At 42.4% G+C, this 576,716-nt stretch overlaps 1 protein-coding gene across 1 annotated transcript; it reads left to right on the top strand.

The window, feature by feature from the left end:
• Nucleotides 1–254,948: 254,948 nt before the first annotated feature.
• On the top strand, nt 254,949–550,399 carry LOC126235389 (potassium voltage-gated channel protein Shaw-like). Its single transcript, XM_049944111.1, has 5 exons — nt 254,949–255,275; nt 448,094–448,288; nt 512,782–513,706; nt 525,442–525,572; nt 550,315–550,399. The coding sequence occupies exons 1-4, from the start codon at nt 254,949–254,951 to the stop codon at nt 525,552–525,554; spliced, it is 1,560 nt and encodes a 519-aa protein (XP_049800068.1). The 3' UTR covers nt 525,555–525,572; nt 550,315–550,399.
• Nucleotides 550,400–576,716: the final 26,317 nt, after the last annotated feature.

Here is a 576,716-nt window from a genome sequence, read left to right as displayed (position 1 = left end):
CAGAACCATGATACAGTGATTTGAGGAGCATTATAGTGAGCTTACGCTGATGTCTCGGAGACCAAATTCGTCTGTTATAAATCCTATGGAACCCATCTGAACCACTATCGGGCGCCATCAACGTGTACGCAAATCAGTGACCCGTTATTTACGCGAATTACATGATCTGTGCGCACATATATAATGCCACATACTTCCACAAGCCTACAAACAAACTGTCGGATGCCTGCTGAGAAGAATCAGTGATGTATTTCGTTCCAAACACGGACAAATAAGCTATTAATCAGACGGACGTAATGTTATGGCTAATCAGTGTATGTACAATGTCCTTAGTAAGCATGATTCTGAGTCACACTTATTGACGTTGTTATTAATGGCGGATACTGTACTTCTTTAGTAAGCACGTTCTGAGATACAGTTAATGACGATGGAGCAACGGCCAGCAAGGCATTAAGGCTTTACTATGCTCAATCTGAATGTGTTTTGGCAATGAGCCGAAACCGGTTAACAAAATATTGTAATTTTATGTCTTACTGCGAAAAACACTACTCAAAATTGTCTCTTTGCGATTAATGAATTAACAACCATTTTACCTTATTGAGATGTTATTATTTTTCAGTTGTCTGAGAGCTACTAAAAAAACCGGTACTATACTCCAAAAACGGCACAATAAAAGTAAACTACAGCAGAAAAATCAGTATACATCTCGTGTAGATTAATTCCCCACACGTACCCTTTGCAACAGTATTACAGCTTTATCTCTGCTATAGACGTCTGGACATTTTTGTAGATTTATAATTTAGAATTTTAGATGGCAATTTTTATCACAAATATACATCGACATCCCATACCCAACGATGCCATTGCCATGTTTCTAGGTCAATGTTAGTAAGTTACACACTTATGTTCAGAAAAAAAACAGAGAACCTTGAACGACTAGCGGTAGGACGTTCTATTCACGGGACATTTACATTAGTATGCTCTGCAGAAATGATTAGCATTTGAACCATGTCGGCCCGCGGGCACATCGATATCGCGGCGCAACACAACTTACCGGTAAAATATCATTGCGGCTCTCGTTGTCGCCACAAACCGGTGGTCATGGTTCAGTGTGACTTGAGGAAACAAGCAGGATGCCTCGCATACGTATGCGCGAACCGTACTGTCAACTCAATGAATTTGAAAGGCGGCGCATTATTGGCATGAGAGAATGTGGTGCATCCATCCGGGAAATTGCTGCTCGTGTGGGGCGAAGTGTTTCGGGAGTGCAACTGGCGAGTGCAGAATGGTTCACGGAAGGCTGCAGGACACGAAGTGGATCAGGTCGCATCACATAGAGTAACCCCCGAGAAGATTTACACCTCATCCGAATGGCATTGCAGGACAGATTTGCGTCCTCCTCGCCCCTGGCGCCATAGTGGAACAGTGTAACATCTTGTACACTATCAAGGGTGAGAGTCCGTCGCCGTTTATTACGGCATGGGCTACGTGCTCGCCGTCCACTTCTCCGCCTACCTTTTACGAATGTGCAGAAACATGCTGGACGGCAATGTTGTGTGGAACGACGTCACTGGGAACAGGAATGACCTCAGATAGTGTTTTCCGACGAATATAGGTTCTGTTTGTTTGAAAATTATAGCTGCATTTTGGTTCGCTGCAGACAGGGTGAGCGGCATCACAGCGACTGCAGTCGCACATGAGATATAGGGCCAATTCAAGGCCTTAAGGTGTGGGGCCCTACAGGGTACAACCACAAGTCACAGGTGGTATGTGTCCACGGCACTGTGTCCAGTGTGACCTATGTGGACGACATCCTGTAACCCGTAGCCATAACTTTCTGCGCAACACCCCAAATGCTATTTTTCAGCATGACCATGCCTGAGCACGTGTTGCTGTATGAACACATGCCTTCCTGGTGTCACAGGATGTCAGCCTGACCTTCCGGATCACCGCTCGAAAATGCGTGGGATATAGTGAAACGACGGATGCAGCGCTGTGACCCAATGCCAACCCACCACAGGTGAACTTTGGAACCAGGTGAACGCAGCACGCATGGCTATATCACAAGACGTCACTGTCGCCTTATACGCCTCCATGCCATCACCATGCCATCATGCAGGGAACAAGTCATCAGGGCCCATGGCGGACCCTGTGCCTACTAGCAACAGGACACGTTCTGAACCGGGGTGACTGAAACGCTAGTCATATCTGCAGAATGCACTAATGTACATGCTCTGTTAACATGAACGTTATATCTCTAGTCATTCAAGGTGTTCGGTTCTTTTTTTTTTAACATGAGTGTAGTTTATGTACTACTGGGCAGTGTAACACATGAAGCTGTAGGATAACGCATCATATGGTCTGCAGGGCAGTGCAGTGATGCAGTTGCATTGAGGGTTGCACTTAGTTCACGGGGAATGACGGACGCACAGTGACACGAATAGTTATAAGGCGAACAGTTTCGAGCCTAGAATGTGCTACCATAACAAGCTGCGTTGAATTTATACAGGGTGCTGTGACATTAGACTTACAAACTTCTAGGATAAGTATAGGGGACCGAGTAGACGATAATTTGAATTGGCAATTATATTCAGAAAAGTAACGTTCCGTGCTACTGCCTTTCGAAGACATGTTTGCTAGGTAGGTCTGAAACAGGGCAGTCATGGTGGGGAATGCGTATGTCGGATCGCCTCATCTACATCTACATCTGCAAATCACATTTAAGTGCCTGGCAGAGGGTTCATGAACCACCTTCACAATTCTCTATTATTCCAATCTCGTATAGCGCGCGGAAACAATGAACACCTATATCTTTCCGTATGAGCCCTCATTTCCCTTATTTTATCGTTGTGATCGTTCCTCCCCATGTAGGTCGGTGTCAACAAAATATTTTCACATTCGGAGGAGGAAGTTGGTGATTGCAATTTCGTGAGAAGATTCCGTCGCAACGAAAAATGCCTCTCTTTTAATGATGTTATTTGACATCTGCCCTACCTCTCTGACCTTGTTTCAGCGCCATTCACGTGTATTTGAATGTTAGAGCAACATGGTTGAATACACGTTTGCACCATAAACGTCATGTCCAGTAACATCTGGACCAAGGATTGGGACACGGATGGATAGGCCGAGATGGTCCAATCGCATGGCCTCCACTATCACCAGATTTCATTCCATTGTACTTTTTCCTCTGGGGTCGAATGAAGAGATTAGTTTATGAGACTCCTGCAGAGACAGAATAAGATCTAGTGACACGATAGATTGCAGAGTCGTCAGGTGTGATAAAATGTGTGTACTACAACATCATTCGTGGGTACAATGTGTGCACCGATCTTGGTCTTCGGCGCATCAAACATTACTTGCAGTGGACCCGAAAATTATCCCTCTCTTGAAAAGGACAAAAATGGTGGTTGTGAAAACTGATTAAGAGTTCCTTTTGTTTCTTTGGTTATTAATGAATGGAATTGTAAAATTAGTAAAGGACTGGGTCACGCCTAATAAATTACTTGTAAAAGCGCTCGCCGTAACAACATGTTTGCAAGTGGTTCTAGCACGAAGAAGGTACGTTTCCGAACATGGATTCATTTTCAAAATATTATCTACTCAGTCCTCTCTACAAGTCCTGGAGGTATGTGAGGGGAATTTTAAAGCACTCAGTTACCCAGTGGTGAACATTTATTAATGATTTGAGTATGTACACTTTACCGACGTTTCTATCAGAGATTAGGCAGTCGAGCAAACAGCTGAGGTGTTCTCACATCGTTGATTGCAGATTGATTCATGACACAGCGGTTGAAACTATTTGCTATTTACAACATACTCCCTTATCAATGTCTGTATATCACATGAACTAAAGATATTTGTTTCAGCCATTACAAATTGCAAGTATTACGACCATTTGTGTTCTACGCTAGGACAGCGAGCAGACATAATTTATTCGTAGCAAACCACACTTTGTTCCGACATCCATTGCAAAAAAGTATGTAGGAAAGGGGAAGAAGTGCCACAACGAGAAGAACGTATCATCCATTTAAGAAAAATAAAAATAAAGTCATTTACGTGGACTACCAAGTACCTTCTTGCAAGTGGAACTACAGCATTAATGGGAACCAACACCACGCAGTGAGCGTGTAAGGTGTGTACCAGAACCAGAAAAAGCAGGCAGAAATACTATACGAGGCGCCCAGGCTGTAAACAACAACGCACGACACAGCGGGTCGCCTGCTACCTGCCTTGGAGATACTGTGCAGGCGTAGCGGATAAACTAGGAGTAAGCTTTGAAAGTTAAGTTAGTTACAAGGTTACGTGTTCCATTTTTCACATGTACGTTACACTGTACCACGTGGAACAAGTCAGTCTACTGGAACCTTACTTAATTTATATTTAAATACAGCTGTATGGCTCCATTTAACAGAAAAGGTATATTACATTCCATAACAGAGGAAGGTACGAAATAACTGTGCAGTAAAAACCTTCAAGCTTCTAAATACATATTTTTTCATGGAGTAAATGGCGCTACCTACAAACTTGTACAGCTTAGTTTAAAATTTAGTTTTACATTCTACCAGGCATTTAAGTTCATTAGATAGTTTCAATGAATTGGAAATAACAGCCAAGCAGTTGCAAAATACAAGTTTATTAATATTTAACTATTGTTTCGACAGTTTTAATACTGTCTTCTTTAAAAGGCATTGTGCTTAGAATCACATTACCTATATCCAATATGGGAGTCATTGACTCTGTCCGGTACACGTGCGTGTCATCCACTTAATCACCGTAGAAGCTCTTATCTTACTGATATGTTTCTCTCCCTGACGCAAAATGACGGGAAGTGCTAAAATGAATGAACAAAATCATACTACAAGTTCTGAAATGTTTCTTTTTCTTCAGTTTTAAATTTTTGCCAGCAGGTACAACCAATTTGTTTGTATATTGTCCCTAACTCCACCTCATGCCTTAAATTTGTCACTGGTGTTGTGTATATGTACAGAACAGATTACCTGTTTTTCCTAGTTTCTATGCCTACGTACTGGATTCACTGTTTCCAGAAATTGTCACATTTATTTTTATTTCAGTTTTGTGGTTGGATATATTTCCTGTCTTCAGAATAGTCAGTTAATCTAAGGGAGAGAGTCGTGTGGGTCATCTGAGTGGAGCAGGTATCTTTCTGTCTGTTACAGCTTTTTTAACTACTTGTTTACCTTTTTCTGAGACTAGGATTAGTGATCAAACCAGCATTTGCCAAAAAGAGCGTGGAATACGGTCTAAAATCAAACTCAGGTTGAACAATGTGACTGAACAATAATCGTTAATCCACTGCCCTGATTCGGTCCGTGCCTCGTATATCTGTCTGACAACTTATCACTCTGCGCAATTAGCTATACGAGCACGTAATGTGCAGAGTAAGCTGAGTTTTGCTTTCAGTTAAAACCATCCTACATTGATTTAAAATTATTTACAGTGTCCTTTGTGACTGTATACCTGGAGGAATCCATTTTTACCACTCTTCTCTTCTGTCTTATATGTACTACATGGGAGTTAAACTGTAGACGTATTATATATTTCTGTGGATCTATTATTACCCCTATCTGCATTGTTTTTTCAAATACTATGTGAAGCCTTTGTTAGCTCTACAATCAAATCTGTAAGCCCACTTTTGTAATCTGTATCAGATCAGTAACAACTTTAATAAATGGAATTATAGGCATTGAAGTCAACAGGCAAAAAGTATTGCACATTCACTGTAAACTTCGAAAAACTTTTGTAGCCGTTGATTCAATCACGAACTGTATACAAACATGACCCGCTGTAGGAACCAAAAGCGCAGGTGCTTGACATTCACTCTGACAAAGAAACAAATGGCTTATTCATACAGTAGACCTACATTATGTATACGACATCATTTAACAGATGTATTTCAAGAGATCGTTACTGTGCTATTTATGTAGTACGTAGTATCTTCGTCATTCACAAAACAACGCTCTTCTCACAATTTCTTATGTCTCTTGATCTGTCATTAACGTGCTGCTTGTGTGACGAGAAATTCCGTTACTATGGCACCTCATGTGACGTCAAGGTTCCCAAAAACCAGATTTCCAGCAAACTGAATTAATCAAGGCCACCATCCATAAAAATATTGGACTCTTACTGTTCATAAGACTAAATAAAATATTCATGTCCACATCTTAAACAATGAAAAAGATAAATTCTCAGATTCAGGAACATACAAAATAACACGTAAAATTTGCTCAAGCTTTCACCTAGGACCAACTGGCAGGAATTTTCAGTTTAGATGTAATGAACATACCACCTGTTACATACATAAACAGTTTACAAAACCAGCAACAGCAACACACAAACACTGGACACCCTTTCGAAAACACAGAAGACTTTAAGATTCTCCACTACTTCCAAAAATCTCTTACAATGGGTTTAATGGAGGATCATGAAGTTTTTGTAGGCATAAAAAGTAAGTAGAACAAATTTTCAGTGACATACTAGATAGAGAATCAGTTGATTTCTTCAAGTGTTTCTCCTGCGAATGGTAACTTTAACATTTTTCATAAATACGCACAATTTGTTATTAGGGGAAAAAGTATTTCATAATTAAGTAGTCAATAGTGTGTAATCGTATTGTCATAATATCTTTGTAGCATATTTGTAGCAAATAGTGTAAGTGATGATTTGCATGTGTGCGATACTCTGTGTAATGGAGGAAGCACAACAACTGAAAGCACTCAAACAAAAATACAATTTGTAACATTAGCGTTTAAAAACACGAAGAAATTCATTTTTTTCGATTTTCTGATTGCAGTTTAACTAATAAACACACAATAGAGGCAGAAAATCACACCTCAAGATATCACCAAACATATTCATGTAAATAAATGCACAAATGCATTTGAAAAAAAGAATAAATTCTAGAGCCGAGTCGTAATACACACAAATAAAAGAAATAAATGGTGCAATTTTCATCATCACGAATGACACATTTGTAGGCTTTCCTGAGCCATCTGATGTGATGACAGAAATTAAATTCATGTATTCATTCTGTCCCACACAACAATATTCATCTTTTACCAGTTTATCCAAATGTCTACATATAGTCATTGAAGACAATCCCTGGAAATATTTCATCTAGATCCAAGACTTGTTCTTGTCTTCTACATCAGTGATAATTTTACAATCAAGGAGATAGAATAAGAGACCTGACAAATTTACGACTGCACACCTCTCACTAAAGCGAACATTATTCACAGATTAAGCACTTTTAGAAAGGAAAATTCTTGTCTGCTTTGTGTTTCCTTTAGTGTGTGAAAGTAAGGCATTACGCGATAGCTATCGAAATTGCTAGAAATAATTCGAGCTTGCCAGTCAATAAGGAAATTCCCAGAATAAATTTACAGATGGCTAAGAGAGTGATGATTAATACCTATGACTCTGACTGAGATATTTAATTTTGTAATATTAATCTTGGTTTTTAGTATTAATGTGGAATGTTCTTTTAATCTGTTATTGGTTACAAATGTCACATTAAAGTGTAATGTTTATGGTTAAAATGTACTTAATACAAATTATCTTATAATCTGAATATCATAACGCATCCATCACACCTAATTAACAAAAGAATCACCACACATCTAAACTGATAAACATCAGACGCAACGCATGGCGTTAAGGGGGTAGCACCTGTGCACTGAAGTAATGGGTCGGGAATTGGAATTCACAAAATGTAGCAAGAGCAGCTCCGTCAATTTTGTGGCCGACTCGAAGCAGACTCGCACAGAAACGTTCCAGCAGTGAGACTAGGAAGTCAGGATTAAATATAAACAATAGATTTTAAAGAGATATGGTAAAAAAATAGTGAAATGCGAACCTGAATTATGATCAAGAAAGGTGAAATGAAGGATTAATGAAAACAATCGTATTTCTAAACATTTCTAGAGTAATTCCTAGGCTCGAAACTAGACGAAATGTTCATACGAATTGATCTCATTGTTACTATCAACCATGAGTAGCAATACATGTATAACAGCTCCTCAACATAGACTAGCCAAACTGATCAATGATGAGTGCACTCGTTACGGATTCGCTGTTCCACGCTGTGGGTTTCTTTAATCTTAGTAGTGAACACTACAATTTTCACGCAACCGTTTCTCCCAATTTACTGAACTTACACTGTTTGAGGAAAAACTGACCATTGCGTCCCATGTAGAATTGTGAAACTACTGTAGTCTGCCACAGATTCTCATAAGTAAAGACGATGGTAGTTTTCCCTGTAACTTTGGTCGGTTATGGTTGTACCTGCACATTAGGTGTGTCGCTTATCTATTGGGTATTACCTCTTGTTGATCGATCAGTGTTTTAGTAAATTTCACTAAAAGCAAAAAGCTATGAACCGTCTAGAAACTGAGAGAGGATATGAAAAATGGCTGGATAAACTGCAAAAAATTGTTGTTATACATAGTTATTCTCTTGTCTGTTGCTTAAAAGTAAACGGTATTTCTAGAAAATTGAAACAGATAATGTCTAATTCGGGTTTTATTAGAAAATTGTTAATTTGTGATGTGAAACAAAGGGACTATTTACTATAAATGAGCAAGCGAACATGGATTTATTTTATAGTGGTAGAAAACGCTAGTTCCTCAACAAAAGATAAAATAAGAAAACCACAAAATAAAAATATGTCGAACATCACTTAATGTTTCAATTATTCGCAATCAACTTTCGCTGTGAAACTTCCTGACAAATTAAAACTGTGTGCCGGACCAAGAATCAAACTCAGGATCCTTGCCTTTCGCGGGCAGGTGCTCTACCATCTGAGCTACCCAAGCACGACCCACGCCCCGTCCTCACAGCTTTACATGTGCCAGTAGCTCGTCACAGTTTTAGTCTGCCGGGAAGTTTAATAGCAGCGCACACTCCGATGCAGAGTGAAAATCTCATTCTGGGAACTTTCGCATTTATCAGTAACAACAGGAAACTACTGCCTTTGATTATAATGAAGAACGTTCTACTGAGTACAAAATAACAGTAGTAATCATGTATATTTTTGTGTTTGCGCACGTAAAATGTACTTGAATCAAAAGTAATTGTTTAGATTACATAAAGACGCAGAAGTTACACAATCAAATAATTTTTATTACTTACAGAGTGCAATTTATATACTCAATGGACTAACATTGAATGATGAACGTTTCTAATTATGTACAAACCCACAAATAAAATAAAAAAGAGAACATTCATTTCACTAGGTGATCAAAAGTATCCGAACACCCCCAAAAACTTACGTTTTTCCTATTAGCTGCATTGTGCTGCCACCTGCTGTCAGGTACTTCGTATCATTGACATCAGTAGTCATTAGACAGCGTGAGATAGCAGAATGGGACGCTCTGCGGAATTCGCAGACTTCGAACGTAGTCAGGTGATTGGGGGTCACCTGTGTCATACGGCTGTACGTGAGGTTTCCACACGCCTAAACATCCTTACGTCCACTCTTCCCGATTTGATAATGAAGTGGAAACGTGAGGAGACACGTACAGCACAAAAAGGTACAGACCGACCACGTCTGTTGACTGACAGAGACCGAAGACCGTTGAAAAGGGTCGTAATGCGTAATAGGCAGACATCTATCCAGACCATCACACAGGAATTCCATACTGCATCAGGATACGCTGTAAGTACTATGACAGTTAGGGGGAAGATGAGAGAACTTGGATTTTATGGTCGAGCGGCAGATCGTAAGCCACACATCACGCTGGTAAATGCCAAACGACGTCTCTCTTGGGGTAAGGAGCGTAAACATTGGATGATTGAACAGTATAAAACCGTTTTGTGGAGTGACGAATCAAGTTACACTGTGTGGCGATCCTATGGCATGGTGTGGGTCTGGCGAATGCCCGGTGAAGGTCATCTGCCAGCTTGTGTACTCCCAACAGTAAAATTTGGAGGCGATGGCGTTATCGTGTGGTCGTTTTTTTCATGGTGGGGGCTTGCACCCCTTGTAGTTTTGCGTGGCATCTTTCAACACGATCGAGCACCTGTTCATAATGCACGGCCTATATGGGAGTGGTTACACAATAACATACCTGTAATGGACTGGCCTGCACAGAGCCCTGATCTGAATCCTATAGAGCACATTTGGGATGTTTTGAAACGCCGACTTTGTGCCAGGCCTCACTGAGCGTCATCGATACCTCTCCTCAGTGCAGCACTCCGTGATGAATGGGCTGCCATTCCCCAAGAAACCTCCCAGCATACGTTCAGTATGCCTGCGAGAATGGCATCTGTTATGAAGGCTATGGGTAGGCCAACACCATACTGAATTCCAGCATTACCGATGGAGGGCGCCACTAACTTGTAAGTCATTTTCAGCCAGGTGTCCGGACACTTTTGATCACATAGTGTACATATTCATCCGTATTTCTTTCCCTACCAATGCTACCAATATCAACGGCAAGTCTATCATTTACTACATCATTTCTGTACTGTACCAAAATTACCGCACGTAGTTTTGGTAGAGTACAACTCTAGTCGAATATGTTGGGCAGTAAGCATCTGTCTGCAGTCAAATGTACTCCCATTCTACACCAGGCTGTCTGACATCATCCCCGCAGTAGCGAAACGTGCGCCCTCTCACTAGCACGGTAGTTACTCTTAATTCAGTTGCTCTTGAATGCAAGATAACCAGTGCCATTTAAATTTGCTTCCATCCAAAATCTGAGATTATTTAGAAACGGTCCATCTATTTGCACATTGACGTGTTTCAATTTTTTTTATTTTTGGACCACAGATTCGCTACATATCGTATCCCAGCAGTTAGAAGAATGAGGCAATTTATTGATGAAAAAATTCGATAATTAATATAGAAATGGATAAAAATCTTATAGGTCACAATTTCTCTAGAAAAATGAGGGTGGATAATTTTTGTAGAAAAACAAGTTTTTCCTTTCTAATTGCTAGTAACAGTTCGCAGAAATGTGAGTATATACAAGGTGATCTATTGATTGTGACCGGGCCAAATATCTCAAGAAATAAGCGCCAAATGAAAAAACTACAAAGAACGAAACTTCTCTAGCTTGAAGGGGGAAATCAGATGGTACTGTGGTTGGCCCGCTAGATGGCGTCTCCATAGGGCAAACGGATATCAACTTCGTTTTTTTTTTTTAATAGGAACTCCCAGTTGTTATTACATATTCATGTAGTACGTAAAGAAATATGAATGTTTTAGTTGGGTCACTTTTTTCACTTTGTGCTAGATGGCGCTGTAATAGTCACAAACTTATGGCTCACAATTTTAGACAAACAGTTGGTAACAGGTAGGTTTTTTAAATTAAAATACAGAACGTAGGTACATTTGAACATTATATTTCGGTTGTTCTAATGTGATACATGTACCTTTGTGAACTTATTACTTCTGAAAACGCATGCTGTCACAGCGTGATTACCTGTAAGTACCACATTAATGTAATAAATGCTCAAAATTATGTCCGTCAACCTCAATGCATTTAGCAATACGTGTAACGACATTCCTCTCAACAGCGAGTAGTTCGCCTTCCGTCATGTTCGCATATGCATTGACAATGCGCTGACGTATGTTGTCAGTCGTTGTCGGTGAATCACGATAGCAAATATCCTACAATTTTCCCCACAGAAAGAAATCCGAGACCGTCAGATCCGGTGAACGTGCGGGCCATGGTATGCTGCATCGACGACCAATCCACCTGTGATGAAGTATGCTATTCAGTAGCGCTTCAACCGCACGCGAGCTATGTGCCGGACATCCATCAAGTTGGAAGTACATGCATGCAGTGAAATATCTTGTAGAACATTACGTAGGAAATCAGCATACATTGCACCATTTAGATTGCCATCGATAAAATGGGGGCCAACTATCCTTCCTCCCATAATGCCGCACCATACATTGATCCGCCAAGGTCGCTGATGTTCCATGTCGTAGCCATCGTGGATTTTCCGTTGCCCAATAGGACATATTATGCCAGTTTACGTTACCGCTGTTGGTGAATGACGCTTCATCGTTAAATAGAACGCGTGCAAAAAATCTGTCATCGACCCGTAATTTCTATTGTGCCCAGTGGCAGAACTGTACACGACGTACAAAGTTGTCGCCATGCAATTCCTGGTGCATAGAAATATGGTAGGGGTGCAATTGATGTTGATGTACCATTCTCAACACCGACGTTTGTAAATTCACGATTCTCGCGCAATTTGTCTGAGACTGATGTGCGGGTTAGCCGCGACAGCAGCTAAAACACCTACTTGGACATCATCATTTGTTGCAAGTCGTGGTTGATGTTTCACATGTGGCTGAACACTTCCTGTTTCCTTAAATAAGGTTATTATCCGGCGAACGGTCCGGACACTTGGATGATGTCGTCCACGATACCGAGCAGCATACATAGCACACGCCCGTTGGGCATTTTGATCACAATAGCCATACATTAACACGATACCGACTTCTTCCGCAATTAGTAAACGGTCTATTTTAACACGTGTAATGTATCACGAAGCAAATACCGTCCGCACTGGCGGAATGGTTCAAAAGGCTCTGAGCGCTATAGGTCTTAACATCTGAGGTCATCAGTCCCCTAGAACTTAGAACAACTTAAACCTAACTAACCTAAGGACATCACACACATCCAAACCCGAGGCATGATTCGAACCTGCGACCGTAGCGGTCGCACGGTTCCAGACTGAAGCGCCTAGAACCACTCGGCCACAGCGGCCGGCACTGGCGGAATGTTACGTGATACCACGTTCTTACACGTTTGTGTCTTTTACAGCGCCATATATCACAAAGCGAAAAAAGTGGTACAACTAAAACATTCGTATTTCTTTACGTACTACACGAATATGTAATAAAAAATGGAGGTTCCTATTTAAAAAAACGCAGTTGATATCCGTTTGACCTACGGCAGCGCCATCTAGCGGGCCAACCATACCGCCATCTGGTTTCCCCCCTCAAGCTAGAAGAGTTTGGTTCTTTGTAGTTTTTTCGTTTGATGCTTATTTCGTGAGATATTTGGTCCGGTCTCTATCAAAATGGATCAAATGGCTCTGAGCACTATCGGACTCAACTGCTGTGGTCATCAGTCCCCTAGAACGTAGAACTACTTAAACCTAACTAACCTAAGGACATTACACACACCCATGCCCGAGGCAGGATTCGAACCTGCGACCGTAGCAGCAGCGCGGCTCCGGTCTGGAGCGCCTAGAACCGCACGGCCACCACGGCCGGCCCGGTCTCTATCAATGGACCACCATGTATACGTCATGTCGCATGTTCTGGCTGTACAATGCTCGCATAACCTTTTCGATTAAGTCACAGGTAACGTCTTTAGCTGTTCAGTTTTTAGATCCTGTTGTATTGGTTCAAGATTTTTACGGTTATTCTGGTATATCTTAATGCTGTATTTTGGTGGCATTCATCGAAAGTGGTAGTAGTGTCTAATCCTTTATGCTCGAGACATTTCATTGAGGTCTGTCGGGTTTATTGGTCTGTACTCAACAGAGTGACATTTGTCTGTCTTCTTCATTGTTCCTTTGTTTCATTCTTTACTTTCTCTTTCCCCACTCGATGTGATTTATAAGTGAGCGACGATACGAGTCCTAGAAAAAGAGATCTGTGACGCATTGTTAAGACATGACCTCATGAATAACAATACATGCCGATGCTATGGTTAACAATACAAGCCTTACAACCAAAAATGCAAGTGACAATGCTTTGTAACATAAAATTATATGGATGCTAGGGGGGGTTTATACACTTTTAATGATTGCCTCGAAGAAAATAAAAAAAAAAGTAATGTTATCGTTTCCGATATCGTGTTTGCAGTCTTAGTACATAATGAAATCTCTGTAATTGTTCAACCCATTTCCACTTTATCAATGAGTGCACCATTGCCTTTTCGCTCTTTCGCCGGGGTGTTACGATGCTGTGGGGCAGAAATTTCAGTCTGTGCTAGGACTGCCGACATATACCTGGTTAACGAAAAAAAATTTAATTATCCAACATTAATTTTCGTAGTGCAAATTAAAACTTTCTGACTACTCCTCTTATGCACTCACAAAAATTGTAAATGTTTTCCACAGGCAGTAACGTTGTTACGGGGGTGTGACTGGGTCATTTGTTTACGCTGCATGCTAACAGCCTGCATTACGGTCCTGTATTAAATATGCGCATGCGCGTGCTACCAGTCCGCTGCACGCCGCACAGAGGGCAGCACTGTGGTGCCGTGTAAACTGGCCGTCTGTTGCGTCGGCGTCGGCGCCGTCGCCGGCGTCGCGGTCCGTGGCGACGCGCCGCCGCGGGCTGTGCGGCGTGAGAAGGCGACGCCCCGCGCGTGCCGGGCTGCCTAATGTCAGGGGTCAGCCGTGACGTCACGCCACGCGCCGCTCGTAGCAGCCCCGCGGAGCACCGGGCACCGGCGATTAAACTGCAACAAAGTCTATGGTCGGCGACCCGCCGCACAAAAGAATGCGCCACCCGTCACGCCATTGTAGCCGCGCAGAAAGGCCCTGTTTGTACTCCTCGCAGCGGGCCTTCCGAATTCACGTGAGACGGGCGAGGATTTTTCACGGTAGCAAACGCGGCCCGGCAGTACTCTCCCTGTCGTGAATCTGTCAACGCGGACCTCCTTTGTCCCGCAACCTTACTGCAATGAATTACGTATAAGGACAGTATTCCTTTCATTCTACACCGCTGCTCATTAAAGTGCAACTCCAGTAAGGAAATTAAATAAATTTTACCTACTACGTGTGTACTGTGCAGTAGCAAGAAATCATGAACTGTTCGTGAATTGAGGGCATACAGGATGCGAAATTTTGTACACAGAGCTGCCATCCCTTGTAGCAACAGTCGATCCAGCTGCTCACAGAGACGAACTGAGCTTGGGCAATAGGATAATAATACATCGCCTGTTATCTTAACAAGGTGCGTCTCTTAGAAAAACTCAAGTTTTATGGAATTCTTCACTTTATGCACAAGTAGATTGAATCACATTTAACAAACAGAACGCAGTAGATTTTGCTGAATAATTCAGATAATGTCGTAAAGATGAAAAATTTAAGTGACTGAGAAAAAAAGAAATCACAAAGGGAGTCCCACGGGGTTCAATTTTAAGTCAATTTCTGTTCCTTACATATGTGAATCACCTTTCACTTAACATTCAGCGAGCAAAACTAATACTTTTTACAGACGATGCTAGTATTCTAACAAATCTCATTAGACAAAAGGCAACAAAAGAGTGAGTAAATGATATTTCCCGAAGAATTATTGGGTGGTTTTCTGAATATGAGCTGTCACTAAATTCTAAGAATACCAACTACGTTCTGTTCTGTGGAAGAAATGGAATCACGAGTCATACCAACAACTGATGTAGCACATGAGCAAGAAGCAGTCAGCAAATAGAGAAGAATGCTCCAAGATTTTAGGTGTAGGTGGTGATGAAAATCTAAATTGGAACAAGCATATTCTGAGATTTCAAACAGTTAATTGAAACTACTTTTTCTCTTCGTATAACTGCTAATTCTCGAAACAATCATATCATTCTCCTGGTATATTTTGCATATCTCCACTCAGAAACGTCGTGAGCTATAATTTTCTGAAATAACTCATCATTTATAAGAAAGTGTTCATTGCACAAAAACGATAATTAAGAATAATATGTGGTGTTCACCCACGGATGTCATGTAGGTACATCTTCAATGAGCTAGGCGTTTTAACTGTGGCGTCACAATGCATATATTCGCTAATGAAATTAGCCGTAGACAATCTATCACAATTTGAGAACTACAGTGATTTAAAATGGCATTTATTACCCATTATTAAAGCTGTCGGTGGCTCAGAAAGAAGCTGAATATACGCTATAAAATTTTATTGATCATCTGCCCTATAACCCAAAATGTCGGAAAGGTAGCGAAGCAAGATTTAAATCATTTCCTTCTATTCCATTTGACGAATCTATAGTTGAAAACTGATAGCCAGTAAAATAATTAAAGAAAAATGGTAGTAGTTGCGTGAGTAGAGCAAAGATAACTAGAAATATATACATATATACACTATGTGATCAAAAGTAACCGGACACCTGGCTGAAAATGACTTGCAAATTCGCTGTAATTAAATGTTGGCCCACCCTTAGCCTTGATAACAGTTGCCATTCTCGCAGGCATACGTTCAATTAGGTGCTGGAAGGTTTCTTGGAGAATAGCAGCCCATTTTTCATGGAGTGCAGCACTGAGGAGAGGTATCGATGTCGCTCGGTGAGGCCTGGCACGAACTTGGCGTTGCAAAGCATCCCAAAGGTGTTCTATAGGATTCAGATCAGGACTCTGAGCAGGCCAGTTCCTTACAGGGATTTTATTGTCGTGTAACCACTCCGCCACCGGCAGTGCATTATGAACAGGTGCTCCATCGTGTTGAAAGATGCAATCGCCATCCCCGAATTGCTCTTCAACAGTGGGAAGTAAGAAGGTGCTTAAAACATCAATGTACGCCTGTGCTGTGATAGTGCCACGCAAAACAACAAGGGGTGCAAGCCCACTCCATGAAAAACACGACCACAACATAACACTGCTGCCTTCGAATTTTACTATTGACACTACACATGCTTATAGATGACGTTCACCGGACATTCGCCATATCTATGTCCTGCCATCGGATGGCCAAACTGTATACAGTGCTTAGTCACTCCACACAACGTTATTCCACTGATCAATCACTGATGCCTACGATCCTTACACCAAGGGAGGCGCTCGACCATGAAATCCAAGTTTTCTCACCTCCCGCCTTACTGTCATTCTACCTGCAGTGGATCCTAATGCAGTTTGTAATTCCTGTGTGATTGTCTGGATAAATGACTGCCTATTACTCATTACGACCCTCTTCAACTGTCGGCGGTCTCGTCCGCAGCTCGTGGTCGTGCGGTAGCGTTCTCGCTTCCCGCGCACGGGTTCCCGGGTTCGATTCCCGGCGGGGTCAGGGATTTTCTCTGCCTCGTGATGACTGGGTGTTGTGTGATGTCCTTAGGTTAGTTAGGTTTAAGTAGTTCTAAGTTCTAGGGGACTGATGACCATAGATGTTAAGTCCCATAGTGCTCAGAGCCATTTGAAACATTTTTTTGTCGGCGGTCTCTGGCAGTCAACAGACTAGGTCGGCCTTTTCGCTTTTGTGCTGTACGTGTCTTTTCACAGTTCCACTTCACTATAACATCGTATACAGTGGACCTAGTTATGTTTAAGAGTGTGGAAATCTCGCGTACAGCCGTATGACACAAGTGACACCCAATCACCTGACCATGTGTGGAGTCCTTGCGTTCCGCGGAGCGCCACATTCTGAACGATGTCTAATGTTACTGAGGTCGCTGATATGGAGTACCTGACAGTAGGTGGCAGCACAATGCACCTAATATGAAAAATGTATATTTTCGGGGGTGCCCGGACACTTTTGAGCACATAGTGTATTTATTGGGATCAGGGAGCCTGGAATTTCCGAATAAATAATAAATAACAGTGTCTGTGTTGTTAAAAAGTGGAATGCAATGTTCTTTCGGACATGCATTGCTAGCGTAAACTGGGAAATCCGGGTTTGTGACCCAGGCCGGCCCAGCTTCTCATTGGCTTCAATTCACATTCGCAATTGGGAAAGTGGCCGTCCACGGCGCTCTGTGAACTTCCCTAGTTATACCAGTCACGCAATCTCCGAAATCCAAGAGCTTAAGGTCGATTCATTTATTTTAGACTAAATCCACCTTACAAATTCCCGTTTAACCTTCGCCACATTAGACGTAATCAAATATTCTGTACCTCGTATCATATCTTCATATCACATATGCCATCTCTCATCTTATACCTCTCACATGTCTCAGCTCACACGTGTTTACCTCACGTCTTTCAAATATGAATCTTATATCTTTTCCACGACTCATTTTCAAATGAGATCATGTTACAATCAGGGTGTGAGAAAGATTGCTGTCTTTAATTGGTATCAAGTGTTTACACGTGCTTGTTAACAGGTAGAGCACATTTAAAATGGTTAAACAATATATGTATTGTAACGGATGTTAGTTCCATAGGATTTCACTTTCTTCTTTGTTCTTACACTACTGGCCATTAAAATTGCTACACCAAGAAGAAATGCAGATGATAAACGGGTATTCATTGGACAAATATATTATACTAGAACTGACATGTGATTACATTTTCACGCAATTTGGGTGCATAGATCCTGAGAAATCAGTACCCACAACAACCTCGTCTGACCGTAATAACGGCCTTGATACGCCTGGGCATTGTGTCAAACAGAGCTTGGATGGCGTGTACAGGTACAGCTGCCCATGCAGCTTCAACACGGTACCACAGTTCATCAAGAGTAGTGACTGACGTATTGTGACGAGACAGTTGCTCGCCCACCACCAGACGTTTACAATTGGTGAGAGATCTAGAGAATATGCTGTATCCAGAAATGCCTGGGCCTGTACAGGACCTGCAACTTGTGGTCGTGCATTATCCTGCTGAAATGTAGGGTTTCCCAGGGATCGAATGAAGGGTAGAGCCACGGGTCGTAACACATCAGAAATGTAACGTCCACTGTTCAAAGTGCCGTCAATGCGAACAAGAGGTGACCGAGACGTGTAACCAGTGGCACCACATACCATCACGCCGGGTGATACGCCAGTATGGCGATGACGAATACACGCTTCCAATGTGCGTTCACCGCGATGTCGCCAAACACGGATGCGACCATCATGATGCTGTAAACAGAACCTGGATTCATCCGGAAAAATGACGTTTTGCCATTCGTGCACCCAGGTTCGTCGTTGAGTACACCATCGCAGGCGCTCCTGTCTGTGATACAGCGTCAAGGGAAACCGCAGCCATGGTCTCCGAGCTGATAGTCCATGCTGCTGCAAACGTTGTCGAACTGTTCGTGCAGGTGGTTGCTGTCTTGCAAATGTCCTCATCTGTTGACTCTGGGATCGAGACGTGGCTGCACGATCCGTTACAGCGATACGGATAAGATGCCTGTCATGTAGACTGCTAGCGATACGAGGCCGTTGGGATCCAGCACGGCGTTCCGTATTACCCTCCTGAACCCACCGATTCCATATTCTGCTAACAGCCATTGGATCTCGACCAACGCGAGCAGCAATGTGGCGATACGATAAACCGCAATCGCGATAGGTTACGAACCGACCTTTTTTCAAAGTCGGAATCGTGATGGTACGCATTTCTCCTCCGGAAAATGAAATGAAATGTCGTGTGGCTAAGGCCTCCCGTCGGGTAGACCGTTCGCCTTGTGCAGGTCTTTCGATTTGACGCCACTTCGGCGACCTGCGCGTCGATGGGGATGAAATGATGATGATTAGGACAACACAACACCCAGTCCCTGAGCGGAGAAAATCTCCGACCCAGCCGTGAATCGAACCCGGGACCTTAGGATTGACATTCCGTCACGCTGACCACTCAGCTAACGGGGCCGGACATTTTTCCTCCTTACAGGAGGCATCACAGCAACGTTTCAGTAGGCAACACCGGTCAACTGCTGTTTGTGTATGAGAAATCGGTTGGAAACTTTCCTCATGTCAGCACGTTGTAGGTGCCGCCATCGGCGTCAACCTCGTGTGAATGCTCTGAAAAGCTGATCATTTGCATATCACATTATCTTCTACCTGTCGGTTACATTTCGCGACTGTAGCACCTCATCTTCGGGGTGTAGCAATTTTAATGGCCAGCAGTGTAGATGTATGCCTACAAAAGCCTATGCAGAATGCTGTACCTGTGACATGCATGCATGTCCAAAGCAACATAGAATCACACTTCTTTATAACAAAGACACTGTTATTTCATCTTCGAACAGCTTTCTCGTTAGTAGTGCATTATTGGTTAAATGCTTAAACGGTTTTAAGATCTATGTTAAATTACTAGCAACCCAAAATTGTCTCTCGTTGAGTGGAATAATAAGGTAGAATTTCGGAAGGCAGAAATGCAACGTATGTTTAGTTACGATTATAGATTGTGGTTTGCGAGAGCTGTTAACGAGGAACAGTTGATTACACCAATAGGGTAACTGGATGAGGTGGAGCTGCAGAGGACTTTAATGCGTTGCTTGGAGTGCTACGAATACCTTGTTTCATTCAAAACGTTATCAACTCATTACCTGTATCAACAGCGGCGAGTCTGTAGTAAGAGTTTCGAATTAGCTCGGATGAGATGATAACTTCATCAGTACTTGTTACGGCCACTTGCAAAGTGCCTCCTGCACCTATTCCCGTACTCAGCCACTCAATCAGATTCTATCAGCACCACTGTACAACAGAAATGGCTTTAAACGCGTGTATTCCTTAATTACGTCCCTGATTTCTCTTTGAAGATGGCCAGCAAAGAGCGCAGTATCAAGGCAACCCAGTCGGTCCCATCAGAGCAATTGTCAGATAATTGGATCGGGAGAGGAACCATCCACATTACGGTAGTCAGTAGTGCGAAGTCTGACAAACTGTCTGGAGCGTTGGAGGGGGGGTAGGGGGGAAGGGGAGGTTTGGTGATGGGTGGAAGGGGAAGCCGAAGCGGAGGTGTCTGACTGTGACAGCTCGTTCAGACTTCAAAGCGGCGGCAGCTTAAGCTGTTACATTTTGTGAGTTGCGTACAGACCACGGAGAGGTGCGCGGGCGACATTCTGCCGCTCGTGAATATTAATACGAGCGGGACTGTAATTACCGGCGCTGCGTGTGTCTGCGGGCGCCGGCACTTCCATTATGGGGCGCCGGGGGTCGGCGCTCGCCGCTCCCTGCCGCGGCCTGCCCGCACACTCGGGGGATTGTCCCGTCCCGTAGCGTCCCGCCGGTTGTTGGCCTTTTTAATCAGGCGCGACGCGCAGCCGGCAGGAAACAAGTGCTTCACCCGCCAGCGCAATTGCTTCAGCGGCGCTCCTCCAAGAGCACGTTTTTAGTGTCGCGTTAAAAAAAAAAAAAAAAAAAAAAAAAAGAAGAAGAGCGGTGGCCTTCCCATCCGGATTAAAAAGTGGAGCCCATCTGAACATGCCGTTTGTGAAAGTACTCAAGAATGCAAGCGTCATCTCGATATTAAGCCCCTAGTATTCACTAACGGCTCGCCGAACTCAGGCCTAAATTGCTTTATCTTTGATTCACAAATTTTCAACATCATCACAATTTTGTAACATACAGCTTTTATTTTTTATTTATTTATTTATTGTTCCATGGGACCAAATTAAGGAGAAGTCTCCATGGTCATGGAACGAGTCAACACATGAAATTATAACACGATAGTAGAAACAGATAAAATGAAATATAAAAAACATATTCAGGCGACAAGTCGTAAGTTTGAATAAAGAAAATAAACAATGTAACTTTGGAATTTGCTTAATTTTTTAGCTCTTCCAGGAGCTCCTCCACAGAATAGAAGGAGTGAGCCATGAGGAAACTCTTCAGTTTAGACTTAAAAGAGTTTGGGCTACTACTAAGATTTTTGAGTTCTTGTGGTAGCTTATTGAAAATGGATGCAGCAGAATACTGCACTCCTTTCTGCACAAGAGTCAAGGAAGTGTATTCCACATGCAGATTTGATTTCTGCCTAGTATTAACCGAGTCAAAGCTGAAAACTCTTGGGAATAGGCTAATATTGCTAACAACAAACGACATTAAAGAAAATATATACTGTGAGGGCAATGTCAGAATTCCCAGACTGTTGAATAGGGGTCGACAAGAGGTTCTCGAACTTACACCACATATAGCTCGAACTGCCCGTTTTTGAGCCAAAAATACCCTTTTTGAATCAGAAGAATCACCCCAAAAAATAATGCCATACGACATAAGCGTATGAAAATATGCGAAGTAGACTACTTTTCGTGTTGAACTGTCACTTATTTCAGATACTGTTCTAATGGTAAATAAAGCAGCATTTAGTTTCTGAACAATATCTCGGACATGGGCTTTCCACAACAGCTTACTATCTATCCGAACGCCTAGGAACTTGAACTGTTCCGTCTCGCTTATAATATGCCCATTCTATCTGATGAAAATATCGGTTCTTGTTGAATTATGAGTTAGAAACTGTAAGAACTGAGTCTTACTGTGATCTAGCATCAAATTAGTTTCCACAAGCCACGAACTTATTTCATGAACTACATTATTTGATACTGTTTCAATATTACACACAAGATCCTTCACTACCAAGCTGGTGTCATCAGCAAACAGAAATATTTTTGGGTCACCTGTAATACTAGAAGGCATATCATTTATATAAATAAGAAACAGCAGTGGCCCCACTTAACAGTGCCCCATTGGGCACCCTACTTCCGAGTGATGGACAACATCGCCTTGAAGAAACGAATCTCCAAAAGTGGCAGAACATTATGATTCTTCTTCTCCCACAGGAATTAAACCGGTTGGTACAATACGACTCCTTAATCCACCCATCTTCTCTTGTGGCTGCGTGAGTCCCTTCTTCCTTTAGGGATGTGCCATAGCAGGTATTTTGGTATACGTTCATCACATTTCTCCTATATTTTAGTATTTGCTATAATCCGAAAACTTTTCCTTTTAAGCTGTACATTCTTAGATTCCTCTGGGTGATCTCATTTTATAATCTCCCTCTTGTTGTTACTTCCTCAGCTGTTCTCACAAGTCTCTAGCTGGTTGTTTGGAGTCCACTGGGTGTTCATAGCGCAGCACTCTTTTCCGTATAGTCCCTAGGGAACTGCCGTAACTTTATAAAACTTTAGCAGTGTTGTAGCACTTACATCTGGTATCGATTATGACGCTTCCATGTAACCTCTAAGTTTGCTAGAGGTACTGTAAATTCTGTCTTATGTAAATTCATTTACTTATTATTTAACTTTTCAGTTTCTTTGTTTACATTTCGGTTTTAAAACCACGTTGCTTTGTTGGACATACCCAGTAAAACATTATACGTGTACCTGGTTCACCCTTCGGGACTGTAGTTAACGTTGTGAAAGCTGGAAGTAAGTTCCCCTGCAACAAAAAGCCTCAGGTGGGAATGTAGAAGGTGGTTTGGCGCGAGAAGTCTTTGTGACATAGGTAATGTGTGGCCAGCATCCAATAAGCTAACATCCCGACTGATTAGCGATGCAAAGATTTCAGAAAAAGTGGAATAAATATAACTCGGATGTGGAATATTATTTTCTATTGTGTTATGGCGTTTATTGGTTTGCTCTGGATCGTGGAATTCCGACGACAAGAAGATATTTTACAGAGCATATTACATAAAGAGCACTGACTGCATCGTAAGGATGCGTTTCGATTCCACAGAAGAGCAACGCTGCATCCACCTTCGGTCAAAGTAGATATTACCTTTATAATGACTTGCTTGAACCAGAAGTCTGGCGAGTCTCAGATACAAAGCATTCTAGTTTTCGCTTTGTCAAATGAATCCGAATTTATCCTTAATTACTTACCTTGGCAGGGTCCTTAACCTGAGTTTTCTCGTGGTAATGAACTTTTTTTTTTTTTTGTCATCAGTCTACGGACTGGCTTGATGCGGCCCGTCACGAATTCCTTTCCTGTGCTAACCTCTTCATCTCAGAGTAGCAATTGCAACCTACGTCCTCAATTATTTGCTTGACGTATTCCAATCTCTGTCTTCAATTTTTGCCCTCTACAGCTCCCTCTAGTACCATGGAAGTCATTCCCTCATGTCTTAGCAGATGTCCTATCATCCAGTCCCTTCCCCTTATCAGTGTTTGCCACATATTCCTTTCCTCTCCGAATCTGCGTAGAACCTCCTCATTCCTTACCTTATCAGTCCACCTAATTTTCAGCATTCGTCTATAGCACCACATCTCAAATTCTTCGATTCTCTTCTCTTCCGGTTTTCCCACAGTCCATGTTTCACTACCATACAATGCTGTACTCCAGACGTACATCATCAGAAATTTCTTCCTCAAATTAAGGCCGGTATTTGATATTAGTTGATTTCTCTTGGCCACAAATGCCTTTTTTGCCATAGCAAGTCTGCTTTTGATGTCCTCCTTGCTCCGTCCGTCATTGGTTATTTTACTGCCTAGGAGCAGAATTCCTTAACTTCATTGACTTCGTGACCATCAATCCTGATGTTAAGTTTCTCGCTGTTCTCATTTCTACTACTTCTCATTATCTTCGTCTTTCTCCGATTTACTCTCAAACCATACTGTGTACTCATTAGACTGTTCATTCCGTTCAGCAGATCATTTAATTCTTCTTCACTTTCACTCAGGATAGCAATGTCATCAGCGAATCGTATCAGAATATCCTTTCACCTTGTATTGTAATTCCACTCCTGAACCTTTCTTTTATTTCCATCATTGCTTCCTCGATGTACAGATTGAAGAGTAGGGGCGAAAGGCTACAGCCTAGTCTTGCACCCTTCTTAATACGAGCACTTCGTTCTTGATCGTCCACTCTTATTATTCCCTCTTGGTTGTTGTACATATTGCATATGACCCGTCTCTCCCTATAGCTTACCCCTACTTTTTTCAGAATCGCGAACAGCTTGCACCATTTTATATTGTCGAACGCTTTTTCCAGGTCGACAAATCCTATGAAAGTGTCTTGATTTTTCTTTAGCCTTGCTTCCATTATTAGCCGTAACGTCAGAATTGCCTCTCTCGTCCCTTTACTTTTCCTAAAGCCAAACTGATCGTCACCTAGCGCATTCTCAATTTCCTTTTCCATTCTTCTGTATATTATTCTTGTAAGCAGCTTCGATGCATGAGCTGTTAAGCTGATTGTGCAATAATTCTCGCACTTGTCAGCTCTTGCCGTCTTCGGAATTGTGTGGATGATGCTTTTCCGAAAGTCAGATGGCACATCGCCAGACTCATATATTCTACACACCAACGTGAATAGTCGTTTTGTTGCCACTTTCAATGTATTCTTTCCACCTATCTGCTCTCTCCTCTGCATTTAACAGTAGACTTCCCGTTGCACTCTTAATGTTACCACCGTTGCTTTTAATGTCACCAAAGGTTGTTTTCGACTTTCCTGTATGCTGAGGCTGTCCGTCCGACAGTCATATCTTTTTCGATGTCTTCACATTTTTCCTGCAGCCATTTTGTCTTAGCTTCCCTGCACTTCCTAGTTATTTCATTCCTCAGCGACTTGTACTTCTGTATTCCTGATTTTCCCGGAACATGTTTGTAGTTCCTCCTTTCATCAATCAACTGAAGTATTTCTTCTGTTACCCATGGTTTCTTCGCAGCTACCTTCTTTGTACTTCCCAACTTCTGTGATGCCCTTTTTAGAGATGTCCATTCAAAAATGGTTCAAATGGCTCTGAGCACTATGGGACTCAACTGCTGAGGTCATAAGTCCCCTAGAACTTAGAACTACTTAAACCTAACTAACCTAAGGACAACACACACATCCATGCCCGAGGCAGGATTCGAACCTGCGACCGTAGCGGTCGCGCGGTTCCAGACTGTAGCGCCAGAACCGCTCGGCCACCGGCGGCCGGCGAGATGTCCATTCCTCTTCAGCTGTACTGCCTACTGCGCTATTCCTTATCGCTGTATCTATAGCGTTAGAGAACTTCAAACGTATCTCGTCATTCCTTAGTACTTCCGTATCCTACTTCTTTGCGTATTGATTCTTCCTGACTAATGTCTTGAACTTCAGCCTACTCTCCATCACTACTATATTGTGATTGAGTCTATATCTGCTCCTGGGTACGCCTTACAATCCAGTATCTGATTTCGGAATCTCTGTCTGACCATGATGTAATCTAATTGAAATCTTCCCGTATCTCCCGGCGTTTTCCAAGTATACCTCCTCCTCTTGTGATTCTTGAACAGGGTATTCGCTATTACTAGCTGAAACTTGTTACAGAACTCAATTAGTCTTTCTCCTCTTTCATTCCTTGTCCCAAGCCCATATTCTCCTGTAACCTTTTCTTCTACTCCTTCCTCTACAACTGCATTCCAGTCGCCCATGACTATTAAATTTTCGTCTCCCTTTACATACTGCATTACCCTTTCAATATCCTCATACACTTTCTCTACCTGTTCATCTTCAGCTTGCGACGTCGGCATGTATACCTGAACTATCGTTGTCGGTGTTGGTCTGCTGTCGATTCTGATTAGAACAACCCGGTCACTGAACTGTTCACAGTAACACACCCTCTGCCCTACCTTCCTATTCATAACGAATCCTACACCTGTTATACCATTTTCTGCTGCTGTTGATATTACCCGATACTCATCTGACCAGAAATCCTTGTCTTCCTTCCACTTCACTTCACTGACCCCTACTATATCTAGATTGAGTCTTTGCATTTCCCTTTTCAGATTTTCTAGTTTCCCTACCACCTTCAAGCTTCTGACATTCCACGCCCCGACTCGTAGAACGTTATCCTTTCGTTGATTATTCAATATTTTTCTCATGGTAACCTCCCCCTTGGCAGTACCCTCCCGGAGATCCGAATGAGGGACTATTCCGGAATCTTTTGCCAATGGAGAGATCATCATGACACTTCTTCAATTACAGGCCACATGTCCTGTGGATACACGTTACGTGTCTTTAGTGCAGTGGTTTCCATTGCCTTCTGCATCCTCATGTCGTTGATCTTTGCTGATTCTTCCGCCTTTAGGGGCAATTTCCCACCCCTAGGACAAGAGAGTGCCCTGAACCTCTATCCACTCCTCCGCCCTCTTTGACAAGGCCGTTGGCAGAATGAGGCCGCCAATGCTGATTATTTATCAAAATTTAGGCAGTGGCGGGGATCGAACCCGGGACCGAAGACGTTTTGATTATGAATCAAAGATTCTACCCTTTTTTTTCTTTTTTTTTTCTTTTTACTCGAACTCGGGACCTCTGCCTTTCGCGGGCAAGTGCTCTACCGACTTTTATTTTTTTTTTTTTGTTGTTGTAATTGTAAATTTTTCTCTACCAACATTTTTATATGGAAAAAGGCGTCGTTCAGTTACGACAAACAAAAGTAGAATGTACATCCGTAGCAACAACAGAGCAAGAGTTCCTTCTAAACTATGAAATAGTTTATTTTTCTTTTTACTCGAACTCGGGACCTCTGCCTTTCGCGGGCAAGTGCTCTACCGACTTTTTTAAAAATTTTTTTGTTGTAATTGTAAATTTTTCACTACCAACTTTTTTTATATGGAAAAATGCGTCGTTCAGTTACGACAAACAAAAGTAGAATGTACATCCGAAGCAACAACAGAACAAGAGTTCCTTCTAAACTATGAAATAGAATTCCAAACTAATAGTATGATGATAGATAATAAAGAAAGAAAAATGTAACCAAATCCCGCACGCCATTCCATGTGCATGGCTCATCTGCGTACAGATTCCATGTTCCAAATTGATAAAACATTTCGCAGCGTGTGGAGCTCCATGACGGCGGTCATCCTCTGCCCGGTACTCCCCAACTGTGAGGGGGGTTATCGAAGACACTGCGCAAATAGTTCGCAAATAGTTGTCGGTATCGGGGTGTACACTCAAGTGTGCTATGACTGTCCTGGAGAAATTGCCAGTAATCAAGTACCATTTTCTCATCATCTCGAAAGAGGTAGTATATGGACATGCCTTTAAACCATGTGAGAGCGTGAGTCTTCGCAGGTGGGAAATAAGTATCCTCTGGAGAAAGGAGGAGCCGTGGCTCAATTGTGCGAGGCGCGATACGTAGGTAGCAGGCGAGGATCTTCTGCACTAGCAGCCATACCTCTAACGCCGATCCACATGTTAAGCGGTGTTCGTCAGTATCCACGAGGTGGCAACGTGGGCAAAGGGGGGAATCCGTCATCCCAATAGCGTGCAGCCTTTGTCGTGTTACAACCTTCCCGTTCACCACCTGGTACCACGCGGCTCGTACTCGCGTGGGGAGGAACGGCTTCTGGACCGCTCTCCACACTGCAGGCCATAGGGTGGTCGGGCTTTTCCTCTCAATCATATTGCGAGGGATGGACCTTAGCTGCAGCCTGTAAACGTCTCCCGCCTTGGGAGTGCGTGTGTTGGGGAGGTCTAGGTGCACGTAACTATACTCAAGAATAAATGCCGAGAGGTGCGAGAGTGAGGGTGTAATGTGCGCAATCGTGACAGGTGGCAGAAGAGTCGCCGGCAGCAATTCCTCTAACAGATGTCCCGTAAGGGAAGCATCTTTGTGGGTCCACAAGTTCATCGTTGTGCACAAGTATAACGCTGCAGCTCTCGCTCGTACATTTATAAGTCCCAGTCCGCCATCACGCGGGGGGGGGGGGGGGGGGTGAGTGTTTCGTAGCGGACTTTGAATAGGTGTCCGGCGGTAAGGTAATATCCAAACACTGCTTGCAGTCTGTGTGCCATCGCTGTCGATATCGGTAGGACCTGGGCCATGTGGATCATCTTAGTCGCCACGTGAAGGTTGAGGTATTCCACACGCTGTAGGAGGTCCATCTGTCGAAGTAGGTTCCGGCGAACTTCTGTGTGTATTGCGTGTAGTAATCGTGCATAGTTCATGGCAGCCGTGCGGCGCACATCCTGTGTAAATGTTATGCCCAAGAACCGGATCTTGTTGACTAGTGGGAGTGGGGCTAAAGCGTCCTCCTGTAGACCTCTCCCAATGGGCATCGCTGCCGACTTGGCCACATTCATGAGGCTGCCCGCTGCCAATCCAAAGCGATTGAGCCATTGTATCACCGAGCGTACCTCGTCACCAGATCGGACAAGTAGCAGAAGGTCATCAGCATATATCCTGCAGTGAAATGTGTGATCCCTCAGTGACATGCCCGAGAGCCTGTTTTTCAACACTCCGACAAGTGGTTCGAGTGCGATCGCGTAAAGGATCATGGAGAGTGGGCATCCTTGGCGAACTGACCGTCGGATCGAAAGGGACCCGCAATCCCTCCATTCACCAGTACACGGGATGCAGCTCCACGGAAGAGGCGCTGAAAGATGTCGAGAAAGTCAGGCGGGAAGCCCATGTGGGCCATAACGGACAGAAGGAACTTGTGGTGAACTCTGTCGAAGGCGTGGTCGAAATCAATGGAGATCAGAGCAGCTCGAAGGCGACAGGATGTGGCGATAGCTATTAAATCACTGCATTCGCTGGTTGCCGTATGCATGTTGGTCACTCTGCCCTGTGTCGTTTGCTCCATGGAGAGGAGTAGGGGCAGAACCTTCTTTATGCGGCTGGCGAGTAGTCGGGCGAAGATTTTATAGTCCGCGTTGAGCACTGTAATTGGCCTGTAGTCCTCGACTGTCCGACCTCTGGAAGGCTTGTGTATCAGTATGAGGAGACCTTCCACGAATCCAGGTGGCACGTGGGAACCGGGGGTCATCTGTTCTTGGTACATGGTGATCCATCGGGGCATCATTAGATCGCGGAAAGTCCGATAAAACTCGAGCGGCAGTCCGTCTGGCCGGGGAGATTTGTTGAGTGCTCCCTTATTAAGCACGTCCTCGATGTCGTCCCGTGTAAGTCTAGCTAACAGCGTCGCCGCTGCTGCATCGTCGAGGGTGTGCGACACGTGCTGCAGTATGTCGTGCCCGTCCGCTTCCTCTGTATTCACCTCGTCGTAAAACCGGCGATAGTGATCTACAAAGGCTTCTGCAACCGCCGCCCGAGTCATTACGACCCTACCACCTGGCAATATGAGGTCCGTGATCAGCTGCTGTCGGCGTCGGCGGCTGTCGAGCACGATGTGATGCATAGACGGGTTTTCTCCTTCCGCTCGGTCTTGACGTCGCGATCGCACGACGACCCCCTCCAAACGTTTCCTCGTAAGCGACAATATTTTACCTTTAATTCGGTGGCTTTCCATTTGTCGGTTTGGAGATGGTGGTTGGCTGGCGAGTTCGCGGAGCATCGTGTAATAAAAGTCCAATGTGTGACGATGCCACGCTGCGATATCTTTTCCGAATTGTGTTAGCACACGCTTAAACGCTGGTTTGGCACATTCCACCCACCATGCTAGAGTCGAAGGGTATCGGGGAAGACGACATTCGCAATCCATCCATGTGTTGGCGATAATCTGACGGCATTCCGGGTCTTGAAGATGTGCCACATTCAGCTTCCAGGGTCCTCGGCTGCGCCATATCCGCTGCTGCTGTAGAGTGAGTGTGCATATGAAAGCGCTATGATCGGAGAAGGCAAGCGGCCAAAGTTCGGCGTCCAATACACCCGGCGCTAGAGTTCGTGAGACATAAATGAGGTCTAGGCGACTGGCTGAGTGATGTCGGCCCGGGACGGTCACCGTGCACTGTCTTCCAAGTGTCGGTGAGAAGCATATCACGAACCAGGAGCCGAAGTTCTTGACAAGTCGAGAAATGAGGGACTTGGTCTTTGGGGTGGAGCACACAGTTAAAGTCGCCGCCGAAGATATATTGATCGAAGCGACTGATAAAGAGAGGGGCGATATCCTTGGAGTAGAACAGCGATCGTTCGCGGTGTTGGTCAGCTCCTGATGGAGCGTAAATGTTAATGATGCGCGTGCCCAGTGCTTTGATCGCCAGCCCCATTTCCTGACGGAAGGTAAGTCACTTCTTCGTTGGCAAATCCGTCGCGCACTAGTATTGCCGTACCGCTGCCATTTCGGTCCGCCGGTGACATATATGTTACATAACCGTAGAAAGCACTTCTTGCAACAGGGCAGTGTCAACATCCGAAGAACGAAGCATCTCACGCAGCAACTGGATGTTCACTGCCGTTCGTATCGTGTTGAGGTTAATCGTTGCGATACGATAAGCTTGTTGCCGAACCGCAGGTGCTAAGTTATCCATTAAGCCTGGAATTACCTATGACGCTTCTGACTGTACTGACACCTCCGCATTCCCCACAAACCTCACCTGCAGTCCTTTCTAGAGAGCCGGTGCCAATGGCGTGGGCCCTGTTGGCGTAACTTGCATGGTGCCGTCGCCGTCATGCTCATCCGCCCACGTCGGGGAACTCACAGCCAGATCGGTTTCCCTAGCTTCCTCAGGACACGGCATGGGTGCTTGCACTCCAGAAGGTGGTGGGCAACATCTGTCCTGCGTATCGGCATCCGATTTTGCCACTGTAGATACGTGTGGTTTGTCCTCAGTTCCGTTCGGTGGTGCCACACTGCAGCAAATGGCGGCTGCCTCTGTGGTAGCGCCGTCCTCTGGAGGCTGTGTCGCATCCCGTTCGGAAGTTGCTCTACGCCTCCGCTTCCGTCGCTTCGGAGAGCGTTGCTTCCTGGTGTGTCCTTCTGTGTCAGACGGTGGCAAAGAATCACGACGTTCCGGCACAAAGGCAGCCGTAGGCACAATAAGCGAGTCTACGGCCATGCTATCGTCATGCACTTTGTTATCCGTCGACGGGGGCGGCTGCATCGGAGTTGAATCCGTAGCTTGTGGAACGGGTGTGTCGTCATCGCCCTGTATTGGAGGATGGAGCCGCGACCCAACAGTGGATGTCGGCTGTCATGGTGAAGTGGTAACTCTTCGTGAGGGCTGCTGCATAAGTCACGAGAAGCAGGGTCGGCTGCGACGGCGTGTCCTCGTCAGCCGGCGGCAGTTGAGTGATTCGACGTTGGATACATTCTGATCTGAGGTGTCCCTCCTTCCCACAACAAGAGCAGGTCTTCGGTTGCCCGTCGTAGATGACAAAATGGTTCAAATGGCTCTGAGCACTATGGGACTCAACTGCTGAGGTCATAAGTCCCCTTGAACTTAGAACTACTTAAACCTAACTAACCAAAGGACAACACACACATCCAAGCCCGAGGCGGGATTCGAACCTCCGACCGTAGCGGTCGCGCGGTTCCAGACTGTAGCGCCAGAACCGCTCGGCCACCAGCGGCCGGCTTCGTAGATGACGATGGCACGGCAGCCACTGATATTCAGATATGAAGGTACATGTCTTTAAGTTCTATTCGGACCTGGCGGACTCCGTTCAGCACAGGATATGTCTGAAATTGCGTCCATTTTTCCGCAATATGATCATGCACTGTGCCGTAGGGGCGCAGCGCTGTCACGACGTCCTCCGCCGGTAGTTCGAAAGGAAGTTCGAAAAGTCTGATCGTGCGAAGTCCCATGCCAGAATAATCGACGTGTACAGTCCCCACATTGCCATCAGCAAGGCAGAAACGGAGGCCCTGTTTCGTTTCCCGAAGGATCCGTTCACATGTTGCGTCGTTGACGATCTTGACATATACGATACTGCTCACAATGGACAAGTGAATGCCGAGAATGTCGGTCGCCGGGATTTTAACTTCTTCTCGTACAAATCGTTCGATTTCGAGTGCTTTGGGCCGTGCAAATTCGTTGCGGAACGTAAATTTGAGCGTCTATTTTCTGTACTGGTGCGCCATAGTGATCTACACTTCTGGAAATGGAAAAAAGAACACATTGACACCGGTGTGTCAGACCCACCATACTTGCTCCGGACACTGCGAGAGGGCTGTACAAGCAATGATCACACGCACGGCACAGCGGACACACCAGGAACCGCGGTGTTGGCCGTCGAATGGCGCTAGCTGCGCAGCATTTGTGCACCGCCGCCTTCAGTGTCAGCCAGTTTGCCGTGGCATACGGAGCTCCATCGCAGTCTTTAACACTGGTAGCATGCCGCGACAGCGTGGACGTGAACCGTATGTGCAGTTGACGGACTTTGAGCGAGGGCGTATAGTGGGCATGCGGGAGGCCGGGTGGACGTACCGCCGAATTGCTCAACACGTGGGGCGTGAGGCCTCCACAGTACATCGATGTTGTCACCAGTGGTCGGCGGAAGGTGCACGTGCCCGTCGACCTTGGACCGGACCGCAGCGACGCACGAATGCACGCCAAGACCGTAGGATTCTACACAGTGCCGTAGGGGACCGCACCGCCACTTCCCAGCAAATTAGGGACACTGTTGCTCCTGGGGTTTCGGCGAGGACCATTCGCAACCGTCTCCATGAAGCTGGGCTACGGTCCCACACACCGTTAGGCCGTCTTCCGCTCACGCCCCAACATCGTGCAGCCCGCCTCCAGTGGTGTCGCGACAGGCGTGAATGGAGGGACGAATGGAGACGTGTCGTCTTCAGCGATGAGAGTCGCTTCTGCCTTGGTGCCAATGATGGTCGTATGCGTGTTTGGCGCCGTGCAGGTGAGCGCCACAATCAGGACTGCATACGACCGAGGCACACAGGGCCAACACCCGGCATCATGGTGTGGGGAGCGATCTCCTACACTGGCCGTACACCACTGGTGATCGTCGAGGGGACACTGAATAGTGCACGGTACATCCAAACCGTCATCGAACCCATCGTTCTACCATTCCTAGACCGGCAAGGGAACTTGCTGTTCCAACAAGACAATGCACGTCCGTATGTATCCCGTGCCACCCAACGTGCTCTAGAAGGTGTAAGTCAACTACCCTGGCCAGCAAGATCTCCGGATCTGTCCCCCATTGAGCATATTTGGGACTGGATGAAGCGTCGTCTCACGCGGTCTGCACGTCCAGCACGAACGCTGGTCCAACTAAGGCGCCAGGTGGAAATGGCATGGCAAGCCGTTCCACAGGACTACATCCAGCATCTCTACGATCGTCTCCATGGGAGAATAGCAGCCTGAATTGCTGCGAAAGGTGGATATACACTGTACTAGTGCCGACATTGTGCATGCTCTGTTGCCTGTGTCTATGTGCCTGTGGTTCTGTCAGTGTGATCACGTGATGTATCTGACCCCAGGAATGTGTCAATAAAGTTTCCCCTTCCTGGGACAATGAATTCACGGTGTTCTTATTTCAATTTCCAGGAGTGTATATGCTGAGAAAGGCACGCGCGAAACGGCCGAGTACGATGTAAACAACACGAGCGCTCGCTCCGCGGCAGGAACACAAACAGCGCGTCCTCACCGCAGCACAGCCAAAGGCCAACTTATCCCCTAGACCACGAGTAATTAACTACACGATCAATATTGTTTAAAAGTTTTGCTAAGTTCGTGGAGTAATAACTCCCTTAATTGGTTAAGCAGCCTTTTCTGTGAAGTGCGCCACGTACTTATCAAATAACCTAAGCTAAAGTACAGAAAAGATTGTTTAAAAACTTTTAATTAAAGTGATAAATTTCACTTATTGAAATCATAGCATTGTACTTAAGTTTTGCATAGTAAAACAGTGATTACAAAAACGATAAATATACCATAATAGTTCAGGTTTGCGACAACACCTTTTGTATGTGCATTTGTGTCTGTATTGTTACAGTGTCATGATAGAAGTATTAGTCCAAAACACAGTCAAACCAGTTTCTGTGCCCCTCCTATGCCGAATTACTGCTTTAATGATTTTAAAGGGAAATTTTGAGCAATGTCCTCTAATTGTTCCAGAAACATTTATGACCATAAAAATATAATCGACGGTAGCTGAGTAACATTACATCAGCTTCATGGTCCATACAGCTCACTTATGTTCTGTACAATGCGAAGACTTACATGCAACTCTTGAAAACTAATATTATCCACGTTAGTTAATATAATAGCCCGTAACTGTTTCAAAATCACTATTCATCAGTAGTAAAGTAGTAGGGCCACCTCATGTCCAAATTTCTCGTATTTTTTTCCTATTAAGTGGCGCATTACAATTAGTCTTATCCTTTACGCAAAAGAGTAGGCAGTGTCCATTTATGTGCAGTTGTGCTTTGCTAACGGATTTACATTTGTCTGTGTTGATCATGACTAGTTACTTTGCTAATAAGTAGTAGTATGTGCTGTTGTTCCTTCGTATCACAATCAAATCTCTCGTGCAGTGGAGTTGAATGCAATGATTATTTTACCTTGTTCACAGTACAGTTACTTGAAACTACTCTTGTCTAATCATGCTGTTAACCAAATTTATTAACATGACCAAGATTTCGATTTTCAATTGTAATACCGTTGGTTCCACTCCCACTAGAATAACTGTTCCAGTCTTTCAGTACGTAATCTTTCAGATGACGAATGGCAACCCGATTACTTTCCATTAGCACATACAGTCACGAACAATCCAAAACCTTGTCAAATGGGTAGTATTTTAGGATGTGATTGCTACTGTGCGTAGTTAACCCCCCCTGGAGTATTATAGTGTGTCCTTCTGTAACTTTCTCCTGAGCGATCTTTTGAAGGTGCCACACTTTATGCTGAATCTCTGTCATTCATCGTGTAGGGCCCCCGACAGCACGCAGAAGTGTTGCAACACGACGTGGAACCGACTCGACTGATGTCGGAAGCAGTGCTGGAGGGAACTAACACTATGAATCGTGCAGGACTGTTCATAAATCCGTAACAGTACGACGAGTTTTGGTGGGCACCGGAAGTGTTTAAACTCAGAAGCGTCTTCCTGGAGTCACTCTGTAGCGATTATGGACGTGTGGGGTGTCGCATAGTCCTGCTTTCACTGCCCAAGTCTGTCGGAATCCACAATGGTATGAATGGATGCAGGCTTACCTACGTGTCACCTGTCAGAGTCGTGTCTAAACGTATCAGGGGTTCCATATCACACCAATTGCATACGCCCCACACCATTACAGAGCCTCCACCAGCTTGAACAGTCCCCTGCTGACATGCAGGGTCCATGGATTCATGAAGTTGTCTCCATAGCCGTACGTGTCCATCCGCTCGGTACAATTCGAAACTAGACTCGTCCGATCAGGCAACATGTTTCCAGTCATCAACAGTCCAATACCGGTGTTGAGGGGCACATATGGATAATGAATGTTTCATTGAATCGTTCACACGCGGACACTTGTTGATGGCCCAACACTGAATTCTGCAGCAATTTGTAGAAGGGTTGCACTTCCGTTACTTTGAACGATTGTCTTAAGTCGTCGTTGGTCCGGCTCTTGGAGGATCTTTTTTCGGCCGCAGCGATGTCAGAGATTTTATGTTTTATCGGATTCCTGATATCCACAGTACACTCGTGAAATGTTTGTACGGTAAAATCCCCACTTCATCGCTACCGGAGATTCTGTGTGCCATCGCTCATGCGCCGACTAAAACACCGCGTTCAAACTCACTTGCCATTGTAGCAGCAGTAACCGATGTAAAAACTGCGCCCGACACTTGTTGTCCTGTGTAGGCGTTGCCGACCTCAGTGCCGTATTCTGCCACTTATCTCTGTATTTGAATACACATGCCTATACCAGTTTCTTAGGGGCTTTAGTGAATATATCAGTGCAGGGAGGGGCGGCTATGTGCCAGGATGATGTCAGCGTGTGGTGGAGGCGAGGAAGGAGCCCAGAAAGTTCCAGAGAAAGGAGCTGCAAATCAAACAAGTTTATTATTGAACCATCAGTTCTGCCTAACGCACCGGGTCAGTGGCTGTATGGCCGCTGAATTTTGCTTGGGTGGCTGGTTTCATGCTCGACGATGCTGACGCGGAGTCTCTGCTATACGCCGGCGGCCTCGTTGCTTAAGCCAGCAGCGACGCTCCGGCGCCAGCGGCGTATACTCCACAATGGCATACCTGCTACGAATTACAGATGTTAGTGTAATCCGTCTCTCGGGCATGTCTGACAAAACAGACGTTACTCATTCCAATTATTCTATGAGTGGAAAAGTTTCAGTGCCGATGAACAACAAACATGGTTCAAATGGCTCTGAGCACTATGGGCTTAACTTCTGAGGTCATCAGTCCCCTAGAACTTAGAACTACTTAAACCTAACTAACCTAGGGACATCACACACATCCATGCCCGAGGCAGGATTCGAACCTGCGACCGTAGCGGTCGCGCGGTTCCAGACTGTAGCGCCTAGAACCGCTCGGCCACTCCAGCTGGCAAACAACAAACATCCGAACTCCTACAGGAATTAGAAGTCTGAGGGTAGGGGATGAATGGGCGGGCGTCATTGCTGTGCAGCGAGTGGGAAGTTGGGAATTTCGGCCTGACGAAAAGCGTGTCTGAATGGTTGAGGCGGTTAAGGCTGACGGGTTCGAGTCCCCGTCCAACTCAAATTTTCAGTTCTCGCCATTGCATTGCCGCAATGCACTGCGTCGCTGGAAGTCATTATTTCGTTATCGCCTCTTTTTTCCATCCTGTTTCCTTTCCGTTCCATTCACTACAATTACTTGCCTTTCTGCTACAGCCCTGGATGGCGCCTAGGCTACATCACGGCGTGGGGTGCCCACTGCTGGGGCGACTGCCTCTTGGCCAGGAGTAGGTCATGTTTCTGGAGTTGAATGGGATGGCCAGCTGCGCCACGACGTAAGTCTGCATAAAGCTGTTGCCATACTGTGGCATCGAGCCGTTGACTTATACTTGCACGTTAATGTGGCGACCTCGTGCGACAGAGCCCTTATTCCTGGAAGAGCTGTAAGACGGAGAAGAATTTCGTTATAAAATGTCCATTTCTTATAATCGACGATGACGTAATTGTCATGCAAATGCCCCACTACTCATGAACCCTAAAACACCACAGCCAATGTCGGTGCGGAAATGTGTCTTGGGGGAGGGGGAGTTCAAAATGAGGGAGGTCCGGCCAAATTTCACCAAATCTCGTTTAAACAGGTGAGGGAAATGAAAATTGTACGTCAGCTCTTCAGTTCGGGGAATATACGTTATTATAAGGAATAACATTTTGTTTTATATAATTAATCCCGAGCAGAGACTGTATTAAGGTGCCCATTGATATTTACGGTCTCTCTGAATTGCTTTGCCCACGTGCATGCCCGAAATTCCTCGATTTGAAACAAGTGCCACACAAGTGTTAGATTTCATTCGGGGGTTCACTGCTGCGCCAGTCGAAATCTCTGTGCGGCAATCAGTCAGTCGTGATATTCTGCATTACTTTTAAATCCGATTATGTTCAACACGATTTTGTATCAAACTTCGACAGTGTGTATGTTAAGTGGCATGTCGACAGGTTGAAAAGCAAATGTGAGCAAGAAGGTCACCGTTTGTGGAAGAAAATTCAGCTGAAGTTCACCGACAAGAATTCTCGTAGAGACCATATAACTCAAGAGACTGTGAAACTGCGTAATCATAAGGTTCGAAGTAAGCTACAAAAAATGTCGTCTTTCATAAGCGCAGTAGAAAAATTTTCAGTGGCACTTGATGTATATAACGTACCAATAAAGTTAATTTTTTTAGTATTTCCGTGGATTATTTTTGTTCGTCTGTGTCAGTCTGTCTGTCCTTCCAAATACTACTTAGGGTTGGAATGTATAAAATAGTGTTTTTCATCACATGTTAAAAACACTGTTTCATACACTTGAGAATAACACATTGCTATATTAAAGAGTTTTATTCAATGTTTAAAATAAATAAAGCAATTCATTATCACGTATTTTTCCTCACAACTGGATAGTCCACCACATATAAGAAAATCCCACACATGGGGGAGGGGCCTCACATAATAAATGGGCGATGGGCGCTCCCTTGCAGCTTGCTGCACGCTTGCCTCACAACACGGGCTCGACCTTATTGAATTGTTACAGTGACAGCACTCCACACTCGCCTTCTGTCAGCACTGCTGCAATAAACTGTTCAGACCTACGCTAATGTGCACATATATGGTATGTACGATACACATCTGCTTATTTCTCTGTGTCAAAGAAAACACTAAGACACGGTAAAGACTACAAATACAATCTAATATTAATGAGTAACGGAATTTCACAATGAGTCGAATATTCAGCAGCCATAATGGCACGGTCATTCGCTTAGTCTTCCTTGTCAAAGAGTTCGGTCAGATAACTGCAAACCCACCTTGCTCAGCATTCACAAAACACATTTTCTAATATTAATTCACATCTTCCTTCGAAAGCTATGGACTTTGTTTTATTTCTCGATATGTTTTTATTACATTGCTTTGCTCTTGTATATACCTCATATAATACTCGCTATAAGTTACCCTCCTTATGTGCAACTAGAATTTGGTCTCGCGGTTCTAGGCGCGCAGTCCGGAACCGTGCGACTGCTACAGTCGCAGGTTCGAATCCTGCCTCGGGCATGGATGTGTGTGATGTCCTTAGGTTAGTTAGGTTTAAGTAGTTCTAAGTTCTAGGGGACTGATAACCACAGCAGTTGAGTCCCATAGTGCTCAGAGCCATTTGAACCATTTGCAACTAGAATTTGGTCGTCAGCAAACGTAAGAGTTGTGATAAAATTTATTTCTTTGATATTGTCCTTTATAGTAAATTTCATAATCCGTTGTTACCAATTCGTCACAACGACGTCTAAATATAACTTAAAAAATATTGGTGTAATGCAATAATCTTGTGTGACTCTTCTATTAATATTTCCTCCGGCGATACTTCCAGAGTCAGGCTTTACATTTATCTGTTTTGTATATCTTTGATAATACGTAGCAGTGTTCCTCTTCCTTCCGTAAAATTCCAGAATTTTTCTCAGCACACTCCTCCAAACGCTTTATTATAGTCTATAAATGCCATGTAGATTTTTAAATTCTGTTCTATTCTTTTTTCTATTATTTGTTTTAATGAGAAAATGTTATCTGAGTGAGACTATCCCTTTTGAAAACCCGTTTGTCTTAAATATGCAGTCTGCGATGTTTCTCAATCACTTTTCTGTTTACTTCGCATATATTTTGAATGAAGTATTTTATACCTCTATAACTTCAACAGTCCGTTCTTGGTCTCTTTTAAAGTTGCGTAGTGCTATCCGGTTCTCTCATCCCATTCGTATTTTCCTTTCCTGCCAGCGTCAGTTTAAAAAATAAACGACTACTTCGGATAAGTATTTGAGAATTTATATGCTTAGATTTTTGAAACCTTGAGTTTTGCTGTTTTTACAGTTTTGATTAAATTGTGTTTTATCTATTTCTGAAAGACATGTGTTCATTTATTATACTTCGTCACCTGCCTCTTCTACCGAACGTCAGGCTTCTGAATTCAGAAAATCTAAACTCGCCACACTCTGTTGTTTTTTATTTAGTTCTTTATTTTGCATGCATTAGATTTTCGACCCTTGTCACATCCTTTTTTTCCTATGAGGTTCTTTACTTGGAATGCAATAGATTCACGGCCATGTGTATGTCTTCATATTATATAATCTTTCACAGCTTTATTTACATGCAGCTCTTACTAATTTCTTTCTTTTTTTTTGTGTTCTGTAATACTCCATTGTTGGATGATAACTGCGAACCTGATGCCTCCAATTTATTTCCCCCGAAACTGCCCATATACAGGAAACATGGTAACATAGTTAAACAGATTGAGGTTTCAGCTAAATAATAGCATTTTCCCCATTCGTTACGAATTTTTTACCAACGACGTACAAGAGTCTGCATGCGGCGTTGGTAAAAATTCGAACCAGCTATCGGTAGACATTCTTGTGCAGAGACGGCATCATTTGAGTCGGTAACTGTTACCATGTAGTCCACCTTCCATAGCTGCAAAGAAGGTGTGAAATAATGCTTCAAGCTAGACGTGGAATGGAAGCCCAGAGGAATTTGGAAATGAATTCTATGGTCGCAAAACTATTGTGGGGCCTGGAATTATCATGTCACAAGCGGAAGTTTATCTCCTTTTCTGGGCAGACTCCAGAAATTCTAGCTTTGAGACTAATCAATGCCGGCTGGTTGTACCTTGCGTCTTCGTGTGTTCTGAACTAACAGCTGCTTTAGGCTCCAAGGCGTCCAACTGCATCACACCGTACCTATTCCACGCACGTTTGTGCCTTAGATTTCATCTTTATCAGAGGATCTACACGTCGCCATTCCATGGGCTGCCTTTTGCATTCCGGTTCGTCGTGGCTACATCGTATCTCCTCTCTGTTGATGATATTGAACAGAAAATTGTCACCTGCATCCTTGGATTTGTTCAGTAGACCACATCAAATTTCTATTTGATGATTTCTTTTGATTGTTGTATAAGTATGAAGCCGTCTGGCTCACACTTTACGATAGCTGATATTGTGTAAGCTTTTGTGCAAGGCATTGCAGCCAACATTAAGCTGTGCACAGAATGTTTCGATCTTTATCCTCAGATTACCAAGGATGAGTTGTTCATTATAAATGATGGCATCTGAGCAGGTCGACAGGCGCGTGCCTTGTAGTTCATAACCTCACCACTACTACCGAAGCGTCGCTGCCATCGCCACACACTACTCACGTCTATTGTGTCTTCTCCATGCGATATTCATCAACAAACATTTTCGAAAATTTTCTTAATAATATAAAATGTCGAACAGGTAGCAAAGAAGTTTCAAATGTAACCCAAAAATAATTTATTCTAGACGGTTCCTTCTGCTCCGTACACTAATTTTTATTAAATAACTAGCATCTAGCCAATGAAATAAACTATTTAAGTGTAGATGCACGAGTAGTACTGTACATATATATATGTTCCTTATGTTTAAACTAATAGCGCATTCATGTCCACGGAACCAGAGGTGGCTGAGAATTGGCTTGCTCGAAAATACGTGTAAGATCAGCAGTGTACTCAAAACGTTTAGAAAACTGTCCTTGTAATACTCTCAAGGCCACAATGAATTTCTCAAACCCCAAGTTTCCTTTAACACCAGTGAGCTTTCGGAATTGGGCTGTTTTTTTCCAGAATTTATCCCTTGTACAATGCGGCCTCCTTTTTAAATGGTTCCCCATCAAATCAGAAAGAAGTTGCAATGTCTTACTGCGGGCAGTGCGCACTCAACTCCACTTAAAATGCGATGCCTGAAGTTCATTCTGGATGTTCTAATTCTCGTTAATGCACTCCTTTTTCCCTTCACAAATTCAGTAATAGAGAGTTTTAAATCGGAAAATTGTTCCAGACTGGCTCCTCCACATAACCAACTTACTTTGCAGTAATATACAATGTTTCAATACTCTGCTTTCAGTTCCATCCAAGCGATTTAGGGAAAACACGGAAAACCTAAATCAGGATAGCCGGACGCAAGTTTGAGCCGTCGTCCTGCCGAATGTGAGTCCAGTGTGCTAACCACTGCGCTGTCTCGCTCGGTATTAGTTTGGTATGATTTTTGTATTTGCGTTTATGTCTTGACGTGGCCATGCGTGCCGAAGTATTATCTCTGAAAGAATATGACGGTGAATCGATCAGTTTATGTATTTATTTCACTGATATAATGCTCGTAGTGCAGATAAACTTCGACACAGAAGTAAACAACGTTGTCTGAATGTAGGAGTGAATCTGGTTATAGTTATTCTCAAGTAATGTACAATGACAACATGGAAAAAAGAATATAACCCGTCTGAAATCACGCATACCACGCTGGATTGAATCAGAAGGTACAGTTCTTTGACGTGCCCTCAAGGTGGCGACAATGCGGGTATCAACATCCACCCAATAATGCTCATCTGTCTGAATGATATTTCCGCCATTTGGCTGTACAGACTTCTATATTTTATATTACTACCATGATTTCGACCTGAGGCCTTTATCAAGTATGTAGAGTCTAATTAGACTTTGTTAAATGAAGTTATCGTCAAGACCTATTGAACTGGATGTCCCAGCACGTAGATAAGTACAAAATCAGTGAAATATATGGCATACAGGTAGCAAACATGTTTTCAAAATTGTTCAAATGGTTCTGAGCACTATGGTACTTAACATCTGTGGTCATCAGTCCCCTAGAACTTAGAACTACTTAAACCTAACTAACCTAAGGACAGCACACACATCCATGCCCGAGGCAGGATTCGAACCTGCGACCGTAGCAGTCGCGCGGTTCCGGACTGCGCGCCTAGAACCACTAGACCACCGCGGCCGGCTAAACATGTTTTCCAGCCATAAAAAACTGTGCCACACAATAAACATCAATATAGTCCTTGAATGTACAGTGAACATGATATGAAAGTGTACTACAGAAGTGTATTATATGTTCAGAACATGGTCACTGTGCATATCAATACTGTGTTGACGATCATTCTGTGGCTCAACTGTTCTATAGCTGGAAAACATGTTTGCTATCCGTCTGACATACATTTCGGTGATTATGTTCTTGTCTAAATGCTCGTACGCCAAGTTCAATAGCTCTTGACAGAGACTTCATTTAATAAAAATCTAATTATGGCAACATTGTCTTACCCACAGGCGCTGACTCCTTGGAGCCTGAGGCGGCCTGAGATCCATCAAAAATTCGTTTGGGTAGGCGGAGACCCCGCAATAATTTAAGAAAATTATTAGTTATATTATGCTTTGTAAAACCACAAAAATATGTTGGAATATTTTATTTTCCTTGTTTGACGATAGTTACCTTTTAAAATACATTCAGTAATGAGTTAAAACAAATAATTATTATGGTAGTAAGCAGGTTAACTGAAAACAAGTGGTGTGAATCATGATAGTGTCGCGGTACTGCGGAGACACTTAGAATTTGTCCCGGTGGGCGAACCTTCCGGTACAGTCTGGCGCTGGCGGACCAGCGCTGTGGCCGCGGCGACATCAAAAGGACTGGAGCAGAAGCGCCTGGAACCCTCCGGCTCGTGTCGCCATGACGCTTCGAGACATTACGACGCCGCGGCTATACAAAGCCCACCCTGCTGTCGCAGTAATTCAGTGCGGATAGTTTCGTTCAGTGCATGCTGCAGATGTGTTTAGTGTTCCGACTTTAGTTTTTAGTGGACTATTTTATATGACTATATTTTATTCGTGTACTTTAGTCTCTCAGTGTATTGTGAATTAAGTTTACAATGGATAAATTTGTTACCAAAAAGGCGCGCTTGGAAGTTGACAATACTGCAAGTCAACCTCCAACAATTGTTGTGTCGTCAGTTGTTTCATCGTCTTCAGGCGAGAGCCGTTCACAGCCGAAACCTGGACAATCTGGTAAGGGGAGGTCATTTCAGAATTCTTGATTGATCAAAGAATATGAAGCCTCTACAGAAAAAGTTTTTGCAAAACCTGCAAATAGATAGATGCTAAAAATCTATTACAATTTTCTTCAAAAAAAATGTTTTTACTTCTGTAGGGTTTTCTGACTGGAGAAAGGCTTTGGAAAAATTCCGTATTCATGAAAATACGTTTACACATAAAGAAGGTGTTCTGAAACCAAATTCTATCACTAACCGAAATGTGGCCTCCCAATTGAATGAGCAGTTAGATAGTGATATGTAGAAAGGCCGTTTCGTTCTTAAGACAATTTTTCTTACTGTGCAAATTCTATGCTGACTAACAATTAGAGGTCACAAAGAAGTAAAGTCAAATTTTTTCAATTGTTGGAAACTGACAGAATGACATACATGAGTTTAAAGATTGGTTATGGCGTTCGGGGTATAAGTGGACGTCCCACGATAGTCAAAACGAGATCATTGATCTACTAGGAAAGTCTGTGTTGAGAAAGGTATTGGCTTCAATCAAGAAGACAACACTTTTCTATTATGGTTGACGAAACAACTGAGTCTTCGATTCACGAACAAGTATCATTTTGAATTCGTACTGTCGATGATTCCTTAATCATCAACGAAGACTTTATTGGCTTATACGAGACCAACACTGAATCACAAACTCTGTTTAGTATTTTAAAAGACGTTTTTGCTCCTCTAGATTTATCAGTAGATAACTTAAGAGGACAGTGCTATGATGGTGCCTTGAATATGAGAGGTAAGTTCAAAGGACTAAAAAAAGTTAGTTTTGGATATACAACCAAAATCACGTTATGAGCACTGCACTGCTCACAGCTTAGACTTGGCAGTTGCAGACACTCTCCACCATCTTACGCCTATGAGGGATAGTATAGCTTTAGCCAAGCTAAACACCGTAAGGGAGCATATTCGCCATTTTTGTGCTACGATAGGAGCATTTTTCCACTGATTCCCTTTTTTCCCTACTACAGAAAGAGGCACGGTCACTAATAAGAAAAGAATTTTTAGGGTCCATAAAATTTTGATAGTTTACTTATATGATATTGAAATAACGCAAAACTAATTTTATGTGCACATAAATTTTTCACGTGCTTAAGTACTACAACTTTGGATTCCCACAATCCTTCTTATTATAACGGTGGTACTTTACAGAATATTTCTCGATGTTACGTCGCTTTACAAACTACACTTTTACCTCACATCGGATTTTATGTGTGCGGTTAGTGTAAGTTTAAACCTCTGTATCTCGGGAGATGTCAAGAAAGTTTTCAAGTTTCTTCGAGATCCGGATATTAGGAATACACGGTGCCAATTACACCCGTTTTCTGTGCATGGACGTCTAGAAAATTGCGACTCGTTTTGTTACCCAAAAACCATGTTCTTGGGGTGTTTCTCGATAACGGTTAAAGACTTTTTTAATGGAAAGACGGCACTATATATGTATCTAGAGAATATAGCTTTAACATTTGAGCAATTAGATGCGGCTAAATATTATTTAAATTTCGTCACACCGAATTTTGCTTGCATATTTCACACGGAAATGTAAGGCAATTTTGAAACCCCCCCCCCCCCCCCGTATGTTTGAAACGGGTGAAGAGATCAATAAAATTTACAAAGTTGTTCGAGATCCGTGTCTTCGGAACAAATCGCAAGAATTTTAGCCTTGGAATCCGCATTCAATTTCGTAAAAATTGTAAAAAACGGTTTTTTAGCGTTCTTTGAAGAACTGGCCATGAAGTAATGGTGCCTGCATAAGCCCCTTAAGGTACACCGTAGACCACTTCAAATGTAGAGATCTAACCGATTTATACCATTTGCCAAAGAAGAAGAAGTACGTAAATATTCATACTTTGGCCTTGTATATAAGACAGTGACATTAAGATGACCCAAGATAACCTCACTAAGACGATCATTCTGCTGGGTCTAAAAGTAGTCTCTAGCCCAAGAGCCGTATAAAAGACTTGAACGTGCTTTTCTGTCACCAATAGAACCCGGGGTAAGAGCTCCAGAAGAATTCCGTTTTTATACGCGGCGTTCTTGTACATATTAGGAGTGCATTCTAACTTAGTTGGCTGGTATCGGCAAATGAGGGACAAGACACTACAGTGGCGCAGTATTTTGCTCCTGCTTTGCCCAAGGGCGTCAGAAACAAGACAGCGTGTAAGGTGCCTGAGGCATCTAAGAGTACTGCGACGGCAGACGTCACAGCTTAGGGAACGGCGTCGGCCCGTAAGCCGGCTGCTGCCGGCAGGCAAGACGGTGGGAACCTGTATCCGTTGTCACTGTTCCTGTTGGCAGGCTGATTCGCTAGCTTAGTTGCATCTCCTGCCTTTCTCTTGCACGTTCGGAGACTGCCTATCTAGTAAGCAACCTTCCCTTAACTGCAGCTTTGCCGATGGCTTACTGCTTTGTCGAGCCGTTGTACATCTTGTTAGCTGTTAGAAGTGTGTTAACAGGACGTCCTGCCACTTCAGTATGCAGTGAGAATAAGAATCATCCGACTCCATAAGACTACATCTTCTACATGAATGAAGATGGAAATCTGGAGTAAATTTTAGATTATGTATAGGACTTCAAGCCGGCCGGTGTGGTCGAGCGGTTCTAGGAACTTCAGCCTGGAACCGCGCGACCGCTACGGTCACAGCTTCGAATACAGTTTCGGGCATGGATGTTTGTGATGTTCTTAAGTTAGTTAGATTTAAGTAGTTCTAAGTTCTAGGGGACTGGTGAACTTAGATGTTAAGTCCCATAGTGCTCAGAGCAATTTGAACTATTGGACTTCAAAGATTTTATTTTCGAAAGAAACATATGAATTTACAGGGTTATATATTTTGCATGTATGCACATGCAACATTGGGGTACTTTTGCCAAATACGTTTAGGACCAACATCTTCGTATTCACTTTCAGAGCAACATCCACACTATAGTCATACTCGCCCTATTCTTGCGATAGCAAATCGTAAGATATTTGCAAATTTCAGAAAGCAGGCATTAGCTGTAGGGAAGTATACAATATCTACAATAATCAAGAGGGAAACATAAGAATGGAAGATGAAGAGAGAAGTGCGCAGGTTAAAAACGGCGTATGCAGAAACATAATCACTACCCCTACTGTACATCGAAAAAATAATTAGGGTAATAAGAGAAATATTCAGGAATGAGATTAAAATTCAGTGACAGGATGAAAGTAACGTTCTAATATCCTCTGACGAAAATCATGTCCTCAGTGACAGTGAGACAGAAATACAGAACCTGTTGAACTTCAGTGAACAGTACACTGAGCTCATAGTATGGACTGAGAGTAAAACGAAGGCAGATAGCAGCAATGAGGAGTAACAAAAATGAAGTTAGTAGTTAACTTAACAAACAAATTGGTGATCGCATTTTAGATGGACTGAACGAATCTGGCTTCCTTGCCACGTGACAGAGGGAGGAAACATAACATGAAAAGTATACTAACGAAATCAGAGAAAGAGAGGATTACTCACTTAACGAAGTCTACTTGTATCAAACACAGACCTCCACTTCAGAAACAATTTTCTGACAATGTACTTGTGGAGCACAGTTTACTATGTAAGATGAACCATAGACTGTGGGAAAATCGGAAGAGAACAGATTCGAAGCGTGGGGCTTTCTATGCACGCACATACATACATACACACACACACACACACACACACACACACACACACACACATTTATTTATGTTCTACTTACTTTAATGCGGGATGAAACCGAGTTGTACCGACAAAATTTAGGAGGCTGCGAAAGGATATTTTCTGAGTATTTTGGTTTCGAGGTCCAATGGCATTCGACTGATCCTTACAGTGTAATAATATAATTATGATTTACTAGGTTTGATACCAAAATTACCTTTGATTCTGGGAAATTACCTTCAAAACGTGAAAAGTTATGTAATATGCTATCACAAAAATTTGCATCACAAAACACAGAGTTATGCAACAACCCTCAGTGTTAAAGTACCTATATGTAGACGTCGTTTCTGCAGGAATATCCACCATAGTGTCACTATGCCGTTCGTTCATAACATTCAGTGGACCTATGCCCCAGGTTATATTTGCCAATTTTTCACTAGCTAACCTATCCGTATTGACTTCGTGAAAAGTCAATTTAACACACTAGCTTTCGCAGTGTTTATTTTATCTGGAGCTTGTACGGGCACAAAGAAGACCGTCTATCATAGTTATTTTCGTTCGGTTGTTCCGCATAGAATAATTTCCTTTGGAAATCCTAAAAACCGCAAACGGTTATTAAATCCTCAGAAGAAACTCGTTAGACCCATGTATGCTGACCATAAACTTGAGTCATGTCGCCTGTTAATTACGCAATTAGAAAGACTAACCATTCGTTCAGCACGTAAAATAGTCCCCCATTCGGATCTTCGGGCGGGGACTACTCAAGAGGACGTTTTTATCAGGAAAAAGGAAACTGGCGTTCTACGGATAGGAGCGTGGAATGTCAGATCCCTTAATCGGGCAGGTAGATTAGAAAATTTAAAAAGGGAATTGGATAGGTTAAAGTTAGATATGGTGCAAATTAGTGAGTTTCGGTGGCAGGAGGAACGAGACTTCTGGCCAGGTGAATAAAGGGTTATAAATACAAAATCAAATAGGGGTAATGCAGGAGTATGTTTAATAATGGACAGAAAAATAGGAATGCGGGTAAACTACTACAAACAGCATAGTGAACGCGTTATTGTGGCCAAGACACATACGAAGCCCAAGCCTACCACAGTAGTACAAGTTTATATGCCGACTATCTCGGCAGATGACGAAGAGATTGATAAAATGTATGATGAGATAAAAGACATTATTCAGATAGTGAAGGAAGACGAAAATTTAATCGTCATGGGTGACTGGAACTCGATAGTAGGAAAAGAAAAACAAGGAAACGTATTAGGTGAATATGGAATGGGAGTAAGGAATGAAAGAGGAAGCCGCCTGGCAGAATTTTGCACAGAGCATAACTTAATCATAGCTAACACTTGGTTCAAGAATCATAAAAGAAGGTTGTTTACATGGAACAAGCCTGGAGATACTGGAAGGTTTCACATAGATTATATTATTGTAAGACAGAAATTTTAAATTGTAAGACACTTGCTTATGAACTGAAGATTCAAACTGAAGAAATTGCAGAAAGGTGGTAATTTGAGGAGATAGGGCCTGGATAAACTGAAAGAACCAGAGACTGTAGAGAGCTTCAGGGAGAGCATTAGGGAACGATTGACAAGAATGGGGGAAAGAAACATAGTAGAAGAATAATGGGTTGCTTTGAGAGATGAAATAAGGAAGGTAGCAATAGATCAAGTAGATAAAGAGACGAAGGCTAACAGAAACCCCTTGGGTAACAGAAGAGATAGTGAAGTTAATTGATGAAAGGAGAAAATATAAAAACGTAGTAAATGAAGCAGGCAAAAAGGCAAAAAGGCAAAAAGGAATACAAACGTCTGAAAAAAGGTATCGACAGGAAGAGCAAAATGGCTAAGCAGGGATGGCTAGAGGACAAATGTAAGAATGTTGAGACGTATATCACTTGGGGTTAGATAGATACCGCCTACAGGAAAATTAAAGAGACCTTTGGAGAAAAGAGAACCACTTGCATGAATATAAAGAGCTCAAATGGAAACCCAGTTCTAAGCAAAGAAGGGAAAGCAGAAAGGTGGAAGGAGTATATAGAGGGTCTATACGTTGGTGATGTTCTTGAGGACAATATTATAAAAATGGAAGAGAATATAGATGAAGATGAAATAGAAGATATGATACTGCGTGAAGAGTTGGACAGAGCACTGAAAGACCTAAGTCGAAACAAGGCCCCGAGAGTAGACAACATTCCATTCCATTCCATTAGAACTACTGACAGCGTTGTGAGATCCAGGCTTAACAAAACTGTACCATCTAGTGATCAAGATGTATGAGACAGGCGAAATACCCTAAGACTTCAAGAAGAATATAATAATTCCAATCCCAAAGAAAGCAGGTGTTCACAGATGCGAAAATTACCGAACTATCAGTTTAATAATCCACAGGTGCAAAATACTAACAAGAATTCTTTACTGACGAATGCAAAAACTGGTAGAAGCCGACCTCGCGGAAGATCAGCTTGGATACCGTAGAAACATTGGAACACGTGAGGCAATACTGACCCTACGACTTATCTTACACAAACCTACTTTTCTAGCGTTCGTAGACTTAGAGAAAGCTTTTGATAATGTTGACTGGAATACTCTTTCAAATTCTGAAGGTGGCAGGGGTAAAAAGCATGGAGCAAAAGGCTATTTACAATTTGTACAGAAACCAGATGGCAGTTGTAAGAGTCGAGGGGGCATGAAAGGGAATCAGTGGTTGGGAGAGGAGTGAGACAGGGTTGTAGCCTACCCCTGATGTTATTCAATCTGTATATTGAGCAAGCAGTAAAGGAAACAAAAGAAAAATTCGGAGTAGGAATTAAAATGCATGGAGAAGAAATAAAAACTCTGAGGTTCGCCGATGACATTGTAATTCTGTCAGAGACAGCAAAGGACTTCGAAGAGCACTTGAACGGAATGGACAGTGTCTTGAAATGAGGATATAAGATGAACATCAACAAAAGCAAAACGATGATAATGGGATGTAGTCGAATTAAGTCGGGTGATGCTGCGGAAATTAGATTAGGAAATGAGCCAAAGTAGTATAGGAGTTTTGCTATTTGGGGAGCAAAAAACTGATGATGGTCGCAGTACAGAGGATATAAAATGTAGACTGGCAATGGCAAGGAAATTTGTGAACATCGAGTAGAGATTTAAGTGTCAGGAAGTCGTTTCTGAAAGTATTCGTAAGGAGTGTAGCCATGTATGGCAGTGAAAAGTGGACGATAAATAGTTTAGACAAGAAGAGAATAGAAGCATTTGAAAAGTGGTGCTACAGGAGAATGCTGAAGATTAGATGGGTCGATCACATAACTAATGAGGAGGTATTGAATAGAATTGGAGAGAACAGAAATTTGTGCCACAACTTGACTGGAAGAAGGGATCGGTTGGTTGGGCATATTCTAAGGCATCAAGAGATCACCAATTTAGTATTGGAGGGCAGCGTGGAGGGTAAAAATTGTAGAGGGACACTAAGAGATGAATACACGAAACAGATTCAGAAGGACGTAGGTTGCAGTATGTACTGTGACATGAAGAAACTTGCACAGGATACAGTAGCGTGGAGAGCTGCATCGAACCAGTCGCTAAACTGAATACCACAACAACAACAACCATTCGTTTATTGTACATTTTTGAAATTTTGATTTTTACGCTAATGGCCATTAAAATTGCTACACCACGAAGATGGCGTGCTACAGACGCGAAATTTAACAGACAGGAAGAAGATGCTGTGATATGCAAATGATTAGCTTTTCAGAGCATTCACACGAGGTTGGCGCCGGTGGCGACACCTACAACGTGCTGAGACGAGGAAAGTTTCCAACCGATTTCTCATACACAGACAGCAGTTGACCGGCGTTGCCTGGTGAAACGTTGTTGTGATGCCTCGTGTAAGGAGGAGGAACGAGTACCATCACGTTTCCGACTTTGATAAAGGTCGGATTGTAGCCTATCGCGATTGCGGTTTATCGTATCGCGACATTGCTGCTCGCGTTGGTGGAGATCCAATGACTGTTAGCAGAATATTGAATAGGTGGGTTGAGGAGGGTAATACGAAACGCCGAGCTGGATCCCAACGGCCTCGTATCACTAGAAATCGAGATGACAGGCATCTGATTCGCATGGCTGTAACGGATCGTGCAGCCACGTCTCGTTCCCTGAGTCAACAGATGGGGACGTTTGCAAGACAACAACCATCTGCACGAACAGTTTGACGACGTTTGCAGCAGCATCGACTATCAGCTCGGTGACCATGGTTGCGGTTACCCGTGACGCTGCATCACAGACAGGATCTCCTGCGGTGGTGTGCCGGCCAGAGTGGCCAAGCGGTTCTAGGCGCTACAGTCCGGAACCGCGCGACCGCTACGGTCGCAGGTTCGAATCCTGCCTCGGGCATGGATGTGTGTGATGTCCTTAGGTTAGTTTGGTTTAAGTAGTTCTAAGTCCTAGGGGACTTATGACCTCAGCAGTTGAGTCCCGTAGTGCTCAGAGCCATTTGAACCATCCTGCGGTTGTGTACTCATCGACGAACCTGGGTGCACGAATCTCAAAACGTCATTTTTTCGGATGAATCTAGGTTCTGTTTACAAAATCATGATGGTCGCATCCGTGTTTAGCGACATCGCGGTGAACGCACATTGGAAACGTGTATTCGTCATCGTCATACTGGCGTATCACCCTGCGTGATGGTATGGGGTGCCATTGGTTACACGTCTCGGTCACCTCTTGTTCGCATTGACGGCACTTTGAACACTGGACGTTACATTTCAGATGTGTTACGACCCGTGGCTCTACCCTTCATTCGATCCCTGGGAAACCCTACATTTCAGCAAGATAATGCACGACCGCATGTTGCAGGTCCTCTACGGGCCTTTCTGGATACAGAAAATGTTCCACTGCTGCCCTGACCAGCACATTCTCCAGATCTCTCACCAACTGAAAACGTCTGGTAAATGGTGGCCGAGCAACTGGCTCGTCACAATACGCCAGTCACTACTCTTGATGAACTGTGGTATCGTGTGGAAGCTGCATGGGCAGCTGTACCTGTACACGCCATCCAAGCTCTGTTTCACTCAATGCCCAGGCGTATCAAGACCGTTTTTACGGCCAGAGGTGGTTGTTCTGGGTACTGAATTCTCAGAATCAATGCACCCTAATTGCGTGAAAATTTAATCACATGTCAGTTCTAGTATAATATATTTGTCCAATGCATACGCGTTTATCACGTGCATTTCTTCTGGGTGTAGCAATTATAATGGCCAGTAGTGTATATGCAATAACCAATAGGGAATTAAAAAGTACTACTTTGACCATACCTACGGAACTCATCACAGGGAGAACTGCAAACTTCCCTCACATCAATAATCCTTTATGCTCAGACACTACTGTAAATGGGGCTCAAATGTATAACAGACTTCGAGATAAAATGGTATTAAACATGCACGGAGGCTCTTTGAAAATATTATTCCATGACATTTTAGCAGAAATATGTTATTACACCATTGAAGAATTCATGGAAAACAACTTGACACTTGTCACAATGGAAATATGTGGACCATTAATCTGTAAGTTATTAATATATAACAAGTATTGTTAACATAAATGTATTTTTATTAGAAGCACTTACATATCTGGAAATCTATAACGCATAACTTTCTAAAAACAATGTCAGAAGATCATTTGCACATCATTATATTCTTTTCAAACTTGATGCTTCTCGTGGACGATGTTCTGGATGTTTTCCAATCTCTGTCTTCATCAACAATTTTTACTTTCTGCCGCTCCCTCCACTTCCATGGACGTTATTCGCTGATGTAATTTTTTTTTTGTTAGTGCTTTCCATTCGCCTATTCTGAGGACAACGTCCTGATTTTCACCTTATCAGTCCACCTAATTTTCAACTTTATTCTGTAGCCCCACACCTCTGATGCTTTGATTTTCTTCTGTTGTGGTTTTTCCACAGTCCACGTTTCACTGTACTCCAAATGTATGTTCTCAGGTATTTTTTTCTTCTTCAAAATAAGACCTATGTTTGATACCATTAGGCTTCTCTTGGCTAGGAATGCCATCTTTGCCAGTGCTGGTCTACTTTTTATGTTCTCCTTGCTCCGCTGTCGTATGCTATTTTGCTGACTAGGTAGCAAAATTCCATAAATTCATATAAATCGAGATCTCCAATTCTCATGTTAAGTTTCTCGCTGTTTCCAGTTCTGCTACTTCTCATTATTTTCGTCTTTCTTCGATTTACTCTCAAACCACCCTCTGTACTCATTAGACTGTTCATTCGAGTCAACAGATCCTGTAGTTCCTTTTCACTTTCACACAGGATACCAATGTCTTCAGCGAGTCTTATCATTGATATCCTTTCATTATAAATTTTTATACCATTCTTGAACCTTTCTTCTATTTCCATCATTTCTTCCTCGATATACAAGCTGATGAATAGTGGCGAAAAACTAAATCCACGTTTTGCATTCTTTTTAATCAGTGCATTCTTCCACTCTTACTGTTCCCCCTTGGTTCTCGTACGCACTGTAAGTCACCTCTTCTCCTATAGCTTACCCCTATCTTACTCAGAGTTTCGAACATCTTGCACCATTTTACATTGCCCAACGATTTTCCAGGTCGACAAATTCTATGATCGAGTCTTGGGTTTTCCTCAAACCTGCTTCCATTTTCAACCGCAACTTCGCAACTGCCTCTCTGGTGGCTATGCCTTTCCCATAGTCAAACTGATCGCCACCTAACACATTCTCAATATTCTTTTTCATTCTTCTATGTATTATTCTTGTCAGCAACTTTTATGCCTGAGCTGTTGAACTGATTGTGCGATAATTCTTGCTCTTGTCAGCTCTTACATTCTTTGGAATTTTATGGATATGTTTTCCGAAAGTCTGATGGAATATCGCTAGTCTTATACATTGCACTCAACAACTGAATAGTTGTTTTATTGCTACTGCACTCAATGATAGTAGAAATTCCGATGGAGTGTTATCTATCCCTGCTGCCTCATTTAAGTCGTCCAAAGTTGTTTTAAATTCTGATTCTCATACCTTATTTGATCTTAAGTCGTCCAAAGTTCTATTAAATTCTGAATCTAATACTGGATCCAATATCTCTCACCAGTCGTCACCTGTTTCTTCTTCTGTCACGTTATAAAACAAGTACTCTTCCTTCAATGTACTCTTTCCAACTATCCTCTCTCTTCCCTACATTTAACAATGGAATTCCCGTTCTTTTCTTAATGTTATCGCCTTTGCTTTTAATTTCACCGAAGGTTGTTTTGACTTTTCTATGTGTTGGGTCAGTCCTTCGACAGTCATTCCTTCATCGATTTCTTCACATTTTTCATGCAGGCGTTTAGCCTTAGCTTCCCTACACTTCCCATTTATTTCGTTCCCAACTGCTCCGCTGTATTTCTGAATTTTCCAGCACATTTTTGTAGTTTCTTCTTTCGTCCATCAGTTGAAGTATTTCTAAAACTTCTGACATTCCACGCCCGGTCTCATACAACGTTATCCTTTCGTTGGTTATTCAAGGTTTTTATCTTGTCACCTACCCCTTTCCATTCCCCTCACGGAGATCCTAATGGGGGACTAGTCCGAATTCTTTTGACAATGGAGAGATCGTCATGACACTTTTACAACTACTGACAACATTCCCTGTTAATACACATTGCATGTCTTCAACGCCGTGGTTTCCATTATCTTCGGCATTTTCATACCGTTGATCATTGCTGATTCCTCCGCCTTTTAGGGACAGATTCGCACCAGAAGGGCAAGAGAGTGCTCTGAACCTCTGTCCGCTTCCCCATCCTCTTTAACAAGACCCTTGACAAAGCGGGGATGACTTGTTATACCGGAAATATTGGACCGCCATTTCTAATAAATTTATTCAAAGTTTAAGCTGTGGCAAGGTTCGAAACTGGGACGGAGGGCGTTTTGATTACTAGTGAAAGATGCTACATCTAGACCGCTGGTGAGAGTTCCAACATTAGTGAATGCAAACTAGAGGGCGGATAGTAAAGTGAACCTTACTGTTGACAGCACCAAGTGCCGCGAGTGAACGGAACTAGTTTGTATGCAATCAAGCCAGGACGAGAGCGAACACGCATGTTTTCAATAGTGTGTAGGTATTTTAAGTGCATCACAGAAAATATCCCTGATTAGTCTCCGAAGTTTTGTCTATGGAGTTCGGATTCATGATGTGTCTGTGGGTGAGTGCAGCTGTTAGCCTTAAAGTTCCCATCGAAAGCACTTTTAAATAATCCGTCCACTGTGTCGATGTTCGGCCTCTCTTGTCTTACGACAGTAGCAATTATCTCTCAGACTTTAGCGGTACCACACGCGCTAACCGCTGACTGGTAGAATCTGCTCTTGCCGGACAGGTAACGAGATTGCCTGCCTGTGGTCGTGGGAACGTTGCCAGCTGTGAATGGTTACAGCGCTCTGCCCCCAGGCCAGCAGCGTCCAACGTTATCCCTGCCCCGACGCTCAGAGCGCTATCTGCGTTCTTAATGTGACATAAATTCTCCCAAATTACACCAAGAGAAAGATTACCTCTGCAATAACGTTTAACAAGTTCACGGCACGATTACTTCTGGAAAAAAATTTGAGCCGCACAATGTGAAACCACTTTCCTCGTTTAATTGTGAACAGGAGAGAGTTTCTCCCGCATTTGTCAATTAGTCCGGGCTGCTGATGCTTCAGAATATGTCAATTTCCAGGGTATTAGATTTTTAGAAAAGTCATCTTCAAATTGGCACGAGCTGTTAAATCGCTAGTAATAATAAAGTTTTCAACTAGTTTAAATCTTAATTCTTCATCAGGCCGTCAAATATCATAAACGTGACGTGGAAAGACTGCTCGTTTACATCAGTATAAGCAGAACATAAGAGTGCACTGGTTTTATAGTGTAGTTTGGCTTGTTGACACCAGACGAACAACTGACGAGTGCCCATTGTATAGCGTGAACGTGGCTCTGGATAGATATAAGAAAACAATAAACCGTTAGAGCATTAATCTGGTGCCATTTTTGCACTATACAACCGTCACTCATCAGTTGTTCTTTTGAAGTCTACAAACTGAATTTTTTGTAAAATCTACATACATAAGTACTGTGTTTGGCCTTTACTTTTTGTGTCAACGAATCCCAGATGTCGACAGCATGATGATTTAAGATAATCGAAAATAATTATAATCAAGATTAACATCTACATTTTCGGGTTAAAGCTCTTTGCCTATTCCGAGACAAAGCAAATTAAGGCTGCTTGTCTCTTATATTTCTTGGCCTTCCTACACTTCTACTACCCTTGGGTTTGTAGTCATAGGTGTTCCCATCTATATGGCTTTGATCCGTAGGTAGCAGATAGTCATGTCATTCCTTTCTGCATCGTTGGTTCTTTTCTACTGTTCGTAGAACATGAACCTCCTCTCGCTTCTCATTGTTAATGTTATGATCTTCTAATCTGCACCCCACCAAAGGTCTTACAACTTTCATTTCTACCGTATCAATTCTCTGTAATTTTTTAATTGTTAAAGTCCATACTTGGGACCCATAGAACGGCAAAGGTACAGTCTACTATTACAGAATTTAAGTGTTGTCTCTTTCCTGCTTCCTTTAAGGGGCGTTCTCAAAAATCTTTAATAATGACTGTTATTGACGTAGTAGATGATGGAGCTTTCAATATACTTTTGCGGTGTCATTTAAACCACGTGGAACATTGGCTGCAAAATATATTAGATATGCTGCAGTTATTTAAAGACCGAACCTGTGACGCAACAAATGACGGTGTGACGTACTGACACGCACGTTAGTGACATTCGTCTCATATGTTGGTCTTGGCTGAAAAACAAATTTGCTACTTCGATCTCCATTCCATATTCATGCAGTATCGCCTTACTCTTGTAGTTACCTTTTATTATTAAAGCAATTGCCCTTGGTTCAATCCGAATTTCTGGTGAGATTCTGAATGTGAATAGTAGGTTGTGGGGTAGACATAGATTGGAATATTTATAGAGGGAACATTTAAAGGCTTAGAACAAATATTTAGTCACCACCATCCATTGAACCAAAAGTCACGTGACTAAGATACGTATTAAGGTTTACCCGCAAGCTATCAGCAGATTTTGAATGTCATTAAATTTCTAGTAAAGACAAATTCAATTAAAAGTACCGTTGATGTTGTCCATGCGTTCATAGACATTGGTTACCTCGAATGAACTTGGATTAAAACTCTGAAGAGATAAACGGTAGAGCATTCTACTTGTTTGCAACAGGTGTCGTGTCTCAGGTGTTTTTTTTTTTTTCTACAAAGAAGACTATCCGTTGTTCTTTTTTAGGTTTTATACAAAATTTGTCGCATTTTCCACCGTTTGTTTCATTAAATTATGCTGCCGTGGCGTTTCGAAATGTCTTCGTAGTGTAACGTTCCCTGGCAACACACACACTATTAATAAACTAAAATTTAATTGTTTTATATACGCCGCTATGAAGCAATTTGTATATACTGTAATTATTTAACAAAAAATATTATTTAATTTTGTGCAAAGGACATTCGTTATTATTGTAATATTTTCTGTAATAATATTCTCGATGTATTTATGATTGTAATATTTCTATACTCATAATGTAATTACGAAATGTGTCAATATCTGTGATAAGAAAAATGTAAAATACAGCCGCAGATTGAAAGAGACAATAACGGTTGAGAGTCGTATAAATAGGAATACATAGTGTGCATTCTTTGTCTTCTTCCTCGAGAGGTGAGAGAGAGAGGAACCTGTGACGTAGCATTTTATGAATGGGTAGACTTCATTTGTCTGTATCTAGATTTAGCCGCCATTAGAGGAGAAATTACAAACTAATGTAAGTTGAATTATTGTTGTGGTCTAAATACATTATAATTTATCAAAAGTGTGTATTACTAATGTAAATTAGCTTGCCCATGTCATCTATAATATTTCTTTAAAGAATTTTCAGCATTTTTAACAATTATCGCTGATGTTGCTCGGCTGTGCCGCGACCGAACGATTTGCAGCGGCGGCACATTTAAAAAATTGTTCCGCTAAGAAAAATGTAACCAAACCCGTAAATCGGGAGCAGATAAAAATTAGCAGTGAATTAAGAAAATGTTTTTCTTTTACAGCGATCCTGAGACTGACGGAATTTATTACTAGTTTCACATTTGTGCATTCATAGGCGGATAGTTAACGTTGAAATTTAACAATTTGTTGGTTCTTTCAAATAACTTAAATGTATAGTGAAGTGTGTTTTATCAATGATAATTAAACGTCGGCTTGGCAATATTTAACCATTTTCTGCTAACAGAGACAGTCTTGTGTTCCATAGCTAACGCCGGGAAAAAAATTCAGTAAATATTTAAAAAAAAACCACACTGCGTTTAGAAAATGTGGGCCAAGGCCGAATTATGTAAAAGATTTAATTCTCAACTAAATATTCTTAATCAGTTAATGTGAATTTATCAGCATGAGAGGGCTGACTAAGCTCAAGTAATTTTAAATGTACTTAATTCTGTCTAAATTAATTTTTATTACCACACGTAAATAAGGGGTTCTACAACAAAGTTCGTACTGACTGAAAGAAAGAGCAAATAACAAAAACAACAATTTAAAAAGTAACATTTAAAACCCCCCCGTACATTTTGCAAAATCAATTCACATTTCATTTCATTTTTTTTAATTTAATTTCATTAAAGTAGTACGTCTATTCAAGTTTACTATAAGCTTGTTCGTTTATTTTTACAACAAGCAACTTCATTTGTGACTGGTTCGCTAATTACAGAAAAAATTCGTCTCCTAAACATCGTAATTTATTTAAGTATATTGGTTTGGAGGAATCGAAGACATCGTAGACATTTATAACGGCGTGGCAGAGGATAAGCTACTAGTCTGCAATTATATGGACTGTCGCACCATGTTGCTAATCTTTCTGGCGCAACAGCCCTTGTACTTGTGGCAGAGCAGATTTATGGTCAGCATTTCACAGATATCACACGTTATTACCTCTTTGACCATATCGCCGCTGCCTTAAACGTTATATGATGGTGATCTATTGGCAAAAAACCCTAACAAAATTAACATTAAATAACGCGATTTATGGTTACAATCGAGACCTAACAATGGCTGTAGTTCCATTATATCTAAAATTATATCTTTACTGCGTGGGTAATCCATCATATATTTTTAGAGTGTAATCAGTTCAGGGTAACTTCACTGAAACAGTTTTCAAATAAGGGAAAGACTTTATTAACGAACTTTCTGTACTTTCCATTCATGTCATGAGCCCTGCATAAGTTACATGAATCCATTTCACATCTTTGACATTCCTGAAGTACCCAAATTTGGCTTACCGATTATTAGGGCAACCAACTTTGGATCATGGGTTAAGGGAGATGACCACAATCTGACCATGATTATAAGGGAGATTTAGTCATAGTGAATTTCAGCAACTCAGCTATACGCATTTCCTTGAACTGGATGACAATGGGGATGTAAACATAAAAAGTAAGACATACTTTGCTTACTTTTACTCTTTTTTTCATATTTTGAATGGTGCGTGGTTGAAACGATCTTAGCGACAAATCTAAAGTGAACAGTGAGAACTATTACGTGTGTAACAACGAGGATGCAGTGGGAATGCATTTACATCGATTGGACGAATGTTACGAAAAAAAACACTCGAAACCGACGTTTCACGACAATTAATCTATAAAAACACACCAAATGTCAGAAAGAAAGCGTTTAAACCGTCTGATGATGAATCACAACGATTCGAAACCGGTAACGGTTTCCTTTGAAAAAAGGAACTCAAAGTAAATTTGTGGCTCGTTGCTGTCCTAACACCATCAACATTTTTCTTCAAACAACAGCCACGGTCTCCAACATGTCATCATATGACAAAATTGCAAACAATTTATTTTTTCCATGGCATAAAATGCTCAAAAATAATCACAGTAAAACGTAAAAAAATTACAAATACTTATTTACAGAAGCAGCACTACTCTGCAGTCTTTTTATCTTCTGAGCAAATTTGAAAAACTCTTTGCAATTATAATCAAAATTAATTTAAATCATAAGCTCTGCCTTAATAAGTTCTAAGCGGCAGCTTTATTTGATCTGCCACTTATTGTTCATTAGAGAAAAAACTCTTGTTTGATCGTTGAATGCTTAATACAAATCCTCTGATTTTACTAAGGTTTAGGACATAAATTTGTTTGAATTTGAATTTAAAATTTTTAAAAATTTTTACCCAACTTCCTCCTATTGTTCCTGTTTTCACTATACTGACAGCACTTTTTACAGTAGAAAACTCCTCATACAGAGCATACTCATTTACAAAATCAAGAGCAAATTGTTTAACTATAGCTTGTAACTCTCTGTAAGAAAGTTCAGTTTCCAACTTTAACGGTAAAAGGCAGTGAACAGGATTTGCATTTGATACATCAAAATTTTTTGTTATGTAATTATTTCAGCAATGGTAGAAGTTAACAAAATTATGTTTGACACATTTTTCCATTGATGAACTGAAACTGTTCAATAATTGTTCATTTGTAGTACCAAAAAACCTGTCCTTTGATGAATCTTATTACACACATCTTTCATCACTTCATAGCACCCCATGATGCAGAAATTTGAAGTTTTAAGGATTTTTCCAGGCTGAACAAGCAAAGCACCTATGTTGGAAAAGAAATTTAGATATGCCTCAGTAACATATTTCTTTTCTGGATCTTCTTCACAAAAAAAAAACTTTGATAATATTTTTGGGCAATCATCCAAACTCTTGCAATAACGGTTAATTGGTAACCAGTTCTGGATTAGTCTCTCCAGAGCAGATTTTAACGAAAGCCAACGGCTAGGAACATGATGAACACATTCTAGCCACTCAGCATCAACAAAATTGAAGAATGCTTGCAACTCTTGACTCTCTTTGCAGATACATAGAAATAGCCATATACTTTCATAACAAGCATTTCAATCTCTACATCTAAAGCATCACAAGCATGATTTGTGGCATTATGTAGCAAGTGATTTGAGCAATTTGCTTTCATCAAATGCTTGTTGTATCCTCTAAGCAGTTTAAATACAGAATTGTGCTTCCCATAATTAACATTTGCATTATCAACACAGTATGCAGTCATGTTCTTTACATCCAAATTATGTAACTCAATGAAGAATTGATCAGACTGTGAACAGCATTAGCTGTCTCATTAGTGTGTTCAGTGATATTCAGGAGTCTATTTTTTAATCCGTTTCAGGATCAAAATATCTTACAACAATAGGAAATATCTTTCTGTATTTGTGGTTCGGAGCATCAGTTGCAATATAAAAAAGTTATTTGATTAGCTGGATCTTTTAAGACACCACTGAAGCTCTGAATACTTCTTGGTGCCAAAACATTTTTTCACAATAGCTTCTGCCTTAGTTCGACCACATGTCGTCATATTGGCCACATAAGAGTAATGAAAAATGCCCTTCGATAATTAATTTGTACAATCCATACTTCTGTAGCTGATATTATGCTTTACTGTATGAAAAATTGTTGCTAACTCATCTGCAACGTTTTTCATGTTCTTGCTGGTGTTGCCAAAATATTTGAATAAATTTGAATTCGACTTTACGTCTCTTTCTTTCCGATTGTGTAGTTCTGTAGAAGAATGTTGGCTGCAGTCAGCTTTACCACCATGAGCGATGCTAAAGTCATGCTTACATAGCACACAGTAAGCTCGATTTACGTTGTTGGCATGGCCTTTAACTACGAATATTGTTCCTCCCATATCTTCAAGTAAACACACAAGTACTTCATCTTCTTGCTTCGTGGAGTCTTCACATCTTCATTTTCACGGTGAGAGCACATAATGAAAGCCCATTCACTTAAAAACCAAATGAAAATACTGTATACACGAATACTTTACACTAGGTATTACGGAAAAACCAAGAAGTCGGAACAAATAGAAACATTTGGCGCTAACGCTCATCTGCTTCGATTTCTGACACGAACAGTAATCGAGAATAATATAGATTATTGAAAGAATAGTTTTCGAGGTATCTCGATGAAAGAGTATAAACTATCGATAGTACCTCACGGGTTATAACAGCGATCACTAAACGAAATATATGGGACAAACATGTAGACAATAAGGTAGACGGAAGACTTTAAAAAAAAAATCCTAAAATACGGGAGACCCCGTATACTATGGGAGAGTTGGTTGCCCTACCGACTGCCCTCCCGAGCATAAGTTTAGTAGATTTTGTATCCTAACCAGCACCAACATTTAACAGAAGAAACTAAATGACATGTTCTGAGAGCTCACTGACTATTGGTTGTCTAGCACATATTTGTCAACTAGACCTTTATTTAAATACATTACCAATGGCCATTTCCATGGAAACAGCTACCCTGTATGGGAATCTCACAGTGTTACCAACTGCACTAAATTTTATTGCGAGAGTTTTTAAGAAAATTTATATTAAAATCACCAACAACCTTTATTTCTTTGTTTTTTACTGTTCAATAGGCTACTAGAGCTTGAAGGTGATCTATGAACTGATTAAAATTTCCTGCAGATTACCTCAGGTGCTCGGCATAAACTTAGTATTATAAACGATTCTGTCTAAAAGTCCGCTTCTTTCGTACATGCTTCCATATGCTGCTCCAAGCCAAGTTCATTGTTGTGTATGTTTTTAAATTTTAGAATATTCATGATGAATGTGGTAACTCCGTCAATTCGGCACTAGAAAAGCGAGACGCAATCCTAAGTACTGTAACACAGCAACATAGGACACGTATGAAGACAAGACGGAATAATTGTCATAGTTTTAGAGGGAGTAACTGGGGTGGGGGGGGGGGAGGGGGAGGGCAACACTGTTAGGTTAGCCAGAGATTGGAATACATCCAACAAATAACTGAAACACATTAAGAAAAAGTCACCGATGACACTTACAAAATAATGAAAGTGTAATCGGAGACTCCAAATTATCGAAACGTTCAAAAAAATGGTTCAAATGGCTCTGAGCAGTATGGGACTCAACTGCTGAGGTCATTAGTCCCCTAGAACTTAGAACTAGTTAAACCTAACTAACCTAAGGACATCACACACATCCATGCCCGAGGCAGGATTCGAACCTGCGACCGTAGCGGTCTCGCGGTTCCAGACTGCAGCGCCAGAACCGCGCGGCCACTTCGGCCGGCGAAACGTTCGGAATATTAACAATAGTTTTCTGTTTGACATGTGTCGCTACCAGTGACCCAGCGTAAAACAGATCAAAAAGATACAATTTACAATATTATCAGCGTAAAAGCTTACCAAAACACTTTATTTCCGTCATAGCCAGTCGTTAGCTTGCGTATCTAAGTTGAGTGGTAAAACTTACACTGATGCAGCGACCGCAACATGCAACAATTAATTTACACTTGGAAGTGACTTTTTAAGTTTAGAAAAGGCTCTACGGTCAATGTGATTAGTGTTTATGTGCGATATCATGTTGTGGTCGTGTCCACTCTAACAGGCGGTTATCAATTAGCCTCGCTGGAGGTGTTTACTGTGCATAACATTGCCATGCATTAATTGCTCCAGGTATCGCCTCGCCCACAGACAACCGACGACATGTTACCACAGCCGTGGTAAAGGCAGAGTAAATGTCTGCCCTATGTTCGTTGTGGTTTGGGGTTCTAACACCTCGAATGTATTTACGCTCTCGAAATAATCGCATCGTTAATACACGTTTTAACACACTCCAGTCTCTTTTCGCCTAGCTTTGTCAATATTTAAGAATGTACACGTTGCAGTCCCACTGCACTGTTGAGAAAAATTAGAGAAACTAACTGTACAACTTATTTACTGGTCTTTTTCTGAAAATATCCCCCCAGACGAATTGAATTATGGAGTGATCCAAAACGCTCACACATACTGACGTTGCGCATGGGAGACACTTTAAATTTAAAACAGACGAAGTAACGAAGGATTTGAAAAGATTCGTTAAAAAGAGTTCTTCACCTCTCCTAGCTGCTAATCAGTCTCTTCTGGAGTGCTACCTACTCAACGTTACCTGTAGGTCATGTCCATTATTTTAGAGAGTTCACTTTATACAGCTGCCGTTGTTACAATATCAAAGTGTTTTAATTGTTCCCCGTCAGACCAAGCAACTTTCCTGAAAAGTGTTGACCCTCGAAAGTAGCCCTAAACTAAAATACACTGAAGAGACAAAGAACCTAATTTACCTGCCTAATATCGTGTATGGCCCGCACGACCACGCAAAAGAGCCGCGACACGACGTGGCGTGCGCTCGACTAATGTCTGAAGCAGTGCTGGAGGTATCTGACACCATGCATCATGCAGGGCTGATCATAAATCCGTAAGAGTATGAAGGGGTGGAGATCTCTTCTGAACAGCACATTGCAAGGCGTCCCAGGTACGCTCAATAATGTTCATGTCTGTGATGGGCAGAGGAAGTGTTTATACTCAGAAGAGTGTTCCCGTAGTCACTCTGTAGCAATTCTGGACGTGTGGGTGTCGCATTGTCCAGCTGGAATTGCCCAAGTCCGTCAAAATAAACAATGGACATGAATGGAAGCAGGTGATCAGAAAGGATGCTTACGTACGTGTCACGTATCAGAGTCGTATCGAGACATATCAGGGGTCCCGTGTCACTCCAATTGCACACGCCCTACACCATTACAGAACCCCCACCAGCTTGAACAATCCCCTGCTGACATGCAGGGTCCTTACCCGTACACGTCCATTAGCTCGATTCAATTTCAAACAAGACTCGTCCGAAAAGGCAACACGTTTCCAAACAGTCCAAAGTCCGTGTTGACGGGCCTAAGCGAGGTGTAAAGCTTTGTGCCGTGCAGTCATCAATGGTACACGAGTGAGCCTTCGGCTCCGAAAATGGTTCAAATGGCTCTAAGCACTAAGGGACTTAACATATGAGGTCAACAGTCCCCTAGACTTAGAACTACTTAGACCTAACCAACCTAAGGACGTCATACGCATCCATGCCCGGGGCAGGATTCGAAACTGCGACCGTAGCAGACACGCGGTTCCGGACTGAAGGGCCCAGAACCGCTCGGCGACAGCGGCCGGTTTCGGCTCTGAAAGCCCATATCGATGATGTTTCGTTGAATGCTTCGCACGCTGACACTTGTTGACGGCCCGGCACTGAAATGTGCCGACGCGCTCAATGGCCGCGTGGTTTCAAGCGCCTTGACACGGATTGCGTGGCCCCTCCCGCCGGAAGTTCGAGTCTTCCCTCAGGCGTGGGTGTGTGTATTGTTCTTAGCATAAGAATATTTTTTTAAATCTGCTGCAGTTTGCGGAAGGGTTGCACACATGTCACGTTGAACGATCCTCTTCCGTCGTGGTTGGTCCCGTTCTTGCAGGATCTTCTTCCGGCCGCAGCGATGTCGGAGAGTTGGTGTTTTACCGGATTCCCGATATTCGCCGTACACTCGTGAAATGCTCGTACGGGAAAATCCCCTCTTCATCGCTACGTCGCAGATGCTGTGTCGCATCGCTCGTTCGCCGACTATAACACTACGTTCACACTCACTTTAATCTCGATAACCTGCCACTGTAGCAGGAGTACCCGATCTAACAACTGCACCAGACACTTGTCGTCTTATATAGGTGATGCCGACCGCAGCTCCGTAGTCTGCCTGTTTACATATCTCTGTATTTGAATATGCATGCCTATACCAGTTTCTTTGTCGCTTCAAAGCAGTATAACTACCGATCACGCCAGATTAAATGCCATCTGGTAGCATTGTAGCACTAACACGATAAGAAAAGTGTACAGGATGTTCCAGAAATACTTGCCACTAGGCCGTCCCTTTGGCTGCGAACGTGACTTCCCCTGCTGACGGACCACACGAGTAATGTCTTGCAACACTGTTTGTTATTCAGTGATAGCGATTGATTGCCACGATCGCCAGGATAGAATATGGAGCTAGCAGCTGCATAGAAATGCCTCGTCTCCTATGAATGCGATGCTCCGTTGCCTTGGCCGATGATAGGTTCCGACACAGGTACCCATCAACAGTTTAATTATCTCTTCTATACTGAATACAAAGTACAAGCTGCTAAGGAATAAAATAAATAAGAAGTGTATGATAGCCAAGACGAAATGGTTGCATGGAAAATGTGAAGAAGTCGAAAAAGAAATGATTGTCGGAAGGCCAGGCTCAGTATACAGGAAAGTCAAAACAACATTCGGTGACGTTAAAAGCAAGAGCGGCAACATTAAGAGTGCAACGGGAATTCCACTGTTAAACGCGGAGGAGAGAGCGGATAGGTGGAAAGAATACACTGAAAGCCTCTATGAGGGGAACGATTTGTCTGATGTGGTAGAAGAAGAAACAGGAGTCGATTTAGAAGAGATAGGGGAAGCAGTAATAGAATCAGAACTAAAGAGAGCTTTGGAAGACTTAAGATCAAATAAGACCGACGGGATGGATAACATTCCATCGGAATTTCTAAAAGGATTGGGGGAAGTGGCAACAGAACGACTATTCACGTTGGTGTGTAGAATGCATCAGTCTGGCAACATGCCATTTGACTTTCGGCAAAATATCATCCAAACTATTCCGAAGACTGCGAGTGCTGACAAGTGCGAGAATTATCGCACAATCAGCTTAACAGCTCATACATATAACTTGATGACAAGAGTAATATACAGAAGAATGGAAAAAAATTGATGATGTTGTAGATGACTATAGGTTTGGCTTTAGAAAAGGTAAAGGCACCAGAGAGGCAACTCTAACGTTGAGGTTTATAATGGAACCAACACTAAAGAAAGATCAACACACGTTCATATTATTTGCCGACCTGAAAAAGGCGTTCAACAATGTAAAATGGTGCAAGATGTTTTAAATTCTGAGAAAAAGAGGGGTAAGCTGTAGGGAGAGACGGATAATATACAATATGTACAAGAGCCAGGAGGCAATAATAAGAGTGGACGAACAAGAAAGAAGTGCTCGGATTAAAAAGGGTGTAAGACACATACGCAGTCTTTCGCCCCTACTGTTCAATCTATACATGAAGAAGCAATGATCTAAATAAAAGAAAGATTTAGGAGTGGGATAAAAATTAAGGTAAAAGGATATCAATGATACGATCCGCCGATGACATTGCTATCCTGAGGGAAAGTTAAGAAGAATTACGTGACCTGCTAAATCCGGCGGAGGTTCGAGTCCTCCCTCGGGTATCGGTGTGTGTGTTTGTCCTTAGGATAATTTAGGTTAAGTAGTGTGTAAGCTTAGGGATTGATGACCTTAGCAGTTAAGTCCCATAAGATTTCACACAAATTTGAACATTTGAACCTGCTAAATGGAATGAACAATCTAATGAGTACAGAATAAGGATTGAGAGTAAATCGAAGAAAGACGAAAGTAATGAGAAGTAGCACAAATGAGAACAGACAACAGACTAGAAACTTAATATCAGGATCGATGGTCATGAAGTAGGTGAAGTTAAAGAATTCTGCTACCTAGGCAGTAAAATAACCTATGACGGACGGAGTAAGGAGGACATCGAAAGCAGACTAGCAATGGCAAAAAAAAAAAAAAAAAAAAAAATCCTGGCCAGAAGAAGTTTGCTAGTATCAAACACAGGCCTTAATTTGAAAAAGAAATTTCTGAGAATGTACATATGGAGTGCAGCATATTAAGGTAGTGAAACATGGACTGTGGGCGAACCGAAACCGAAGAGAATCGAAGCACCTGAAATGTGGTGCTACAGACTAATGTCGAAAATTAGGTGGGCTGATAAGGTAAGGAATGAGAAGGTTCTGCGCAGAATCGGAGAGGAAAGGGTTATGTGGAAAATACCTATAAGGAGAAGCGTCAGGATGATAGACATGAGGGAATGACTTACATGGTACTAGAGGGAACTATAGAAGACAAAAACTGTAGAGGAAGACAGAGATTGGTATGCATCTAGAAAATAATTGGGGCTATATGTTGCAAATGCTACTCTGAGATGAAGAGATTGTCACAGGAGACGAATTCTTGGCGGGCCGCATCAAACCACAAGGAAGACTGACGACCAAAAAAAACCGAAAAGCAATGGAGTTTTTAGAGGGTTTCAGGAGAAAAATAAACTGCAGATGGAAACCCATATCCTGTCCCGTCATCCGCCGAACCAACTGCGCGTCGTATTTATAGGAGACAAGAACTGTCTATGCAGCAACTAGTTCCATCTTCTCCACCGACATTCGTGGCAATCAGTCTCTGTCGCTGAATAACAAACAATATTGCGAAACGTGCCGCTTACGGTCTGTCACAGTAGACAGTCACATTTACCGACGAAGAGGTGGCCTAGTAGCAGGCGCTGGCGCCTGTAGCTCAGACGCCCTCTATCGTCATTGGGTGATGATTCCAGACATGTGTTCCTATCGCCACGACACCCTTTACAACCCATCGAAGTTCGTTGCAGCATTTCAGGGACATCCTGTACTAGCGGAGCGGAGACGAGTGGGGAGTCATTAAGCGATGAAACGGGCCACAAATGGGGAAATCCATTATACTTAACGACTTGATAAAGGGGCCACAAATGGGGAAATTCATTAAACTGAACAACTGGATATAGGGGACAAAAATGGGGAAATTCATTAATTTAAACAACTTGATAAAGTGGGAGATAAGGAATTCTGCTACCTAGGCAAAGAAATATCCCATGACTTTTGGAGCAAGGAGGAAGTAAAAAGCAGAGTAGCATCGGCAAAAAAGGGCTTTCTTGGCCAACAGAAGTTTACTTGCATAAAATGTAAGTGTTAGTTTGAGGATGAAATTTCTGAGAATGTACATTTGAGCACAGCATTTTATGACAGTGAGACATGGTCCGCGGGAAAATCGGAACAAAAGAGTACACCAGAATTTGAGACCTGGTGCTACAGAGGAGATTTGAAAACTAGATGAACTGATAAGGTGGGGAATGACGGGTTCTTCCACAGAATCGGCGAGGAAAGGAATAAAAAATTCATATGGCTCTGAGCACTATGGGACTTAACACCTGAGGTCACCAGTCCCCTAGAACTTAGAACTACTTAAACCTAACCAACCTAAGGACATCACACACTTCCATGCCCGAGACAGGATTCGAACCTGCGACCATAGCAGTCATGCGGTTCCGGACTGAAACGCCTAGAACCGCTTGGCCACACCGGCCGGCGGAAAGGAATATCAGGCAAACAGTAGCGGTAAGAAGGAATAGGATGATAGGACCTGTTAAGCATCAGGGAATAATTCTCATGATTCTAAAGGGAGCTGTAGAAGGTAAAAACTCTAGAGTAAGACAGAGATTGAGACTTATCCTGCAAATAATTGAGAACGTAGTTTGCAATTGCTACTCTTAGATGAAAAGGTAAGGTTGACACAGGAGAGGAATTCGTAGCTGGCCGCGTGAAAGCGGTCTGAGGATTGATGACTCAAAGAAATAAACAAAAGGCGGAGAAGAGAAATTGGCGGCTGGGAAAGTCACGCTGAAACCACGAGTAAGCAACAAGATGTCGGACGTCCACGTCTCATCACAGGAAGTAGAGATCGGAGGCTTTCCAACTCTGCACAGCGGGATAGGCGGCGTTCTGTGGAAGTTCTGAGGACATAGTACATCGCTGTTGCATGCAGAGGTGTTTCGGAGCACATCGTTCAGCGCACATTCTTTAGCGTGTATCCACATCCACATCGATACTCTGCAGTCCACCTCACGGTCCAAGATGGAGGGCATTCGCGTGCCACTAGTAGTAATTTTCTCCCCTGTTCAACTAACAAACAGAAAAGGGGAAAAACGACTCTTTATGCCTCCGTATGAGCCGCAATTTTTCGTATCTTCGTGGTCCTTACGAGCAATGTATGGTGGAGGCAACGGAATCGTTCTGTAGTTCTGTGGTCAGCTTCAAATTCCGGTTCTCTAAATTTTCTCAATAGTGTTTCTCCGGGAAAAAAAGAACGTCGCCTTCCCTTCAAGGATTACCATTTGAGTTCCCTAAGTATCTCTGTAACACTTATGTCTTGTTAGAACCTACCGGTAACAAATCCAGCAGCCCGCCTCTGAATTGCTTCGATGTCTTTCGCTAATCCGACCTGGTGCGGATCCCAAGTACTACTCAAGAATAGGTCGAACTAGCGTTGCTTTACTTTCAGCATGTCGATGGTTGTGTCAGAATACGCCGTCATCTAAACGAAAGGCTGTTTGATGGACCCATCTTATCTAGAACGCAAGCTGGTGGTGGCAGAATTCCATGGACCTGAGGAGTAATCGAAGACACCATGATGGTTGCGCACTGCATGAAAATTATTTGGACTACCTACAGCTCTTCACGGTTGATGTCTTCCCCGACAGTCATGTCTACTTCTAGCACTATAACTACGTCATAATCATGCTACCGTCATTTGAGGATCACGGTACTCAACTCACACTGATGTCTTGGTCACAAAATTCGTCTGATCTGAAATCAGTGTAACACATCTGAGACGCTGTCACCGGCCCATAACTGACGGGATTTGCGTGACCTGTCCATCGATGTCTGGTGCCACAATCCTCCGGAAACTTCACGAGGACTTCTAGAATCCACATCAAGCAGAATCGTTGCTGTAATGCTTCCAAATGCGGAAAACTTCGCTATTAAGCAGAGAAGAGAACGTTTTCGCCGTTGAGTTTAGAAAATGAAAACTTCTATCCAGGTCCTCGTGCATAGTGGAAAGTTACTTTCTTTCCCACTGTGTCGCAGACTTTAAGTAAATTTGGAGGCACACTGAATGACAAATTTCTATGTTTATATAAATTACTGCAATGCCGCTTTACTAGCAACTACACTCTCCAGTCATATTAATATCACCACCTGTCAAAAACCTGAATAACTACCTTTTGGCCGGCCGCTGTGGCCGAGCGGCTCTAGGCGATACAGTCCGGAACCGCGCTGCTGCTACGGTTGCAGGTTATAATCCTGCCTCGGACATGGATGTGTGTGATGTATTTTGGTTAGTTAGGTTTAAGTAGTTCTAAGTCTAGGGGACTGATGACCTCAACTGTTAAGTCCCACAGTGCTCAGATCCATTTGAACCATTTGAACTACATTTGGAGCGTGGTCCGCTGCAAAACGGTAAGGAGCAGAGTCTGTGAGGTTCTGGACAGGGTATTGGGCAAAGCCGTTCCAGTGCCCTCGGCAGCTGCGCAAGGTGTCTCGGTTGAGGATCCATGACCCGACCAGCCCAGTCGAGGTAATCTCACAGATTCTCCATGGGTTTAAATCCGGGGAGTTTGGTGGCTAGTACGGTAGACTCATGGAGGTGCTCTTCGAACCACGCACCTACACTCCGAGCTGTGTGACATTTCGCATTGTCCTGCTGGTAGATGCCATCGAGCCGAGCTAAAACAAACAGCATGCTATGGTGGACTTGGCCCTGAAGGAGGATGTACACTTGTGTTGATCCATTGTACCTTTCAGAATGACGAGGCCACCCACGAAAACATTCCCTAGACAATAACGCTCTCTCCTCCGGCGTGGAACCTTCCAGCTATTGTTGCATTGGTGTTTGCTATCAGTCCGATGGAGCACAATACGTAATTCATCTGAGAAGGCTAAGTGGTAAGGCAGCTTTGGGATCAACAGCTGCCGTTACTCTCAATCCGCTGGTGCAATTCAAGTCCATGGGTTTTGTTGACACGATTGTCTTTCTGTATCTCGCTTGCTACAAAACGATGCTTGGATCTTCTGTCGTAAACTGCGTATATTTCTAAAGACATCAGCATATGAAGCAGGTACGACGTAGGCTCTGTGGAGACCAGAAGTTTGAGATGTTACGTTTGCTTTTAAGACCGTGTTTGAATCAACTTTACTGTATTCGCGCAATAACAAACAGTGTCACTCACTCCTGCAAACTCCATTATGAGCTGTCAAAGAGAAAATGCAAATTGAGTTAGCTGCTTTTCCCTCTGGGAGCCCTAACAGAGAACTCAGTGCAGGATCAGGTTGTCGTCATGTAGCTACTTGCTAATGAGTTAAAATGAATCGCTACCTGCAGTAGAATGGGGAATGCTATTAAAATAGCTCCCTCTCGAGACAAGATGCAGTACGCTAATAATTGTTGAGTGCGGTGTCATGTACATACATAGATCTTACCTGAGAGTAATCTGTTCATTACTGCATCTCTTGCTATACAATTTCTAATTAAAATTACCAGCCTGAACAACCCCAAAGACAGAAATCAGAAATACTACTCTCGAAAAACGCACTCATTAACAAGTCACACACTCACTACAACAAAAAAAATGATCCTACCGTTAATGAATCAGTGGACCACTTATGTTTATATGTAAAAAAAGCACTCGGTCTTCAGGCCACGAGTGGCCTACCGGGACCATCCGACCGCCGTGTCATCCTCAGAGGAGGATGCGGATAGGAAGGGCGTGGTGACCAGCACACCGCTCTCCCGGTCGTTATGATGGTATTCTTGACCGAAGCCGCTTCTATTCGGTCGAGTAGCTCCTCAATGGGCAACACGAGGCTGAGTGCACCCCGAAAAATGGCAACAGCGTATGGCGGCTGGATGGTCACCCATCCAAGAGCCGGCCACGCCCAACAGCGCTTAACTGCGGTGATCTCACGGGAACCGGCGTATCCACTGCGGCAAGGCCGTTGCCTGTAACTGCACTTTCTTTCATAAAAACAATATTATGAGATTTGGTGTTTACACAACAAATTTATACTGGGCCTTGAAGTCGATTAAGAAGTACTATTAACACTGATCCCACTTTTCAAAAAATGGCTCTGAGCACTATGCGACATAACTTCTGAGGTCATCAGTCGCCTAGAACTTAGAACTAATTAAACCTAACTAACCTAAGGACATCACACACATCCATGTCCAAGGATTCGAACCTACGACCGTAGCGGTCGCTCGGTTCCAGACTGTAGCCCCTAGAACCGCACGGTCACTCCGGCCGGCGATCCCACTTTTAGCTGCATGCGGACATTCATGTTTTCATAAGCCTCCTCCGTGATAATGAGATGCTATACTTCCTTACTTGCAACCTGCAATATCATTCGCACTATGGCGTCTTCTTGCTGAAGGTGCAGTAAGCAGTTTCCGCTTCCTGTTCGTTTGTATCTTCCGGAATCCTTACCGAGTGTGAAGCCGTTGTCGGCGTAAAGGAAAAGAAATGGTCCACGTTCAATATTAGTTCGAAGCAGGAAGCGTGTCAACACTGACCTATACATATGTTTAGGAGTCTCGAATAAATTTAATTATGTTTAATTATCTAAGACCCTGATCTGGTGTCAGCAAGCCTCCTACAGTATCTTCTTTACGAATACCATGACTGTTCGCTGTCGTAACGTAAACGTTATCAATAAAGCTCGAATAAAAAATTCCATCGTACAACGTAATGGTGCAGTGTTTAGGAGGAAGTGGAGTCTGGGTTGGGTTGTATAAGCGCGGGTCCTTACCCAAATACTTTGATTTATTAACGAACTTAAAAATCAAGAAGCCGTTCATAAACACCCAAGGTAAACACTTGCATCCAATTTCCCAAGTTTGATACCACAATAAACAGGGTGTTCGATTGTTCCCGTTACAGACTTCTAGGACTTGCAGAGGAGAGTGAGTACATAATATTTTGAATAGGAACCTATGTCCGGAAAGCCGGCCGGTGTGGCCGTGCGGTTAAAGGCGCTTCAGTCTGGAACCGCGTGACCGCTCCGGTCGCAGGTTCGAATCCTGCCTCGGGCGTGGATGTGTGTGATGTCCTTAGGTTAGTTACGTTTAAGTAGTTCTAAGTTATAGGGGACTGATGACCACAGATGTTAAGTCCCATAGTGCTCAGAGCCATTTGAACTATGTCCGGGAACGTACCATTTCCTTTATACGGCAGTTTCAGTTCAGATGTTTAACCCATCCACTTCTACTTGAGGAATTGAATTAAGACTGACGCTGTAGTATTATTAGGTAACAATTCGAAAGGAAACCTAACGAAACATCCATCTAACACTTAAGCAAATTTGTTTGTTTTCACAATTAAATATTACTTCTTTATATTCCTCCAAACCAAAAAAGGACCCAGCACACTGTATGTACAGAATGCAAGTCAGATTCCTAACCACAGCGTCACACTGGCACAGCAAAGCTCGGCGTAGCACGTTCCACAAACTAGTCTACACACGTGTCTTCTGTGCAGGCGAGACCAGGGAACAAACTCGCACCCCGCAAAAGTGGCCAATAACCTTACTCCTGTACAGTAAGGAAGACGTCAAGATCTGGGGAATGTGGTAGATCTCCCGACACTTCAAAGAGCAAATCTGTCAATTTTTCCACTGTCAAGACACATTTTTGAGCAGGTGCGTCGTCTTGGTGGAGGATGACTTTCTTTCTTTTGCAAACCAGGTTTCCTCTAACGAATTTTTGCTTCAAAAACATGATAAAGTACGAATAAAATTCACCTGTTTTAACTTTATGAACATCAAAAAATTGTCTAGGTGCGAGTAGGGCTCGCGTACTGAAGATTCCGTACAAACCTCATTATGCATTTAGACAGTTAACCCATTGCGGGAAACTGGATGCTGACTATTTGTGCCTGTTACACACACTGATACTGTCAAGACATGGGTCACAAGGAGTCCAAGACTATGGAGAATGTCTTAATTTCGAAGACTGCAGTCGGATAACAAATGACAAAAGAAATATATTTTAGTGTGATATAATTAAATACTAAGAATTTTCCGATTTTTTCCTTTACCTATACTGTGAAACCTGTCTTCTTGTGAAATTTCATGGTTTTAAGTCGAGGGGGGAGTACCCGGGAGGTTTACCAGAAGATATTTCATGAGAGAGTTTGTGAGTACCAAAATATGTAACATAAATGGTAGTATCTTTTCATTTAATTGCCTTATAAGCTAACAAGTTTCACACCGCCAAGGGGCCACAGATCTTAATACACTACTGGCCATTAAAATTGCTACACCACGAAGATGAAATGCTACAGGCGTGAAATTTAACCGACAGGAAGAAGATGCTGTGATATGCAAATGACATGTAATCACATGTCAGTTCTAGTATAATATATTTGTCCAATGAATAGCCGTTTATCATCTGCATTTTTTCTTGATGTAGCATTTTTAATAGCCAGTAGTTTACTTCGGGTGTTCTGTCTTGGCTGCTTCACCCCTTACATGGGAGGGAATTTCAGTTCAGGTCACATTTCATGTTACACATTCGTACCCAAACTGAATTTAATAAAAGGTCACGAGGCTTACATCTGCAGAAACGAAAAGAACAGTGCAAGAGAGGAAGATATAATGGACGACTGAGATATTTACCGTAATAATAACAAAATAAACAATAGAAAGAAACATTTTTAAGGATAAAACACTTAATGTAGCAGCCTTTCAAGGCAAAACAAGGATGGAATCGATAAAGATATGTACAGCGGTAAGGAAAGGACAACATGAGAAGGAGTATCGGAAAAGCAAGGAGAGCTGTTGAGGTTTTTGAGTTATCCTAGTAAGTCAATAAAAAGATAAAAAGAAAGAATATAAGAATAAACGATGACTGACCTCTAGGATTTGATTGGATGTGCAGTCACTTCTCCCTTCCGTAAGCCTCCCAGACAACCAGGTGGTTTCGCTGGCACACATCTGCTAATTGGAGAAAACTGATTTTAACCACCCGAGAATATGCGGAACCAACTAGCGTAATCCCTCCCGCGAAGCCGCTGGACTTTAGCGAACTGCTTGCACTGCACCGCCGCACCGGAGAGGGGCGGGAAAAAAAAGTCTCCAGTAACAAGGTTTAGCAGCCGGGATTACCTGCCGCGAACCATATTTATGCGCTGGGGCCAACGCGGGTCAGAGCGGCTGTCGCCGACGGGAACAAATGACTGTAGCTCGCCGCTTTAAGACGAGTGCGGCGTCGGCGCTAGAAGGACCTAGAGGCTACCTGAGCAGATAAATCATGCGGTGCGGCGCGTTTAAAAGTAATTATACGTGCGGCGCCGGCGTGGGCACCAGCGGACGCTGTTTACATTCCATTAAGGGAAAAAATACGCGTCACGTTAAACCTGACGTTCTACAGGAAAATAATTTCCCTCCATACAAAGGCAACAACAGGCAGCCAAAGAGGGAGCAGAAAGGACCGACGCTCTATGCGGCAGAAGCGTAGAGTTACACTGTACGAGAAGAAAGCGGAAGACACTGCGAAGGTAAATGCGATAAATGAGCTCGGAGTAACGAAAAGACGTCGAGAATGAAGACCGCGGCTCCAGCTGCCTACAATGCGAGGCACGTATCTGAGTAATAAAGCGGCCCCTCTGTAAAGGATCTCTTCTACCTGAATCGACCGGTTAAGGCCTTAAATCAGAACCTTTATGGCGCGCTACGGAAATATTTCATCCACAATGGAGTTTTAAAAGAGAAGCCACACTAAGCGGGGTAGTTCCGTTTATTTACAGAGCTCGCCCTGAACCAAACAGAATCGTCTGATTAGGCAGTTAACATTTAAATGGGCACCTGAGGACGCTTGCTCTCCTTCTGACAACGCGCGGTGGCTGCTGCGTTCATGCAATAAAATATTCTAATAGCATTCTCGTCTCCTTGCCCTATATAGTGGTAAGGGGGGCGGCGGTGGTTGGCATTTAAATTTTAATAGCTTACGAACCATTGTGCTTCGCTTTAAATTTATCCGTGTACAAATACTTACACAATTTCTTAGCAGCCGTCCCTGTTAAGTACAAAGGATGAGTTCCAGCTGGGTAAATTGCTATGTGACGATAAGATGTAAACTTAATGTTATTCGTAAAATCTTCTACACAGGTTCGATACATTGTGTGACAGAATTTCTTTTTTATATCAACAGCTTCTGTTTCTTTTTCTTTTGCGTCTGTCCATCATCTAAACGGGCTCAGCATGATTACTACTGGATTTGACATGGTTAATTTAAGGTGCTCCCTGATGCTCTTCCTGTCACCACACTGTTACACCCTGGGCAGGCAGGCGTGTGTCAAAACAATCTGTGTTGCGTTGCTAATCGAATACGTGAGGCGGGGCTTGGGGAACAGCCCAATATCCATTTAGTCGCATGTGGAAAACCACATAAAAGTCACTACTAGGTAGGCCGAACCAGTCTTCGTTGTCTCTTACGTGCCAGGTGGATTCGATCTGGGGCCGGCGCACCTGTCTGAGTCCCGGAAATGGCGTGCTAAGACGCACTGCTATAGGGCCAGGTTTTTGTACTATCAACAGCTAATGTTCAGTAATATTTTACTCCAGTATTTTCCTACCAGGTGTTGAACCACAGCTAGAAGTATTTGAGAAACTTGAAATTTCAACCGGAAAAAGCTACTGATAAATTATTCTTTACTTACAACCAGTTTCGATCTCCAGATCATCATCACCATCAACAGGTATCTTAAAGTTCTTTACAACAGATTAAATGGAAATATTAATTCTGTGGTGTAAAACAACATAAAAGTCATTCTGTGTCAGTGTTAACACCTTACGGCGTACTGGGACATATACGGTACCTACCGCTTTTCTATTTGTGAAACTCACATTTGATCATATACTTCGAAACTGCATATTCGTACAGAAATGGTACACAGTGAAGTGGAGTTGCGCAAATAGCATATGCCATCTTTTGGGAGAGTACGGAATTATGTGGTATGAATCCTTGCTTTATGCTGTGTGCCATCTGCACCAAATTTAGTCATAAAACAGTTACAGTAAACCTTTTCTCATGGTTCATATTTTTTCTGAGGGGAAAAGGACATCTTGGACAGTAATGATAAGTCTGTATTTGTCCATTAGTATACACGTAGCAATGAAAAACAGGTGTGTGACAGATATGGCAAAATATGCAGTCTTGGTAGCCTAGAGTTAACATTTAACATAACTTTTACTACTGACTTAAAGCAGTTCTTTTTTTTATTTTCAGATGTCTTATTGAAATGAGTGTAACAACGTTTTACACCACTTCGGTTTCAATTACAATTTTGGAGGACGGAGAGGTTAGTAATGATTCTGATATGTCAGATGACGAAATGTTGTCTTCGGAAAAATATTGCAAAATGTGCATTTTGTTTCGTGTTCGGAGTCAGATAGTGATCAGGGTATTACGCCTATAAGTTGTAATACAAGAAATAATAGAATTGTGATATACGAAGCGGAGTCAGAAACCGATGATAACAGCGAGATCAGGCCCACTGATGACTGTGACTTTAACAGCACTCTTCTTGCAGATAGAATTACAGCCATGCAACGAAACTCCAAACCTTCAACTGAGGCGGCGAAACCTCCAATACATTGAGGGAGAAGCAGTTTCAAACGTGACGCCAGCCCATCGCGCGAGCTGGCGTCACTCGGTCCGGCATCGGGGCGGCGCTGCTATGAGCTGCCCTACTCTCCTTCCCGTGCGTACGTCACTGTGCCCCTTGCTGGAAGGTCCCAGAAGCAGCAATCGCGTCTACATCAGCCGAATGCTGCGCCTACTCCTGCAGTCAGTGGTTTTTACTCTTAACGACGATGGTAGAGATTGTGTTTTCTGCGAGTCGCATAGCTAGAAAACTGCGATAATTTTATTCAAACTGTCTTATTATGTCTCGGTGTGTATGTAGCACTACGTTGATCTGCACATTTTCCTAGTCAATAGATTCTCATGATATTTTATAAGATAGAAAGTCAGTGTTTTAATATTGCCAAGACACTGTGAGGGCTCTCTTCCTCGTTGTACAGAAGCTAATTATCGATGAGACTAACATTGGTGAAACTACACAGAAGCGCCAAAGAAACTGGTATAGGCGTGCGCATTCAAATACAGAGATATTTAAAGAGGCAGACTACGTCGGTGCGATTGGCAACGCCAATATAAAACAAGTGTCTGACGCAGTTGTTAGATCGGTTACTGCTGCCACAATGGCAGGTTATCAAGATTTAAGTGAGTTTGAGCGTCGTATTATAGTCGGCGCACAAGCGACGGGACATAGAGTCTCCGAGATAGCGATGAAGTGAGGACTTTCCGGTACGCCCATTTCACGAGTGTGCTATGAATCTCAGGAATCCGGTAAAACATGAAATCTCGGGCATCAATGCGGCCGGGAAAAGATCCTGCGAGAACGGGACCAACGACTACTGAAGAGAATCGCTCAACGTGACCGAAGAGCAAACCTTCCGCAAATTGCTGTGGATTTCAGAGCTGGGTCATCAACAAGTGTCAGTCCGCGAACCATTCAACGAAACACCATCGATGTGGGCTTGCGGAGCCGAAAGCCTACTCGTGTACCCCTGATGACTGCACGACACAACGCTATACGCCTCGCCTGGGCCCGCCCACACCGACATTGGTCAGTTGATGAGAGGAAACAAGTTGCCTGGTCGGACGAGTCTCGTTTCAAATCGAATCCGTGGATGGACGTGTACGAGTATGGAAACAACCTCTTGAATCCACGTACGAGGTGTGGCTAGAAAAAAACCGGACTAGTACTGGTGAAACAATAAAACGAATGCAATAAGGCTGAAAGTCGCGTGGCCTGTCACGTGACTCTCGCTCCGCCTACTGCTCGAGTTTCATCTGCCTCCTGCACTCAGTCTGCCCGTGGCGTCTGTTTTAAGTAGTTGACGTTTTGTCTGTGCGTCGGAAAATGTTGAGTGTACAGAAAGAACAGCGTGTTAACATCAAATTTTGTTTCAAACTAGGAAAATCTGCAAGTGAAACGTTTGTAATGTTACAACAAGTGTACGGCGATGATTGTTTATCGCGAACACAAGTGTTTGAGTGGTTTAAACGATTTAAAGATGGCCGCGAAGACACCAGTGTTGACACTCGCACTGTCAGACCATTGTCAGCAAAAACTGATGCAAACATTGAAGAAATCGGTAAACTTGTTCGACAAGATCGCCGTTTAACAATCAGAGCAGTGTCTGAGTTAACAGGAGTTTACAAGGAAAGTGTTAGGCAGATTCTTCATGACAGTTTCAACATGAACAAAGTGTGTTCAAAAATGGTTCCAAAGTGTCTCACAACTGAACAGAAGGAACGCCGAAGAATGATTTGTTCTGACATCCTGGAAAACATTGAAAGTCATCCCACCTTCTTACAAAATGTTATTACTTGCGATGAATCGTGGTTTTTTACTTACGATCCCGAAACTAAACGCCAATCGATGCATTGGAAAACTCCTGTTTCTCCACGACAAAAAAAAGCACGAATGTCAAAATCGAAATTCAAGGCAATGATGATTGTTTTATTTTTTTGACATCAAAGGGATTGTGCACATTGATTGGGTACCAAACAGTGAATCAGCATTACTACATTAGCGTCCTGGCCACCCTACGTGAGCGAGTACGGTGAAAACGGAACGATTTGTGGAGAGAAAAGTCATGGATCCTTCACCAAGACAATTCCCCAGCTCACAGTGCGTTGTCAGTGAAGACGTTTTTGGCAAAACACAACCTTTCCATCTTAGATCATCCACCCTACTCACCTGATTTGGCCGCCTGTGACTTTTTTTCTTTTCCCTAAAGTCAAGTCAGCTTTGAAAGGAACTAGATTTGAGACTGTTGAAGCAGTAAAAGAAAAAGCGACGGAAGTAATGTATGGACTTACCGAAAATGATCTGCAGCATTGCTATGAACAGTGGAAAATTCATATGGAGCGGTGTAGAGACCGAGGAGGAGAGTACATTGAAGGAGATAACATGAAATTGTAAATAATTGTAAATAAATGTTTTTTCCAGCATCAGTCCGGTTTTTTTTCTAGCCGCACCTCGTATGTCAGCAGGGGACTGTTGAAGCTGGTGGAGGCACTGTAATGGTGTGGGGCGTGTGCAGCTGAAGTAGTATGGGACCACTGATACGTGTAGATGCAACTCTGACAGGTGACACGCACGTAAGCATCCTGTCTGATCACCTGCTTCCATTCATGTCCATTATGCATTATGCATTTCGACGGACTTCGGCAATTCCAGCAGGACAATGCGACACAGGTGAACTAGTTTATTTGGTTCTTCAGTGTATATGATAATAGAAACAATGGTATCCCAGTAAACATGGATCTGCAAACAAGTTTTTCCGCGAGATAACTGCAAATCTGAGTTTAAGAATTCACTGTTAAATATTTCCTAATTAGGACAAATGTAAGCTTTTCGATTAAGGTCCCATCGAATTGGGCTCTAATTTCACACCGTTTCGTGAAATTACCGTATACTTTCACCTGTGTCAGTTTCCAGACAATATAAATGGCACACAGAGATATATCCTTGTTGATATAATAAACATTATTAACGTAACATACAGATTTCTTGCTGATGACTTAATACATAGAAATTTTTCAGTAACTTTAGCGAGACACAGGTTGACTTAACGTAGCAAGCCCATGCAATAAAATAAATGAAATCAAATCTTAAATTTTGATGAGACTTCTGAAGAAGAAGCAAACCTAGCAGTATTTCACTTGTGTTTGAGCTTAGTCACAGGAATACCATTAAGTATTGACATGCAGGTGAAGAATGCAACACGCTATTAAGCATGTCTTCATACTTGTTTGGCTCATCAGTGTATATACAGAGTGTTCCAAAACTTCAGAGTCACTATTATCTATACTAGAGGATCCCAAACTGACAAGGGGAGGCCACCAATTGTGAAATTCAGATTCGATTCATACTGCGCATAATAGAAGCTCATGGCCAGAGGCGTAATGTGGCAAAGCACCAAGATGCACTTCTCAGCCGCTGTCGAGAAAATCGACAGTTAAAAGAAACCGTTGTGGTGAAATACTCTCTACGATGAATAGTTTTCTACAGCGGATCGCTCTCCAATTGTACCGCCTCCATTTTTCCGTTTTTTTAACAGGGTGTACCAAAGCTCTCACGTCCGCACTGATTTTCGACGATGTTATAAGTTGCGCTAGGGACCGCATCTACCTTCTTTCGAAAGTTAGCAGGCAACTACGCTGTTATGCGGCGGCTCGTTTCGGCCCATTCAACATCTGTCCTTCAAGTGTAACGAGCGAGTAACGGAGTTTATATTTCATACCTGCCACAGCGAATTTGTGTTCGTGGGGTCTCTATTCTAATTCGACCGTTTGACGTATGCTATACGTATTCGTTTCGGAATATCGTTTCTACGTCTTCCGTTAACTATACATGGTTAACATTATGAAGACAATTAATAACTTTTGTGAAATACAACTTTGTTTGCGGAAAACATAATGATGTTCGAAGTCGCCAGTTTTTCCACGACAAACGACTTTCAAAAACTTATTATAAGCATAATTGTTGCAACTGATTGCCATATATATATATATATATATATATATATATATATATATATATATATATATATATATGTGTGTGTGTGTGTGTGTGTGTGTGTGTGTATACACATTTGAATTACAAAAAACAATTACTAAAAAAAAAATTTGCATCGTGCGAGATTCGATCCGGCGACCTTCCGATTACAAACCGGAGCGCTTACCGCATTTGAATTACAAAAAACAATTACAAAAAAAAAAAATTGCATCGTGCGAGATTCGATCCGGCGACCTCCCGATTACAAACCGGAGCGCTTACCGCTGCGCCACGACGCCGTGGAAAATTAGTAATAGTAGAGAGTATTTCACCGCAACGGTTTCTTTTAACTGTCGATTTTCTCGACAACGGCTGAGAAGTGCATCTTGGTGCTTTGCCACATTACACCTCTGGCCATGAGCTTTTATTATGCGCAGTATGAATCGAATCTGAATTTCACAATTGGCGGCCTCCCCTTGTGAGTGTTTTGAGAAAATAAACCAATGGTTGGAAATAAATTTTTCAGGTGGTACGTGGTGTAGAATGAGGAATGTGTGTCATACACTTCATAAAAAGCGAACACTGTTCATGTTCGACAGACGTTGGTGCCGCTATTTTGTAGGAATGCTCTACAGGGTGTACATAACGAAAAGCCAAATAAATGTACAAATTCACTACACACATCACCGTCTAAGTGGAAGCAATTTATGCCATGTAATGCCATGAATAGACACTAAGCAAAAACTAGTCTTCAGCTGGCCAAGGTTCTTGAGAAGTAATTGTTAGCACAAAGTAAGGGCTTGGGATATTTGAGATTGGAGAAGATAAATCACTAAGCAGTGGTGTATCAATAAGCAATCTCAACTTTCCTGTGGAAGACGCACTTCAAAGAACAAAATGTTTCTGGTACTAACAGTTCGGCACGCACTGTACATGGTGCATGGACGCAACGCTTTTATCACTAAACCAAAAATGACTTTTCATGCAGCTGGGCGAATTATTCCTCAGCTGTCGGCATTGGAGGAATTATTTTCATTTTGAACTGTAATTGAGAATACAGTATTTGTTTGACTGTATAACGGGTAAAATATTTTGATCCACACAACACCTGATGCCCTGCAGAAAAATCATAGGAGTCAAGCAGAGGTGTTCGTTGCTAGCGACATATGTCCCACCCAAAAAACAAGGGGCAGTGTCGTGGACCAAATTTCCGTTTAGGACATCTTACCATGGTGTTTCTTCTGGGCATTCTACTGTAGAGTTGTAAAGTCCGTTTCACTCTTTTAGATGTATGTTAGCTGTGTGACACGTTGTAACCTCCCCAGAGAAATGTTTGATTATCTTTATTCTAATGTTAATGGGCATAGAGCTAAGTGTAACCTCCCCACAAAAAATAAAAAGGAAAATATTATTTAAATGTGAATAGTCATCGTGCTAAGTGTAACCTCCCCATCATCATTATCAAATGATATGAATTGAATGAAAATGCAATTAGACCCAAATGTTAGCTCCCCGTGATTATTTTTTAAATGAAAAAAATAGAATAAGAATTGCAAACAGTGCCAAATGTTAGCTTCCAACACTAATAAAACTCAATGATAACAAAAATGTGCAAAAATATTAAGTCCCCACAAAATTAACGTTAAAATTAACCTGATAAATTGATTCTGGGAGGAAAAGCAAAGGAAATATTGTTTCAATTGTAATGATTATTTTCTTAAAAAAATTGCTTTCAGAACAAAATTATTATTGGGGCGATTCTTGAACAAATTAATTACAGTTAACATATATTACATTATCACATGTGCGCAATGCTGCTTCATTACCTTATTTAAAAATATACCTTGTCCCGAATCTTGACCAGAGACCCATGTCTACGCCCACCGACTCCTCACACACAACTCCCGACTGTCTCTCGCGCGCTACTACATGCTCTCGCGACTCGCTACGTACAACTACTGCCTCGCAACTCCACTGCAACTACCGACTCCCTACATGCAACTGCACTCTCGCGCGGTCAAGCGCAGACTAGCAACGATAAATAACTCTCTGGTCAGAGATTCTGTCATGCCTCGCCATCGCTGCTACTGAATACACTGAATACATACGTGTTTCATAACCCTCCACTGGGGGGGCAAAAATTTGGCAGCGATGGTGAGTCATTTGGACTTGCCATGAGCAACAAATTTTTTTTCATTAATTAACTTTTACAATTCACAGAATATTCAGATGTATAGGTGTAGAACATGAAGTAAATATAGTGCACATGCACTGAGTACAGAACATATCAGGCAAAGACAAAATATATACAATGAGTGCAAATCATATTGACAAATGACAAAAGTGCACACGCACTGAAGTATTGAACATATCAGGAAATCACAAATATATAGGCAACGAGTACAAATCATATTGAGAAATGACAAAAGTGCACACGCACTGTAGTTCAGAACATATCAGCAAATCACAAAATGAGTACAAATCATATTAACAAATGGCATAGAGTGCACACGCACTGTAATATTCTCTAGTATTTTTCTTCAGCAAATGAACATATCAAGGAGTGAAATAAAGTGCACATGCACTATAGAAGTCGTTAGTAATTTCAGGACAACTGATCTTATTAATAAATGAAAGGAAGTGCACACGCACTGTATATGACTTTTTCATTTTACAAGAATTAGGAAAGGAATAGGAAGGATTGCGTCATGGTTGTAGCACTTTAGGTTGCACGCAGCTGCACTGGAAGTCCATATCTTTCCACAGAAGTACAACATCAAGTGAGACAATCTGAAGTTCTTTTCCCAGAAGTGTTTATCAGCGTAGCCAAGACACTGAAATGTCGTAGTAATATTCCATGGTATCATTTTGGCAGTACATCAGGTACACCAAACAGTGGGACCATAATAACGTCTCCATCGCTCACGGTGGTGGACAGCATGTCGTGTCACACCACGCTCTTACAAGGCACACCAACGTAGAATTAGTGCAAAAACCAAATATAGTGCTCCATGATCAAGAGGATATACAGGACAAATGGATATTGCAGTAATTCAGGGTGGTTAGGTCAGTAGGTAAAGGACATTAAGTCACATACTAGTCTTCATTGAAAATTACATTAGTAGTTTGCGGCATTCATTGCCCAGTTATTGAACATTTCTGTACCATGTATGTAGTATTACAGAATAATGTTCATTGTTTGGCGTTTTACTGACAACATTGGCACTCATTGCCTAATTATAAATCATAGAAATCATTCGTTTTACAGATAACATTGAAATTCGTTGCTTAATTACAAATCATCAGAAGTCATTCGTTTTACAGAGAACATTGAAATTGATTGCCTATTTGCAAATCATCAGAAGTCATTCGTTTTACATTGAAATTCGTTGCCTAATTACAAATCATCAGAAGTCATTCGTTTTACAAACATTGAAATTCATTCCCTAATTACAAATCATCAGAAGTCATTCGTTTTACAGAGAACAGTGAAATTGATTGCCTAATTACTTGAAATTGATTGCCTAATTACAAATCATCAGAAGTCATTCGTTTTACAGAGAACATTTTACAGAGAACAGTAGAATAAAAGTATTATTCACTGAAATTATGCGCATAGTATTTATGTATTCAATTGAGATACTATTCAGAGCTGATCAGTATTATTCAGAACTCTCTTAAACGGGTAGCATTATTTCGGACTGGTAATACATTTTTTTTGTTAGCAATACATTGCTTTGGGTAATTATAGGGGAAAGCAAGAAAAAGAAAAAAAAAATTGTTTCTGGGTTGTTCCTGTAAATGAAAATGTGTAACGTCATTCGTCATGAGTCAGCTGTAGCAACGTTATGAAACAAGTAGAGTATATGTAATCACATTCATAAATGACATAGATTTAATGAACAACTGCTTATAGCACATTAATTTCATAAATAATTTCTCCTGCAAAAATATATAAGAAAAATGGATCATTAAGCTGAAAGAAGAAACGCATTTTATGCTGAAAAGTAGTGATTTTCGAATTAACAGGTAGTGAAATGTGTATAAAAATATGTGTTCTCTAGCTGTCCTTTCCAAAACCTTCAGTCATCATACCATACGATATAAAACATACTGTCAAAACAAACTGCAACAAATACTTAAATAACTAATAGCATAAATACATAAACTTTAACATCATTGTCATCTGTAAAGAAAAAAAAAACTTCATTATCCATCACTTCATTATCCATATTATCATAACTCCATTATTATCATCACCTGTAAAGAAAAACTTCATTATTCATAGCTTCATATTCTTCATCATTATTCTTCATCATTCATTATCATCTGCAAAAAGTCACTTCATTATTCATTAGACAATTATTCCTTATTTCTACCATATTTCATCACTAAAACTAAGATGTGTAGTTCTGTCTGACAGCCTGCATCAATCGCTTCGTATTCTGGAAGAAAAAATTAGTTAAGACTGCTATTCTACGATGTATACAGTATATTCATGTTAATGCTTGTTAATTCTGATCCATTTACTCATCCTCATTAAGGTTTTTGTATCTTCTTTCGTCTATTCCGTAGGTGAAATTCCATTTCTGTTTAATTTATTTCCTTTACACGTTATTTCTTTCTGAAAATGATGAACAAAGATTAATGTCTTGCATTTACATCATATACTCACTAAATAATGACTGGTTTATGGTAACATAATTAAGCATACAGCATAACATGACAGAAAACGTAATATGTCAAAAGCATAGATAGTGTTCAAAGGCAAAAATGTACACAGAATATCACAATGCAGCAGCAAAAAAATGTAAAACAGTCACGATGTTGAGATATCATAGGGCAAAAAATGTCAAAGTCAACTGGTGTTTGCTATATCTTAACCATTTCATAGTGCATACAAACAAACATGAAACAATCGTACATACATAAAAAAAATGATGACAAGAAATGTGACTTTCTTTGTGTTCAGCTTGTATGTTGTGTAGTTAATAGAGGCGAGAAATGGAGAGAGAATTTAATAAAATTAATATGTCACTAGGCAAAATTGCATAATTATTCATAAGATACGTAAGTTTATCTGAAAAAATATGCACGGTCTGATGTGTAATGACAAGAAGAGCGACCTGCTAACCTTACCTTGCCGGGCACTTGCCAAGAAAAAATACGATAATCATCAATAAGTGTTCATATAAGTATCTTGAAAATGTATTACAGTGTGATAAATCATAAAGTATGTTGATTCAATAAAGGGTTTAACGTTGGAGACGTGGTGGTTTCCTTTCGATTTCCTGGTTCTCAAAGTTTCGACGTGTACAACATTGGGGTGAGGAATGCTGCGAATCCGATATGGACCTGCGTATAGAAGTTCAAATTTACTGCACTTACCTTTTATTCTGCTGGATAAATAGTGTGTACGTACTAATATCTTCTGTCCAATCTGAAAGTCTCGGCGTATACAAACCTGTTTTTGCTGTCTTCTCCGGCGCTCTGCGGCACGTTTGATGTTGTTCAGTGCAATGTCAATTATTTCGTGGTGTCGTAATCGACGAGATGTAGGAAATGTTACTAATTCTTTAATTTTGTTTGGTGGTTCAACGTTTTTCAGTATAACAGACGGAGATAGCATAGTGGATTCATTTGGAATGGAATTAATTACATCTTGGAATGAGAATATGTGTGTGTCCCAATCAATATGTCTTTTGTGGCAGTATATTCTACACAGTTTACCAATTTCTTTCATTAATCGTTCACAAGGGTTCGAAGAAGCATGGTACTTGGATATATAGATCGGAGAAATGTTTCTAGCTCGTAACATGCGTGTCCATATAGCAGAACGAAATTGTGATCCATTATCGGAAATTACTCTCATCACATGCCCTACATGAAATATAAAATGTTTTACAAATGCTTTCGAAACGGTTTTAGCAGTAGCTTTGCGTAACGGAGTGAAAGTAACAAATTTTGAAGTGAGTTCGACAGCGACAAAGATGTAGCAAAAACCTCTGTTAGTTCTCGGAATTGGACCAAAAATGTCTACTGCGGCCATATGTCTTAATTTAACACGTACAATAGGATATAATGGAGGAATATGTGAAGTTGTGTCTGACTTAGCTTTCTGGCAGATTTTACATGACGCTAAAACTCGTCGTATACGTTTCTCCATGTTGACAAAATAACAGTTCTGTCTCAGTATAAGAAAACATTTTCTAGCTCCGTAATGTGCATAACTTAAATGAGTGAACCAGATTAATTTGTTAACCAATTCGTCAGGAATGCATAATAGCCAATTGTTGCTGTCAGGATGAGAGCGGCGAAACAGAATGTCATTGCGTACAGTGTAGTGGTTTCTAATCGTAACATTATTCTTATCTTGCCAAAGGTGTTTAATTTCTTTCCACACATTGTCTTTACTTTGCTCTTGCGCTATGTCTTGTAATGACGACGAAATAAAATTTTCAAATGCAACTTGTTTAATGTACATGACGCTGAAATTTGCTTTGCAGAAGTTGGTTGCGATGTCTTGCTGATTGTTGCTGAGAGAACGAGATAGTGCGTCTGCTATAACATTTTGTGTGCCGGGAATGTGAACTATTGTAAAATTAAATTCCTGTAAATATAGCTTCCATCTGCTTAATCTGTCATGAGTGAATTTAACCGAAAGTAAGAATTGTATCGCTCTGTGATCTGTGTAGACGGTGGTATGTCTGCCATAAAGAAAGTGCCGAAATCTCGTAAAAGCCCATACAACACATAATGTTTCCAGTTCTGTAACGGAATAATTTCGTTCAGCAGGTGACAGAATGCGACTTGCAAATGCGATGTTTTTAATTATTTTTGAGCCATCTTCTTCAATTTCCTGAAAAATATGTACGCCTAAAGCGGTGTTAGAACTGTCGGTGGCGATGGAAAAATTTCTGGTAAGATCTGGATGCGATAAAAGTGGAGCATTCAACAAAGCATGTTTCAGGTTCACAAATTCAGAATGTGCTTGCTTATCCCAAGACCAAATAGCATTTTTACCTGTCAATTGGCATAATCCAGGTGTGTCTAAAGCAGAATGATGAATAAATTTACGAAAAAAGTTAATTAAGCCCAAAAAACTGCGTAGTTGCTTCTTCGTTGTGGGAACAGTAATGTCACGTAGAGCTTGAAGTTTTTCCGGATCAGGTGCAATGCCTTCTGCTGAAATTACGTGTCCAAGAAATTTTATAGAAGTTTTGCCAAAGTGCGATTTACTGAGGTTAACTGTGAGTCCTTGTGCATGAAAAGTTTGCAACAGTCGTTCAAGAATCATATTGTGTTCAGACCAGTTAGCTTCTGCAATAAGAATGTCGTCTACGTACGTCGTAATTCTGTCTTTAAGTTCTGTCGGAAGTATTGTGTTCAAACCGCGAATAAAAGCTGCAGAAGAAATAGTTAAACCGAATGGTAATTTGCAAAATTGATAACAGTCGCCAAAACAGAGAAATGCTGTGTATTTTCTGCAATTTGGATGAAGTTGAATTTGCCAAAATCCCGATTTTAGATCTAATGTAGAATAAATAGCAGTACCATGAAATTTCTGTAAAAGTTCCTCTAGTGTCTGTGGTCGATCTGTTTCATTAATAATAATGTCATTAATGTGACGTGAATCAAGTACGAGGCGAAGTGAGCCATCTTTTTTCTTAACAATATGTAGCGGGTTTATGTACGGACTAACTGCTGGTTCAATAATTCCTTGGTCAAGCATATCTTGCAATTCTTTTTTAACCTGTTCTCGGTGGATATATGGAATGGGATAATGCTTAGCTTTAAATGTGTCGTGCTGTTTGACTTGAAATTCGTACATAAATCCGGACATAGTACCAGGAACATTGTCGAAAACTGGAGCTTGCTGTAAAAGAATTTTGTGTAGTTGCGTGCGTTCGTCGTCTGTATTTGCACTGCTTTGTTTAACTTTATCAGAAATCGTCTGTATTTACGTCTGGAATGTTATAGTTATGTACGTACGTATCAGTGAACAATGTGGAACTACAGTCTATGTTACGTGTTACGGAAATGACCTCTGTGCGATTAATTGTTTGTTCTTCCGCAGATAGTGAGTGCTGAAATTCTAAAGCCAATTGCACATTTTCATCCTTCAACATTAAATAGGAATTTTGAAAATCAATAACTGCGTCGTGTTGTACGAGAAAATTAGTACCTAAAATAACGTCTGTTGTCAATAAAGGAACAATCCAAAAATTTGAGTGAAAAGTATGACCTGCAATACAAAATGATAAATGTGTCTGTAATTTAACGTCGACTCCTTTACTCGATACTGCTCCTTTTACTTTCGTTTTGCCTAATGGTAATGTAGGATAGGTATTCTCTTTGTTACATTCGTCGAAAGTTTCTTCATTTATTACTGACATAGGAGATCCAGAATCAATTACTGCTGAAAATTTCGATGAACCAATTTTAATTTCGATGACAGGATGTGAAATAGTTTTCTGAACAACTGGTCTTTCCTGCAAAAGAGTGTCTCTGATATCGTCAAAAGTAATTACATTTTCGTGAACAATATTCTGCGTGTCAAAGGTAGTGCCTGTGTTGCTGGAAGATGCGACCTGTACAGTATCTAGTCAAATTCTATCTGACGTATTATTATTGTCAGGACGATTCTGTGGCATTTCGACTATTTGAACTGTTCTACTATTTATTCCAGACGTATTATGTTCTGGATGATACCTACTGTCGGGTTCATTCATGAGAATATGTTGTTCCTGATCATTTTGCTGCTCGTAAGACCTACTGTTATTAAACGTACGCTGATAATTGTGCTCATTGTTTTTACGTCTGTCGTGATAGTCATTCCTATACGGTGCATTGCGATAGGAATTGAAGTACTGTGTTTTCTTCACGTAGTTATTTCCTTGCTGCCGTGCGTTACTATTTGTTGTACCAGGGACTATACGTCCACGCGGCGAAACATTAAAGTTTAGTTGATCTTGCACACTGCATTGTTGGTTAGGTATGCTAACCGGCTGGCTTTGATGCTGTTGATGTGAAAAACCTCTATTGTTACCAAAATGTGTTTGCGACTGCTGAATATTTTGTACATACTGATGATTAAAATTTTATCTGATACTAAAATTACGCTGGTAGTTCTGGAGTGCCTAATGAAAATTGTCACTTTCGGTAAAATTTGTCTTATCGGGTTTTCATTATACATTCTTAATACTAGGTAGAGCAATAGTTAAAGAGCTGTTTTGATAGATATAAGGGATAGTAGAAGAGAAGGCAGCAGTGCAGAAAACTAAAGATGAAACAGCACTACTACAGCTCGGGGCCCTATGCACGCTACGGCACATATTCATTAAAGCGTAATGCATCCCATGAGGTCGATTACGCGCTGCAAATAAATTTTAGCTTTTGTGATATAGGCAATGGCGGTAAAAATTCAGAAATAAATTTCTGCATCCAATCTAGTGGGAGAATCTGTCTTCTGTCATTTTTAAATACTTTAAATTTTCTCACTGACAGAAAATGTTAGTAATCGAAATTATCGTCTCTGTATGACGGAACAGTTTCAGGATTGTAAGAGAATCTATTTGTCTGTGTCTGTTCTGAATTTAAGTCCCATACTCTCTGTAGATTATTCAAATTATACGCGCTGCGTGAGTCTGAAAAATGTTCGCAAAGTGGCGTCTGCTGTGATGTGTTATTAACTGAAATACTTTTCATCTCTGTTACTTCTTGCTGTAAACTTGACAGTTTTCTACGCAATGTGTTATTAGATGACTCTATCTCATTAATTGTCTGCTGTAAATTTTGAAATTCAAGTGTTTGATTAAATGAAACCGGTGAGGTATCGTCTGATTTGCTGTCATTATTACTTTCAATAACGTCAATACGACTGGCCAATTCATCACATTTTTCAGTCAGTATATTTACCTGGTCATCGGTTTTAGTATCAGAGGCATTAGTCTGTTTTTGCAATTTACGTGTAGTTTCGTTCAGTTTTTTAACGTCAGCTTTGACGACATCGGAATCCTGTGTTAGTTCTAATTGTTCGAGTCTGTCGGTCACTGTTTGAAAATCTACTGAGTGTGTATCTGTTTTTGATTTAAGGTCAGAAATCTCATCACGTAATTCGGTGTTCAACTGTTCGATGATATTAATTTTGTCCGATACTGCAGCAATATTGTTGTCTACATATGTTTTTGCTTTCGCGAACAATTTACGTTTGTCTTCCTGTCTCTGTGCAGTGATTGTTTCCATGACTTGACGTTTTACTTTATTTTGATCCTGAATAAATTTGCGGAAACGCGTATCACTGTTTTGTATGTGGTGATTAAAGCGCTCGTCAATCTGTGTGTTCTGTTGGTCGAATTTCGCGTCTATCTTTGCGTCCATTGTGCGCGAAAGTTCTGCTGTCATTAATTTAAATTCGTCGCGTAATTGTGTAGCTTTTTCAGAGCATTGTTTACCGACTGCACTAATTTCCTCTCTAAGTGTTTCTGTTGTAACTGTTTGCATATCCCTTAATTCTTGAGCAACAGATCTAATTTCTTCGCTACTTTTCTTTGAACAAGCCTCAATTTCCTCGCGTAACTGTTCCTTAGTGTCTTGACACTGCGCGGCAACGGCTCTAATTTGTTCACTAAGCTGCCTGGAATTGTTGTCTAATTTTTCATTAAGCTGTTTGTTCTGTTCACTAAGTTGTTTGAGATCTTCATTATTACTGTCTAGTTTTTCATTCTGTTGTTTGACCTGTTCACTAAGTTGTTTAAGATCTTCATTATTATTGTCTAGTTTTTTATTAAAGTGTTGTTTGAGATCTTCTCTCTGTTGTTTGTTAGATTCAAGAATTTGTAGCAATAATGCCCTAATTGGATCCGACACAAAATTAGCATTTCTATTCTCTGTGCTGTTTAATGGTGGATCTGCAATTGTCTCGCTTTCTGTAACCATTTGGTTATTCTGAGATTTACAAAAAGGTTTATCAGTCGGATGTACACTGTCAGACACTATTTCGGAATTAAATAAATCCGTCCTACTTTGTGTATCCTGTTTATTTTCATTAGACAAATTTGTCTGTTCGTCACGTGAATTTAGTAAACCGGTTGTGTTAAGCTGGGCAGCACTCATTACAATAGGGCGCCCCGCGTCATCAATTGTCGTCAAATTAACAGAGGACATAACCGAGTTCGTTTGTTCATCATTAAGACAAAAATCATCATTAGTGGTTGCAACGCACTGATTGTCAGTGAACGCAGGATTGTCATCATTACACTGCGTGTCACAAGTACTATCGGTGAAGTTGTTTAATTCGGTTATTTCGTTCATAATACCTCGCGATACACTATTCACAGTCTTTCGCGGCATTTTTACAATAGTCACAATTATTCACAAATGAAATAAGCACAATGCAAAAAGCAACAAACAAAAATACAACAGAGCAACGAATTGCCGATGATCCGAGGAAAGAAAGTCATAAAATTAGTAAAAGCGTTGCGCCAAATGCTAATTATGTTAAGTAAATAAGAGCAAATATCTGACTACTACTCAGAAGATTTTCAAAGAAATACGATCCTGGACCGGATGTCGCCAAGTGTAACCTCCCCAGAGAAATGTTTGATTATCTTTATTCTAATGTTAATGGGCATAGAGCTAAGTGTAACCTCCCCACAAAAAAAAAAAAGGAAAATATTACACAATAAAGGATGACAGCCAAAAACAGTTGCAGGATAGAATTTTTTATTAAAATTCTTGACCAAGGTTTCGGTACATATAAATATACCTTCATCAGAAGTAAAACTTCTAAAATTACATCATGCAATGGAGAATAATAAAACAATTATGCCAAAGGCGTCGTCAGTAATTAAAACTTCATCTCCATTTGTACAACATGTGTAATGGGCACAGGATCATAGCGAACAGTTTAACACCGTTACTTCGCCTATGAACTAAGGCGAAGTAACGGTGTTAAACTGTTCGCTATGATCCTGTGCCCATTACACATGTTGTACAAATGGAGATGACGTTTTAATTACTGACGACGCCTTTGGCATAATTGTTTTATTATTCTCCATTGTATGATGTAATTTTAGAAGTTTTACTTCTGATGAAGGTATATTTATATGTACCGAAACCTAGGTCAAGAATTTTAATAAAAAATTCTATCCTCCAACTGTTTTTGGCTGTCATCCTTTATTGTGAAGAATTTTAACAGTTGCTGCTGCAGCCATGTTTAAAATCTTGAGGAAAATATTATTTAAATGTGAATAGTCATCGTGCTAAGTGTAACCTCCCCATCATCATTATCAAATGATATGAATTGAATGAAAATGCAATTAGACCCAAATGTTAGCTCCCCGTGATTATTTTTTAAATGAAAAAAATAGAATAAGAATTGCAAACAGTGCCAAATGTTAGCTTCCAACACTAATAAAACTCAATGATAACAAAAATGTGCAAAAATATTAAGTCCCCACAAAATTAACGTTAAAATTAACCTGATAAATTGATTCTGGGAGGAAAAGCAAAGGAAATATTGTTTCAATTGTAATGATTATTTTCTTTAAAAAATTGCTTTCAGAACAAAATTATTATTGGGGCGATACTTGAACAAATTAATTACAGTTAACATATATTACATTATCACATGTGCGCAATGCTGCTTCATTACCTTATTTAAAAATATACCTTGTCCCGAATCTTGACCAGAGACCCATGTCTACGCCCACCGACTCCTCTCACACAACTCCCGACTGTCTCTCGCGCGCTACTACATGCTCTCGCGACTCGCTACGTACAACTACTGCCTCGCAACTCCACTGCAACTACCGACTCCCTACATGCAACTGCACTCTCGCGCGGTCAAGCGCAGACTAGCAACGATTCCGTCAAAACTGCAACGGAAGTGGAGCTTTATTTTCCATAGACCTCTTACTCCTTTTCCTTTCCGTGGGATAAATGTCACCAGTAACTTTTGAATAATACCTAACATCTTTTGTTGTCACGTCAGAACTAGCTTCTTTTTCCAAAACACAGCAGAAGTTACAGAGATTCATCTCCCTAACATTCTAACGCAGTTTAACTTGCGACGGAATCTTGAAACACTGTGTCATTAAACTAGCAACGTAGTGCATGACGTGTAAATAGTTCATGAAAAAGCCTATTCATTGTACAAGAAATAAACGTGTAATTCCTTCATTTATGTTACTGAAAAACTCAAGGCAATTCTCATTTAACCATCGATGGCTCTTAAAAAATTACATTATTTCGTTGAAAAACCTGTAGTGATTTGCATTTCACTGGAGAAAACGAAGTTCTATATATTAACCATATGACAAAACACTTTCCAGTTTGAATGTTATCGTTTGACCTCACTTCGATATACCAGACCGTGTATGAGATACGAGGGGTGTTACGAATATTTCATACCGGCCGTATCATACACACATGCAAGCGGAACTGTGGGTGCTACATACAACCAATTTTCTCAAGACTGGAGATAGATATGAATCTCCTCCCAAGTTAAAAAAAAGTGTTAAAAATGTAGCTACATTTCGCATGCAGTACTGTATGACCTAACATGAACGAAGGGCAAAGTCATTGCGACTCCTGTTTTTCTTATAAAACTATTTTAGTTTTGTGCAGTAGGTTAATTAATAACTATAACCATTAATAACTATACTATGACAATAACTACGACCATTAACGAAATGATGGGGATCTCACCATGAAGCTGACAAATAGGATTGTGAGGTGCAATAGAATCAATTTTTTACCGATTACTTTCTTTAAAATTGTTCGAGAGGGACTGCAGAGTAGCTGGCAGGTGCAAGACATTCTCTGTTCTGGGTTAACCAGCATTCTCTGTGAGACCCAGCCTTGCAGTTTCTGATGTTAGACCACAATCAAGACTCCTGATTTGTCAGTATATGCAGCATTCAAAGAACCATACAAGGGATATACCATCGGATCTATCACGAAAAACATGCGATGTTCCCGGCATGGAAGCTGGCTGGCAGCTGTCTGATCCTCTTGGGTGCCATCGCACGATCCAACAAGTTAGCTTATAGTAAATCTTAGTCCATATAAGATGGGATTAATCTCGTCAGGAGATTCCTGTAATATTTTCCGGCGACGGTTTGTCTCAATGCTGGTCTCACACCATAGCGGTCACAGCCTCCTTTTGTCACTGGTGAAATTATGTGACTCCATGTTTTACACCTTTTATCAGAGTCATAGTGACAGACCCAACACTTACACATGACGATCAGGTGGCCGAAGGAGTCATCTGACCTGTTATGGCTGCAACATTCCCGCTGTTGTCTCGACTCGGTGGGTGTGAACAGTCGTGGTTCTCAGCAGGCGCTGACCTTTGTCATGTCAAAATGTCGTACAAGATGTTGGAAACTGATCCATGACTGAGTTTCGCTTTTTCCATTATCGGCTTCTAACACCAGGGACAACACTTCTCTCACGATTCTCGCTTCTTTACAGAGAGATGCTCTGCCTTTTTTTTAATCTGCAGATTTGTTTGGGCACGCTGAAAACGTCTGCGCCTCCTAACCACTACGTCAAACGAAAGTGCATTGTTGGAGTACCTTTCCACCAACTAGAGCCCAGTAGTTTCAGGGCCATCCTAGTGGTCTGCGCGTGGCTGCAGCTTGCAAGAGAGAGAGAGAGAGAGGGAGAGGGAGAGCGAGAGCGAATACACCTTGCATGGTTGGCAGAAGTTCACCAAGATGCTCGGTGGTGCCTCGCCTAATAACCAACTAAGCTCTGTCCTTAGTCACGCAAATGTTACACACTTATTCTCGCTTGGGCATAGGCTACAAATTTTCAATCCGTGCATGGGCGATGGCCTTCCCGTACCACTACTCTTTGCGTCTCCTTCCTCTACCCAATCACTGCAGATAACATTGCCAACTGTAACGAGTGCCACTTGTTCATTTTCTCGATTTACTCACAACATGGTATTGAGTAGAAGGATCGAATATTTTCGTTAATTGTAAACAAAATTGCGAAATCAGTTGTGACGTTCCTCAACGTAAATACGAGGGCTGTTCAATGAAGAATGATCAAATATTTTTATTGTCATAATTTCTCGCTCTAAAATTTTTATCTTATGATATTCTGTTGGCTTAATGTGCTACAAACACGCCGTAGTAGGTTCATTGTTGGACTCCTGGCTCTCGCCTGTGAGAGAGAGGCAAGGTCAGACAAGTTCAGTATCGCCTACCGCTGCAATAGAGGTAACACGCGAGGAACAATATGCATCTTTGAAATTCTGCTTTCGTCTCAGCTGAGGCCTATATATGTTACTGAAGGCCTTTGGAGAGTCTTTTCGTACCCACAGCGCAGCTCGAAGGTGGTTTAAAATGTTTAAAGAGGGGAGACAATCGATTTCAAAGGAAGGTGGACCCGGTGCTCCAGTTACTGCTCTTACGGAAGAAAACATCAACACTGCTGCTGTCATTGTGAGAGAGGATCGACGAATTACCTTAAGGTCACTTTCTGAAATACTGAACATTTCATTGGGTGCCACCAACACGTTGTTGACAGAAAAATTACACAAGTCACGTTTTTGTGTGCGATGGGTTCCAAGACGGTTGATTCCTGAACAATAGGACATACGCGTACAGGTCTGCATGCACTTAAATTTGATGATCTGTAGTTTCTTTCAAATGTAATCACTGCTGCTGAAACTTGGCTACATCATTTAGATCCAGAGAGCAAACAGCAGTGTGGAAATCTCCTTCATCACCAACCCCAGAAAACGCAAATGTGGTTGCTTCTGCTGGGAAAGTTATGGTCATCTCATTCTTTGATATTCATGGAATGGTTTATTAGCATGTTGTACCTGCACACACACCAGTAACTGGACAATACTACAGGGATATCCTGAAAACATTGCTAGTCCATATCAGGCAAAGAAGACCACATTTCCGTGAAGCAGGCTGGATGCTGCGCCACGATAACGCTTGGCCTCATGTTGCCAATGTTGTTGACGAATATCTTGCAAAAATCAACGTGAAGTACATCCCCCACCCTCCCTATAGTCCAGATTTAGCACCATGTGACTTTTTTCTGTACCCTAACATGAAGAAACGCCTTCGTGGAAGACATTATCAATCATCAGGAGCAGTGGTAAAGAGTTCGGAGGCGATTTTGAAGGACCTCTCAAAATTGGTTTCCAACTTGTATTTGGAGACTGGCAGAAACGCTGGAACATGTGCATCGCTTTCATGGGAAACTACCTTGAGAAGGACCATCAAGATTATGAAGATGAGTAAACGATATGTTGTGAAAAAAAATTATGATCATTCTTTATTGAACAGACCTCGTACTTTTCATTTGTTCTGTTAAAAATACGTCTCACTGATCGTGCAAATTTAGCTGCAGACTGAATGCAAGCATTTTTACATCAGAGACTCCGTTACGTAAATTTACAATTCCACACATAAATAAATGACTCTAAATAATTTACAGTATTCAGTTATCAGTTTACTTTTCGTTATACCTAGTCATACTCAACCGCTGTGTCATACTTGGTGAATCTTGAGATTTGTAGCGTATGGTTGTCACATAGATAACATGGAAAACCGAAAGCTAAATAGATATTTTAGTTCGACATACATTTCAATGTTTGCCGGGCCCGACAATACTGTTATGTGGTGATAGAGCGCAGGTATCCTAAGATGCATAACAGGGACACGACTGTTGCCCGTCATTTCAGTGAGGAAACTGTCGACCACGTGCTTCTCCACCGAATGCAATGAACGACACTCAGAAAAAAAATGGTTCTAATGGCTCTAAGCACTATGGGACTTAACATCTGAGATCATCAGTCCCCTAGACTTAGAAGTACTTAAACCTAACTAACCTAAGGACATCACACACATCCATGCCCGAGGTAGGATTCGAACCTGCGACCGTAGCAGCAGTGCGGTTCCCGACTGAAGCGCCTAGAACCACTCGGCCACAACGGCCGGCGAACGCCACTCACGAGTGTTCGTCACTTGTACGCAGTGCACTACTATTCTGTCAGCAACAGTTGTTGCAGCTTCGTTCCCTTCAAATAAATTCCTGCAAGATACTACACTGCGCCAGAGGGATCCTCTAGTGACATGCTCCAGTACTGTAGCACGAGATATCAGTGTGCCACAGGACTCTTGGTATTTGTCTGCAGACAAACGAAAGCCGTTACATTGTTTTCACAGGTGGTAATTAAAAGTGTATAGCCGTATGTTTACAGATAGCAAGGTACTTGCACGTCCGCAGGTATGGATGGTACCTTACGTTGAGGATCACTTGCTGTCTCGCCTGCATCAAATGCGGAGATACGATCCTTCTTGCCCACCCTGCTCTCGATTCTCACTCCAGCGGTCAGTACAAAGTTTGATGACATCCCACCCCCGTAACACACATAAATATTCCAACAGTCTTGGCTGTGGGAGATTATCTCGAACACACCAGGTATCGTTAATTCAAATTTCCATCGCTACAGCTGTTCATAGTGCCTTAACAATCTTCCAACCGATTTCATTCACATGAGGAGGAATATTGACGTTAGTGGGTCAGCAAAGTCGTTTACGTTTATTTTTTTTTTTCTCTTTTGAGTCATGATTCTTCTGACCGGTTTGAGCAGCCCTCCACAAATTCCTCTCCTGTGCCAACATTTTCATCTGTTGCAGCCTACGTCCTCTATTAACTGTTGGATGTATTCCAATCTCTGTCTTCTTCTACAGTTTTTACCCCCTAAAGCTCTCTCTAGTACCATGGGAAATATCCCCTGGTGTCTTAACAGCTGTCGTATCATCCTGCCTCTTCTCCTTGCAGCGTTTTCCAAATATTCCTTTTCTCACCGATTCTGAGGTGAACCTCCTCATTCCTTACCTTATCAGTCCACCTAATTTTCAAGATTCTTCTGTAGCACCTCACCTCTAATTCCTCGATTATCTTTTGTTCCGGTTTTACCACAGTCCATGTTTCACTGCCATGCAGTGCTCTGCTCCAAACGTATAGAAATTTTTTCTTCCTATTAAACCATGTGTTTGATACTAGTAGACGTCTCTTGGGCAGGAGTGCCCCTTTTTGCCAGTGGTAGTCTGCTTTTTACGTCCTTCCTGCTCCATCATGGGTTATTTTGCTGCCTAGGTAGCATAATTCCGCAGCTTCATCTGCTTCGTAATCCCCAATGCTAATATTATGTTTTTCGCTGTTCCCATTTCTGCTACTTCTCGCTCCTTTTATCTTTCTTCTATTTACTCTTATTCTGTACTCAGCAAACTCTTTATCCCATTCAACAGATTCTACAATGCTTGTTCGCTTTCATTTAAGATAGCAGTGACATCATCGAATCTTATCACTGACAATCTTTCACCCCGAATTTTAATCCCATTCTTGAACCTTTCCATTATTGCCCTCATTGCTTCTTCGATCTATGGACTGAACATAAGAGTGAGCGAGTATGTAATTAAACGGCAAGAATCATGGCCGGACGTACGGATAAGGCGACGCATACCTAAATTGCCAGGATATTATTACTTCAATACTGAAGTAGAAACCATTTCCTAAACCTACAGAAACCTTAACGACATAAAGAGTATCAGTTTTGTGCATTTGAGTAACATTGTACGTTCTTCCTTTTCATAATCACCCTTTGACACTACATAAAAAACGCAGTAGCATGCTTAACATACGTTCACCAGAGCCACTGTGCACGCTGCAATGCAGTAGCCTTACGTCAATATGAAAACACCAGTGTCGCATTTCCTGTAAACTCTAGGATACCAAATCCCCGATCACGCCACTCGTTTCAAATGCTTTGTGACAGCTGAGAGAAATTCCAATGCATGCTACGAAGAGGAAACAAGAGGTGTTAGCCGGAAGCTACAGGTTTCTAAGTTCAAAACAAAGCATTCCTCTAGTTGATCTAAATAAAAGTATTTACACTGTTACAAACATCTGCAGTAGATAATTGCATTGCGTTGTTTAGTGATTGAATTTTAATTGGTTTTACCACACGCGAAAAGTCAGTAGGTTGGATTGCGACAACTACACCTAGCAGTGAGTTGTATATGCTGCACTTCACTAGAACATTTCATAACATTTCCACTGTAGAGACAAAATGTGGATACCAGGATATTATATACAAAATTTTGATCTAATAATCAGTTTTTAATTATGAAAGTCCACTTTTCTCTTTCGTGCAACACAGTTTTTGTACAATGGATACTTCATTTTCTTTCCAGTATTGAGATTAAAATTGGATACGCTTACCGACGATTTTTTTAAAAGTTGTACGAATAATGGAGTTCCAGACAAGTACACAGATCTCTTGCATGAAACTTGTGATAAAACATCAGACATGCTTGTCTGTCCTCTTTTCTCGGCAGAATTTTCATTTTCCACCTCTTCAAAAGGCAAATATTCGTAACACGTCTGCAAATATGAAGTCCTCAGGAGGTATTATAAAATAACCCAACAAGCGGCAGGCACGTAACTAAAAAACTATTTCTAATTGCACTACATTTCCCGTAAAGTTCATAAACAAACCATAGACGTGTACAATACCGCCGCCAGCATTGAAGTGTGTTCCTTGTTGAAATTACATTCACTGAAGCTTTATTAAAATACGGTTATTTGAGGTTTATTGTTTCTGAATGGATGTGATTACGAAGACTATTATTCTTCTCCTTCTTCTTCTTCTTGTTCTTCTTCTTCTTCTTTCATCCTGGTATACTCCATAAGCCTGTTCCGTCTTCTAAGTATCAAGCAGAAAATGGTAAAACGGCAGTAGGATTCGTTATGAACACGAAGGTAGGCCAGAGAGTGAGCTACTGTGAACAGTTCAGTGACATGGTTGTCCTCATCAGAATCCACTGCAAACCAAAACTGACAACAATAGTTCAGGTATACATGCCGACGTCGAAAGCCGAAGATGAAGAGATACAAAACGTATAGGACGATACTGAATGGGTAATACAGTACGTAAAGGGAGATGAAAATGTAATGGGCAAAGTGGATTGGAATGCGGTTGTACGGGAAGGAGTAGAAGGAAGGATTGTGAGAGAATATTGACTTGGTACTAGGAATGAGAGAGAAGAAAGATTGAGTTCTGCAGTACATTTCAGCTAGTAATAGCGAATACTCTGTTCAAAAACCACAAGAGGAAGAGGTATATTTAGAAAAGACTGGGAGATGGGAAGATTTCACTTAAGTTCCATCATGGTCAGACAGAGATTTCAGTATCAGATACTGGATTGTAAGGCGTGCTCTGGAGCAGAAATAAACTCAGATCACAAATTAGTGGTGATGAAGAGAAAGCTGAAGTTTAAGAGACTGGTCAGGAGGAACCAATGCGCAGTGAAGTGGGATACGGAAGTACTAACAAATGAAGAGATACGATTGAACTTCTCTAAGGCTGTACATACTGCGATAATGTGTAGCTCTGTAGGTAGTTCAGTTAATGAGGAATGGACATCTAAAAAGGACAGTCACAGAAGTTGGAAAGCACAACATAGGTGCTAAGAAAGTAACTGAAAAGAAACTATGGGTAACACAAGAAATACTTCAGCTGATCTACGAAAGAACGAAGTATTTAAATGTTTCAGGAAATTCAGGAATATATGAATACAAATCACTTGGAAATGAAATAAATAGGCAGTTCAGGGAAGCTAAGACGAAATGGCTGCATGGAAAACGTGAAGAAATCGAAAAAGGAATGAGCGTCGGGAGCACTGACTCAGCATATAGGAAAGTCAAAACAGCCTCCGGTGAAATTAACAGTTAAATGGGAATTCCATTGTTTAATGCAGAACAGAGAGAGGATAGGTGTACAGAGAACACTGACAGCTTATATGAGGACGAAAACTTGTCTGATAACGTGACAGAAATAGAAACGGAAGTGGATATAGAAGAGATAGGGGATCCAGTATTAGAATCAGAATTTAGAAGAGATTCGGAAGAGTCAAGATCGAATAAGGCAGTAGGAACAGATAAAATTTCATAAGAATTTCTAAAATCATTGGGGGAAGTGCCAAATAGGTAACAGTTCAGTTCGATGTGAAGAATGTTTAAGTCTGGCGGTATATTATCTGACTTTCAGGAAAGCATCATCCACAAAACTCCGAAGATTCCAAGAGACGACAAGAGAGAGAGTTACCGACAATCGGCGTAAGAATCATGCATCCACGTTGCTGACAATAATAATATACGGAAGAATGGAAAAGAAAGTAGAGGATGTGTTAGATGACGATAAGTTCTGCTTTACGAAATGGAAGCAAAGGGGCAATTGCTACGTTGAGTTTGATAATGGAAGACTGAAGAAAAAGCAAGACACGTTCATAGGATTTGTCGAACTGGAAAGAGCATTCGGCAATATAAAACGGTGCAAGATATTTGAAATTCTGAGAAAAAGAGGCGCAAGTTGTAAGGAAAGACGGATAATGTATAATATGGACTAAAGCCAAAAGAGAAAAATAACAGACTAAGAACGAAGCGCTCGAATTAAGAAAGTGAGGTATGGATGTATTCTTTCGCCACTACTGTTAAGGCTTTACATCTAAAAAGTAATGACGGAAACAGAAAAACGGTTCAACATTGGATTTAAAATTCAAGGTGAAAGGATATCAGCGAAAAGATTCGCTGACGACATTGCTATCCTCAGTGAAAGTGAAGATGAATTACAGGATCTGCTTAATTGAATGAACAATCTAATGATTACAGAATATGGGTTGAGAGTAAGTCAGAGAAAGACGAAAGTAGTGAGAAGGAGCAGAAATGATAACAGCGAGTAACTTAACATCAGGATCGGTGATCACAAAGTGGATGAAGTTGAGGAATTCTGCTACTTAAGTAGCAAAATACCCCATGACGGGCGGAGCAGTAAGGACACAAGAAGCGGACTACCACTGGCAAAATGGCATTCCTGACCAAGGGAAGTCTGGTAGTAGAAAATATAGGCTTCAATTTGAGGAAGAAATTTCTGAGAATGTACGTTTGGATCACAGCATTATATGGTATTGAAATATGGACTACAGGGAAACTGGGGCAGAAGAGAATCGAAGCATCTGAGATGTGGTGCTACAGAAGAATGTTGAAAATTAGGTGGACTGATGAGGAAATGAATGGCGAGGTTCTCCGCAGAATCGGAGCATATGGAAAACATATGGAAAACACTGACAAGAAATAGGGGCAGGATGGTAGGTCATCTGTTAAGACAGCAGGAAATAACGTCCATGGTAGACATTTTAACAGATTGTGCAAATAATTGAGAATGTATGTTTCAAACGCTATTCTGAGATGAAGATGTTGGCACAGGGAGGAATTCGTGGCGGTCCGCATCATACTGGTGACTCAGAGAAAAAAGAAAAATAAAGGTAGCCAGCAATCTTGTTCTTGGTCTTACTACAGATTTGGTATCCAAGTCTAGAGAAAGTAGACCTTGACAAAAGTTACTGGCAAGTCATGAAGCCAGCTGGTTCAGGGGTTGCATCCTGTCCTGGGGACCTGAAATTTACTCTTAATCTTCACAGAAACCCGCTGGATGAATTAAATATTTTTCTTCCGAACTAAATCTTCCACAGCAGGAGTTGACGTCGTTCTGTAGTTATTTTGTCGTAATGTTTCGAGGCTAAAGCCTCACTGTCAAATGCCCATGCTCGTTAAAACCAAATCATAAATTAAATTGTATTGACTATCATCAACTTATTCCTCTGATATGATTGGGTTCCTGCATATGACGTCATCTTATAACTGGCGCCAAGTTCAACTTTCAGTTTAGATAAATGCACTACAAGTTCCTATCTTCATTCATATAGAAGATGCAGTCCTGTGAAATCGGAAGTATCTCTTTGAAACATCCTTATTACATATTATTGCAATATACTGGTTTAATACTTCCCCTTTTTTCAGTGATTTACATCAGTGAAATTGTGGTTCGTAATGGCTCTATTTTGACATTGTTGAATGTGTGACTTGTGCAGTAATAGTTGACCAACAGTTTGTGTAATGGGCATATAATTATGAAGTTTATCTAATACACCTGCTTATTACTTCATAACTTTACTACGACGTATATTTTTTAGGTAAATGATGTATTAATTTACGTAACTAAAATTCAGTTGCACGGCAGTCCTCCAAGTTTCCTCAGCATATACTTGAAGAGTTGATGAAGGCCTGTTTGAAAGAGGCCTGTAAGTGCATGGAGGGGAAGAAATGAAACAAAAAGCACTTTACATTCCCGTAGCTGACAAGAAAAGCCATATGTAACAGACTTCAAAACAGTAAGAATTAAAACCACTATTTAACTGACGAAGGATCCGTTGCAAAATCTATTTGACACAGAAAAGGTGAATTCCTTACGATCATCTATCTTCTTGTCTCCTTCGACTCTTATCATCAAATACAGTGTGTCCTGAAAAAAGAGTACCGACAAGCCTTAGGGAAGGTTCCTTACACCAAAACAAGAAAAACGTCTAATAAACATGGATTGTAAAATGCGGACCTTAAGAACTATGAACATTTGCTCAGTAGAAGAGATGAGTTTTACACTAGCTAAGATGAACAAGTGCTCATAGCTCTTAAGCTTAGCATTTCATAGCTCATGTTTACAGTAGATATTTTTCTTGTTTTGGTGTCGGTGGTTTTCATTGTTTTAGAGGGAGGTGGTGTGGGAAGGGGAAGGAAGTTCTGTGTAACCGTTGCCTAACGGAGTGAACAGCATTAGCCTGTATTTGGTGCGCAGTCTGTGGCTATTTGCAATGTAGGCATGTACGCAGTGCGTATGTGTGTGAGGGGTGGGGTGGGGGAAGGGGAGGGGGGGGGGAATATCCGATGCACTGACTGCAAGTAGTCTGCCCATTGCACCCAGAGTTCTGCGCTCCAGCAGTGGAACATCTAAAGCAGATTGTGCAGCGGAGTTGGTAGCGATGGGGCTAGCGAACTTTGAGAGGAGTGCAGCACTATTTGTATGTAAGGTACTTGCTGACGGGTGCTAGCGTTTCGTGCAAACAAGCACAGTTGAATGTGGAGCGTTTGTGACAGCGCTATGACGTCGCTTCACCTTTTGACCCGGTGCCATTTGCAACTGCTCCGTCTTTGGCGATCAAGTAGTCGTCGAAATGAAGTTTGCTTAGTGTCTCCGATCTCACAATGAACGTCACTCCTTGATATTTTGTACAGAAAATTGTACCAACTCTTTAAAGAAGAGTTTCCTCACATTTATGCCGTCGATTTTGTTCTCCAATGAAAACAGAGGGAAGATTTGTGTAGTGTTTATTATCCCGTCGACGTCTCGAGCATCTAGGAGGCAGTGGGCACATTACGACGAGGCTAGATCAGAGTATAAAGATATATAAAATTCAAACACTCGGATGTGCTACTCGCCATAGCAGGGTGGTCCGTAGCAGAGTGGTCGATGATTATCAACAGCTGGAGTCGACGTGTGGTGTGGTATCAGGCACGACCGACTGATCGGCGCCTGTATACTGCGGAACACATTGTTTTTGCTGATAGAAAATGTGTCCTTGTATCCTTATACTTTCGTCACATTATGTATTACGTCTAATACAGTGTTTCAGCGCACTCTTGTTTCGATTCATCGGGAACGTTGGGCATCATCATCCCAAGACAGTGACTCGTATGTCGATACCCAGTGCATTGGCCTCTCTGGCATCAAGTAGATAAGAAGCGTATTGTACACGCTACTTCGGATGATGATAGAAACGACCTGGAAGAACTTATCGTTAACATGTGTGTGGATGTCTGCCATGCCTCAGGTAACGCTGATTGGCTTTACGTTCCCATGCATCTATTGCTGCTCATCTCATGAGAAGTGGACGTCTACGTCGTGTGAAGCTGTAGCTGCAATAACAATTTGTGAGACATGGGTCCACGGAACTATTTTATCTAATTTTAATACTAAGAATTTCCCCATACCACAAAATTCATTAAAATATTTAAGAAACCTCTTTCAGTCATCAGCGTTAGTAGTGAAGTCCGTTACCGGTATGGAGCTATAGTTACTATAGTGCCTGTCGAAGAAAATGAAATATCCAGAAGACGTAGCCTGATGCCAATGTAATTTCATACACGTGCACACAATCTGCGAGTAGATAAACTCTGAAGAGAACGGCCATCAGAGTGCTTTGGTGTTATTCGTGTTTATTGTTGTTACGAAGTCTGGTGCGACATATAAGCAGCGTGAATAGCGTCAGGTGTTGAGTGATTAGTATAAAGGACACGGATATTTCGCGCACTAGTATGAGTCAGCGTTATTAGCACCTGCAAGAGTTTGAAAAGGTTCATTGTGGGCCACCAGTCGGCCGGCTGGTTGATCCGTGCAGTATCCAGATCTGTGGGGCATTGGGGTGTGATAGTGATCCGATGTCGGACGGCATGGGAACGTGATGGCAGGAAAAATTGTCGTAGAGGTTCCGGTCGGCCACATCCGACCAACACTGTTTGAGGATCGCCATATTGAGTACCAAGCACATTGCAACCCCCTGACGTATGCGCCTACCATGCGAAATAAGGGAGGAAGACTGGGTACAACGTCCAGTTAGGGTGGTGATTTTTTTGTTCTTTTTTCTTTTTGTCTTTTTTTAAAATTAAATATTGAAATTACCACCATAATTTTTTTTATCTAGCTAGGCTTCTCTACCGGGCGAGTATAACTTTGGTGAGGCTAGTGCCCGCGGAGGTTCGAGTCCTCCCTCGGGAATGGGTACACAATTTAGGTTAAGTAGTGTGCAAGCTTAGGGACTGATGACCTTAGCAGTTAAGTCCCATAAGATTTCACACACATTTTTGAACAGTATAATTTTGGGACATGATTTATGCCTGAAAGGTATCGGACTTCGTTTTGCTAAAAGTGATATTTTAGATGCAGGTCCTATTTTTGAAAGTCAACCAAACGTATTATACTGATTGGTGCCGTTAATACGTGATCATTCACAAACAGACATCCCCACACAATGTACTCCACCTTTACTTTTCAAATTAATGAAAAAACAGCTTAGGAAAAACGGTATGATTATTCTCAGTTACAAACACAATGAAATTAAATAATAATTGTTATTATTACTATTACGCAAAACGAGCACAAATAACAAAATTTTTCTTAACTGCTACCGTACCGGGCAATGGCTGATAAAGAAGAGAGCAAACAAAAAAGGTTGCCAGTCCGGTTCATTTAACATAGATAATGAAATTACAGAGAGATTTTATTGTAATCACAGTGTCTATTAAGCAGCGATAAAATCGTCTCAGCGCTACTGCGCGAAAACACAGTCACGAAATCCGCTAACGCTTGGGGAACATTAAACAGCGCCCTAAATTTTTAAGAGTTTTCAAGTCTTCCAGAAAAAAAAATTACATCACTTCATTAACTTTTAGTCTTTAGATTATCCTTTTTTTTTCATCACTTCATTCGTTTGAGCTGGAGCCTGTTTTAGCTTTGCCAGGAATGTAATTTGCCTTCTCATTCGAGTGCGATTCTGCCAGAACCTGCCGAAACGACAGCAAAGGCATAGGCATCCAGTTCCATTCTCATAGTATTTTAAACGTTACACTTTGACAAAATCAGATCATTTAGTATAATTAATCAGGATGAGCAAATTACAACGTTAGAAAAAACATTAAGGTAGTAATTTCTAGCCCTTTTGACAGTTTACAATAATCACTCAGTTGAAAATTATTGATTCTTGTTCGACGCTTGTAAACGCGACGCATTGTAGGCGTAGTTCGTCGTGGTGCAGCTTTCGCCGTGGCTACGGTGTAGAGCGGTCACGGCGGCGTGCTCGCGATGTTGACAAATCTGCATACGCGTGCGCCACGACGATCTGCGTTGTCTGCGATGGAGCAACGAGATTGCGGAGTTCTGCACCGGTTGTGCTTGACAGGATCCAGTCAGCTCAGGATAGGGGGTTACACGAAACATTTGTAGATTGAGGCCAGTAACACAATTTTAAATACACTCTCCCTAAAAGGAATTTTATTAGTAGCTAGCTGTAATCACTTGCAACAATAATTTACATCAATTTTGTTTAGGGATAGCTGTGGGTTACGTAGTATACATATTTGAGTTGTGACACAAAAGATCTAATGTATCGTTTTTGTTCATGCACTTTACTGTCAGATGACATCAACACCGTTACTGCACATAAACGTTCATGTTAGTTTCGGTTTCCGCACATTCATTAATGTCCGCAGAATACCGTACATTACACATGTTTGCAAAGTGTTTATCAAAGTTTTCGTTTTTTAAGCGCTTAGCATCGCGTCGGCGTGTAATAGTCACGCGTAACGTCACATTCATAAAGTTCCAGCGCTACATTCTGTTCCACACTTTATGTGCGATACACACTATCTGAGTTTCAAGTAACAATACATCACTATGTTTCACTTCAGTGTAGCATCACATCACTTCAGTGCTGTCGTCTGGGTTAGTACACAAATTAAGTTCACTTGCCACTAAGAGTGCCGTCCATTCGACGTTAGTGCAAAGTGTATGTATTTATTTCACCAGGAGAAATTGTATTATCATGCGTACAACGTCTCTTGATAACACATATTTCTCTTTGCTCTTGTATAAAGAGTCCTCCCGTGAAATGGAAATTTACGTGCATTAACTTCACCACTGACAGTTTTGTTTGCCATTGACAATCTATTACACAGGCCATGTCGGTACGTGTCACGTTACTTACAAGTGTGCTCGAAGAAAACTCCCACAGCTCATGTACCCTGTTGTAGGTACAAACTGCATCATTTACATAGTCTTTATGTTCTATAGCTTTCTAACACCGAGCGAGGTGTCGCAGTGGTTAGACAATGGACTCGCGTTCGGGAGGACGACGGTTCAATCCCGCGTCCGGCCATCCTGATTTAGGTTTTCCGTGATTTCCCTAAATCACTCCAGGCAAATGCCGGTATGTTTCCTTTCAAAGGGCACGGCCGACTTCCTTCCCCGTCCTTCCCTAATCCGATGAGACCGGTGACCTCGCTGTCTGGTCTCCTTCCCCAAAACAACCAACCAGCTTTCTAACTTTTTCCTCTTACAATTCTTCGCGACATTAAATTCGTTGTGAGCCTTTTTACGGTAGTGAAGCCTAGCTTTACAGGGTTTTGTCAGTATGTAAAGCAAGTTTATCCATTACTACTGGAGCTAAGGACATCACTGACGTTCTTCCTCACACAAACTGGTGTGTACCGTTGAAATTAGTCGCGAGAGTTAGTGCAGAATACGAATCTGCTTGTGGCACAATGTTGCCATTCCACTACTACCGGACTGAAATCTCAATAATTCTACCATTTCATTTTAAAACCACGATCCACAGTAACTTGCTGTTTTTGTTTTCAAACTATATGCTAGTCATAAACAGAAAATTATTTTATATCACTAGTCAATGCATCTGTGCAAAACTTAAAATCTACTAACAGAAAAACTTTATCATCTGTATGGCCTCTGCCTTACTTTCTTTACTTAGAATTGCACCGCAAAAGAAATGGAATGTTACTAAGATTGCATCAAAATAAGATTCTTGTTACTTTCTTCTTCTTGATATTAATGTAATGATTTTAATTGAACGATTATTTCTGAACTTCTGCAACTAATGTGAACGTTTGTTGTTCAGCAAATAGTTTACTTAAGATCTACTTATGCGTATGAAGAAAATAAATTTGTCTTAAGACTATTATGTACACTGTGAAATGTCTTACATACTAACATATTTACAAATTCTCAACATATTTACATATGTACATCCACTCTAAGAAATGTTTACTCAGTAAAATATCCTTGTATAGCATTCGACGTACTTCGTTCGACACAGCTGCTCTGTTGGCCCACGAGACGGAATAGGTAGAGTGGCAAATTGTTTCATGAGGCTTTACTTGCATTGTATACACTTATCCTTTATTTATACCGGGCTTTTCATCAGAAACAGGTACATATTTGTTTAAAAGGTCAATCTGTTCGTTTTGTTGTACAGTGTTTAAATAAACTGATTCAGAAACTTTGCTTCGTATTTCCTGTCTGCAAGACTGTACATCCAATTACTGTTGATTGGGCTGTGTTTGATCTGGCAACATAGGAAATTGATTGTCACATAAAATTACCTCTGGTTTTATCTATTTGATTCGGACTCCTTGACATACCTTACTGTGAACCGGCTTACTTTTAGTGAGTGGTAAGGCTATCCCCTTCCCATTCAGTTTTAATACACATTTGCCACAAGAAAGGTCAATTACTGCATCACATTCCTGTAAGAAATCTACTTCCCATATGCAGCTCACTGATAAACCTTCACAAACCAGGAAAGTGCTCTCTATAGCTCCATTACCTGCCTCAACTAATTCATGAGTCTGCATAAGTACTCCCTTTGACTTATTTCCAAACGCACCAATGATCCTACAATTGTGTACAGGCAGCGTATGTTGTGTCTGAAGTTCACAAATCTTATTACAGAATTCTAAAGCCATACAATTTGTAGCAGCACCTGTGTCAACAGTAACTGTGGTTGGTATTCTACCTACTGCTACGTGAAATGAAGCTTGGATTAGTTGCTTTTCTGTTACTTTACACAAATGGTTTTCTTCGCAAAGTTCATCATTCAGATTTTTGCCCTGATTATATCTTATTAAATACACGCTCGCGCTACATTTCCCCCCCGCTTCTTCTGTGACCGCCATGTGTGTGCTGTATGAGGTCGCATTTAGTTTAACTCTTCTGAAGTCCTGGGGTAGTGTTGCCTACCACTTTTGTAAGACTCACTGGTGGCTGTTGCCTCCAGTTTTGTCCAGAAAGATTGTGTTCAGCGGCACTGTTCGGTGGTGCAGGAGCGCCAGCTGATCGTGTACTGGTTCCTGTGTTACGATGCCAATTACTGACTGCTGTGGTATCGTTTGTCAGCGGTTTGGCTTACTTCTGTTATTACTATTGTAATTACCGTACCATAGATGACAGCTGTTGTCTTGCCTACACCTCTTACTAAAAGGAGGGGAACTTCCTCCATCCCTTGCTCTTAAGTTATTATTACCATTGTATGATTGAGGCAAACTATTCCTATTTTTGTTAACATTACCGTTTTTATTCCTAAAGTATGTTAGAAAGAGGACTGGCCGACCCCTGTTCAAAAGCTACGTGTAACGGGTTGCGGTCTGGGCATTGTTGCCGAACAGCTGTTAGGTGTCACTGCTCAAGATGTCACAGTCTGCATCTCTGGCAACTTATTGACACATAAATCAGCCTCGCCTGCTGCGTTTTTTATCTACTTCTTGTGTAAGCGTGTTTCCATTCATAAACCTGTTCGGTGTTTTCACCTATCATGTTTGCATCAGACAAAGCTCCGTTAGTCGCTTTCTTTACGGTTACAGGCAGTTCGTTCCGTAAACATTCTTGAAATTGGTCATCTTTCATGTTCAACACGTTTACAAAGTCAAGAGTAAACTGATTGCCTTTCTCTACAAACTTCGCTTCTACAGATTTCTCCTGTTCGATAGTGAGTTCCTGTACCTGTGTAGCTATTTCCTGCACAGAATTTTCTAATGTACTTTGCGCTGCATTAACTTTGTCGACCTGCTTGGTTACTTCATTTACAGCTTCGGGCAAGTGCTTATATGTTTTTCGCGTTTCATCAAATTCATCACTAATATTTTTTAAGTTAGTTTCAATTTTATTGAATTTTCTATCAAGGTCGTCACGAATTTTCTTGTAGCTGATGTGCTATGGCGTTCAAATTTTCATTTACTAATGTTGTTATATTATTTTGAATTTCAGTGGCCGCAGTTTGAAGTTTTCTATTTAAACTTCCTGTCACATTGAGTTTTGCGTCTAAACTACCACTCATACTAGTTTTGATTTCAGTGGCTGCAGTTTGCAGTTTTGCATCTAAACTGTCCCTTACTTTTTTCTGAACTTCCATAAAGTGTGCATTTTGTTCATGAATAGCGCGATGTAAACCTTGCATCTGTTCTCTAAAAAATGTAAACAGTTCCGCGAAATTAGTAGGTACTGATTCACTCTGGGTGCATTCTTCAGCATGTTAGGCTGTAGGTGCATTTTCACTTGCCCATTATTCCTTATTTTGAGTTTCGTTCAAAATGGCTCTGAGCACTATGGGACTCAACTGCTGTGGTTATCAGTCCCCTAGAACTTAGAACTACTTAAACCTAACTAACCTAAGGACATCACACACATCCATGCCCTTGGCAGGATTCGAACCTGCGACCGTAGCAGTCGCACGGTTCCGGACTGCGCGCCTAGAACCGCGAGACCACCGCGGCCGGCTTGAGTTTCGTGACTCGACATATTTTGCTCGTCACTGTTTACTTCTGATTCTACTCTGGGCGGTGTAGCCATTTTAATATTTCTACCGACTTTGCCCACGAATTAAAAAAAAAAAAAATACACCTCACTGAATTTAATAAAATTGATCGTTAATTCTCCTCAATTTTCACACGGGAAGTGTTGTTTAGTAGGCATTACTGTTAATGTACAGCGATTTACAATAAAACAATCTAGCGACGATTCTCAGTCGTTCTAGAAAGCGGCCATCTTGCCGACATTACGTTTTGGAAATTTCACCAAAAATTTGCAAGCTATTGTGCGCAACGTTTTTTTAGACTTTAACACTCTCTAACTGACCTAAGCACATCAGGGCAAAGGAAAACAGTAATGCCCTAACCTCCTTTCTTACTGCACTTCAGCAACGCCTCGAGTCGTAGTTTTTTCTTTTAAGGATCGTGCTCCACGTCTCGTATTACCCAGCTCATTGAAATTGTCTCATATCTCGTTACAGTGGTTTTTCATGTAACAAAATGGTTCAAATGGCTCTGAGCACTATGGGACTCAACTGCTGAGGTTATTAGTCCCCTAGAACTTAGAACTAGTTAAACCTAACTAACCTAAGGACATCACAAACATCCATGCCCGAGGCAGGATTCGAACCTGCGACCGTAGCGGTCTTGCGGTTCCAGACTGCAGCGCCTGTAACCGCACGGCCACTTCGGCCGGCGTTTCATGTAACAGAAATATACAAATTTCTTTTAGATGCCAAATTTACAACAATACATATACATACATATATAAATAACTCCTGTCACGGTCGCCATTCTTATTGTGATGGTTTCTTTTATTTTTTATTTTTTCTCTATTTGTCTTTTTTGAAACTAAATACTGAAATTTTGTAATTTAATTACCACCATATTATTTTATTTAGCTCGGCATTGTCTGTTGGTGAGTATAATTTTGGATCTTGATTTATGCCTAAAAGCTATTGGACTTTGTTTTGCTAAAAGTGAAATTTTAGATGCAGGTTCTATTTTTTTAAAGCAAACCAAACATATTACACTGATTGGTGTCGTTAATACGCGATCATTCACTAGCAAACATCCCCACACTAAGTACACCACATTTACTTTTCAAATTCATGAAAAAAACACCGAGGAAAAAAGTTATGATTGTTCTTTATTACAGACACAATGAAAAATAATTGTTATTACTATTACGGCAGCACAAATAACAGAATCTTTACTTAACTGTGACTGCACCGGACAATGGCTTACAAAGAAGTGAGTGAACAAAAAAGGTTGCCGGTCAGTCTCATTTAACATAGTGAAATTACAGACAGGTTTTATTGTAAACGCAGTGTCTATTAAGCAGCGATAAAATAGTCTCAACGCTACTGCGCGAAACACACAGTCACGAAATCATACAACACTTGGGGAACATTACACCGTCGACGTCGAGGTCATTAGAGACGGAGCGCAAGCTCGAATGTTGCCATGGGTGAGGAAGGAAATCGGCCATGCCCTTTCAAAGGAACCACGGCGACATCTGCCTGGAGCGATTTAGGGAACGCAGGGAAAACCAAATCTGGATGTCCAGATGCAGTTTTGAACCGTCATCCTCCCAAATGTGAGTCCATCGTGCTAACCAGTGCGCAACCTCGCCCCGTCCTACCATTCGAGAACAAGTAATGGACTCCCCGCAACAAAGTGCTATTACGCACCATTGGTTGGACACTAGCAATAGACAGACTTGGGAATTACTGCCCCCTTAAAAAGCTGCCATTAGCACTCCAACACAAGCGTTTGGAGTGACAAAGTGACTTGGAAACGTGGACTGATAGTGAATGGTGTCGTATTATGTTTAGCGATGGATCGCAGCTCTTCACTACCTCGGCTGATCATCCTCGGCGAGTATGGAGGCGACTTGATCAATCTCATTCGTTCAATGCCTTGGAGAGGCACAACGGTGTTAGTCTTGGCATCATGGTGTGGGATAGCATCGAGTACGACTCCAGGTTACGGCTAGTAGTGATATAGGTATCTCTGACGGCATAACAGTACGTTCTCATGTGCTACCTCACATGCGACAGAATCGTGGTGCCGTTTCTCAACAGGACAATGCTCGTTCACATATGGAACGTGTCTCTATGACCTTACTGAGTGATTATGAGGCACCTCCATCGTTAGAAAGATCCCCATATCTGTCTCCGACAGAATATTTGTGGGACCAGATACGACGTTGGTCCCAGCAGCAGTATCCAGGATTATGGCAATTGTGGATCACCTTGCCTCACAAGAGGATACAACGACTTCGTGACACCCTTCCTAACTGAACCAGTGCATGCATCCAGGATGAAAGGATGCAGCGTCATACTGACAAGCGGACTCATACTGCCATGTTATTTGTAAATTACGCCGGCCGCGGTGGTCTCGTGGTTCTAGGCGCGCAGTCCGGAACCGTGCGACTGCTACGGTCGCAGGTTCGAATCCTGCCTCGGGCATGGATGTGTGTGATGTCCTTAGGTTAGTTAGGTTTAAGGAGTTCTAAGTTCTAGGGGACTGATGACCACAGCAGTTGAGTCCCATAGTGCTCAGAGCCATTTGAACCATTTTTGTAAATTACACTCGATTTTGTAATCACTGAAATGAGATACGTTTCAACACGAGACGTTTCATTTTGTTTCCTCCTATCCTTCTGGGTGCTTCACTTCTTATGTCAGGCTATGTACATCCACCAACCGTTTCGCATGTATTTGGAGTTCAAGTGGCTCATCTCATTTCAGCTATCAAATAATACTACGATTGAAAATTAAAAGAAGGAAAAGGAAATCAAATTACGGACGTATAATTGTCTTATGGCCTTTATACAACAAATTAAACATCACATTATACTACAGAACAGTAAGTGTTAGTCAATTTAGCCTAGAAGCATCGGAAGTCAATAATCTTGAAGCTGTATATGATGTGGCAGTCTTAGCAGGAATATATGTTGTCGAAATACATTATTGTCTTCGAAGGACACTTGAATTTCGAACAGAATTTTGTCAATCACAAATATCTTCATCCTGATTAAAATGCAATTTCCAGCAACAAATGGGCTGTCGAGTTTACCACATTTACATAGTTCATAAGATACTTGGTGACCCCAGTTTATCTCCATAACATCCTGAGGAGAGTCAAAATTATTGCTATCGTAAAACCAAGAAAAACCCCTAACAATCCTGAAAACTTCCTCCCTGCAAAATCTATGACAGAACTTTTAAGATTTTGAACGTAGCTGCGCTTCAGTAATGTGCATCCAAGAGCTAAAAACTTTTAAGACAAAGCTCTACAGCAGAAAGCTGCTGATTTTATATCCTGTATTTTAAATGATGATTAAGTGGGTGACACTCACATGTACTAGACAGAGTCAACGACATAGATATAGATAATATGTAGATATAGACAATATGTAATTCTATGTACAATACCTTCTCAAGAAGACAGTTTTAAAACTTTCGATACCATGGTCATCGTTTGATAAACCAGTATTGTTATCTTGTTGGCAGTTATTTCCAATCCACTGAAGCTCTATGAATGAATGTTTCAATGTCGCCTTTCAGACGCAATGTGTCCTCTGTCTTTAATAGAGCCGTTATTACTTATCAATTATTAAGCCTTATACAATCAATCGAGACTAGCTTTATAATTCACGACTCGACGTTCATAGATCTTCCCGCGCCTACGATACGGTCCCTCTCTGAGTCCTGATGCTGAAGATGTGCGCTATAACAAAAGACCACAAACTGTCATGATTATCGACTCATTGAAAATCGTATGTAATTTGTGGAATTACACGGCGGATGAAGAAGGTGAAGAAAACAGAAACGTGGTCTACTCAGGGCGGTGTACTGACCCCAGACCTTTTTTAATATTTGTACCAATGGCAAACGGTTGTCGAATGACACTATGAACTTCACAAATATCGACGACAGAGAAGTAACCATCAAGGGCAGTGTGTATGAGGAGCTGGAAGCGACTCTCAAAAAAACTGTAGAGATGCTCAAATAATACTATGTTCCTAATCAGTTTAGGCCTAACCCCCAAAAACCGTTTGCCTCCTTATTTTCCCAACAGACATGCGTCCATGTACTATGTTATACAAGAGGAACGCTTTTGGAACCTTGTCTGACATAATGAGCAGCAGTCCTTTGTCTTGCATTCTGCACGCCTCGGTAACGACTTTTGCGTTTGCAGGTGGTGGGCAGAGCAGACACAAGGAGAGACGGTTTCTCGCAGCCACCCCGGCTGGCGGACCACTGACCTCGCGGGTGAGTATGCCACAACAATCAACTCAAATGTTTACATTACCATCAATCCGTAGCATCAAGCCCGAAAACACCTTTGTGGAATATTCCTGTGGTTCTTAGAAAAATGCAACTATAGTGAACACTTGAATACACAGGATTAATGTACCACAACAATATTTATTTATTAGTTCGTTATCAACCAGTTTTCGTCTTCCTAGGCCACCATCAGGTAAATTAATAATGCGCGGATAGTCCTCACAACATCAGTGAAAGACCACAGGCGTACAGAGATTGTTTCTTCAAAGAACACAATCATAATATAATACCCAAAGAAGCTATGAACAAATAAACACTATGGTACAATACATCCAAAGTTTAAAAGTATAAGAATGTGTAAGCCAAACATGTTGTAGGCTACAAGTGAGTAATGGCACAGATTATTATGTTATATGCCCAAGCTGGTGATTGTGATTAACAGGTCCAAAAACGGGACGAGGGCGGCAGAGTGGAGAAATTAGTCCATGCAATGTGGGTGTGCAACAGCTACAACAAGTATATTACCTAATTATGAGACAACTGTTAACCGACTGCTGCTACGTTAGTAAGGATGAGTAACGCAACAGTGTTTGGTCACTAACCGACCAGGTCGGAATTCTGTAATTGGTGTTTAATAACGGCCAGAAATTCGGGTAGTGTTAGTTCATCATTGTCATAATCATCATTATTACCTCCTTCCGAGGATTAGGTACTGTAATCATCTTTCCCGGTCTCTGTCGTCCATCCATTTCTTACGAGGTCTACCTGTTTCCCTTTTCCAGTCGGCCAATCATTCATTATCGTTTTTGGCAATCTATTTTCTTTCGTTCCGTCAACATGATCATCCCATTTCCTTCTATTCTCTTCTATCCTGTCATTAACTGGAAAGACTTTTAAATCCGATCTTATTGTTTCATTTCTTCTTATTGTATCCATTTTACTACAGCCTCTAACATATTTCATGGAATTCTGCTCTGCTGATTTATATATATCTTTTGTACTGTGCATGTTTCTGAACCATATACAAGAGTAGCTTGAGCCATAATTTTATACAATTTCGTTTGTGATTCTTTCCCCGTTTTTTTCCCAAAGTTCTTACAATTCTTCTGCAGGTAGCTTGACATTTATTAACATTCTTGTCAATGTTTCTGTCATAGCCAAAGCTAATGTCACATCTTACATAACTGTGGTGGGATACTTGTTCTAAATTATTCTTATTTATTATTATTTCCGATCTGACTGGATTCTTTCCTTTGAAAACCATTATCTTTATATTATTTGCAGCTGTAGTTAATATATTGCGTTTTGGCTCAATCTATATACTGCTCTTTGTAAATTATCTTCTGCTTCCTGTGTAATTATCTAGTTATCATCATATAACATAGTATTTAATGGTACGTTAGATCCAATTTTAATTCCTAATTGTGTTTCGTTTTCAACTTCATAACTAGGTCGTCAATATGCAAATTAAGTAGAGTGGGTGATAAACTGCACCCCTGTCAAACACCTTTGTTTATTAAACATTCATCTGAAATTTTCGAACCTGAACTTGTAAATAATTTTGTATTTACACAAAGACCATTTATGTTACTAGTAACATGTTTTGGAAAACCATTTATTTACATTATTTTCCACAAAAGGTGTCTTTCTACTTTATCAAAGGCTTTCTCAAAACCAATAAATGCTAAATGTGTTTCTAATCCAAATTTCCTACGTTTTTCAGTAATTTGTCTACCTATAAATATATTACCATTACAGAACGTCAGTATCTGAAGCCTGACTGCTCTTCTGAGATTAAGGCGTCAGCGATAGTTTGTAGCCTCTCATTAAGAATTTTCCCGATAATTTTATATCCTTCATTTAGTGAACGTATTCCTCTATAATTTCCTGTGTCTTTCCCATTGGCCTTTAAAGAAGCAGCTTCGACTGTGTTCGATTCTTCACGAACAGAACTGTTCTTCCAACATGTAGTTAAAAAGTAGACGAAGCAGAATTGTGAAATGGTTTCTCCGTATTTGATTAATTCAGCATTAATGCCCTCTAGGCCAGTAACTTTTCTATTTTTTTATTTAAGGCTGCTTTTAATCGTTTTATGTCTATTTAGTCTATAGAGTCATTATAATTTTTATAGACTGACGTTCTTCACTGTCTTCATCATACCATAAATTTCTGTTGTGTTAGTTTTCTATAATGTAAGTTTCCTCTATGCATAATATCACATTTCATATCATAAGACGACATTCATTCACAGCATTTTCAGCAAAGTTGGAATCTTCCTTTTTCAGTCTCCGTCTCCTTCCGTGCTCAATCAGTCACGTAGTTACAGCTCTACCTGATTGACCTACGTTTACTTTGTCACGCAGATTGCAGGAAGTTCTATAAATTTCAGTCTGTTCCAAATGGGGAATCTTACATGTACTGTTGAATAGAATGTGGACAACAGTACTTCTAGTGTTTGAAGCTGGGATATATTTCCTGAATTTTAGTTTCCTGGTAAGTACCTATGAAGCCCTACGTACATATAGCATGGGGTGGCCCTTTTGTTATCGGTGTGGCTTGGTGCTATCTGAGGAAGTAGTGCTCTTATCCACTGCGATAAAATACAGATTTTGCTGCTCCGAAAAGAAAAACGTCTTGTGGAGTAAGTTTCGGCGAGCGAGGGGTCAACAAGTTTTCTGAGAAAACATCTTCCCGAAAAAGCTACTGCAGAGGACGCTCAGGGATGTTAGTTGTGTGGGCAGTTGCACCTTCTTGTTGAAACCATGAGTAAGTGATTTCACCTTCCTTTAGATGGCCAATGAAATCGTGGATCATTAGACAATAACGTTCACTGGTTGCGGTTTCAGCCATGGCGCTTAATGCGACAGCGGTCGCTTTGATTCAGCAAGAAGATCTTTGCGAGAATTTCGAGAGGTCGAGGAGAGAAACTAGCCATGAGGGTTGGTGGCGGCAGCAGTAACGAGCAGACGCTTTCTGAAGCCGGTGGCAAGAGGGAGTTGAAGGGAGTGCTGTGGGCCCGCACGGGGCGTGGTGACCGGCCCGGGGTCAGTCCGCTGCCACTGCGACTGGCTCCTTGGTTGTCTACAATTGTCCTTCACTGAAGTGGTCCGTGGAGCTGTGAAGTGGTATCCTGCGTCTATTGATACCAGTATGTAAGAAATTGAGAATGCGCGAGGTGACGATCAGTTTGGCTTTAGGAAAAGTAAAGGGACGAGAGAGGCAATTCTGACGTTACGGCTAATAATGGAAGCAAGGCTAAAGAAAAATCAAGACCCTCATTGGATTTGTCGACCTGGAAAAAGCGTTCGACAATATGAAATGGTGCAAGCTGTTCGAGATTCTAAAAAAAGTAGGGGTAAGCTATAGGGAGAGACGGGTCATATACAATATGTACAACAAACAAGAGGGAATAATAAGAGTGGACGATCAAGAAAGAAGTGTTCGTATTAAGAAGGGTGTAAGACAAGGCTGTAGCCTTTCGCCCCTGCTCTTCAAACCGTACATCGAAGAAGCAATGATGGAAATAAAAGAAAGGTTCAGGAGTGGAATTAAAATACAAGGTGAAAGGATGTCAATGATACGATTCGCTGATGACATTGCTATCCTGAGTGAGAGTGAAGAAGAATTAAATGATCTGCTGAACGGAATGAACAGTCTAATGAGTACACAGTATGGTTTGACAGTAAATCGGAGAAAGACGAAGGTAATGAGAAGTAGTAGAAATGAGAACAGCGAGAAACTTAACATCAGGATTGATGGTCACGAAGTCAATGAAGTTAAGGAATTCTGCTACCTAGGCAGTAAAATAACCAATGACGGATGGGGCAAGGAGGACATCAAAAGCAGACTCGCTATGGCAAAAAAGACATTTCTGGCCAAGAGAAGTCTACTAATATCAAATACCGGCCTTAATTTGAGGAAGAAATTTCTGAGGATGTACGTCTGGAGTACAGCATTGTATACTAGTGAAACATGGACTGTGGGAAAACCGGAACGGAAGAGAAACGAAGCATTTGAGATGTGGTGCTATAGACGAATGTTGAAAATTAGGTGGACTGATAAGGTAAGGAATGAGGAGGTTCTACGCAGAATCGCAGAGGAAAGGAATATGTGGAAAACACTGATAAGGAGAAGGGACAGGATGATAGGACATCTGCTAAGACATGAGGGAATGACTTCCATGATACTAGAGGGAGCTGTAGAGGGCAAAAACTGTAGAGGAAGACAGATATTGGAATACGACAAGCAAATAATTGAGGACGTAGGTTGCAAGTGCTACTCTGAGATGAAGAGGTTAGCAAGGAATTCGTGGCGGGCCGCATCAAACCAGTAAGTAGACTGATGACAAAAAAAAAGTACGCTGTCCAGCGGTTTGAAATCGTGAGCCCTGCTGGGTATCGGATAAACCTGAGTGAAATGGCTGTTTCTAATGTGACGAGTTGGATCTGATGAATCGAGCCTAATGCTTGGAACTGTACAAGCTGGTTAAAGGTCTCACAAGTGTAGTACGCTCAGGCATACGTTCGCATGTGACTTTCTGTTATGGGTTGGTCAGTTAATTTACACTATCTAGTCACACTGTAAACGCTACTTTTTCGTGTCGTGTTTGCTGTAATTACATACATCGAACCTTATTAGTGCAGACTGGCAGTAACTTGGTGCATTCAGCTTTCATTATTGTCAGAGAACGGAGTTTACCCCTGTGTCGATACTCATATGCCAAGCGCTCGGCCGGCCGAAGTGGCTGAGTGGTTCTAGGCGCTACAGTCTGGAATCGCGCGACCGCTACGGTCGCAGGCTCGAATCCTGCCTGGGCATGGATGTGTGTGTTGTCCTTGGGTTGGTTAGGTTTAAGTAGTTCTAAGTTCTAGGAGACTGATGACCTCAGATGTTAAGTCTCATAGTGCTCAGAGCCATTTGAACCATTTTTGAATCAAGCGCTCTTTTAACCAATATAAGCTTTCGGTGTGGCCAACTATTGCTGCTTAGTGGTGTTAGAAACTTAGTCTGTTTTAGTGCAGTATTCCTCGGGTCCTGCAATTGGTCGCCATGCTGTTGAGCTAGCAATTTAAGTTGTTTATGGCGGTCCAAATGATCTCCGCCGATCAGTTGATGGAGGAAGAAAATACAGTAACCGTATTTATAATATTTCTGTGACAAAGGAGAAAGGGACGGCACCTTGGCGTTCTATTGTTATGGACTAAGTTATTTACACAATAGTTGTGTAAAGTTATTATGTTTAAAGGTTTCTATTGAAGTCCCTTGCTTAATTTGCTTGCCACTTGGCAACTGATCTGTATTTAAGTGTGTGCCTAACAGTATTTTCTTACATTCTGTGCTAGTGTACGAAATCAATTTAATCAGGTTTTACCTCTGTAACTTATTACTGTTCAGTTACTGAATGTGGTCCCGGCGGAGGTCCGAGTCCTCCATTGGGCATGGGTGTTTGTGTTTGTCCTTAGGATAATTTAGGTTAAGTAGTGTGTAAGCTTAGGGACTAATGACCTTAGCAGTTAAGTCCCATAAGATTTCACACACATTGAACATTTTTGAGTTACTGAATGTTGGTTTTATGATTTTAGCCAGTTGTGTGTCTTCAGAAATGATAGTTCCTGAAATGAAATAACTGACAGTCTCATTTGTTTTTGTATTCTTTATGTTATAAATTTAATCAGCCATTTTCATAACGTCATTATTTGTTATCCTCAAGTTTTGGCACGAGTTCAGGGAGCTGCTAGTAGTTCAATGTGTTGGTTGCCTTAATAATGGCTAACTATGTAAAGCAAACACGTTTCTTAAATACTGCTTTCTTGGGATTTGTTAGTTATTCATGATACAATTTTTTTTAAAGAAAATTTTCGTCTTCTTTTTTAATATATCGTTATTTTAAATATACCTGAGATTATTCAAGCTGAGTAAGAGCCGAAAAAAATTCCTTAAGATTTCATCATCATAAATACATGCTATAGGTATCAAATTAAGCCTGCCAGTTGTTACCAAAATTTTCTGCTAAAAAACTTTTAGCTGTGAATGGTATTGCTGTTGCTACCGTTGGGTTCCCCTTCCAGACCACAACTCCTGCGTTGGCCTTTACCTTCCCCCTGGTAAAAACCTTAACACGTTTTATTCAGAAAATGAAAGTCTGGATATTGATACCCACACTCCAATTTTGTGGCATTTCAGGCTCAGCACGATTCTCCGTTTACCAAAATCTTGAATCGCGTGTTTTATGTGTTAATATAACCAGAGGGTGGATCCAGGTCTCGTCTCTATAAAAGCTGACATCAATAATGTCGATGGTATTCGTCTCAATAAAAGACGCAAGATATGCATTTCATGATTCTTTCAGTTCAAACGCAGCGTCATTCTATGAGGGAACAGTTTCACTGTTTGCCTAACTGCTTAAGTCCCATATATTTCTTCTTGTGACAGTTTACGCAATGATTTTACTGGACTATGCCGCGTAGAGTCAAAACCATGCAACAACTTGCGTTCGTTTAGTTTATATGGCCTTACAGTTCGTTCATCATTCAGCACTGAACGTGTCTCCCGAAATTTCTCAGTAAATCGGCGAACGGCGTTATGATGTGGTACCGATGTTTCCGGGAATTTTCAGGGAACGCCTCCTGTACTAAATCTGTATATTTATCGCTCTGTTAAAAGGCATATTTAACAAGAATAACACCTTTTATCATTTGAATAATTGAGTCATGCGTGCCTCATGTTTGTACCATCTTTACATAACATCTTGTTTTTAAAGTACCGCCGCCTCGTCATTTTAATTTCAATTACTGGTGTCACTGAATTGCTGTCTTACCTGCCCCTGAGTGGCAGCAGCAGCGCGTATAGATATTAGACCTACCGTATTATCTTTGCTGGACGGCTATTACTTCCCGGTCGTCGTGTGTCGAGAGGGAGTTCGGACCTGGAGTAGTTGGAGTTCGGAGTGCAGTCGGGGCGTAGCAGCAGTCGGAGACGGAGCGCTAGGGAGGCGCGGACAGCCAGTACTCGCCGACTGCTCGCGACACAGGATGAGCTGTCCGACGGACGGAGGTGGCAGCGGGATCGACCGTTGGTCGGACGTTCAGTTGGTCCCCTCTTAGATGACGTCTGTTTGTTCTTTTGACCGGTGCTGCGCCCCGTCACTGGGTCATCTTGCTGGACGTGGCGCGGTTCCTTCTTGTGCGGAGACGTCATGGCAAATGGGCATGAGTTACCTCTGCATGACAGGGTCCGAGCCAGTGTGCCCGGATCGCCGTGTCTTCCAGTTTCGGACGAACATCGGGTTGACTCGGGTTGGAGCTGCAGCGAGCTCCGGGTAGTCAAGACTCGCCCGACCGTTGCTGACACATATGGTTTGAGTGGCAACGACCTTGGTTGGTGGTTGGTCGGTCGTCTGGTCAGACGACGTCTGTTTCGTCACCGACCGTCCGCCTGTGATTTGTTCAAGTTGTTCATCAGAGCAGCGAGTGAGTGTTCCCTTATCGCGTTGATGCTGTCCGCCACGGCGTGTAGTTCCACAGTCGTTGCGGTATTCATGTACGTCAGTAGTTATTGTGCCTTGGCTTATTAACAACGAATATTTGAAGATTAGTGTTACTCGTCTCTTCGTCTCGGTGGCATTTTGGTTGTAGTGTTTTTGGTCTGGTGACCGAAATCAGGTAGTTGGTTTGTTCCTCTGCTGTCTGTCGGTTGGGCTGCCTTCCGATTCAGAGATTGTTCGTCAGGCTGTCTGTCTCGCCTAAACGGCGTGAAAGTTACAATTCCAGTCCGACCCTTGGAAACTTCTGAGCGCCGTTCCGTGTCTGTTACATAGCAACGTCCCTGTTTGAGTTTTAGTATTTTGGTTTATGTGTGGCCTTCGGCCGAGTTTTAATATATCCCAAATTAATGTCCTTGTCTTGCACTTAAGGCATAAGATTGTTATGCTTTTGCTTTTTGATTGAAATTCTTATTATTGCCTAATATGCGGCCTCCAGCCAAGTTCCATTAAAATTAAATTGCTAAGTCCTTCATCCTGTCTAGATTGAAGATTTAGAAAAAACTCTTGGGTGAAACCTCCAAAAGAACCTTGTATTTCAATTCTTGCTTAGGCCTTGTGTCTTGGAATTTGAGCGTGGCCTTCAGCCGGTCTGAGGTTAATCAAGGGAGGTCGATTAAGGTTTTGAGTGTTTTTCATCCTTGTTGTAATATTGTGTGTTGATGAATAAAGTTTGTATGTTGAGTGCAACTGACAGGAACTCAATTTGGCCCCTTTCCACGACCTAATCGCTCTGGCCTGCTAGCCCAGGCATTTCAATAGTTTAAAAACCAGTTGGCTGCTCGGTTTGAGGCGCCATGTCACAGACTGCGAGGCTCCTCCCACCGGAGGTTCGTGTCCTCACTCGGGCTAGGGACCGATGACCTCAGCAGTTTGGCCCATTAGGAATTCACACACATTTGAACATTTTTGAACATCAAAAAACCAAAATCGCATTCAGTAGCTTTACCAGCAGAACCAAACGTGTAAAATATTTCACCGCAGTAGAAGGAAATAAAAATCAATCACAAATCTAAGAACGCAGTTCTGCCGACTTGTGTTCTGCTCATTTGTTTCGAACTTCTAGCTCAACATCTGTAGTCCGCAGTCCAGTGCACAGCGACTTTCTGACCGCAATGTATTTATATCAAACAATGACTATTAATATTCTGCCGATAAAGCACGAATCATTACGGTGTCGTACGAAATATGTCAGATATTTCTGTTGTGCGCCAAGCATTTCAGCAGTGCTAGGATACACTCGAGATCTGATCTCTGTGTGCGACATGCACTCAGTTTTCCCCAGTCATTGAGATTAATTGTATCTAAATGAATAACTGTGCATTATTTTACAGCATTTGTGAATAAATTTTCAGAAATGGCATCCAGGAATATTATTTAAAGTAGATTAGCTACGCGCCATATAGCTAGACTGTTAGTATGTCCAATTTATTCTAATACTCTGCCTGATATGCTACTAGGGACTACGCCAGCAACACTATGACACAATAGAGGTTGGAGGAAGTTCTAAGCACCGGTTCACAAAAATAATCCATTAATTTTATTTGTGTAGTCTTCAGCAGGCAGGAACGACTAACTTTACTGCACGTTGGCCATCCCACTTTCCATGGACTCTTTGTTAGACTGAGAAGTCACAGTGACGGCCATGTAAATGAGGATATGCGAGCAAGAAGGAAAGCGACCTGGATGTGCCACAAAATTTCGAGGCCAGTTGCATTATATGGCATCGAGTGTTAGTCCACACCTACAATTATCTTTAGAAAAAACAGAACACCCTGAACACAAGAGACACAGTACATTAGTATATTCTACAGAAATGATTAGCATTTCACTCACCTCGGTTCGGCATGTGTCCTGTTGCCTAGTAGGCACAACCCCACCATGGGCCCTGATAACTTGTTCCATGCATGATGGCATCGACGCGTACAAGCCGCAAGTGGCGTCCTGTGGTATAGCTATCAATGCTGCATCACCTGGCTTCAAAGTTCAACTGTGATGGTTGGCATTGGTTCACTGCACTCGTCGTTTCACCATATCCCACACGTTTCAGAATAGCGACAAGTCTGGTGATATGGTGGGCCAACACAAAAGGCTGGCATCCTGTGACACCAAGAAGGCACGTGATAGTGCAGTAGCATATGGCCGTGCGGTGTCTTGTTGAATAATGCCGTCTGGGGAGTTGTGCAGAAAGGGTATGGCTACGGATCGCAGGATGTCATTCGCTCAAGTCACACTAGTCACTGTGCCCTGGACACGCACCAATTCTGATTTGTGGTTCTACTCAATAGCATTCCACACCATAAGGCTTTGAGTTGGCAATGTATGTCTTGCGTGAATGTAGACACTGTGATGACGCTCCCTCTGTCTGCGGCGAACCAAAATGAGACCATCATTTTCAAACAAACAGTACCTGGATTCGTGTGAAAACACTATCTGATGCTATTCCTGTCCCCAGTGACGTCGTTCCATTCCCCATTGCCATCTACACCGAACAGCCGAAGGATCTGGTACACCTGCCTAATATCATGTAGGACCCCCGCGAGGACGCTGAAGTGCCTCAGCACGACGTGGCTTGAACTCGACTAATGTCTGAAGTAGTGCTGGAGGGAACTGACACCATGAATCCTGCAGGGCTTTCCATAAATCCGTAAGAGTACGAGGGAGCGGAGATCTCTTCTGAGTGTTCCAGGAGCCACTCTGTAGCAATTTTGGACGTGTGGGGTGTCGCATCGTCCTGCCGGAATTGCCCAAGCCCGTGGGAATCCACACTCGACATGAATATATGCGGGTGACCAGATGCTTACGAAAGTGACACCTGTCAGGGTCGTATCTAGACGTATCAGAGGTCCCATATCACCACAAATGCACACGCCCCACACTGCTAGAGAACCTCGACCACCTTCAACAGTCCCCTGCCGACATGCATGGCCGATGAATTCATGAGGTTATCTCGATACCCGTACACGTCCATCCGCTCGATACAATTCGAAACGAGACTCGTCCGACCAGGAAACACATTTCCAGTCATGAACAGCCCAGTGTCGGTATTTACGGGCCAAGGCGAGGCATAAAGCTCTGTGTCGTGCAGTCATCAAGGGCTCCGTGTGGGCTCCGAAAGCCGACATCGAAGATATTTTGTTGAATGAAATGATAATTAAATCAAGTCCCTTAGTTGTCGACAGGCGTTGATATACATCAACAGGGACAGCTGAGAATGTGTTCCCCGACCGGGACTCGAACCCGGGATCTCCTGCTTACATGGCGGATGCTCTATCCATCTGAGCCACCGAGGGTACAGAGGATAGTGCGACTGCAGGATTTATCCGTTGCACGCTCCCCGTGAGATCCACATTCCCAACCTATTGTCCACCACTACATTCGTAGTGCCCCTGCCCATTACTCTCATTACTCGCGGCAGACAATCTTACAGAGTCCCATAAGAGTTCGGGCAATGCGTGTGCATCCAGCACAGAAGAAGAAGGTCAATGGCTGGTTAGCCTTAACTATATATCTTCATATATATTTTGTTGAATGGTTCTTACAGTGACACTTCTTGATGGCCTAGCACTGAAATCTGCAGCAATTTGCAGAATGGATGCACTTCTGTCACATTGAACGATTCTCTTAAGTCACTGTTGGTCCTGTTGTTGCAGGATCTTTTTCGGGCCACACCGATGTCGGGGATTTGATGTTTTGCCGGATTCCTGATATGCACGGTTCACTCGTGAAATGGTCGTACGGGGAAATCCTCACTTCATCGCTACCTCGGAGACGATTTCTCCCATCGAACGTGCGCCGACGTTCAAACTCAATTAAATCTCGGTAACCTGACCTTGTAGCAGCAGTAACGGATCTAACAACTGCGTCAGACAATTGTTGCCTTATATAGATGTTGCCGACCGCAGTGCCGTGATCTGCCCGTTTAACTAAGCTTGCCTATGCCAGTTTCTTTGGTGCTTCAGTGCAGCATGTTTCTGCACAATCGCCATAGATACGCAGAGAAGTGGACAACGCGCAAGGAACCCATGCCGTAATAAACGGCGTCGAACTGTCACCGCTGACAATGCACGATGTGTTTCTCTGTTTCACTAATGTCACAGAGACAAGCAGAGCGCAATTCTGTCTGTTCCGCAGTGCCAATCAGTTGAGCTGCCGAGCTTCTCGGTGTGTTGGGGGGGGAGTGGGCGGGGGGGGGGGGGGTTCTGGGTGGTGCGTTCTGGCCCATTTCGTCGCCTTTTACGGCCTTCCGTGAACCTTTCCTCACACATCAGTTGCACTGCTGAAGCACTTCATTCGATACTAGTAGCAATTTCCCAGATGGATCCATCATATCCTCCAATAATGCCCTCTCTTTCAAACTCACTGTTTTGACGGTATGGCCGGCCGCAGTGGCCATGCGGTTCTAGGCGCTTCAGTCTGGAAGTGCCCAGAGCCATCTGAACCATTTTTTTATTTTTTATTTTTACGGTATGGTGCGGCATACGTCTGCGTGGCATCCTGCACGTCTGCTCAAGTCGCACTGATTCATTACGTTCGGTGTACAGCGAGTACGAGAGCCGCAGGCATATTTATCGATGTTGCCTTTGAACCTGTGGGCCAATATGGCTCAAATGTCCTGTGAATATGAACTTCCTATCTCTAGTCATTCAAGGAGTTCTGTTCTTTTCTGAACGTGAGTGTTGAAGTGCTGAGGGCTCGCTACAGCTCACTAAAAAACGAATAGTAAGAAGATCATTAGCCATTGCTCTGCATATTAAGAATAGAACGTCTCGACAACCAGCTGGAGTGACTCCGCCGCGCGGGATTAGCCGAGCGGTCTCAGTCGCTGCAGTCGTGGACTGTGCGGCTGGTCCCGCCGGAGGTTCGAGTTCCCCCTGGGGCATGGTTGTGTGTTTGTCCTTAGGATAATTTAGGTTAAGTATTATGTAAGCTTAGGGGCTGATGACCTTAGCAGTTAAGTCCCATAAGATTTCACACACATTTTTTTGGAGTGACACCTCTCAGTGAGGAGAAGCAAATGTGGACCAGGTGCGAGTAGGACGAGCGCACTGACGGTTCCGTACAAACTTGATTACGTATATAGCCTGTTCATACATCCCGGTAATGGAGAATCTCGACGATGTTTGCCTGTTATCGACACTGATACTGACAAGATATCAGTCCCGGGAATTCCAAGACTTTTGAGAAAGTTTCAATTGAAAGTTTGAAGTCGGATAACAAACGAGAAAAATATTTTTGTGTAATATAATTATAAATTAACGATTTTCTGAGTGTTTCATTTATTTTTAATAAGGATTCTTGGTTTTCTCCAAATTTCATGATTCTATGTTAACAGGTTTTAATGAGTGAGTTTGCGAGCTTCAAAATTATGTTACATAACTGGTCGTATCTTTTTGTTACACTAATTTAGAAACTTAACTTTTTTACACCACCATCTGACCATAGTCCTTAATATTTGACATAAATTTCAACTTGATACTCTACCCTTTCCTAAGAGAAAGGGGTGTTAACAAACTGTCAGGCAGCAAACGACAAAAAAATTATTTTCTTGCGGTGTAATTACAAATTAACGATTTTTGGATTTTTTTCCTTTACTTCCACCTTCTTCTTGCCAAATCTTATGATTCTAGAGCGAAGTAAACAACCCTATATGTTTTGATAAATGAGTTTGCGTGACAGTTTTCTGTATCCTTTGACTGCATTGACGTACAAGCCTGAACGACTTACTCCTACGAGGAACCGTATATCTTAGTATGTGATATCAATTTCAACTTAACACTTCTACGTGTTCCTGAGAAAATGGGGTCGGAACAGTTGAACAAACAGACAACGCATTGATCCTGTAAGTTTCTGTTTTTACCGATTGTGATACGGAACCCTGAAAGTGGAGTATTCGTTGGTACGGACACATCATACGGGCACGGCCTATCGTGGTTACCAGCTCAGCCCATCATCTTACCGTCAAAGGCCAGAGAGACAGCGAGAAAAACCTAAATTACGGTGGTTGGATACAAGAGACCTTACATCAAGAAGCATAAATCCACATAAATATACATGGAATAAGTTACATCGTAGGAAATGGCTTCCATAGACAGAAAACGCCGACCATGTTACAAAGGGAAGTCACTAGGAAGAAGTAGTGCACAACTGGATCTTGCAGACACTGTTTTCTGTGTCTGAAGAACGTTATTCACCAATTGACATTCTCCAGCACCCAACTTCATACAAGCAACACTTCCAAATCCACCCTCCGCCACACCGCGTACCATCAATTTCATTCTATCCTTGCGAGGACTGACGGCTGACTCTCTATTTCGCGAGTTCTAAACCCGCTCCGCGAAATTACACTCCTGGAAATTGAAATAAGAACACCGTGGATTCATTGTCCCAGGAAGGGGAAACTTTATTCACACATTCCTGGGGTCAGATACATCACATGATCACACTGACAGAACCACAGGCACATAGACACAGGCAACAGAGCATGCACAATGTCGGCACTAGTACAGTGTATATCCACCTTTCGCAGCAATGCAGGCTGCTATTCTCCCATGGAGACGATCGTAGAGATGCTGGATGTAGTCCTGTGGAACGGCTTGCCATGCCATTTCCACATGGCGCCTCAGTTGGACCAGCGTTCGTGCTGGACGTGCAGACCGCGTGAGACGACGCTTCATCCAGTCCCAAACATGCTCAATGGGGGACAGATCCGGAGATCTTGCTGGCCAGGGTAGTTGACGTACACCTTCTAGAGCACGTTGGGTGGCACGGGATACATGCGGACGTGCATTGTCCTGTTGGAACAGCAAGTTCCCTTGCCGGTCTAGGAATGGTAGAACGATGGGTTCGATGACGGTTTGGATGTACCGTGCACTATTCAGTGTCCCCTCGACGATCACCAGTGGTGTACGGCCAGTGTAGGAGATCGCTCCCCACACCATGATGCCGGGTGTTGGCCCTGTGTGCCTCGGTCGTATGCAGTCCTGATTGTGGCGCTCACCTGCACGGCGCCAAACACGCATACGACCATCATTGGCACCAAGGCAGAAGCGACTCTCATCGCTGAAGACGACACGTCTCCATTCGTCCCTCCATTCACGCCTGTCGCGACACCACTGGAGGCGGGCTGCACGATGTTGGGGCGTGAGCGGAAGACGGCCTAATGGTATGCGGGACCGTAGCCCAGCTTCATGGAGACGGTTCCGAATGGTCCTCGCCGATACCCCAGGAGCAACAGTGTCCCTAATTTGCTGGGAAGTGGCGGTGCGGTCCCCTACGGCACTGCGTAGGATCCTACGGTCTTGCCGTGCATCCGTGCGTCGCTGCGGTCCGGTCCCAGGTCGACGGGCACGTGCACCTTCCGCCGATCACTGGCGACAACATCGATGTACTGTGGAGACCTCACGCCCCACGTGTTGAGCAATTCGGCGGTACGTCCACCCGGCCTCCCGCATGCCCACTATACGCCCTCGCTCAAAGTCCGTCAACTGCACATACGGTTCACGTCCACGCTGTCGCGGCATGCTACCAGTGTTAAAGACTGCGATGGAGCTCCGTATGCCACGGCAAACTGGCTGACACTGACGGCGGCGGTGCACAAATGCTGCGCAGCTAGCGCCATTCGACGGCCAACACCGCGGTTCCTGGTGTGTCCGCTGTGCCGTGCGTGTGATCATTGCTTGTACAGCCCGCTCGCAGTGTCCGGAGCAAGTATGGTGGGTCTGACACACCGGTGTCAATGTGTTCTTTTTTCCATTTCCAGGAGTGTATTTCAACATTCAGGCCGCTCTGCCAATCTGCGTAGGGAAAAAATTTCAGACGCTTCAGTTAGTCTTTTCCTTCTAACGCTTCTAGTAATTACAGGAAGTTTGGCTCTTGTCAACAATTTTAGAAGTTTCTTTCCCAAAATTTACTAGATAACACCGGCTAATCTGCGGAAATCACTCGCCTTCTAAAACAGCATGGTAAACCTACATATACATCACATTCCACGTCTTTCTTAATAACACCTGTGTCATATGCAAACAGAAGTTTTTTGAATCGTGTATCGTGTGTAGCGACAAATCGTTTATATATACAGGGTGGTCCATTGATAGTGACCGGGCCAAATATCTCACGAAATAAGCATCAAACGAAAAAACTACAAAGAACGAAACTCGTCTAGTTGAAGGGGGAAACCAAATGGCGCTATGGTTGGCCCGCTAGATGGCGCTGCCATAGGTCAAATGGATATCAACTGCTTTTTTTAAACAGGAACCCCTATTTTTATTACATATTCGTGTATTACGTAAAGAAATAAGAATGTCTTAGTTGGACCACTTTTTTCGCTTTGTGATAGATGGCGCTGTAATATTCACAAACGTATAAGTACATGGTATGGTATCACGGAACATTCCGCCAGTGCGGACGATATTTGCTTCGTGACACATTGCCCGTGTTAAAATGGACCGTTTACCAATTGCGGAAAAGGTCTATATCGTATTTATGTATGGCTATTGTGATCAAAATGCTCAACGGGCGTGTGCTATGTACGCTGCTCGGTATCATGGACGATATCAACCAAGTGTCCGGACCGTTCGCCGGATAGTTACGTTATTGAAGGAAACAGGAAATGTTCAGCCACATGTGAAACGTCAACCACGACCTGCAACACATTATGATGCCCAAGTAGGTGTTTTAGCTGCTGTCGCGACTAATCCGCACGTCAGTAGCAGAAAAATTGCGCGAGAATCTCAAAAACGTCGGTGTTGAGAATGCTACATCGACATCGATTGCACCCTTACCATATTTCTATGCACCAGGAATTGCATGGCGACGACTTTGAACGTCGTGTATAGTTCTGCCACTGGGCGCAAGAGAAATTACGGGACGATGACAGATTTTTCGCACGCGTTCTATTCAGCGACGAAGCGTCATTCACCAACAGCGGTAACGTAAACCGGCATAATATGCACTACTGGGCAACGGAAAATCCACGATGGCTGCGGCAAGTGGAACATCAATGACCTTGGTGGGTTAATGTATGGTGCGGCATTATGGGAGGAAGGATAATTGGTCCCCATTTTATCGATGGCAGTCTAAATGGTGCACTGTATGCTGATTTCCTACGTAATGATCTACCGATGTTACTACAAGATGTTTCACTGCATGACAGAATGGCGATGTACTTCCAACGTGATGGATGTCCGGCACATAGCTCGCGTCCGGTTGAAGCGTTATTGAATAGCATATTTCATGACAGGTGGATTGGTCGTCGAAGCACCATACCATGGCCCGCACGTTCAACGGATCTGACGTCCCCGGATTTCTTTCTGTGGGGAAAGTTGAAGGATATTTACTATCGTGATCCACCGACAACGCCTGACAATATGCGTCAGCGCATTGTCAATGCATGTGCGAACATTACGGAAGGCGAACTACTCGCTGTTGAAAGGAATGTCGTTACACGTATTGCCAAATGCATTGAGATTGACAGACATCATTTTGAGCATTTATTGCATTAATGTGGTGTTTACAGGTAATCACGCTGTAACAGCATGCGTCCTCAGAAATGATAAATTCACAAAGGTACATGTATCACCTAGGAACAACCGAAATAAAATGTTCAAACGTACCTACGTTCCGTATTTTAAATTAAAAAACCTACCTGTTACCAACTGTTCGTCTTAAATTGTGAGCCATACGTTTGTGACTATTACAGCGCCATCTATCACAAAGCGGAAAAAGTGGTCCAACTAAAACCTTCATATTTCTTTACGTACTACACGAAAATGTAATAAAAATGGGGGTTCCTATTAAAAACAAAACGCAGTTGATATCCGTATGACCTATGACAGCGCCATCTAGCAGGCCTACCATAGCGCCATCTGGTTTCCTCCTTCAAGCTAGACAAGTTTCGTTCTTTGTAATTTTTTCGTTTGACGCTTATTTCGTGAGATATTTGGCCCGGTCACGATCAATGGACCACCCTATATAGGGTAACTTTCCTTTACTTTACGTCTATGGTGACAAATTTTTTTGTCAACAGATGTGTCGACTAAAAAAATTTGTGACCATAGACGTAACGTAAAGGAAATTTATTCTATATACGGATCACTACAATGTCGCAGCTTGTGAAACTAGTGCTATACAAAGGGTGTCGCAGGAGGAGTGGGTAGTGTACAGGTAAGTGACGGGAACGATAATTATAAGCAAAAAAGTACTGTAAAAATCGGTTCAAAAATACACATCTTAAGAGTTATGAGTACTTCTTTAACTTCGATACTGTGAAACAAGTCACTTCTACTGTAAGTTCTTTGCTTTCCGTACCTTGGACGGAATTACTAAGGACAAAATAGAAACACTTTTCCAGTAAACATTGGCTGCAAATGCGTACCTTAGAATCTGAGTACTTGTTTAGTAGAACAGAAGTGTTTTGCAGTAGCGAAGATGAACTAGGGCTCATAGTTCTTAAGGTATGCAGTTTAGAGCCCACGTTTACCAGATGTTTTTTTTCTCACTACCATCCATCTAAATATGGAAAGCTAAGATCTTATAGAAGTATCAAAGATAAAGATGAACATTTCCGAAAGAACAGGCACATTTTTGATCCTGCAGCAATATACGAACATTTTACTAACAAAACGAAGACGTTAGTTGTCATTGGATATTGAAATACACCAATGGGGAAAGTTGAAAATTTGTGCCGGGCCTAGAAGTGAACCTGCGTTTTTCTGTTTCTCGCGAACGGTAGCCTTGGCTGTTTACTTTTCTTTTGAGGGGTGGGGTGAGAGAGGGGGGGCATGGAGGCAGAAATGGCAGGATTCGACACCCGTGGCCTGGTCGCTGTGACGATTTGTTCACGGGTCTGGAACAAGTATCGAAGTGGGATGACCAAGAGTTTTTGTTTAGATTATTTATTTGCCAAGTAAAACCGTGCTATCTAGATAAAAAAAACCTACGACATCTGAACATGGATATTGTTTAGGTCGTCTTGTCGTGTGATGGGGAGTATTGTCTTCTGTGTACCGGCTGAAATCGATCTTTAGTCGTGGACCATAGTAATCTATCTCTTGTTGCATCTGGAACACTCCAACTAGCTGGAGGGTCGGCAAAGAAGGACCTCTGTTTCGCTCGGCATTGTAAGTCCGTATGTTTTTCCAGCAGGAAGGACCCATAATCTAACACGCCTTTGACAGCGTCGCGGAAGAAAAGGTAGAGAACCATCCTTTTAATCCAGTTGAATGCATTTGTGCTGACCGTTGGGAAGTAGACGGCTTCCTGATGGAAAGAAGCTTCAGTCAGTCGAAGGGGGCGACCGTCTTAAGAGTAGGGCTAACATTCGTTGTGTGAGTAGCCAACATGCAGTTGCCATACCATATTTCAGCCGATGTGTGTCAGAATGTGTCAGAATCAACTACTCCATAAAGTGGACACACAGACGCGTTGATCAGATTAATGGAGTTCAATCGTTGGCGATTAGGGAATTTGTAATTCATTATCATGTACCTTTAAGCCCACATTTCCATGGGGAGAAAGGATAGAAGAATCGCACGCCATATTCTCTTCCATCGTATGGCAGGGTAGCGTTCTTCAAACACTTTGGAGTGTTTATTTCTTTGTAATTGGTCGTAATAGTTCGTTGTCGGCGATCGTGTAGAGCGCCGGTTCTCCTGCAAATAACTATAGCCATCGAGGAACGTCCTAATGTGATTGAATGGTGACAGGGACGGGAGGGTACAGTGTTTGTGGTGATCTATCGTCGGTGCCTGTCAGGCTGACTTGCTCAGAATGCCACAGTCGGCTCATCTTTTCAAGAAACAATGCCTGCGCGCTGTTCCCAACATTGGTCAGACCTACACCACCTTCATGTAAGGACAGTGTCAAGACGTCGTAACGAATTTTAAAAACAAGTTCAGCACTCACGAAATGACCAAATCCATCTTGTAGCCTCGTAGCAGTCGAATGGGCATCGGTAGCACATGGGCGAAAGAGCTTAATTTTGCAGCTAACAAGGGAACCTCCCCATCGCACCCCCCTCAGATTTAGTTATAAGTTGGCACAGTGGATAGGCCTTGAAAAACTGAACACAGATCAATCGAGAAAACAGGAAGAAGTTGTGTGTAACTGTGAAAAAATAAGCAAAATATACAAACTGAGTAGTTCAAGGGAAGATAAGCAACATTAAGGACAATGGGAACGCAGGAGCGCCGTGGTCTCGTGGTAACGTGAGCAGCTGCGGAACCAAAGGTCCTTGGTTCAAATCTTCCATCGAGTGAAAAGTTTAATTTTATACTTTCAGTTTATGTGACAAACTTTTATGTTTTCATCACTTTTTTGGGCGTGAGTATCACATCCACAAGAAAACCTAAATCGGGCAAGGTAGAAGAATCTTTTTACCCATTCGCCAAGTGTACAAGTTAGGTGGGTCGACAACATATTCCTGTCATGTGACGCACATGCCGTCACCAGTGTCGTATAGAATATATCAGATGTGTTTTCCTGTGGTGGAATCGGTTGACCTATGACCTTGCGATCAAATGTTTTCTGTTCCCATTGGAGAGGCACGTCCTTTCGTCTACTAATCGCACGGTTTTGCGATGTGGTCGCAAAACACAGACACTAAACTTATTACAGTGAAAAGAGATGTCAATGAACGAACGGACAGATAATAACTATGCAAAAATAAAGAAAGTAAAATTTTCAGTCGAAGGAAGACTTGAACCAAGGACCTCTCGTTCAGCAGCTGCTCACGCTACCACGGGACCACGGCGCCCCTATGCTCACTTTGTCCATTATGTTGCTTATGTGGCCCATGGACTACTCAGTTTGTATATTTTGCTTATTTTTTCACAGTTCCACTCGACTTCTTCCTGTTTTCTCAATTGATCTGTGTTCAGTTTATCAAGGCCTATCCACTGTGCCAACTTATAACTAAATCTGAGGGGGGTGCGATGGGGAGGTTCCCTTGTAAGTGGAAAACGTACTGTTCCCACACCACTACACGTATTCATTGTAACAGCCGACGATATGTGATCGTTGCAGCATACTGAATATGGCCGTGAGAGCCCGGTCGTTCCTGATGCCAGCCTGCGGCCCACACCCATATACTTTTCGTCCTCTGCGGATTGGTGATACTGCGGCTCTCTGTACCGTACTGTTGAAGCTATCGCGTATGCGCAACATCGGAATCTCGCACTCGATAAACAGATCATTTCCAAGCGTCGGCAAAGACCATGCAGGGCTGGCTAGAGGGCTATTGCAAATAGAACTTCGGGTAAGGGGTGTCCTTGCCTCACGGAACGCTCGATAGAAATGGGATCTGATCGATAACCGTTCACCGTTACCCTTGAATGTGCTCTGTGAATCAAGCGCAATAATACGTCCACAAACACGCGGAGAAGGCCAGTGTGATCCAAGACCGCACGCAGATAACTAGGATCGACGCGGCTGAATGCCTGGTCGAACTCCATGTGGAGGGCCCAGAGAATACAGGCCGACAACGGTGCGACTGTGACCCTTTACTATCCCAACGCCGTGTGAACATTGCTCCTTCCACCAAGCAACCCATGTCCGATCGGCTGCGGAACGCAGACAGGCAAGGAGGATGCGTGTAGAAAGCTTATAGTGAGCGTTTCGCAAAGCGGTCGATAGTCCTGCGGCCACCGCTCATCGCCAGGTTCAGGCAGAGGGACCGTGATACCTTCAGTAAATTCGGCTCGGAGTCGGATCCATGTTGCACCTCTGAGACCGGGGAAGGAGCGGCAGTACTCAGTAGTGAGCCCATGAGGCCCGAGCCCATCAGGCCCAGGTGATTTGTTCGACGCAACACTCCTCAAGGCCAAATCTAGTTCACCACTGGTAACGTCCGCCAGAAGCGTGCTGTCGTTCTGCACAGCCTCGGCTGCTTGCCTGTTGAGCACCAAGTCTGTCAGTCCCACGTCGCTTTTTGGGCACTCGGCATAGAAGTTGCCATAGTATTGGATGAACGCTTGGACAATCTCTTCTTGCGTCATCGCTTGCCTTCCCTCCGCCGTTTCGACTGCCATAATAAAGTGAGTTTGCTCTGACGTCTTTCTCGTACTATGTGATACAGCGACATTCCTTCGCCATGAACATTGTCATGTACTCTCGCACGAACTCTGATGCTTTCCAATCGCACCGCAGTGAGTTGGATAAAGCAAGTTTTGGTGCGTTGGACGGCCCGTTGACGCTCTAGTGAAAGCAGTTGAATTGCCAGTGTCCTTAGTGCCGTGTAGTAAAATTAAGTCATAAGTTGCCAGCCGGACGTCTCTCAGCCGTAGCCGAAGAAATTTGGTTTCGCAGGACAGAGCGGATCAGGTTGTGGAAAGGGCCAACATCAGTTACTGTTAGTTACACGATAACACACAACTTTATTCCTCGAAAACCAACGCACAGTTTTTTCTTTAAAACAACAAGGATCAAATAAAGTTTAAATAATTCCTTTTAAAACACGAGGATTTAGAGAAACGGCTGAAGGCCTTACTTAAGTAAAATTAAAATATCCTTAAATAATTCCTTTTAAGGCACAAGAATTTAGACAAACGGCTGACAGCCTCACTAAAATAAAATTAAAATATCTTCTCGGCTAAAGGCCCAAATAATATTTCAGATCATCAAAGGAAATTCTTAAAAGGCAAGCATTTACAAACTTCGGTTAAAAGCCATATTGAGGAAAATTTGAATAAATTCCTCGACTGAAAGTCCGATAATATTTCAACATAATAAAAGGGAACCTTTAAAGACAAGCATTTACACAGTACAACAGAAAACGATCTTAATAAAACTTGAAATATCTTGACGGCTAAATTCCCAAGCAATTATTCAAAATAATTAAACAAAAACCTTAAGATAAGCATTTCCATAGTACTGCTGAAGGACATTTTAAGATTCCAAGATAATTAAAGAGAAACCTTACAGACAGGAATTTACACATTACGGTCTGAAAGCCACAGATTTTAAAACAAAGGCGGGTGAAGCCCTAAATACAGAGCGAACAAGAGTTTTAAATAAAACACGGCGGAAGGCCTAATCCTAAAATTCTTCACATAAGGTTCGGCTGAAGGCCATATACTGAACGTAGCACAGACGAATTAATACACGGCTGAGAGCCTCGCACTGCACTTGAGACTAAAGAAAATCGCAATCCCAAACAACAGAACAATGGTGCTTAGAAGTGTTCCAAGGATCGGCCTGGGAAGGAAACTCTAACAACATTTTAGGTGAGAGAGGCAGCCAAGCGTAACACTAATTAATCGGATGGTAGCACGACCTAGGGACGGCTGAAGAACCAACAAACAACCTAATCAATTCCCTTCCACCCAACCAACGGCACGACAACCGAAAATATCAGCGAGGACGAAGATCGCAGCAGCGCTACCTCTTCATAATTAGCATCTAAACACGGTCAAGGTACACTCTCTCGCAAACGACCGACTATTTACTCCAGTACGTAGACAGCATTCATCTGCTCAGCGGAAATCACAGAATCTACACACAGTTGCACATAAACACTTGCAGCAAGAACTCCGACATTCCCAAAACCAATCACTCCGGAACAACAAGGAGAAATCAGAAGTCGACACACACAGAGTTTTCCTAAGCGGGCCGGCCGCTGTGACCGAGCGGTTCTAAGCGCTTCAGTCTGGAACCGCGCGACCGCTATGATCGCAGGTTCGAATCCTGCCTCGGATATGGATGTGTGTGATGTCCTTAGGTTAGTTAGGTTCAAGTAGTTCTAAGTCTAGGAGACTGATGACCTCAGATGTTAAGTCTCATAGTGCATAGAGCCATTTGAACCATTTTTTCCATAAGCGGTCGGCGAGCAAATACGTGTCGTCCGATGAGATGACTGACCGAACGACCAACCAAGGTCATCCTCATTCAAGTTCTGAGTGTCGGTAACGGTCGGGCGAGTCATGGCTGTCCGGAGCTCACTGCAACACCACCCCGACTCCCTTGATGTCCGTTCAGAACTCGGAGACGGGGCGACCCGGGCACACTGGCTCGGACCCAGCCACGCCGATGTAACTCTTGCCCATCGGGAACGACACCTCTGCACTAGGAAGGAACCGACCCACGTCCTGCAAGACGACCAACTGACGATGCCCAGAAACGGTCAAAAGACCAAAGACACGTCGCCCAATGAGACGACCAACTGGCGGTCGTGCCCACTCCAAACTCCTTGTGTCGGATAGTTCATGTGTGTGGCCAGCGATAGGCAAGTACTGGCTGTCCGCTCCTCACTGGTGCTCCGTCCAAGACTGAACTCCAGACACACGACGACCCGGAAATACTAGCGGTCGGTCCAGAGATAGTACGACAGTGCACTTATCGAAAAAGGCTGCAGCTGTCACTCAAAGGCAAGCAAACCAGGAACCTAGGGACGCCAGTAAATCGAATTAAAAGAAAACCGAGGCGACAGAACCATAAAAAGAAGATGACGAGCAATAAACAGCATGACCGCAAGCCGCGCACGGCTCAGCCGATAAACGCCCTGCGTATGGCAGATTTCACACAAGTCATGTAGAACTATAATCTCGTTGGCACAGTTGGCATCAAGGTGACAGACATCACAGAAGTGAGTTTCCATGCTCCCCTACCACGTTTTATCTGTCGTCGAGGAGAGGCAACGGTGCAGATATAAGCCCCAGTGGTCAGTAAGCCTTTGGTCTGAGATATCCCAGTGCTAACTCTCGCAGCGCAGGGCCCTCGTGATATGTATATCCGGTCTAAGCTACTTGCCATGTGGCTGGTAAGTTCACCTGCGATTGTCGCCGTGTTGTAGGATCCAGAGGTCCCGCAGCACGAGGTCCCGTACCAGTGCGTGTAACGTTTAGCAGGGGACGAAGTGCGGTATTGGTCCTCGAGCCGCAAAACACAGCTGAAATGGCCGCCCACTATGTAATGCTCCGTATTTCCTTGAAGCAACGAGGTCACCTCCTCGGTGTAGAAGACGGTCTTTTCTCGGCGCTTCGATGAGCCTGATGCCGCGTAAATGTTCACCAAACGACTTCACGTGACACCACGAGCCGATGGGAGGTGAGTCACGTCAGACGCCTCAATCCCTCCCCTTAATACTATGGCCATACGACCACTACCGTCGCCAGCCGTCGCAACTGTACAAGTCTAATCTTATGTCAGGTCGGACCTCTTGGAGGAAAGCAATATCCATGTCCACCGCACGTAGTGTATCCCTTAACATTTGTACCTTTACTGGGGTGCTAAGGCCGTTGATGTTAACGGTACTTATGTGGTATACTCGTGACATCGCAGTTAATTAGATTGACTGGGAAAGGTCATGGCATCACTAACACTCAAGTTAAAGGTCACCTTGCGTGCGGAGCCCGTCCGATGCATCACATTCAGTTCCACGTCATTAGCCCCGTCTCCCAATGAGCATTGTGGGATGGGTTCTGTCGGTGGCGTTCGCTAGCCCCCGCAGTTGTGGGGTCATCCTTCTGCATAGTAGTCTCCATTTCACCGCCTTGCGTTTGGTGCTCCTGGCCTGTGGTAGCTGCAAGATGGGAGAGGCTGCATCTTATCCAGCTGACAGCGCCGTGCTGGGGTCGTCCTCGTTTTCCGGCTACGCACGTCCCTCGTGCAGCTCTTCTTCTATCGACAGCCGCCTCTTCTTTTGCCCTTTCGGGGGCTTCTGTTTGCGCTGGCGCATCTCTTGAACCCACGTTTCCACATAGATACAAAGGGTCGACTTGTGCCGCCGTTTGTTCCTGACCGCGATGTACTTGAGGGGTAATGGGGCGGAGATACTGCTGCATGAAATGTCACTGCCGCAGTATAGGATCTGAGGCAGAACTTAGGATCACTTGAGATGAGGGCCGGTAGTGATCGACACCCACATCATTCCTCAAGGCCTCCGTTATTGGGCATTCTAGAAATTTAGCACGCGTGCGAAATACAAGGGTTGCCCAGAAAGTAATGCGCCGCACTTTTTTCTTAAACAGTTCTCTATTGAACGTAATGGGAATTACACATACGAATGGATGGTGCTTTATCTACACACCCTAGTTTTGCAGGTAATCTCCATCCCGATCTATGGCCGTCCTCCAGCAAACAAGGTCGTGTATGCCCTGTCGGTATCAATCCTCCTCTTGGTGGCAGAGTCAGTGCTTCACTGTGTGAATCACCTTCACATTGTCCTCAAAATGTCTTCCACGAATGGCATCCTTTAATGGCCCAAACAGGTGGAAGCCCGAGGGGGCTACGTCAGGTGTGTCAGGTGTGACACTCTTGATGGTCTCCCCGACCGCTGCAAATCGTGAAGTTGCGCTGAGCCGCCTTCTGATGACATCACCCTCCGTGCCGAGTGACTGACTGTACAGATGCTCCATAGACTTTGCACAAGCGTTTGTGAATATTCCTCACAGTTTCTTTCTCTGCAGTGACAAATTCAATGACGGCACTTTGTTTGTAACGTACATCACCTACAGACGCCATTTTGAAACTGTCCTGCAGCTACACTATCTGTCGGAAGTGACGGAAACTTGACGTGCTCACTCAGGAGACTTCAAATAATACATACGTAACGTTTCGAATTCGTAGCACTGTTTCGAGGCGAGAAAAAATATGCGGTGCTTTACTTTCTGGGCAACCCTCGTACATAACAGTAAATAAATCTTTTGGCTTAAAAAGTAGTCTGTCGGCATCGAAAAAGGCCAAAAGCAATAACCCACCTCAAAGCCGCGAATAAAACTGGTGTAATAAAATTTGTCATTTGAATGTTTTCCCGTGTACTACTCAGTTCGCTACATTCACTCGTAGTGGACACATATCACTAGTCTAGTGCTCTTCTCCCGTTTACATCTGTGACATCGGTGTACTGCTGTATCGCGCCTGAAAGAAGTGAACAAGGGAAACCGCAGGTGAAGATATTTAAAACTGTGAAATGTTCTTGTCGATCTGTACAATATGCTACTGAGCGAATCTCCTTGACGGGGTCGCATGTTAATAGGCCCAGAACTGAGCAGAAGAGAATCGCAGCAGACCGTGAGGACCGAATGAGTAGTTAAAAAATAGGAAGTTAACCTCTTAACGTCTTTAGATCTCGCTGCTGGGTTGTATGAAAGTTTTAAGAAACCAATATCTGCTCGCACCGTTTATAGACTACTCCAATAGCCCACTGTATCGGTGGGCTCTAAAACACCAAACGTTCACCGAACAACATCGGTCAAATATCGTGTGGTCTGACGAAACAAACATTCAGGTATGTTTATATACTTGATTCTTTAACAACACACACAAACTAGGGTAGAAAACGAAATGTATTAATTTAAAAACACATGAAATAATTCTTCGTAATATTTATTCCCCCCCATGAACCATGGACCTTGCCGTCGGTGGGGAGGCTTTTGTGCCTCAGCGATACAGATGGTCGTACCGTACGTGCAACCACAACGGAGGGGTATCTGTTAAGAGGCCAGACAAACGTATGGTTCCTGAAGAGGGGCAGCATCCTTTTCAGCAGTTGCAGGGGCCACAGTCTGGATGATTGAGTGATCTGGCCTTGTAAAAATAACCAAAATGGCCTTGCTGTGCTGGTACTGCGAACGGCTGAAAGTAAGGGGAAACTACAGCCGTAAATTTTACCGATGGCATGCACCTTTACTGTATGGTTAAATGATGATGGCGTCCTCTTGGGTAAAATATTCCGGAGGTAAAATAGTCCCCCATTCGGATCTCCGGGTGGGGACTACTCTAGAGGACGTTGTTATCAGGAGAAAGAAAACTGGAGTTCCACGGATCGGAGCGTGGAATATCGGATCCCTTAATCGAACAGGTAGGTTAGAAAATTTAAAAAGGGAAATGGATAGGTTAAAGTTAGATAGAGTGGGAGCATAACTTAATCATAGCCAACACTTGGTTCAAGAATCATGAAAGAAGGTTGTATGCATGGAAGAACCCTGGAGATACTAAAAGGTTTCAGATAGATTATGTAATGGTAAGACAGAGATTTAGGAACCAGGTTTTAAAATGTAAGACATTTCCAGGGGCAGATGTGGACTCTGACCACAATCTATTGGTTATGAACTGCAGATTAAAATTGAAGAAACTGCAAAAAGGTGGTAATTTAAGGAGATGGGACCTGGATAAGCTGACTAAACCAGAGGTTGTACAGAGTTTCAGGGAGAACAAAAGGGAACAATTGGCAGCAGTGGGGGAAAGAAGTACAGTAGAAGAAGAATGGGTAGCTCTGAGGGATGAAGTAGTGAAGGCAGCAGAGGATCAAGTAGGTAAAAAGACGAGGACTAGTAGAAATCCTTGGGTAACAGAAGAAATATTGAATTTAATTGATGAAAGGAGAAAATATAAAAATGCAGTAAATGAAGCAAGCAAAAAGGAATACAAACGTCTCAAAAATGAGATCGACAGGAAGTGCAAAATGGCTAAGCAGGGATGGCTACAGGACAAATGTAAGGATGTAGAGGCTTATCTCACTAGGGGTAAGATAGATACTGCCTACAGGAAAATTAAAGAGACCTTTGGAGAAATGAGAACCACTTGTATGAATATCAAGAGCTCAGATGGAAACCCAGTTCTAACCAAAGAAGGGAATGCAGGAAGATGGAAGGAGTATGTAGAGGGTCTATAGAAGGGCGATGTACTTGAGGACAATATTATAGAAATGGAAGAGAATGTAGATGAAGATGAAATGGGAGATGCGATACTGCGTGAAGAGTTTGACAGAGCACTGAAAGAACTGCGCCGAAACAAGGCCCCGGGAGTAGACAACATTCCATTAGAACTACTGACGGCCTTGGGAGATCCAGTCCTGACAAAACTACCATCTGGTGAGGAAGATGTATGAGACAGGCGAAGTACCCTCAGACTTCAAGAAGAATATAATAATTCCAATCCCAAAGAAAGCAGGTGTTGACAGATGTGAAAATTACCGAACTATCAGTTTAATAAGTCACAGCTGCAATATACCAACTCGAATTCTGTACAGACGAATGGAAAAACTGGTAGAAGCGGACCTCGGGGAAGATCAATTTGGATTCCGTAGAAATATTGGAACACGTGAGGCAATACTGACCTTACGACTTATCTTAGAAGAAAGATTAAGGAAAGGCAAACCCACGTTTCTAGCATTTGTAGACTTAGAGAAAGCTTTTGACAATGTTGGCTGGAATACTCTCTTCCAAATTCTAAAGGTGGCATGGGTAAAATACAGGGAGCGAAAGGCTATTTACAATTTGTACAGAAACCAGATGGCAGTTGTAAGAGTCGAGAGACATGAAAGGGAAGCAGTGGTTGGGAAGGGAGTGAGACAGGGTTGTAGCCTCTCCCCAATGTTATTCAATCTGTATATTGAGCAAGCAGTAAAGGAAACAAAAGAAAAATTACGAGTAGGTATTAAAATCCATGGAGAAGAAATAAAAACTTTGAGGTTCGCCGATGACATTGTAATTCTGTCAGAGACAGCAAAGGACTTGGAAGAGCAGTTGAACAGAATGGACATTGTCTTGAAAGGAGGATATAAGATGAACATCAACAAAAGCAAAACGAGGATAATGGAATGTGGTCGAATTAAGTCGTGTGATGCTGAGGGAATTAGATTAGGAAATGAGACACTTAAAGTAGTAAAGGAGTTTTGCTATTTGGGGAGTAAAATAACTGATCATGGTCGAAGTGGAGAAGATATAAAATGTAGACTGGCAATGGCAAGGAAAGCGTTTCTGAAGAAGAGAAATTTGTTAGCATCGAGTATAGATTTAAGTGTCAGGAAGTCGTTTCTGAAAGTATTTGTATGGAGTGTAGCCATGTGTGGAAGTGAAACATGGACGATAAATGGTTTGGACAGGAAGAGAATAGAAGCTTTCGAAATGTGGTGCTACAGAAGAATGCTGAAGATTGGATGGGTAGATCACATAACTAATGAGGAGGTACTGAATAGAATTGGGGAGAAGAGGAGTGTGTGGCACAACTTGACGAGAAGAAGGGACCGGTTAGTAGGACATGTTCTGAGGCATCAAGGGATCACAAATTTAGCATTGGAGAGCAGCGTGGAGGGTAGAAATCGTAGAGGGAGAGCAAGAGAAGAATACACCAAGCAGATTCAGAAGGATGTAGGTTGCAGTAGGTACTGGGAAATGAAGAAACTTGCACAGGATAGGGTAGCATGGAGAGCTGCATCAAACCAGTCTCAGGACTGAAGACCACAACAACAACAACAACAACAACAACAATATTTATTCACATTTCAGATTTTTGGTACACCGGGTGTGACATGTCACTCACGAGGAATGTAACCAAGGGTGTATGGTACCGTAAAACACGGTGGAGGGAGCGGCATGATAGTTCTAAATGCACCACGTCACGCAAAATATGTCCGATTTCATGAGCTTTGGGTCGCGTGTATTGTGCGTTGAACATAAGCTTGATCGAAGCCATAGTGCTTCGAGTCGAGCTAAATAACACTACTACAAAAGGCCGTGCGCAAGTCAGGGAAAGCTCGCTAGCGGAGTACGACTCGCAGGGCTGAGCACGTGCGCTCCGCTACACAGCCGAAGGCCAACTGCGTCTCGGCCATGCGGACACGGTCCGTGAATGACATCAACTGTTGCGAGGCGGCCCACTGATCCCTTCAGTGCGGATACGCAACACACTCGACCTCTCACGGGACTCGGCGATATGCTGGACGTAGTGACGGTAATGGGCAGGGGCACTACGTCAGTTATTCATTTTAGGGCTCCTGTTTACTACACTTCTTTGCTAGAATGATCATCCCCGTCACATCCCTGAATACTGACCGTTCCTCCTGGGACACACTGTACAACAAGGGAGGCAACAAACACAGAACTGATCCCTTTGGCACACCCCAATCCAAACGGTCCTAATTAGATTAACTTTTTTTCCGTTTCTTGACACTAGACGGCAACCTCAACAATTGTTGAGCTTTTCTGCTTAATCACATAATGTTATAACTTAGGAAAAAGTGTTACGTGCTGCACACTAATGCTTTTGTTAAATCAAATAAATTACCTATTATCCTCAAACACTTTAGTGCCTCACACACAAAACAATAAACAGCATTTTATGCTGGTATTCCCTTCCTGAAATCGAACCGAGAGTCTGGCAAGAAATAGTATGTGCTCTGAAAAGAGATTCTAAAATACTAGTAGCAAAGAAAGTGGGTGGCAATGGTCTAGACCGTCTCTTTCTCTCTTTTAATCGTTTTTTTTTTTTTTACTAACGAGTACTTCAGTCAGTCAAGAAACTAACGTATGTTAGTTGTGATAACTCTCGACATCTCTCTTTAAAACGTCGATAAGGTCGTTATCAGTATTGGCGAAATCGTAACATCAGGAAACAGTACTATTAATTGTATTCTCTGAGTGCAGAATACAATGTTCGTCTTTGACGTCCACGGTTTGGTGCGTCAATATTTAATGCAAGGAGGAGTATAACGAGCAAGAAAACTTCGACAACGAAATTAGTGCTTCGGAGAAAATAGAGGCTAGAGCTCCACTAATGGCGGTAGTCGGATAAGAGGAGAAGCGAACTTCCACCCGTTCCTCATGTTTAATTACGCCGCTCGGCTGAACATGAGGTTCTCAGAGATGGCCCTCTCTACGCAGCGACGTCAAACGTCAGCGCGAGTGTGAATTTGTAATTACCTCCGGAAGCCGAACAGACTACGGCGCATTCACCGCATAATACTACAAGAAAGGCCTGTAACAGCGGAAACAAGAGAGAACCTGTGATGTATAAACGCGCTACTTGTTTTAGCCGTGAATCCGGTACCAAGAGGGAATAGTTTTGGAACTGACAAAATTCCAAACGAATAAAATAACGGTATTTGTTTTCATAAATGTCGATACCTGCGTCGCCGTTTGTGACATCAAAACATTTGCTATAGTCAGTGACACCCTGCACGCGACACGTTCTGCAAATTAGTCCTACTATCAGGTGAGGTTTCATTTTTCATTTATTTGCTTTTTAATCTTGCTTTAGCAGATATAATGTGTTGCTTTGTGTTAATGAGGTGCTGCACCATTCAGCAAACATTACTGTAATGTTAGCAAGTCAGTTATTCTTATACCGCGCGACCGCTACGGTCACTGTTTCGAATCCTGCCTCGGGTTTGGATGTGTGTGATGTCCTTAGGGTAGTTAGGTCTAAGTAGTTCTAATTTCTAGGGGACTGATGACCTCAGATGTTAAGTCCATTTGAACCATTTATTCTTATAGACATTTCTTGTCCTACTGATGTACCGTAATTTTTCTTACGGAGATTAAAGTACCTTTTTAGTTGTCGATTGGTAAGTATGCACAGAGGGTAATCTTACGCATCCAGTATTTTAAGCTTGTGGTAAACGTGACGACTTCCGACTGCTGTCTTCTTCTAATTCCTGTGAGCAACAAAAAGGAACGACAAACAGACGCCGTTTAAGGTTTGGAATACGTTAACCGAGGTGCGTAGGATACAGAGCCGAAACAAAATTTCATGATTTGGACGTTTTACTCAAAATGAAAGCTCTTTCAATGTTACTGAAGGTATAAAAGCAATCCGATGCTTCATTTTCAACATTTAAGAGCCTAGTATTTACATCTGAAGGTAAAATACATCTTTCTAAGGTATTCTGCATCAAGCACTTCCTTAAACTACAAACGTTGATACAATGGTGACCAAACGAGGTCAAACTAATTTACATCACGGGAATGTCAGAGGAATGATTACAGTGGATTTTAATGAGTAATTAACTGCGAGAAAGTTTAGCGTGGAAAGGTATAGCTTTTCTTGAAGACTGACGAAAGTCAATAAAAAATGGATTTTTTCAATAATTTTTTTACTCATTTAGACTTAATTCATGGACAATTTGCATGATTATGATGTGTTTTAGATGGAGAACTGATAGTGAGAGAGTTTTGTGCAAGAAATGTGTTGTACGAGAAGTATTTGTTAAACTTTAGTTATCACCTTGGAAGCAAAATTCTGTAACCATGAAACTTACTGTTAGTTCCTGTCTACAAAGCAATACATTTTACCCAAGAATGAGTGATTTGGACAAGATCTTTTTCAGTAGAAGTTTACATTTTGGTTGTTCAGAAATTGTTATATTTCAAAAATTGGCTAGTCATCGTTCTGTGAATGCTTGCAAAATCATGAGATTATGCGGGATGAGGCAAAATTTGATATCCCTAAGAAACAGGCAGTGTGGGTGTGTCCTGTGCAGATTCAGCTGGGGCATCGTCCTTGAGCAGCAATTACCCTCGGGACTTTGTACTGACAGTGTCTCAAGCTCATCAGGAGATTCCAATCGCATGTTCCTGTTAGAGTTTGCCCCTTCCAAGCATAACCTGTTGGTGCCATACCCTGACGGGCCTAAAAACCAATTAACATCAGGTGACAGCCAGTCCATGTTCCCACTGCTTGCTTTACCTCTTTGTCTTTGGTTCATAGGGATACACTCAGCACTTGTCCATAACGATTAGGTGACAAACATAGTCAAGTGGATTGACCTGAGAAAACTCCTATATTTCCACTGCTGCTTCGGTTCGGTGAGCTTTTTGAGTAGAAACCACACTCTGATACAACTGAAATGGCAAAGATTCATGAGTGGTAAATGACTCAGCCCATACTCAGCAGAAAGATTTCACAAATTTTGTTTCATCCACATATTGTACGTAAGGCAGTTGCTTGTAACCTAAGTGTATTTAATTATTAACTTCTCTGAAAGCGCCAACAAATAATCAAATACAATAACATGAAATTAATTTGAAGGTGTCAATACGCGAAACAAAACCAGACCATACGTCACAATTTTTTTTTTTGAAAAGGGTCAGTAATTAAGACATAGCAAACATCAAGGCAGTTAAAAGGCGCTAATAAGATAACATCAAAAAATTATTTAAAGGCACCAATAAACAAATAAGAAAATACTTTTAAGGCCACCGATGAGTAACTCAGCGAACTTAGCACCTGACAGAGTTTTAATAACAAAAGTTTAAGAATGCCAAGACCTGATCTTGACAAACTTCATTTAGAAGCTGGTGCCAAAATATTTGCTTTCGACATAGGTCCTAACAAGCCATTCCACAAGATTTAAACAGATGCTACAAGCTCTAAAACAGAAAACAACAATATTATCGCACATACCAATACATCTTAAAAGAGTTAACGTGTAGCTGATGATAGACATAGAAGAGTAGTTTCCAGACTTTTATGAAGCATAGTTGAAGCAAGGCAGCTGCTAGTTGTTAAAATGTTGATATGCTGTATTATCGTAAAAAAGAACTACACCAGCAAATAAGTAAAGTGCACAATAATACAATAACAGAGGAATTCACCTCGTCTGCCACGTAAACACCGCATAATGAGGTAACTACATTGTCAAAAATTCTTGATTATGGCACCTTCCCCAGGTATTTTTATGTACGGATTTACAGAAAAATAGAGATAGCTTGACGAGCTGTTTGGAAAATTGTATCGTTACAGAAAACTATAATATCTTCAGTAAACAAAACACTACTACTAATATTAACAATGCAACATAGTAGCGTGGAGTATAGTAATAAAGAAAACTTTTCAGACTTTTACCTTTATCCAGCATTGGAATAGATGTTTTATACAGAGGAGAACGTGTAAAATCGGGCACAGGATAAATATGGCCGCCCCCTCTCCAAGAGGGTATTCAAAGCACTGGAGTCCGTCTGTCAGGACTGTAAACTGTGCTTGTCGTTGATAGAAGACACCAGTGTGCAGCTGAAACCACTGTTTCAATCAGTGTGGTTATAGCTTCGGTTATTATGCAAATAGGTGTTTGGTCTGGACTGAAAACATCTGGCACGTATATGAAAATTCCTCTTCATCCGGAAAAACAGAACGCTAAGCTACTTTTAGGAGCGTGACTTTAGTTATACAAGCCTTTTACTTAGATGTGAAGTGACCACGTTGCTTAACTATTCTTGGTGCAGACATGGGTCCCTATCCAAAGCGAGGCCCATAATTACACCATCTCTTTTGTGGAATAACATAAACAGTTTCACAGTTCGACATACCTCCTGCTCTCAGCACTAAGAAGAGAATTAACACTCGGGGATGCAAACGAGCTGCCTAATCAGTGAAAAGGCGTGGAAGAAATAGTTTACCAAGCTTCATGACAGAAGTTCCGACAAGCAGTGGTCGTTGAGTTTTTCTGGGGCTAGAGGTCGCCCTTCCTGCAAGAATGGAAAGTCCAAAGGTATACAGAATAAGATTATTAATTCCACGAAACCCTCTGATTCATTGTCGGCTTCGTCAGACTCCTGCTACCCTCGGTTGTGAACAGCGATAATGACCTGGCTATTATCGACGAGGACACACCCAAACCAAGCTATTCGACTTCTACGTTTTGTGATAAAAAGTTCGCTCAAGACACTTGAGGAGAGATGTCAGTTAAGTGTGTTATGGGGAAAATGTGGGCACAGTTAGACTGTGTATGGGTTGAAGGAGTTATTTACGTGCACTTTAGGTTTCTGTAAATAATTTTAGATCTTGTGTTCATTTTCAGTGCTTAAATATGTGCAAGTTGCAATTTTAGATCTTGTGTTCATTTTCAGTGCTTAAATATGTGCAAGTTGAAATTTTTTGGAACATTGTTCCAGGAAAAACAGCGACCCGTAAAATAATATAACTTGTTTCAATACATATGGCCATGATCGCATTTAAGTTGTTTATTTCTTTTACTGTCTAATAACAAAAATAAACAACTTAAATGCAATCACGACTGTGTGTTTCGAAATAAGGTACAATATACAAGTCGCTCTTTGTAGGCTCACATGCTGCTTTGTGCTGTTTTGTCCAGTTTCACTAAAATATTTTAAAAGTTGTCTTGTACCTTTCTGTGGTGACTCCATTTTATGAGCTTCCCATGAACCTTCGTTTTAGATAAGGATTGACATTGGGTATTGTTTGGACCTTTTATCATTTACCAGAGTTGTTTTTGTTGTTAATCAAGGTCGAAGATCTCAATTTTTTCCAAAAGTAAATACGTTTGAGGCCAAAGGAGAAGAGGGTGGCCATATTTAAACCTTTTCCTCTATAACTTCACTACATTTTTAAGTGATGGGATTCACTTTTATGTGCTGCAGCTTTCTTGAAAAATTATAGAAATTACTCCAAAAAAGTAAAGTTTTTCTAATTGTGAAGTAATGTTCCGAGATACAATTAAGCGTCGTCTCTTTAAATTTAAAAGGATTGTTGCATCACGGAAGATCGTAGTACGAACGTCGAAATGGCAGATATTGAAGTAACAGATCTCTTAATCGTGGAAAAGTGTCAGGATCAGATAAGATACCTATAAGATTCTGTGAAACATATGCGAAAGAACTTTCTCCCCTTCTAGTAGTGATTTATCGTAGATCGTTTGAGCAGCGAACGATACGACTGGAGAAAACCGCAGGTCATTCACGTTTGTATAAAAGGCCGTAAGACAGATCCACACACCTATGTCGTTGACGTCAGTCTGTAGTGGATTTATGGAACATGTCTTATGCTCAAGAATTATGACGTTTTCGGAAAATGAACATCTCCCCCATAAAAGTCAACATGTATTTCGCAAACAGAGATCCTGCGAAACTCAGCTCGCTCTGTTCCTCTACCGGCCGGAGTGGCCGAGCGGTTCTAGGCGCTACAGTCTGGAACCGCGCGACCGCTACGGTCGCAGGTTCGAATCCTGCCTCGGGCATGGATATGTGTGATGTCCTTAGGTTAGTTAGGTTTAAGTAGTTCTAAGTTCTAGGGGACTGATGACCTGAGAAGTTAAGTCCCGTAGTGCTCAGAGCCATTTCTTTTCTGTTCGTCCATGAGATCCACAACGCAGTGGACAAGGGCGCTCAGATTCATGCCGTGTTCCTTGATTTCAGTAAGGCATTTGACACCGTCCCGCATCGCCGTTTAATGAAAAAAATACGAGCTAACGGATTATCGAAGGAGACTTACGATTGGATTCAAGACTTTCTTGCAGATAGAACTCAACACGTCGCTCTTAACGGAAATAAATCGACAGGTGTAAAGGTAATATCCGGAGTACCACAGGGAAGTGTGATAAGACCGTTGCTGTTTACAATGTATATAAATGATCTAGTAGAAAGCGTCGGATGCTCTTAAAGGCTATTCACAGATGATGCAGTTGTCTACACCGAAATAGCAATGCCAGAAGGTAACAAGAATTTGCAGAACGATCTGCAGAGAACTGATGAATGGTACAGGCTCTGGCAGTTGACCCTGAACGTAAATAAATGTAACACACTGCGCATACATAGGAAAATAAATCCACTACTGTACAAATACATTATTGATGACAAACAGCTGGAGACAGCGTCCACCATAAAATATCTAGGCGTAACTATCCAGAACGACCTTAAGTGGAATTACCATATAAAACAGATAGTGGGAAAAAGCAGACACCAGACTCAGATTCATCGGAAGAATGTTAAGGAAATGTAACTCAACCACGATAAAAGTGGCTTATAAGGCGCTTGTTCGCCCGATTCTTGAGTTTGTTCATCTACCTAGGATCCCTATCAGGACTGATAGAGGAGTTAGAGAAGATCCAACAAAGCGCAGTGCGTTTCGTTACGGGATCGTTAAGCTGTCGAGACAGCGTTATGGAGATGCTAAACAAACTCCACTAGCAGACGGTGCAAGAGAGGCGTTGTGCATCACGGAGAGATTTACTATTGAAATTTCGGAACAGCACTTTTCAGGAGGAGTCGGACAACGCATTATTTCCCCCTACACAAATCTCGCGTATTGATCACGAAGAGAAAATCCGAGAAATTAGAGCCAGTACAGAGGCTTACTGACAATCATCCTTCCCAGGCACTGTTCGGGAGTGGAACATGGTTGGAAGGATCAGATAGTGGTACCGAAAGTACCCTCCGCCACACACCATTAGGTGGCTTGCGGAGTATGATGCAGATGTACACAATACAGACAGTCTTGTCAACACTGTATTTAATAGTCTGTCTGTTACAGTATTAGTCTACTACATAGTACAAACAGTAACGGACAACAAATTAAGTAGAAGTATTACCAAAAACTAGTTACAAGTGAAAACGCAATCTGAAAAATTTTTCATTTTTAACGTAGATAAAATTGTTGAGGGATTAAAGAAACTTAGATCATTTGCAAATATCCCACATTTCACAGTAAAAGATCTTCTTCCATCTCAAGATACAACTTAGTGGACGACCAATTAATATAGTTTAATTGTTCACATGTTATACATGGAGTTTTAAAAATATACAGATTTTACTTGCCAATAAAACTGTAACTGAAGAAATAACTATATTTTCCAAATAGCTTTGTTATATTACAGAACACTTATATGTGTAGAATTCCAAATACATATGAATGCTGTATAGAACACAACCTCATACCCCATAACAACAAACACGATAGAAAATGCCAGAAACGGCTTACGGTGGCGTCTAGTGTGTATTCCTTCATGTGATTCTAAAATCGGTATCTAAATTGAAACACCAATAAGGAATCATCATGTGTCCCTAGCTACACTACGTCTTGGTACAATACCCTCCCACAGCAGTCGTTATGTGTAGTATTTCTTCTGCTTATCGTTATTTCAGTATTATAAATCATTTCTGTAATGTTAAAAATATGTCTCCGTTAAAAAAAAATTTATTCTGTGTCACTAATACGTACTAGTCATAAAATTTATTCATATTGTCAATGATTCTCACTGTAACTGCAACCGCTGAGATAGATACTAAATGATATGTTGGAATTTCTATTTTCTTTAGTTCTTACCAGGGCTCACGTATCAACATAGTTAATTTTACCGCTGCTCTAAAAATCATTCATCTCCATAAAATAACAAAATCCCAAAACGGAATGAGTGGTATATGATCTTGGAGATTTAGTGATATGTTCTTTGGTTTTTTTTTTATATTTTTCCTAACACTATCAGATGAACATTCACAGTGCCACCGAAAAACGTTTTGCGAACAGCCAGCAGTCATTTTCAGATTGTCAGTACATAAAAAAAGTGAAAACAGATATCATTGTAAAATCTATGCGACTGTCTACATAATGAGAAAAAAACAAAATCATACCTAAATGCACATGCTACAAGTGGTCCTCACCAATACTGACAGAAACGATAGGAAGAGGTGAGACCCTCTTCTTGTCTTTTGATACTTGTAATCGGTGTAACGTGTATAAGTGCAAATATTTTTATTTTGGAAATTCGTGGTACGTTTCTATGGGACCAAACTGCTAAGGTCATCGGTCCCTAGGCTTAGACACTACTTCATCTAACTTGAACTAACTTTCGCTAAAGACAACACACACACGCACACGCACACATACACACACATGCCCGAGGGAGGACTCGAACCTCCAACGGGGGGAGCCGTGTGAACCGTGGCAACGCGCACCTAGATCGCACGGCTAACCCGCGCGCCAATATTTGTTCTATGTTACTATATTGTGTACCCACATTAGTGTGCTGTTTGTTTTTCTTTGGGTCAGTCAGTCATCCCACAAACACATCACGTAACTTACTACCTGATGTTCTCTGCACAGTCGGGCGTGCATCACTAAGTAAATTGTGCCGTCAGTATAACTAACTCGTTTGCATCCGCACTTCATCACCTGATGTGCTTCCCAGCAGAAATAAGCATTAACAGCTTGATCTTTCCACATATACTTGGAGTTACTAAACAACATAAAATCATGCTATTCCAACAGCTACAATTATTAGTTTGCAAATAAAGTAAATACTGAAGTAATCTCTTTCCTGACACTGCGTTCATTCAGCAATAAAAATATCTGTCCTTATACCTGTTACATCCTATATATTCGGAAAGGAATATCTACTCTAGCAGAAGTCATTCTTTAGAATAATGTGATACGAATTTTAAACAATTATGAAAACACATATTTAAATTTTGAAATAACACGATGGGGGAGGGGGTGGATGGTGGCGTGAAGAGAGTATATGTTGGTGTGGATACATTAACTGCAAACATGTAGGGCAGATGTCAGATTCCTTATCTCGTTTTTGAGTGTGGTACGGCTTTATGGTGCTCTGTGAACGCCACCGCACAAGTTTCTAAAGGTGGAACATTGGTTGATTTCCTGTCTCAGAAGTTTGAATGGAACTGACCTAAATTGCACTCTTCACTAAAGTTTTGGCAGAAGAAATCAAACCACGCAAGAATCCACAGCCGACAAGAATAAGGCACAGCGGGAAAGAAGCTGTGTCCGTCGAAGTCACGACGGTCCATACCATCGCTGACGAGTTAATAGCTATCACAGTGCCGGCCACAGTGTACCAAACTTCATTTGTTCATGGTGTGCGGGCCGCGTGCAGACGAAGGCCCGATCTTTCTCGGCTCTGCTCGGTCCATCTCGGGAATAGTCGGTATGGCGCAACATTTCATTGAGTACTGCGGTGTGTCATTTATTAGTCGGCACAACTCTCTTCAGTTCGACAAAATTCACTACTTGGTTGTGTTACGAAGGACGTTCACAGGTCTAGTGGCTGTGTGCACAAAAAAAAAAAAAAAAAAAAAAAAAAACCGTAGCTGGCGATCTATCCTCTCAAGGCTTTAAAAGGAACGGAATGACAGAGGAGGGGGATGATTTAATATGAAGTCACATGATCCACGGGTACTCCAAATTTGCTATGAATCGATATTACAATACATTGCAGACAGAATTAAAAGATTCAGTTTCGACGAAAGAACAGAAAATTACAATGATTGGCAGATGGGATTCATTGTTATGTACATCAGCAAGCACTTTGTGCTAAATTTACAGGGATGAAGCGCATCAAGGAACTGGTGACACGATTGCTAGAATTTCTGAAGTCGCACGCATTATTTCACTGGCAGTTTCAGCAGTTTTCTATGGAAATGAACTCAGAGTACGGAGACTTTATATATTATAGCCAAGTGTGTTGGTTAAGTTAATGGGCACGATTTTTCGATTGAAAACTAGCAATTCTTTGACTTATGAAGGAAAAGGAGTGCAGGAAACACAATTAGAACGCTCGAAATGGATTGCCGACTTCGCATTTTAAGTGGAACTTGAATGCACAATAAGACACTGCAAGGTGGGAAATAAATTCTTTGCGATTAGATGAGGATGCATTTAAAATGAAAATCGCGTTGTGGAAGGGGTACATACTGACCAACACCGTCCTACTCCCTTAGCTCACTGGTGTTAAAAATTGAAGTTTGAAGCATTTATTGTGGCCTTGAAAGAATGACAGCGATTGTTCCTTAAATGTTAAGAGGACCTGCCAGTCACTATTACATCAGTATTCAATACCGTTTGCCGTATCTCTTGGAAGGGCTCCTGTGCTCTTGCAGATGTAACTGATTGATCTGTAAGGTAATTCCCGTTTCAAAGACAAAGCTCTGTAACGCTGAAACTGCCCAGGGCGTCTACTTGCTTTTCTCAAGTAGTGTTTTCACGTGTCCATAAAGATGCTACAATATTTAGATCAATATAGGTGTTTAAAAGACGTTTTTTAGATTATGAAACTAAATAATTCGCGATTATGTGGCAACTTGAGCCCGAACATCTTTGAAATTGTCTATGTCTGTCCGTATGCCGTCAGTTTGTACCTGATAAAAAATATGTATTCAGCGCGCCAAAAATAATTAAATAATACCGAAAATTTATTTTGTTTCTGATCTATGTTATTGAAGAATCAGGTCTCATGCAGTGCGACTGCCTTATCATTTAAATATTGTTCCTCGTCTTCGCGCTCAGACAGAGTGGCGTGGCGGTGGGATAAACGTGCAGTGAGGCTCTCACACACGTAACACGTTACGGCTCGAGAACCCAATGCTTAGCCATCCCTGACCTATGAGTATTAGCTAATACCTATATGAATGGATATTGTCCGACAGGATTTAAGAAATCTCAGTTACTGCTGCATTGCTTCTTTCTACATTTATATCGTATGTATGTAAAGATTGTTGACTCTTAAGTGTTTGGCAGAGGTTTCGTAGAAAGACTTTCAGACTATTTCTCTCCCTTTGCACACACAAGTAGCATCTTGGAAAAATGAGCACCTATATCTCCGAATAAAAGCCGTGATTTCTTTTATTTTGACACAATGGTCATTTTCCCTTATGTACATGGTAGTCAACAAAGAATTTTTGCAGTCGGAGGAGGAAGTAGCTGATTTTAACTTCACGAAAACATGTCGCCGCAACGAAAGCCTTTGTTTCCATGATTGCTACTCCCCATCTCGCTAATGACATCCGTGACACTCTTCCCCCTGTCTCGTAATAGTATAAAACGCGCTAACCTTTTCAGTGTTCTCCATCAATCCTATCACTTAAAGTGTCGACACTGTGTAGCAGTATTCCAGAAGTGGGCGGCCAAGCCTAGTGCAAGCAGTGTCTTCAGTTGATTTCTTGCATCTTCCAAGGGTTCCTCCAATAAAACGCATTCTTTGGTTAGCCTCTCCCTAAACCTCCTCTGTGTGGTGGTTCCAATATAAGTTGTTTGTAGATTTGATCACTAGACGTTTAGTCCACGAAACTATCTTTGCATTTTAGTGATTTATTGTGCAACCATAATTTTACGGGGGTTATTTTAGTATTAACTTGCGAAGCCTCACATTGTATTCTGCGCAAATTGCTAGTTTTCCCATCAGGCAGATGCCTATGTAAATCATTTTGTAATTCGTTTGCTCTTCAGATGGCTTAAGTCGATGTCAAACGACAGTATCATCTGCAAACAATCGTGAAGGCTCCTAAATGGTTTACGTAAATTAAGAACAGCTGAGGGCTTATAACGCTTCCTTGGGGAACCTCACGTATAATATTGGTTTCACCTGACCCCTTCACGTCGGTTGCTACGAACTGTAACCTTTCTGACAGGAGATCAAGTATCCAGTATAAAAAAAGACGGCCAGTTACGATAAGTTTAAGGTACACACACAATGTTCTGCCGGCATTTGAAAACAGATGCCACTCTTTCAAATCTTTTAACCCAGTGAAGTGTGTACTGATTGTCGTTAAAATTCTTCAATACGCGAGGATTCTGCCCACCGTACTGCACCATTTAATACCGCCAGTAGGCTTCACGGACATTTTTGATGTTACGTCGCTGTTTGCAAATGGCTCAGTGGAACAGAAACACTTTCCAAGAGCCACTCTCCGGCCACGAACGTTTTCTATGTAGCTTCTTTAACGATGTTTGGAGCCGTACATTTTATTTTGAAGTCATAGAGGAAGTTTTACGGGAAGACAGTCGCACGGAGAAAAATAACTCATAGCACATCCATAACGGAGGAAACGAGCCTTACATACGATGGTGAAGAGCTGTGTTGATAAAGTACAATGCGTACAAACTTAAGAATAATGGTAACGACGAGGAAATCATTAAATATATTATTATGACTATAAAAACCAAGAGCGACAGAGACGAGAATCAATCATGCCCCGTTCTTGTAAGACATTTTCAGGGATTCTACAACATAATGAAGAAATTTCTTCACGGACTACGTTTTACATCGTTCTGTTGTACACGGTAGTAGTCTTACAGATCTGTTGGGCTCTGTCAAAGATGCCGTCAGTAAACAACATGTAAAGAATTTAGAGTACCTGAAACTGAAATTTCTTTAACACCGGGGAAAGGAACGAACTATAAGCACAGGGGTTAGAGAGCACAAACGTCACGTAATGATCTAACACAATGGTTCCTAACACGGTGGTAAGGGTTACACTCTGAGCGTTAAAATTAAATTTTCCGAAAGCTAACAGCAATAATGTGGTGTCACCGCCAGACACCACACTTGCTAGGTGGTAGCCTTTAAATCGGCCGCGGTCCGTTAGTATACGTCCGACCCGCGTGTCGCCACTATCAGTGATTGCAGACCGAGCGCCGCCACACGGCAGGTCTAGAGAGACTTCCTAGCACTCGCCCAGTTGTACAACCGACTTTGCTAGCGATGGTTCACTGACAAAATACGCTCTCATTTGCCGAGACGATAGTTTAGCATAGCCTTCAGCTACGTCATTTGCTATGACCTAGTAAGGCGCCATTATCAGTTACTATTGATATTGATTCATGTACCGTCAAGACTGACGTTCTTCATTAATGGATTAAAGTTAAGTATTCCGCCAGCTACGTCCGTTTTTCTAAATTCTAACTTCCTTGTCCTGTTCCAGACCTCACGCCAGCCTGCGTGAGCTAAAACGCGTGCCTTTCGGCCTCCTTTAGTAACACGGTGTTGGCTCTCCTGCCAACCAAAACAAATAATGCTTGACTGTGTTTTGTAGTTGAAACCAAATTATCTTTAAAAGATCACTACTATTATCACAACTTCGTAAGAGTTGAAATGAAATGGCTCTGAGCACTATGGGACTCAACATCTTAGGTCATAAGTCCCCTAGAACTTAGAACTACTTAAACCTTACTAACCTAAGGACATCACACACACCCATGCCCGAGGCAGGATTCGAACCTGCGACCGTAGCAGTCCCGCGGTTCCGGACTGCAGCGCCAGAACCGCTAGACCACCGCGGCCGGCTTTCGTAAGAGTCTAATATTGATTATATAAGTTATCAGTAATTGCTGTCTTCGCAATTACAAGCATTAATGTGTGAGAAAGTGCAGCAGAGGTTATGGGTGCCTCGCATAGTCCACCGACTACACACACACATTACACTGATGACGGTAAAAGTGGTATATAAATGCAACAAACGCAAAATATTAAAATATCTCCTTGAAATTGTAGAAAAATTATGCGTTAGATCAGATATTGTTTCACCCCTCTTTTTAAAAAGGTAAATGAACAAATTGGCAGTACGACACAACAGTAACTACTTAAAGGCAAGTATAGTTCTATATATAGTATTATTATTATTATTATTAGTGGCAATGGTCAGACGTAGACCATTGGGATCTTAAAGTCTTCCAGTTTCTGCCAGTTCAGAGTTAAGGAGTCCATTAATCAGGTGGCCGAGAAACAGTAAGTGCAGTACACATGTTTTAACTTGCTTAATTTTCCGCTAGGGAGAAGAGTAGAGCAGAACCATGTTTTGCAACCAAGATCTTCCCACGTCGAGGACAGTTAACTTCCTTATCTGACAAGGAATTGCAAGTAGCACTCGCGATGCACCGTAAATTGCTTCGTCTTTCATTCCAACACACACACACACACACACACACACACACACACACACACACACACACGCATGCGTGCGCGCACTTACTGAATTCTGCGCATGGGAAAGAAATGCGGAATCTAAGATTTATAAATATGGAAGTAGATCTGTGAATATAATAGCAATGAAAATAAAAGCTGAATGGATTTGGAGAGTAGTTTATGATGTACACTGTCAAATACAGAAAAGGCACAAGCAGTGCCAATAGCCTCATTGACTCGTTACTTCGTCGCTTAATAAAATAACCATTCATCTTTGAAATTTTAAAAAAACCAAAATTGTTCAAAGAAATTATTTTTCATTCTGAAATTTGAAGTTTAGTTAGGTATTGAAGTTGATGATGGTTTGGGGGGAGGGGATTAGCGACAGGGGGATGGGTTTCTAATATCTGATTCCGTTCTGGGGCAATGGCCTAAGACAGATTTTTAACCACAACATTAACAGCATAATAAACCACCGGTGAAAGTCAAACGAATACAGTAAGTTCCTTGACTTAAGAAGCAAGATACGCGAGCCCATTGAAACAGACTCCTCGCAACTAAACTTGAAACAGTAGAAAGAGGAGCAAAACATGAGCTTTTGCCTATTGTGGATATACAAGATGGTAGAGAAGAAATACATGAATAGCCTTGTAAATAAATTCGTGTTTGTATGGGACGCAAAATACAGGGGCAGCCACAATGGTTCTAGTAGAAGTGATCTTTGATGACAGACACCGATGCGTCATACCACGCTGCTTCAACTGAATGGCAGAGTTCATTGACTGCAACGTTAACAAAGCTCTCACCACAAAAAAAAAAAAACCTTGAGACAGCTCAACGTATTGGTCACGGCAACAACCGTATCGAGGTACGTCAGGGCAACATGCAAGCCTGAGTTGTCTTACTGAAAGATGCCGTGAAAGATACCTGTCGTCTTTCAGTAGAGCAACGTATTGGTAGGATCATCTTCACGAAATATCTCTTTTCTGATTTCCTAAATCCCAAGAATGACTAAGCTATAACAGATTACGTTCGCTTGCCTTGAAGAAGTACCAAACACAAAATCTCTGATTAGTGGGCCAAATTTATTTAGATACTAATTAATTAAACTGATAAAAAGGCGCCACCTCACAGATCATTTGATGATTTAATAAAATATCATTCCATATATTGGTTATACAACAATCATGATAAATTTTATTGAAGCGTTATTAAGGGGTGGCGCAAACTGACTGATTTTAAGGATCTCGACCAGGGAACGAATCGGCGCTGTGAGATGTAACAGCAACGAATTCAACAATAGTTAACATTTATTTCTTCTTTGAAAATAACACATTCACAGACGTTAAGCTAAAACACAAATACTTGTAATGCTGGCGCATGAATCACGACACATGGCACATTATAGAACGCAACAACTGGGCCGACACGTGTGGGGCAAGTCTACCACATTAGTGGTTACAATTTATCAAGATTACACACACCAGGTTCACACTGAGCACGCACGCAACGAAAGACAAAAGTTAGAGGAAAGCTTCCCCACTCCACATGTAACCTCATGTGGTCAGAGCGCGACTGGCTTTAATGTTCAGTTTCAGAGAACAAACCCCACTCCTGAAATTCCTTACAACTCCGTAATTTTTAAAATAAATGTGCCAGATATAAGCATATGTACTCCGCAATGAAACGGAGGGGTTCTTAGGTCGAATTGGAGCCTCATAGAGAAATGCACGTGATACTGCACTGTACGGGCTATCAAGTCCGTGGGAGTGAAACACAAATTGGACGGTAAATAAAATAAAATTTAACACAAGGATGCCACAAAGCACAAGACACATTCATACATGATACGCAAAGGAAACTAAAACGGTACATCAAGTAGTGACACCGGTCGTCCATGTCAGACTGTTGTTGCGTATAATATCTCATCGAATAAACTGAACACTAATGCAGTTAATACCATTCCCTGACTTAAATATTTGGTGTGGTATCATTATCAATACCACACACCAGAGTGACTACCGAAAACTCAACAAAGCCAACTCTTACACATTTCAACTTATCAACTACAGATGTTACTCAGAGCATCCTTACTCACCGGCATCCTACGGAAAACTAACCTGTTCCGTCGCTAGAGTCTACGCGGCAACTCTGGAGGGCTCAGAGAGAGTAATCGGTTTCTGCCTGTACCATTCTCACAATGGATGCTGACCAGTGGCCACTAATGCCTCTCTAAACCAACATAGCCATATCCATAGCTCTACACAAAGGTTGGATAAACTTCCCTTAACATCAAGGAAACCTCGTTGCCACTAAGAAAAGGCGAAGTGCAACAGACAAACCACACTCGACAGGTTACAGTGGGGACAGGAAAGATATGGCATGAATACATGATATGGATTACACAAATACATACAGAACGTAGTTACGAATTTGAAATTGAAAAACTAATTCTCCTTTGGCATTGAAATATCGCTATAATATCAATCATTCTCGTCCATCTTTCTCTCCAGGCATAGTCATACTGAACTCTTGAGTCATTAAGAATTGTAGCAAAACCGAAGGTTGCTTTCCAAGATGAGTGGAACGGCTCACATGGAGACGCTTCAACCTTTACGAATTCCACGAAGGTAAGGCACAGCAATGTTCCTCAACCCGTCAGAAATGTAACGGTTACTGACCAGATTACCGGTTATGCGAACCCAAGGTGACCATGTAGTGATCTCAATGTCACCTCTCGTGCCAAGCGTCCCACCCATATGACGGCGATGACGAATGCAACATTCGATCACCTCGGAGGCTTCACTTACGGATGCGGTCATCGTCGTGCTGTAAGCAGAGCCAGGATTCTACAAAGATTACGTGGTATCCACTGTTATCACTGTGCAAACCACAGTCACGTTTTGGGTGTATGCTTGTGTTCCTCCGAACTAATTTTCTGACGCTAAATACCTGACTTGGCTCTCGGTCCTGAGCGGCTGATTGTCCTCACTCGCGATAAATGATTGATGCTGCTGAGCTTTTGCATGGCGTTGAGTGAAACCCTCCTGAACCCAACGATTCAGTACTAACATTCGTAGGATCCCGACCAACATGAGCTCTATCGCGTAGCGATAAACCACGGTCTCCATAAGCCACGACTCTCTCATTGCCGAACTCCTAAAAATGCTTGTAGAAGTTTACCTTTCGTACAAGAGGCATCACACGGTCATCTCAAACATTCAGATACGTTTTCCGGATGGGAAGACTTCCCTTACATACAGAATGTGGTGTCACAGCCAGACACCACACGTGCTAGGTGGTAGCTTAAATCGGCCGCGGTCCTGTAGTACATATCGGACCCGCGTGTCGCCACTGTGTGATCGCAAACCTAGCGCCACCACAAGACAGGTCTCGAGAGACTGACTCGAACTCAGCCCAGTTGTACGGACGACAGTGCTAGCGACTAGACGTACGAAGCCTTTCTCTCTCATTAGCCGAGAGACAGAATAGCCTTCAGCTAAGTTAATGGCTACGAACTAGCAAGGCGCCATTAGCCTTACAGTGATTGTAATTAGAGTCTCACTTGTGTTCACCATAGAGATGTACAAGAAGAAATTAAAGATAAGTATATGAGAAGCTCCGTTCTTTTCTTCATAGCATTAATTACGTATCCTGTTCCAGTACTTCACGCCCGTCTGCGTTAGTCTCGCGTGCCTTTTTAAGCCACCTCTATCTACAAGGTGTTGGCCCAGCTGCCGACACATCACAGAATATGCGTGTGACTGTACTCCTACTTGCTTTCGAGTGGTTGCACTGGAATGCTAACCGTTTGCACTTCAAAGCAATGACAGTTTAGCGTTCGTTGTGTACTGTTTTCATTGAGTTGCAATATTAATTGCCTGCTCTCTGTATCAGCTTGAACATGAAGATGGCTTTGCCTTCTTTTCAGTTCTAAGAAGAGTTATCGATGGCAGGCAATGAAGACCTAGTAACTCCATTTCGTTAAATTTCACAGGAGAAGCGAAAACGGTGTCTTAAAACTTAATACACAGACGAGCCAAATAAATGGGCACACCTGCCTAAGATCGTGTAGGGCCCCCGCGAGCACGCAAAGGTGCCTCAACATGACATGGCATGGACTCGACTAATGTCTGAAGAAGTGCTGGAGGGATTTGTCACCATGAACACTGAAGGGCTATCCATAAGTTCGTAAGAGTACGAGGGTGCGGAGATCTCTTCTCCACAGCAAGTTGCAAGGCATCCCGGATATGCTCAATAATATTCATGTCTGGGGAGTTTGATGGCGAGCGGAAGTGTTTAAACTTAGAAGAGTGTTCCTGGATCCACTCTGTATCAATTTGGACGTGAGGGGTGTCCTGCTGGAATTGCCTAAATCCGTCGGAATGCACAATGGACATGAATTGATGAAGGTGAGCAGACAGCATGCTTACGTCCTGTCACCTGTCAGAGTCGTATCTAGGCACATCACGCGTCCCATAGCACTCCAACTGTACATGCCCCACACCATTACAGAGCCTCCACCAGCTTGAACAGTTCCCTGCAGCATTGCATGAGGCTGTTTCCATACCCGTACACGTCCATCCGTTCGATACAATTTGAAACGAGGCCCTTCCGGCCAGGCAACATGTTTCCAGCCATCAACAGTTGAATTTCGGTGTTGACTGGGCCAGGCGAGGCGTAAGACTTTGTGTAGTGCAGTCATCAACGGTACACGAGTGGACCTTCAGCTCCGAAAGCCCATATCGATGATGTTTAGTTGAATGGTTGTTGATGGCCCAGAATTTGAATTTGCAGCAATTTGCAGAAGGGTTGCACTTCAGTCATCTTTTGTCCTGTACTTGTAGGATCTTTTTCCGGCCACAGCGATGTAGGAGATTTGGTGTTTTTCCGGATTCCTGATATTCGCGGTACACTCACGAAGTGGTCGTGCTGAAAAATCCCCACGTCATTGCTACCTCGGAGATTCTATGACCCACCGCTCGTGCGCCGACTTTATCACCACGTTTAAACTCACTTAAATCTAGCAACTGCTCCAAACACTCATTGCCTTATGTAGGTTCATATGGTTCATATGTCTCTGAGCACTAAGGGACTTAACATCTGAGGTCATTAGTCCCCTAGGACTTAGAACTACTTAAACCTAACTAACCTAAGGATATCACACACATCCATGCCCGAGGCAGGATTCGAACCTGCGACCGTAGCGATCGCGCTGTTCCAGACTGCAGCGCCTAGAACCGCTCGGCCACAACGGCCGGCCCTTATGTAGGCGTTGCCGACCGCAGCACCGCATACTGCCTGTTTACATATGTCTGCATTTGAATAAGCATGCCTATACCAGTTTCTTTGGCGCTTCAGTGCATAAAGTGAACCAGAAGAATTTTTATATTTATAACTATACAGTAGAAGCTTACTGACTGACATATTAGGGAAATCTATGCACTTTCAAATCTCTCTTCGATAACGAAATTACTTTTTACTGGAATTATGAAGTTAAACGACAGATGGAGTTAGGGGTTTTCTTTGCCTACCATCCTTATACCGTCTGTACATTTCTCGTAGTTATCCGCCGCCGTGTTCATGACTAAGCAAATACCAGACGCATCATTTGCTGACGCTGTAATTAGTATCTTACAGTCACTTTATTTTACACTAAACTTCCGATTTCCACTATTTTCACATTTTTCATTTTCCCCATAGCATTCAAATATTACACGTGCAAGGACGTTTCTTTTATTCATTCATATTCTGAGTATTCCTCTTATCAGCTCATCTGCCAAGTTCTTTTTCTTTTCGAAATACTTGATTATAATGATGCATTTAATCTACAGCACATCCTTTGACCTTGATGTAACTGTGTTTCGTTAGCTACCGTATCTTCATGCTCTTGGTCGTTGCTAATTCTTCGACTATCTTGGTAGTCCTTCACCCAAACAGCAATAGACTGCCCACAGTCGCTGTCAGTATATATTTTTCAGCTTTTTTTAAATTTGGAATGTTAATAATTGGTATCGTTTGTCTTTAGCTCTTACTTGTCTGATTTATTCTCAGTGACTCACCAGCTATTGTCCTACTGCCCCACAACTCAGAGTTACTAAATTAGAAGCCAAAGATACTAACCATCAGCCACAATTCGCATAAATTCTGTTGGTGCCTTCAGCTTTTTCCGTTATTTTGTTCCTTTTTATATTTGTAGATTACTACAAAATGTACCTCAGCTTCGGAATACAATACCTCGAATTGTTCTTCACCTAAACACTTTTTGCTATCAATTTTGCTGAATTACAATCGTCCAATATGTATAAATTTGCAAACACGTATCATTCACCAATCTTTCACGTTGTTCGTCGTCACTTTAAAATTTCCAGATCCGTACTTACATTAGTAGACCTAGTATTTTCTTCTTAATTTTAGTTTCCAATACTTATTTTTGTTATAATGATTAAGTAAGGGCAAACATCAAATGTTCGCCACAGCATCTGATTCACCCCATATCTCAAGGAAAAAAATCGTAGAGTAAGAGAGAAAGAGAAGTAATCTGCCGTCGGCAAAGTTCGCGTTTCTGACAATTCAGAGATTAATTTCCTGCGAATATTCAATGTGCCGCTGCGCTAATGGAGGAGAAGTTCATCAGCTATGAGGAATTAGGCCTGAAAGTCCCGGAGAGATGTTCAAATATCACAGACCAGCTTCTCAAAGAAGTGACGTAGGTAATGCACGTTGCTGAGGATATATACTACCTACGACCAACTTCGCGAAATTTAGTAATGAAGTATCCATAAAATGCAACATGCTATTACCTGTGAAAAGGAAAACTTGTTCAACAAGATCCCTAGACGAGACAATGGAAACTGTTAAGACTATTTTAATTCATTTTCTTGCCAAGAATATCTGAGTGCCTAGAATGTAGAGTGTTGTCGCTCCTGTAAGGTACTTCCATTAGTTTGTCACCGACATACAATATATTTTTTTTATTTGAGCACAGCTTTAGGGTCTCAATGATAAAAGATTGAATAACATGAGAAACAGTTCTATTGATAGTACAAATTATGAAACAGTTATACCTCCTCTTGATAGCCTGATAGTATTGTTTGACTCTCAGGGTCTCAATGCGCAAAATAATTTCTGTTTCTCAGAGTACAGGTGTGTTTCTCAGTAAGGCAACCTTCATCGGTATTCGCGACTGTTTACCTTTAATATGTAACCGACGCATACTATTTCACAAGGGAAATGGTGAACAAAGTTTTTTACAAGGTTTAGGCAAATGCAAGCATCCTGTCGTAGCTGACAATCATTTTGGGACACCCATCGTAGAAGTTCGTGTACGATTGCCATGTTGGACCAGTTCTACGCCTCATGCCGTATGATACCCCAGCCAATTTGCAGTCACATCAAATTTCGTATTCCAGATTTCTTACCTTATTTGGCTCGTTGTGTACTGAACCGTTGACCACCTTGGTAAATAGGCGCTTAGGGTAGAGGTGGGGATAAAGCCTCGCGTAAGATAAAGAACCGCACCATTTCTTGCATTGGCTGCTGTCGATTCAGGAGTGACCACCAGGTGGCAAGTTTGTCTTACTATAACTTATTGTTTGATGGAAGTCGATCCCGGCAGGTTGCTCCATACGTGAGAAAGTGAGATAAGACTGTTTTTAACTATTTAGATGTAACTATTCTGATGTTTTACTTGAACATTGTATGATGTAGGGCCTGAAAAGAAGAATAAAATTACTCGTTAACACTACTGCTTTTAAGCTTCGATTTCGCGTGGAAATGATTGTTCCGATTGTTCCCCAAACTCAACGTTGGCGCATTTATCAGAAAATGGTGAAATGGGTCAAAATCCCCGCAGAAGTTTTAGTATACATCCCTGCAGCTCAAACAATATGACGACAATTTTTCAATCACAGCCCCTCAAAAGATGATAGTGAACACACACTGCGTGACGTTATGTCACCTGAAGGAATAATTCCGCTGTCTAAAATAAAGATTACAGGGAAACTTTCTGGCAAAGCATTGAAATCTGTGCTTTTAACGTCGTCACCAAATAAAGAGCTAATGGAAGAAGAATGCATGGGGAAAAAAGCTTGCTGCTACGAAGACGTGTCAAGGAAATAAAGAACGTGCTATAGTAATAAAAGAAGGTAAGCTAGATTTCATTACATCAGTTCCAGAAAACAGTTCAAACAGCCAGCTGATTACTATTCGGAGTCAGATTCGGACGGGTCATGTCATGACGGTAGCTCGGATAAAGATATGGACTTACCATCGGGCGAAGAATTATCAGAAGAAGAAGAAGAAGAAGAAGAAGAAAAAACAAGAGCCTTGCGTCTTCAATGAATAATCAGAGGACCTAACAAAGTACACTACTTACCTAGATAGCTTAGCCTAAGTAACTGAACTCTTTCAGGTTGCCCTACTAATCCTCCTTTCGCGGGGAAGAAAACATAATTTTTAAACAAATATCTTTAAGCATTACTTTCAAATTTGCGATACATTTCGGCTGAAATACGGGACTTTACCCCATTTCTCTGTAATTAACACTAGACAGAGATAGAATTTGGATGGGTTATAGGTAATAACCCACCCTATGACTTCAATGTGATATCATGGGAAAATCGCCTCCTCATTGACCATAATATTAGAAAAATTGAAAACTACAGGGCTTTACCTCTCCTAATGTACATGGTTCAAAAATGGTTCAAATGGCAATTAGCATTATGCGACTTAACTTCTTAGATCATCAGTCATCTAAAACTTGAACTAATTAAACCTAACTAACCTAAGGACATCACACACATCCATGCCCGAGGCAGGATTCGAACCTGCGACCGTAGCAGTCGCTCGGCTCCAGACTGTAGCGCCTAGAACCGCACGGCCACTCCGGCCGGCTAATGTACATGAAATTCTTCATGTCGCTGTAGAAGGAAAAACTTAATCAGCTGTTCACGGCAACTCAGTATTATCGTACGTTGACATATACAAAAGATCTGTGCAATTTATCATGATAAACATCAAAATTATGTTTTGCTGGACGAAGCGTTATTACACGAAATATTTCAGATGGGGTTTACGTATGGTGTAACCTACGTCCAGCACCACTTAACAGAACTGTTGAACAAGCAGAGATTTGATCAGCGAGGTCTTTTGGAATGATTTCCTGATTCTTTTGATGTATTTGGCTATGAAATTCTTGGGTGTACTCGTACAACTCACGTAAATTATGTGGAAATATCACAATGTTTCTCCAGTTAGTTGGTGATTGATGGCTGAAGGTACAACATAGTTTCTACAGTCTACGGAAGGCAGTTCATACATGCTGGCCACTGATGAATCGTGTATACGATTGGAGTTAGCCTTTCGGCGTCAGTTGAGGCCTGAAGATGGTGTACTGAAGCACCGAAACTGGTAATCATCTAATAAGTAACATCAAAAGTACAGCTGATTTGTTCCATTTTATTATGTCCTTCATTGGTACAAACAGACGGAAGTCCGAATTGCGAATCTGGGCTGTAGGGTGGGTCAGGAAGAACAGTCCATGAAGCTTTGTGAGCTTTTCTCAGGTGTGCAGACTTCAGTCGTCAGTTGAGCAGTGAGGTGTTTGATTGTGATCCGTCGACCACCTCGAATGAGAGTATAACAGTATTGTGTTACAAAATCGCTGATTTCTTCTGTCACTACGATATCTCTGATACTAAGTGATCAATAGTACGACAGAACTAATTAGGAGTAGCTTGAGCTTCAGTGTGAGGACTGGTGTGAAACCTGAGAGACAGATTGTGTCTTGTCCCTCTGAGCTTCACACTCCAGACTAGACCAAGCCAACAACCGTTAAACAACGATTACTGGATTTCAGAATACTGCCTTCCCCTGAATAGATTGTATTGAATGGAAATCTGACAATGTCACACTGAAAACAAGTGATTAAAGTATCAAAACAAGAAAACATGTACATTATTATGATATCGTCGATAAAAATATAAATATCAGGGCCGATTCGAACGGCCCATTGGCACGTCGAACACCTCGTTCTTTATGTGGTGGCCGGGTGACAGCCGGTGGGTTTCGTACACCACGTTACGTGTCTTTGCAGTGACAACCTGGGCGGCTTAACTAGTTTCTTCTTCTGCGCTGAGTGACTGCTCGCCTTAATCGTTAGGTAGTGTCTGGCGACTGACGCGATGTTCCTGTGTATGTGCTCCCATTGACTACTGTACATGATAATTATCTTACAGAAGCGGTGTTAACGTAGTATTGTTAAGCTGAGGTCAGACATGGTGCAGCATGCGAAGAAAAAAAATATCCAAGTAACGGGCCCCAAGATTTGTCCATTCAACATGCAATAAAAATGAATACGTCAGAAGGTGATGGCCAACGATGGTATGCTAGATCCCCAGAAGGTGAACAAACTCTTTCTTCTGGTTGCTCTGACTGCCTGGTGACCGCCTCATCACAGCCCGCCTGCTCTCTGTTCGCATTTCTCACTGACTGCCCTGTAATTGACTGACCCGCTAACCCATGTCTGATTGGATCAGCTGCTCTCACATCACAGTTCTGTTGGTCGTCTCCCTATCTCTGTACTCTAGCGGTGAACTTCCCATTGTAGCGGGTTTGTCATTGGCAAGCTCAATTTGCGTTCCCTCCCAATGACACACTGACGCTACATAAGACCTTCCAGTCTTTGTGCAGGATGAAAAGTGTCTAATATTTCGGAAGCGCGCATGTAACCAGCGTACTTCTCGTTCTCATACTATTTCTAATTGTGGAATTTCCTATAGGTGGTTGCAATCTCCCTTGTGAATTGTTTCAAATGTTTACCTGTATTCCTGAGTTGTCAAGAAAGCAGTCACACAACAACAAACCTGCTTGTTTGTAATGGGAATGCCTGTGCTTCGTTCAAGTGGCTCCAGGAGTTGTGACTTGGCCACAGTTCTCTTGCTGTCCCCCAGAGTTTACACAGGGCAACCCTTCCAGACGGAGACAGACCCTTCAATTAAGCCATTCCTGTCTGACTTTTGGGATGGTGTCACGCACCAGTTGCAGCTTGAATGTTTCCTTCTTCCGTAGCGTCCAGCGGCAAGGGAGTACGATATCTACTGCTCGTTTCGAACAACAGTTTAGAGTAGAGGTTGTCAAACATTTTCGATTTCGCAGATAGTCAATTCAAATGGCACTAAGCACTATGGGACTTAACATCTGAGGTCATCAGACTGAAGCGCCTAGATCCGCTCGGCCACAGCGGCCGGCTGCAGATAGTCATCCTCATTCCTAAATTGGAACGATCACGTAGATAATGTTGTGGTTAGAGCAAACAAAAGAGTGCGATTCGTTGGCAGAACACTTAGAAGGTGCAACAGGTCTACTAACGACACCAGGGCTTGTCCGCCCTATTCTGGAGTACACCACGCTTGGCGCCGGCCGCGGTGGTCTAGCGGTTCTGGCGCTGCAGTCCGGAACCGCGGGACTGCTACGGTCGCAGGTTCGAATCCTGCCTCGGGCATGGGTGTGTCTGATGTCCTTAGGTTGGTTAGGTTTAAGTGGTTCTAAGTTCTAGGGGACTTATGACCTAAGATGTTGAGTCCCATAGTGCTCAGAGCCATTTGAACCATTTTTGAACCACGCTTGGCCGATCTAGTCTGGAGTATTGCTGTGCCGTGTGGGATCCGCGTCAGGTGGGTCTGACGGATGACATAGAAAAAGTTCAGATGTGGGCGGCTTGTTTTGTACTATCGCGATATAGGGGAGATAGTGCCACAGACCTGATACGTGAATTGGAGTGGCAATCATTAAAACAATGGCGTTTTTCGTTGCGATGGGATCTTCTCATGAAATTTCAATCACCAGTTTTATCTTCTGATTGTGAAAACATTCTGTTAGCACCCACCTACATAGGGAGAAATAATCATCACGACAAAATAAGAGAAATCAGCTCGCACAGAAAAATTCAAGTGCTCGTTTTTCCCGCGCTCCGTTCGAGAGTGGAACGGTTCATTGAACCCTCTGCCAGGCACTTTATTGTGAATAGCAGAGTAATCGAGTTACTGCAGATGTAGATTAACATTCCCCTTCCTGTCTATCATTTAGCAGGCTTGCTGTTAAGTCTGCAAGTGGGTCCTGTGGTTCAAAAGTGAAGATCAAAATTTATTCTACTTCAACTTTCTATTAAACAATCATTTTGTGTGCATGTATGAAGTCGCTCACCTTCAAGTATTTCATCGACTTTCTATTCAGCAAACAGCGTACACGGCATAGCCCAGCAGAAGGTGCTTGGGTGCTTCGAGTAACAGTAACAGTACCATCCCCCCCCCCCCCCCCCCCCCCCGTCTCTTCATGTTCCATTCATGTTTCATGTCTGGAGAGTAGGATGATTGACTCTAAGTAAATCACCGCATTTCTGTAATTCATCTGATTTTACCGTCATGACCATTTCACACCATGTGTGTGGCAACAAATAATATGTTGTTTCATTGTTCTTGAAACGTACACATACACAAATTTAGCATTAGACCTCTTCCTGCTAAACATGGTAGAAATGAGATGGCCCATAAACTTAAAATTGGAAACCAAGAAAGTAAATGAATTCTGTTACCTTGGACCCAAAATCATTATGACGAAGAATGGAGGACATGGAAAGCTGACTATCACAGGTAAACGGCCCAGATAAGTCTAATGATATCAAATATTGGCCTTAATTTGAAGAAAATGATGCTGAATGTTTGGAGTACCGCAATGGATGGTAGTGAATCACAGACTGCGAGAAAACCGGAAAAGATGTATGGAAGAGTTTGAAACGTAATGTCATAGAAAGATCCCGAAAAATGAGCTGACCGAGAAATGAGGTGATTCTCCACAGGATCAGTGACGAAAGGCATATCTGAAGTAGGCTGACTATACTGAATATATGAGGGATTGACTTCCATGGCTCTAGAGGGAGATGTGGAGGTAAAAAGTGTTGGGGAAGACAGAGATTGCAATATACGATAAGCTTCTGAGATGAACAGTTTGGCGTAGGAGAAGATGTCGTGACAGGCTACTTCAAACTAGTCAGAACACTGATGACCAAGAAAAAAACGAAGAAAAGAAAGAAAATGGCTACATGCCACTATTCTCTCCCTTCTCTCACAATCAAAACTAACAACACAATCACAAGAATTAAGTTACATTTGGACTCATCAAGTCAACTACCTAACTGTGACACCTGGGCCACCCAGTGATGTCAAAATGGCTCTGAGCAGTACAGGACTACACATCTGAGGTCATCAGTCCTAATGATGTCACTAAGAAGGCTTACCGTGAGCAGTAAGAGTAAGTAAGTAAATGTTCTGCTACATGCTTGTCTTTCGTCAAATTCGTCCGGTCCATTTTTAGCCTGATAACTGGACAAAATTAACCAGAACTGAAAATGGAAGAGTAATTTAATTACACTAAGAAGCAGCTGTGTAACAAGATCTTGAGTGATAGTATATACCGTTCCCTTTCGGAGTTGTTATGGTGTAGAATTTCATGGTATAACCCAAGGGGGGGGGGGGGGGGTGTAGGGGTTGAATGAATGAGGAACAGTCGATCTGATTCGCGATTCCTCGATGACTGAGCATATGTCCTTACAACCGGCCCCTTCTTTTAGTCAAATTGTGCCATAAATTTCTTTTTATGCAGTTTCCTTCGGTGTCCTTTCATTAGCTATTCAGTCCAAATAACTTCAGTGAAGGCTTTGTAAGACTTAAATGTGTGTTTGACGTTAACAAATTTCTTTCTACACTTATATATTGTTTTAAAGAGCTGTCATCTTTATGTCGGTCAGTTGGTGAAGGCAAAACAAAGCCCTACCCATTATTTTCTGCAACGTTTCAAGAACAAGGATGCCAGTTTCACGCCTCGTTACATTCCCCAAATGATTTGTTGCTCTGTAGTTCGTCTACGCGTTGTCACGATTCGAGTTAGCCAGCGGAGAGCCATTGTGTCAATATGTGCTTGGTTACAGCGGTTGGCTCTAGCACCGGCGGTATTTGCACATCGGAGGCACTCGCCATATATCACTGGCTGTGTCTGCGCAACAGAACGTCTAGTGTGTTTGCTTGTGGACATTTCTGTTTTTATATCGCTTTCTAGTTTTGTAGTAAACATACGCTGGCTACATATGCCAAAATTAAGCAGTTCGATAAGTGGACATTAAAAGTCTGTTTTTAAGTTTTCGACAGATTAATCCATGTGTGTACTTTTTAACCGCTCTGCTAGAGCTTCGAATTGTTGGTCTCCCGAGACTGAGAATAAGGGCCACCATTTTAAAGCTTACAAATTCTGTAAAAGCTGTAGACCGTTTTCTAGGCAGAAATTAATATTGTTTCCATAGTTGACAGATTTGAAAACTTGAAAAATGAAAGCACTTTTGCAGGAAGTTGGAAATTAATGTGGGATTAGGGAAAAGGCTCAACAACAGTTCACTTTATATCTGGAAAGTATGGGGCAGAGGGTTGTCCTCCAATGCCAACAAACAAATAAGGGGTTTCAATCTGCAGGGTCTATGTGAAATGGGTGATACCCCACGGATCCGTCCGGGGTCCGTTGCTTTCCTTGATCAGTTATCTGCCCCTAAACATGACAAATGACACGAAATTTATGTCATAAGTGGTATTGTGAACATACTTCCAGATTTTATTAATTCTTCAGTTCTTTGCTTATAAATATTCTAATTAGCGTCGTGTAAACTACGTACTGACTCATTCCATGACCACGTAGCTTTGGCTCACTTTTGCTTGATCCCATGCAACCTGATAAGCAAATAAAATTCATACAGCCTCATGGACGTTTAGCACCAACTCAGTTCTGTCACATGGTCAAGGGTGATGAGCTGCTGCTTCACATCTAGTGACCATACACCATGCAATAAGCAGATAGACATATTCTTCAGCCCGGACGCCTGCACAGTATCCATTTGCTCGCTAAAGGTAGGAGTGAGTACAACTGCAGTGTTGAGGGCTGCATACATTACAAACCAAGGCGCCACTGTACTGTCAGTGCTACGTAGGTTTCTCTCCTCTCTGCTATAGTATGAAGTGTCTGAGAATGGTGGCGCTGCAGCCGCTTCCTATTCGTAAACTCATTCCCTTACTAAAGCGTGCAGGAGTACGGCGTCAGTGGCGAGTTCTGAATAACACTTAAGCTTCTCTTATTGCCATGTTGAAATTTCCTTCATTTGCCAGTGCTCAGTTTATAAAGATTCAATTCACTAGCATACTACTACATTTGTAACTGTGACGGAAACATTAAATAGATTTATTAAGCAGAGATAATTAATTTTTAGGGAGACCCACTTCAGTTTCATTAATTCATTAATACAACCTAAGCGTATTTCCCTAAATTAATTATCATGCCCCTCAGTTGCGAATGTCCTTCGACCAAAATCTTTATTAAATAAGCAACAGAAGAAATGAAATGTGAATAGCTAATAAGGATGCTCATTATGGATATAAAAAGTAAACGTATAATTTCTTCAATTATGCCATGAGGAGTGGCCGTGTGGTTTGAGACGCCGTGTCACGAATTGCGCGGCCCCTCCCGCCGTAGGTTCGAGTCCTCCCTCGGGTATGGGGGTGTGTGTTGTTCTTAGCATACGATAGTTTAAGTAGTGTGTAAGTCTAGGGACTATTGACCTCCACGCCGGCCGCTGTGGCGGAGAGGCTCTAAGCGCTTTAGTCCGGAACCGCGCTGCTGCTACGGTCGCAGGTTCGAATCCTGCCTCGGGCATCGATGTGTGTGATGTATATTTTGACGTAACATCCATGTACACAAACATACCCACAGAAGAAACTATAAACATTATAGAACAACTAAAATTCCCAGATGTACAAATAAAAGATATCTCATCCATTCTTTGGCTAATCACAGAACAAAACTACTTCACTTCCAACAACAACTTCTACTTGCAACAATAGGGGCTTCCCATGGGGTCCCCCATCAGTGGAACCTTAGCCAACATTTTCTTGGACCATATAGAGAACACAATATTCAATAACATTGTAAAACAAGGAGGGTACAAAATAATCTACTGGTACCGATATGTGGATGACATAATCTGTCTTGTAGATGAAACACAGAACAGGACAGAAGAGCTACACAGTAACACGAACACAGTACACCCACAAATCCACTTCACAATGGAAATAGAAATCAACAAGAAACTAAATTTCATCTCGCTGCTGGCGAAAAAATTCCATATCTAACAACTGATTTTACTTAGTTACCATTCCGATTACGTGCCGGGTACGAAACCCGTACACAAAACATTACAGCACGGCATTTCAGTTTTAAACACACGCACACTTTGTTACTTGTGAATCAAAAGAATATATTGAACGTCTTCCTTGGTTTCTTAACAGGGTGATGAGGATCTTGTTAAGATTCCCGGTTCAGCACAAACATTTTCGTCATTTATTACCAAGTTCAGATACTGGATCTGATACAGGTGAAAATTTCGACAATTAACGTCGCTCTCTGTGTCTAGTAAGCAACGAGGATCGTTGCCATCCTCGAGTCTCGGTTAGTCACTCAAGCTTAGCTTCGTTAGCAGTTAGCAGTGGCTGTAGGCGTTGGGTAATCCGGATCCAACTGACGATAAAAGCTTCTTGGTGGTTGATACGTGTTGGAGCTGCTTTCCTCCAACCAGAGCTCTCAACGTCATACCCAAGTCGTTTGCTGTTGCCAAACTGCCACAACAATTCGTCAGTTCACTTGTAGTTGCTTGTCCTGCTTTCTTCCTTGATGTGTTTGGATTCCGAATCATGGGTCTGGCACTTTTATGTAGTATTTCACCACATATGATAGCCACACTGTCACCAGCAGACACAGACACAGATACATACACACACACACACACACACACACACACAAACACACACACAAAGGTGTATCGTGCAGCGGAGCCCCGACTCCTCCTGTTTGGGAGAACGCTCCAGCCGCTCAACTGTCGCTGATCGTGCCACTCAGCGAGACATATACAGTTACCATTATCGCAGGAGTCGGCTTACATGAGATAAGATCTTCGCATGACATTGCGTGAAGCCGAATTTTTGAAGGTTGCTATTCATTGTTGCAACCAGGTCAGCACAGTCATAAATATAACTTTACAACCCGGTGTTCTGGCGCAGTGCAATGGGTAGTGAGTAAACCTGACGTGTAGAAGGCTGTAGGTTCGAATCTTCCTCAGTGACACTTCTAAATTTAGTTTCATTTGAACAGAGTTATTTTTCAAGAAGTTTTTGGTAACAATGTCTTAAGTTTGCCCCGGGTTTTATTTATTATTGTTCACCACTTAAATAAATTCCACACTTTCTGTTTCAGAAACCTTCCAGTTTAAGCTTTCTTTGTTTTATTCAAATAGTTGGATTAAAAGAAAGAAACAGGAAACTGTATTATTTTAAAATATGTCAACGAAAACCGCAATAAAAAGAATCTCGTTAATGTAGTGAAACTTTTTTATTTCTAAATTTAAGCGAAAGAGTTTATTATTTTTATTCAGTTAATTGATGTAAATGTAGTATGTTTATTTCTACTACATTGCCGCGTCATATTGATCATCGTATTGATTTCTCTATTTGATTTTTTTTTTCTTCCTACGATTCTTTTTTCGTTTGGAAACTACCTGTGTCTCCTACAATCTGAAGCATAGTGCCAACAAGGACGTCTCATCGACTGGTAACGCAGTATCTCGTGTAGTCAGTGTGACAATAGTTGCAGGTAACCAGTTATAGTGAGAAATTACAGTTTGCTTCTAGCGCTGAAACTGAATTTTTTTCTTTTTTGTTTGCTAGTAGAGGTTAGCTTCAATCGCGATGGTGATTTTAGTTTCCTCGGATACATTGCACATCACGTGGTTGAGCCAATGGCCACTTAAAATCAGCTGTCGACAGAGCATCTCGTATTTCCGACATAGCTCGCGGCCGCCATTACGAACACTGCTCCGCGTTGCGCGTTAACAACATTTATGTGTCACTTATAACCGAGCGGTAGCCGTCAGCCAATGTGGCAACACTGTAGCGGCCAGTGACAGAAGTCAGTTATCAAGTAATTTTAATCGCTCTATAGTATTTTAAATATCATGGTGTTATTTTACGTCCAAATTGACTGTCATAAAGAACAGTGTTCTCTAGTGGTCTCCTGTGGTATCCATTTTGTTGAGTCAACGACTGTGCTACAAAGAGATTATAGGCCCTGCAAGACAGCTACGTTATGTGATTTGCATGCAAATCAGCAGAACTCACTTCAAGTCGTTCGGACACTTTTGAGCATGACCGTACATGTATACTCTAAACTCTGCCAGACGAATGTGGCCGCTCTGTCCTCCTGTGCCGAGCGACGTCATGTGGTTGCAGTATGGGGTCAGCACATCGCTCTCCTGGACTTAAACGGTCTTTAAGACTTTAGAGACACTACCACCCATTCAACGAACGTCTCGAACTGACGTCATGAGACTCGGTGCATCACGTTCCATTCCTCTCACCAAGATAAGCTCCCTGACATTAGATGTAGCTTAGCGCTCCTCTATGGAAGCTCACACATGTAGCATTAAAAAAATTCTCTCAATTACGTGCAGTTACAAAGTATGCTAGTACTTATCAACCAAAAGGAAATAATAATGTAATTGTCACTGACCTCAGTAGTTGCACTATTCACATATGATGAATGCTTATTATTTCGCTAAGACATTACTGTAAATCACTCCGCCTTAAACTGAATTCATTGGGCACTGTGGGTACCGTTCTCCTGTAAAAAATAAATAAATAAATAAATAAATAAAAAATAAAAAAATAAATAAAAAATTCAATCATGCAAACGACATTTTTATATTAATCGCAGATTTCTTAAGAATTTTACGTTACAGTTATTACTCTCTGAAATTCGCTGCCAAATTCTGCAACCGCGCGGTCTCGGGCGTCTTGTCACGGTTCGCGTGGCTCTCCCCGTCGGACGTTCGAGTTCTCCCTCGGGCATGGTTTCGTGTGTTGTCCTTAGTGTAATTCAGTTTAAGTTACATTAAGTAGTGTGTAAGCCTAGGGAACGATGACCTTAGCAGTTTGGTCCCATACGTTCCGTTTCAGCCGCGTTAGCTGTTGTTGTTGTGGTCTTGAGTCCTGAGACTGGTTTGATGCAGCTCTCCATGCTACTCTATCCTGTGCAAGCTTCTTCATCTCCCAGTACCTACTGCAACCTACATCCTTCTGAATCTGGTTAGTGTATTCATCTCTTGGTCTCCCTCTACGATTTTTACCCTCCACGCTGCCCTCCAACGCTAAATTTGTGATCCCTTGATGCCTCAGAACATGTCCTACCACCCGGTCCCTTCTTCTTATCAAATTGTGCCACAAACCCCTCTTCTCCCCAATTCTATTCAATACCTCCTCATTAGTTATGTGATCTACTCATCTAATCTTCACCATTCTTCTATAGCACCACATTTCGAAAGCTTCTATTCTCTTCTTGTCCAAACTGTTAATCGTCCATGTTTCACTTCCATACATGGCTACACTCCGAACAAATACTTTTAGAAACGACTGTCTGACACTTAAATCTATACTCGATGTTAACAAATTTCTCTTCTTCAGAAACGCTTTCCTTGCCATTGCCAGTCTACACTTTATACCCTCTCTACTTCGATCATCATCAGTTATTTTGCTCCCCAAATAGCAAAACTCCTTCACTACTTTAAGTGTCTCATTTCATAATCTAATTCCCTCAGCATCACCCGTCTTAATTCGACTACATTCCATTATCCTCGTCTTGCTGTTGTTGATGCGCGTGGACGTTATTTACTGCTGCGCTACTCTTTCGTGTTTACATCGCAGTACTTGGGCTTCGCCGAGTGCTGTCCGGCCCTTAATCTCCGTGTTTGTTCATATTCCTTGTGATCTGATCGCTTCTTCTGGTCGTGCTGTTTCTAATTGGAATTTCAGTTGTTTAACAGAAATTTCGTCTCTTGATTAACCGTGGCTACAAACCTCAGGAAGAATATTCTTGGTATATGTTTTGACAAGGAATCCCGTTCTGTTCAGCCTGCATCCGTGGCAATAGATGACTGGACTACACAGGTAATTGGTCTCAACTCTGAAACCGTCCATACCTAGCAACTGGATAAGGAAAAATACTGGATTTTTGTCAAGTTATTCAGTGCTGCGAGTGTTGATAAAGTGTTACGAAAGTGGGGCTATGAAGTAGATTTTGTGCATAGAAACGGTTATAAAATTAAGGTCTCCATCTATAGAGCTGATATTCATTACAAACCGTTGGTGTCTTGAATACTCCCTTGAAATTGAAAATGATAAGGTTAAGGAAACTGTTTCAAACTACGGGCCAGCCGCTGTGGCCGAGCGGTCCTAGGCGCTTCAGTCCGGAACCGCGCTGCTGCTACGGTCGCAGGTTCGAATCCTGCCTCGGTTATGATGCGTATGATGTCCGTAGGTTAGTTAGGTTTAAGTAGTTCTAAGTCTAGGGGACTGATGACCTCAGATGTTAAGTTCCATTGTGCTCAGAGCCAGCCATTTTCAAACTAAGACGTTAAATCAATTGCAAATGAAAGATGGTCGCCTCGCTTTAAACTGTAGTGTTTCAACGGGGTCCGCTGTGTAGAGATGGGCGTTAAGACAAATATTCCGTCTCACATAACTGTTTGTGGGTATAAGGCACAAACTGTTTATACAGGTCGGGAAGCTACATGTCATGTATGTAACGAAACTGGCCGCTTCAGACAGGAATGTCCGCGGCGAACTGTTGTTCTTAAAAGTAAGTTTATACAGCGTCAGAAACTTATCTTAAATTATCTTTTACCGAAGAATAGCCGTGATCAGCTGGTTGAGGATGTTAACGCAGCGGTCCAAGCTGATGTCCCCCTTCATGATAACAGCCAATTCCTCCGTTAACAACAAAGGGAAACCCTGTTACCACTACTTGTGAATCTGAATTGCAACCGAAAAAATGACCTCTGGAGACAACTAATAGTTGTTCAGAGGACGAGCTGTCCTGTACAACTCCCTCAGTTCGCAAGCAAAAACAGTGCGATGAGGGGGCAGAGGAACCGGAAGGCAGAATGCGAATGGAAGCCGATGAACAGAAAGATAATAAACATACGGCACCAGAAAATGAAGGGAGTGTGGTCAGTATTAATTTGCAAGAAACAACAGGTGATTGAAAAGATCAGCAGCTATCTGTTAGTAAACAAATTCATGGAAAGGTTGCAAAACTGCCGTCTCCATTTGTTTCCCTCCGTCAGGAAGTAAGTGATATTAATAAAGAACAGGGAAGTGGTGGCCAAAAATGAAATCACGGTCAACACCGCAGGGCAGGCGCCAGCAACAGAAACTGCGAAAGCGTCTGCTGCTGCTCCAGATGAGCCATAAACTAAAATAAAAACGCAACCAAATGTGAACGTAGCTCGTAACCAAGGGGAAGGAAAATCCAGAAAGGACGACCCAAGCCCAAAGAATGTTCGGTAGGAAACGGTACTACACGAATCACTGGAGGAAAACCCAGGACCGGTCGGTGTGGTCGTGCGGTTGTAGGCGCTTCAGTCTGGAACCGCGTGACCGCTACGGTCGCAGGTTCGAATCCTGCCTCGGGCATGGATGTGTGTGATGTCCTTAGGTTAGTTAGGTTTAAGTAGTTCTAAGTTCTAGGGGACTGATGACCACAGATGTTAAGTCCCATAGTGCTCAGAGCCATTTGAACCATTTTGAAAACCCAGGCAGTTTACAAGGAAATCAGCCTGCTAGAGGTACATCAGAAAACCTCAGAAGTAGAAAAAAAAGGGGGACAGTAACTAAAAACTGATTGAAGTGTTATTCCATGTTCAGCCTTCCAACAAATCTGTTAATAGTTTAACTGAACCTTGAACCACAGGAAACTAAATTAGTTAATCTAAAACTACGTCCGGTTTGAAATCATCGGCACTTACGGAATTTTTGTACGAATCCGCGACTGATATTGCCCTGTTACAAGAAGTTCTAATGCCGGGTTTAGTAATTCCCGGCTATATTAGTTACATAAATGTGTGTCACGAAACAAGTCTTGGAACAACTGTTTTGATGAAGGAAGGGATTCCAATAAGTGAGGTGGAACGACTGAAATCCGGAAGGGAATAGGGCAAAATATCTATGATGTGACCATCATCAACTTGTATGCCCCTTCAGGAAGTTCTCACCGAGCTGACAGGGCACGTTGAACTGATATACTTTTAAGGAAAATTCCAAGACAGTTATTACTTGTAGGTGATTTTAATTGCGTTTTAAATCGAAAAGATCAGTTATCTAATTTTAATTTCTCAAGTGAACTAAAACAACTAGTTACTGGCTTAGAATTAAAGGATATGTGTGAAATTCAAATACCCCTCCATTGTTGAGTTCACTTATGTCACGGCAACATCTCGTAGCCGAATTGATAGATTATATACGAGTATTTCTAAAAATCTTGAAACTTCCGTGACAAAAGAAGAAACAATTCCTACATACTTTTCAGGCCATTCAAGTGTCTTAGCTTGCATGAATCTAACAAGACAGCTTGTCCGCCGATTCAAGAATCAGTGGAATTTGAACATTTCCTTGTTAGTAAATCATGATTTAGAAGACCTGATTAAAGAAGCATGGGCAATATGCCTGCGTGCTCGTAGTAGATACCCGACTGCTATCGACTGGTGGTTTAAAATGGCGAAGCCAAAGTTAAGGAAGGTTCTTATTCAATACAGTGCTCAGAGCGCAAGAGAAATGAACTATTCCATTTTGAGAGATCTATATGATCAGGTCTCAGCAGGTTCCTGACTTCGGATAGCGGACATCAAAAACGTCAAAACCAAGTTACTTAATATCAAGAGAAATCAAATGGAAGGTTACATCGGTGTCAGATGACGAAACTACTTGCCTGTACCATTTAGTGAAGCATACGAAAAACGTAAGACGGACATTTGTTGATGAAATTCGAACAAAAAACGGCAAGATTCTCAGAAACCAGCAGAATATCATGGACCAGATTTATCGCTATTATTGCGAGCTATATTCTGTAAATCAAAGTAGTGACATCCTTTGAAGAATTCCTTAACAAATGGTTCAAATGGCTCTAAGCATATGGGACTTAACATCTGAGGTCATCAGTCCTCTAGACTTAGAACTACTTAAACCTAACTAACCTAAGGACAACACACACAACCATGCCCAAGGCAGGATTCGAACCAGCGACCGTAGCAGCAGCGCGGGTCCGGACTGAAGCGCCTAGAACCATTCTGCCACAGCGGACATCCTAGCACCACAGCTGACAGAAGATGACACCGAAAATTTTCTCGAGGTAGTCAGTGAATAGCACATGTATGAGACTGTGCGCCTCACCGCGAAAAAAAATCCGCGGGACCGGATGGCCTTCCAGCAGAGTTTTACATCCGTTACTGACCAATAGTGGGTGCGAAAGTCGCGGACATTGTAAATGAGGTTATTCAATGTAAAATGATTCCGGCTGAGTTTAAGGAGAGGAAAATTGTTCTTGTGTCAAAAAATAATGGAAACAAAGATTTAAATAATTTTTATCCAATTTCACTGCTGAATTCTGATTATAAATTAATAGCTAGAATAGTACAAAAGTAAATTTCATGCCTTGCGTATGAAATCATTTGTAAACATCATAACTGCGCGCACGTCAGAACCATTTCTCAAAATCTAGCAGAATTCAGGGATATCACTGCAATAATCTGTAACTAACATAAAGTGTGCATTTTTTTTAGATTTTTATAAAATCTTCAATGTAGTAAATCATGAATATATTCTACAGACGTTGAAAAAAATAGGTTTCAATGATAGGGCCATACAGTTGATAAAGAACATAGCAACTGGAATAAATGCAAAAATAACAGTGAATTGTTAACAATCCAGGCCAATACAAATAAAACGAGGTGTTCCTCAAGGAAGTCCTCTGTCCCTGTCACTCTTCTCCATTTCACTCGAACCTTTTCTCCGGCATGTCCATTCTAGATTAGAAGGCTTAGCATTATCAGGAAATTAAAAAAGTTATAAGAGCCTATGCTGACGATGTAGGGGTCATTATAAGGAACCAGCTTTCTCCTCCGAATGCGAAAATATTTTTTTTGACACCGACCTACATAGGGAGGAACGATCACCACGATAAAATAAGGGAAATCAGAACTCGTACGGAAAGATATAAGTGTTCATTCTTTCCGCGCACTATACGAGATTGGAATAATAAAGAATTGTGAAGGTGGTTCTATGAACCCTCTGCCAGGCAGTTAAATGTGATTTGCAGAGTATTGATGTAGATGAATGACTAGGTGACCACACTAACAAGAGCAATTGATACATACTGTAGAGCATCTGGAGCCACTGCAAACGAAAGAAAAGTAAGATGTTAAATGTCAGAGGTTTTGATAATATCAACGTCGCGTGGGAAAAATTAGTCCGACAACATAGAACACTTTGGGATGACCCTGACAGTATGCCCCATACAAATGACGGCTTTAAATTGGAAACTTTCAGTAGATAAAGTGCAAGGAGCCATTATAGAGAATTTAACTCGGTATATGAACCAAGTTCAAAGAACAAAGTACATCAACTCATACATCCTTGCTAAAGCATATTATACTGCCCAGCTGTTTCCAATACCGAGAATGATAATGAGGAGAACAACGTACAAAATCACAAACCTTTTGTGGAAAGGTGAAGTGTTCAGAGTACCTGCTAAAGTAGCCACTTTAGATCCTAAAAATGGTGGACTAGTATGAAGTGACATAACGGATAAAGCCTCTGCACTTTTTGTCAAGAGGCAAGTTAATCTAATAAGAGACTTTCGAGAAAGCATAACCAGCCAACTTTTGAAGATCAGTAAACCTCGAAGCCTGCTTCCCCCCATTGACGTGCAAAACATCAACAGTCGTTTACAGCATGTGAGGGTTTTCTATGATGAGCTCAGCTATGTAAGTGCCGAAATCATACATTTAACATCAAGAGCCATAATGCAGGGAACGACAGAAAAGCGAAGGAAGGAACAAAATAGATTGATAGTTTCCAAACATTGATTGGACTGAGATTTGGAAATATTAGTTCTAATGTTCTCACGTCTAATAAAACGTCACGGTACAAGGCAGTTAACAATATAGTTAGCACCAATGAAGGGCTGTACGCAATCGGACTCTGAGAAACAAATTTATGTCAACAATGCCATCTAGTTGACACAATAATTTATAGATACACTTGCAGTGGTTATATGAAGTGTTGAAAGTGGATCCGAGAGCTATCTCTGATTACAAGAACATCTCCTGAGAGTATATCGCTGTAGTTGATTCACAGGCCGGAAGCACGATATCTCCCAGAGGCAAAAAATAACGGCGTGTATTGGTTGCTGGGAAATTTTGTTAATTGCGTCATTAACAACATAGGATTCGGCAGCACCATAGACTTCAAGGTACACATGCTATGTGAATACCACAAAATTAGAAGGTATTGAAACCACAAGGAAAAGTTCGGTAATAGGTTCAAAATTATATTTGAAAGAATGGGCATTGGTTAATTTAAAAAAAAAGACTGTGTTGACAGTGATATATTGTAGTTGCCTTAAGGATATTATATAAATCTTTACTATAAATTTTTGGTGTGTGCTTTTTGTACTTTAGAAACCAGTTTTTTAATTTTATAAGCTAATGTACGGAACTTAAATGACAGTAACGTTGTGTGTCTGATAGTGTCAAAACACAAAACATTGAAGCAGCATTATTGTTTTATAGCATAAATATGAAAGTTGACGGTTTTATGGAAATGTCTTTATCGATTGGTTAAAACCAAAAGATTGTATCTGATATAATGTAATATTCACTGGCTGGCAAATTACCCTGTTCATTTTTGCACTGTGATGTGTAAGTCAGTTTTCCAGTGAAAGATGTAATATATACGTCTGATCATTTCAGATAATTAAGATTACATTAATGTCCAGAAAGTGTAGTTGGTAGGATAGTCAACTTTATAACATCTCTTTTCCGCTATTTTCAGGTATTTAAGAGATCATCTAATATGATTATTAAATGTTTTTATGAGCGATGGGCATAAATCTTATTCTGTATAACTTTTGGTGACTTTCATACAATTGCGTGAAATGCTCATAGCTAGTCTGACTGAGCTGAGTAGGTTAAAGATCAGTTTCTCCCATTAACCTGTCTCTCAAAGAGACGATTTCCTTTTGTACAATAATATATTAAAAATTATCCCAAAAACTTGCTCATAACCTTCATAAAGTGCTATCTGTGCTTCTGTAAAGATTGGAGTATATGTAATTCAAAGTTCAGTTTTTTATTAATTCAAGTTTGAAAGTCCTTAAAAAATTGTCTTGATGTTCAAATCAATTCTTTCTGGTAATCCAATGTCGTAGATTGTAACTAATTCATATAGTTCAATAGTTGTCACCCTGTATGTAGATGTAGTTATAGATTTTGTCCTAATAGTTTAGGCAGCCTGTTGCAAGACATCGCAATGTCAGCCCACTTTCTTCCAACTTGTATTAGAATTATCAATGCTGGTTATTGCTTATGTTGCCTAAATTAGCTAAGCATATACATTACTGGCCAATAAAATTGCTACACCAAGAAGAAATGCAGACGATAAACGGGTATTCATAGGACAAATATATTATACTAGAACTGACATGTGATTACATTTTCACCCTATTTGGGTGAATAGATCCTGAGAAATCAGAACAACAACCTCTGGTTGTAATAACGGCCTTGATACGCCTGAGCATTGAGTCAAACAGAGCTTGGATGGCATGTTCAGGTTCAGCTGCCCATGCAGCTTCAACACGATACAACCGTTCCTCAAGAGTAGTGACCGGCGTATTGTGACGAGCCAGTTGCTCGACCACCCTTCACCAGACGTTTTCAATTGGTGAGAGATCTGGAGAATGTGCTAGCCAGGGCAGCAGTCGAACATTTTATGTATACAGAAAGGCCCGTACAGGACCTGCAACATGCGGTCGTGCATTATCCTGCTGAAATGTAGAGTTTCGCAGGTATCGAATGAAGAGTAGAGCAACGGGTAGTAACACATCTTAAATGTAGCGTCCACTGTCCGTCAGTGCGAAAAAGAGGTGACCGAGATGTGTAACCAATGGCATCTCATACCATCAAGCCAGGTGATACGCCAGTATGGCGATGACGAATACACGCTTCCAAAGTGCGTTCACCGCGATGTCGCCAAACATGGATGCGACTATCATGATGCTTTAAACAGAACCTGGATTCATCCTAAAAAATGACTTTTTGCCATTCGTTCACCCAGGTTCGTCGTTGAGTACACCATCGCAGGCGCTCCTGTCTGTAATGCAGCGTCAAGGGTAACCGCAGCCATGGTCTCCGAGCTGATAGTCCATGCTGCTGCAAACGTCGTCGAACTGTTCGCGCAAATTGTTGACGTCTTGCAAACGTCCCCATCTGTTGACTCAAGGATCGAGACGTGGCTGCACGATCCGTTACAGCCATGTGGATAAGATGTCTGTCATCTCGACTGCTAGTGATACGAGGCCGTGGGGATCCAGCACGGCGTTTCGTATTACCCTCCTGAACCGATTCCATAATCTGCTAATAGTTATTGGATCTCGACCAACGCGAGCAGCCATGTCGCGATACGATAAACCACAATCGCGATAGGCTACAATCCGACCTTTATCAAAGTCGGAAACCTGATGGTTCGCATTTCTCCTCCATACACGAGGAATCACAACAACGTTGCACCAGGCAACGCCGGTCAACTGATGTTTGTGTATGAGAAATCGGTTGAAAACTTTCCTCATGTCAGCACGTTGTAGGTGTCGCCACCGGCGCCAGCTTGTGTGAATGCTCTGAAAAGCTGATCATATGCATATCACAGCATCTTCTTCCTGTCGGTTAAATTTCGCGTCTGTAGCACGTCATTTCGTGGTGTAGCAATTTTAATGGCCAGTAGTGTACTGAAACCTAGTCAATGTGTGGTGTGCGTACTGTAAGACCTTCAGTACACACACCATCAGATTATTTGACCTGCCACTCTAACGAAGTAGGCGAGTGTCAGCAATATGTCTCGTGGTCTTATCGTGGCATGTTTATCTTCTGCTGTTAGGTCAGACGATAGAAATGCCACTTGTAGGCTTAGAGTAGCAGATTGACGGTGACCAACTTTAAACAGAACTTGATTAATTTTCACACACATTTATTAAAATAATAACAAGCATAAAAATTACTTAACTTGTTTCTGGATGCTATTTACAAGTGACAATCTGAAGTTCCTTTGGTATTGGTACATTAATCTTATTCTCACATATATCTCTGATACTTAACAAAAGTGTCTATACATTTATCTTCATAGCTATGTCCTGGAATATGGTAATCTTATTAGGTGTAGACTGAAACTTGGCTATAGACTGGTACAGACAAATGTAGAACTCGTACAGACTGAGGCAGATTAATGCAGACTGGTAGAGACTGGTGCAGACAAATGCAGACTGATGCTGATCGGAGGTCTGTACACTTTTTATAATACCTCGCGCGTTCAGGTATCACTGCGCGAGTGTGATCCGCGAGGAGAAAAGGTTCTACGTTAGCAGTAATCTCATTGGCTGCGTTACATATTAATACGCGGATCGGCGGAAGCAGAATTTGGTCCGTCTCTATGGCAGCGCCATCTCGTAGTGCGGACACGGACGAGCGCTGCGCCTGCGCTGTTGTGCTTAGCGGGGCGCGCTCTAGTGGGAAAGTTGTGTACGCACTGACTACGCGGAACTATGTACACAACACAATGAACGTACATATGAACTAAAAAACGGAACACGTAAACAGCATAAGTGGAAAAGATCTCGCGTTACAATTTCGTTTTCCCTCCCGGAAAGTATTTGAGTGAATGTGGGGACAGGGTATCGATCGTATCGTGTCTACTTGTAACAAAATCAATTTTTAAAGGCGTGAAAGAAAAGTTAAAATATTTTTAAAAAGGCTAGTCTAAAAAATTGTAGAACGAAAAAAGAAAATATGTATTGCACCTTTAAGTTTGTTATGAATAGTAATATTTTGACCCAAGCACCACTAAGTAAATGAAATAAAAACAAAATGCGTCTAAAAATGATAAAGTGTGAAATTTAAATACGTGTAAGCTATCTAGGCAACCTAGGTAAACATCAAAACAAAAATATCAAATCGTTGAGTCTAAGTCTTAATTTACTCCGTCCGCGCGGAGTGGCCGCGAGGTTTGATGCACCATGTCACGGATTGCGCGGCCCCCCCTGCCTCCGGCATGGGTGTGTTTGTTGTTCTCAGCATAAGTTAGTTTCAGTAGTGCCTACGTCTAGGGACCGATGACCTCAGCAGCTTGCTTCATTAAGAATTCACACACATTTGAACATTTTAATTTATTCCGAAAAATTCGCAATATTGATACAACCGTCAACGCCGACTGCCTGTTCGGGTCGCCGCACTTGATCACACACCGCGAACTGCACACTGCGTAGGCACGACTCGCTCTCTCTGTTTAATTAAGCGTGACTTAGTCCGCTGTCATCGAACTACTGCAGAACGTAGACATCGTGAGATAGATAAACGCATGAAAGTAAGTTTGTACGTTTACGTAAAAAATCTTCATATACAACGCTTGAGTGTGTACGTACTGACCGACGTTTCTACGTGGCCACACAGTGCCACGCAATTGTGGATATCGTCTCAAATTGTTGGTGTTTGATGGCGGTGCGTTGCAGTGCGTGAGTGTGGCGTGCAAAAGTCCGCGACAATTGGAGCAGTAAGTACTTTGAGGGAAAGCTGTATAGTCTGTGTCTCAAGAATTTGACCATAGATGTGAAAATTCGTGCGACATAATACGATGCTTGCGCTGTTTCGTCATTCAGACTTCAGTGACGACCTGTAATATCAAATAGATCAGTTTTTAATCTCTCAGCGTGTTTTCGTCAGTCACGCTTTACAGACGATCAACAGAGACACAAAGAAAAAAATCCAAATAGACTCGAAGATAAAAGTGCTCGTAACTAACAAATGAATACTAGAACGGTGCTCTGCAGTCATTTAGGGTAAATATTTCGCTTATTCTTCGCGGGTATTATCCTTTTCACAATTTAGCGGTTATTCGTCTCTCATTTGGCCTCATGAAATAAGGTAACTTCCATTCCTTCTATGTTAAGACAATATTACGAGACTAGGACTGGCCCCTTCATGCAACCCGCGGTTAAATATGACTACATAACGTAATATTAATGTTAGTATGGATGGAACAGGATGAAGATTCTATAAACGAGTATAGTCACTAATACGAGGCAGTTCAAAAGTCATAGATAATGTAGTTTTTTGCTAAGACAACTAAGTGTGCCACATCGTGCATTATAGTTAGATACCTGCCAACCGAAAGCAGTCGCTTCGACCCACTACAGTATGGATGAAACATGTTGAGGACTCTATTATCTTTGCATTGCATCGTGAATGAAACAATAAAAACATTTTATCATGTATGCTAAAGTTCGTAAGTCATAGTATGCGACATCCCTGGGATGTACGGATCTCGCTTCGTCTGCCACAACCAGCAGAATGGCGGGGAAAAGCCTGAAAATGCTCTGAGGAAAAGGCCAAAAACGGCTGATAACGAATAAAAATCCTAAACTATTTTTTATATTATTTAGCTTTACCGAAAAGTATTTATTGCTGCCGGCCGGTGTGGCCGAGCGGTTGTAGGAGCTTCAGTCTGGAACCGCTCGACCGCTACGGTCGCAGGTTCGAATCCTGCCTCGGGCATGCATGTGTGTGATGTCCTTAGGTTAGTTGGGTTTAAGTAGTTATAAGTTCTAGGGGACTAATGACCTCAGACGTTAAGTCCCATAGTGCTCAGAGCCATTTGAACCATTTATTGCTCCAAATTTCGCGGGATTTTTTTACCACCACACTCACCCACTGCCATGCACCGCAACCACACTATTTCACCGACAAGATAACCGCATTTATAATATCCTTAGTGAGATTTGAGTCTCTATGCACCTCATATCTATGACACTCACGTATTCTCCCACGAAATATATATTCTGATGCCGGTAACACCGGGCTTCTCAGCTATTATGTTATAGAATAAATAGGTAACTCTATTCTTTAACAATGTTTGGCTAGTTAGAGACGGAGTGGTTTTCATGTTTTATATAATAAGTAATTGTAAGTTCACTAGCTATTTTGAGCTGTGGATGCGGGACACACAGGTGCTCCCTGCCGCCGTTGGATAAGCAGCTGCAGCAGCAAGTCGTATACTCCTAGCTCACTCATTTGTTACATAGTTTAATTCTTAATTTCTTTGCGTGCTTTTGGTACTTTCATTGTTTGATACATAAATTTCGGGCGTATTATAGTATTTGAGAGTTGTAGCATCGCGTTTTAGTACCTGAATAGTGTAAAATCGCGTAGTCTCCTTCCGCTGTCGAGCAGTGTGTCAGCAGTGCGCAAGTAGCAGCATTACTGCATTTACTAGGCAATCTTGTATTTTAATAACCGTTTAAATTTTGTCGATTTGTTTGCGCTCTCTGTTGATTAGTTCAGACGTTCTTTGCAAAACAGTTTTTAGCATGGATAGGGACTACAACTGCTGTGTTCGGATGCAGGCTGAGTTGGCATCCCTTCGCTCCCAGCTTCAGGCAGTGTTGGCTTCGCTCACACAGCTTGAGGCTGTTGCCAATGGGCATCACTGTGGGGGTCCGGATGGGGGTTTGTCGGGGACGGCCAGCTCGTCCCACGCATCCCCCGATCGGACTAAGACTGTGGTTGCCCGGGATACTGCCCGCATTGCGGCTGATCCCTCACCTGTGGTAGAGTGGGAGGTCGCCTCAAGGTGTGGCAGGGGGCGAAAGACATTCCGGAGGGCTGAACGGAAGGCCTCTCCAGTTTGTCTGACGAACCGGTTTCAGGCTCTGTCTCAGGCTGATACTGATCTTCGGCCTGACATGGCTGCTTGTCCTGTTCCAGAGGTTGCCCCTCAGTCTGCAAGATCCGGGCGGTCGCAGAGGGTGGGCTTACTGGTAGTTGGGAGCTCCAACGTCAGGCGCGTAATGGGGCCCCTTAGGGAAATGGCAGCAAGAGATGGGAAGAAAACCAATGTGCACTCCGTGTGCATACCGGGGGGAGTCATTCCAGATGTGGAAAGGGTCCTTCCGGGTGCCATGAAGGGTACAGGGTGCACCCATCTGCAGGTGGTCGCTCATGTCGGCACCAATGATGTGTGTCGCTATGGATCGGAGGAAATCCTCTCTGGCTTCCGGCGGCTATCTGATTTGGTGAAGAAGACTGCCAGTCTCGCTAGCGGGATGAAAGCAGAGCTCACCATCTGCAGCATCGTCGACAGGACTGACTGCGGACCTTTGGTACAGAGCCGAGTGGAGGGTCTGAATCAGAGGCTGAGACGGTTCTGCGACCATGTGGGCTGCAGATTCCTCGACTTGCGCCATAGGGTGGTGGGGTTTCGGGTTCCGCTGGATAGGTCAGGAGTCCACTACACGCAACAAGCGGCTACACGGGTAGCAGGGGTTGTGTGGCGTGGGCTGGGCGGTTTTTTAGGTTAGATGGCCTTGGGCAAGTACAGAAAGGGCAACAGCCTCAACGGGTGCGGGGCAAAGTCAGGACATGCGCGGACCAAGCAGCAATCGGTATTGTAATTGTCAACTGTCGAAGCTGCGTTGGTAAAGTACCGGAACTTCAAGCGCTGATAGAAAGCACCGAAGCTGAAATCGTTATAGGTACAGAAAGCTGGCTTAAGCCAGAGATAAATTCTGCCGAAATTTTTACAAAGGTACAGACGGTGTTTAGGAAGGATAGATTGCATGCAACCGGTGGTGGAGTGTTCCTCGCTGTTAGTAGTAGTTTATCCTGTAGTGAAGTAGAAGTGGATAGTTCCTGTGAATTATTATGGGTGGAGGTTACACTCAACAACCGAGCTAGGTTAATAATTGGCTCCTTTTACTGACCTCCCGACTCAGCAGCGTTAGTGGCAGAACAACGGAGAGAAAATTTGGAATACATTTCACATAAATTTCCTCAGCATGTTATAGTCTTAGGTGGAGATTTCAAGTTACCAGATATAGACTGGGACACTCAGATGTTTAGGACGGGTGGTAGGGACAGAGCATCGAGTGACATTATACTGAGTGCACTATCCGAAAATTACCTCGAGCAATTAAACAGAGAACCGACTCGTGGAGATAACATCTTGGACCTACTGATAGCAAACAGACCCGAACTTTTCGACTCTGTAAGTGCAGAACAGGGAATCAGTGATCATAAGGCCGTTGCAGCATCCCTGAATATGGAAGTTAATAGGAATATAAAAAAGGGGAGGAAGGTTTATCTGTTTAGCAAGAGTAATAGAAGGCAGATTTCAGACTACCTAACAGATCAAAACGGAAATTTCTGTTCCGACACTGACAATGTTGAGTGTTTATGGAAAAAGTTCAAGGCAATCGTAAAATGCGTTTTAGACAGGCACGTGCCGAGTAAAACTGTGAGGGACGGGAAAAACCCACCGTGGTACAACAACAAAGTTAGGAAACTACTGCGAAAGCAAAGAGAGCTTCACTCCAAGTTTAAACGCAGCCAAACCCTCTCAGACAAACAGAAGCTAAGCGATGTCAAAGTTAGCGTAAGGAGGGCTATGCGAGAAGCGTTCAGTGAATTCGAAAGTAAAATTCTATGTACCGACTTGACAGAAAATCCTAGGAAGTTCTGGTCTTACGTTAAATCAGTAAGTGGCTCGAAACAGCATATCCAGACACTCCGGGATGATGATGGCATTGAAACAGAGGATGACACGCGTAAAGCTGAAATACTAAACACCTTTTTCCAAAGCTGTTTCACAGAGGAAGACCGCACTGCAGTTCCTTCTCTAAATCCTCGCACAAACGAAAAAATGGCTGACATCGAAATAAGTGTCCAAGGAATAGAAAAGCAACTGGAATCACTCAACAGAGGAAAATCCACTGGACCTGACGGGATACCAATTCGATTCTACACAGAGTACGCGAAAGAACTTGCCCCCCTTCTAACAGCCGTGTACCGCAAGTCGCTAGAGGAACGGAGGGTTCCAAATGATTGGAAAAGAGCACAGGTAGTCCCAGTCTTCAAGAAGGGTCGTCGAGCAGATGCGCAAAACTATAGACCTATATCTCTGACGTCGATCTGTTGTAGAATTTTAGAACATGTTTTTTGCTCGAGTATCATGTCGTTTTTGGAAACCCAGAATCTACTATGTAGGAATCAACATGGATTCTGGAAACAGCGATCGTGTGAGACCCAACTCGCGTTACTTGTTTATGAGACCCAGAAAATATTAGATACAGGCTCCCAGGTAGATGCTATTTTTCTTGACTTCCGGAAGGCGTTCGATACAGTTCCGCACTGTCGCCTGATAAACAAAGTAAGAGCCTACGGAATATCAGACCAGCTGTGTGGCTGGATTGAAGAGTTTTTAGCAAACAGAACACAGCATGTTGTTATCAATGGAGAGACGTCTACAGACGTTAAAGTAACCTCTGGCGTGCCACAGGGGAGTGTTATGGGACCATTGCTTTTCACAATATATATAAATGACCTAGTAGATAGTGTCGGAAGTTCCATGCGGCTTTTCGCGGATGATACTGTAGTATACAGAGAAGTTGCAGCATTATAAAATTGTAGCGAAATGCAGGAAGATCTGCAGCGGATAGGCACTTGGTGCAGGGAGTGGCAACTGTCCCTTACCATAGACAAATGTAATGTATTGCGAATACATAGAAAGAAGGATCCTTTATTGTATGATTATATTATAGCGGAACAAACACTGGTAGCAGTTACTTCTGTAAAATATCTGGGAGTATGCGTGCGGAACGATTTGAAGTGGAATGATCATATAAAATTAATTGTTGGTAAGGCGGGTACCAGGTTGAGATTCATTGGGAGAGTGCTTAGAAAATGTAGTCCATCAACAAAGGAGCTGGCTTACAAAACACTCGTTCGACCTATACTTGAGTATTGCTCATCAGTGTGGGATCCGTACCAGATAGGGTTGACGGAGGAGATAGAGAAGATCCAAAGAAGAGCGGCGCGTTTCATCACAGGGTTATTTGGTAACCGTGATAGCGTTACGGAGATGTTTAATAAACTCAAGTGGCAGACTCTGCAAGAGAGGCACTCTGCATCGCGGTGTAGCTTGCTCGCCAGGTTTCGAGAGGGTGCGTTTCTGGATGAGGTATCGAATATATTGCTTCCCCCTACTTATACCTCCCGAGGAGATCACGAATGTAAAATTAGAGAGATTAGAGCGCGCACGGAGGCTTTCAGACAGTCGTTCTTCCCGCGAACCATACGCGACTGGAACAGGAAAGGGAGGTAATGACAGTGGCACGTAAAGTGCCCTCCGCCACACACCGTTGGGTGGCTTGCGGGGTATAAATGTAGATGTAGATATAGACTGGAACAGCTGAGGCCAAACAGAACAGGCTTAGATCCAACAGTAATGGAAATTGGAAATGAATGGTAGGGACTATGGGACAAAACTGCGGAGGTCATCGGAGCCTAGGTTTACACACTAATTAATCTAACTTAACCTAACTTACGCTAAGGACAACACACACCCATGCTCGAGCGAGGACTCGATCCCCCGACGGGTGGCACCAAAAATGAAAGTACGCTGTTGTAGAAAGCATAGCTCCTCTTATTTTTTATTTACTTAGCAGTACCACGACGCGACGACACCTTGATCAAAATATTACTACTTATATTAAAAGTAAAGGGGCAATACTTTTTTTCCTTTTTAGAAGCTTTTTAATTTAAGTTTCTATCTGTCTGAAAATGTGAGACACCGTCCCTCCATAAAGAAGATGATGAGATCTGAAAGATCTTGACTACACAATTTTGCAGTAAGATGCCTTATGCTCCAAAGATACACTGTGGAAATTCGGAGCCGTTTTACTTTTTAATTTTTAGCATCCCTGAGATATTTCCAGTTACCTACTTCGTTGTCCTAAATATAATTCATTTCATTAAACTGTCTTTCTGTTTGCAACGTCTGAGGCAAAGGGACTCATACCGCGAGGAAATCAATTATAAAGGTAGTGATCATACCTTCGTTCATTGTCGATATTATATATAGACAACGTAAATGAGTAACGGATATCACCAATTCAGTTTAATGTACCGAGAAATTTCCATCTCTGCAGTCATATTTCCGGTAGTCGAAACGCTGCCCTGTAGCAGACGTGTGGCATGTGTACTTCTTTTTCATTTGAACATCATAATTATCAATCGGATACTAATTACGTCCCAGTGCTGACTTTAGATAAAGATTTCCTCTCCGCTAATGCTGAATACAGTCTGCCGGACGAAATATCCAATTTCCACCGTACAATCAAACACAGGTAATGAAAACTCGTCTCTATAATTGAAATGCTAGGCCGCTTAATTTCCCGAGTCGTTGTGCTAGCAGCGTAAACTATAAGCACGCTTCTCATTTATTTTCGAGATGGGCGTGAATAGCGAAACTCTGGTGCTTTGTACTGAACAGAGGAAAGGAAGTGTCATTCGAAATGATCATACTCCAAACAGTGAATGTTCAGTCGGCTTTACAGTTGTTTTGTACACGCTCATTGGACAAGACGTTAATAACATATCGTGTTTCCCCCGATCGGGATTACCAGCGACTGTAAATGGCAACGAATGGTGAGGCCATGAAAATAAATGCGTAGACTGCATTCCCTAAGATGAAACAACTTTTTAGGATAAAGTAATGGTTAGAGATAGTAAAATGGTGAGGATACTGCTCTACAGCCATGGAGCGGTGATAAAACCGGTTCCCGCCACATGACCGAAGTTAAGCCTTGTCGGACTTGGACATCAGTTGGATGGGTGACCGTCTGGGTTCTGGCGAGCGTTGTTCGCATGTGGGGTGCACTTGGCCCCTGCGAGGCCAAATAAGGAGCTACTTGACTGAGAAGTAGCTGCCTTGGTGGCGAAAGCTGACAACGGCTAGCAATGTTGTGCGTTGACCGTATGCCCCTCCACACACACATCCAGTGATGCCTATTGTTGAGGATGACATGGCGGTCGGTCGATACTGTCATGTCTTTTGATGCCTCTTCGGATGGAGTTTAGTTTATTATAATGCGGGAGGTTGTTCCAGAATCGGGTTCCTGCTACAGAGAAAATCTTAGAGAAGCTGGCTGAACGATGGAGTGGGACAGAAAGGAGGTTGCTCTGATTCTGCCACGTTGTTCAGACAAGAGCGTTACGGTCGACGAGAGATACGACGCGCAGTGCCCATTGATTAGACTATAGAGGAGGCAGAGGGTGTGGAAATCTCTGCACTTGTTTGCGCATAACCCGGATTGCTGTGCGCATGTTGGTGAAATGTGATCAAAGAAACGAACATCACATAACGAACACAGGCATTCATTACCAGTTCTAGGCGCCGTGAGCATGGGGAGACCTTGCAGGATGATATAGCCGTAATTAATAACTGAAAGTGTAGGCCCTACGTTTTTGTACAAGTTTCTGTTTCAGGTCAAGAGGCAAGAGCTTTTTGTATTTTTTTAGGGCATGGATAGATCCTGACGCCTTCATGCTCACTGCTGTTATGTGCTCAGAGCAGTTTAGATTTTCATCTATTATTACTATTGGATCTTTTTCCATAGGAGAGAAGTTGTATTTGTCCCATTTAGGGCTAAAGAAGATAGGAATTCCCGATATTTCGGTCTCATGAGCCTAGAATGACCAACCAGTACCGCTTGGGTTTTGGATGGGTTGAGCTTTAACTCTATATCCTGCGGCCGTTTTGATAGTGCGAACGGGTCACTATTGAGATTCTCGATAGCTTTAATCAGGTTTATTGGTTTTGCACTTAGATACAACTGGAAGTTATCAGAGTACATGTGGTATTTGCTATGATCAAAACTGATGACGTATCGTTTATGTACAGTGAAAAGATTTAGGACCTATTACCGAACCTCTGGAGAGTCTAATCTACCTGTCTCAATTACCACTGCATGATGCTGGACATGACACATTGCTGGTGAGACGTCACACATGAGTGAAATCATTGCACTGCACTTGGCGAGAAATTTAAGCTGCTAAGTTTGGCATAGTCGACGGTGTCAATGGCTTTGCTGAAATCTACGAAGCACATAATAGTTATCTCTTGTGCATCCATGACAAAATTCAGGTCATCTGTTACCTTTTTTAAGGCAGATGCTGTGCTGCAGTGTTTACGGAAGCCTGATTTAGAGGATCAAATGACGTGCTGTAGAGTGCCTGAGCGTTCGTCAAACCGGGCATGGATCATGCAGCCCTATGAGTACCGCTTTTGTCACCTTGGAAGACACTTGTGCCCACAGCACACCCATAACGACGAAATGACAATTGGTCTCAGAGAATGTTGAAATAAACATCCTCGTACATTGACTACGAAGTCTTTCGCGACGGAGTCCTTGCATAAAAAGTTCTCGGTTTACTTGCCGCGACAAATTTGAATAAAATCCCAAGCTTTCGACGACAACCCCCGTCATCTTCGTCAGGGGTGAAACTGACTGTCGTGGACTGCTTTTTTTTTTCTTTAGTGATTTTCAGTTCCCCCGAAGGGGGCGGGCTGGCAGCAGCTTACTACGCTGCTCTACAGCCTACAGACTTTTTTTTAAAAAAAGGAAGAAGAAAGAAACAAGAAAAAACAGGCGATAAAATGGTGACTTAAAGTGTAAAATGGCGTAAAAATGCGGAAAGTTAAAACAGAAAGCAAAAGGGGTTGGCAATGTTATTAAAATACACAGGAATCAGACAAGTAACATAGTAGACACACAAAAAAAAAAACATGGCGACAGTCTGGTTTCTGTTCGCAAGAGATAAAAAGAGCACACCCAGCAACAGTATGATGGCTGTTCGCTACTCTTCCCAAAAGACACAACACGGAGCACTCACTGGAAAACCACACCATAAAACACTGCACGAAAATGGCGGCACAAAGATGGAACTCCCGATCCAAGGCAGAAGGGGGGGGGACCTGGAGAAGGGGGAAAAACAAGGAGGGAGGAGAGGAAAAAACGACAAAGGGGTGGGAGACCCAAGGAGGAACAGGACTAATAAAAGGGGGAGAAGGGCAGACGTGAGAGGAAATGAGAGGGGGCAGAGGAGGGAAATGTAAAAGGACTCGGGAGAGAGAAGGGGGCAAAGAGAGGGGAGGCGTGGAAGAAAGAGGATGGAAGGAGGGGAGAGGGAGCCTGGGAAAAGGACAGAGGAAAGGAGGGGGAGTGAGGATCAGAGTTGATAGGAGGGATAAATGGAGGGAGAGAGGGCATCATCTGGGAGGGGGAGTTGATGGAAGCCACCTTGGGAAAGGAGATGTAGGTGTAGAGATGGAGGGTAGGGGGGACACAACGGTGAAGACGTGGCAGGGGGCGGGGATCGGAGAGGAGACGAGCACATCCAGGGGGTGAGGGGGTTCAAGACGGCGGGAGGTGTAGAGGATACGGATATGTTCGAGGAATATGAGCAGATGGGGGAAAGGAATGAGATCATAGAGGATCCGCGTGGGGGATGGGAGGCGTATATGGAAGGCGAGGCGGAGTGCATGACGCTCAAGGATCTGGAGGGACTTATAGAATTTGGGGGAGGGGGCAGATATCCAGGCAGGACTGGCATAACAGAGGATGGGACGGATCAAGGATTTGTAGGTGTGGAGGATGGTAGAGGGGTGCAACCCCCATGTCCGGCCAGAGAGGAGTTTGAGGAGTCAGAGGCGGTTGTGGGCTTTGGATTGGATGGAGCGGAGATGAGGGATCCAGGTGAGGTGACGGTCAATGGTGAGGCCAAGGTAGGTGAGGGTGGGGGTGAGGCGGACAGGCGGAGGAGTTGGTCATCAGCAGAGAAGGAAGGTCGAAAGCCACATTGGGTGTCGGGGAGGAGGTGGTTTTGGCGGAGGTGGTGATGGATGCGCTGGGAAAGGATGGATTCCAAGAGCTTGCTGAACACCGATGTGAGACAGATAGGACGATAGGAAGAGGCATCAGATGGAGGCTTGTTGGATTTGGAGAACATCAGGATACGGGAGGTTTTCCATAGGTTGGGACAGAAGCCAGTGGCAAGGATGACATTGTAGAGGGTGGCAAGGATTGAAAGGAACGAGGGAGGGCAGTGTTTGAGGTGGCGGTAGGTAACGCAGTCGTGGCCGGGAGCAGTGTTGCGTTTAGTGCGGAATGTGAGGCTGATGTCCTGGGTAGTGATGGGAGTGTTAAGTTCAGATGGTGGGGTGTGGCCCAAGTACTGGAAGCTAGGAGCAAGGGGAGTAAAAGAAGTATTCCTACAGTCTATGACATCAGGGAAGAGGGAATAATCAAAGTGGGGATCATCTGGGATGGAAAAAACATCAGAGAGGTGGTAGGCAAAGTGGTTGGCCTTACTGAGGTTGTCGGGAAAGGGACGGTCATTAAGCAGGAGAGGGTACTGGGGGGTGGGGCGGTTCCCAGTAAGGCGGTGGTAAGCAGACCAATACTTGGAAGAGTTTATGGGGAGCGTGGTGTTGAGTTGTGTACATGTCTGGCGCCAGGCACGGCGTTTCTTCGCAGTAAGCAGGTTGCAGATGTGTCGTTGTAATTGCCGGTGGCGGGTAAGTGTATCCCGGTCACGAGTGTGGAGAAAAGAATGGTAGAGGCGGCGGGACTCTCGAAGAACAAGGACGGCCTGTGGAGGCAGGGCGGGGCAGTGAGGGTGGATGGCTTTGGTGGGGATATGGGTGGCGAGGGCGTCAGACAAGGTCTGGTGCAGGAAGGCAGCAGCGCGAGAGATGTCATCAGGAGATTGGAGGGTAAGGTCGTGGCCGTCAACCTGGGTGTGAATGGAGTCCCGGTAGGCATCCCAGTTGGCACGGGAGTAATCATTGACAAGTTTAGGAGGGACGTCAGGGCGAGGAGCGTTGCGGGGATGGCGACCATTAGAGATAGTGAGGAGAACAGGAGCATGGTCACTGCCAATGAGGTCAAGGACATCTGCGGTGATGCGCCCAAGGAGGTTGGGAGAGGCAAGGACCACATCAGGAGTGGTGTTGGATTCAGGTCGGGTGTGCTGAGGCAGGGGAACCAGGTCGCCCTGGAGAGTGGTGAGAAACTGATGCCACCACTGGAGGTCAGCAAGATCACGCCTGTGGATATTGAGGTCGGCGGCAATCACATAGGTGGAGAAGGTGCGGTCAATGTGGGCCAGGAAATCGTACGGGATGGGGGTGCGATGGCGGACATAAATGGTGGCACAGGTGATGGTAAGGGTGGGGAAGAAGAGGCTGAGTGTGAGATGCTCGGCAGGATTGTTAAGGAGAGGTTGGGGCCGGACAGGGAGGTGCTTGAGGTGGCCTACAGCAACGCCGCCACGCGCCAGAGGGTACGGGTTATCGTTGCGGTGTAGGGTGTAAGGAGCCATGGAGATGGAGATACAAGGTTGAAGGAAGGTTTCATTTAGGACGAAGGCATCCACGCGGTGCTGACGGCAGGTGTGGAGGAAGAAGAGTTTATGGGTGGGCAGGGAGCGAATGTTGTGGTACAGGAGATGGTAGAGTTCGTGTACCATGGGAGGGGAGAGTTAGACGAGGGTGATGAGGGGGGTGAAGGTGAAGTGGGCCTGGTTGTGGGAGTATGTGGCATAGGTGGTAAGATGGAACGGGCAGCTAGGGCGATTTGGGAAAGAGTGTGCGAGCGCTGGAAGGGGTGGATGTTTTGGAGCACAGTGGTGGTGAACCAGATGATGTCCTCAGCAGTAGGGGGAGGGCGGAGCGAGTTGTTGGGGTGGATGGGGTCATCAACAGGACGGACAGGGATGGTGAGCTCAGGGGTGACTGGTGGAGGTTTCGCTTTACACTTTGAGGAGTAGGTAAGATGTGGTTCGTTGCAAGTGTTGCAGGAGGGGGGAGAGGTGAGATTGGGGCAATTCTTGAGGAAGTGTGAAGCTTTGCAGTGGGGACAAGTAGGGGGGTTCTTACAGGCAGAGGTAACGTGGTCATTGTAGGTGGGACAGCGTTGGCAGCGGTAGGATTGGACTGGGGAACGGGAGGGGTCCACCTTATGACGGCGATTGTAGATGAGGGCTCCCTCAGTGAGGAGGCAGTCAATGGAGGAGGAGGATTCGGTGAATATCCGCATGAGAAAAGTCAGCCCGGCATCATTGAAGATGCGACGGGCTGAGCGGATTTCAATGTCGGGCCGGGATTTGAGTTCCGCCAACACCTCAGCCTCCGTGATCATGGGGCTAAGCTTCGTGATCAGAGCGGTGAAGGTCGGCGGATGTCGGGGAGGTTGAGGTTGACGGGGAGAGGACAGGGTGTGGTAGGGGGTGAGGGTTGCACGTTGGCCAAATTGGATACGGGGGATGTGGGAGAGGAGATCGGTGTGGAAGGAAGCATTGGGGGATTTAATGAGCACCGAGTCCTTGAGAGGAATCGGAAGGGAGATGGGGGCATTGGGGTAGTATTTCCGGATGGCGAGGGTGAGGGAGCGGGCATCAAGGAATTGAGGGTCAGGATTGGAGAAGACAAAGGTGTGGGTGGCAGGCGTGGCGGGGGCGGGGGTCGGAGCCGCGTCCATGGGGGTGAGTGGGTCACGAGGAGTGGGGTTGTTTTTTGGAGGAGACTTCAGGGGAAGGGTCAACATTCGGGCGCTTTGAGGGTTTCGTGGTCACGACCGGGTGTAGAGGGGGTAGGGGGACGTGTTGCAGGGGGAGATGGCGGGGGGCAGGACCACCCTGATCAGCGGATGACGCAGACTGAGGGGGCGTGGGTGTCACAGAGACTGTGGAACGTCGAGCCGAAATCCGTGCTGGCTTGGAGCCCGTCGGAGGCGGTGCAGGGAGTGGCGGAAAATCAGTAGCTGTCGATGGGGCGACAGTGATAGGGGAGGAGGAGTTGGGGGTGGTTACAACCGAAAGTGGCGCAGGGGTGGGGTGGACAGGGAGAGAAGGTAGGACGGGAAGTGAGATGGAGGATGAGCTCCATGTGATGGTGGTTGGAGCAACGGAGGGAGAGGTGAAAATGATAGTGTTGGTGGGTTGGGACATGGTGGCGGCGCGCGAGAAGGGCGGCGCGGTGGCAGGTGGTGGCGGCGGCGGCGGCGACCAGGCAGCTGTAGGCAGCGACCGAACGGCGGCGGCGGCGAGCACCGGCAGGCGGCGACCAGGCGGCGGCGGCGGCGACGACCAGGCGGCGGCGGCGGTGGCGGCGGCGACGGCGACGGCAGGCAGCGACGAAACGGCGGCGGCGGCGAGCACCGTCAGGCGGCGGCGGCGCCGGCGGCGCCGGCAGCGGCGGCGAGGAGGACCGGACGGCGAGCAGACGACACGGCAAGGAAATGGCGGGGATCTTCCACGTTGAAGATGCACCCTGAGAGTAGCCCAGGCAGTGAAAGTCTTCGATGAAGAAGAGAGGGAATCCAACCCTCGAACCTCGTGGACTGGTGAGGCTTCCGCTTTTGTAAGCAGCGGACGGCTTCTCATTGGCTGGATGACGTCACGGTGAAACCGGCGCATACTGAGGTGGCGGCCTCTATAGCCATAGATTTTCTTTGCGCGCTTTATCTAGCGTTGCTTGCAGCGCCATCCATCGCAACAGGCGGAGAACTGCAAGGAATGTAAGAAGTCTCCCTCTGCGCTCTTTCTTTATCAATTGCGCGCTTCCATGCATTTGCTGAGTGAATAACCGGAGTCTCTGTTGAAATTATTTTCTCAGAGTCTAATTTCAACTGCTTCCCTCTTGACAGAGTCCCAATAGTTTGAAGCGTGAACAACTAGTCTTGTTTCATCGAATAAAATCTTATGTTTATTTAACAAACTGTGCTCAGCCACCGCTGATTTTTCTAGGTACCTGTATTTCAGGTGACGCTGATGTTCCACATGGCGATCGGCAACAGTTCTTAGAGACTGTCCCACATAATTTTTCCCCCACTCGCAACGAATGCTGTAAATTCACGGTACTCTCAGGCCAAGATTATCTTTCGTGGGTGGCAGCACTTCCTTAATCTTCCTGGGTGGCCGGAAGACAGGTCTGATTCCCTGCCGGCTCAGGACTCTGCCGATCTTGCTGGTCGTTGCACCGCAGAATGGCAGCCGCGCAGTGTGTTGGTCCTCTTGATCCGTTCGAACAGCGTCCTCCCTTGGTTTCTTCGTCAGAGTAGATCTAATATCACGATCGGAATATACATTTTTGATGAATACCGTCGTCAGATGGTTAATCTCGGAGCCGAGATGATCCTTGTCCGAAATAGACCTTGCTCTGTGTACCAAGGTATTCAGCATAGCTCTCTTCTGAGCTGGGTGGTGAAAACTACGCGCGTTTAGATATAAATCTGTATGTGTCGGTTTTCTGTACACAGAATGTCTGAGCCGTCCATCTGATTTTCGCTCCACCAGCACATCTAAGAAGGGTAACTTTCCATCCTTCTCCACCTCTACTGTAAATCTTCCGATGTATACCATTCAAATAATCAACAAACTGCTGCAGTGCCTCATTGCCATGTGGCCATTCTGCGGTGCAACGACCAGCAAGATCGGCAGAGTCCTGAGCCGGCAGGGAATCGGACCAGTCTTCCGGCCACCCAGGAAGATTAAGGAGATGCTGCGACCCGTGAAAGATAATCTTGGCCTGAGAGTACCGGGAATTTACAACATTCCTTGCAAGTGTGGGAAAAATTATGTGGGCCAGTCTATAGGAACTGTTGCCGATCACTGTGTGGAACATCAGCGTCACCTGAAATACAGGTACCTAGAAAAATCAGCGGTGGCTGAGCACAGTTTGTTAAATAAATATAAGATTTTATTCGATGAAACAAGACTACTTGTTCACGCTTCCAACTATTTGGACTCTGTCATCAGGGAAGCAGTTGAAATTAGACTCTGTGGAAATAATTTCAACAGAGACTCCGGTTATTCACTCAGCAAATGCATGGAAGCGCGCAATTGATAAAGAAAGAGCGCAGGGAGAGACTTCTCACATTCCTCGCAGTTCTCCGCCTGTTGCGATGGATGGCGCTGCAAGCAACGCTGGATAAAGCGCGCAACAAAATCTATGGATATAGAGGCCGCCACCTCAGTACGCGCCGGTTTCACCGTGACGTCATCCAGCCAATGAGAAGCCGTCCACTGCTTATAAAAGCGGAAGCCTCACCGGCCCACGACAGTCAGTTTTATCCCTTGACGAATATGACAGAGGTAGTCATCGAAAGCTTGGGATTTTATCCAAATTTGACGCGGCAAGTAAACCGAGAACTTTTTATGCAACCTCGTACATTATTTTCGAAAACGTTCTAGGAGAAACTCAGCGATCACAGCGTAACAAATTAAAGTTAATTATAAGTCAGTCTAGAACACAAGGTTTATTAAAAGGTGACCGGCTTCGATCATCACATGATCATACTCAGACCTTCAACCATATAAATCGACATTGATGTGCATGAAACAGGGAGGCCGTGTATGGAGCAGGAACCGCTGAACGACGATAGTCAACTTCTCACAGTCATTCGGCGGTTCTCGAACTATGGACAGTGAAGGTCTAAGATGGTCGTGTGATGATCGAAATAATAAACGTTCCTTGCGATCTAGAACTGTTTTATAATTGTTTTATAATCCTCGTCCATATTCGTGGTAACCTGATTGAGTGGTGACAAGTCCAAATGGATTACACCCTTCACAAGCTGCAGTTAACCTATCGGAGACGGTAATCATCGTATTGCAGCAGCCAGTGACGGGTCACAGAAATCTCCGTTTTCCTGCGCGAGGGTCTTTTACTGCCTGTTTCACTCTCTTTTGGAAAACGTTTGAACTATTTTCTGGCAAGGCATGGAGTAGGAAGAATGTATATGTTTTTGTCAGTATATTTGAGCTACTTGTACTATATGATAGCTGCGAAATCTGCATGTATACAACGGTGATCTTCCGCGCCTGAAGTCAACGCAGAAGACGGTGCGCCATTGGCAACGTGCTTTGTGCGACGATGATATACAGGGTGATTCAAAAAGAATACCACAACTTTAGGAATTTAAAACTCTGCAACGACAAAAGGCAGAGCTAAGCACTATCTGTCGGCGAATAAGGGAGCTATAAAGTTTCATTTAGTTGTACATTTGTTCGCTTGAGGTGCTGTTGACTAGGCGTCAGCGTCAGTTGATGCTAAGATGGCGACCGCTCAACAGAAAGCTTTTTGTGTTATTGAGTACGGCAGAAGTGAATCGACGACAGTTGTTCAGCGTGCATTTCGAACGAAGTATGGTGTTAAACCTCCTGATAGGTGGTGTATTAAACGTTGGTATAAACAGTTTACAGAGAATGGGTGTTTGTGCAAAGGGAAAAGTTCTGGACGTACGAGAACGGACTACAGTATCTGGAGATGTTAGAGAATTGGCTGTTCCCTCAGCTCGAACAAGAAGCACAACAATTCATATTTCAGCAGGATGGAGCGCCACCACATTGGCACTTATCTGTCCGTAACTACCTGAACGTCAACTACCCGAGGCGATGGATCGGCCGCCAGGCAGCCCGTGACAGAGCACTTCATCACTGGCCTCCAAGAAGCCCTGATATTACCCCTGCGATTTTTTCTTATGGGGGTATGTTAAGGATATGGTGTTTCGGCCACCTCTCCCAGCCACCATTGATGATTTGAAACGAGAAATAACAGCAGCTATCCAAACTGTTACGCCTGATATGCTACAGAGAGTGTGGAACGAGTTGGAGTATCGGGTTGATATTGCTCGTGTGTCTGGAGGGGGCCATATTGAACATCTCTGAACTTGTTTTTGAGTGAAAAAAAACCTTTTTAAATACTCTTTGTAATGATGTATAACAGAAGGTTATATTATGTTTCTTTCATTAAATACACATTTTTAAAGTTGTGGTATTCTTTTTGAATCACCCAGTATTTCATGATTTATATGCAGACTCTGTGTCAGGTGACCAGTAGAACAGAATGGTTATTACACTGTAAAACCATCCAGTCCACAGGGGGTGAGTAAGACATCTGCATAGTGGATTATGATTATTACCTGTACAAGAAGTTTACAATATCCTAAAAATAGTGAAAAATTTCAAACCTTCAGTTAGTGTTGATTACTATGATATGTCATGTAATTTGTTGAAAGATGTTATTGATAGTGTGATTTATCCTTTAACCTTTTGTGTTAACAGATGCTTAGTTGAAAGTAAGTTCCCTGATATACTAAAAATTTCTAGAGTTGTGCCCATATACAAAAAAGGGGAAAAGAACTGTCCCGCTAGTTACAGACCTATATCCATAACCCCAGTTTTTTCACAAAATTTAGAAACAATTATGTATGAGCAAGTTAGTGCCTACTTGGGTAAACTAAATATAATTAGTGATAAACAGTTTGGATTTAGGAAAGGTAAATCCACAACGGATGCAATGGACTCCCTTGTAAAATTAGTCCTAGATGTGTTCGAGGCTAGGGACTATGTCCAGGCTACATTTTGTGACCTGAGCAGAGCCTTTGACTGTGTAGAGCATCACACTGTGCTGAATAAGCTAGTTTACTATGGTTTCAATGACAACAGTATAAATATGTTCAGGTCTTTTGTAGAGAAGCGTCAACAAGTTGTGTGCATTGGTAGGGAGAAATCAAATTTGGTTAATGTTAGGTACGGAGTGCCTCAAGGGTCGGTGCTTGGACCTTTACTGTTTATACTAATGATTCATGACCTGCCCTTATTCATAAATTCTCATACAATATTGTATGCTGATGACAACTTTTCTACATAAAAGCCCTGATCTAGGTACACTGAAAACACTGACCGAAAATACCCTTGCTCAGTCCTCATTATGGTTCAAAGCTAATGGCTTCTTGCTAAATGAAAACAAAACCCAGACACTTTACTTTAGCCTCAAAGAGATTCCTAACTACCAGGAATTAGAAACTGTTAAATTTTTAGGTGTTACTATTGACAATAAATTGACGTGGGAACCACACATTAAAAATATATTGGCTAGGCTTTCAAGAGTTATTTATCTAATTAGAAATTTAAAAAGACATGTTCCCAATGACTATGTGAGATCAGCATATTTTGCCTTCATCCAAAGCATCATCTCTTATGGAATTTTACTGTGGGGTAGTAGCTGTCATGTAAATGACATTTTACTTTTACAGAAGAAAGTAATAAGAATAATAACGGATTCTGATAAAACAGAACATTGTAAACCTCTGCTTATTAAATTGCAGTGTCTTACAGTAGTAAACTTATTCATCTACAATGTTTTAATGTACATTAGAAACAATGTGTCTAATTTTGTGTTGAGAAGTGATATTCATAGCCATAATAATAGAAACAGAACATCTGTAGACGTACCATATCATAGATTATCAAAATTGCATAATTCTTACCTAGTTCTTGGACTAAGGATGTTTAATAGACTAAGTGCTGACTTTAAAGAACTGCATGTAAATATCTTTAAAGCTAAATTATACAAGCTACTAGTGAACAATCCGTTTTACACCATTGATGAATTCTTTGAAGATGAAACTTCTGTATTCTAACGTGTACCTATTTTATGTAAACCAATTTACATCGATATAGTAGTTAATGTAGAAATATATGCTCTTGACTTTGTCTATTGCTGTAATCAGCTGAACGACAGTAAAATTATTATTATTATTATTGTTATTATTATTATTATTATTATTATTGCAATAATAGTTTATAAAACGTGATAATTTTCTGCATGTCTTAGAAATCATTGTTTCATAATGCGGAGAAACGTTTTTTGTACAAACACTATAACTGTAAAACAAAAATATGAAAATTTAATGATACGTAAGTTGCTTCACGGATAGATACGAAAATACAACGGCTGGCCAAAAAAATATTGTTATACTGACGGTACCGAGAGGAGATTAGAGGACGTGCAAGACAGCTGCGTTGTGTAGGCTGCATGCAAGTCAGGCAACACACAGTGCCTAGCCACTGCGGAAAGTTGGAACAAAACTATCTGGTCCTTATTGTCTGAATGCATCACTGGGCCTTCGCTGCACTCGACGCCTTGTACCTTCTGAAAAACGGCAAAATCTCTACTCGTCAGACCACACTGTACGCCACCGTTGTACTTCAGCCCTTTTAGAAGACGTGCAGCTTTATGTGCCACTGTGAGGAATGGCCTTTTGCGATGTACCAGACTGCAAACGTACATTGCATACAGTTTCCCTAGCAATGTGTGCTCGTAAATTCGTTGAAATGAATCTGTATAGACTGGCAGCAGCAAGCCACACCGGGTTTGAACCCGATTATGACTCACAAGGCGTCACATTCGACTCCAGCCCCTGTCGGTCAGGAACTTTTTACGACCACTGTTCTTTGCCGAGTTACGTTGCTGCTAGCGTTTCACCTTTCCTTGGAGTCAAGTGAGACAAGCCGTGTTGACATACCAACAAATCAAGCCACTTTGTGATGAATATTGCTAAGGGCACGACCTTAGTTAAATTCTGTCACGTACCGATACCGTACAACCGGCTGGATAGGGTCTTCTCTTCCTAAAGAAGAATTTAAGCCTCTTGACTCAAAAGTTAAATTCAAAAATTTATGTATGTGGGCACTTCACTGCCGTGACAGAAGTCTGCGAGGGAGAGTCACGTGACAGTCTGGTACCAATTCTACACCATACACCGCTCTACAAAGTGACCAAAGGGGATGAATGATATTTCGTTCGGATTGTTTATTTGTACGAGGAACGCTCAGTAAATAATCCAACTCACCTTTTTCTGAAAGCGGGTTGGTTTCATTCTGACGTTCAATACACTATTTAGCTGCAAAACCCTGTTTTTGCCACATAATCTCCGTTCAACGCAACGATCTTACTCTACCCTACTGAGAGGGGCCGTATGCCTGCATGGTACAACGTCGGAGTCAACGTCTTGCACCATCAGTAACTTCCCCATCATCCACCTATTGCTTCCCACGAAGTGAAACCTCCACTGGGCCAGACAGATGGAAGTCGAAAGGTGTCACATACGGGAGAGGGGGGGGGGGGTGAGATGAGGAATAACAGTCCAGTGAAGTATTGTGAGCTCATCTCGGGAGGGCAGACTTGTCTGAGGCCTTGCGTTGTCATGAAGACGGAGAAGTTTGTTTACATTTTTGTGGCGACGAACACGCCGAAGTCTTTTCTTCGGTTTCCTGAGGGCAGTATAGTACTCTTCAGACTTGATCGTTACACCATGAGGTAGGACATCACACAGACTAACCCGTTCAGAGTTCTAGAAGACCTTCACTATTATTTTACCGGCTGCGAGTGGGTGTTGTTTGGGGAAAGAGACAGTAGTGTTCATCCAGTCTGCCGTACAGAATGACAGGATCACACAGGGAACGCCCAGATCATAAATATCCCTCCTCAGGCCTGGACCCTTCCTACGAAGGGTTTGTATTCACACGTTTCGAACCATAAGCGTCAACGGCTCTCTGCCCGACGGAGCATAAAACGTGAGGTGACCTGTCGCTCATTAGTGGATGTCCAATTGCAGTATTAGCATGCCAATTCCTTATTCGCCAGTGAACAGTAGTCAGCATTGTTTAACCACATTTTTTACGACTGGATCAAAAATTTCCTCACAAGCAGCACATTATATGTATTGGTTATCTAAAGGCATTGAACCAATATCTGGTGTGCCTCGGAGAGGTGTAATAGCATAATTGCAGTTCATATTACCCATTAATAGCTTAACTGATAGTATATTTGCTATCTCACACTATTCGAAGATCATGAAGTTAATATTCACTAACACATTGCTGTCCTCAAAATATGAATCTGATTCATATACTGAAAAGACACTATTAATCCACAGGCATCCGCCAAATCCGTGCACCATAAAATATAAAAACGTTCAGTTTTTTTTTTAACTACAAGATTAATGAGGCACGATTACAGGCATTTGTACAAACACTTGGGAAAAACGATTTGTAGAGATGTGAAATGGACTACAAGGCTCACTCCAAAAGAAATGCACAATGTTCTTTAAACATTCAGTTCACCTTCTATACCTCTGACATTTTTACATTATGTTGACACATTTTTACTTAATCTGTGTCCCTTTGAACTGTTTTAAGCCACCGTGGAACTGCGACCAGTATACCTGCATGGTAGAAGTCACAACAATCACATTTGAGCCATTTTTCAGGATCTTTCAAAAGGGTGTCATTGTCTTCTGATTTCTTTCCACGAAGGGATTCCTTTAGTTTACCGATGAAGTGTAATCACACGACGCCACATCAGAGCTGTAGGGTCGGTCCTCCTTTGGTCTTCATCCACCTTCGTGATCTCGGACGTGGCTTTCTCACTGATATGTGGCTGATAGCATGCAACATCGAAACATCGTGTTTTTGCCAGTGTTGTCGAACACAACACATTCGAGCATATAGTTTTATTTACCGATTGCCACATATACGTCAGAACGGATAGTGGTGCCATGTGGCGTGACGTCTACAAACAACAGCCCTTCTGAATGAAAAAAGAAAATTGCCATCACTCTCCTGCTGAACGTGCGGTTTTGTATTTCATCTTCTTCGGCGACGTTGCATGGAGTCTTTTCATTAACTGCCTTTTCGTCTCCTAGTCAAAGTCATTCAACCAGGTTTATCTCCCGTAACATATCTTGCAAGGGAAACATATCTACAGTTCTCGTACCGTTCGAAAAGTGCGCTGCAAACTGTCCTCCGTGTTTCTTTACGGGCATCCGACAACATTGTCAGAACCCACCTGGCGCAAACCGTTTGCTACTTTAACTGCCTCAGTATTCCGCATACTTTCGCTTCTTCTACTCCGATTGACAGTTCACTGTTGCGTGTTTTTCAATATAAATCAAATGGTGAACACGCTACACATTGCCAGTAGTCCATGCAGGGTTCGGTCTGCCACTGCGCTAGATTTCCCGACTGTTGGCGTGCCCACTTTCAGCAGATAATCTCCTTGTCCAACGACTGCCTTTGTTGCGATGAACAGCGTCATCCCTAAACACCATCTCCAGTCTATTGTTAATGTTGGTCTCTGTCTCGTTCTCACAACGCAGGAACTTAAAAACAGTACGTTGCTACGGACGAACGTCAAGTGCTGCACACACCTTGATGGAGTACTACGACATTGCGGAAACAGGTTGAATTAAAGTTGAATATAAGCGGGGTTTTGAAAATAAATGTTGTGCATTTCTTTTAGAGTGGTCTTCGTACTACAAAGGCACCGGTGTTAATAAAGCATTTGACTCATTGAGATGATATTGGGAAACACCAATTCGTGTAGAAACAGAGACAGTGTACAAAACGGTTGTATGCATTGAACAATGTACGTGAAATTCGTTGAAATTTGATGTTTTTGTTTTCTACTCCATAATGTGCTTTGGACTTTCCTGAACATTTCGGTATATAATACATTAAAATCAGACAATTGTGAGATCTTCAAATAATATTTTGAACGGTGATGTGTGACTGTCAAATTTCGCGGCTACGCATATACTGCCACAGTTTAGCAGTCACATCTTGGGAACTACACAGTCTGGAAGGCTGTGAATTGCTTTGTTGTGTGCCTACTGCTACGTCTCAGAAGTTGGTATTACGAATGAACAAATCAATTCTTTGTTTCTGACACTAATTTTCGTTGAAAGTAGTGTGATTATCGGCTATTTTTGTAGTAAGCTAAATTCTATTGCTTTTTTATACGTAAGTGACTAATCGTAAAAGTAACTTCAAGATACGCAGATTTGAGGCTAACAGATATGTGAGACCTGCATTTTCTTCTGAAGTACTTGAAAACACGTGTGCTAGCAGTGAAAAGGCCTTATCATGCTTTGTGTCCACCTTCACCAAACACTTGGTGTAAATATAGGCAAGCTGAATTTTTCTGGCAGCCTGCATGAATTGACACGTAAACATCCTCTTCCTTTGGCAGTAATGGAGGCAATCAAACCTGTTTACAGAGATTTGGCAAATCCTGAGCTACTAAAGAAGTGTTTACATTGGATGACCCAGAATGTGAATGAGTCCTTCAATAATATTGTGTGGTGCTTGTGCCTAAAAATGTATTTCTTGGCTTTATGACTCTAAAGTTAACAGTGTCTGATACTGTAATAACTTTTAATGGAGGGAACTATGAAATAATTAAGGTTCTTGAGAAGTTAAGGGTAAGATTTGGACAGAACACAGCCAAAGGTCTGTGGGAACTGGGTGAGCTTCGTGTACGTGAAGCAGAGGTAGCTGCTCAGCAAATGACAAAAGAAGCAAGAAAGAAGAGGAGGAGGCAAGCACTGGGCTGTTGGGACACTGAACAAGACACAGACTATGGGCCAGGGCGATTCTAGTGCATAAAAGACGCAGAAATGCAAATCTGTATAAGAATTTGTAATAAAAAAAGTTTTAAACCTCAATATAGCTGAACTACATTTTTTGCAATAAATGACCCATTTTCTAAAAACGTACTGATGGTATAGACATGAAATTTTCACAGTATGGCTATTGTGAGATTCAACACATATGGAACTAGAATAATTAAAATATCCTGAGTTGTTTTGTTTTTATGTTCATTTCTTTACAAAATTCTGTAAAAAAATTGAGTGTTTGAAAAAAAAAAAAGATAACATGATCCACAATACAATTTTAGTAATAATTCTAGTTCACTGTATCTAAAAAGGTGCATTCAATAATTATGGAAAATTGTAAAGCGGTGTCTTAAAAAGTTTCCAAGATAATGAGTCACAAAATTCGATAATTGAAAATTGGCGGCATAGGACATACAATGTCCCCTTAAATGCTGATAAAGTGAATGTAATTAATTTTTAAATATTGAGCTATGTACTAATAAACTTTTGACAAATTTGACTAGAAGATATTCTTCTAAATTCTGAATACAGTGGACGAAAGGTTAACCATTGCTTATACGGAAACCAGACTGCAGATATAAATGTTGCAGAACACAAAATAGAAACAATAATTGAGAAGGGAGTGAGGCAGTGACTCGGCCTCCCCCAGGTGTTATTCAGTCTGTACACTGAGCAAACTGTGAAGAACACTAAGGAGAAACTTGCAAAGGGAATTGGCGTTATGGAAGAAGAAATGAAAACTATGATATATGCCAATGAGCCTCCGTACAGAATATCCTTGTTTTTGGGTATCTGGCCCTGATCTCCTGCAAGACAGTCTGAAATAGTCGATGCTACTGACTTATCAAATCTGATGTCACGTTCAACGATAGTAGCAAAGATCGTTCATCAGATACCTAGTGCTACTTCTGTCAGTACCCTTTCTGGCAGAGACGTAGTCTTACACAGCCAATAATTAGACGTTTCTTGGTGCGAGATAAAAGGCATCCTCTGAGAATTGAGCCCTCCTCATTAAGAATTTATTCTTAAATACTTGCACCGCTAGTGGAGGAGTGTTTCGTTACTTTCCACAAGTAATACATTTGGTGATTTTTATTTCCTGGCAGCAAGACGTATTCAAAGCGCTTTGTATTGCAAGTTTTGTAGTAAGCTATCCGTCGTCGATCCACAGAATCGAGTTCCGTTGTGCAGGTGCGTCCGTACACTCATGCCCGAGGGAGGACTCGAACGGCCGTCGGAGGCAGCCGCGCGGACTGCGACAAGACGCATAGACCACGCGGCTACCCCGCGCGGCGTGTTCCCACCTCTCGCCATGTATGTTGTTCAGGTGGCACTGACTGCAGCCGGCTCGGCTGCTACCTGTTGGGCACACAAAGCAGCGAGAGGTTGAGTAGGTGCGAAAAATGATGTGCTGGGCGGTTGGAGCTTCGGCTGGGCTTGCTGATAACTAATGTCTGAGACATTTTTATTCTGTTTTCAATATTTTTACAGGTATCATGTGTCTTGCATATCACCGATCGACTTTTCCGTTTCGCTGTCCCAAGTTGAAGGGCCCCAAATTTTAGCGTGTGACATGGCGGTGTGTAACTTGGCTGCGCTGGTGCGTCAGAAACAGCGTGCTGTAATCAAGTTTCTGGCAGCAGAAAACGTTCGTCCACACACGGAGCACCCTCTCTTTCAGCACGACAATAACAGATCACACAAGAGCGCTGCGACATTTGCAGTGACCCGACGCCTTGGATTCAGTGTAATTTATCGACTGCCAACCAGTCCCGACTTGGCCCCATCTGATTTTCATCTGTTGCCGAAACTTAGAGCACACCTTCGAGGACTTTATTTTGATAGTGACAAAGTGACAAACTAGGAATGTTCCCCGCCCACTTACGCAAGGTTCAGAGACTGTACAGATAAAATTAGGCACCACTCAGAGCCGGCCGCTGTGACCGAGTGGTTCTCGGCGCTGCTGTTACGGTCGCAGCCTCAATTCCTGCCTCGGGTATGGATGTGTGTGGTGTCCTTAGGTTAGTTAGGTTTAAGGGGAGCCGGAGGTGGTCAAATCCAAAAAATTACGATTTTTTTTCTACCGAAAATTAATTGGAACATTCCTCTTTAATGTAAACTTTGAATTATTGTTCTACTCGCCCTAGAAGTGGAGTTATTACCATTTTCCCCCACGCCTGCAGAGGAAATGGGCGGCCGCTGAATACATCTAACACCCTCTCGTGACTTCCTGGCGAACTGCTTGGGATTTTCTCGGCCTGTTAGGCATACAGCGCCTTATGTTACCCATACAGCGAGTATAGAAGGGTTGGCTACGTTGTTTTCTGTGACAAATATTACCCGTATTTCCTTACAGCTTACTCCTATTTTCCTCAGAATTTCGACATCTTGCTCCATTTAATATTGTCGTACACTTTTGTTCTGGTTTTAGTAACCTGTAACGTCTACGCTCGGGCGTACGTTAACTCTTTAAAGCCTGTACTATGGTAAGTTGACGGGCTTCACCTTATAAAAAAGGATTTTAGTAAATATGTTAACCGCGTGTACCTGAATGGAGGCACAATCAGACTTACACCCACTCAGTAACAACAATGATACGTCAAGCAAGTATAAAGTGCAACTACACGTTAGTACGGGCAAGAAACATACACAGCAGATGCTACCCATTGTTAATAATACGGTCGCCAGCCTAATTAGGCATTAAGTGAGATTTTCCCTTGTACAAGTGGATGTACGTACAAGCATAACAACACGTAGTAATACTGCATTATATGGAAAATTTTAGAACCAGAGAAATCTACTGAACTAATATTTTCCCTTTCTGTACTAATTTGGACAAGCTATAAATACATAACATCACACTATAATGATTACTACAAACTGCGTTTTGTCTATTGATCCGACTGAAATCGGGCATAGGTTACCCTAGAAATAGCACTTTTGAAACACACATACAATGTCAATTTTAATAAGGGTAAAACACTGATAAATTTAGGTTTTATATTGACTTTAACTTTGCTGGTCAAATCAGTTCAGTACACTTCAGAATTTAAATGAATAGAAAAGAAAAGAGTGGAGGGGGGAACCCTGAAACTGTTATGATCACTGTGTGGAAACTATTAACTATTGGAAACATTAAGCACTCAAGATTTACAATATATGAGTTACTACTTTTTTTCTTATTACTTCCTCATTTAACTACCATTATTTTTGTTTCAAATTAATTAAGCTTCATTACTAAACCAATTCCAAAACTATCTTCCAACTTTGTCAGACCTTTGTTCTTTGCTTATATTTTCATTAACAATAAATCTCCTTAAACATCTTTCTAGCATAGACAGGTCTGCAGGTAATTCTTATTAGCATAAACTTTAAATCTTCATTTCGGGACACTCGGATTGCACAACATGTGGAAAGGACCCTGTCTAGGTTAGTGATGAGGATAATTAATTGATAGGACAATTCTGGTAAAAGTTAAGTTGTTATTGAACATTCAGGAACAACATTAACACTGGTCCACACGAATACAATTGTAAAGATTCAACCTGTTCGTGTCGATGCGGCGGTTGGCGGGCGGCGAGATGGCGAGGCGCACAGCACACATACAATCACAGCTATGGCTCTTGATGTACCGGCACTTTGCTTCTTCTTAGCGTCGCAATCCTTTTCCGTTTAGTGCCTAGGTAATATAGCCATGCTGTGTAGGCGTCGGAAACGGCACATCCGAGGCTCAATGAAATCACGTTTTCCAGGAGAGCCTCCTCGATCCAGAGCGTGTTTCTCACACCGACTATTACTGCTGAGCCCGTTATGCCGTGCCGCGCCCGTGTGCATTTTCCAGCGCTCGCCTGCCATCCACCTTTTACCGCTCCCCTACAGACAGGGTATTCACCAAAGATTTTGCATTCCACATATCCTAATACATTGCCTACGTATGGATCAGGCGCACAATTACAATTTTAAACATGTTACAATAAATTCAACATGGGTTACACTTCAATTCTGTTATAGTATTGCTTGAAATTTGATATAAATACTAATATTCACATCGAAAGTTGCTTACAGCTTCTTTAACATAATGACACGAAAAGAAAAAGAAATGAAATCAAAACATTGCTTACACTAATTTATCGAAAATCAGAAGAAAAAATTATTATATGTACAGTTGTTGTTGTTACAAACCGTGTATATAAGAAGAGGAAGAACGTAGGGAAAAGAAAATTAACACTAATACCAAGTTGTGATACTACAATGAATAAGAGCGCGGAACATCGTCTCTTTGCTGCTCCCATCACTACACAGGACATCAGCCTCACACTCCGCACTAAACGCAACACTGCTCCCAGCCACGACTGCATTACCTACCGCCACCTCAAACACTGCCCTCCCTCGTTCCTTTCAATCCTTGCCACCCTCTACAATGTCATCCTTGCCACTGGCTTCTATCCCGACCTATGGAAAACCTCCCGTATCCTGATGTTCTCCAAACCCAACAAGCCTCCATCTGATGCCTCTTCCTATAGTCCTATCTGTCTCACATCGGTGTTCAGCAGGCTCTTGGAATCCATCCTTTCCCGGCGCATCCATCACCACCTCCGCCAAAACCACCTCCTCCCCAACACCCAATGTGGCTTTCGACCTTCCTTCTCTGCTGATGACCAACTCCTCCGCCTCACTCATCTCCTCTCCTCCAGCTTAACTCCCGTCGCTCTGCCATTTTTGTCTCCCTTGACCTCGAAAAGGCCTACAACCATGTCTGGCATCCTGGTCTCCTGTTTAAACTCCAAACCTACGCCCTTCCTATCAACTACATCCGTCTGATGGCCTCCTTCCTCTCCCACCGCCCCTCCTATGTTACCATCCTTAATGCCAATTCCCACACCTTCTAACCCTCTGCAGGTGTGCCCCAGGGCCCTGTCCTCTCCCCTCTCCTCTACCTCCTGTACACGGCACATATGCCCCAACCCCCCCCCCCCCCATCCAGTGCACCTCTTGCAATATGCTGATGACACCGCATTCCTCGCCCTTGCTCCTACCCTCCAACGGTCCCAACGCCTTCTCCAGAATCACCTTGACCTTTTTGCTGCATGGTGTAACCAGTGGCTCCTGAAACTCAACCCTTCCAAGACCCAGGCAATCATCATAGGTCGTACCACTCGCTCCTTCCGGCTCCTGGATTTCTCCCTTACTGTCTGCGCCCGTCCTGTCTGCCTCACCCCCACCTACCTTGGCCTCACCATTGACCGTCACCTCACCTGGATCCCTCATCTCCGCTCCATCCAATCCAAAGCCCACAACCGCCTCTGACTCCTGAAACTCCTCTCTGGCCGGACATGGGGGTTGCACCCCTCTACCATCCTCCACACCTACAAATCCTTGATCCGTCCCATCCTCTGTTATGCCAGTCCTGCCTGGATATCTGCCCCCCAAAAATTCTATAAGTCCCTCTAGATCCTTGAGTGTCATGCACTCCGCCTTGCCTTCCACAAACGCCTCCCGTCCCCCACATGGGTCCTCTATGATCTCATTCCTTTCCCCCATTTGCTCCTCTTCCTCGAACATATCCGCATCCTCTACACCTCCCACCACCTTGAACCCTCTCACCCCCTGGTTGCTCGTCTCCGCTCCCATCCCCGCCCCCTGCGAAATCTTCACTGTTGTATCCCCCCTACCCTCCATCTCTACATCCTACATCTCGTTTTCCAAGGTGGCTTCCATCAACTCCCCCTCCTGGATGGTGCCCTCTCTCCCTCCATTTATCCCTCCTATCAACTCTGATCCTCACTCCCCTCCTTTCCTCCGTCCTTTCCCTGGGCTCCCTCTTCCTCCCCCCTTCCATCCTGTGTTTTCTCCCCACCTACCCTCTCCCTATCTCCTTTCTCCCCCCCCCCCCCCCGAGTCCTTTTGTACTCCCCTCCTCTGCCTTGCCCACTCCCTGGCACGTCTGCTCAGCACCCCCCACCCCTCTTACGGATCCTCATGTTCCATTGGCTCCTTTCCCCCCTCCCCCTTCACTTTTCTTCCCCCCCTTTTTTTCCCGTCATCTGACCAGTTTCCCCCACCCGCTCTCGGGTGTGGTATGTCATATTTGTTCCAACTTTTTAGTGCAGTGTTTAAGTGAGTGTTCAGTGTTGTGCGTCTTTCCACTGTGTTGCGAACAGAAATCATGCTGTCGCTGGGTGTGCATTTTATATCTCTTGCGATCAGAACCCAGACTGTCGCCGTGTTTTTTAATTGTCTGTCTATTATTTTTCTGCTTCCTGTGTATTTTATTAGCATCATCAACCCTGTGTTTTATGTTTTAAGCTCCAGAATTTTCTGCCATTTTACCTTTAAGTCACCGATTTTATCGCCAACTGTTCTTATTTTTTATTATCTTCATCTTTTTAAAACAAATTCTGTAGGCTGAAGAGCGGCGTAATAAGCTGCTGCCAGCCCGCCGCCTTTAGGGGGAATCGAAACTCAATAAAGGAAAAAAAAATCTCTTTGCTGTTTACCGTTTCGAATTAGTTCAGTGTTGCGCCTGTTGTTGGTAGTATTATACTTCTTGTGTAAAGCGGGTAATATGCAGTATGTACAAGTATCAGGAGGGAACAATAAAACCAATTTTTCATGACTTAGCACAGCCAGAATTGTAACACAAATGTCTACACGGAAAGACGCAGAATCCTAATGAGAGCGTAAACAATTTGATTTGGAAAGTGATTCCTAAAAGGGTGTTTGTAAGCATAAAAACACTGCACTTTGGCATTTATGATGCAATAGCAACCTACAACCAAGGGAACAGTGTGAAGTGTGAAGTTCTGAAGGCATTAGGATTTACAGCTGGGGTGAACACTGTACGAGCACTAAGAAATATTGATAGCGAAAGGATAAGAGGAGCAGAAAGAAGAGAAAGGCATATGAAGTATGATGGAACAACAGGCCAGAAAAGAAGACAGAAGAGGAAGCTTTTGGAGGATGAAGAAGAAGACCCTGATAATCCATCCTATAGTGCAGGAATGTATTGAGAAAGTTTGATAGCCATTTCCCGTAAATTAGAATTTTTCGAATATAAGGAACACTTCCTCAAAATCCACTCAAGCTAGAGAGATGAATTTTTTATACAGTACTCCTAGTGGTCAAACTTACATTGTAACACAGCCATTTGGCAATATGTTCAGTAGTTTCATTTCAGTTTAATTATAAAGCAATTATTTGTAAAAAATTTGGGTCATTAATAAAAAAAATAATTGGAAGGAAACTAGAAAAGATACTCCAAAATCCCTCTGTCATAACTGCAATACTAAACCACTCTATATGTAAAAAAAAATTCAATTTTTTCTATTTGGTAGTTTTTTCATAAATGTTCCTCAAACTTAGTGATTTTAACATGGGCAGCATAGGCACCTCCGGCTCCCCTTAAGTAGTTCTAAGTAGTTCTAAGTCTAGGGGACTTCAGACCTCAGATGTTAAGTCCCACAGTGCTTTGAGCCATTTGAGCAGCGCTGAGAGCTGTACGCAAAGTCATTCTTCCCACGCTCCATCGAGAATGGAACGTGAAGAAACCATAACCATGGTACATCGAAAGTACCCTCTGCCATGCAGTTCGTAGAGATTCACATAATGTACTGGTTGTATATAGTTTGTCCACAACTGAAGCTCAAGCTACAAAAAGCTTTAGAAAGAGAACCATTGCTCAGAATAACGTCAAATTTGAACAGTTGTGGCACCGTTAGTTAGGTAAACAAATCCACCAAGGCAAGGTCCTCCACATCGGATGGGAAAAATCAGTTTTTGTATGTCCTGAGGCCAAAAAAAAACACACACAAAGCAAAATGACATAGGTTTTTAATTATTCTGTGGCCAAAAACAGCATAAAAAACGAAATGAGACCTGCTTCTAATTGTAGTGACACTCGCGCAAGGCATGTTCAACATGCTGTTCATCGTTTCCTGCCACAGGTTGAAATCGAGAAATAGCATGTTCCATAATAGATGGGAGTATCTCGGGGGTCACCTTCAGAATGCGTTACGCAATGCATGTTTTCAATTCAGTTGCGTCCATAATTGGATCACTGAGTAGAACATATCTAGATAACTCCACAGCCATAAGTTACACGGAATAAATTCAGAAGATGGCGTCCAGGATGTAGGGAAATGACGGCTGACAATTCTAGCCGTTTCAGTGACCGCGAAATGTGCGGAGCAGAGCCATATTGCATAAAAATGATCGTTCACACATATCCAGGCTGTTGAGGGGCAGATATGACGTTGGTGCGCAAAAGATTCTCATAGCGTTTACCACTGACGGTACAGGTGACAGGACCCGCAGGACTCATCTCCTCGAAAAAAACGGGTCTACGATATACGATGGCGCCAACTCGCAGTCACCTTTGAAGTGGTACCCGTTGATGAGCGAGCCCATTTTTCGTTACCCATATACTGCAATTCTGCGTATTGACATGTCCTTGGAGATGAAAATGGGCTTCGTCTGTACACAGAATGTTCCATGCTCGAGGCAGGATTCTAACTTGTGACCGTAGCAGTCACGCGGTTCCGGACTGAAGAGCCTAGAACCGTTCGGCCACCGCGGCCGGCTGTTGTCCTGCTGGCAAGTCAGCAGGAATATGGGCGAGTTTGTATGGATAGCAATGCAGGACGTGTCGTAGGATTTTATGCACCGTGCACGCAGGCATTTATAAGTTTCGAGCAGTTCTCCGTCAGTTACATGTTTGTGCACAGCACCGTTCGACCCCTCCTGCAATAATGCGACCACCACATCTTCGACTGACGTCAGATCAGCTGATTTCCTTCCTCTGCCACATTACACTTCAAAAGAGCCTGTCTTTATTAACATTGTAAATATTTTATCCAGACCCTTAGCAGACTTCAGAACAATGCCTTTTGTCACATCCCTAAGTGTGTGGAACTTCTGCATGGTTAATAGACCATAGACACATTTCTTGTAAAAGGGCGTAACCATCAGCGCGCGATTCTTCATTGAGAAGGTCATGTTGGGACTGAGAAACAACCGTTTGCCGCCCATCTGTAGGCGTGCATTTGTAACACTTACAGCGTCATCTATTGGTCAAATGTTCATTATACGCTGGAGCGCGAAAGACACTGTTATAGGCAAACGTATTCAAATACAGAGATGTGAACAGCCAGAATACGGCGTTCTGGTCGCCAACGCCCGTATAAGACAACAAGGGTCTGGCGCAGTTGTTGGATCAGTTACTGATTTTACAATGGCACGTTACCAAGATTTAAGTGACTCTGAATGTGGTGTTGTACTCGGCGCACGAGAGATGGGACACAGCATCTGCGAGGTAGCGATGAAGTGGGGATATTCCCGTACGACCATTTCATTTCACGAGTGTACTGTGAATATTAGCAATCCGGTAAAACATCAAATCTCCGACATCGCTGCTGCCGGAAAAAGATCCTGCAAGAACAGGACCAACGACAACTGAAGAGAATCGTTCAGAGTGACAGAAGTGCAAAGGTTTCGCAAATTGCTGCAGATTTCAGTGGTTGCCCATCAACAAGTACCAGCGTGCGAACCATTCAATGAAACATTATCGATATTGGCTTTGGTAGCTGAAGGCCTTCTCGTGTACACTTGATCACTGCAATACATAAATCTTTATGCCTCGCCTGGGCCAGTCAACACCGACATTGGGCCGGCGGGAGTGGCCGAGCGGTTTTAGGCGCTAGAGTCTGGAAACGCGCGACCGCTACGGTCACAGATTCGAATCCTGTCTCGGGAATGGACGTTTGTGATGTCCTTAGGTTAGTTAGGTTTAAACAGTTCTACGTTCTAGGTGACTGATGACCTCAGAAGTTAAGTCCCATAGTGCTCAGAGCCATTTGAATCATTTTTGAACCCACATTGGACTGTTGATGACCGCGGGTATGGAGAAAACCTCATGAATCCATGGACCTGCAAATCAGCAGGGGATTGTTCAAGCTAGTGGAGGCCCTGTAACGGTCAGGGGCTTGTGCAGTTTCAGTAATATGGGACCACTGTTCGTCTAGATACGTCTGTGATAGGTGACACGTACGTAACCATCCTGTCTGATTACTTGCATCTTGCATCTATTGATCTCCATTGTGCATTCCGACGAACTTGGGCAATTCCAGCAGGACAGTGCGACACCCCACACATACCGAATTTCTACAGAGTGGCTCCAGAAACATTATTCTGAGTTTAAACACGTCCGCTGGTCACCGAATTCCCCAGACATGAAAATTATTGAGCATATCTGGGATGTCTTGCAACGTCCTGTTCAGAAGAGATCCCCACCCACCTCGTACCCTTCTGGATTTATAGACAGCCCTGCAGGATGCATGGTGTAGATTCCCTCCAGCACTACTTCAGATATTAGTCACGTTCATGCCACGTCGTGTTGCGACACTTCTGCGTGCTCGCGGCAGCCCTACACGATATTAGGCAGGTGCACCAGTTTCTTTGGCTCTTCAGAGTTTTTTGTTTTTGTTTTTTTCTTTTTTTTCCCCTCTACATAAATAAGACGCTGTTCGAATTTGTCGTCATTCTGAGCAGTGTTTCTCATTATACAGCGTTTTGAAACTGGAACTTTAGTTATGGAAACCCCGTATACGTATAGGTACTTGTAGATGTGGATGACACTGAGTTTCTATTCACATTTAACGATGTTACAGCGCCAAAACTATATTGTATAGAGCAAACGAAAATTACAACTTTTTGCGACGCTCATTAATTAATCATGTTGAGTGGAAGAATTAATTTTCTAATTTGTAGCCGTACTGGAAACAGCCCTACAATTTTGCCACACACAAACGCACTCAAAACAGCTGGAGAAAAAAATTAATCCGTTTCGAATGTTAATATACCGGAATCACCAGCAAATCCCGAGAACAGTGCTGCATGCAGCTAATGATGCGGCGAGCGTGGCAGTCACGGCCAGATGGACGTTCTAGCCCGTCGCATCCGAATACAGCAGCATCGGAAACGGGCGTTAGCGCTCCGCCGAACGGAGGTCGTGCCCGCCTGACTCCTGCGTACACAGCCGAGCGAAATCGGAGAGCTCTGTGGAACTCTAATCAAGGTCGCTGGCGTGTTATTAGCGCGTGCGAGGCGCAGCACGCTTTACCTGTGTGTATGTGTGTGTGTGTGTGTGTGTGTGTGTGTCACACAAGCGCCGTCTTTCTACCTGTGCCAAAAATGCTTCGGGTGAACGAACAATATGCGCAAGTATCAGATGCAGTCCGCTTGAAATTACGTGCATATGATAAGGGCTATAAGAGCTCACTGCTTGCCGAATACAAGAGGCAGCGATAAATGTTAGACTGCGAAACCAGGAGAGGTTCAATACGTTCATGAGGTATTTCATTCACACGACCCTTCATCATTCAAAAATAAAACTGTAAAATCGTAAAATACGAGACATGTCAGGAAACATTGTAAAGTGAACTACCGCAATGTGCCATCACATTCTATAAACAATCATGGGAGTCAGCAGAAGAGCGGATGATTATTGTATCACAAAAGATAACGTATTTATAATATTTCATTTCGGACAATAAACTCAAATTTTCCCAAAACTAGTTTTGAAACAACATCTCCCTGTTTATGTGATTCTTCGTCGTCTAATGTTTACCTTTCGTAAGTAATTAAGTACGTAGATACCTTCGCACCAGTTTCAAACCTATATTGGTTAAGTACGAATCGAGCTGTGAAGTGATGCCTCCGAATTTTTAGGTGAAAACTCTTACAGATATTTAAAAAAACGAACGTTATTAATATTCTACATCTTTATTCTTGATGTCTAGATATTTGCAGCCCTCTGCCTCGAGAGGGCTCAGAATTGTAGCGTGTGACACGGCGGTATGTAACGTAACTATGTCGGTGAGTAAGAAACAGCGTGCTGTAATCGGGTTTCGAACTCAATGATGTAGTTCACAGCCGCGCGGGGTAGCCGCGCGGTCCGGGGCGTCCTCGCATGGTTTGCGCGGCTCCTCCCGTCGGAGGTTCGAGTCCTCCTTCGGGCGTGTGTGTGTGTGTGTTTTCTTTAGCGTAAGTTAGTTTAAGTTAGATTAAGTTTGATCCCATAAGACCTTACCAGAAATTTCCAATTTGTAGTTCACACAAGGAGCACCCTTTCCTTGCGCATTACAGTGCCAGACCACACAGTGCAAGCAGAAGTGAACTTATGGCTCCGTCAAAAAAGTCGAACATACTACGGGGTGTTCAAAAAGTCTCTCCGCAGTGCCGTATGCTTGTTAGCCGCGCGTGTCCTACGATTGTTCGCCTGCCTGGGCTACATCCCTTCAAGTGGACTCTCCCTACATTCCTCTGTTTCGTTTATCTCAGCCAGCGTCAGTAGTATCGTTGGTATGTGTCGTTACGTGATCACGTGAACGTTTAAGTTTAGTTCCTTTGTTCGTTTGTTTCGTTTTTGTCACTGTTAAAATGCTAACCATTGAAGAACATAGGTTTTTAGTCGAACAAGTGTTCAAAGCTGGCAGTAAATACACAGTTTCAGTTAGTCAAACATTTAAGTCAGTTTTCCCGGAGACAACACTCCCACATCGCGATACCGCGCGAGATTTGATTAACAAATTTCGAAGTACGGGTTCATTGATAGGTACACCGAGAAGTGGTCGCCCTAGCGTTTTGCCTGAGGATAAACTGCTCGATATTTCCGATAAAAAAAAAAAGGTTCAAATGGCTCTGAGCACTATGGGACTTAACATCTTTGGTCATTAGTCCCCTAGAACTTAGAACTACTTAAACCTAACTAACCTAAGGACATCACACACATCCATGCCCGAGGCAGGATTCGAACCTGCAACCGTAGCAGTCGCGCGGTTCCGGACTGAGCGCCTAGAACCGCTAGACCACCACGGCCGGCATTTCCGATAAAATGTCCATGAGTTCGCACAAGTCAGTAAGACTCGCCCAGGAAATCGATGTTAGTGTCGGAACGGCCCACACAGCTTTAAGGAAAAATTAGAACTTTACCCATACGAAGTGACAGTCGTGCAAGAACTGAAAAATACTGTTCATTGCATGTCAATGGTTCAAAAATTTCGTTCAACAAATAGGAAGGGATGTTCTTAATGAAACGTTTTTCACTGATGAGGCGTGGTTTCATGTATCAGGGTAAATGAACTCGTAAAATTCTCGTATGTAGAGTACCGCAAATCCATTGTGTATTTATGAGGAATCACTTCATTCTGTGAAGATGGGAGTTTGTATTGCATTTTCTAGACGTCGCATTATGGGTCCCATATTTTTCAACGAAACAATAAACGCACAACGGTACTGCAGTGATATTCTGTACCCATTCACAGGAGAACTTATGTTAAGTGAAATACTGAATGGTTATTTTCAACAAGATGGTGCAACCGCGCATACAGCTCGCGTTTCAATGTCACTACTTGCTGATGTTTTTGGTGATCGCATAATTTTGGCCTCCACGATCGCCTGACCTAACACACCATACTTTTTCTTCTGGGGTGCAGCGAAAGCAACTGTCCATAAAAACCGTCCAAAATCCATCGATGAATTCAAAACTGCAATATCTACTTTCACTGCTTCTGTTACAGAATAAATGTTACAGCTTGTGTTTGGAAACATGTTAGACGAATTGAATTGTGTATTCAACAACAGGGGGACACTTTCAACATTGAATGTGAAAATTTGTACGTAAAAATGAATATTCAATAAATTAACAACTTGTGTTTCACTGAGTTTCATTTCGGTATATTCACTGCGGCATACGGCACGCGCGGCTAACAATCATACGGCACTGCGGAGAGACTTTTTGAACACAGTGACAGTATTGGTGGGAGAAATGTTTTCGTCCGCAGAGTAACTGTTTCAGAAATAAGTATGTAGATATGAAGAATACTGACGTAGATTGTTAATAACCTTTATTTTATTGAAGAAGCTTTAAGGGTTTTCACATAAAAATTGGAAGGCCTTACTTTTGACCACGCCCTCCTACAATGATTTTAAATTCATATCTGTGAAGTCGTTCGATGATCTTTTATTTAACTGACTGAATCGCTTTTACAACGCCCTAACAAAAAAGTGAAACAACCAGAAGGCATGGTTGAATGGGCATGCACAGCTACTCGCCATCGGCGAGCATGTAAATAATATTAGTTGCAATTCTGTGTGACGGAACATCCACCAGAGTGCATTAGTGCTGTTCACGTTTAGTGTTGTTATCAGGCCTCGCTGCGTTACAGTCGTGAATAGCGTCAGATGTGAGTGTCGTTCTGATGGACATGCCGCGCACTCGTGCCAAACAACGTTATCAGCATCTGACAGCATTTGAGTAGGGACATACTGTGGGTCTCGGCTGTTCGAACTGTGCAGTATTCAGATTTATGGGACATTCGTACGTAGCGTGCCCTTCCGCCCCCTCCCCCCGTTCGTTTTTCCTCTCCTCCCCCATTCCCCCCCTCCCCTCATCTGCCCCCCACCTCCCCATCTTCGTGCCGACTTTTTAGTGCAGTGTTTCCAGTGATTGTTAAGTGGTGTGCGTCTTTTCTGAAGTGTTGCAAACGGACATCATGCTGTCCCTGGGTGTGATTTTTATATCTCTTGCGAACAGAAACCAATTTGTCGCCGTGTTTTTTTAATTGTCTGATAACTATTTTACCTGTCTGCTTCCTGCGTATTTTATTAGCATCGCCCACCCTTTGTTTCATGTTTTAACTTTCCACAATTTTCCACCGTTTTACAATTTATGTCACCGTTTAAAAATTCTGTAGGCTGAAGAGCGGCGTACTAAGCTGCTGCCAGCCCGCCCCCTTCGGGGGGAATCGAAATTCAATAAAGGAAAAAGAAAAGTGACGTGGCCCGATTTCGGATTACATGGGAACGTGAGAACACGCGTACTCGTTTTCAAGGATCCGATCGACCACGTCTGATCAGCAGAAGGAACGATAGCTGTATTGTGCAACAATCACATTGTAATACCTTGAAACACGTATGTTGTGTAGCAGCGATGGTGAGGCATGGTAAAATCTCTGACCAGAGAGCATCCAGTTGCGATGCAGTCGCGAGTTAGCTTTTAGAGAGAGTTCAGTTGCGAGCTAGCGGTTGCGAGTAGCGCGTCGGAGATGAGGCAGTCTCAGTCTAGTTGCGAGAGAGTTTAGTTGTGTGTGAGCAGTCGGCGGGTGTCGACATCGCACTCTGGTCATGATTCAGGACGAGGTATATTATTAAGCAGCATTGCGCTCAGCTAACGATGTAATTTAACTGTAACTAATTTGTGGAATAATCGCCCCAATAATAATTTGATTTCAAAGCAATTTTTAACAGAAAAAAAATCATTTGATTCCGTTGCATTTCCTTAAAGAAAATTTTCAGTTAGATTTCAAAAAAAAGTACTTGCAATGCATTTCCTCCAAGCCGCGGCCAACAATAAGAGCAGAACTTTGACATGCAGTTATACTGAGGTAAGAAATTAATTCTGACTTCGCACAGGGCCAAAGACTGATATATCCGTCTATTTGCGTTTCCATTGTCACTGAGATTTTCATTATCATTGAATTGACTTTCATTTTGTGAGGAACTTATACTTGGGTCAGATAGCTAATTTTTATTTAATTATCTTTGTGTTTCAAAATTTCTCTGGGAGGTTACACTTAGCTCTAGTTCCATGACCATTTGAGTAAGATTAGACATTCATTTTTGTGGGGAGGTTACAACCTTCATATCTGCGACTGCCATTCAAGAACAAGTAACGGATTGCCTGCAATATACGGTATCATCCCACACAACTGGTCGGAAACAAGCACCACCTTGGCTATCGAATTACCGCCACGTGAATACGCTGCCGTTTAAAACACATACGAATGCGTTTGGAGCGGTGCCGTCACCGGCAAGCGTAGAGTGCTAATGATTGCATTCCGTGACAGTTCGGGATCCGCACTACCCCGGATGATGATCATCACCGGGTATGGCGGTGACCTGGGGAGTATTCCAATGGTTCTAATCTTTTGGAGAGGAATAGCGTTGTTACTCCTGAGTCATGACGTGCATAGCTGCAGGCCAAGGCTGGTAATGATTGAAGGAACACTGATGGCAGAGTGGTATGTCACGGACAACTTTAATTGTCATGTGTTACTTCTAATTTCTCATACACACATGGCACATGTCTCTACGAGGTGTCTGCATGATGCTGAAGTGGCCAGCAAGGTCACCAGACCTGTCCCTCAGAGAAGAGCTTCGTGTCACGCATTTTCTCAAGTAACGGCCTCGTATGTCAACTCTGTCCCAGTGCCAGAATCCTCTGTCCCAGTGCCATAATCTTGGATATCAAGGGACCAGTTATAACAGTTGTAGAACAGCTTGCCTCGGTAGACGGCATTATGATACTGAAATGCCTGGGCTAGAAGTACAGAGCGGATTAGGCTGTGGAAAGGGGCCAAAATAAGTTGCTGTAGTTGCGCTCAACATAAAAACTTTGTTTCTCAACACACAATATTACAACAAGGATCCAAAACCCTCAAAATTTTAATCGACCCCTTTTGATTAACTTTAGATCGGCTGAAGGCCACACTCAAAATCCAAGACACAAGGCCTAAGCAAGAAATTAAATACGAGGTTATTCTGGAGGTTTCACCCAAAAATATTTTCTAAATCTTCAAACTAAACAGCCTGAAGGCCTTAGCAACTTAATTTTAATGGAACGTGGCTGGAGGCTGCATATTAAGCAATAAGGAGAGTTTCAATCAAAAGGCAGAAGGCCTTATCTTAAAACATTTCATGCAATATTCGGTTGAAGGCCCCGTACAAAAGCATAACAATCTTATGCCTTAAGGACAAGATAAGGACATTAATTTAAGAGATATTAAAACTCGGCTGAAGGCCGCACATCAGCAAATAATTTAACGGCTTAAGCCCCCAGAGGGAAGAGTTTCAATTTTAAAAGGCAGAAAGCCGTATCTCAAAACATTTTATATAAAATACGGCTGAAGGCCCCTATAAGGAATAACAATCTCATGCCTTAAGGGCAAGAAAAGAACATTAATTTAAGAGATATTAATATTCGTCTGAAGGCCACACATCAACCAAATAACTAAAATCTAAAGAGGGAAATTACTATGTAACGCACAAGGAACGGCACTCAGAAGTTTCCATGGGTCGGCCTGAGACTTCAACACTAACGCCCGTTTGGGTGAGACAGGCAGCCTATCCAACGACTTCTTAATCTGAAGGCAACCCAACCGATAGACAGCCGACCGACAAATCAACAAACTCAGCTCTGCTCCACGCAACCAGCATAACGACCACAAGATTTCAGTACAATGACACACAGAATATTGGCGCTCACAACGACCAACAACACCTCAGCTGTAGAACTACACGCCGCGCTGGACAGCAACAACACGACGAGAAAAAAAAACCGCCGAAAATTACGTCAAAGACCAAGGCAGGTAAGCGGAATGTCAACGGCCACAAGGCAGAAGAAGATATCGCTGATAAACTTCAATAACAGGGAATAAATTAAGTTAAACTCCACAGGAAGACGGCTGGAATCTTAGCCGACTTCAATACACACACGTCGTTGTTCGCAGGAACGTCCCAAAAGCGACAACCAGGATCAAACGAAGAAGTGTAAACGGTTGAGGCTCGATAGTAGGTTGAGGACTCAATTTTCTTGTCCAAGATCGGTGGGCGACGAACTTCGTAACACTCGCAAGCAGCACCTCACACTACAACCGCGCGTGCACACCGCCACCGCCAGTGGCCCTATCCAGAGTACGCGCGACGGAGACTTCCTTGCCGCTCCACGTCAACCGACCGACTGGTCACACACCGGCCAACCGAAAACTACATCCGCCACACCAAAGATAGTACAGCAGTACTTGTATCGATACACGTTGCTGCTGCCACTCATGGAGAGGACAGCAACTTTATCACGATAACCGCAAGAGAAATAAAACCACAGGACTGCAACTAGGGTTTAACCCAAGAGAAGCATGACTCGAGCCAGCCACGCCTCGATACCTCTCTCAACCGGATCAGCGCATGCGTCCAAGCCAGAGGGAGTGTAACATCATGCTGGTAAATAGTTTCATACTGCCAAATTCTTTCTAAATATGATTGGAGTTTGTGATCACTAAAGTAATATCACATCCCCCCAGCGCCTGCCGGTGTGGCCGTGCGGTTCTAGGGGCTTCAGTCTGGAACCGCGTGACTGCTACGGTCGCAGGTTCGAATCCTGCCTCGGGCATGGATGTGTGTGATGTCCTTAGGTTAGTTAGGTTTAAGTAGTTCTAAGTTCTAGGGAACTGATGACCACATGTGGTAAGTCCCATAGTGCTCAGAGCCATTTGAACATACCCGCAGCCCCTGCCCCTCAACCTGTGTATTTTCATTTGTCGAGAAAATGCATGAGACAAAACTGTTTTAATATTTTTTATTATTATTACTACCGGTTTCTGTAAAATACCACGCTCTCGGTTTGGAAAGAAGACTAAAGCCACTCACACCATGAGGATCGTATTTTACCGAAACTAGTAATAGTAATAAAGAAAGGTTAATACAGCTTTGTGTCACGCATTTTCTGAAGTGTATATCGGCTGTTTGAAGTCGCCTGAAAAATTTAGTTTGATTTAGTTTCTTCCTCCCTTTCTGAGTGCTTAATTGTTTTGATAGGCAACGAATTTCTTCTAACATTCCCCCAACAGCCACAAGTTCTTTCACATCGCTATGTTTCTTGAGTGGCCGTAACACTGCCCTTTAAGGTTATAATATTATATTATTTAAGGCGAATCAAATAGTCTTGTTTGTTGCAGACTTCGTTTGCCAGGGCAAGATGCGATATAGCCTGGTGAAGACTTTGTTTCCGGCGGAAAGTGGAGGCAAGAATGGGGAGGGACGGGGGGAAGGATAGCTTTCTTCTTATTTGGCTATCTACGTCTAACAGCAATTCAGCAAGCTAAACTGTAAATGACACGTAGTGCAGACGTAAAGTGATTACATAGTATGATAATATAGAGATACAAGTTCGACAAACGGCTTTTTAGGCTTATTGTTGATTGACATCTAAGTACATTGAGTAGCGTTGATTTATGCAGAAGAGCAGATAGAGGAAGAATATAACAATATTAACAGTTTAGTGGTGTTGCGGCGCAAAGATAAATTTACAAACACACCTTTAATAAAGGTCTGTGTAAAATTTTACAGTGTAGTTGTTCGGGCATTACAAATTTAAGGGATAAAACGGAAAGGAATAGGAAAGGCACCAACATAATTTTGGTTGGAGGGGGCCAGCTGCACTCCCTTTCCCCAACTGCTCCGTCCTTGCCTTTGACGTAACATGTTTTCTTAAGATATTAAGTATTTTTATATAGACTATACATCGTCTTATTCATGAGAGAAGTACTTTTATGAGTGGAAATAGAGATTTTAAAACTGTCACTCCCCGACTACCATTTTTGCATATTTCTAACTTTTGATCTATAAGATTTTGAAGGGTATGGCTTTTCCAGAGTGACTGAGCAGTTTACTAAAATAATACACGTTTACACGCCTTATATTGTTACTTCAACCCTCACATATTTCAAAGTGGACCCATTCGCCCAGAACGTAATTGTAATAAGAATGTTACGATGCGATCATTAACTATGAGTCATATTCCTCTTACTTATATAACTATCGATAGCTGGTTCATTGCAGATATAGTATTTGCATTTTCGAGGAAAAAATCAGAGCCTGATAAACCAGTCGAGAATCTGGCTACTTACGAATAGGAGTAGGCCATAACACTCTTTGTATTTGTTGGTGACATCATCCAATTTTATGACGTATGACACCGAAACAAGATAAACGCTGATCTGATAGACGGCAAACTGATTTATATCTAAAGTATTTTGAATTTCTGAACTAATGTAAATGACAAACTGAGTAACCCAGAAATAAATCATGCACAAAAACTTCTTTTCCAGGAAACTGACTTTCGAAACGTTTCATGATGTCTTCCTAGCCACTGATAATATTATTCCCTGCTCATAGCACCCTACGTTCAAATAATCTGTTGTACACATTCTTGTCTTTCTGTTCCTTTAATTTTCCTTCTCTACAGATCGATTCATCGTCATGTTACCTATTCATAGCTTTTTAACTCATACCTCATTAACTTGTATATTGGTCTGGTAACATTTTTCCACAGACTTATTCTAGAACATCTTCCTTTCATATCACTTCATTTTCAACAGTTTTCTTGCAGTACCACATTCCAAATTCTTTCAGTTCGTTCATCTACAGATTACTCATGATCCGCGTGTAATAGACCCACAATTTTGTTTTGCTTCTAGATGATGAGCTTTTGTGATTGTTCTGAGTTATTAACCGCATTGATAAGAACAGGATGAATATCGTGTGGCCATAACGTATCGAAGGAATATTCATTGAAACAAAAAAATTAAATGGAGCATGATGCTCAAAAGATAGCGACAAAGAAAGAGCAGCGTCAGAACTATAGGTTACTTGATTACAGATGTCTCTCGATATCGACGTACCGTGAGACTGGTTCTAAAATTAGCTACTGTTCAGAAGTTACCGCAGAAAATAACCCTTTCAGTGTTTGGAAATTACCTGTGAAACTTTATGCAGCTTAATCTTAGTGGAGCGTAAATGAATATACTGACATCACCGCTCCAACTTTCTTCTTAGTTCGAGTTTCGCACAAGCTTCTTCTCACGGAGAAACGATTTGCTAACAAGTTAGTGACACGAAGAGCTCTTTCCGCGCTTTGTCCACAGGCTTTACGTCTCAAGTGAACGAAGAGCAGAACAGTCTTCTGGAAGGGGGCGGCCGAGTAATAAAGGGGAAATTCCGGAGCAGCATTGAGTTGTAGAATGTGTTTCTTCTACACATAAGCGTGATTTATATATTTCCTGGAAAATAAATGCACGGCATGAGAAACATCAGGGACACTTTTATGTACTTCACATACGGTGTTAAAAATAGAAGATTAACATTACAACACATTCTAAAAGTCATTTCCGTTGTTTGTTCCTGGTGACACCGTGATGTGGTTACCATTTTACGCATTTACAAAACAAAGTGTGTTATTTCGACTACGAATGGAGGGTGGTAATGCTCTTGGCTTAACCACACGGATCCCGAGGATGGTAAAAACTTGTATTAAAAAAATCCTGACAAAAAATTGTGTGCTGCACGCCGATGAGATGGGTGGCTTTCGAGGCGCAACAGTTACTAGTGGGTAACATTCAGCGTATCTCCTTCTCCCACATCTATGTTCCATAAGGCTTACCTCGGCAAATGGGGCACTATCTGGGTGTACACTTATATCCTTAGCTGCTCATAGGCCGAATTGGCTCATAATTTACAAACAAAAGAGGTCCTGCTATTGGATGGGTGGACCACTGGTTATATGTACCACCCACCAACCAAAGAGAGGTCAGCAGGCTAGTCCTCCTGAACATTCACCAGTGACCAAGAGAAATATGTATCAAATGTATTTATTGTGTTCAGAGTGCAGGAAGAGATATTCCGAAAGGTTCAGAGAGCGCTGGATTGGGTCACAGTGTCTTTAACACATTACCCTTAGAAAGCTAAAGCTAAACAGGCCGACCAACAACTGAAATGCAAGAATTTGGGGAATTCCCTGTTCTTGTAGAGATCCATAATTCCTTTAACTCAAGCAGAGGTTTAGTGTCTTGCCGTGATATTATGAATATGGACAATAATGAACTACTGTTGAAGTGGTTTGATGAAGTGTGTCAATGTCGAATTTCAAAAGACTAATTTATTACAACTTCCGACTCGCCGAGGCTGCTGGAGTCCTTTAAGACAGATTCTCTCCGCCTGAAAGTGCGGTCTTGTGTCTCAAATCCCGTCCGATGTTGTGTCAGCGATATGGCCACACAGATCTGGTGTGCAATGATCAGGCATTCCATGATAAACATGGTAATGCAGCCAAGGAAGCAGGACTCACTTGTTCCTTTCCCGAACTCTGTATCAAACAGCAGATGTAAACAGGGGTGGAACTGGAGTTTCAGGATGTGTCAGGAGGAGATGAAAGTGCAAGAGATTAAAATAACCGAAATTGTACCTTACACTGAAGCAAAAAACGTTGTACAAGGCAATGTGACAGCCTGCATTCATTACATTCTTTGCATCACAGTTTAAGGAACCTGCCGCCAACGTTGACACGTTCACGCAAACGCAGCCAAGCAGCATATACACGAATATATGCTTGTAATAATGTTGTTACAAAGTTACAACCGCACCGTTTTTAGCAAATCAGTTACGCGAAGTACCGAGGGTGCAAAACGGCAGTCACACCTCAACTGTGGCTGTTAAAAGTATACGAACAGTTTGTCAAATCACCTGTATCAGTCAACAACGCCCTTGAAAGAGAAACAAAACACGAACAAACAGAAATATAAAGAGCAAGCGCTAAAACATTACACCATCCAACACTGTGGTTGACTGATGAGTCCGCAGTGGAAATGGATTATGAAGTGTGTCAAACGGAATCAATGAGTCCTTCCTCTTTACTCTTAGCTACCGTGCGACTAACATTTCGGCAGCACGAGAAAGAGGCAGATACAGAAAAACATACTGTAGTGGAACCTAAATGAGTTGAGGGGAACTAAGACGCTTCATACAGAGCGGACCACGTGCCTTCATCTTCACCAGGCCCGCCGTAAAGAGTCGGACAACTCGGTATTACGAGAATGCAGCTTCCATAGAAAGGACAATCTTAGTGGGGAGAAGGCTAAAGGTGGTTTAACCAACCATCATCAGAAGTCGCTGCAATACTGCATGTGACATAGACGATGACAGTACACTACTTCATCCTGCTTTTTAAAGAGAATATAGTTCTTGAGGCCCACAAGCATCTTACTGTGCACCTACCCTGCTCATTCCGTCTTTGTGTGGACTTTAATGTTAGTAATGTAGTGAAAAGTTCTACGACTACCTATTAACTTGGTCCAGCTACTGAGAACCTCAGTTCTTCAGAAGAACTATGTATCCTGCTGTCACTGATACTGTATAGTGCATGGTTAGCGGTTTGCACTTCTGTGACCGCTTAACAATCTGGATACATCAAGCTGAGTAACGAATGTCCGAAATTAAGTCGCTAAAGTAGATAGTCACAAAGGATAACTGGACTTTGTACAGTTAATTGTGTTTGAATATCGTAACGGCGTCCACGAATGAGTGAATCACATTATGACCGTGGTCCACGAAGCCGCTGATGCAGCCATTCCAAATTATTCAGGTCATCTACGAAGACTGCCTGTGCTCTGGTGGAGTGAAGATTCTGGCCTGACTCAGACTCCAGCAGCACATCCGGAGACATCTAGCACGGCTTTTGACGAAACGTCAGGAAAAGTTTTTCGGACCACGGCCATACAACCCAGAAGAATCACCAGCAACTAGAAGAGAATATTGCCACTCTGCAATCTGGGTCTGCGAGGCGGCAGTGCAAAGGTTTAAATGCCGATCAACTGCAGAGAACTTCGCAGCTTTCCGGATGGCAGAGATAAATGGCGCCATAGGTAAGTAGGTGAGTAAGAAGAGATAACGGCGGGAATTTCTTAACTCCTTAAACCACTCCACCCCTCAGCAAAAGTATGAGAAGCCTTCAGAAGGATGTGTCCTGAAAGCACCTAGAGACATCTCGAGAGAACACGCAGCATTTCGCCAAGTCTGCTGCTACCTCCAACCCCGATCCAGCCTACCTGGATCCAGCATTCTGTCGCTAATTGGGCTCAGATAATAATGAGTCCTATAGCTGCCCCTTCTCCATTTATGAGCTGGACTCAGCAATGAGACTCGTTATACTGCGACTGGTCCAGTGCAGCCCTGCTGCGGTATCTTCTAGATTATTCAAAGGAACTCCTTCTAAACCTTTTTAATATAATATGGTGAATAGAAAAATTTTCCAGCTCGTGGAGGAAGGCGACTTTGATCCCCATCCTCAAAACAGGGAAGGACCAGACATGTACCACAGTTATCGAAGCGTCGTATGAACTAGCTGTGTAGGAAATATCTTAGAAAATATGGTAAACCGCGCCTGGTCTGGATTTCTGGGAGTAGGAAGCTCCAGAGCAACTCTCTGTAAGGCTTCTGAAGGTGTCTATCCACCATAGACTCTGCTGGAGACGGATAAACTACTGGCTTCACTATGGAGGTAGTATATGGTGGACAAATTGTTTGATACAGTCAGGCCATATGATGCTACTGCGAGCCACAGCTTCTGTGGAAGGCTGCCTATGCTCATCACAACGTTATTTTAGGTACTGGGTTCTGTCTCAGAGTGTTCCGTATTTATCGACGATTTTGTATTTCATTTCTCTTCTGACAACATGACAGCAACTCGGCAATTACAGCATCCCATTAGAAGGTTGCAAGGGTGGTCTGTTAATGCTGAGTTTAGATTTTCCGCAGTTAAATATGTGTGTGTTACTTATAACCGTCCTCATCGCCCTTATAAAGCACCTTACCTAAACATGAGGGAACAGTTTTAAATTTCACATTTTCAGTCGTGTTTCTGAGGCTCATATTTGATTTAAAATTGTCTTTATTACCACATCCAAGAGACTTCAAGGCAAGGATCCTCAAGGCACTGAATGTTTTAAAGTGCTTTGGTCACTGGTCGTGAGGAGCAGACAGGTCCCAGTTCTACGAAGCCTTTTTACGATTCTAGCTAAATTACGAATGCACAGTGTATGGATCAGTAAGGTTTGGTTATCTCAAGATACTTGATGCTATCCACCATGAGGGCATTAGGCTGGCCAGAGATGCCTATAGAACCAGAGTTACACCTTGCCGCTGTGCTGAAGCTGGGGAGCTGACATCTGCCATCTAGGAGTTGCTATTTATGGTGTGTATGGTTTATAGGTTCTCTGCTGTTCCACATTCACAAGCATAACAGACCGTTCTTCACTCTTCACTGTCCATGAACAACGTGACATCTTGGGATCCGTGCAGAGAAAGACCTTGTGACAGTTGGGTGTGGTCAAAGAGCAACAGGGACCCAGGCATGGAGCCGGCTGTTGCTCTGGCTACTGTGTAGGGGCAGAATAATTGTAGAGTCGTTAAAGTACGCAAGTGACAGTACTCCTGCGTATGTTTTTGTTCTGAGTTTTTCAGCAATTTTAAATCACCACAACTATGCAGCTGCTAGGCTGGGGTTATCCACGGGGACTCTCTTGGCTACTCAGTTGTTTTTCCTGGGCATGTCCTCAACATTCGTTCACCAGACGACTTTATAATGCAAAACTGATAGTAATATTGAGTGCTCTCGACAAGATCGCCCGTATCCCTGCTGAGATACTGTGACCAAATGACTTTCCTGCATTGATTCATTAGGTATGGCTTCGGCACCACGTTACGCTGTTATGGGCATTTGCTTCTTTGGTGAGGGGTTTTGGAATTTCAGTTGGCCCAGCAATTCCTTGCTTAAGGAGCTGCCTTCGTGTTTCTTAATGGTGACAGGGTTCGCAAGTATGATATTCTGTTCTGCAGTGACTTGTGCAGCTGTCATCCTCCTATTTTTCGTCACAATCCTCTACCATCACTGGGCACACACTACCGTCCGTTGTGTCTTAGCGGATGCTGTTTTTCCGCTTTCGTTGTACGTCGTATAAAACTCCGATATGATGCCTCTTGAAGCACCAAGCACTTCGGCTCCCTCGGCTACGGAAGTGCCCACTGTACAAGCCGCCCGGCTAGCCGTGCGTTCTAACACGCTGCTTCGCGAGCAGGAAGACGTGCCGATCCCCCACGAATCCGCCAGGCGAATTAGTGTCGAGGTCCGGTGTGCCGGATAGCCTGTCGAAGGTTTTTTAAGGCGACTCTCCATCCACCTCGGCGAAAGCTGGGTGGTTCCCCTTATTCCTCCTCAGTCACACTGTGTCGGCGATTGCTGCGCAAACACCGTTTCCACGTACGCGTACACCATAATTATTCTACCACGCTAACATTTCGGGCTACACTCGTCTGGTATGAGACGTTCCCGGAGGGGTCTACTGGGGGCCGAACCGCACAATAATCCTTGGTTCGATGTGGGGCGGCGGTGGGGTAGGTGGACTACTTGGCCTGTTATTGGGCTGCGAACCACTGAGGACTACTGCGAGACGAAGCCTCTCCATCGTTTCTGGGTCCCCCGTTTAATGCGTAGATACATACATACATACCCACCGTACAAGCACGAACAATTGGCCCACTCCGACAAAAAGAATCACAACTACTCATAACACTGTTCTAACCACGACTGACACGTACTACGTATTAAGGAGTAACCTGCACGGTTGGCAAGCATCAGCATTTACGTTCACACATGCATTTATGACTGTGTTTGCGCATGTTCGTTCTACTATTCCTCGCCTCCGAGCAGGGCACAATCCGATGACATGCCTGCGGGCTCCGAAGCATGGACGCGCTGCTGTGTGGTGCTTGTGCTGTGCAGTACGCGTCCTCTGCTTCAGCTGAAAACGAGACTCTTGTATATGTACGACTTGCTCTCTAACTTATTAGGATGAATGTTTTAATGTGTAACCATAGAGGTGGTTCTTTTTTAATGGTGAGCCAGCCACATATTTCTTGGTTTTTCTTTAATTTTTATGGTACAGTTCGGTTAGAATTTTACTCACACTTTGGCGCTGACAGTGTTAAAAAATTTGCATCCTTATTGATTAGGTGTGACTGGGTACGTGAAAGTGGTTGAAAATGGGAGAAAGTGATTGTATTTTTGAAGTGACTTTGTATTTCAGACGCTTTCGGCTGTAACTATATTAACCCTAGATTGATAAACTCTCGTAAAATTTACGATTGCATTAGCATGTAAAACAGGAGGTTTTGTACTTAATTTAATATGTAACACACTACTGGAGATCTAATAATTTTAACTAACTAATGCGTAATTTAAAATTATGACTTCCTTTGAACAATTTGGAGTAGTAAACTTTACGATGGTCTAGTATAAATGTAATTTTTTTTAATTTTTTAGTGTTCTAGGTTAACCACATTCGTCGAGAGTCATTTTAGCAAGAGTGCTAATAACATCGCCATTGCCTGCCCTAACTTCATAACACACACAGACACACACACACAGGTACAATGTATGTAGATGAATACGAATGATAGTCTTAATCACAGTGTATATGGCTACGATTGTCCACATTTATAGCTCAATAGAGTCTTCTATCGGTCGAAGCATCACGATCGTTCCTATACAAGCTCCTATGAGGAGATAACTGATTCCTCTCGGAAGAGTCCATTTCTGTGTTATTTGCTAACCTGAAGTAAGTCTATTTCTCTTTGCCTCTCGTACAGCACTCAAGTTTCTGCCGGCTAAGTGCCCTCAGTAACTGTTTTGTGTATAATACGATTGAGGTTCTTCGTTAATTTGTAATCCACAGCATATGGAACCGTTTATCTACAGCTCCCATAGACTTCCGGATATTGCTGTTTATGTCATCTTTGTCTTACCGTTTGAAAACATAATTGTTCTTAAATAGTTCTGCAATCTTTAACAATTTATGTCTTTGTTTCCAAGTCTAGTAACTGATTCTTTTATACTTGCAAATAAATATACTCCATTTTGGGTATCAGTTCCCTTTTCCATAATATTCTATGGAACTTTAGCGTATAGCTTGCACCTTCCATAAATTCAGAAGCAGTTAATTGTGAATCGTGTACAGAAACCCTTATTTGTGTTTCCATGTTACTTTTTGTGTCCCGTTCTTCAGCAGTTTCATCAATCATGGATAACATTTTTATCATAGTACAGCCTTCTCGCAATTCTTTTACTACTGCAAAATCTAGGGAAGAACATTTTTCCATACTTTCACTACGTTAGATTAGCTCTTGAAGAATCATTTAATAGCTGTCAAGATATTATCTTACCCACCATTGATCTTAACACGGGTCATCAGTTTATTTTGTGACTGTATGTACTTTAAATCCACAAAGAATAAGTTTGGCGCCATTTGTTTTGAGTTCTTTCTCTACTTTTTGAAGCAAGTACATAAAAACCAAGATAATCAAAGTAGATCTCACAAGTGAGTCAGGCGTCTTTTTGCTTTCTCAATGCTCAAAGTACGACGGAAGGTATCCATTGTCAAATCTGGCAAGTTGATAGGAAATCCACAATAAACGATGTGTCATGTTTACCAAGAACGTTATGTTGACTCTCATCCGCAAACAGACAGTCAGTCTTTCGCCCAGAGTATTATTCTAACCCCACTTGCAGCCCTGGCCTGCCTGTCACTGATACTGACCGATTTTTGCATCTGAAATCACTCCCACTACGTCGGCCATTCCAATACTGGTGGAAAGTAGCTGTTATCAGCTTGCTGTCTTAGTAAGCGACCAACTTCAAAGATGAGTGAAGTTAATAAAAAGCAGCATACATGTATCCAGTTCGACACATTAAAAGAAAAATCACCAATTATAAATTATAAGTACGGGCAGCACTTAAAAACGCGAGACGAAATATTCAAACGATTTGGTATACCTATACAAAACTTGGAGGGAAAGAAAACGGTAATTTAAGATACTTATTTTCATTCGGAAAGTTATGTAGAATTATATTTTATTGATTACCTCTGAGGTATTTTTCATTGCAGAAAATGGTACGTTAAGAACAGTACATGATGTTTACGAACGTTCCTATTGTGGACAACTATTTAAGAAATCAGACATTCTCACTACAGCCCTATTGGGCTGTGACTGTGACGAAGACGCAACTTTTTTCTTCTTTTCCCATCTGATTACAAACAGTGGGCTGCTTCATGTCCCGCCATTATTAATTATAGAGTTGCAGTCGTTTTGAGCCAAGTATCAGACGAGTTGGGGAAAGGAATTCCCAGTTTGGGGATTGAAATTATTTTTCATTTATTTCGGGGCCAATGTTGCCCTTTATTCCAGACAAAGGGAATGTTTTGTGCGTGTTGCGTAAATAGATTTTCCTATATGCTAGTAATTTTCTTCACCTACTCTTCGAACGAAGTTGGGTTGTTGTAGAACTTTTGTTGTATTCATCTTACACACACACACCACACAGACAGACAGACAGACAGACAGACAGACACACACACAGACACACACACACACACACACACACACACACACACACACACACGATACCCATTGTTACAGAAGTAAATCGTTTAATGTGACCAAGGTTTTTCGGGAGGCTTCTCTTGGGCGTCAGACGAATGCCAGAACTGCAAAACTACGCCCCAAACATTTCCACTTGGGATTTTCTCTGTCACAGTCCAAAACTGCTGAGATATTTGGCTCTAAAAATGCACCATTCGTTCCCAGCTCGAGAGGTCACGGGTGTTACAGAACTTGGTTTAATGAGGCAAATGTCTTGCAGACTTGGAGTGTGGCAGAGGAAATCCCAAAGGGAAATGTTTCGGAGCAGATTTCCAGTTCTGGTTTTCAAAAATGGTTCAAATGGCTCTGAGCACTATGGGACTTAACAGCTATGGTCATCATTCCCCTAGAACTTAGAACTACTTAAACCTAACTAACCTAAGGACATCACACAAGACCCAGCCATCACGAGGCAGAGAAAATCCCTGACCCCGCGTTCTGGTTTTCGCCTGACGCCCAAAGTGAGCCTCCCGATTCAGGTCAGGACTCTGTGCAGGCCAGTCCATTACAGTGATGTTATTGTGGAATAACCACTCCACCACAGACCGTGCATTAAGAAAAGGTGCTCGATCATGTTGAAAGATGCAATCGCCAACCCCCAATTGCTCTTCAACAGTGGGAAGCAAGATGGTGCTTAAAACACTAATTTAGGCCTGTGCTGTGATAGTGCCACGCAAAACAACACGAGGTGCAAGCCTCCTTCAAGAAAAATACGACCGAACCATAACACCACCGGCTACGAACTTTCTGATATCATGGTCAACCTTTTGACATATTTTCTTACTTACAAGCTACTAATTCTTTACCCCGATCTTTTGTTCCATAATCTATTTCATTGCAACATCCCTCAGTTTCAGCTTCAAGAGTTGTAACCTTTTGTTTTAAAGCATTGAAGTTAGCGTTGAGTTATTCCTACCTCAACTTCTTTTAACTCCTCCTTGTTTTAATTTCTTACTACTTTTAGTTCCTGCAAAATTAGTTTTACCATAAGTCTTATATCCTGATTATCATCCTAAGTCGGCAAAGCGTTAGCTGATCCTGTACCATCACTGGGAGGCGGAACCATACAATAACTCTGGGCTCAGTGTGAGACGGCGTCGGGGTGAGTGGACTGCTGTACCCTGTCGTAGGTTTGTGAACCACTGAGCGCGACAGCGGGGACGAAGTCTCTCCGTCGTTTCTAGGTTCCCAGTTCAATACAATGTAAACCAGATATTACTAATTAAGTTCTTAACCGATACCGGCCAAGGCAGACAAGATGTCTATCTTCCGAGATTGCCGAACCAGCTCTGATCATGGAGCCGAACCACTTCCCCAGCCAAGCAAGTTAAGGAGCGATCCGAAGACCTCCCAAGTGCTTCGTCTGCCATCTCGTTTATCAGTTGTTTATTATTCTGCTGGTAATAAATACTTTTGAATAATGGAATGATAGCCTGCTATTGAGAGACGCTTTTCCATGAAATGCAAGTGAATTCACTGTTTAGGTTTTCTAATGTTAATAACGAAAGTTTATCACTTTGGCGCGCTACTTCCGAACGCAGCAGCCAATCGCGGAGGAGGGCCAAAATTTAGGCGGTCTTTCTCAAGATACAAGTACCGAATAAAACATCTGTCATCAGTACCTCCCACCACATTATGTCATCTTCCCGCTGCTACCTTCCCAACTACTCTAATAAGAGCTTCCTGTAACTGAATGTGATGGCTGCAAAGCCATAAAAATTACAAAATTAAACATGTAATTGAATCCATATCACCGGGTGTTGTGTGATGTCCTTAGGTTAGTTAGGTTTAAGTAGTTCTAAGTTCTAGGGGACTGATGACCATAGCATAGTGCTCAGAGCCATTTTTTTTTTTTTTTTTTTTTGAAGCCATATCATGTGTCGAACTCGGCCATTAGTATCTACAAGTGGCCGCTGTGTAGTGTAAATATTCGTAGCTGTATGAGAAAATTTTTATAAATGTTTTACTAAATTTTATCCTAATTAACAATCAGCTGTAATTCTGTGGCCTAATTAGAATGTTTTTGAAGTAAAAGTGTTAAAATAGGCTGGCTCGCAGACAAAATTATTGTGGCCAACTGTGAATAGAAAACCTGTATGAAGGTATAGAATTCTCACGCCATGGATAAAACATGACAATTGCAATAAATGTAGACGTTTCGAACGCTATGCGAGTACCATCCTCACGATCTGATCCCTTGCCAGAACAGAACGGCAGTCGTCGAAATATCCGACGTCCGCTTGCTCTGGGCAGGCCCATTTAATATTTGCGGGCAGCTGGAGTCCTTTTCTGAGCAGCTACTGCGGCACTGAATGAAGGCGAAATACACTCCTGGAAATGGAAAAAAGAACACATTGACACCGGTGTGTCAGACCCACCATACTTGCTCCGGACACTGCGAGAGGGCTGTACAAGCAATGATCACACGCACGGCACAGCGGACACACCAGGAACCGCGGTGTTAGCCGTCGAATGGCGCTAGCTGCGCAGCATTTGTGCATCGCCGCCGTCAGTGTCAGCCAGTTTGCCGTAGCATACGGAGCTGCATCGCAGTCTTCAACACTGGTAGCATGCCGCGACAGCGTGGACGTGAACCGTATGTGCAGTTGACGGACTTTGAGCGAGGGCGTATAGTGGGCATGCGGGAGGCCGGGTGGACGTACCGCCGAATTGCTCAACACGTGGGGCGTGAGGTCTCCACAGTACATCCATGTTGTCGCCAGTGGTCGGCGGAAGGTGCACGTGCCCGTCGACCTGGGACCGGACCGCAGCGACGCACGGATGCACGCCAAGACCGTAGGATCCTACGCAGTGCCGTAGGGGACCGCACCGCCACTTCCCAGCAAATTAGGGACACTGTTGCTCCTGGGGTATCGGCGAGGACCATTCGCAACCGTCTCCATGAAGCTGGGCTACGGTCCCGCACACCGTTAGGCCGTCTTCCGCTCACGCCCCAACATCGTGCAGCCCGCCTCCAGTGGTGTCGCGACAGGCGTGAATGGAGGGACGAATGGAGACGTGTCGTCTTCAGCGATGAGAGTCGCTTCTGCCTTGGTGCCAATGATGGTCGTATGCGTGTTTGGCGCCGTGCAGGTGAGCGCCACAATCGGGACTGCATACGACCGAGGCACACAGGGCCAACACCCGGCATCATGGTGTGGGGAGCGATCTCCTACACTGGCCGTACACCACTGGTGATCGTCGAGGGGACACTGAATAGTGCACGGTACATCCAAACCGTCATCAAACCCATCGTTCTACCATTCCTAGACCGGCAAGGGAACCTGCTGTTCCAACAGGACAATGCACGTCCGCATGTATCCCGTGCCACCCAACGTGCTCTAGAAGGTGTAAGTCAACTACCCTGGCCAGCAAGATCTCCGGATCTGTCCCCCATTGAGCATGTTTGGGACTGGATGAAGCGTCGTCTCACGCGGTCTGCACGTCCAGCACGAACGCTGGTCCAACTGGGGCGCCAGGTGGAAATGGCATGGCAAGCCGTTCCACAGGACTACATCCAGCATCTCTACGATCGTCTCCATGGGAGAATAGCAGCCTGCATTGCTGCGAAAGGTGGATATACACTGTACTAGTGCCGACATTGTGCGTGCTCTGTTGCCTGTGTCTATGTGCCTGTGGTTCTGTCAGTGTGATCATGTGATGTATCTGACCCCAGGAATGTGTCAATAAAGTTTCCCCTTCCTGGGACAATGAATTCACGGTGTTCTTATTTCAATTTCCAGGAGTGTATTTCCTTCCCCTACAGCGCATCTTTGAATCACCAAGAGAACTTGACGTGAATAGGCCCCATTCCGCAGCATCCCCCATTCTGCGGACGTCTCGTTTTTCTTGCTAGTGGACGTAAACAGAGTTCACACTGTACGACTTCACTGGTGTCGATGGTCCTCTAGGCTCGTAGCAACGATGAACGAGAGCTGGTTTTCTGTGATACTGAGACATGATAAATCGAATCTCCTAACAGGCAGAACTGCACTACAGCAAAAGAAAAGTGCAGCACACTGAACGAATCTTCAGAAGAGAGGGAAACACATACCACATACGAAAAAAGTGACACATATGGAGGACAGTTATAATTAACACGCAACTCATTTGATCGAGGCATATTTTTTGGGCATCTAAGACAATCTGTCTCCCCATGGACATGTTGTTGTTGTTGTGGTCTTCAGTCCTGAGACTGGTTTGATGCAGCTCTCCATGCTACTCTATCCTGTGCAATCTTCTTCATCTCCCAGTACCTACTGCAGCCTACATCCTTCTGAATCTGCTTAGTGTATTCATCTCTTGGTCTACCTCTACGATTTTTACCCTCCACACTGCCCTCCAATGCTAAATTTGTGATCCCTTGATGCCTCAAAACATGTCCTACCAACCGATGCCTTCTTCTAGTCAAGTTGTGCCACAAACTTCTCTTCTCCCCAATCCTATTCAATACTTCCTCATTAGTTACGTGATCTACCCACCTTATCTTCAGCATTCTTCTGTAGCACCACATTTCGAAAGCTTCTATTCTCTTCTTGTCCAAACTAGTTATCGTCCATGTTTCACTTCCATACATGGCTACACTCCATACAAATACTTTCAGAAACGACTTCCTGACACTTAAATCTATACCCGATGTTAACAAATTTCTCTTCTTCAGAAACGATTTCCTTGCCATTGCCAGTCTACATTTTATATCCTCTCTACTTCGACCATCATCAGTTATTTTACTCCCTAAATAGCAAAACTCCTTTACTACTTTAAGTGTCTCATTTCCTAATCTAATTCCCTCAGCATCACCCGATTTAATTTGACTACATTCCATTATCCTCGTTTTGCTTTTGTTGATGTTCATCTTATATCCTTCTTTCAAGACACTGTCCATTCCGTTCAACTGTTCTTCCAAGTCCTTTGCTGTCTCTGACAGAATTACAATGTCATCGGCAAACCTCAAAGTTTTTACTTCTTCTCCATGAATTTTAATACCTACTCCGAATTTTTCTTTTGTTTCCTTTACTGCTTGTTCAATATACAGATTGAATAACATCGGGGAGAGGCTACAACCCTGTCTCACTCCTTTACCAACCACTGCTTCCCTTTCATGCCCCTCGACTCTTATAACTGCCATCTGGTTTCTGTACAAATTGTAAATAGCCTTTCGCTCCCTGTATTTTACCCCCGCCACCTTCAGAATTTGAAAGAGAGTATTCCAGTTAACATTGCCAAAAGCTTTCTCTAAGTCTACAAATGCTAGAAACGTAGGTTTGCCTTTTCTTAATCTTTCTTCTAAGATAAGTCGTAAGGTTAGTATTGCCTCACGTGTTCCAACATTTCTACGGAATCCAAACTGATCTTCCCCGAGGTCCGCTTCTACCAATTTTTCCATTCGTCTGTAAAGAATTCGCGTTAGTATTTTGCAGCTGTGACTTATTAAATTGATAGTTCTGTAATTTTCACATCTGTCAACACCTGCTTTCTTTGGGATTGGAATTATTATATTCTTCTTGAAGTCTGAGGGTATTTCGCCTGTCTCATATACCTTGCTCACCAGATGGTAGAGTTTTGTCAGGACTGGCTCTCCAGAGGCCATCAGTAGTTCTAATGGAATGTTGTCTACTCCCGGGGCCTTGTTTCGACTCAGGTCTTTCAGTGCTGTGTCAAACTCTTCACGCAGTATCTTATCTCCCATTTCGTCTTCGTCTACATCCTCTTCCATTTCCATAATATTGTCCTCAAGTACATCGCCCTTGTATAAACCCTCTATATCCTCCTTCCACCTTTCTGCCTTCCCTTCTTTGCTTAGAACTGGGTTGCCATCTGAGCTCTTGATATTCATACAAGTTGTTCTCTTCTCTCCAAAGGTCTCTTTAATTTTCCTGTAGGCAGTATCTATCTTACCCCTTGTGAGACAAGCCTCTATATCCTTACATTTGTCCTCTAGCCATCCCTGCTTAGCCATTTTGCACTTCCTGTCGATCTCATTTTTGAGACGTTTGTATTCCTTTTTGCCTGCTTCATTCACTGCATTTTTATATTTTCTCCTTTCATCAATTAAATTCAATATTTCTTCTGTTACCCAAGGATTTCTATTAGCCCTCGCCTTTTTACCTACTTGATCGTCTGCTGTCTTCACTACTTCATCCCTCAGAGCTACCCATTCTTCTTCTACTGTATTTCTTTCCCCCATTCCTGTCAATTGTTCCCTTATGCTCTCCCTGAAACTCTCTACAACCTCTGGTTCTTTCAGTTTATCCAGGTCCCATCTCCTTAAATTCCCACCTTTTTGCAGTTTCTTCAGTTTCAATCTGCAGTTCATAACCAATAGATTGTGGTCAGAATCCACATCTGCCCCTGGAAATGTCTTACAATTTAAAACCTGGTTCCTAAATCTCTGTCTTACCATTATATAATCTATCTGATACCTTTTAGTATCTCCAGGATTCTTCCAGGTATACAACCTTCTTTTATGATTCTTGAACCAAGTGTTAGCTATGATTAAGTTATGCTCTGTGCAAAATTCTACAAGGCGGCTTCCTCTTCCATTTCTTCCCCCCAATCCATATTCACCTACTATGTTTCCTTCTCTCCTTTTTCCTACTGACGAATTCCAGTCACCCATGACTATTAAATTTTCGTCTCCCTTCACCACCTGAATAATTTCTTTTATCTCGTCATACATTTCTTCAATTTCTTCATCATCTGCAGAGCTAGTTGACATATAAACTTGTACTACTGTAGTAGGCATGGGCTTTGTGTCTATCTTGGCCACAATAATGCGTTCACTATGCTGCTTGTAGTAGGTAACCCGCACTCCTATTTTTTTATTCATTATGAAACCTACTCCTGCATTACCCCTATTTGATTTTGTATTTATAACCCTGTATTCACCTGACCAAAAGTCTTGTTCCTCCTGCCACCGAACCTCACTAATTCCCACTATATCTAACTTTAACCTATCCATTTCCCTTTTTAAATTTTCTAACCTACCTGCCCGATTAAGGGATCTGACATTCCATGGACATTGGTGGGTATAATTCTTGAATGGCGGGTACCTGCAATTTACATTATTCCTCACAAAGAAACTCCTGTAACTCTCCAAGAAATACTGACAGATTACTTGTTCAAATAAGACCACAGTTTTTCTAATAACATTGAACTCTGATGAACTGATGGTGCTCAACAAGCAGATCTTGCATATTTATAAAAGTATGATAGGGTGAATTCCACTTTGCGAATATGTAGACTGTAAATCAGAGCATTATCTATGACACTAAAAGAACGTGCTTTGTTGAGATATACCTTATTAGTTACGTCTCTTGCCCACTTAACCATGGTCTCACTGGAAGCTACTATATAACCACACAAAACATCAAAAAACTTCCAGCATCATTCATAGCTCGACCAAGGCTATCTGGATAGTGCGCTTGCCCTAGAGCTCCACGTCCGTAAAAGCAAAATTTTGTTTAGCTCTGCGACTAGGTGCCTGGTTCTAGCGTTTCTGAATGATGCCAGTTTGGAGGCTTGCATGTCATGTGTCACTAAGGAAAATCTGTGTTTCGTAAGTTACAGTGATTTGTGTAGGATAGTATCGTGCTTTTCTTGATGAGCGTGAGAAAAGGGAGGAAGGTGACACCTGGTACCGGCACATAGCTTCTCCTTTCGGATAGTGCCTTGGTGGTGTACATAGATCAGCAAAGCAGGGGAAATATCAGAAGAATGAGCCGACTGGAGTAAGTAATGCAATCCTACTTTAATAGGAAAGCTTTTTTGTTCTTAAATATTGACTTGAAATTACAGACGACGTATCTAAAACAGTGCATCTGAGGTACAGCAACTACTGCATTTGAAACATGGACGGCGATAACGACATACAAGAAGCAAGTGGTTGAAATTAATATGCCTTTGAATATTAAAACAAATTATTCATAAATTATGCTACTCGAAAATGAAGTTTTACCTTGTAACGGTGTGGGCACAGAATTAACACTTCCTGGGAGATCAAACCGTGTGCTGCACTGGTGCTCGAATCTGAGATCTTTGCCTTTACTACCAAGTGCTCCAGAGACTCAACTATCCAAGCACTACTCATGACCTGCGCTCACAGTAGTACTTCATAGGCTGTGAGGGTCGATCGTGAGTCATGTTGTGATACCTGAATCGGCAGAGTACTTGCTCGTGGAAACCATGGGTCCATGGTTCGAGTTCCGAGCTGGCGTACAGTTTTGGTTTGCCAGGAAGATTCAATTCTGCAGTTGCAGTATCGGCTGTTTAGCCACTTTCTGGTGGAATAAAGAGAAAATGTTTTACTTCAGCACAAAATTTTCCTTGTACTCCACTTCGAAGTGGTGAAGCATACGAAAAACCAATATTAGATATTATGAATAATGAGTTTTAACAGCCTACGCCAACGACGATATCTTTCAAATGTTATATCAGAGTAAACGCAAGCAACGAAAAATATTCAACTATTAAATTTTTTTCCAAATCATAGTTGCTTGGGCCTCCTAAACGGAAGCTTTGGTGCTTTTCCAATCATACGAGATACAGCGTTGTTCCAAAAGCCTACAGAAGAACGAAGTTCGGCTAACTTAAGGGAAGTAGGACGTCAAACGGGCTAACTTGGAGCAGGAGAGACACTAAAGGACATTTTAATTTCCACTGTCTATACTTTTACAAATAAATTTATAAAACTTTTTCAGCATGACCAGGAAGGATTCGGGATTCACACCCATAGCAGTGGAAGTTTAAAAACGTAACAAAATAATTTTTTCTTATATCTCAAATTTCATCAGTTTTCACTTATTATTAGCTGCATTTGTTCCTATAGGTACACTTTTCTTCACAACTATGAGAGATTTTTCGATGAATTTTGCACAGCATACGAACCATAGTTACAGGCGTATGAAACTCTATAATTTTCCAAATCTATTAAAAACCGTGGTAAAATTTGAGATAATTTGAGTTTTTTCTAAACATGAAGTTTAAAATGTAACAGTTTATTCATTTTTTCATAAATTAAATAAATTCTAGAGTTTCATACACCTGTATGTATGATTTGTATGCTGTGCAAAATTCATCGAAGAGTCTCTCCTACTCATGAAGAAAAGTGTACCTATAGCATCAAATTCCGCCAACAGCAACTGAAAAAATGATGAAATTTCACATGTAAAAAAAAATTATTTTGTCATGTTTGTGAACTTCCACTGCTATGAGTGTGAATCCTGAATCCTCGCTGGTCATGCTGAAAAAGTTTTACAAATTTATTTGTAAAAGTATAGACAGTGGAAATTAAAATGTCCTGCGGTGTCTCTCCTGCTCCAAGTCGGCCCGTTTGACGTCCTATCCCCTTAAGAAAAAGGAAGCGAGACTTCAGTTTCATGCTGATCGATACTGATATTACGGGAAACATTAGAATCTGTTAATGCATAGTGACGTTAGTTGGTTTCCAGTAGTTTCTAAGACTTTTTTTTCTTTGTGCCAGCAGGTGTGAGGTCCTAGAGAGCCGCCATGAACCTGATCAACACCGACGCGGAGAACCGCGTGGTGCTGAACGTGGGCGGCATCAGGCACGAAGTGTACAAGGCGACGCTGAAGAAGATCCCGGCGACGCGCCTGTCGCGGCTGACGGAGGCGCTCGCCAACTACGACCCCGTCCTCAACGAGTACTTCTTCGACCGGCACCCGGGCGTGTTCGCGCAGGTGCTCAACTACTACCGCACCGGCAAGCTGCACTACCCCACCGACGTGTGCGGACCGCTCTTCGAGGAGGAGCTCGAGTTCTGGGGGCTCGACTCCAACCAGGTCGAGCCCTGCTGCTGGATGACTTACACCCAGGTCAGTGCCAAACCAACTGCCACAAACAGATGTGACGCCCTCTTGCAAAATGTAAACTTTCGCTGCTGCAAATGTCGTTACTAACATTCCCAAATGCAGGGTGTATCAAAAAGAATCATCCGATTTGGCGCGTCTATATTTCTGAAACAAATAAATATATACAATAAATTTTGTTTTTCTATGAACGGGAAACTCAAAAACTTTTCTTTCATATCTTTTCATAGGTGTTCAATGTCCGCCCCCATAGCTGAGTGGTCAGGGATTGCCGTCCTACTGGCCCGGGTTCGATTCCCGACTGGGTCAGGGATTTTCTCCGCTCAGGGAATGGGTGTTGTGCTGTCTTCATCATCACTTCATCCCCATCCGGTGCTCAGGTCGCCTAATGTGGTGTTGAATGTAATAAGACTTGCACCAAGGCGGTCGAACCTGCCCCGCAAGACGCCTCCTGGCCAAGACGCCAAACGCTCATTTCCATTTCCATACGTGTTAAATATGCCCCCCTTGACATGCACGGCATGTGTCAGTGTGGTATTCAAATTGTTCCCACAATGCAGCGAGCATGTCTTCAGTTACAGCTTCCACGCGATGTCTCAGTTCATTCATTGTTGTTGGTAACGGAGGCACATAAATAGAGTCTTTTATAAGCCCCCGCAAGAAAGAATTACATATAGTCAGGTCCGGTGACCTTGGAGGCCAGTAATGTAAGGCTGAATCATTTGGTCCAGTGCGACCGATTCATCGTTCAGTAATCCTTTGATTTAAAATTTCCGCGCTTCCAGATGCCAGAGTGGCGGTACCCCATCCCGTTGGTAAATGAAGTCGTTCGAATCAGTCTCAAAATGTGGGAAAGGAAAGTACTTAAACACTTCGAGACACGTGCTTCCTGTAACAGTGTTCTCGGCAAAGAAAAATGGACCATACACCTTTCTCCGTGAAAATGCACAAAACATCTTAAATTCTGGAGAGTCCCTCTCATGCTGTACAGCTTCATGTGGTTGTTCCGTACCCCATATTCTCACTTTATAAGCGTTGACCTTTCCATTTAAATGGAATGTTGCTTCGTCACTAAATACTAAACGTGGAAGAAAACTATCTTCCATCTTGCCAGAACGAAATTACAGAACCCCGCACGTTTTTGTTTGTCACCTTCACGAAGAGCTTGTAGTAGCTGAATTTTGAAATGTTTCATTTGTAAACGTCAACACAACAAACGCCAGACGAACATCGGGGGCATGTTGAGCTGTCGAGCTGCATGGACGGCGAACGGATTTCTATGGACTCCTTGTGAAACTATGGCGGATGCGTTAGGCATCTGTGTCAGACACTTGGGAATGGACCGTTGATTTGCCTTTACACAAACAACCTGTTTCTCAAAATTGTTCATACCATCGTCTAACGCTCTCTACTGTAGGACGATCCGCAGCATACCTAGTACGAAAGTCGCACTGAACAGTTGTTACTGACCCACACTGCACAAAACCTAGAACACAAAACGCTTTTTATTGTCCCGACACAATTTTTAATAGAGCTGAAGTAGGCGCACACTGCTGCTACCTAGCGGGAATCATGTAAAACTCGAGACTTCACTCTTTCCAACAGCGCGTTGTTCACGCACATATCTCAAATAACATAACATTTATGATTTTTTTTAAAATTGGGTGGTTCTTTTTTGATGCACCCTGTATTATGAATTTCTCAGAGAAATCCAACTTTTCGTGCCCCCTTCAAGGGGTGTTCCAATTTCTCTGAAGGTCCAACTTACACCTTGGCTCGCTGATGAGTTACTTACGAGTCAAGGGGTCAACTGGAGTGTCATAGAAGATGTCCTTCACAGGTGGTGACGAAGCACAGCATAGCTCCAACAAATGCCTTCGTCCACAGGATAACAACCAGAAATACTTCGCCCACACATTGTTTCATTTGCTTGACGTGGTAAATCGTGGTAGGGGGAACTTACATTAGCGTCGGTCACCGTTATATAAGAAGCGTATTCGATAAGTGGGGACTGTACCGTCATACAAAAACATGTTCCATTCCGCTTACATGATGAGCAGCGAAACAGAGAGTGTATTCAGTAGCTGACTCTCAATACAACCACCTCTCAAGGTTGAAAGAAAATTACGTGTTCTCTTACTGAAACACTAAAACACTCCACCCTCTCCATCAGTTCCAGTCCTTCTCCAGTTCTCCCTCTCTCACTCACCAAACTGACTATTAGTCCTACACCCCAAACGCACACTAACACCTCACCACTCACACCACATTCCCTGTCTCTTACAAGAAGCAGTCTGTTTCATTTCATTTCCTTCGTTTCATTAATTAAAAATAACATCAGAATATTGCTTCATCACGTGTACTAAAGCGTAAACTACATAATTATCAACATATCTTTGTGTGATATCATGATAGGTCAGTTTCATATTTATGGTTGAAAATCAAAGAAACTGTGCTTTGTTCCTCTAGTATATTACCAATCGGATTTCGGATTATTAGGCCATCACCAGGTAGCAACTAGTTATTTACTTCACTAATTAAAATGTAATGAATTCTTTTTAATATACGAATGTACGAATAAGACGAAGGCCTGGTACTGAGAGGTGTAATTGACAGAATTATCAGCAGGTATCCAAACAGTCAGCTGCGAGTCACTTTACATGCATCATTCCTTCGCAGCAGTGTCTAGCGTGACAGGATTCATTTTCTTCCCATATTCGTTTGAAAAGCCCTAATTTATCTTATTTTCGTGGTATTTACGAGAAGTGTACGTAGGCGGGAGTGAAATCGTTCTGCAGTCAGCTTCAAATGATGGTTCTCTAAATTTTGTAAACAGTGTTCCTTGAAAAGAACGTCACCTTCCCTCCAGGCATTTCCATTTGAGTTCCGTAAGCATTTCCGATATAGTTGCATGTTGATCGAATTTACCAGTAACAAAACTGGCAGCCCATCTGTGAACTGTCTCGATGTCTACCTTTAAAACGATGTGGTTGGGATCCCAAAACTTCGATGGGGACCCAAAACTTCGATCAGCACTCTATAATGGGTCGCACTATTGTCCTACACACACTTTCTCAAAATTCTCTCTACAAACAGTATGTTATTTTAACTTGCGTATCGCGGCTGAACTTCCACGTTTCGAGAGAAATAATCCATACTGACTGTAGAAAACGTTTAAGTGAAAGTTCTTTTACAAAGAATCCTTAACAACAGTGTAAGGAACAGAGGGATATCTTTAATTAAACAAGGTGGTCCCTTTGAGTTAATGATCTGCCTGATAAGGCTGTTCATGAAATGGTCCCTGTGCATTGATACTTTTCGTAGCAAACTGATCCTAAAATGAATATATCTTACCTCGTAATGTAATTGGAAACGCGGTACTTTCTGCTCTCTGTGCTCCAGCTGCGGAATCTAACTGTAGTTACTGAGAGCTTAGTGCAATGCTCCAGATAACAAGTAAACTATTTTATGCACATCATTGAGTGGACAGTTCTTTCAATAAAAATGACGTGAATCGAAGATGTGAACAGTGCTCTCAGGTTAAATATTCCTTTAAGACTGTTTTTAAACTATCTGGTATATTATTAACTGTAGGAAATTCATTTTCCAACATTCATTGACATTAACAAAGGGTAACATTGATATCACATTCTTACGCTCACAATCGTCAGGCAAATAATACCTTATAGTGAAAATTACAAACTACGCGCAACTGTTGTGCCACTAAATTAAAAATATTACCTTCATACTCTTTTCTAATCTCATTACAATCTAAATCACTAATCTTTCCCCTCTGTTCCACAATATTCAAACAAATCATTTTATTTAAACACAGATGCACATAACCTTACGTTTACATTGCCACGATGGTCGGCGTCTGTCTCTCTACTCCCCTAGCGATAGAACTTCTGCGCTCCTCGCTGCGAAGCTGCTAAGACAAAAACAACCACAAATGGCTCAGCTACTGTGACCAAAGACTGTGTGAGTATAATAAGCAATTTAAAATTATCGTTTAGCATTTGAGACATCCATAGTACGTACAGATTCCAGAAATGCAAATAACAAATTCTCAATAGGCCTGTTTCAACAGCGTCATCAGCAAACAGCCACAGACTGCTGCTCACCTTTTTCGTCAGATCATTTATGTGTATAGAGAGTAACAACGGTCCGACCACATTTCTGTGGGGCAATCTTGACGATAACCTTGCCTCACGATATCTGTAACAAACAGAATGGGCGTAAGATGTTCGTCACTGATAAGGACTTCTGGTGTTAGGTTACACACCTGCAGGCCTTATATTCAAGTTTGCCCCCAACCCCCCTTTCCGTGGGGAACCATCGTCAATTGATTAAGGCTACCCATGGCTAACCCCACATATTCATCTCCCCCTCCCCCCTCGTCTCTCCCACAGAGCAGTCATGTTCAAGTACCTCATCCTCATCTTTCAGAAGTGGAGCACTTGCCTAGTTGGGTTTCACTCGGGAACTGTGCACCATAGGGAAAAGTAAACGATGTATGCGTTTGTTAACAACGAATTAATTAATGTTAGTGTAATTACGTTAAGTTACGTCAGTCCAAGTCCGTTTGTTAACAACGAATTAAATTTACGCGATTTTCGCCTTTCGAGGCACCAGCAGAGAGCACACCCAAGCAGATATGCAATTACTCTTATTTTCCACAATTTTACGTGTTTTTCCTTTCTTTATCATTTTTCGTATTTCCACTGTTTTACGTATTTTTCCACTTTTATGTCGTATTTGCCCAAAATTTTACGCATTTTATCCAATTACGCCAATCGCTTCGCAACATCTCGTCAACATCACGTCGACATTATGATGCTGTCAGGAAATAACGTGTGTCGAGAAGTATCCAAATTATGTATTATTACTGAGCCACCACTACATAAGTGGTGTGTGTGTGTGTGTGTGTGTGTGTGTGTGTGTCAGAAGTGAACAAGTTCCCCTATTGGTAGAAATGATATCCCCACATACAGATGCCACCACAATCATAGCACTGCAGTTTCACCTTTTTATGACCAAATATGCAACATCGCGATAGAGGAACCCCTGCTAAGTCACCACTAAATTACTAGATTGTGTGATGTCACAGTTTATACTTTAAATCGAGGGTGCTGTTGGAAATAATAATGACGCTATTGCAAAAATCTGATGGTTCGAACCAAATATACTGTGTGTATAAGAAATAGGACAGTGCTACAAAATAAGCGCTTAGAGAAGTGACCACTATTTACAGCGAAAGTGTCTTGTCTGTAGGGCAGATCACCCCTCTAACGCTGACATGTGGTGTATGCCCTCGACCGCGAGCACCGCGCTAGCAATTACGCGTGATTGTATCCGATGTGTTTGTTGCGGAAAAACACTGGTACAAAACCAGGCAGAACCATCCCACTCACGGCAAAACGGTCCCAACACGTCACCAGAAATATGTGAACTACACTGCAGCTAAGCGCCATCCCCTCACCATTTCTCTCTCTCTCTCTCTGAACTCCACAACCATCCAAATTTTAAAACCAGGCTTATGCGTGGACGACGCCAGTCTCGTTCAGCCAAAGATTCTAGGCAGAATAAAAAGCCACATTACATGATATGAACTGTTGCATCATTATTATTAGAAGTATGTGACTTTTGTGAAAGACACATTAAAATGTTCAGTGCGAGATTTACTAATCTTCCTGTGCTCATCACATTGGTAAGTCTAGTCTGGAACTTACTTCAGATATGGACAGAACTGGCTCAGAGCGACGAAACTACAATGTCCCCCTTAAACGTGTACCATGCTGGTCATATTGGGAAAAATTTTGCGACAAACGCAATCCTGCAAGCACACTGACAGTGGGTGTAATCCGGTTGTGCCCTCAGGTACGTTAAAATGCATGTAACGCTCGCAATATGAGTGTGCGATGTTACTGTTAGGCTCGTAAATGGGCACGGAGAATATACACTCCTGGAAATTGAAATAAGAACACCGTGAATTCATTGTCCCAGGAAGGGGAAACTTTATTGACACATTCCTGGGGTCAGATACATCACATGATCACACTGACAGAACCACAGGCACATAGACACAGGCAACAGAGCATGCACAATGTCGGCACTAGTACAGTGTATATCCACCTTTCGCAGCAATGCAGGCTGCTATTGTCCCATGGAGACGATCGTAGAGATGCTGGATGTAGTCCTGTGGAACGGCTTGCCATGCCATTTCCACCTGGCGCCTCAGTTGGACCAGCGTTCGTGCCGGACGTGCAGACCGCGTGAGACGACGCTTCATCCAGTCCCAAACATGCTCAATGGGGGACAGATCCGGAGATCTTGCTGGCCAGGGTAGTTGACTTACACCTTCTAGAGCACGTTGGGTGGCACGGTATACATGCGGACGTGCATTGTCCTGTTGGAACAGCAAGTTCCCTTGCCGGTCTAGGAATGGTAGAACGATGGGTTCGATGACGGTTTGGATGTACCGTGCACTATTCAGTGTCCCCTCGACGATCACCAGTGGTGTACGGCCAGTGTAGGAGATCGCTCCCCACACCATGATGCCGGGTGTTGGCCCTGTGTGCCTCGGTCGTATGCAGTCCTGATTGTGGCGCTCACCTGCACGGCGCCAAACACGCATACGACCATCATTGGCACCAAGGCAGAAGCGACTCTCATCGCTGAAGACGACACGTCTCCATTCGTCCCTCCATTCACGCCTGTCGCGACACCACTGGAGGCGGGCTGCACGATGTTGGGGCGTGAGCGGAAGACGGCCTAACGGTGTGCGGGACCGTAGCCCAGCTTCATGGAGACGGTTGCGAATGGTCCTCGCCGATACCCCAGGAGCAACAGTGTCCCTAATTTGCTGGGAAGTAGCGGTGCGGTCCCCTACGGCACTGCGTAGGATCCTACGGTCTTGGCGTGCATCCGTGCGTCTCTGCGGTCCGGTCCCAGGTCGACGGGCACGTGCACCTTCCGCCGACCACTGGCGACAACATCGATGTACTGTGGAGACCTCACGCCCCACGTGTTGAGCAATTCGGCGGTACGTCCACCCGGCCTCCCGCATGCCCACTATACGCCCTCGCTCAAAGTCCGTCAACTGCACATACGGTTCACGTCCACGCTGTCGCGGAACGCTACCAGTGTTAAAGACTGCGATGGAGCTCCGTATGCCACGGCAAACTGGCTGACACTGACGGCGGCGGTGCACAAATACTGCGCCACTAGCGCCATTCGACGGCCAACACCGCGGTTCCTGCTGTGTCTGCTGTGCCGTGCGTGTAATCATTGCTTGTACAGCCCTCTCGCAGTGTCCGGAGCAAGTATGGTGGGTCTGACACACCGGTGTCAATGTGTTCTTTTTTCCTTTTTCCAGGAGTGTATATAAGTCCCCGCTACCCAAATGAGGATAAGTAGGGGTCACAGTACAGAAAAAATTAACTGTTTCTACATACACAGTAACAGACTCACAGAGGTCACGGGGCCTCTCTCACTATACGATTTATTTTATTTATTTTATTTAATCGTATGGCTAGGGCCCCCGTGGGGCAGGCCGTTCGCCGGGTGCCAGTCTTTAAATTTGACGCCACTTCGGCGACCTGCAGTTGATGAGAATGATAGGATGATGTTGATGGCAGGACAACACCCATTCCCTGGGCAGAGAAATTTCCCCGACCCGGCCGGGAATCGAACCCGAGCCCAGAGGATTGAGAATCCGTCAAGCTGGCCATTCAGCTACCGGGGCCGGACACTATATGATAAAATGCGACTTCAGAGAGCGCTGCAGAGTGGCCGCACCATCTGTCGATAAGGAAATTCTCCAAAGAGGCACACATAATTACAATTAATCTTCCACAAACAGGAATTAATTTGCAAACAGCACACAAACACACGCAATGGCTGCTAGAAAAACGGCCAGCACATACCTGATAGTAGAATCACCATTATTTCTTCTCGATTCCTGCGACTGCGTCGAGTGAACGCCACCTCAGCCACCGCAACTCAGAGGACTACAGTTGTCGGTGTAACGGCGCTCCTCACATAAATGAAACGCCTAGCCTCATATTCAACAAGTGAACAGTGGTTGACAGTACAGCCGCAAATGTCCTAAGTAGTATACTAAGGGGGGTTTTGGGACACATTTTGGGACGTATATACGCAGCTAAGGTTAGCTGCGGTACCGTACCCAAGCTGCCGTCGCTTGTCATCTGTTCATTACGTCACACTTGGCAGCCTTCCAGCTGGCGGGCTACACAGGCACGCACGCACAGACGTAAACACACACACACACACACACACACACACACACACACACACGTAAACACGCACACGCACACACACACACACACACACACACACACACACGTAAACACGCACACGCACACACACACACACACACACACACACACACACACACGTAAACACGCACACGCACACGCACACACACACACACACACACACACACACACACACACACACACACACCTAAACCAGCATATGTAAGATGTAATTCAACATTTATTATACATATTATTTTTGCAAATTAATCCAGCTGTTGTGTGCACTGCTGAATCCAAGCCACTTTACCAGTGCCTTATTTCCTTTCTTACGTATGATTCTCTCAACAATGTACGTTGATGGATATTTTGTTTTTTGTAGCTCTTCTGCATAGAAAGCTCCAGCTATGGGCTGAGATTTGTAATCTTCAAGGAGATATGTTCTCGGATTGGTTTCTTGCCCTTTACGTATTTTGAAAATTTCCGTGGATAACGAACTGCGCGAATTATTGCAGTGCGTAGGCGATTTCCGCACTGAACGACACTGGCAGCAAGAATTCCGCCCTGAATCCGCCTGGGACAGCGCTCTCCACGGCGAATCGCTCTGGCAGCACGATTTCCGTATAGGGCTGCACTGAAGGAGGGAATCTCTCAGTGTTGATGACAGTGGACTGGAAGCACCTAAACGCTGCATCTTCGATATCCTGTTGGGCTGACCTGTTGTCTCCTGACGATGTGAACCTGGAAATATCGTACTTCGTTAATGGTTGATTCCAATATAACAAGTAATTTTAAGACATTGTCACTGTGCATATTTATGTTACGCGTATCTGCCCACTTATCAAGAAACTGAAGGCATCTTAGGAACACCATTGTATTTTCCTTTGACCCAGACTATTTTATTACACTATCACATACTCGCGAAAATAAACGACAATGCTTATGTCGATGTAAAGACGAAGTCCTAAGTTTTTGTATCACACTAAGCCATATTTCTGATCTGCACGCACGTTACTTTATTTTCGGTATTACTTAGCTGTCACAATTAAACTACTAAGGAGCTGCTTAGTCTCCACCAATAATTTTTAATGCTGGCCCATACATGCAAATCCTGGATTCGATATTTTTAACTCCATGAGCACTTTAAAATTTCCTCCGACACAGCCTCTTAGTAACTTCGCCTGCGGCATCAAAATTATCCTTGACTCGCAGTGGTGTTTATCAGGGCTCATAAATGTCAGTGAAAAGATTTCAGGGAACTATGTACCTAAATTATGTTGAACAATCTGAAAGCTTATGGGAAAATCTTAACGCTGTGTCTTTAAAAGCAGCTTTATTGAATTGTCAGGTTTAGCTAAAGGTAATAACATCTAAGTAGCTGCTAGGGTTCATCTTTTTTACTCTCTTACTGCAGCAACTAATTTTGTATTCACAGGGGCTGATTTAACGCCACTTGTAAACAAGGCGTATATTCGAATGCCCAAGAGGTTTTACGTAGCAGGTACGCGGCTAAGGCTGAGTCTCTTTAGTAATTGCTGCAGTCATTTTTGGTGGAAACTCGTTCGATACGATTATGACACTCGCGTCTGATTAGTAATACCTATTCGAAGTGACGCACAAGTGCTCTCAGTTTCAATGGAAGTGAGAACCGTCCCATAATATTTTTTACATTCCACGTTACGAAAATCAAACTAAGCATTTCAGTCGTTCGTATGTAATACTCAGTTCTCAGTAAACAGACCACGACAAGTACATGCAAATGGAACTGTATCTTTTGAATACTGCCACAAAAAATGTTAAGCATTACTATAACAATTCATTATTTAACGTTTCAGTGCAGTGGTCTCATTAGTTGTCTATGCAGTTAACAACAAATCTAATAGCAGGAGGACCGCTTTTTAAGTGAATCACCACAGTACATACACATTAAGTAGCACCACTATGTACGACCGAAGGACTAGTGCACTCCTTATGGCACCTTTGGATGGTTGGTTCAAATGGCTCTGAGCACTATGGGACTCAACTGCTGTGGTCATAAGTCCCCTAGAACTTAGAACTACTTAAACCTAACTAACCTAAGGACACCACATACATCCATGCCCGAGGCAGGATTCGAACCTGCGACCGTAGCGGTCGTGCGGTTCCAGACTGAAGCGCCTTTAACCGCTCGGCCACTTCGGCCGGCTGCACCTTTGGACTGCCAAAATTTGTTCAGCATTAAGAACATACTTTGCATCAACCTCAAGTATGCTTTACTTTTGTTGCCACATTGATAGTGATCCAGCACCCCTTTGTTACACATCAACGAGACAAGTATAGGAAATTTAATTTGCAGACTTTCGAAAGGATTGGTTTCCAGATGCTGTACCACCGAAGTCGCTAGAATACCCCACGTCTCTCTTTGAAGCAGATATTTGCACAAGAAATTCCTGACCGTCTAGATGGCACCTTACATTAACAGCTGAGACACTCAATCATTTATTCAAAATAATGTAATAATTATGCTATTGCGAAATTTACAGATGATGTACCGACCAGTGTGTGCCCTGTTTTACTGAATTTTAGTGTTACTTTATTACACACAGTAATTTATTGCCGAGTAGCTTTAGCAATGATGAAGCATGCTGGGAAGATTAAAATTACCCATGGAAGTGACGTAAGTAATTCTCTGAAGGATATATGCTGTCTTCAGGTGCATCAGCCTCTAGCTGAGTCGAGTGTCTTGTGTTGAAGGCATTATCAACATTTAGAAACTTTACCCAGAAGTGAAGATAAAATGAAGTTTTTCAAAAATTCTGAAGTGATTAGATTTTGTGGCTGTTTATGCATTCCACCAGTCCACATACTTACCGATTTCTGACCAGTGCTTGCATTTTTTTCCATGCCAAATCACTACCTTTCTCGAAGCTTTGTAACATCATAATTGGGCAGCAGAATGACAAATTTCGTAATATCACCAAGTTGGAGCTATGTCGCTCAAGTATAAAACTTGTCTTATTGATTGATTTATTTGTTTGACGTCTTCTCGATTAGAAAGTGAAGTATTCTACGTGGCAGTATTAACGTTGAAAAGTAAGTAGTCTTGTGCAACTAGAGTATTTTCTTTCATGATCGAGAACAGATCAGTTTATGAAGATGTGCCTGTCCTAGTTCAAATTTCTCAAGATGTTCTTTTCTGTCATTAAAGTAATTATTAAACTGGTAGCGATTTCCATTTGAAGTGGTTGGGCTAGCAGACAACGATGATACTTTTCCCTTCCATACTTTCTCGATAGGCCTAATGTCTAGATTAACCATTCATCCTGTGCATTCTTTTGTACAAACTGTCACTTTCCTGGTTTGTCAATACCATGTACGTTTTAAGAGATATGCAATACGTGGTTCAAATACTGAGCTTTCCTGACTGTTTAGCTTTAAGAAACCCTTACTTCTGTCACAGCATTTAAGTAACTACGATAGGAAAGTGATAGCTGTTTCAGTATGTTAACATATTTAAGCCTCTGTATCCAAATGCCAATGAATTGCTAAGCTAGCATCGCATTATTTTTTTTAATTATTGCTTCGCAGGAGATAGGTTTGAGGGAAAGAATTTGAAACTGGTAGAGTACCGCGACGTTTATAGAAGTCGATGGTGGAATGTTAATGTTTGGATATTGTTCTAAGGCCGAAGTCTGAAGAATGTTTTCGGGGAGTGTGAAGCTGAATTCTTAATATTCACAATGTTTGAAGCACTTTTTCGTGTTTGTGATCATGGCAGGATTTCACTGATGGAAGGAAGTTATCCACAGAAAAATTTTGCTTTCCGTCACACTGCTGCTGCTGCCGCCGCCTTCGTTTAACTTCGTAGGTACTGGCTGTTTCAGAGCAACACCCTATTTGGAAAAAAAAATACGTATACTTATTTTTGACGAGATGCTTTGGACATACCATCAAGTAAATGAGTAAAGCTACATCTTCCATAGTAATTATTTGCAGCAGAGAGAAAATTAAGGCAGTGTGTCTTTAGCTGAAGCATACGCCACTTTGTGAGATTTGTCGTGTTTAGGCTCCTCGTTGTGGAATTTGAAACGTTAAAAATTCAGCCTTACCAGAACTTTTAGATTTAGTAGTAGCGTTTAAAGATGGAACAACTTGGCCGTTATTCCATTATATGGCAGGCTATCAACACTGTGCTTAGAAAGCCAGTTGGACATCATATTAAGATATTGTGAAGTATTAAGAAACCACGGCCAGATGATGTAATATTGATAACGGATAAGTTATGATGGACCCATCCAAGCAATGCTGTCATCTGTTTCGCATGTTTGGCTTCACAAAATCCTTGAAAGGGCATTTTTTGCTACGGCAAGCAGATCGAAGCCTTTTGCTTTTGACAGTGATACCTAATGAAGACCAGATACTTGGAGGACTTCACCATCTAAACAACCACACAATTCACTCCAGTGTTTCTATGCTGTGCCAATATTTTAATAAATTTACAAGGAGAAAAATGATAAATAGCACAGAAAATATAACCTCTCACTGAAGAATCTGCACCGTCTCACAAAGTAGCTGGTAAATGAAACATTTTACGTTAACTTTTAGAAAGCATGAAAGAAAAATCTGTCCTGATATTTAGAATTAGTCAAACGTAAATACACTTACGATTAAAGTTACCAGTTTATCACCTCTGTGAAGCAGTATGAAACAGGCTTTTTTTTTCTCTATTCAGGAACGTTTCAACCAGAGAAATCCAAGCGAAGCTTTACGTTGTGAATTTACAAATTTCAGTAAGGATTTTACATGTGCTCGTGTGCCGCGTTTTTGTTTCCAAAGAAATTTGTTCTAATTACATATTACCTAAGTTGAAGATTACCTAATTTTAACTGTATTCTGTAAGTTCAGTAAACAATGTATAGACGTTTTAACTCTCGATACAGCTTCCAAGATTGTAGTAACTAATTTGTGACCAATGTATTGCGAACTGCCATCACAGCATTCAATACTATCAACTAGATTTCCGCGTTTGTGTTTATCTTTTGTTAGACACTAACACGCCGTGACACCTAGGAAGGTAGTCAATTCGGCGGCATAATCACGTCACAGCACACGCGTTAAGGCTTTCTTTTCTGAATGGCGATGGCTGAACACAGCCGACTCCACAACACTTCCGTGCATCGCGACCGGAGATTGGAGACAAATCTTATACAAACTGCACTTCATCACCCAAAATACTGCTTTCACAATCACAGAATGTCAGATATGCGAAAGGACCGTCATAACCGACAAGGCCGTCATTGGTGAATTGTACAGAAGACAACAGCCGATTTAGCGTTGAGCCATGAAAGTCAATCGGCTACTAGACAGCTATGTACATCTCTGGAGTAGCTGTCAAGTTCTTTTAAATTCCTACGTTGGTTGAGTTAGTTACTGCGTATTTCGAGACCACGTAAAAGCTGCGACAATATGGAAATATTGTTACAGGCTAAGTTTTCACTATCTGCATTCATTTCGATATTACTTAATATTTAGCACAATCGCCAACTACGTCTATAGAATGTTTCATGAACCTGAATAGCAACGTGCACTGAGGCTACATCTGATTCCATCAGGGACTACGGGAAATACTGGCCCTGTAACAGACTTCTCTCCTCATAAGTCTCCCTGCAGACATCACGAACGCTCGTCTCCATCTGGGGCCAGGCAGGAGATGTGTCAATGAATGACATCCGTAACTGATGTGTGATCTACAGCGCGTGTAAACGTGCAGCTATGAAGCACTGAATTATTCACGAATACTAACACTTCCTGCTCAAGACTGCCCGCAGCAGCTCCCAAGACCTGTGATGCCACGTGCTGTGACGTACGCACCGCAGTCTGCTTCGTGGGCCTCTCGTTCCAGGTGATAACTTCCCTTGCAATACGCGACACATTGAGACGCATGACATCACCGAGCAATAGAGACTTACAATGCACGTGAATCAGTGCCACAATAACAGTCTATTCGATGGTACTCATTACTGGAACATCACATTAACTCTTCACAAATTCTTAAGGGGATTGATAATATCTCAGACAAAATATCAGAATTTGATACAGTTTATGTACCCTGCTACGTTTGGGCTGTTTCACCTTCACGTTCTATCTTCACGAACATACCAACATATGGCATTCTCAGATGCCAGAGGAAGGTATTGTGACATCCGTAACTATCTACTCATTTCACAATGAAATTTCATAAATGTTTGTAGAAGGTAAAAATTTAGAATGACGTAACCTTAGCGCAAGCTGAAATTCGTAGTGGGTTCTGGCGGGTTTCTCTAGAACATGCCATTCACTGTTCTACCCGCTCTGTATTAAGACTTCGGAGTAATTGCTCACTTAGAGAATTTTATGATCGGTGATGCACTCTGCTTTTGAAATTGTAAAATTCGTTTAGAGGCACAAACTGTCTTTGGAGGCATCTACAGTAAGACGTTTTCAAAGTGCGTCTTCAGAGTGGGGACAAATTCCTACTGCCGTTTCACAGGGTTTAATAGACTACTTGTATCCTTTCTGTGTATGTACTATTTCTCTAACAGAAGTCTTTATCCCTCCTGATCCTCTAACTGTAATAGCAACAAATACAAGGCACAGAACTACACAAAGAATGAATTGTCTGTCACTGAGTTGTTCGCAATGTAGATATAACTTGCTCATTCACTTCTGTGCAGTGAAGACTATCATTACCAGCGTAGTATTGGGTAAAAGAAATTAGTGAAAGAATCTAAATGTGTGGATTCTTACCAGAACTAGATAGATTATTGCACTTAAACCTATATTGTCCTTGTTAGCTCAACGTGTAATATCTGATTTTAGTAATTTAATTATGTTGTTGGCTTACTCCCCCAATTATGGATTAAGTGCATCATAAATTTGGTATGTTACGCGCTACTCATCCTTTACCTAGCACATTTGTTAAGCATATAACGAAGCAGCGAGTTTGCCAGTAACAGCATCCATAAATGTTAGGGGCAAATAGCGACGACTATTACAGGATCAGTAAATTATGCAGGTACAACGCCGTTAGCCTCTTTAGGGAAGTTCTGGCAGACAAAAACGCGTCAACGCTTTAATCTTCCTTGGTTGGCATTACTTCCGTCATTTCGCATCTAGTATCGGTGTAGTGATTTTCCATTTCTGTACATCAACATTATTGTGAAACATTTTAACTTCGAAACTTCCTGCCCGATTAAAACTGTGCCCGACCGAGACTCGAACTCGGGACCTTTGCCTTTCGCGGGCAAGTGCTCTACCAACTGAGCAACCGAAGCACGACTCACGCCCGGTACTCACAGCTTTACTTCTGCCAGTACCTCGTCGCAGGAGAGCTTCTGTAAAGTTTGGAAGGTAGGAGACGAGGTTCTGGCAGATGTAAAGCTGTGAGTACCGGGCGTGAGTCGTGCTTCGGTTGCTCAGTTGGTAGAGCACTTGCCCGCGAAAGGCAAAGGTCCCGAGTTCGAGTCTCGGTCGGGCACAGTTTTAATCGGGCAGGAAGTTTCGAAGTTAAAATGTTTCACAATAATGTTGATGTACAGAAATGGAAAATCACTACACCGATACTAGATGCGAAATGACGGAAGTAATGCCAACCAAGGAAGATTAAAGCGTTGACGCGTTTTTGTCTGCCAGAACTTCCCTAAAGAGGCTAACGGCGTTGTACCTGCATAATTTACTGATCCTGTAATAGTCGTCGCTATTTGCCCCTAACATTTATGGATGCTGTTACTGGCAAACTCGCTGCTTCGTTATATGCTTAACAAATGTGCTAGGTAAAGGATGAGTAGCGCGTAACATACCAAATTTATGATGCACTTAATCCATAATTGGGGGAGTAAGCCAACAACATAATTAAATTACTAAAATCAGATATTACACGTTGAGCTAACAAGGACAATATAGGTTTAAGTGCAATAATCTATCTAGTTCTGGTAAGAATCCACACATTTAGATTCTTTCACTAATTTCTTTTACCCAATACTACGCTGGTAATGATAGTCTTCACTGCACAGAAGTGAATGAGCAAGTTATATCTACATTGCGAACAACTCAGTGACAGACAATTCATTCTTTGTGTAGTTCTGTGCCTTGTATTTGTTGCTATTACAGTTAGAGGATCAGGAGGGATAAAGACTTCTGTTAGAGAAATAGTACATACACAGAAAGGATACAAGTAGTCTATTAAACCCTGTGAAACGGCAGTAGGAATTTGTCCCCACTCTGAAGACGCACTTTGAAAACGTCTTACTGTAGATGCCTCCAAAGACAGTTTGTGCCTCTAAACGAATTTTACAATTTCAAAAGCAGAGTGCATCACCGATCATAAAATTCTCTAAGTGAGCAATTACTCCGAAGTCTTAATACAGAGCGGGTAGAACAGTGAATGGCATGTTCTAGAGAAACCCGCCAGAACCCACTACGAATTTCAGCTTGCGCTAAGGTTACGTCATTCTAAATTTTTACCTTCTACAAACATTTATGAAATTTCATTGTGAAATGAGTAGATAGTTACGGATGTCACAATACCTTCCTCTGGCATCTGAGAATGCCATATGTTGGTATGTTCGTGAAGATAGAACGTGAAGGTGAAACAGCCCAAACGTAGCAGGGTACATAAACTGTATCAAATTCTGATATTTTGTCTGAGATATTATCAATCCCCTTAAGAATTTGTGAAGAGTTAATGTGATGTTCCAGTAATGAGTACCATCGAATAGACTGTTATTGTGGCACTGATTCACGTGCATTGTAAGTCTCTATTGCTCGGTGATGTCATGCGTCTCAATGTGTCGCGTATTGCAAGGGAAGTTATCACCTGGAACGAGAGGCCCACGAAGCAGACTGCGGTGCGTACGTCACAGCACGTGGCATCACAGGTCTTGGGAGCTGCTGCGGGCAGTCTTGAGCAGGAAGTGTTAGTATTCGTGAATAATTCAGTGCTTCATAGCTGCACGTTTACACGCGCTGTAGATCACACATCAGTTACGGATGTCATTCATTGACACATCTCCTGCCTGGCCCCAGATGGAGACGAGCGTTCGTGATGTCTGCAGGGAGACTTATGAGGAGAGAAGTCTGTTACAGGGCCAGTATTTCCCGTAGTCCCTGATGGAATCAGATGTAGCCTCAGTGCACGTTGCTATTCAGGTTCATGAAACATTCTATAGACGTAGTTGGCGATTGTGCTAAATATTAAGTAATATCGAAATGAATGCAGATAGTGAAAACTTAGCCTGTAACAATATTTCCATATTGTCGCAGCTTTTACGTGGTCTCGAAATACGCAGTAACTAACTCAACCAACGTAGGAATTTAAAAGAACTTGACAGCTACTCCAGAGATGTACATAGCTGTCTAGTAGCCGATTGACTTTCATGGCTCAACGCTAAATCGGCTGTTGTCTTCTGTACAATTCACCAATGACGGCCTTGTCGGTTATGACGGTCCTTTCGCATATCTGACATTCTGTGATTGTGAAAGCAGTATTTTGGGTGATGAAGTGCAGTTTGTATAAGATTTGTCTCCAATCTCCGGTCGCGATGCACGGAAGTGTTGTGGAGTCGGCTGTGTTCAGCCATCGCCATTCAGAAAAGAAAGCCTTAACGCGTGTGCTGTGACGTGATTATGCCGCCGAATTGACTACCTTCCTAGGTGTCACGGCGTGTTAGTGTCTAACAAAAGATAAACACAAACGCGGAAATCTAGTTGATAGTATTGAATGCTGTGATGGCAGTTCGCAATACATTGGTCACAAATTAGTTACTACAATCTTGGAAGCTGTATCGAGAGTTAAAACGTCTATACATTGTTTACTGAACTTACAGAATACAGTTAAAATTAGGTAATCTTCAACTTAGGTAATATGTAATTAGAACAAATTTCTTTGGAAACAAAAACGCGGCACACGAGCACATGTAAAATCCTTACTGAAATTTGTAAATTCACAACGTAAAGCTTCGCTTGGATTTCTCTGGTTGAAACGTTCCTGAATAGAGAAAAAAAAAGCCTGTTTCATACTGCTTCACAGAGGTGATAAACTGGTAACTTTAATCGTAAGTGTATTTACGTTTGACTAATTCTAAATATCAGGACAGATTTTTCTTTCATGCTTTCTAAAAGTTAACGTAAAATGTTTCATTTACCAGCTACTTTGTGAGACGGTGCAGATTCTTCAGTGAGAGGTTATATTTTCTGTGCTATTTATCATTTTTCTCCTTGTAAATTTATTAAAATATTGGCACAGCATAGAAACACTGGAGTGAATTGTGTGGTTGTTTAGATGGTGAAGTCCTCCAAGTATCTGGTCTTCATTAGGTATCACTGTCAAAAGCAAAAGGCTTCGATCTGCTTGCCGTAGCAAAAAATGCCCTTTCAAGGATTTTGTGAAGCCAAACATGCGAAACAGATGACAGCATTGCTTGGATGGGTCCATCATAACTTATCCGTTATCAATATTACATCATCTGGCCGTGGTTTCTTAATACTTCACAATATCTTAATATGATGTCCAACTGGCTTTCTAAGCACAGTGTTGATAGCCTGCCATATAATGGAATAACGGCCAAGTTGTTCCATCTTTAAACGCTACTACTAAATCTAAAAGTTCTGGTAAGGCTGAATTTTTAACGTTTCAAATTCCACAACGAGGAGCCTAAACACGACAAATCTCACAAAGTGGCGTATGCTTCAGCTAAAGACACACTGCCTTAATTTTCTCTCTGCTGCAAATAATTACTATGGAAGATGTAGCTTTACTCATTTACTTGATGGTATGTCCAAAGCATCTCGTCAAAAATAAGTATACGTATTTTTTTTTCCAAATAGGGTGTTGCTCTGAAACAGCCAGTACCTACGAAGTTAAACGAAGGCGGCGGCAGCAGCAGCAGTGTGACGGAAAGCAAAATTTTTCTGTGGATAACTTCCTTCCATCAGTGAAATCCTGCCATGATCACAAACACGAAAAAGTGCTTCAAACATTGTGAATATTAAGAATTCAGCTTCACACTCCCCGAAAACATTCTTCAGACTTCGGCCTTAGAACAATATCCAAACATTAACATTCCACCATCGACTTCTATAAACGTCGCGGTACTCTACCAGTTTCAAATTCTTTCCCTCAAACCTATCTCCTGCGAAGCAATAATTAAAAAAAATAATGCGATGCTAGCTTAGCAATTCATTGGCATTTGGATACAGAGGCTTAAATATGTTAACATACTGAAACAGCTATCACTTTCCTATCGTAGTTACTTAAATGCTGTGACAGAAGTAAGGGTTTCTTAAAGCTAAACAGTCAGGAAAGCTCAGTATTTGAACCACGTATTGCATATCTCTTAAAACGTACATGGTATTGACAAACCAGGAAAGTGACAGTTTGTACAAAAGAATGCACAGGATGAATGGTTAATCTAGACATTAGGCCTATCGAGAAAGTATGGAAGGGAAAAGTATCATCGTTGTCTGCTAGCCCAACCACTTCAAATGGAAATCGCTACCAGTTTAATAATTACTTTAATGACAGAAAAGAACATCTTGAGAAATTTGAACTAGGACAGGCACATCTTCATAAACTGATCTGTTCTCGATCATGAAAGAAAATACTCTAGTTGCACAAGACTACTTACTTTTCAACGTTAATACTGCCACGTAGAATACTTCACTTTCTAATCGAGAAGACGTCAAACAAATAAATCAATCAATAAGACAAGTTTTATACTTGAGCGACATAGCTCCAACTTGGTGATATTACGAAATTTGTCATTCTGCTGCCCAATTATGATGTTACAAAGCTTCGAGAAAGGTAGTGATTTGGCATGGAAAAAAATGCAAGCACTGGTCAGAAATCGGTAAGTATGTGGACTGGTGGAATGCATAAACAGCCACAAAATCTAATCACTTCAGAATTTTTGAAAAACTTCATTTTATCTTCACTTCTGGGTAAAGTTTCTAAATGTTGATAATGCCTTCAACACAAGACACTCGACTCAGCTAGAGGCTGATGCACCTGAAGACAGCATATATCCTTCAGAGAATTACTTACGTCACTTCCATGGGTAATTTTAATCTTCCCAGCATGCTTCATCATTGCTAAAGCTACTCGGCAATAAATTACTGTGTGTAATAAAGTAACACTAAAATTCAGTAAAACAGGGCACACACTGGTCGGTACATCATCTGTAAATTTCGCAATAGCATAATTATTACATTATTTTGAATAAATGATTGAGTGTCTCAGCTGTTAATGTAAGGTGCCATCTAGACGGTCAGGAATTTCTTGTGCAAATATCTGCTTCAAAGAGAGACGTGGGGTATTCTAGCGACTTCGGTGGTACAGCATCTGGAAACCAATCCTTTCGAAAGTCTGCAAATTAAATTTCCTATACTTGTCTCGTTGATGTGTAACAAAGGGGTGCTGGATCACTATCAATGTGGCAACAAAAGTAAAGCATACTTGAGGTTGATGCAAAGTATGTTCTTAATGCTGAACAAATTTTGGCAGTCCAAAGGTGCAGCCGGCCGAAGTGGCCGAGCGGTTAAAGGCGCTTCAGTCTGGAACCGCACGACCGCTACGGTCGCAGGTTCGAATCCTGCCTCGGGCATGGATGTATGTGGTGTCCTTAGGTTAGTTAGGTTTAAGTAGTTCTAAGTTCTAGGGGACTTATGACCACAGCAGTTGAGTCCCATAGTGCTCAGAGCCATTTGAACCAACCATCCAAAGGTGCCATAAGGAGTGCACTAGTCCTTCGGTCGTACATAGTGGTGCTACTTAATGTGTATGTACTGTGGTGATTCACTTAAAAAGCGGTCCTCCTGCTATTAGATTTGTTGTTAACTGCATAGACAACTAATGAGACCACTGCACTGAAACGTTAAATAATGAATTGTTATAGTAATGCTTAACATTTTTTGTGGCAGTATTCAAAAGATACAGTTCCATTTGCATGTACTTGTCGTGGTCTGTTTACTGAGAACTGAGTATTACATACGAACGACTGAAATGCTTAGTTTGATTTTCGTAACGTGGAATGTAAAAAATATTATGGGACGGTTCTCACTTCCATTGAAACTGAGAGCACTTGTGCGTCACTTCGAATAGGTATTACTAATCAGACGCGAGTGTCATAATCGTATCGAACGAGTTTCCACCAAAAATGACTGCAGCAATTACTAAAGAGACTCAGCCTTAGCCGCGTACCTGCTACGTAAAACCTCTTGGGCATTCGAATATACGCCTTGTTTACAAGTGGCGTTAAATCAGCCCCTGTGAATACAAAATTAGTTGCTGCAGTAAGAGAGTAAAAAAGATGAACCCTAGCAGCTACTTAGATGTTATTACCTTTAGCTAAACCTGACAATTCAATAAAGCTGCTTTTAAAGACACAGCGTTAAGATTTTCCCATAAGCTTTCAGATTGTTCAACATAATTTAGGTACATAGTTCCCTGAAATCTTTTCACTGACATTTATGAGCCCTGATAAACACCACTGCGAGTCAAGGATAATTTTGATGCCGCAGGCGAAGTTACTAAGAGGCTGTGTCGGAGGAAATTTTAAAGTGCTCATGGAGTTAAAAATATCGAATCCAGGATTTGCATGTATGGGCCAGCATTAAAAATTATTGGTGGAGACTAAGCAGCTCCTTAGTAGTTTAATTGTGACAGCTAAGTAATACCGAAAATAAAGTAACGTGCGTGCAGATCAGAAATATGGCTTAGTGTGATACAAAAACTTAGGACTTCGTCTTTACATCGACATAAGCATTGTCGTTTATTTTCGCGAGTATGTGATAGTGTAATAAAATAGTCTGGGTCAAAGGAAAATACAATGGTGTTCCTAAGATGCCTTCAGTTTCTTGATAAGTGGGCAGATACGCGTAACATAAATATGCACAGTGACAATGTCTTAAAATTACTTGTTATATTGGAATCAACCATTAACGAAGTACGATATTTCCAGGTTCACATCGTCAGGAGACAACAGGTCAGCCCAACAGGATATCGAAGATGCAGCGTTTAGGTGCTTCCAGTCCACTGTCATCAACACTGAGAGATTCCCTCCTTCAGTGCAGCCCTATACGGAAATCGTGCTGCCAGAGCGATTCGCCGTGGAGAGCGCTGTCCCAGGCGGATTCAGGGCGGAATTCTTGCTGCCAGTGTCGTTCAGTGCGGAAATCGCCTACGCACTGCAATAATTCGCGCAGTTCGTTATCCACGGAAATTTTCAAAATACGTAAAGGGCAAGAAACCAATCCGAGAACATATCTCCTTGAAGATTACAAATCTCAGCCCATAGCTGGAGCTTTCTATGCAGAAGAGCTACAAAAAACAAAATATCCATCAACGTACATTGTTGAGAGAATCATACGTAAGAAAGGAAATAAGGCACTGGTAAAGTGGCTTGGATTCAGCAGTGCACACAACAGCTGGATTAATTTGCAAAAATAATATGTATAATAAATGTTGAATTACATCTTACATATGCTGGTTTAGGTGTGTGTGTGTGTGTGTGTGTGTGTGTGTGTGTGTGTGTGTGTGTGTGTGCGTGTGCGTGTTTACGTGTGCGTGTTTACGTGTGTGTGTGTGTGTGTGTGTGTGTGTGTGTGTGTGTGCGTGTGTGTGTGTGTGTGTGTGTGTGCGTGTGCGTGTTTACGTGTGTGTGTGTGTGTGTGTGTGTGTGTGTGTGGGTGTGTGTGTTTACGTCTGTGCGTGCGTGCCTGTGTAGCCCGCCAGCTGGAAGGATGCCAAGTGTGACGTAATGAACAGATGACAAGCGACGGCAGCTTGGGTACGGTACCGCAGCTAACCTTAGCTGCGTATATACGTCCCAAAATGTGTCCCAAAATCCCCCTTAGTATGCTACTGTCCTACTCAAAAGTGACGAGTAGAGGGAATCACCGACCTGTGTGTGCAACTAGCTGTACCGGTCAATAAATTCCTTCCTCCGCCCGTGACCACAGCGTACAGAACAGGGAGGCCTATCAGCGATCAGTAGAACGAAACAGGAGCTGAGTAACGCGCAAAGCAGGAAGATGGTGCTTGATAAGGCGAGCAGTGTATCGTCTGCCGAAGCCGTGTGACAACCTGTGGACACACAAAAGAACTCAGGCTGCCAGAAGAAGTTCTAGTTTTTTTTTTCTTATTGTACATTTCTCTAGATGCCTGCTGATATACTACTAATGGTAGCAGAGTTTTCCCATACAGCTCGAATTTATTAAGTCGATTGTACCAAGAACTGGGATCAGATCTTTTCGTGTGACATCTCATGCAGCTCGTTTCCGTTTCTGGAAATTGGAAAATTGTGGTAAGTTCCTATGGGACTAAACTACTAAGGTCATCGGTCCCTAGGCTTACACACTACTTAACCAAACTTAAACTAACTTACGGTAACGACACCACACACACACCCCTGAGGGAGGACTCGAACCTCCGATGGGGGTTTCCGTTTCGGCCATCTACAAACGCATCGTTTTAAAACATTTCCCATTAAATTGTTAGCCTACTGTTGCTGGTAAACGAGGATTCCTTCACTTAATTTTCCATGTGCAGATTCAACGAAGAATGATCACACCCTTATTGAGTGCTTTTGATACCCTGGCCTTCAGTTCTTCCTCACCTGAAACGGCGTTGTGATTCTGCTAGAGTTTCTGATTTATTATTCTTTCTACGTATTGCCATCTTCTTCGTCAAGCCCGATAAATTGTTCCTAGTGACCATAATGAATGCTTTTTCTACTGTTGTGCAGGCTTTCAAGATTACCCTCATTGATTAATCATATTGTAAGTAGTCTCTCTCATGTTCCTTCGAGACCCCAACTAGTAATTCTGTAGACGTTTCATGTATATCCAAAATTTGGGTTTCTGTTAAGAAAAAAGACTACTCGGATTTTATCCACGCCTACAATGGTTACATTTTTTTTTTTTGTTTTTATTCGAAGACTTCGTGTGCTGCACCTTTCTGCAAGCATTCTTCAGCATTGCAACTTTGACTTTCATTGGACCAGAGATAACTCATGTTTCATTTATATCTGTTTTATTGACTGAGCTGTCCTTTACGAGTTTTTCTCCCTCCTGACTTCATCTCTCAATAAGCAGAACCCAGTAATCAGTTTTTGGGTGAACACACACGTGACGCCTTAACGAAATCACTTGGCAAATAATGAAAATATTTACGCAACTAACCACTCAAATACAGTAGCTTAACGATATCAAAAAATATACAGAGTGATTTTTATTAATGTTTAAAAACCTCCAAAGTGACGTAGATGACGCTGAGACGAGTAATTTGCTTTAAGACACCTGTGGCCGCAAATACCCCAGATGTGGACGACAAGAGTTTAACGTGTGACATCACCAGATGACGTACCTCTCCGCACGTGCAGCGGTTCAGTAAAACGATCTGTCGCACCTGATCGTCCCAACTCGAGTCAAGTACTCACTTCGCTGTGGCTATAGGCCCAAGCGCGCGACCTCACCGCGTACGGCTCGAATCTTGCGTCTGGCAGGCAGTGTTTTTTGGATTGCGTTGAACAGTTATTTGTTTACATTAATGTAAAATGTTTATTATTATTTACCGTTCTCACAGTCTCCACCGGTTTACTGCAAAGTACAGTACAAGAAAAACCTACCGTATTGAGTCACAAGTAAATGAGCATAAGCTTCCGAATTGCGTTGTTGTCAGTAAATGACAGTTTTCTCTATTAATGTCTGTAAACAATAAGAAAAGAAGGGGCCAAAAGAATGAAACACAAAATAATAACAGCTTTTACTTGACTACAGCGAGGATACAATGGATAACGTTTACAAACGGTGTTCGAAATTTGCACCGTTTTCTCGAATGCGTTGCATCGCTCAATCATCCCTTCCCTCCCAAGCTCAACCGCTGCACATGCGGCGAGGTACATCATCTGGTGACGTCACTTGAGCAAAATTTCTCATCCATTTTTGGGGTATTTCCCTATATTTGCAAACCCATTTGTCTTATATTAAATTACTAGTCTTAGCGTCTTCTACGTCGCTTCCGGAGTTTTTGAACCTTTCTAAGAATCATCCTGCACAATTTCGCTTGGCAGCGAGTCATTACACTACTCATACATTTCATGCCTATTTGCTTTAATTTTACCTCTTTTACACACGCAGATGCTGAAATTTATTCTATAAAATTTTTATTGATCTGCAATGTATAATGATAGTTTCATACCAATACTAGAAAAATGTTTGCTGACTCTTTCCCGAAAAAAAAACGTTATGAATCAGTTACCAGTCATTAAAAGCGTAAGGAAAACCACTGTTCCTCACAGCTGATCTTGAAATGCCGCAAGTAATAAACAGTAAATGTAACCACAATCATCTCCCATTTAATTTGATACACAAAGAGAAGGGTAAAGCTATAATCATTTATAATTGGCATAATGTTATGACTGTTAATCAACTGCAATCGAATTACATACAAATCGCGTGTGACGAGAATTTGTTGTGAAACTTCAGGAGGTGCTGGAAAACGAAGTCTCGATTCCCATTTTCTAGGGCAGCTGCGGAAAGAAAGTCGAGGCAAAATCCATTACGCCAAGGGGTACGAAAATAATGAAGTTAAGGCCCTGAACCCAAACTTGCTGTGCGTTTGCACTCCTTTCTTGTTAACGGAACATCTTAACGAAAACCAGAGGGAGGAAAAGAAGACTAAAGGAAACGGATAAGGCCACGTCGCTCCGCTGTGTGCATATGGCTGAGGAAACACTGGAATTGGAGCAGCTGGGAGTTCTTTAGCAGATTAGGAGGCTCTCTCATAGCAGCGAACTTTGTTGCTAAAGTGATGCCAGTAATGTACTATCATGCAGCATCTCGTTCGCATACAAATACGTTAAAGCATACATACCAATTCCAGGGTAGAACCACACTGCCTTTTCGAATGTTCAGAAAGACAAATAGTAAATAAGTACCCACAAGTATGAAGCCAGTAATAACGACATTTTAAACAAATTCAAATAATTACTAGGTACGCTGTTATCAGGTATGGTGCCCTACCAAGAAATAAGTCTTCAGATTATGAAATGAAAACTTAAGTGCCAAAGAGTGAGAACATGTCCCCTGGAATGACAGTTCCATATTCCTCTGTCGTAATTCGTGGGCCAGACAGCACTGACGTGACGAAAGTCATGGAACAGCGATACGTACGTGTATAGATGGTGGCAGTATCGCTTACACGAGGTATAAAAGAGCGGCGCATTGCCAGAACTGTCATTAGTAATCAGCTGATTCACATGAAACGGTTCTCGACATGATTATGGCCACGCGACGGGAATTAACAGACTGTGAATTGGAATGGTTTTTGGAGCTGGCCGCGTGTGGTATTCCATTTCGGAAATCATTAGGGCATTCAATATTCCGGTGTCAAGAATGTGCCGAGAATACCAAATTTCAGATATTATCACGGATAACACAGTGGCTGACGGCCTTCATTTAACCACCGTGAGCAGCGGCGTGGGGTCGACGCACTCGCTGTTTGGTCCCCTCCCCCAAATCAACAAACCAAGCGGCGGCGTTTGCGTACTAAAAGACAAGAAATACAGCGTGAAGTAACCACAGAAATCAGTGTGGGACGTATGACGAACGTATCCGTTAGAACAGTGCGGCGAAATTCATGTTAATGGGCTATGGCAGCGGACGACCGACGGGGTGGTCTTTGCTAACACCACAACAATCGCCTGCAGCGCCTTTCCTGTGCTCATGGACGTATCGGTTTGACCCCAGACGCTGGAAAACCGTGGGCTCGTAAGATGAGTCCCGATTACTGTTGTTAAAACTGATGGCGCAGAACCCACGAAGCCATGGAGCTAACAAGGGAACCTCCCCATCGCACCTCCCCTCAGATTTAACTATAAGTTGGCACAGTGGATAGGCCTTGAAAAACTGAACACACATCAATCGAGAAAACAGGAAGAAGTTGTGTGTAAGTATGAAAAAAACAAGCAAAATTTACAAACTGAGTAGTCCATGCGCATGATAGCCAACATCTAGGATAGTGTGAGCTCAAGAGCGCCGTGGTACCGTGGTTAGCGTGAGCGGCTGCGGAGGTCCCTAGTTCAAGTCTTCCCTCGAGTGAAAAGTTCAGGCACTCACACACAATCAACTTCGCTCTCCAAAATTCCAGAACATGTTCAGATTTGCTTGGACATATGCAGGATTTGACGGTCTACACACGGAAAAATTTGAAAACGTTAAAAGCATATGTTTTGACAGAGCACAGGGAAAACTGTGTGACTGTGAAACTGTTGCATTCATTTGTTGCAGTTTATGTGACAAAGTCTTATGTTTTCATCACTTTTTTGGGAGTGATTATCACATCCACAAGAAAACCTAAATCAGGCAAGGTTGAAGAATCTTTTTACCCATTCGCCAAGCGTACAAGTTAGGTGGGTCGACAACATATTCATGTCATGTGACGCACATGCCGTCACCAGTGTCGTACAGAATATATCAGACGTGTTTTCCTGTGGAGGAATCGGTTGACCTATGACGTTGCGATCAAATGTTTTCGGTTCCCATTGGAGAGGCACGTCCTTTCGTCTACTAATCGCACGGTTTTGCGGTGCGGTCGCAAAACACAGACACTAAACTTATTACAGTGAACAGAGACGTGAATGAACGAACGGACAGATCATAAGTTTGCGAAAATAAAGAAAGTAAACTTTGCACTGGCGGGAAGACTTGAACCAAGGACCTCTCGTTCCGCAGCTGCTCACGCTAGCCACGGGACCACGGCGCACCTGAGCTCACATTATCAATTGCCTATCTTACGCATGGACTAATCAGTATATTTTGCTTATTTTTTTCATAGTTCCACACAACTTCTTCCTGTTTTCTCGATTGATCTGTGTTTAGTTTCTCAAGGCGTGTCCACTGTGCCAACTTATAACTAAATCTGAGGGGTGTGCGATGGGGAGGTTTCCTTGTAAGTTGTTAACAAGACACAGTGCAGGCTGGTGGTGGCTACATGCTGTTTACATGGAGTGGACTCGGTCCTCTGTTCAAACCGAACTGATCATTGATTGGAAACGGTTATGTTCCGCTATCTGGAGACCGTTTGTAACCATTCATTGACTTCATGTCCCGAAACAACGATGGACATTTTTATGGATGAAAATGATTTACGTCACCGGGCCACAATCGCAAGTGGTTTGAAGAACATTTTGTACAATTACAGCGAATGATTTTGCCCAAGCTTGTAGTTCTCACTGTGTTTATTTTTGTCCAATCCCTGCAGTTCAGCGTTTGCTTAAAAAGAAACTGAATTTACTACGAATCTATTTATCCAGTGCTTCGTAGCTAGCCGGCTTAGCGACTTCCGATAATCTTTAATTCATTTTAAAAGCAGTCAAACGTTTGAAGTTCTTTTATACATGGCAATTCGATTCTTTAGCGGATTGGGAGGTCTATTGGTAACATAAGAAACGGAAATATGCCGTAATAGGGCAAAATAAATGCTCAAAAAAAAGGTAAGTTCTTTTCTTCATGCAGACCACAGTGACTCGATGATAAATTCGCCAGGAAACAGGTCTTGTTTCAGCACCTTGTTTCTCAAAGCTATCTTCGACATCTGATTCGTTGCGGGGTTCGTCGTCTTGTAAAATGTAGTTCCCTGCTGGAAGCAATAACGACTGTTCGATTAAAATGTTTTACTAAGCTTCACCAAATCTCATTCTTTTCGTTGCTGCCGTAGGTACCCAAGAAACCATTATTAAGTCGGTACATACCGACAGAGAACCTCCATGACGTTTCGCAGCGCTGGAATATTACATTCTCCCCTCGTGTCATTATTGACACGCTCCTGCAATAAGGAATAGTGTAGAGGCAGACCGCGTTGCGTGTTCTCGTTGGTCACTCCTATATCTATGTTTATGTTCTAAATCCCAATAAAGCCTGTAGTTGATATAAGGCTGACAGTGCATTTCTGGACTAAATGTTTTTCAACAGATTTACCACGGTGTTGTCACGTTCCTCATAACGACATACCATCTTTTTACATCTCCTTTGGAAAACTGTCTCTAGCTTGCCTTTGGCGGCATTTCTTTATGAGATGAAACGTCGCCTTCCAAACCACTTCTCCATTTCCGAAGAAATGTGTAACTTACTTGGTATTTCGAGTGCTCTATTATCTCCCACCTGAATTGTAGACGTGGTCAGGTATAGGCAGCAGCGTGCATTGGGGCTTTTCATTCTGCTGAATGAGACCTGACGACAGCTCGGTTATGGATCTGCATAGCCTTCACAACTGCTAAGAAAGATAGACTGACGATTTTCCCTGGTGGTATAAAGTTAGCAATTAGAACACCATTCTTGACCCGAGACTGTCTTAATACCTGCGGCTACATCTTTTTTTGTCTTTATGAATACCCATAAATGCAGTGTGCAGTTTATCAGATGGGAAGGTTGTACTTACTTGTGGCACCGGTACTGTGAATATTTCGAATATACTTACGAGGCCGTGACGGAATAAATTAGTGTTCAAACATTTAAAAATGTCGCATACTTCAGTTGACAACACGTTACTTTTCAAGAAAATTATTTGCAATCGTCTTTCTATCAAACGTATCTGCGGTGCGTCGAACGATACGTGCGCACAGCTATCAAAATGTTTCCATGAATCACAAGAACATCGAGCCTGTTAATATGGAGTTGCGAGATGTTTAGTTTTTTTATTAGTGTGGACTACAGTGCACCACTGTCAAGAATTATTACAAATCATTGCTTACGTATGAAAGGTGGGCACTGTCGAGAATAGTCGGAGGCCTCGTTTACTAGAGACAGAGAGAGAGAGAGAGAGAGAGAGACAGCAATAAAGATCATTACAGTCTTTAGGACGAAGCACTAGCTTTCCGGAGGAACATGGTTCAAATGCCTATTTCAGATCACTAATTTGGGTTTTCCGCGGTTTGGCTTTAAGTTAATTAGCAACGAGTTCCACGATAAACGTTATGGTGTGAAACGTGTAATAAGAACAAACACATGTTTTTCTTCTTAAAAACTGAAAATGTCAAATATTTATGTAGCTAGAGGCAGACCATTTACATGTATTTTTTATATAAATGACTAATTATCTCTATTAAAGAACTTCTCTATAGAAGGAGTTGTAAGAAGAACGATCTTTAAGCTGAAACTGAAAACACTTCCTCTATCTGCAGCGAGAGAAAGATCTAAAACGAAGTGACGAAGAATTACAATCGTTGGAAGAGAAAGAGAAAAAAATGGAAGAAACATGCCTAAATTTTATTCACCAAGTTGTGTGATATCGTGGGAGCCATAGCTACTTGCTAAAGCACCGCGTCAGTGCATAATTTTGTTTCGATGTGTACATTTGTCAAAGAGTTTTATAGCTGCATATTTCACACCTTTCTGTTGCAAATTTAATTTCTTAAATGGCAATGCAGACCATTTTTTCATATAGTGTCACACTTGTGTACATCCCTGTACATATACTACGAGGCTGTGGCTAGAATTCCAAGCGCTTGAAAACTTCCCAGCAAGATGTTCGAGTGCGAACCCCACACATAAGTTTAATTACTTTCTTTTGAAATGGTTACGTTTTGCCTAAATAAAGAGCTACCCGTAAGTTATCAGTGAACGGACATAATTATGTAGAACTAAGGTGGATGCCGAGGTGGTTCCTTTGGAAAGGGAATGACCGATTTTCATCACCTGTGTCCATTCTTAGCTTGTGTTCCTTCTTTAATGACCTCTTCCACGACATGACACTAAACTCTAACCCTCCTTCCTTCAAAAAACAAAGACAAACCAACCTAAAAGTTCTCAGCAAACATTTTAACGAAATATTATGGGTGAGGCAGGTTCATGCATACCTTAACAACAATTATAATCTGTTTACATGCGTTTACAGACCTGTGATATTTAAAAAAATAATATTTCCATTTTTAAATGAACGTACTCACCACCACTATTTCGGTCTCTTACATCATTCTCAAGTGACTGCTCACTGCGAAGTCCGTCGATAGATTGTCTTCTTAAGAGGACACTGTTCGCGTGTCAATCATATTTAAACATTCTTGTATATAAATGATGAAGACTACTGCCTGGTTACAGTTACAGAACGAAACATACAGAGTGTCCCAAAAAACCCCGACAACACTTAGTAAATTGTACAGGGGGGCGATCGGTATTCAGGAAGGAACGTATATATGGAAAATGACGGCTTAGGTGCTGCAGCGCGTGAAGTCTGAGATGTAATTCTATTGTCTTCATTTTGCCATTTATTGAATGACTACCACTTTCTATGCTTAAACACCCCATCTGCTGGCCTTAACTGCTGCCGACAAGGTTAACACCATTCGTGTAAACGATCCATAAGTGACCAGAAAACGAGTTATAGATGTTGGCCACTTATACATACGGAGCAAAGCTAAGGACTGAAGATGACGCACTGAAGCACGGAAACTGGTAGCCATACAATAAATGATATAATGTGGACGGCTTTAGGTGTTTCATTTTCTTACGTAAGTGAACGACCGAGGTCCCCCATACCTCCAGTCACAAGGATACACATGCAATGTGCGTTCCACATTATGTCAATAAGCATCAGCATGAGTAGCACATCGTCCTGTCTACATAATAAAAGCCGGCCGCGGTGGCCGTGTGGTTCTAGGCGCTACTGTCTGGAACCGGGCGACCGCTACGGTCGCAGGTTCGAATCCTGCCTCGAGCACGGATGTGTGTGATGTCCTTAGGTTAGTTAACTTTAATTAGTTCTAAGTTCTAGGCGACTGATGACCTCAGAAGTTAAGTCGCATAGCGCTCAGAGCCATTTGAACCATTTTTTTACATTATAAAGAGCCTTCGAACTGTGTACCTGCGACATCAAATAGAGCCTACATCGACGGTGCTGAGCCTCATGTACATGAGCCAATACCTACAGTTCTCTTTCAAGTATTGCAATCGTTCTGTCGACTTCAGCAATAAGGTCCTCCACTAGCGTTACAGGTGTTACATACGCCATACTCCTCATACTACTCCACAGAATATGGTCGTAGGTGGCAGTCCTGACGACCGTGCTGGCCATGGAACTGGTCCACCTCTACTAATCCAGCGATTGGGATATGCGACATTGAGGTGATTCCGCACATTGTCATCAAAGCTTGCTGCATCTTTCCAGTCACTACGTCCGGTATGGTAGACAAAACACCTCTAATAAGAGTGAGGTAGATCCCTCGTTTCTTGAAGGACATTAGTGACTGTTGTAAGTTTTTATTACACTATTGAAATTTCGGCCTTAGGCCATTATCAAGTGCTGATATTATGGCACTTGATAATGGCCAAGGCCGAAATTGCAGTAGTGTAATAATAGAACAGTCATTGGCGTAAAGATGATGTCCTTCAAAAATATTTTTATGACTGTGAATCCCAGCTACAACAAGTAGATCTCTCTTTTTGCTCTGTTTGGTAGTAAATATAGCTCAGTGATATAGTCACCAATTATTCCGGTGTAGATGTTAAAACCGACCCTGTGTCGGTGATTCTGAATCATGCGCAAATTTGGACGTTGTGTAAGTTTGATATGCCGTCTCTTGTAAACGTGCGTTCATCCGTGAATAGCACCAAGCTCTAGAATTGTGGCTGGAGTATGCAAACTGTACCCGTCATGGGTAGTCCACCTCTGGTAATGCCTGTACTTGCGGTATGAATGGACAACACACGTGTGCAGCCACCTGCCGAGTGCTGGTGGCTGGGTCTGCTTTGAACACTGTCAGCACGTCCTCGTCCAACTTTCCGAGCGTGGCCGACCCGCATCAGTTTTCACTACCTGCCAGAGGATAAACTGTAGACTTTGGATAGTATTTGCAAGTACCAAGCACAAAATGCTACTCCTGTATCGTAAAATGGACACTCTTCAGGCAGAAAATGCTTACGTATAACTTTCCGGCTCCTCTGAGGAGTCTCTCTATGGTGGCGAACATAGAATGATGTGTGGTACGTCTGTTTGGAAAACGTTCCGAATCCGGTTTTGCAGCCGCTCTCCCACTGCCATCTGCTTCGCCGTAAGCAGGCACCATGTCGGTGATTTTCTCAGCTGTGTACTGACTGGTACAGTCACATGTCCAATTGCAGTCAACAACGTTACTGCAGTGGCAGACTACGCATGATCCCCAGTAGGACGCGCACAAGGGCTGTGTGAAAGAGTGTAGCGCATGAGGAGGAACGTTATTAGGCTTAGGTTCTCCATCCGCAGTGAACAGAAGGCTAAAGGGCGCATACCTTCCGTATGCAAACGATAAAACGCATCAGAAGAAACCTTCAAAACCGTTCATTCTCACACTTTGCCGCTCTCCAGCGCCAAAGCTGCGCGTTGCCAGATTAGGTTTCTTCCTGAAAACAGATCAATTTGCTGCCTTCCTGCATAACATGCTAACGGTTGTCCGCGGTTTTTTTATATTTTTTTACTTTTTTGTGTGGGATATCCTGTTTAAACATGCTTGATGCGAGACACGCACACAACGATTATTGCATTGTATGTAATTCCATCTTCAGGTGGAGTATGGGACTACGGCTGTTCCATAAAAACAGTAACAATCGCCGTTGTATAGGTTTATTTCAGGCAGCCAGTTTCGACGTTACACTACGTCATCTTCAGGCCTAAACTGTGGAGGATACAACAGAACAATAATTACATATTGAAATACAGAGCATATTGACTAAAGGAGTCAAGTGTTCCATATTACTTTACGTAATCAGAATTATACAGTGAATGTTATATCAGAGCAATAAATCATATTGAAATACAGAGCGTACTGCTTAAAAGCTGCAAGTGTTACATGTAAATTTCCTTAATTACAAGAGCTCAGTCTTAAGAAAATTCCATAATACACCGTAATACACACTATCAGAATTAATTAGTTTTCATACATATTGTAAAATCTTCAGTATTTTCATAGACGAATTAATAAAACAGAAATGTTACAGTAATGTAACCACCAGTCCAGCATATTTATTGTCTTCAAAACGCATGACTATACGTGGCAGACGCCTTGTTTAGTCAAAAGGTAAAAGAAGGGTAACAGTAACCGACAAATTATATATAAAACAGTACCATGATCACATGGCAGGTGAAGTAAAAAGGGGGTGGGGTGTTCACTATAAGGACTGGGACTATTTAAAATAAGTATATACAAAGTAACGAACCAATAAAAGGCATTGTAACTACTGAACCACTACAGTTGTACTTAGTGGTTGTAGATAATATTCTGCATGGAATAGACATACGCAAGGTAAGAAGTATCTTTGCGTCTATGCAAGAGATAGACCTTAGATACCACAACCAAAATTAGATATTATTTACCATATTTGTATAATTTTTTTGACACACATTTACCAACACATTCGTACCACTATATTTCTGGGGAATATCTATTGAATGAAGAAATCAACATTAGTGTCATTACAGGAAGTCACGCAAATATCCTTATTGGACGAATAAGAATATTTAATTTATGAACTTTAGATTGTGCCCTAAGGTATGGGCCATGAGGGTTCATTACCTCTAAAGCTTTTCATCCAAGAGCAGACAAGTCTTTTTTAAAGCATATTTTACATTTTTAACAGAGTGCCCAGTTGGGTCATTTTCTAATCTAGAAATACCATTTTGTTCAAAGAATTCCTGAACTTTACTTTTATAGTCACCTACATACATAATAAACCACGTATTTCCCTTATCAGCCTAGAGAACTGGAGCTTCATGTACTTTTAATTTATCTCTAGTATCATGTACTATGGATTTTGCAGTCGTGATTTTATTCTTACCTCTCCCCCGACATTGTTTAGTGAACGCATCTGCTACTTTACCGTTAAGGATAACCTGTCGTGATTCATCAATTTTATTGTAATTACTAGTTCTTTTTATATCAACAACTATGGACTTAAAGCCCTTGCATCGTAATTTCTTACTAATGGCATACTTGTTTCGATTCTGCAATAAGTTCAGTTCTTTTTTATTAAAATCAATATTTGTGTTATTCATCACTTTATCGAAAAATTTGTGGTCACTAAATTTACTTACTTTGAGGTTTATTTTGTCGCCGTGTCAGTGTATTTAACTTCTTACTATGCATTTTATCGATAACATAATTTTTACTCTCAACCACACTCTCATCATAACCCATTAGGTTATTTGTCTGTTGAGCATTTAATAATTTACACAGTTGAAGGTGTTCTAAATACAAATGTTTAGAGAGATGGTCATATTTCCTATAGAAATTCCTTATCTCTAGTCTTATCCACATTTTCTCACAGTTCCGTTTAACTTGTAGAGCAACATTATCCTGTCGTCGTACTTTAATCTGAGCATATTTCAGTATTACACTTGCAACCTGGAACATTCTATTAAAATGAAGTGTTGTCCTCATGAGATGGAGTTGATGTTCAAAAATCTGCTGAGCTACCGTGCCGCTTACCTACTGAACAACCCAGGCACGACCCAGGACCCGTCCTCACACTTTTACTTCCGCCAGTACCTCGTCTTCTTCCTTCCAAACTTGACAGAAATTCTCCTGCGACACTTGTAGGACTATCAGTACTGGAGAAAAGGATACAACGAAGACATAGTTTAGTCATAGCATGGAGGATGTTTCCCGATTGAAATATTCACTCCGTACCGGAGTGTGCGAAGATACGAAACTTCCTGGCAGATTAAAACAGTGTGCCGGCCGAGACTCGAACTGGTCCCGAGTCCGAGTCTCTGCCAGGAAGAATGGTTCAAATGGCTCTGAGCACTATGGGACTTAACATCTATGGTCATCAGTCCCCTAGAACTTAGAACTACTTAAACCTAACTAACCTAAGGACAGCACACAACACCCAGTCATCACGAGGCAGAGAAAATCCCTGATCCCGCCGGGAATCGAACCCGGGAACCCGGGCGTGGGAAGCGAGAACGCTACCGCACGACCACGAGATGCGGACGCTGCCAGGAAGATTAATATTATTTATTTATCAGGTCGTGGGGAACAAAGCGATCCAAAGTTACTTGGCCAAGGAACGGGTTAGTTAGTTCATTATTTTAAAAGATTCTGACTAAAAATTTTAGAGAGACTATACGAACAAATAAAACTGTACAGAGGAAAGTTTTCAAGTACTTGGAGGAACTCCTGCGCAGAACTGAAGGAATCTGCAACAAAGAAATTCCTTCAACTTATGGAGGTTTATCAACTTCTTTTTCAGTTTGAGTCCTATTGAAAGTGAAACCTGCTGAACAGAACACACCTTTCAGTGCAATGATTAAGAAAGTGTTACCCAAACATAAACAGCATTTCCATTAGCAACGAAAGGCAAACGAAGCACCCCCGCTTTCCCTACTATGCACTTCGCCTGTTGCTCAAACGTGCAGAAACAAAGGGTTTGAAGCAACAACAGACACATCTAGTGTTTCTGTGGCCACAGCCGCCCGTGCCCGACGAACATCGTTACGAGTGATTACACAGTGCCTTCCGGCACTGCCGCGACGCGACGTGTCGTGCAGTGAAGTGTAGCCGCTCCGCCCCGCCAGCAGCAGGGGCAGCCAGGGCCGGTGCGTGGGAGGACAGTGAGCACTAAGCAGCGAACAGTGAGAGCCAGACAAAAGCTTTCCAGGCGGGCCCACGTGCTGCCCCGGCTCTCGGTCGATGTGAGTGACGTCGGCCAGGGCGTGGCTTTGCGTAGCGCCCGCTCGCGACGGGCCAACGGGGACGCACAGTATCGCTGCCTGCCTCCTTCCCCTGTCCCCAACCTACGTTTCACTCCGAGTTTCGTACCGCTGATCCTCTTCCCTACAAGCTGTTGGGGTAAAACTATTACCCGCCACCGGAAAAGAAAAGTGAGAAATGTTACAAACTATCGGGTGTCATTTTATTTATTTATTTATTTATTTATTGCGGAAAAGGTCATCAGTCTTCTGGCTGATTTTATTTATTTTTTGCGGAAGAGGTAATCAGTCATCTGGCTGGTTTGATGCGCCCGACGATAAACTGCTCTCCAGAGCCAACCTCTTCATCTGAAAGTGTCACCTGTATACAGGGTGTTTCAAAAATGACCGGTATATTTGAAACGGCAATAAAAACTAAACGAGCAGCGATAGAAATACACCGTTTGTTGCAATATGCTTGGGACAACAGTACATTTTCAGGCAGACAAACTTTCGAAATTACAGTAGTTACAATTTTCAACAACAGATGGCGCTGCGGTCTGGGAAACTCTATAGTACGATATTTTCCACATATCCACCATGCGTAGCAATAATATGGCGTAGTCTCTGAATGAAATTACCCGAAACCTTTGACAACGTGTCTGGCGGAATGGCTTCACATGCAGATGAGATGTACTGCTTCAGCTGTTCAATTGTTTCTGGATTCTGGCGGTACACCTGGTCTTTCAAGTGTCCCCACAGAAAGAAGTCACAGGGGTTCATGTCTGGCGAATAGGCAGGCCAATCCACGCCGCCTCCTGTATGTTTCGGATAGCCCAAAGCAATCACACGATCATCGAAATATTCATCCAGGAAATTAAAGACGTCGGCCGTGCGATGTGGCCGGGCACTATCTTGCATAAACCACGAGGTGTTCGCAGTGTCGTCTAAGGCAGTTTGTACCGCCACAAATTCACGAAGAATGTCCAGATAGCGAGATGCAGTAATCGTTTCAGATCTGAAAAATGGGCCAATGATTCCTTTGGAAGAAATGGCGGCCCAGACCAGTACTTTTTGAGGATGCAGGGACGATGGGACTGCAACATGGGGCTTTTCGGTTCCCCATATGCGCCAGTTCTGTTTATTGACGAAGCCGTCCAGGTAAAAATAAGCTTCGTCAGTAAACCAAATGCTGCCCACATGCATATCGCCGTCATCAATCCTGTGCACTATATCGTTAGCGAATGTCTCTCGTGCAGCAATGGTAGCGGCGCTGAGGGGTTGCCGCGTTTGAATTTTGTATGGATAGAGGTGTAAACTCTGGCGCATGAGACGATACGTGGACGTTGGCGTCATTTGGACCGCAGCTGCAACACGGCGAACGGAAACCCGAGGCCGCTGTTGGATCACCTGCTGCACTAGCTGCGCGTTGCCCTCTGTGGTTGCCGTACGCGGTCGCCCTACCTTTCCAGCACGTTCATCCGTCACGTTCCCATCCGTTGAAATTTTTCAAACAGATCCTTTATTGTATCGCTTTTCGGTCCTTTGGTTACATTAAACCTCCGTTGAAAACTTCGTCTTGTTGCAACAACACTGTGTTCTAGGCGGTGGAATTCCAACACCAGAACAATCCTCTGTTCTAAGGAATAAACCATGTTGTCTACAGCACACTTGCACGTTGTGAACAGCACACGCTTACAGCAGAAAGACGACGTACAGAATGGCGCACCCACAGACTGCGTTGTCTTCTATATCTTTCACATCACTTGCAGCGCCATCTGTTGTTGAAAATTGTAACTACTGTAATTTCGAAAGTTTGTCCGCCTGAAAATGTACTGTTGTCCCAAGCATATTGCAACAAACGGTGTATTTCTATCGCTTGCCGTTTCAAATATACCGGTCATTTTTCAAACACCCTGTATATTGTCCTTAATTACTGTAAGTCTGGGATATGTTCCAATCTATGTGTTTGGCTCTGAGCACTATGGGACTTGCCATCTAAAGTCATCAGTCCCCTAGAACTTAGAACTACTTAAACCTGACTAACCTGAGGACATCACAAACATCCATGCCCGAGGCAGGATTCGAACCTGCGACCGTAGCGGTCGCGCGGTTCCAGACCGAAGCGTCTAGAACCGCTTGGCCACATCGGCCGGCAATCTATGTGTTTCCTCGCAGTTTTTACCCTCTACAGCTCCCTCTAGGACCAAGGACGTTATTCCGGGATTAGTTTACTAATATTGAGAGGTAAGTAATTAATTGACAGAAGGTGAACTCATGTAAGTCTGCAGGCTTTCGGGGCCGTTGTCGCTGAAGTAAAAATCTTCGCCGGCCGCGGTGGTCTCGCGGTTCTAGGCGCTCAGTCCGGAGCCGCGTGACTTCTACGGTCGCAGGTTCGAATCCTGCCTCGGGCATGGATGTGTGTGATGTCCTTAGGTTAGTTAGGTTTAAGTAGTTCTAAGTTCTAGGGTACTGATGACCACAGATGGTAAGGCCCATAGTGCTCAGAACCATTTGAACCATTTTGAAAAATCTTCTGGGTTATTAGGCCGCGACGGAAAACGGATGCACCTGATTGCCTCCACAATGCAGGCGTCTATCAAGTGACATGTGGCTCCGGCAAAGTGTATATAGGTGAAACGGGAAGAACTTTTAAAGAACGCATTAAGGAACACGAACGGCACATGCGGCTAAAACAAAGTGCAAAATCGGCAGTAGCGGAACATCATGAGAACTGTGGCTCTGACATCGAGTTTAATAACATACGTGTACTGGCTAAGGAAACAAACATCTATAAAAGAAAGGTCCGAGAAGCGATTGAAATTTCTAAGAATGCATCTAATTTCAATGGAGAGGACGGCTATAGGCTTCTGGCATCATGGCTCCACGCCATCAAGGAAGTAAATACGTGGCAGCGGTTTGCGAGCGACATAAACAACGCGCTGCAAGTCATCTCTGCGGACAATAATATTTTGGGTAAACATTCTTCCTCTCTTGTTCTGTCCGTTTCGAATCTAGACAGTGATGACGACCAACCAATAGCGGTAGCAGGCATTTCAACCAATAACCCTTCTCCAGCATAGTGCCTTTCAAACCAATGACGATGGACCGCCAATAGTATCCACAGGAAATGAGCTACCAACGTCCCTTCTTCTGCATCAGAGCGGCAATATTAGCCAATGACTATAGCCCACCAATGGTAACCATATGAATTTTAACCAATACTATCACTTCTCCAGCACCAACGCGTGAAAGCTCGCCCTTTATAAGAGGACACGACACTCGTCTCTGACAGTGTTCTAGCAGTAGTGGACACCAGAAGATGCTGAGGAAGATCCCAGCAGAGGGGTCGAAACGTCGATCATTTTAGAAGAAACATGACGCGGCCTAATAACTCACAAGATTTTAACTTCAGAAGGTGAACGTCGTGTAAGCACCCTTTGTTGTCGATTACAGATTTCTGTAAGCATGACTACCATCTTCATATCTCGATAAAACGTAATTACATGCCTCCATTAACCTTTTATCGAGATCTGAAACCTGTAACCGCGCTTACCGAAGACGGTAATCGACAGTAAAGGTCGTTTGTAAACAATCTGTGCTAAGAAGATCACCGCCTCTGAAGTAATTATTCCTAGATGTCTTCACAGGTGTCACATCATTCTGTTCCCTCTGCTTATCAGTGCTCTCCACATGTTCCTCTCCTCGCCGGTTCTGCTAGAATCTCCACCTTCTCGGTTCACCTAATTTTCGACACTCATCTCAGTAGCTTTGTATCTCACCATTTCCAGTTTCGCACAGTCATGATCCATTTGTATATAAGAGGCGATGAAAAAGTTTCCGTTAGAAGGCCGTACGGTCCAGAATAGGTATGTGAATCAGAAAAAAATCCTGTGAGCATAGAGGCAAACATCCCACCGAAGCATCAAGTTGAAGATACGAGCTTGGTAAAATACCATGAAGAAGTCTATAACAGCCTGCTACACATCCTCGCCCGACAGCAACAGTCGACCCTTCAAGGTCTTTTTTAAGGGCCCGAAGGCGTGATAATCGCATGGAAAGAGATCGGGCTCTATGGCTTGTGCTCGAGAGTCTCCCACTTGATTTGGCTTAACTTCTGCGTTACGACGTTTGGGATATAAGGACGAGCGTTTTCACGAAGCAGCAGCACCTCTTGGCGCATTATTCCACAACGGAGGTTTTTGGCAGACATGCTGCGGCATAAACATTCTCATTCTCCGGTGGATGTCTGCTGGAGTTTGTCCTTCGGCAGCCAAGAAGAAAGTAACACTATTTGGTCTTGTTTGGACGGATTTGGCAATAACGTCGCAATAGTTTAACGTTTCCTCATTTACCGCTCGTTCGTCGGAAAGACACGGGTGTCACACTAATCCCTTACCAAAATGTCGCTGTTTATGTAGCCGCATTGGAGTCGCGCTACGGAGCATATACGGTTCAGCAACGCTCCCGGATGGAAACTTTTCTATCGCCCCTGAGACAGTGCTACAGCTCCAAACGTAAGCGAGCTACTTCCATGCCACCAGCGGGTGCTGTAAACGGCGAAACGCATATGGGAGCACAGAGACGTAGTCGCAGATGAGGCAATAGAGGCCGGGCCACATCAAATCAGCCTCTGGATTGACAACGTTGTTGCTCAACGTATACTGGTGGAAACGTAGTTCACAAATATTTTCTTTCTTCTTTTTTCTAATCACATTTCAGATTGGTTTGACGCGGCCCATCACGAATTCTTTGCTTGTGGTAATAGCTTTATCTCATAGTGGCACATGCACCGTGGCACTTGCACCCTCATTCTCAATTATTTGATGGATATATTCCGACCTCTATGTTCCCCTACAGTATTTCCTTCTATGGCTCCCTCTAGTACCATGGAAGTTATTGCCTGATGCCTTAAAACGTGTTCCATCATTCTATCTCTTCTTTTAGGTATTTTACATATGTTGCTGTCTTTGCTGATTCCGCGGAGGACCACGTCATTTCTTATCAGTCTACCTGATTGTCAACATCCGTCCGTAACACCACGTCTCAAACACCTTGATTCTCTTTTGTTCCGATTTTCCCACAGTCCATGTTTCACTACCATACAACGCTGTGCTGCAAACGTACATTCTCAGACATTTCTACCTTAGATTAGGCCGATATCTGATACTAGCAGATTTCTCTTGGCGAGGAATGCTTTCTTTGCCCGTGCTAACCGGATTTTTGTGGCCTCCTTGCTTCGTCCACCATGTTTTATTTTGCTTCCAAGCGAATATTTTGTTCACGTCCTTTACTTCTTCCTCATTTTCACTGAAGATACCAGTGTCATCAGCAAATGTTACCACTGATCCCCTTTCATCCTCAATTTTAATCCCACTCTTAAACCATTGCTTCTTCGATGATACATTGAATAGTATGAGCGGAAGACTATATCCATGTCTTACTCCACTTTTAATCTTAGCACTTCCTTCTTGCTCTTCCGTTCTTATTGTTCCCTCTTGGTTTTTGTATGCTCTGCATATTTTCCATTTTCTCCTATAGCTTACTCTCACTTTTCTCAGAATTTCGAGCTTCTTGTTTTGGTTTTTCGTAAATCTTGCTTCACTACCAACAGCGACCTCAAGACTGCCTCTCTCGTGCTTTTATCTTTCCTAAACTCTCTCATATTATCACTTAACGGAACACCAATTTTCATCTGTATTCTTCTGTGTATCATTCTCCTCAGCAACTTGTATCCATAAGATATAACGTTGATTGTGCCAAAGTTTTCGCACTTATGTGGCCTTGTTATCTTCTGGACCGTAAGGATGGTAGTTTCCAGAAAATCGAACTGTACGTTGTCAGTCTCATAAGCTCAACAAAGCAGACGCAAGAGTTACTTGGCTGCCTCTCCCCCCCCCCCCCCCCCAATGATTTCAGGAATTCCGTAGGGATGTTATTCAGCCGTTCAGCATTACTTGATCACAAGTCTTGCAAAGTTCTATTAAACTTCGACTCTAATACTGTTTTCCATATCGATTCCTATTTCTGTTCCAATCACACCATCGGACCAAGTCCTCTCCTCACAGCCGGCCGCTGTGGTCGAGCGGTTCTAAGCGCTTCAGTCCGGAACCGCGCTGCTGCTACGGTCGGAGGTTCGAATCCTGCCTTGGGCATGGATGTGTGTGCTGTCCATAGGTTACTTAGGTTTAAGTAGTTCTAAGTCGAGGGGACTGATGACCTCAGATGTTAAGTCCCATAGTGCTTAGAGCCATTTAACCATCTCTCACCACAGAGGCCTTCAGTACGCTCTTTCCAACCATCCGCTCCCTCCTCTGCGCTTAACAGTACAATTCCCATTGCACTCTTAATATTGACGCCCTTGCTTTCAATTTTGCACAAAGTAGTTTTAATTTTTCTATTTGGTGAATCAGCCCTTTTGATGACCATGTCTTTTTCAATTTCTTCACATTTTTCCTGCTACCGGTTCGCCTTAGTTTACCTGTGCTTCTTTATTTCATTCCTATGTGACATATCTCTGTATTCCTCAATTTCCCTGAAAATTTTTGTAGTTCCTTCCTTAGTCGATCAGTTGAAGTATTTCCTCCATTACCCAAGAATTTCTTCGGAGTTACATTCCTTACACTTATGTTAGTCTTTCCAACTACCGTGATTGCCCTGTTTAGAGATGATCATTCTTCTTATCTGGACTGTCTACTGTCGTATTCATTAATGGATGATCTATAGGCTCAGAGAACTTCAAACGAATCTCAATCATTCCTTACTACTTCGGTATCTCGCTTCTTTGCACTTCGATTTTCCTGGATAAGTCTCTTAAACGTCAGCCTACTGTTCGTCATTACCAAATTGCGATCCTGAAACTATCATACAATAAAGAGATAAAAGGTGTTTCAAGGTAAATGAAACGAAACATTTTTCTATTGTTCTTGTAGATTAGAGAATGAAATCTGTTCTCATTTGGAATGGTGAATATCTTTTAACGTGTATCCGCAAAATGAATGTCAATTCGTCATGTTATGAAGCCCATATTCAATGCCGTATAGCTGTAAAAGGTCATTTGTGTTTGAGCCATTTCCGCTGCTTGTATTCTCCGAACAGAAAATAGGGAAGTAAACTGGTACTATTTGGATATGCTAATGATTATGTTAATATAACCAAAACATCAAGCTTCACCTTTAGCACATATCAACCGTTGACTACATGTTTAATCATTTAAAACACTATTCTATTTTATTTGTCGTCCGAACAACTACAGTCAATGCTCTGTTCTGTTTTCTTTCCGGACTAACACACAACTGTATTTCGAGGAATATACGTCGTCTCAGAATCTCAGTCACTAATAACATTGTATGTGGAACGGGGAAGTCATTTTGAACTGAAATGAATGAGTAACGCAGAAGGGAGCTTGATTCCCACTTTTGTGTTATATTTTATGCTCTTTATTTAATCGTACGGCTAGAGCCTCCCGTCGGGCAGACCATTCGCCGGTGGCCGGTCTTTCAATCTGACGCCACTTCGGCGTCCTGCAGTCGATGAGAATGATAGGATAATGATAGGACAGCACAACACCCAGTCCCCGGGTGGAGAAAATTCCCCGACACAGCCGGGAATCGAGCCCGGGTCCAGAGTATTGACAATCCGTCACGCTGACCATTCAGCTATCGGGGGACGGACATATTTCATGCTGTTACACAGGGAAAACAGTAACATCACATTACTGCTTTTATCGTGCTTGAGTTGTGAATAGTGACAATATGGAAGTCCATAATGTCGACGGGCAGATTTACTGAACGTCGTTCAATAACCGTACGCTTTTAATCTCTGAGGGTTAAAAATGGCTCTAAGCACTATGGGACTTAACATCAGAGGTCATCAGTCCCCTAGACTTAGAACTACTTAAACCTAACTAACCTAGGACATCACACACATCCATGCCCTAGGATTCGAATCTGCGACCATAGCGGCAGCGCGGTTCCGGACCGAAGCGCCTAGAACCTTAATCTTCGAGGTGCTTCATTTTACGCAAAAGACATCTATAAACAATACATAGTAAAACAGCAAAGCTCAGATATACTACAGAAAAACTACAAGGTTTTGGCATTATTCTTGTGACTTACCAGTTCCACGTACCTACTGTCCTACCTCGGTTCTTGAGTAAACGGTACTGTGAGGCCTCTTTCGGCTGTTGTGTTTGTGACAGTAAATTTTGCTCGGTATGGTTGACAATCACAATTGTTTCTATCTGTTTGTACATGGAATATTTCGTAACTTTCTTTGCAACTGTACTCTGAGGCGACAGAAGTCACAGGATAACGACGTGCGCATAAGACAGATGGCGGCAGCACCGCCCACAGAAGTTACAAAAGGGCAGTGAGCTGGCGGAGCTGTCATTTGCGATCAGGTGACTTATGGGAAAAGGTGTCCGACGTTATTATGGCCACGCGACGTAAATTGAAGGCGGAATGCTAGTTGGAGCTAGACGCGTCTGGTAGTCCATTTTGTTAGGGAATTCATTATTCAAAATCCACAGTGTCAATAGTATGTCGAGAATAACAAATTTCAGGCATTACCTCTTAGCACGGTCAACGCGGTGGTCAACACCTTCACTTTACGAGTGAAATCAGTGCCGTTTGCGTAGAGTTGCCAAGCTAACGGGCAAGTAACGCTGCGTGAAACAGCCCCAGAAATCAGTGGGGGACGTACGACGAACGTATCCGTTGGATACTGCGATTTATTATTAATGGGCTATGGCAGCAGACGGCTTAGACGAGTGGTTTTACTGACAGCACGATATCGTCTGCAGCTCCTGACCTCGGCCCGTGATCATATCGGTTGGACCCCACATGACTGGGAAACCGTGGACTGGTGAAATGAGTCCCGATTGCTGTTGGTAAGAGCTGATACCAGGCTTCGGGGATGGCGCAGAACCCACGGAGGCCAGCTGGTGGTTGCTCCATGATGGTATAGGATTTATTTAATGGAAATTCTTCCAATCCATATGTGGCATTATGATTACTACCTGAGCCCCTATCTTACTGTTACGCACTCCTGTGAACGGGAACGTGTTATGTAGATCTTGGTGCCTCTCGCGTCCATCTAGAAAAGATAACCCGAAGATGCCTAAATAAGGCGAAACGCGTCGTTGAAAAATAAAGGAATAAATAAAACTGCAACCAAGACTGTTTTTAACCAATAATATATTTAATGGAATGGACTGGGTCCTCCCGTCAAATTGAACTGATCATTGACTGGAAATGATTATGTTCGGCTTCTTGGATACCATTTAAAGCCATTCATGGGCTTCATGTTATGGATGACAATGTGCTGTATCAATGGCCGACAACTGTTCGTGACTAGTGGAGAACATTCTGGACAATTCTAACGAATGATTTCGCCACCCAGATCGCCAGACGTGAACCCCATCGACATAATCGTCAGTTCGTGCACAAAATCCTCCACCGGCAACACTTTCGCAGTAACGGACGGCTGTAGAGGTAACGTGGCCTAATATTTCTGAAGGGGACTTGCAACGACTTGTTGAGTCCACGCCACTTCAAGTTGCAGCACTAAAAAGGCAAAAGGAGGTCAGACACGATATATGGAGGTATCCCAAGACTTCTGCCACCTCGGAGTGTATCAATTTTTTAGTGAAAATTTGTCACTTTATACAGTGTAACGTGAAAGAAATTTTAATGTTGTTTCAGTTCTGAACTTACGGTTAGCATGTTGACAGTTCCTGTACTTATTAAATAAGGCCTGTGTAATAGGTGTAAGTTCCAACTTTACGCCGATTCAGTAAGCTAGTTTCAGTTCGTGTAGAATAGATCTTACGAAAATAATTCCATTTTTTCCTGTCATAGCGTATATCTAAATAATAAAATGCCTCTTACGTTCTCTTAGATACTATTATCGGAGATAAAATTTTATCTGATTACTATCTCAACAGTTTAAGCACAAATAATTGTCGAAAGAATGAAAAAGAATAATGGGTGGACCGAAAATTGTCACGATGAAACCAGCGCAACGCAGTGCTTGGTACTTGAGCAGAGAGACGATTACAGTATCAGAATGAAAGACCCTTCTCCTTCAGGAGAACATTATCTCATATAATGACATCTTTAAGTCTTTCCGCAGAGCTTTTATACAAAAATATTCTACGTAAAACCACTAAAAACTGTTTTTATTTAATATTCTTCAATTAGTTTCGATATGAAATTCATGGCTCAATATTTCCGGAGTTGGTGAATTTTGGACCACCGAAATTGTGAGGAGATTCTAAGGAAGCAGTTTGAAGTGCGGAATGGAAAAGACGTTCCATCGAAATGTACAGCTTGTTACATAGCACCGATGCATTAGAAGAGTCACGTAATGGTCCAAATAATTGTAGTTGATCGGCAGTGATCCCTCTCATTGGAAGACTGTGCTCGAGGCTACTTAAAGGTCTGACAAACAAGTCACAAGCACCAAGAAGAGCAAGCAGGATTCCGATCAGCAAAGTTGGTGATGGACAGCATTTTCACAATGAAAACAAAAAAATGAAGAACGAAGGTTGGAATGGAGACGCATGTTGCATTGATTGACCTATAAAAGGCGTAGGATAATGTTCCCAGCAACAGACTGTGGGAAAAGTTGAAAGCGATAGAGTTGGATCAAATACCGCTAAAGGCTTTCATGAAATTATATGAAAATAGGAAAGCGAGAGTAAGGGTTGAGAATAGTAAGATAGAAGAATTCGAGGTGAATGAGGGTCTGCGTTAGAGATACGGGTGTCACCGACCCTCTGTAAGCAGCATCTAGAAGCAATCGTGCACACTTGGCATAGAAAATTCATAGTTTTGATAGTGATTGTAGAGGATAGGAAAATATTCGTGTTTTGCATATGGCAGCAGCAGATGATGCTCGGAGCTATATGATAAGAAAGCTTAAAACGGAATACGATGTAAATGACCTGAGGATGAACCTGAAGAAGTGTGAAAACTTGACCTTTGGAATGAAAAAAGTAAGTCATTTGGAAGTAGATGGAGAAGTAATTGTATGTATGGAAAAGGCTAAACACCTTGAGGCCCAATTTAATTAATGGGGCATAAGTAATGATGAAATCACTAGTGCGATTAGTAAAGAACGAGCTGTAACAACGCTTATGGACTCTCTTCTGCCGAACAAAAAGATAAGAATAACAACGAAGGAAAGAGAATGCATGAAACTATAGTTGAAAGTGCATTTTTGTGCCGAGAATAAACCTGGGAAGTTAGCAAAAATATAGGCCTAGTAATAAACTTGTTGCCACTGAGATGGATCACTTAAAACGAAGCTGTACTAGGGCAAGTAGGATAAAAAAGTTACGCAATCCGACAAAGGACGTAGATGGGTAGGGATGTCTGTGACAACTTCCAACAAAAACAGCTGATGTAGTTTGGCCATGTGAATAGGATGAATGAAGCTACATTATCAAATAGGATACTACGATGGATACTATCTCAGTGGAAGAAAAGGGATCGAAATGGAAAATGGCAAGATGATATGGAGGAGACAATGGAAGCAAGGAATATGAACATTGCCGAAATTCGGGACAGAAGGTGGCGACGACGGAGAAGCGGCGCCAGCCGTAGATAATCAGAAAAAAGAAGACGATTCGTGAACCTCACCCCAAGCCTTCCGGCTGTCAACTCTTACCGAGCCTTCATTCTGTCAAAAATCTCAGACGCTGATATTTCTAACATGAAACAACACAGATGAGCTGTACCACCAGTACAGATTGACATACGTGCACAATCTTCGATTATATGAACGTTATTTGAAATTGCTAAATAGACCCTTAATGTGTGTAAAAATAGTTAAATTTGGATTGTCGTAACTGCAAAGAATTGCAATGGCTCCAATTTTTTAAAATTTGTTCTAGTCAAATAGATGTCTCATGTACGTGGCTAATAAGTACTTTAAATCGTTAAAAATAGGTTCCCATTATAAGTATCTTCATTTAATCAAGAAAGTCTGTTATCTGTGATACTGAAATACAAGCAAACGAGCGCAGAGAGAGTTAAATTTAGCCTCGAGTCTTTGCAGTTACTTCTCGGTTAGGATGATAAAGGAAGCGAATACTTTTTGAGTAAACTTCTTTGAATTCAAGGTGATTCCTGTATCACTGTAAACTGAAAATACAAGTAACGTAAAGGTGTTACATCTCCAGATCTTGATTCTTCTGCGGCTCACCGTACACTACATGTCAGTTCTGTAGTATCACAAGAAGTCTCTGAGACCTTTGAAAAAAATGGTTCAAATGGTTCTGAGCACTATGGGACTTAACATCTGCGGTCATTAGTCCCCTAGAACTTAGTACCACTTAAACCTAACTAACCTAAGGACATCACACACATCAATGCCCGAGGCAGGATTCGAACCTGCGACCGTAGCAGTCGCGCGGTTCCGGACTGCGCGCCTAGAACCGCTAGACCACCGCGGCCGGCTGAGACCTTTCATCATACACAGATTTCCATAAGTTTACTCATTACGATGCCCGTGTTAAAAGTTGTATTTTTAGGAGAACAACGTTGTATAATTAAAACAGCTAATCGCAGTTCGTGCCGTCACCAAGTGAACTCAAATTTCGGACGGGGTGTTCCTGAAACAAATTCTGTCAACAAAATCTTCAGTTATGCGTTACTAATATAATTATGAAGTGTCCCAGTTAATAGCCAATTTTCCTCTTGACCTGCACGATATTGATGTGTTGCGGTTTATTAGCGTGTGTCGATCACTTATGAAACCTTCCCGTCTCCTCTATATCTCTTTTGTTATGTAACCTTCCTTTCTACAATAACCTATGAAATCTTCCCTTAGGATTTCTATCTCTTGCTTAATAGTAATAAATTATATATTCCCTTTCAAATTAATTCTCTTTCTTAATCTTCGCATACAAATTTAAATGCTGCTTATTAAAAGTGATTTTCTGATTATTTCGACGAAACATAGAATGAATGTGTCATCGTCGTGGCCCTCAGTCGCTACCTGCAATAACCCAAAACTGTTCCTCACCTTTTTTACTGTTACTGCTACATCGAACTGCGACAAGAATATACTTTCTCTGTTTTACTATGCTCTATTAGCTGCTGGTGGGCTGTCATAATATGTGGCTGTATTTATTACAAAAGCTGACGTTATTCTTTAATAGCAAAGCTGACGTTATTCTTTAATTAATTTGACTGAAGTTACGTAATTCGTTGTTAAACTTTTTCTTGACAACAATACAATTTTTCAGAGTTTTACTTTGATGGTTTTTGGAATGGACTATAATCAGTAATGCAATATTGCTGGCAAAAATTATTTGTATTCTGAATGAAATGATTTTACAAACGTTCAAATGGGCCTTACTTTTTACAATAATCTTACAGCCAGCATTGCGCAAACATACCTTCAGTAGTCTTGAGTTTCTCAAAATAAAAAAAGTCAGTAATATTTGTTCCTGTTATGATAATAGTTAGCTGATGTCTCAGTACATAAGTTTATAATCTCTTGTAAATCATAGGTAGTGGCTGGCAGGCACTCCGCTCCTCCTAACCTCTCGCTTCAGACCTACTACCGACTCGCTTCACATCTCGCTTACTACTGACGTCCTACGAACGCTGAAGTGCGGTCTCTCCCGCTAACAATGCTTTCTGATGCAGACAATCCCAGCTACCATCACAAAATGTATCAATGCGCGGTCTTTCCCGCTCTTTTCTTAAAATGTATCCATACGCGGTCTCTCCCGCCCTTTTTAAAATTATATCAATGTGCGGTCTCTCCTGCCAAAAATACTTTGGTGCAGACATTCCCTGCTACCACAATTATTTCCAACATGACAAATATTAATTATTTCTACTTAATCCTATGAATAAAATATAAACATCTTTCATAAATTGTGGTTTGACAATAGACAATAGAAATATATACGTCTTACACTTATGCCATCTAAACAGAAAAACGGAGACTGGATAGCTCTCAAGTGCGCTCAGCTTCAACGGATGTAGGTTGATGATCAAAAGCTGAAGGTAAATTGAAACTACAGTGTCACCTGACTGCAAGAAAAATGTGAAACGCAGACGAAATTGGTGCTGCAAATCGCTGTGCATATCTGCAACAGTAGTTGTCAGCAGTATGGCTGCTTTATGTCACAACCGTAAACTAAATGACAAATGTATAAGTTTTATGGGGAAATGTCAGAGGTCTGCGACTGTATTGTAAATTTGTGAAATAATTTCTAGTAATTCAGTCATCTTTTACCGATATTTAATTTGCACGACGTGTTTCGGCAGCATTCTGCCATCATCATACGCAAAAAACTACATATATGTTACATAAATGTGACTTTTGATGACGTTCAATTGTTGAGGGTTCCAGTGAGATTATGTATCGAAATATAACCATTTTTGCTGGAAATTTAAATATCTGGCGCACACCTGACAGTGAAAGTGTAAAGTTTTGATGCGTTTGTTACTGTGTTCTGTCTGCCGGGCAACAAACATAGTTACATTCCGATACATAACCTCACTGGCGTACTCAGCGAGTAAACCTCATCGCATCCTGATTAATGTAATGAATGGATTTGATGATGGTAGCATGCTCCCTAATTAAATATTAATAAACAGTGACGGAAGCATTAGAAACTGTTTCATAAAATAAACTAAAGGAACTTTGAGAGACAAATTTCTGCGCTTTACTGCAATGGGACAGGAGGGGTTCCTACGTAAAAGAGTATGTAACACCATAGCTCTAATGCTGTACTGATTTATTTTGCTTTTGTTTCATTTAATGTTACATTGCCGTGCTTCTGTAAATGTGTTTAATTGAATAGATAACACAAAATTGTATACTCCTTTCTTTGTACAATCTTTGACGTCATGTTTTGGTTCAATGCATAGTAGTGGATCTGCAATTTATATTCTTTGTCCCATTTGGAGGGAACAAAAGTTACTGTGTATGATTATAATTTTGTGTGAATAATTTTTTGTAGAAATGTCTATATGTGCAAATGTTCTGTTTTGTTTAAAATGATTGTTTACTGTTATGTAAACTGCTGATCCTCACTTAGGGTTCTTAGTTAGTTTGTATGTAAAAGGTAGTGTGGTTCCCCTCGGGAACGGAACTGTGTAGCGCGCGCAAATTGTGGTTGGCCTAGGTGGAAAAGGTGGAACTGATAGTCAGTCGGGGACGAGCCAGCAGTCGGGAACTAGCCACGAGTCGGGGACGAGCTACGAGTCCGTGCACTGCCATGTAAAGGATGCGTATTGTGCTGATTCCGAGAGAGGCTTTTCCTACTTCTTTCCAAGGCCTCGGATGGATGGATAAATAGCTGGAACTATTCTGGAATTTGTATCTGTCGTCGCCACCAAGAAATGACAGAGTCCAGAAATTCTGTCTGCGAATCCACCTACCAACATGCAGTTGCCACCACGTTGCGCAACCACTGTAACGTAATACTATAATGATGTACAGTGAAGGATCAGCTTACTGGATGTGTTAGTGTGATGAAATATAAGGTAATTTATATCTGAATTTATGTACCTACCTTGACTTTTCTCCTCATCATAACACCTCTCAGGGTCCTCTCCGTTTGAACTAAAGTGATTACCGAGTGTCCTTAGTGAAAGTACATTAAAACCCAGTTTTCTAATTAATGCCCTTTGAACATAGTAAAGAGAAAGTTAAAGTTAATGTGGCAAGAGAGTGAGTTAAAGTTAATGATGCTTGCTAAAATAATTTTCCTAGTAAAACTGCTTATTAATGTGTTGTTGCCAACTTCAAATTAAAATTTCTCAAGACTGAGGCTTATAGAGTTTTGCTTAGTAAATGATCACATTACTGCCTGTTGTTAATCGCAGAAAGTGAGTCAGTATCTTACATAAATGTTAATTTTATGTCTCACGGTAGTGAAAGTGGAAAACTGCATAGTAGGAAATTATATGTTCATGATTACTAAGTGTTTGTCTCTCTTCTGTATTATAAGGGCATATTAACAGTATAACAGGATCCACAGTTTGTCTAGTGTGCTAATGCGAGATAACAAATAACGAAAAGATCTTTATTTATGAAAATCATAATCTATTTATTAGAAAAACAGTGATAAGTAACCTGTCAGTGAATTTCAACTAACTCTCATTTTAAATAGTAAAGTATTTAACTGAGAGAGACTTAACCTAAACCTATGTCCAATTTATGATCCTAGAAGGAATGTTAATGGTAGTGTTATAAAGACCATTCAGTTTGTGTAAGCCCTGAAAGTGATAGTGTTTTTCTGTACCTGTTATAATTTTGCAAATAGTTTGTGCTGCTCCAACTGTTAGTTTCAATCTTAACGTAAACATATGAGTGTGTCAGAGTTCATTGCACTCGCGTGTGGCCAAGTATAGGTTGTGTTTATCCATTAAAGTTACTAATAACTATTTTCTTGAACGAGAATGTTAATCATTCTCTTGCCTAGTTAGGCTGGCGACCGTTTTCGTTATCCGTTAAACAGTGCAGATAGGCAATATTTTGTTTGTCACTGTTTAATTATTTACGTAATTCTGACTTTCATTTCCGATAAGCCACCTCCGTTAGGAATAACAAGGTCAACATAACAAAATTCCTCTCAGAGGGTAACACTGCTCTGTTGCTTTATACCATAATTGCTATAACAAAATAGTTTTATTTCACAACCTGACTCCAACTTTAAGGTTATGATACACCAATAGCAGACAGAAGTGTTATAAGTACTGGCTGATTGTAGTGCAGATATTCAGTTATTCAGTGGTGAATACACAGTGAGGTGACAAAATACATGGGACAGCGATATACAGAAACACAAATGGTGGTAGCATTGCGTACAACATATAAAATGGAAGTGCATTGGCGGAACTGTCACTTGTACTCAAGTGCTTCTTGTAAAAGTTTCCAGCATGTCTATGGTCGCATGATGGGGAATTAAGAGACTCTGAACGTGGAGTGGCAGTTGAACCTAGGCGCACCCAACATTCCATTTCGGAAGTCGTTAGGCAATCGAATGCTACGAGATCCACAGTGTCAAGATTATGCCGAGAATACCAGATTTCAGGCGTTACCTCTCACCACAGACAACGTAGTTGTCGATGGCCTTTACTTAACGACCGAGAGCAGCGCCGTTTGTGTAGAGTTGTCATGCTAACAGACAAGCAATACTGCGTGAAATATCCGCAGAAATCAATGTGGTACGTTAGACGAACGTGCCCGTTAGGACAGTGCGGCGAAATTTCGCGTTAATGGGCTATGGTGGTAGACGGCCGACGCGAGTGCCTATGCTAACAACATGACGTCACCTGCAGCGCCTATTCTGGGCTCGTGGCCATATCGGTTAGATCCAGACAACTTGGAGACCGTGGGCGGGCTGGACAGATGAGTTTCGATTTCATTTGGTACGAGCTGATGGTGGGGTTCGAGCGTGGAGCAGGCCCCATGATGCCAGGATCCAGATTGTCAACAAGACACTGTACAGGCTGATGGCCCCATAATGGTGTGGGCTGTGTTTACATGGAACTGACTGGGTCTTCAGGTCCAACTGAACCGTTCTTTGGCTGGAAATGTTCGGCTTGGAAACGATCTGAACCTATTCAAAGATGAAATTTTTGTAGATGAAAGTGTGCCATGTCACCGGGCCACAACAGTTCGCGATTGGTTTGAAGAACATTGTGGACAATTCGAGCGAATGGTTTGGCCACCCAGATCGTCCAAATTGAATCCCATCGAACATTTATGGGATATAAGGTCCGTTCGCGCACAAAATCCTACACCGGCAACACTTCCGAAATTATGGACGGCTGCAGAGGTACTGTGGCTCATATTTCTGCAGGGGACTTCCAACGACTTGTTCAGTCCATGTCACGTCGAGTTACTGCAGTACACCAGGCAAAAGGAGATCAGATACGTTACTCGGAGATACCAATTTTTTTTCGATACATAACCTCATTGCACACTCCATATTAATGTAGTGTGCTTGTAAATGTGTGCATCTGATGGTGACAGCGTACTGCCGAAACGCATTGTGCTTACATATTGACTGAATCAGTAGAAATTATTTCATAAAAGAAACTAAATAACTGAGAAAGCCAAGCTTCTGCGCAATACTGCCACGGGACAGGAGGTGGACTCTACGTTAAACAAAATTTTCTGATTATAATGCAACGAATCAGCTGTGAACATACACTGTGTGGGTGTGATGACGGCCTTCGATTGCTGAAGCCTGGGGGGAATGGGTTCCTTACAAGCCACATTCCTGTCAGCTGTCCTGCGTTTCTCTGTGTCAAAACTCCATTGAACAGGCTCAACTTCAAGCAGTGTCATTCACACGTATCCATTTTCAAAAACGTGATGTTCATATGCGAACATGTTACCGCTAACAGAGTGGAAAATCATGCCGTTTGTGTTTTGCGGATGGTTCAGTGTACTTCAACTGTGAAACTGCACACCTAGAAATGTTACCTACATAAATGTTGTAGATATGTTCCTGCTGACTACATTGTACAAAATCTATACGAGACCTCACTCCATGTTCATTGTAAGGTGAAAATCTCTACAATTATTTGTGCATTATCATCTAACATAATCTTTCATATGAGAAAGTGTCAAGCTGCCACTCTTCGAAGCGCCAGAGTTCATCCACAACGGAAGTAGGGTAAAAATGGCACAGTGACAAAATCAGTACGTTTTTCAAATTATTTTAATTCTTTTCACTTCAGATTCGGTGTTAGCACTTCTGAAAACGGTATTGCCTTAGAGACTACTCGGTCTAACAAGGTTTTATTTATCTAGCTGTGTTATTATTACAATTATTGTTGTAATCGTAACGAATGAGTGAAACTGTAACAGACAGATTAAAAATCTAAGGAATGCGTAATCGTCGTTCAATTTCGTAATTGCAACATTAAAAGTAAACGGCAATTTAAAAGAACATTTCACATTAAATGACGGAAGAAGAGCCCAGGTGGTAATCAGTAAGCCAAGCACTAGTATTCCCTTTGCCTTTTACACCCACTGCTGTTATCCTAATGAATAACAACGCTGACGAGATAATGGAGGCGTTGAGTTCGTTTCGTAGCAGGGAGGAGTCTACAGTTTCAGAAGTCACATCCAGCGGCTAATGAGAGACCAGCCGACACAAAGCATTGTCCGCATGTCTGCGGCGCACCTAGCTGTTCACAGCAATTACGGAAACTTTATTCCTTAAGAGCATCTGCAATTTATAAACGTCCCATGTTTCGTTTTCTGTTTCCATATTCCAGGTAAGAATGATAAGAATTTTGTCAAGTTCTCATTAGATATTAAAGTGTCCTAAACCTCACTCCACCGCCTCTCCCCATATTGGACTCCCTTGTTTCTTCCCTCTGTATTGTCCTGAACTCTAGTGGGTCATCCAGGGTGTGCGCTCGCATGATATTATTGGTCACGCAAATCCGGCGATAGTAAGGGATCCGGAGTCGAATCCCGACCTAGTACAATGTTGCACAAAGTATTTTATATTCTGGGCATCCGTGCTTTTGAGGGGCATGATATTAAGAAGAATTCCGCTGAAGGCTGGTAAAATTGTTGTTTTACTGACACACAACCGATTTCGTGGCGTAAATTCGCCACATCAAGCTTTCAGCACTATGTAGCGGGGTGCTCAAGTCTCCCGCTTCAGATGCTCGCCATTACATGTTTTGACAATGGAAAAACTTTTCACAGTATACTACCGATGTCATTATTTCTCTTAAATATTGATTGGTAAACCTTTCAACTTAAATAATTGAAAAGTTTTAAGACTAATGTTTATGAGTAAGCCGTTTTATTCAGAAGGTTGATTAAAATTTTTTGTGTTAGCAAAATGAAGGCTCTAGTCGCCTAAATCGGGCATTGTTCAGTTGCTTACGCTGGAATCCTTTCTTTTTTGGGTTTAAAGTCTGCGTGGAGGGATACAAAGGTCCTATCCCTATTCTCTTCCAATACCCTTGCAGATTCCAAGAGGATAATGAGGAAGGTTAAGTAATGTCTTGCTACGTAAGCTTCTTTCTTTGGGCTTACTCCTAATGCCTGGTGAAGAATGTTTGTACAACTGCCACGGAGAAATGGCACTCAACGGCCTTTCAAAGACGAAACTATAGAGCGAGAAAGTCTGTTAGTATACTTCTCAAACACCGTAAAACCAAATTCACAAATAGAGCATACTGGAACATATCAGGGCTTTTGGCTTAGCAAAGATAACACGGGGAAATTCTGTAACCGTCTGGAAAATGTTATATTAAACCTACTTTGAAAGTAGATTAGGTTTTTCTGATGTAGCACATTTCTAATTCTTTAGTGTTATTTTTTTTACGAGAGCTCCGATTTTGGCAACTATTTTTCAAAATCCCTAAGCGTATGGTTATCGCAAATAATTTTTTATTATATATTTTCGTTACATTTTCTAAAAGTAAACTGTAAATGGTGAATAACGTTATAAAGTAAATATTAAGTGCTTTTAAAACATTTTGTTTTCTATTTTCTGTGGTTTAAAAATCAAGAACAAAATAGGTTGCGATTTTGGGCACTTTTCTCTATTAAATAGTTGGCGGGTCGCAAGAGTCGTATGACACTCTGGCTGTCTACAGCCATCGGTATCTACAACAAATGTGTTTTGAACCGGAAAATGTTTCAACATTGCTAATTATTTTACCAAGCTTTGAGTTTGAGATGAAGTCGCAGTGAGCAGCCCGTGAAGAACCGAAACTGGATCAATCCAGGGTGGGTGCTCGCATGATGTTATTGGTCGCGCAAATCCGGCGATAGTGAGGGATCCGGAATCGAATCCCGACCTACTACATTGTTGCACGAAGTATTTTATATTCTGGACATCCGCAGCTGTTGAGGGGCATGATGTTAAGAAGAATTCCGCTGACGGCTGGTAAAATTGTTGTTTATTGACACACAACCGACTTCGTGGTCTAAATCCGCGTCATAAGGTTCAACAATGTTGAAAGATCATATTTGTACGCATCGCCCCTAATCAGTAAGTAATGTAGACAATATTCATTGCATAATGTATCTTTAACTAGGAGCGACAGGTACATCTACATCTACATCTACATTTATACTCCGCAAGCCACCCAACGGTGTGTGGCGGAGGGCACTTTACGTGCCACTGTCATTACCTCCCTTTCCTGTTCCAGTCGCGTATGGTTCGCGGGAAGAACGACTGTCTGAAAGCCTCCGTGCGCGCTCTAATCTCTCTAATTTTACATTCGTGATCTCCTCGGGAGGTATAAGTAGGGGGAAGCAATATATTCGATACCTCATCCAGAAACGCACCCTCTCGAAACCTGGCGAGCAAGCTACACCGCGATGCAGAGCGCCTCTCTTGCAGAGTCTGCCACTTGAGTTTGTTAAACATCTCCGTAACGCTATCACGGTTACCAAATAACCCTGTGACGAAACGCGCCACTCTTCTTTGGATCTTCTCTATCTCCTCCGTCAACCCGATCTGGTACGGATCCCACACTGATGAGCAATACTCAAGTATAGGTCGAACGAGTGTTTGGTAAGCCACCTCCTTTGTTGATGGACTACATTTTCTAAGGACTCTCCCAATGAATCTCAACCTGGTACCCGCCTTACCAACAATTAATTTTATATGATCGTTCCACTTCAAATCGTTCCGCACGCATACTTCCAGATATTTTACAGAAGTAACTGCTACCAGTGTTTGTTCCGCTATCATATAATCATACAATAAAGGATCCTTCTTTCTATGTATTCGCAATACATTACATTTGTCTATGTTAAGGGTCAGTTGCCACTCCCTGCACCAAGTGCCTATCCGCTGCAGATCTTCCTTCATTTCGCTACAATTTTCTAATGCTGCAACTTCTCTGTATACTACAGCATCATCCGCGAAAAGCCGCATGGGACTTCCGACACTATCTACTAGGTCATTTGTATATATTGTGAAACGCAATGGTCCCATAACACTCCTGTGGCACGCCAGAGGTTACTTTAACGTCTGTAGACGTCTCTCCATTGATAACAACAGCCGGCCGGGGTGGCCGTGCGGTTCTAGGCGCTACAGTCTGGAACCGCGTGACCGCTACGGTCGCAGGTTCGAATCCTGCCTCGGGCATGGATGTGTGTGATGTCCTTAGGTTTAAATAGTTCTTAGTTCTATGGGACTGATGACCTTAGAAGTTAAGTCCCATAGTGCTCAGAGCCATTTGAACCATTTGATAACAACATGCTGTGTTCTCTTTGCTAAAAACTCTTCAATCCAGCCACACAGCTGGTCTGATATTCCGTAGGCTCTTACTTTGTTTATCAGGCGACAGTGCGGAACTGTATCGAACGCCTTCCGGAAGTCAAGAAAAATAGCATCTACCTGGGAGCCTGTATCTAATATTTTCTGGGTCTCATGAACAAATAAAGCGAGTTGGGTCTCACACGATCGCTGTTTCCGGAATCCATGTTGATTCCTACATAGTAGATTCTGGGTTTCCAAAAACGACATGATACTCTAGCAAAAAACATGTTCTAAAATTCTACAACAGATCGACGTCAGAGATATAGGTCTATAGTTTTGCGCATCTGCTCGACGACCCTTCTTGAAGACTGGGACTACCTGTGCTCTTTTCCAATCATTTGGAACCTTCCGTTCCTCTAGAGACTTGCGGTACACGGCTCTTAGAAGGGGGGCAAGTTCTTTCGCGTACTCTGTGTAGAATCGAATTGGTATCCCGTCAGGTCCAGTGGACTTTCCTCGGTTGAGTGATTCCAGTTGCTTCTCTATTCCCTGGACACTCTGACATTTTAAAATTGTTACAACCGGGTTCGCGTACTTCTTTTTAACGTCATACATTGTAACAACGTGTCACATACAATCGAATTTTGAGTTTCTTTAGCAAATTAAAAGAACCGAATTCTATCACACTATCCCTTCAGTGGCCGTGGTCCGTTCACTACCAGGGTTTAGGCAGTTACAATTGGTCATTGATTTTCGCCAGTAGTATTTACCTATCAAGTCGAGAACGGGGAACGACATAATCTTCCTGATCATCAGAGTGAACACCAAAAGTTTTGCATTAATTCCCATTCCGTCTCCAACATTCATGGGAAATGAGTATCTTCCAACGTTGATAGTGAACGTCGTATCAGCTACGTACCTTACGCTCGACTGCCCCATTTCTTGTATTTGAGAGGAGTAACCTTCGTGCTGGTACCGGTCTCATAGTCTCCCTTCTTTACACTCCATACTCTTTCGTAACAAAATTTGCACTGCCCAACCGTTGATAACAAATCATTAAGTTAAGCTTATGTGGACACACAAAAATCAGACTTTTGTTGTAAAATAATGAAACCAAGTTGTTAAAAGTTTTATTCGATCACTCTGTAACTAGTTTCCACCTATCGGTCGCCGACACTGTGAAGAGACTACTAATTTCTTATTTTATCAATCCACCTAATTTCAACATCCCTCCATAGCACCACATCTCAAACGCCTCGACACACATCTCTTCTGGCACTTATTTTATGGTTTTCCCACAGTCCATGAGTCACTTAGACACGAAGCTTTGCTCCAAACGACATCTGTTTCTTCTTCTATCTTTCACAGAATGGCCCTGTCAACCCATTGTGGCCTTATTTTTACTTTTATCTTTTTGCTGACCACCTTATGTCCCTCTTTCTTTAGGACTTGTATGCTAAGGCCATCTTTGGATTGTTCGTTTCTTCCAGTCGTTCTGACTTTCCTCGCACTTTTTCATATTCTTCTGTTTTGTCTTTTACTGCAATAATATTCAGTTCTTGTTTAATGTTCTCATTAGGAAACCTGTCCAACAGAGTGCAACATTTGAGTGCTCGTAAAAATTTCATTTCAGCCGCCGGAAGATGGCTTGAATCATTTCTCTCACAACCCCGGCTTCACTGCCATGTAGTAGAACAGCTACAGCCATTATAGAATTTTTCAATGTTTCAAGAATAAATCCTTATGTTCGTTTAAAATACTAAATCCTTAGGTCGTTGTAAGTGCTGAGCTTGTTCCAGAACTTGATCTTGAATTACAATTTTGTTTCGTACTAGACACTTCCCTGGGAATGCCTGGTCTTTGTTTTGTTTACTGCTACCTTAAAATTATCCTTTCCAATCAAGTTCGTGAGACACTGACTTTTGTATTAAAAATGAAGAAATTCCTCCAGCTGTATTTAAGGTGTCGATTTTATTTTGGCAACTAGTTTCAAAGTTGTAACAACGTCATCTTTACGCCCATACACTTGTTGACGTCAACTGCATACGGCTGATACTAGAAGTCAGTAGTGAGATATATTTCATCATCATGCATCAAAGTGGCGAGAATGGACTGAGAAAAGATTAGGAATTTGTACGGGAGCTGATAACAGCGAAGTTGAGCGCCCCACAAAACGAAACATCATCATCAACATCAATATCCAGCACTGAAAACATACACCAACGTTCAGGCACAACCACCTAGTACCCTCTCAACAAATGCAGCTATCATGACGTTTGGCTCTAGACATCTTAACAAATCTCAGACACACACGAGTAATTCTCACTTCAGTCTTCAAACACATGTGGTTAACACAGTCATCGACCACCACAAGACTAAGCAGCCTTGTTGCAGGAAGATACCAGCACACCCTCAAATAGCAAGCAACATAATTAACAGTTAAATAAACAACTATCCAATGCAGAAGCTTCCTCAGCACGCCGTCCACAGTTTTAGCGTAAAGCACATGATCCCTATATCTGAGTGCGTATAAACGATACAACAAAAGTGTTGACTCAAATACCGATACAATGATGTGATGAGGACAGTAGCAACGTACACTGGTAACAGCCAAGGTGGATGACAAGCAATCTATAACAACACCAACGATTCCAGTTCGCCCCTTGCTCTGTTCGTCAATTAAATCCATGCTAGTATCCATTGTCCACTTTGTTCCACAACCACTGGATCCAATAGCCCATACGACATCCAGACTGAAAAGACTTACTAGTCCAACGAAGCCACCTGTGGCACTCACGACCACCAACTGTCGCTGCCCTGCCGGTGTTGCACACCGTATCACATCACACATTGAAGACAGACTGCCTCGCCCGCCGAACGCGCCTCTTCAGCCATGAACTGTCACGTGACAACAAGGAAGCTTGCCGCCCGAGAGCGACAACAGCGAAACGGCGTCCCACTCCGCGAAAGCACCTATTCAAATTGCTAGATGGATAAACACCAGGCACAGTCTGGAAGTGCTTCTGTAAGGTTTCGGAGATGATTTTCAAGATAGCATGAACGTGGCCCAGGATGCTTATTTCAACATTCTCAGAGACCAAATGTTGTTTCGTACTAGACACTTCCCTGGGAATGCCTGGTCTTTGTTTTGTTTACTGCTATCTTAAAATTATCCTTTCCAATCAAGTTCGTGAAAGTGCTGAGCTTGTTCCAGAACTTGATCTTGAATTACAATTTTGTTTCGTACTAGACACTTCCCTGGGAATGCCTGGTCTTTGTTTTGTTTACTGCTATCTTAAAATTGTCCTTTCCAATCAAGTTCGTGAGACACTGACTTTTTGTTTCGTACTAGACACTTCCCTGGGAATGCCTGGTCTTTGTTTTGTTTACTGCTATCTTAAAATTATCCTTTCCAATCAAGTTCGTGAGACACTGACTTTTGTATTAAAAATGAAGAAATTCCTCCAGCTGTATTTTCAAGATAGCATGAACGTGGCCCAGGATGCTTATTTCAACATTCTCAGAGACCAGCTGTGGCGTTTCTTCTAAACTTTGATTTATATTTATATATTTTTCATTTTGAGAGAGCTGAAGGGCGATCTGTTCAATTATTTAAAACCATTCAACAGCCAAGATCGCATAAAATACTTCGGCGTGTGGTCAGCGTAAAATAAACATGTTTTACAACGAAAGATTTTGAGGTATGTATATTTACATTTTCACTTCCGGTTTTTAAAAACCAATCTAAAATTTTTATATCAAATGTTATATCTTAACTTATGAGACATGTTCCATGTATATACACTTTCTTACAGACCTGTTGAAGACAACACAGTCTTTTGAAACCAGTAATCTTAATTAAAAAATAACTAAATAAATAAATAAAAAATCTTATACGATCTTGGCTGTCGAATGGTTTCTGAAGGATCATTCTTTCAAACCACATAATTGTCTCCCATTCCGACGATTAAGTTTCAAATTTGACTCAAAGGTGCCTGCAATCTTCTATAATAGTGCAAACGTGTGGCAACCTACGACGTCACCATCGGAATCGATGGCGCTTCATACAGCAACGTGCCACGTGGAAAAAAAGGCGAGAGTTCGGCAGCTCATGTCACACGTAAAGTTGGTTAATGGGTCACATGGGCACCAAATGTCACTACAATTCTGCCCAACGTTGGCAACTGACTTCAGAGGTGTGTCATGTGGCTGCCAACCTGCAAGCGCCTTCGGCTATTACGAAGGTTTTCTCTCTGAATACAAGATTGCTTGACAGTTCATACAGTGAACAGTTTTTTTAAAAATGCAGGTATTAAAATTATTAAAATTAAACTGAATCACATGTCCAATAGTCCGCTATAACTGTATTTGTTCAGGTCACATAAGTGACCTGAATAAATACAGCTACAGCGGACCGTTGGACATTTCATTCAGTTTAATTTTAACACCTCCATTTTTGAAAAACTGTTCACTGTATGATGCTATGCTTGCCCCAGTCTTAAAATTATGTGTTCCTCTCTGAAGACATGTGTTTAAAATTCTATATAAATGTACCCGCGTGCCACCGGTAATTTTGTTGACGTGGAGGTTCTTAGAAGGACCTTCCGCCGTTTTATTCACGCATGCGTGAATGTCACACCCCTCCGTTATCATGCCACAGTTGAATCTGAAGCAGGAGCAGTGAACAAGCGTAAAGACCCTTTGCTGCTTCGGATCACGTTCAAAGTTCTTGGAATGGTTTTTAACGAACCCAAGTGGTTCCACCCTGTACACCACAGCAAAAATTGCGGCCGCACTGCTCTCCAACGGGGTGAGATCACGTTCAATGGTGTTTCGGTCCCATGATGTCAGTCGAGAAGGGTTGAGTCGCTCAGGAGATGTCAACAGTGCCACAGGTTGTCAAGGACGTCGACATTCTGCTCATCGTACAGTGAACCGTCATTTCCGACCACAAGATGTGGGAGAATCAACGTCGCAAGAAATGAGGGCAGTAAAATGACGCCCTTTATGCCACCCCCTGAGGCCTTTTAGTTTCCATTCTGAGCGGCGGTGTGTCTGAAATGATTTCACTCATACGGAAACCAAGTTATTTCGACACTGTGCGTCGTGGTTTTGGACTCCATAGCAAAGAAGTCAAAATAAGAGCTGAAATATGGGTAAGAGGGACTGTGACGGCCTTCCAGTTGTGTAAAATGTCCACAGTGGCGTTGGGCACAATTGCGTGAAATTTGGTGCCAATGTGACGTCATTACCTTACTTTACACGTCACATGAACTTCTGAGTTCTGGCGGTTTTCCCTCACACGTCGACACCGTGCTCTATCAAGCGTCGTCGAGACCGAGGATGAGGATGAGGATGAGGATGAGGATGAGGATGAGGATGAGGATGAGGATGAGGATGAGGTCACAGGGCGCCACGCTTTTTCACCGTTACGGAAGACGGTTGCAGGCACCTTTGAGCCAAATTACAAACTTATGTGTAAGAAGTGGACATAGTTAGGGCGTTTCGAAAAGGTAGTTCTTTAATTCTGTTCCACAGTGTACATATTCGAGGTGATGAGTATACAGCGGGCACTTGCTACTTCCAAAATAACAACAGCTGCGTTCATAGGCCTGCAAGCGAATGTTCCTAGTTTCACGAACACTCGGGCATCCTGCCGCGCCTCCTCTAGCCCGATGCATCGCCCATTCTTGATCCTACAGAAAATATCAAGGAGTATTTAGAACAGTAGATAAAGCTCAGTAATCAATATACCTTTCTGATCTCATCATTACAGTGCTTCGGCTAGATCTGGCATGCTTGACTAAAATTGTGGACTCTCTTCCTCGTTTCAAGTGAAGAGATGTTTCCTGGGGATGACAAATTTTTTCTTTGGTGTTCTTATACAGAATCTTTGGGGGTCCTCTGAACGCCATCAGTAGCAAATTACTGAAAACATTGTTGCTGAATAAAGTACAACTTTTTATGCCAATGCGATAGTTCCTATTCCAAGTACAGAAGTTTTTATCTAATCTGTTGCTTTGCGATGCCTGAAGAAAAATGTATCATTTTTTAAATAACTTTACAAAGTAAAATTGTAAAGAATAAATATCATGAGCATCACTTAGTATGCTCAGTTCTTAAAAACGCTGTCTCTAAAGACGTTCTTGAATTCATATTAAAATAATTCTTAATACTAGTTCTCTCTCAGAATACGGCAGTTTACGGCAGTACTTTCATCACCAGTATATAACTCAGAGTATAACCTACCATTATTGTAATTAATAAATGATACAACTATATTGTGATCATGGAAGAATAATAATCGCTCTATTAATGGCAAAGCCCTATCTTGAAGCAATAAACTTGGTTATGTTGCCATTAACTGTTCCTAATAAAAGGTCAAACCTTTACTTGTAAAGCTTACAACCACATGCTTTTAAAGTGCTCGAAAGTCGACTCATTTACCTCTGTAAACACTAACTTAAATTGTCAATCAATTAGTGCACCTAGGAGGATAAAGACGAAAAAAGCACGGCGATTAAAAACTGTTAATTTTCCTTCTTGAAGGTTAAAGAAATGAAATCTAAGGACCTACGTGGTTGAGTAAGTACTCACAACCTCCTCGAATATATCGAATAGGTGGTTCCTGATGAGAACTGCCGAATGTGCCCGTTCGCCTTCGAATTCTAACCACATTTCTTCACAAGTAGACAGTGGCACATATTCGAAGATATTCTCCATTATTTCTCTCAGGAAAATCAAATAACTCTGGACCGTTATGCGAGGAGGTAGAATATCAACTCACACAAACCGTCATAAATGATTCTCGTTTTTACACTGGCGCCGGAAGTGAACTGAAAACGAAGCTTTTGAACCAAAATATGGGAACATCAAAAACACATTACCATATCAAATACGTTGTAGGGCACACTGCTTCCAGTTCTCTCGAGATGGATAAACACAGGTCCTGTATGTTTCCCAAGGGAAAATTACACCTTTATTGACCTCAAAACAATGTCAAGGTCAGGCAAAGATGATGGAGGTGGACAGGGAGCAGTCACAATTCTCTCCAAAGCAGACCACAAAGTCTCAGTAACACTGAGATTTAGTATTTGTCGTGGCCAGGGAGACGCTAAACTTCACTCCCGTTTTCACGGAAGCAGTCCTGCACGACGCAAGACGTGTGAACTGGGGCCTGTCGTCTTGGAACATGGCTTTACAGCTTGGAAACTGTACCACGCGACCGAAATGATAAGCCAGAATGGTCACATAATCCTTGGAAATAATGCGAATTTGCATAGACCCTCAGAATACCACGATATGGTTGCCAAAATCATCACCGAAACTCCTCCCACTCATGTTTCACTCTTGGAACGCAAACTCGGCCAGAAGTTGGAACCAGTGTGAAGCAAGATTCATCCGGCCAAATGAAACTATCCCGTTGTTCACTAGTTACGGACACGTGCATCAATGATGAGCGATTTTGGAATTCTAGTTTGGCCTGTATTCCCTGCTTATGGAACTCCCTTCGTGTTTTTTTGGTCCTGACAAGGTTTGCATATGCGACATTCAGTTCTGTAGGAAGTTTTGCAGCTCTCGCCCTCTTATTTTTTGCCACAGTAAATGACCGTATGTCACGACCACTAAACACACACTTTCATACACACTGTGACTTAGCAGATCATGTTTTCTTCTTTCCCTGTATGAGGCACAAATCTTCTGATACAGGACTCTTCAAACAACGAAGACTTCGGCTCCCTTGGTTGCGGAAACACCCACCAAACCAGCAACAACAGTTTGTCCACGTTCGAATTCAATTGGCTCCGACGTAAGGCACTCATAACTACACAGAACACTTATGACCACGACTGACAGTGGCAACATATTGGGGATACTGCACAGATGCCATTCGGGTCAAATACAAGCACAACCTGTATTTATTTTGAAAGATACATTTATCGTGGTGTTTCCATATTTTTTCCCACGCGTACATGAGGCTCATCTCGGTAGTTGCGCGTTTAGCGCTGTAGATTGCTGACCGGAGGGGCCTGGGTCCGATTTCTGGCGAGGGCAGCGATTTTCTCAGGTTGGGGACTGGGTGTTGTTCTTATGTTCAAATCATCATAACTGATTTCACACTATTGAGATGGCTATATAGGCAAGTCGCAAAAGACGATAGACTGAAAAAGAAGAACATTTAGAAAGGCTCCGCGCTAGTCTTGAATGGACGTTCAGTCCTGCCTGGCGTTGATTACAGCCCGCCAGTTCCATTTTGGCAAGAGAGTTGCGGGATCCCGACCAGCGCGAACATCAATATTGCGGAAGTGCAATCCAATATCTAGATAGGTCGCGATCCTTGCGATATCTATTCCTGACACGTGCTAGTAATAGCTTCTTCTTACGCGAGACGTAACACGATCTTCTCATCAACAAGAAACATTCAAGCATGATTCCTCAGTGAGAAATCCACGTTGAGATCTTCCCTTGTGTACAGAAGTTACATAGCGTCTCTCTTGCCTGTCTCGTGCGGTAGCGCTGAAGGTAAATGTTTTGCATGGTCCAGCCATGTAAAAAAATTTCATTCCTATTTCACTGTTATCGCTTGCCGCCTTCATGACGGGGAGGCGTACCAAGCCCTCACATTTCCTCCAGACCAGTATTTATGCAGGTTCCGCCAAATCGTCTTCTTTACTTATTTAGCTTAGTGTCCTCCGCATTCGCACCATTTGTAGATGGAAACCTTGAATAGGGGCGTACAAAAAGTGAGACTTCCAGAATGGAGTAAACGCGTAACGCGGATGGTAATAAATAACCGCGGCAGCTGACAGAGCCGCTATTTATAATGGGAATCCGACGCGACGGACGGAGTACTTCTGGGAGGCGGTGGGAAGTGAACAGCGACGACGAATATGAAACACGAGCTGCGCGCCGCGGGCCGACAGCTCCCCGCGGCAGAGTTTGCGCGCCGTGCCTCATATTTCTCCCCTTTTGAAGCCCTGAGCAGCGAAAACGCCTGCTTCTGTGTATCAGTCCGCTCCGCGGTAATAAATAAGAGCGCGGCTGCCGGAGTTAAAGAAATCACTCGAGCAAGACGCAATATAAGCTGCGTATCAGCGGAGCTCTGTCAAACAGCCTCTAGAGCTAGGGGGTGGGGAGTGATGATGGGGGAGAAGGGGGGCGGGAGCAACGGTTTCAACCACTGAACACCAGAGGCCAGCAACACTCACACAAGTCTGATGAATTGTTACTTAGCCCGTTGTATGACACTCTTGTGTTTGTCGTCTCTTAAGTCTCCGACTTCCGCCTCGGTAGCTACGGGGTCAGCGCCGCAGATTGCTAACCGAAGAGGCCGGATTCGATTCCGAACGGGTCGGATATTTCCTGCTCACGGGGATTGGGTGTTGTCCTTTGGAGGAGATTCCCTGATTTGCAAGCCGGCTGCTGTGGCCGAGCGTTTCTAGGCGCTTAAGTCAGGACCCACGCGCCTGCTACGGTCGCAGGTTCGAATCCCGCCTCGGGCGTCTATGTGTGTGATGTTCAAAATGATTCAAATGGCTCTGAGCACTATGAGACTTAACTGCAGTGGTCATCAGTCCCTTAGAACTTAGAACTACTTATAACCTAACTAGCCTAAGGACATCACACACATCTATGGCCGAGGCAGGATTCGAACCTGCGACCGTAGCGGTCGCGCGGATGTGTGATGTCCTTAGGTTAGTTAGGTTTAAGTAGTTTCTAGGTCTAGGGTACTGATGACCTCAGACTTTAAGTGCCATAGTGCTTAGAGCCATTTGTCCCATTTTTGACCTGATTTGCAAAATGATGCAGCCGTATACTGTCAATGGAAAACAACATTTTAGCAAGGGTTAAAAATTACGATGCAGCTTCCAGTTTTTCATACGGTGATGCACACAGAAAGTACCCCAGAACCACTCGAGTATAGAAGTACTGGAGTAGTAAACGGCACTGATGCAGACAGTCACCAGTCTGCTGGCAGTTTCTTACCATTATCGACAGAAAAACGACTGTTGAAATTGGAAATTGAAATAGAGGCTCAATGTATTTTTAATAGCATGAAATGTCTACTCGTAGTGCCGCTAATAACGGAAAAACATGGGATTCCATTCACCGACCTTTCCATTACCACTTGGGTACTACTTGCTACAGTAATCACTCCCATAGAAAATTTGGCAGGAACTGAAACGGTATAGGAAGCGGGGATCCGGGTGTGGTAAACGAGTGACAGCAGACTCAGCAGGAAAACTGACAGATTTATTGCTTCACAAAACAATTTGCACAGTGGACACGCTCGTGACTTGAACACACTTAAAGTCAAGCAATCGTACTACAGTTAAATAAGATTACAAAATGTTAATTATAAGGGCTCCATCATGATAAGTGAAAGGCCACGCACTATCAAACATAATTCAAAGGCACTATGGATTCGTTTAAAAGACACGAAACTTCTAAACCTTAATGGCTCCAAACATTAAATTAAGTATCAACACTATGAAATCTTCGCGGGTTATCAGCCGAGTGGCGTCGTCCTCTAGTCGCAACGTTTCGGTGGATTGCGTATCCATCACCTTCAGGCGCCGGAAGATGATGGATACGCAATCCATTGAAACGTTGCGACTAGAAGACGACGCCACTCGGCTGATAACCCGTGAAGATTTCATAGCTGAAATACGCCGAGAAAGCCTGCAATCGCATATAAATATCAACACAATTCATAGGCGCCGTTGAGCATCAACTAGAAAAATTTGTTTAGAAGGTACCGATAACAGTTCTAAATAGTTTAACATTAAAAATCCATTTAAAAGCATCAAGTATCAGCTTAATTCCAACAAATACCAGTGACAACAATGTTATACGAAACCGTGGTGTCTGTTCTTTCAGACGCGTCCGAAAGAACAGACAGCAAGCAGAATTCACAGCTGTGAAACATCATGTGAAAACTGAAGGGGTTCACAGCTGTCCGAAAGAACTGACACCACGCATTCATACGAATGATGTGCCTAGCTGGGCAAGGGAACCGCCTTCTTCAGCGCGGATGCACAAATACGTTCGATCTCAGAACACTGGACAAGCACTGCAGATAGGTGGCACTTGGTGGGAATGTGGATCGGCCGTGAAGCGTGCCGAGATGGTCCGTACAGTGGTTAACGCACCTGCCTGGTAAACGGGAGGTCGCCGGCCGGTGTGGTCGAGCGATTCTAGGCGCTTCAGTCTGGAACCGCGCGACCGCTAAGTTCGCAGGTTCGAATCCTGCCTCGGGCATGGATGTGTGTGATGGCCTTAGGTTAGTTAGGTTTTATTTCTAAGTTATAGAGGACTGATGACCTCAGATGTTAAGTCCCATTGTGCTCATAGCCATTTGAACCATTTTAAACAAGAGATCCTGGGTTCGAATCCCGTCTGGTACACATTTTCACTCGTCGTCGCTGATTCCGTTTAATGACCCGCTATGGCTGGCAACAGCGATTCTCTACAATTTACGCGAATTAAAGTGCTTGGTTTATACCAAAATCCTCAGGCAGTAACTGACGAACGCCAAATCTGCCCCCCGCAACGTCGTTCCCAGTAGCTCATCCCGCTGATTTTTACACAGAATAAAAACATTTCAGTCTTACATCTCTAAAATAGAAAAAGAATAATGTTAAAACTCATGCAAGTACGTTAAAAACAATTAAGTCACTTAAGGCAAGGAACCAACCTTGCATTCTTTGCGTCGTTTAATCGCGTAAATAAATTTTACAATAAATAATCAGCTGCTAAATGCCCCCTGTTCCCAAACGGCACACGTTGGAGCGAGTGTCATCTCTGGCGGCTTAAGGCAGACATAGTTTGCGGCAAAATACAACTCTGGCGGTATAATTGTTTTACACTTTTAAACCACCCAAAGCACACACAAGTTATTTCTGACACACCTTTTTAATATTCAAAAAATTACGCATCAAAGATGGGGCACTGGAACCCCAACAAGGTCTACTAAATTTACTCGCCTTTGCCACAACTCGGTGTGTGATGGTAATAATGGCCACACGGTCTGCCAGCTGTACCTTCGTGGGAATACAACCTTGCTTCACCATACTTTATGTTCCACACCAACAATGGAGACGCGACGCAGTAAAAGACAGCTGTTGCCACGCTGGACGTAGGCATCTCACGAGGGAAACGTGCTGCCATTCACACCCAACACTCTCCACTGTCTGGCGTAACCTCCACGTGTTCCGGCCGACAGCGAACTGACCACCACTCTCCAGCCAAGCCCCACTCTTCACTTCTGCACATCCGTGGTGTCCGCAGACCACCCATCAAAGCAGCGTGCTTTCGCAGCATGCCAGAGACCTCAAAGTGAAATTACTGTCTTTGGCTTACCCAAAATACATCCATACTAACGTAACAGGGAACGAAGCAGTAATATTTTTTAAAACTCCGTAGCTGTAACAGTCAACATCTGAAATATTGGTGACTTTTATTACGAGGGTTGCCCAGAAAGTAATGCACCGCATTTTTTCCTCCAACAATTCTTTATTGAACATAACGAGAATCACACACACGAAAGAATGGTGTTTTATCTACACACCCTATTTTCGAACGTAATCTCTATCCCGTTCTGTGGCCGTCCTCCAGTGCGAAACAAGGCCATGTACGTCCTGTCGGTAACAATCCTTGTCCTGGTGGCAGAGCCAGTGCTTCACTGTGTGAATCACCTCCTCGTCGTCCTCAAAATGTCTTCCACGAATGGCATCGTTTAACGGCGAATGACATCAGCTCGCTGCGGCGTGTCAGATGCGACAGCCGTGGATGGTTTTCCCACCTGCTGCAATTTGTGGAGCTCCACCGAACCGCCTCCTGATGACCTCCCCCTCCGTGCCCAGCGACTAACTGTACTTCTGTCGATAGCAGATGCTCCATAAACCTAGCACAAGCGCTTGTGAATATTCCCCACAATTTCTTTTTCTGCAGTGAGAAATTCAGTGACGGCACGTTGCTTTTAACATACATCACCTACAGACGTCATTTTGAAGCTGTCCTGCAGCTATGGTATTTGTCAGAAGTGACGGAAACTTAGCGCTCTCACTAAATAATTCACATGTAACGTTTCGCATTCGTAGCATTTTTTTTTTTCGGCTGAGAAAAAAAGTGCGGTGCTTTACTTTCTGGGCAACCCTCGTACCTATCATCGCCTATATATCTTATTATTACTCACAGTAAAAACTCATCGACACTCGCATTTTCGTAAGACGTATAAAGTGAGTGAATCTATAGGCAAAAATACTCAATAAAACCGAGAAAAATTGTTGAAATCTGCGTGAAATCTTATGGGACTTAAAGGCAAAGGTCATCAGTCCCTAAGCTGACACATTACTGAACCTAAATTATCCTAAGGACAAACACACACACCCATGCCCGAGGGAGGACTTGAACCTCCGCCGGGACCAGTCGCACAGTCCATGACTGCAGCGCCTGAGACCGCTCGGCTAATCCCGCGCGGCTAGAACCGAAAAGGTACATTATAAATGCCGAACATGTGCTTGACTGTTCTCTATAACACACAAAGACGGATGTTCAGAACATATCGTCGTAGAAATAAATAAAAAAATAACATTAAGTGAATTTTCCGTCGGTGCTTGGTAGAACATGAGAGCATTAAAAAGGAAAACACTTCCTAAGGTTCACCCAAAAGGTATTTATTTGGTCACAAAAAACTTTAATAAACCAGCGTAATAAAATGAAACACCTGCAGCCGCCGTTTTAATGTTATTTTATTATACTGCAACGAGCTTCGGTCAGTAAATACACTGTCTTCAGACCTGTATGCGTAAACGGTAATGATAGCGCGAGCTTACCAACCATGCAAAGACAGATTACAAACAGAATAAGAATCAAAGACAATATTATGTAAGTGAGTAACAGTAATGATTCGATAAAAACCAGCAGATACATCCATTGTCACATAACTAACATTGAATTATACATAGTATACCATAATGAATTTCCACGCTATACGTTGTACAAATGTACTGTTTACTAATAAAGTCATTAATTAAATAATCCATAGTTAAAAATTGGTCAGTTAGATGATTCACTAAACTGAGAATTCCTGACGTAACGTACCAATCAGCAAAAGTAACTGTAGAAAATGACAGATGTTTGAAAGAAACATCAGAAATAAGAAAACCAAAGAAATATATATCTGTGTGGAAGTAGTCCATGTAGAAGGACAGCATCAACAATATCTAAATGGAAGTATAGATAAATGTATCAAAATGACAGTATAAATATATCAATATGTAACGTCGAAGTTACAAAATGCTCATGTGAAAACGGTATGTGGGCATATTTATGTCATAAGCATAAAATAAATGTCCAAGAACGTCTCAAAAGACCAAGTGCAGAAAACCACCTTTGTCATGCCACACACACAATATACCAAATGCTCAGAACGAAGAACATGTATGCCTCTATGTGCAAGTAGTCCTTGCAAACGGACAGCATCAACAAAATATAAGTGTCAGTACAGGTAAAGCTTCCAAAATGACGATGTAAATATATCTACATGTCATGTGAAAGTTATAAAATGCTGAGGTGCAAGCTGCAGAGGGGCTTACTTATGTCACGGGCATAAAATGAGTGTCCAAAACGTTTCAAAAGACCAAATGTAGAAAATCACGTATGGCACAACATATACTCAGTATATGAAAAGACCAAATGTAGAAAACCACCAATGTCACAACACATACCAACTATACGAGAAAACCCCACAAGATACTTTCCCAGGTGAACGACATTCATGTGTGAATGCAACCATATATCATGTACTGCCATAAAAAATATCAGACAATAACTACAAACACATGTAAATGTCAGAAATTAATTATATATAAACACATAACATATAGTATGTGTAGATCATATGATAAGTTATCAGTAATATCGAAGTCAAGTAGTTTCATTTGTATCCAACATCCTGCTGAAGAATTACATACCGATGAAAAATAGTATTATACCTAAGAAAATGCATGCAATCCACTATTCCTATCCAGATAAATAGGTCAACAACCCCAACACACAAAAAATATAAATGATAACCCATAAACCCCAATAGTTGACAGCTGATGGTCGGAGAGTAAACATTACGGTTACAGGAAGTCTGTGGAAAACAGTTATAAATGTTGGCCACCAATGCATCGTGTATACGGATGGCGTTGACCCACTCAGCCTCAACTAAGGCCTGGGGATGGTGCACTGAAGCACCGAAATTAGTAACCGCACCATAAATAACTTTATAAGGACGGCTGTAGGTGTTTCTCTTTCTTACATATATTCAAGCTCTTTTGAATTTTTCGTCCGTGTGGAACGGCTGTCCATCGCCTTCGTCGTCTGATGACTGTGCGGAGTCGGCTCCCGACGCTGGGGGGCGGGAAGCATCTGCTGACATCTGCTGAGCCACTGTTATCCACTTCAGGTGTTTTCAGTCCACGCCTGGCGGCAAGGTCCCTCGCTTGTTGGTCGCGCTACCTGCGGTCTTCTTCGATGATTTGCAGTTCGTCCGCCACCGGCAGAAGGTAAACAATGACGCCTGGTGGAGTGTAAGGTTGTAAATGGCAGTCCTGCCCGCATTATGTTGCCAGGTTCTCGATCTGGAACTCAGTCTTGGAGGACGCACGCTGACCGGCCTCCAATATTTCCCGCTTGCGTCATACCAGAAAATGCCGTATACGTGGCCCGAGTCGTCGTCGCCGCCAGGGGCGCTGTTCTGTATCAAATGGTTCAAATGGCTCTGAGCACTAAGGGACTTAACTACTGAGGTCATCAGTCCCCTAGAACTTACAACTACTTAAACCTAACTAACCTAAGGACATCACACACATACACGCCCGAGGCAGGATTCGAACCTGCGACCGTAGCGGTCACGCGGTTCCAAACTGAAGCGCTTAGAACCGCACGGCCACACTGGCCGGCCTATTCTATATCGTTCATACCAATCGGTATTGTACCGAGAGGTTTTGGATTTCGGTGTGACGCTGTCGATTAATGAGCTGTGGTTTATGTACACCTATAATTTGTTATTTTACACATATTTAGGGGTTTTAGCTTTCAATTTAGTGATTGTGTTACCAAAGAATCACCAGAGGACGCATCCAGTTGAAAAGTGAGTTCATAATAGACTATTCTCCTTTGTTAGAAATATGGTTAGGTTAGGTGGTTTCTGTGAGTGATTACATAAAAAAAACTTTTTCGGTCAATATGCTCTCAAAATACGTGTTATTTTTATGTAAAAAATAGTTTAAAGATCATTAAATATCAAGACATCGGCTCTGCTTACGCATTACATGAATGTGAACTGACGTTACTGGTGACTTTGTGTACCTTTTCCCCACAAATGGTTTTCTTAATAATTATCTAAATGTTTTTAAAACTTTCAAGTAACAATGGAAAGCAATTATGTGAAGTCTGATATTGGAAACCAGTATGTGTAATAGATGACACCACGCTGCGACAAATGTCTAAGTCGAAGCGTCGACTATGTAGAAAAGAATCGTTCAGATGGCTCTGAGCACTATGCGACTTAACTTCTGAGGTCATCAGTCCCCTAGAACTTAGAACTAATTAAAACTAACTAACCTAAGGACAGCACACACATCCATGCCCGAGGCAGGATTCGAACCTGCGACCGTAGCGGTCGCGCGGTTCCAGACTGTAGCGCCTAGAACTGCTTTGCCACCCCGCCTGTAAGCTGTAGCTAAACGTTACAGATAAAATGCTTTTTTATTTTCATAGTGATCTCCATTTCACAACCGATCGGAGGTTGAAAAAAGAATTGCCCTCGTATCAGCTGTGACGTATTGTAGCGCGGCTGTTTATCGATGTAGAACTGTGTCTTTATACTGTGACAAAAGTCATCGCAATCGACCAACTCAGTGGTAATAGATGATCTGTTTACCGCAGACATGTACTTGAGCTTCACCGGAAAGCAAAACGGCGGAGGTCCTGCACAGCTTCAAGGAAAACACCACCGAGACACGTTGTGAACACTATTGAAAGACACGTATGGACGCAAAAGGGTTTTGAAGCTGACCGCCACAAACTGTACACACACTCTATGACAAAAGAAAAAGGACTCACCACGAAGGAATTATCCGAACGGCACTGAAATCAGTAGATGTGATGTACAGCTATAGACAAACAAATGACAACAGTTTCAGAAAAAATGGATGATTTATTCACGAGAAAGAGCTTCACAATTTTCCAACTCTAGCCATTATGCAAGTCGTTATTCGGCTTGGCTCTGACTGACAGAGGGCTATCGCGCAGTCTTGGATCATCAGTCTTCTGACTGGTCTGATGCTGCCCGCCACGAATTCCTCTCCGCTACAAACCTCTTTATCTCAGAATAGAACTTACAACCTACGTCCTCTATTATTTGCTAGATGTATTCCAATCTCTGTCTTCGTCTACAGTTTTTGCCCTCTACAGCTTCCTCTAGTACCATGGAGGTCATTCCCTCATTTCTTAACATAGATCCTATCATCCTGCCCCTTCTCCTTGTCAGTGTTTTCCACATACTCCTTTTCTCTCAGATTCTGCGCAGAACCTCCTCATTCCATACCTTAACAGTCCACGTAATTTTCGACATTCACTGTAGCACCACGTCTAAAATGTAGCAACACATCTCAAATGCTTCGATTCTTTTCTGTTCCGGTATTCTCACAAGCTTTGTTTCACTACCATACAATGCTGGGCTCCAGACGTACATTCTCATAAATTTATTTCTAAAATTAAGATCTATGTTTGATACTAGCAGACTTCTCTTGGCCAGAAGTGCCCATTTTTCCAGTGCTACTCTGCTTTTGATGTTCTTCTTGCTCCGTCCGTCATTGGTTATGTTGTTGCATAGGTAGGAGAATACCTCAACTTCATCTATTTCGTGACAATCAGTCATGATGTTAAGTTTCTCGCTGTTTCCATTTCTGCTACTTCTCATTACTTTCGTCTTTCTTCGATTTACTCTCAATCCATATTCTGTACTCATTAGGTTGTTCATGCTATTCAGCGTATCATGTATTTCTTCATCACTTTCACTTAGTATAGCTATGTCATCAGCGAATCGTAACATTGATATCCTTTCACCTAGAATTTTAATTCCACTCCTGAACCTTTCTTTTATTTCCATCATTGCTGTTTTGATGTACAGATTGAAAAGTAAGGGGAAAGATTACAGCCCTGTCTTACACTCTTTTTAATCCGAGCACTTAGTTCTTGATCGTCCACTCTTATTGTTCCCGCTTGGCTCTTGTACATACCGTATATTGCCCGTCTCTCCCTATAGCTTACCCCTGTTTTCCTCAGAATGTCGAACACCTTACCCCACCGTACATCCTCGAGCACATTTTCAAGGTCGACAAATCCTTTGATCGTGTCTTTTCTTTATTCTTGCTTCCGTTATCAACTGCAACGTTAGAATTGCTTCTCTGGTGTCTTTACCTTTTCTAAAGCCAAACTGATCATCTAGCGCATCCTCAGTTTTCTTTTACGTTCTTCTGTAAATTATTCTTGTCAGCAATTTAGATGTTTGATTTGTTAAGCTGATTGTGCGATAATTCTCGCACTTGTCAGCTTTTGCCGTCTTCGGAATTGTGTGGGCGATATTTTTCCGAAAGTCAGATGATATCTCGCCAGACTCATACATTCTACACACCAACGTGAATATTCGTTTTGTTTCCACTTCTCCAAATGATTTTAGAAATTCTGATGGAGTGATATCTATCCCTTTTGCTTTGTTTGTTCTTAAGTCCTCCAAAGCTCTCTTAAATTCTGATTCTAATACAAGATACGTTATCTCTTCTAAATAGACTTCTGTTCCTTCTTCTACCACATCAGCCAAATCCTCCCCCTCATAGAGGCCTTCAACGTACTCTTTCCACCTATATGCTATCTCTTCGGCTTTTAACAGTGGATTTCCCGGTGCACACTTAATGTTATCACCCTTGTTTTCTGTGTCACCGAAGGTTGTTTTGTCTTTCCTGTATGCTGAGTCAGTCCTTCCGACAATCATTTCTTATTCGGTCTTCACATTATTCCTGCGGTAGTTTCGCCTTTGCTTCTCTGCACTTCCTACTTGTTCGTTAGATCGTCAAAATCCCGAGGTGGTTGGGGCGACCTGCGCGTAATGCTCGAAGTGTTCTCAAGTGGGGAGAGATCCGGCAATCTTATTCACCAAGGTAGCGTTTGGAAGCACGAAGACTAACAGTAAAAACTCTCGCCTTGTGCGGACGGGCATTTCCTGCTGACATGTAAGCCCAGAATGGCATGCCATGAAGGGCGTGCCGTTCTGTTTTACTTGATGACTTTCCGTCTATTATACCGAACAGTGACCTTTCTGACAGGAAATCACGAATCCAGTCGTACGACTGAGGCGATATTCCATAGGCACGCAGTTTGGTTAGAAGACGCTTGAGAGGAACGGTGTCGAAAGCCTTCTGGAAATCTAAAAATATGGAATCAATTTGACATCCCCTGTCGATAGCACTCATTACTTCATGAGTATAAAGAGCTATTTGTGTTTCACAAGAACGATATTTTCTGTATCCGTTCTGACTATGTGTCAAAAAATCGTTTTCTTCGAGGTACTTTATAACGTTCGAATACGGTATATGTTCCAAAACCTTTCTGCAAATCGACGTTAGTGATATGGGCTTGTAATTCAGCGGATTACGCCCATTTCCCTTTTTGGATATAAGACTTGTGCAATTTTCCAGTCTTTAGGTACGGATCTTTCTGTGAGCGAGCGGTTGTATATAATTACTTAATAAGGAGCTATTGTATCAGCATACTCTGAGAGGAACCTGACTGGTATACAATTTGGGCTGCTTTGCTACACCACCTCGTCCGCTCCTCTGTCCCACTCTTCCTTCCACCTCTCTTTGTCGATTTCCTCTCCCCTCTCTGTTAATTTCCTCTTCCCTTCCGCTCTCTGACCTTGAGCCTTATTTATTATTATTGTTAACCAAACTTCCGGAGAATCAAATTCGCTTAAAATGAATGGGTAAATCGTATGGGGTCATTGGTATCCCGTGCTCGAGATTTTTTTTAATTCCTCTTTTCTGGTCTTTGTCTATGTCTTTCTTGTTATGTGTCGTCCCTTGTCGTCTGCGTTGCTTGTTTTTTTTTCTTCTTTGTAAGTGTTTCATTGTCGTAGAGAAAGGCACCGATGGCCTTTGTAGTCTGGCCCCTTCAACCCCCCACAATCGAACCAACCAACCAAACTTTACCGAGCGAGGTGACGCAGGGGTTAGCACACTGGACTCGCATTCGGAAGGACGACGGTTCAAAGCCGTGTGCAGCCATCCTGATTTAGGTTTTCGATGATTTCCCTAAATCACTTCAAGCAAATGCCGGGATGGTTCCTTTGAAAGGGCATGCCTGACTTCCTACCCCATCCTCTCCTAATCCAATGGGACTGATAACCTCACTGTTTGGTCCCTTCTCCTGAAACAAACAACCACCCAAACTGTCTGGTATAATTTTTCTTAATTTGGGTACTGTACTGATACATTTGTACACTAAGAGTTTTCCTTCATACGAACGTTTCATAATATCAAAGTTGCTTTCACGAATACATGGAAATGAAGTTTTTTCGATACTTCATTGCAAACATAGTTTTCGTTTCTAATAGAAAATTGGCAAAATGAATACCCAGGAAATGCTGCGTTGTCAAATGGTAAAATTATGTAATTTCTACATTACATTCAGATGGCACGATTTTCTCGAAAGAATGTACACAAATAAAGTTTCTGAAAGTCTGAAACTAGTGCTTAATGAAGATCTCATCACCACTTTTGTGCTGGAGTCTGTATAATAATTTTTAAAAAAAATCTTGCTTACTTACAGTATATGATGAAAAATATGCGGACTCACCTAAGTAATGCAGAATTAATCACTAGGTGCCACGAGAGGAGGATCTGCCATTGTAAAAGGAGGTGGAGGGGGAGGGGAGGGTATCGTGTTGTCAGAAGAGAGGCAGTAACAGGAGAATGGGTCCATAAGTAGAGGTGAATGACTTCGAACGTGGTCACTGGATGTCACCTGGGCACAAAAATCATCAGGAACATTCTAACCCATATAAAGCTGCCCAAGTCGACTGTTAATGATGTGAAAACAATCACACCTAATTTTGGTTAATAAGACTGCTTCAGCCGGTATGATACATCTTTATTTCTTATCCAACAAGGCTCTCAGCATTAGAGCCACATCTTCAGCCATACAGATTTATTATTTATTCCAAAAGGTAAGTAGTAGATGACCCAGCATTCTTTGTCCCATAGTGATGAAATTGCTTGACCGTTAAGAAATCCACAGTCCAACGTAAAATAAAGCAGAATGAAGGCGCTACCGACCTCTTGACGGTTAAGCAGTTTTGTCACAATGTGACGAAGAATGTTGGACCATCTACAGCTTATCGTCTGGAATAAATTATAAATCTGTATCCCCGAAGATGTGGTTCTAACGACGCGAAACTGGTTTTATCAGAAAAAAAGATTTATCCTAAATCTGAGGCAGACTTGTTCACCATTCTACTGCTGTGGATGCCCACAATACGGTACGGGTGTGCTTTTTGCGGTTATGGTGTGATCCTCTTACTGCACTTAAGAACACAATAAATGCGAAGGATGTGGACACATTTGACAGGGCAGTGTACTGCCTACAGTAGAGTAACGGTTTGGAGACGATGACTGCATCAGCATGACGAAGGACGCTATCATCATTTCATCCCCATCGACGCGCAAGTCGCCGAAGTGGCGTCAAATCGAAAGACTTGCACCAGGCGAAAGGCCTACCCGACGGGAGGCGCTCGTCAAACGACATTTACATTTATAAAGAAGCTTGTGTGAGGCAATAGTTTGTGGACAACAACAAAAAAAAGGACTGGCCTGCACGTAGTCCCGTCCTTAACCGAGTGGATCATCTTTGCAATGAGGCCGTCCATTTCGCTCCAGGTTCCAGCGGTCAACGTCACTACCATCCCTGGTCTCAGGTCTTGAGAAGGTATGAGCTGCCATTCCCTCATGGTCAGATACCTCAAGCTGCCAAAGGCAAAGGACGGACACATTCTATAATAATGTCCACTATGTCCGGAGAATTTTAATCAAATAGATATGTACGAGGTTATAGAAGCGAATGTTAGGGATTTATGTACACAAAGACTGAAAATGTGGGTCTTGGGCACTTAAGTAAGGCGTCACAGATAGGGAGCAAAGCATTGAAAATTATATGTTCCGGTCTCTACCTTGTAATCAGTAATCTTACAGAAAACGCTAATGAGGAGCACACAGTTTTTGATATCCTTACTTGAATGATACAGTTTATTTCGCATTTGGTGAATTACCAGCAAAATTAAAGTCACAGGAGTGTATCAGCAACTATTCCAATTACAAATAACCAGAGCAATCTGACTGAAAAACCCGTGCATAGCCACGATCTAAAGCGATTTTAAATTGTTTGCTGTGGATTAATCACTTAAAAACTCATTTCATCTGTAAATTATAAGGGGCTGTGTAAACAACTGTAAATAATTTCGGTCTAAATGACTGCAAGATGAAACTGAAACATTTCCCTGTGCTCGACAAGTAGTGATTTATAAAGGAGTGTTACCCGCAGATATGGCAGCACTTCATAATAGCTTCAAGGTAGTAGTGTTTATATATATATATATATATATATATATATATATATATATATATATATATATCGACAGTGGGAAAAATAAAATTGGCCGTGGAAACAGTTCATGCACATTAAGAGTGGTAACTTCAATGATCTGCACCCGTGGCAGTTGATATAAATTAGGTTGCCTGTTTCAAGACGCGTGAAATATTTTCAGTGCCAGTTTTTAAGAGGGCCGTTTTCTTTTCACGTTCCGATAAGGCCGTGAAATAGAAATCACAGCGAATATCCGATGAAGCTTTGTCCACATGTGTTGCGCAGTTTCTTTAGTACGGACGTCGATCGCATCGCATCGCTGTTTTCAGCTACGAACACACAGTGAGCACGTAAAGATGCCTGGAAAAACAGAGTCTCCTGGCAAATGTGAAGCATATGCTGACAATCGCTTTCTTTTTCCCTGGGGGTTCTGCTTGATTTCCGTGCAGCCCCATAACGTAACTCATCAGCGATAGCAAAGTGCGGCTGTGGTGCAGGAACTTTGAAGTAGAACGTACGTACGTTCATGATGCACTGAAGAAACAGTCATGGTTGCAGGGCTATAATTATTATTTATTTCCATGGACGCGCTTTGCTTGATTCGGGACTCAAGAGATTGGCTGATATTTGATGGAGCTAGGCACATAGGATATCGAGCATACAAGACGTCCCAGTTGAGTTGGTGCTTGTTCCATTTACTCATGGTGCTTGTTGTCCTCAACGGTAAAGTCCCCTTTACTCTAACACTTCAAAATTGCGTTCATTACTGCTTGGTTCTTTTTAGTGTTTTTCTGTACCCAGGCTTACTCAGTTGTTCGTTAACAGCGATACACCACAGCACGAATAGGCAGGGCGACGCTGTGCTGAGATTTTCTCCCATCAACGTTAACCCCCATTACACTAGTTTTGCATCTGTTTGCAAGGTTATTACATTACGCTTTCTTGCCATATTACAGACTTTTTCACTCTTGTGAAGGTATTTTCCCATAAATAAAGTTGACTTGGTGGCAAGTTGAAAAAAAGCATAATTATTAGGTTGATGCATCTTGGTATTTCGGTTGCTATAGGTTTATTTATCGATTCTCTCTTTTTATTTGTAGTTCACTGTTGCTTTTGCCACTTTGTCATTTGTAGAAACAGAATGGAGTTATGGACGCTAGAAAATGGAGTGCCGAGTACAGAAATCGGAGCATTTATGGCTTATTTTTCTGTTTGAATTCAATAGAGGGGCGACAGCAGCGGAGGCATCCAGAAAAATTTACACCTTGTATTGGGATAATGCCGTTGGACAGAACACGGCAAGAAAATCAAATGGTTCAAATGGCTCTAAGCACTATGGGACTCAACATCTGAGGTCATCAGTCCTCTAGACTTAGAACTAAAACCTAACTAACCTAAGAACATCACACACATCCATGCCCCAGGCAGGATTGGAACCTGCGACTGTAGCAGCAGCGCGGTTCCGTACTGAAAAGCCTAGAACCGCTGGGTCCCAGCGGCCGGCGCAAGAAAACCGTTTCCTTTTCTTTTTTTAGAAGAATCATTTTAACGTTAGTCACTGTCCACGTTTAGGAAGATCTTCATGGTTTGATGAAGATCGTTAAACGCATTAATGTAGACATCGGTGTACTCGAGAAATGCCAAATGTGATGAACTGTGTTCATTTCACCATCATGCGACATTTGCATGCAAGGAGGAAGGTTGAAAAATCGAGTGTATGGGTGCCGCTTGCTCTAAGCTGAAATCAGAAAAATCAGTGGGTGGCTATATGCGCATCTCTGCTTGCTCGTCGTCAATTTGGCAGTGAACAACACCGACCATTCCTGTCCTGTAACGTTACTCGTAACGAGAAATGGTGTTCAGGCTAACGTAAGGAGAAGAAAGGAATGATTGAGCCGAAAAAAGCAGCAAAATGCGTGCATCCTTAAAAGACAATGTTATGCATTTGGTGGAACAGCAATGGTGAAGAGTATTACGTATTGCTTCCCCGATGTGTAACCATCACTGCTGACACTTCTTGGACGCCCGCTGTGACCGAGCGGTTCTAGGCCCTTCAGTCCGGAACCGCGCTGCTGCTACGGTCGCAGTTTCGAATCCTGCCCCGGTCATGAACGTGTGTGATGTCCTTAGGTTAGTTAGGTTTAAGTAGTTGTAGGTCTAGGGGACTGATGACGTCAGATGTTAAGTCCCATAGTACGTAGAGCCATTTGAACGATTTTGACACTTACGGTCAACAGCTGTGCCGTCTTATAGACGCCGCCCACGAATGATCAGGGAGACTACTTGACGTGATGCTACCGCACGATAACGCAAGACCGTATTCTGTTAGACTGACAAGCAATACAACAACACAGGAATGACAAAACACAATGAACACTGTACAGGAGTCTGTGCACACCTTATTGACCTGATCTTGCGCCTTCTGATTTTCACTTTTTCCGTTCTCTATCGGACAACCTTCAACTAATTTCCTTTGCGGATGAAGATGCGCTCCGAGTATGGTTCGACAAGTTCTTTGCCTCAGAACCACTTAATTCCTGTAGTAGCTGTTCGAAAAGTTACCCCAGCTTTGGTAGACCTATGTAGATAGTGAAGGGGAATATATTATCGATGACCAAAGTCACCTGTTATGTGTATCTCTTGTACTTAGTAAAGTGAAACAACAAATGGTAGATTGGAGGACTTAAAAACCGAACCAGCAAATTTGAAAACAGCAACAGATTCAGGGTTAGCGGCAACCAATGCTACCTTAAGTAGTTCTCCAATCTGAAACCTATGCTGTGTTCAAAAAGTCCACGAGGATCAGCAAACATTACGAACGGAGGTTAACGAGCAGTTTACTGAAAACCGGAGAGAGGCGAGAGACTCACGCGAGCTGATACAATCGTTAATGGGTGACCAGAAAAAGATGCGTTCTGAAGTTGACCATATGCAGGAAGCAGTCTCTAATGTTAATCGGAGAGTGGATAAGTTAGCACGTAAGACGTCTAGTAAGGCGCAACAAATCGTGGAAGAGCGCAATGTCAGAAAATGTGTCACGCGAGCCGCATTAAAGCGATTCGACACACGCATTGAAAACAGTCTCGAAAAACCAGAAACAGTATGAAGACCTTCGTACAGAAACAGTGTATCGAGAATCATACGGAAACCAGTAGCGAAGCAACGGAACCGGTAGTATCATCCGATATAGTGATGGACAGATATCCGGAAATAAACAAGTCAGTTGTGCAATCCGACGTAGCAGTAGCAGAAACACAAAAACGTCACGAAATTCCAGTCGTGTATCCACAAGAGGGTGTGATATGTCTGCATAAGCAAAGGAAACTAACGATCAAAGTCCGAAAACAATTTATTGGACTGTTCAATTAACCAAAACAAATTCTCCAAGCATAACACCAACACAAAACAGTGATCCGTCTTCGAATCACGACTACATACAAGAATAACATAGAAAACAACTGAAATAATTTCCTACTAGTCTCCGCCAGAGACTTCTCCGATATACCAAGCCTAATCCAGAGATCAGCGAGAATATCCAAGACGGGCTGCCGGGGCGGCAGCAATCCACGTCTGCTGGCGGTCGACGAACTACCGACGTGCGGCCGAGCGCCGGCCTTTATAGCGCTTCGGTGGATGAGTACCTCGGAACTACACTCCTGGAAATGGAAAAAAAGAACACATTGACACCGGTGTGTCAGACCCACCATACTTGCTCCGGACACTGCGAGAGGGCTGTACAAGCAATGATCACACGCACGGCACAGCGGACACACCAGGAACCGCGGTGTTGGCCGTCGAATGGCGCTAGCTGCGCAGCATTTGTGCACCGCCGCCGTCAGTGTCAGCCAGTTTGCCGTGGCATACGGATCTCCATCGCAGTCTTTAACACTGGTAGCATGCCGCGACAGCGTGGACGTGAACCGTATGTGCAGTTGGCGGACTTTGAGCGAGGGCGTATAGTGGCCATGCGGGAGGCCGGGTGGACGTACCGCCGAATTGCTCAACACGTGGGGCGTGAGGTCTCCACAGTACATCGATGTTGTCGCCAGTGGCCGGCGGAAGGTGCACGTGCCCGTCGACCTGGGACCGGACCGCAGCGACGCACGGATGCACGCCAAGACCGTAGGATCCTACGCAGTGCCGTAGGGGACCGCACCGCCACTTCCCAGCAAATTAGGGACACTGTTGCTCCTGGGGTATCGGCGAGGACCATTCGCAACCGTCTCCATGAAGCTGGGCTACGGTCCCGCACACCGTTAGGCCGTCTTCCGCTCACGCCCCAACATCGTGCAGCCCGCCTCCAGTGGTGTCGCGACAGGCGTGAATGGAGGGACGAATGGAGACGTGTCGTCTTCAGCGATGAGAGTCGCTTCTGCCTTGGTGCCAATGATGGTCGTATGCGTGTTTGGCGCCGTGCAGGTGAGCGCCACAATCAGGACTGCATACGACCGAGGCACACAGGGCCAACACCCGGCATCATGGTGTGGGGAGCGATCTCCTACACTGGCCGTACACCACTGGTGATCGTCGAGGGGACACTGAATAGTGCACGGTACATCCAAACCGTCATCGAACCCATCGTTCTACCATTCCTAGACCGGCAAGGGAACTTGCTGTTCCAACAAGACAATGCACGTCCGCATGTATCCCGTGCCACCCAACGTGCTCTAGAAGGTGTAAGTCAACTACCCTGGCCATCAAGATCTCCGGATCTGTCCCCCATTGAGCATGTTTGGGACTGGATGCACGTCCAGCACGAACGCTGGTCCAACTGAGGCGCCAGGTGGAAATGGCATGGCAAGCCGTTCCACAGGACTACATCCAGCATCTCTACGATCGTCTCCATGGGAGAATAGCAGCCTGCATTGCTGCGAAAGGTGGATATACACTGTACTAGTGCCGACATTCGCCCGCATCTCGTGGTCGTGCGGTAGCGTTCTCGCTTCCCACGCCCGGGTTCCCGGGTTCGATTCCCGGCGGGGTCAGGGATTTTCTCTGCCTCGTGATGGCTGGGTGTTGTGTGCTGTCCTTAGGTTAGTTAGGTTTAAGTAGTTCTAAGTTCTAGGGGACTTATGACCACAGCAGTTGAGTCCCATAGTGCTCAGAGCCATTTGAATTTTTTTTAGTGCCGACATTGTGCATGCTCTGTTGCCTGTGTCTATGTGCCTGTGGTTCTGTCAGTGTGATCATGTGATGTATCTGACCCCAGGAATGTGTCAATAAAGTTTCCCCTTCCTGGGACAATGAATTCACGGTGTTCTTATTTCAATTTCCAGGAGTGTATTTCCCGTCACGCGGTTTGACGTGTGAAAATAGTTCTGGTATCTGCAGTGACCTCTTCCTTATGTTTATGTGGGCTGGTAGTGGCCCCTGGTGGCCGCTGGTGTCTTTGCTGTGTTGTTGTTGTTGCTGTGGCCTTTCATCAATATAGCCTGTCGGTTGTGTAATTCTTCGGTGTGCCTGCGAAGCGGGCAACCCGTGGCTGTAGGCTGTCAGTTCGGTTGCTCATACTCTAGGCGCCGTGATGTCTGGTGGAGAAGGCCACAGCAGGTTGCGTCCATAATTACGGAAGCGAAACAAAAGCAAATAGGAATAGAACTGTTAAGACAGGTGAGCGAATCACGTGATGTGCGGTCACAGCAGACAAGTGAGCGAGAAACGGTAAGCGCGTGCATTCCGACAGAGTGGCAGCCGACCCTCTGAACGTACGTGAGTGACGCGAGAACAGAGTAAGTTGTAGCGACACATGTACCAATTGTGCAATTTCCAAGTTACAGTACAACAGGCTGTAGACCCCAAGAAAATATGAATATAATAGAAAAGCAAAACACTGAACCGTTAACGGGAAACTGAAACGAATCTTTCACTCCGATACACGAGGAACGGTACGGTGTAGATGACTGCACACCACAGCGTAGATACGATGCTAGATGGGACACAAATACGTCAAATTTTCCAAATTTGGCACGTAAGCCGCACTCTGTACGTTTTAAAGCTTGTAACGAGCCACCGCATATCACGGGTTCCTGATACTAAAATACGCAGAAAATATCCCTGAATAGCCTCCAAAAGTTTGCCAGTGGAGTTATGGTTTGCCCTGTATTTTGAGCAGGTGATACCCTACATCTCGTAAGTGAAAAAAGTCGTATTTCAGATTCGCCAGGAGGTACTGACAAATGTATCAATACATTTTGCTGTTGTTGGTATAAGGGATTCTACTACTGAAGTCAGTGATGCAGCATTCCCAAAGAATTAAACACTTACACGTCCGCCATACTACGCACTCATCGTTTTCCCCCCGCCAGTGAACGCATGCGCACCAGTAAGCCACATTCGCCCGCAGCGGAGATACACGCAAGAGCCGGACGCATCAGCGAGTGTAATGAGCCAACTTTGACGCCATGGGCCGCACGTAAAGGGCCTCTGTGAGTTCTAATTACGCCGTGTTCCGCGCCATCGACGATTCTCGTGTCAGCCGGCACACTCGACGTGGCTACAAATCAGCGTGTCACGGCGCCGGACAAAAGCCATCGCGCTTTGCCGCTCTGTGGCTGCGGCGGTGGTAAGGGTGGCCGCCGGAAGAGTGCCCGGGGATGAGGACCGGGGAAGGGGGCTGGGACTCACACGGGCTGTTTCCCGCGGCCGCCACCGCTGCGCTGGTCGGTCGCGCTGGCGAAACAGCGAGCCCTTGGGAAATCGCGCCGCAGCCCTATCCGGATCTCGTATCTCTCTCCCATATCTTCTACCGACAATTCTCCGCCCTTGCGCGCCACAACCTCTGTAGCGAAACTGCCGAACGCCGTCTCCTCAGTGCAGATCTGGGAAGCGCTTCTGTACAGTACGTTCCCATCTCACATATTGTCCAGCAGAGTAACGAAGAGATGCGAGACTCTAAACTGAAGGAATCCCCATCAGTTTCCGTCCTCCTTCTCGGCTTGCCGCGTGGCCTCGTTGTACCGTTAAGTAGTCGTGGAAGTCTTTCCTATGAGTCCCTCAGTTGCAGCTCGTAGAACTGTCTTGGAAGTCACTGGTCGTAATTGTCAAAAGAACACGAAAAATTGTAACAAGTCAACACTTTTGGCCGGCCGCTGTGGCCGTGCGCTTCTAGGCGCTACAGTCTGGAGCCGAGCGACCGCTACGGTCGCAGGTTCGAATCCTGCCTCGGGCATGGATGTGTGTGATGTCCTTAGGTTAGTTACGTTTAATTAGTTCTAAGTTCTAGGCGACTGATGACCTCAGAAGTTAAGTCACATAATGCTCAGAGCCATTTGAACACTTTTCACGGATCGCTACCTCAATCGGTAAAAACGTAACCCTTATAGCATTCATTTTTGTTCGTCTATCTGTATGTTTGTGCAACTTTAGAGCCCCCTTTTCATCAGGAACGGGCAGAAGTATCAAGTTGAAATTCATATCAAATACTACGGTCTACGGCCCCTTGTCGGAATAAAAAGTTTAAGCTTCTAAGTCAATGAAATCAAAAGATACGGCCATTTACGTCACATACACTGACAGAAAAAAAATCACAACACCATAAAGTAATTAATGTTGGGTACTGAAATTTCAGGCCAATGGCTTTCCTCCAGTGGTAACACCGACTCCCGTCAGATCACCGAAGTTGAGCGCTGTCGGGCTGGGCTAGCACTTCCATGGCTGACCATCCGGTCTGCCGAGAGCTGTTGGCAAGAGGGATGCACTCAGCCCTTGTGAGGCAGAGGAGTTACTTGATTCAGAAGTAGCGGCTCCGGTCTCGTAAACTGACATACCGCCTGGAGAGCAGTGTGCTGACCAAATGCCCCTCAATATCCGCATCCTGTGACCCCTGTAGGCTAAGGATGACACGACGGCCGGTAGGAACCGTTGGAGCTTCAAAGGCCCGTAAGGACGGAGAGAGGGAGAGAATGAAATTTCGGTAATACATTTATCCAGATAATAAAAAAAATGGTTCAAATGGCTCTGAGTACTATGGGACTCAACATCTGAGGTCTTCAGTCCCCTAGAACTTAGAACTACTTAAACCAAACTAAGGACATCACACACATCCATGCCCGAGGCAGGATTCGAACCTGCGACCGTAGCGGTCACTCGTTTCCAGACTGAAGCGCCTATCCAGATAACATATTTAAGCGATTACCACTGCAGGTTCAAAAGTTAATGTAAGGGCGAGATTGTTGTCGTTGTCCTGAGACTGGTTTCATGCAGCTCTCCATGCTACTCTGTCCTGTGCAAGCTTCTTCATCTCCCAGTACCTACTGCAGCCTACAAACTTCTGAATCTTTCATCTCTTGGTCTCCCTCTACGATTTTTACCCTCCACGCTGCGCTCCAATAATAAATTGGTGATCCCTTGATGCCTCAGAACACGTCCTACCAACCGATCCCTTCTTCTAGTCAAGTTGTGCCACAAATTTCTCTTCTCCCCAATTCTATTCAATACCTCCTTATTAGTTATGTGATCCACCCATCTAATCTTCAGCATTCTTCTGTAGCACCACGTTCCGAAAGCTTCTATTCTCTTCTTGTCCAAACTATTTATCGTCCACGTTTCACTTCCATACATGGCTACACTCCATACAAATACTTTCAGAAACGACTTCCTAACACTTAAGTCTATTCTCGATGTTAACAAATTTCTCTTCTTCAAAAACGGTTTCCTTGCCATTTCCAGTATACATTTTACATCCTCTGTACTTCGACCATTATCAGTTATTTTGCTCCCCAATAGCAAAACTCCTTTACTACTTTAAGTGTCTCATTTCCTAATCTAATTCCCTCAGCATCACCCGACTTAATTCGACTACAATCCATTATCCTCGTTTTGCTTCTGTTGATGTTCATCTTATAGCCTCCTTTCAAGACATCCATTTTGAGATAAGGCATTGAAAATGTGAAATGCTGATACATTAATAACCGGTGTAACTGCAAGAATGTTGAATGCAATCATGCAAACGTGAATGCATTGTGTTGTACAGATACTGCATGTCACTTTGTGGGGTGAAGTTCCATACCTGTTACACTTTGTCCATCATTACAGGGACGATTAATGATGGTTGTGGAAGACTCTGGAGTTGTCGTCCAGTGATGTCCCATATGTGTTCGACTGGAGACAGATCTTGTGATCGAATAGACCACAGAAACATGTCGACCCTCTACAGAGCATGTTGGGGTGCAACAGCTGCATCTGGACCAGCGTTATGTTCTTTGAAACACCCCGTGGAGTACTGTTTATGAAAGGCAGCGGAACAGCTCGAATCACCAGACTGACGTAAAAAAGTGCAGTCAGAGTGCATGGGACAACCACGAGACAGTTCCTCTCCCAGTACCTACTGCAGCCTACAACCTTCTGAATCTGCTTACTGGTTTCATCTCTTGGTCTCCCTCTACGATTTTTACCCTCCACGCTGCCCTCCAATACTAAATTGATGATCCCTTGATGCCTCAGAACATGTCCTACCAACCAATCCCTTCTTCTAGTCAAGTTGTGCCACAAATTTCTCTTCTCCCCAATCCCATTCAATACCTCCTCATTAGTTATGTGATCTACCCATCCAATCTTCAGCATTCTTCTGTAGCACCACATTTCGAAAGCTTCTATTCTCTTCTTGTCCAAACTTGTTATCGTCCATGTTTCACATCCATACATGGCTACACTCCATACAAATACTTTCAGAAACGGCTTGACACCTAAATCTGTACTCGATGTTAACAAATTTCTCTTCTTCAGAAACGCTTCCCTTGCCATTGACAGTCTACATTTTATATCCTCTCTACTTCGACCATCACCAATTATTTTGCTCCCCAAATAGCAAAACTCCTTTACTACTTTAAGTGTCTCATTTCCTAATCCAATTCCCTCAGCATCACCCGACTTAATTCGACTACATTCCATTATCTTCGTTTTGCTTTTGTTAGTGTTCATCTTCTATCCTCCTTTCAAGACACTATCCATTCCGTTTAACTGCTCTTCCAAGTCCTTTTCTGTCCTTGACACAATTACAATGTCATCGGCGAACCTCAAAGTTTTTATTTCTTCTTCATGGATTTTAATACCAACTCCGAATTTTTCTTTTGTTTCCTTCACTGCTTGCTCAATATACAGATTGAATGAAATCGGGGAAAGGCTACAACCCTGTCTCACTCCCTTCCCAAGCACTGCTTCCCTTTCATGCCCCTCGACTCTTATAACTGTCGTCTGGTTTCTGTACAAATTGTAAATAGCCTTTCGCTCCCTGTATTTTACCCCTGCCACCATTAGAATTTGAAAGAGATTATTCCAGTCAACATTGTCAAAAGCTTTCTATAAGTCTACAAATGCTAGAAACGTAGGTTTGCCTTTCCTTAATCTAACTTCTAAGATAAGTTTTAGTGTTAGTATTGCCTCATGTGTTCCAATATTTCTTCGGAATCATGTAATTAGGCAAGAAAAAAGGACAAATTCCGATAGCTGTTAATTCCAGATTTTTTTTTTTTTTGCCATTTGTTGTCCGGCTGGAGTTGAAGACCCTTTTTGTAGGGAACGGCTGGAGCTATCAAGGTGAAATTTTTGTCAAGTACTAAGATCTACAGTCCCTCCGCGGTGTAACTAAGTTAATCTTCTACGTAAATGCAATCAAATGTACGGTCATATGAGTCACATATTTTGGAGGTCGCATGCTCATTCGTCAAAACCTGTGGATGAACTATCTATATACATAGTTATGTTCGTACGGAACCTTCAGAGCGCAAGCCCTGCTCGTGTTTACCGGGAACTCACTTCGAATATTTCGTATTGTGCCAGCGTGTTCGGTTTATTTTTGACAGTCTCCGTAAAACATCACTAAATACCATGCAGACACATTTATAAGACACGGAGGAACCCTACACTATCGGTTGACGCACAATGTTTCCGACGATGATCTTGTGAATTCTGTATTGGAAGAATTTAGTTTTAAGGACAAAAGCTTCACTAGAAGTCGCTTAACTAGAAGTATAGGTAGAGAAAAACAAACCGGTAGTAAGGTCAGAGCAGGTTGGGAGACGTTGAATAGAGCGACATTTTGCGGATAACCAAAAGTCTGAAATGCCCCGCTGTGGAGCTTCAGTTAATCAGCGACGAGAGTGCAGAAGTATGTGCATTTAAACCAGCTTGCTCCAGCTAATTCGTGTTATCCAACAGAGGGCAGTTATTAATTAAATCAGCTGAAGATAATGGTTTCAGCCCAACAGTCAAAGCGAGGCAAACTTTAAGCTCATATGCGTGGGTACTGACGTCAGAAGCGAATTTTGTGTGACGCTGCCCCCAATGTTCAGTAAGTCTCCGAACTACGAGGCTTTCAACTCTTGCATAATGATAACAGGTGCATTAACGGAAATGTGGGAGTAATTAGAGGGGCATTTGTGCGACGATGTGGCGGCAGCGCTTTTACAGCTCGAGCGCAGCAAAACATACTTTACTTCAGTGTTAATCTAAAATTACTTGCCGCAAACAGTTTACTACTGCATGGAATACTTCTAGATAATCTCAAGTACTGTGGTATGAATAGGACAGCGCTGAAATGGTTTAAATCATACCTAACTGGAAGAGTGCAGAAAGTTCAAATAAGCAGTTCACATAATATGCAAAAAACTGGTGATTTCTCAAACTGGGGAACAATCAAGAATGGGGTGCCGCAAGGTTCGGTCGTGGGTCCTCTGCTGTTCTTAATATATATTAATGACTTGCCATTCTATATTCACGAAGATGCGAAGCTGGTACTTTTGCCGATGATACAAGCATAGCTGTCACACCCAACAGACAAGGATTAACTGGTGAAATTGTAAACGATGTTTTTCAGAAAATCGTTAAGTGGTTCTCTGCAAATGAGCTCTCATTAAACTTTGACAAAACACAGTACATACAGTTCCACACAGTAAATGGAATGACACCATTAATAAATACAGACTTCGATCAGAAATCGGTAGCTAAAGTAGAAAATTCAAAATTTCTAGGTGTATGCATTGATGGGGGGTTGAACTGGAAAAAACACACTGAAGATCTGCTGAAACGTTTGAGTTCAGCTACTTACACTCCTGGAAATTGAAATAAGAACACCGTGAATTCATTGTCCCAGGAAGGGGAAACTTTATTGACACATTCCTGGGGTCAGATACATCACATGTTCACACTGACAGAACCACAGGCACATAGACACAGGCAACAGAGCATGCACAATGGCGGCACTAGTACAGTGTATATCCAACTTTCGCAGCAATGCAGGCTGCTATTCTCCCATGGAGACGATCGTAGAGATGCTGGATGTAGTCCTGTGGAACGGCTTGCCATGCCATTTCCACCTGGCGCCTCAGTTGGACCAGCGTTCGTGCTGGACGTGCAGACCGCGTGAGACGACGCTTCATCCAGTCCCAAACATGCTCAATGGGGGACAGATCCGGAGATCTTGCTGGCCAGGGTAGTTGACTTACACCTTCTAGAGCACGTTGGGTGGCACGGGATACATGCGGACGTGCATTGTCCTGTTGGAACAGCAAGTTCCCTTGCCGGTCTAGGAATGGTAGAACGATGGGTTCGATGACGGTTTGGATGTACCGTGCACTATTCAGTGTCCCCTCGACGATCACCAGTGGTGTACGGCCAGTGTAGGAGATCGCTCCCCACACCATGATGCCGGGTGTTGGCCCTGTGTGCCTCGGTCGTATGCAGTCCTGATTGTGGCGCTCACCTGCACGGCGCCAAACACGCATACGACCTTCATTGGCACCAAGGCAGAAGCGACTCTCATCGCTGAAGACGACACGTCTCCATTCGTCCCTCCATTCACGCCTGTCGCGACACCACTGGAGGCGGGCTGCACGATGTTGGGGCGTGAGCGGAAGACGGCCTAACGGTGTGCGGGACCGTAGCCCAGCTTCATGGAGACGGTTGCGAATGGTCCTCGCCGATACCCCAGGAGCAACAGTGTCCCTAATTTGCTGGGAAGTGGCGGTGCGGTCCCCTACGGCACTGCGTAGGATCCTACGGTCTTGGCGTGCATCCGTGCGTCGCTGCGGTCCGGTCCCAGGTCGACGGGCACGTGCACCTTCCGCCGACCACTGGCGACAACATCGATGTACTGTGGAGACCTCACGCCCCACGTGTTGAGCAATTCGGCGGTACGTCCACCCGGCCTCCCGCATGCCCACTATACGCCCTCGCTCAAAGTCCGTCAACTGCACATACGGTTCACGTCCACGCTGTCGCGGCATGCTACCAGTGTTAAAGACTGCGATGGAGATCCGTATGCCACGGCAAACTGGCTGACACTGACGGCGGCGGTGCACAAATGCTGCGCAGCTAGCACCATTCGACGACCAACACCGCGGTTCCTGGTGTGTCCGCTGTGCCGTGCGTGTGATCATTGCTTGTACAGCCCTGTCGCAGTGTCCGGAGCAAGTATGGTGGGTCTGACACACCGGTGTCAATGTGTTCTTTTTTCCATTTCCAGGAGTGTATATGAAAACTGTCATAAAATTTTTCTGGCTTTGCAATACACCCTGAGGAAGGCGTCTTGCAATAGTCGCCGAAACGTCGAAATTTTATAGTTGACCGTGCGGTCACGAACGCAGAAGAACTTTATTGACTGTGACAACGGCCGCGGAAGCCTACTCTTACATAAACGGAAAGTGGTTGCGGACGGTGAAACCACGACCAGTCGACAAGATGTTTGACGTCCATCTTTCCACACAATAGTGGAGGTCGGAGGCTTACCCACTCTGTAATGTACAATTGGCGGAAATCGGTGACATGACAGATTCGATGACGCAGCACAATGGTGTTGCAAGTGCACTTATAAATGATTACTTCCTTTTGTTTATAGCCATACTTTTATTTTGTCTACTGACTATCAATTTTAGTAGTCAGTACCATTATCAGACCATACTATGGCGAGCTGACACCCGTTTGCCGTAGTAGGCGCCTACTTCGTTAAACGAACTTAATTACTGCGACTATATACTATTGCAAATAACGTTTTGAGATTGTGTCGGACAGCATGTCGCGAATATGCAAGTGCAAGTGTTTCGCAGCACATCCTTCAGCCCACGTTGTTGAACGCGGAGCCTGTAGTACACGATCTGTTCGTGTCCCCATGTTGACCCAACGACATCATCATTTGATATTGCAGTGAGCGCGTTATTATCGAGACTGGACCGTGGATCAGTGGAAACGTTTCGCCTAGTCCGATGGATCACGTTTCTTGTTACGCCAAGTCGATGGTCATTTCGGGTTACGTGGTCATTGAGCTGAACAGCATCTTGAAACGACTTCGCACCACAGGCGCAGGCCGTCCCCTCGGCGACATTCGCCGGAGTTTCCATGGGACATGTAACAGTAATCTAAGGCGCCGGACTACGTGAACATGAATGCGGACGATGAGCCGTCCGTGGCTCGTGTTCGTGCCATATCTCGTTTGACATCCTGTCTTTACTGTACTACCACCTCATTATGTTAATTTCAATTACCGGTGTCACCGAGTTGCAGCTTTTCCTGCCTGTGAGCGGCAGCAGCGGCGCTTATCTATATAAGCCCTGGCGTATTATCTTTGCTAAATGCTATTACTTCCTGGTGGTCGTGTGTTCGGAGTTAGTTCGGATCTGCCAGTGAGTTGGGAGGCGTTAGCAGTACAGTTCGGACCTGGCAGTGTTTGACTTAGGACGCGGCAGAAGTTCAGTCGGGGCGCGGCTGCAGTGAGGTTCGGACAGCCATGACCTCGCCCAACAGTTGCCGATACGTATCACTTGAGTGCGGACCACCTTGGTTGGTCGTCGGTCGGTCGTCTTGTCGGACGACGTGTATGTTGGCCGGCGATCGCTTACGGGTTGCCTGCCGGTGCCGACTCGTGATTCGTCCGGGTTATTGCACAGTCGCTGCCTGCTGTCTTCGTGCTGATGTGTGGCAGTCGGTCGGTTGGTGCGATTCATCCAGGAAATCTCCGCGCGACGCATTGGTCCGGGCCGCTGGTGGTCCCTACGCAGTGTCGGAGTGTGTGGGAGCTGTTCCGATTGCTACGAGGTACGTGGCTCACCGACCCAGGACATCAAAGTTGAGTGGTGATTTAATTACCGAAGCCAGTCTGTTCACATTGTGCCGTTGATTTTCATGGTTGGCTGTTGGGGGTATTCCTCGTGAGCAACAGCGAGTTTTCGAGTTAGTGAAAGTTTGGCCACCATTCCGTGGAGTTTAACTATATTTTGGTTATTTGAGGTCCAAGTGCGCCAGCGGAATTTTCTGCCTTGTGCCCGTTAGCGTTCCGGTTACCTGCCCTGGCCGCTGACGTAAAATTCAGGCAGTGTCCTTTCCTCACCGTGTGGTCGCTGTCCAACACGTCTGTTTAGTTTTGACAGCTTATGCATACGTTGCTGTGGGCGGCTACCCCTTTTATGTTTTGGCTTTGGAGTTCCTTGTGTACTGGTCGTGTGGAAAGCGAGTCGTCTTGTCGGTGGGTCCGTTGACTGTCTCTTGGTTGGGTTGCCGGCGGATCGGATATAGTTGGGCCGACTACCTGTCTCCCCCAAGCGAACGTTAATATTTCAAGTGTAGATCGACCCCCGGAAACTTCCGACCGCCGCTGGCTGCACTGCCTTTTCTTATTGGTGTTTCATTGTTTGGGCCTTCAGCATCATTTAAAATATTTTTTGGATAAATCTTTGGGTCTTCTGCCTGTTGAAAATTCATTGTAGTTGTCTTTTTTAATCATGGGCTTTCAGCCGTCTTAAAAGTATTCCTTACTTGTTAAGTCTTAGATTGTTTGGGCCTTCACCCTCATTTGAAATATTATTTAAGGATAAAACCTTGCGCTTTCTGCCTTTTGAAAATTTCTTGTAGTTGTGTTTTAAATCATGGGCGTTCAGCCGTTTTAAAAATTAAAGAGTTTGTGCTCTTATGTCATAAGATTGTGTGACATATTCAGTCGATAGTTAAGCTCGGAAATTTGCGCTGTAATGTTTGGACAGCTAAATAAAGTTATATGTGTTCGAGTGAAACTGACAGCCGCTCATTTTTGGCCCTTTCCACCATTCCTGCGGATTTAACCAGGCGTTTCAGACGTCATGTATCCCTTTTTGCTTGATGTCTTCCCTGGCGGCGATGGCAGTTTCCAGCAGGATAACGCTCCACGTAACAAGTAACAAGGCCATAATCGTGCTACAGTCAGTTGAGAAACAGGATACTGAACTTACTTTGATGTCTTGGCCACCAAAATTCGCCTCATCTGAACTTTCTTAAATTTTTGCTATAAAATGTAAGTAGTTTATGTCAGTAAGTAACAACATTTTTCCGACGTCTACTTCCTTAATCCAAAATACACTATTAAACATTCTGTATAATTATGTCTTGTTCTGATGCAACCTGCACTTTTGGATCAACGGAGGGTCGTTCCCCACAAGGATGGATCCAGGATCATCTACACCTACATGGTATGCAGCGTGGTGGAGGGTTCATTGTTCCACCACTTGTCATTTCCTTTCCCGTTGCACTCGCAAATAGAGCGAGGGGAAAACGACTGTTTATATGCCTCCGTTGAGCCCTAATTTCTCGCATCTTATGTTTGTGGTCGTTATACGAAATGTACCTTGGCAGAAGTAGAATCGATCTGCATTCAGATTCAAATGCCTGGTCTCCAACAATACTGTTCCTCGAACAGAACTCCCTGAAGCATTTCAGTAATACTTTTGTGTTGATCGAACATGCTATTAATAAATCTAGCAATCTGCCTCTGTAATGCCTCGATGTTTTCCTTCTATTCGACCTGGTGGGAATCGAAAATTTGAGAAGAACTCAAGAAAGGGTCACACTGGTGTTCTATGTTTTCTCTCCGTTACAGACGGCCTACACTTCCCCAAAATTATCCCAATAAACCGAAGTAGATCATTCGGCTTCCCTGCCACAGTCCTTATATGTTAGTTCCGTTTCAAACTGCTTTCCAAGTTTACGCCTGGATATTTAACCAAAGTGATTGTTTCAAAGATCACATTACTAATGCTGTATTCGAACATTACAAGAATGTTTTTCCTAATCATCCGCCTTAACTTACAAATGGTTCAAATGGCTCTGAGCACTATGGGACTCAACATCTGAGATCATGAGTCCCCTAGAACTTAGAACTACTTAAACCTAACTAATCTAAGGACATCACACACATCCACGCCCGAGGCAGGCTTTGAACGTGCGACCATAGCAGTCGCGCGGTTCCGGACTGAAGCGCCTAGAAACGCTCGGCCACCGCGACCGGCCTTAACTTACTTTTTTTCTGCATTTAAAGCTAGCTGTCATTCATCACAGCAACTAGCAATTTTGTCTGAATCATCTTGTACTCACCTACTGTCATTAAACGACAACACCTTACCGTACACCACAGCATCAACAACAGGCAGCTACAAATTGCTACTCACCCTGTCCGTCAGATCATTTATGTTTGTAGAGAATAATTGCGGTCATATACCGTTCCCTGGGGCAAGATGAGCTTTTCGCGTGCCTCTGATGGGAAGTTCACTCTCCATGTTTAAATTCGAATTATTGTATTGTATTGTATGGAACTGGGGACCTAGAAACGACGGAGAGGCTTCGTTCCCGCCGTAGCCCTCAGTTCGCAACCCCACAACAGGCTACAGCAGCCCACTCATCCCATTGCCGCACCACACCGAACCCAGGGTTATTGCGCGGTTCGGCCCCCACCAGTGGAACCGCCCCCCACCCCCCCTGGGAATGTCTCACGCCAGAGGAGTGTAACCCCAGTGTTTGCGTGGTAGATTAATTATGGTGTACGCGAACGTGGAGAAAGTGTTTGCGCAGCCATAGCCGACATAGTGTAACTGAGGCAGAATAAGGAAAAGCAGCCCGCATTTGCCGGAGCATTTGGAAAACCACCTTAAAAACCATCCACAGGCTGACCGGCACACCAGACCGCGACACTAATCCGCCGGTGGGATCCTTGCCGGGAAACGGCATGCCTCCCCGCCCGGAATGCAGTGCGTTAGACCGCACGGCTAACTGGGCGGGCAAATTCGAAATAACATACATGAATACTGAAGGCCGAAGGAGCAGTCAAATGAAAACGAGACAGTTGAAAAAACGTAAATAAACTGGTTATTTCAAAAGTAATCGCCACAACTTAATAGATTTATGCCAGTAAGAGACAAGACAGTCAATGCTTTTGCGCAGAAATGCTTGCGGTGTCCTAAGGAAACATGATTGTACTTAGACGTGCATGGCTACGAATGTTGTTCAGGGCTCAAAAATGTGGAAATCACATGGGGAGAGGTCGGGACTGTACGGAGGATGTGGAAGGGCTATCCAGCGAAGCTTCTGCAGTGTTCTCTAGACAACCTTGGCAACGTGTGGACGGGCATTTTGTTGACTGCTTGTTTCGACTGCGCTGCAGAAGTTTCACTGGTAGGCCCTCATACATCCGATAAACCGCCACAATCTCTACCCATGCTATTTCCATAGTTTTGGAGTCCTGACGAACGACATTCGAGGCCGTCAATTTGCTTCGGACAAAGAGCAGAGTGCCTGTGTACAATCAGGGTTCCGTACGCAATCACAAATATTTTTCCATGAAGGCATTGGTCACCGTATCTCGAATTGGAATAAATGTATTAACAGTTACAGCGATATTTCCATCTGTCTCTTTTTCATTTGACTGCCCCTTATAGTACTAACACCATCACCAGGGAACATTCTCAGCCTCCAGAAGCAATGGCGATCGAACACTTTCGGCACGAACAGTCTCCCTCGTTCTGCGAACGGCCTCGTTAAAATCGGCGAAGGAGCGGGCAGTGGTCCAGGGCACTCTCTTGCCCCAAAGGTGCGCAACTGTCCCGAAACGGCGGAATAATCAGCAGTTATTGACGGCATTAGGCTGCTGAAGGCAATGGAAACCCTGCATTAAAGACACGTAATGTACACGCACAAGATATGTAGCCTATAACTGAAAAATTGTCATTATGATCTTTCTATTGGAAAACGATGCCCGATAATATCCTCCGCCGGATCTCCGCGAGTGGATTGCCAAGGGGGAATGACCATGAGGTAAAATGGAATAATCAACGAAGGGACATCATTCTAAGAGTAGGAGCATGGAATGTCAAAGTTTCAATGTAGTAGAACGGCTAGAAAATCTGAAAAGAGAAAGGTAGATTATCAATCTAGATGTAGTGGTTGTCAGTGAAGTGAAGCGGAAAGCGCCTAAGAATTTCTGGTCAGATGAGTATAGGGTGACATAAAAAGCAGCAGAAAACGGTGCGAGGGGTGTAGGATTCGTTATGAAGAGAAAGGTACTGTGGTAGGGTTGTTCTCATCAGAACTGATAGCAGAAAGTATATTTGGGCATTGAACGGATAATGCAGGACTTATAGGGAGAGGAAAATCTAACAGTCATGCGGTGTTGGAATGCAGTTGTGGGGAAGGGTTAGAAGAAATGGTTGGGGGAGAATACGAATTAAGCTGTAGGTAAGAGAGAGACTAATTGAGTTCTGCAGTAAATTTCAGATGGTAAAAGCGAATATTCTTTTCAAGAACCACAAGAGGAGGAGGTACACATGGAAGAAAACCGCGGACACAGGAAGATTCCAGCTGGATGACTCATGGTCAGATTCAGACAGAGATTTCTAAATCAGATATTGGATTTTGACGTGTACCCAGAAGAAGACATAAACTCGGATCGTAATTTAGTAATTAAGAAGAGCAGACTAAAGTTTAGGAAAATTCAACGGAACAATCAGTGTCTAAGGAAATGGGTTAAGGAAGTACTGGGGAATCATGAGACGGATTTGAAGTTCTCTAGGGACGTGGATACGCCGATAAGGAATATCACAGTAGGCAGTTAAGCTGAAGAGAAGTGGACTGGACAGTCAAACATAGGTACGAGCAAGGTGAATATGGATAAACCTTTGGTACCAGAAGAAATACTTCAACTGATCGACTAACTACTGAAGTCACTAACTACTGATAGGCATAGTTAGCAAATGAAAGATTTTGATATAGAACAAACAATGTATTTACCTTAACAGTGTTCAAAAGTCATTATATATATATATATATATATATATATATATATATATATATATATATATATATATATATATATATATCAGTTCATGACATCCAGTCTTACAAATTTACTCTTTCTGGCGGATACACATCCAGATCATCCGCTCTCAAAACTCCGCCATCTCTCTCCCCACATCCACCACTGCTGGCGGCTCACCTCCAACTGCGGAACGCTACGCGCTGTTCACATCCAGCTGCCCAACACTACAATAGCGACTATTTCAACAATGCCCACCAGCCACAGACTGCACACAGCACAGGCAAATTAATTAAATTGATCAATTAATCACCCCCACCCCCGGCCACCACCACCCATCCCCATCCTGGTATGGTTCAAAAATGGCTCTGAGCACTATGGGACTTAACTTCTGAGGTCCCCTATAACTTTTCATAGAGAGAGTTACGTGGCGTTACCAATATTAAAAACCTAAACAGCCTACTTACAGAATGAGATGAAATCGGAAAAGAAACAATCGTTGGGAGGACTGACCCAGTATAGAAACGTCAAAAAGCCTTCGGTGAAATTAAAAGCAAGAGTGGTAACATTAACAGTGCAATGGTAACTCCAGTGACAAACGAAAAAGAAGTAGTGGATGGGTAGAAGTTCTCTATGACGAGGAGGATTCGTCTGAAGAGCAGATAGAGGAACGAGTGTCGATTAGGAAGGCATAGGCGATCCAGTATTAGAGTCAGAATTTACAAAGATCTCTGAAAGACATAAGTTCAAAAAAAGCGGATGGGGCAGATAAAATTCCATCGGAATTTTTTAAATCGTTGTGGGGAACAGTAGCTAAACGACTGTTCAAGTTCGAGCGTAGAGTGTATGTGATTGGCAACGTATCACAAGATTTTGGGGAAAAATATTATCCACACAATTTCGAAAATTTGAAAGACAGGTAGGAGCAAGACCTATCGCACCATCAGTTGAACATCTCATGCACTCGTGCTGCTGATATAAACCATACGCAGAAGAATGGAAAAGAAAACTGAGGTTATATTAGATGATGACCAGCAATGTCAAATGGTACAAAATGTTCGAAATTCTGAGAAAAGTACCACTAAGGCACAGGGAAAGATGGGTGGTACACAATACGTACAAGAAACTAGAGGGAACAATAAGACTGGAAGACCAAGGACGAAGTGCTCAAATTATCAAACGTGTAAAACACGGATGCAGTCCGTCGCCCCTGCTGTTCAATTTTTACATCGAAGAAACAGTGACGGAAATAAAAGAAAGGTTCAAGAGCGGAATTAAAATTTTGGAGTAGTAGGGTACTGGGGTTGTCACTCCACTTTTGATATCAATTTGATATGCAAATTAATTAAATTGATCAATTAATCACCCCCACCACCCGGCCGCCACCACCACCCATCCCCATCCTGGTATGGTTCAAAAACGGCTCTGAGGTCATGAGTCCCCAATAACTTAGAACTACTTAACCTAACTATCCTAAGGACATCACACACATCCATGCCCGAGGCAGGATTCAAACCTGCGACCGTAGTGGTCTCGCCGTTCCAGACTGTAGCGCCTAGAACCGCTCGGCCACTTCGGCCGGCCATCCTTGCATGACATCACGTACTTTTCTCAGCCTGCACATGTGGTTCAAATGGCTCTGAGCACTATGGGACTCAACTGCTGAGGTCATTAGTCCCCTAGAACTTAGAACTAGTTAAACCTAACTAACCTAAGGACATCACAAACATCCATGCCCGAGGCAGGATTCGAACCTGCGACCGTAGCGGTCTTGCGGTTCCAGACTGCAGCGCCTTTAACCGCACGGCCACTTCGGCCGGCTCTGCACATGTGCCCCAGCCCCCTCCACCCCCTTCCCCAACCCATCTTCCCCCTCCCCAACCTATCTTATTGGCGTAAATTTTGAATTTTGGCGGGAATTTCGAATTTTGGTGGGAATTTCTTTGTGCTAAGGTTGTGCTGACGTCTCACCCCACTCCCATCCAGGAACTGACGGGAAATTAAAATGGTGGTGTCCTTTATGGTACCTGAACCATAATTCTACTGGATGGAAAGCCAAAGTGCACCCCCTAACACATGGAGACTGTCCAGGTGTGGGAGAGGAAGGTTAGGTTAGTGTACTTTATATATTTGGGCCGTGAAATTGATGCAAAGAACGATCCTAATTACACAATTAATCACAACGATTGGGCCTAATTATATGACCATATGCATAGTGAGACACAAGGATGGCATAAAATCGCAATGAAACTCAAAAAACTGACGGACACAGTCAAACTTTACCCTACACCTACAAGCTGGTGGGAAAAAGACAGGGGTTTAGGGTACTATATTTATCCTTTTTGGTGGGAAATACGTTCAACTGACGAGATGCTGGTGTTGGACAGAGAGGAGTTTAAAAACTGTATTACCTGTAAGCATACAGTATCTATCGCCGTTTGGCGTCGGACTTCGCTACAGATGCTTGCTTAAAAGCCATCCTGCAGCTCAGGTACCACAAATGATGGAAAAAAATGAGTCAGTTTTAATTACACTTCGAAATTATTGTGAAAAACCTAGCACTGGTAATGAGCTGGTCATAATGCGGCATATACACTGGGGAAAATCGTCATCCTAAAAGATTGCAGAGGGGTCGGTAGTTGAACATGCGTTCTCCTCGATGGCTGTCCACAAACTGAAACTGCCGAAAATCAAGGTCCACTTCCTCCCTCCCTCCCCAACTCCCTCGCTCCCTCCCCACCTACGGGGGTGGGGGGGTGGGGATACAGGCTTCTTGAAATAGCCAGCCGCTCTGCCAAGCATTTCTAAATTTCTCTGTGCCCTTACTGCCTGCCCTTTGCTGCCATCCTCTGCTCTTGCTGGCCACACTTGGCTTTCCACCATGTGGCCACCACCTTGGGCGACGCTCCTACACCAACACAATAAAGTGCAACTTGTTCATTTGTTCATCTAAAATATAGCGGCAGAGCCCCCATGCACTGCCTCCTAAGCAGAGAGCGCATCTGTCCGGCGACTGCTCACAGCAAACGCACCCCCACTGGAACCCGCTTTGCACCACTCGCAACACCCGGCATGCCTTCAGGTGGCGGTCCTAGACAACACACAGGGGAAATTAAGTAGCATAACCCCACCCATCCGGCGAATGGTCCAGAAACCGTGCAGCACTCTGCTTTCCACCATCTGGCCGCCGCCTTAAGGCGACGCTCCTACGACAACACAGTAGCGTGTATATTCAACTAAACAATAGAAGACAAAAGGACGGCCACCTCAAGTGCAACTTGTTCGTCTAAATTATAGTGACACATCTGCCTCTAATGTTTAGGGAGTGCACCTACGGTGGCGACCTGACACAGACTAGAGAGGCCCCCAACGCTTCCAATAGGCCTCTCGCCCTGCAATCGAAAACACTATCATTTGATCTCAACAAATCTATAATCAAGCATGTATTAAAAAAAGGAAAACCCGTTTGAGACCATAATAGATGTCCTCCTTCCAGGAAAATAGGCAAAGTCAATCGTTTCGTTTTATCAGCAAACTCGGTACAATTATGATGTTCGACTGCAGAAAAAAATCTATATTTAGCAATTTCTTTCAGCTTGTTGAACAAATTACATGACCTGAGAGTGTCTCTCGCATTCAGTGTCTGTAAATAAAGTGTCATGCACGTGTCTATTACAAACATTTCAGACAATCTTTCACGCCATTGGCGCACATGAAGGAAAAGGAACACATTCATTTTATATTTGAAAGCAAGAAGCTATAATTCAAGAGAAGATAGCAGTTTTGTACACTATAACAGGTCCCTTTTTACCAATGCGATGCTATTCCATACTACTGTTTAAGGAACAAATCATGAGAGCCTACCTCGCCCTGTGTAGGTGGGAGATTAAAATTCCGTTAAAAGACATCGGCACAACGAAAAAGGAGAAACGCTTGTCAAGAATCATTCCGTGGTGCTCTAGCCATCACTTCCACCTGCCTGGTGGCACGTCATTGATTTCAATTTCATTAAATTAATTAATTAAATTGATCATGAGAATCATTTTGTATGGTGAGTAATTTTTATTAGTAGTCGGACTGCACTCCCAAGTAGGACAACTGGCAATCTATGGAGGGAACACTATGTTCTTTTCGAGGAACACTATTGAGAAATGACATCTGAAGCTGATCAGAGGGATTCTACAACGCACAACATACATTTCAAGTAAGGACCGTGCTATTAAAAACACGATCATAATGTCTATGTTACCGTCACCCTACATAAAAAGCGGTCTTGAGTCTACAGGCACACACGGTCGCTGATAGTGTTACACTTTCAGGCAGAAATGCTTTCCGCAATTTGGAATCAAGTCTATCCATTCAAATTCATTTTTGCATTGGATCCTGCAGAGACTTCTTTTAATGATGACAGCCACTGGTGAGTCATATTCGTGCCACTCTCGTATCTCGAAACGAGTCACTTTTATTTTTTTTTTAACCTATCTGCTAAAGATCCCATAAACCAAGAAGTCCAGCACTGTGTTTAGACAGTCTCTCTGCATTTTTAACTACTCTTAAGTCTCTACGTCACCCTCCCTGCAGCTTAGTGCATGTGGTCGTTCCAATTCCAGTCTGACCTGTACGGAAATCGGAGAGCACCATATCTAAGACCTTCTGCATCCTGTAGGGAAATGGGACGAGCAGGGTTAATGTGACAGTAGTGCGTTTTGACCACTCGGTGTAAATCGGAACATGGTGTCAGCTCCGCCAAACGTGTACAGTGTGTAAGGCCAGCTTTCCCCTGCAACACGTGGTGGTAGAAGAGATAGTATGAGCAGTTATGGTGGTATTTCTTGTTGGGAAAATTAGGAACACTACACATCATACATGGCATGGATAAAGGACAAAGATTTTGCTACTGCATCTCCAAACTACATACAGGTACTGCAGTCCGAAGGAGATCTGTGTCTCTCACGCTGCATCCATGTCTATCACGTAGACATATGTGGCGATCCTATTAAATCATTGTAGCAGGTGGTTCGCGATTGAAGTCGCTTCCACAGACCGGTGTACAGTTTCGTCACCTTTCTGTTTCCGCCCCCCGTAGCCGAGTGGTCAGCGCGGCAGCATGTCAATCCTAAGGGCCCGGGTTCGATTCCCGGCTGGATCGGAGATTTTCTCCGCTCAGGGACTGGGTGTTGTTTTATCCTAATCATCATCATTTCATCCCCATCGATGCGCAAGTCGCTGAAGCGGCGTCAGATCGAAAGACTATCACCCGCCGAACGGTCTACCCGACGGGAGGTCTAGTCACACGACCTGTACTGTAGGATGACAACATCCAACAGAGCCCGCATCTCGTGGTCGTGCGGTAGCGTTCTCGCTTCCCACGCCCGGGTTCCCGGGTTCGATTCCCGGCGGGGTCAGGGATTTTCTCTGCCTCGTGATGGCTGGGTGTTGTGTGCTGTCCTTAGGTTAGTTAGGTTTAAGTAGTTCTAAGTTCTAGGGGACTTATGACCACAGCAGTTGAGTCCCATAGTGCTCAGAGCCATTTGAACCATTTTTTGAACATCCAACAGATTATCAATCACACAAAAGGTTTCCTTTGTTGTTCCTTCTTAAGCAGTTTAATACATTGTTTTTTTTGTTGTATCACATCCCATCAGTGTACACCGCCATAGAGGTTTGTCCTACCATGTCAAATTCCGCGTCAGCTGCTGCTAAACTGACGTTAACATTTTTCTATCCTCTGGCTCTCAGAGAAAGCTGAACATCACATGGCATAAACTATCCAGCTACCACAACACAGGCTGGTAGTAATAAAACACAGAGGCTATATCTCTCATTGACAAAAATGTGGGAGACATCGCAACTGGAAGATTTTGCGGTATTGTAGAGTACTTCCAACAGCTATTCGAAGGTGATGATCTGTACATTTAATCTCATCTTTCCATCGACAGGGTAGCGGATGGCTTGGTGTTCCGTTTCGAAAAGCATTGTTCCTTCATTTTGCAACCATATACATAATTATTGTTCCCGTGTTGACCACCACCAGAAGGTGCTGTTCACAACAAGCATGAGCTAGCACAAATAAAAAGAGGTACTCTTGTGTTATTGGTGAAGAAAATATAAAAAAAGTGGAGGGCATCGCAGAATATGGAAATAGGACGAGTCTGTAGCAATGAGGAACACTTACGAACAGCTGTATTAATGTGATGAACCCTACTTTTAATCCCATGTTGCACAGTGACATGCAGCAGATGTCCAGTGTTCCGCCAGGGTTCCCTTCATCTCAACAGTCAATCATTATGTGGTAATCAACAGTGTACCCAGTGGACAATCGGGATGGGAAAGACGCCATGGATATGGAGCGATGTACTATACACACCGCAGTTCATAGCGAGAGCAATTTTAGCAATTTTACCCAGAAGTCCGAGAAAGCAATATCTACCACATTCTGCAACCTGTGTAGAAACGGAGTGACCTGAGTTAATGCTATAGGAGCGTGTTTTGACCACTCGGTGGAAGTGCGAACATGTTGTAGCTCCGCCACCCGTGTACAGTGTGTAAAGTCAGTGCCAAACGAAGCCTCCTCCTGCAACACGACATAGTATGAAAGACAGTGCGAAGAGTTGCGGTGGTGTTTCTTGTCAGGAAAATTAGGAAGACTCAACATCGAAGCAGACCCGCGTCCCTCAGGATCCATTCATCTCTATCACCCAAACATGCTATCATCATTATTCCGTATCATCCAGCAGGGAAAAATTACGAACTATAAAAACTCCGTTAAGTTTATCTGATAGATATTTTACCGCATCTCTCTCTTAGAATATATCGAAAACGAATACCGTCTATGTGTCTGCATCGAGCATATGCAACGGTCCTATTAAATATTCAGGTATTTATCCATTGGAACAGGTGACCAGTGATCAACGTCGCTTGCACAGACCAGTGTAAAGTTTCATCGCCTGTACTGTAAGAGAACATTCTCCCACATGTCGTCAGTCACAGGAGAGGATCCCTGTTTCGTTGTTTGATACACTGCTTTTTCTGCTGTAACACACTTTGTACACTGAAATACTTTCTTTTTTTTTGCCATGACTTCGACATCTGTGTTAGATTCTAGACTGACATTAACATGTTCGGTCCATTGACTTCCCCAGGAAACTAGACATCGCATGGTGTAAATCACATTATTTGTTAATCAACAGCGTACCAGTGGACTGTTGGGATCGAAAAGATACCCTCGACGTACTCTAATAATAAGCATCATAGTTGATAGTGCGATCAATTTTAGCAATTTTATCATAATTTCAACATCGACAAACGACACAGCAGCATGCTTACCAGTTTCTGGGTCATCGCTAAACAGCCCCTCCACTACTTTGCGAGTACCATCGCGAATGCAAGTAGATGACTGTGCAGTAGGTTCATTCTTTGTTAATTCTCGAACATACTCACCAAAGTTTACCAGACAGCGACCTACGTATCTCTAGCACTTCAATCACAGCGTGTAACTTACGATCTTTCTCTATGTGGGTGGGACATTCTCGCATTCTTAGGATAAAGGTAGAGACCGAAAGATCTCCTCGCATTTGTCTTTGACCAACGCTCCCTGCAGCTGACCAGAGGTAGACCGCTACATTCCACGTTTCGTGTAGGAACAGTGCGAACCGAGACTGTAACTGCTGTCCCGCACCCATCCAAGAGCACAAGACATCTCCAGACGCACTCCTTATCGGTGTACAATAAATATGAAACTGTTGTGATGATATAACAGACGCATATTCTCCCACCACATATTCTACGGTTGCCTCAGGTTTGCTCTGTTTTCTGTATTGCATTCGAATACAGTGCAATACCATTGCGTTTGCGCTAGGTGTTGGCAGTTGTACAACATTTACGAGCAATTTTGGAACATGGAACGATAAGTGACGACCTGATCGCAGATAGAAGTACATAAAATCGATAAAATGACGGAAAATACGTATAAATTGAGGAGAAAATACGACGAAATGCGGGGAAATTGAGAGAGTACTTTGATGTCTTCTGATTGGTGCAGAACAATTCTTGTACACGGAAACGAGTATACGACGGCAAGAGGAATGTGGAAAACTTTGAGATGGAAGCACCAGGAACTGAGGAAACAATCTTGAGGGCCAGAGGATCGAAGCGTGTTAATGTCGGTGTAGCAGCAGCTGAGACAGATCTCTAAGTCATGGTAGAAAAAACAAAGTGTATATCTACATCTACATCTACATTTATACTCCGCAAGCCACCCAACGGTGTGTGGCTGAGGGCACTCTACGTGCCACTGTCATTACCTCCCTTTCCTGTTCCAGTCGCGTATGTTTCACGGGAAGAACGACTGCCGGAAAGCTTCCGTGCGCGCTCGAATCTCTCTAATTTTACATTAGTGATCTCCTCGGGAAGTATAAGTAGGGGGAAGTAATATATTGGATACATCATCCAGAAGCGCACCCTCTCGAAACCTGGACAGCAAGCTACACCGCGATGCAGAGCGCCTCTCATGCAGAGTCTGCCACTTGAGTTTGCTAAACATCTCCGTGAAGCTATCACGCTTACCAAATAACCCTGTGACGAAACGCGCCGCTCTTCTTTGGATCCTCTCTATCTCCTCTGTCAACCCGACCTGGTACGGATCCCACACTGATGAGCAATACTCAAATATAGGTCGAACGAGTGTTCTGTAAGCCACCGTTTTTGTTGATGGACTACATTTTCTAAGGACTCTCCCAATGAATCTCAACCTGGCACCCGCCTTACCAACAATTAATTTTATATGCTCATTCCACTTCAAATCGTTCCGTACGCGTACTTCCAGATATTTTACAGAAGTAACTGCTACCAGTTTTTGTTCCGCTATCATATAATCATACAATAAAGGATCCTTCTTTCTATGTATTCGCAATACATTACGTCTATGTTAAGGGTCAGTTGCCACTCCCTGCACTAAGTGCGTATCTGCAGCAGACCTTCCTGCATTTCGCTACAATTTTCTAATGCTGCAACTTCTCTGTATACTACAGCATCATCGGCGAAAAGCAGCATGGAACTTCCGACACTATGTACTAGGTCATTTATGTACACTCCTGGAAATGGAAAAAAGAACACATTGACACCGGTGTGTCAGACCCACCATACTTGCTCCGGACACTGCGAGAGGGCTGTACAAGCAATGATCACACGCACGGCACAGCGGACACACCAGGAACCGCGGTGTTGGCCGTCGAATGGCGCTAGCTGCGCAGCATTTGTGCACCGCCGCCGTCAGTGTCAGCCAGTTTTCCGTGGCATACGGAGCTCCATCGCAGTCTTTAACACTGGTAGCATGTCGCGACAGCGTGGACGTGAACCGTATGTGCAGTTGACGGACTTTGAGCGAGGGCGTATAGTGGGCATGCGGGAGGCCGGGTGGACGTACCGCCGAATTGCTCAACACGTGGGGCGTGAGGTCTCCACAGTACATCGATGTTGTCGCCAGTGGTCGGCGGAAGGTGCACGTGCCCGTCGACCTGGGACCGGACCGCAGCGACGCACGGATGCACGCCAAGACCGTAGGATCCTACGCAGTGCCGTAGGGGACCGCACCGCCACTTCCCAGCAAATTAGGGACACTGTTGCTCCTGGAGTATCGGCGAGGACCATTCGCAACCGTCTCCATGAAGCTGGGCTACGGTCCCGCACACCGTTAGGCCGTCTTCCGCTCACGCCCCAACATCGTGCAGCCCGCCTCCAGTGGTGTCGCGACAGGCGTGAATGGAGGGACGAATGGAGACGTGTCGTCTTCAGCGATGAGAGTCGCTTCTGCCTTGGTGCCAATGATGGTCGTATGCGTGTTTGGCGCCGTGCAGGTGAGCGCCACAATCAGGACTGCATACGACCGAGGCACACAGGGCCAACACCCGGCATCATGGTGTGGGGAGCGATCTCCTACACTGGCCGTACACCACTGGTGATCGTCGAGGGGACACTGAATAGTGCACGGTACATCCAAACCGTCATCGAACCCATCGTTCTACCATTCCTAGACCGGCAAGGGAACTTGCTGTTCCAACAGGGCAATGCACGTCCTCATGTATCCCGTGCCACCCAACGTGCTCTAGAAGGTGTAAGTCAACTACCCTGGCCAGCAAGATCTCCGGATCTGTCCCCCATTGAGCATGTTTGGGACTGGATGAAGCGTCGTCTCACGCGGTCTGCACGTCCAGCACGAACGCTGGTCCAACTGAGGCGCCAGGTGGAAATGGCATGGCAAACCGTTCCACAGGACTACATCCAGAATCTCTACGATCGTCTCCATGGGAGAATAGCAACCTGCATTGCTGCGAAAGGTGGATATGCACTGTACTAGTGCCGACATTGTGCATGCTCTGCTGCCTGTGTCTATGTGCCTGTGGTTCTGTCAGTGTGATCATGTGATGTATCTGACCCCAGGAATGTGTCAATAAAGTTTCCCCTTCCTGGGACAATGAATTCACGGTGTTCTTATTTCAATTTCCAGGAGTGTATATTGTGAAAAGCAATGGTGCCATAACACTCCCCTGTGGCACGCCAGAGGTTACTTTAACGTCTGTAGACGTCTCTCCATTGAGAACAACATGCTGTGTTCCGTTTGCTAAAAACTCTTCAGTGCAGCCACACAGCTGGTCTGATATTCCGTAGGCTCTTACTTTATCAGGCGACAATGCGGAACTGTATGGTGGTGTACACTTACTGGGTGTGTTACAACCGAAAAAAATATGTATTAAATCCTAATGAAGGACAACACAGATTGATAGTCTGTTGGATATGGTCATCCTACAGTACAGGTGATGAAACTTTACACCTTACTTTATCAGGCGACAATGCGGAACTGTATGGTGGTGTACACTTACTGGGTGTGTTACAACCGAAAAAAATATGTATTAAATCCTAATGAAGGACAACACAGATTGATAGTCTGTTGGATATGGTCATCCTACAGTACAGGTGATGAAACTTTACACCTTTCTTTGGAAACGACTTCGATCACAAATCACCTGCTCCAATGAACCAATACCTGTATATTTAATAGGATCGCCACACATATTTCGGTGACAGACATAGATGCAGCGTGAGAGACACAGATCTCCTTCGGACTGCAGTACCTGTATGTAGTTTGGAGATGCAGTAGCAAAATCTTTGTCCTTTATCCATGCCATGTATGATGTGTAGTGTTCCTAATTTTCTCAACAAGAAATACTACCATAACTGCTCATACTATCTCTTCTACCACCTCGTGTTGCAAGGTAATGCTGGCCTTACACACTGTACACGTTTGGCGGAGCTGACACCATGTTCCGATTTACACCGAGTGGTCAAAACGCACTACTGTCACATTAACCCTGCTCGTCCCATTTCCCTACAGGATGCAGAAGGTCTTAGATATGGTGCTCTCCGATTTCCGTACAGGTCAGACTGGAATTGGAACGACCACATGCACTAAGCTGCAGGGAGGGTGACGTAGAGACTTAAGAGTAGTTAAAAATGCAGAGAGACTGTCTAAACACATTGCTGGACCTCTTGGTTTATGGGATCTTTAGCAGATAGGTTCAAAAAAAAAAGTGACTCCTTTCGAGATACGAGAGTGGCACGAATATGACTCACCAGTGGCTGTCATCATTAAAAGAAGTCTCTGCAGGATCCAATGCAAAAATGAATTTGAATGGATAGACTTGATTCCAAATTGCGGACAGCATTTCTGTCTGAAAGTGTAACACTATCAGCGACCGTGTGTGACTGTAGACTCAAGACCGCTTTTTATGTAGGGTGACGGTAACATAGACATTATGATCGTGTTTTTAATAGCACGGTCCTTACTTGAAATGTATGTTGTGCGTTGTAGAATCCCTCTGATCAGCTTCAGATGTCATTTCTCAATAGTTTTCCTCGAAAAGAACATAGTGTTCCCTCCATAGATTGCCAGTTGTCCTACTTGGGAGTGTAATCCGACTGCTGAAAAAAAATTACTCGCCATACAAAGTCACTCTCCTGATCAATTTAATTAATTAGCCTATCAAATTGAAATCAATGACGTGCCGCCTGGTGGGCGGAAGAGATGGCTAGGACGCCACGGATTGATTCTTGAGTAGCACTTCTTTTTTTTTCGTTGTGGTGATACCATTTAACGAAATTTAAATCTCCCACCCATATAGGGCGAAACGGGCTCTCATGATTTGTTTCGTAAACGCTAGTATGGTATAGCATTGCATTAGTAAAATGGGACCTGTCAGTGTAGAAAACAGACATATTTTCGATTAATAGCTTCTTGATGTCAAACGTAAAATGAATGTATTCTTTTTCCGGCAAGTGCGCCAATGGCGAGAAAGATTGGCTGAAATGTTTGTCATACACACGTGCATGACACTTTATTTACAGTCACTGAATGCTAGAGACGCTCTCAGGCCATGTAAGTTGTTCAACAGGCAGAAAGAAATTGCTATATATAGAATTTTTCTGCAGTCGAACGCAAAAAGCTAGGCTAGGGCACATGTGCAGGCTGAGGAAAACACGTAACGTGATCTCGGGGTGGCGGTCAGCGTGGTCGGGGGCGGTGTAGGCGGGGTGGGTGGGGTCAGGAGTGATTAATTGATCAATTTAATTAATTTTCATATCAATTTCATATAAAAACTGGAGTGACAATCCCACTACCCTACTACTTTCATGGTGAAAGGACATCAGTGATAAGATTCACTGATGACATTGTCATCCTCAGTGAAAGTCAAGAAGAATTACACCATCAGTTGACTTGGATGATCAATGTAATGTGTACAAAATACTGATTGTGAGTCAACCTGAAAAGAAAAAACAAATGAGAAGTAGCAGAAATGAGACTAGCGAGAAACTTATCATGATTAGTGATCAGTTACAAAATTAAAGAATTCTGCTATCTTGGTAGCAAAATAACCAATGACGGAGAAAGCGAGGAGAAGATAAGAAGCAGACTAGCTCAGGCAAGGAAGGTCTTCCTGGGTAAGGGAAGTCTTCTGGTAACAAATATAGGCCTTAATTTGAGGAAAAAATTTCTGACAATGTGTGTTTGGAGCACAAAATCTAAGCGATTGTGATGTGGTGTTACAGAAGAACATTGAACATCAGGTGGATTAATAAGATAAGGATTGACATTCTCTGCATTATTGTCGATCATAGGAATATATTAAAAACAAAACGAAGGGGGAAGGATAAAAGGTACGTGTTAAGCCATCAGGAAATAAATTCTGTGGTACTAGAGGGAACTTTGGAGGTTAAAAACTATAGAGGATGACAATGATTGGAATACATCCAGCAAATAATTGGGGTCACAGGGTGCACTTGCTACTCTGAAATGAAGATACTGGTTCAGGAGAGAAATTCGTTGAGGGCCGCATCGAACTAGTCAGAGATCTGAGATCTCAAAAAGAAAGCCATATTCTGCAGACTTGTTTAAGCAGTCGTAATGCTAAGAGACTTAACGATAAAGATGAAAACACTGCTTGATTTTATACTGTGTAAATTCTGATGTTGTCAAAACTATGAGTGTTTATTGCTGTTGTAGTTCTTAAAACGAATGCGGGCCAAATGTACTCCTCGAAATTTTGGACGAATGCTTTTCAGGTATCGTCGTTCTCTGAAATGTAATTTCTTTCTAATAACCTAACACATAAAACAGTTATTTTCTTTTAATTATTATTATACTCATAGACATAAGTGTCGTATTACAAGTGCTAGTGAACAGCAAGTTGCAGTTCGTAGCGGTGGGGGTGAGTGACGAGTGTTGGGGGCCTCCCCCTCCCAGAACATAAATATACATCCGCTCCTATCTAGGAATGTATAGCCCTGGTTTGATGGACATTATAGAAATTTCCAGACATTATATTTACTTCTTTTCAATCGAATATTTCTCGGAGTTTCATAAATTTTTGTGATCTAAAGCGAATGGCTACTACAAACGAATTGTGTTCCATTATGGCCTTATCACTTTAAGATATGGTGTAAAAAAGATGTGACGATGGTCATCACGGACTGAAACCGGTCATCTTCTAAAGAACTGATATTGTGATCAAAGACTGGAATAAAAAACATTTGAATTGTGAGCAGTTGTTGAAATGATTCGATACTAGTTCAGATCGTTCCACCCACTACGAAACTATCAGATAAGCGCTAGAGTGGATATTAGCAACTGTAGAAGTGATGGGAGCCCTCGGGACATTTCATACGATAGCAGAAGCTCGTTACTTTTTTTAACTTGTTCCTCGAGTCGAGTGGCGAAATTGTCGGCACATTTCCAATCAACTTCTAGAAAAAAACTAATGTATTTGCCATATATTGGCCATGGCTCAATATCTAAATTAATTTTCTCTTTACTAAGCATGATTATATCTTAAAAATTCGCGCATCACAATGCATATTTGCGCCTTCCGGTAGGAATCTAATTTTCTCTCGATCTGAAACCAATATTTCCACCTGAAGATGGAAGTAAGCCTTCGAAACATGTCATGAGTGACAAGATTGTTTGTGACAGTTTATGGCGTGGGTCAGTTCAACAGATTACCTGGCAGTACACGATCATAACCGGTACAAATATGGTTACGACCGAGCGAGGTGGCGCAGTGGTTAGCACACTGGACTCGCATTTGGGAGGGCGACGGTTCAATCCCGAGTCCGGCCATCCTGATTTAGGATTTCCGTGATTTCCCTAAATCTCTTCAGGCAAATGCCGTGATGGTTCCTTTGAATGGGCACGGCCGTCTCCCTTCCCCATCCTCCCCTAATGTGATGAGACCGATGACCTCGCAGTTTGGTCTCTTCCCCCAAATCACCCCAAATATGATTACGTACAGCATTACATCTCCCATGCTAAACTATCTATGTTACACTGATGGTGTGTGCATATTGATCCCCGGAGTTAACGTTAGTAGTGGCAACACAGAGGCAGTGCTTATTAAGACGTCAACCAGCAAGACAAATTACGATATCCGGTTGGGCACCAAAGCCTCAACAAACTCACGACTTCGTTTCCAATAGTCCTTTGAAAATAGTACTTTATTAAGCACTGCTGACTAGTTCAAAGATTTGCGCGTAAAAACACATCAGAATTATTGATCACTACTAGCTACTTTGGAGCTTTAGTCATTCGCAAGTGAATCTACAAACATAACACATGAGAATAGTGGTATGTTGTTATACGAAGGGCATTCGGTAAGTAATGCAACGCACATTTTTTTCTGAAAGCAGGTTGGTTTTATTCATGTTTCCAGGACACCACATTATTCCCCACTCTTTGGGCTAGAATGCCTTACGCCACCTTACTGGGAATCCTCTTGCCCACATGATATCACTTCACTCGTCGACATCGGAGACAACGTCTCGCTACAGCAATAATCTCCTCTTTACCCACGTGCTGCTTCCCGCGGAGTGCATCCTTCACTGAGCCAAACAGACAGATGTCGGGAACTCCCCTTGGGTGCGCAGAGTCGTGTGAGGCCATGCGTTGTCACGCGGAGGGAGAAGTTCATTCGCATTTTGGTAGCGACCACCACGCTGAAATTCACTGCGGGAGTCACATCTGTGGACGGTCGCTCACTACGCAGGAGATCGGACAGATTGGCGAGACTTGCGATGATGGCAAACACCTCGCTCAACGGATCACCGTGCTTCTGTTCACTGCCATGTCTCCATAGCCATTCCTCAAGTGCCTATGAATGCCTGGCGTGCTCTGGTATTCCGCCAACAGAAACTCAACGACAGCTCTCTGCTTGGAACGTATCTCCAATATAGACGCCATTTTGAAGGCTGAAGCGGTAGGGGCTGAAACCGGAAGACTCCACGCTGACCTACAATAGATTCCGCATATTTTCAACTGAAACTGGCCGAGAACGCCCATCGTATTTGTAGATGCTCTGACCGAATGAAGCGCTAAACTAGCTGGTACGCTTAATAAAGCACTCTTTTAAAAGAACAGCCCGAGGAAAGTGATGTCGTCCTTAAATTACGTCACTGAATTAAGATGATCAATACTAAAGGTAGCACAGTCCGGTGCAGCAGGGCAATGTACTGTGCCGCATCCTAAGGCCATCATAGTGAGAGTTGACAAAACCTGTCTTTACGAACTGTGTTCTTTCTGCCTTGCTGAGTTCGAAGAAATCTGAAGACAAAAGGAAATAAGATTAGGCTTTAACTCCTCGTGGACGTCGAGATCATTAACGACAGAACGGAAGCTCAGGAAAAGGATGAGTACGAGGTGCGACAATAAGGTAACGAGACTGATTTTCTTTGCAGGATGTGGCAACCCTATAGACTTGCGTAGGCACAATATCTTTGACCTTGGTCTATAAGCTGCTTCTAGTTCAAGCCGCACATCGATGCAACTGCTCAGTCGTGAGTTGTGCTGTAATAAGTTAACACGTGTTTGTGTCTCTCGTCACAGAAATGGAACAGCATAATACTGCGCAACGGTATGCCATTTCTTTTTGCTTTAAATTGGGTGAAAACGCGACGACAACTCACGGTAAGCTTCAGAAGGCTTTTGGAGAGGAGCTTATCTCAAGAGCTCAAGTTTTTCGTTGGCATAAAATGTTTAGTGAAGGCAGAACGAATGTTGAAGATGAAGACCGCAGTGAACGACAATCAACCTCACGGAAGGATGTCATCATGGCCACGGTGCGTGAACTCGTACTATCTGATCGAAGATTATCCGTGAAAATTATTGCAGAAGAACTGAACATCAATCGAGAAACGGTTTGTCTAGTAATAACTGAAGATCTTGGTATGAGAAAGATTTGTACAAAAATGGTCCCCAAAAGTCTCACACCACAACAGCGAGAAACACGGAAAAATGTGGCAGCCGATCTGTTAGAGCAAATTGTTGATCCATGTTATCACTGGTGATGAGAGTTGGTTTTTTCAGTACTATCCGGAGACAAAACGCCAAAGTTCGCAATGGTGCTCAAAGGGATCACCCAGACCAAAAAATCTCGCATGTCAGAGTCAAAAGTGAAATGCTTGCTTGTGTGCTTCTTTGATTTCAACGGAATTGTGAATAGACAGCGGGTGCCTCCATGACAAACAGTTAACCAATATTACTACAAAGAAATTTTAGAAAGACTTCGTAAAAGAGTTCTTCGTGTCATTGCCAACATTGCTGATAATTGGATTCTGCATCACGATAATGCGCTATCCCATACTGCTCTGTCAGTATAGCAATTTTTAACCTCAAAACAATTTTCAGTACTACCACAGCCACCTTATTTATCAGATATCGCTCCATGCGACTTTTTTCTATTTCCAAGAGTCAAGGAACACCATTTTTAAACAACACAAGATGTCCAAAAAACTGTGACGAGGGTCTTTGAGGATATTACAGAGGATGAATTCCATAAATATTACAATCAATGACAGAAGCGCTGGAAAAAGTGTGTGCAATCAAAAGGGAACTACTTTGAAGGAGACAACACTAAACTTGACTAAAATGGTAAGCAAAATTTTTTTTTCACATCAGTCTCATTACTTTATTGTAGCACCTCGTAAGTAAATCGATTAAGTCCTTTTCAAATATACCATCACAGCATTCCATTGAAGTGATTCAGGGAAATCACGGAAAAAATAAACCAGGATGTCCAGTCGGGTATTTGAAACAGCACCCCCAGACATGAAATGTCAGCTTATCGAGTATAAATTAAGATATTGAGCATTGTTTCAGATGATCGGGCAACAACGATGCTACTATACTCACGGAAAGGAGGTATACCGCTTTAGCGAAAGGGGGGCGAGGGAAAAACTAAAACACTGTAGAACTGCTACTGTGCTGCCGTCAGACGACTTTGCTACACGAGCCATGTACTGCGGAAGCGAGAGCTGACGCATTACGTTTCATTATCCTTTCCGCGTTGCTGTGAGTTGCACGGATGACACAGGCTTTCCGAGGAAAGCAAGGGTGAGCATTCTGCGGTACACTTACAGGGTCCCCAAAACAAAACTGGTTCAAACACGTTTTTGGCCTTTCGTGGTGGCATTATGCAAACGGCAAAGTGGTCATTATAAAACTGTTCCAAGCAGGAAGCGTTTCTCACGTGAAAGGTTGCTTAAGTCAGACAATATCGCATTGTCGGTTAGCTGTGCAAATGGGACTCATAAGATCATCGATCAGAACGTTATCAGAACGGACATGAATCGCTAGAAATCTTCGTTTGGGTATTTGTACGCAGTACTGGCGTAAGGTTGCCTGAGGGTGGAAGGACTGGGCCAAATAAGGTTTGAACATCATTCGTATGAAGACTTACATTAACAATTGACAGAAAAATCATTTTATTAACAAGGCCAACAGGAATTTTGACTTATTGAGATCAAACTGTTGATTTAAGTAAAATTACTTAAAAACAATTACTGACGATCGATCAACAATTTATCAGACATTTCAGTGAGATCAAATAACAACAGGTTATAATGCCAGTTAAAATACTCGCTCTCAACTCTCCAAAAGTCATTCATGCGAACATGAAGCATTAAAATTTAAATTTAAAACAAATGGTATTCTGGCAAAAAAATATACAAATCTTATGGGCCACTATTATACAGCAAATAAGAGAAGCAAGGCAATATTTCAGCAATCGAAGTTACATAACAGTCGCTTCAAAGATTCTGAGAAAACATGTATTCCATTTGAATGATGAGGTCCCATACTCTGAGGAGCGTAGGGCAAAATGCGGGAGATTCGCACCGCCATACTAGGCAAAGTCCTAACGGAGGTGGTTTGCAATTGCCTCCCTCCGACCGCAATGAAAATGATGATGAAGACGACACAACACCCACTCATCTCGAGCCAGGGAAAAATCCCTGATTCCACCGGGAATCGAACGCGGGAAACCGAGCGCGGGAAGCGAGAACGCTACCGCAGGCCCACGAGCTGCGGACGCTACTCAGTTAACATTCCTCGAATGTGTTCGACTAAAATACAACAAATGATTGAGGTTTACCTAAATAGGGGTTCATTAAAAGGGAACAAACCCAATTAAAGCTCTTTGATATGAAATCACCACACGTCGGCAGTTTGGTCCTTACGAACGGACCCGAAATTACTTTGGGCAGGCCCGGTGCGTTGTTCACCACGCTGCTCTTCGAAGAAAGTAGTGTAAACACGCCATACTACATACATACAATCATAGTCTAATGAACAGAGAAGTAATTTTTAAGTAAAACAAGTAACAACATAAGTCATCAGATTACACGCTGGCATTGCGGACAAAACGATTATGAAAACCTGTTAAAGATAAGGTAACTGGTCAAGGCAGCCACCTCCCACTTACACCTGACAGTGATGAAGTTCAGCAGCCAACTGACATTCAGTTTCAAGTCACGCCACGAGGCGGAAACGGTAAAAGCTTGACCGTAGCGCTGAACGAAAGAAATAGATGGAAGGAAGACGCGAATGGTTAGCTGATTAACTTCACTCACATAAACGCAAGCTTTGCTTGGAAGTTTAGCCCACCAAAATACATGCAACAAGATTTGTCCCGGTAAGGTGCATAAGGTTGGCGGCTCCCATTAACTAAAGAAAACGACTTGGCGATTTACTGCTCAATGTTCCAGACATAAATGTACTTTGAACGTTCTAAATAATGACACACTAAACATTAAAGCAATTTACAAAACCCCAATAATTTAAAACACACCATCAAATAACAACTCACTGACAATGATCAAATGCCCCCCCCCCCCCAAGAGGTGGAGCCCATCCATGCCCACACCGGCATGATGGCCAACTCAAAAGGTCTACTGCCATCTCTGCATAAAGGTGTCACAGGATGTGGGTACTGCGATGTTTGCGTACGTCTGGTTAAGGTTAACCATTAATACGCGCTCATGTGGAGATAGATTGGGTCGAATGTCGAACGAAGGGTAGCGGTTTGCAGGGCAGAGGAAAAAAAGTACCAAGGCAAGAGCCAAGGGAAAAAAACTCTGCAATAGTTAGGTCAGGTGGTAAGAGCAGTAGCGGATGTCTTGCTGCCTGCGATAGGTCATGCGAGGGTAGGCTTTGTTAGTAGTGGGTATCATGCAGGTCGATACCCGTGACGTTGTGCGGTGCTGTTGCTCAGCGGCTGCCGCTGGGTGAGGTGTTCAACTCTCGGCCAGCGTCAGCAACCTGCAACAGTTAGGTTTATCATCGTCTTGTGTCCGATAGGTCATTTATCAGATGCACAGTGTAGGGTGATGTGTGCGATTTGTTTGTGCGTCAGTGGGCGAGATCGTCCGTTTCCCTGCTGTAGCCTGTTGGTCGGCTTTAATAGCAGCTGGTACTTCCAGTCAACGTTGCTGATATGCAGGGGCTTGCCGACGTTTGTCGCTTGTTGGCGTATGTTAGCTTGCCATAGGTGGTTATGGCATAGCTAGTAGTGCCTTTGGCCGCTTATGCTTCCACCTATGGTTGTGATCGTAGTTTCCCAGAGTAAGGATGAAAGGATTGTTCGAGTGTGCATAACCAAATGGAAGCTATTACGTTTTTATACGAGCGACATGCTCCTCAGGTTACCTGTCCAGACGCATTGAACAGAGAACAACAACAGAAGGCTGAACCGAATTCGATATAGAAGCAGCAGGTCACAAATACGAGCAGGAAGCGAACCAATCACAATTATCACGCTCACAGCGGAGAACTCCGAGTGGTCTAGGCACCGAAGCAGCAAACTAAAAGTAGCTCACCGAGTACACAATGTCGCTGACGTGGAAAATTGGAGCACGCAGAAGATGTGGATGACGACTACTACCGCTCGCTTCCACACCTGGTCGCCAAAGAAATAACGTTTCCATTCCCGTTTCAGGTGCAGTTCCTCGCTTCAGGAAGACGTTCAGCCAGACCAAGTTGCAAGTCATACGGGTTGTGGAAAAAGCCATCCCGTCGCCCCGCAGACCTGTGCTGTAAATGCTGCTTCGCACACCGCCTCTATCCGGAAGACTGTCTCAACAGCACTCGCGGCAAACGTGTTGCGCCCCCTTCACGCCAAAGATCGTGTTCCAGGAACGTGGCGCCAGCTATCGATCGCGCAACGGTTCAAGAATGTATCAAAGCTTTCATACCAACTTGCGCATATTTATTTCTGCCTGTAGTTTCTGAATGGAACGGTTTGGGCCATTTAATTTGTCATTTTTCATTTGAGACGCACATAATTGATTTTGTAGATGGCTCTGACACTGTGGGACTAAACATCTGAGGTCATCAGTCCCCTAGAACTTAGAACTACTTAAACCTGACTAACCTAAGGACATCACACACATCCATGCCCGAGGCAGGATTCGAACCTGCGACCTTAGCGGTCACGCGGTTCCAGGCTGTAGCGCCTAGAACCGCTCGGCCACCACGGCCGGCCGATTTTGTAGACTCAAGCACAATTAAGCATCACAGAATCCTCATGTGTACGTCGAACATCCATTGTTTAACACTGACATCAGTGTCTAGTTGATAATTTCCGAGCCATTTTAATGTTTGCGCCCTGTATTCTGTAACCTCTAGGCCGGTTATTAGCAGTAGCTCAGCGGAATATACATCCTTCGTTTACTTCTTCGTGTGTGAATCCACATACACGTTCATTGCAAGTACCTGCTGCTGTCAGAAATAACAGGTTGCTCGCTGGGCTTTAGTTCCAACCGAGTATCGTGAACGAAGCAAGCTAAGAGGGGAACCTCAACTCACAACCTACATGAAAGTGCCGTATCAAAACAATCAAAGGTTGATGAACCAGAAAAAAATACGTATCATGCAAGATGTAATAAGCCTTGAGGAACAACTTCTGCTGTTTACTTCAGAGTCGCTTTCACGTGTAAAATTTATTATTATTTCTGTAGCTCAAGCTCACTCTAGGGCACCTTAGCGTTAAAACATAAATTGACAAATTGAATGTTGAACAGTGATACATTTTCCACACTGTGCCTTAACAACAGTTCGACCTTTCCATCTCTCTATATGTAACCACATCGCGTCTAAAATGCAGACACCTTCGAATCGGGGGCGGAGCCAAGTCAAACAACGCATCGCATCCCTTGGGCGACTCCTCTCCATACCTTCCATACTCTATGCACATTGGTAAAGTGTATAGCAGAGAATCTGGCTTGGCTATAATAGCGTTTTCGTTAAAAAGACATTTGTTCGGTCTGTTCTACGATGTAAATACCACACTAACATCTATGACCGCGCGCAGAAAAAACTTGACCCAGCACGATCGTTTTATTTGTCAGGACCAGTTTGTCAGTCTTGACGAGGTGGGACAGTAGTTAAAAATCTTCAATAAGATTCTATACGATGGCATTCTATTGAAATTAAATCTCTTCGACCTAAGTCATTATCAGAAATCTGTGACACATAATAACAAATCAGAAACAAATTAAAAGTTCTGTTGGCAATTGTATATACTGTATCTGATCACAAATATACGGAAACTTATTAGTGGACATTAATATGGGGTGCGTCGACCTTTCACCTTTATGATGTTTTGCACACTGCTGGATACACTTTCAGTCTTTGGAGCAATGGCAGACCATTGTTCCTCAAGAGATGAAACCATCCCAAAGGCATTCCATTCGGTTCAGGATGGGACTCTAGCCAGGCCAGACCATTTCAGTAATGTCATTATCCACGAAAAATTGTTTCACAGATGCTGCTTTATGACAGCCTGCATTTTCATGCTTATATATTCATCGTCTCCAAACTGTTCCTCTACTGAACGCAGTACATAATGCTGTAAAATGAGTTCGTATTCTTCTTTATTTAGCGTTTTCTGAAAGGCAAGAAGTCTTTCACATGCGAACCACGAGAAATACCTCCGCATCGTAGTGGCAGTACCTACATCTACGTCTGCATGGACTCTCTGCAAATCTCACTTAAAGGTCTGGCAGAGTGTTCATCGAACCACCTTCACACTAATTCTTTATAATTCTCCTCTCGAACAGCTTGTGGAAAAAACGAACACATATCTTTCCGCGTAAGCTCTCATTTCCCTTATTTTATTATGATGACCATTTCTCCCTATACAGGTCGGCATCAAAAAAATATTTTTGCATTCGAAGGAGAAAGCTGGTAATTGGAATTGCGTGAGAAGATAAAGCCGCAGCGAGAAACGCCTGTGTTTTAATGATGTCCATCCCAAATCCTGTTTCATGTCATTGACACTCTCCCCCCCCCCCCCCCATTTCTTCTGTGAACATTCTCAATGTGCTCCGTTAATCCTATCTGGTAAGGATCCCACACCACGCAGCAGTACTCCAAAAAGAGCAGACAAACGTAGTGTAGGTTCTCTTTTTAGTAGATCTGTTGCATCTTTTAAGTGTTTTGCCAATAGTATGCAATCTTTGATTCACCTTCCCCGTAACCTTTTTTTTATGAGTTCGTTCCATATCAAGCTGTTCTTAATTGTAGTTGCCAGGTATGTATTTGAATTTTCGACCTTTAGCTTTGATTGATTTGTCGTGTAACCGAAGTTTAACGGATTCCCTTTTTTAGTGGATGACCTCAGACTTTTCATTATTTAGGGTCAATTGTCAATTCTCGCACCATACAGACCTCTTTTCTAAATCGTTTTGCAATTTGCTCTGATCCTTTGATGACTTTACTAGACTACAAGTGACAGCATCATCTGCATACAACCTTAGCCGGCTGCTCAGATAGTCTTCTAAATCGTTAATGTAGATAATGAACAGCACAGGGCATATAACACTACCATGGGGAACGTCAGAAATCACTTCTGTTTTACTCGCTGACTTTCCATCAGATACTACGAACTGTGACCTTTCCCACAGGAAATCACCACGAATCCAGTCTCGCAACTGAGACGATGTTCCATAAACATGCAATTTGATTACAAGCCGCTTGTGAGATACAGTGTGATAAGCCTTCTGGAAGTCTAGAACTATGGATTCAATTTGAAATCCCTTGCCAAAAGCAGTCAATACTTCGTGTAAGTGAAGAGCTAGTTGTGTTTCACGTGAACGATGTTTTCTACATCCGTGTTGACTGTGTCTCAGTAGACCGTTCTCTTCGAGGTAATTCATAATGTTCGAACACTATATTTTCCAAAATCCTGCTGCATATCGACTTTAATGATAGGGACCTGTAAATTACTAGATTATTTCTATTACCTTTCTTCAATACTGCTGTAACCTGTGGAACTTTCTAGTCTTTGGGTACGGATCTTTCGTCGAACGAGTGGTTGTATATGATTGTTAAGTATGGAGCTATTGCATCAGCATATTCTGAAAGGAACGTAGTTGGTACACGTTCTGGACCGGAAGTCTCGTTTTTATTAAGTGATTTAAGTTGCTTCGCTTCACCGATAATATCTTTTTCTAAGTTACTCTTGTTGGCAGCAGTCTCTGATTCGAATACTGGAATATGTACTTCGTCTTCTTTGGTGAAGGAATTTCGGAAGGCAGGTTTTTAGAGACTGCTTTAGCAGCACTGTCATCAATAGAAATTCCGTTTCTATCGCGCAGAGAAGGCATTGATTGTGTCCTGCGACTAGCATACTTTACTAGCGACCAGAATCTCTCTGAATTTTCTGCCAGGTTTCGAGACAAAGTTTCTATGTGGAAACTATTATAAGTATCTCGCAATTAAGTCCGCGCTAAATTTCGAGTTTCTGTAAAAGATCAACTACCTTGGCAATTTTGAGTTCATTTAAATTTGGCATGCTTTTCTCCTCATTTCTCCAACAGTATTGTGACTTGTTTTTAATTTATTTGATATAAATCTCTGAATTCCTCTTATAACAGAGCATTAAGTGGAAGAGCTGAGGGTGAGAAGGTAGGCGTAATACACCAGTTCTAAGCTTAATTTTACTGTAGCTAACCATCTAGTAACATGCACTGATACTCTTAGAACCAAACTTTTAAAAACACGAAATAATTGATTTAAAACAATATGTCAAAAAAATTTCACAATGACACGTTTAATTTCATTTAATGTGGTACCTTTGCTTAGAAAAACTTCACAACTAGAAGTGATTATGACACATGCGCTCATCCTATCAAAATTACTGCAATTCCTCATTCTTCTATCTTTGCTCAATGCAAACAGTTACAAAAGAAACAACTATCAGAATTTGTCTCTGGAAGGGACACGAAAATAACAATCTGAATACAGTACATATGAGTAGAATGACAAGTTTTCGGACTCCCCCTCCCGCAGAGTTCTCTTAGTCAAATATACGCCACAGCTGAGCCACATAGAACACGCCCGGTATTCAGACCCCTGAGTGATGACCGTTCCAATCACAACAGCTCACTATAACTCAAAAAGGTCAATGATCGGTACTTTCCACGGTGTCACCGATACCTACCAAACGCATCTTCTGTCCGGAAAACGTCGTGTAGCAGGTTGACGCTGTCCGTGGCTCCCTCTTCCGTCTCGCTGCCTGGTTGCAACCGTTCTCTACGTAGCTGGCTCCGGCCATCCCTCGTGGTAGTCGGCAGAGGGCGACACCTGAGTGGCGCTGGTCGCGCCACACTGTAGTACCGGCGCGGGAAGGTTGCGCCCGGCATTCAGAGGCGTCGGACATGTGGCGATGGTACCATCGGCACACTGTCGATACTATTTCTTTGAATTAGAGCGACTTCTAAACGACAATTACATTTTTAATTTGGAAGGAATCAAGATTGTCTCTCAGAAGGCGTCAAGGGAATTTTTATCTCCTTTTTTGGATAGGTACGTTGTTCCTTTATTTTTGGAGGATTTAGAAGTTACAGTATTCAGTCTCCCTACGACAACCGTGTGTTCACTACCTCATGCATTATCTACTACTAAGAGGCCAAGTGTGTTTAAACAACCGTTTTCACAAGCTGCTGCGTACCTGTTGTTACTACACATGATCGCAGGTAACATTCTCCAGGCATTCGCCAAACCCAAACAGTTCCATCGGATTGGCATAGGATACAGCGTCATTCATCACTCCAAAGCACTCGTTTCCAGTCATCCACTACCGTCCAGTGGCCTCTTTACATCACCTCAAGCGTCATTTAGCTTTGACTGCAGAAATGGTATTTCCTATATCCGCTAGATGTGTATGGCTTACGTTCGATCATTGAATCCCATTCTTTTTATTTACACACACAATAATTATTCTAGCTGGACTGCTGGTAGCACTCTGGAAGTTAAGAATAAGTCGTGTCACTGATTTCATGTAATTTTTTACAACCGACCTCCCCTACTGAAACTTCCCCTTTGTGTGTAATGAATGATAGTGGTTTAAAAACTCTTACGTTATTTGATTTTCAAACAGCTGAGCAAAACTCAACGTACTCAGACAGTTTTCTCTTTAATTATTCTGATCATCACTAAACTGACACACAGTAAATTTAGCGCAACGCAATCTGACTTTCAATAATCCCTACAAAAGAATGGCCCTGACTGACAATAACCTATACCTTTCATGAATCACTTACCTCACAAAAATCTTCGTTACTCGAACTACTGCAATACAGCGAGCGCCAATACTGCCAGCTAAATGAAAGATTCGAAATACTGAAGGCACTAATTACTGATAGGCACAGTTAGCAAATGAAAGATTTTGATAGAGAACAAACGATTTATTTACCTTAATAGCGTTCAAAACTCGTAATAAATATATAATTTTGTGACACAATATTTCCCGCCTCGATTAAGACGGTCGGGTCGGCCTCTAGTGACATCTTGTAGTCAATTTCGTGGTTAATTTTTTATCAGATAGTATACCTGACTTAAGAGTCGTAGTTTACGGTATCATGTTAGTTTAGTTGCATGAAAAAGTAGTAACTGGAGCATGCAGACAGCTTCCCATGTAATGAAACAGAAAGGAATTTACTGGTGACAAGTGCAACACGAAATTTGCGTAGATCATATTTTGAGAACCCAGTCGAAAATTATATTAGCACTTGTCTATAGCACTCGAACATTAGTCAATCTGACGCTATATTGTGTACCTGTGTTTCCTCACCCTGATTTACGATAATAGTTAATCTGGAATGCACTAAAAACTGTGTGTGGTCTTACCTAAAGCAATATAGGAAAATTCTGGAATATTTCCTTTGAAAAGAACACGGTCGATTCCCGTCACCCATATGAGCAGCTGTTCAATCTCTAATGACCTCGTCGTCGACGAAACATTATAATATCAACTTCCTTCTCTCAAATGTTCTATGGAATTCCACTAAAGAGTAAGATATTGCATCACAGTTTCTTACAAACCATCGTTCAGGGCACTGTCACGCTCTAAAGAGGCATTCGAACAAGACAAATTTCTAAGAATTTGCGTGTACCAACGTGTTCGCCGGATTTTCGAAGAACAATTGTTGCCGAGAAACCCTAACGCTCAGAATTCTACAACATAGCATTTTCTCTCCAACTAAACTTCCATACATATGACTGACAGCAATTCGTCACAGTTAAGGCAAAACTGTAAACTGATCACGTGCCCGTGCAGAGAACGAGACCTACTCGACAGGCTTCCTACTACTGTCTCATGACATCAAAACTGAATCATAGAAAATTTGCAGTAGACGGCACGTTGCTGCATTTGATGACATCCATAGACCATTCAATTTGACGCTTGGGAATTTTCGGATAATTTGCATGCAAACATTTTCTACGTGCTATACATTCTTGTTCGCCATTCAATGCTTTTAAAGAACGTCTAAAGTTTTTTCTTAAAAGCTTCACGTCATTGCACTGTCTCATAAAGACTTTTTCTTTGCTTTCTTTCGAGAAGTTCGAAATTTTTGTTGAAGTTTAAACAATTAGTACTTGGGAACAATGGACCCTCTGTTCTTTTGCAGATGCCTGGGCGTCGAAGTTAAGCGAGGTGAAATGTTCCTGCAGGCTCATTTGTATTCAGATTTAAGCATTTAGAACGAGAAGTCTTCCAAGGTATTGATTTTATCTTCGTCCGTCACGGACGTAAAGTGGAACTGGATTACAGAACCAGTTAGGCACGTTATGTGAAGTCTTTCGCTAACAAGCTCCCGGTAGGGAATTCTGACTAGGTGTATGGTGGCTTCATTAAATTTTTTTCACATAACTGTCACCTACTAACTTTAAGGTCTTCAAATACGATACATTTTATCCCTTAAAGGCGAATTTGTTATCCCGGTTAGTCCTTCGTTTTATTTCTCCTCAACTTGGAAGTCAAACTCTTCTTGCACAGTCGCGACGTTAATTTCAGTGGTGCATTACAGCGACCATGAATAGTTTCTTTCTAAAGAGGTACTGCTTTGCGACACAGTTTCCATATAAGTCCCTTATACTAGCCGCAATATGTCCATCTCTTTCTTTTCTCAGCTACACCTGAAGACATTACATTTCTATGAATTTCTTATACAATCGAAGCGTCTGCTGGAACGACCTCAACTGCGATGTGTAATTACAAATTCATGGTACTTTCAGGAAAAAAATTAATGAAACTCATTCTGGAAAAAAAATTATTCTTCCATTTTATTAGAGATGCGTATTTATGACTAAATGAAATAATCTTAAACTTTGTCCTATATTTTTAAGAATTCTCAAAAGCGATGTTCCAGCATCATCTGACCCACCTCTGCTGCTATGAATCTTCGTGTAGTTTTATGGTGCACTCGGGTAGAATGGGTTTTGGACTTCATGCACACACACTGAATTTTTTCCAAAAGACCGTTTGACAATTTCTTATGTAGGCACTTTTTTTCAGCTTTTTTCTTCTAATTTGCTAGGCCTGTGACTACTAGAAAAAATAAAAAAAAATGTTTTTCAACGCCTCTATAGCAGGTAACGGCACTTCCTCGTGGAATGTTACTAGCACAAAAGTTAGCGGATTTTCTCCCGAAGGTGAATATTTGAAAAAAAGTTTCGTTTAATAATTACCGAGAGTTATTGATGAAATAACCCTGTATTAGCTAACAGTATCCATATATCTTCATGAGGTAACACAAAGTTATTTACAGCAGCCTGTATGGTATCGTTCTTACTGTGGCGCCAAAAATTAAAATGCACTTTTCTGTCGATGGCAGTTTCAGTGACGGAGAGGGACCTATTATATTCTTTGACGCCCCAATATGAATGATAACATAAAGGCTGATGTAAGTAATGTTACCTGAATATAATCGGTTGATAGAAGCCGGTAGTGAATAAAGGTTTATTTCAAGAATAGCTGTTGATGGTATTTAAATATTACCTTTTTCAAACGTTTTGCGTCCTTTAAGCTGTGTTATATTTCAGAAATACTACGAAGGCTATTGAGAAACGATCGGTCGCGAAATGGAAACCGCAGTGAAAATCAAAAGCGTTTTATTTCAGTAGCTACAACTTCACCTACTTCTTTACACAGTCACCGCTCCCACTTAGACATCTGTCGTAGTGTAGTACCAATCTTCCAAAACTCTCTTCATAGAAGACAGCCTCCTCTTTCTTCCAACAATTTTCTACGCTGGGCTACAGCTTCGTTGTTTTTTGCCAAAATGTTGTCTTCATAGCCAGCGGTTCCATTGATCAGAGGGAGTCAAGTCAGGGTTGTATGGTGGATAAGCAAACATTTCCCATAGAAAACCGTGCATGAGCGCCCTCATTCTCCCTGCAGTGTCCAGCCGGAAGAAGGAAATGCATGAAAGTTGCATTATGTGGGGTTGCATGAAATCAGGCGAAACCTCACGGCAGGGAGCCGTACTTGGGTGAGGACACTATTTTCTAGGCATCTTTACACGCACACTGTGCGCTCGGTACTGATAAGGGCGAGGTCACGCTATCTAATGGCGTACTCGAGACTCTGCCCAACACATCTGGGCAAAGAAAATGGTTCAAATGTCGCTAAGCACTATAGGACTTAACATCTGAGGTCATCAGTCCCCTATACTTAGAACTACTTAAACTTAACTAACCTAAGGACATCACACACATCCATGCCCGAGGCAGTATTCGAACCTGTGACCGTAGCAGCAGCGAGGTTCCGCACAGAGGCGCCTAGAACCGCTCGGCCACAGCGGCTGGCTCTGTGCAAAGCTTCATCGTATTTTCACTGTGGGTTTCATTTAGCAACTGATTGTTTCTTACGTTCTGAATACCTAAAAATGGTAAATTTCGACTTTTAGTTGTACTATCGCATATTTGGATGCTCAGCGATGGGAACATATTATCATATATGGTGGCTAAAAACATTTGTCAGAAATTTTAAGGATTTACTGACATCAGAACATTACAAAAAGTTCGTGTAAACATGGGCCCGAAAGCCCTTCGTTCAGGAGGTATGAAGGGTTTATTTGATTCATGTCGCAAAAATCATACTTCTAGTAAACACATATACGTGTACGAAAGGGTTTATTAATCATGTCGTACTTACTTTTATAAAAAATTCTCGAAATACATTTCCTGCAGCCATGCCCCCCTGAGCCTGCGTTCCATACTTGTGGAGAATTACTGTTGTTTTTCTATAGAATTTCCGGAGAACTGCCTGTTGTCTGTAACTTGCTGGTACGAAACACTACTGGTGTGTTCCGCACTTGTCAGGCATGCTCCCTCAGATCATCGGCATTAGATACGGTAGTTGAATACGCCAATGATTTTAAATGACCCCAAAGAAAAAAAAACTACTGTGTTCAAATCTAGCCATCGGACAGGCCTTGCGGTTGTTTCTCCTCGAACAAACCATTTTGTTTGGGAACTAACTGTCGAGATACTGGCGAAACATCGACGTAGAGTGAGGCGGAGAACCATCGTGCATGAACCACATTCGTTGGATGACATCATCAAGTAGATGAAGCAACGCATTTCGGAAAAACTTAAGATACGTTGGTCCAGCAAGACACTGCGGAAAGACATAGGAGCCAATGAGACGATCATGAATGATTTCAGCCACACGTTGAGGCTGAACCTCTGTTAATATATGTCTAGTCGGACTCATGAGAGTTTCCGGAACCACAGAAGTGATTGTTACGATAACTAAAGATCCCGTAACGTAAAAAGCCAGCCTCATCGTTGAATAATGTGTCTACTAAGGACAGTAGAAACACTCCATACTGCATTGTAAGTAAGTTGTTATTGGCTGAAAGTCTGCCTCATTTAACCTTAGCACCATTAGAAGGCGATACCCATAGAGATTTTCATGCAGAACGTCCCAGATCGTCATGTGATTAACGCTTTCCCCTTGTTGTAGTTGACGGAGTTTCATTCAGAGTACGAAAAACCCGTTCTTGAAGCTTAGGCGTTCGTATACCGCGTGGTCTCCTACCGTCTGTGACGCTCTTCTCAAATTAGCGTTGGTAGAGTCGTATAAATGTTCTTCCACAAATTAACTGCTTCCAGTGGAACGTTCAGCATCCGTCCAGTTTACGCACTTCGCCCGTATTCCCATCTGCTATACTTGCAGTGCATATCCTTAATTTCAGACAATGAATACATGTGTTGTATTGGAAGTTATTATAAAATAGAACATGCAACAATCATGACAAAGAGTAAAAAAAAGTCAAAATGCACACCTGAGGTAAATTACACAACATGGAGTTGCTTTCACACCTCCACAACGAAGGAACCATGTGCAGATGAACTTTTTCTTACGTTCGATGTTAAGAATAAATCTCTGAAGTTTCTGGCACATGTTTTTATCCACCCTATATAACGAAACAAAACAATCCAACATGTTATAAATGTGATATTCTAGCCAAAATACCTCAATGCTTCTGTAAGTTTTGCACTAAAAAAATTGTCCGTGTGTGAGAAAAGTGAATCCGTCGTGTTCCATTGCTGAGCAATACTGATTGTTGGTTGACCCTGTGTTGCGTATGTGAACAGTGTCGTGAAACAGAACTTTAAACTTCATGAAACGCAAAGTCTGAAATAAAGAAAAATAATTTAATTAACTGCAAAAGAAACTAATTGTGTGCTCAATTAAAAATATATAAGCAAAACTCATAACCTAAGTACATTATGAACGTTGCGTGATATGAAGTGCAATGTTTGACCTGCAACGTCCACAAAGATAAATTACTGCTCTACTCGGTAGAAAATAACTGTTTTGAAATTACCACTGCTGTTCACTGAAAATTAATCTCCTTGCTAGCATAATATCTGACAATCCTGAATGCACACTGTTGTCCAAGAATGCAAGATGAGATCTGCCCTTAAATAAAAGTAACTTATCTCTTGCTCAGCATACTGCTTTGTCTCTCATGTCCTGACGTTCACGAAAGCAAATACAAATCAGCAGATGCAGCAGCTAAAGGAAAATAAACTACTTACTATTAATTTCTTTCATTTTACTTGTCAGAAACAATCTGTGACATCGTGTGACGTAAGGTGCCATGCACACACGACAAAACTATTCTGAAGTTTAGTATAATTATGGAAGTGGGTTTTACTGTAAAGAATATCGTTCTTGAGAAATCAAACTGTGATTATTGCTAAGAAGACTACATAGAATAAGAAGACTAACAATTATAAAATTCTCTCATTTAAAAAAAAAAAAAAAGAAAGAAAGAAAGAAAAAAACTACAAACACTTCAACTAGTTCAGTTCTTTCTGAAATGATGAAAAACAAAGAGATCAAATTAACACTAATCACAAATTTCACTAGTAATCCGAGGGACAAATATTTCCTTCAGGTAAAAGTTCTGACAAACATTTGTTTCTTGCGCATGCCTTCGTTACCTTCGAAAGTCCTCCAAAATCATTTCCATGAATATCAAGCACGATAAAGTATTACAAATGAGCTTTCATCTCGATAATAAAGTAGTCAAGATAGTCTCTCGCAGATTCACAGGAAATAGATCTCATTCAATGAAAATCTCAACTGCTTGCTACTGAAATAAGAATGCCCCAGAGCTTCTCAACGGACAGATTAGCAAGTCAACTACAGATAAAACTAAACATGGACTCACGGATCTTATTCACTACTGATCTTTGTTCCAATACAGTAAAGGTGAATTATTTACAAAACCAGAAAACATGTCGGAATTTGACACTTGTAAAGTATTTTCTCAATAATGATTATCTGACTTACATTGATTAACTGAAAAGTTAGAATCTTGTACTAAACAAGTAACACAGACTGCGGAATCTCTCACGATTAAGCCCTGTGGTGGATAGAGGGAGTTGTTTCGAATGTTATGAGTGAAACATCGTGATACTTCGCCGGAGCACCTACTTGTCAGCATCAGCAGATAATGTTGACTGGTAGTGGAACACTTCAAGACGTGCCTATTTATGACGTGGTGAAAGACGTAGTTGACAAGCACCGACAGAAAAAACGAAATGGAGCATGGCTGTTAACGAATGAACGGCTTTCAGCGCCGCCACCGGGATAAAACAGCGCTACGTGTTGGAAACGCGACGAAAATATAGCATCGAGTGGGCTGTCGAAACCGAAGTCGCAAAGTAGCTTCCTTATCATTTTGCGGGTTATCCTGCAATGGATCCTGATTTTGCACTTTCAGTAGCGTTTGTCACAAAGGTGTGTCTTTGGAGGTGGATGTCCAACGAAATTTTACACAGAACAGAGAAGCTTGGAAACTTCAAATTAAAGCCACTAGACTATATTTATTATCTGTAGTTTCAATCAGAAAATTTTAGATGCGGTAACGTGTAGATTACGAACGCCTGGCGTACGTGACGTATATAATCAGTTTTTTCGACAGGAGCAGATTATGTTCTGGAAGACAATGAAATGGTGAGGGTGTGTATTCCACTTCAACAAAAAAGGCACCTATTTGATCTAACTACAGAGACCTTGAGAAAATACTATTCGACAAATTTTTCAACAGAGCCGAGAAAAATAATTTTATTGCCTTACCTTACCGGTAGTTACGGAAAGCAGGAGCCATGTTACCCTTGACAGCTGTGCTCAATCTTCGAAGTCTCTGCAACGTTACCTTTCAACAATATAACGCAGGGCCGCATGTTGTCGATGCTCTTCTGACCGACCTCGGCACAGAGGAATTTCGAATGCAGTACTGACATGGCCAGCACGTTCTCCAGATCTCTCGCCCCCTGAAATACTTGATCATGGGTTGCCAGGAGACTGACGAGCTACAACTTGCCAGCCAGTTTGTCACACAGTTGAACATGGAAGAAAAGTACCAGTATCTGTCATCTAAGATCAGTTTGACTCGATTCCCAGTCGGGTTTGAGAAAAGGTCTTCTTAGGCACTTGTCGGTTTTATTGTGGTTCTGAAGAAGGTGTAGTTATCTACGCCGAAACCTGGGTTAACACCTAACACTAGGTGCTTTTTTCGCAATCGAGGCGGGTTTTTAGTTTTTTAATATATTAACCAACTGTTGCTGACGCGCTGCGATGTTGAAGGATCTTATATACTTTGGCATATAGTTGTAGCTGCAGTGACTGAAGTGTGTATATCTACCATCCGAGCTGAAAGTCTAAAATGCTTTCTGATGAGAGAGAAGGTTCGCAAGGCGTGCAGCAACAAACTACATTTACATCGATGCTCCGCGAGCCACCGTATGGTACGTGGCGGAGGGTACCAGGTACCACTATTAAGCATTCCCTCCCCTGTTCCACTTGCAAATAGAGCGAGGGAAAAACGACTGTCTACATGCCTCCGTATGAGCCCTAATTTCTCATATCTTATCTTCTCGGTCCTTACGCACAATGTATTGGAGTCAGTAGAATTGTTCGGAAGTCAGCTTCAAATGCCAGTTTTGTAAATTTTCTCAGCATGTTTTTCGAAAAGAACCTAGCCTTCTGGGATTCACTTTTCAGTTACCGAAGCACCTCCGTAACACTAACGCGTTGTTCGAAACTACTGGCAACAAATCTGGCAGCCCATCTCTGAACTGCTTCGATGTCTTCCTTCAGTCCGACATGGCACGGTTCACAAATACTCGAGCAGCACTCAAAAGTAGGTTGCAACAGCGTCCGTATATGCGGTCTCCTTTACAGGTGAACCACTCCTTTCCTAATATTCTGACAATAAACCGAAGCCTACCAGTCGTCCTCCCCACCACAGTTCTCATATCGCTTTGCAACGTTACTCCCAGTTATTTGAACGACTTGATTGTGTTAAGCAGGACACTGCTAATACTATATCGGAACATTACTGGTTTATTCTTCCTATTCATCCACGTTAACTTACATTTTTACACATTCTGAGCCAGTTACCATTCATCACGCCAACTAGAAGTTTTGTCTAACAAGGGGAGGCCGCCAATTGTGAAATTCAGATTCGATTCATATTGCGCATAATAAAAGCTCATAGCCAGAGGTGTAATGTGGCAAAGCACCAAGATGCACTTCTCAGCCGTTGTCGAGAAAATCGACAGTTAAAAGAAACCGTTGAGGTGAAATACTCTCTACAATTTGCAACTTCTTGCAACAATTATGCATATAATAAGTTGCTGAAAGTCGTTTGTCGTGGAAAAACTAGCGACTTCGAACATGATTATGTTTTCTGCAAACAAAGTTGTATTTCACAAATGTTATTAATTGTCTTCATAATGTTTACACGTGTAGTTAACGGAAGACGTAGAAACGATATTCCGAAACGAATACGTATAGTGTAAGTCAAACGTTCGAATTAGAGACCCCATGATATATATATATATATATATATATATATATATATATATATATATATATATATATTTGAATTACAAAAAACAAATACTAAAAAAAAAATTGCATGGCGCGAGATTCGATCCGGCGACCTTAGATTTACAAACCCAAGCACTTACCGCTGCGCCACGACGCTATAGGAAGTTATACATCGTAGAGAGTATTTCACCGCAACGGTTTCTATTAACTGTCGATTTTCTCGACAACGGCTGAGAAGTGCATCTTGGTGCTTTGCCACATTACACCTCTGGCCATGAGCTTTTATTATGCGCAGTATGAATCGAATCTGAATTTCACAATTGGCGGCCTCCCCTTGTAATTCATCTTTTATCTTCTACAGTCACTCAACTTCGAGACCTTACCATACACCACAACATCATCAACAAACACTCACATACCTGTGAACTTACTCCATATGCTCGTACGTCCGTTAACAGCTTGCAGTGGGTCACCGTTTCAAATGCTTTCTGGAAATCTAGAAATATGGAATCACCCTGTTGCCCTTTACCATAGTTCGTAGTATATAATTTGACAAAAGGGTTAGCTGAGTTTCGCACGAGCGATGCTTTCTAAAACCGTGCTGTGTATGTGTGGTTTGGGATCTTATGGGCGCCAACGGCGAGGTTATAGGCACCCTACCAATGATTAAAATAAACGAATGTGGATAAGAACGAAAAATGCCGTACAGGGATGCACACGAAATGACCACACAATCACTCTGTTCCACAGGCACTCGTACATGCTCTAAAACCAATGAGGAGGCAAGAGAGGTAATCAAGAAATTAAAACAGAGGGAAAACAAAACACAGAAGAGCTAAAAGAACAGAACAAGGAAATGTGACTGGCTTGCCACTTACAAAAAACTTGGCTGAGCCAGCCACCCTACTGACACTTTAAAACATCTCCCCAAAATCTTGTTAAAAACGTGGGACAATTCGCAAAACCTTAAAACGCGAACCACATTCGTTTGATAATGGCATAAAATCCGCTGCAGTCAGCTGGTCAGCATATAAAATGCAGTCCAATAAAATGTGGTGCACCATGATCTGAACGCCACAAGCACTACACATCGGAGGGCCCTCTCGTCGGAGTAAAAATCCATGCTTCATAGGGCTGTGGCCGATGCGAAGACGAGTAAGGACGACCCCGTGCTAATTCATGTACACAAGGTTCTCATCCTCAAGAAAGTTTATTATATTCGAACTGAGATTATATTGAAGGATTCTGCAGCAAACTGACTATAGGTATATTGGTATATAATTTTGCTCGTCCGTTCTTTTATCCTTCTTATATACAGGAGTGACCTGCGCTTTTTTCCAGTCGCTTGGAACTTTGTGCTGGCCGAAAGGTTCGTGATAAACGTAAGAAAGGCAAAGGGTCAATACCGTAGAGTCTTCTTTGAAAAAGAGGTTAATTATTTGCTTTCAAATCTTTCAGATGTTTCTCAACGCCACGGATGCTTACTACTATGTCGTCCATACGGGAGTCCGTCTGATGGTCAAATGACGGTATGTTTGTATGAGCCTCCTGCGTGAACGATTTCTTGAACGTGAACTTCGGCTTTCGTTTTGCAGTTTCAACTGCCACACCAGACTGGTCAACAAGGGACTGAATGTAAGCCTTAGACTCACTTAGCGATTTTATATACGACCACAATTTTCTCGGGTTCTCCGTCAGATATTCTCCTAAGGTATAGCAGTGATAGTTGTATGTTTCGCGCACAGATCTTTTCAAGACGCACGAAGCCCTTTGCTTGTCGTTATTTGTGCGTTCTCTTTTTAACCGTGAGTGTAACAACCCATCTTACTGGAACCAAGTGATGTCAACTCATTGTCTCCGTGAGGCCTAATAACTGCTTACCTGCTCTGTCTAGCAGAAACACTCTCCTCGCCTCCTTGGCTGATTTATTAATTTTCGTAAACGTTGTTGCTAGAGTAAACCATGATCCCTAATCCCCGTTTCTATACTGACACTGTCGACAAGGTCCGGCCTGTTTGTAGCTACAAGGTGTAAGAGATTTCCACTGCGTTGTGTCGCCGAGCTAGTTGGTCAAGATACACTACTGGCCATTTAAATGCTACACCACGAAGATGACGCGCTACAGACGCGAAATTTAACCGACAGGAAGAATATGATGTGATATGCAAATGATTAGCTTTTCAGAGCATTCACACAAGGTTGGCACCGGTGGCGACCCCTACAACGTGCTGACATGAGGGAAGTTTCCAACCGATTTCTCATACACAAACACCAGTTGACCGGCGTTGCCTGGTGAAACTTTGTTTTGATGCCTCGTGTAAGGATGAGAAATGCGTAACATCACGTTTCCGACTTTGATAAAGGTCGGATTGTAGCCTATGGCGATTGCGGTTTATCGTATCGCGACATTGCTGCTCGCGTTGGCCGAGATTCAATGACTGTTAGCAGAATATGGAATCAGTGGGTTCAGGAGGGTAATACGGAACGTCGTGCTGGATCCCAACGACCTCGTATCACTAGCAGTCGAGATGACAGGCATCTTATCCGCATGGCTGTAAGGGATCGTGCAGCCACGTCTCGATCCCTGAGTCAACAGATGGGGACGTTTGCAAGACAACAAACATCTGCACGAACAGTTCGACGATGTTTGCAGCAGCATCGACTATCAGAGCTCGGAGACCATAGCTGCGGTTACCCTTCAAGCTGCATCACAGACAGGAGCGCCTGCAATTGTGTACTCAACGACGAACCTGGGTGCACGAATGGCAAAACGTCATTTTTTCGGATGAATCCAGGTTATGTTTACAGCATCATGTTGGTCGCATCCGTGTTTGGCGACATCGCAGTGAACGCACATTGGAAGCGTGTATTCCTCATCGCCATACTGGCGTATCAGCCGGCTTGATGGTATGGGGTGCCATTGGCTACACGTCTCGGTCACCTCTTGTTCGCATTGACGGCACTTTGAACAGTGGACGTTGCATTTCAGATGTGTTACGACCTGTGGCTCTACCCTTCGTTCGATTCCTGCGAAACCCTACATTTCAGCAGGATAATGCACGACCGCATGTTGGTCCTGTACGGGCCTTTCTGGATACAGAAAATGTCCGACTGCTGCCCTGGCCAGCACATTCTCCAGATCTCTCACCAACTGAAAACGTCTGGTCAATGGTGGCCGAGCAACTGGCTCGTCACACTACGCCAGTCACTACTCTTGATGAACTGTGGTATGGTGTTGAAGCTGCATGGGCAGCTGTACCTGTACATGCCATCCAAGCTCTGTTTGACTCAATGCCCAGGCGTATCAAGGCCGTTATTGCGACCAGAGGTGGTTGTTCTGGGTACTGATTACTCAGGATCCATGCACCCAAAGTGCGTGAAAATGTAATCAGATGTCAGTTCTAGTATAATATATTTGTCCAATGAATACCGGTTTATCATCTGCATTTCTTCTTGGTGTAGCAATTTTAATGGCCAGTAGTGCAGTTTTCAGAAAACCTATTCAACAGTATTTCGCACGACTGTCTGCACCCCCCTCCCCCTTCCCCGCAAAATAAATCCATTAACATCCCAGTACATACTCGGTAAGTTTAAGTCGCCTCCATCTAGTATTGCATGGTCTTGGTATTTACACGCTACCGACCGTAGACTTTCTTTGAACGACTCCAGAACTGTCACAGCGGGACCGGGCGGCCGGTAAAAAACATCCAACAAATAACTTCGGTTCACCTACTCCTCTTATACGAGACCAAATGACTTCACTGTCACACTCGACTTCGATCTCAATAGAGAAAATTTGATTGTCAACTCCAGTGAAAACACCCCCTCCTATGGTTTTAATCTGTCTTTTCGATACACATTCCACGTCTCGTTAAATATCTCAGAGCTTTCCACTTCGTGTTTCATCCTGCTCTTGGTCCCAAGAATGATTTGAGTGCGAGAACTTTCCTGGAGGTCAGTAAATTCGGGAACTTAATTACGAGTAAGAAATGGTTTGAAACGTCCCCTTTGAACAATTATACAAAACTGTGCTTAAACTGATACACAGTATTTTTAGCGCAACGCAATCTGACTTTCAAAAATCCTTACAAAAGAATGGTCCTGACTAACATTAACCTATACCTTTCACAAATAACTTACCTCACCAAAAATCTTCGTTACTCGAACTACTGCAATACAGCGAGCGCCACTACTGCCAGCTAAATAAAAGATTCAAACTATGGAAGGCACTAACTACTGATAGGCATAGTTAGCAAATGAAAGATTTTAATAGAGAACAAACAATGTATTTACCTTAATAGTGTTTAAAAATCATAATATACATAGCAGTTCATGACATCCAGTCTTACAAATTTCAAAACTCCGCCATTTCTCTCCCCACATCCACCACTGCTGGCGGCTCACCTCCAACTGCGCAACGCTACGCGCTGTTAACAGCCAACTGCCCAACGCTACAATGGCGAGTATTACAAAAATGCAAATCATCCACAGACTGCACACAGCACAGCCAGTGATTTTCATACAGAGCGCTACGTGGCGTTACCAATATAAAAACATAAACAGCCTACTTACAGGTTTAAATGTCTTTGAGCACTATGGTACTTAACATCTGAGATCATCAATCGCCCAGAACTTAGAACTACTTAAACCTAACTAACCTAAGGACATCACACATATCCATGCCCGAGGCAGGATTCGAACCTAAGACCGTAGCGGTCGCGCGGTTCCAGACTGAAGCGCCTAGAACCGCTCGGTCACACCGGCCGGCTATTACTTCGACAATTTAGTGATAAAATTTTAACAGTCGAAGTGTCTTTACTCTGAACACAGTCTGACTTCCTTTGCTGCGTATCCACTGGCTAATGTTCACCAGAGCACCTCAAACTACCGTCTATCCTAAAAAACCCTCATGTGCACTCCATAAATACTCTGCTACGCGAATAGCTGATTCCTGTGTGTAGCGCACCCATGACCTATCAAGCAGAATCCTACAAATCCCATCGCGATAACGCAGGTCTAGAAATCTGCAGCCAAGACCATCACAGAGACTTGGAAGTTTTTGGTTGAGATCACTCGGGATCAAGACAAAGGACCTTGATCAACTCTGAGAACAACGCTGCAGATTGCGAGCTGTGGTTGCATCCTACGCGGGAGGCCAACAGTCTTCACCACATCCGCCATCCGCCTATACGAACTGAGGATCGCCTCATAACCCACACGACAGGCGTCGTTGATGCCAACGTGAGCAACAGCGTGCAGACGACTGTACCCTGCACGCTCGATAGTCACAGGCATGGCCTCCTCCACACTACTGATGAAGCCCACCGGGAGATATACCGAGCGCACACGGCTTCTTTCCAGCCCTGGACCTGTCTAAGAGGCTCCATAACGTTGGAGCTCCCGATAACTAGTAACCCCTCCCACTGTGTGCCTGCTAGGACTCTGCTGAAGGAGCGGCCACTTGTCCACTCACAATGTGAACGGGTGAGGCCGGGCGCCTCGAGCAACAAAAATGCGTTACCACCCGCCACTCACCCTGCTGTGAGGGTGAATCTGCCGCACTGGATACACTAGGAGACGCCTTGAAGTAGAACTCTTGTGAAAAACAAGCGACGCTTCAGGTGTCCCACGCGACGAGCCAGATTCTCAGCAGCCGCCACACCCAGAAGCAGCAGCCTAAAGGTGACTGACCGTAGCCAAAAGCTCATTGCGCTGTTCTTGAACTGCGCCCAGCTCCTCTTGCCTCAGCACACAGAATGCACACATACTAACCATCGTAGCAAGATTAACTCAGGAAGCAGACAGAATCCTAGATATGCAACTTGCAACCTTCCTGATGTGTCACCAATGGACGCTGATGCGTTAATCAGACATTTAGCTGGCTGTTTAGTAAGCAATTGTCGCGCTACAGACTAAGTGAATTTATCCTGACAAAACGGCGAGATTGAAGCTCTTAAACAGTAAAAACCCACATGAAATTTAGTAAACGTACTATGAGGAAAACACAGACAAAGATAAACACTTAACTTGCCGCTCTGTAGATGTGAATCAACTGAGACCTGCTGCCTGACTGGGTCAGTTTGGTACATATGTTTTGATTCAGTTGGTGTACTATGGCGTACGTGTAATAGTAATAACAGATGGACATTTGTTACGTGTAGTAAACCCAAACAGTCAGCTGAGTTGGATAAGGTGAAAGACTGACCCACATTGGAAACTGTATGCAAGACAGAAAATAAGTTATATTGGATTAATGGTGTCAGGCCTAGATGCTAAGACAGAATCTAAGGGTCAGAGTAAAAGTAAGTATTTTTTGTAGTAAGAAGTACTGTATACGGGTTCCAATGTGGGATAGTCTTCCATCATATCCAGTTCAGCTGATTGTTTGGGTTTATTATAGGTATTTCCATACGTTATTACCATTATATGTACTCCACGGTACACCAACTGAATCAAAGCCTTGCGTACTAAAATGACCCAATTTATTGCTGCACACTATACGAACCTTCTCCATACAACCCTGTTCCTCAAAAAGCATTTTTGACGCACCGCCATCGTTAGTAATTCTCTCAATATGAACATGAACCCTTGATAGATGTAACAACTTTGTTAGTTATTACATTACTGTATTTATTAGCAAAAAACTTAATTTGATCACTTTACCATAATGTGAGAGGAAAATTCTTAGAATACGTGTCAAAAGGTCAGGAACATCTTTCCCACAATAAAACTGTGAGTTAAATGTATTAACAAGCTGCGTCTTCCATTTGCACGTCTGACCAAGAACTGGATAAGTGGGACGAGCTACACTGTCCCGCCTCCATAGCCTCTTCCGACGACGCACCAACATTCGCCTCTTCGTCAGCCGTACATCGTCTTCACACCCGTCCTCTGACGTATCCATCTCCTACTTAATATAAGAATAATGGCCATTGTGAAAATCGGCATGTATAGTTGATTATCTAGATAATAAAGCCTCATCAGCTATAGACAACTCTTTTGAAACAAATATCACTGAGACACGATGCATATTCTTAACATTAACACGCACAGGCCTACCTTCAACGATTCGTTTGGGCGTAGACGAATACTTTCTCCGTCTGTCCATTCAAACTCTTCGAGTGACGTAACATTACGCAATTAGCAGTAAACCCATCAAACCCAAAATCAGAACAACAAGGTATAAATGTACCAAGCCTTCTGGTAAGAATTTTTTCAATATGTGAACTTTTACCTGTGTTCGTACCCCCGATAAATACAGCTATTACATCCTTATCTGCGTGGACCAAAAAGACGCATAGTACCAATGCGCTACCTTCTTACATCCAAAGTGTAAGGATCGAATATAGCGCTTACTTGTTACGTGTAGTGTAAAATAATTTGACAATTACTATATGTAATACGTAATATTACACATGTGCTTGAAAATAAAAATAAATGTCGTGTGGCTGGGGCCTCCCGTCGGGTAGACCGTTCGCTGGGCGCAAGTCTTTCAATTTGACGCCACTTCGACGACTTGCGCATCGATGGGGATGAAATGATGATGATTACGACTACACAACACCCAGTCCCTGAGCAGAGAAAATTTCCGACCCAGCCGTGAATCGAATCCGGGCCCTTAGGAGTGACATTCTGTCGCGCTGACCACTTTCTTTTCCCATTTTGTTCGATATAGTTGGTTGCGTTTGGTCTAGGCGGACGTCAGAAGACATCCGTTCAAGTTGATCGTTGATTCCTTCACCCAGTTTTTTTATTACAGAGGGCAAGCAGCCCTCTGACCGAACACGCTGAGCTACCGCGCCGGCCACCACTCAGCTACCGGGGAGCGGACTGCTTGAATATGGAAATCATCGAAATTAGCTAATCACGCGATTTAAATAAAAATCGTCTAAATTACAGCCCGCTACGGACCATTTTTTCTTTTATTAAGCATTTAGAGACTATGATACCCACAGAACCAAAAAAACTAGACAATTAACATTACACCAAATACAATTTCGTTTATCAGCGCTACACACTTTGCAACTGTGTTGCAGAAGAACAAGTTTGCACTTGGGAGCCACATTTTTACCTGCGTCCCTCATCGCTCTGTTTGCCTTCTTCCTCACATGACGATAAATGGAGGGTGCCGCGTTTTTGCAGAAGGGATGTTGGGAGACCCGCATGTTGTGATGCAAAAGGAAGGATGCGGCCGTAAGCGAGCCATTCCCAGGAGTGTGTGCAGCTGGCGGCGGCCGGGGCCACACTTTGTCACGCGGATTTAGGCAATCCTTCTCGAGACACGTGCTGCGCTGCACTGCACTGCGAGAACTACATATTTTTACGGCGCTTGCCTTTGTCTCGCACTGCCGGAGATGAGGTGCTGGATGAATATTCTTCCACATACTATTAAGCGCTGCCAGCTGCAGTGTGAAACTGCGATGATGTAATTGCTTAGGAGTTGTGTCATCTCAAGATTTTTGGAGGTCAGTAAGCTCTTCTCTTGCCGTTGCGCATGGCAGTGAAAGTAAAGATATTCACAAGGTCTCTTCACCAGTGACGCAAACATTCCATTGAGTGATGGGAGGCGAGTAAGTGTACCGAACAAAGCTGTCTTTCTGCAATACGTCATGACTTGTACTATGGTATATAGAGGGCATTTTTTCCTGCTAAAAGAAACGTCGAACTTAACTGAAGGTCTGTAGGTTACAATCGTAAGTAAACTTTTAAGGGTTTCGTGGCTCTCGGATTCCTTAGGAAAACTAAAAAATGGCGAACGTAGTGTCTTCTTTTTGTTATTGCTGCAATTTACAGCACTTTGGTGAGAACTATGTTAAAAATTAGGCAGGTTATACCATTCACATTCGTCCAGTGCTGTATTCAAAAATGTACCTTGTATTGTATTGTATTTTATTTTAACCGGGGGCCTATAAACGATGGAGAGGCTACGTCCCCGCCACAGACACAGTGGTCCACAACCCTACGACGACTACCGCAGTCCACTTCACCCCTCCGCCGCCCCACACCGAACCCAGGGTTATTGTGCGGTTCGGCCCCCGGTGGACCCCCCCCCCCGCCCCCACCCCCAGAGAACGTCTCACACCAGACGAGTGTAACCCCATGTTTGCGTGGTAGAGCAATGGTGGTGTACGCGTACATGGAGAACTCGTTTGCGCAGCAATCGCCGACATAATGTAGCTGAGGCGGAATAAGGGGAACCACCCCGCATTCGCCGAGACAGATGGAAAAGCCGGCCGTGGTGGCCGTGCGGTTCTAGGCGCTGCAGTCCGGAACCGCGGGACTGCTACGGTCGCAGGTTCGAATCCTGCCTCGGGCGTGAATGTGTGTGACGTCCTTAGGTTAGTTAGGTTTAAGTAGTTCTAAGTTCTAGGGGACTGATGACCTAAGATGTTAAGTCCCATAGTGCTCAGAACCAGATGGAAAAGCTCCTAAAAACCACCCACAGACTGGCCGGCTCACCGGACCTCGACACAAGTCCTCCGCGTGGATTCATGCCGGGACCAGCCGCCTCTTCCCAATCCAGAAAGCCCTGCGTTAGACCGAACGGCTTAGCGGGTGAGCGGAACAATGTACCTTACTTTGATCTCTAGGTCCGCTGCCAAGAGTATTAAAAAAAAGAAAAGAAAAAAACATTATTAGTATTCTACATCTGTATTCTTCATGTCGGTGCATTTATTTCTCAACACAGTCACCCTGTCGGTAAAGATATTTCTCCCAACGAGACACCAGTTTGTTGATAAAATCACTGTAGAATGTTTGACTCTGTTGACTGATCCACAACCCTACCTCTGCTTGCACCGCTCCATTACTATCAATGTGAAGGCCTCGAAGATGAAAATATGACGGTACCAAATCGGGACTCTGTGGAGGACGATTGATGCCAGTGAAACGAAGGCGTCGGATTGCTGTACATGTCTCACCCTTCGTGTCTGTTCTGGCATTATCATGCTGAAGGAGAGAGTGCTCCATGTGTAGACGAACTCTTCCAATTCGAATTTCGAATACAGCTTGCTGTTTCTCATGCCCCGACATAGTTAAGTTACATATCGCCATGTCACACCATGCAGTTCGGACCCCTCTTGCGGCAGAGGACTGCAAATACACAAACATGAAGAAGAAAGATGTAAAATGTTAATAATGCTTTTTAATGCTACAATAATTTTCACATACAAAAATTTGGAGCCATTCCTTTTCATCATGTCTTAGTATGCAAATAATTCATCTGTAACTTTTTTGAGAAAGTTTCAGAGTATCAAAATATGCCATTAAAATGACAGGATCTTTTGACTGCATCGACACTGAAGTTTAAAATTTTTACACCACTAAGGGACCGCAGACCCTATTATTTCACATAAATTTTAACATGGCACCTCTGTCCGTTCCTAAGACAAGTAGGTCTTAACAGGCGGCCGTTTCTTTTGATTGCAGCGACTTTGAAGCCTAAATTTTTTGTACTGCCAAGAGGCTGTAAACCTTAGTATTTGATATTTTAAACTTTTTATTGGCTGTGATCCAGAAACCGTACGCTATTTAATTACAGAACGTACACTATATGATCAAAAGTATCCGGACACCTGACTGAAAATGGCCTACTAGTTCGTGACGCCTTCCGTCGGTAATGCTGAAATTCAGTATGGTGTTGGTCCACACTTAGCCTTAATGACAGCTTCCACCTTCACAGGCATATGTTCAGTCAGCATCGATGTCGGTCGGTGAGGCCTGTTAGGAAGTCGGCGTTCCAAAACATCCCAAAGCTATTCTGTATGATTCACAGGCCGTGCATTATCAACAGGTGCTCAATCGTGTTGAAAGATGCAGTCCCCATCCCCGAATTGCTCCTCAACAGTGGGAAGCAAGAAGGTGCTTAAATCATCAATTTAGGCCTGTGCTGTGATAGTGCCACGCAAAACAAGGAGTACCAGTCCTTCCATGGAAAACACGACCACACCATAACACCACCGGTTCCGAATTTCACTGTTGGCACTACACACGCTGGCAGATGACGTTCACTGGGCATTCGCCATACCCACACCCAGCCATCGGAACACCGCATTGTGTACAGTGATTCGTCACTCCATACAACGTTTCTCCACTGTTCAATCGTCTAATGTTTACGCTCCTTACAGCAATCGAGGCGTCGTTAGGCATTTACAGGCGTGATGTGTGGCTTACGAGCAGCCGCTCGACCGTGAAATCCAAGTTTTCTCACCTCCTGCGTGTCATAGTACTTGAATGTATCCCGGTGCAGTATGGAATTCCTGTGTGATGGTCTGGATAGATGTCCACCGTCAGCGGTCTCTGACTGTCAACAGACGAGGTCGGCTTGCACGCTTTAGTGCTGTACGTGTTCCTTCGCGTTTCTATTTCACTATCACATCGGAAACAGTGGACCTAGAAATGTTTAGGAGCGTGAAATTCTCGTGTACAGACGTATGACACAAGTGATACCCAATCACCTGACCACGTTCAAAGTCCGTGAGTTCCGGGAAGAGCCCAATTCTGCTCTCTTGCGATGTCTAATGACTACTGAGTTCGCTGGTATGGAGTACCTGGCAGCAGATGCCAGCGCAATGAACCTAATATGAAATGTAATTACAGAAATATATACACAACCACTTCGATTTTGGAGGTGTCTGATAGATTGGATCAGATAGTGTACATATAGCCTCTTGGGTTGCACAAAATTTTGTCAATTGACTATGGTTTCGATTGCATCAGAAAAAAAAGTTACATGGAATACAAGTAATCACACAATGGTTTAAAACGGGCTCTCGTTCTCTGACATTTCTGTTTGCTTAGTCGTTTTAAACTATGACATGATTACATGTATTCCATGTAACTTTTTATTCTGATGAAGATTGCCCTAGTGCAATCGAAAACGTGGTCAACTGACAAAATTTTGTGCAACCGAAGTGGCTGTGTATACGTTATGTAATTACTTAGTATTTGGCACAAATTTCACCTTGATACCTCTACTCGTTCCTGTAAAAAATGGGACTTAACAGATGGACAGACAGACAGACGGACCCACAAATGGCAAAATCATACTTTTATTGACATTATTACAAACTAAGAACTCTAGAAAAATTTTCCTTTACGCGCACTGTTAAATCTAGCTTCTTGGTAAATTTCATGATTCTAGTCAGCAGGAAGTATCCTATATATTTTGGTGAGTGATTTTGCGAGTATGGAAATATGTGACATAAATGGTCGTATCTCTTGGCTGCAGTGACTTAGAAGGTTCCATTTTACACTGCAAACGAACCGTAGTCCTCGATGCACTGACGAGGAAAGAATCGCGATACCAAGAAAGAGTTGTCCGACATAAACGAAAGTTGATAGGCATGTTTTTACATCTAAAAGATGATGTCTTTTCAAATTCCGCGGCAGTCGTATAAGAGTGGGGCTAGTAGCGCAACTATGAGGATGCAGATCAAGTGTTCTTTAAATAAACGCTGTAACGGTCGATGAGTGTTAGCTACCTTTGAGATTGGACATGGTGATTTGCTTTTCGTCAAGAATGCCTTTAATACAACAAAGACGGCATTATCAACTTCGCAGTGAGTTTGAACAAGGTCGTGTGATAGGGCTACGAGAAGGTGGACGTTTCTTCTGCGTTATTGCAGAAAAATGGTTCAAATGGCTCTGAGCACTATGGGACTTAACTTCTAAGGTCATCAGTCCCCTAGAACTTAGAACTACTTAAACCCAACTAACCTAAGGACATCACACACATCCATGCCCGAGGCAGGATTCGAACCTGCGACCGTAGCGGCCACGCGGTTCAAGACTGTAGCGCCTTTAACCGCTTGGCCACACCGGCCGGCTTGCAGAAAAATCTGACAGAAATATATCAGCTGGAAGCTCTGGTCAAGAGAATACCGCTGTTGTAACACACGATGCTCTACAGAGCATTGACATGTTGCCTTTGTCTGCTCGATCACCAGATCTGTCTCCGGTCGATCCCAATGGGACAACATCGGACACCTCCAGCCTCATCCACAAACGGTATTAACCATCGCTGTACTGACCGGACAAGTGCAACCGGGTTGGAACTCTATCCCACAAACTGACATCTGTTACCTGTACAACATGTTTCATGCACATTTGCCTGCTTGCATTCAACATTCTGGCTGTTACACCGGTTAATAATGTACCTCGATAGCTCAGTGGTCAGTGCGGTGGAATGGTGTGCGAGGGGGCCCGGCTTCGATTCCCGGCTGGGGTGGAGATTTTCTCCGCTCAAGGATTGGGTGTTGTGTTGTCTTCATCATCATCACGTCATCCCTATCGACGCGCAAGTCGCAGAAGTGGCGTCAACTAAAAGGATCAACTAAAAAGACTTGCACGAGGCGATCAGTGTACCGGACGGGAGGCCCTCACCACATGACATTTCATTTCACTGTACCATAATTTCACATTTGCAATGGCTTATCTCGCACTTACATTAACCTGTGACCTTGTAATGTGAGCCGTGGCTGGCTCATGCTATGCGCTGGATTATACCTTCTTTCCGATTCTGTGTTTAGTCTCCAACGGTTATCACGATTATGCTGTTATCCTCTCCTTTCATGGGTGGCAGCAGTTGTATGTATCGATATTCGCATCTTGGGCTATCTTTGACCTGGCGCTTATAGTTTCCGGCTGGGCGGTGTGCGACGAGTCGGTCGGTTGGCGTGGAGCAGCGAGGAATTATCGGCGGGGCATAGTTTGGCCGTGCCCGCTGGCGGTCTCTACACGGTGTCGGAGTGTGGGGCGCCGTTCCCATTGCTACGAGGTCCGTGGCTCACCGACCCTGGACACGAAAGTTGAGTTTTGATTTGACCTACCAGCAAGTCAAGACTGTTCACATTGTGTCGTTTGGAGTTCGTTGTCGGCTGCTGTTGGGATATTCCCGCAAGCAACAACGTGGTTTTCAAGTTGGAAAATTCTAGCCACCCTCCAGTGGAGTTTCACTGTATTTGGTTATTTGAATTGAAGTGCACCAGCACAATCTTCTGCCTTGTGGCCGTTAACGTGCCGGTTACCTGCCCTGGCCGTTGACGTAAATTTAAGGCAGTATAGTTGCCTCATTGTGTTGTTGCTGTCCAGCGCGGTGTGTAGTTTGACAGCTCTATGTATGACTGGTTGTGGGCGCCAATATCTTCTATGTTGTTCCGTTGAAGTCCCTGTTGTGCCCTGCTTGGGTGAAGTGGAAGTTATGTTGTCGGTGGGTCCGTTGACTGTCAGTCGGTTGGGTTGTTGTCGGATCGTAAATGGTTGTCCCGACTGCCTCTCTCACCTAAGCGAGCGTTAGTATTTGAATTACAGGCCGACTCTCGAACATCTGAGTGTACTGCCCTATTTTTTTTATTTTTTTCTTGTTGTTTGTACTTGTATGGCTTCTAGCCGATTTTTTTTAAAATTTGAGTTGCTTTGCTCTTAAGGCCTTCAGCCTAGTTTAAAGTATTGTTTAATGTAAGCCCTTTGGCATTTTAAAAATTTTAATGTTATTAGATCTTTTTAAGTCTTGTGACTTCAGCCAATTTTGAGTTCTTTTGCTCTTAAGGCCTTCAGCCTAAATTAAAGAACTGTTCCACGTAAGGCCTTTGGTATAAAAAAAAATTAATGTTATGGAGTTTTAAGTGTTAGGCCTTCAGCCGACTTGAATTTAACTTGTTTACTTCAGCCTAAATAAAGAACTGTTTTAAGATAAGGCTTGCCTGTTAGATTTCTGATAATGCTTGCGATTTAAGTTATTGGCCTTCAACTGTTTTTAAATTAAAGAGGCTTTCAGCCGGTAATTAAGTCCCAAGGAATAAAGCTGTGTATTTTTCCTTTCTTTTTTCAAAAAAAATTGCGTTCTTGTAATGTTTGATCAAATAATAAAGTTGTATGTTCGAGTGTAACTGAAAGCCCTTATTTTGGCCCCTTTCCACAATTATACTATTTGTCCTGTCCTGCGGGATTATCAGGGTGTTTCACAATATTAATCACTTAAATATGTTGCCTAGACAAAGGTGTTCTCGAAATTTCATTACTGTACAAATGGCTCTGAGCACTATGGGACTTAACATCTATGGTCATCAGTCCCCTAGAACTTAGAACTACTTCAACCTAACTAACCTAAGGACATCACACAACACCCTGTCATCACGAGGCAGAGAAAATCCCTGACCCCGCCGGGAATCGAATCTGGGAACCCGGGCGTGGGAATTACTGTACAACAATAATTTTTTGGTGTTGTGTTTTCTCCTGAGTGAGAAAAAGGTACCTCATCAGACGGAAAACCAGACAGAAGGGTAACAAAGTGATCCTACAAAGGCTCCGTTTCTACCAACTGGGGTATGATACCCTAATGAGGAGGAGTAACGCCACTGTATGGACTGTGATAATGTTGGTGGGGGAGCACATGTTACTCCTCTGTGTCCGTATAGGTATACGCCAGACCTCTGACAAAGATACAAGTTACTTTTTTGTAGGACGTCTAGCGGTCGTTTAAAGTTTGGGGATCTTTTGTTGGCAGTGCTGTGCGAGAATAAACGGCAGCGCACTGCTACTGGGCGCCTCGGCGTTACAACACGCAGCCGGCGCCATGCAAACGCCTGCCCGTTACCTCAGCCACCACCTCGCCAGCCATCAAACGCGAATGGGCCGTAACGTGCGGCTACAAAGGGCCAACGATTTTCTGCCTCACACTCGCCCTCAACAATGCGGCTTCCGCCGTGGCGAGTGTTCAACATAAAACAAAGAGTCTGCCTTGTACTTTATGACCGAATCACCATTCGCAACATTCTCAGACACTGCGCGCTTTTCCACGCCAGACAGTGCCGAAAGAACGCTAGAGTGGCGCGTGTTTAGACCTGTATCATTAACCGCCTTGAAAAATACTTCAGAAACAGATAGGAGTGTATTGTCAGCGGTAATCAAAAGTCAGCCTGCAAGCGTGTTCTCTAACAAGTGCCGTAGGACTCAATCTTCGGCTCATTTCTGTACTTCTTGTAATTAAATGACATTTCGTGGATTCTGTCCCTCTGTAAATATCATTTCTACGCCGAAGACCTCCAGCTTTATTTAAGGGGGGTAGGACGTCAAACGGGCCGACTTGGAGCAGGAGAGACACCACAGGACATTTTAATTTCCACTGTCTATACTTTTATGAATAAATTCATAAAACTTTGTCAGCATGACCAGGAAGGATTCAGGTTTCACAATCATAGCAGTGGAAGTTGAAAAACATAACAAAATATTTTTTTACGTGTGAAAGTTCATCATTTTTTCACTTCTATTGGCTGCGTTTGTTGCTGTACGTACACATTTCTTCATAAGTAAGAGAGATTCTTCGATGAATTTTGCACAGCATAAAACCATACTTACAGGTGTATGAAACTCTAGAAATTATTTAATTTATGAAAAAATGAATGTGCTGTTACATTTTAAACTTCATGTTTAGAAAAAACTCAAATTTTATAGTTATCTCAATTTTTACCACAGTTTTTAACAGATTTGGAAAATTCTAGAGTTTCATACACCTGTAAGTATGGTTTGTATGCTGTGCAAAATTCATCGAAGGATCTCCCTTCCTTATGAAGAAAAGTGTACCTATAGCAACAAATGCAGCCAATGGTAAGTGAAAAAAAGGTGAAATACAAATGTAAAAAAATAATTTTCTTATATTTTTGAACTTCCACCACTATAAGTGTAAATCCTGAATCCTTTCTGGTCATTCTAACATAGTTTTATGAATTTATTTTTAAAAGTATAGACAGTGGAAATTAAAATGTCCTGTGGTGTGTCTCCTGCTCCAAGTCGTCCCGTTTGACGTCCTACCCCCCTTAAATAGCAACCTAACGATATCAATACTACCATCTTCCTGATAAATAACAGTCTGTCTCCAGTGGAGGAGCGAAACTAAACTAAATGGAAAGATGTCTGAGCTAATGAGACCTTCAAAATTAACTGTACAGCTGTGTGTTGTAAGCTGAAACTATGTGTAATTGAATTTTCTCGCAAACAATTTGAAAAATGTCGGCTTTCTAAACTCCGATTGCAAACTCAGATCTGTAATTGACGTACCTACACTATTTGTGAACATGAACTTTGTTATGCAGATTACTTTTAATGAATGTGACTTTAACTGATCTGAAATGCAGCTGAAAGTCTGTAAATTAGACTGCATAAAAGAATGATTCACAAGAACAGTCAAAATGACTAACTCTTACATAAGTGAAATAACCCCTATTACAAAAGGTCGTCTGTTGAATTTATTTGAAATTTCACTAGTTGAAAGCGATTCCTAATATTTCGTCAAAAAATGTTCATTCAGACGCTACAATAATTTCTTACCTAGCACTGGGTAGCTTAACTCTGCTCTGGCTGCACGGACAGAATGATGATCTGAAATAAATCGCTGCTCGGCAGTTTGCCTTCTCATTCTTCTCTCTTTTAAGCTGATCTTTTAACTAATTAATTTTCTGATTATCTTTTCAAAATTATTACTTATTGTTCACACAAAAGTGCAAGGCGTGAGAATGCAAATTTTGCTGAACATGTTTCTTTGAACGTTTGAGATACGCTTCGTGAAATATTTATGAATGACAAAAGGAAATGCTTTGAAATTCAATCCTCATAATGACACAAAAGTAAATTCCAACGAATATAAATAATCAGTATTCTCTCTCTCTCTCTCTCTCTCTCTCTCTCTCTCTCTCTCTGCATTGCCGTACCTGAAAATGTCTGTTTCTTTATTTCTATTACAAAAAAATTGTTTTCTTGAATTTTTAATGCAATACTAATTAATTAATCTAAATGGGAGACGGCTAATTAGAATAACGAAGACATTATTGATAGTTCTCCCTGAATACTAGCGCACAGATATTATTGGACACAATGAAATCGTTGGAATAATTACTGAACTCGCGGTCGCAGGTGACAAACTCAAAATAAAATCATCCTTCATCCTCAGGTTCCGCATCACGAAAAAACGTAAATATCCATGCAGCACCTCCGCTATCTAAGTTGCACATTCCGGCTTGATCTAATAGCTTCTCTCCACAACTGCAACGCGCAAGCCTGCGTCTCGACCCGACTATAACCTACTAGCTTTTCTAAACAATGCAACTTCTGGAAACTTCAGACTGTGTATCCCTCATGCGTTCAGCATGCAGAGATATTTTAAGCGGCAATATTCCAAATAAACAAATAGTTGTTTTTACAATTGCATTCAGACGCCGGCCAGAGTGGCCGAGCGGTGCTTGGCGCTACAGTCTGGAACCGCACGACCGCTACGGTCGCAGGTTCGAATCCTGCCTCGGGCATGGATGTGTGTGATGTCCTTAGGTTAGTTCGGTTTAAGTAGTTCTAAGTTCTAGGGGACTGATGACCTCAGAAGTTAAGTCCCATAGTGCTCAGAGCCATTTGAACCATTTTTTTGCATTCAGACGTGCACAAGTGGTCACATACCAAACTGTGACTTATTACTATTTCATCTAAAGGCTAAACCTTTCTGCCTCTCAAGTTTTCCAGGCGCAGTTGACTGATAATGACCTACCGAGTTTTCTGCCTAATTGTTGTTTCCATTTTACGGATGGACGTCATATATATACAAATCTGTTAAGTGTCACGGTACACATTGTTGGATCCGTTGTCAAATGTGTAACATTTTAAAATGTCTTAAGATAAAGCCCTACAGTACGAAGTTACTACTTTAAAATCGTGTATATTAAATGGCGATTAAGTGGATGATAAGTACATGCTCTAGACAGAGTCAATGACTTCCACATCGGGTATAGATAACATTTGATTCTACCTTCTGAAAAAGACAAACCGTTTAAACCACGGTCAAGGTTTAATAAACCTGCATTTTGCAACTGGTTGGCTGTTATTTCCAATCCACTTAAGCTTATGCGCAATACTTCGACGACTGACTCACCCGTCTCCTTCAGGTGCTGCTAGATTTGTCTTTAGGTGTATTCGCTGCCAGGACTCCAACCATACTCTGTACTACTGTTGGTCTCGCGCCCCTATTTACAGCCGAGATCGAGTCCCGATGACCGATACGTCCTTTGACGCTCTTTGTTTTTTCCGAGTTTTCACTGATAACTCCGTGAAACGTCGGTGTTCTCTAACTCCGATGGATGTAATGGCTCGCGAATTTGTAATAAACTGAGCGCCCCAATCGTTATTCAAAATGAAACCGCCGTCCCTCATTGTTAGGTTTTCTGTTATCTTGATTTCGGCAACCTTTGTAGTTATACTTTCCCCCGAACTTGGCATCTGCACTACGATGCCTCATCATATTTCATCTCGTACTATTCTCCGAAAAAAATGGGCATTCAGGTCATCTGACCGAAAGGGGGATGCAGTCAAAAGCAAGAACACCTGAGAAAGAGGCTCGGATTGAGACCGAGGAAGAGACTCCAAAAATCTGTAATCTGCCATATGTTGGCCCAATATCCTAAAATAACAGTAGACTCCTACAGGAATATGCCATCCAATGCATTTCGCACCTTTCAGCTAAGATAATAGTTTTTATCTGATATGTTAAGACGATTTTGGTCTCCTAAAATCTGGCATGTCTTAGTGGAGAAATCTGTCAGAACAGCCGAACAGAGAAGCAAGGAACGTCAGAGACACATCCGACAAAAACAACCAAGCAAATCAGTTGTCGAGAACTGACTCAGATATAGTCTTGAAATGAAATACAATGAGACCAGTATTGTAATGCAAACTCCACGTTTCTGAGTCATCATAATTGAGGAGTCTATCCAAATAAAGATGTCAGAGAACCTCACAATCAGGAACGCTTGGGGTCCGGCACTCAGTTTATTAAAATCGTGCCAGCCATCACAGATTTTGCATTTCACAGACTGTCTGCGCATGCTCTGAGACGCAAAGGAGCATCAAAGGGCGTAGTGGTGTCGGAAATGGAAATCGGCTACAAACAGTTTCGCGAAACAAATAACAGTTCACGGTCTGGTTGAAGTCCAGGCAGGGGGTACGCGTAACAGCAAAACTCGCAGCACCTGTAGAAGACGGCTGTATCGGTCGTCGAAATATTGTGCAGAAAATCAGCAGACACTAGAACACATCGTATATCTTCAGGCGGAAAAGAGTCACTACAAGTATTTGATAAGTAATACGAGCACACATCTAACATGGTGTATTACTCGCACTGTTTAGCCCTCGGTGGATCGTATATACTTGCTCGATTAACGATCGCCGGTTTGGTACACTGCTCAGCCATCTAGACAAAACCATTCCCCCATCTTTGACTGCGAACTACGGTATAACATCACATATTGTTTTGCATCATCAGTATTTAACCGGTTTTTTTTAAGCCGCAACGACTTCCTGCTCTCAGGTAACCTTTTCATCTGAGAGTAGCACTCACACCCAACTTGGTAGTGATTGTGGTACAGTATGAACAGGGCGCTCAACGATGAGATCATAGGCGTCCCTACTCAGCTGATGGGAGGCGATGTGGTTTTGTTTTGTGAAAAGTATGCAGCAGATGGTACAGATGGTACAGTATAAAAAGTAATCCTCAGCCACCCTGGCACACACACACACACACACACACACATACACACACATACACACACACACACACACCTTCACCAAAAAATGTATGCTTCAAGGATGTTTCTGATTCAGATATGCATACTATAGATGCACAACATCTGCAGTAGTGTAACAGGAAATTCTGTCTTATCGGTCAGTTGGAAAATAAAAGATGAAGCAACCTCCGTATACCGAACTTATTCGATTACTTGTTTGATATATTGCAGTCTCCTTTTCCTACAAACATTGCCGTCCACAGTTCCCACTAGTACCATGGAACTAATTCTTTGAAGTATTAACACATTTTCTTTCTGTACCGTCTTCTATTCATTGTTTTCCGTATATTCCTTTACTCGTCAAATCTGCTGGGAATCTCATTTCTTGCCTTACTGTTCCACTCAATTTTCAGCAATATTCTCGTCCATGCTTATAGTCTCGCAAATTTCTTCCACAAATGACGTGTTATGTTTGATACTACTAAGCTCCTTTCATAGAGGAATTATCTCCTCCTCCGTGCTAGAGTGCTTCTAATGTCCTCCTTGCTTCATCCAACATCAATTATTTTGATTCCAAGGTAGGAGAATTCCTACATTTCGTCCACTGCATGGTCCACAAGCTTCATCACTTCTCTAATTTCTGCTGTTCCTCATTCGTCTGTCTTTGGCTTGCTCTCAGTCCATATTCTGAATTTTAATTCAGCTTACGGGTCCTTTATTTATATCAGTTACTGCTTTTTCGATGTACTGTAGATGTACAGTACGCTCTTCCCTTAGTCAGAACACATTTCTCTTGCTGTTCCATTCTTATAGTTCCATTTTGGTTCTTGTGCCCGCCTTTTTTTTATATCTTGTATTTACTTTTCAGACAATTTAGGACATCTTACGTTAGTTTTCGTTGTTTAACGCATTGTCTAGGTCTAAAGCTCTATGAAAGTATCTTAAATTTTCCTGCTTGCTTCATTGTCATGTTGTGACACGGGCCTGTGCAAGCCCTCGGGGCCATAATCGTACTGCTTGCTGTAATCACCTAGCGTACTCCATCCCGGTACACTGATACAACTGCTTGGTGTGTGTGTCCAACAGTTTTATAGAGACCGAGTATCCTTTGGCGGCATGATTTCAAGTGAAATATGTAGCTCATGGTGCACCTGCCCACCGACAAGTCCTTCCTGGCGTGTACAAATACTGACCGCCCAGCTGGCAAGTGTATGACAAATCACGTGGAACGTTTTACCGCCGTGTGGACATTGTTATGCGCTTACCATGTGCTGCAGCATCTAACACCTTCCGCCATGTTACGGGACCATCTGCCTGGGGATCTAGGCACAGCTCCGAACTGAGGTTCCCGCAGCTGCTGATACAATGTTCGCTGACGCCAGACGCTTCTAGCAAAACGTGAGGCCGGGGTTTGTGCCAGGGTTTCTCCACTGCCAGCCCGCCTTGCTGACGGCCTAGCTGGTCCAGACTGCGTGCCAGAGACATGGCATCTAGCTAGAATGGTTGAACATGAAAGCAGATGGACCTGTTTGGAATTTGGGTATATTAAAGTATGCTCTTTTGCAACAGACAGTCGTCTACAATTCTGGCAACTGGTCGCAACTGGGTTCATAGCATTTACATTACCCACCTTGGCGTGCAGAGGACGCGCAGTCAGTTTAAGGTAACCGGGCAGGCAGTACACTCACTCTCTTGATCTATGAGTGTACCTCAAACCATTCTGATACAGTTCATAACTGGTAAAGAGATGTACTGTTGAAAGAACATAATGAGTGCGGGATGATGTCGGCGAAGATAGATGTACTACATGCTCTAACAGAGGATAGTCGTTTGTAGTTCATTTTTGCCACTGAATGTATTTGAAAATGTAGTGATTTATATTTGTTTGTTTACTGCAATCACGGTGGCGATGTAATGCCCTCTTCCCGTATTCACAGCTTGGTGTTAGTACAACACGCGATGAGACAAGATCTGAATATGGTGGCTCACCGATATTCACAGCTAGGACGGTAATAAGTAATCAGCAAACATGTACCTGAAGATGCACGTCTCACACTGTGAAACCGGTAGTACTATTAAAGGGTCATACAACAGCTGTTTGTGGTCTGTTTTTCAAGAATAAATAATCATTTATAAAACTTCTAACGGCTGCTCTTTCTCTCGATGTATAATAATTTATTAACATGCTACTACGGCAGTAAAATTATCTGAAAACTGTTGCTGTGACAACCAAAATCTCTGATACAGCGCGTTAATTGTGATTTTGTCGACTGAATAAACAGACACTGATGGACCAAAACGTTATGATATTTAATAGCGTGTTCGTTCTCCTTCGCCACGCAATACAGCAGTAAGAGGAGGAGGTGTACTTGGAAAAGGCCAAAAGATACGTCAAGATTTCAGTTAGATTACATCACGGTCAGGTAGAGATTGCGAAACCAGATGTTGGATTATAAGGCTTACACAAGAGCAAGTATAGACTCTGATCACAATTTAACAGTGATGAAGAGTAGGCTAAAGTTTAAAAGACTAGTCAGGAAGAATCAGTACGCAAACGAGTGAAATACGGAGGCGCAAGAAATGAAGAAACACGCTTGAAGTTCACTGAGACTGAAGATACTGCGATATGGAATAGCACTGTAGGAAGTTCGATTGACGACGCACGCGCATCTCCAAAAAGAGCAATCACAGAAGCTGGAAATAAAGCCGTAGCTTCAAGGAAGGTAGCAGCGGAGAAACCATGGATAACACAGGAAAAAGAATGTACAAAAATGTTCAAGGAAATTCAGGAATACAGTAATACGAACCACTTAGAAATGAAGTAAACAGGAAGTGCAGGGAAGCAAATGCGAAATGGCTGCAGGAAACATGTGAAGAAATCGAAAAAGAAATTACTGTCGGGTACGCAGCATATACAAAGATCAAAAAAACTCCGGTGAAACTCAAAGCAAGATCGGTAACATTAAGAGTGCAATGGGAATTCCGTGATTAAATGCACACTAGAGAGCGGAGAAATGAAAAGAGTACATTGAAGGACTCTACGACTCCTTTTCTGATGACGTGACACAAGAAGAAACAAGAGACGATAGGAAAGAGATAAAGGATCCACTAGTAGAAACAGAAACTAACAGATCCTTAAATTACTTAAGATCAAGTAAGGTAGAAGGATAGGTAACATGCCATTCGAATTTCTAAAATCACTGGGGCAAGTGGAAACAAAATGGCTATTCACGATAGTATGTAGAATTTAAAAAGGGGAAATGGATAGGTTAAAGTTAGATATAGTGGGATTTAGTGAAGTTCGGTGGCAGGAGGAACAAGACTTTTGGTCAGGTGAATACAGGGTTATAAATACAAAGTGAAATAGGGGTAATGCAGAAGTAGGTTTAATAATGAATAAAAAAATAGGAATGCGGGTAAGCTACTACAAACAGCATAGTGAACGCATTACTGTGGCCAAGATAGACACGAAGCCCACGCCTACTACAGTAGTACAAGTTTATATGCCAACAAGCTCTGGAGATGATGAAGAAATTAATGAAATGTATGATGAGATAAAAGAAATTATTCAGGTACTGAAGGGAGACGAAAGTTTAATAGTCATGGGTGACTGGGATTCGAGAGTGGGAAAAGGGAGAGAAGGAAACATAGTAGGTGAATATGGATTGGGGCTAAAAATGAAAGAGGAAGCCGCCTGGTAGAATTTTGTGCAGAGCATAAGTTAATCACAGGAGAAATGAGAGCCACTTGTATGAATGTCAAGAGCTCAGGTGGAAACCCAGTTCTAAGCAAAGAAGGGAAAGCAGAAAGATGGAAGGAATACATAGAGGGTCTATACAAGGGCGATGTACTTAGGACAATATTATGGAAATGGAAGAGGTTGTAGATGAAGATGAAATAGGAGATACGATACTGCGTGAAAGAAGGTTGTATACATGGAAGAACCCTGGAGATACTAAAAGGTATCAGATAGATTATATAATGGTAAGACAGAGATTTAGGAACCAGGTTTTAAATTGTAAGACATTTCCAGGTGCAGAAGTGGACTCTGATCACAATCTATTGGTTATGAACTGTAGATTAAAACTGAAGAAACTGCAAAAAAGTGGGAATTTAAGGAGATGGGACCTGGATAAACTGAAAGAACCAGAAGTTATAGAGAGCTTCAGGGAGAGCATTAGCGAACGACTGACAAGAATGGGGTAAAGAAATACAGTAGAAGAAGAATGGGTAGCTTTTAGAGATGAAATAGTGAAGGTAGCAGAGGATCAAGTAGGCAAAAAGACGAAAGCTAATAGAAATCCTTGGGTAACAGAAGAGATATTGAATTTAATTGATGAAAGGAGAAAATATAAAAATGCAGTAAATAAAGCAGGCAAAAAGGAATACAAACGTCTCAAAAATAAGATCGACAGGAAGTGCAAAATGGCTAAGCAGGGATGGCTGCAGAACAAATGTAAGGATGTAGAGGCTTATCTCACTACGGGTAAGATAGATACTGCCTACAGGAAAATTAAAGAGACCTTTGGAGAAATGAGAGCCACTTGTATGAATGTCAAGAGCTCAGGTGGAAACCCAGTTCTAAGCAAAGAAGGGAAAGCAGAAAGGTGGAAGGAATACATAGAGGGTCTATACAAGGGCGATGTACTTGAGGACAATATTATGGAAATGGAAGAGGTTGTAGATGAAGATGAAATAGGAGATACGATACTGCGTGAAGAGTTTGACAGAGCACCGAAAGACCTGAGTCGAAACTAGGCCCCGGGAGTTGACAACTTTCCATTAGAACTACTGAATTCCTTGGGAGAGCCAGTCCTGACAAAACTCTGCCTTCTGGTGAGCAAGATGTATGAGACAGGCGAAATACCCTTAGATTTCAAGAAGAATACATTCCAATCCCAAAGAAAGCAGGTGTTGACAGATGTGAAAATTGCCGAATTATCAGTTTAATAAGTCACAGCTGCGAAATACTAACGCCAATTGTTTACAGACGAATGGAAAAACTGGTAGAAGCCGACCTCGGGGAAGATCAGTTTGGATTCCGTAGAAATATTGGAACACGTGAGGCAATGCTGACCTTACGACTTATCTTAGAAGAGAGATTAAGGAAAGGCAAACCTACGTTTGTAGCATTTGTAGATTTAGAGAAAGCCTTAGACAACATTGAATGGAATACTCTCTTTCAAATTCCAAAGGTGGAATGGGTAAAATGCAGGGAGCGAAAGGCTATTTACAATTTGTACAGAAACCAGATGGCAGTTACAAGAGTTGAGGGGCATGAAAGGGAAGCAGTGGTTGGGAAGGGAGTGAGACAGGGTTGTAGCCTCCCCCCGACGTTATTCAATCTCCATATTGAGCAAGCTGTAAAGGAAGCATACGAAAAATTCGGAGAAGGTATTAAAATCAATGGAGAAGAAATAAAAGCTTTTAGGTTCGCCGATAACATTGTAATTCTGTCAGAGACAGCAAAGGACTTGGAAGAGCAGTTGAACGGAATGGACAATGTCTTGAAAGGAGGATATAAGATGAACATCAACAAAAGCAAAACGAGGATCATGGAATGTAGTCGAATTAAGTCGTGTGATGCTGAGGGAATTAGTGTAGGAAATGAGACACTTAAAGTAGTAAAGGAGTTTTGCTATTTGGGGAGCAAAATAACTGATGATGGTCGAAGTATAGAGGATATAAAATGTAGAATGGCAATGGCAAGGGAAGCGTTTCTGAAGAAGATAAATTTGTTAACATCGAGTATAGATTTAAGTGTCAGGAAGTCGTTTCTGAAAGAATTTGTATGGAGTGTAGCCATGTATGGAAGTGAAATATGGACGACAAATAGTTTGGACAAGAAGAGAGTAGAAGCTTTCGAAATGTGGTGCTACAGAAGAATGCTGAAGATTAGATAGGTAGATCACATAACTAATGTGGAGGTAGTGAATAGAATTGGGGGACAAGAGGAGTTTGTGGCACAACTTCACAAGAAGAAGGGACCGGTTGGTAGGACATGTTCTGAGGCATCAAGGGATCACAAATTTAACATTGGAGGGCAGCGTGAAGGGTAAAATTCGTAGAGGGAGAGCAAGAAATGAATACACTAAGCAGATTCAGAAGGATGTAGGTTGCAGTAGGTACTGGGAGATGAAGAAGCTTGCGCGGGATAGAGTAGCATGGAGAGCTGCATCAAACCAGTCTCAGGACCACAACAACAACAACATGTAGAGTGTACGATTCTGCTGACAAACCATCAGACTTTCGGAGAAACTTCATCCACAAAGTTCCGAAGATAGCAAGTGCCGATGAATAAGAAGATATCGCACAATCAGCTTAATAGCTTATGCTGTTGCTGACTAGAATAGCAGACAGTAGCATGGAATATTGACGAAGTGTTAGATGACTATCAGTTGGGCTTTAGGAAAGGGAAAGGCACCAGAGAGGCAGTACCAACGTTGTGGTGATAACGGAAAAAAGACTGAACACAAATCAAGACATATTCACTGGATTTGACGACCTGGAGGAAGCGTTCGACAATGTAACATTGTGCAAGATGTTCGGAATTTGACAAAAATAGCGATAAGCTATACTGAAAGACGGGTAGTATACGACAGGTACACGAACCAAAAGGGAATAATAAGAGTGGAATATCATGAACGAAGTGCTCGGATTAAAAAACGTGTAAGATAAGGGTACAGTCTTTCGCCCCTGCTGTTCGATCTATACGTCGAAGGACCAGTGAGGAAAGTAAAAGAAAGGTTCAAGAGTGTGACTGAAATCAAGGCTGAAAGGATATCAATGATCAGATTCGCTGATGACTTTCTGTCTTCAGTGAAAGTGAAGATGAATTGATGGATGTGCTGAATGGAATGATCAGTGTAAAGAGTACAGAATATGGAGTGAGAGTAAATCGTAGAAAAACAATTGTAATAAGAAGTAGTAGAAATGAGAACAGCGAGAAACTTAACATCAGACTGGAGATAACAAAGTAGACGAGGTTAAGGAATTCTCCTACATAAGTAGCAAAATAATCCATGATGGAGGGAGCAAGGAGGACATAAAAATGCGGCTATCACTGACATAAAGAGCATTCCGGACCAAGAGAAGTCTGCCAGTATCAAGCACACACATCTTAAGCCGAGGAAAAATTTCTGAGAATGTACGTTTAGAGCACAGCATTGTATGGTAGTGAAACATGGACTGTGGGAAAATCAGAACAGAAAAGAATCGAAGCGTCTGAGATGTGGTGTTACAGAACAATGTTGAAAATTAGGAGGACTGGTAAGATAAGGAATGTAGAGGTTCTGTGCAGAATCGGAGACGATAGGAATATGTGGCAAACACTGACAAGAAGAAGGGACCGGATGGTAGGAGTGTTAAGACATCAGGGAATCACTTGTGTGCTTCTAGACAGAGCTGTAGAGGGTAAAAACTGTAGAGGAAAAAGAGACTGGAATACATGCAGCAAATAATTGAGGACGTAGGTTGCAAATGCTACCCTGAGGTGGAAAGAGTGGCACAGAAGACGAAGAAAAAAAACGCAATAGTGATTCTGCGTGACATGGATTCGTCAAGTCCTTGGTAGGCTTCCGCAGGTATGTCGCACCAGACGTCTACGCACAGGTCAGGCAGTTCAGGTACATTACGGGCCGGTGGTTTGCGGGCGTGGAGCATATGAGGGGTATTGTCAATAGTAGTATTACGTAATTACTTGCAACGCTTACACATTGCTGCTTCTCTAAACTTTCGGAAGAGGCCGCCTTTTGTCCGGCAAAGGCATATGCTACTGTGTTATGGCACACTTCCAGTTCACGTACTGCAAATTAACGAAATTAACGGGTTATTGGTTGTATGAGAAGCTATTGTTACAGTTCGCTGTAGGTATAAGTCAGTAGTAATTGCAAATAAACAAATATCGTACACGACCAGGCGAAGGAAAGGAAAATACAGGTGACTAGTTATCTTACAGGTGACAAATGTCTGCGATATATGCAAACAACTCTTCCATATAGCCAACTGCTTTAACACAGGAGGCAATTATATCGACAAACACTGTAAGGTATATGACTATATGTACGCAAGATAGGACTTCTATTATTATGTGACGACATTTTCTTTCTATATGCCTCACATAAAAGAGTACATAAATTACGAGAAAGTAATAAATATTACACTTCGACATTTAATATATCTTACATACCGAATATCATTCAGAAAATAAATTTCTAGAGATCATCATGAAATATAAATAAGGTACCAAGCCAAATGAGGTTTAGGCTCGCGTACCCGTTCCGTTTCGTCACAAAAAACAAGGCACGGAAAGATTCTGTTACTCATGTACAAACAGATTTATATTCATTTATGTAAATTAATGGAAATCTATGTAGATGTTATGCAAACCAATGTATATTAAAGCTAATTTATGTATACAGATGCAAATCATGAAATCTAATTCACGAATCTAGGAAACTCAGATTACACTTAAAAATCGCAGAAAATTTAATTCTAAAACCTCTATGGAATAATTGCCTCTGAACCTACTGATTATCAAATATAATGAAGAAAATACAGTATACATTTGTTGAAAGCAAGAAATCACGTGCCCATAGGAACAATTGAAGTGGTTTGATACACTGTAGAGAGGCCAGGAATGTAGTCAAGCAGTAAACTGGTCTGCAAGGATTGGGGACAGGTTGTCTCCAGTGAACAATTAGATTATATAAGGAGCGATCAAAAAGTTTCTGTTCGAAGGCTGTACAATCTAAAGTCGGTATGATAATCAGGCAAAACTGTTTTGAACATTGAGGAAATCATCCCACCGACGCCCCAGGTTGAAGAAACCTGTTTCGTAAAACACAGCGTCCTGCTGCGTGAAGAAGTCCGTAACTGCCTGCTGCACATCCTCGTCCAACAGGAATCTTCCACCCTTCAACCGCTTTTTTAAGGGACCGAAAGCGTGATAATCACGTTGGGAGAGACCATAGGGCGGGTACTCGAGTGTCTTACGCATGATTTGGCGTAACTTCTGTGTCATGACATTTTCGATACGGGGACGTGCGTTAGCATGAAGCAGCAGCATCCCTTGTCACGCACCATTCCACAACGGCGGTTTCTGACGGGCTTGCTGCCCCACATACATTCTCCATTTTCTGAGGGGTTTGTACGTGTTTGTCCTATGGCAGCCAAGAGAATAATAGCACATTGCTACCATTTGTACGTATTTGGTATAAACATCGCCGTAGTTCACGTCTCCGCATTCATCGTAATCAAGTCAAAAGGAAACGAATCCCACTATACTCCCTTCCCTATTCCCGCCCGGCTAGCCGCGCGGTCTATTGCGCTGCTTCCCGAGCGGGAAGGCGTGCCGGTCTCTGGCAAGAATCCGTCCGGCGGATTACTGTCGAGGTCCGGTGTGCCGGCCAGCCTGTGAATGGTTTTTAACGCGATTTTCCATGTACCTCGGCGAATGCTGGCTGGTTTCCCTTATTCCGCCTCAGTTACACTATGTCGGCGATTGCTGCGCAAACACTGTCTCCACGTATGCATACACCATAATTATTCCACCACGCAAACATTTGGGAATACACTCGTCTGGTATGAGACGTTCCCGGGGGGGAGGGGGTTGTGGGGGGGAGGGGGTTGTGGGGGGGGAGGGGGTTGTGGGGGGAGGAGGGGGGGTCCACTAGGGACCGAACCCCAAAATAACCGTGAGTTCGCTGTGGGGCGACGGTGGGGTGGGTGGACTGCTGTGGCCTGTTGTGGGGTTGTGAACCCCTGAGGGCTACAAAAGGACCAAGCCTCTCCGTCGTTTCTAGGTTCCCGGTTTAATACATTCCCTTCCCTACATGTCAGTGCTTATTTACCCGCATAGGAATTGTGCTATATATACGCAGTGTCGCAAAGCAGCTTAAATCACTTAATATAGGCAAGGCTTCTTGTCCAGATTGTATACCAGTCAGGTTCCTCTCAGAGTATGCTGATACAATGGCTTCATATTTAGCAGTTATATACAACAGCTCGCTCACAGAAACATCCGTACCTGGAAAATTGCTCAAGTCACACCAGTACCAAGAAAGGGAAGTAGGAGTAATCAGTTTAATTACAGGCCCATATTACTAACGTCGTGATTTCATGTCAGAAAGGTCACAGTTCGTAGTAATAGACGGAAACTCATCGAGTAAAACAGAAGTAATATCCAGCGTTTCCCAAGGAAGTGTTATAGGCCCTCTATTGTCCCTGATCTACATTAACGATATAGGGGACAATCTTAGTAGCCATCTTAGATCGTTTGGAGATGATGCTGTCATTTACCGTCTTTTAAAGTCATCAGATGACCAAAACGAATTCAAAATGATTTAGATAAGTTATTGCGAAAAGTGGCAATTGACCCTGAATAAAGAAAAGTGTGAAGTTATTCACATGAGTACTAAAAGAAATCCACTAAATTTCGATTACGCGATAAGTCACACAAATCTGAAGGCTGTAAATTCAACTAAATACTTAGGCATTTCATTTACAAATAACATAAATTGGAATGATCACATAGATAATGTTGTGGGTAGAGCAAACCAAAGACTGCGATTCATTGGCAGAACACGTAGGAGGTTCAACTGGTCTACTAAAGAGACTGCTTACACCACTCTTGTCCGCTCAATTCTGGAGTATTGCTGTGCGGTGTGAGATCCGCATGAGGTAGGATTGACGGATGACATCGAAAAGGTACAAAGAAGGGCAACTCGTTTTGTATTATCGCGATGTAGAGGAGATAGTGCCACAGACATGATACGGCGCCGGCCGGTTACTGAGGAGGGTGGAACAGTGTCCGATGTCGGTGGCCGTGAAGCAATTCCGCCGGCGATGTTCCATCTCGTGGGTGCGAACGATAGGAGGCGAGAAACAGTTGCAATGCTTGATCCCTGGTGCGTGCGGATCGGAGTCTGGCCATCTGCTACTTGAAGGTTCTGACAAACGTTTCACTTCGCCATTTGGCTGTGGATGGAACGGTGCACTAGTTATATGTTGTATGCCATTGCGTTCACAGAACATTTCAAATTCATTTGACGTGAACTGAGGGTCGTTGTCCGACGCAATGACTTCAGTTAAACCTTCGAGACAAACAATAGATGACAACATGTGAATTGTGCTACGTGGCGTAGTCGAGTTCATTGGCACAGCAAAAGGAAACTTGCTATACGAGTAAACCTCAACCCACAATCAACCAACGAGTGTTACAAAAAGATCCCACAAAGGCTATGTGCACATGTTGCCATGGTGATTGCGATTCAGAGCAAGCAGAGAATTTTTGTGACCGGACGGACACATTTTCCACACATGCGTGACACTCTGACTTCATTTGTTCTCTTTGGTTGTCCATACCCTGCCAATTACAGTGCCGACGCGCTAACTGTTTCGTACGAACACTCCCCCAGTGTCCTTGGTGAAGTAACTGCAACACTTCCTTTTACAAGGCTTTAGGGATCAAAAAATGTGACTGTCCACTGTCATTTTGAACAAGAATCTCACCTTTCTGTATAGCAAGGCTATGCCAACGTACAAAGTATCGGCGCACTACAGAGTTCTTCGTGGCATGCAAGGAACGAGGCCAAGATGTGCGAATGGATGTTAGCAGATTTCGTGGTCTGTGCAATTTTCCTATAGTTCAGCGGAAAAGATTGAAGCAATTCAGAATCCCGGGCATCGGCGTGACAAGATGAAGCAGAAGCGACAAAGTTTGCATCAGGGCCAACTGGAAGACGTGAAAGAGCGTTCGCATTACCATGTTGAGCTGTCGGACGTAAACAGTCTCCTACTAATATTGAGACAACAACAAAGCGCATTTTTGCAGTTTTTGGGCAGTCCGTACAGGATCCGGTTTCTTCGGATGAAACAAGGACTTCAAAGGCTTGTGATCCATTACTAAGGGGAATTATCTGCCATACAAATATTGGTGGAATGTGGTGACATCATACACAATAGCCAATGCCCCTTTCTCAGATTGTGAATAATTACAGTGAACTTTGGATCACACTTTTATGCGAAAGCGATAGGCCTGTCTTTACGACCGATTCTGTGCGAAATCACTGCACCGATTCCGTAAGAGGAAGCGTCAACTTGCAATAAAACTGGTTTGTCAGGATCAAAGCGAACTAAGCATCGATCACTGACCAATGCATCTTTAAGTTTTTGAGAAGCTACTTGGCAATCATCTGTCCAAACAAAGGGTATGTTCTTGCGACTCAAGCGATGCAATGGAGCTGCGATTTGTGCAGCATTCGGTGTTGTTGTTGTTGTGGTCTTCAGTCCACAGACTGGTTCGATGCAGCTCACCATGCTACTCTATCCTGTGCAAGTTTCTTCATCTCCAAGTAGCTACTGCAACCTACATTCTTCTGAATCTGCTTAGTGTATTCATCTCTTGGTCTCCCTCTATGATTTTTAACCTCCACGCTACCATTAAATACTAAATAGGTGATCTCTTGATGCCTTAGAACATGTCGTACCAACCGATCCCTTCTTCTAGTCAAGTTGTGCCACAAATTCCTCTTCTCCGTAATTCTATTCGGTATCTTCTCATTAGTTATGTGACCTACCTGTAGCACCACATTTCGAAGGCTTCTATTCTCTACTTGTCTAAACTATTTATCGTCCATGTTTCACATCCATACGTGGCTACACTCCATACAAATACTTTTAGAAAAAGACTTCCTAACAATTCTATATCGACGTTTTCGGATACGCTTTTCTTGCCATTGCCACTCTACAGTTTATATCCTCTCTACTTCGACCGTCATCAGTTCTTTTGCTCCCCAAACAGCAAAACTCATCTACTGCATTAAGTGTCTCATTTCCTAACCTAATTCGCTCCGCATCAGCTTATTTAATTCGACTACATTCCATTATCCTCGTTTTGCTTTTGTTGATGTTCATCTTATATCCTCCTTTCAAGACACTGTCCGTTCCGTTCAACTGCTCTTCCAGGTCCTTTTTGGTCTCAGATAGAATTACAACGCCATCGGCAAAACTCAAAGCTTTTATTTCTTATCCATGGATTTTAATTCGTACTCAAAATTTTTCTTTTGTTTCCGTTACTGCTTGCTCAATATATAGATTGATAACATTGGGGATAGGCTACAACCTTGTCTCACTCCCTTCCCAACCACTGCTTCCCTTTAATGCCCCTCGACTCTTATAACTGCCATCTGGTTTCTGTGCAAATTGTAAATAGCCTTTCGCTCCCTGTTTTTTACCCCTGTCACCTTCAGAATTTGAAAGAGTGTTTTCCAGTCAACACTGTCAAAAGCTTTCCCTAAGCCTACAAATGCTAGAAACGTAGGTTTGCCTTTCCTTAAGCTAACTTTGGTATCAACCGAACGTAAAAGTTCATTTTCCCTAAGACTGACTGCAGTTCTGTGACACTGCAAGGAACTGGCAAATCTCTTATGGCTAACAAATGCAACTGAAGAGGTTGTACACCTTGACTGTTTATGACGTGACCAAGATCCTGCAACTCAGGTTTAAAAAAGTCACAATTGCCGGTCTACACTTTAGTCCTGCATCAGATAAAACGTGAAACAAAGCATGCAAATTTGCAATATGTTCTTCAGGTGTACGACCTGCTATGACGATGTCATCCAAATAATTCGAACTGTTTGGCACTTGTACAGTCACCTGTTCCAAATACCGTTGGAAAATGATGGGTGCAGAAGCACTGCCAAAAGGCAAGTGCAAATATTTAAACAAGCCCATATGAGTATTCACTAGACATACTTTTTGAGATTCTTCATCGACCAGTATTTGAAGATACGCATCGTGCAAATCGGTTTTTGAAAAGTATCAACCAGCATCTAATCTGTCCATGAGATTTTTTGGGCGTGACAATGGGTAAGTATCAATCGCAGTTTGTGGGTTGACTGTAGACTTAAAGCCAACGTACAGGCGAATGTGATCAGAAGGTTTTGGGAGCAAAACCAGTGGACTTGCCCACTGACTAACTTGTATGGGCGCGACAGCTCCGCTATCTTGCAATTGTTTAAATTCAGCAGCGACTTTGACCCAAACTGCAATGGGAACAGTTGTGGCCCAGCAAAATTTCGGCAGAGTAATATGTGCAACAAAATTGTTGGCCTGGCCTAAACCTTCAGAAAAGAATTCCAAGAATTCTTTTGCATGGAATGCATGAACCGACAACACATTGTCCTGAATGTTAAAGCCAAACAAATCAAATGAATCAAGACCAAATATGTTCTCACAATCGCGTGATTGTAGCACCGTAAAACTCACTGTTCGCGGATGTGAGCGATACATGGCAGGCAAAGTACCTTTTATGAGAAAGGGATAGTCTAGTCCATTATAAGCCGTCAGGGGGTGCTAGTTTCAGACAGGCATGGGGAGCCTAACATTTCATATGTATAATGATTTAGCAATGCAACAGAGGCACCTGTGTCCAACTGAAATTTCACATGTTTCCCACAAAAAAGAAAATGAACCCAAAGTTATTTTGGACTGGCGTATCATTGAAGAAACTGCTGACTTGCTAGTTTTTCGAATGCCTGTTTGAAGACTTTGAATATATTGCAGTAATGAGATGTGCCTTGTGACTAAATTTTTGCGAGTGGGCCGAATTCTTATGTTGGTTCCGTTGCAAACATACTGATTGTATATGTTCCTTTCTTGCCACAAGCGTAACACGGTGCTTGTAGGGAGGGGCAGTCTTGGCGTTTGAGCCATGAAGAACGCCGAGGGCATGATTTAATTCCGTCCACCTGTGTAGCCCCCCGATGAACCATGGACCTTGCCGTTGGTGGGGCGGCTTTCGTGCCTCAGCGATACAGATGGCCGTACCGTAGGTGCAACCACAACGAAGGGGTATCTGTTGAGAGGCCAGACAAACGTGTGGTTCCTGAAGAGGGGCAGCAGCCTTTTCAGTAGTTGCAGGGGCAACAGTCTGGATGATTGACTGATCTGGCCTTGTAACACTAACCAAAACGGCCTTGCTGTGCTGGTACTGCGACAGGTTGAAAGCAAGGGGAAACTACAGCCGTAATTTTTCCCGAGGGCATGCAGCTTTACTGTATGGTTAATGATGAAGTCGTCTTCTTGGGTAAAATATTCCGGAGGCAAAATAGTCCCCCATTCGGATCTCCGGGCGGGGACTACTCAAGAGGACGTCGTTATCAGGAGAAAGAAAACTGGCATTCTACGGATCGGAGCGTGGAATGTCAGATCCCTTAATCGGGCAGGTAGGTTAGAACATTTAAAAACGGAAATGGATAGGTTAAAGTTAGATATAGTGGGAATTAGTGAAGTTCGGTGGCAGGAGGAACAAGACTTTTTATCAGACGAATACAGGGTTATAAATACAAAGTGAAATAGGGGTAATGCAGGAGTATGTTTAATAATGAATAAAAAATTAGGAATGCGGGTAAGCTACTACAAACAGCATAGTGAACGCATTACTGTGGCCAAGATAGACACGAAGCCCACGCCTACTACAGTAGTATAAGTTTATATGCCAACTAACTCTGCAGATGATGAAGAAATTGAAGAAATGTATGATGAAATAAAAGAAATTATTCAAATAGTGAAGGGAGACGAAAATTTAATAGTCATGGGTGACTGGGATTGGGTAGTAGGAAAAGAGAGAGAAGGAAACGTAGTAGGTGAATATGGATTGGGGGTAAGAATTGAAGAGGAAGCCGCCTGGTAGAATTTTGCACAGAGCACAACTTAATCATAACTAACATTTGGTTCAAGAATCATAATAGAAGGCTGTATACATGGAAGAAGCCTGGAGATACTAAAAGGTATCAGATAGATTATACACTCCTATAAATTGAAATAAGAACACCGTGAATTCATTGTCCCAGGAAGGGGAAACTTTATTGACACATTCCTGGGGTCAGATACATCACATGATCACACTGACAGAACCACAGGCACATAGACACAGGCAACAGAGCATGCACAATGTTGGCACTAGTACAGCGTATATCCACCTTTCGCAGCAATGCAGGCTGCTATTCTCCCATGGAGACGATCGTAGAGATGCTGGATGTAGTCCTGTGGAACGGCTTGCCATGCCATTTCCACCTGGCGCCTCAGTTGGACCAGCGTTCGTGCTGGACGTGCAGACCGCGTGAGACGACGCTTCATCCAGTCCCAAACATGCTCAATGGGGGACAGATCCGGAGATCTTGCTGGCCAGGGTAGTTGACTTACACCTTCTAGAGCACGTTGGGTGGCACGGGATACATGCGGACGTGCATTGTCCTGTTGGAACAGCAAGTTCCCTTGCCGGTCTAGGAATGGTAGAACGATGGGTTCGATGACGGTTTGGATGTACCGTGCACTATTCAGTGTCCCCTCGACGATCACCAGTGGTGTACGGCCAGTGTAGGAGATCGCTCCCCACACCATGATGCCGGGTGTTGGCCCTGTGTGCCTCGGTCGTATGCAGTCCTGATTGTGGCGCTCACCTGCACGGCGCCAAACACGCATACGACCATCATTGGCACCAAGGCAGAAGCGACTCTCATCGCTGAAGACAACACGTCTCCATTCGTCCCTCCATTCACGCCTGTCGCGACACCACTGGAGGCGGGCTGCACGATGTTGGGGCGTGAGCCGAAGACGGCCTAACGGTGTGCGGGACCGTAGCCCAGCTTCATGAAGACGGTTGCGAATGGTCCTCGCCGATACCCCGGGAGCAACAGTGTCCCTAATTTGCTGGGAAGTGGCGGTGCGGTCCCCTACGGCACTGCGTAGGATCCTACGGTCTTGGCGTGCATCCGTGCGTCGCTGCGGTCCGGTCCCAGGTCGACGGGCACGTGCACCTTCCGCCGACCACTGGCGACAACATCGATGTACTGTGGAGACCTCACGCCCCACGTGTTGAGCAATTCGGCGGTACGTCCACCCGGCCTCCCGCATGCCCACTATACGCCCTCGCTCAAAGTCCGTCAACTGCACATACGGTTCACGTCCACGCTGTCGCGGCATGCTACCAGTGTTAAAGACTGCGATGGAGCTCCGTATGCCACGGCAAACTGGCTGACACTGACGGCGGCGGTGCACAAATGCTGCGCAGCTAGCGCCATTCGACGGCCAACACCGCGGTTCCTGGTGTGTCCGCTGTGCCGTGCGTGTGATCATTGCTTGTACAGCCCTCTCGCAGTGTCCGGAGCAAGTATGGTGGGTCTGACACACCGGTGTCAATGTGTTCTTTTTTCCATTTCCAGGAGTGTATAATGGTGAGACAGAGATTTAGGAACCAGGTTTTAAATTGTAAGACATTTCCAGGTGCAGATGTGGACTCTGACCACAATCTATTGATTATGAACTGTAGATTAAAACTGAGGAAACTGCAAAAAAGGTGGGAATTTAAGGATATGGGACCTGGATAAACTGAAAGAACCAGAGGTTGTACAGAGTTTCAGGGAAATTGCAAGGGAACAAATGGCAGGAATGGGGGAAAGAAATACAGTAGAATAAGAATGGGTAGCTTTGAGAGGTGAAATAGTGAAAGTAGCAGAGGATCAAGTAGGCAAAAAGACGAGAGCTAATAGAAATCCTTGGGTAACAGAAGAGATATTGAATTTAATTGATGAAAGGAGAAAATATAAAAATGCAGGCAAAAAGGAATACAAACGTCTCAAAAATAAGATCGACAGGAAGTGCAAAATGGCTAAGCAGGGATGGTTGGAGAACAAATGTAAGGATGTAGAGGCTTATCTCACTACGGGTAAGATAGATACTGCCTACAGGAAAATTAAAGAGACCTTTGGAGAAATGAGAGCCACTTGTATGAATGTCAAGAGCTCAGGTGGAAACCCAGTTCTAAGCAAAGAAGAGAAAGCAGAAAGGTGGAAGGAATATATAGAGGGTCTATACAAGGGCGATGTACTTGAGGACAATATTATGGAAATGGAAGAGGTTGTAGATGAAGATGAAATAGGAGATACGATACTGCGTGAAGAGTTTGACAGAGCACTGAAAGACCTGAGTCGAAACAAGGCCCCGGGAGTTGACAACTTTCCATTAGAACTACTGAATTCCTTGGGAGAGCCAGTCCTGACAAAACTCTGCCTTCTGGTGAGCAAGATGTATGAGACAGGCGAAATACCCTTAGATTTCAAGAAGAATACATTCCAATCCCAAAGAAAGCAGGTGTTGACAGATATGAAAATTGCCGAACTATCAGTTTAATAAGTCACGGCTGCAAAATACTAACGCGAATTCTTTACAGACGAATGGAAAAACTAGTAGAAGCCGACTTTGGGGAAGATTAGTTTGGATTCCGTAGAAATATTGGGACACGTGAGGCAATACTAACCTTACGACTTATCTTAGAAGAAAGATTAAGAAAAGGCAAACCTACGTTTCTAGCATTTGTAGACTTAGAGAAAGCTTTTGACAATGTTGACTGGAATACTCTCTTTCGAATTCTGAAGGTGGCAGGGGTAAAATATAGGGAGCGAAAGGCTATTTACAATTTGTATAGAAACCAAATAGCAGTTATAAGAGTTGAGGGGCATGAAAGGTAAGCAGTGGTTGGGGAGGGAGTGAGACAGGGTTGTAGCCTCTCCCCGATGTTATTCAATCTGTATATAGAGCAAGCAGTGAAGGAAACAAAAGAAAAGTTCGGAGTAGGTATTAAGATCCATGGAGAAGAAGTAAAAACTTCGAGGTTCGCCGATGACATTGTAATTCTGTCAGAGACAGCAAAGGACTTGGAAGAGCAGTTGAACGGAATGGATAGTGTCTTGAAGGGAGGATATGAGATGAAAATCAACAAAAGCAAAACGAGGATAATGGAATGTAGTCGAATTAAGTCGGGTGATGTTGAGGGTATTAGATTAGGAAATGAGACACTTAAAGTAGTAAAGGAGTTTTGCTATTTGGGGAGCAAAATAACTGATGATGGTCGAAGTAGAGAGGATATAAAATGTAGACTGGCAATGGCTAGGAAAGCGTTTCTGAAGAAGATAAATTTGTTAACATCGAGTATAGATTTAAGTGTCAGGAAGTCGTTTCTGAAAGTATTTGTATGGAGTGTAGCCATGTATGGAAGTGAAACATGGACGATAAATAGTTTAGATAAGAAGAGAATAGAAGCTTTCGAAATGTGGTGCTACAGAAGAATGCTGAAGATTAGATGGGTAGATCACATAACTAATGAGGAGGTGTTGAATAGGATTGGGGAGAAGAGAAGTTTGTGGCACAACTTGACTAGAAGAAGGGATCGGTTGGTATGACATGTTCTGAGGCATCAAGGGATCACCAATTTGGTATTGGAGGGCAGCGTGGAGGGTAAAAATCATAGAGGGAGACCAAGAGATGAATGCACCAAGCAGATTCAGAAGGATGTAGGTTGCAATAGGTGCTGGGAGATGAAGAAGCTTGCACAGGATAGAGTAGCTTGGAGAGCTGCATCAAACCAGTCTCAGGACTGGAAACCACAACAACAACAACACCTGTGTAGCCCCCAGCTTAGCGAGCTGCTTTAGCGGCGTGAAGGGTTGCTTACGAGGCTTGGAGAGCGCAAGCTGCCACTGCTGAATGGGTCGATCGGAAACAAGATAATGAACCTGATAAATTGCTGGCTGCTCAAATTTGTTGGCCAACAGGGCACCTGAATCTTATTGATCTAGTATTTGCACTACTTGCTGAAATGATGGATCGGACTGTTTCAAAATCTGTTGTCTGAGTTAGACATCAGTTATGTTGTACATGATCGCATCACGCAACGTAACATCTGAATATAAAGCACCACAAGCACGTTTGAATTTTCATTTCCTCGTCATAGCCTGCAATTCTGTGGCCCACTAGCGATAAGTTTGTCCTGGCCGTTTTTTTACAATTAAACGATTGCTACCTAGCTGCTACCACATTCACTTGTTGATCATAATAGTTAGTTAGCGAATCTACAACTTGATTAATTCGTAGTGGCGTTAGGGAACAGCTTTTGGATGAGTCTAAACACTGCACTGCCTATTGGGGACAATACGTAGGGAAGGTTCACAGTACCTAGTACGTCTGGATCAATTACATGGGCTTCAGACTCTTGCAACCACTCTAGCCTTTCGTCTTCTTGTTCATGAAACTGGTGAAAAGACGGTATAACACTTGGAGCTGAGGAAGGTGTTGCTTGTGCTGTATAAGCAGTTTTGTTCACCAGGAGCTGCTGTACCGTGTTTAGCAGCGAGGATATTTGCTGGCTCTGAAATTTAAACATTTGCATTAGCTGCATTTCATTTAATGCTGGCAGCTGTGGCGCTGAAGCAGGGGGTGGGATAGGTGCGGTGGTCATGTTGGAAGAGACAAATGCAAGAAAGAGATAAGGCAGGCAAGAAAAAGCAAAAAAAAATTCTACGATACCCACCTGAAAACACTGATTAGCAAAATCATGATAAGAGACTTAAAGAAAAGACAAGAGAGAACTGAGGCGCCAGCAAAGCACAAAAGAAAATTCCGTGCCCAGGAGGAGCAGCTTTTTCTGTTTCTTGAATCCTCGTTGTCAACACTGTGTTCTGCGCACTCGTCTACTATAGGGTGCCTAGGAAGATGTTTTCTCAGATCGCTAGACAACAATTCAAACAAATCCTATTAATGGTGTTTGCTACCGTAAGTTAAATTGATAATACTTAACTTTGCATATTCGCAAAGGTGTGTCACAAGCAAATGGCGATATGCAAATAATCAATGTCCTTCGTTATATACAATTTCAGTGCAAGCAAAACAATGCAGTTCATAAGTCACTACTGTAGCTTTTGTATGACGGCCCACCGTCCACTCCGGCCGCAGCTATTTTTTTTTGTTTTGTTTATTGTGATTTCATTCCCCTGCCGCATATGGGCAGAGGAGGGCTGTCAGCGGCACAATCCGCCGCTCTTCAGCCGAGAGACACGACAACTAAACCAAGAATAAAATGATACATACATAAGGAGATAGAAAAGGGGAACATAAAACAGAGTAAGGGGAGAAAATGGAGGTAAAGAGACATGGACATGTAGACGTTCATGGGGGACAGTTAAAAAAAAAGTCACCAGAAAGTTAAAAAACACAGTTGGCGATTCTTGAAACACAGAGAAGACACTGAATGCGAATGCACAGGTTAAAAGTTGGCCACAGTATGAAAAACACTCCGAAACAACACACTTAAAACCCACTTCGAGCACACACGACGAAGAGTAAAACTACCAGGTGGGACCTGCCGAGGGAAAGGTCAGACAGGATGGAAAAGGAGGGGAGAGCATGGGGCAGCTGAGGAAGCGGCGGGATGAAGAGAGGAGGGGCAACCGTGGGTTTACGAAGAGGCAGGAGACGCATGGGGCGGGAGAGGAAAAGGGAAGACAGGGCAGGAGGGAGTGCAGAGACACTGAAAGGAGGCACAAGAGATGGAGGGGGAGTAGGAGGGGAAAGCCGCTCAGGAGGAGGGAGGGGGAGGAGAGGGAGCCCTGAGGAGGAGGCAGGAAGAGGGGGTTAGAGTTGGTAGGAAGAGTAGATGCCAGAGCGAAGCTCATCATCCGGGAGGGGTAGATGGTGGAAGTTGTGTTGGGAAAGGAGATGGAGGGTGTGGAGATGGAGAGAGGGAGGGACACAACGGTAAAGGCGCGGCAACTGGTTGGGAGTGGAGAGGAAGGGAGACACCAGGGGGTGAGGGGGATCAAGGAGGCGGACAATATATAGTGTGCGGATGTGTTCAAGGAAAAGGAGAAGGTGGGGGAAGGGGAAGGGGATGAGGTCGTAGAGGATGCGCGTGGGGGACGGAAGGCGGATGCGGAAGGCGAGGCGGAGTGCATAGCGTTCGAGGATTTGGAGGGCTTCATAGAACCGGGGAGGAGCGGAAATCCAAGCGATGCTGGCATAACAAAGGATGGGGCGGATCAGGGATTTGTAGGTGTGAAGGACGGTGGAAGGATGCAGACCCCACGTCCGTCCGGCCGCAGCTATGCGGCGCGGCGCTTATATTCTCTTCGTATGCGTGCCCCTCCTGCCTTGGTGTCGTCCTAGTCAGCCTACTATTGGCTGACGTCTCACAGTCCTCTGTGCTCTTCCGTTCTCCGTCATCGTGCCAGCACTTGTCGTTACGCCTTCTGCCCCAAGGGAAACCGCGGCAATGATTGCCATGCTGGCTATCTGTCAAAAATTTGTCGTACTTTCCGTGTGGGTTCTTGTCGTGCTGCAAAGAAGCCCGTTTCCTCACTCAAGACTTGTGACGTGGTTGTACGATGCTGAGGCCGAGTGAATAATTTCTATCAAATGGCTCTGAGCACTATGGTACTTAACTGCTGTGGTCATCAGTCCCCTAGAACTTAGAACTACTTAAACCTGACTAACCTAAGTACATCACGCACATCCATGCCCGAGGCAGGATTCGAACCTGCGACCGTAACGGTCGCGGGTTTCCAGACTGTAGCGCCTAGAACCGCTCGGCCACTCCGGCCGGCAATAATTTCTATCCTCTTGGGCACTAATAGCATGGGGCAAGTGAGATTTTGCACTTTTTTGAGTATGAAGCTCTGAATCCATCAGTTCCATATAAGCATGACTGTCGTGAGACCCCGACCAACGCGAGCAGCAATATTGCGGATAGAAAAACCACAGTCTAGGTAGGCTACGCCAGCTACTGCATTAGATATGTTACCAATGGTACCTACGCTGTGTTCTGGTACAGGAGAGTCAATGACAGTTTCGTGATAGGTTTTTAATAATGTCATGTTTACGTGAATGGTACGGCATGATACGTTTTTGAAAAGGCCTTCAGGAGAGCATATGGTTGACCAAGTGAACGATATAGGGTGCAATTTGGAAAAGAAGTTCTGCTGCTCATATCTTCTTAACTAACAACGTTACAAGAAAGAAAACCATGCTAGTTAGTATCCCCTGGTTGATAAATACCAACTCCTTGACACAGTTCCCTTTTTTTTTCAGAATAGAACCAGTCTTGGTTGCGAAGCTATTTAAATCAATGACGCGTTTCACCATTTTGGTGCATCATCAGGCTTTCTATAAAAACAAAAATACCAATCAATTACAAACAAATAGAGAACGGGAGAAAGGAGCATGATCCTATCTTGTTTTACTATGCGGGTAAAATGAAGTAATTTCAACTTATGTAAGTATCTTTGTATGTAACTCATCCGTCATAAAGCCATATAAAATGGGAAACGGACGCAACAGTAATTTGATACGTTATCTGTCACAAAAAGTATAAAATGTGATATGATCCTAGTTAAAGGAATAGAAAAACCTTCAGTACATCATCAGAAAGGTCGTGGAAAACTTCTACTTTTTATTCTTTCATTTTTTTTCATTGACAGTAGAGAGAAACCCATCACCTTGAAATGTAAGGTGAGTCGGATGCTTCTAAATCTAACAGCAAAGACTTCATATTATTATAATCTTACTGGTGTTCAGTTGTTAATGCTTTTTTAAATAATATAAAGAACATAATATATAAAAAAATTTCTCAGGTTACTGAATGCTTCCAATTGTTAAAGTGCTTCTATATAATTTGTTTTTACGTAATTGAGGAGAAAAGAATTTACAAAATGCAAATGTCAAAGAAAAAAATATAGTCCAATAAGTACTTCAGCTATCTTATATTACCTTGAGCACACCAGCAGACTCAAAAAAATTGTTCAAATGGCTCTTAGCACTATGGGACTCAACTGCTGAGGTCATTAGTCCCCTAGAACTTAGAACTAGTTAAACCTAACTAACCTAAGGGCATCAGAAACATCCATGCCCTAGGCAGGATTCGAACCTGTGACCGTAGCGGTCTTGCGGTTCCAGACTGCAGCGCCTTTAACCGCACGGCCACTTCGTCCGGCCCAGCAGACTGAGCCACAGCAGTACAAAATACGGCCATATTTACAAAATACGAGCGGTCAGAGATACATAAAGCACAGTGTCCGTTTGGCAGCACACAAATATTACCGTGACAGATCAAGACGCAAACACCGCGGATAGTGTGGCAATAGGTGTACAGCTACGTCTACGAAATACAGAAGCTACGTAAAACTTAAAAAATTAAGGTGCATATATGCAGGCCATTGCAAACGCATTAGGGAACCCCATATAAAGCAGAAAAAATAAGATAAAATAACGACATGAAAAAAGCACGTCAAACTATGTCATTCAAACTGCCGTACGGCGTAAAATAGCTAAATTTTCAAGTGCATGCGTATTGTTTGCGTAAGAAATCAACAATCCAAACAGCAAGGCATCAGGATCAGGGACAGTCATAAACACCGCGAACTGCTGACAAAGACCTATTTTTAGTCATTACAAAAATATAATTGACGGAATATAGAAGGTAAAGCCACCTTCGATAAAATAAGGCCAATAACAAGCCCCTCTCTTGAAATATAACTCTCTCAACATCCTTCACAGCAAAATGAAGAAGTTAAAAATAATGATTTCGACGTAAAATAAAATATATCGTTGTAACAACTGTTTAAACACTGATAGTATTGTATCATAATATACTTGACTTCTGCTAATCAGTTGATTGTTTAGCAACTTGTCTTTATCAAAATGGCTCAAATGGCTCTGAACACTGTGGGACTTAACATCTGTGGTCATCAGTCCCCTAGAACTTAGAACTACTTAAACCTAACTAACCTAAGAACATCACACACATCCATGCCCGAGGCTGGATTCGAACCTGCGACCGTAGCAGTCTCGCGGTTCCGGACTGAGCACCTAGAACCGCTAGACCACCGCGGCCGGCTGTCTTTATCAACATAGAGATATTTAACAATATCCAGCTCCACCATTAGATTCAGAATTTTCTCCTCTTAAGCAAGATACAGGAACCTCAAGTGTTTTAGTGATTGAAATTGGTGCCACTTAATTTAATACGCTCAGCAAACACTCTGTTTTGTTTAACCTGTACTTTTTTAGTTAGCATGTCCTCGCTGAACCTTGTTTTAAACATCCTTTCAGTCTGGTATGTACAGGCTGAAGAAAAATTCGGGAACTCGGACTTCGCAGCGCGATTCCTCACATACTAAGAGTACGAAAATCACAGTCAAAAAATTTCGTCCTGCACATATTTCGGGTAGTAAATAGAAGTTAATGATTGGCAATCTGGCAACACTGTATTCAAATGTATGATAATTATCTCTGTTAAGATAGATCATTAGCTCTGTGTTGTTGGTGCAGTGGATAGCGTTTTGGGTTATCATGCAGGAAGTCGGGGATTCGATTCTGTGTCGAGGCGTATTTGATTTTATTTATCAGTTTTATTATGCCATATAATAGTGTAATATATACCGTTTCACAAGCCACACGTATGCGACATTTACACTGTTTACCTAACGGTAACGGATATTTTGTTTCCAAACTTCAGTCGATAATAATAACAGTAATAAAGCATGGAGATACTAAACAGCATATACTGATCAGATTCAGTGTTTAAAGGCATAACTAGTAGTTCCATGGTGGTAATACATACAAATGGTAATCGAGTTTGGACGTTAGTTACAAAGCACTTTGCTAGCCTTACTGGTGACGCAAGGCTCTAACGAAATGTAACGGACTTGAATGTGGTAGGAATAGTTGGCACTAACCGAGGGGACCATTGGGTTTGGAATCTAGTGGATGCAGGGGCGCGAAACAAATCGTGTCAACGACATGCAAATGGCTTCTTTAAAAGCTGACCAGCGGAAACGATTGTACTTCAATTTCTGTGTTCGTGGTACGCAAGTGCAAATTTTTTGTAGAAGATCCACAGTAATCGCTGTATCATGATTAAGACGCCAGATACCATGCAGAGCACACTTAGCCCCAACCCAGAAACGAACACTCAACCTTCTGCATGCTGACGCGAAACACTATCCACTGCAGCAACTGCACAGAACTACTGGCGAATGCTAACAGTGTTGCCAGATTGCCAATCTTTAACGTCTATTTACTGACCGAAATATGACCAGGATAGATATTTTTGTGTTGCTAGTATGTGAGGAATTGCGTTGCGAAGTCCGAATGCGCGAATTTTCTTCCCCCTGTATATGGCATTTCCCAGTCATTACTCTCTGATTTGTACACTGACAAACCAAATCATTGTGATCACTGTCCACCACGACAGCGGCATTAGACTGTTTGCCGATGATGCTGTAGTCTACAGGAAAGTAGTATCACACGAAAGTTGTGAACAAATCAGGAAAGTCAAATGTGTGTGAAATCTTATGGGACTTAACTGCTAAGGTCATCAGTCCCTAAGCTTACACAGTACTTAACCTAAATTATCCTAAGGACAAACACACACACCCATGCCCGAGGGAGGACTCGAACCTCCGCCGGGACCAGCCGCACAGTCCATGACTGCAGCGCCTGAGACCGCTCGGCTAATCCCGGGCGGCCGTGAACAAATCAATGAGGATTTGCAGAAAATAAATGCGTGATGTAATGACTGGCAGTTATCCCTCAATATTAGTACAGTAAGTTTAACCTACCGCGTATAACAAGGCGAAAATCTCCATTAATGTTCGAGTACAAAATAAACGCCCAGTCTTTGAAAGCGGTAACATCCGTCGAGTATCTGGGTGGGACTATTCGAAATGATCTCAAATGGAATGATCGGATTACACAAGGAACGGGTAAGGCAAACTCTAGATTGCGGTTTGTCGGTAGAATCCTGAAGCGATGCAGTCCTTCAACGAGGGAAATAGCTTACAATACGTTAGTTCGTCCAGTCTTAGAGCATTGTTCGTCCGTGTGGGACCCTTACCAGTTGGGTCTGATTCAAGAGATTGAGTAGGTCCAAAGAAGAGCAGCAAGATTCGTGACTGGTACATTTAGCCATCGCGAGCGCGTTACAAATTTAATAGAAAGTTTGAAGTGGGATACACTTGCAGATAGACGGCGAGCTAAGCGGAAGGGGCTGCTCACTAAATTCCGAAATCCGATCTTCATTGAGGATGTATAGCATATATTTTTACCACCAACTTTCAAATAGCGCAATGATCACCATTCAAAGGTAAGGGAAATTAGAGCTCGTACTAAGGCGTTCAGACAGTCGTTTTTCCTTCGTGCGATTCGCGAGTGGAACAGAGGGGAGAGGAATATGACTTTGGCGTGAATTGTGCCCTCCGCCACACCGCCACACACCGCTTGGTGGCTAGCGGAGTATATATGTAGATGTAGACGTTGGATGCCGCCTGGCGGAGTTGCGAGCGCGAGACGCAGTAACAAAAGCATACAAGTAGATCGGACGCGGACGTTGGATCACCCTAGCGAAGATATGGACTGCATATGGGGAATTCCATTCAGATAAGAGCCTTTGGCAAAGGGCAAATTACACTCCTGGAAATGGAAAAAAGAACACATTGACACCGGTGTGTCAGACCCACCATACTTGCTCCGGACACTGCGAGAGGGCTGTACAAGCAATGATCACACGCACGGCACAGCGGACACACCAGGAACCGCGGTGTTGGCCGTCGAATGGCGCTAGCTGCGCAGCATTTGTGCACCGCCGCCGTCAGTGTCAGCCAGTTTGTCGTGGCATACGGAGCTCCATCGCAGTCTTTAACACTGGTAGCATGCCGCGACAGCGTGGACGTGAACCGTATATGCAGTTGACGGAATTTGAGCGAGGGCGTATGGTGGGCATGCGGGAGTCCGGGTGGACGTACCGCCGAATTGCTCAACACGTGGGGCGTGAGGTCTCCACAGTACATCGATGTTGTCGCCAGTGGTCGGCGGAAGGTGCACGTGCCCGTCGACCTGGGACCGGACCGCAGCGACGCACGGATGCACGCCAAGACCGTAGCATCCTACGCAGTGCCGTAGGGGACCGCACCGCCACTTCCCAGCAAATTAGGGACACTGTTGCTCCTGGGGTATCGGCGAGGACCATTCGCAACCGTCTCCATGAAGCTGGGCTACGGTCCCGCACACCATTAGGCCGTCTTCCGCTCACGCCCCACATCGTGCAGCTCGCCTCCAGTGGTGTCGCGACAGGCGTGAATGGAGGGACGAATGGAGACGTGTCGTCTTCAGCGATGAGAGTCGCTTCTGCCTTGGTGCCAATGAAGGTCGTATGCGAGTTTGGCGCCGTGCAGGTGAGCGCCACAATCAGGACTGCATACGACCGAGGCACACAGGGTCAACACCCGGCATCATGGTGTGGGGAGCGATCTCCTACACTGGCCGTACACCACTGGTGATCGTCGAGGGGACACTGAATAGTGCACGGTGCATCCAAACCGTCATCGAACCCATCGTTCTACCATTCCTAGACCGGCAAGGGAACTTGCTGTTCCAACAGGACAATGCACGTCCGCATGTATCCCGTGCCACCCAACGTGCTCTAGAAGGTGTAAGTCAACTACCCTGGCCAGCAAGATCTCCGGATCTGTCCCCCATTGAGCATGTTTGGGACTGGATGAAGCGTCGTCTCACGCGGTCTGCACGTCCAGCACGAACGCTGGTCCAACTGAGGCGCCAGGTGGAAATGGCATGGCAAGCCGTTCCACAGGACTACATCCAGCATCTCTACGATCGTCTCCATGGGAGAATAGCAGCCTGCATTGCTGCGAAAGGTGGATATACACTGTACTAGTGCCGACATTGTGCATGCTCTGTTGCCTGTGTCTATGTGCCTGTGGTTCTGTCAGTGTGATCATGTGATGTATCTGACCCCAGGAATGTGTCAATAAAGTTTCCCCTTCCTGGGACAATGAATTCACGGTGTTCTTATTTCAATTTCCAGGAGTGTATTACTACGCAGAGCTTTGAATGAGTATCTCTAAAACGGCGAATCTGGTCGAATATTAACCTGCAACTGTCGCAAGCATCTACGGAAAGAGGTAGAAGGACCACTAGGAGCTGGTTGGACATCCACGGCTCTTTGCAGAATATTGGGTTCGGGGGTGTTGTGTACATAGTTCCGCGTAGTCAGCGCGTACCCAACTTTCCCACTTCTGCGCGTCCCGCTAAGCACAACAGCGCAGGCGCGCAGCGCTCGTCCGTCTCCGCACTACGAGATGGCACTGCCTTAGACACGGACCAAATTCTGCTTCCGCCGATCCACGTATTAATATGTAACGCAGCCAATGAGGTTGCTGCTAACGTAGAACCTTTTCTCCTCGCGGATCAAACTCGCGCAGTGATACCTGAACGCGCGAGGTATTATAACGAGTGTACAGACCTCCGATTAGTCAGTCTGCATCAGTCTGCATTAGTCTGTAGTCAAGTTTCAGTCTGCGCTTAATAACATTATCATATTCCTGTACTTAGCCATGAAGATAAATGAATAGACACTTTGTCAAGTATCAGAGATATGTGAGAGTAAGATTAACGTACCAAGACCAAAGAAACTTCAGATTGTCAATTGTAAACAGCATCCAGAATCAAGTTATGTAGTCTATGCTGTTTATTATTTTAATAAATGTGTGTGAAAATTAATCAAGTTCTGTTTAAAGTTGGTCACCATAAATCTGCCACTCTAAGCGTGCAAGTGGCATTTCTATCGTCAGACCTAACGGCAGAAGATAAACACGCCACGATAAGACCACGAGACATATTGCTGACACTCGCCTACTTCGTTAGAGCGACAAGTCAAATAATCTGATGGTGTGTGTACCGAAGGTCTTACAGTACGCATACCACAGGGGGCTTGTCAGCTCTGTAAAGTAGGATAGATGGTGATCTGTGGCATCTCTGCCGAAAGAGCACACTGCTGGTGCACGCGTAAGTGTTTCGCAGCACACCGTTCATCGTACTTTGTTGAACGTGGAGCTCCGCAGCAGACAATCCCTACGTGTTCACATGTTGACCCAATGACATCATCAAATACGATTGCAGTGGGCTCGGGACCATAGGGATCCGACTGTCGATCAACGGAAACGTGTAGGCTCTTCGGGTGAATTGCATCTTTATTACACAAACGCCGTCATCGAGATGAACGACGGCTCGAAACGTGCAGCGCACTGCGGATGCAAATTGGTGGGAAATGTATTATGCTATGGGTGAAATCCTCCTGCGCTAGCGTGGGACCTGTGTTAGTAATCGAGGACACGCTGACAGTTGCGAACTACTTTCATCCCTTCATGTTTGATGTATTCCGCGACGGCTGTGTCATGTTTCAGCTTTGCTACAGTGTGGAGCATAGCACGTTGATGTTTCAGCGACGAAACTCGCCTGATTTAACTAGGGAAACCATCTGGCTCGCTGTCGGGCGCCATCACTGCGTGCGAAAATTAGTACCCCGATATTTACGGGAATTAAGTTCAAAAATGGTTCAAATGGCTCTGATCACTATGGGACTTAACTTCTGAGGTCATCAGTCCCCTAGAACTTAGAACTACTTAAACCTAGCTAACCTAAGGACATCGCACACATCCGTGCCCGAGGCAGGATTCGAACCTGCGACCGTAGCGGTCCCGCGCTTCCAGACTGTAGCGCCTAGAACCGCTCGGCCACCCCCGGCCGGCGGGAATTAAGTGTTCTGTGTGTCGATATGTCGGATACCTGATACGCAGAATGTCACATAAATTTCTTTATTTCCCCCAAATCGATTCAGTATCTCCTCATTATCTGTTCGATCTACCCACCTAATCCTCAACAATCTTCTGTAGCAATAGATTTCTTCTGTGAACTGTAATTATTTACCATATCCTGTCTACTGGCATCTTGCTTACAGATACATTTTTCATTCTATACAAATATTTCGTCCTTATAGACACAGCTGCTTGTTTGAGACACAGTTTCTACTCACGTATGTAGTCCCGACGATTCACCAGCGAATAAAATTTTCAGACACTCATAAAATATTATCATTCGCCGTACCCTTTCTCTTGTGTTGATATTTCAAACGAAAGCGTCGAGACTGCAGGTCGATATGTCGGATACCTGATACGCAGAATCAGTGATATATTTCGTTCAGAGACTAAGAAACACGCCATTAAGCAGGTAGTGATAATGTTTGGTATCATCAGTGTATACGCCCGACCCACATACTTTACCCTATGGGGGCGTTCATTGCGAATGTAATTATGGTGAAACTTATGACCAGCAGTGACAACGACAAGCAAATCCTGGTATTTAAAAAGCTTGGACAAATCATAAGAGAGATTCTCCATAAATGGAATCTTCACAAATTAGGATCTCGAAAGCCGCGCGGGATTAGCCGAGAGGTCTAAGGTGGGGCTGGTCCCGGCGGAGGTTCAAGTCCTCCCTCGGGCATGGGTGTGTGTATTTGTCCTTAGGATAATTTAGGTTAAGTAGTGTGTAAGCGTAGGAACTGATGGCCTTAGCAGTTAAGTCCCATAAGATTTCACACACATTTGAACATTTTTGAGGATCTCGAAAACAGCAAGACGAGGGGACTTCTGTACTCAGCTACTGATGTTTATTCTTTATACAGCTTATCACCGATTGCTGGACTATGTATTTCAAATTCGCTAACTCTTTTACTATGGAGGATTGGCTAAGCGATATCCCACTACTGTGGTGCACCACACATTTGAAAAAAAGCTGCTTTTTCTTTATGAACAGAAAGTTATTTGTTGTGGTCAATTGGGATGTCCTCTATAGAGAAAAATACGAAGAATATTCACTACCTTCTGCATCATTTGCCTCGCCTCACTGTTCTGTCGTACTAGACAATAAATATCAATGTACCGAACATAGCACCTGTCTCTTCGGAATCTTCTCTACCGATTGGTCTCGCAGAATTAAACTTCTTACAACATTACGTTTGTAATAATAGACGGAACTACGTTTTCCGTTTACACTGGGAACCATAGTACGTTCCTCAGGAACAGCCTTTTTTGAAGTGACTGCGCCATAAGTCACAAAAAAGAAAAGTAAATGCGGTTGGTGGCTTTTAGTACAGAAACATTGTATTTTTAAACGTATGCTACCTCTCTCTCTCTCTCTCTCTACGATCCTGCGAAGCCTTAGTGAACCAAAGTGTGCCGAAATGAACTCTACAACGAAATTAGAAATATTGTTGACACAATCAACTGGCCTTCTAGGTTCAGTCACCAGCGCATAGTTCACTGACACATCCCATAACGCCTCACTGTGTATCACAGTTTCAAGGTCCTTCTGTGTCTTGATTTCCTTCCAAAATGCAGAATACAAGACTCATAAACAAACATGGAGCTATACTGTTGAAATCACAACGAAGTGTGGTTCCTAAACGACGCAACAGGATCTGAATAATGAAGTGAGCTTCACCAGGATTTAACTAGAGCTGGATTCCGTTTGTGGTACAGTGTACACTTTAATTACGATATAGAGTATGTGACGAGACCAGCAGAAAATATGTGTATACTCGCACTCACACACACTCACATACTATAATGAGTTCTGTTGAACGGCACTTGCATTGTCCACCTACTTGTTATGCGCGTCACGTTCAACCCCGAACTGGTGTTCCGCTAACGACATCCATGTCTGTAACTAACTAATTTCCACAGAGTTTGCAGAAAAGGTTCGCTTTGAATAACTGACATAAGCCAGTAGTAAATTGATCATTATTGAGACAAGGGGAAAAAACGTAAATGTGAGCTGCACTGTTCACATTTTATAGTCATTCGTACGTAATAGCTTCTGTTTTTGCTATCGCTGTTGTAACCCTCAGTTTGAAGACTCGTTTCACGAAACTTTTCGCGCTAGTTTATCCTGTGCAAGTGCCCTTATAATGCTTAATTACCGCAGTCTGCATCCACTTGCACTATTCGAGTCTTGATCACCCTCTATAATTATTTTATCACTCACACTTCCTTTACCAAACTAACGATTGCTTTATACCTTTCAGGATCTATGTCACATAAATTTCTTTATTTCCCCCAAATCGATTCAGTATCTCCTCATTATCTGTTCGATCTACCCACCTAATCCTCAACAATCTTCTGTAGCAATAGATTTCTTCTGTGAACTGTAATTATTTACCATATCCTGTCTACTGGCATCTTGCTTACAGATACATTTTTCATTCTATACAAATATTTCGTCCTTATAGACACAGCTGCTTGTTTGAGACACAGTTTCTACTCACGTATGTAGTCCCGACGATTCGCCAGCGAATAAAATTTTCAGACACTCATAAAATATTATCATTCGCCGTACCCTTTCTCTTGTGTTGATATTTCAAACGAAAGCGTCGAGACTGCAGGTCTCCACCTCTGCCGAAAGCCGTCCAGTCTCGGATGACTGTCAAGCTCCACGACGCGACTCTTGTACTATAATGAAGATACTATTTTTGTAACTTTTCATCCACTTATTCCAGACGGAGCATATGTATCCGACGTCTCAACAGAATACCTTTAAACATGAGTTCACGAAGTGCAAGCCATTAGGACGTTCGACTACTGTTTCGTCACTACACTCACCACTCTTTAATACTAACTTCTACTTGCAACAATTGCATTCGCACTTTCTGAGTGACCACTGTTCGACGTGAGCAGCAAGCAGCCATATGACTGCACCCTTATGACAGCAGGGTGATTCACAACGAATGGCCAGCCGTGGTGGCCGAGCGGTTCTAGGCGCTTCAGTCTGGAACCACGCGACTGCTACGATCGTTGGTTCGAACCCTGCCTCGGACATGGATGTGTGTGATATCCTTAGGTTAGTTAGGTTTAAGTAGTTCTACGTTCTAGGGAACTGATGACCTCAGATGTTAAGTCCCATGGTGCTCAGAGCCATTTGAAATATTTGAACCACAATGAATGGAACCAAAAGAAAGTATCCCTGTGACTACAGTAATGAATTTATTTCAGAAGTGCATTAACAGTCTGTAAGGTTAATCCTCATAGTTCCTATGGGTATTCACACAATTTCGATGTGGCTCCATTTGTGACACTGAAGTTGTGTATCCGGTACTGCATTTCCTGACAGAGCCGTTCGAACTTTCCTCACTATCTGGTGCCTTAGCTGTTTTAAGTCCTGCGGAAATGGGAGCACGTAAACCGTGTCTTTCGTCCTTCACAGTCGATTGTTGTAGCACGACCAATCTACCACTGTGGAAGATGTTCGTTGAAGTGACCACGTACGAGGTCATACCAATGTAGCAAGGCTCCGTCCTGCTGCAAAATGAAATGAGGTATCTTTTCTGTCAACTAAGGCAATAACCAAAGAGAAAGCATATCGAAATAGGTTATGCCTGTAACAGTAGAGTCTGCAATAAAGAAAGGACCACGACTCTGCGATTTGTGATCATGCAGAAATTTTTAAGTCTCAGAAAATCACGTGCATGTTCCAGAAAGACATATGGGTTCTATTTACCCCATATTCTCAAATTTTGTCTGTTCTCATTGTCACTTAAGTGGGGTGTGGCTTCGTCATAGAACACAAGTCTCTCTGCAAAACCATCCACTTCCATCCGTGCTTGAACATCAATGCTTTTCTCCCCTTTGGTTTATCGGCTGGTTTTACGCCCACAGCATCTGATTTCTGTAAGCAGACACTTGCGCAATACAAGCCAGCTTGTTGTTTGCTAACATTTCTTTGTCTGATGCTTCCTTCGTGGATTGTACGAATATCCCCTTTTCCAAACTTGCTCCGAAAATGTCTTCGAACAACGATTATTGGTGATTTTTTTTTTTTTTTTTTGCGTATTCTACAAGACAATACGCCTTTCCCATCGCTAATGCCATTATTTTAAACGCTGACGATAGCGATGAAAAATTACAGCGATTTTTCATTTTTTCATTGTAACCAACCTAAAATATGAGAATTAACATTAAAGTCTATTTGTGTATTTCTGAAACAAATTCGTTGCTGTAGTCACAGGAATACTTTTTGTCCCAATTATTTTGAACAACCTTGTAGTATTTGTGATAGTACGTATTGTTGTAGGATATTGGTGGCTATGGTGAGTGACTTTTGTTTTGTTGTGTTGGCAGCACCGGGACACGCAGGAGACGCTGGCCGTGCTGGACAGGCTGGACCTGGACACGGAGAAGCCCAGCGACGAGGAGATCGCCCGCAAGTTCGGCTTCGAGGAGGACTACTTCAACGGAACGCTCTCCAGGTGGCAACACATCAAGCCCAAGATATGGTCCCTCTTCGACGAACCCTACTCCTCCAACGCCGCCAAGGTGCCCGCTTTCTAGCATGTCATGCAAGTGTTTTCTGTAAATGATGTCCAGTCGAAGCACCCAGAAACAAATAAGAAATCAAAAGATTAAAAAGATTAAAAAAAAAACAGCCGACCAGTTGCAAAGGATAAAGTAATCTTTACCTAGGTTTCAATAGATATAAATCTATCTTCATCAGAAGACGGCAGTATTACATTAACATGGAGTGAAGTATCCTAGTCGTTTTTGCAAACATTTACATAACTCAGTTGCAAAATCGACTAGGATACTTCACTCCATGTTAATGTAATACTGCCGTCTTCTGAAGAAGATAGATTTATATCTATTGAAACCTAGGTAAAGATTACTTTATCCTTTGCAACTGGTCGGCTGTTTTTTTTTTTTAATCTTTTGACGTGGAACCGTTGCTGTAGCGCAGCTATGTTTAAAATACTGAAATAAGAAATCATAATCATTTTAATCAAACGTCACCGTGTCTTTCAACTAACAAATATTTCTTCAGTGACATCTAAACATACACCACAGAGCTACACAAATTATTTATCATACTTGGACGTCTTCCGTGATAAACTTGTGAAGCACCTGTTCTGGCAGCTCTTGGCTATTGTGAATGTCAGTGCTGGTTTCTGGCGTCCAGGGAAACGAGGTTTTGTTCCACCTGGACATGACGACTCAGTCTTATCATAATCCTTTTAAATGGCCAGTGGCCATGGGCTACTATTCAGGCCAATGATGGCAGGTGTGTCGTTCGGTTAATGAGATTATAATATTTTTATTTGCCCGCCCGGTTACCCGAGCGGTCTAACGCACGGCTTTCCGGAGCGGGAAGGAGCGCCTGGTCCCGGCACGAATCCACCCGGCGGAATTGTGTCGAGGTCCGGTGAGCTGGTCAGTCTGTGGATGGTTTTTAGGCGGTTTTCCATCTGCCTTGGCGAATGCGGGCTGGTTCCCCTTATTCCGCCTCAGCTACACTATGTCGACGATTGTTGCGCAAAGAAGTTCTCTGCGTACGCGTACACCACCATTACTGTACCACGCAAACATAGGGGTTACACTCGTCTGGTGTGAGACGTTTTCTGGGGGAGGGTAGGGTCTACCGGGAGCCAAACCGCATAATAACCCTGGTTTTGGTGTGGGGCGGGGGAGGGGTGAAGTGGACTGCAGCAGTTGTCGTGGGGTTGTGGACCACTGCGGCTGCGGCGGCGATGGAGCCTCTCCGTCGTTTCTGGGTCCCCGGTAAACATACAACATACATATTTTAATTTTCTCAAACAATAAATTTGTTACAAAATTGCATATCGTAAACAGCATAGCTAGTATCTTTTCTCAAAGAAAATTTCTCCCATCAGTATATATTAAGAAACACGTTTACAAATCACGAAAAGGGAAATTTGGAGTACGGGATGAGAACAGAAACATATCAGCATCCAGTGCGCGTAATTTTTTAATTTCATCAATTTTTTAATTTCACCTGCGACCGTAGCGGTCGCGCGGTTCCAGACTGTAGCTCTTAGATCCTCTCGGTCACTGCGGCCGGCTATGTCCATGAGCCTAGGATAACGTTAAATGTCGCCGTTTTCGTCGTACGTCTCACATTGATTTCTGTGATTATTTCACAGTATCGCTTGTCTGTTATCAATGACAAGTTAACGGAAACGCCGCTGTTCTCGGTCGTTAAGTGAAGATAACGGCCGTTGCATTGAGCGGGGCGAGAGATAATGCCTGATTTTTTATTATTATTATTATTATTCTCGGCACAATCTTGACACTGTGGATCTCGGAATATAGAATTCCCCAACGATTTCCGAAACTAACATTCCGCGTTCAAACTCTGTTAATCCCCGTCATGAGAGCATAATCAAGTCGTAAACCTTTCCACATGAATCACCTGAGTACAAATGACAGTTCTACAAATCCACTGCCATTTTATACCTTGTGTACGCGATACTACCCCCATCTGTGTATGTTCGTATCGCTATCCCATGACTTCGTCACCTTACAGTATTTTTGTCAGTTTTTCTCTTTTTCCTGCTTCGGTTAATTATTCATGCTATTCAGTACCGTTTAGCGTTACCACCCACCACGCCCGGGTTCGATTCCCGGCAGGGGACTGGGTGTTGGCTGTCCTTCATCTTCATTCTCATCATCATTGACACTCAGGTTGCCGAAGTGGAGTCAACTAAAAAGACTTGCAATATGGCGGCCGAACCCCGACGGGAATATCCCGGCCAATAAATGCCATACGATCATTTCATTTCTGTACCGTTGCGTGGTAATGGAGTGTCGATTTTTTTATTTTTTCCCAGATGGTCAACTAAAAAGCAGTCATGAAAACATCGCCGCCCAATTTTTTGAATTTGTTCCTTAGTTGAACCAGTTGTAACGTCCCCTTCGAAAAATTATGAATGACTGTGCTGGTAAACCTCTTACGTTATGATTTTCAAACAGCTGAGCAAAACTGAACGTACTCAGACATTTCTCTCTTTACTTATTCTGATCATCACTAAACTGACACACAATATTTTTAGCGAAACGCAGTCTGACTTTCAGTAATCCCTGCAAAAGAACGGACCTGACTAACAATAACCTATACCTTTCATGACTCACTCACCTCACGAAAATCTTCGTTACTCCAACTACTGCAATACAGCGAGCGCCAATACTGCCAGCTAAATAAAAGTTTCTAACTACTGAAGGCACTAACTACTGATAGGCATAGTTAGCAAATGAAAGATTTTGGTGGAAAACAAACAATGTATTTACCTTAATAGTGTTCAGAATTCATAATATATATAAGTTCATGACATCCAGTCTTAAAAATTTCCTTTTTCTGACGGACACACTTCCAGATCGTCCGCTCTCAAAACTGTGGCATCTCTTTCCACACATCCACCACTGCTCCATTGCTGTCGGCTTACCTTCAACTACACAACGCTACGTGCTGTTCACATCCAACAGCCTAACAGTACACAAGCGAATATTCCAACAATGAGTCCAAACATCCACGGACTGCACACTAGAGTTGGGCAACATGATTCTTTTTCCCGATTCGATTCCTACGATTCAATCTCACGTTGCGAATCGATTCCTACGATTCGTTCACGATTCTTTCACGATTCATTCTAGTCTGCGATGGCACGATTCTTACAGAATGCAAAAAGTTCTACTACATCTTACTCACAGATGGCAGGACATGTCTAAAATTGTCAATGGGGTTAGAATCGAACTGTGTCATGATAAGATATGCCAGAAATAGTTTATTTATGAGTAAACATGCATATGACGTTACAAGTGTGATTCTCGATTTATACGTGTAATGCCTTAATTGTTGTAAGGTCACATTTGATTTGATTGCATCTATTGTTTTATTTCAGTACGCCAAGAAAGAGGAGTCGATTTGTGCGGAAGGTGGTGCAAAATTACGTGGTTTGCCAGTTTGGTTGTGTGGCTTGAACGTATCTAACTACAGACGTCTGTTTTATAGTAACAAAATCTAGCAGTGAGGCAGACGTGATTTGGCTCATATCATCCTTCGTTTTTCTGTGCTAAGATGTCTTTCCAAGTCCACATCACCATTGTAATTCATAACGCAGCTAACAGCCCTCCCACACAGCAAATTTAGCTTAACTTTCACTTCTTCTAAATACAAAGCATAGGTATTTTGCTTTTAATTTGTCTGAGAACTTGCCGCTGTCACTACTATTTACGTGAGAAGACGACATACTTCTAACAATAGGATTTAATCGTATACAGCGACATTACTTCACTAAAATTTAATATGAATCTGAACACGATAACATTCGAAAACTCGAACTTGAAATTATTAATTAAAAAGCTTTTGTTTAAAGACGGTATTACACGGCGATCCGCCAAGAAAGGTATTGGTTAGAGAGCCTACATTCTCTCTATATAGGCTCTGTAATATTGGTCTAGTGCGACCGCCATTTAGTGGCGGCACTGGTGGAACTAACAGAATTAGCAAATTAGCAATGAAGTAATGTCGCTGTATACGATTGTTTCCTACACTTTAGAAGTATGTCGTCTTCTCACATAAATAGTAGTGGCAGAAGCAAGTTCTCAGACAAATTAAAAGCAAAATACCTATGCTTTGTATTTCGACGAAACAAAAGTTAAGCTAAATTTGCAGTGTGTGAGGGCTGACAGTTGCTTTATTGTGAAACATAAGGTGCTGTGGAATTGGAAAGAGCACAGAAAAACGTAGGATGATACGAATCCGCGCATGTGCACTATATAGGGATAGTAAATGGGAAATGCCTTTACGCTCGTTCCCGTCAGCCACCGCCAAATGTCAGCTTTGAGTTTGGTTTTCACGAGTAATATTACGGCCCACTAACTTCGTTTGTTCGTTCCGAGCTTCCTTTGTTCACACGCATCCTCCACTTGGCTGCCATCTGGCGGTCGTAGTCATTTGGCACGACTCGGCATGATTCGGAAGTTGCCTTCGAAGCATAGCGTACTAAGAATCGATGAATCGTTGGAACTTGGAATCGTCACGACTCGGAAACACGCAATCGTTCGTACAATTCTTTTGAACGACGATTCGTCCGTATCACGATTCGATTCTTACGATTCTTAATTTAGAGTCGTTCAAATGAACGACTCATTCACGAATCGCCACAACTCTACTGCACACAGCACAGTCAGTGATTTTCATACAGAGCGCTACGCGGCGTTACCAAGATTAAAACCTTAACAGCCTACTTACACAGTGTCCTGCCACTGTTATATAATTAGTGTTTCGTGTGCATCCCACAGGCGTAACAGCGGCAGGAGTCCTTTGGAATATTCAATTTCTCTAAATATGATTACGAAATGTATTTACCCAAGCGTTCTTCGTTTGGAGTCTACAAACGCGGCAGCCACCGAGCTCTCTATTCATTCACACAACTCCGTTCGCAATGGCGTTCACCAGATCGTGTGAGATATCTAACACCTCAGTAATCCCCTGAAATTAATGTCAATGGTCTACCATCAAAATACTTTGAATTTTAGCGTTTCTTGGCAAGAAAAGAAAGACGAGCGTCCGGAATGTGCCTTATGTACAATACTCGGATAGACGCGTTCGACTTATCCGACTAACTAATTGATAAGTCTGTGTAATCAGAGCAGTTGAGATATTTACTGAATAAGCATGAGAGAAAATGAGCAGAACAGTAAAAATGGTTTTCGGTAAAGTGATAGGTTCTCAAAATTATGCTTCCGATGTGTCTGAAAATTTAAGTTGACACTCTGATTGTGTTACTACGCTTGTGGCAGTGAAATGTGGACTTCCAAGGCGAAAACATTCAAAAACTGAGGGTTATGAACGGAGAGATGCATGTTGGGATTTACTAGGTGACACAATAATTTAAAGAAGAAGGACCAGGGTAAAGTAAGGGGGGGGGGGGGGGGTAACTCGTGATGTACTGGAAATAAAGTTGAGGCGGACGAGATACGTAGACACATGAATGGGTTGTTCGACAGAATTTCGAAAAGTAAAATACACATTATTGTGGCAGGCGAAATAAGTTCTATTGAATGCTGCACTACACTTCAAAATGACATATGCACACTATTTTTCATGATTTAAATCATGAAATACTGTAAAAGTTACGTATTTTCTCATGCTTAGTAAAACTTGTTTCGAGAATTTGTTCTCGTTCTCAAGTGCAGATATAAACGTGATTATAATGTGTGTGATGTTCCCATGTCTGTTTTCCTGCCTCTCTTGGACTGTAATCGTCCTAGAGTGTTTTCTGCATGCTAATGTTAGGATAACGCCCCAAGACGACTACAGCGAAAGAGAGGCGGAAAAACATACATGCAAACCTCACCCATAACAGCCACGTAAATGTTCTAGAAATGCGTTGTGCTACGCAGGAAAAAAATATGTAACCGGTGCAGTGTTCCATTACTTAAATCATGAATGACGTAGATGTACGCGTTCCAAAATCATCGATTACGATGAACGAAATCAATACTATTTTCAACGTAGTCACCAAATCTCTGTAAACTACGTCCGAACGTTCTACCAGATTAAAGTCCACTCCCTCATCACGCAGCCATTCGAGAGCTGCTGTGTGAGCACCCTTACCGTCGGAAAAATCTGTTTTCCTCCAGATGTTATTTCATCTTACCGAAAAGAAGGAAATGACGTGATGCAAATCTGGACTGTATGGCAAATGTCTCGCAGCCCTGTATCGAAAACGTTGAAGCACAACGTGTGTTGTAGCTGGCGCGTGGAGTGTTGCATTGTCGTGCGAGAGAACAATACCTTTGGCTAATTTTCCACGGCTCTTGCTCTTTATCGCGTGGCTTAGCAATGTCATGTTGAACAATATGAATCGGCATTAATGTTTGAACGCTTTGCCGTGAACTCTGTGCATACAACTCCTTCACAGTCTAAGCTGCGGATGCAGAAAACCTCTTAATAGCCAAGGTCGCAAATATATTTTTATTTGATTACTAATTTCGGCTTATCTACAATTCATCTTAAGGTCATACAAAATACACACATCAAAAAAAGTTTTGCATCACCCCGTTTCCCCGAACCCCTGAAGATAGACGTTGACTGTGGATATTGTATCACAGCACAGTCCCTTTGACTGTTCAGAGATGTCACTAAACCTGCCTAAAGATGTAAACAACCATGCATGAGCAGCGCCTATTACACGGAGGGGTCCGACAGCCGATCGGTTTCAGTCATTCCACGAGGAAGGAGATACACGGCTGTTGTTGTCAGTAGTTCAACAATACCTAGACGGTCAATACCGCGGTTCGATCGCCAGGAAGGGCTCTCAACAAGGGAAGTGTCCACGCGTCTCGGAGTGAACCAAAGTGATGTTGTTCGGACATGGAGGAGGTACAGAGAGACAGGAACTGTCGATGACAAGACTCGCTCTGGCCGCCCAAGGGCTACTACGAGTACTGCAGTAGATGATCGCTACCTACGGATTATAGCTCGGAGGAACCCTGACAGCAACGCCACCATGTTGAGTAATTCTTTTTGTGCAGCCACAGGACGGCGTGTTACGACCTAAACTGTGCGCAGTAGTCTGCATGATGCGAAACTTCATTCCCGACGGCCCATCTTTGCAACCATGACACCATGCAGCGCGGTACAGATGGGCCCAACAACATGCCGAATGGACCGCTCGGGATTGGCATCACGTGCTCTTCACCGATGAGTTTCGCATATGCCTTCAACCAGACAATCGTCGGAAATGGGTTTGAGGCAACCCGGCCAGGCTGTGAACGCCTTCGACACGCTGTCCAGCGAGTTCAGCAAGGTGGAGGTTTCCGCTGTTCTGGGGTGGCATTATGTGGGGCCGACGTACGCAGCTGGTGGTCATGGAAGGTGCAGTAACGGCCGTGCGATACGTGAATGCCATCCTCCGACTGATAGTGCAAACATATCGGCAGCACATTGGCGAGGCATTCGGCTTCGTGGACGACAATTCGCGTCCCCATCGTGCACATCTTGTGAATGACTTCCTTCAGGATAGCGACATCACTCGACTAGAGTGGCCAGCATGTTCTCCAGACATGAACCCTATCGAACATGCCTGGGACAGATTGAAAAGGGCTGTTTATAGACGACATGACGCACCAACCACTCAGGGATCTACACTGAATCGCCGTTGAGGAATGGGACAATCTGGGCCAATAGTCCCTTGATGAACTTGTGTATAATATACCACGACGAATACCGGCATACATCAATGCAAGAGAACGTGCTACTGGGTAATAGAGGTACCGGTGTACAGCAATCTGGACCACCACCTCTGAATGTCTCGCTGTATGGTGGTACAACATGCAATGTGTGGTTTTCATGAGCAATAAAAAGGGCGGAAATGATGTTTATGTTGATCTCTATTCCAATTTTCTGTACAGCTTCCGGAACGCTCGGAGCCGAGGTGATGCAAAACTGTTTTTGATATGTGCACAATCCTGGACAATGTGTAAACCATCGCAAGCTACTAGGTCGTCATATGCAATGCACACTGACAGAATCAAACATTTTATATATGTGGACACTGCGATCACGTTTGTCACATTACTTTATTCTAGATAACCTCAGAAGCAGTGACTGTCACTGACTCTATAGAACGAGATACCTGCTCCACACTAGAAACGAGTGCTATGTAACCTCTGTAGTCGGAGAAAACGTTGTCCACGACCTTCCCTTTGGATTTCTTCCGCAGAGGCTAGGAAGTGAGTCTCCATTCCGTAGACACCCTCTTCGTTGTAAGTGTGAAATGATGGATCCTTGTCTTCTAGCCTGTAATGATGCGGCTTACGAAATCATCGTCTCCCACGCAGTGGCGCTCAAGGAACTTCAGAGACGCAATAAATCTTCCTTTTAAGTATGCAGATAACACCAATAGCGGAACCGAGCGTGAGCACAAATTGCGATACCGCAGGCGATCTCAGACATGGAAAGATCACTGTGTACAGAAATGCTTATCTGTTGAGCAATATGCGAAATATTCATTCTGCGATTGTTGCGAATTAGTTCCTTGATTACTGGACGCGGTCGATGTCGATGGACTTCCTTCTCAAACAGTATCACACGTTTCTGAGCGGTCCCGGTCAAATTGTTGGCACGATTTCTCTACAGATAGACGCAACATTGCGTTTGGTCCACATACCGCCAGAATTCTATGGTGAATCTGTGTGAAATTTAGACTTTTTGCCCACAAGAACCATGCTGTTCCACCCACATCAACACTGGAGTAAGTTTCCAGTAGCTGCGCTATTTCACTCGCACACTGTGATCAATCTGTTATCCGTGCCGCAGCAGACCCTTTCATGCAGGAAACGCGACGACATGTGTTACTTTCTGAAGTCTCAATGTAGAAAGGTCAAGAGCGTTCGTTTCCTGAAGACGTAAGAAACAACCTAGTGGAGAGTGGATAGATAATATAGAACAAGCAGACGTTACCTGAATGCTTACAGCTGACGACCATGTTTCATATAAATGTGTAGAGGAGTCCTTCACCCAACAAACAGATGAGTATAATAATAATGATTGTGTCGTTGTTGTTGTTGATGATGATGATGATGATGATGATAAAGACGAACTCATTTCGTTTGTTTTTTAGATAAAAGGCACTTTTTAAAATAAACATCTCATCACTGCGCGACACTTGCCTTTATCCATTTCTGCGAAATCTGTGACATGATCACTTAAGACGGTTCCCAACAAACACCTGGGCGTTTTGTTTTGTTGGAAATTTGAACAAATCCATTAAACGAATCACGCTTACCTATACTTTCACCGTTCGACAGATTATGTCTCTTTTAGGTAGAAATATACCACACTTATCAACAAACCCTGATACATCTCTCTTACAAGTACGCACTCCTGTGATTCGAAATGAAAGTTAAAAAAGTGGAAACGTTACTCGGTCGCAGCCACCGAGATTGGCTTCTCCGTAAGACTTACGACTCTTAATTTACAGTGGCTCTGTGTCATGCTTGTAGTACGAAAGACTGTAAGACTCCTGGAGAAAGGATGGTGCTTTTCTTTAACTCTTATTTATAGTGTTTTGTGTTATTACCATGCAGCGAGCAGCTTACTACACAGGTAGATCATGTGATGACTAAAAATTTGTGTTTGCACATACAGAGCACATGGTTCAAATGGCTCTGAGCACTATGCGACTTAACTTCTGAGGTCATCAGTCGCCTAGAACTTAAAACTAATTAAACCTAACTAACCTAAGGACATCACACACATCCATGCCCGAGGCAGGATTCGAACCTGCGACCGTAGCGGTCACGCGGTTCCAGACTGAAGCGCCTTTAACCGCACGGCCACACCGGCCGGCCAGAGCACATGGTTTCAGATAAATTAATACTAGCAGATTATTGAGACAAAGGCCAAGAATGGTACAAATAAACTAATTTATCCTGCTATTAAATCGTAACTTAAGATTCCGCTTGTACAATGACTTCCATAAGATAAAGATATTTATCTACATACGGCACCATCGCTTGACAGTCTACGGAATTGGGCAGTTCCTCTCTGTGGGTATAAACACGCAGTTACCTCTGTTAAAATCTCATGATACGTATTTGAGTTTGCTGATGTGCGTATACTGGCTGTGCTATTGGGGAAGTTGGTATTTACCCACACTACTGTTGGTGCGCTAGTGCGCTATCCCATTACAAATTATAGCCGGAATTATTTTACCCATTAGGACTGGAACCATATCATTCATTAGAAGAGCAACTCCATAGTTTGTGTGTGGTTTAACAACGTCGGCCGCCGAGGATGATATTATAAAAAGCACTCTGTCTGTAACGAACGTAATTGTCGGCGGAACGATGCGATTCCAATTAACAGATGAACCAGGCTTCTTAGGCTTTTCCGTTAAGTATGATTATAACTTGTCTGATGAATTCTATGACACTCGATATACACCTTGTATCACCATCGAGATCGGTGGAAACAGGGAAATTGTGCAGGAAATGAACGTGCAGTAGACTGCACAGAGAACGTCACACGTCTGTCTCCGTAAAACATATCAGGGAAACCATGAAAACTGTAATGGACATCGGGTGAAGCATACAGACCTGAGCTGCAGCAGCACTGTGTATCCTTGTGTGCAACACACTTGCCCTGGGCAGGGCGAGAAGTCTGGTAGATACAGACTTTCGTCCTTCTCACAGTGACTCGAGTTTATTTTACACACCCGATCGTCTTAGTTCTAGATCGGTGCTCACCAAACTTTCTTTTACAAAAACCAACACTGACATTGTGTATATCGATCTTATTATCAATTAACTTAAATTAGTATTTTTGAGCCCCCAATGCACTAGTTACAATAGAGGCGCGATAAGTTGACCATCGCCCAAGAAGTCTATTGTTGTTGAGGTCTTCAGTCCGAAGACTAGTTTGATGCAGCCCTCCTTGATACTCTATCTTGTGTGACCTTCTTCATCACCGAATAACTAATGCAATCCCAATCTTTCTGAATCTGCTTGCTGTATTCAACTCACTACGATTTTTACCACACACAGTTCCCTTCGGTACTAAATTGGTGATCCCTTGATGTCTCAGAATTTGTCCTATCAATCGACCCCTTATTTTGGTCAAGTTTTGCCACCGATTCATTGTACCTCCAATTATAGTCAGGTTGGTTGATTGGTCGATTAGGGGGAGGAGACCAAACAGCGAAGTCATTGGTCCCATCGGATTAGGGAAGGATGATGAAAGAATTCGACCACGCCCTTTCACAGGAACCATCCCGGAATTTACTTGAGGCGAGTTAGGGAAATCACGGAAAACTTAAATCAGGATGGCAGGACGCGGATTTGAAAGGTCGTCCTCCTGAATACGAGTCCAGTATGCTAACCACTGAGCCACCTCGCTCGGTACTTTATTCAGAACCTCCTCATTAGTTACGTGATCGTCCCGCCTAATCTTCAGCATTCTTCTGTAGCGCCACATTTCGAAAACTTCTATTCTCTTTTTATCTAAACTGTTTATTCTCCATGTGTCACTTCCATACATGGCTACACTCCAGATAAATACCGCCGGAAAAGACTTCCTAATACTTAAATCTATATTCGATGTTAACAAATTTCTCTTCTTCAGAAATTTTTTTTCTTGCCATTTCCAGTCTACACTTCACATCCTCTCTTCTTCGTTCATCATCAGTTATTTTGATGCCCAAGCTGCAGAACTCACCTACTACTTTAAGCGTCTCGTTTCCTAATCTAATTCTCTCAGTGTCACTTGATTTAATTTGACTGCATTCCATTATCCTTTTTTTTTCCTTTTATTGATGTTCACCTTATATCATTCTTTCAAGACCCTGTCCATTCCGTTCAAATGCTATCTCTGACAGAAGTACAATGTCATGGGCAAACCTCAGAGTTTTTAGTTCTTCTCCCTGAAATTTAATTCCTATTCCAAACTTTTCTTTGGTTTCCTTTACTGCTTATTCAGTGTACGTGTTGAATAACATCAGGAATAGGCTACAGCTCTGTCTCACTCTCTTTTCAACACTGCTTCCCTTAAATGTCCGTTGCAGGTCAATTATTCTCTGTTTCAAATTGCTGCCATCCTTAGCGAGCCCAAAGTTGTGACATTGTAATTGCTTGACAAATTTTTGTCAAGCTGTTTGTGTGAGCGGTTGATTAATTCATGAATAACAACAACCGAACTGATATTTAAATACTTTATGCACTATGAAATCCGATAACACATGTTCGCTATATGTTTAGAATGGAATTTTCAGGGTTCTGTACCTCAGTCGGTAAGAAGCTCCGCTTTCTGACCCTAGACGGACCCGACCGACTGCCGTGTCATCCTCTGCCTATGGCGCCATTGGATGCAGTATGGACGGGCAAGTGGTCAGCACATCCCTCCCCCGATCACTGTCGGTTTTCTTGGCCTTAGAACAGCTACTAACCAGTGTAGCTCCTCATCTGGCATAACGAGTCTAAGTGAACCCCATACCAGTCCTCATACTAAGGAAAAATTCCTGACAGTGCCGGGAATCGAAGCGAGATCCTTCTCTTATCAGCCTGCTCCGCTGACCACTCATCTACAGAGGCGTACACAATCGGCATAAACGGACGCGCTATACCAACGCTTTATTGTCCGTATGGTTGTTCATCAAGCTCTTCAGACCACTTTTTCTTAGAATGGGTAGAGATATGAACTTTTTGTCAGATACTAACGTTCCACGGTCACTTGACGGGCTCTTCGTGTCACACATTTTGATACTCGCAAATTCACGCATCAAAAACAACAGATGAACTATCTATATACATAATTAAGTTTGTACGGAGACAATAGGGCGCGAATCTTAGTCGCATATGTCCGGTTTTTCTTCTTCTACTCAATGTGTTGTATTAGAACACAGTTGATTTACAGCCAAATGCCTTTGCTACAAATATGTACCGGATTTGAAGAAGATCGTCTTTCTACCGGACATCCATAAATGCATCTTGCTTCCGTTTGGAATTTATAGCACAGCAGGTTATCGATGCGTGACTTGTTAGTACTGGAAGACAAACAAGAAAACATCACCCTCTCTGACATCGTGAAACCTTGCAGGGGCTGTGCAATTTGGGCATCTGATCCTGCAGCAAGCGGCTAAGTTTATTCAGGTCACGGCTGAATTAACCAACGTCAAATAAAATTCAGCACATGTTAAAATATTACGCTTTGTGAATTTTTGTTTATTACCGAGCAGGAAAACTACACTCTTAACAAACTGTTAACGTTAGCTGAAGTTTTTGGATTCGGCTGTTAGTTACTAGATACTTATTACTGTGAAATACTACTGAGAACGGCTGGCCGCGCGGATAGCCGATTTGGGCAGCATGTCTCCAGCTAGCCACAGATTGATGACTATTGTTCTGCATCATCTTCAAGAAAGCAGGTGGACGGAACAGACTCTTGAAATGATATATTTTTTAGGTCTCCCGCTTTTTGAGGATGCTCTCTCAGCACAAGGTAGAAAGGCAACAGGTCCATTGTACACCAGAGTGCTGAAATATTTTGAAGTACTGTTTGTTTATCCAGCAGCTAACCCGACAATAATACGTTTCAAACGCTCGTTTTGGAAGAAGGTAAAAATCACTTATGCCACCGACCCGGAATTGCAAGTATTCCAGACTACCTTAACCATAGATCATCTTCAACAGCGCCAGTTATGACTTATACTGACAGGAGAATGAAACACACTCTCTTCAGATTGCATGTTTTCAAGATCCTTCCCGTGTTTGAAGAAGGAAGGAAGTTGGGAGTTCAACAGGTCGTCGAGAGTGAGATTATTAGAGAAGGCGAATGAACTCAGAAAGGGAAACGAAATCAGCCGTATTTCGGCATTTCCATAATTCGACTTATGGAAAAAACGGTAAACTTAAATTTGGTTGGCCTTCGGTGACTTGAACTCCCTCAACCACTGCGTCGCTGTGCTCGGTCTGAATTTTAGGTATGCCTCCGGCTGTGACCTAAATTCCAAGGTTTGAAATATCCGTCATCAGAAACAGTGTCTAACCTGACTGACACAAGAACCGCTTAAATATTACCTCACTCTAGAAACTATTTATTTATTTAATTACGCTCTCTTATTCTCATATTCTGCCGTATTTAAGAAAAACTCACTACGAAGTGCAACAATGCACATTGTTCCTTGTGTTAACCATGTTTCCCCCCCCCCCCATGAACCATGGACCTTCCCGTTGGTGGGGAGGCTTGCGTGCCTCAGCGATACAGATGGCCGTACCGTAGGTGCAACCACAACGGAGGGGTATCTGTTGAGAGGCCAGACAAACATGTGGTTCCTGAAGAGGGGCAGCAGCCTTTTCAGTAGTTGCAGGGGCAACAGTCTGGATGATTGACTGATCTGGCCTTGTAACATTAACCAAAACGGCCTTGCTGTGCTGGGACTGCGAACGGCTGAAAGCAAGGGGAAACTACAGCCGTAATTTTTCCCGAGGACATGCAGCTTTACGAGAGCTGCATCAAACCAGTCTCAGGACTGAAGACCACAACAACAACAACCATGTTTACGAGGGGCGTTTGAAAAGTCCGCGCAAAGCCCTAGAGATAGCACCACCGGCGCGTATCGAGGTCATGTTTAGTTAGTAGCACCTTTGGAAAGGACGCACACCAAGTTTCAGCCATATTAGCCTATTTCTTTGTGTATGGAATTCGTGCGAATCAAGGAAGTCGAGTGATTATCAAAAAATGGACGAAGAAGAACTTCGTGTGTTGATTGAACATTACTTTATAAAAGGCAAAACGCCTCAGGAGACTAAAGAGAAGCTTGATAAATATTAGGGTGACTCTGCACCTTTTATTAGAACAGTTTATAAGTGGTTTCAAAATTTTCGGAGTGGCCATATGGGCACAAGTGATGCTGAACTTTCTGGGCGGCCTGTGGAGGTTACAACTCCAGAAATTGTTGATAAAATCCATGATATGGTGATGGATGATAAAAGAGTTAAGGTGCGTGAGATTGCTAGTGCTGTGGGGATCTCGGATGAATGGGTACATAATATTTTGCATAAACATTTGGATGTGAGAAAGCTATCCGCAAGATGAGTTCCGCGATTGCTCAGGCTTGACCAAAAACGGAATCGTGTGAAGTGTTGCAAGGATTGTTTGCAGCTGCTCAGGAAGAATCCGCAGGACCTTAAACTTCGTTTCGTCACTGTGGATGAAACATGGATACATTACTATACTCCTGAGACCAAACAACAACCTAAACAATGGGTTACCAAGGGAGAATCTGCACCAAAAAAGGAGAAGACCTTTCTTTCGGCCAGAAAGGTTATGGCGACTGTCTTTTGGAATTCGCAAGGGATAATCCTCATCGACTATCAGGAAAAGGGTGAAACCATTACAGGTGCATATTATTCATCGTTACTGGACCGTTTCAAAACCGAGCTGCAAGAAAGACGCCGGCGATTGGAACGCCAAAAAGTGATTTTCCATGACGACAATGCAACAGCACACACCTCAGCAGTTGTGGTCGCAAAATTAATGGAAATAGGATTCCAACTCGTTTCACATCCCCCCTATTCTCCAGACTTGGCTCCCTCGGACTACTATTTGTTCCCCAATTTGAAGAAATGGCTGGTGGGATAAAGATTTTATTCAAACGAGGAGGCGATTGCAGCAACTAATAGCTATTTTGCAGACTTGGACAAATTAGAACAGCGTTGGACGAAGTGTATAAGTCTAAAAGGAGACAATGTCGAAAAATAAAAAAGGTTTACCCCAAACATGTAAGTAGTTTTTATTTTTGCACGGACTTTTCAAACGCCCCTCGTACATATTTAATATGTACACATTTCATATGTACATTCATATGTACAGTACCTGACAAAAACGTGAAGCGCCCAGAAGAGGAGGAGGAAACGAAATGAACACTTGATGATTAGGGTGTATAATTATACTTGGCAGTATGAGCCCACTGACCAGCATTAAGTTGCACCGCTCTGGCGTGAGAAGACCTGATTCTGTTGAGAAGAGTGTCATAAAGACGTTGTATCGCCTTCTGACGAAGGCTGGCCAGTGCTGTTATTTGTGACTGGTACTTGATATCTTATTTTTCTCTTTAGTATTTTTTTTAGTTTTTTCTTCCTATGGAACCAAATGCTGAGGTCATCGGTCCATAGGCTTAAACACTACTCAATGTAACTTAAACTAAGTTACACTAAGGACAATACACACACACGTGCCCGAGGGAGGACCCGAACTTCCTACGAGGAGAGCCGCACGTACAGTGACAAGGTGCCCTAGGGCCAGCGAGGGAGGCAATAGGGCAGAGCTGTCGTCCAAGATGGTCCAACATATGTTTTATCGGGGATAGATGTCGAGCATCCTGATGGTCAAGGGTGTATCTCACCATTACGTAGGCAGGTCATACAGGCACGGAACATGTGTAGAAAATTGTCCTGTTGAACACTGCCACTACTTCACTTTCGGATGAGAGGTAATACGCGAGGACGCAGGATGCCCGTGAAGAACCGTTGTGCTGTCAGAGTTTTCTCAATTATTACCAGCCGTGAAATGAAGTCACACCCGATGAGTCCCCACACGATAAGGAATAACACCGCTGTGTCTGTACAAGACATTGGAATAATGCGACCCCACCCCCGGTCGCCGCCATGCCCACAATGGTTACCGAGGGTAGTGCAGAACCATGATTCATCGCTGAACACAGTGGGACGCCATTCATCAGCAATCCCTACGTCCCAGTCACACAGCCGTTTGTGTTGCGGTGTTAATTACAGCCTCCGCATGGGACAGTAATACCCTAGTCCGACTGCTTCTAGTTTCTTACCAGGATGATGCAGAATTTTGCAGGGAGTCCATTCCTTTTTCTCGGAGGAAGGCACAGATGTGAAGGGTTTACGATACGATACGTCCAGAATACAGATCCTCCTTTGTGGTGGTCTGATGTGATCGACCGGGATCTTGCTGACGAGTACGTCTGCCCTCACGCTCCCTTGCCGTCCAACATCAGTCACTGTCACTTCCGGATGCCTTACAAATCTGGATATTGCACGATTCGACCAATCCGCCAAATGGAGACCCACAACGAAGCCTCTTTCAAACCCTGTCAGGTGCTGATAACGCTGTCTCAAATGAGGTACGCGGCACATCCGTGTCCTACACAGTGATCACTCAACATCTGACGCTGTTCAAGCCCCTTATACACCCTATTAGTCCTGGTGACAACACTAAACACGAACGACACAAATGCACTCTGGTGGTCGTCCGACCTTTTATGGAGATGGTTCAAATTGCTCTAAGCACTATGGGACTTAACATCTGAAGTCATCAGCTCCCTAGACTTAGAACTACTTAAACCTAACTAACCCAAGGACATCATACACATCCATGCCCAAGGCAGGATTCGAACCTGCGACCGTAGCAGCCGCGTGGTTCCGGACTGAAGCGCCTAGAACCGCTCGGCCATAGCGGCCGGTTGTTATAGAGAATCTCAACTCTAATCATTTACACGGCCGCTGTTGTTGCGTACGTGTACGAAATTACACCGACATTCGACGAAGCCTTCTGTGTTCTTCAGTTTCTTTATCAGCAATGAGCTTTCTCGTCACCTACATAAAATCAGTAGCACTTCATGTAATAATTCCTATGGAATTCATGTCATACTACTTTTCGTTTATCACTATGCTTATGTCTCATATCATGTTGGCAGTACGATGTGGTGACAAACATGTGAAGGCACAACGTGACTTCTCACGTTGTAGAAGAAAGCGCAACAGCGCCGATTATCAATACGTTTACCTCACCTGAAAAACCCATTGACTTTCGTAATGGCATTGTTAAAAGAGAGATTTAAAGCAACACTCTGGTACTTAGCTATGAACAGCTGCCGTCCCCATTCCTGGCGATGTCAAATATAATTTCTAAAATCAGAGCAGACAAGCACTTGTGACACATTACTCGTTCAAATATCCCCTCCTAAGCGTACTAAATGAGATGACCTTGTGATTCGGTATGAGCGTGCTCGAAACCCTCATGCAGACTTTCAGATTGTCAGGACTTTTGCCCTAAATCACTGCCAGCGAATGCCGGAATGGTTTCTTCGACAAGGGCACTGCTGAATTCTTTCCCAATCCTTGTCCAATACCTAGCCGAAGAACAGTGCGACGTTCGTATGCAGATATCGACAAGAAATACAACCAGAGTGGCACCTTATTATAAATCGTGTCGTTGTACTGTATTCTTGGGAAAAAAAGCAATAGTCAGCAAAGAATATATACCATTTACCAGTAAGTGAGAATTACGGCAGTAACGATAACATAAAAGGAACGTTCATTTACCTGACAAGCAATAAAAGCGGATGGGGCATCTCGTATTCTATAAGGAGATCTTTCTTCTTACACCACAATCTGAGAGAAATAAATGAAAAGGCAGATGCGTGAGCAACAACCGGCACGGTTGGGAAGAAAAACACGCCGTACATAAGTAGCAGCGCACTCGTCGACCAGTAACAGAGCTATAAACTACATTTCTTCTGCTTACCATCTGTTGCGTATTCTCTGTTTCTTGTTTGCATCCTTACGAGATGCGCAGTTACATTCAGAGCAGCCAAGTATATTTTAACACGTGCACTTCACAGCGTTTTATGATAATTTGGGTATGTTATGCATTCAAATAATCTTGTTGGTTTTCCTTGCAGAACATACTTTCTCAAGTATTTGCTATTCAACATTTTCTAGAAAAAAAACTCCTTGGGCCATTTGAAACGTTAAAAGTAATATGTTACTTTCGGTAAATCCTTTCTACTTAACAGTCTGACACTAGATATACAAATACCGCTTGACAAATCTTGAGAAAAATGAACTTACTTGAAACTAACAAAAAACTGTTTATTTCCTAATAATAGTCTCTAGCCATGGTTACAAATTCAGATCGTAACTCTGATTGAAAAACATGTTTTGCAAATATCTGCAAAACACTCACTGAAGACGCCCACCACTTGCATAGAAACATCGCACACGGGGAAAGGAGAAGAGTCAACTGCAACGGCTGTAGACAAAGAACCGCCGAGAAAGCTTTTTCGAAGATAATCCTGAGAAAGCGGCATTCTGTCTGTATAAATCTACTCTGAGATACAAGGTCGTTTTACGAAGGATATGATATTCACTCTTAGGCAGCTCCGCGAAATAAGCGGCGAAGATCGTGCGCTTTTATATGGGCTTTGTCGACTTAAACAAAGCCTCTACAACTGCATCCACAGAAAACCTTTTTAGGGTTCGCCATAAAATTACGTGACCACATACTGTCTCTTTCTTGACAACATACTAGTCTCTTTCTTGACAACATACTAGTCTCTGTTACACTAGATGGAGACGCTTCTGAGGAAGTATAAATCATGGAGTCAGAAAGGATTAGGTGCTAGCGCCGATTTTCCCTGGGACATTTTCCTCTAGATCACTTTTGGAGATTTATAAAGAGCCTGACATCTGAAGACCTCTGTATACAACGAGAAACGGAAGACTTCAAAAATGGTTCAAATGGCTCTGAGCACTATGGGACTTAACATCTATGGTCATCAGTCCCCTAGAACTTAGAACTACTTAAACCTAACTAACCTAAGGACAGCACACAACACCCAGCCATCACGAGGCAGAGAAAATCCCTGACCCCGCCGGGAATCAAATGGTTCAAATGGCTCTGAGCACTATGGGACTCAACTGCTGAGGTCATTAGTCCCCTAGAACTTAGAACTAGTTAAACCTAACTAACCTAAGGACATCACAAACAGCCATGCCCGAGGCAGGATTCGAACCTGCGACCGTAGCGGTCTTGCGGTTCCAGACTACAGCGCCTTTAACCGCACGGCCACTTCGGCCGGCTACCGGGAATCGAACCCGGGAACCCGGGCGTGGGAAGCGAGAACGCTACCGCACGACCACGAGATGCGGGCGGGAAGACTTCAATCCGGAAGTTTTAAGTCGATGGTGATAAGTACAGACTTACTTTTATGAGTTCTACTATATGTACGAATTCCCTAAGCTCGTATCACCCGCGCTTACAAATGGTAGTACAACAAAACGCTGCCAGAATCAGCGTAATACATATTTTGTGCATCAGTATGCCTAGCCGCTTCGATCTAAATAGGGAAGGTTATGTTGGCTGGCAGTTTTCAGTTGTGGCGTATCTTTGTGTTTGTGACTTTGCAATGACTGACATGAGAGAACAGTGTTGCTGTATCAAGTTCTGTTTTCCATTTGGTAAAACAGCCGTAGAAACGCACAAAATGATAGTTCCTACCCTTTGGGCAGAAACAAATTTATGACTGGATTAAACGTTTTGAAAATGGCCAGATTTATGTTGATTATGATGAACTTTCGGGATGACCATCCACCGTCGTTATACCAGCAAACATCAGTGCTGTTCTGAATGCGATTGTGAAAGATGGTAGGCATCTGTAACAACGTGGAATTATCATACATGACATGTCAGCAGATTTTGTCAGAAAAAAATTGAACTTGAGAAGAGTTTCTGCAAAGTTCGTGCTACGACTGCTGAGTGACGATCAGAAACAGCATCGCATGAATGTATGCAGGGAATTAGAAGAACTGCTACGACCTGATCCAGAATTTGTTTCTAAGTTCATTGCAGGTGACTAAACTTAGGTTTGTGGATATGACTCTGAAACTAAGCAGCAATCATCCCAGCGGAAGAGCCCATTCTCATCTCGGGCCAAAGGAAGCGCGTCTAGTTCAGATCAACATCAAATCTTTACTAATCTTTTTTTCTCTCTATGCTGATGTAATTATCCACAAGGAGTTCGCACCTCGTGGTCAGACGATTCATGGAGAATTCCGCCGTGATGTCCTAAAGCGGCTAAGGGAGAGTGTGAGAAGGAAACGTCCATAGAAGTGGCGCAGAAAGGATGGATCCTCCACCACGTTATTACGAGGCCGTATCGCGCAGCAGTCTTCGGCGAAAAGCAACACAGCGGTTCTTCCTCATCCACCGTGTTCACCCGACTTGACTCCGTGCAGTTTCTTTCCAAGTTGTTGTTGAAGGGACGAATATTTGATATGGTAGAGGATATTCTAGCGGAATGCTGAATACACAGATTAAAAAAGACTTTCAGGATCAATTCCATTCCTGGCAGAAGAGCTGGGATTGATTTCCTAATGGGACTACTCTAAAGGTGACGGTGGCGAATGAAAATCTTGTATGACGTGGCTTTGTTTACTGTTAGATGTCGAGAACGTGTGGGTAGCAAACTGTAGATGATGATCCACCCGTCGTCAAATCTGAGGAAGTGTTTCAAGATCTAATTACGTCATTTAGGCAAGCCTGTCAACTATTTCCGACGAGACGACGACAGTTAAAAGACCTTTATCATGGTTTAGGCAGCAGACCAAACTTACAATAACACACTCTAAGACAAAAAAACGACACACCACGAAAGAATTATTTGAATGTGACGGAATTCTGTCGATATGGTTTATATGTGCAGACAAATAAATTATTTCAGTTTCAGGAAAATTGGATGGTTTATTGGAGAGAAATTGCCTCACGAACTGAACCACTGAAGAACACTTTGGTCCACCTATGGCCCTTCTGCAAGCGGTTATTCGGTTTGGCATTGCTTGATTGAGTTGTTGGATGGCCTCCTAAGGAACATCGTGGCAAATTCTGTCCAATTGGCACCTTGGATAGTAAATCTTTCTAGCTGGTTGGAGGGCCCTGTCCATAATGCTCCAAACGTTTTCAACCACGGAGAGGTCCGATGACCTTGCTGACCAAATTAGGGTTTGGAAAGCACGATTATAAGCTGCAGAACTCTCGAAGTGTGTAGGCGAAGCTTTATCGTACTGAAATATAGGCTCAGGATGGCTTGGCATGAAGGGTTACAAAACGGGGCATAGAGTATTGTCGACGTACCGCTGTGCTGTAAGAGTGCCACGGATGACAACCTAAGGGGTCCTACAAAAGAAATGCCTCTCCAGATCATCACTCCTGGTTGTCTGGCCTTAAGGTGGACAAAAGTTATATCGGAATCCCACCGCTGTCCGGGCCGTCTGAGGATATGTCTTCGCTGGCCATCGGGGCTCAGTTAGAAGCGGGACTTGTCACTTGAGACAATCCTAAGCCATTCAATGAGATTCTAGGCCGAAGATGTGTCTGGAGACGTCCGCACAACAATGGGACACTAACCAGCCTGTCGCCCCCCACGTGGTCAGATGGCCATCAGTGATGGTCTGGGACTGCATTTCTTTTCAGAGCAGGAACCCTTTGGTCGTCATCCACGTCAGTCTTACAGCATGGTCGATAGTCTATACTTATTTTTGTTGCCCTTCATCGCAAGTCATCCTGGGCTAACATTTCAGCAAGTTAATGCCCGCCCCCGCACGACAAGAGTTTCTAGTGTCGTGCTTGCCAAACGCTATTTTGACCACCTAGGTCGCTGGATCTCTCCCCCATTGGAGAACGTTTGGAGCAATAAGGGCAGGGTCCTCCTACCAGCTAGCATTTTTATCAGCTAAAGTGTTAGTTGGACAGAATATGGCACGATATCCCTAAGGAGGACATTCAGTTACTCTGTTAGTCAGTGTCAAGCCAAATGACTGCATTCGTAAGGACAACAGAAGGACTAAGCTTTATTGACTTACTCGAAGTGTGAAGCTCTTTCTCTCGAATAAACCATTTATTTCTCTCTCTCTCTCTCTCTCTCTCTCTCTCTCTCTCTCTCTCTTTTCTTTTTTTTTTCTTTTTATTGCACATGTACGTTCCATCGACCGATTTGCGTCCCATTCGGAGAATTCCTTAGTGTTGCATTGCTTTTATTTCTTAGAGATTATTTTCAACAGAGCTGTCCCCAAGTACACTGATGGACTTTAAAATTGTTCCATCACGTAGACGACATGCAACAGACGTTGTCTAATTGACGTGCACTGTATGCTCGTTATGTCATATTGTTTTTGCTCACCAGTGGGTGATCGCGGAGGCACGTCACATAGCTTGAGTCAGGAAAAGGGCTGGTATGTTGCAAAACAAACGTCCGCACGGATTCGTGCGCCACAGACTGCCAGCTCGGCTACCGTAGTTAACGGCTTCCCTTGATGCGGCAGCAGAGAGTAGCGCGTCGACAGTGGTGTGGTCAAAGATAATAACAGCCGCAGGAGAGGCACTACGTCACCTTTTCAAATGAGTCGCTGTTCAGGTACGGCATCACATTAGTGTTAACCATGCATGGAACATCACCAACGCAGTATCACATGTTTCCCTTGCTTTTCTCACCTGCCTCTACCCAGAGGGTTCAACTGTTGCCGTGGCTAGCACGTTCTCCACAACTCTCAGCCACTGAGAACATCTGCCCACAGGTTTTAGAAGCTCTGGCACGCCATAAAGTCGGTTGATGAAATCTGGCACAGAGTGGAGCAACAAGAAATGACGTACCTGTATCTATCATCCAAGTTTAGCTGGAATCGCTGCCCGGGAGAGTTATCAAGTCGTTCCATAAAAAAATAAAACACACTAAATTTATTATCTTGGTAGGTACAAGAGGTAAACCATACAACAAAACATAGCTTTCCTCTGAGTTCTACAATTGTTGAAAACCCCGTTTCGATATCTTGACCCATTACCAAAATAAAAATTAGTGTTGCTTCTTATCTGACACCATGACTATACGCGTATTACAAATCTAGTTTTTCAAGGTTTTAGCAAAACAGTAAACATTTTCTGGTTTCTGCCACAATCAGATTTCAGTATGTGTGTGCCGTAAACAGTAGAAACTTATTTTCTCACAATTTTGAAAATACGAAAAAGGTCACCTTGTTAGTGCCACTGATAAAATTACATATTACTGTAATGGAAAGAGATTTCGTCCGAAGACATATTTGTTTCACGATGACAGGCTTCGACAGAAGTTTGCTGTCATCGTCTGATCTTCGAAATTTTAAACTGCGTGAGTTTCAGTCACACAGCAGGAACACGTTCCATCGTGGTCACATGTACGCACTTTAAAATTCCGAAGATCAGATGACGACACAAAGCTTCTATCGAAACCGGTCAAAATGAGATAAATAATATTTATCGACCTTGACTTTATAAGAAATTCCTCTCCATTAAATCGACGTATCGGTCCCATCACATGACATGTGTAACCTACATTATCAGTTTGTTAATAGCACATTTGTTTCGTAAATCAACCGTTATAAGCTCGGGTACATTTCGGATGGGTTACATCATGGTCAGGCAGAAGCCCCGCGACATTTTGGACTGTCAGGCACACTCAGCAGGAGATATAGAATCGGATCACAATTCAGTAATAATGAAAAGTAGAGTAGTAGAGAATCGTATGGAAGAATCAATGTGAAAAGAAGTGGGATACTGAAGTACTGAGGAATTATGAGATTTGTTTGAAGTTCACTAAGTCTGTAGATATTGCGATAATGAATACTATATAAGATATTTCAGTTGAAGAGGAACGGACATCTCTAAACTGGACAATCACAGAGGTCGGACAGACAAACATAGACAGATGGTAGAAAACTGCGGATAAACCTTAGTCAACAGAAGAAATAAACAGATCAACGAAAAAACGTTCAGAGCAAGACAAAAAAACAGCAGTATAAGGCACTAAGGAATGCATGAAGCATAGGTCTTAATTTGAGGAATAAATCTCTGAGAATGAACTTTGGAGCATAGCACAGTATGGTAGTGAGACATGGACAGTGGGAAAACCGGATCAGAAGATAATCGAATCATTTGAGATGTGGTGCTACAGACAAATGTTTAAAATTAGGTTGACTGGTAAGGTAAGGAATGAGGAGATTCTGCGCAGAATCGGAGAAGAAAGAAATTGTGGTAAACACTGACAAGAAGAAAAGGGCAGGATGATAGGCCATGTCCTATGAGCCGGCCGGGGTGGCCGAGCGGTTCTAGGCGCTATAGTCTGGATCCGCGCGACCGCTACAATCTCAGATTCGAATCCTGCTTCGGGCATGGATGTGTGTGATGTCCTTAGGTTAGTTAGGTTTAAGTAGTTGTAAGTTCTATGGGACTGATGAGCTCAGAAGTTAGGTCCCATAGTGCTCAGAGCCATTTGAACCATTTGTCCTAAGACATCAAGGAATAACTTCCACGATACTAGAGGGAGGTGTAGAAGCTAAAAACTGCAGAGAAAGGCGCAGATAACTGAGGACGTGCTTTGCAACTGCTACTCTGAAATGAAGTGGTTGTCACAGGAGAAGAACTCGTGGCGAGCCACATCAAACCAGTCAGAAGACTGAAGACTCAAAAAAATTAGGTCAAAAGGACTGATTGGGCATACAGAAAAGTCGACACATTCTTCGGTAATATCAAGAGCAAGGGCGGCAACATTTAAAGTGTAGTGGTAATTCCACTGTTAAACACAGAGGACAGCGTACAGGTGGAAACAGAACAATGGATGCCTCTACAAGGCGGAAGGACCTGTTTCACGACGTGATAGCATAAATCGGTATGAAAGATAGAAGGGATCCAGTATTACAAAATTTAACACAGCTTCCGACGACCAGCGATCAAATAAGGCAGAAAGGACTACTAACATTCCTTAAGAATTTCTGAAATCATGGGGGGAAGTGGCAGCCAAGTGATTATTCAAGTTGTTGTGTAGAATCTATTAGTCTGGAGACATACCACCAGACTTTTGGAAAAATATCACCCACACAATCCTGAAGATAGCAAGAGCAAATAAGCTCATGATCCAAGTTCCTGTCAAGAATAATACACAGAAGAATGTAAAAGAAACTTAAGGATGTGTTACATGACAATCAGTTTGATTTCGGAAAGACAATACACCAGAGCGGCAGTTCTAATTTCGCTATTGACAATGGAAGCAAATCATTCGGCCTTAAGGTTCAATCTACGCATAGAAGAAGCAATAAAGGAAATAAAAGAAAGTTTCAGGAGTGAAATTAAAATTCAGGGTGACAGGATGTCAATGATAAAATTCACAGACGACTTTGCTATCCTCAGTGAAAGTGAAGAAGAACGGCTTAACGGCTTAACGAGTATAGAATATGAGCTGAGAGTAAACCGAAGAAGGACGAAAGTAATGAAGATTAGTAGAAATGAGGTCAGTGATAAATATAACATCAAAATTGAGGTGCACGAAGTAGACCAAAAACTGAAGCATTAGGGATGTTGAAAATTAGGTTGATGGATAAAATAAGGATTGTGGTTCTCCACAGAATCGGCGAAGAAGGAACATGCGAAAAAATATGAAAGAATACGACAAGAAGGTATAGGATGATAGAACATTTCCTAAGACAACGGGAAATTACTTTCGGGGCGCTAGAGGGAGCTGATGGTTCTAGAAAAACTACAGATGAAAAAGCTGTGGGGGAAGACAGAGATTGCAATATATCCAAAAAATAACTAATGACGTGATGTGCAAGCGCTACTAAGAGATGAAGAGGTTGGAGCAAGAGTGTAAGTCGTGGAGGCCCACAAAAACCAGTCCCAAGACTGAGGACTAAGATAAGGAAGCCTTTCTTTTGCCGTAACACTCTTTCTGTTTTACGCTGCACTTCTTGCAGAGGTTTTTAAACAGTCTCTAATTACATTATTCTCTAAGCAATCTTTCATTGAAGGTTGTCAGAACAATCGCCATTGTTACCGCAAAAAAATTATTTTCCGATATCCTGGCAAAAGCACAATAATTTTTCAGCAAACATGTCAAGTTTTAGATCATGACAAATTTGAAATGGTTGGTTCTGTGATTAAAAAAAATTGATCTTTTCATCTTGGAAGTTAATAAGTTACCTAAAAGACGCCGGTCATCACTGTATGAGCCCCTTACGGTCGTTAGTAAAGGTTAAAACAATTTATCACTGTTTTTAACAAGTCGAATAGCAGTTTGAAAAGATGCATCGCCCTGTATACAAACCGGAATTAAGACGTGAAATATTAAACGCGCGTAATAAGCGAGGCATACAGAAACTCCTATCTAATCTAACGACGCAGCAAAACTTCCAAGTTCTAACTTGGCCGCAGACGGCGGTCGAGGTGCGGCGCTGACGCAAAGAAGGTTTGTAAGGCGGGTAGCGGGGATCCTTCTTGGCAGGGGCAGTGGTCAGTCTGAGACGCGGGGGGTTGGGCGCGCCGCTGGCGGCTACAGATGGGAATCACCGAACTTTAGGGCCTGCAGAACTGAGGGCCAACTCGCGCCGAGTTGCCTCGCCGCCGTCCACATCTGTATGCCCGTCCACAGCAGAAAGGCGGCGGCGGCTGCAGAGGCGCCGGCACTGAAACTCGGCCGTCAGGCGAAGCCGCCACCTAGCCCGTGGGCAGCGGCTGCGCTACCTTTCGTTCTAAAACCGCACTGGCCACAACAGCTGTTGCTGAAAACACTTGAAAGGAGGAGAAACACTAATGAACGGAAAACACAAATATCTGTTGCGCAGCATTCCACTTCTTGTTTTGTGTTCATAATGATTACGAAACTGTTCAACCAGGTGGGTTAAGAGGAATGAGGATCATCGTTTCGAAAATGTATTATATGCAGCCGAGTTCAAAATACAGTTCGATGCGTTGTCACACTAACTGTGGTATGCTGTCTAACGGTGTTGAGTCAGAACTGGTTATTTCGTATTCTTTCCCATAGTAATTTAGTGCTGAAAAACATGAATCGGATCAAATCGTATTTTATACACGACAGCCAACACTTCAAAACGTTCAAGATGTGTTTTCTAGCCCGCGTTATTAGTCCGCTATTTTATTGGTTCTTCTGTTTTCATCTTAGAGCCAACAGTGTAGTGTTGTTTGCACAACAGTGCACTTTTGATTACCACGGAGGCTATTTAATCGTATGACAGCGATAGAAAGGAAGGAGAACGAGAGTTAGGGCTGCGAAAACTGAAAGACAGCGTGAAATGGCAGCTCAGTAAGCAATAAACAACTGACGTATTTTATGAATGAAAATTTTCAGTAAAATTACTAATATCGGTGTCTTGATGACTTATTTGTGTAGGGAAGATTGCAAATAAGCATGTTTCTACCCTTTGATTGGGCTTTGCTATCTGTATTTATGACGTGAGAGACACATTTCGTTTTAAGTACTTCAACCAGCACCCACACTTAAGAAATTCTGAGCCGCCTTATAGTTACAAGGAAGTCAGATTTAAGCGTGGAAACATCGCATTACTCTACCTGGCGATATCAAAAAATAATGTTTACAGCATACCGAATAAAATATAAAAATAAAAAATTGAAATGAACGTTTTCAAATCATTATTAGAAAACATGATTGGATGAAAAATTATTTTCTTCAGTCAATTGGTTCCAAAATTATTAAGTGCAATTTAAAAATTAAAATGGCGGTTTTGAGCATTGGGAAATAATTTCGATCATGACTAATTCTGGAATATAATTTGCAGACGAGAATTTTTATATATTTCATTTGGCTAGGAAGCGAAACGTTTTTTTAGCTTCCTGTAAAATTATGATCTGTGCACTTAATATGATTTGAACCGATACTCCTCGAATTCGATGCACGATATCGCAAGACAGAGGGAAAAAAAAGACAAAGTGCACACCATTGTTTTCTTTAAAAGTTATCCTAATTGACTACAAAAAACAGGTCGATTCTAAAAGATTCATCATATTTCACAAGACTAGGGAGAGATCTTGTAGTATGGGATATGTAAGCTTTTTAGAAATTATAGTACTTTTGTATGTTGTGTTTGCAATATTACTTACACTTAACAATACTATGATAAGTTATTTAAAGTAATCGTGAAACTAGACGTGGTAAGAATATACGTTCATCTACTTTTTTATTATTTTTTCCACAATTTGCATTTTGTCGTTCATATTTTTGGTGAGTTGTATCAGACATTTATACCTACGTGACTACTGTGCAGTTGCCGCTTAGGTGCGTGGCAGAGGGTTCATCGAGCCTTCTTCAAACTATTTCTCTCTTGCTACGCTCTCGAACAGCACGCTGGAATAACGAACACTTAAATCTTTCCGTACGAGCTCTGACTTCTATTTGTTTTAGACATTGTTTTTCCTTCCTATGTAGGCGGGCATCAACAAAATTTTTTCCCATTCGGAAGAGAAAACTGGTAATTTAAATTTCGTGAACGGATGCAGCTGCAACAAAAAAGCCTTAGTTTTAAAGATTGCCAACCCAACTCGAGTATCACATCCATGGCACTCTGCCCTATTTAGCGATAATACAAAACGAACTGCCCTTTTATGAAGTCCTACCTGGCAAAGATCAAGTGCCATGCAGTAATAGTCCTGAAGACGGCGGTCAAGCGTTGTGTAGGCAGTCTTTTTAATAGAGTTGTTACAACTTCTGTTTTGCCGATAACACGTAGTCTTTGGTTCGCCTTCCACACTAAATTTTCTATGTGATCATTCCAATTTAAGTAGTTCATAGCTGTCACTCCTAGGTATTAAATTGAATTGTCAGCCTTTATATATGTGTGATTTATCACGTTACCGAAATTTAAAAGTTTCGTCTTCGTTCTCGTGTGGATGACATCACACTTTCCGTTATTTAGAGTCAGTTGCCACATTTCACGCCAAACAAATATCTTGCCTAAGTGATTTTGTAATTGACTTTGATCTCCTGACGATTTTACTAGACAGTAAACGCGAGCATCATCTGCAAACAATCTAAGAAGGCTGGTCAGCTTATCTCCTGGATCGTTTATATAGATGAAGAACAGCATATGGCTTATAACATATCCTTGGGGGAAACCAGGTGTCACTTCTTCTCTACTCGATAACTTTCCGTCAATTACCCGAACTATGACCTGTATCACTAGAAATCGGGAGTGTCGACTCCGCAGGCACGCAGATTGATTAGAAGCAGCTTGTGAGGAGCGGTGTCAAAAGCTTTCTGGAAAACAAGAAATATGGAATCCGCTGAGATACGCTGTTGATAACACTCATTACTTCGTGTGACTTAAGAGCTAGTCGTGTGTTTCAAGAACGATATTTTGTGAATCTGTGCTCACAGTGTGTCGATGCAGCGTTTTCTTGGAGGTAATTCATAATGTTCGAACACAGTACATGTTCCAAAAATCTATCGCAACTCTACGTCAGTGACACGGATTTGTAATTCAGGGGAAGAATACTTTCCCGAGTATTAGTGTGATCTGTGTTACTTTCCAGTTTTTGGGTACAGATCTTTCGTCGAGGGTGAGATTTATATGGTTCATAAGTACGAAACTATTATACCAGCACACTCTGAAACCAACCTAACTGGAATACAGCCTGAACCGGAAGACTTCCTTCATTAAGTCATTTAAGTTACTTCTCTGAAGCGAGAACATCGACGTCAAAGTTTTTCATGTTTCCGTCTGTTCTTGATTTGAATTCTGGAATATTTATTTTTTCTTCTTTGGTGAAGACATTTCAGAAAGCTGTGTTTAGTATCTCTGCTTAGTGACACTAACGTTACATTGTTATCGCACAGTATAGGTATTATGTCGTGTCACTGGTGTACTCCACATACGACCAGAATATCTTTGGATTTTTCTGTCAGATTTCGAGACAGAGTTTCGTTGCAGAAACTATTAAAATCATCTCGCATTGAAACCAGCGCTAAATTTCGAGAGTCTCTAAAACAAGGCTGATCTTGGAGCTTATATGTTCTTTTAACTCTCGGATGCTTTTTCCGTTGCTTCTGCAGCAACATTCTGACTCGTTGTGTGTGTACCATTGGTTATCTCTTCCGTGCCCTGTTTATTTATTGGATATTATCTCTCAATCGATGTGAATACTATTCCTTTTAATATAAGCCACAATTGATCTACGCTTACGTAGTTAGTTCGAAAGGGATGCAGATTGTCTCTTAGGACGTTGTAAACTGAATATTTGTCTGCTTTTTTCAAATAGATATATATGAAATTTTAATGTTAAAAAAGTCATTCTTGTTGCCAAACGTTTTAATTGGATAGTAAACAGTTAAATAGTTGAATTTTTCCGTCAACTCAGCTAGTTTGACAAAGATTCTGGAAACTTGCTGCAACCTGCTGCTCGCTGCAAAGCCTTAGATTCAGCAATCCTCAGTCTTATGTCTTCCTGTCTTTTCACAGAAATATGGTAAAATTCTTCACCCGCTTTCATTTCTGTCTGAACTGATGCTTTATTTTCAATTCTCTCCAAGTTTACACTAGATTTAAGAACGTATCCCTAATTAAAGGCATACACTAGCTATCTAAAATTTTCAATACAATCGTACAATATTGTTTACTGTTCGTCACTAAACCTCCTTGGAAAAACTTATTATTTCCTGAAACAGGTTATATGGCCACTCATTATTTTCCCGTAAAGCTAGGTCATGTAATGTACTTCTTAGAAGAAATCATTTCTCACTCGCTTCCTTGCTTGTCATTTCAAGAACAATTTTTCTTTGCCTGCTAAATAACAAACCGTAAAGATTTAAGTGTTTATGCCATGAGTTTTTTAAGGTACAGACTAAAATTGCTTTGTCCGATACAACCTGCACATACTGCTGCAGTAGTTTCCAGTTTTATTACTAGAGTTAGAGATTGTCACAGCCTCCAAGAGAGACAATTATATTTACTGAGATAGCAAAAACATCCTGAAGAAGATCATTTGCAACAGTGGCCCAAAAGTCTGGGAATATTACTCATTGTCAATGCGGTCATACACCCAGAAGAATTTTATTGACTGTAAAGCGCGGAAGTGAAGCTGGTCCACCGAAAACTTAGGAACAGATAACTTGTAGCTAGTCCCCCAAGCACTGTTGTTTTGATTCAAAATCGCGTGAATGGTTTTGTTTCCCCGTAGTTCGCATTGCAGTGGCGGGACAGGTGCTGTCCCTAGCGCCAGATCTCTTGTTCGATACTATCCGCTGTCCAACACTGCCCGACCTTCCCCTGTATCTTCCACATGAAGCAGGATAGAAACTTGGAGTACACTGAACTTATGCATCAAAAAGAAGTATACGTTGGCGCCAGTTTGTAGATGCTCGTCTGTTACTTAAAGTGGGTGACTGACACGGTATGGTGTCTAACGCCTTTCCCTCCCAAACAGAAAGTTACACACACCTGCCGATCTTCGGTCCCTGGACCGTAAATGTGTCGGACTTCTGCTCTCGGCAGGTGTATCGTCTCCTAATTCGTAGCGTAATTTACCGACAAAGGGACACTGTGGAAGTTACAGAACACGATAGGCGGTAATTATGATAAAAATGGCAAATATATTGCAGCAAAACTCATGAATGTGGAGTATTCATGTCACAAGTTTTCTAGAATGCACTCACAGATCTAAGTGACTTGGTGCGAAGCCACCTTGCTGTAGGACAAGGAATTAATGCAAGAAAATGCAACGAAACACACTGATGTTAAACGAGGTTACATCCAGTCCCCAGACAGCGAGTAACAGTTGAACGAGAGGATGATAAAATGCTAGCCATGAGATCGATATATGGAAACTAGAGGGACGAGCCGAAAGACAAAGGCTTACCTCTTTACGATTTGTGAGGTCGTGATCCCGAGTACTCGTTGTGCAAGCGGTGTAATTGTTCGATAGCAGCCAAAGTGTCTGCTACAATCTTCCGAACGCGAATCATGCTGAACTACACGGACGACCCTAACATATGACCACTCTCGTGGTGATGAGAGGCAACCCTTCAATAACAAAGAGACAGTAACTTCCGCTATTGTATTGTCAGTGGAGCAACCAAATGATGGTGGAGAGTGGCTCTCGGTGCTGTTTGTAAATTCTGACATCACACCCCAGTGTACGTCCGCAGTTCACAAGTAGGACCCGAAGCCAACATGACAGCGGGAGGGAACGAACCGTGGTGCAGTTCCGTCCCGGAGGGTGGCTTGGTCTCTCTGTCTCTCAAGTTGGGACACTTAAGTGGGCACGAATTCTCCGACGACGTAACTGGTATAACCATGCTACTGATTAGCTTCACCTTGCGTTCTAATGTAACTACCAGGAACTGTTAAGGAAATTCGAAACTTTTAGAATTTGTTACATTAAGCAACGAAGCACTTGATGATCCTCCTTGTAAGCAATCTTTCGGTGATACTCGTTGGATAGGGAAAATTACTGCAATTGCATAAAACGATCGATTTAGATTTATAAAGTGTTGATTAAAGATTCATCCGGTCTCAGATTTTTACACGTGAGTTCGAAATTTTGTAGCAAACTCAAATCTGTGGTTGGAATTATCAGATTAATTTTATTTACCGCGCGGGATTAGCCGAGCGGTCTTAGGCGCTGCAGTCATGGACTGTGCGGCTTATCCCGGCGGAGGTTCGAGCCCTCCCTCGGGCATGGTTGTGTGTGTTTGTCCTTAGGATAATTTAGGTTAAGTAGTGTGTAAGCTTAGGGACTGATGACCTTAGCAGTTAAGTCCCATAAGATTTCACACGCATTTGAACATAATTTTATTTTCATCTCTTTCTTTGTGATGGTAACTGTTCATACAGCCGTTGTGGCCGCATCCTGAGCCTTCTGTGCCCTCAAATAGTCTCGGCGCTACAAGTTGTAAGATAGTGATTCATGTGACAGCCAGTAGGGGTAGCCCTCGTGCGTGTAGGTTGCTCGCTCGCTCATTCAGTACTCACTGAGCATCGAGTCGAGCTGGTGGTAACACAGAAAAAAAGAAAGCGTTTTGCGTTCCCAGCGCAATTCGATTCCAACTGTGAGGCATGATTTTCGTCAAGAGTGTAGCACTGCTCCTCCTACAGCTCAAACCATTCGATGATGGCAGCAACAGTTTCAAGATTCCGGTTATTTATATCAACCGTTTCAAAATGAATATCGTGATTTTAAGGTTTTGCAGCAATCACTACGTTCAACTTACAGTTACAGATGGGATTTCTTACAAATGTTTAGTGTGAGTACACATCGAGTCGATATATACTTCTCAGTCTTCCGACTGGTTTAGTTCTTGTCACAACCTTCTCATCTCAGAGTAGCTCTTGCAACCTACGTCCCAAATTACACAATTATTCTCTGGTATATTCCAATGTCTCTCTTCCTCTCCAGTTTTTACCCTCTACAACTTCCACTTGTATCACATAACTCTTAACAGACGTCCTATCATCCTGTCCCTTGTCAGTGTTTTTCACATATTGCTTTCCTCGCCAATTCTGCGAGAAGCTGCTACCTAGTAGCAGAATTCCTTAACTTCATCTACTTCGTGATCACTAACTCTGATGTTAACTTTCTCGGTCTTCTCATTTCTTCTACTTCTCTTATTATTATTATCATTTTTCGATTTACTCTCAATCCATATTCCGTATTCATTAGACTGTTCATCCCATTCAACACATCCTCTAGTTCTCTAATTTCACTGAGAATAGAAATTTCATCAGAGAATCTTGTCATTCATCTCCTTTCACCTTGAATTTTAATCCCATCTTGAACATTTCTTTTTTCCTGTCATTTCATCCTTCTGACCTGTGGGGTCGAAAGACTATATCCTTCTCTTACACACTTTTTAATTCGAGCGCTTCGTTCTTGGTCTTTCACTCTAAATGTTCCCTCTTGGTTCCTATACGTATTTTATATTGCTCGTCTTTTCCTATTGTTCACCCCCATTTCTGTCAGAATTTCGAGTATCTTGCTCCATTTCGCACTGTCGAACGCTTTTTCCAGATCGACAAATCCCATGAACATATCTTGATTTTCCTTCAGTCTCGCTTCCATAATCAACCGCAAAGTGACAACTACTTCTGGAACCTTTATGTTTCCTAAAGCCAAACCGACATCTAACAGTTCTTTCCCATTCTTCTGTGTATTATTCTTGGTTGCAACTTGGAGGCATGAGTTATTAAGCTGATTTAGCGATAATAATCGATCTTGACGGCTCTTGCTATCTCTAGAATTGTGTGTATGATGTTTTCTTCCGAAATTCTTATAGTATATCGCCAGTCTCATGTATTCTACACTCCTACGTGAATAGATGTTTTGTTTCCACTTCCCCCGTGGCGGACGATGTTAATCCTTGTATTCCTGGACGTCATTTTGGTCCTCATGTCGTACAAGGTCATTTCGGTTCTTTCTTTGATGTCTTGTGCCCACTTTCTCCATTTTTTTCTTTACGTCGTATGCCTTCTGCTTTTACTAGCGAGTCTTCTGCTCTCGTGATATTCCCAAGATATCTCAAGTAATCTGCAAGACTTCGGATTCCAAAGATATTTCTAGTCCATGAAATTCTCGAGACTCTTCTCCAAACCCACATTTCAAAATAATATATTTTCAATTGGAAAATAAAAGTTCATCATTTTTATTCAGGTCAGTAGTAACAATTTCTGCTCGCAACTTAATTTAATTATAGCGACTTTGCCGAGTTATGCTCTTCTTATCTCCTGATTGTAAGGACTGATTTTTGCTATCGTAGATCCAAAAAATATTTATTCATCGACTTCCTCACATCAGTCTTCACTCCCGTTGTAATTCTTCAGGTGTAATTCTTCGGGATTTTGTCAAAGTTTGTTTCCTTGCATTGTAGCCTTAGTTTACCTATTCACTTTCTTCTCGTATTCTTCCAACATACTTTTAATGATTTAACCAATGAAAACTGCATCAGTTACTTATTCTTTCATGTTTAGCAACGGGTTTCGAGAATTTATTCTCATTTTCAAGTGCATTTATACATTTATTTACAAGAAAATTTTTATGGTTGAGCGTGTGATTTTCTGCCTCTCTTGCGTCTTTGTGAGATTATACTGCAATCTGGAAAAATGAAATCATAAGTTACACTGTTTGTTTTCAAAACATGCTATTTAGATATTGTGACACGATGGTTTCACTGTGTACGAACAGTTCGTACACAGTTAGATAATGTATTGTTACCACTATTGACTACTAAATTATCAATTGTATTTATTTTGTTTCATTTTATTTTTATTTTAATGAGGAAATGTCCCAATTTATGAAAATTGCTACAGTTGTAATACGCAGGAGAATCATTTGAAAAAATTAACTGATTTACTATCTAGTTTGTCACTGATAGCGAACCAGTTAATATTTTCAAATGCTTCTTCTGCATGTGATAACTGTAACAATTTTCATAAATATATAAATTTTCTCATTAGAAAAAAATAATATACAATAAGCAGCATGTTCTGAAAACAAACAATATAAGCGATGGTTTGTGTGTGAGTGATATTCTGTATAATGGAGGAGCCACAATATCTGTAAGTAAACAAACAAGAATACCGTTTCTAATATTAACATTTAAAAACACTCAAAGACTCATTTTGTATGATTTTCCTATTGCAGTAAGACCCCAAGAAGACGCGAGAGAGGCATGAAATCATTAGACTAAATTCTCGAAACGCTTTACACTAAGCACCAATAAATAAGTAACTGATGCAGTTTGCATTATTTAAATCGTGAATGACACAGTTGCAGACTTCCCTGAAACATCGAATATGATGAATGAAATACTTTTAATGTCTTCATTCTCAGCTATGATTTTTCATTCGCATATCTCAAGTTGTTAATCAAATGCCACCTCCCCCAATTTTATTCAGAATTTCTATATTTATTACACCTACAGGCCCCATTATGTGTTCATCGCACAAATGGAAAAGAAACAGTGATACTTACTCCGAAAGTTCCCGTACATTCTTGTTGTATGTGCTCTGGTATTCTCACAAATCCTTGTACTTCCCACAAGTTGACCGACTGACGAAGTCAAATACTTTGCTGTACTCTATGAAGCACATAAACAAGTCATGTTGATATTATTTGGTCTTTTCATTTACCTTACGTTTACTATCCCCCCATGAACCATGGACCTTGCCGTTGGTGGGGATAGGCTTGCGCGCCTCAGCGATACAGATGGCCGTACCGTAGGTGCAACCACAACGGAGGGGTATCTGTTGAGAGGCCAGACAAACATGTGGTTCCTGAAGAGGGGCAGCAGCCTTTTCAGTAGTTGCAGGGGCAACAGTCTGGATGATTGACTGATCTGGCCTTGTAACATGAACCAAAACGGCCTTGCTGTGCTGGTACTGCGAACGGCTGAAAGCAAGGGGAAACTACAGCCGTAATTTTTCCCGAGGGCATGCAGCTTTACTGTATGGTTAATGATGATGGCGTCTTCTTGGGTAAAATATTCCGGAGGTAAAATAGTCCCCCATTCGGATCTCCTGGCGGGGGCTACTCGTTATCAGGAGAAAGAAAACTGGCGTTCTACGGATCGGAGCGTGGAATGTCAGATCCCTTAATCGGGTAGGTAGGTTAGAAAATTTAAAAAGGGAAATGGATAGGTTAAAGTTAGATATAGTGGGAATTAGTGAAGTTCAGTGGCAGGGGGAACAAGACTTTTGGTCAGGTGATTACAGGGTTATAAATACAAAATCAAATAGGGGTAATGCAGGAGTAGGTTTAATAACGAATAAAAAAATAGGAATGCGGGTAAGCTACTACAAACAGCATAGTGAACGCATTACTGTGGCCAAGATAGACACAAAGCCCATGCCTACTACAGTAGTACAAGTTTATATGCCACCTAGCTCTGCAGATGATGAAGAAATAGATGAAATGTATGACGAGATAAAAGAAATTATTCGGGTAGTGAAGGGAGACGAAAATTTCATAGTCATGGGTGACTGGAATTCGTCAGTAGGAAAAGGGAGAGAAGGCAACATAGTAGGTGAATATGGATTGGGGGGAAGGAATGAGAGAGGAAGCCGCCTTGTAGAATTTTGCACAGAGCATAACTTAATCATAGCTAACACTTGGTTCAAGAATCATAAAAGAAGGCTGTATACCTGGAAGAATCCTGGAGATACTAAAAGGTATCAGATAGATTATATAATGGTAAGACAGAGATTGAGGAACCAGGTTTTAAATTGTAAGACATTTCCTGGGGCAGATGTGGATTCTGACCACAATCTATTGGTTATGAACTGCAGATTGAAACTGAAGAAACTGCAAAAAGGTGGGAATTTAAGGAGATGGGACCTGGATAAACTGAAAGAACCAGAGGTTGTACAGAGTTTCAGGGAGAGCATAAGGGAACAATTGACAGGAATGTGGGAAAGAAATACAGTAGAAGAAGAATGGGTAGCTCTGAGGGATGAAGTAGTGAAGGCAGCAGACGATAAAGTAGGTAAAAAGACGAGGGCTAATAGAAATCCTTGGGTAACAGAAGAAATATTGAATTTAATTGATGAAAGGAGAAAATATAAAAATGCAGTAAATGAAGCAGGCAAAAAGGAATATAAACGTCTCAAAAATGAGATCGACAGGAAGTGCAAAATGGCTAAGCAGCGATGGCTAGAGGACAAATGTAAGGATGTAGAGGCTTGTCTCACTAGGGGTAAGATAGATACTGCCTACAGGAAAATTAAAGAGACCTTTGGAGAGAAGAGAACCACTTGTATGAATATCAAGAGCTCAGATGGCAACCCAGTTCGAAGCAAAGAAGGGAAGGCAGAAAGGTGGAAGGAGTATATAGAGGGTTTATACAAGGGCGATGTACTTGAGGACAGTATTATGGAAATGGAAGAGGATGTAGATGAAGACGAAATGGGAGATAAGATACTGAGTGAAGAGTTTGACAGAGCACTGAAAGACCTGAGTCGAAACAAGGCCCCGGGAGCAGACAACATTCCATTAGAACTACTGATGGCCTCGGGAGAGCCAGTCATGACAAAACTCTACCATCTGGTGAGCACGATGTATGAGACAGGCGAAATACCCTCAGACTTCAAGAAGAATATAATAATTCCAATCCCAAAGAAAGCAGGTGTTGACAGATGTGAAAATTACCGAACTATCAGTTTAATAAGTCACAGCTGCAAAATGCTAACGCGAATTCTTTACAGACGAATGGAAAAACTGGTAGAAGCCGACCTCGGGGAAGATCAGTTTGGATTCCGTAGAAATGTTGTAACACGTGAGGCAATACTGACCTTACGACTTATCTTAGAAGAAAGATTAAGAAAAGGCAAACCTACGTTTCTAGCATTTGTAGACTTAGAGAAAGCTTTTGACAATATTAACTGGAATACTCTCTTTCAAATTCTGAAGGCGGCAGGGGTAAAATACAGGGAGCGAAAGGCTATTTACAATTTGTACAGAGACCAGATGGCAGTTATAATAGTCGAGGGGCATGAAAGGGAAGCAGTGGTTGGGAAAGGAGTGAGACAGTGTTGTAGCCTCTCCCCGATGTTATTCAATCTGTATATTGAGCAAGCAGTAAAGGAAACAAAAGAAAAATTCGGAGTAGGTATTAAAATTCATGGAGAAGAAGTAAAAACTTTGAGGTTCGCTGACGACATTGTAATTCTGTCAGAGACAGCAAAGGACTTGGAAGAGCAGTTGAACGGAATGGACAGTGTCTTGAAAGGAGGATATAAGATGAACATCAACAAAAGCAAAACGAGGATAATGGAATGTAGTCAAATTAAGTCGGGTGATGCTGAGGCAATTAGATTAGGAAATGAGACACTTAAAGTAGTAAAGGAGTTTTGCTATTTAGGGAGTAAAATAACTGATGATGGTCGAAGTAGAGAGGATATAAAATGTAGACTGGCAATGGCAAGGAAAGCGTTTCTCAAGAAGAGAAATTTAACATCGAGTATAGATTTAAGTGTCAGGAAGTCGTTTATGAAAGTATTTGTATGGAGTGTAGCCATGTATGGAAGTGAAACATGGACGATAACTAGTTTGGACAAGAAGAGAATAGAAGCTTTCGAAATGTGGTGCTACAGAAGAATGCTGAAGATAAGGTGGGTAGATCACGTAACTAATGAGGAGGTATTGAATAGGATTGGGGAGAAGAGAAGTTTCTGGCACAACTTCACTAGAAGAAGGGATCGGTTGGTAGGACATGTTTTGAGGCATCGAGGGATCACAAATTTAGCATTGGAGGGCAGCGTGGAGGGTAAAAATCATAGAGGGAGACCAAGAGATGAATACACTAAGCAGATTCAGAAGGATGTAGGTTGCAGTAGGTACTGGGAGATGAAGAAGCTTGCACAGGATAGAGTAGCATGGAGAGCTGCATCAAACCAGTCTCAGGACTGAAGACCACAACAACAACGTTTACTATTTGGTCCCTGGTGTCTTTAGCCTTTCTCAACTCTGCTTGTTCCCTTGGCAATTCTGTGTCCATGTGTGGTCTAAGTCGGTCCTCGATTATTTTTAGAGAATTTTCCTAACATATGGTGTGACGGCTCAATTAGTGGGACTACAGTTTGGAGCTGTAGTTAAGCTCGATACTGGTCATGATTTAGTTACAGGGAGCAGGTGGGAAACCTGCTTCTCCGGCCGCGAGGAAAACAGCTGGCTGGATAACTGTTTCCGGCGATGGGCATCGTGACTGGTCCCTCACTCAGTCACGAGAGCCCTGGGAACGCTAGACACAGATTCATCCCTTTCTCGGAAACGATCGTCAAGACGCCTTGCGGCCCCCAGTCGCTTCGGAATTACAGCAGCTGTGCGAACTCCGAGGCTATTTTGCAGACATAGAACGGAGGTCTCCCGGGGGACTGACAAATGCAAGACACAGACAAGTTAAACCGTTCCCGGAAGTGTTTGTCACGACGCCTTCCGACCTCTGGAGTCGGTGTGGAACCATAGCAGCTCTGGGAAATCCGACGCTATTTTGAAAATCCAGAATGTAAATGTTTAGGAAGCTGTTAAGTGTTAATTTCCCGTAGACAGCAGTAGCTGTGGTTCCTACACCACAGTTATAACGGGCGACTCATCTGGGAGGAGCAAGAGAGGTGGTGGGGTAGCACGGAACTGAGTGACCAATGATGTCTCAACGGTGTGGTAGTTTATGAGACAGCCAGTCAAAAATGGGGAGTGAAAAGAGTAGGGAACACAGTCATGTTCGTCCGGAGTTGGGGTCTCTAGTGAAATAAAAAAAAATGTTCAAATGTGTGTGAAATATTATGGGACTTAACTGCTAAGGTCATCAGTCCCTTTGCTTACATACGACTTTACCTAAATTATCCTAAGGACAAACACACACATCCATGCCCAAGGGAGGACTCGAACCTCCGCCGGGACCAGCCGCATAGTACATGACTGCAGCTCCTGAGACCGCCTGGCTAAGCCCGCTCAGCTCTGTAGTGTAATCGTTGAGGTGACAGTGGAGTGGGGAGTTGGAGGAAGCTTGGAGGACTAGGGTGGTTTTCTTTCACTCTGCAGGTCGGGTGCACGTAGATCAAATTTTTTGTCAAAATACTGTTATTAATTCAATCGCTTCATTCCCTGTTTTTTTAATATCTTTATTTGAAGGCCATCAAACCCTTGAACTCTTCTTCCAGCATCTGGTTTTAGCGCCCATCTAATATCCTTTTCTGCAGTTGAGAGTCCTTCTATTTATTCTTACATATGATTTGACACTCAGCACCTGTACGAAATACTATTCCAAATTATTATCTGAAGTCCGGAACCGCACGACCGCTACGGTCGCAAGTTCGAATCCTGCCTTGGGCATGGATGCGTGTGATGTCCTTAGGTTAGTAAGATTTAAGTTGTTCTAAGTTGTCGGGAATTGATGACCTCAGCAGTTAAGTCCCATAGTGCTCAGAGCCATGTAAGCAGGAGATCCCGGGTTCGAGTCCTGATCGGGGCACACATTTTCAACTATCCCCGTTGGTGTATATCAACGCCTGTTGACAGCGTAGGGTCTTGATTTAATTATCATTTTATTCCCTGAATGTGAATTTCATTACATCAGTAGCAATGGGTACAGGTGTATTACCCAACTGAGACATTTAAAATTTTGTACCGGACCTGCATTCTAACCCACAAAAAATGGTTCCAATGGCTCTTCTAACATTCTGCGTGGTGTCTGTTTGTTCTAAGTCGTGTCTCCCTACCACTTTCTCGCAGCGACGCTCTGAGCGTGTTTTTTAGGGAATTGTCTAGTTTGAACCTGGGACCTGTTGCCGGCCGTGGTGGCCAAGCGGTTCTAGGCGCGTCAGTCCGGAACAGCGCGACTGCTACGGTCGCAGGTTCGAATCCTGCCTCGGGCATGGATGTGAGTGATGTCCTTAGGTCAGTTAAGTTTAAGTAGTTCTAAGTTCTAGGGGACTGATGAAATCAGATGGTAAGTCACATAGTGCTCAGAACCATTTGAACCATTTGAATCTGGGACCTGTTGCTGGTAAGGAGACGCCAGACCACACATGACATGTAGAGTTCAGAAGAGTTCAGTGAGACTAGCGATGATATAACCAAATACTTAATGATTTCAGCGTCAGCTCCATTGCACTCCCTGTAAAAGAACCTTAATATTAACTAAATTTAGTGGAAGGGGTTCAAGGCTTTCCTATTTTTAGTTAGCTGGTGAAATAGCGTCCAAAAAACAGTTAAGTTTACCATTGGAAATTTTATTCTACTCACAAAACATTGTTTATAAATTGCACTATTGATAAAAGGAAATGTTTTAATACAGGATGATAAAAACCAACTGCGTTCAACAAAAATGTGAACGAATTATCCCTGAATTGGTTTCCAAGTTCTACAATGGATCGAAGGATGACCTATACCACATCACATCTATAATCTAGGTTTAAATTAAGTTTCACAAAAGAGAAAACTATCAAAATGGTCTACAGTGACCCTCAATTATCTTTAATTACTTATCTAACTTGTCGTAAATTAAAGTGGCTGATGTGGCTTCTCAATAATTATATAACAGAAAAATCACCGCGTTTCAGATTTTTACTTCAAGCAGCAAATGTGAACACCATGAGATTTAATTGACGATCGACACTAGTACCACATAAAAAGGGGGTGTAAAAGATGAGACTTCTGCAGTTCTGAGTGAAGACTTATGCGCTCAAAAATGTGGCATTGCGTGCGTTCATTACCTTGTCGTTGGTTAGGCAGCATCAGGGGGCGGTGGGCGGCGCAGCTACACACCTCGCCGTCTAGGAAGCAACTCTCTCCTAACTTCTCCTTACTACAATTTACCGAAGTTGGTTTAAAAAAAGCTATCTGGCTGTGTTTTCAACTGACCAGTCTCAATGTTAACCTTAAGCTCCGCCTACCAAATTCTGTCTATCCAATGAGAAACGTTATACTTTTCGTCATGGGGCAATGTTTTTAACGTTTGCAACGTAACAGAGACACGAAAAAGTCTCACGCTAAAACTTACAGCTCGTGTGGCCCTTTTAGTGTTATCGTGAGATCTATACTGTTCCTCTGGAGGCTGATGGTGATTTTGGCGGTCGGCTGGCGACGTCGGTGTCCGTCCCTTATCGTAGGGCCTCCCAGCCTACACGATTCTGCTCTCGGCTTCTGTTCTCGTTTCTCCTCTTAGAACTGCGTCTGTTTCACGGTGGGAAGCTATGACATGCATTTAGGCGTTCTTGTGTTAGTCTGTGGTATTCCATTTGCTCACTCGTTGATCGTATTACTTTAGTTAATTTAATGTCACGATTTGTTCAGAGCTATGTGACATACTGCTGGATTTGCTTATCATGTCATGGTTTTCATGGAAGGTGTTGGATTTGCCTGACACCTTACATATCACCACCCTTCGAACTTAATTTTTGTACTGAAGTTAGGCAATGATTGAATCGTTGTCTAAGTCAGTCAAAAATTATTCCTGTATCTAAATTTTGTTGCCTACTCTTCAGCCACGTTATTCTAGTTCTATGCTAGTCAGTATTACTGATTTATATTTTTATATTCTTCCACATTATTCTCAAAAATATGTTTATATTGACAAGAGAATAATATTTTTATGCTATGATCACTATTCATTTTTTATTATTTTCTTTCTATATTTAAGTGTGATGTTTGTTTTTGTAAGAAGTTTGTTATCGAAAGTGAGGAGTCTTTCACATCGATTTTCTTAGAAATATTTTTTAATAAATGTAGTAATTAAGTAAAATCTATTCCTAACACATTTTCTAAATATCATGTACAAGTAAAATGGTTTTGTTTCTAGACACTCATTTCAACATTGTTACACTAACAAATAAGAATCATTTCCAAGAATTGCTTTGACAAAGAAATATACATACACAAGTATTGAGATATTATCCTAACAAATGGTACAAATGTTAAAATAAAGGAAAACATCCAAAAAGATAATTTTTTACTCTTTGTTTTTATAAGGAGAAAATAAGTAAAATGTAGTTATTCTTTTATTTTTATGAGGAGAAAATAAGTGGCATATAGTTTTAGTGTTTATTATGCCTTAGTTTTGTTCTTTATATACTGTCCATTTCAGAGCTAATGACTTATTTTTATCGATAGTCTATTTTTTACTTAAGTCCATAGTCAATGACTGTTATTTTGTACTTTATTAGCTGTCTGGTGTGCTTAACTTATTTAGTTTTTCACACGTTTCTTTTGCACAATTCCTACATCACATAATTTTATTTCACACATTCACACAATACTATGAATGTTTATGCATGAGGTTGGCGAATGTTTTTGCACGAAGGTGATGGACTTCAGCGAGATGGATGTGGGCAAGTATTTGATGTAGAGCTTCGTTCGTCGTTCCTTGTTGGCTTTGCAATGGTGTGTTGCTGTTGTGGAGGTCCCATAATGGAATGGTGCTGTGAGTGCAAAATCTCATGGTTTACTGGCTTTGAATGAGTGAAAGTCATTGTTATATGTCGCTGAAAGCGGTCGTTTTTCGTTGTGATACTTCGCAGACGATTAGATTACAATAGGATAGGGATTTGGGAGGTATGTCGTCTATTCTTCACCCATCTTCTTTCTTGGTCTCAGTCTTGTGAATCTTCAACTTCTGTTCTTCCTGCTTTTTCTCTGCTTCTTACTTGATTTTTGGTTCTTCTCTGGGCAGGATATTGGAATATTTATTGATAACTAGTCACTTTGAAGTTCTCCTCTTAGTAACAGTTTGATAATTGTTTGGACATGTCATTTCTACTTTGTGGACGTTTTCTTCAGTTTCGTGCATCAGCGTGCTGTTTAATAGCGGTAGTGTGACTTTTACACATATTTTTTGCCAGTGGTGGCTTGCCCAAGCGGTCTTCTCGTTGGGACGTTTTTCGGTCACTCCGCTGAGTCGGGGCGCTCCGGGGCCCCTCTTGGCCTTCCGTGTTCTGTCCCAGCAGGGTTCCACCACTCTGTGGTTCCACTTAGCAGCAGATTTACTGCCCACTTCAGCTACAAGGGCCCTCTGTTGGTCTCGCTGTCCTTTCCCTTCTCTCAAAGCTTCTGCCTTGTAGGAATCGTGTCTTGCTAATTACGTCCTTTTCTTTCTTGATACTTCTTGCATTGCAACTTGTGGGTCGTTGCATCTGGTCCTTGCTGGAGTTTTTACAATGGTTCTTATAAAAAGTTGTACTTATAATCATGAAACATATGTCTAGTATCTACATTGTTTTATGCCTTTTTTAAAAGCTTTACAAATTTCGGCACCCTTTCCATGTTACAATTCTAAGATATTTTGAGTCTTAACTTCTACAAGAATCCTCAAATTCGTTTTTTATTTGTGTGTAGTGGCGTGGTGTGTAGCATTTTAGTATTTCATGCTGTTAGACTATCTATGCTTTATCCCTTCACCTTAATCTATGGTATTATTGGTGTTATTTTTGTTTTTGTTTTTATTGAAACTACTTTCTTTTTCCCACCTTCCTCTCTCTTCATTCTTCTTTCTCCTGACGATCTTATCTGCAACATAAACTTGAAATATTGTGCTGCTTATTTACCAGTAATAAAATTAATCTTCAAACTTTTTGATATGGCTCACATGGTGAAGTCCTAAGGTTTTGCCTGTTTTTGGGTTCATTAGTTCCACAGCATTATCATGAGCAATTCGGCTAATTATGGCAGGTCCTTTGCATGCAGCGTAAAACTTATGTATTTTCTGTTTCTGTTTGCTGGAGAGATGATGTGTTTTTACAAATACTTTCTGGCCTACTGAGAATGTTCTTTTAATTGCTGTTCTATCTCCTCTTTCTTTTCTTTTAATGGCTGCCTTTCTGATGTTGGAGAGTGCTGTTGCTATGACTTTTTTGTGCTGTCTACGTGATACAATAGGAAATCTAACATTTTCTCTTGTTATGTTTGGGGGTTCAATATTTTTAAGTACAGTAACTGGAGGTAGTAGTGTAGTGCTATGTGGTATTTCATTTATTACTTCTTGAAAATCTTTAAGGTATATATCCCAAGTGTTGTGTCATTTGCCTGCATATAATCGGCATAAAGTGCCTATGTCCTTCATAGATCGTTCTGCTGGATTTACGCTTGGTTTGTACTTAGATATGTAGATGGGTTTTATTTTGTGTTGTTTTAACGTGTTCTGCCATTGAACTGATTTGTATTGTGGGCCATTATCCGAAATTATTCGTTCCACTCGACCTACTTGTCTGAGAAAACTTGTCTAAATGCTTTACTTATAGTAAGGCCTGTTGCCCGTTTTAATGGTGTCAGGGTAACATATTTAGAAGTAAATTCCAAAACGACAAATATGAAAATATATCCATTTTTCGTGTGTGGGAGGGGCCCCATTAAATCTGTTGCAGCTATTTTTTTTAATTTTTTAGGGATTATTGGAAACATAGGTGGTTTGGTTTGGAAAGTGACGTGTTTAGCCCTCATACATTTTTTGCATTTGACTAATACTGTTCTAATTCATCTTTCCATATTAGGAAAATGGCTTGTTTGTTTTATTTTTAAAAATCATTTCTTTGGTCCAAAGTGGCCATTACTTAAATGTGTATACCATATGTACTTATTAATTAGTTCATCTGGGATATAAATTAACCATTCATTCGTTGTAACATTTCGTCTAAAAAATAAAACATTGTTTTTTACGAGATAGTGCTGTCGAATGTCTGGAAAATCCTTACTTCTTCACTTGTGTTTGATTCCTAGTATTTCGGGATCTTTGTCCTGTTCTTTGCCTATGTTTTTCAATGCTGTCGTAATGTTTTCGAAAGGTACTTGTTTCATATAGTACATTCTAAACTAGTCTTCTGCTGCTTCCAAACCTATGCTATTGGATGCACCCTGTGGACATCGTGATAAAGCATCTGCTAATACATTCGCTGGTCCTGACATGTGTGTAATAGTGAATTCAAATTCTTGAAGTATTAACATCCATCTGGCTAACCTCCCATGAGTTAGTTTGGCGGATAACAGAAATTCTAATGCTGTGTACACTTTTGTTTTTCTTCCGAATAGGAAGTATCGAAAACGTTGGAAGCCCCATACAATGGCCAATGCTTCCAGCTCTGTGACTGAATAGTTTTTCTCGCTTTTTGTGAGTACACGACTGGCAGATGCAATTGTTCTATATGATCTTAGCCCTGTCTGTTCGTATTCTTGGAATAAAACAACTCCTAAACCTGTTTTAGCGCTATCAGCGGCCATACAAAAATTTTGTTTTAGATCGGGATGTGCTAAAATCGGTGCTGTTGTAAGTGCGTTTTTCACTTTTAAAAATTCTTCATTGCCTTGTTGATCCCATACCCGTAGCGTGTTTTTTCCAGTCAATGCACATAGGCGTGGTGTTGCGAGAGAGTCGATCCAAATAAATTTTTTATAGAATGCAGTGAGACCTAGAAATCCTCTGAGAGTTTTCTTATTATATGGAGTACAGAATTTTTTGATTTCCATTAGATTTTCTGGGTCAGGCATTACCCCTTTCTCTGAAATTACGTGTCCCAGAAATTTGACCTCTCGCCTTCCAAATTTGGATTTTGTTATATTTACTGTGACCCCATGCTCTTTCATGATCTGTAAAAACTGATTCAATGTGTCGTTGTGGTGTTCCCAAGAGGGTTCTGCTATAATCACATCATCAACATAACAAGTAATTTTTTGTAAAATTTCAGGACTGAGTATAGTATTAAACCCCCTAATAAACGCTACTTGTGATATGTTTAAACCAAATGGCAATCGTTTAAATTGGTAGGTAAAAATACCTCTGCTTTATCTCGTAAAATACCTTCTAATTCTTTTTTACTGTGTTCCAAAATACCTTGAACTTCTTGCACTTTTTCGTCGATTTCTTTATGGACTTCTAACATGAGTTGAGGCGATTCCCCCTTTTGTGCATACCATTCTAATTCTTCATCCTCTTTATCTCGCTTCATTCTTAATTGTTTGTTTATAACTGGTATTTCTTCTAATTTTAGCTTTTGCTCAAAGAGAAGTGTGACATTCCCGAATGTTACGCTACCGTTCCCCATATCTATTATCGCTCGTCTCTCATTTAAAAAATCTGCAACTATAATCAAATCTACAGTTAGTTTAGGTATAATCACGAAGTTGGCTTCGATCTTTTGACCTTGGCACGAAAGAGTTAATCTTGTTTGTCTCGTAACTTCCGCAGCATTGTTTCTAATAGGACCTCTAACTTTAATCTTACGTGTTTTCAGAACTGGAAATTCCTCATTGGCATTACACTGCATGAATAAATTTTCTGAGATCGCTGTCAGTTCACTTCCGCTATCAATTACAGTATTTACTGGGATATGCTTTACCATGGCCTTCACAACTGGTTGAATTTGAAAGGTTTGGTTCTGTTCTTCTTCTTTTTGCATCAACGAATCCTCCACTGAATCATACATGAGTCTTTTCAGGAATTTCCCTTGTGTATTAGAACTTTCTGTTGGATAAGCTTCGACTGCTACTTCTCTCTCTTTTATTTCCTCTTCACTATTTCTTCCTTCATTTAAGCTTTCTTCAACATCCTCTACTTTTTCCTCATCTGCGTCTCTCTTCTCCTTCTTCATCGCTACTTCCACATAATCGCATTTAAATGCTCGAATTATCGCTTCATAACTTCATTCATTATATACGTTGGGTTGTGTGCCCACTAGTAACTTACTTTCAACTTCTGTCGACTGCGCATTATCCTCATTGAATTCGCTTTCCCTGGTTTCCATCTCAAATAGCTCTGCAATACTCATTACTTCGTCCTTTCCTTCTACATTCGTTGTGCATGCCTCTGGTAATTCATCTTCCTCGTCAGTATTCTCCCAATTAATTTCGTCCCAACACGATATTGTTATTTTTCTGTCTTCGTTTTCATCTGGTCCCTGCGGATTTGGTTCTTCCTTCTTCTCTTCTCGTGATAAGGTATTTACTTCTCTGCTCAAGGTGCTGCAATTGTCCTGGGTAGGTGCGTCATTCTCTTTGGCATGGGCGCTTAGCTGTCAATTCGAACGTTTATCGGGGTTTGGTGGTCTTACCTCCACCTCTTCTATCAGTATTCTCTTTTCTTGTTCAGCTTTTTGATATTGGTTTCTTTGTTGATAATTTGTCGGTCTATTGGTTCTCAAATACCCGTTCCGGTTGTCGTTATTCCCTCTATAATAGTTGTTGCCGTTCCTGGGTGAATTATATTTATTGCCATATTCTCCTCTAAATCCAAAACCGTTTTTTTGTTGAAATCTGTTGTCGTTTCTTGCTGCGAAGTTATCACGTGGTTCGTAATTATTGTTTCTTCGTACTGTGCCTTGTGGATTCCACTGCTTTTTGCTTTCGTTTTCACGTGCGCTTCGTCTTTTTCTTGCGTCATCTTCCGAAAATATAAACTCTAGTTCCCTTAGAATTCCTTTAAATGCTTCGACGTCATTGCCTCCGCGACCTACTAACGATTGCTGGTATTTCAATGGTAACTTCATCGCGCATAATTTAATCAACTCTCCGTCACTGTATGGTACATCTAAGCATTGATTTTTCTTTGCCATTACTTCGAAAAATTTCACGGGACTCTTCTCTCCTGAATTTTCAAAATATGGGTTCTGTAATAATTCGTACTTCACTCTGTTCTGTGCTTCGCTGGACCAATATCAGGAGAGAAAGTTCTCTCTGAAATCTTCGTACGATCGGCATGTCGCTGCAACATTCTGCATGGTTTCTGCGACTGTTCCTGACATGTGTGCACATATAAAGTCTAATTTGTGTGCTAGCGTCCAGTGTTCTGGTAATCCTACTCGGAATTGATCAATAAAAGTTCGTGGATGTAATGAGTTTCCTTCTCCAAAGTGTTGAAATTTTCTGACTGTGAGGAAATAATCGTTGTCGTACTTCGTCATAGTTCCATATGAAATTCGCGATTCTTCACCACTTTTGTTTCTGATCATTTCTCCCGTCGTTCTTTCCGGTTGTGGTAGATCCATTGGATATTGTCCACTGTAACTTTCGTCTGCCCTGCGTAGTATCGTTGGAGTGGTACGCAATAATTTTCTTCCATCGGTTGTGAACGTGTAGCTGAATGCATTGCACTGTACTCTTCGCGACCTGGCTTTCCATTGTCACTTATTGGTTCGGTATCTTGTCTGGCTAACCTTGCCGCTTCATTGCACGATCCAAACTGTCTTGAAACATACATTTGTTGTTCCGCATGTGTTTGTGGTGCCGTTTGTTCATCAAGAATTTCGAAACGTGTTTGTTGCTGTGCAGGCTGTCTGATTTCACGTTTGTTACTTTCCGCCTGTGATTGGAATCGCAAATGCGTAATATCTTCGTTAATTGATTGTTTTTCCGGTGCTGTTACAGATACGGATGTGGTTGCAGACTCAGTGCTTGTTCGATCCTGTTCACTACGCTCTTCAATAGTTTGCAACAACTCTGTTCGCAATTTCTGAAATAGTTGCTTCGTTTGCGCTTCTATTTTGACTATGCGATTATCATATCTTTTCAGCGCTGCTTTTGTGATACGTTTGTGTAACACACTGTTTTCAACAATTTCACACGCTGTACCTGCTGCTTGTCTAGTAATTACGTTTATCTGTTTCTCTAGTTTCTTGACTTCTCCTTGGGTGTTGTTACTTAATGTTTTGATCTCGCCCTGAGTGTCATTACGCAATGTTTGTACGTCCGCTTGTACCTTGTCAATGTCTATTCTCAATTGATTGTGACCTATTACTAAGTTTCGTATCACTTCTCGAGATTCTTTTGCCTCGTCTTCAATATGACTTAGGTGTAACTGTATTTTTTTGTTTTGTTCTTTAATCTCACGAATTTGTCTCGTGGTTTCAGCATTCTGGATTTGAATTTGGTTCGCTATTTCTTTATTTTGCCTTGTCATGGTTTCCGTAATTTGTTGTAATAATTCTGCCAGATTGGTGGGTCCTATTGCGTTTCCTTCCGACGTCCTACGCTCTGTGTTTTCGCCCAAGTGTTGGTTCGCAACCGATTGCATTGAACAGTGCGGTGACACGTTTCTGCTCGCATTCCTTGTACTCTGTGGTGAGGGAGCTCTGATTACTTGTACTATGGGTTCTACGTATTCAAGACGCAAGTTAGAATCTTCATCGACTGTCTCTCTACTTTCCTGCTCCTCTGTCGTATGCTGACTTACGTTTTCTATGCCTTGACGTACATTATCCTCGTTATGGTGCGTTATCTGTCCTATTTCTCGCGATACTGCATCGTCTGTTGTACTGTCCTCTATTCTCTGTCCATCTTCATGCTGGGTCTCTACCTCAATTCGGTCAAGGTCTCGATCTGCCATTGCTAATCTTTCCGAATCCCTCGTTATGGTGCGTTATCTGTCCTATTTCTCGCGATACTGCATCGTCTGTTGTACTGTCCTCTATTCTCTGTCCATCTTCATGCTGGGTCTCTACCTCAATTCGGTCAAGGTCTCGATCTGCCATTGCTAATCTTTCCGAATCACTTATTTTCTGTTTTAAAAGCAATCCACGCGCCCTACTTCGCGTCAACATGCGCTCATACGATCTCACGCGTTTCATAAACTTTTTGTTCACACGACTTGACACTTATTATACCCAAGACTGACAATCCATTCACTTACTTGTTGGGTCAGAACCAACTTGTCAACGATGTATCTGCCACCTGTGCGCTTGCGTTGGAGAGAAAACTCAATTCTAACAATATTAAAATTCATAACTTAATTATGCGTTTGTCTTTGTAAGAATGTCTCACTTTCTATTGAATACTTTCTTACTATCTATCGCTGCAGCTACTGTTTTCAACTATTTATGCCTTTAAAAAAAATTTATTACGAAAAATTTTTAACAGAATATTTTTCTGACCTAGTTGGGCATGTGGTCGACCTTCAATCATGGTATTTTACCATCCTGGCAGGGTCGCCATTACCTAACATTCTGTGTGGTCTCTGTTTGTTCTAAGTCGTGTGTCCCTACTCACTTTCACGCAACGACGCTCTCAGCGTGTTTTTTTAGGGAATTGACTAGTTTGAACCTGGGACCTGTTGCTGGTAAGGAGACACCAGACCACACATGACATGTAGAGTTCAGAAGAGTTCAGTGAGACTACCGATGATATGACCAAATACTTAATGATTTCAGCGTCAGCTCCACTGCACTCCCTGTAAAAGAATCTTAATATTAACTAAATTTAGTGGAAGGGGTTCAAGGCTTTCCTATTTTTAGTTAGCTGATAAAATAACGTCGAAAAAGCAGTTAAGTTTACCATTGGAAATTGTATTCTACTCACAAAACATTGTTTATAAATTGCACTATTGATAAAAGGAAATGTTTTAATACAGGATGATAAAAACCAACTGCATTCAACAAAAATGTGAACGAATTATCCCTGAATGGGTTTCCAAGTTCTACAATGGATCGAAGGATGACCTGTACCATATCACATCTATAATCTAGGTTTAAATTAAGTTTCACAAAAGAGAAAACTATCAAAATGGTCTACAGTGACCCTCAATTATCTTTAATTACTTATCTAACTTGTCGTAAATTGAAGTGGCTGATGTGGCTTCTCAATAATTATATAACAGAAAAATCATCGCGTTTCAGATTTTTACTTCAAGTAGCAAATGTGAACACCATGAGATTTAATTGACGATCGACGCTAGTATCACATAAAAAGGGGGTGTAAAAGATGAGACTTCTGCAGTTCTGAGTGAAGACTTATGCGCTCAAAAATGCGGCATCGCATGCGTTCATTACCTTGTTGTTGGTCAGGCAGCATCAGGGGGCGGTGGGCGGCGCAGCTACACACCTCGCCGTCTAGGAAGCAACTCTCTCCTAACTTCTCCTTACTACAATTTACCGAAGTTGGATTAAAAAAAGCTATCTGGCTGTGTTTTCAACTGACCAGTCTCTATGTTAACCTTAAGCTCCGCCTACCAAATTCTGTCTATCTAATGAGAAACATTATACTTTTCGTGGTGGGGCAATATTTTTAACGTTTGTAACGTAACAGACACGCGAAAAAGTCTCACGCTATTACTTTCAGCTGGTGTGGCCCTTTTAGTGTTATCATAACATCTATACTGTTCTTCTGGAGGGCTCTATCTTTTAACATGGGCTGGAGGGCTCTATCTTTGAACATGGGCTGATGGTGATTTTGACGGTCGGCTGGCGACGTGGGTGGCCGTCCCTTATCGTAGGGCCTCCCAGCCTACACGATTCTGCTCTCGGCTTCTGTTCTCGTTTCTCCCCTTAGAACTGTGTCTGTTTCACGGTGGGAAGCTATGACATGCATTTAGGCGTTCTTGTGTTAGTCTGTGGTATTCCATTTGCTCACTCGTTGATCGTATTACTTTGGTTAATTTAATGTCACGATTTATTCGGAGCTATGTGACATACTGCTGGATTTGCTTATCATGTCAGGGTTTTCATGGAAGGTGTTGGATTTGCCTGACACCTTACTCTCTGAGCACTATGGGACTTAACTTCTGAGGTCATCAGTCCCCTAGAACTTAGAACTACTTAAACCTAACTAACCTAAGGACATCACACACATTCATGCCCGAGGCAGGATTCGAACCTGCGACCGTAGCGGTCCCGCGGTTCCAGACTGTAGCGCCTAACCTAAGGACAACACAGACATCCATGCCCGAGGCAGGATTCGAACCTGCGACCGTAGTGGTCGCGCGGTTCCAGTTTGTGGCGCCTAGAACCGCTCGGCCACTCCGGCCGGCTCGAACCCACGTTTCCCGCTTCTCACGAGTTGTCGCCTTAACCATTTCGGCTATTCGTGCACGCCTCCTAGCAGAATCAAACCGCCAAATTTCACTGTCCACTTCCTTGTATCGCAGTCTTACGTACATCTCCCTTTAGGCTCGCTGCGATATAAGGAAGTGGACAGTTACATATAAAGATCTGAATTGGGCCAAGTAACATGCACGGGTAGCCGAAATGGTTAATGCGACTGCTCGCGACAAGTGGAAAATCTGGGTTCGGGTCCAGGTCCGGCACAAATTTTCATATGTCACAGTTGGGTGATATATCCATACCTATTGCAACTGATGTCATGAAATTCGCATACAGCGCATAATGCGGAATAATTTATCTTCATTGTCTCTCACACCCCCATTGTTCTTGTAGAGGTTTTCCGTATACACTTTTCGCCTTCCAACTACGTTATTCCTTTCGTTATTTGATTCCTGCTCCCTTCTACTACGCCAATAGCTGACTAGCTACAGGCATGGGAAAAAGTTGTCATACACTGTTATTCATATAGAATAACTTTATTTATTAGAGCTGAAGATCACAACCAGGGATGGTATTTGGTAAACTGATAGTATAGGGTTTCCTTCCTAATCAGCACATATAAAAGTATTAACTAAGTTAGCCTTCTGCAGAATTTAAGTAAAAGTACTGTATCAGCTGGGTTCATGCAGACTCATACAGTACTAGAAATATAAACATAGAACCGCTTGCAGCAAGGTCCGCCTTCAGTGGCAAGCTGCACCTCGTGCATTTTGGTTCTGATATGCGAATGCCATGCATCAACAAAATGTACCGCAAAGCGAAGGAAACAACTGAAGAGGAAAGGCAAATAGTTATCGTCCAGTACTAAAAGGGAAATACTTTTTCAGGAATAGCTGATTCTATTGGAAGAAGCCTGGGAACAATGCAGTACATAATATCACGATGTAGAGAAGTAAATATGCACTCTCATTAATAGCGAAAGAAGAGATCAACCGCAGAAGCTAGCGCAAAGAGAACGAAATATGTTGATAACGATGGTCAAAAAAGATCCTAAATTGACAGCTTCTGCATTGTTGGCGCATGCTAATGATCAGTTGTTACAGGAAATCACACCAACGGCTGTTTGCTATATTTTAAGTATTGCAGATTACGGAGCAAGGGTACGCAGAAGAAAACCATACATCAGCAACAAGAACGGGAAATCAAGGCTTGACTTTGTTCGAGAACATATAAGCAAGAACAAAAGTTTCTGGGACAAGGTACTGTTCACAGATGAACGTAAATTTAACGTATTTATTACTGACGGCAGAAGTTTGGTGTGGAGCCAAACAATACTGACTGGATCCCAAACACATTCAACACAAAGTAAAGCATGATAGTGGAGGAATTGTGATGCGTGGATGTATGAATACATTTGGTGTTGGGAAATATATTTTTCTTGAAGATAACATGGATATATTACAGTATTTAAACATTCTAAAGGAAAAACTTCAAAAATTGTTGATAGCTTGGTTTTTAGGCACAGATTACTACTTTCAACAAGACAACGACCCTAAGCATACTGGGGAAATTGTTCGACTGTGATAGTTGTACCATACCCTTCGTGTCCTCTACTCTCCAGCACAGAGTGGAGACCTTAATCCAATTGGACACCTTTAGAGTACGCTTGTAAGAATGGTCTGAAAACATGAAATACGAAGTAACACCGTTCTGGTGTAATGTCTACAAAAAGAATGGCAGAATAATAATTCAGAGAATACCAAATAACCGGTTCATTCCATCCCAACGAGGGTAACAGAAGTGAAACTTAGAAGAAGAATGTCTACAAATTATTAAAACTGTCATTATACACTGAAGTGCCAAAGAAACTAGTACAGGCATGCGTATTCAAGTGCAGAGATATGTTAACAGGCAGACTTCGGTGCTGCGGTGGTCAACGTCTGTATTAGACAACAAGTGTCTTTCGCAGTTGTTAGATAGGCTACTGCTGCTAAAATGGCAGATTATCAAGATTTAAGTGAGTTTGAACACGATGTTATAGTCGGCGCAAGAGCGTTGGGACACAGCATCTCCGAGGTAGCGATAAAGTGGGAACTTTCCCGTACGGCCATTTCACGAGTGTACCGCGAATATCAGGAATCCGGTAAACATCAAATCTCTGACATCGCTGCTGCTGGAAAAATATCCTGCAAGAACGGGACCAACGACTGAAGAGAATCGTTCAACGTTACGGAAGTGAAACCCTTTTGCTAATTGCTGCAGATCTCAATGCTAGGCAATCAACAAGTGTCAACGTGCGAACCATTCAACGAAACATCATCGATATGAGCTTTCGGAGCCGAAGACCCACTCGTGTACGCTTGATGACTGCACAATACAAAGCTTTCGCTTCGCCTCGGCCCGTCAACACCGATATTAGACTGCTGATGACTGGGAAAATGTTGCCTGGTCGGACGGGTCTCGTTTCAAATTGTATCGAGCGGACGGACGTGTACGGGTATGGAGACAGCCTCATGAATTCATGAACCCTACATGTCAGCATGGAACTGTTCAAACTGGTGGAGGCTCTGTAATGCTGTGGGGCCTGTGCAGTTGGAGTGATAAATCGCGTAGGTCCACATACGGCTCTGACAGGTGAAACGTACGTAAGCATACTGTCTGATCAACTGCATCTATTCACGTCCATTGTGCATACTAGCGGACTTGGACAATTCCAGCAGGACAATGCGACACCCCACACATCGAGATTTGCTACAGAGTGGCTTCAGGAACACTTTTCTGAGTTTAAACACTTCCTCTGGCCACCAAACTCCCCAGACATGATTATTGAGCATATCTGGGATGTCTTGCAACGTGCTGTTCTGAAGAGATCTCCGCACCCCCTCATATTCTTACTGATTTATGGACAGCACTGCAGTATTCACTGTGTTAGTCCTCTCCAGCACGACTTCAGACATTAGTCGAGTCCATGCCACGTCGTGTTGCGGCACGTCCGAGCCCCGCAGAGGCTCTACACTATATTTGGTAGGTGTACTAGTTTCTTTGGCTCTTCATTGTATATCGTGCATTGTTACGAGTGTAATCCCAAAAGTAAGGTCTCCTACTTTTTTGTAAGTACATATACCTGTTTATTTCTACAGTGTTTTACATAAGTTTACAGCTTGAACATTTAGCTATTTTTCGAGACAATCACCAATTCTGCCGATGCACTTTTGTAGACGCTGTGGCAGTTCTCGTATGCCCATGTCATACCAGCTCGCTGCCATGCTGTTCAGAAAGTTACGAACCTCTTCTTTCACCTCGTCGTCGGAGCTGAATCGCTGGGACCACAATTAACGCTGACAGGTACTGTGAGAGACTGAAAAATCTCAAACGGGCAATTCAGAACCGGAAAAGAGGAATGTTGAGCAATGGCGTACACATTCTCCATGACAACGCTCGCTCACACAACGCTCGGCAAACCGTTGTTCTTCTGCAACAGTTTCAGTGGAACATAATCACCCACCTGACTTGGCGCCCAGTGACTATTACCTGCTCCCTAGGTTAAAAGAACATTTGGCTAGAAAGAGATTCAGCTCCGACGACGAGGTGAAAGAAGAGGTTCGTAACTTTCTGAACAGCATGGCGGCGAGCTGGTATGACATGGGCATACAAAAACTGCCACAGCGTCTACAAAAATGCATCGACAATAATAGTGATTACGTCGAAAAATAGCTAAATGCTCAAGCTGTAAACTGATGTGAACCATTGTAGAAATAAACAGGTCTATGTACTTTAAAAGAACAGGAGACCTTACTTTTGGGATTACCCTCGTATTTTCTTTGTGTATATAAATACTCTGAATCCAGCTGGTACAGAATTTTCATCTATTTTTTTCCCGGAAGGCTAACTTAGTTAATCCTTTTATATGTACAGATTATGAAGGAAACCCCGTACTGCTATTTTACTAAATAACTTCTCCGATTGTGATTTTTGGTTCTAATTAAATAAAGTTATCCTATGAAACTTCCTGGCAGATTAAAACTGTGTGCCGGATCCAGACTCGAACTCGGGACCTTTGCCTAATGAGGGCGAGTGCTCTACCAACTAAGCTACCCAAGCATGACTCACGGACCCTTCTCACAGCTTCAATACTGCCAGTACCTCGTCTCCTAGCTTCCAAGCTTTACAGAAGCTCTTCTGCGAACCTTGCAGAACTAGCACTCCTGGAAGAAAGGATATTGCGGAGACTCGGTTTAGCCACAACCTGGGGGATGTTTCCAGCATGAGAAAGTTTCATATCAGCGGACACTCTGCTGCATAGTGAAAATCTCGTTGTGGAAAGTTATTATAGTGAACAAGAGTGTACGAATACTTTTATTCATTATTGTGGACAGACGATACAAAAAAAAGGTTCCCCGCCTATATTTAATGTGTGGTGTGACCAGAAGCGTCACAAAATTCGCACTCACTGCTGCCTGCTTGCCGACAGCACGTCCTGTTGTCGGCAGTGACGGGTGACGGGGTGCTGATACGAACACGCAGGTTGAGACGTGGCAGCGTGGCGGGGCCCGCCACGAGAAGCCCGGCGGCGGCGGCGGCGGCGCCGGCGATGATTTACGGGGCGTAAAGCTGCCAGCGCGTGTCGGAGCTGTTATTCCGCTCGCGTAAAAATGTTTTACGCATCCACGTCGCTATCAGCGACCGCGTAACAGCCCAGCCGAGGCCGATGGCGGGCGCTCCTGAGATGTGCCGACGGCGCAGAAGGGCGGCTAAGGCGCTTCAAATTGCCTGGCTGTCGCACTAATACGCACATACATTTGTTTCCAGAGCCATTACTTTTCATACTAGTGGTCGCACACTGGACTCGCATTCGGGAGGACAACGGCTCAATCCCGCGTCCGGCCATCCTGATTTAGGTTTTCCGTGATTTCCCTAAATCGTTCCAGGCAAATGCTGGGATGGTTCCTTTCAAAGGGCACGGCCGACTTCCGTCCCCATCCTTCCCTAATCCGATGAGACCGATGACCTCGCTGTTTGGTCTCTTCCCCCAAAACAACCCAACCCTTTTCATACTTATTTCATGACTTGTAATTCTTCCTGTTGTGGATTGGCAGGAGCCAACCCACGGAATTTGGAGGATGCCGAAAGGCACGCGTTTAAGCTCACGCAGGCTGGCGTGAGGTCTGGAACAGGACAAGGAAATGAGAACTTAGAAAAACGGACGCAGATGGTGGAATACTTAACTTTAATCCATTAATGTTGAACGTAGCTCTTGTCTGTACATTCTTTACAATATCAATAGCAACTGATAATGGTGCCTTCCTAGGTCGTAGCAAATGACGTAGATGAAGGCTATGCTAACTATCGTCTCGGCAAATGACAGCGTATTTTGTCAGTGAACCATCGCTAGCAAAGTCGGTTGTACAACTGGGGCGAGTGCTAGGAAGTCTCTCTAGACCTGCCGTGTGGCGGCGCTCGGTCTGCAATCACTGATAGTGGCGACACGCGGGTCCGACGTATACTAACGGACCGTGGCCGATTTAAAGGCTACCACCTAGCAAGTGTGGTGTCTGGCGGTGACACCACACTTCCAATCCTGTCCCCGTCTCGTCATAACTGTGGGTAATCTTCTAACGCGTTTGTGACCTTTTACCTAACCCCATAGATAAAAGTCACACAAGGTATGAGGTCTGGAGCCCTGGGACGCCACCGGCAATGAAGTTAATCTTCTGCTCCTAATCTTCCAATCCGGTGTCCTGAAAAGATGTCATTCTCTAAGCACGTCCGACGTTACCTCAATGACACCACTCCAGGGCGTTGCACTGGAAGAGGAGGAGCAGAAGATGCACTTCACCGCCAATGACATTCCAGGTCTCCAGACCTCACACCTTGTAACTTTTATCTTTTGGGTTTCGTAAAAGACTGCGTTTTCATGTGACGTCCCCTCTCCCCTTTTGTTATCGCTGCTGATGTTGAGCCGCTACTGCTACAGCTCGGTCGGTAGAATGGAGACACGACACGCAGTGATGGATGATGGATGTCCCCGTCGGATAACGTGGAACAGCACCTGAAAATCTCTAAAGAAAATTGTTCCTCGCGTAATGTATGGATGTCCGTTAGCGAGTCCTCACAGTCTTCTCGGCGATGCTAACTGCTGATTTTAACTGTCTGTTATGGTTTTATGATGATTTGCTATGCCCGGTTAGTTAGTTATTGCAGTATTGAGTGAGTCATTCATCACCGGCGTCATTTCACACCAACGAAGCGAGGAAAAATTCATTTCCGGTTCAGTATCAGTAGTTTTTGTTACGTTGCTAGGCAGAATTGTTCACTACGGCACGACGCAAATCCAGAGATAATCTATAATGCTGTCTCGCTTTCGTGCGTCGTGATGTTATTTCGGTAAAACACTCCTTTCAATGCTCGATGTTCATCAAGTCACTCTTTCAATTAAAATGTTCACAGTCAATTAATTTTGATCATCGACTACCACACAGTCAATTAATGATGGAGCCAACACGTGAGATTTCCATTACTGACGAACAATTTTATTGTTCCTTCTTAGCAGTTAGTTTATAATCATCAGTCCACACGCACACCGATGGATCAGATTAATTACGATTCTTTTCAGTTCGGTGATCGTGACAATTACGACAACTTTTACAGTCGGCGTACTTGTATTATCTTCGTGTGGTCGTATTAATGTTTTCTACTCCAGGCTAATCAGGTATTGCAGTCTTCGATACTATATCCATTCTTCGTTGCAACTGTTCACTTTGATGAAGGTTGAGTCCAACAATAATATCTCCAATAATTAAATATCATTAACTCGTCGTACACTATCAAAATATCACTTCAGTCCGAGTTCTCAAGGCAGAATAATTGAGAACAAAATCCGCGCATCTCTAGCACACAGTAGTACTTTTTTTGAATAAAAACAATCTCGTGGCGTTCCGTTTGTAGTACTATAACAAACGGTGCTCTCTCTCGACTTGATAGCAAACAAGCTAGCAAGCGACTAACTTTTCCATGATCGAGCATTGTAGACGCATTGAATTTCCTTTTCACCGCGTTTACAACTCTCTTTCACAATAAATGTTATCTCTGACCGACATATTACTTTGGACTTAACTTTCGTTGTACTGATTTGCAGTTATTACTCAGATTTTTTATATGTAATTAAAAATAACCTTTCTTTCTTTCTACCTTTATATCATGACATACTCAGTAATTATTGAAATTGGTGTTCATCAAAACTTTAAGGTATTACATTACTGTCAAAAGTTGTCGTACCTCTCAGGATAACACAGTTCCCTACTTTAAATTATCACGGCATTCTTATTTGGGTTTTCGGGTTTCTTGGGGTGTTACACCCTCCTATACCTGACACTCTTGAAAGCCTGCGACATCACATTGTTGAAGCTGTAAATTTGATAACGAGAGACCAGCTACTTCGTTTCCATGTTAGTCGTGTAACACATGGTTCTCACAGTCAACGCATGGAAATTTGAACTTTTCTCTTTCAAGGAACGGTGGAATTGTGTTTCTATCTTTTGCATTTTGGAAGCAATAAATATTTGAATTCTGCTCCTTCTTTTTGATTTGCCCTGTACTTTGTGATGATGTTCATCACGTGACGGGTGCTGACTGATTAATCTTTAATTCTCAAAAAAAGGAAAGGAAGGAATATTGTGTCTAGCGTCCCATCGACATTGAGGTCATTAGAGATGGAGCACAAACTCGGATTGTGTCAAGAACGGGGAAGGAAATCGGCTGTGCCCTTTCAGTGGAAATATTTGGGCATTTGCCTGGATCGATTTCGGAAAATCACTGAAAAAATGGTTGAAATGGCTCTGAGCACTATGGGACTGAACTTCTGAGGTCATCAGCCACTAGAACTTAGAACTATTTAAACCTAACTAACCTAAGAACATCACACACATCCATGCCCGAGGCAGGATTCGAACCTGCGACAGGTAGCGGTCGCGCGGTTCCAGACTGTAGCGCCTAAAACCGCTCGGTAACCAGGACCGGCATCACTGGAAACCTAAACCTGGATGGCCAATCGCGGATTTGAACCGTCGTCTTCCCGAATGGGAGTCCAGAGTGCTAACCACTGGACCACTTCTCGAGTTTCCTTCTCAATGCTGCGAGCCCATCATCAACATCAGTAGTCGGACGCTGAGGCCGAGCGGTTCTACGCGCTTCAGTCCGGAGCCGCGCTGCTGCTACGGTAGTAGGTTCGAATCCTGCCTCGGGCATGGATATGTGTGATGTCCTTATGTTAGGTAGGTTTAAGTAGTTCTAAGTCTTTGGGACTGATGACCTCAGAAGTTAAGTCCCATAGTGCTCAGAGCCATTTGAACCAGAATAGTACAGTCTCCCGCCAATTGTGGAATGCATGCATTCTGTTTCTTCACGTTGAGGTGTTCTACCTGATTTCATTCAGTCCATGTAATCAACCTGTCACGTGTGATAGCAAAGTGCGCGATTGATCCAGAAACTTTGGAGCAGGACGTACATACGTTCATGATGCAAGCGGTTAGGGAAGGAAGTGAGTGGCAAGCGAATGCATTAGGCGATTCCAGAAAATCTTCCTCAAAGGACAGTTCAGAAGAATCGGAATGGAATGTTCCCATTTCATCAGAGAATGGACCTTAAAAGTCATAATGTATCTCTTGTTATCGCATTCCAGACACGTTTCATGAGTGAAAACTGAAGAGACTGGGCACGGCAGTCAAAGCGGTTATCGCGTGAATTGCAATATGGCGTCCTGCATCATCTATCTTGAGTTTGCCGTTGTACGTGTCCTTCCTCTCTTGTATTCTCTGTCGTCGCTATCGCGCCAGGAAAGCGTTTTCGATCATGCATTGCTACGTGACTTTCCATCGTCTTGGTGTACTCCATCTCTCCTGAGTATGTAACTTCTGTGCTAAAACACCCAGAATGTACATGTAAATATATACACTCACGCTCATAAATTAAGGATAATTGCAGAATGTGGTGCCACACTACATGGCACCACACAAAAGTGGCGCTAAGAGCATAGGCACATAGGGAACACACACGACACAGAACTGTAAGTCCATGGTATTGGTGATAAGTTGGAAAAACCGTCCCAAAACAATTGTGCTACAAAACGCCACTGTTTCCTGCGTATGTACCCCGACATAAATGTGGGATATGATCACCATGCACATGTACACAGACCACACAACGCATACTCTGGATCAGGTGGTCGAGCAGCTGCTGTGGTATAGCCTCCCATTCTTGCACCAGTGCCAGTCGGAGCTCCTGAAGTGTCGTTGGGGTTTGAAGACGTGCAGCGATACGTCGACCAAGAGCATCCCAGACGTGCTCGATGGGGTTTAGGTCTGGAGAACAGGCAGGCCACTCCATCTTCTGTTTCAAAGTACTCCTCCACGATGGCAGCTAGGTGGGGCCGTCCGTTATCGTGCATCAGGAGGAAGGCGGGACCCGCTGCACCCTGAAAAGGCGGACATACTAGTGCAAAATGACGTCCCTGTACACCTGACCTGTTACAATTCCTCCGTCAAAGACATGCAGGTGTGTACGTGAACCAGTCATAATCCCACCCCACACCATCAAACCACGACCTCGATACAGGTCCCTTTCAAGGACATTAAGGGGTTGGTATCTGGTTCCTGGTCCACGCCAGATGAAAACCCGGCGAGAATCACTGTTCACATTGTACCTGGACTCGTCCGTGAACTTAACCTGGGACCACTGTTCCGCCCGCTTCGGTGGCCGAGCGGTTCTAGGCGCTTCAGTCCGGAACCACGCAGCTGCTACGGTCGCAGGTTCGAATCCTGCCTCGGGCTTGGATGTGTGTGATGTCCTTAGGTTAGTTAGGTTAACTTACAGGCGATTGATGACCTCAGATGTTAAGTCCCATAGTGCCTAGAGCCATTTGAACCATTTTGAACCATTTTTCCTATAACCATGTACTGTGTTCTTGACACCAGGCTTTACGGGCTCTCCTGTGACCAGGGGTCAGTGGAATGCACCTTGCAGGTCTCCGGGCGAATAAATCATGTCTGTTCAGTCGTCTGTAGACTGTGTGTCTGGAGACAACTGTTCCAGTGGCTGCGGTAAGGTCCCGAGCAAGGCTACCTGCAGTACTCCGTAGCCGTCTGCGGGCGCTGATGGTGAGATATCGGTCTTCTTGTGGTGTTGTACACTGTGGGCGTCCCGTACTGTAGCGCCTGGACACGTTTCCTATCTGCTGGAATCGTTGTCATAATCTTGAGATCACACTTTGTGGCACACGGAGGACCCGTGCTACGACCTGCTGTGTTTGACCAGCCTCCCGTCGCCCTAGTATTCTACCCCTCATAACGTCATCAATATGTGTTCTGTGAGCCATTTCAACACACAGTCACCATTAGCACGTCTGCAAACGTCTGCTCACTTACTCGCTGCACCGTACTCTGACATGCGCCAACACACCTCTGCGTATGTGGACTGCTCCCAGCGCCACCGTGCGGTGACCGCAGTCAGATGCACCGCATGGTGATACACTGAGGTGATTTAAACCCGCAAACCGCCCACCAGAGTATTGTTTCACCGTGTATCAGCATTATCCTTAATTTATGAGCACGAGTGTAGATAAGACGTTCCTAACCTGATGTGCTGATTCTGTTTTTCTTTTCCAGTTGATCGGTGTGATATCGGTGTTCTTCATTTGTGTTTCGATTGTGTCGTTCTGCCTCAAGACACACCCGGACATGCGAGTGCCGTTCCTGGTAAACCGCACAGTGTCGACCCCAGACAATGCCACCAGGTGGGTGCTGCACAAAACTAAGACGAAGGCGCACGACGCCTTCGACTACATAGAGTGCGTGTGCAACGCGTGGTTTACTTTAGAATTTTTTATCCGTTTTATCGCGTCGCCCAACCGTCTGGACTTCATAAAGGCATCCGTCAACATCATCGACTACGTGGCGACGCTCAGCTTCTACATCGACCTAACGCTGAACCACGTCGCCTCGGACCTGCGCAACGCGGACATCCTCGAGTTCTTCAGCATCATCCGCATCATGCGGCTGTTCAAGCTGACGCGACACTCGTCCGGCCTCAAGATCCTCATCCAGACGTTCCGGGCGTCGGCCAAGGAGCTGACGCTGCTCGTCTTCTTCCTGGTGCTCGGCATCGTCATCTTCGCGAGCCTCGTCTACTACGCGGAGAGGATACAGACCAACCCGGAGAACGACTTCAGGAGCATCCCGCTGGGCCTGTGGTGGGCGCTCGAGACGATGACGACCGTCGGCTACGGCGACATGGTGCCCAAGACGTACGTGGGCATGTTCGTGGGAGCGCTGTGCGCCCTGGCCGGCGTGCTCACCATCGCCCTGCCGGTGCCCGTCATCGTCAGCAACTTCACCATGTACTACTCGCACACGCAGGCGAGGGCCAAGCTGCCCAAGAAGCGGCGGCGCGTGCTGCCCGTCGAGCAGCCCAGAGGCCCGCGTTACGCGACCGGCGCCGGTCCAGGGGTCGGGATGGCCTGTCCGCAGAACAGGCGCATGAACGCCATCAAGGCCAACCACCCCAAGGACGCGCTGGTGCCGTCCAAAATCGGTAAGTGCGCCTGCTGTCCACTTCGTTACCCGTTTCTTCTAGTCACTGTGCGGAAAGACTTTTTTCTTTCTTGCAGTGCTTCTTATGGTCTGTTTGTGTGTTCATATACACGAGTGCAAAGAGAAAATTTAGAGTTGGGATGCAAACAAGGTGTTCTTCCTAGGAAACGTCAAACGCATTTTCTCTAGTGTTCCGCTAGACACTTGCAATGTCGGTTTTGCAACGTGTAGCTGGAGTCAATCCAAACAAAACTGTTCATCAGTCTTTCAAGCGACGCCCCAGTGTCGACGGGAAACTTCAGTTTCCAGAATGAGATTTTCACTCTGCAGCGGAGTGTGCGCTGATATGAAACTTCCTGGAAGATTAATACTGTGTGCCGGACCGAGACTCGAACTCGGGACCTTTGCCTTTCGCGGACAAGTGCTCTACCAACTGAGCTACCCACCTTGCAGGAGAGCTTCTGTACCGAGCGAGGAGGCGCAGTGATTAGCACACTGGACTCGCATTCGGGAGGACGACGGTTCAATCCCGTCTCCAGCCATCCTGATTTAGGTTTTCCGTGATTTCCCTAAATCGTTTCAGGCAAATGCCGGGATGGTTACTTTGAAAGGGCACGGCCGATTTCCTTCCCAATCCTTCCCTAACCCGGGCTTGCGCTCCGTCTCTAATGACCTCGTTGTCGACGGGACGTTTAACACTAACCACCACCACCAGAGCTTCTGTAAAGTTTGGAAGGTAGGAGACGAGGTACTGGCAGAAGTAAAACTGTGAGGACGGCGCGTGAGTCGTGCTTGGGTAGCTCAGTTGGTAGAGGACTTGCCCACGAAAGGCAAAGGTCCCGAGTTCGAGTCTCGGTCCGACACTCAGTTTTAATCTGCCAGGATGTTTCATATCAGCGCCCACTCCGCTGCAGAGTGAAAATATCATTCTGGAAACATCCCCCAGGCTGTGGCTAAGCCATGTCTCCGCAATATCCTTTCTTTCAGGAGTGCCAGTTCTGCAAGGTTCGCAGGAGAGCTTCTGCAAAGTTTGGAAGGTAGGAGACGAGGTAGTGGCAGAAGTAAAGCTGTGAGGACTGTGCGTGAGTCGTGCTTGGGTAGCGCAGTTGGTAGAGCACTTGCCCACGAAAGGTAAAGGTTCCGAGTTCGAGTCTCGGTCCGGCACACAGTTTTAATGTGCCAGGAAGTTTCAACTTTAGTTTGTTTGCCAGAAGAACAAAAATGATTTTAAAGCGGAGTTTTACGCACTCATTCGATACCGTGGTCCCACAGTAGTCTAGAACGATACTTGTTTTATCTGTATATATTAACAGGGACAGTACCATACGAAGAAGAAATAGTATTCCAGCAGCGACAACACAGCCCTGACCCGCGATAACTGCTACCGCCATGTAGCTGCGCTGCTCAGTTGCTGCTGGAGTACTCGTTATTCCTCATGCTTTACTGTGCTTGTTAACAGGTATCACTAAAACGAGAATCGCACGAGACTGATTTGGACCACTCTATCAGATAGGCACGTAAAATTCCGCTTTAAAAATTAACTTTGTTCGTAAATGGAAACAAACCGAGGCTTTCCGTTGGCAGTGGGCCTCGCATGAAAGACGTGAAGAACAGTAGGCCTACTCATTTGGACTGACTCCAGCTACACTTTATCTGACGAAACATTAGAGAAGATGCATCAGGCGGCTCTTAAGAGGGACACCCGATATAGGTGAAAGTTCTCAGTTTTGTAGTCAAGAGGCAGTGTTAGATACCGTAACATTTGAACATTCTTGAACATTCTTGTATCCAACAGTGATTCGGATTCCTCACCAAACCGTAGAATGGACATAGAGTCTGATATGCTGCAGTGAGCAAATGATAAGAACTCCTCCCGGCTACATGGAAGACGCAAGCAGTGGGTACACTGGGCGCAGTCTGTGGCGGAGTCTGAGTTTGAAAACGATCGCAGTCACATACTGCCATTTGACTGTAGCTCTCGAGAGCTTCGGATTGCGCCATTGGATAGTGGTCGACCATTGCTTGTTGCATAGTTCTCTCTCTTTCGGTATTCACTCTGGGCAGATCTTGTTTTATTTTGGATTCGTTCCTAGATACCGTTCACTTTGTTCACTCAGTTCATACTGCATTCCGAGTGATGCAGATTTTTTTTTACTAACGCTGAGTATGACAGTAAAGTGTATACGAACCCATTACTGATACTCATCTGATTATGGAGAACCGTCGAGATATTGCAGATATCTCTGTACAGGTGATGGCTGTTGTTGTGGTCTTCAGTCCGAAGACGGGTTGGATGCAGCACTCCACTTTACTCTATCATGTCTCAGAATAAATACTGCAACCTACTTTGTTCTGAACCTGCTTACTCTGTTGGCCTTCCTCTACAACTGTCAGCCCCTCCCCTTCCCCCACACACTTCCCTCCAATACTAATCTGATGATTCTTTCATGTCTCAGAATGTGTCTTATCAACCAGTCCCGTCTTTTGATCAAGTTACTCCACAAATATAAGGATGATGATGATGATGATGATGAGGTCCCATTCTCCGAGAAGCGTATGAGACGATGCAGGAGACCCGCACCGACGCACTAGGCAAGGTTCTAGTGGAGGTGGTTTGCCATTGCCTTCCTACGACCGTAATGGGGATGAATGATGATGATGCAGACGATACCACACCCAGTCATCTCGAGCCAGGAAAAATCCCTAACCCCGCCGGGAATCGAACCCGGGACCGCTTCCGCGGGAAGTGAAAACGCTATCGCAAAGCCCACGAAGTGCGTACAAATATATGGAGCGGTCAAAAAATTTCCGTTCGAAGGCCGTACAGTCCAGAATTGGTGTTCCAGTCAGGTAAAATAGCCGAGAACGTCGAGACAATCATGCCACCGACGAAAAAGGTTGAAGATATCCGTTTGGTAAAACACCGTGTCCGCACCCATTGCGGCGCTTTCCTTTCGAGGTCCATGCCATCTGGAAGGTGAATCCACATCGGGAAGTGATCACTTGCGCACAAGTCATCGACCACTTCCCGTTGAGCACTGTGGGCAAGAGCTGGAGAGCAAAGCGAGAGATCAGTGGCTTAGAAAGACCCAGTCACTGTGCAGAAGTGAATGCTCTGTCCTGCATGTAGCTAGTATGCACAGGATGACAGGAGAAGCCTCTCAGTTGCTGTACCCCTTGGGCAGATAGTTGCAGAGCCCTAAAGCACATTGTGGAGAGGATGAGGGAGCTGTGTAATAAGGTCGGTGAGGGCCTCTTCATCAAGTGAATCATGTGGGGGAAGTAAAGGGGCATATTGTCAATGGATTACGCACGTGCACGGATATAGCAACGGCTTCTAAAGTCGTAAGTGACAGAGGTGAGGAGTGGTAGTCGATCCTGACGAAAATACCTACGCCTCCTCTAGCTCTCTCTCCACGCATGTCGTCCTTTTCGTGGAGTGCGTAGTCTCTTATTTCAGGGATGTTTGATCGATGAAAATAAGTCTCCTGGAGACACAGACACAGTGGTCTATCCTGAGATAGGAGACGATGTTCCTCCACATGCGTCCTGAACCCCTACAAGCACGAGAGCCATCTATGATAGGGTTAGTTCCTTCATCCTGTCTTTCCGACGGGATGGGGAGACTGCAGCAGGTAGAGGTGCAGTCGTGGGACGAGATGATTGCCCCACGCACACCTCATACTTTATCTGCTCTGGGGACAAGTCAAATGAAGCATCAGGTAAAATCACATCGACATGATCAGACGGTTTACCACTTGATTTTACCTGCTGTTGCCGCTTTATAGGAGCCTTTCATGGTTTTGTGGGCTTTGGTGGAGCCGACGTGGAAGTGGTAAGGGCCGCGCTGGACTTCGGAACAGCCTCAGCTGTTGGAGGTGCCAGGGGCTCGCCCAAGTTGGCCACTATACCTTTGTCTGCTGATCGAGTAGAGGCTACAGGCTCTGAAACACTTGGTCCCTTGCAACTGCACTGACACATGCAGGTGTTAGTGACAACACTCGCCACCTCCGTCTGCATAGAGACATTCGCTTTTGGAGTAGGCTTCTGGACCACTGACGCAAAAGACGTATCAATTGCGGGAAGCTGCATGGACTTGCAGATCTTTTTGGCCTCGCCATAGGGGATACGCTTGGTTGTTTTTATTTCCTGTGCTTTGCGTTCCTCTAAAAAGATCCAGCAGTCCCTACTCCAATCAGGGTGGTTCCCAGAGCAATTGATACATTTGGCTAGAGACGAGCAACCAATTCCATGAGCGGCCTTACCGCAGTTGCCACAAGTCGCTTCGCCTTTACATCCTAAGGTGGTATGCCCAAAACCGTGGCACTTAAAAGAGAGCATTGGAATTGGGAAATAAGGCCTCACGCTAAGGCGAAGGAAGCCAGCCTTAACTGCTAAGGAAGTTTCATGCTACTGAAGGTCAGAATAAAGGAGTCGAATTCGATAAGATTGCCATCGATCCTCTTCACGATACGTTGCACGTCACCTATACCTTTCGGAGCCCATTCACGTTGCAATTGCTCCTTGGGAATGTCGACTAGATCCCTGCATGTCACAACACCTTTGCTGTAATTCAAGGTGCTGTGCAGTTCAGTGTCTACTGCATATTGCCCAAGGCATTTAGCGGTTTGGAGATTAGCTGCTTGCTGGGAATTGGAAGTTTCCACAAGCAGGATCCCACTGCGCAAGCGCTTCACCGGTTTTAAGGAGCCACAGATTCCCTCCAAACCCTTTAGCATATAGAAGGGCGAAACCTTCTCAAAACTACCCTCCTTCCGTTTTACTATGAGAAACACACTCTGAGGACCAGCATGCATTCCGTTACTAGAGACTGTACTTTTTGAATAAGCGCCGGAGTCAGGGGGACTGACTACAAGAGCCCTCTTGTTACACTGGGTGTTAGCACCTTCCAGCGGCCCACCCTTTCCGCTGGGAGGAGGAAAAGAAGATTTTTGAGGATCCATTTCGGTCCCACGAGCAGCTGGGAAGTAAGGGTCTACTCAGACAGAGCACTGCATGCCTCAGTAAGCCTTATACAACTGAGGTGCGGCAGGTTCCCCAGAGGTCGCCCACTAACGACTGTTCAGCCTCAACAGCCATGCATCTCATCATCGCGCAGCACACCCTGAGATTGAGGGGTTTGTTATAGAGGTTTCGTCCATCCTCGCGATCCGGGCGGTGAAACCAAGATCCTCTTTCCCTGAGACACACGACGTTCCACCGCCGCGCTGCACGGTGGTCGCTGAAGCATACCCAGAGCTTACTGTGAAGGGAGACTAGTGGCGCTTACCAGTCCCCAGCTCAGAAACCCCAGGGTCGCTAAGCCCGTACCCAGAAAATGAATGCCGAGCTCCTGAGGGGCCTGAATTTTAATCCTGCTCCTCCACCTTTCCTTTATTTCTGTCACTACTTTTTCGCCATATAGATTAAACTATTGGACCTCTTTCTTGCTAAGAATTTCGAACATCTTGCACCACTTTACATTGTAGAATACCTTTTCCAGGTCGACAAATCCCATGAATTTATCTTGATTTTTCTTCAGGTTTGCTTCCATTACAGAGCGCAACGTCAGGACTGCCTCTCTGGCGCCTTTACATTTCTTAAAGCCAAACTGGTCGTTATCTAACATGACTTCAATTTTATTTTATATCCTCCGAATGCTGATGTTCAAATTACTCTTTCCATCTATTCGTTCTCTCATCTGTGTTTAACAGTGGAATTCCGCTTACTCTCTTAATACTGACGCCTTTGCTCTTAAATTCATCGAAGGGTGTTTTGACTTCTCTATAAACAGTCCTCTGGTAACCACTTCTCTTTCGATTTTTTCACTTCTTTCATGCAACCATTTCGCAATGGCTTCCTTGCACATCCCATTTATTTCATTTGTAAGTGATTTATGTTGATGCTTTCCCGTCTTTTCCTTGACATTTTTTTGTACATTTTTCTCCCACCCTCAATTGAAGTATCTCTTCTATTACCTGAGATTTGTACGTCATTAGCTACATTATACTCAAAGTTGTCTATTCACTCTTCTGTGAGTTTATTTTATTTTATTTTTTTATGTGTCTATTCCTCTTCAGTTGAACTACCTGCTACTGTATTCACTGACGCAGTATCTACAGGCTCCAAGAATTTCAAAGGCAATTCATCATAGTTCAGTATCCCACTTCTTCCTACATTGATTCTTGTGGACGATTCTCTTAAACATCAGTCTACGCTTCGTCATTACTAAAATGTGAACGGAGTCTCTTCATTTCTGGATATGCCATACAATCCAGTGTCTGATTTCCGAATCTGCCTGACTAAGATGTAATCCAACTGGAATCAACCAGTCTCTCTAACACCTTAAAACAGGTCGGCACATCTCTCGAATTTGTCTATGTATAGAAGTAGACTGCTATTTATGAAGAACATCGTAATCTGTTATCTGGTGGCTCAAAATGTTTCTTTTTCATTTGCTGCAGGTTTTTGATGAGATGAGGTATAAAGTTCAGCTTATTCCCTAATCGACAGTAGATTACCGCATCCGACCTTATTACACGGTTTTTTCTAATCGAGCTTCCCCGTCCCCTAACTGAAAATTTCTGGCTACGCCCTGAGCCATGCTTCCTAACCATAACAGCAGAAGTATTACTTCTTGATGTCTGGGATATAGCAAGTAATATTCGAAATTATTTTGTACATTGATTTAGGTTTCCTTGATGCAGACGTGCTGACATAAATGTTTTAACTTGCACTAATGCCGTCAGTCACCCTCTGAAATAGGAGAAGGAGGACAGTAGAAAACATTAACCAAACACCCATTGTCTAAGCAGTTCTACTGCTCCATCTTGAATTTTTCAATCTAGGGAGGACTTAGCGTTGATGTCAACTTTCCTAGCTGGTCTAAATTGGGAGCCCGACCGGATTTATGTTATGGAATTTAGTGAGATGAAGTGTACAGGGAGCCGGAGAAACTGAGGCAAATTACCGGCATTGTCCTCAGTTTCACAAATTCGAGCCTCATGCGCCACCGAAGTAGGCATGCTTATGCAAGGGTCCATTCTCCATAAGATCTTCTACGTTAGTATCTCTGCAAATAGTTTTACATTTCACATTTCAAAAACCAGATACAGTTTTCACAGGATATCTCAAATCATTTTTTCGTTAAATTCAGAAGCATAAAATTTCTAATGGCTTTGAGATACCAGACATTTTCTAGAGAGTAAAAAGAAACCACCGTGACTCACATTAAAGCACTTTTAAAAGTACAATAAAGGTAAGAAATTTAGTAATGGACACCTGGCAGATGTATAGCCATTGAAGATACTGCTCGTTTATGTGACGAACGTCGATCCCTAATTCTTTTGTTTCTAAAACTGCTTCTGACTGCTTAGAACACCACGCATAAAAAGACACGTAGTTCTGAAAGATCTTTCGTGTCAGCTATAAACTACACTGCACTTTATGTTGTTATTCTTTCAAAAATAAATAAAAAGTAAGAACTGGTTGCTTAAAAATCGTCGAACATAATATGCATGGAAACTTATATTCTTAGTGATGCAATTTTATAAAGACCACTAAATGTTAAATTGCAACTGTGTCTTTAATGTCACTATGTATTTTGTAGATAATCTTTTACTGATACTTTCACTGTATCTATATGTAATCTATCTGTATTGTTGCTACTAGTGTAGTTAAAGGAGTGTATTTGTGGTACAGCTGTATAGAACAGTCTTAGCAGCACTTTTCTGTGTTTCTTGTGTAAACTGCCATTTCATTCATCTCATTAATTTTGTGATAACGAAGAGTAGGAAATGCAAACTCCCTAGAATTTAAAAATTTTGTTCCTTATTTCGTTCTATTATTCATCTGAATGTTAGATACACCTTCCAAATCTGTCTCACTTGAAACACTCACAAGCTCAACAAGCGCACTAATCTGAACATCAATGTCATTCTTTTGTTAAATTTCATCATTCCCGACCCACAGATAGCATACATCAAGACTTGACAATCTGATTTTGAATATCTATGTCCGTCACTTGGACTACTTTACTGTGACCCTAAGGATAACACATTCATTAGTACTAATACTAGTACAAGCTTACAGGACAAAGAATTAGTCACTCTCAGTACATATCATGCTAATACCGTCTAACACTGCCTTTAGATTAGGTAATGGCCTCAATTTAGCGAGGAAGTAAGTCCAAAAGTTCCTTCGAGTATGTCATATGCAGGTGAAGCCACTCGTTTATGTTTTTGTGACACAGAGTGGGAAGGTTGATAGCTACATTTCTCCTGCTGTTCCAAATAATTCTAGACATTTTTGTTATGAGAATGAGATAGAGTGATTTATCGGTAGTTCAGGTGCGATAGTGTGTCTGTGGGTCGTCAAATCAAGATCTTCTGCATATAGGCCTTTGAACGTGGCTGTTTGCATCTTGGAAGAAGGGCTTGTCCACAGCACAGTCATCATGAAGATGTAGAGAAAACGGCAACATTTGGTCGCCCAAACTGTTGAACTAAAAACGTTCTGATATATGTTGACCGTAACCTTAAAGAGTGGCCCTAAGTCTTGGTACGAAGAGCAGTCTCGGAAGTTCGCAGACGCATTTCCGACTCGGAATAAACCTTGGTTTACATATCCCACTGGTGCTTCTTTAGGTGCACTAGACGCCTTGCATCATTTCGAAAGAGACAAACCCCTTACACAGCGGACAACACTACATTTAGTTAGCTGCTGACCAGTTTCTGTGTATGTTGTTTCCCCCATTGAAGATGTGCAGCCTCACGTGCCGCTGTGAGGAATGACCTTTTCCGAGGTAGCCGACCCGACCTCAGATGCCCATTGTATACACGTTCCTTCCCAATGGTCAAATGGACGTGCATTTACGACAGCAGCAGTTCTTCCTGAGTTTGAAGACGATTGTCACTGGCAAGGCGATAAACTCGTCATTAGTTCCGTCAGTTAGAATACTTTCTTATGACCACTGAACTTACGCCATGTTACATGGCTCCGAGTATTAAACTGTTCCTTGTAGACACACTGGACAGTTCAGAGTGGCACACCAACAAATCTGGCAAGTACGTATATTCACGGTGGACGCTTCCAAACAAGATAGCTCCTGAAACTTCCTGGCAGGATAAAACGGTGTGAAGCACTGGGATTCAAACCTGAGACCTGTGGGGAAAAGCTCTGCCTACTGAGCTGTCGGCCGGTGTGGCCAAGCGGTTCTAGGCGCTTCAGTCTGGAACCGCGCGACCGCTACGGTCGCAGGTTCGAATCCTGCCTCGGGCATTGATATGTGTGATGTCCTTAGGTTAGTTAGGTTTAAGTAGTTCTAAGTTCTAGGGGACTTATGACCTCAGACGTTAAGTCCCATAGTGCTCAGAGCCATTTGAACCTATTGAGCTATCCAAAGGTGATTCTCACAACACCCGCCCTACATCTCTACTTACACGCGCACGTTCCGCTGCTAGGCGAAAATTCATTCTGGAAACAATTCCCCCTGACTGTAGCAAGCCATGTCTCGCAAGATATGCACGAGAACTTCTGTGAAATTTGGAAGGCAGGAGGTGGGATACTGGTAGCGAAGCTGTGAGGGTGGGTCATAAGTCGTGCTTGGATAATTTAGTCAGTAGAGCTGTTGTCTGCGAGAGCAAGTTTTCAGGTTCGAGTCCCAGTCCGGCACACAGTTTTCACCTTCCAGGAAATTTCAGATTACCGCGCATTCCATTGCACAGTGACAATTCACTCTGGAAACGATAGCTCCTTTCTGCAATTCGGTTACATCTCCACGCCATAATATCTTAGTGTGCTAATTACAGGATGTTTATAAATTAGTTATACAAAAGTAACCTTTAACTGTGAAAAACCGAAATCAGTTACAGAAATGTTTGATACAGTACTGAATAGTGTATCTTGAATTTCAATTCCCGCCTGACGCTGCTAGTTCCCGACGTTCCTGCTAGTTGACATGCTCAAATGAGTTATTCCAAGAGTCATCACGGAGTCTTGTAACAGTACAGAGCGTGCAAAGTATTGCTTATCGTTTCATAAATCCAAATCTGCTACTACATTGAAGCGACATTGGGGACTAAACATTGGAAACCACCAATCCAAAGACACACGGTTATTAACTGGTACTATCGTTCCACCGAAACTGTCTTCAGGGTCAGTCAGCAGTCTCTGACGCTGCAGTTGAACAAGTCTGGCAGTCTTTCAATCATAGAGCGAGTAAATCAACGAGACGTGCCAGTTTAGGATTGAATATGCCTAGTGTTACAGTGTCTAAGGTATTAGAGAAATGCTCGTCATTCAAACCCTACAAACTGGAATTGCTGCAAGCTTGGAGGGCAAAAGACAAAGAAAAACGAGTTGAGTTTTGTGTAGAAAAGCTTAACAAAATGCAGACGATTTTCTTTAAAAAAAATTGTATCCACTGACGAAGCCACCTTCCGTACTTGTGGTAAAGTGATTCGGCGTAATGTTCGGAAATAGAATGAGCAGAAATCACATGACTTAATCGAACATATGTGGGACTCACCTAAAGTAAATTTTTTTCTACTCTGTAAGTTGTAGCAATATTTACGGTCTTCTCTTTATTTCCAAGTCGCATATCGTACCTGGACGTGCTTGAGCATTATCTAGTACTTCAACTGCGGTAGGATATGGGAATAGAATTTATTTTCCAGCAAGATGACGCGCCACCACATTATCATTGTGAAGTTGTCCCGTATCTTCGTGGGATGTGGTGACTTGTACGGAACACAGTGGATCAACATCCATGCCACCATGATTACCTAACTCAACGTCCGTGGCGTTATGTTTACGGAGTTACATTAAAGAGACAGTGTTTGTTTCTCCGCTTCGGGGAAACGTCGCTGAGCCGCTACAACGGATAACACAAGCAGTTGCCACCACACAGCAGGACTTGTTTCATAGGGTTTGGAAGGAAACTGATTGTATATGGAGCATTTGTCCTGTTACAAAAGGTAGCCTAATGGAACATTTGTAAATAAAGCTTGACGATATACTTATACTGCGTTCAGTGCTTTATCAAACGTTTCTTTCAATTATTTACCTTTTTCAAAACTGAAGGTTACGTTTGTGTAACTAATTTATAAAATAAACACCCAGTGCATACTACGAAGTGGCACACACACACACACACACACACACACACACACACACACACACACACACACACACACACCGCTTCAATGCCATAACTTACGTTAGATGTGGAAAGTCATCTAAGCGTCTGCTACCGCGTGTGTACCATATACAGCGCTACGAAGCGACCAGTATGCACATATAACGGGGTGATTAATATTTTGTCCGGTAAGCTTACTTTAATCTTTGCCACTTCGTTCAGCAAAGAAAGTACGAAAGTAAATTAGCTTAAGCATAAACACAGTCAGAAACAGTAACAACATTATACTAAATGATCGTTTGGTCACTCATTGTAAAGCGTTTGTAAAGTAGGGCGCTAATGCCAAAACAGCTTCAGTTACGCACTTTTCTAAGTTAATAACAGTTATGCTCTCCACTTTGTTAATAACAGTTCCGCTAGACAAAAGCTTTGTAAATATTTGTTGTAGATAATCTAAATCAGCAATTTAACTTAATCACTTAATGTTAGTCATATTGTGCGTTAGCTGTAGAAGCTTTCGCTTTTGTGCCGTCAGTGTTTGTGTGTTTGTCTAACTGTTGCTTTGTTGCGTATGTGTGTGCCTCGTCCATGTGAAACAGCTGAAAACGAGCGTCGAAACTCGACGCTTCGCACCAACGGCACCAGCAAGAGCAGCAGCGGCGCCGCCGTAGCACCCGTTGGCGCGGACCTCAATGGCTCCGCCCCCAACTGAGCACATAGCGAAGCGCCGGTAGTACACTACTTTTTATTCACAAACCCCTCCCTCAGCTTCTCTCCTCCGTAGTCATAGCTAAACATATAAGGGAAGTTCGGCCAAGAGTACGCGTCGCTTAATAGTACAAAGCTTTGCTGTGTTGGCTCCAATTGGCAGAAGACTGGCATTAGCTAGGCATTGTAGCGGAGTGTAGCGTCATAAAATGCGGACATCTTGGGTATTAATGACCGCTTCAGCTGTACTTTGTCCTTTATTATTGGATCACTACCTGTTTCGTGGCACTAAAAGCAACACCTTCAGGTGAACTTCGCTTCTCCGTCCATACGGAGACACGGCCGCGTGTTCTGACATACTGACGGCAAGAAAGTAAACATCTTGCCTATTTGACGGCTCGCGCATGCGCTGATGATGCGCGGGCTTGACCGATTCGGTAAAATGCAGACTTTTCTGTTGCTCCTTTTCTTTCTTTCTTTCGCTTGCGCCTTTGTCCCGCAGTTTGCGCAGGGTCGGCGTGGTTAAATCGGATTTGGCATGTTAATTTGAAGGGGTGGCCGGATGCCCTTCCTGCCGCCACATCGTAGCCCCCCAGGACAGAATCAGTGTACCCCATCTGTCTGCGTCTAGTGTAAATCATGGAAGAGTGTGAATGTGTTTCAAACGTCTGTGAGTCGTGTAACTGAGGCGGAACGTGGGGACCAGCCCGGTATTCACCTAGTGGATGTGGCAAACCGCCTAAAAACCACATCCAGGCTGGCCGGCACTTTGGCCGTTGTCGTTAATCTGCCGGGCGGATTCGATCCGGGGCCGGCGCGCCTACCCGAGTCCAGGAAGCACCGCGTTGGCGCTCTCGGGCCCTACCCTCACGGGTTCTGTTGCTCCTTTACTCCCTCTTGATAACCAGGAAAGAAGGCGTTTTAGTTAGGATCGAAAGCAACGTATGTCCCTCGTAATTTAAGCGGTTTAAATCACACATGCACTGGAATTTCCTTGTCCACGCCTAGCAGCTTTCTGTCAAGTACATTTGTTTATTAGTGTGCCTTTGGGTAAGAATACTCTCCTCTGCAGCTCCAACGGAGAAGGCAGCAAAAGCATCAGAATTTAACTGCCATTTCTGAAAAATAAAACAAAATAGTAGGTTTATGCCAATATAGCCCTAATGTTTACTCGTCAGAGGATTTTGCACCTTTTTGCGTAACGGCAAGAGACGAGACTGTATTTCAGATAACTGAATACAATAACTCGACTAGAGACTTTGATCCAACGAAGGGAACCTACCCAAAAACCCTAAAAGGAGTAGAAGAGTGCTAGACTTCAGTGACGCAAGTGTGCAAGTACACACACCAAAAATTATTGTTAGTTGACAACATGAGGAGGAGGATCCAAAACTCGAAACTCCTCTACTTCTCACCAGTGAAGAATGTTCTCCAACAGAAACAGAATGATGAGGATGAGAAGGAAAATCGAAGGGACGACAGAAAACGAAAATACATTCTCGTGTTGCACGGTTCCGATTTGATGTTACAAACTGTTAAAGATGATAGTGAATGGAAATGAGCGTTTGGCGTCATTGGCCGGGAGGCCCCTTACGGGGCAGGTCCGGCCGCCTTGGTGCAGGTCTTATTACATTCGACGCCACATTGGGCGACCTGCGCGCCAGATGCGGATGAAATGATGATGAAGACAACACAACACCCAGGCCCTGAGCGGAGAAAATCCCCGACCCAACCGGAAATCGAACCCAGACGCCTTAGGACGGCAGTCCGTCACACTGACAATTCAACTATCGCGGTGGACAGGATGATAGTGAAGAGTAATGTATCAATTCGAGGGACCCTTGTCTGGAAACGACCGAGTCGAAAGTTATAAGTGAAAATCTTTATGATACCTCTGACAGTGGAACACATACGGACCCCTACTGGTACTTTCGCTGCTAAGACCATAGGGTTGGGAACATTCAGAGATGGTAGTACGAACCAAACAACAAAAAAGAGTCTAGTAAACATGGACTCTAAAACGATTTCCTTAAGAACTACGAGCACTTGCTCATCTTCCGTGAAACACATCTCGTTCACTGCAAGCTCTTTAGTTTCCATATTTTTGGAGAAGGTAGTGTGGACCAAATCAAGAAAGAAATGACTTTAGACATGGGCTCTAAAGTGTGTACCTTAAGAGCTATGAACACTTGTTCATCTTTGCTACTGTGAAACACATCTCTTCTACTAAAAAAGTATCCATAGCTCTTGAGGTATGCATTTTAGAACTCATGTTTACCAGATATTTTTCATGTGCTGGTCCATACTACCAACTCTGAAAGTTACCTAATCTACAATCTTAGCAACAGCATGTATTCCACTGTTAGGGCTATCAGATTGATTTTCACTTACAACTTTCAACGCAATTGTTTCCAGACCAGTGTCCCTTACATCAAGCGATACATTTGACCTTCTCCATTATCCCTGAAGGTTTGTGACATCATCACAGAATCAGCCTGTATATGCTCTTAGCTCCCTGAATAACATCCCGCAAAGAAAATAAAAATATTGCATTTGCCCAGGGTGTGGGTGCTATTTTGATGATGAATGGATACAATGCCATGAATGCAGAGAGTGGTGGCATGAGGATTACAGATTATGAAGATGTAGTACATTATCCCTGAGACCATTATTGAAGAATCTCATGTGCAAACTCTTTCCTAACTAGGGCATACTCTTATCCACGTGTGCAGCTGAAGTAAGCAGTTTACCCTTTTTGTTTTCTCATTCTTACTGAATATGTCCTACTAGCAAAAATTCATTTACTTTTACTATGATTGTTATATAGGTATTTAAATCATAGATTTGTTTATAAATAATTTACAATAACAGATTAAGTCAGTAGCCAGATTTTTTCCGTAGTTGCGTACTCTTACCTGAATTTCCCCTATGTGTTCCAGGTTTATTTTACAGAGAATTGAAAAATACTGTGTTTGCTCAGCTACAGTAAGTAATTTCCTGTCCCAAACACAGTTGTTGAATTGTGAGGATCTTTATGATACCACTGAACAGTCTTTTCCCCTTCCCTTCGCAGCGATCTCATGATTCAGACATTTGACTGTGATGCGGGAGGAACAGGGTTCAAATCTGTCTAGATCTTCAGATAAAGATTCTCCATGCATCTTTTGCAGGAACATCAAGGTGGTTTATTTGAAAAGGTCATAGCTTCTCTCATCCCACAAGAGTGGGTTCTCCAACTCTGATGACGTCACCATTGATGGGACATTAAACCCAATACTTCCTTTCTTATGAATGTTGATTAGTTAGTGCACTATGTTCATTAACATGAAAATCACTTGGTCATTAAAAGGTGATGGAATGCATGAACATTACTTTGAAAAGCACTGTGGTTATAGGTTGGCATACTGGCATTCATAAGGCCTTAACATCAAATTATTACTAGTAACACTTCTAATGTAATACTGTACACAGAGCAAAATTTTCCAATAAACAATAATTCTGTGGTAAGCAGCTACACAGATCCCTGGGGTACATGCAGCCTGCATCCACAATATGTCTTCCCCAGAGCCTCACTCTTTATAACTTATATAGTTTTAATATTAGCAAATGTTAATAATTTGGTAAAAAGGTTAGGTGTATACAATGCTCTCAACAACAGAACTTTTTGTTTATGACATTGGGGAAACTCAACTTGAAGGGAGGAAGTTTTCAGAACTGAGAGGCATGTTATAAAAGTTACATCTGTTTATAGTTCTAGAACATCTTACTGAAACATCTTTAAAATACCTGATGTTTTGACAACTGTTTCTCACTCATTACTGTCCTTTTTAATTACCAATATTTCTATTTTCTCCAAAAAGGTAGTGAAAAGCAGAATTTAAATGCCATATTTCTAATGACTGGGACTTTAAGAGTGAATTAAAGAATATTCTGTTTGACAACTCCTACTTCTCCATTGAAGAGTATCATATCTTTGATATGCATCTCTTAGGCTACTGTATATAATAATTAATATCTGCTCCTTCATTTTTTTCTAACCTTTCCTTCACTATAAGTGAACCTCTAATCCTGGGATCCAAGTGACCTGCCCATCCTTTTTAATCTCCCCCAACCTATTTCCAGCTGTTTCCCAAGTAAGAAACTAGCAGTACTTGTTCCAAAAGTTAGATGTGTATATATTTTTATGTATCCCTTGTCAGTCCTGAAATTTCCCTTAAAGGTAAGTAACTGCCAGCATTTTAGTCTCAAGTTTTATAGTTTTCTCATTTTCCTATTGATATAATTAATATTAGCATTGAAACAATAATATTTCATATTATTTAGTCAATTCATTGTATTTCATTTAAATGAAAAGTACACTGTCGGCCTTTTGCTCTTTACACATTTCAGAGATCCATTCTAGTGGTTGAGTTAGATGTGATATAAATTCTTGTACATTTTCATTACATCTATCAAATAACTTATTTTATTGTCTTCTTGTAGTACTTGGCATGTTTTCAATTTTTTGTTCATGTAGAAATCTTGCTGTAAATTTCCCTTCTCTTTTCTTATTGGTACAAAGATTTTTCCCAAGCTCTTTCTTCTCTTTTTTCTAGCTTTTATATTTTTTCTGATAACACTGGAAACATGCATTCTGCATAATAAGGCTTGATGTTTGACAACTGGATTAAAAGGCTACTAAAATGATTTAATTCAAAGAAAATTGCAATACTTTGACACTTTTTCTGGAGGGAGCAACTGTACTTGGACAACAGTGAGGAATTGATTTCTTGTGGTTGAAGGTGGAAAATGGATTGTAACAGCAGTGAAGAAACCACACGTTGATGTTAAGACAAAAATTGGTGTATATGAGAGACAAAAACACACAAATTCTAGATCACCACTTTCAGAAACCATTAGTAATAGAAATTACTTGTCATTAAGTGCTATATTAACTAGGTGTTACATTCACTGACAAAACATGGAGCCAAGTGGCTGGAGGAAAAGAAAGCTCTATTTAAACCATAGGAATAGCTTCAATCAAGACATTAGTGTCCATTGCAAGAAATATTGCAGATATCTTTACCAGATCATAAAAAAAGCTGAACCCATGCACAATGCACAAACAGTTCAAAATTCCATGAATAAACCCATAATGTTTTGGAACACTTTTTAGTATGAAATGAATAAACTGGGTGAGACAACTGATACTTAACTCCATGAGAATAGTAACAACAAGACAGATGATATTACATACAAATCCTTACCAACTAGGATTTGTTTTTTTTGCATCTAATTTTATCCTTACATACAGAAAATTTTCTATATTTATTAAGTTGAGCACTAGTTGTAATTTTTTGTTAGTATTATTTACAAAAGTTTCCTGCAATCATTCTTTCTGTCTGCTTTTGTATGAACTGAATCATTCTACATTTGTAAAGGCTCTTCCTCATGATGTAATTTACAAAACAAAATGTGTGAATGAATTAATTTAGTATCCAAAAATACAGCAGAGAACACTAAGAAACAAATTACATTAATTCAAAGCAAGACATCAGTAAACACCTCTAGTGCATTCTAATCAAAATGGCAGTTCATATGTTGATGTTTTCCCGTGGAATGCTCTCTTCCCAAGTTGGAAAGGAATTGATCTTATAATGAGAAACAAGTTGCCCAGGCAGCACTGCATAAATTGAATTATATTTACTGATGGTTGCAGAGCAGACAAAAGAAATGGAGTTAACATCTAACTTGGCTGGAGGAAGTGTGAGTACTAACTAACATGATTAATGGAAAATCATCAACATCTGTAGGTGTCTTTGTCAACCTAGTTAAGGCTGTGACACTTCTTCTTCTGCCCAGGAGTTTTGAAATAAAATAAACTTTGTTTTACTAATGCTGGTGACCTCACTCCATCACTGAATGCCCTGTACAACTATCTGATGTTTACAGCTCAGCTATGCCAAAGAGGTTTTTGTGCACTGTATATCCAGTTCTTCTAAACTGTTCATCAGAAACACTTGTAAACATTCCTAAATAATTATGATGTAGAGCTGATTTCAAATTATGTTAGTCAACACTTGTGAGAATTAAAGTTAGTTTAAATGTTTATAATCCTTAGACGCATGTCCAGTCAGGCTTAACTGACTCACTAAAGTTACATTCTTTAAAGTCTCATTGAAGACATTGTATCTGTAACTAATTATTGTACATCCAACAACTTTTAGTGACGAAGCCTAACATCATTCCCAGTAACTTTATAGGTTAAAGTATCAATGTCTGGCTAGAAATTACATTTAACATGATCCAGGAACAATGACATGGATGTAACAGTTATCTGTTCCCATCAGCATGCTTGATGGGAGGTCCCCTTTGCCTCTCACCATTGGTGGGTCGGGATGCTTGATTTTAGTGAGTATCCATGGCAGGTGTGCCTGTGACTGTCACTTCATGGACATTGTACTTTATTACAATGGTTGTGGTTTGTCTTCTGCCAGTAGACATGTAGCAGCCAGCATGATAGTTACAATGGTTGGATGGAAACACACTGATATCAGTCTCCCTGATAATGGGGTTCGGGGTTGGCCACCAAATCAAGCATTCCGATGCTTTGCGGACTCACCACAATCCACTTCTTAGGCAACAGAAAACTATGTTATCAGACAAATAGCTTATTTGACAAAATAACAAGGTCTAGGCATGTTGTTTGTACTCTACAGTCACAATTGCAACAATCAGGTATGTTTGAACATCCATATCAACCATTAGAACATCAATGTTACAAAACAAGAATCTAATGCTTTGGTCCTTGAGTACAAAAACAGGTACACTTGATATCTGTCAATTACAGCACCATCTCCCAGAAATGGCAAACAATGGTTTGAGTAAAGCACATGTATTTTTTGTGTAGAATCTTAATGTGCAGTAAACATTGGGGGTGGGTTCCCATTTTAAAATTCAAAGTTGACCCCACCCACAAAGGAAGGGTGACTAGCAGGTGGCCAGTTGTAGCACAGACAGCAAGCCCCGTTACTAATATTAACTTTTCACCTAAAACATTTTTTTTTTCATGTGATGCATCATTTTCAAGAGATTTAATTGTCTCAAGTTAAAATGAATGCCCTGTATATAGAGGTTTTAGGTGACGATCTGAGCAGCCCGCGTAGACTGTTTGCTGACTATACTGTCACTTACCATCTGGCGAAGACATCAAAGATTAAAACCAATGGACAAGAAGTCTATAAGTTGTTAAATGTGGCAATTAACACTAAATAATATGAAATGTAAGGTCATCCACACAAGTACTAAAAGGAATCCCTTAAATTTCAGTTACATGATAAATCTACAAACCTAAAGCCTGTCAACTGAACTAAATACTTAGTAATTACAGTCATGAACAAGTTAAATTGGAACAATCACAAAGAAATTTTTGTAGGGAAGGCAAGTCAAAGACTGTGTTTTATTGACAGAAAACATAGAAGATGCAACAGATATACTGAAGAGACTGCCTTCGCTACACTTGTCCGACATCTTCTGGAGCTTCTGTTAAGTATGGGATCCTCACTAGAGAGAACTGACAGAGGACATCAAAAACATTTACAGTAAGACAGCTCATTTTGTGTTACATGAAATATGGGATAGATTTTCATGGATATGATGTGCGAGTTGGCATGGAAATCAGTAAAACGAAGATGTTGTTTGTTGTAGCAAGATGTTTTCATGAAATTTTTTCAATCACCAATTTTGTCCTCTGAATGTGAAAATCCTTTGTTCACATCCATCTACATAGTGAGAAAAGATCATCATAATAAAATAAGAGAAATCAGAGCTAGTGCACAAAGATTTAAATGTTCATATTTCGTATGCTTTGTTCAGGAGTGGAAGCTAGAGATTAGTCTGGAGGTGGTTCAATAAATCCTCTTCCAGATGGTTAAGTGTGAATTGCAGAGAAGTCATGCAGATGTAGATTATCAACATCTACAAAGACTTTCTCCTCCATCAAATAATTCATAGCTTCATTATTTTCAATTATTTTCCAAATAATTATTAACAAACTCCCTTCTACTGCAACATGAATACCATCACCCGTAATTTCTGATGAGCATCCTCTCTGTTGCTTACTGTGTGATCTTCCCGAATCTGAATTGCATTAGCCAAGCCTTCTGATTCAAATTGATTCACAGTCTCTGCTTCTGATGTATTGCAGATACCTATTGCCACTAAACCCATTTTATTCTCCACCAAATCTTACCCAGGCAGCCTTTATCATCATTAAAAATTTCACAGGTACTGTACCTTATGATCCCCCTATCATTGTTTTTACAGCTTCTTATACTCCTCTTTTCACTTTTCTTAAAGCCACCCTCTTTGTGATGATCATCATACCTTGTCTGGTTCTCCTTCCAGCTAGTATTACAGTTCCCATGATCTTCTCTTGTTCACAATTAAAATTTATGTAATCTTTTATTTCTGTCAAAAACTCATTGCTCTGTCCATTGTGTATGTAAATTCAATACTTGCCTGCACTGAGGCTCTGGGGCTATAAATAAGATACCACTGAAGATTCACAAGTAAGCACTTCTTTAATGTGGCAATTATTGTAATGGAATTTAATGGTGTATCCTGAAGACTCAACTGGTTTACTTTGCACTGGTAGATTACCCTCATGTTCCTTTTTCTTTTATCATAATCCAACCCATTTATAAACTCATTCTGCAGATGAGTTTGTTTTGCATCTACACATTATTTGAGTAACAATATTTTTTTTCAAACAGGATGATGTTTACAGATGAGAATTTTGATCTGCCCATGTTTGAATGAAATCTTCTGTACAACATTTAACACACTTATTTTCACACTATCATCCATTCCTATAACCAAACCCTCTTTGCCAGTGGCAAGAAAATCAACAACATGTTACTTTTCCACAAAACAGGCTTATTTTCCACTTTTTCCCCAAAATGATACCTCAATATATTGATAGCTTGCCCTCATATCCACATTACCTATCTTTTATCACTGTTCTAACACCTGTGTTGTGCATACTTCTTCCTCTCCCTCTATCATAAGACCACTGTGGCTTAATTGACTCACTAAAGTTAAATTCTATGAAGTCTCATCAAAGACACTGAATCTACAGCTGTTATTCTAAACCCTCCAATAACTATTGTTGTATGGAGCCTAACACTGCTCCCAGTAACTTCAAAGGTTCAAGCATCATGAGCCAAACACCAAATCCCTCTGAGAGTTCTAGTCATGAACTTATCACTTTCAGCATCAAATAAACACCGTATATCAAAATTCAGTCTCCTATGAGTTACTGTGATTTGCAGCATTTGCATATAATATAAATCTTTGGACATTCTACATACATCTTAATTTTATGCTGACAAAACAACTAGGTCATCTTCCCTACAGGAAAAATTCCCCTCTCTCCAACTGTGTAATGAACTTAGAATTGACATAGCACTTCTAGTTATCACTTAATTAACAATATTAATAACAAATATTTAGTGACACTTGATTTTGATAAAATCATAGATATTCATATTTAATTTAACCTAGGCCTTAGTAAAGTAGTTCATGCTGCTGTGTGTAATATTCTGTTAATTATTTAGCTTCTCAAAAGTAATCAGATATGGTAAATAATGATGTCCTCCTGCCACCTAAGCAAACATATGAAAAGTGTAAGTGAATATAAACTGCCTGACAAAAAAAGTGGGGCACCTAGAAGATACAGTCAGATGTCAATGTAACTTCGTATACATACATACCATTGGCAGGTATGTAAATGATTACAGTTACAATTCTTTTCGATGGGTAGAACAGTCAGCAGAGAGTATTACTATTTTTCATTTATAAACAACAAAAAATCTGGGATAGAATAATGACAATATTATGAAAAGGATAGACTGCTGTGAGCTGCATTTGTGTGAATGTGTGTATGTGTTGTCTATTTCAGAAGGCCTTCTGGCTGAAAGCTTATGTGTTCAATAGTCTCTTAGTTGTGCCTGTCTGTGGCTCAACATCTCCACTATGTGCTGAATAGCAATCTGTCCTTTTCATATGATTATTATTATTATTATTGTTCATATTTATTGTTATTACCAGGCCTGACATGGTGTATAAGTGTGTGCACAATGACAAATGTCGAATTATGAACATGAAGTATACAGAGTTGCCACAGACTCACATGAGACAGTGTTATAAACACATGAGATAATATGAAAGGGCCAAATTATGGGACTACATGTGGTCAGCTGGTTTAATTATGAAATATCCATATTTTGATGTGACAGTGGCCAAATTTTGGACTGTTTTGGGAAGTGAGGACAGGCATACTTGTTATCAAGGTTCCAGTTGACCACATCCTATCACCACAAGGGAGGACTACCATACTATATGAGGTATCTGCGCTAGCAGAATAGAAATGGAGAAAACACAAGTCTGAAAACAGTTTATTGAACTCACCAAAACTAAACAATAACACAATCTCCAAAAAAACAACCAACTTGATCCCAATGCAGATCAACACAAATACAAAATAACAAATAATAATAATAGAAAAGTCCCAACTCTTCACGGGGAGTGAACACAATAAACAATTCTACAATGTCAAGAGGTTTGTTGACTATACCAAGTCCATCTACAATAGATCAGGCAGCTAGAAGAGGCATCTGGCCATAGCTGCCGGGGCGGCAGCTCTGTATCCTTCCAAGTGGTGTGTCAAACTGTGTTTTGCCAGCAGTGCGCTGCCTTATAAAGACTGTTTGTGGATGTATCTGCTGGAACTATTTGTGATCGCATGCCTGGCATATCAAAGTAGTTCCTGGGCTAGCTGCAACCTCTGGTGGAGCTGTTCCGTATGCTCTGAGCAGTCCCTGGAGGCCGTTGATGGAGACCTGGTGTTGTGTTGTGTTGTGGCTGCCAGTAAGTATTTGTGTTGACAACACAGATGACATAGGTTTTCATGGTGAATATACACCCTGTGATGCAGGCATCCCGTGTTGGTTGGATGTGAAGTGGGATGCCAATGCAGTAGGCTCTACGATTTATAAAGTGGGTGGCCGTGGCACAGTATGCCCTTTAACTTGCGTGTCAGCCATGTGAGGACAAGTAATGGACTCTGCAACATTCTGTGTCATCCCGCACCACTGATCAGAGCCTAGCACCAGGCAGACTATGGAAATACATTCCACATGTAGGCCACCATTAACACCACAACACAATCAGCTGTGTTTGCAGCAGTGGCCTGTGGCATGACCAGGAAGCAAGACCTGCTGATGAACAGAATTGCATTGTGTTCAGTGCTGAATCTCAGCTCTACACTACCTCAGCTGACCACCATCAGTGAGTAGAGTCCATTATTCAAATGTTTTGAAGAAGTACAATATCCTGGGGTCATGCTTTGGGAGCCATTGGGTATGACTTCAGATCACAGAGGTTAGTGATTGCAGGAACTCTTATGGCACAATGGTACATCACAGACATCTGTTGATCTCATGCAACATTTTCTTGGTGTCATTTTTCAACAATCCTCATCCATACATGGCACATGTACCTATGAACCTTCTGCATGAGTAACTCCTCTGGGTACCAAGATCTCCAGATCTCTCCCCTGCAGAGCATGTGCACCAGCTCAGTTATCAGCTCCATCTTAGTGCCAGTATCCACAATACCACCTACTGCTTACAATAATTGTGTGTCAGCTTGTCTCAGGGGGGGATACAATGGCTTTGACACCCTTTCCAACTAAATAATATCAGGTGGGATGCAACGCCTTACTAATAAGTGGGTCATACTGCCAAGTTCTTTCTAAACTTAGGTCTAATATGCAAATATTCAGTGCAGTGTACAACAACTTGTGATTGTTTTAGACATATTCTTAATGTGTAAGTGGGAACATCAAAACAACATTTGATATTTATTATTATTTGTACTCCATAATTTATCAGTGTTAGCCAGAATCATGACTGTAATCACCTGTGTTTTTTATCTTCCTGATTGCAATTGGTTTTGTCACCATCCTTTATGAGAACATATTCTTATTTTCTTATGGCTTGGTTAGTAATAAAAACTTTTCATTAATCTCACTTTAGAGAAAACCTAAGTTCACTTGTTTGTAAGTTCCCCAATCATACTGTAATCATTGGTGGAGATTTTAATCGTCCAACAACTAATTGTGAAAATTATAGTTTTGTTAGGGGTGAGTGCAATTAGATGCTCTGTGAAACTTTACTAAATACCTTCTCTGAAAAGTACCTAGAACACATGTTCAGGAACACCACTCATGATGTAAATATATTGGATGTAATGGGAACAAACAAACCTTACCTCTTTGAGGATGTCCACATTCAAACTGGTATCAGTGACCATGACCTGGTTGTGGCAAAAATGATTACCAACTGAAACAAGCAGAAAGATATACCATATTTTCAGTAAACTGGATAAACAATCAGTAGTGCCATATCTCAATGATGAACCTGAAACTTTTAGCACAGGGCAGATGCATGTAGAGGAACTCTGACTCAAGTTTAAAGGAATATTGACTATACACTGGACAGATGTGCATGCAGTAGAACAGTTCACAATGAGAGGGAACCTCCGTGGTATACAATCATTGTAAAGAAACAGAGATTACTGCATAATAGGCATAAAACAAAGTGTGAGACTAAAGATGGAGAGATGCTGAATAAAATGCATTTGGCTGTCAAGAGAGCAATGTGTGATGCCTTCAATGATTACCATACCAGAATATTGTCAAGTGATCTTTCACAGAACCCAAAGAAATCCTGGTCATGTTTAAAGGCTGTTAGTGGCACCAAAGTTAGTGTCCATTCCCTAATGAATGAGACAGGAACTGAAATTGACAGTAGCAAAGTGAAAGCTGAACTGCTTAACTTCATTTTCAAATGTTCCAATACAAGGAAAAACCCAGGAGAATAGTTCCAATGTAATCCTGGAATCCCTGTCAGATTCTATGCTGAATTTGTGGCTGAGTTAGCCCACCTTCTAATTATAACCTATCATATATCCCTCAAACTAAAAAACCATGACCAGTTCTTGGAAAAATTCATATGTCACACCTGTCTACAAGAAGGGTAATAGAAATGATTCACAAAATTACTGTCCAATATCCTTGACATCGATTTGTGTGGAATCTTAGAACATATTCTGTACTCAGACATAATGAGGTATCTTGAACAGGACGACCTCCTCAATGCCAACCTGTACGGATTTCAAAAACATCAATCAAGTGAAACCCAACTCGCACTTTTCTCACGTGACATACTGCAAGCTTCAGAACAAGGTAGTCAAGTAGATGCTGTATGTCTTGATTGGCATTTGACTCAATATCACACCTATGCTTATTGTCAAAAGTACAATCAAATGGGGTGTCAAGTGAAATTTGTGACTGGAGTGAGGGCTTTTTGGTAGGGAGAACACAACACATTATCTTGCATGGAGAGGCATCAGCAGATGTAGTAGTAACTTCAGGTGTGCTACAGGGAAATGTGTTGGAATGCTTTCTGTTCATGTTGTATATTAATGACCTATCAGGCATTTTGCAGGTGATACAATTATCTATAATGAAGTACCATATGAAAGAAGCTGTGTAAATCTTCAGTCAGATCTTGGTAAGACGTCGAAGTGGTACAGAGATTGGCTACGTGCTTTAAATTTTCAGAAATGTAAAGTTTTGGACTTCACAAAATGAAAAAATCATAATATCCTATAACTATAATGTCAAAGAGTCACTCTTAGAATTAGCCAACTCATACAAGTACCTGTGTGTACCATCTTGTAGGAATATGAAATGGAATAACCACATAGGACATAGATTCAGCTGTGGGTAAAGCAATCAATCTGCAAAGGAGAATGTTTAAAAATCTCTCATGCAACTGGTTCTAGAATATCGCTCATGTGTGTGGGACACATACCATATAGGACTAACAGGGGATATTCAACTTACACAGACAATGGTAGCATGAATGGTCACAAGTTTGTTTAATCCATGGAGGAGTGTTACAGAGATACTAAAGGAATTCATCTGGAAGACTCTTGAAGATATATGTAAAGTATCCCAAGAAAATCTGTTAATAAAGATTCAAGAAGCAGCTTTAAATGATTACTCTAGAAATGTTGTAGTACTACAACCCCCTGTCTGCTCCCCCCCTCCCCCTCCTCCCCCCCCTCCCTCCCACATGTTGCTCACACAGGGTTCATGTAGATAACATCTGAATAATTACTGCATGCACAGAAGCATTTCAACAATCATTCTTCTTGCACTCTGTGGAATGGAACAGGATGAAACCCTAAGAACTGGTACAATGGGATGTACCCTCTGCCATGCACCTCATCATGGTTTACAAAGTATATGTGTAGATGTAGAATGACCCACATGCACAGAAACTGTGAAATTACTTGTTGCATCCATGTAGTTAACAGAAGCCCATTCTTATAGGCATCAAATGAAGGGCTTATTTCAATAGTGGTACAAGTCCATTTTAGTTCATATTGAGATACAGAGTCCTAAAGTTAAATGAGTGCTGAAAAATCTGCAGTTGAGATACCAGAAATATTCAAGCATATGGCTTCTTGTTAGAGATGAACCTTTCTTTCTGTTTGTTTGGCTCATTAATTTCAGAAGAATTATAGACAGAAAAGTGGAGGTGGTGGACTTGTACCACTATTGAAATAAGCCCTTCAAATATTCTTTGTTACCCCCATCCCCTTTTTTTACTTTATTTTGTTTTCATAGTCAGCTTTCAATTATCTCTTATTTTTCAGTCAAAGGATCCTTGATATACACCCTAAGCAATCAAAGCTACAAAATATCTTCGCTTACCTTCCATTATTATTTAGCATCCCATTAAGTGATATGATTTTTCTGTCAAGAATGCCTAAGGTTTCATTTTTCTGTTAACTAATAACAGAAGTATCACATTTACTCTGTTTCCTCAAAATTTTATATTATTTCCAGTCATTTTCATAATTATATTTATCACTGTTGTCATACATCAATACTGATTTGAAGAATGTTTCATCAAGACAGATACAGAATTTGCTTCTGGCTTAGGAGAAATGAAAGCATTTTGTACCTGTCATGTAGCACTTTATGAGACACCAAAATACCAATGTAAAGTTATTTTATGAAAAATCAGGTACACACTGATTGCATATCTTCTACTTGAAATAACTGCATTGAAACACTTACAATATGTTCCTGCAGTTATCTCCAGTGTTAAGCCATCACTAATGCCTGATCTCTGTCATAACACTGTGAATGACAAAAAGAGATGAGAATTAAGTATTGATCTTCCATGAGACTCATCTGCAATTAAATATTAGCAGTCTGCATTTGTAAAAGAGTAATCTTGGCATAAAATTATGTTGTTGAGGGTATGTAGTAATAATTTAAAATAATCAACAGTAGATGTGAAATAAATTAACATTATTGAACAGTTCCTTTAAAAAAATTCAGTTCAAGACCATAGTCAATGTGTGGCAGCAAAAAAGTAAACACTTTATCTGAGAGTGAAGATACAGTCAAAGAAAAGGGGATGAACTTGAACTTTATAGTACATTTTGCATTTGCAGGGTGATTTTTTCCACTGTGTACAAACTCTATGAATTGACTGATGAAAGGGTACAGAACAAAAAAGTTCTAATGAACTTATGTCCACAAACGCATGATGTCCTTTCTCGAGACCATTTATTCAGTCAGACATTGTTACAGAGGCTGTGACTTAATATGCACTGTATCAAGGAGCCACAATTATATTATGTGTTCAAAACGGTTTCCATGTGCCTCAACACATGCGTGTACATGCCTTAGCATGTTCCATCTCACATGCTCACATTGGCCGGGCTGCATCCGAACAGTGCCAAAGACACCATGAATATGCTTCTCCATGTCTCCACATGTGGAATGAGCTCTACGTGCACAATACTTCTGAGAAAGCCCCATAATCATAAATCACATGGGTTGAGATCTGGTGAATGACCAGGCCATGCAACTGGAGCCCCTTGTCTGATCCATTGACCAGGGAAGACACGATTGAGATGTGTCTGCATGGTAATGGTGGACTGGGCTCTAGCACCATCATGTAGCAGTCACATAACCTTTCAAATCATCAATGGCACTTCTTCCAGCAGTGGAGGCAAAGTCACTCACAAGAAATGCTGATAGTTCTGGCCTGTTAGGTGACATGGAAGGAAGACTGGTCACAAAATATGGTCACCAATTATCCTAGCTCACACATTCCAGCTGCAGTGATGCTGATAATTCACTGTCATCATACCATGGAGGTTGTGAATACTATCCTACAGATGACTGTTATGAAAGCTGAACATACCACTCCACATAAAGGTGGCCTCATCTGTGAATTGGGTGGATAACACAGATCTCAGAGAATCATGGTCACCTGGTGAAGAAACATGTGACAAAACTGCTCTTGATGTGGAAAGGCTGTCATTAGTAAGCCCTGCACATGCTGAAAGTGATGAAGGTAGTAGTAATTGTCATGGGGAATGTTCCAAAAAGCAGTCTGGCCTACCCTATACTGGCAGGCCAACTTTGTGGTGTTGACATGCCAGTTGCCATCCACAGTGTTAATCACATCTTCCTCCAAATCCAGTGTCAGAATATTTAGGGTATGTCCATGACTTCCTGCTTACTGAAACAACCCTGTCTTAGACAAATGGTGGAAGACTGTTGCAGACATTGAATGTTGTGGTTTTTGTCAGCAGGGATAGGTCTCCTGATACAAACTTGCAACCCGTTGCCCATTGCCATTTGCCTTTCTGTAGGTAAACTCCATGTTGACAAGCTCTCAATTCAATACAGAGCCACTGTGTACAATGCTGTATCATATCCACTACAAGTTGAATCATCAAGGGAAGTCAACCAGACACAACATTACCAATTACAATTGCAGGAGATGGTGCTTGGGCATGACGTATGAGGAACAGTACCACCCTCTAGGAGGAAACCCTGCACACTGTAACTGTGGCTGCATGATACAGTGTGTATTAGAACACAGTATCTCTAACAAAGTATGATTGAATAAATGGTCTCTAGCATGGAAACTGTACATTTCTGGACATAAGTTCATTAGACCTATTCCTGTATGCTCTCATCAATCAATCCCTAGAGTTTGCACATGGTGGAAACAATTACCCAGCATAATGAGTGTGTGTAAACACAATACTAATGTTGGACACTTTACATGGTTGATTACTCTCAAAACACATAAAGTAATAGAAAATCTAAACTTAAAACCATCCTGGTTATAAAGTACAATAAATTATTCATTCATTCACACATCATAAGTTCCATCATGACAGAGAACCTTGCAATCTATGGAACAAGTCAAGTTATATCCTAATAGGTAGAAGCAGCCACTGTACGCTACTTCTGTAAAGTATACTGACAACAAACAATGACTAGTTCTGATCTATGCATGTTGCTAATCAATAGAATTACTTTTTCTACAGGATGATTTGAAAGGTTGTGCACAAACTGAAGGCATTTGTAATGGAGTCAAAATACAGCATTTTAGGAGTATAAATGTGTGGTCTTAGAAGTAATCCTGAGCCAAAGGAAGCTTTGAATGGTCAGGAACAACAATGACAGTCAATGGACATGCACCTTAATTTCAACAAGGACGATGCACAATTTACTCAACAGTGCTGTGCATTACAGGATATGTTCAAACAGGCAATTATCATATTAAATAAAAGCATAACATGAGACTATGCAGGCTTTCCCAGCGTAATAAGTCTTGAAAGTCCCTTCAGGTTTGCTGCCGGATCCTAAAATCAACTTAACTCAAGTTGATTTTAGGATCTGGCAGCAAACCCTAAGAGACTTTCAAAAGCATAACATCTTTGTAGAAAATCTGCCACATTCTATCATGTACAAAAGGCATTTCCTGAATCTTGTTGAATGCTGCAGCCTTCTTGGCAAGAAGTGTTTCTTTGTCAGGGACTGGTGTCACATGCATGAGTCTTTTAATATGCTCCCATTAAAAAAATCAAAAGGCGACAGATCATGGGAGTGAGGTGGCCTTGCCATTAAACCTCCCCTTAGGCTCCAGTGACTGAGATTTTTGGTGCTGAGTACATCAGGTACTTGCACAGAAAGGTGATTAGATGTTCTGTATAACTGCTGCTAACTGTATGTACACAGAAATAGTACACTATCTTTGCAGAACAAACGGCACATCTGCAAATTCTTTTTATGCCTGATATTCCAAAGCTTTTGCTGGTTCAGGATTATTTCTGAAGTTCATATTCCAAAATTGTATCTCAGTTCCTCCATCAGCTCCTTCAATTTGTATGCAATCTTTGGAAACCAATTTGTATAGGTCTATTGTGAAATAAGTGAGATAATACACAAGAGTAGGAATATTGCATTCCAGACCAGATATTAATGTGGCATAACAAATTACATAGAATAGATTTCATTCAGAGGGATAAAAGAAGATGAAAGCAGAAACTGGAGAAATAATAAAAATGAATTGAGTCAGCAGCTTATTGTATCTTTAAAACCAAGAGTTTAATTGGAACTTATTTGTCACTGACATGAAATTTTGATTAAAAAGTGGCTCGTAAGAAGACTTCCTGAGAAATGCATCATAAGTATACTGAAAATTTGACTTGACATGATGACTCTCAACTTACAGTAATGATAAAACACTAGGTTTAATGTGGTAGATTATCAGTTTGCTGTATAAAACCTTTTAGAATTATAGCAGCATTGGAGATTAATCTGTATGTATACTTAGAGAAGAACCAACATATTTGTTAGTACAATAATTCTCAATCATATTCATTCATTGACTCATCATGATCCTCAACACCCACTTGCCATTTGCCTGGAGCTCGTACTAGGATCCATCTTGATATCTCGTAGAAGCTGGTCCTCCAAATCTGGTAGAAACTCAGTCTGGCACCTCCCAGCACATTCGTCTGTCTGAGAGGGTCCACAATGACACAAACTCCCAAAGAGAACTTTAAATGTTGTGTGATGTGGTTGGTGTCTGTGAGGGTAATTGTTTTGATTTAGCTGTGCTGCCTCTCGGCTATTTCCATCTGGTTGGCTGTACATAAACACCATCTTGGCTTGTTTTCAACATGAATGCCAGACCATTCTGCTGCTTACAGTGTGCTGTATCAGCCACACATAACAAACACATGGCATGTGGCAAGAGAAACTGCCATTCTTCAGTGCCATGGCAATGATGTATTTTTGGACGCATGTTCACAGGACATGTTTTTCTCCATTTCAAGTCAGGAATCAGTCTGTGCAGTTTGTCTATTTAATTAATGTTCACCCAAATCTGTGTACCTCAGAAGAAAAACAACTACTTTGAAGAAGGACATTGTTCCTCATATTATAAAATTCAGCTGCTATTTTTATCTAATATTTAAAAACTAACATTTATACAATTTTACACAGACCACTATTGACTGTCTATATAAGTAAAGATCCTTTTAATTCAAAGTCCCTGAGAAAGAAATACTTCTCATCAGGATATGAGGATGGCTGCAGCATCTAATGATCTTCATGTGATGCTCGTTGCAGATGATAGACTGTGCCAGATTTTACATAAAGATACAATACGATATTGTAGTGCCTGTATTATTCCGAATTATGATGCAATGTTCCTTCGGACATGCATGCATGTCTGAAGGAACTGGTGCCACAGTGACTGCAGCCGTCATGAAATACATGAATGTATTTGCAGTTGTGAATATGGACAACCATCAGCTGTATAATGGATTGGCAACAATGAAAATTTGTGCCAAACCAGGACTCAAACTCATATTTCCCGCTTATGGTTAGAAGTCTCCTTGTCATTCGGCTGTCTGAGTATGACTACCAGCCAGTACCAAACTTCTATATGACATCAACTATGTGTCTACAACCTGTACTTGTACATCCATTACATGTATTCTATAAGGGAGACATTTAACTTCAAAGTCACTCATCTGGTGTCAGTGGAAAAATACAATATTGCACCACCTATGTTATCCATAAACATGAAGTTGGAGTCTGGCCATGAATCATGCTCAAATAACCTAACAGTAAGGTGAACACCTGTGATAAGTGGTAAATTTCAGTTCAAGTCCTGGTCCAGCACAAATTGTTACTGTCATCATTCCAACTGATGGTTGTCCATATTTGCAACTATAAATACATTTTGTGTATTTTTATGAAAATGTTATGCTTTTACTAAATATGATGACTGCTGTTTTGAACACCTGGAGAATTTACATCCTTGAATATGAATATTTTGATAAATTATACAAAGAATGGCCAATGAGATTTTATTTTGCCTTGTTTTTTGAATATATGGGGACTTTTTATTTCCAGAGTGCTGTATACTTGTCATCAGTAAAAGCCATTTTGCACCAGAATATAAAACTCAATTCCAAAGCCTAAACAGGGATGTTTAGTCCATACATTATTATTTCTAGTATTTTAGTTCTGAATTGCACAATTCATCCTACCTTCAGTCAGTATTAATCAAAAACATTACTGGGGAAAATATGTATGCGTATGTAGTGTATTAATCCCTAAACATCCAGACACATGCACCTTCACAACAGCATGACGCACAGTGATGCTTTTTGTTGATGAGTGGTTTTCCACACTGGCAGGAGTGAATAGGAGGAGCAGGGAAGGGGAGAAGGAAGGGAAAGGAGGAAGTTGGAGGATGAAGGGGGAAGACGAAGGGGGAGTGGGGTTCATAGTCATGATACTGCCACAGAAAAGCATTAATAAAGCATGGGAAAGAGCCATTATTATTATTATTATTATTATTATTATTATTATTATTATTATTAAAGGACAAACTGTTGACCGGTGTGTTGCAGCTGAAAATGAGCAAGATATACAGAGGAAGGTGAAAATACAGAGATAATGAGCAACACAATTGAGGGGGGAAATGTAGCTCAGAGAATCTAGAAAAATGAGGACTTAAAATGTGACATTGACAAAATATGGTGAAAAGGAAGGTAGAGTTATGGAGGAAAGGTAAGTACAAGGTTTGGACACAGGAGGAGTGGTGCCGAAATTGGTGGCAGAAAAAAGTTAAGGGTAGGAAGAGAGAGAGACTTGCAGGAGCTTAGGTTCAGAAGAATGCAAGAACAGAGGATATGCAGTAAATAAAATTCTCACTTACTCAAAAAACATGTGTACTAAAGCACCTATGAAGTCATTGGTGTTAAGGTCTGTAGCATGTTCAGCAAATGGATGTTTCTGTTTCTTATCAACCATAGCATGATGCGGGCCATTCACCCGGGTAGGCATCTGTTTTGTTAACATTCCCACATTGAACACTCCCCAGTAAGTGTAGCACCATTTGTATATTTATTATTTATTCAAGTTACCTGCATCGACTCCACAATTTGGAGGGAAATTTTGACCCAAAAATGGCTGAATGTCATGACACAAGGACAATGAAGCAAGAACAACATGTGATGTACAAGTTTAACGTTTATTGCTGTACATCAAATGTTGCCCTCATGTCAATTTCCCATCATATTTTAATCTTGTAACAGTTTATAATTTTTCTTGGCAGTTATGGTTTTTTGTGATAACTTATGTAAAAGCAGGTACGACATGATGTATCTGTGATAATTTTCCTGCTGTTTCCTGTCAGTTCAGTACCAAAACTGGTAGCAAAATAAAAAGTAACATTATTACGGATAGCACAGTATTATGTTTTTGTTTTTTTAAATTTGTGCATGCTGTTGATCATTGCCTAAGCTAGTCAGTTATCTCCACATTTCTTGACTCTTGTTAATGACATCCTGATGTTCTAAGGAATTTAAAAACATAAATGTCTGAGGAGTATTCAGTAAGTAATGCAATACTTTTTTTTCTGAAAGCAAGTTTGCTTTATTAAATATTCTAATGCACCATATTATTTCCCACTCTTTTGGCTACAAAAACCTATTCTTCATCATAATCTCCATTGAGCAAGTTTGCTTTATTAAATATTCTAATGCACCATATTATTTCCCACTCTTTTGGCTACAAAAACCTATTCTTCATCATAATCTCCATTCAATGCAATGGCCTTATGTCACATTACTGTGAGGGTCTCTATGCCTGCATAGTACCACTTTACTGGTTGACATCAGAGCCAGTGACATGCTGCAACTACACTTTAAATGCGAACATTTTTAGGTTAGGCTTTACCGTGACTGTTACTGACATTAAATGAAACAATAAGTTCACTGTTACCAGTCACCGTTTTATTTATTTCCACGATGCGTTTCGAAGGTTTAAACCTCCATCATCGGGTGGATTTACATTAGTAAGTATTACATTTGTGTGTGTGTTGTGTTACGATTTTTGGAGGAACTTGTGGCACCTGTGATCACTGAAGGTACTGTAGTTTACTTATTTAATATTTACCATTAGATATCAGTTTAATTTTTCGTCAAAAGTTATCCTAAACCATATTCTGAAATAGTGTCTCGTTTCTCTACTAGGCAGTGCCACAAGTTCCTCCAAAAATCGTAACACAACACACACACAAATGTAATACTTACTAATGTAAATCCACCCGATGATGGAGGTTTAAACCTTCGAAACGCGTCGTGGAAATAAATAAAACGGTGACTGGTAACAGTGAACTTACTGCAACTATAACCTGCCCTCAGCATTCATGTACTGCTTCCTGTAGAGTACATCCTTCATTGAGGCAAATGGATGGAAGTTGGAAGGTGGTAGATCCAGGCTGTAAGATAGATGAGAAAAAACAGTCCAATTAATTCTTATGAGCTCCTCTCAAGGCACAGAATTGTATGAGGCCTTATGTTGTCTTGGATTTGCAATTTTGTGGTGACAAACACAGTGAAGCCATTTCTTCAATATCCTGAAGGTAATGAAATACACTTCAGAGTCCATCATTGGATTTGCAATTTTGTGGTGACAAACACAGTGAAGCCATTTCTTCAATATCCTGAAGGTAATGAAATACACTTCAGAGTCCATCATTGCACTACAAGAGAATGCATCAAACAGAATAACCCCTTCAGAGTCCCAAAAGACCATTGCTACAATTATACCAACTAATGGTGTGGCTTTGAACTTTTTTTCTGAAAGAGAGGTTGTGTGGCACCACTCCATAGATTGCCATTTTGTTTCCAATTTGAATTCTGTACAAATGGTTCTCCACTACTCTTTATAGTCTTCTGTTAGGTAGTAAGGATCTCAAGCCGGCACACACACTTTTGAGTGCCCCAACTGGTGTAAGAGTGTGTCAGTGCTACCAACAGAATCATCCAGTAGAGCAGTGAGGTGTTTTATTGTGATCTGTGGATCACCTTGAATGAGTGTGTCTGCACATTACAACATTGCAGGGGTCACAGCTGTGTGCGGCTGACTGGCATAACAAAAATGGGGCAGGTTTACATGAACTTGTGATAATGAAAGGCTCCTCACCCGATGACTGACCATGTTTTTGTTCACTGCCAGGTCACTATCAACACTCTGCAATCACTTACGAATATCTGCAATGCTCTGGTTTACCAGACAGCTCTCTGTTTGGAACATACCGCCATTACAGATGCCATTTTGAAGGCTACATGTAGTGCTGCCACCTAGCAGAACTTCATGAAACTATCGGGCTAAGGCAGGAACATTCCATGATGTCCCATAGCAACACACACACACACACACACACATTATTTTAAAAAGTCTAAGGAGTAGATCTTGATATTACCTATTCAAATAATTTCTGTGGAGTAACTGTTGTACAAAATGTTTTTTATTTTGTTTTTAAAGTGGTTCTCATTGTTTATCAACAACTTTATTTAATTCTCTAGGAAGATGTTTGGCTGCATATTGTGCCTCTTTGTGTGGCACAGTCAGCTAAATCATGGATTTTGGAGAGTATTTTATTTCTAGTGTTGTATTTCTGAACACTAGTGGTGTTTTAAAATTCTGAACTATGGCCCATATCATATCAATGACCATTTGTTGCCAAACTCTTTGCTATATGCCTAGCTGTATAAACAGCAATTTTCAAAATGCTGTGTACAACAAATAATTCTTTTTGAATATTTCATGCACCAAATACCTTGTGTGAGTATTATACAGATTTCTCAACAACGCAAGCAGATCAATAACATTGCTTTCTAATTCAACGTCTTGTCAACATAAGTACCCACACAAAAATATTTAGCATGGTATGTAAAATACAATTATTCATAAAGTTCTACTGTCGTTAACAGAACCACAACATACATTACAATGATCTGTACAAACAGTACTTGTGCTTTGATTAAGAAAAATTCTGTACATGAAAAAGATGATTTTTGCATAATGTAGTATTGTCATAAGGTTCTGTCCTTTTATGATACTAAAAAGTGCCTGATAATGTGTACAAACATGCGTAACATAACTAATATTTCAAATGGAATTTGTAAGAATAGCATAGCAGTCCCATGAAGTGGAATAATTTGTGTGTGTGTGTGTGTGTGTGTGTGTGTGTGTGTGTGTGTGTACCATTTAAATTTATTGTCAATAGCTTATGATTAAGAATAGTTTACAATTAAGAATAATGCTTTAGTGAATCTTCTGAATACAACTGCATTTCAACATACAAGTTATCTTCAGGTTACCTTCAATCAGCTACCACTACTTTGATGGTTTTTTTCCTCGACATTACAGAAATTTCTACCTTTAATTATTTTGATCTGTGAAAACTAAACAATTTTTCAGGTTTAAAAAATAATATCTGTTTATTATTGAATTTCAGCAACGGCTGCCGCAGGTGTTGCCCTCACTATGAGTTTCAATCCAAATGGGGTAGGCAGAGTCACTGTCAACAAGATACTTTCAACGAATTCTGAATCCACTCCTACTGCCAGTTCACAGATCGTTAAGCCAGGACAGTATCAATAAAAGTGATCTGACAGCTTCCTTTAAAAGTCAAATTAACACAATGCATTAGAAGTGAAATAAGTTGATAATTAATACAAGGAAAGTAAGCAAGAGAATATGAGAAGTTATAGTCACAACTGAATATTTTTAATGTTCTTTTTTTGTAAAACCAGAGTGTGCTCCTGTATATTTGTACCATAATGCTTGTCAGGAACTGTGGATTTGATATAAAATGTAAAAGCTTCTTTATATTAGCATTTGCTGTGTTAAAAGAGTACATAATAAACATATGTACATACACTATAAAAATCAACAAAGTTCCAGTGTCCAAATATATGTTAGCATTTTCATAAAACAGTTAATATTTCTGAAAAATTGTTGGAATGTGTACCAAACAGCAGAAATGTAAATTGACTAGATATTAATGCTTTTGTGTAAAAAGAACAAAAAAAGAAGAGTTAAACATGTTTCTGCCAATTCATACATGTCTAAAATGAACACAATGTGTTAGAAAATAATCAGAAATATTTATAGATCAACAAGAGTAGCCCTCAATTTACTATGACTCCATGTAAACTACTTGTGAAGATTTCTCCATCCTCTGTGTGTTTTCCACAAAATCTGCATGCTCATCATTTCTGCCAGACACAAAATCACAAGGATTACTTTTGTAAATGGGTTCTTCTTATTCATGTATCTAAAACAATTTTTTAAGCAAATCCATGCTTACATTCAACAGTACTTTTGGTAAAAAGAGCCTATTGACCTGGACTGGAAAACTTTTTGAGTGAAAGCTGATAATAAAATCAAGTACTGGTCTTTTTAGAGATAAAATTTATTGTTGAAGTTATTTTTAATTTAGATTCACTTTTAGTTGATTTATAGTTTAAGTAAATTTTACACCTCTTCAAAGATTGTTGTCCTCTTAGATGTTGGAATTCAGTTCACAAATCATTCCAGGATGTTTGTCAGTAAGAAAATGCAAATAAATCTCTTGTACCATTAGTGACTAATTCATAGAAGTTTTGATTAATTCCTACACACACACACACACACACACACACACACACACACACACACACACACACACACACACACACACACACACACACACACACACACACACGTGCGCACATGCACACAAGTATACTGCAGAGTAATGATTTTTAGAATATTATGCAAAACACTACATAAATATGAAAATAGCACATGAAGATGACTGATTGTATTATCTTCAGTATGATGTTTATGTTCTATTGAACTGCATTTGATAATGACTCTACCATATAATGGGTGCAGAATTCACAAATAACAATACATCACACATGATGCCAATGTTTCACACAGAAATTAGGATGAAACTGGAGATATCTCAGTTAATTTATTATTAGAAAAGCTAATGTATGGTAGAAAATGAGTCAAAATAAAATAGAACATAAAAATGAGAATACAACCAGTGATGTGCCATTACAGAATCAAAATAGTTGCCATGCACTAAAATTTAAGCAATGAGTAGGAAATCTGGGATTGAATAACCTAGTAAAAATCAGAATTAGCATCCAAGATAGAGCCTCAGTACTCTCATGACATATTTTTATGTTTTTTCTAACTTGTCTGAGGTGGCCCACCATGATTTTGTCTTCTGAGTCAGTCTTTTTATATCAGAGTTGCATATATACAAAATGTCCACACCTCTTTGTTCTATATATTTTAACCTCTGTCTTACCCTGCCATTTTTGCCATATGTAGCTCCTTTTAGTTGCATGGAAGTTGTTCTCTAATGTCTTAAAGCATTCACAATCATCCTATTCGTACCTCCTGTTAGTGTTTCCCATGTATTATTTTCCTTGTCAATTCTCCAGGACTCTTCCTCAGCTCTTATCAGTCCACTTAATTTTCAGCTTCCTCCTTTAACAGCACATCGCAAATATTTCTGTTATTTTCTTTCCATTTCTCTCACAATTCATGATTAATATCCATAAAATAGTGCACTCCAGAGGTTCATTCTTAGAAATTTCTTTCTAACATTATGGGCTGACATCAATAGACTTCTTTCAGTGAGGATGCTCTCTCTATCTTTGGCAGTCTGCTTCTTACATCCTCCTCACTTCATCCAAGTTATCTCACTTCCAAGGTAGCTGCATACCTTCCTTCATGCACTACATTATTCTACATCTTAAATTTTCTCACCTTTTGATATCTTAACTGATCTGCCACATATACCTATTCCAGTTTCTATTATATCCTACATTATCTTAACTCTGAAGTTGGCACACCATCTTTTGTAACACACAGTAAGAAAGCATTAAACAGTGCATTTTCATCAGAATCAACGCCAAGCAGTTATCTGACTACTAATTATGTCATACACAGCTGCCTCATTGTGGGATGTTTATTTTATATTGTTACTGCTCACTTGGATGTATGACAGCACAACTTAGCATGTGTTAGCTGAAGCAATAATGAAGGAATAGTAAGGACTCACAGTTGTAAAGCAACAATAGAATGGAACAACATAAAGTAATTTGTGTCTGGCACACTTTACACACAGGTGTGCCTGTTCATGGGTTAAGGCAAGTAGGGAAACAGTAACAGTTTCTGATGTTTGTATTTCCATAAAATGAGATGATTTTGAGCTGAACAACAACAAAAATACACAGCACAAAACACGTCAACAGTATGTTAGCTGACATAATCCCTATTTTGCTGGTCCAATGGACAATATCCATAATGCACAGGGTATATTTTTTGACAAGTTTATTTCAAGTACTTCTTAATCACTGCTCATCTAGCTACTACCCAAGAGTATTTAGAATATATTGCCTTATTTTTGTTATGCTTCATACAAAAAAAAATTAAATTTTTACTATATCACCCATTACCACTTCCACAGATTTTTTGCAGATATTAAAAGTAAATAAAATCATTACTACAATATAGTCTGTATTATGCAAGTCTGGTGTAGAACTGTCAAATACAAATAGAGTGCTGTGGCTGAATATGAAACATTTGAGAGATTTATTGAAATAAATTGTGGAAATTAAATATTTTGATTTAAACTGACACAAAGGACTAGCTTCATGAACTAGCACATTCTATTTAGCCTTCACCACACAGTTCGTATTTCTTTGTACATTATAATCAACATGTTGTACTGTATGTATTTATAAAGTTGAAGAGGAAAAAAGTGAATTATCTGCTTTTAACATATTTTTTTGTTTGCAGCATGTAATTTACAACTGTTTAAACTGGGGAATAATTTCTAATGATAAAGATTCACATTCCAGTCTAATTTACAAGGGCAATACACAATATGCATCTATTGATCACAAATGTGATGTGCTACTTCAGCTACTAAAATTCCATATGACTTCATATCCAAAAGAATGTTCTCCATTAATTTCTTCACTTTTAGTATAACCAAACTCATTATCTGTTCAGAAAAAGTGACAGCACCAGTTGCACTTTTATTTTTAAATTAAGTACCACAACTGGTTTTGGACCCCAAGTTGTTCAGTGTACTCTCAGGATGTCTGACATGTCACCACTGGATAATGATCTTGGGCCACAAAACTGGTCATGGTGTTCAAATTAAAAATAAGAGTGGACTTGGTGCTATAATATTTTTTGCAAACCAATACTACAGTTGTGGAATCTGCATTGCCATGCTCCATACACCAGGCAAGAAATGAACAATGATCTGCTGAGATTCTGACATTTTTTACAATGATACTTTTTTTATCTAGTTAGGTACACTTACCAGTATCAACAATTAAAAAGTATTGATTTCTTACACATTTTTACTCTTCTGCATGTGATCAAATACACATGTACAATCCATTTATGCACTCCCATGAGTAAAATCATAGTGATTTATTATCAGTTAGCTTATAACTCAAGCATAGGTCTTCCTTCATTCCCTTTGGAGAAATGTTTTATTTCTATTTGTAATAATTTCTTGTGCACGCACAAAAATAAAAATTCATATTCCTGCCCTCTCTGCTCTATGGAGAATGTGAAAAATATAACTATCTATAAACTTTTTCTGTTGTCACCTATGTCACCTGCTCCATAATGTGAAGATGGTAGCCTACACCAGTCTGCATTGTTATCTGGAAACTCCAGTGTTCATTTAAACTTTCAAATTATTTCAGCTGATGTGCATCCTAAGAGCATCAGGTAGAAATCAAACAATGAAATTTTACTTTTACGCTAATCTTTAGATTCTAGTTTTGAGGAAAGAAGTGTATTTATTTTTCTGCTTTTTCAATTTTTTTTTCTTTTTGTCTACTTTTGCTGATTTCTAGGCACTATTCTGAATGTCTCATTTTTCTCCTGATGGAGAGTGAAGTACCAAAGTGGGTATGGTAATGCAATGGACTTGCATTCAGGAGAAATGAGGTTCAAAGTACATACCCATTGTTGTGAGTTAGGTTTTCTTTAGTTTCCATAAACTGATTTGAAGTAATTGCCTAGATGGTTCCTCTGGAAGTGACATGGCCAATTTCCTTCCCTGTCCTGTTCCTGTCAGACTTTCTGTTCAGTCTCAAATGATCTCATTATATAAAAACCTCAATTTCCTTTCTTTGCATCTATGTTTCATTTATATATATTCTCATTTCTGTCATATTTGCCTGATATTTCAGGTTATTTCTGAAGTACAATTTTACTTTCACCTTATGTTTACCTGCTTCAGTGACATTAGGTTAAAAGGTAATATTGTTTGTGTTCTCTGAACACATTTTCCTTTCTCATTGTTATATATTTACAGAGGTTTTTCTTTGTTAACATGAATGTATCAGAAATGGACTTTTAGTTTGGTGGTAGTCTTATTTTGGCTACCAACTATAATGAATATGGTCAGTTGAAATATTTTTGTCAATTTGTTTCTTGCAAATCCAAAGTTTCTTTGTTTCAATCTTATTGTGATGTTTAAACAAAGAAGTTACTGATTTTTATTTAACATATAATATTATTGCCACCTCAAAAGTAACATAACTCATCAAAAATAGAAAAACAGTTTTTTTTCAGTTTATCATTAATGACAATCATTTTCAGTGTCCATTTTATCCCATTTTACCATAGTTTTTCTTTTGTTGTCTTTTCAGTCATATGGTATGACTGTCATAAATTATTCAACCATTATTAACTGAAATACACACAAATACTTTATTTCATTTAGTGTAAAAGCACTGGATAGGCATGAAAAAGTTATGGGACCAAATATTGTTCTAAAGCTAAAGAATTAAATATTTAACAATGTGTAATGGCAATTCAAACTATTTCACAAATGGTATTGTGTCCAAAATCTCTGAAATAGAGTAAAAACTACAGAACTAAACACATAAAAAACTATGTTTTAATATTTATTATTATTTTGTGGTATTCACATTAGTGATTAATGTTTCTATGTACTTTATCCAAAAACCATGTAAAAAGCTAATGTTCACAGACTTTATAATTTCTAATATAATGATATTGAGAAAATGACTGCAACTACAATACAAGCTTACTTCTAAGAAATATATGTCCTTAGCTGCAAAACATCCACTTTCTGCTAAAGTTTTGTTACAATCACACACAGAAACTAAGCCATTTAAGTCATGAGAAGAAATGAAATCACTGTCCTGAGGGCATGAAGATAAGCAATACACTGAAAGAAAATGAAAAAAATAATTAAAAGTGTGAAATGACATTGTCAAACAGTAATTTTTTATTGTGCCATCATGATCCATGTTTACAGTTATTATAACAGCAATTTATTGTTATGGTTATGGCAATTCCAGGATGAAAATAGTAACATTGATCCGATTTTTGTTATACTATTTTTTACTTATTTCTTAGCAACAAATATACAGCCTTCAATAAGCATTTTGAAACTGCAGAATTTACTGTACATATTAATAATCTGGTGCCCTTTCCTTAACTCAAAGAGAAAATTTTGCATATAGCCAGCCTATGAAACATAAGATTTTCTGATTATTTTCACCCTAATCCAGTATTACATACCATGACAGCGAAATTTTTAAAAGTATTTGTGATCCAATTACACAATGTTTTCAGTTCTTTTCTGTAATTTCAGATGATTGAATTATAATAAAGATCAATGGCATTATTCTAGTTACTAAAATAACATGCAGTGGCAGAGCAGACAATAAATATCAGATGGCATTTCTACAAGCTTCTGGAAACTTGATTTGCTTCCCAAAGAGAAGATGGCACAGCAAGAAGATAGGTAAAAGTACACAGAGAAAGAAAATTCATATTATAGTGGGTCAAAAGAGATAAAAGATTTGAAATAAAAAAGTTGAGTATTTTCTGGCCTTGACTGTTATATTGCTCTTGACCTGTTACTCTGAGAACACTATCATACTCTGTAGAATGTAGACTGTTACTGTTTGTTGATTATTCCATTCTGTGTCTGATACTGCTACATGTTATTTTGGGAGAAAGGTGTGCTATAGTCATCATATACACAGTAGAACTGAAATTCTTAACTACCATTTCATGCAACTTGAGAAAAGCAGATATGTTTTGTAGAGTACATAATTTTGCCTAAAGTATGAAAGAATATGTTGTTATTCATAGTGCCATAGAATAAATGGGTGCTCAATTTTTTATGTATATGGCACACATCAGTTGTATGTATTGTGTTTACAAACACCTTGAATGTTTTCTTGAAAAAAATTTTGTGGCACATTACTTCCAGCACATAGTAAATGTTTGTTATTCTTACAACACCATTTAAATATTCACATGACTGTTTATCACATTTGTTCAATGCTCAAAATAAATTATGCCTAACATTGTTCTACATATATCACCAGTAACATCAGTTTCACACAATTTGTATACATTACATTTTTAAGGATGTCTTGTGAATGATCATGCTTTACTTCTCATGTCTAATCCCATCTTCATGCTTCTCACATATTTGATACAATTTATGAAAGAGACAAAGAATCATTTCTTACAAGAACTTTCAGAAAACAATTAATAACTGTTAGATCTGCCAGATGTTTGTGGACTCATGTCTCTGTGTGCAAAGTAAGAAAAAGATAAATGTTTATTTAAAAGATATTTGCTCAGAGCACAATTTTAATTATTTGCAGATTTGTTATAGTTTTTGTAAATATTTGTCAAATTTCTTGTTTTATAGTAAAGACAACCTGTTTTTGCTTTTTTTGCTGGTGAATTACTGTTATGAAAAGATCAAATGTGAAAATAAAATATTTTTTCAGCTGAAGATAATTATCATTATACACTAAAAATGCATTTTCTCCATTACAATGCTAGCAAATCATCTTTCAGATTTTCACTTGGTACTGCAAAAAGAAGAATATCAAGGTAACAAACAAACATAATAGCATTAAAGCGAAGAGAATAGTTAATACTGTGTATCATCAATAGCAGAAGAAATGAAGGAAACTAACCCCAATGTCAATCATTCGTTCAACATAAAATTACTGTAACATATTGCACAGATGATGTAAAACATAAAAGTAAGTGATTAAAGTGAATTTGTAGATATATCACCACAAGAAATTATATACTGATGATTTACTGTGACAAACAGGCACAAGCAATGACGAAAAGAGTAAAATATCATTATTTATGTCATCAACACATGCAACATTCATTTTGTGGTGTAACAAAAATTCAAATGAGATTTCCATTTGTCAATATAGAGGGCATCATATTGATGAAATGCGAGGAGTCAGCATTTTACCAACTTTCCCATGTTATCATATTTGCCATTATGTTTCAGACGTGTAGTAACCAAGTAATACACAAAACCAATCCAAGCAACACAAATTTGGCTTTATTCATAAACCTTTCAACAATAATGGAGATAAGTATCTCATGACTCCACATATAACAAGACGAAAAAGGGTCCAATAAAGTGATATGCAAAACAACTGATGTGAGTGGTATAAACTAAAAGAAAATAGTGACAGTGAGTCAGCAATGCTCCATGCATATAGGTGTGTGTCACCAGTAGACGGCATGGCAGACACTATGTCATGTGCACACTTCCTACGAGTAGCTTCTAGGGTTGACCTGTGCTGATACAGTTGGCCGTTGACTTAAGTACACATGCTCGGCAACACTCACATGCACTAGCAGCAGGATACAGCATAACTCCCTCTCGTGCAAAGAGGACACCCAGGTGATGGAGGAGATGCTGGCAGCCCAACAGGAAACACATTCATTGGATCCAGAGTGGCAGCAGCTGGTGCCAACAGTGAGGGCAGGACAATGTGCCAGGTGAGAAATGGAGCATAGAGCTGGAAAGTGCAGACTCATGAACATGGTGCCATTGCTGTCTCTGAGTCATCATCAGCAGGCAGGTCCCAGTGGGGAGAGAAGGGGCTGGACCCACCTGTGATTATGGCTGAAGCAATGATGGAGAGGGGCACAGTGAAGGCAGTGCAATCACAACAGAAGGCTGAGGCAACAGATCCAAGGCTGGAGACAGACAGGCATCCAGTAGCAGGAAGGTGGAACTCCAATGCATCGCACATGGAGGAGGCCGCCAATGGGGTGGGAGTGTCTCCACAACAGGTGATGACAGCCTCAAGGTGGAAGGGTGGTGTGGCAGGCTGGGCAAAGTGGGCTGCACCCATGAACCAGTAACTTCTGGTGGTAAGCAGGAGTCCAACTGACTGAAGTGGCACACCACAAGTCCATTGGCTGTATGGACATCACAAGATGGCATCCCCAGCAGTGGGCAACAGTTGCCAGTATTAACTTGGACTAGTGACCAAACCCTTGTACCTACATCAGTGATCCCTGCATGAAGCGGCAGGGCAAACCCAACTGCAGCAGGTGTGTCACAGGCCACAGAAGGTGGAGGAGTGTGCGTGGCTGCTGGCCGTGAAGCAACACAGCTGGGCTCTGCTCCCCCATAGGGGTATAGTGAATGGTGCTCAGAAAATGGAGAAGAGTGTCATCTGGAGAAGAATTCACAACACCTTTCTCATTTGGGGCATGAAATTATGCCCTAATCATTCTGCCTCAGCATCTGATTGAGGATGGAATGGTGGAGCCATAACATGACAAATGCTGTGTTGGGAACAAAGCAAATAGAAGGTGTGAGAAGTGAACTATGACCCATTATCAGCGTATGAACTGTGATCTCAGGTAACATTGATGAACACCCGTGAATGTAAGGAAACTGGTAAAATACATCCACAACCAAGAGCCAATAGAAATTCAAGAAGGGACCTGCAAAGCCTACATGAAAGTGTTCCCATTGCTGGCATGGAGAGAGCCAGGGGAACAGAGATAACCTGAAGCTGCCTGTTGTAGGCACAGTACTCACAAACCGTGATAAAATTTACAATTTCTCCATCAATCCATGGCTAAAAACTTGCCTCCCATCTGACAGTTTAGTGAATCAAATTCCCAAATAACACTTGTGGAGAAGATGTAGAATCTCACACCATAATGTGGTGGGAATTACTATACTGGGAGAAAGGTCTTCCATGTACAACAGCAAAACATCACCAAAAACAGAGAGGTTTTAACACTACTGCTTAATTATTATCTACTCGTCAGTAAGGTAATCCTCAAAACTTCGAAGACAGATGAACAAACTTATCAAAAGTGCATGTCGTCTGATGTTATCTAGAATCATAAGTAGAAGGTTAAAATGAAAGTTTTCTCCACATAACTGAAATATTCGTAGATTGCCTGGCTCTTCATGAAGTGTGTGGTTTACAGCGAAAGTGATCGGTTCCAGTTTTTAAACATTTATTCTTCCGTTCATAACAACTGATCAAATCCATCATGACACATTGCAAAGAGGCTGAGTTGTACAGTATGTCTTCGTAAAACAACTGACTGGTTCACAAATCAAGAAACACACTTTTCCACAACTTTAAATATTAGTGAAATAATATTCAAGTAACTAACACAGGTTACACTTCGAGATATCAGCTCAAACTGCCCAACCCAGCAGCCTCGCTGCTGCCCTATTTATATATTCTAAATAATAATTCACTTGGACCATTATTACTTAATAATGACAACATATTTTTAATCGTATTTGCAATTAAAAGTTCCAAAGCTAAGATGTTCTGATTACACAGAATAACATGTCTAAAATTACAGAATTGAATAATATGTGAAATTTATATTGTAAAAATGTTTTTAAATGTGAAAATTCCATCTAAATATGAGTACAATAATGAACTTCACAAAATTAATTAATACACACTAATTACACAATGACTCACATTCCTAACAATAATTGAAACTAAGAGGGTAAAACGAAACAGGTTTTGATTGACACAATTTGTAACAGATGCCTAGAATTTTATAATTAGGCATATATCTGGTTACAACAATACGAGTTTAATTAATAAAGTCATTAAGACGGAATGTTCTTTACAGCTTTCATCTTAAATTTACGTTTTACAATATGTGCCTTCATTTGCAAGCGACAGAATAACTTCTTGAATGAGTAAACTACATTCGTAAAAGTCCAATTATTTGAATAATTACAGTTGGTGATTAATACCATATATTTTATTCCTACCATTTTCACTAATTCAAGTCTTTCCCATTACTACAATGAATGCCACTGTTTGTTAAAATACATCGCAATTTATTTTACTTTGTAATAGTGTCTGCTAATTAGTCTCCAATGTAGTGCCATTTTTATGAAATTCATGAATCACCACAGTACCAATCATTTTAAAGTGAGGTATTGTATTACAAAATGTCAGGGAATCGAAGTTTTCATTAAGTCTTTGTATATTAGGTATCTTACAAGGTGATACCAAAAGGAAAAATATGTGCACAGGGGATCTGCTGCCTGACACAGCAGTTTATCTGGTGAGCCCTGTTGAACAAATCAAACCACCTGGTGCGGACCGGCTTGGTGGCAATGGCAGTTGCCATGCATGAACTCATAATTGCCTGCATTTCAGTATCAAGATGGGAGCAAAGAAGTTCTTCGTGATCAAAGTTAAGATCAGGACCCACAGGAAATTGGGGTGAGGTGTCTGCATTGGCATGTTTAAATGTAGGTTGAAAATGGATTTTATAATTGTAGCAAGACAAGAACAGTGCCCAGCATCGTGGAAGTGAATTGCCTTGTCAGGCAAGGCAGTGTGAGGGCTAAACACGGAAACCAAGGGCTTGTGACTAGTAATAAAGAGACACTTGGAGCCATACAAAAAGCATGAAATTTCTCGAGAACACCGACTATGGCAACAGCTTCTCTTTCCATCTGAGAGTAAAATTGCCATGCCAGAGTGAGACATCTAGAGGTGAAAAGAAGAGGTCATTCAGAGCCGCTGGCATCAGTTTGCTAAGACTGTGGCAAGGCCACCATATTGTGAGGTGTCAGCTGTGTAAAGTATGTCACCCAAAATAAAATATTATTTATGGATGATTTTTGAACTCTCAGTACATTTTATGAACTTGAAAAAAAAAACTTATTTCAGTTTGCATGTAGCCTATCCACAGCATAATTTATTGTTGCAACCTCCAAGTGCTCTAAACAATAACCAAAATAGTTTAACATAATTAAACTCAACCTTTGATTTATCTCATCAACAAATCAGAATTGTTGCTGGGCAGAAGCTTTGAATACACATTTCACAGTTAACATAGTGCTGCAGCCAACAAAGTCACAAAGCAAGAGTGCTTTGGAGTAATTGGCATGAGCATAAATTATTTATTCACTGTCTAGATCTCTGTGTGCTTGTGGTGATATCAGAGAAACAGAAAGCATGTTCTGTAAGTGATAAGCTAACAATTATAGAACATGTGAACAATAGTGATGCTAAAGTAAGTTTATTATGTGAATGTGGCATACCCTGGGGAAAAATCAGAGGATGCATGAAAGTAGAGAATAAGCTTATAAGTTTAGTAAACACAGTTGAAAATGATGTGGAAGTGGACAGAAAAAGGGCTAAACCAAGATAAGACAGGGAACTTTACAAATGCCTTTGTAGGTGGATTTTAATAAAGAAAAATGTTGGTGTGTCACTTTCAGTGCCAATTGTTAAACAAACAAAAATTTTATATATTCTGGTGGAAGGTCTTCAAAATTGAAATGTTGCTATGGAATTCACCAAATGACCATTGGAGGAGTAGCATGGTCTTGCAACAGTGAATCTGCTTAACAGGTTCCTGAAGTTATACACAAAGTAATGGCGGATGTAAATTTAAATTATCATCAAGTATATAATTCTGAAGAAACAGCACTTTGTTATTGATTGCTTACCACCAGAACTCTTATAATTTAAAAAAAAATCAGTAATAAGACAGCTCTGTAAATGAATAAAGGCAGAATAACTCTTCTCTTAGCCACAAATAAATTGGACAGTCATAAGCTGAACCCTCTTTGTGCAGGTAAAGGTAAACTAATGTAAACTTGTCAACTTGTCATCATTTCAGTTCACTTACAGTCATTCAAAAGTACTTGGATAACATGTGACATTTTCACCAATTGGTTTCAAGAAGAGTATGTTCCATCATTGAGGAACCATGTAAATTGAGAGAACAAGTTCTACTAATCCTTGATCCCTGTCCAGTTCATCTGCCTGCTGTTGTGTTGCAATTGGAATATGAAAAAATAAAAACATTGTTTTTGTCAAAAATTTCATGATGGTATTATTAATTCATCTGCTTGATCAGGTCATCAAATGAGCATTTAAGGCTCCTTATGTGACATTTGTCTGCTTTATTTCTTCATTGATGGTCCTTGGTCTCAATGTACTGGATTGCTATACTGGCTGAAAAATGGGGGTGGAAGTTCCACACTGACTACTTTAAATGATTAAATGATGTAAGTGACAGGTGCACTGTTCACCCCCCCCCCCCTCTGCTCCCCCAATAATGCACAGTTATATGATATGGCCAGTGTACATCACCCCCCTCATTGGATTGACCAGATAGATATTGCAAATAGCTAACTGGGCAATTCAGTTCAATGACCACAAATGAACCCAGAGGGTTTAACAATCTACACACAAAAAATATTAAAAAACAAAATCTTATCAAAACTACAGTTTATATGTTTCTTCAAATTTATACTTATATGAACTGGCCATATGAAAATCCCTATACAAAATATCTACATACAGTGCATTGTACAATGGCAAAAACATCCAAAAGTTATATTTTTAATAAAAATAGGTATCTTCCTCATAAGTGATGTCCTTTTTGGGTAAACAAGGATTACATTCCATGATACATATCACTTTATACAAGTCCTATCTTGCTAAAAAATATACAAATCCTCGTGAGTTGCAAGAAGTTAAATTACACTGCGCATTGCAGTTCACTTTTTTTGACAGAAAATTTCACTTGCTCAATGTATAGTATTTTCCACAAACACTTTCACTATTTTAATGAGCTTTAACACACTTTCTCACCAAGTTGTACACACCTTCTACAGGTCCAAGTGACAGTTAGCAAGGAAATGCACTGCTGTCCGTTCCCTTGGAGGTGGTTCTCCTCTGCCACAATACATTAAAAAATTAGACAAAATATCCTACTTTAGTACACTTGCTTTTACTTCTAACTTAAATCTAAGAAAAAAGTTTCACAGTAAAATTGATAGTCATTACATCATAAATAGATACATTACATAGTCCTCATAACATTACAATAATTAACACTAAACTTGAGTACAGTACAAAAGGTGGGGACTAGTAAAATTTAAAACCAAGAGCACATTACACTACAAAACCTTACTCTAAGTCATAACTGTCTGAAACTGGTTAAATGTGAAAGACTTTGGGTCTCTTTGCCATTTGCAAAAATGCAAAAACTCAAGATGTGCAGTAGCATAGATTTTCTAATCATTATGTTATGAAAACAGAATAGTCACTATCACATAACTTAATTATTACTCAAATCAAAATTAAGGGGATGGAAGTTATACTACATCATTGCTCTACTTCTCCACTCAACATTGAGCACTACTTTCATTCAACCAGAAAATTAACTCCTCACAAAATCACAAAATGTTACCAAATAGTTGACCTGTCAGAATATTGACATCAGTTTAGCACCACAATTATCAGTAAATCAGAAAAATTATTGTTCTTCATCCCAGTATTACCACCTCGAGCTCATAATTCCTCAAAACACAAATAGAAGTTTTCAGATAACCTATAGATCCAATAATGCAAGATTATATGACTTGTACCTCACTAAAGTACCACTCTTTCCGTTAAGCTCTCATTCCCAGCTGCAGTGTCATGAATTGCATAATATACACAGTACTCAATGTTGCCTAGTTCAAAATTAGATCACTACATTTGTTTGTATACAGTCATCATTTCCATTACTCAGTCATGTCTATTAGCATCTATTATTTTACTTACATTTCTTACATCATTAGCTAGAGTAGTGCATTCTCAAAAAGTATCCCTACTGCAGGGACAGGCTCCTTAACCATTAAGATCCTAACATTATTCATTATTTCATTATTTCCATATTGCTTCATTAACTAATAAATAACCACCTGCTCTGCTTATCTGATGCAAAATTGATTCTGCTGAAAAACACTCCACAGTAACAGATCCATATGCTAAGGCAATCTTAACTCTCATTACTGATCAGACAAAATTGTCACTTGGACAAACTATTATATCACTGTATTCTGTCAAATTGCTTAAGATTCTAGCCTGAAAGGTCATATACATACCAATCTTGCTTGTTCTTTCCTCACATATTACTCCAGGCAACTATGTTTAAAGTTGTAATTCCTTAATTTTAGAAAAGGCTGTACCATGATGCTCCTATGGGTAGACAGTTATCTCAATCTACAGGTTGCACTGACCACAGACACTTGTACTATACCACAATTAACATCAAGATCTAGTATTTAAGATGGTTTTTACTGCTGCACCCATGAGATGATTACTTCAGATGTAAATTACAGTTTTCAGATAACCTGCACCTTCTCCTTCACATATGCTGACACCTTTAATTTTCTGTTTACCTTACCTCCTTGACATAAATTATTTAACCATGCTACCAATTTACTTTCTTCGATCCCCTACTTGTTTGTAGGTCTTACTTCTGGTTCAATGCTTATTATAGTAAGTTCCTCCTCCCTTTTATGGGATAAAAATTGCTACCCACACCATCATTCAACATCTCACTAGAGTTAGAAATTACACTTGTCTTACTACTATCATTTACATAACCCTTACCTGTGATTACAGCACATTTATATACAAGTGGCTCTTCATCACTACCTGCTCGAGTATGAGCCGAAACAGAAGCATTATCTAGTTTAAATGGTTTGATCCAGAATAAAAATCATCTCCTCCATTTCTTTTACTTGAATTTTCCTACCATTTCCATGCCCATTCTGGATATCCTCCACCCAACCATTCCTTGAAGTTCTACTTTAATTAGCCCTGTTAATGTTATTTACCTGAAATTCTCTCCCTGATTGATTATTGTCATCAAAATTCCTCCTACATCTTCCCCTGATGGTTTCACTCTCTCCGCTTTATCAACATAATTCAAGAAATCACTAATATTACCCCTAGGGGCAGGTACAAGCAATTCTTTAACCTTCTGAGGAAACTTAGTTTCTAAACCCATAATTACACAGGCAAACGAAAAAATATTTTTGAAAAACTTTTTTTACTTTGATAGCTGATCTTAATAGGTTTTTATGAGCTGAATACAGATCTAGCCTTAGTTTTTTGTATCACCCATAGTTTTCGATCAATATGTGGTTTTTATTATACAGTATAAAAATCCTACGCTGCACAGTCAATGGGGAAATTAATGAAACACTTTGTTACAACATAAGCATGGTTCGTATTTGCAGTAAGCTACTTAAAACAATGACGTGTGTTAATAGAGGTTTCACTTGTCATCTGGGATTGGTTTGTATTTTATTTCTCTTTTTTATTTGAAGCTTCTTGTGTAGCTGTTTTTATGATGAGTCACTTGCTGAACTTCTCGGTGAAGTGACCAACAGTAGCCCCCATCATGTCGGTGTTCCAGTGGCCTTGGTAGCGTTTTTCCATCACTTTAATGTCCTGGTGAAAACACTCTCCTTGCTCCTCATTAACATCTCCCATTTTGTCAGGGAAGAAACCAAGGTGACTGTTCAAAAAGTGAACATTCAAGCTCATTAAACATCCTAAAGTTTAAAACTTCTTTAACATTGTAGCTATAATAGAAACATATTCTGGATCTTTTTCATGTCCTAAGAACTTTGTAATGACTTGCTTGATGATACCCATAATTCTTTCTCATTTAAGGTCATTTTAGATTCAAAGTTAACATCAAACATCAATTTTCTAATGTCAGGCCAAACAAAGATGCCTTCTTTTAGTTTAGTTTCTGAAAGGTGTGGAAACTTTTGGCAGAGATACTTAAAACATGGTCCATCTTTAGGCAAGCCTTTACAAACTGTTTCATTAGGCCTAACTTTATATGTAGAGGTGGTAGGAGTACATTTTTTGGATCTACAAGGTTTTTGCATAGAAAGTGACTCCCTCACAGGCCAGTTCTTTCTGCACCAGTGTTGATCCCTAGTCCTACCATCTCATTCACACAAGAAATATGGAAATTTGGTAAAGCTACCTTGCTGGCCAAGGAGCATCCATGTTACTTTTAGATTGCCACATATCATCCAACCATGAGCAGAATAGCCTCTTTTATTTAGCACTATTCCTAGGTTTTCATATGTACAGAATCTCCAACAGGTATAGATGCATGCATGTTACCACTGTGTAATAAAACAGATTTTAAACTAGTTTTGGAAGAATGAAAAGCCTCCAATCTTCCTTTTGTATTCAATACCAAACTCCTTCATCAGTCCAGGAATGTCTGAGCAGTACACCCAATCGCCTTCTTGTTGAAAAAACTTGGAAAATTGCTGCTCTCTCTTTCTATACACGTATATGCTGGTTACAACTGCCAATAAGTTCTTTTCTTTTAATCTAGAGCCAAGTGATTCAGCTTTTTCTTTCATTAAGCCCAGATCCCTAACCAGATCGTTAAGCTTGATCTAAGTAAACAATTTTGGCCCTAGACTTCCTGTATTACAATGGAATTCATCATCATCTGGTTCATCTGAATCACACTGTACATCAGAAAATACTTCTGTTGGAATAGACTTTAAATCATCTGGTGGTTAGGAACCAGCAAATCTACACAATGCCCTACTGGTCGGATGGCAGATGGAAAGTTAGGGTAGCTTATTACCTTCTTATTTTTCGAATTATGACCAGTAATATCAACACTGAAAAAGTAGTAATCACCAGAATGATTTCTCAGTTCCCTCCATATAATAGGAACATCAAATCTAAAGACTTTTTTCTCCTTTTTGGACCATTTTCCCTTATCTTCAACACACACATAACATACCTTATACAGAGCACATGTACAGGAAACAGAAAAGTGCGGTTAGGTTGACAGTAAACAAAACACCATCTGTCAACACAAAAATAGAATCGACCTTCTTTTGCCAGCAAATTTTTTCAGCAGTGCTACAAACATCATCTACATTCATTACACCTCCTTTCTAAATTATTTTAACTATATAAAAGCTGTTAAATTCTCTAAAGATCGCTTAATTTAATAAATTTAACTGTATAATGTGAAGAAATGTTGGGTGATACAATTTTTTAAGTATCGTATTTGGATTTACCACCCTAAAAAACATAATAATAAGGAATTTTAAGCAAAAAGTTTTTCCATCGTTGGCCTGTAAAGCTCTTTGTCCAAATATTTCAGTTTGTTTACCCAAAGTTGAAAGAAACCTTTCACAGTACCCTTCCTAGAGTCAAATCTCTCTCCCCACCAAAATTCACTCAAAATTCTCTACTGCTTCTCTTTGGACCAATAGTCACCTAAAAATGCTTTCTCAAAGATTTTCCACAAAGTACAACTATCAGCTACCTGAGCTGCCAATCCATAAGCATCCCCTTTCAAAAAAAAAAAACTCTCACAAATGACATTTTCTCTGTGTCGTTCCATGTTTCAGGTAAATCATTAAATTCCCTAATGAAAACCAGTGGATGTACTTCCCCACACGGTTCAAAATTATTCAGTTTCTTACAAATAATAAATGAAGGACTGTTTGGGATACTACATACTCAATGCTTTAGATTTTGTACCTCTTCCATCTTTTTCTACATTTTAGCCAATTTTCAATCTACATTTTTATTTACTTTTATCAGTTTTTCCTTTACCACTACTGCACACTTGGTTTGTACCTTCGTTTCTAAATCATTTTTAACCTGATCAATTTGGTTCTCAAGATTAACCCTGTTTTCAGCACGAAGTTTCCTGGCAGCTTTGACTTCATCTCTACACTGTTTTTCAGCAGCCTCCACCCTCCTACTATAGTCATCACAAAGTTTCTTTCTCTCTTCTACACAATTACTACCCATGAACGTTAATTTCTCATTAGTGTTATGTACTACTATCTTTATCTTTTCATTGCAATCTTTAGCTGCTGCCTCAACCCTCTTATTTAATTTTGAAAGATTAAAGCTGACAATCTGAATGTCCTTTTTAATTTCTTTCTTCAGTTCATCCTTTAAGCTAACCATGTCAGTTCTAATGCTATCAGTTTTCTTTTCCACCCTACTAATGTCTTCTTGTCTACACATACTACTCTTAATTTGCCTTAACATCACTTCCAGTTTTCCATCTGCTATAACCTGCTGCCATTGCTGACTTTTTCTGCTAGATTCCTCCCCCTGAACCAAAATGATCTCATCCACTTCAGTACTGCTTTCATCCATATTGCTCTTTACAGTAGGACTTTTGTTCCCATCATTCAAAGTTACATTCGTGTCTGATTTATAAACACTATTGCCTACAGAACCAGTCCCCATTAAGTCTTTTTGTTCATTAAAAAAAACTTAACCTGTACAGCTTTGTTTTCAAGCATAACACTCCACTGTTGTCCATTGTCCTCAATCGCTCTGCATTGTTCATTAAGGCCTCTCATTACCTTATTTTTAATCACTCATCTCCTGCTGCTGCTGTGGTTGTTATCTTGACTCATCGTCTGCACGGCTGCTGCAAGTTGTAATTTTCTTGGCGAGGCATCTTGTTTATCCCAGTCGGCTGTTCTGGTTAGCTGCTACTGCACTCAATGGCTGCTTCCACAGAACCCGCTCACTGATTGGCTGCTGCCCTACTGTGGCCTTGAAGCTCAAGCACTGATTAGTTGTTGCATCTCCTTCGTTAAATCATTGCACTGTAAACCACTCTTGAGTTCACTGTTCTAAGTTCATGAGTTTACTGTGCCCAATTATAATATTCCTCACCCAGGGCACCATATATGATGTTTGTCTGCTTTATTTCTTTGTTGATGGTCCTCAGTGTCAATATACTGCATTGCAATACTGGCTGAAAAATGGGGGTGGAAGTTCAAAACTGACTAATTTAAATGAAGTAGCTGACAGGTGCACATTTGCATTTCACAGTTCTTTACTTTCACTGTTCACAACCCCCCCTCCTGTGATTTCCCTAAATCGCTCCAGGCAAATGCCGGGATGGTTCCTTTCAAAGGGCATGGCCGACTTCCTTCCCTGTCCTTTCCTAATCCGATGAGACCGATGACCTCGATGTCTGGTCTCCTTCCCCAAAGAACCCAAACCCAACCCCCCCCCCCCCCCCAATAATACACAGTTATGTGGCCAGTGCATTATCGTTTAACTTTTGATAAGCCTCATTAATAGCTTGCAGGCAAACAGCAACATACTGCTACAATAGTTTACTGTTGAACATCTATGAACAGTAAAACCCTCACTACACATTTCATAGTCTTTCTAATAAATTGAACAGACACTGTCATTGCTTTAACACATGGCCTGTTGATGTAACACTTATTTCATGGTTACGTTGATGCATTGTTTTGTTCCAACCATCACAGGTTTCTTGTCTGAAACTCAGCCTTGGACTGACTGTCTCAGGACCAAAAATTGGGCCCTTATATATCATCACAATAATAGGCACTGAAACTACACATTGTTTCATGTTTAATTTACAGAAATTACAATTAAAACTTAAATCATTAAATTAACTGAATACATCAAAAAATTGCCTTTTTTAACAATTTCTTCTACTATGAGAGTTAGGCCAAATTGTTTGTTTAAATGATGAAATTAACAGATATAGTTATGCAAACAATACTTTTGACAAAACTGGTAATTACTTTGGCATTAAGATCTGGCTTTGCTAACATGTTTTCGAATAGAACCAAATAGATCCTTTAAGAGCACTATTAATTATTCCTCCAAATGTTTATAATTATTATAGAATTTATATTTGTTTATAAGTCAACTATCAAATTTAATTTATGAAATAATTACTGATTTTACCCTATAACAAAAGATACTAACTAGGTATAGTCAAAATAAATTAGAAAATCAATTACACACATAAAACTAAGCACAAAATTAGACCTGGTGTTATATTCTTTAAAACTGAGAGCCAATCTTTCTCTTTTATGAAAATGCAGATTATACTCATGTATGTTAATGGTAATTAATTAAAAGTGAAAAAATGAATTTTAAGGAAGCAGATGGCAAAATAAGAGGGTAAGTAAAAATATCCCAGCTTGCTTCGTCACACTTATTGCTGTGAACTGCTCACTACAATAGTAAATTCAGATGAGGAAATGGAAATGTTCTTGAAATCTGTAAATCTTAAGAGTGTTGCATATTCAGTAGGCCTGATATGGCAAAGCATTGGTCTGACCACTATTAGGAGTTGGTGGAAGAAGTGTTCCAATGAAGAAAATGCAACAGATACATAGATTACAAGAGCACTGACGTGATGTCTGCATGTGATGTTCTACTGTGCTATATTGATTTTGAAGATTTGAACTGTTGGGTAGTTGTTGACAATGAAGAACTGATTCCAGAGATCATATGTTACAGGGAGACTATTGATGCTCTTTGAGACAAGAAAAGTGACACAGTCGAGGATGATGAAGCTGAAGAAGAAAGTATAGCTGATGTTAGTTAACATAAACGGAGTGATAACATGGAAGGAACGACAAAGTGAGCTGACCCAATTGAGTTGTTTCACCTGATAAACATAAAACAATACACATTAAAGAAACCTGATGAAATGTTCTGCCAGAGAAAGCTAACTGATTGCTGTAAAGCACTGGAGTAATAACATACTGTAGCTTGCAGGCAATGCTGTAAATAATCATACTGTATTTGATACTGTACTTTACATACTGTACTGAAACTTGTGTTACTGTTGGGTCAAAATCTGAGTGAAGTTTGTCTGATTACTGTGCTCTGATTGGCAACTTTCTGAAATGGTTTACTTGTAATGTTCTCTAAATTTAAATACAGTATATTACAGTATGTATAATATAGCATTATGTGTTCTTCCTAAATTCCCATCCATAGTTTGTCATTATGCAGCTCAGTCTTGATATACCATGGATATGCTAAAACACAGGAATAAAGCAAGTCCCTAAACATCTGTGTTGTATTTAGCTACCATATTTTAAAATGTCATTGCTGGCTGTAGATAAGGAACAGTATGAAAGCTTGGAATCATCCAATATAACTAAGAAACTGTCTAAAGGTTCCATGAACCTTTGCCAAACACTTCATTGTGAATTGCGGAATAATCTATGAGATGTAGTTGTAAATGAACTACCAAAGCATGAAAGGCAAAGTTTCAAGTTTGTGGTTGTTGGTTCACATGTTACCAACTTTCAGTGTTGTACAGCATGTAGATACATTATAATTCTGAACACATTTTGGAAAAAAAATTATCAGTGTATAACTTATACTGTGATTAAATGGCATTACCTCAGGTAGGTGCATATGACAAAGAAAAGAATGCCCTAGCAACACCACCTAAATTTGCACTTTAATTACGTGTGTAAGAATTTTATTGTATAATCATTGGCAGGAGCAGAAATACATGTGAGTCATGTTTCAGGTCACACATTGTCAGTGAGTTTAGACTACAGGAAACAAGTGATAGGATAACTGGGACCAAAATTAAAACTGTTTTATACGGTAGTAGTTTTGTGTATGAACTGGCTATGTGAAAAGGAGCCTCTTGTTACATTGAAAACATAATTCTGATTCTAAGAACATTAAAACATTTCCGTAAAACTTTGTAAAAGTTATGATTCCATGTAATATGTACTGGAGAGTCTTCTATATGCTAAATAATTCAGCATCTGACAATTTCTGCAGTAAATCACACAGATTCCTGGAAAATATAAATGTTGTCCCTAATGTTTAGCACTTTGTTCCAAAAAGCACCAAATATTTTATTTCAATCTTTTTTCTGTTTATTTAAACTGTTACCATACGATTAAAATTCTACTGTGGCACATAATCACAAAACTTTTGTTGAGGTTTATCATTTCAGACAGTACATGAGGAGGGCTGTGTAATTATCTTAAGAAAGAGTTCTGATGATCTGTAAGTCATAATTAAGGAAGTAAACTAACCAGAAAAATGACATACATGTTGCTAAAGACGACCTTTTTGGGAAAATAAACCCAATGACTAACACTGAACCCCTTGAGTGTGATGTCGCAAAAGCAAAAGGCCAATGAATTTTACAGAATTTGATGTCACACATGTTGTCTACCAAACAACCACAATTTAGGCTGATAATGGGAACAGGGGGCAGGACAGGAGGTGTCCAATGGCAAGCACAGCATGAGGCTACAGAGTGTGTTGAGCTGCATATTTGATGAGTAGCTTCCAACAGTTCTACAGTGCTAGTGATGTCGGCACAAAGTGGAGCAACAGCAATGATAAAAAAGCAAACATTGGATTATATCTACAACCACATTGACATATTATCAGACAGGAACCCAAGGAAATTCGCAGAGTGAGATAGAAGTGACAGACGAATTACCAGTATTTCGCAAGATGAGTTAGTGGAATGTGTGGTGTCGTGTATGTTCAGTTGTGTGGACAATATAGATGAAGAATACAATGATGATGATATGTGCTTAACAAGTGACAGGGATATGGAAACAGTTGTTGAACCACAAAGTTCATCATCCTTGCTGGATATGGAGCTACAAATCCCATCTCCAGTGAAATGTAGTAAAGGACAATCATTGTCCACAGAGTGGCTACTAAACCTAATTACGTGCATGGAAGATCATCTGCAGCATAGTAAAAAAACGATTATGAAGACATTTCCAAATAAGTCCACAGAAATATGACTGTGCAGTGAATAAGAAAAACTGCATATATTCAAGTGAGCAAAGGTACATTTGTTGCAGAAACTGGTGTTTGTGCATTTCCAGCTTGCATGATACAATTTACAGGATGTGAATGATAGTGACCTTCTACAGTACACACATCAAATTGCGTGTGACATAGATTGCAGTGATTTCAAGGGAAGCAGCAGTGGATTGTATAACTTTAAACAGTGCTACAGAATTGCAAGACTTAAGATAAAGAAATTTCAAACAGAATGTCAACTTCATGATGCACAGCAAGTTGCAGAATTAGCCTGAAAACTTGTATATGAGATAAATAAATGTATCCCATTTTTTAGTAAGAAATTTGTTTTCAGCTTTGACCAATTATGATTTTACAAGGAAATCCATATGAAAGGAACCCTGGAAATTAAAGGTTGCAAGAGAATTGTATCAAGATCAGCTATCAGTGTCTTAGAACACTCATATACAATTATGCCAGATGTTAATCTGGATGGTAAAAGGGCTGGAAAATTATTTATTGTGCTGTTAGAAGTGAGAGGTGCTCTGCTCCTTATGATTGTTTCACTTGTGCATAGTCTTGCAAGGGCAGAAGGAAGTATTTACGTCACAGCAAGCAGGATATAGAAAATGGGTGTGGGAGAACTACAGCTATGATATGAACACAGCTTTTGGCCAATAACTGTTCAAAATAATTTGCTTTTGCTGGGTTCTTGGCCTGCAAATAAAATCATACTGCTTTAGAGCAATCTATCCCTCCTGAAAACTGTGTGACATTGCAGTTCATACCACCTGGAGCCACTGGACAAATACAGCCTATCTGCAGCTATGCATTAAATGAGAGCCAGTTTCATGATAAGCTCACAACAGATTGTTTCACATTTGGTTGCATGCCATCACATTCCACAAGTTGTCATTACCTCAGTAACCAAGATGATTCTATATGCAGTCTTTGGGAGTGGATACCTGCCTGGATGTCCTGCACTGTTTGTAGCTCCCAAGGAGTTTGCCTTCAGTCTTGATGGACTGAACATTTGTGATCACTGTAATGTGCCATTTTTCATTCAGTGTTCTTAATGCAAGTTAATGGTTTGTTTTGAAAATATCTTGTTTGTTAACAATGTCCATTGTGTGAAGTGTAATACATACATTCCATAAAGGTTGATTTCGGCAACTTCCTGACAGTCATTTTTGGTCACCCTCCTGATGCATATGTCGAATCATTAGTAGCTAATATTTTTCCTATCATAATAGTTAACACTTTCAAATGAGCCTTACTAAAGATTGAACTTGTGACCTCACACTCAAGTGGTTCCTTGTGAGCTACACAACACATCATTAAAGATGGACAGTTATATAAACACATATTAGCAAAGATCTGTATGGGAAAATGTAATCGAATTTATGAATAAGACTTCACAACCCCGAAATTCAACATTCTTCATGATATACACTTGACAGCAAAAAAAGTGGGTCACTGCCGAATACAATCAACATAATGTAGTTGTGTTGCAGGTCCTCTAAACACCCAAACCCCGTGGGGTACAGTCGTTTGACTTCACACAGTGGGTACCACAAGAGACTACATGAGACCAAAGGTCTTTATGGCAGTCAGTATAAGTGTCAACTAATATTGTCACACAAAACATATTAGAAAACACGTTCTTAGCAATGAGACACCCCATAACACTCATAAACTGATCTTAATTACAACAAGTGACATTCGAAAAGTTCTGAGAAAACGGATTATTTTACATATATTGTACAGTAATCCTTAGCCAAAATTAAAGACTTGAGACAATATATGGGGTTACAAAGCTGTACGGCAATTGGAAAAAAGTTTTTTGCTCTCGAAAAGGTTTTCCATCCATGTGCTGAACGTCGTTCAACGGCGAGTGGCTCTGGAAACTGGATATTGGACGAACCAGTAAAAAAACGCGATTAACGGCAACAAGAACTCTACGGAAATCTCAACATTAACACCGAATCACCGGTAATATCATTGTTCTTGTAACAGATCAACAGCTAAGTGTACACAAATGTGAACTTTAAATGACATGACCAACTTCGTCGTTCTGGACCTGGATTCAAACCCAGCACCTATAGCCATTGCTAACCAAGCTAAGCTTTGTTTGCGCCTTATTGAGACCCAATCACTAAGCATAAAGAGATGTGACGTATAGACGTTTGCACCAGTATCAGTTATCAATTCAGATCCTGAAAATAAATGACGAAAATGTTTGTACTGAACTGGAAATCCTGTCATAACAGTTACCTTCCTGGGAACTACCCCCAACGACGTTTAATATGGTGTCATTCACACGGAACAAGGTATGCTAATATTTAAAATTGAAATGCCATCATATAAAGCTTGTGATAGGGATGTGAACCCAGCACCTAATCGGATTGTTAACGAAGTACGTAAAATCAGAAGTTAAATATCAAATGTTTCCACCAATAGCGAGATGTTGTAACCTTAAAATATGATAGAATTGGTTTTGCCTGACTGGGATTCGAAGCCAGCATCTAGCGCCATGATTTTCTAGCCAGGAACAGACGATAAATAGCTATTGTTGGTTCACCAGTAGCGAGATGTGCGCATGTTCAGCTAGACATCAGGCGATGAAAAGTTCTGTGCTGAACGGATTTCAAACCCTGCACACATGGTCATGAAGAAACTTTAACTATCAAATTCTTTTCCAATAATAGCTAGGTGTGGTATGTTTGTACTTTCACTGATGTGATGGAAAATACTCTGCTGGCTAGAAGTTGAATTCACAACATATCGTCGTAGGTGATCACAACGAACACGACGTCAAACCCAAATCCATTTTCGCCAGTAGGATGGAGAGGAATGTTTGAACTTGAAAAGATGTAAGGAAATGTTTGATCTTGTAATGTTGTGATAAAAAGCTCATCAAGCGGTTGTGAGTCGAAACGAACACGTTACTGCTGACAACGCACGAAGAGACATTGAAAATGCAACTATTTTTCACTGGTAGTTCGGAGTGCACATGCTAGGGCTTGAAATGAAATAATGAATATTTTGTGCTGATCAGGATTCGAAACCAAATAGGTGCCTTTTGAGGAGG

The sequence above is a fragment of the Schistocerca nitens genome, chromosome 2 (genome assembly GCF_023898315.1).
Source record: "Schistocerca nitens isolate TAMUIC-IGC-003100 chromosome 2, iqSchNite1.1, whole genome shotgun sequence".
Lineage (NCBI taxonomy): Eukaryota > Metazoa > Arthropoda > Insecta > Orthoptera > Acrididae > Schistocerca > Schistocerca nitens.
The sequence above is the reverse complement of the archived record's forward strand: the minus strand, read 5'-3'. Positions and strand labels throughout refer to the sequence as shown.

What these genes read in the sequence shown, in the direction of transcription:
- LOC126235389 (XM_049944111.1), top strand. Translation starts at nt 254,949, where the DNA reads ATGAACCTGATCAACACCGACGCGGAGAACCGCGTGGTGCTGAACGTG. An exon ending in ACTCCTCCAACGCCGCCAAG is followed by an intron (nt 448,289 to 512,781) that starts GTGCCCGCTTTC and finishes TTTCTTTTCCAG; the next exon opens with TTGATCGGTGTGATATCGGT. An exon ending in GCTGGTGCCGTCCAAAATCG is followed by an intron (nt 513,707 to 525,441) that starts GTAAGTGCGCCT and finishes CATGTGAAACAG; the next exon opens with CTGAAAACGAGCGTCGAAAC.